Source organism: Pleurodeles waltl, chromosome 2_2, assembly GCF_031143425.1.
Source record: "Pleurodeles waltl isolate 20211129_DDA chromosome 2_2, aPleWal1.hap1.20221129, whole genome shotgun sequence".
Taxonomy (NCBI): domain Eukaryota; kingdom Metazoa; phylum Chordata; class Amphibia; order Caudata; family Salamandridae; genus Pleurodeles; species Pleurodeles waltl.
In genome coordinates, this window is record NC_090439.1 from 644556407 (window position 1) to 645133122 (window position 576716).

Here is a 576716-nt window from a genome sequence, read left to right on the forward strand (position 1 = left end):
TGACACTTGGAACCACCACAGCCTTTGCACAACTGAACAAGCATAGCTGAAGAGAAACTGAGGTGTGGCCCATTTAAAACTGCTTGGACTAAATATGAAACATGAGGACACCAGTCGGTTATGCATACTATTAATTGTTCAAAGATATGCACACACTTTTCTGTTAGTGCTCATTTTATTTAAAAAAAAAATTCCTAAATGTGTGCCATGCCACAACACGGACATTGATTACACTTAGGCAAATTATCCCGTCTAAACTGTATAAACTGATGATAGTTTAATGTAGAGCTGAACACTCCTCTTTGAATGAAATAAAAGTTCTCTTTGTGCGTGGTGCGAATACCCTTCTCGATGACGGCAGTGGGAACAAGGGGCATGTTCTATTGAAAAAAAGCAATTTATATCATTTTATCTGCTCCTCATTATTCAATAAAATCGGATTACCGTGCTGAAATGTTCATCATCGCAGAAAATTAAGCCATTCCCTCAGTTGCAGACCTCGGAGGGTAGTCGAACTCCACACCAGACATCGGAGAACTAGCATTGCGAAGGACCAAGTAGCTCCGTGCATCTGTGCTCACAGCAGGGAGCAGGCGACCACCCTCACTACTGTCGTTGTCATCATGTAAGACCACAGAAGGCATCTGAATCAGGTCTGAGTCGGATTGCCAATGTTTTCCCATTCATCTATACCACTCATCATGAGGTCTGTGCCTGTAAAGTGCATATTCCAACAATTGCAGAGTATTTTGTCCAGAGCTGATAAGAATAGACTAGGTTTTCAGAAAATACCTCAGGTCCTGAGACAGATGCAAAGTTGGTGTTGGGGCAGTGCTGAAAGGAGAACGACTGACAAGGTCACTTGTGAAGATTGAGAGGTGAAAGGCACCAAATAGGGGTTCACAGGAGCTAGAACGGCACCAATCAGTGCCGGGGTCAAAGATTATAGCATGGAGCTGGTCAGAGGTCCCATGAACTTTTTGGGACCTAAAGGCAGCCCAGAGGGAACCGGGGAGAAGGTTTGTGAAAGAATGTCAGCATCGTCTGACCTCTTAACGCCATCAATTTTCACAGGACTTGAAATCATGATGAGACTGTGTGGATTCAATAATGACTTCTGTTTGATACCGGAGGCAATGTTTAAAGGCTTAATGCTTTCGAAGGAATACTGACTCCAAAACACTGTTCTTACGAAAGCAACTCTCTGCATTCCAGTCTTGTATAAAAAAAAAAAAAAAAAAAAAAAAAAACTGTCATCAGTGCACCAGGGGTGTGCCTTTTTGCAGGTCCATGATGTATATCCAGGGATGACCTCGGGGAGGTGAGCATTAGGTACTGAGCAGGAGTGTCGCTTTGAGGAAAGTGTGACTACAAGCACGCCCCTCTCCCGGAGGATCTATGATACAAGAGTCCAAATACTCTCGAGTATTACAGACGGACATTGTAAACATTAGATATCATCTTAAGACAACACTTTAGTTAGGTGTATTACACCATATCACATAGCATGCAATACTAATGCTTTCATTGGTGGTAGTCAAACAAGGAGTGACATCAGGGACTCAACTTTGGTCCTGAAGAGGAGTCTAGGGGTGTAGGAGCCTGGCTTATAGTGGGTACCTTGTGGTACTTACACCCTGTGCCAGGTCCAGTTATCCCTTAGTAGTAGAATAGAGGTGTTTCTAGCAGCTTAGGCTGATAGACGGTAGCTACGGCAAAGCAGCTTAGGCTGAACTAGCTGCAAGAGTCGCGGTTGAGGATTTTGGGTGCTGCTGGGGACCAGGAAGGACCAGGATGTCGCCCCTTGGAGGAGGAGACAGAGGGGGCACTCAGCAACTCAGAGAACCCCCGCAGAACCAGGCAGCACCCGCAGAAGTACCGGAACAGGCACTTAGAAGATCTGAGGACAGCGGTTGACTCAGAGTCACAAACGAGGGTCCCACGACGTCAGAGTCCAACTCAGTGAGTTGGGCAATGCAGGACGGAGTGCTGGGGACCAAGGCTAGGCTGTGCACAAAGGAATCCTTTGGAAAAGTGCACAGAAGCCGGAGCAGCTGCAAATCACGCAGTACAAAGGTTTGCTGTCTGGCGTGGGGAGGCAAGGACTTACCTCCACCAACTTTGGACAGAAGGGCCTCTGGACTGGGGGAGACACTTGGACCCAGCTCCTGTGTTCCAGGGACCACACTCATCAGGATGAGAGGGAAGCCAGAGGACCGGTGATGTAGAAGTTTGGTGCCTGCGTTGGCAGGGGGAAGATTCCGTCGACCCACGGGAGATTTCTTCTTGGCTTCCAGTGCAGGGTGAAGGCAGACAGCCCTCAGAGAATGCACCACCAGGAAACAGTCGAGAAAGCCGGCAGGATGAGGCGCTACAATGTTGCTGGTAGTCGTCTTGCTACTTTGTTGCAGTTTTGCAGGCATCCTGGAGCAGTCAGCGGTGGATCCTTGGCAGAACTCGAAGAGGGAAGTGCAGAGGAACTCTGGTGAGCTCTTGCATTCGTTATCTGAGGAATAACCCAGAGGAGAGACCCTAAATAGCCAGAAAAGGAAGTTTGGCTACTAAGGAAGGAGGCTTGGCTACTGAAAGAGGTAAGCACCTATCAGGAGGGGTCTCTGACGTCACCTGCTGGCACTGGCCACTCAGAGCAGTCCATTGTGCCCCAACACCTCTGGATCCAAGATGGCAGAGGTCTGGGACACACTGGAGCTCTGGGCACCTCCCCTGGGAGGTACTGGTCAGGGGAGTGGCCACTCCCCTTTCCTTTGTCCAGTTTCACGCCAGAGCAGGGCTGGGGGAATCCCCGAACCGGTGTAGACTGGCTTTTGCAGAGATGGGCACCATCTGTGCCCATCAAAGCATTTCCAGAGGCTGGGGGAGGCTACTCCTCCCCAGCCCTTCACACCTATTTCCAAAGGGAGAGGGTGCAACACCCTCTCTCAGAGGAAATCCTTTGTTCTGCTTTCCTGGGCCTGGGCTGCCTGAACCCCAGGGGGGCAGAAACCTGTCTGAGGGGTTGGCAGCAGCTGCAGTGGAAACCCCGGAAAGGCAGTTTGGCAATACCCAGGTTCTGTGCTAGAGACGTGGGGATCATGGAATTGTCCCCCTAATACCAGAATCGTATTGGGGGGACAATTCCATGATCTTAGACATGTTACATAGCCATGTTCGGAGTTACCATCGTGACGCTACACATAGGTAGTGACCTATGTGTAGTGCACGCGTTTAATGGTGTCCCCACACTCTCAAAGTTCGGGGAATTTGCCCTGAACAATGTGGGGGCATCTTGGCTAGTGCCAGGGTGTCCACACACTAAGGGCCAGATGTAGCAAACTCCGATATTGCGACTCAGAAATTGCGAGTCTGTCCGACTCGCAATTTCCGAGTCGCAATATCCGATGCAGAATGGTGTCTCAGACACCGTCTGCGACTCGTTATGGGGTCGCAAAGACCCACCTCATCAATATTAATGAGGTGGGTCGCATTTTGCGACCCCATAGCGAGTCCCTGCACTCACAGGGATGGTGGCCTGCTGAAGTCAGCAGACCTCCATGTCTGTGACTGCTTTTTAAATAAAGCAGATTTTTTTTTTTCATTTTGCAGCCCGTTTTCCTTAAAGGAAAACGAGTTGCAAAATGAAAAAAATACTGAAACCATTTGGTTTCGTTTTTTCAGTGTAGGCTGTGGTCCATTGGACCACTGCCTGCTCTGAAAAAACATTCAGGGCAACATTCACAAAGGGGATGGAGTCCCATGGGGACCCCTTCCCTTTTGCGAATGAGTTACCACCAGTGTGACACTGGTGGTAACTGAGAGTTGCTTTGCGACCGCATTCGCAGTCACAAAGCAATTCTGAATTGCGATGCGAGTCGCAAATAGGAAGGGAACACCCCTTCCTATTTGCGAGTCGCATTCACAAATTGCGAGTCGGTACAGACTCGCAATTTGTGAATGTGCATCGCGTTAGGCCGTTTGCATGGCGCAAACTGCGATTTTCGCAGTTTGCACCATGCAAACGGCTTCCTACATCTGGTCTAAGTAACTTGGCACCTAACCTTCACCAAGTGAGGGTTAGACATATAGGTGACTTATAAGTTACTTATGTGCAGTGAAAAATGCCTGTGAAATAACGTGGACGTTATTTCACTCAGGCTGCAGTGGCAGTCCTGTGTAAGAATTGTCTGACCTCCCTATGGGTGGCAAAAGAAATGCTGCAGCCCATAGGGATCTCCTGGAATCCCAATACCCTGGGTACCTAGGTACCATATACAAGGGAATTATATGGGTATTCCAGTGTGCCAATGAGAATTGGTAAAATTAGTCAGTAGCCTGCAGTGACAATTTTAGAAAGCAGAGAGAGCATAAACACTGAGGTTCTGGTTAGCAAAGCTTCAGTGATACAGTTAGGCACCACACAGGGAACACACACAGGTCACAAACTTATGAGCACTGGGGTCCTGGCTATCAGAATCCCAGTGACACATATCAAACACACTGACAACATAGGGTTTTCACTATGAGCACTGGGCCCTGGCTAGCAGGATCCCAGTGAGACAGTGAAAACACCCTGACTTATACTCACAAACAGGCCAAAAGTGGGGGGTACAAGGCTAGAAAGAGGCTACCTTCCTACAAGGAGTAAGGCTCTGGAACATGTAGACCAGGAAGTAAGGTACATGACATACCCCACTTCCGAAGCCCCCTTTTTAGGGTTAAGCACTCTGTCCCTGGTGTAATCTCTCTGAGGGCTCTTAACCACGCCCATGTCAAGTCCATCCATTTGGTTGGTTCGTCGACTTGCCTTTTAAAATTAGCTTGATTTCATTAGTGGAAGGCATGCATACGTCATGCCTCTTCCGGTGTTTAACCTGTCTCGAGCGTACCGGCCAACTACTGAAAACATACGAGGCTCCATGTTTTCCGTATAGTTTCTGCACTATTTTTCCTCTTTATTTCGCAGGCAGCACGATCTTGCTGGGCAGAAGTCGAGTGCTTTGCATGACATTGACCCGGTTACATAGCTAATTGCACTTTTGCCAATATGTTTTTCTGTTCCCTTTTGTGTGTCTGCTTTGCGCTCATAGTCGGTTCGCTTATGTGAAAATGTTTTACTTTTCAGTTTATGTGGCAACAAACGTCTGGTTAGTTTTAACTCGAGTAAACGTGAGACCCATTGCACTGCAAATGCTTGTGAAATAGATTCTATCCGAGTCCCATTGTTTTATAAGGCCCTAGTCTGCTGATTAAAAACTAAACAAATTAAGATGTTTCCCTTTCGATGAGGATGGTGGCCCTCAGAAAGGCGCTGTGCTGTACCCAGATCAGAGGTCCTTTTTCTCACTGCTGTGATTACTACCTCTGAGATTACCCCTGCAGGGATGACCACTGCAGAGATTCCCTCTACTGTGATTACTACCTCTGACAGTACCACTATTGTGATTACTACCTCTGAGAGTACCACTGCAGGGATTACCACTGCTGAGAGTACCACTACTGGGATTGGGATTACCACCTCTGAGATTACCACTGCAGGGATCACCACTGCTGAGATTGCCACTGAGGTGAATACTACCACTGAGATTACCACTACTGATATTACAACTACTGTGATTACTACCTCTGAGATTACCACTGCTGAGATTACCACTGCTGAGATTACTACAGCTGGGAATACTACTGCAGGGATTACCACTGCTGAGATTACTACCTCGGAGATTACCACTGAATGACCACTACTGTATTACTACCTCTGAGAGTACCACTGCAGGGATTACCACTGCTGAGATTACCAGTGCTGTGATTACTACCTTTCAGATTACCCCTACAGGGATTACCACTGTAGAGATTACCTCTACTGTGATTACTACCTCTGAGATTACCACTGCAGGGATTACCACTACTGTGATTACTACCTTGGAGAGTACCACTGCAGGGATTACCACTGCTGAGAGTATCACTACTGGGATTGGGATGATTACCTCTGAGATTACCACTGCAGGGATCACCACTGCTGAGATTACCACTGATGTGAATACTACCACTGAGATGCTATCAGTTTTAGGTAGACCAGACCCTTTGATATTTTAGTAGCTGGTGCTTTGTTTCGCTCTTTGCCTTTTTTCCGGTAGAACACTAAAAATGGGTTCCTAGGACATCAACCCTGTTACATGGATACTTGCACTTTTGCCAATAACGTGGATAATTTCACTTTTGCGGTTACATTGATAGTTGCACTTTTAGCTGACAAATTTCACTGCGAGTGGACTTCTGTTTCCTTTTGTGTGTTTGCTTTGCGCTCATGGTGGCTGTCAGCTCGCTTATGTGAAACTGTTTTACTTTTCAGTTTATGTGGCAAGAAAAGTCCGGTTAGGAGTTTACAACACTAATAGCTTAAACTCGAGTAAATGCGAGACCCATTGGATTGCAAATGCTTGTTAATCATACGCCCTTCGTGAGATCTATTAAATCATTGGAACCACTAAGAGGCAGGTATTTTTAACTCACCCAAGACCCCATCACTCCTATCCCTCTTCTGATTCACACTGACGAGACTACAACTGTGCCCCCACGTATCTTCTTGATCGTAGCACGCCCGCTCCATAGTGTAATGGGAAGAAACCCAATGATGAAGCATGCCACCAAGGGGTAACCCTGGTGGGTGAGGGATTTTCCCTGTCTGTCCTGTGATATTTCTTTGGGCTGGGCCTTTTTTGTAATGATATCCAGGGATGAGCCTGTGCTGTGACATTAGGTAGCAACCTAGGTGAACTACAATTTCAGAGTGGTGTGTAGCACCTGGCAGGATTCAAGAGGTGAGGAAACTGAAGGTGGAAGTATCCATGAGAAACTATCCTTCTTCTGTCCTGTATCTTGAGTCATAAAAAAGAAACTTAAGCAACAGAAAAGGAAAGTTTAGATTCTTTCCAAAGCAAAGGTTTTACACAACATAAGGCGTCATTCCTAGGGGAGTGACTCCACAGAATTATTCCTCTTAATTTGAAAGGTAGAGAAAAGAACCTGCAGAGGAGTATTCTCTATTAAAAAGGAAAAGAAAACAACATTAGTTTCCTATACCTTAGGGCACGTGCTTGTCCAAATAGGAACATGTCTCTGCTAGGAGGCTGACCCTTAGAAGGGGAAGAGTACAAAACAAACCTGCAAAAAAAAACAAATTGCTCTCCCTCTAAAGAAGGGTTACTTCATTCATTAGAATGAGGAGATGGGAGGAAATGGTAATAGGAGAGAGCCATGGATGAAGGAGTAATTAAAATAGAGGAGTAGAGCAGGTTATTCAGAAAGTGTGTGGGTTTGCAAGATAAATATCTACACAACGGTGTTGTTTTCAATATCAAAACGTCACAGGAATATATATTTGTAAGCAATTTTCAAAGAGGCTGAGCGTATTCTCAACAAATGATTTGTATATGTGCAGTCAGGGTTAATTTAAGCCAGTATTCTGGCGTGAAAGTGGACAGTTATGAAATATAATGGTCACTTGTGGGGTTAGAAATCAGAAAATACAAGGATCTTCATGTGCACTTACAGTCACTTGTGTGTGTGACATCCCCGTCTGTGTGACATCAGTAGGATCAGTCAACGTCACACCTCCAGCCAGATGATATATGATATGATGAGGGTAGGAAAATGCTACTTTTGTGTGATCACTTCCAGTTTGTGCAAGATTTTTTTTTTATTTTTTTAACTGCACTGGGACTCTTCTAACTAGGCCCCAGTGCATGTGCTCTGACCACCTAAAACATGTTGAGATTGGCTATGCTCCTAATTGTCAAATTTAACTTACTTATAAGTAGCAAGCATAAGGTTCAAAGAGTACCCAGGCTGATTTGTTAAATGTCACTAGTGGACTGCAGCGCATTCTGCCACTCCTAAAGTGACAATGCAAAACATGACTGGAGGCCTGCCCCCAGTAACTTGGCTGTGTAGGTTTAAACTACAAATTCAACCTTTAAAACAACCCCCTTTTGGCAGGCCTAAAGCCTAACTTTCAATATCAATAAGTCACTCCGAGGAGGTCTTAAAACCCACATAGCAAGGAGCATGATATTTAAAAGTAGGACATGTAAAAGCTGAATGTTAAACATATACTTACAGTGACAATGTCGTAAAAGCTATTTTGTAGCAGGGTTAGCTGTTCCATAGGACAGCATTTGAAATATATAATTATAAGTAAATATTTATATTTCTGCCTAGGACCAAGTAAGTTAATTCTTGGACTTTTTAAAGTATTTATTACCAATAAAATGTGTTGTTAAAGTCGGATTTGGATTTGTAACAACTATGTTACAAAAGGTACTTTTAAGAAGTCATATTTTACCTGCCTAAAGCATCTAGAAGCTCATTTGCATGAACTTCAATCTTCCAGGAGCTGGTTAGCTCCTTAATAAAGTGTGAATTTGCTCCCAGAGCTGGGACAAAGGGCTTGTCTGTGGGGAGGTGCCATGTTCCTCTGACATCCAGGCAGTGCTCATGAACGTAGTGCCCATGAAGGAAAATGTTACGGAACAGATGCTTACAGGGTAAATAACATTTTCCAATCAAGGCGTATGTGGCTCTAGATACAGATGCTGTACATAGATGTGTAAAGCAGTCCACCCCTAAACGGTAGCTAACTTAAGGATGTTGCAGAGTACTGAAAAAGTGTACGGAGTACAGCTTGGCTAACATTAACTTGTTGGCATGCTAATACACCCACACAATAGTGTTTTGTGAAAGTGTGTGGTGTAGACCTGGTAACTCTTTGCAGATATCAGCTAGGGGGATGTTTCCTAAGAAGACTATACAGGTACCTTATTTACGGGTAAAGTGGACTCTATGGTGACGGTGTGGGAAGAGAAAGGTTTCTTGGCTTCTGCATAATGTTTGAATACAATTAACTATCCACCTGACAATGTCTGATTTAGAAAGAAATTGCCCCTTGTGCGCTTAAAGAGCTATTAAGTCTTGTGAAAAGGTTTTGTCCTATCCACACTGTACGCAAGGGCTCTCTTAATATCCAGAATGTGGAAAGCCCTTTTAGCAAACATATTGTGGAAAGAAAACAGAATTCTATAAATCGGTTAAGGTGGAAGGGAGAAACCACCTTAGGAAGAAACTTAGGGCTAAATACAAAGAACAACCCCGTCTCTGTGGACCTGAAAGAAAGGTTCTTCCCATATTAAAGCCTAACGATCACTAACACGTATGAGGGAAGTGACTGCGCCAAAAAAGTTCACCTTACAGGAGAGGAATTGAAGGAGACAAGCATGATGGTGCTCAAAGGTGGGACCCATGAGACTAGTAAGTACAGTGTTCAGATTCCACACGGGGGCCAGAGGAACCTGTGAAGGAATGATCCTTGTGAGACCTTCTATAAAAGCTTTGACAACAGGGATCCTGAAAAGGAATTTGTGCTCCTTATTCTGAAGGTAGGCAGCCACTGCGGCTAAGTGCAGATGAACAGAGGTATATGCTAGCCCACGTCTGTAAGTGTAGAAGAAAGCAGACGTCTTGGACACTAGCTACCAAAGGATCGATGTGGCAAGAGACAGTAGTAGACAAAGCTTTTCTATTTTGCAGCATAGCAGGCATGAGTACTGGGCCTATGTGTTTCCTTCAGAAAGTTCATGCATTCCGGAGGATTAAACACCTCTGGAGCCAGATTGCAAGGTTGAGCGTCATGAGGTCTAGGTGCCCAATTTGTCCACAATTTTGCATGAGGAGGTCTGGCCTATTAGGGAACCTCTCATATGGAACCACTGAGAGTTGGAACAGTGTGGTGAACCAAGGCTGTCTGGCCCATGTGGGAGTCACCAGGATGAGGGTGCCAAAGCCTCATAACCACAAACTGAAGGAGTGGCAGACGCAGAAAAGAGGCAAATATCCCTGACTAATTCATCCATAGTTTGTTGCCCATGGACTGTGGGTATGGGTACCTGGAGGTGAAGCTTGGGCATTTTGTTTTTCCGAGGTGTATGGCAGGGAACCCTCACCAACAGAAGTACGGGAATTCCACAGACAAGTGTGGGTGGAATTCCCACGTGGATTAGTTGCCACATTCTACTGAGGAGCTCTTCAAAGTTATTGTCCACCCTTAGAAGGTACTCCACCAGCAAATGGACCCTTTGGTGGAGAGCCAACTGCCAAATAATCTGAGCTAGTGCCAAGAATCGGGGAGAGCAGGTGCAGCTTTATTTCTGTAGATAGTACATGCCGTTAATTTTGACTGTCCTAAAGAGGACTGCCTTGCCTTCAGTGTAGCACTAGAAGGCCTTTAACACTAGGTGGATGGCTAATGGTTCTAGAAATTTGATGTAGTGACCCTGGTGATAGGGTCCCACTAACCTTGGACAGTGAAGTCCTGCAAATGTGCTTCTCTTTCCATCATGAAAGCATTCACAGTAATGGTGATCTGCAGAACAGTCAGGAAAGGGCTGCTTTTGCATCAGGTTGTTGGTGTTCCACCACTGAGTTGAGGATCACCCCTAGATAGGACTGGCTCTGATGCGGTTGGAGGTGGTACTTGGTGGTACTTATGGTAAACCCCAGGTGGTGTAGGAGGTTTATAGTGGCCTGAGTGTGTGCAAGACACTGTTACTGAGTTGCACTCTTGATCAGCCAGTCATCCAGGTATTGAAATATATGGATGCCCTGCTGCAGGTGTGCAGCTACCAATGCTAAACACTTTGTAAATAACCTGGGGTTGGTGGTGACACTGAGTAGCAACACCTTGAAATAATAGTGTTGTCCACTAACCAGAAACCGGAGTCAGTGACAGCGCGCGGGATGAATTGGGATGTTGCATTAGCCATCTTTAAGACTGAGGGCCCTCATGAAGTCACATAGTTGCAGTAGGGGAATGACATCGGGTAAAGTGATCATGCAGAATTGTTCTGACAGAATGTATTAGTTGTGGGGCCTGAGGTCCAGGATAGGCCTGAGGAACCCATCCTTCTTAGGAATGAGAAAGTAGAGGGAGCACATCCTTGTATGTATCTCTTTTATGGTAAAGTCAGATTTTGGATTACAGTTTTGAAAATGCCACTTTTAGAAAGTTGGCATTTTCTGCCTTAGGCTTTTAGTGCCTGCAACTTGTCTCTCAGACACATGACTAGATGTAGTGAGCAGCTGGTCTTTGTGTATTCCTCTTAGACATCCACAAATAATAGACAGCTTAATGTGCCTAGATGGACCATCACTGACAGGATGGGAGGGTGGAGCTGGGCACAGCCCTACTTACAACTGAATGGGCTGTGTCCTGCCTTCACTCAAAGGACTGCATACCCCCCGTAGTTAGTCTGGAGCCAGGGCCGGGACCCAGGAACCTTGAGCACTTCAAAAGGAATCCTCTAGAAGTGTCTCCTACTTCAAAGAAGGCACCAGGTATAACTATTGAACCTCAGACACCAACTCTTCAGTACGCTCTTGACCAGTAGACTTTACAGCAGGAGGAATGCAGAGCTGCTTTGCTGCTACAAGGATTGTCACTCTGCTGCCCTGCTTGCTGGGAAGGAAGATTGGAACTACACCCTTTACCCCAGGCTGAAGTGAGTCCAAGGGTCAGTCAGTTGACTTCCTTTTCCTGAGCTACAGGGACATAACCAGTTCCAGTGGCTCCTTGCAACTGCCCAGCTGCCTGGACCTGCCCGAGTCCTGCTGGCATCTGCGGGAGTGAGCTCCTGACCTCCAAGTAGTGCCCCTCAGATCCTGGACTTTTGGTGTAGCCTCAGTTGTGCTCCCCTGACGTTTTTGGGCTCTTTGTGAATGGGCCTGTTTGTACCAAGATCTTGCCACCTGCGCCGCGCCGCCCACCAATAAGAAGTGTCAGCGAACCTGACTACTTGTGCTACAGCAGCCACCAACGACATCCGGTAGCGATAGATCTGCACTTGGTATTACAACATCGACAGCTCGCTGTGACCGCAAATGTAAAGCTCAAGCAACGATCGTCCACGACACTGACAGGAACTTTGTGGTCCAGCAACGACCGTCTGCGACACCCAGCCTGCTCTTCACACTACAGACTACCATCTGCGACACTCCCCTCTTGCCCCCCCCACCCCTTTTACTGTGAATAGAATTCTTTGTGCTGGACTTTGAAGGTAAATCTTTCAAAGGGATTAACCTTGTCCCTGTATCAGGCCAGTGTTCCTTCACACTCAGCCTGAACTTGTGACTTTCCCCAGTCTCACACAACCAGATACCTGTGAGTGGAGATTAGAGCTTTTTGCCACTATTTGCAGCTAAATCTTCAAAATTGCATATCTCCGGTTCTACTATTTGGAGTTTTGTTGTTTTGGTATCAAATTGTTTATTACATTTTGCTCTAAATTGTCATATGATTTTTCACTGTAATACTGTTTGAAGTGTTGCACAAATACTTTACACATTTCTTCCAATTTAAGCCTGACTGCTCTGTGCTAGTCTACCAGATGGTTGAACACAGGTTAATTTGGTGTTAGCTTGTGACTTCTTCCTGACCGGAATTGTGGTTTCTGCTGAAGTATGCTTCATACCACTCAGCTAGTAATCCAATTTCTTACACGTGCGTTGTGGGGCTATCAGATTTGGTGTTGCTCCTGCTGTAACAGGCTGCTTTCTGGAGGAAAGACTGGACAGAGGAGTGGGCACTTCAAAAGGAAGCAGACCTCAAACACAAACTTCAAAGACCCAGACCCTAAATTACATCTGATGTCTGGAAATGAAAAATAAGGGGAGCTGAGGGCCACAAAAACTGTCAAAAGTCAAGCAGCCAGTCAGATTGTATGTCAAGGAGAAGCTCAGCAAGACTTTTGCCTGTGAACAGGTTTAGGGGCTAAGGTCTGCCGGTCTTCCTGGGCATGAGGAGACAACACCCAGGGCAATCCAAGACCACCTGGCCCTGGGGCCAAAAACACCAATGCCTGCCTGCTGAGACCAGAGTGCCCAGTGAGGAAGAGGAGAGCACTTGGGAGGAAGCAAGGTCCAATGGGAGATCCTGGCAAGTGGATCCACAAAGAACGGTGTGAGGAAATGGCACCGACTGGGTTGTCGCCCATATGCAGATTCAAGTTGATGACCCTGTATGCCAGAGGCGGCCGCTGTGAAGTTAGCAGTGGTTTCACCGATCGGGCTGAGGCCCGTGTGCAGAGTGAAGTCCGCAACCCCGTATGCCAAAGGGGGCTGCCATGAAGATTGCATGACTGCCTGGCTAATCACGCCATCACCTGCGTGCTGAGTACAATCAGCATTCCCGTATGTCAGAAGGGGCCACCATAAACAACAATAAATGTTATCTGATTCAGATGTAGTCAAGAGGAGTAATGATCTTTGTATGTTCAAGCCCTGTCTGAGGACTGGAACCTGAGTGAACGTTCTATCCATTTGTAAGAAGGAACAGAGGAACTTACTGTTTTATCAGCTAAAGCAACTAGGACACTCAGACATTGTGCCTGCAGAGCTTCTCACAGTCAGCAGCCTCTGCAGCCCTCAGTGATGTCTGAGAGTGAAACGGTCCCGGGGACTCCGGTGTCACAACCCCTGCAGGAGCAGGCAGCCCTGGTGGAGCTTGTTCTGCCACGTAGTGCTTCAGGCACTGAAACACTTGACTTTGGTAGAATTGGAGTGGGACTCTTGAGACTCTATTAGTGGTGCTTAACCTGAAGTGTTGCCTGTACTGAATGGGGAAGCGCCCTTATTGAGAGGGACATGGTTCTCAGTGGTCTGCCTATCGAACACTAGAGCCTTGACCTCAGGGACTGTGTGTATTGTTTGTGTATGTTGTGTTTTACTTTGTGTTCTTATACAAGTACTCCTTTTTTAATAAAAGCAAGATCAAATACTGGACAATCTTTATTGCGACTATGGAACATACTTTGAGTTGTAAGCCTGTTTTCATGTCTGTGTATCAGCTGCAGTTTTTAGCCTTGCCCTGCTAGAGAATCCAAAGTCTAAAAAAGTCACTTAATATGAAAGTAGAAATCTTCACCGGGTGCAGCTCCAAACGTATGAGGATGCTGGGGGACCTTCCTTTGGTGTGAATTGTGAATTCCTCCTGTTCTGAGCTTTTCTCGCCAAGATCCACGGATTCACTGGAACTTTATCCAAAGGCTATTTGCTGACGATTTTTCAGAGACTTAGTCGGAAGATAAAACTTCCAAATGGGAAGAACCTAGTCTCTGTACCCGACCCGTGCTCCATTATGGTTAGTCTTAACATGCACCTAAGTACTGGTCAAGCACAATCAGATGACCATGGTTGGCGCTTAATATTTTTTGTGTCATTTTTATTCAAAAGTTTGAAAAGCCACAATTCATGTTTCCCTTATTGGATTTTTGTCGCTTTGGTGTCCTTTTGTTCATTTAAAATATTCTTCTTTTTATCAAAAGAAATGGACTTTTATTGTGTTGTGCTCTTGACTTTTAAACTGCTTTGCTACTTCTAAATGTACTTCACATTTTCTTAAGTTAACCATGCCTGCTCTATTCCATAGCTTCCAGGGGCCAAGCTCCAGTTTAAATTACTGAAACCTTTAATGGACCTAACAAGAATGGCAATATTATCACTTGTGGGGTAGTACCATCCACTCTAGCTAATAATCCACCTTTTCACAATAAGCGTTTAAATATGCTCAACTACGGCGGTAATAGTTTTCCTACTGATATCTGTGTAGTCTGATAAATGTTTTGTAAATGGATTAAAATTGCACAAATATCACTTTACATAGAAAGTCATTTAGCAAATAAATAAAACGCTTACATAAGGAAAACACTTTTAAAGACCATCGGTGTTTAAGTGCTGCACTCTATTTAGAAATGTATTGCTCAATGATAGGTAGATTCTCAATCTCCTCTGTCAACTAGAGGGACTTCGAAGGAGCACTGATGGTTAACCGAGGAGATTAGCACCTTTGAAGCCAAATTAAATTATGGCCTCTAGGAGCATGAAATGCAAATCCATAAGGAGGATTTGATCAAATGTATTCATGGTGTTACAAGATTTGCCTCGGAATGTACAACTCCTCTGACTAGAACCACTGCTAGAAACGCATTTGCTCCATCCAGAGACAATAACTAGTGACTGAATGAACAAACTATGCCCTGTAGTAGGGACTTCAGGTTTTATTTTCTTATGTTACTGTGCTTAAATAATATTTGCATGATTTAGGCGAGGGGGAGGGGAAAAGGAGGGATCATTAATCCCAAAAAAATTAACTGTTTAAGCCTAAAATTTGGGAGATAAAATGAGGATGGGTAATATCCATTGGCTCAGAAGTTACAGCAAGGTTTCAGAAGGGATTTCCACTGTGCTCATCATTATAAATTCAGTTCTACATAATTCGATGGTGGCACAGACATCATGCGAATGGCAATTTGATGTTAAGTGGAGAGGTCTTCCAAGAGGGCTGGGTATTCAAGTCGAGAGGGTGGTTGATTTTCTTATTTAAATGTTCCTCTTATCAAAGAGGCAACTGTGCACTGATTATCTCCCCAGAGGAAGGGCTTTGCGAACAAAACTTGGTTTCGAAAGAGCTCAGTCCTTAATTTGTAAATAAAAACGTGCCGGTGCCCAAAGCCCTCCTTTTAAACACCCGGCTGCTGCATTTAAATGTGCGACCACGGAATACTGAGGCAGCGTATCCTGAAGCCATCTGGGGCCTCTTCAATCCGTAAAAAGCCACTTTTGCAGTTTCTGCTTTCTCCCTTTGTGAGGCGTTTTCCTTTTTCTCTTTCTCTGTCTTTCCCGTATGTGTCTTTTGCTTGCGGCAAATGTTTGAGGCAGAAGAATAAGCCCCGGCCCTCAAAAATAAATGCCGGTGCTCAGCACCTGAAACAATAAGCACAAATTAAGCACTGTAAGATCTGCAGGTAAAGTCACATTAGTGAGCCATGAAAATCTGGGGGTAAGCGGGGGGAGGGGGGGGGACATTCTGAAAATGCTCTTGTAGACTGGATTCACATTAGCTTTGTCTCAACTGAACGATCGTTAGTACTGTGTGCACAGAAGGACAAATTGCATACGAGGCAGCTAACCTACAATCATTAAAAACTGAAAACAATTATAATATCGGTGCAATATCCTTTATTTCCCTGTAACATCATACATTACATTCATTATAAATATGATTTTCAACAAAACTGAAACCAAAACGTAACCAAGGTACGTACGTTACTCAATATGCGAGCTGCTAGAGGCACAAATGGAGGCAGAAACATAAATAATTCGAGCCCTAGACATACGCCCATGCTTTAGCCTGGTGGAACAAGTTTTTACAGGGAAGTTTCCAAAAACAGACATCCGAACCTGAGCTTAGGGTTGTTTTTCAACATGGATATTTAGGCCTTTACATATCTGTGACCTTGTTAGCCACAGCTGACTTGTTAAGTGAAAAGGTTGGCAGCTTCCAATGTCGCCGGCCTAGCCACTCACAATAAAGCGTGCACCAGCTGCCTTGGGGAATCCTTTCTTAACAACATATAACTGAGAACTCAGTTTCAGAACATGTGTTGGGAGGCTGCCCCCGCCCAGGTGCCCAGTGGCTTACTTCCGATAGTGCCTGGATTTTAACCAGCATGCTTGTGAAAAACATGACCCCTACACTTCGTCTGTTCAATTTTTGGAACGCAATAGTGCAGATCAAAATCTTGAAGACATCACTTAGTTAATTTTGGACACGGGTCCAATTGTGAAGCCTTGTGTTTCATGCAGAACTTAACACAAAGTTATATTTTTTCACTATCTCCAACTGGAAACGAGGTTGGTCTTCAGAGCAGATTTACTCTGTAACCGCTACAATACATTGCAGTTTTAGATACTGTATTTACAAAGTATGTGATTTTGCAGCTTTTACTTCAAGCTTCATAGAATATTTACAGCAACTGGTGAGAAGCAGAACAGCAATTATGTAATGTCAAGTCAATTCAATACTTTGTCAAGTCTTCCCAGGTCACTGGAAACAGTCTTTGTTGCTTTGACGGTTATTGTATGAAATCTACTTTTAATCATGTGAATACACGGTTCTTCTTAACAAAATCAGTGTTCATTGGTTTATTTGTCGAATTTAGTCCATTGTACTGCACTTGCAAAATGTCTTTCAATCGTGATGTTTAATACAGGCTAGATGTCCAACGGTTAATCAATCTGGCGCTTAAGGACTCAATGTACTTTCACCTGATGCAGTGTTTCTTTAAAGAAACCTGTTCCATGTTTTACAAAATAGGAGGAACAAAAAACAGAGGGAACTATGCCCAAAGCAATGTGAAAAACAGATTGTTTCCAAAAGAACTGGCGTTTCTGAACAAGTCCCAAAGATCGAGCATGCAATATTACACAACAGTGAGCAAGTTGCATTTTTTGAAAACTGAAAACAGGTTCTCTTGCCAAGGTTCACAATCCTACTTGTCCCTACACATCAAATTACACTATGACCTTTCTGAACAAAGGGATGCTGCTGAGCACCCGTTGTGAATGCATAGTCCTGATACAACCCTCCTCCCTCTTGTCAGAAGGGCATTCAAGAAGACCAGAACATTCATGTAATAAGAGATATACGATACTAATTCATATTTATTCTGGCAAAAAAAACCTACACAATGTTCTGTAAAATACAGAATTCCGTGTTGGGAAGTCGGTTGCGCTCTCTGAGGCATACAAAAACACACCTGCGCAGCAACTTCGCAAACCGACACTGGTTACTGAAAATACTGTTCTGAGTGTAGCTTGCAGACAGTAGGCCTGGGTCTGGCGTGCAGACAGTGATATACACCACCTGAGGGAACTGCCGCTCACAATCTCACAACACCTCTGTAGGTTTTCAGAAATCACAGACTCTACGCCGTTTGCAGTAGACTAGCCGAAATGTGGAGCTCTGGGTTGAGAAACAGGCTCTTAATCTTCCTTTTCCCGCCGATGGAACCGCTCCAAAAGCGCGCGAAGGATGTTACCAGGAATTCTTTGGTGCCTCTCAATTAAAGACTCGATTGCACACTTTGCCTGAAAGAAAAACATGGCCCATGTAAGATGAATGCTTGCACACCTATCTGGAGCAATGAATAACAGGGACTGGCATAGCCAACATATTCGAGGTTTGCACTGAAGCACTGACAAAAGCAAAATAAAACAATGTCTGCTGCAGTGCCAGACAAATGAAATAAGCATTATCAAATCCAATCGGTCTCACCTATGCTACAGCTATCGGCTTTGCCAATGTGTTTTAGCCATGTTGTACACTGGCATGGCTGCTGTTCACCATGGCTAAAGGTTAGTGGAGTAGAGTGACTTAGAATGGAGAGGAGAAGATTAGAATGGCAAAGAGCACATTGGAGGAGAGTTGCCAGTGATAGAGTGGCAGAGAGTGGAATATAGTGATGAAGAGTAGAAGCAGTGGCAAAGAGCCGGGCAGAGTGGAGCAGAGCGCCAACGAGTGGAGCAGAGTGGCCGAGAGCGGATTAGAATGGCAGCATGTGGGGCAGAGTGGCAGACTGGCAAAGAGTGGCAGACTGGCAAAGAGTGGCAGACTGGCAAAGAGTGGCAGACTGGCAAAGAGTGACAGACTGGAGCCAAGAGGCAAAGGGTGGAGCCAAGAGGCAACGAGTGGAGCCAAGAGGCAACGAGTGGGAGCAAAGAGGCAACGAGTGGGAGCAAAGAGGCAACGAGTGGGAGCAAAGAGGCAACGAGTGGGAGCAAAGAGGCAACGAGTGGGAGCAAAGAGGCAACGAGTGGGAGCAAAGAGGCAACGAGTGGGAGCAAAGAGGCAACGAGAGGCAACGAGTGGGAGCAAAGAGGCAACGAGTGGGAGCAAAGAGGCAACGAGTGGGAGCAAAGAGGCAACGAGTGGGAGCAAAGAGGCAACGAGTGGAGCAAAGAGGCAACGAGTGGAGCAAAGAGGCAACGAGTGGAGCAAAGAGGCAACGAGTGGCAACGAGTGGAGCAAAGAGGCAACGAGTGGCAACGAGTGGAGCAAAGAGGCAACGAGTGGCAAAGGGTGGAGCAAAGAGGCAAAGAGTGGAGCAGGGGGGCAAAGAGTGGAGCAGGGGGGCAAAGAGTGGAGCAGGGGGGCAAAGAGTGGAGCAGGGGGGCAAAGAGTGGAGCAGGGGGGCAAAGAGTGGAGCAGGGGGGCAAAGAGTGGAGCAGGGGGGCAAACAGAAAAGTGGAGCAAAGTGGCAAAGAGTGCAGCAGAGTGGCACAGAGCGGAGTAGAGTGGCGCGGAGGAGAGTGGCAAAGAATAGAGTGGAGTTGAGTGGCAAGAGGGTAGTGAAATGGCACAGAGTGAGGTACAGTGCCAAAGAGTGGAGTAGAATGGCAAAGAGTGGAGTAGAATGGCAAAAAGTGGAGTAGAATGGCAAAAAGTGGAGCAGAACGGCAGAGAGTGGAGCAGAGTGGCAGAGAGTGGAGCAGAACGGCAGAGAGTGGAGCAGAACGGCAGAGAGTGGAGCAAAGAGGCACAGAGTGACAGAGTGGAGATAGAGACGCAGAGTGACAGAGTGGAGCAAAGAGGCACAGAGTGACAGAGTGGAGCAAAGAGGCACAGAGTGGAGCAAAGAGGCACAGAGTGACAGAGTGGAGCAAAGAGGCACAGAGTGACAGAGTGGAGCAAAGAGGCACAAAGTGACAGAGTGGAGCAAAGAGGCACAAAGTGTCCGAGTGGATCAGAGTGGAGCAGAGTGGCAAAGTGTGGAGCAGAGTGGCAAAGTGTGGAGCAGAGCAGAGTGGCAAAGAGAGTGGCGCAGAGTGGCAAAGAGAGTGGAGCAGAGTGGCAAAGAGAGTGGAGCAGAGTGGCAAAGAGAGTGGAGCAGAGTGGCAAAGAGAGTGGAGCAGAGTGGCAAAGAGAGTGGAGCAGAGTGGGAGCAGCGGGGCAAGAGTAGAGTAGTGAAGCATAGAGCAGCAAGAGTGGAGCAGAATAGCACAGAGTGAAGTAGAGTGGGAGTAGAGTACAGCAGACTGAAGCAGAGAGGCATAGGCAAAGAGCAGAGACGTGCAGAGTGGGGCTGAGTGGAGCAGAGCAGAGTAGAGCAGAGCGGTGAAGAGTGGAGTAGACTGGTGAAGAGCTGCATACAGTGGAGTGACAGAGTGGAGTGGCACAGAGTGGAGAAGAGAGGCACAGTGGAGTAGTGGCACAGAGTGGAGTAGATTTGGGTGGAGCAGAGTGGGGTGGCACAGAGGGGTTTAGGGTGTTGTGAAGTAGAGTCTTACAGTGGAGTGGCAGAGTGGAGGAAAGTAGGGTGTCAGAGTAGAGGAGCGTAGAGTTGAGGGGCAAAGAGTGGAGTAATGTGTTGCAGAGTGGAGGGCTGTGAAGTGCTGTGGGGTAGAGTGGAGTGGGGTAGAGTGCACTAAAATTACATAGAGCGGAGTGTCATATCGTGGAGCAGAGTAGCCTAAAGTAGAGTAGAGTGTGGTGGAGTGGAGAGTCAAGCTGTAGAGCATCGTAAAGGAGTGTCGTAGAGTGGCCTATAGTGAAGTGAAGTATTGAGTTGTAGAGTGGAGTGGAGTAGAGTGCTGTGGAGTACAGTGCTGCAGAGTGGCATAGGGTGTCATGGAGTGGAGTGTCGTAGAGTACAGTTTAGTGTTGCAGAGTGGAGTAGATTGTCGTGGAGCAGCGTGGAGTGTCACCAAGTGGAGTGGTGTAGAGTGGGATATGCATGCTGTGGTAGTGCAAAAACACAAAAAGATTTCAATTGAAATGACCATAATATTGGCACATACAGTTTTACTGCATCAAACTATACAGCACACACACAAAGTGTGGAAATAGCATTGCCTAGTGTATTGAATTGTTCTGATCGTAATAAAGTATTTCTTTTCATCACACTTCTGGATTACAAAAAATGGGCTTCATTTTTGTTTTTTCAATTCCGATATATTTGCAAAGTACATTTACAGACATTTAAATTTTGTTGTGTGCTAGAATAAAATATTTTCTTTCCCAGTACCCAATGATATTGTCAAATAAATCCTCTCACTTTGAAGTCAAAGAAAGAAAAATAAACATCAAGCTCCTTCAGAAAACATAGCCTGACATTTTATCCCTGTCTTTGAATGTGCACAGCAAAAAGTAACAAGATGAGAACAAAATGTAAAGGCCTGTTTACAGAAAGTTAAGACTCTAGGAGCAATTGTGAATAAGCTTTCCTACATGCTGGACAGCCTAACACAAAAAAAGCCAGCAAACAGAAAGCAGGAAAATGTTCGTTACAAATCACAAAGCCAATGGCAAGCAATGGACGGAATGCATTGCCAGGGAAGCTTTCAGAATGTCCACAAGAAGTCTTTTCGTAACCAGACAGCTGTGCTGTCTTGTAGGCTTCAACCTAAAACAAGCAGTGGCCAAGCCAATAGGCCTCGTCTATACAAGAGCTATTGGCTTTGGTAATGTGTTTTGCCATGTTGTACACCAGTGTGGCTCCTGTTCAGCATGGCTAAAAGTTAGTAATGTTGAATGTCAGAGTGGAATGGGGCGTAGAGTGGGTCTGTTGCAGTATCGTAGAGTGGAGAAGGGGGAATGCAGTGTCGTAGAGTGGAGTAAGGTGGAGTAGTGTGTCAGAGCTGAGTAGTGGAGAATAGAGTTCAGTGGTAGAGAGCATCTTAGCTTGGAGTTGGGTAGAATAGGGTAGAGTGGGTAGGAGTAGATTGAGGTAGTGGGGAGGGTTTGATTGGGGTAGAGTGGGGTAGAATGGAGTGGGGTGGACTGAAATTGGGTGTGATGGACTGACTGTGGTGGATTTGAGTGGGGAGGATAATACCTGTTTGGGAAGGTGATTTGGACTGGAATTGGTGGGCTGGATGGATTGGACTGGGGTGGACAGAACTAGGATGGGGAGGATTGGACTGGGATAGTGTGGTGGATTTGACTGGGTTGGGATGGAGTAGGATGTATTGGATTGGAGTGGGGTGGGGTGGACTGAAATGGGGTGGGTTGGATTGGATTGGAGTGGGGTGATCTGCAGTGAGATGGATTGGATTAGAGTGAGGTGGGGTTTATTGGACTGGGGTGGATTGGACTGGGGTAGGCTGGATGTATTGGAGTGTCATGAACTGAACTTGGGTGGGGTGGTTTGGGGTAGAGTGGGTAGACTGGAGTAGACTGTAGTGGATTGGATTGAAATGGGGTAGGTGGAGTGATGAGGGCAAACTGGGATGGAGTGGGTTGGACTAGGGTGGGTTGGATTGGGGTGGGGTGGATTGGATTGCGGTGAGGTTGATTGGATTGGTGTGCTGAGGTGGATTGGATGTAGTGGATTGGACTGGGGTAGATTGGTTAGGGGTGGGGGTGAGTTGAGTGGGTGGATTGGATTGGTGTGGGGTGGATTAATGGAGAAGGGTGGACTGGATTAGAGTTGGCTGGATTAAGGAGGTTTGGAGTGAAATAGGGTGGAATAATGTGTAGTGGATTAAAGTGGATTGTAATGGAGTGGGATGGATTGGGGTGGTGTTGGTGAATTGGAGTGAGGTGGATTGGGTAGCAATGAATGTGACTGGAGTGGGGTGGGTTGGATTGGAGTAGGATGAATCAGACTGGAGTTTGGTGGATTGTGGGTGAGGTGGATTGGATTGGGGGTGAGGTGGATTGTACTGGTGTGAGGAGAGGTGTATTGGATTGGAGTGGGGTAGATTAGACTGGGGTGGATTGGATATGTGTGGGTTGGATTGGTGTGAGGTGGACTGGATTGCATTGGGTTTGACTGTGGTGGGGTGAATTGGGATGGAGTGGGGTGGACTGCGGTGAGGTGGACTGGAATGGGGTGAACTGTAGTGGGGCAAACTGATTTGGATTTGAGTGGGTTGTTTGGGATTGGAGAGGGGCAGGTTGTTTAGGATTAAAGTGTGGCAGATTGAAATGGAGGGGGGCAGATTGGAGAGGAGCAGATTGTTGCAGTGGGGTGTTTTGGATTGAACTGGGGCAGATTGTTTCTAATTGGAGTGGGGCTGATATGAGTGCGGCAGATTGTTTTGGATTAAAGTGAGAAAGAATTGTGTGACTGGAGTGGGGCAAATTGTTTGGGATTGGAGTGGGACAGATTGTTTTCGACTGGAGAGCAGCAGAATGCAGCTTGTTATGGATTGAGGCAGATTGGAGTGGGGCAGATTGTTTTGGACTCGAATGGGGTATATTGTTTTGGATTGGAGTGGGGCAGATTGTTTTGAACTGCAGTGGGACAGATTGTTTTGGATTAGAGTGCCGCAGACTGGAGTGGGGCATATTGTTTTGGATTGGGGCAGTTTGGAGTGGGGCAGTTTGTTTTGGATTGGAGTAGGGCAGATTGTTTCGGACTGGAGTGTGGTTGATTGATTTGAAGTGGTGTATACTGTTTTGGAGTGAGGCAGATTAGACTGGGGTGGGTTGGGAGTATCAGAGTGGGGTGGGTTAGAGTGGATTGGATTGGGGTGAGAGGATTGGAGTGGGGTGGTGTGAATTGGGCTGAGGTGGATTGGGATGGACTGTAGTGAGAGGATTCAAATGACGTGGATTGCGGTGTACTGCATGATTATGTTAAAACATTTCAGAAATGAGACTAAGAAAATGTTGCTTTGCAATATTTAGAACAAGATAATCATCTTTTGAGAACAGCGCACATGAGCAAATACAACGAGAATGAGTGCAAAGAGATAAAAGATGACTCTGCAAAATAAAAGACAGTTAGCTTTGAAAAATAAAATTGTGCAATTTTGTTTGTCCTGCTGGGCATGTTTTTGCCAGTCATAAACCTTCTGTTTGCAGGGCACACAAAGTTAAAAAGAACAAAATAGTACCTCAATCACGTCAGGAGCAGCGGACGGCCACTGATTAAGTTGAATCAATCAGTGCTTGGTCCTGCTCCACATAAAGGAACGGAAATGATGCTTGGACTGCAATGACGAATTTCAGGGCTGTGAAGAAGAGTGCCAGGCAAACCAACAAAAAGTAAGTGACAGGCGGCTCCAAGCCCTTTACTGTACACAAGAGTCTCACAAGCGAGACACATGCGCTACAGCACGCACTTGCAGGCTCAGCCCTAAAATGGATTGCTTTAGATATGCAATGCACTGATGAAAAAGAATTAAGAAACAAATTACTTACCTTCAGTAATATTCTCTCTCGTAAATACTCTGCCTCACCTGTGATTTCGCTCCCCTCCACAAGTGAAGGCATGGAACTATATATAGGTGCAACCCCTGCACGCTGGTGATAATTTACAACAAATCATTCTGTAATAGGACTGCCTGAAGAATCCAAAAATATAATCAATCTAAAATCTCTGGACTCTCTTGGTATTTAGCTGGTGAAGATGCTCCTTTTCTCTCAAAGGATATGGTGAAGAGAAGAAAGGACGGACTCTCATGAAAGGGCAACACCGATTTGTAGGCAAAAGATTCCAAATTTAACAGTTTCAACTTGTCTGAATTTAAGATAGTATGAATCAATGAATGATTTGTAAATTGCACAACTACTCAATGAGTGTCCCAGCGCTACGCCAGAAGACCAGGCAGGAAGCAGGACTTCAAAATTAAACAAGTAGTTTTTCAGGGCTTTTTGGAAGTTTGCTTCATCCACAAGTGCTCTTAGCTGAAACAGGAGCTGGTTCCAAATCTTGACAACATGTACCACAAAGAAGACCCCCCCTCCATTATTTTCTTCTAAAATGGGGGACAGCAATCATTCGAGCATTCTTAGAGTTCAGGGCCCTTGCCAGACAATATTCAATGATCCTCTCAGTGAAGTATTTGGGAATCGTGTTGTAGAAAGCTTGATGTGCGATAGTAAAGGCTTTTAACATCAGTCTTACAGACTGGCAACCAGTGCAGTTGTTTCTGGAGGTGGGACATTGAGGAATGTTTAAACATTTTGAACAGCAAGCAGACTGCCGTATTCTGCAAACCTCTGCATCCGGTTCCAGAGATAGCTGGAATGCCCACCGCTCTAAACACTGTTATCTGCGCATCCCATGGAAGGAAGTCCAGGAATTCCTTTAGCATTCTTAGAATCCAAAAACAGGATTTCACTACTGCTGCTATCTGGGCTTTGAAGGAGAGCCGTGAATCAAACAGTACTTCTAGGTTCCTTGCTACCTCCAATGGAGGGGGAGGCGAAACACCTCAGCTTGGTCAAACGCCTACCCAGCCCAGAAGAGGGTCAGGGCCAAACAGCAGTATTTCTGTCTTATCTGGGTTACATTGTAAGAAATTAGTTCTGAGCCAATCCATCACTACTACCACACATGATGTAAACATTTGTTTAGCTGTGACTGAGTCACCCTCATAAGACAGCAGCAGCTGCGTATCGTCCGCATACAAAACAATTTTGATGCCGAACAACTTAAAAATGCCAAGTGCCCCGTATAGATATTAAAAAGAGGGGGGCTCAATGATGAGCCTCGTGGCACCCTGCATTTTAATTATTTCTCCTGTGAGTAGTAGAGTTTCAGCCATATTGCTTACTTTTGATGCTCTAGGAAAGAGCCATACCATTTCAGAGCCATTCCCCAAACCCTAAACCGTCTCCAGCCTTTGAAGCAAGATTACATGTGAAACAGTATCGACTGCCGCTAACAGAACCAGAAAAATTAAAGCAACATTTCGGTCCAAATCTAAACTTGACTTGATGGATTTTGTTATATACAATAATGCTGTTTCAGTGCTATACCAGGCTCGGAAGCTGGATTTGAACAGGTTCAGAAGGTTGCTGCTGGTTAAAAACTCTTGTTTTTTGGGGGAGCGCGAGAGCCACCAGCCAAGATGGCCGCTAACTAACGGAGCTCCGCGCATCGTTGGACGCATTTCTGACACCGGAGCCGTTTTTCTTTAATCTTTCATGGTGCCCTTTATATAATTGCCTGCTGGATGTGTTGGTGAGCATTTTTCACGTTTTAAATACTGTCTAGCTTCTTTTTTTTGTGACTTTTGAATAGGTTTCTACATTTCTCCTCATGAAATGCGGCCATTTTGAATAACTATTACTCACCACTACGATGTACTTATTTGCTTGTTTTTTTAACCTTTGATGGATTTGTTTCCAGTTTTCTGCACAAGCCATGTGTCATTTAGTTTTAAAACCTCATCAATATATATTTGGAGTTCCTGGGCCACTCATTTCCTCATTGAAGGATTATGTTTTATAGACAAACTAAAGAAAATAAAATCTCTGTCACATCAGTTCGCCTCCACTGATAAAACTTACGCTGCTTTTATAATTGGATACTTATGCTGCAGCGTCTTCTTTTGCCAAGTCAAAGATGTCTTCCTCATCTTCTTCTTGACCTAAAGTCTCTCAGAATATTTCTTCAACTACTCATAAGAGGGTCTAACAAGACTCACCTTCACCAGTAAAATCTCCCTCACCGATCTCTCTGGAGCTTGTGCTTGAAGAAATACATGCACTGTGCCCTTTATTGAAGAAACTAATTCTCGGATGCAAAACCTTAATGCTAAGTGGTCTCAAATGGAAGTGAGAGTTTATGTTTTGGAGCAAGATGAAACAAATAAAATTGCTAACTTGGAGAAGGAAGTGGCCACTCTTAAGACACTTGCGGAGGATTTGAAAAATAGAAACAGGCCCAACAATCTTCGCCTTTATGGATTCCCGGAGGGTTTTGAAGGGAGTGACCCAATCTCATTTTTTGCTTCACGCTTTCCAAAGTTAGTGGACCTACCATCTTCTACAGTATTGAACATCGAAAGGGCACACCGCATTTGACATTGTCGTCCGCATTCCTCCATATCTAAACCAAGAGGCGTGATTATTTTCTTTCTTGAATTTACTGATCTATTGAGAGTGCTTAATGCTGCAAAAATCAATTTCTTGGCAAGGAAATAAAATCTTCATCTCACAGGATGTGTCCAAAACTACTGCAAACAGAAGGAAAGAATTTTTGGACCTGCGTCCAGAGCATTGTGACTTGGGAGCTCGTTTTGGATTATTCCATCCGTGTTTGTTCAAAGTGCAATATCAAAATAAGACCACTTCGTATACCTCTCCTGCGGCTCTTCGCGATTTTCTAAGACTACGTTCTACAAACCCTATGGAAACGGCTGGCCCTTCTACACGTTGACTATACACGTCTTCTTAATCTATTATGTCCTTCTTCATTACTATTGCAATACAGTTGATGGTCCTTCATATACAGTCTATAACAGTATATTATACTGGTGTGACTATAGGTCTTTTTTGTTAACATATTGTTTTCTTTCCGCAGGTTCCTGGTGTTTTAGAAATCATTATTTTTGCTCGTATCATTTGTCCGTCGATTCGTTCCGTTTCCTTGCTGTGCCATCTTCAGTCTGTGCTGTCACCACCCCTGTCCCATTGTTCATTCATCTCAGGTATGTTTTTGCAGTCGTCTTTGACATGTACTGTCTCTTCTTTTTCTCTTGAATATTTTCTATCTTTTCTCCTGTTTCCTCTTTACTCTTTTCTTTCGCTGTTTTTCCTACCCCCTATATGTATTTTCAGTTATTTACGGTACAAGAGCTTGCATGTATATATATGGTTATGTGACGTAAAATTAAGTTATTTCCTGGAATGGCAAAGGGTTTATTAACCCAATAAAAAGGCAGAGAATTTTATCCCATTTAACTAAATATAATCCAGACTTGGTTCTTTTACAAGTGTCGTAGTTTGGACTCTTGCTCTGGGCAAGACTGCTGGTTAAAGGATGACAGTACTTTTGCTTGTAGGCGACTACGCCTTTCCTGCAACAAGTCGCAACTGTTGTCCCAACCTTACCGGCTCACTAGCAGCACCTCACCAGAAACACAATAGTAAAAGGTGATTTGTGGCAGCCTTTACGCATGGACTCGAGAATAAGACATCTTAGGGAGTGTCGTGGTTAAACGGAGATTACCCCTTTCTCACAGATATTTCATGTCTCATACAAACACTGGCAATGACAAAGATGCAGTAAAGTTTTAATAGTTTTTATTCAACATAACTGCAATTTGCGATAAGTTGCATGGGCTGCAATGATTAGGATAATGAATAATGCAATTAACAGAATTGTGAAGACGAGAGTCATTAGTACAAAGACCCCCCCATCTTGCAATGCATAGAAAAGACATACGAGATGTAATATGCCCTAATACCCTATTGTAAAAGGCCTAACCTCCTACCTAAAGGAGAGCTGGGTTTGTTAAACCTAATCTGCCAATGCCATGTCCATGAGAGGAGCCCCCAACCCTCGTTGCCTTGGAATGAGGTCTCTATCTCAGACTCCAAGGGACACGAAGACTGGGTCAGCGTCAAGACGACATACAGCATCGATATCAGCGATGGTGGCGATGCCCTATGGTCGGAATCCCTCTGATTATTTGTCTAAAGTGTGATGTATTTATACAGATCTACAAGGACCCCTGATGTAGGTGTGTTCCCAAAAAATAGATACCAGACATGCTTGGGACAGCAATTAATATAAACAACCTCTCAAAAGTATAGAGAGGGAAAATCCCTAAGGATGAACAACTACTGTTTGTCTTTGTTGCTTGATCTTGACGCCTTAGCGCGGCGACACTGATAATGTAACTCATAAAAAGTGGCCTAACTATAAACAAGGCAACCATCTTAGAAGAAATAAATAATTAAATGGGCTAAGACAGAGCAAGCTAAGTAGGTTAAAAGTCACTAGGTGACGGGGGCACGAGTCTGCAAGCCAATGGCTAAGCTAACTCCTGTTATCCCATTAAAAACGAAGTAGGATTCACTACTCAAGAGACACATTTGACGGATTCTGAAGCACTGAAACTTAAAAGAGGTCGGGTGGGCAATGTTTTTACTTCTCCTACATCTACAAAGAAGAATGGTGTTATTGTATTCTGCCATAAAAAATGATCAGTTAATGTTATTTTGCAAGACCGGGATTCCTATGGTAGATGGCTCTTTGTGAAGCTAAGTATTAATGGGATTACAATGACCATTAGCAATATTTATGGTCCTAACCACTCAGATTATCTTTTTTGGCCTAATGTTACTAAACAATGTTTTCATTATAAATGATGATTTTTTTCTTCTTGGAGGGGATTGCAAGCAAATTATTGACCCTTTTATAGATAGGCAATCTGCAATTACATTTTCTCCTCATAAAATGCATAAACAATTTAAGGCATTTCTCTCACAATGTAATTTAATTGATTCATGGAGAACTTGTAATCCTGATAGTAGGGATTTCTCGTTTTATTCGCCACCACATGGCTCCTTATCTAGACTTGACCATATTTTTGTTTCAAAATCAGTTTCCCAAAATCTTATTAATTCCTCCATTGAACCTATGGTAATCTGTGATCATGCTCCAGTCTTCACAGATTTTGATTTGCTTCTGGTGCATCCCAAATCCTATAGGTGGCAATTTAATAATTCATTGTTGCTTGATTCAAAATTTTCCACATCCTTTGCGGAGGAATTTTTCCATTTTAATGATGTTCCTAATGTTTCCCCATAATTGCAATGGGATTCGTTTAAGGCTGCAGCTCGTGGTCATATACAAAATTTTGTCTCTAATAAAAAGAAAACTTTTAATGCACAGCATCAAACTCTACTTCTCAAAATTAAGCGTTTAGAACATGTCAACATCAGGACAGGGGCTGGGCTCTATATAAGGGAGCCAGCCCAGCTCCACGTGCTCACTATTCAGAGGTCCCAGTGCAGAGCAGCAGCATTTTCCTGAGCTCCTGTCCAGGAGGCCTATCAAGTCATTTCCAGGCCTGCCCTCATTTATTTGGTAATCTTCAAGCAGGGCGGTAAGGCGGAGGTCAGGTCAGGCGCCTGACTCCGTTTCCAGTGACATTCGAATTTTGGGCCTAAACATAAAACGGCGTGTGCGAATGTTATCATGGCATTTGGCTCTTGGCATTCAGGTCGACAGTGTGCAAGATCATTTCATGGCAATTGCATCGTGATGTTTGAATCGGCAACAGTGTGCGCAAGTCATTCCTGGCATTTAATTCTTGTCATTCAGGTCGGCAGTGTGCGCGATCATTTCATGGCAATTGCATTGTGATGTTCGAATCGGCAACAGTGTACGCGATTCATTCCTGGCATTTAATTCTTGCCATTCAGATCGGCAGTGTGTGCGATCATTTCATGGCATTTGCATCGTGAAGTTTGAATCGGCAACAGTGTGCGTGATTCATTCCTGGCAGTTAATTCTTGACATTCAGATCGGCAGTGTGCACGATAATTTCGTGACCTTTGATTCTTGATGTTTGAATTGGCAACAGTGTGCGCAACTCATTTCTGGCATTTAACTCCTGAAGTATAGATCGGCAGTGCGCACGATCGTTTCATTGCATTTGAATCTAGATGTTGGAATCGGCAACAGTGTGCGTGATTCATTCCTGGCGTTTTAACTTTTGAAATACAGATCGTCAGAGTGCGCGATCATTTCTAGACATTGAAATCTTGATGTGCAGTTTGATTAAGGTACATAATAATTCCTGAACATTTGAGTCTTGGAACTCTTAATCGGAGTGTGACGTAGCAGTGTTATTCATGATTCTAGTACAGTTCATTCATGCAGAGAAAACCAGGTGCTCTTTGATTTTTGTTGTAACGCAGTGATTATTCTAAGAACTATTTGGAGAGCGTTCATTGTTCAAAATATGATATGTTAATTCTGGAATGTTCATATGAAACTTTGCATAACCTTTCTTGATTTCCAGGTACCTAGATTCCTGAGGCCTAGTTATTGTGAAGCTTTAGGCCATTCATGTTTTCAGTATAAGTGTTATTTGGAACAAAGCTTATTGAAAGTCATTGTAATTAATCTTGCAATTGTGTTGTTTAACTCTTGCTTCCACAGGTCTCCTTCCCCGCTGTTCCCAACCCAATACCCATTCCCCCACTTGGCCATTCTTTAACTCGTGGAGTTTGGAGCTGCCAAGAGGTGGACATGTTGGGAACATGCACAAGCCCTGAGGATCTGGTCTCCTTGACAGAACATCAATATTATTCTTCCTCTTCAACTTTAATCTACAAGAACTTAATCAGGCAAAATTGCAATTTAATAAAACCTCAATGGATAATGCGTCCTCTTTTCTTCTACGTAGCAGCGCCCACTATTATGGGGGTCGAAATAGATCAAGGAAAATTCTGGCTAATTATTTAAAAAGTACGAAAGCAACGCCACACCGTGAAGTCTATAATGACAGATACTGGTGAGTCCCTTTTTAAAGATGACGATATCTTAGCTGAATTTGTCAATTATCAGACTCTTTATACTCCCGAGTCAGTCCGACCTCCATACAGACTGATGATTATTTAAAGAAAATTCCACACCCTAATAAGACCCCAGTTGATGTTTCTCCACTTGAAGTTGATATTTCCGTGTCAGAAATATTTAAAGCCCTTCAGTCTCCTAAAAAAGGTAAAACTCCTGGTCCAGATGGATTGACAGTGGAATCTTTTCTACATTTTTCTGACTTTTTGTTTACTAAACTTTTACAGCTTTTTCGATTATTCACGGGCTCTGGCTGTACAGGGGGAACATTTCAAGAAGTTTCGATTTGTTTAATTCCAAAGGAAGGTAAGGATCATACTTACTATAAGAATTATAGGCCAGTTTCTCTACTCAATACAGATTATAAAATGTTTGCATAATTGTTAGCCCTATGTCTTGATCCCCTTTTACCTGTGCTGATAAGTAAGGAACAAACTGTTTTTGTCAAAGGTAGACTTGCTTCTGACAATTCTAGAATATTCTTCAATGTTCAGCAAGGCTTCTGCACTTTTGTACACTTTAGCAGCAATTTCCATAGATGCTGAGAAAGCATTTGATCGATTAGACTGGTCTTTTCTATTAAAAACTTTAGCCTGGCATGATTTAAGGCCTCATTTAATTTCATTTATCTCTTTTCTTTATCAATCCACAATGACCTCGATATTGGTGAATGGGAAATTGTCCAGATACCTTGTATTACGTCGAGGCGTTCGTCAAGGGTGTCCACTTTCTCCACTCCTATTTATCCTAGCCCTAGAGTCATTTCTATTCTGTATTAGAAATAACATTAAAATTGAAGGCTTCCAATATGGTAAGAAACATTTAAAATTAACGGCATATGCAGATGATATACTTTTATGTATTTCAAACCCTGAACTCTCGATTTCATCTCTACTTTGGGAGATAGAAGACTTTTCTTTGATTTCAGGTTATAAGATAAATTCGGATAAAACTGAAATCCTTCCTCTAACAAAATTTTGTTTTGGATCATCGTTCGATATTACTGGCTTCCATTGGAATACTTCCAAGGTTAAATATTTATGTATTTGGTTCACCTCTTCCATTATAAAGTCCACTGAAGTAAATATTCCTGATGCTCTAGAGAAGGTCGATTGATCCTTTTTGTTATGGAATCCCTTATTTTTTATCTTGGTGGGGTTGTCTTGATTGTATCAAAATTATGATTTCTCCTAACATTTTATATATCCTATCCATAATTTTGATTCCTTTGCCTGTTACTTTTTTTAAACAGCTGGACTCCAGATTGTCTAAATTCCTTTGGAACAATAAGAAATCTAGAATTTCTCTTAGTCAGCTTCGACATTCTAAACAGGAGGGGGGAGCCAATTTTCCTGATTTTAGACTGTATCATAAATCCTTTTGTTTGCGTCAAGCTTCTAGATGGATCTCCTTGTCAAGCTGTGTGTTTATTCCCTTATGGTGGAATACTGAATGTTCCTTTCTTCTACCTTTTTCTCCTCGTGAGGTGGTATCCTTTTTCTATAATATTTTGCTTATCTCCTCCCCGCTTCTTAAACATACTTGTGCTCTTCTGCGTTCTCACTATTTATCTCCAACCGTCACTTATTCCTCTTTTTTTGAATTTCCCATATTTGGCATAATCGTCTCATCACTATCAATAAAAAAAAAACTTATTTTGGAAATCCTGGCAACAAAGAGGCATAGCGTGGGTCAAAGATTCCCTGGGAAGTAACCTCCTGGTAACGAAGGCTACAGGTTGATCTAGGCCCTCTTCATTAAGCTCCTATACCATGCTCTGAGGCATCTGTCTGCACAACAAATTCCTTGGGTAGTCCGGTGCCTTCAGCGCAGTTGCTGTGCACATGGCAGCCTTCAGGGCATCAAAAGTGGTCTGGAAAGTCTCTGTCCAGATCACCTTCTTTGGTTGCTTCTTGGAAGTCAACTCATTCAAGGGGACAACAATGGTGCCATATCCCTTGACAAACCTCCTGTAGTAGCCGGTGAGGCCTAAGAGAGCCCTCATCTCAGTCTGGGTCTTGGGAGGCTCCCAAGCCATAATAGTGTCAATATTTGGCTGTAGGGGTGCCACCTGGCCACTCCCTGCCTGGTGTCTCAAATACACCACTGAACCCTGCCCTATTTGGCACTTACTGGCCTTAATAGTGAGGTCTGCCTTCTGCAGGGCCTCAAACACACTGCAGAGGTGCTGGAAGTGTTCCTCCCAAGTGGCACTGAATACTACAATGTCATCCAGCCCAGTCAACACCTTGTTGACCAACCTCTGGAATGTGGCAGGGGCATTTGTAATCTCAAATGGCATCACTTTAAACTGGAAGTGTCCATCTGGGGTAGAAAATGCAAACCTCTCCTTGGCCCCCTCAGTTAGGACAATCTGCCAATACCCAGACGTCAAATCAAATGTGCTGAGGTATTTAGGAGATAAATTAGCTCATCAGCTCGGGGGACGGGGTGCGCGTCAGTTTTAGGGACCGCATTGAGACCCTGGGTAGTCCACCCAGAACCGGAGTTCTGGGGTGGCACTAGGAGCAGAAGCCTTTGGGACCAAGACTTTGGGACTTGCTTCCAAGTTCTCTTGTGCGAGGGCTCTGAAGCGTGCAGTCTGGTTTCTGAAGGCCAGCAAGTAGCTAAAAACATCCTCGGGAGGTTAACTGGGGGCTTTCTCTAAGCCCTCCTTCACCAGACTCAAAGGGTGGCCATACAGTCAATCAAAAAGGTCTAAATCCAAGCGCTCTTTGAGGCATCTCCCTGTAGCAAACAGAAGGCATGGCAATAGGACGTCCCACTTCCACCTCAAGGCTCTGACAGGCCCATGATCATGCCTTTTAAGGTGCAGTTGAATCACTCAACCGGACCATTGCTGTAGGGGTGGTAAGGAGTGGTGAACGTATCCGTTAACCCCACACTCCTTCCACAGAGACTTCATATATGTAGATATGAAGTTGGTACCCCTATCAGATACCACTTCCTCAGGGAACCCCATGCGGGAAAACCCCCTATCAATGCACGACCCAACACAGTGAAGGTGATTGACCTCAGAATTCCCTGGGTGTCTAGTTTTAAAAAATGTACAGGTTTGCTAGGTTTCCCCAGGTGCCGGCTGAGCTAGGACCCAAAATCCACAGCTAGGCACATTGCAAATGAAAGGTCAATTTTCAGTGGAAAAATGTCATGTGTTTATGTTGTGTTTTGGGCCGTTTCCTGTCGTGGGCACTAGGCCTACCCACCCAAATGAGGTGCTAACGTTATCGGGAGACTTAAAGGAACACAGAATAGTAGAACAAGTATTATTGCCAATTGTGTATCTCTGCATTTGTGTCTTCCAAATGTAAGACAGTGTGTAAAGAAGAAGTAATTTTGAGAAATGCCCTTTAATTTACATGCTAGCATGGGTACCCAAAAATTCAGAGACGTGCAAATAGCCTTTGGTTCTAAGCTCCATATCTTGTGCCCATTTCGTAAATACATAGGATTCCTTGAAACCCATTTTTCACTCTTTATATTTCAACAAACGAATTGCTGTATACCGGTACACAATTAAAAAACCCTGCAAGGTGCAGCTCAATTATTAGCTCTGGGTACCTCGGGTTCTTGGTGAACCTAAAAGCCCTATATATACCCTCAACTAGAAGGGTGCAGTGGACGTAACGTATATTGCTTTTGAAAATTTGCCATAGCTGGAATAAGTTACAGATGACAAGGTAGACAAAAGTGGCTGTTTCAACTCAATTTCAGTAGTTTCATCTCAACTGTTCTAGTTCTAGAGGGAAACCCTGAAGGATCTACACAAATGACCCATTGCTGAATTAAGAATTTTGTCTACTTTTCGAAATGTATAGCTTCCCAGGATCCACCCTTGGTTTTACAACCATTTCTGCCACTATGGGAAGGAGGTTGAAAGTGTGAAGAAAAAAACAAATGGGAAAATTGGGCTATGCCCCAATAAAATGCCACAACTGGGCTGAACAATTTAGTTTTCTGCCTCAAGTCTGCCTCTTCCTGAAAGCTGGGAAGATGATCATTTGAGCACCGCACACACTTTGTCAATGCCTGTTGCAGGGAAAAATCAGATGCTTTCTTCTACAGCATCTTTTTCCCTTTTTTCCTCCAAAACCCTAAAATGTAGCTGTAGTTTGGCTAATTTCCAGGAGAATCTACAAACCCCGGGTATCTTTAGGAACTCGAGGATGTTGAAAAAAAATAAAAATAAAGAAAAAGGTCGCAAAGTTGGTGTGGACACATAATGTGGACAAATATGTATGGAGGCCTATGTGTGAACTACTCCAAATAGCTCCAAAATGCTTAGCATGGGGGGCTTTGGGAGGGGGTGGCTGCAGGAGGGCATGGAGGAGGCATAGCAGCGGAGGGGTTAAGGAGAATTTACAAAATCCATGCTCTGGTTAGACAATGCTGTGCACAACATTTGCAAACACCAGCCTTGAGGCAAACGTAGTACTGTGCACCCCTTTAAGAAGTACCTTTTCAGCTAGTTCTGTTGCAGTTATATCTGGATCATATGGTATGGGATCTCCCAAGTATGTGCACAATTTCACAGGAAAACCTCCATAAATAGGGAGAAATGGGATTTTAAATGTTTCATATATCCATCGAAACAGACCTGCAACAGTAAAGAAAAACAAATAAATAAATATGCATTTCAGGCAGCAGCATGTAAACTACAGGTTTTGAAATACTCAAATGCATTAATGGCTATCAAATCCACTGGGTAAACCTTATTAAGCCACTATATCTCAACACAAAATATTTCCAACAAATTCCACTAAAATGCATGTTTTTTGCGGCTCCTGAACTATAAGGGCATTCTAATGTTTTAACAGTTAGCCAAAAGCAGCATTGTTTTCCCACTGTAGGAAAAGCAGTATTGTAAGAAAAGATTTCAAAGAATGTATGTCGCAACAACGCATGCTAAAACCATGCATGCCTGAACAACGCGGTCAGAACAATGACCGCGTTACCACCACTAATGCCTTTACCATGAATTCCTTAACAACGATTGTTCGTTGTAAAGGCATTCCTGGTAAAGGCATTAGTGAATGGCATGCATAGTTCCAGCATGCGACCCTCTGGCCCCCCCCAACCCTACCTGTAAAAATTACCGCGACACCCCAACCCTGCCCCTAAAACCACCCATACCCCCCACCCTGTCCCTAAAAATACCCCAGAACCCCCACCCCACCCCTAAAACTAAAAATACCCCTGACCCTCCTCCCCCGCCCCTAAACCACCCGAACCCCGCCCCTAAAACTAAAAATACCCCGCCGCTAAACCTCAACCACCCTGACCCCCCACCCCCTAAAACAAAAAATACCTTGACCCCCCCCACCCCTAAAGCTAAAAATGCCCAACCGCCCCTCCCCGTCCCTAAACCTAAACCACCTCGACCCCACACCCAAAACTAAAAATGCACGACCCCCTCCCTGGCCCTAAACCACCACGACCCCCGCCCCTAAAACTAAAAATGTCCCGACCCCTCCTCCCCCTCCCCTAGACCACGCCGACCCCCCCACCCCTAAAACTAAAAATACCCTGGCCCCCTGCCCCTAAAACTAAAAATATCCCGAACCCCCACCACTAAGACAGCCCCAGTCCCAGCCCCACTTACCTGATCACGTCATCCTCCTCAGCTGACTCCCTTCTCCTGTGCCTTAACCACGCATGTGCGCTGTTCAGCACATGTGTGGTTAAGGCACCGAACAAGGAAGTCGTGGCTAACGAAAGCGTTGTTACGCTTTCGTTGTCCACGACTTCGTTGTTCGGAAGTCGTGGTTAAGACTGCTTCCCGATTTCAAAAACCTTGCCCCTGGCTTAAGACTATTTTTTTTTCTAGGAATTCATATTTTGCTTCTAACCAGCATATTTTAAGTCAACTTTTAAGATTTCTTTTATTTAAAAGAAAGTAAAATGTTACAACTGTTTACAAGATCACCCAGTATGCAAAATGCTATCAGGGAATAAGCTTACAGCAAATACAGAAAATAAGTATGCTGGTTTAAGGTAAAAGACAGCATACCCAACACAAACCCCACTGCTACAACCGCCCCCATCGCTGACCAGACACACAATCAATTACTGATAAATCTTATTATTGTAAAATAACACATCATGCCAAACATATCACTTACGGATTCCCCCAAGGGATCTAAATCCTTCACGGGCATTTCTTGTGAACATTGGAATGATGGGCTATATCAATAAGAAAGAGAAAGTTTAAGACACATACAATATATGATTTTGCATAAATCATCAATGTGTTGAAATGTAAATATATTTTTTTTATTTTGAATTCTTGGCTATCCAGTTAACAGCAAGGTGGGGGAGGTGAGGGACATTGTTCGTCTTTACATGCTGCAAAGGGTCAAGTATTCCTTCTTTTTACCACAAGACATTTAAGTTCGAGACAAAAGCTTGCACCAAAAAGAACTGATCAAAGGGCATCATGTAGGTTGAGACTGAAAGAACAGTGGAACTAAAACTAACCTCTCCAACAATTTCTCATGCAACAGTTCAGCATTTATGAGAGTACTGTCAGGCTCCTGTGGAGATTCGGTTTAATGAAAAAAGCAAACGAGAACTAAGGCTTACTACAAAGACAGTGGAGATTGTGTCCCCAGAGGAAAGAGTATGACACTTTTGTGACCCAAAAAAATGATGAATTGTTTAGCCCCAAGTGCAGGTGAGCATTGCCTATCCGCAACTAAGGAACATTCTACACAAATGAAGCAGACGACCAGTAAGAATGTGGATATGCAGGTGAGATGTGATTGACAGTGAGTGATGGGGCGATTCACTCAAACACCTGCACATCTCTTAGTCATTATTTTAGAGACAACCTTATGATGGTTCACTTACACGCGTATTTGTACTACACTGGTCACAGCTTAGTACACATATTCAGGACCTTAGATACAGCATAGATCAGGAGTGCTTACAGATATTGGTTTTCGATGATGCATTTTCTGGCTGATCCCTATAAAATAAAAAGTGCCTTCCTCGAGAGAGACACTTTCAAGACTGAAATATTATGCTTCTGATGTCTAAAGCTACTTTTACAGTGCAAGAGACTTCTCAAGGCTTTAACTGAAGTTGTCAGTTTAGCACAATCAGACAAGGGTCTTCGGTTTCAAGCAATTCCGTTAAACCGGCATTTAACTTTAACTATGCCATTAACAATGATTTTTTTTTTAGAAGCAAGGCTTTGGGCTTCTAGAGTTAAGGGTACTGCATTAATTGCCAGAGCAGGTGTAGGGGCACTAGGGCCCAAGTGTATGACAAACCCACAACACAAGTTGAGGCATGCATGCTACCTCAAGTACGTACGTTCTATCCATTGAAAATCACCAGTGTTCTCGCTTTTGGACCTTTTATTTTGTACCTTTGCTATGGTGTGGGACTTACGAATAAAGTCTTACTTTAAGATTTTTGGGTGTACCTCCGAATGCCCACCTTTTAAAATAAGGTCAGTTACTGTGCAGCTATGGTAAGAAAGTCTACACCGATTGCGCCTATACATGTGCACAGACTTGAGCATGCTGGGCACAACCTAACTTATCTAACATAACCTGGCATCTGAGCGCAGACCACTCTGACACAAATGGGGCTAACACTGAAAGTAACACGATTTTAGATGGAGCCTAAAAGGGACTGCACAATTCCATTTTGGGCACCGTGTATTATGTGATGCTTTTAACGATGTACTACACAAAGAAATAAGTATTTCCAGATTAGCTAGAGGTATAGATGTCAGAGTCACTGTCTCGTACGTAACGAAGGGGACAGAAACACTAGTATAAAATCATGTTTTGGACATATCTGGGTTCTTAGAAATATCTAATAGTTTGGCAAATTGGCCTGTGCCAGCTGAAATGAGAGTCACTTTCTGAGCTGCCTTTCTAGGAAAGGTGCATCAGCAGGCACACTAAAGATCGCTGAACACAATAAGCAAATTTCAGAAGGAGCTGGCTTCTCCTGATAGATGCAAAAGGACGGTATAGGAAACTCCTCAGATATTAGCAGCAGCAAAACGGTTTGGAGATGCTCAGACATGGGACAACATGAAGACACGCAGACCTCTAGTTCCAGTAAAGCAGGAGGTTTATTTGAAGTTTGAGAGAGAAGAAAGTAGGCAGAGCTTAGCTCTGGAAGAGAGCAGCACTGGAAGTTCGGAAGGAGAGGCCATCTTAAAACCCTCTCAGCATTCAACATGGAAGTGGGACAGGTATGATAGGTTGTGCCAGCAACATTGAAGGATACGGGATGAAGTAGCACCACCGGGTTGGGTGGGTGCTCCATGAAGCAAAATAAACTACACATCCCTCTTTAAGGACCTCCATAGCCTCAAAAAGCTAAGAGGAATACTGTAAAGATAGACAAATGATCAGCCCAGGGTCTCAATGCACCCCTGTCAGGAGTTAAAAGCTTTTTTTACATGTACTGTGGACCTCTATAGATTAATTTCAAAGCTAGATGCACTAGCTCTCCAACTCCCCCTCATAGGGTAGGAGACATTTCTGTGCACTGAATAAAACATGGCTGGCCAAGCCCCATCTAGGCACAGCCTTCGCTTTGTACAGAAGTACTCAGAGAGCTGACTGAATCTAGACATTTAGGCCCCCTTAGGTGGTCAACTCTTCACAATGAGCCCACTACATCTACCCATGGAAGTCCCCTTAGGTGGCCACGCCCCTATATGTCATGTGCTCCCCTTCTGCAGAACTTTTAACCGCGTGCCCACTTCCTTCAGACACCAGAGTCCCTTTATTTAGGTGGTCCAGCCTCTCCTATGCAAAGCCTCTGCCTTGTCCACAACTCTATACAGACAATCCACTCATACTCATGCCTCCTTACGTGGACAAGGCTCCAACAATGCACAGCCTTCACTCTGTACAGATGTCTTCACAGAGAACTGACTACCTCTAGACACTGATGTCCCTCAGGTGGTCAAGCACCTACTATGTATGCAGCGTTCTCCCTGTGCAAAACCCTCCACTCCATTCAGACAGTCAGTTGCCCTTAGGTGGTCATGCCCCCTAATTGGGATAGCCTTTTCCATGTGCACAGATCTTTTTATGGAAAGCTCACTTCCTCCAGAAACCATAGCCCTCTTAGGTGGCCAAGGATCAACTACATACAGCCTTCGCCCTGTGCACAACTCCTAATAGAGAGCCTTTACCCTCCAGGCCCCTTTGGGGCTCAAGCCCCTGCTACACACATTATTTTCAATGTGCAGCATTCTTCATAGACAGCCCACTCCCTCCAAATACCCAAGCCACCGGAGGAGGACAAATCACTATACGCTCCTCGTTCGTCCTGTGCACAACTCTTCATGGAGATCAGACTCCCACTAAACACACAAGCCTCTACCACAGACAGCACTCATCTTATGCATCACAATTTCACCATATCTCCAAAAAAGAGGATCAGTTATACTGTTTGCTTGTGCTGGCACAATTTCTGCAGGCATATACCAACGCAGGCACCCTTGCGGTACAGGAGAAGGGTATCTGTGTTGTTATCAGCATGGTTTTTGTGCAGAAAGTGGTCCGTTGTAGCACAAAAAATATGCTTTTTGGAATTTCTGTCTTTTTAAGACTGCTGGAGAATGCTGCACACATGCAAAGAGGAAAAAACAAAGCAAAATTAAAATATTTCTCTTCATTATGCCTGCCTCGGTAAGGCACAGGATTTTGTACATATGGCTCTGTGTCAAAATACATGGGTGGATGCATGGGGATGCACATACACCTTCCACGGAAAGCCCCTTTGATGCAAAGTAATGCAACACAGAACACTGCACTGCAATACTTCTGGTTAGAAATCAACTCAAATCACGATCATTTGAATTTTGCATTAGGTTGAAGTTATAAAACGTAAAGCAAAATGTTTGTAAATCTGCTGCAAATCTATTGCTATAGATGCTTGCATCTCACTTACAGTTGTAACATTAGGCTTATCTTTGATGGTTATGTATAGACTGCAACAGCAGACTATTCTGAAACCAGCAAAGGCGGTTCTGAAAAGAACCTTTTAATTTGCAGAGGTATAAGCCTTTTTTTTTTACTTTTCCAATTTTGGGGGGGGAATTAACTTAAGAACAATGGGCATCTGAACTTGGAGAATGAATGAAAGAAAACTACTTCTACTGTGGGCACAAATGTATCCAACTGATTTATCTCTGGTAAATAAAATCTACTGTCTGGCAACGAACACCTTTGTACACCTGTTAAAGTTAATACCCATGTGCTGGTGATCAGGATTTAAGTTCCTTTGCTGCTAAAGTACTGCTGAAGGGACACTGTCTCCAGGTCCAATAGACGGCCCAGAGATTGATGCTGATGACTGTTCCTCCTCCTCATGTTTGCACTGCACTCAACACCTGAAAAGTGCCACAGATGCATCGCCCTCATGTGCTACCTTATCCCGGATATCCTGAAAGGATACTGATTAGCAGTTCCTCTGCTTAACTACTTCTGGCATAGACTGCAAGTCACAATCTTTGTCTATATTTTCTTTTCTCCTGGAGGGATCAAAAAAAGAGTTGCAAGAAAACTGACTTCTTTAGTGTTCTTGGAGTCTCGTGCTCTGCCTCCATCCCTTCAGGTCTGTCTTGACCAGATGCCATAATTTAGGAAAAAATCCCAACATCTGCAAACTGTACAAAAAAAGAAGCAGGACCCAGCACAAGAAGTAGTCATACCCATGTGCTACTCCAAAATGAGGTTTAAAGGGTGGGAACATCCTGTAAATGAAGGATTTCAACCAATCAGATGTAATTCCTGGCTGTCATAGATCTCGATGTACCAAACTCAGGTAACTGCATCACCAAAAAACGATTAAGCCACCTACAATTTTTTTTTTTTTTTTTTTTTTTAAAACCACAAGGCATCCTTAATTAATTAATCCCATACGTAAAACTCTAAGCTCCAACCTAAATGAAATAAATAAATAAAGTCAGAGTTTCATACTAAACCACTTTGTAAATTATTTTGTGGGTCTTGCGGTACTGCCATGGGACCTGTAACAGGAAGTAAAACCCCCACAGAACTCCAGTGGGACCCTCCCATTAGTTCTAGGAGTCCCGTGAGACCTGTGGAAAATCTAAAAATAAATAGTTAAATAAAATTATTAACAGCCAATACGTTTTTTTTTTTTTTTTAAAACACACTACTGAACATTCACTTGAAAAACTGAAGGCCACATTTACATTACATCTAGCTGTGCTGATAAGACCTTACGTCACGCCCCCAAAAAAAGTTATGATTTTTTTGTTCAGTATGGTAATAAGATCTTACGTTTTGTTAAATAAAAAAATAAAAAAAATTCACTAAAACAAAAAACAAAAAAAAGGTTAAGGTTACATTATAGCTATGTAAGAAAGAAATCATTAACGCAAAAAAAATCCCTAGAAATTCACAGGAAAAAAAACAAATGTTAAAGGGACGCTATAACTAAGTGACAAATTCAGTCATAATTTAACGTTTTAAAACAGAAAAACCCACTGAAAGTCACCAGTAACAGTTCAGCAAGCTAAATATGAAACTTACACCCCCACCATTCACTGCTTATGACCTCAGATAATACATCACTCATGACATGTTCAATAACATCAATGATAACATTACTGATGACATCATCCGACATGCTGCTGTTTAAATTACTCTATTAGAGCATTTTAAATATGTAAGTAAGCACTGACTGGCGCAGAATCATATAAAGCATAAATTACCTTTTAGACACAGACAACCTCTTAGGTGAACCAAGCCCCTTCTCTATATATCATTTGCCCTGTACCAAACACTTTCTGAATAGCCACCCTCGTGGGCTACCCCTGCTGCACACAGTCTTTGCCATGCGAATAAAACTTCAATAAAAACCTATTGCCTACAGACATCGAAGTACCACTAGGTCGCTGAGCCCCTTCTATGCATAGCCTTTGCCTTGTACCAAACTCTTTCCCAACCTCTCAAGTGTAATGAGCCAAGCATGGGTGATAAAATACCTACTGCAAACAGTCTTCCCCTGTGCACAATCCTTCCATGGAGAGCTCACTCTCTCCAGATACCCAAGGCCTCTTGGGGCAAGAAGCACTTAATACACACAGCCCCAAACAGTTTGCACATAGCCGACCCACTGTGTTCAATCAAGCATACATGGTTGGTACACGAGGTGCATATAGTCTTCACTCCAGTGCACAATTTCTCATGCAGAGTTCATTCAGTCTAGATCCTCAAGCCCCCCTGAGGAGACTAAGCACCTACTATACACAACCTTTAACCTGGAGCAAAGCTTTAGCACACAGCAGACCACTAGTGCACAATCACCAGACCAGCATTCTGCAAGTGTCTGCTGTGCACAGTCTTCATCCTATGCCAACCATTCACGGAGAGGTCACTCCCTTCACACACCCAAGACTCATGTAGGAGACCAAACATGCTGCAAAAGCTTGCACCTATTATCAGTAAAGAGGCTGTAGAAATTTAGGTCTAGATGTACCTTTCAGTATAAGCATATACCAAATTGTTGCATTCATAGGATGTCATCAATTATGTCATTTGAGATGCCATTTGTGATCTTATCAATGATTTAATTAAAAACTTCACGAGTGCTGTAATATTAGCGGTCATAAGCAGTGCATGATGGGGAGTTAGTTCCCTGAACTACAACTGAAGAATTAAAGTGCTTTTTCTGGTTTCAAATGTTATGTTATACCTAACACTGTTGCCGAACTATAATGCCCATTTAACCTAATTTTTTCAGTGAAAAAGGCTAGCATAACAGGGTGCAAACAGACCTTTGATTACCATGCATATACCTCTGGAAAGTTGTCCACCACCTATCAAAAGCTCTTCCCAATGCAGGCAGATGAGCAACAACCCAGGGTGCTTAATATGCTGGACACTCACCAGCACCTCGGTTGCACCATCTGTAGCTGGCGGTTTCCTTTTCCACAGCAGTCTGTGCTGTTCAATGTTGTTAAATATGTCTCCTGCATCACCCTGGGCCAGATGGCAGATGCTAAGTATTTATGTAATCTCTCATTTAAGTCCCACCGCTCAGCGGTTTGTTCCAGCTGCATGCAGGATCCTAGAAAAGGGCTCAGCCTAGTGGCACCTCCCCATACACACCAGCAGCCTCTGGTGTGGCTGGGGCTCAAATGCTGTGATTCGCCCACCCTCAACTCACCCAAAGCCCCTTGTGACCACACATGTGAGTCAAGCATGACTTACAGCCCTCTTCCTTCAAAGCAGTTTGTTGGTTGCTAATGATGCAGAGCTCTGAGCTACATGGGTGTCTTGGTTCGGGTCTGGCCACACACACCCTTGATTTTCCCTGGTTTTACATTGCAGTTAGAATCCCCGTCGACAAAAGGTCAGGCTGGATATCTGACTAATAGATATCATAATAACAAGTGCTACTACTAATTACAATTGTTTTAAACTGTGTTTTACACTGGATTTCTGCATTGCCTAAGTGCTGTAAACAACACATGGTGCTATTAACCAATGACACAGTATTTCAACTTCTGATTTCAGATGAATGTTAGACTTAGTTTACCATGCCAAGATCTAACCTTGTTATCAGCACATTAGTGCAGATATTAGTGGTGAACATCAGCTCACTGAATCATCTTGCTGGCATTCACCACAGAAATTTAGGTTTGCTGTCATGCTGTGTCCCTCTGCTCATCCAGCAACAAGTGCACCACCATCTCTTCTCTCAGGTCTACTATTTTCTTCTACAATGTCACCATTGTAACAAAACATGATAGTGCTGCTGTCTTGGAAGGCGTTGTGATGGAGCAAGAGTAAGGTCTAAAAGAACCTAGTCTTAGATTTAAGAACAATGTTAGCTGTAGTAATAAGAGGGTACTCTTTTCTGTAGGGAATTTATCATCCCCCATCACAATGTGCTTAAGAAGAGACCACCGTCAAAGTCATGCTGCCCTTTTGGTTAAATATTAATTAGAGAATACTCCGCATGTCTTGAATATGGATTTGTCAAGCTTCAAAAGCCTTCAATGCTAAAGATGAAAAAACAGATTTCTGAGGAAAGACTACTTGAAGAGTTTGCAATGAGCACCAATTTATGCAGATGCACAACTTCACTAATCGAATGAGCAAACCAGGTCTTTCTATCAAATGTTAAGTTTTTAAACATGTCCTTAATATCTCAATGATGAAAATCATTTTTTGAAACAGGCATGCTCTAGAGAGACCTAGATTAAGTTTATGTTTTAGATTGCCCCCTTGCCAGTATGCTGCATAAAGCAGATAGCAATGACAGCCTCTGCACTGGCTTTTCACGACCCAGACCAGTATTTGGATAAAAAATTTGTATGGAGCATCTCATGCTTCAGATTTGTAACCTTGGACCTAGGGGAGGCAGAGGAGTGGAGAAATAGGGACTTTAATACTTCAACAAAGCAGGAACCATTTGTGTGATTTCAAATGTTTGACATTTCGACTCAAGAATCATACGTGGAGTTTCTTAAGGTGGCCCTCTCCAGGCTTCAATACGATATTGGAGCACTAAAGCTTTCTTACATTACAAAAGGGATAGAATTCCTTGCTGAGGTACTTGAGCAAATGCCAGGTTTCTATTAAACCTTCACGTTAGGAACCTACTTGGCCGTTTTAAAACCGGGAGTAGAATAAAAGTAGGCTGCAACTCAGAGGGGTGAATTAATTCACTGAGGGAACCAGTTATGTCTGATATGAGCTTACCATATGCTCCTGTACTAATGTACAGTAAGTGGATTTGTACTTTTATGTTTGGTACTCGAAGATCAACTCCCTTGGTATGTAATTAAAGTCACAGAAGACACTGTATGCAGTATATTATATACTGTATGTCTCCTTCTTAAAATTCATATAATGTTTTTGCTCCACGGGAGTGCTGTCGGCTAAGCTAGGGCTTGGTAACAACCTTGAACCTGCCTCTTCATTTTAGAAAGCTTTCTGGTAGAGAAGAGTAACTGTTAGGTAAAATTGCACAAATTGAGTAAATTAAACTTCCTTATGTTAAAAGGAGAGAAAATCAAAGAGGTAATTATTAGGTGATCCCACAAGCCATTTCCAGAACGAAACCCCACCTCTACGGTTTTATCCTTACTCTGGGCAGATTAAGTTATATCGTTGGTTTTGTAAATGGCTTCCCATCAATGAATGAACTTATAAATTGTCCACACTGCCTCAGGTGCAAGACCCTCCCTTCACTTTCTTAAAATCTCAAACACCTTTTGAACTGTAGTACAAGTCACTGTCCTACATCAGCTGGACTATAGCATCAACCGTGTCTCAGGCAATCTCTGTTCCTCCTTAGTGCATATAAAAGATATTTCTACACTCTGGGGCAAACTGATATTCGGAACTAGATAACATAATCAGATGTCACTTACACTGGCTTTGCCTAGAACAGCTGCTCCCAACCTGTGATCTGGTGAATCCTGGGGGTCCGCAAAGCCTCCTCAGGGGGTCCATGACTGCTTAGAAAATGAAATATTAACAGAGTAGGTCCCCAGCATTCAGTAATGACTCAGTGGGGCATCCCCGGATTCCAATAATGATTCAGTGGGGGTCCCCAGGTTCCAGTAATGATAAAGTGGGGGTCCACAGAAGTCAAAAGGTTGGGAACCACTGGTCTAGAAGCCAGAATAAAATTCACGTTTCTGTGCATCACGTTCAGGGCATACACAATAAATATTCAGTATATCTGTGTGCGGTTATCAAAAACATCAGGTGGCAACAATAGCTTTTTGGAACACTGATAAGCAAAGACTAGAAACCCACAAATTTGAATCTTGCAGTGGACCAGAGATGCTCAACAGACAGTCTCCAAATTCACAAAAGTCTACAAATGTACCTTCTCAAAATGTATCCTGTCTAATCTCTGGACTTCACCAAACGGTCCCTCTCTTCCTCTGTTACCTCTCTTTTGCCTTTGCTACCTCCTCTTAAGCCCCATTTACATTTCCCTTATCCCTTCATGACAAACTTACTTTACTTGTCACCACTAGCTTTGCTACATCAATCCCTATTCTTTTTCTCCAATTCTTCATTTTCTCTTCTCTTTTGTGGATCTAGGATGTTCCACAATAGTTTCTCATTCTTCAACTCTTAAATCCTTTCCTTTCTTAGCCCTCTTTTTATTTTTCCCACCCCCACTTTAGGTATCGCCTTCTTGTTATCCATGATCTATCCTTTTGTTGCGCTCTCGCACTAAATGCACTCCACGTTTTCTCATTTCCCAATACCTTGCCTCTGCGCACTGAACCCCTCTAAGCTTTAGCTCGTCTGTCTATCTGTTGTCCGCAATCATTGCGTTTCCCTCTTCATTTTGCCTTTCATGGCTCAGAACCATTTTGTCATTCCCTGAATTCTATACCACCTTAAATTCTACAAAGACTAGCATTAAATGAAAAAATGTTTAATGTTTATCTGTGCACTATCGTTTTTTGATGGTTCTCTAAGGGGTTGAATGGCTAAGGGGTTGCCATTCAACCACATGTTCTTCTAATGTCCAACGCTCTAAAAATCCCATAGTTGAGCTGCATTTTATAGAAATGTAAAATAAATAAATACCAGAAATATTCAGACCCAATGTACTTGTACGGGTCCCATGATAAAGGCAAGGCTCTACTTCTAAGAGAAGGAACTTGTCCAGAGCCGAATTACCTCCTTGGCAGATTTGACAGGAACCAAATCAACATTGGTTGATGAACTGGCCACAGCCTCACAGGATCCTGCTGACCTTTTGAGGAACGTAGGTGTGGCAAAACCCTATGTACTTCTATAATTAATGTGTCAGCCTTGGCTAGGCTTGTTCAACTACAAGGTGAGGCAGAGAACTTGTTGTGCTCCAATTCAGTAATCCAAGCTGCTGTTATGGTACGGCTGCTGAAAGTATACAGTAAATCACCATCGGTCACTCCAGTTACGTCACTAATACCTTCACATGAAGAACCTCAGGTTGAATGCAAGTGGGGTTCATTCTTAACAGGATTTAACTATTATTCTAATACCAGTCACCCGGGTATTGGCTTTTTTCGGGCTGATAAATAACGTACCCAGCACTGGGTTACTCATAATGAGAGGGCATTTGAATAGTGTTTATAATGATCTCCATTCTTTAATTGCAGAGTTTTTCACTACTGTGAAAAGAACCTTTGTCACTGCTTTAAAAAACAAACGTAATTCGGTAAATAAATACATCACAGGAGAACAGGTGTTGAACAGCACACGTCTGGAGTTGATTTAGCTTCCCTGTAGGGAACAGGACAGGTGTGATGCAAATTTTCACAATTAAGGCAATTACACAACAGGAAGACTGCAAAAGATGCTTTGCAGCACACTGTTTACAACATTAAAAAGCAGTACAGATATTGTGAAATTGGGTTTGCGGAAGCAGAGATTTTAGTGATAAAAATCTAGATTTCATGATTTACTCACTTTATGGATTAATGTGTGGTTTAACTTTGATTAATCAATGTAGTAATGAAAACAAGTGTTTTATGAAATGGCCATCACCTTATGTAGGCCTGTGATAACTTAGCATGAATAGAATTATTTTCATTTACTCTGCACATATTTTCTCTAGTACGTTTCTTAACCAATAAATGTGTTAACAGTGACATCTACAGGATTAAAGAATAAGCATATACAAGATTGCTGTATGAAGTAGTTAATGAAAAGTTTCAATTGTTGTTCGAAGTCTTAAAATTCTCATTGTTAGAGAAATGTTACTAACGTGTGCGTTTCCCTCGAGGGTGGAAATTAATGAAACAATGTTAAATCACATATCCTGAGCACGAGTTCTTGATGAGAGGGAAACGAAGGATCCACAGACGAGACGGAAGAGAAGGAAGTCTAGGATACAAATGTATTAGTTTAGGGATTTGACAACCAATGGAAAATGTGAATGATGTTTAAATCTGTAATACCTAGATATCTGTTTTAATTCTAATTGCTCATACTTTGTTCACCTTATGTTTTGTCCAATCATTTTCATTTGACAGTTTAATGCTTGATCACCACTTCTTGGGGAGAGCAGTTTAGTTGAGTTTAATTCAGTTCAGTCAGTCATTTGTCATTCATTCTTTCCTGAGAGTCAGTCCTACTGAGAGTCCGAGAGTCTTACCATTACCCTGACCTATTTTGTATCCTGTATTCTGATTGCGGAGGGTGTCCCTCTGATGAAACAGACAAACTTGCTGATTTTGTAGTGCATTGGGTAATGTATGAATTCTACTTGTTAAGTGTTTTTGTTTTCCAGGTACCAGCTGCAACTCACTGAATCAACTGCTGCTAATGATTTTTGACATAACCAGAGTTAGATATTTTCTAAATTTTTGTTACTAAAACTTTTACATGAAGCCCAACATGTTGATACTAATTAGTGGTTAGTGAGGGAAATGTTTTTCTTCACATGCTCTTTAATTGTTATTGATGTTTTATCATTTGTTCTGATGTATTTGATTACTTTAGCACAGATTTTGGTGCTATGTTCTTGTGTTATAATCATTGAACTGATTTGCTTATTTGCTTTGATTAAACGCAGATACATGAGGCGTTCTAATCAGTCTTTGTTGACTCTATATGTATCATTTGTGGATGAGAATTATTTTTGCGACTTTGGCGTTGTTAATATAGGGAAATAAAATTGTTAACCTTTTATTAAAACTGGTGTGATTATTGAAGTACTATGAGATTGCAGATTGTATTGATTTTATATTTTTGTGATTATTAGGATGTCATTTAATTGGCATTCCCTCTATGATTTGTCGGTTCTGTCCAATCGGCCTGATGCGTGAAACCTACTATCTGATCTGAGGTAATAGCTTAGGTTTCACTGCGCGTTCACAGGTTCACTTAAACAATAGTGATAATTTAGAGAGTAGGCATAAAAGCGGGAAAGCAAAGGAAACCTAGCATCCCAGGACGGCGAAATCATTAAAGACTGCATAGTACAAGTTTGTTCCTTAGGTCATTAAATAATGATCTACTGTTCCTCCAGTGCTCCTCAAAAGCAACTTAATAGCTTGTTCTAGACAACATCACAGAGCATGAATACTATTATGTCAAAAAATAAAAATATTGAAATGAAAAAAAAATAAAAAGTAAATTAAAAAAAAGTGTTGTAGATTGCTAGGATGAGTGGAACCATTTATTAAGCAAGCATCGCAAAGGTGACAAGAGGAATGGCCTTTCACTTGAAAATGGCTTGGATACTACACTCAAATACAATCAATGGATGGAAGTAGATGGGATCCTGAGCCTCTGCACTGGCCCCTAGATTCCAATTAGATATGAATGTTAGTGTAGTTGAACTCTTAACAAATCCTGAGGTATGCTGGATTGTAGTCTGTAACAATCTGAATGAGGCCCTTTATTTCATACTTGCTTAATTTTCATTTCGAAAATTACTCAACGTACTCTTGAATATTTCAGCATAATATAAATCAATGCCCAATGGAGCATTAGATGTGATAAGCAATGCTCACCCATCCAATGTAGTAGGAACATTGTGTAGTACCTTTTCAAGACCTAATGGATAATCGAATTTTACACAGTACACCTTTGTGATTATTCACTAGTCGCAGAACTGGGCAAAGTGTCATAGTTACATGGCTGTATTAGTCACCAGGTAATCTGTATTTCTTTCAGTCTGTGTTCCACCAGGATAGCTTGTTTAAGGCTTAATGGAGTCTAGAAGTCCCCCCATAAGCCCTTGACAGCAACAGGGAGTGCAAGCAGAAGAAACAGGCCAAGATGTCATTAACACCTGGACTATGTGGTCACTTAAAAAAAACTATTTGGAATGCTGCTTTGAAGGCTTAGATCGACAAACTAAGATTCACACTAAACACCTCCATCTGTCTTGCATGTTACACATGCAGAATGCCATGGTATGTTTCGACCTGGTGCCACTGAATGTTTCTTACCAAGAGTTTTTGGAAAGGGTTCTAATTTATGAACACCGCTTTAGTCAACAGCCAATATCCTTTATCCACTATAAACAAGAGGGAAGAAACGGCCTTGCATGGAGGAGCAGACAGATTTTAAAAAAGCACAAACGTGTGCAAATGATGGATTGTGATGCAGCCTCAAGTAATTACCAGTGGCTGAGATTAATTCAAGCATTCCATCAATCACTTTTTCATAACCCAATTGATGCACCAAGTGAATCTAGGCTTCCGGAATTCTCTGAAAGCCTACACAGAAAACCATAAGTTAATTTTCTACTTTTCTTATTCCAGACATCTCTGGTCTTTTCGGTATACCCCCACAGTCCTGCACTGGTACCATTTTCATAATACCCAGTACTCAGGCAAGTCACCACACTTACCACAACAAAGCAGTTTATCTTAACAACTGTCTGGCACAAATCAGACTGTTTCTGCTCCTTATCAGCCTGGTGGCTAGTGGTAAGGGATGTGGATTCCCTAACACTCAGCTAATGCCAGTGTTACTTCCATTCTACAATTACTGTAACTCTTCGTCAGCTTCTGTCTGTCCCATTCAGGAGTTCACAATTTTTCGGAGCTCAAGCCACCAGCTGAAGAAAGGTGTCTGATGAGGGCTGGGGGAGCAGCGCTAACCACCATAACAGAACATTCAAGTATTCACCAAATCTGTTTAGTAATATATTGCCTGATGTATCAAAAGGTTTTACCCCATTCTGTGTCTATGGGAAAACGTGTTAGTACTTATGGCTCTTGGAGCCTTTGGTCTTTAAAAGCTTTCTTGGTTGCTTTCAGGTCTCAAGTAGCTCCCATTGATCATTTTGCAGTAATCTGTGGAGTGCTTATGGCATCTACAAGCATAGTGTTAAGGCTGCATAGATAAAATAGACCGGAAAATCAGTAACTAATCCTTATGATGAAGTGCACGGCACAAGGAAATATGCAGCTGGAACAGCTATTTATTTTTTATTATATAGCATAACTAACTATTACTTTTGCTTGTACCTCTTATTCCCTACATCATAAGAAGAAACCTGTTTTGTCCCAACACGATGCAGATTCTATAAATTGCACCCCTGTCATCAAAACTATGTTATTTTGTTAGGTTCTACAGGTTAGTCAGGGAAATGAAAAAATATTAATTTGGAGGATGCGCGAGAAGAAAACAAGCAATGTCGGAAAGGGGGGCTCCAGACAGAAGAGAATGTAAATAAATAAATGAGTCAATAAAATAAAATGTTTATAGCCATATGATACAGCCCCTGCACTGTGAGGCTATAATATGCTTCAAAGATAACTATCTTACAGAATGTTACAATTTCTTCTTTTTCATAATTCTTTTTATAAGTCAAACAAAATCCAACAATCTTTAATACAAACGAAAATAAAATAAAATACATATTTTCCCCCCTTTAAAGGAGGGGTCACCTCCAAAGTAGCGGTAACAGACTATTAACGGGAGGAAACGTAACATTCAGGCAGGTTCATGTCTGGAAAGTAAATTCATACATAAAAAAAAACACAAAAAAAACCTGTTTAACCTGCCACAAATTCATTCAAACGTTTTAAGTGAGGGCACATCTCTCTTGACCTCGCCAAAGCAAATTCCAGATAGAAAATCTGCTTCATACTGGCCCACCATTCATCCACCGTCGGACAAAAATGCAGAGACCCAGGCTCTAGCAAGGCAAAATCTCGCTGTTATAATACCTATACTTAACAAAAGATCTAGTCCCAAAACTGCTTCCAATCAAAAGCCCAAAATAACTTCTCTACGAGCTGTAGGTTGTAGCTAATGCAGCACCCAAGAAGTCGACTTATGTCCTAACAGAACCCCCTTAATTTAGGACTAGAAGCAAACATATGTAAAATATTTGCCACAGCTCGTCATGACTCCTGTTTCCCGGACCAGAGTGTAGTATAGCATACATATTGTTTTGAACTGATGTACTTTCAGATTGATAGGGTGTACCGAGCGTTCTAAAATTTGCAGAGCAGCCACTATCTTTGAAGTAACTATATCCTGGCCGAGGACCTTAGTCCCTTTATCAGCGAGCGTGGGGGTATCATTAATCTAATTTTGCAGAGTCTTAGGTATACAGTGCTTATGAATGACTTCCTTGGTGCACATTGTATACAGGAAAGTAGATCCGAGTCTGAAAGGTAGAGCTGCGAATCGGCACCTCTTCAGAAAATAACCTCTGATCTGCAAATACTTAAAATAGTATTGATGTGGGGGGGGGGGGGGGGAGGAGAGGAGTTCGTGAAGAGTTTGCAAGCTTTCAAACGTGCGAACACCACTCAAATCATAGAGCTGGCCAAGGCATAGAACCCCATGATTAGCCGAGCCTTTACAAGCCAAATCTGGAGGCATAGCAATGTCCCACAGGGGCAGATCACAGTAAACAAGTGAGATCGAATATTTAATAGAGATCCTGCGCCAGATGCCAATTATATATTTTACAGATTTGAATCTAACCCACTTAAAGTAATTCGAGTCCCCAAGTCTAGATAGAAACAGGCTGCAGTCTGGGCCCAGCGCAAAATAGTAACAGAAAGCGACCAGGTTCTGATTATCAGAAATCAAAAGGGTAAGCAAACGTCTAGCAAATGCCGTCCAGAAATACAGTTTGAAGTCCAGGAGTGGAAACCCCCGTTGATTATAAGGAAGCTTAAGAAGACAGATTGTCTGTTTGGTACATCTATGTCCCCAAATAAAACTACCAACGACACCCTCCAGCTGCTTAAAGAATTTGGAACGCGCAAATGAATTGCACGGAACAGATATTGGAACTTATGAAAAATATTCATTTTAATATTATTGCAACGGCTGATGCTAATTGGTAAGCGATTCCAAGATTTTAACTTGCTTACAACCGCCCGTAGAAGAGGCTCGTAACCGAGACAGAAACTTTTTATCTACGCAAGAAGTAAGTTGCACCTCAAGATAGGTGGCTGATGAGACAGCCCCAGGTATCAAGATATCTGGTTGGTAGTTGAGAAGAACCCGGGTTTTGGCCAGATTTAAGTTGTAACCCGAGAATGCACCAAATCTGTTGGCTTCACCTATAACAGTCTAAGGCGGCTGCGGGATCCGAAGAATAGATTGCAACGACATCAGCATAGGCCGTAATCTTGAGTTCATATTCATAAGATATGGATCGCAGATAAGGCTAAGTACAGAGCGAACAATAACAGGGATATAGCACACCCCTGTCTGGTACCACAATAAATCCTAGCCGGGGTAGATAAAAGCCCAGCACAAGCCAGCTGTGCCCTAGGACCCATACACAGAGTCTGCACCCATTTAGAAAATCTCCCGCTTAGCCCAAAAGCTGCCATCGCTGCCCCCGAGACTTTCCCATAGAACACGGTCAAATGCCTTCCCCTTGTTCCAGAGTATCATACACATTGGTACCGGCTTTCTTCCCAATGTCAAGAGATGCAATTGAGGTGTTGATATGAGCCGTGGTATCAAGCCCCAGGATAAAGCCATGCTGACACTGTGACACCAGAACGGACATGAAAGGGGAGAGTTGGCTGGCTAAAACGTTAGCGAATATCCGAGTCTGTGTTTATAAGAGATATGGGACAAAATGGGCCACGCTCATCCGGAGTTTACCTATCTTCAAAAAGAGAACTATCCGCGTCACTTTCCATGAGAAGGGGACCTCCCCACTAAACCCTATGGCCTGAATGATCTCCATAAACAGTGGAAGAATAACTTTCATAAAAATGTTGTAAAATTCTAATGGAATGGCATCCTCGCCTGCTGCTTCACAAGAGGGAAGGGCAGCTATCGCCAAATAGATTTCATTGACATTAAAATCCCCCTGAAAGGGAGGAAAATACATTCCACTAGGGACAGAGATATTGGCGCCCTGAAGGTAAAGCTTTCACCTAGGTTCATTGAAGACCCCAAGCAGGACATATAAATCCCGCCTGAAAGCAGAAAATTGTGCCGCAATTGCGTCTGGACCAGTATGTGTAAGTCCATTGTCACCTTCAACAGAATGCATACAACACTTGGATTGACTGTCCACGATTTGGTGGGCAAATACTCTCGTAATTTGCTCACCATATTCATACTGAAAGGATCAGTATTTGCAATAACTTGCCACCATCCTTTCCTTCCACCCTCATCCCCCTCCCCCCACACAGATTAGCACGATGTTCGACCACAGAGAGATGTACTCTCTGTTGGACATGGCCCCATTTAGCGATTTCTTTAGGTGCAGGTGTTCAAGTTGCGCTACTCACTGATGAGCAGTCTGCATATTAGCTGACTTTGCTCTATTCAGACGATAGATAAACGCATGAACGCCTTCATACAGCAAATTGGAAGGCAGTGCCCATATTCATTTTCACAAATTCCCGCAATTCTTTAGTAATAGTCGAGACACATTCTGAATTCATGCACAGATGCCGTGGGAAGGAGAATCAGCATCTCTGACTCATGTCTGCTTGAAGCGGGCAGAACAGCAAATCTGAATTATGGTCTGAAGTGACTCTGGACCACATTTCCATCTTGGCACACTGGAGCAAATTGGCACAAGTAAAAACAAATTGATCCTTGAGTGAAGTTGATGTGGGGTAGAGTAGTAAGTATAACCTGGATCTGGAGGGTACAGGGCCCCTACACCTCTCTCAGACCATGAAGTTGTACTAGGGTCAGAATAGAGGCCCTAATTTTAACCATCTTGGGGGAAGCCCTATGGTTAGTGGAATCAATGGCATAATCCATCACGCAATTAAAATCCCCCAATATCATAAATTCACCAGACCACTCTATTAACTCAAGGGTCAGTTCATCTATAATCCAACTGTCATCCACATTGGGGCCATAGATAGAACAAAACAGATACTTTATGCCATACATACATCTATTGCCCATTGGCCTCTAGCATCAGAGGCAGTTTTCAAGACTTTATACTCTAAAGATTTATCAGCCAACACAGCTAGCCCCCAGATAGAGACAGACTGGGAGGTGCAAACGACTATGTTACATCAGAATTGCCTAAATTCTGATCAGTCCTTGTAGGTAAGGTGGGTCTTGGTAAAAAAAAGGAGATGTGGCTTATACATCTGGATTTCCTCTTGGACTAACTTACGTTTTCTAGGCAAGTTTAATCCACAAACATTACAACACGTTAACTTAATGGAACCCATAGTCCACTAACCAGCTATCCGGCCTTAACGGCCCTGTCACAACCGAGAGGCCCCTCACGTGCCAAAGTTCAAGGCAAACAAAGAAAAAAAGAAACAAGAGACAAGTCAGTACGATTTAAACATTTGGTTGTTTGACAGTTTTCTCCCCCGAGATACGCCCCACCCACCCCCACCAATCTCCTCAGCCCCCCTTCTACAGACCCTACCCTCTAGCTAGGCCAAAGCAATCACCCGCATCACACAACTGTTGAAGACCCTGATAGCCAAGACTGCCCTTCCTCCCCATTCCCCCGCACACCCCGAGGCACACCGCCCGAAACGTAAAGAGACATGAAAAAGAAAAAAAGGAAGCCAACGAGTGAAGGCGAATAAATGAGAATTATAGAAACTCTCTTATCTGACAGAGGATCAACAACCCCCGGCATCTAAAGAAGAATTCTAGCAGGACCAGATTCACCCTTTTATAGTAGCCAAAGTCTGAATAGCATCCTGCTCAGTCAGAATTGCTTTAAACCATGGAGGTTCTTGCAGGTAGGCTTGAGCACCAGGAGCTTTTAATTGCTCAATTAACTGATGCAAGTTCCAGTGCCTATCCATGATAGACTTACCGAAATCTGAGCAAGCAAAAATAGAGATGGGTGCTGAAGGATGGGCTATGGTGTATATAGATTGTCTCAGTAGATAGTTCCCAATAAAGATCAGGATGGGGTGAGGACGTCCCAGATCACTGCTGACGGACTTATTAGGGCGGTTGATGGGAAGCTGGTGTGCCCTCTGAATTTGCGAGTCTCATTCCCAATCTGACTTTTCTGGAAAAGTCCTCATGAATAGCTGCACCATATACTGGTGAGGGTCAGCGCCTTCTCCCTCGGGTATGCCAAAAATACTGAGATTGTGCCGTCTCATCCGATTCTTAATCTCCTCAACCGAAAAGGAGATTCAGTTGCATTTGTGACCCTAAGTAAACTTTCCTGTTGCTGTTCCGGTGTCCTCCAAGTTTGAGACATGCTGCTGAAGCTCCACCATATCAGTAGAAAGGGAGGACACCTTACTGGTTACCTCCATCAAGGAACGCTGAATTACACTGTTATAGGTACTGGCTTGGGCATAGTGTTGATTGGCCTTCTCCTGTTGGGACTATAGCATTTGCAAAATCATAAGGAGCGACAGATCCTGCGCGGAGATTGCTGGAGAAGGATCAGGTAGAGTGACAGATGGGGAGCAAGGGAGATTGGTATCTCCAGGAGAGTTAAAACCAGGCAAGGATAAGTCAGAGATCTTAGGGCTGCTGGAGGGAGAGTGATTCACCCGACCAGGATTGTCCTGCTTTGATGGCGGTTTTTAAAACTGAAGCAGCAGAAATACGTGATGTAAGAACTTTCACTTTCCCTTCAGACATCACCCAGTTCCGTGTTTGTAGTCTGGCTTCTCTGCCGTACAAAGACCCACTTGGGGTCCCCTCCACCCCCCTCCGGTTTTCTTAGAGTTTTCTTTGTGCTGCTCCAGCCACCCTTAGATTTCTTTTTATGCAGTCTGTCAGGAGTATGCCACCACCATTGTTGCATTGACTGCACTGACTCGGGTCGACGTTGTAGCCCCCTTATCATGTAGTTGCACGATAATGACGTGCAAGAGAGCTGAATGATCTAAAGCTGTGGCCTGAAAGCTATCAGGGGGTCGTAAGGTCTAAATACTACTGGTTTGCAAGCAGGGAGATGCCAGCACCACTAGACCCATGATCTCGCACACTTGCACAAATACTAGCAGCAGATTTGTCATCCTCAACACCTCCTTGCTCATTTTTCCCCTCTGCATCATCCCAGAAGGCAGCCCTGGTCAGACCACATCTCCCCCCAGCATTGACTCAGGAGCTACAAGGAAGTGGGGGGCGGGGGGGTTAAAACTATGTATCTGTCCTACAGATCCCTAGAACTCTCCTGCAACTTTTTTACCTCTCAGTGCAGGTAACAAGTTTGTATTGTTGGCAGGAGCATGTTTGCGAGCAGGGGCCCTCCTGCAGAATCCGATGTTTCCATCATGTTTGCCTGCAGAATGAAGGCAGCGGAGCCCGACCGAAGGAGCTCGAGAATAGGACGCCCACTGCAGATTCATCAGGCTCAGCCAGTTTCAATGGAGCCACGCTGGGTTCCTTGCTGTCATCTTTCCTGGCATCGTTCCCAGCTTTGGTGAAGTTCTGGGGGCCCCGCCCACTGCGGCCAGCATTAGTCTGGGATGGCACCATCCTCCAACCATTCATCGCTCAGCGGCCCCTGGTCCCATTACCAAGTGTCCTGAATCGGCAGGTATATGTTATTGCTATCCAACTACGGAAGCCTGCATAAATAATTTGCAGCATACGTCCTGAACCGTTAAAGCAGCTGCAGGTAAATTCAGCAAGTTGCCCGTTTTGTACTATTAAAGAGCAGGACAGCAGACAGGCTCAAAGTGACCAGCAAGGTGTAGTGGAGTGGCCGTAGATGGGAGCGGCAGGGGAAGGGGGGAGGAGCTCCTTGCGGCAGGTTCATCCTGCCATCTTCCCTCGAATGTTAAGGATGATTTCTTAACTATTTAGGTTATTGCAACAAGTTATACATAACCACTATGATGAAACACACATTTTATTTTGCCTTACGTTTTTGTCATTTAGCACCTTAGTTACAAAACTGCACAAATGCTACTGTTGCCACACGATCCAGGGAAACAGGAATAATTAGGGGCATTTTAACATTCAGAATACCTACTGCCTAGAACTCACCACTTTTGCATCAATAGCCACCTGGGCAAAGCCTTTACGACTGCCCCATATAATGACGTAGCTTTCGTCACTAAAAATCGCCTCTCGTACTCCACCAGGTGAGATGGCCAGGAGGTGGCCATTCTTCAGAACTTTCACACATTCCTCCTTTGGACCGTGCATTACGCAGAACACTTCAAGCAATGGTTTAAAACCTGAAAGACATGTGTACAATAAAACATTACTTTTATGAAACACGCAGAGTAACCAACTTCACTGGTTTAGACAACAACTAAGAAAATGTACTAATTCAATACCTGACTTCAACAATATATCTTGTAATCAAACCTTATTTTACATCATGCAGTACATATTTTACTAAAGAAATGTCTTGGACTACTTAATTTCCAACTTTTATTTCAGTTTAATTAAACCACCAACCAGCACTGCCTTAACAACCAGAACTTTATGCTTTAGTTGAAGTCTTTACATAAACTTTTTATACACATGTTAACATGCCAGATGGGGACGGGAGGCGGGTAGAATAAGAGAGAGGAATCCTATGAAATATGTGGAAACACTGCAATAATAACCAAGGATAATTGTATTTTTGTGTCTATTACAAACCCTACTTTTTAAGGTTTCGCCTGCAAAGTGCTTGCACTGTGCTTGTGAAATCTACTGTATTTAATATAAATAGGCATAGTAGTTCCTGTTGTTCCTCGTGTGTTTTTCTCTTATCAGTCTCCCGAGGCTCACGTACTGTTTTTATCCGCTTTGCTGGAAGTTCTTTTAGCGTGTCAACGCTCTAATCGCGATGCACACTCACCAGTCCCCCACGGGCCAAAGCCGGGTCCCACTCAAGTGCTCCCTTTTGTTTAAAAAACGAGCAGTGCACTCACCAGTCCCCCCGGGGACATAACAGGGACGTACTCTAGTGCTCCCTTTTGTTTGCAACCTGGAGCGCCGCATCAGAGACAGACGCTTGTTGTCAATTTTGGTAAAACGTTAGGCCCTCCCTGCTGGTCCCCAAATTCCATTCGGAATTGAATTGCTATACTACGAAATATGTCAAAAACATGATTCATGTTATGCTTCATTCAAGTGTAATTCGGCCTAAACCACGCGCCTTTCACTTTGCAGGCGGTATTATTTAAAGCAAAACATAGAACAATCTCGAGGACCAAATTATGCCAACCCCTAAACCATAATCATTACCTCCAGCAGCAGGAGGACAAGTGTCAATATTGCCCAATAATGTTGACATGCACATCTCTACATAGGTGCGCACAATATGCTGTGATAAGAGCTGTGCATGGCTCTGCACAGGTGCACCTAATAATGCAGCCACGCCCAGGTCATGTGGTCGATACTCACCAAGCGCACTTTCACAAATGTAAATAAACAAGCATTCTGGATGTTGTAGACTACTCTTTCTGCTTCAGTAGTGGCTTGTCAGATTACCGTGGGATTAGCGCGGGTTTCCTCTCCATGCCCGACTCCAGGCTTGGGGTACCGTGCAGACTGGGAAGATAATCTGGGGTTGGGGAGTTAAAAAGGTTGTCGTCGTGTTTCTCCTTTGCAAGGTTTGGTTTGCAAACTAATAAATGCTGTGCCCAAACTTTATATCAGAAACTCGTCACCGAATACCAAGGCTGACTAGTTCAGAATCCTCGTCATGTCTTTTTCATTTAACACTCGATGGCCCTTTCTTCCCTCTTGCAGGATCTTTTTTCAGCTCTGCATTCTCCTGGTCTCCCTCCTCTTTTCCCTTCCCCCTTTCGCTCTTGCTGTGGCTAACAAAAATATGCCTGTCTCCACAAAAAGAGTGCCGTGACTGTCTCTGCATCCACCGGCTCATTCCTCCTACATCCTTCAGTTCCTTACTCGGTCTGGTGCTGAACGCAGTGGCGTAAACACATTTTAGGGGTCCCTTGCAAGGAATAGTGAGAGGTTGGGCTCGAAATAAATATACTCTCAAGCTGAGGGCGCCCCATTTATTAGGGTGACCAGGCATCCCGGATTTGCTGGGACAGACCAGGTTTCTGCTCATCTGGCTCGGCAGACTTTAATAAATGAACCACCTGTCCCAGATAATTTTAGAGAGACTTCTTTTAACAAACTTTTGAATTCAATGCAGGAACATTTACCAGTCTTTTCAGAATCACAGTTAATTAGCACTTTCGATTGTGTACACCCCTTATTTAGTTCATGCCCCTTTGTGCACCAGTGCCTGTTACGTTGTTGAGTGAGTGCAGTCTTTTAAATTATGCTGCGCCCCTATGAAATTTGAAATTGTAGTCCTACTTCCTTTTTTGTGAAATATCCCGTTTTTTGTTTGAAGAAGAAAAAAAATCTTGTCACCCTACCACTTACTGCACGGAAGACTTGAAGGCGCCCTCACTGGTAGGGGGTACCTGTTATACCAGTCCCTGGATGCACCCATTAGAAGCATCACCTACTGGTCTGCGGGCCTTACTGTGATGGCCTTGACTTCTAACTGTTCAGACACTTCATGTGTTCCGACGTAAACACAATCTGGTGGTTCTGTACCAGAGCTGGGGTTCCATTAATAATAGGTGGGGAAATGCGCGTTTTTTAAAGTTCTCCACCGTACCAAAGACATCATGCGGAGAATCAGAACGTTGACCTAGGGATGCATTCTGCCCCTTGCAATAGGTTTTGCCTATTGACTGTGTCAAGGTATTTTTTTTTTTTTTTTTAACAAAGTCAATAGACCTTGCATAGGCGGAACCTATTGGCTTTGTCAGCGCTTGTTTTCATTGATGTTAGTTAATTTAATAACTTCTTGCTCCATTTCTGCTACATGTTAGATTTACCTCCACCAAGGCAGGTTCTAAGCTTTGCTTCAATTTTGGAAGGGGTTTCTAGCTCCACATGTAACACAAGCCTGTAAGTCTTTTTGTAAGATATCAATTTTTAGTCAGAGCTGTAGTTACGGGGCGCTTTTGAGGGCCTGCAAGCCAATATTAACGCCCCCACGACCCCATAGCGGGCAAAGTTTCTTGATAAAACAAACTGCATTCACGTGCAGTGGCGGCCGGCAGCTTTAGGAGGGAGTGGGGCTGGCGGGAAGCACACACACACACACACACACATTCTTTCACACATCGATTAACACTCATGACATTCAAACATGCACGCATGCACCAAACATTCATTTTAGAAGATCACACACATATTCTTTCACACACACATATGCACAAACATCCATTAACAACATTTAAACATGCATGCACCAAACATTTATTTTAAAAGATCACACACACTCATTCTTTCACACACACGCACGCACATCCATTAACATTCATAACATTCAAACATGCACGCACCAAACATTCATTTTTAAAGATCACACACACACTCATTCTTTCACACACACGCACGCACATCCATTAACAACACTCATAACATTCAAACATGCACACACGCACCAAACATTAATTTTAAAAGATCACACACACACACACATTTACCTTCAGTCTCGGAGGTCCCAGGAGGGTTGGGACTGCTTCCTCCCCTCATTGGCTGACCTTAGGTCAGCCAATGAAGGAAGGCAGCAGTCCCAATCTCGTCACAGAGTGGGATGGGGTCAGTGAGACTGCTGACCCGACCCCACTCTGTGACGAAGTGTCACTGATTGACACTCGCCCTGGGCGCTTCAGGGCTTAAACATGAAGCACCCAGGTCGAAGTCAATGGGTGACTCTTTCCTTGTTATCCAAGGGAGGTCCTTGAGGCACCTTTGCTGAACTGAGCAGGTCACGCCCATAGGAGCTGTGACCTCCTCAGCCCAGCAAAGTTCAGCTCAGGCAGCCAGGAGTCTGCAAATCGCCCATGTCTCCTCCTGGCTGCCTGACCTGAACACGAAGAGTGTCTGTCAGGCGGACCTTTGTTCAGCCTGACAGGCACTCTGCATGAGGGGCAAAAGGGGGGGTGGCCCCTCCGCCCTAAAGGACGGGCTGCGCATGTTCACGTGTGAATGAACACATTGTACATCAAAATGTAAGCACTAGACCTGCTATTCACCAATGATTCTGCATTGTTATACTTCACTCCCAAGTAGCAGAGATAATTGTATTAGTTGAACTAATGTCTGGATCAGATTACATCTGTGATCAGGGAAAGTAATGAGTGAAGGGCAAAATAGGCACTAGTTAAAACAGAAAGTATTGAGACAGAACTGGTGTGTCTTTTTTATGATGCACAAAGCTCGGACCATTTTCACAGTCGGAAAGTTTGGATTTTTTTTTGCAATTATTGACAAATCTGTGATTTCAAAGCATAGCATGGTGCACTGTCCTCAAACCCTATTCCACGCCCTGGTCATAAGATTTACTGAAGTTCAACAGTAGGCCATCTTGGAGTGATCTTGGAGAGTAGGTAAATGGATTCAGCAGAGCAAGGTCACCATTTGTAAATACAATGCATAAGCAAATTAACTTGTATGCACATGTAGGTCCAACTTGCACATGCAAATGAAAATTGGACCTGTGTAGTCCTTAGAAACACGCTGGTATGATGAGCTACATTGATAATTTAACATCAGTGTCAGAGGCTCTAAGAATCATGTTGAATCCTGCTCCTTTATTTATGTTCCTGGATTGGCATGACTACTGCTATCCAGAGAAGGTAGCTACTGCATTTCTCAGCAGGTTGATATCAACTTTTAAGGGAAAATAAGCTATACTGCAAAGCTGGAATAGTATAATTATGGGCGCAATACCAATTGCAATTGCCTCTGGTCTGGCTAGAACCGGGGGGGGGGGGGGGGGGTTTCCCTTGTAGTCACACTCACGCCAAAGGGAATACCATGGGGGGTACCTACGTGCCGGAGCCAGACCAGAGGCAATACGCCCCCAGCTCCGGGGCCTACCTCACCGTGAACTACCTGTTCAGGTAGGCCACACACTTTTCACTTTGAGCACCGTACTTATTACACGTGCTCCGACCCTGACGAATGCCCCTGACCTACCAGCACTTAGTGAGGGCAGAAACATGTTGGTCTTGTCCATCCCCTTTTAGACTCCAAGAGACATCATTCTCTAACGAGCCTCCCCCTTAGTTTTAGTCTTACCAACATGCACCACCATTAAAACTAACAAGAGCCACCGGTGACATGTTAAGTAATTTTATTATTCACCCCCTCTGGATCACTGTAACTATCCAGTCAATTTAATTTCAGCACTCCCTCTGGTTCTTTTAACCAGAGGTCGAGTCCGCCTGAGTAGTATCATCTTACTTAGGTGGGGCTAGGTGGTCATATGATGAAGCAAGACACTATTATGTGTGTGAGACCACCTAGTCCGTAAAGGAAAATCCCCCGCTACTCCTGTAGGTCAACACAGCACCCCCTATAAAGCAACCTAATGTAACCGGGCACTGGTTAAAGACTAACCCAGTCTTACCCCCTGTTCCTACTACCCCACACCTTTTGTGATTATATAGTTTCTCTTGGGAGGCGGTGTGGGTTAGCCTTGCTTCCCTTGCTCTCTTTCTCTGTATTTGTTCGTAAGCTACAAACACTCATTACTGTTCCTATTCCTAATACATAAGAGACTGTCACTACCTGAACACATTTTCATAACACAACCAGAGTTTAAGGGAGATAAGAAACATGTATTTAGTGGGAATCAGCCCATACTAGCTCCCTACATCTAAAACTAGTCAACACAGAAAAGTATGGGGTTCACCAATGATATGGAGCTATAGTCACTAGAACTTATCCATGGGTCCCTAGACCTCACTGGGTGTAGAAAACGGGCGGTGTGGGTGCTGTGTAGGGTGAGTGGGGGAAGGGGGTATTTCCTTTACGGACTAGGTGGTCTCACACTATATGGTGTCATGCTTCATCATTTGACCACCTAGCCCCAACCCAGGTAGGACAGTGCCACCTGGGCGGACTCCACCTACCCGTTAAAAGAACGGGAGGGAGTGCGTAAATATATTTTAATCTGGAGATAATGGGATCCAGCTAAGCTAAGGGAATATAAAGACACCTAGGCAGTTACCTGTGTGTGATCTACACTTTTAATAATGGTGTCTGCTGGTGTATTAAAAACACGGAGAGGACACCTCGGTGAGAATAAGGACTCACTGGTTCGCCTATCTAAAAAACGGCCGACATGTTTCTGCCCTCTACTATGAGCCATGGAAGGTCTGGGGGCATTCTTCAGGGCCTAGGATCCCTAAACATCATGCAAGGTGCAGATAGATAAACCACCCCTAATACAATGGGGGCAAGAAATAATTGAGAGGACCTACCTGTAGCAAGGAACTACCTCACGGAGGCCCCAATATCTAAGGCTACTGGCCTCAGATTCCAGGAGGGGGAGTGTCCCCTTATAGTCACACTTACGTCAAAAGGAGGCGCTCGCTGTGCGCCTAGACCGACCCCTCGCTGGACCGCTTGCTACAGGTAGGGTGACAGTAGCGGCTCCTAGATACGCACAGCAGAAAGAACGTTTTGCTACTATATAGGGCTCCCTTTATAAAAACATGATTGTTTAAAACGTTGCCCCCCATGCTTTTAATGTTGATAAAAAAAAAAAAAAAAAAAAACTTTGCTGGCTGCCTGCCTAAAATAGTAACAACGAAAAATGCATCTATAATTGTTGCCAATGGATACTTGAGGTCCTAACATGACTTTCTTTTGGAGACCACAGACGTTTCTCAACAGAGCTGCAATTAACATAAAGGGTCAGTATTAAAATTTTTAAACAACCCAGATGTGGGTTTAAGGGCCCATTACTACTGCGTTCTATCAGAGATACTGTACCGTTAATGGTACAATACAAATGCACAGGAGCAGCATATATTTGTAATCAAACAGTAACAGTTTTCTCAGCAGAACAGCCCTACTTTTTTTTTTATTATTAAACGGTGCACCACTTGTGAAAGGTTGTCATGCTTTTAATGGGACTGTAAAAGCATTCCCAGTAGGACTGGTATGCCTTGGTTGAACAGTCACATCACAAATTCGTAGAGCTGCTGTTTAATGGGATAATGCAGACATTTCTCAGAAGGGTAGGCATTCTATTTCTGACTCTTCTCTGCAGGACTGTTATCCCTTTAGTAATAAAGGGCCACAATCACTGCTCAGGAAGGTATGTCATCCTTTTAATAAAACCGTATTGACACCTCCCACTAGGGTTGCCATTTTTCTCAGGTAGGCTGCCATAATTCTTTTAGCTAAAGCAAACCTGAGAAGGGCAACCTGCGACAAGTCGCTCTTTTATCCGACAGGCCTTGACCCACAGAAATGGGAGACTTCTTTAAGTAGCCGATATACTGGTTGATGAAGGTACACAGTCAATAAGTGTTCCCAATAAATAAAACCTTTCAGATGGAAGAAGCAGCTAGTGGCACAAAAACCTCCACAAGGCAGGGCCTGAACTCATGGATGAAGATGAGGGTCAGCAGAATGGGAACAGCAAAGGAATTCCTAGGAAAACTGGAAGACTAAAATAAGTAATCAAAGGTTGGCAAGTAACAACCCCAAAATCAGGAGAACAGGAAGAGTGGTGGTGTGCTTTCCTAAACCAGCAACTCCCTGGTTGGAAGAAAGTGACTCTGCCTTCCTGGATTGGGAGATAGTCCTAACATGCAAAGAAAAAGACACCATCTTGTACTGGATGGAACTAATGGCCTGAGACTCCAGAATGTGAGATGCCCCCTCCCTCATCCCCCATCGGGTGATTGTCATGAGAGCTCCAGTCAGACCGGCACTAGACTCCTACGAGGCAGCAGCTATACCTGCTACTCCTTCATGGATCTTTCAAGCAGACACTGAGTGCTATGTAGCCCTGTATTGAATGGTTGTGCGGGTAATGCAGTCGTCATGTTTCCCTAAAGTTTACCCTCTTCAGCCTTATTAGGGGTATTCTGATAGAATCGATGAATCTGGCTCCCAGGTGTAATCAATGTAAGGAAATGCCTCTCTTTGTATAGTCAGCCCCAGGATTTGTGATTTAAGCTGCTATTTTTTTTTATTCTGAGAGAGCACTAAGGCCTGCTAGCCAGACCTTATTGCCAATACCCTGACCCCATATGTGTATATACATTGACTATACCCAATTGGCATAGGCTAACCTATCTGTAAGTTCTTTGTATATGGTACTAGGGTAACCAGGGTATGTAAGTTAGAGAAACACCCCAGAGATTGAAACACTAGTTGTGCCACCCTGGGTGGGCTACAGGTAAACCGAGTATCCCAGTCAGCCTTTGCAGACTGGAAGAGCAGTTTTAAACTGCTAGTGTGGCTTTGCCATTGAAACCAATGGCAAAACCAAACCTCCCTCTGTAACATGTGTAAGCCACTCTTATGGCAGGCCTACTGAGCCCTAAGAAAGTCTACAGCACATTTCACGAGCAGAAACTTTTTACATGTTCTGGAAGTAAGAACGTGAAACTGCCTTTTTTACCATGGAAAGACTTGGTCACATTATTGGCGAGTACACGCTGACTCTCAGCTGTGCTAACTCCTGAATGGTGCGGCCAAAGTCGATACCCCAAGGTATCAAACAACTTGTTGCAATAAGCCAGACTTGATTCTCAAGTCTAAACTAAACTAACGTGAAAAAAATAACAGTGTGTAACTTTTACAAAGTTGCCACTTTTTTGCCTCCAATCTTTTATGCTTTTAACAGATACACAAGGAGCTTGAGCCAGAGACCGCTTTCTGTTCTCTTACAGAGATGTGCTAACTACTTACAGGAAAGGAAATAGCAAGGGTCTGCTCTGGAGAACACATACCTCTCTCCTGCAGGAAGCCATACGGGTGGGTATTGGCCCTAAAGGCGAGATTCAAGCTGAAGCAGTCTTTGAAGGGCAAATGGGAACACTTTCGGAGAGGTGTAGCCCCATTGTTTAGGCAGACTACCTGGAATCCAGGAAGGGAGGGGAAACCTTTTGTCAAACTGTTTTTTCAGGGGCATGCAGCCCCTTTGGTAGTCAGACCTAAGGGTTAGGATAGGGAGTATTGGATGCCAAAAGTGGGGTTCTGACATGTTGGGAGTGGGTAGAATGGTGCATCTTGGGACAGCCAGATGTCACACTTCCCAGGAAGTGCTCATCAGGAGGAAGGGAACCTGGTAGCCCATTGGCTACCAACCACATCCTACCCTAAAGCAATTTTCTGAGTATAAATATGGCACCCCTTGCATCCAGATTCAAGATCTCGACAGGACTCGAAAAAGAACCAAATGACTTCCCTACTGCACTGTGCAACTGGCAAAGAGGCTGCACCCGAATGGACTGCACCTGCTGAACCTGGTGGCTGACAAAGAAGAGAGACTGTGCCTACTCGTGGGGAAGTCGATTCCAGTGACATCCAATTCACAGCACAGGGTGACAACAGCTGAGAAACCTGCTGGAGCAAGTTGGTAGTCCAGAATATTTAAAATGCTGCCAAGCACTGCCATGCAGCACCAGAGACTAGGAACAGTCTATCAAAGCTGCACGCAAGTTCACTGAGCCCAGAAGAGCACCAAGCTGGACAGGAAGTCATCAGAGTGCAGCTTGGTCACCCGGAAGCCCACTTATAACCCAGGTAAGTATTTGGCTGTCACTGTGATACCAGGCGACTGGACTTCTACCGGCACTGAGAGGACTTTGAGGGACATCAACCCTGCAACCAGGACCACCATAACCCATTTGCGGACCGAGAAGTAGCCGTAGGAAGACCCCTATCTGTTGCATGACATCCATAGCGTCCTTTAGGATCTTCAAAATTCTTCATCTCTAGCATGAGGGCCACTTCCATAGTAATCCATTGCAAAGTGCCTGGAGCTACCCGGAGACTGCTTCATTCTCAGGACCTTGTTGATGCTCCGACTGGCCCCCTAACAGGAGTTGGTTGCCTAAAGTGATTAAGTGATAGCAATACAATTAACCAAACGTTTTATTGAAAAACTTTCTAAGTGTCAAGTTTGTTCAATTTGCCAATGCTTGTTTGCAGTTAAGTGAAATGCTTTCATTTAATATACCTTGTAAATGCCATATCTCCGAAACCCTCTGGTGGATCTTTTTCTTTGTGGTGTCGAAAAATACAGGTAACTTTTATAAATTGGTGTCGAACTCCTTGAGGGTCTTGCCCGTTACTTCTTCAAATGTTTTGGTGCGGTTTAAATTCTTTAGACTTGTTCCTTTGTGTACGCCTTGCGACTCAAGCCTACAGCTACGCAGAGTAGGGCTGAAGATTTGACAAATGAAACCTACTGGTACTAAAGTGGTTGGTAAGTGCACTAAACAGTGAGGTCGCACAACCACACCATTTAATATACCCCATTTCCTCACAATCACAAATTGGATACCCCTTTCAGCTAACAGAGAAAGCTCAACAGGAGGTGGGAGAGACAGATTTCTAAGGAAGCAATCAGGAACGTATGTTTTCAGTTCAGAGATGTGGAAAGTAAGGTATTTGCTTCAGGTTGGTGGCATGGTAAAGCTAGTGCATTCTTCTTCTGACAGATAGTAAATGGAAAAAAAACACACCCAGGTCGAAACCTAGTTTCCAAACGCTGAAAAAGACTCCTGTTGCCTCTATTTATCAGAGTTTTCATTCATCTTTCTTTGAGCTATCAACAAGTTTTTGTTCACTTGTTCTCCAACCTCAATTTGCTGTTGCAACAAACAAGACTACATAAAGAAAAAAGCAGTGACCTTGGTGGCACTGTGCGCATTGTTGTAAGCAAACGCTGCATAAGGTAATAGGGTAACCCAATTATCCCCAGTAGCATTACAAAAGCACTCTAAATACTGCTGCAGGGTCTGGTCAGTTCTCTCTGTTAGTTTGTCAGACTGAGGAGGAAGGACTGTGGGGAGCAGCTGAATATTCCTGATGCAAAGCTAAATGTCCTGCAGAATTTGGATATAGATTAAAGTCCGGTATTAAAGATTATGAATTCCAGGAAACCCATGAAGTGAAAAACCATCCCTGATGAAACGTTGAACCATCTCTTTAGCAAAGGGTAGTTTTTGTAGAGCTGAAAATGGCCAATTTCAGAAAAGATGTCCATTGTTAAGATTATAATAGTTCTTCCCATGGAAGATGGTAGATCAACAATTGAGTCAGCAGCAATTGTACGTCTTGTGCAAGAGACAACGGTTGGAGTAAACCTACAGGCTTATGTGGGAACAACTTAATTTGAGAACAAGTAGGACATGCTTTAATATATTATTCAACATTCCCTGCCATAGAGGGCCACCAAAGATGTTGAGAGGTAATTTTCAGAATATTTCTTATATATCTGTCATCAGAGACAAGAAAGTCATGTCCTGCCGTACCTACCATCAGCATTGTTGTTTTCAACAGAAGGGTAGGTATGAACAAGGCTGAACCAAAGAAGGTGAATCCAACGTTCTGAGATGAAGAAACCATTTTCTTTACCTCCTGAATTTCTTCTTCACCAGTCAGCTGTTGGGCCACATAAACTTGATCCACAAATGTAGTTATGATAGTAATTACTCTCCTTAGCGAACCAGTGGTTTAGTCTTGTACTCCTCCTTTCCCAGATATGCTGTTGTTAGATCATCAGCAATCCAAATCTGGGTCCCAGGAATACAGGTTATGGTAAACTCAACTGAGATTTTTTTTTATATCTAACAAGCTTAACAGCTGTTTCTGCACTGCATGGTTCGGAGGGCTTGCAAGTTCTGATGCTCTGTCCTGATGTCAAAAGTAGGTGTAGCTCTCAAAAGTAGACATCCCCACGCTGCGCAGGCTTCCTCCACTGCAAGGAATTCATTATCTAGAACAGAGTAATTACGCTGAGCTTGAGTAAATGAACGGAAATAGCAGAAGATGGGGTGTTCTTTCTTGTCATCCTGTTGTTCTTCCATGAGCACAGCTCCAAGAACAAGGAGGGAGTCACAGGCAAGAAAAAACATCTTTAGGTGGATTGGTATGATACAGACCTGAAAAAGAAGCAAACGTTATCTTTACCTCTCAAAGGACTCTTTTGGCTTGGTTATACCAATCATATCCACTTTTGTATTTGTTCCTTTCACATGATTCTTGTTATGTCATGGGAATAAGAAGAAAGGTTCTTGATAATTGGTCAATAATAATTTGCAAAGCAGAGGAAACTGAGTTTCCTTGATGGTGGTGGGCAATGGGAATGTAGAACTGCTGAAATCTTTTTAGGATCCATGATTAAGCCCTTATGTGTTGGAATGAAACAGAGATATTTCAACTTCTATTTCTTGCATTTGTAAGGTAGCTATTTGTTTCTAAGTAGTTGCTAAGACTTCCTTGACATGTTTCATGTATTCAAACACTGACTTAGAAATATGTCATTTAAGTAAACCACAATGAAATAATTAAGATGTTAGAAAAAATGCTATCCGTGAATTGCTGAGAAACTGAAAGATTAAGTATTGCTCAATCCAAAGGGCACTCTGTATTTGCAATGAATGCAGGGGATATGAAAGACTGTCTTCTATTCATTGTCACTCCTTGCGTATATCAGATGGCAAGTTCTCTTAAGCCTAGTGTTATAAAATACAGACATCCACAAATAGCTTTCATAATGTCCTTGATCAAAGGAAGTGGATAATGGTCTGAGTGGGTGAGTAACCAGTAGTCCATACAAGGACTCAACTCATTAGACTCTGGGCACAAAGAAAAGGGGTGTCTCTTCAGGTGATGACTATGGAACAATCAGACCTTGTTCCAAATGTTCATCCAGGTGCCGCTATAGTACCCAATCCTCTTTTCCATGCAGGGAAAGACATCTGAGTACTCTTGGTACTGCACTGGAATAATAAAGATGCAATTGCCTTCCGGTAGAACTGCCTTTGTAGAATTCTCTATTGTCATGAAACAATACTGTTTGCAGTACACAGAGATAAGGGAGATTGTTGTTGTGGACCAGCTGATCTACAGACTGTGAAAAAGCAACCATAGTAGCCCAGAATAAAGGGATGATTAGAAGAAGCAGCTTAAATCAAAGCTTTGGGTTTTTTGCTTAGGTTTTTTTTATGGTTACACATAGTAATCTTCAGGTAAAAGTGCATTCTGTAACAGGTCTAGAATTTAATGGAGTTCCATCTACCACATGGATGATTTCCACTCTTCCCTTGACTTGTCTTGGAAATTCATGGTTTTGCGCACAAGCTTGAACACTCCGACTGAACCGGAATCAAGGAAAGCCATGACTGAAATCCTGCTTCCATTCATTAGGTAAAGTAACCGGAATCAGCAACAAGTTAAGGCCCTTTCCAGGAACAAAATCTTGAAAACTAAACACTCCTTCCTCAAAAAGGCTGCGTTCAGATGTTTCCTAACGGTTTGCTCTGATGGACTAGAAACTGCTGCATAATGTGTTCATCCCTTTCAGTTGACAATGGTGTCTCAGTCTCAAGTAACAGTCCTCTAGCTGACCCTGTTTGCATTGGTTCTTCAGCAGCTTCAGTCTCCTTTGCCTCATCCAACTTTTGGGAAGAAAGGGATCTAGAGGGCAGAACGACTTGAATGTTCCACCTTCTCTTCCTCCTGTTCCTTGATTTGATGATCTATAGATAGAGTAATTTCAATAGCCTCATTTAGTGTGGCACAGAGAGGTAGAAGAACTAGTTCATCTTTAATTTCATACTTCAACTCTCACCTGAACAAGGTTACCACAGTTTGTTCACCTCCACCCGAGTTTCTGCTGCAAGTTTTTCTAAATTTAGTGACATAAACCATCACTAGTTTTGACCCTTGCTGGGTATCACACAACACTTCTTTGGTTAAATATTCAACAGGACTGCTAATTGTCTGTTGGAATTCAAGAAGAAAACTGCAAGTAATTGTTCAGACTGGTATCTGAAGTGGTTTCAAGTAGCATTGTCCTCAACAAAGCAACTGATATTCCACTTTAGCACGATCGACTGGGATTAAGATGGCCAGAAGGTGAAACACATGGTTAAGCCATCAACCAACTCTTTTGTTTTTTTCTGGGTTCCCGTAAAAACCAGTAGCCCCTGACGGAATTGATGGTATAACTGAAGTATTGTGCAATGCCATGGTCTGCCTCGGGGCTAAGGTCTCATTCCTCAAAGAAATAATCTAAACTCTCAGCTGCTGAATGGTTTCATGAAGACTATGTAATTGATCCAGTTGCTTCTGGAGCCACTGAAAGGTGTTGGATTTGCAATCTGTCAAAAGCAGATTGCAACGGTTGCTCCTTTATCAGTGAGGCCTTGACACTGAGGAAAGGGCAATTCCTTTCAGAAGCCAAAACACCAGCTGATGAAGATTGACAGTCTGTCTGTGTTATACAAGAAGAATCACTACAGACTAATGGAAAAGACAGTGATCAGTAGAGCTGGAGAAGCAAGAGCAATTCCTAGGGGAGAAGTGGGAGAGAAAAATCAGGGATTATTAAAAGCTGACAAGTAACAGTGACAAGAACAGCAGAATTGGAAGCATTGTGACGTACGTTCCTCAACGAACGTTTCCCTTCAAAACCTGAAAGTAGTCAGGAAGAGGAAATTGGTTGGCAGGAAGTGCTTCCACAATCTTGGAAGAAGTCTCAGAATGCAATGAAACTGACACCATCTTGGGAAAGGTGGAATGACTAGGCTATGTCCGCAAGATGCTGCCGCTTCCTCTGTAAACTCCCTCACCCCAGCCAGGTTAATGCTCAAACTGTTTTGCCTAATCTACAGATAACCCCCGTCAGAATCTCTCCTGTGTTCCCAGCTACACTTGTATAGTCTTTATGGAGCCTACAAGCTGCCTCTCCGTGCTGATCATAGACCCAATTAAGCAAACAGCTCAGCGGGTAATGTGGACATAGAGTTTCCTTACATAGCCCACTTTGGCCATAAAGTCCCTGCACTGGGGAGTTCCTGTATACAAAGCACAGTTTTCTGATAAATACCTTATGTTCGAGTGTGCCTCAAACGAAGCACCTCTCCAGATCAACTGGCTGTTGAAATTAATTCTGTGATGAGCACATTTGTTACATTAACTGGTGCCGCAGAGTTGGATCTATGCTTGTGCTGATCACACCTCTTAGATACGCAGGTGGGTCTTAGTTTAGTCTTTCCCTGTCAGCTAACGGTGTACTTAGCAGCTTTTCTGGTTGAAGAGGTGCAATATTGTTAAATCTGTCCTTGAAAGCTACTGCTGAACTAATCACGGTTTAGTTACGAAAAGACCACATAACTGGATTTGTCTTTACTAGTATCAACTTTGTGATTTTATTAACCGGTCGTTAGAAAACGGATAAATGCATTATTCCCGTCTCACTGGATACATGATATAAAGTACGTTTGTCTTTAGGTATCATATATGCATACTCTTAAAATACAGAAATATTGCTATTTATAAGTTCACTGTCTTCCTCGAAGAATACATTCTCAAAACATATCCTCCTATCATACTGATGATCAGGATTATTTAGGACAATGGCGTTTATTACTACATCGATCGACCTGAGCTCTAGAGTTAGAAGTTCTCTATAACTAAGAAGAAGAATGACAGGACTACATGTAGACAATATTAAGAAGGAGGAGACGTGGGAAGAAGAGAAATGGAGAGAGAGAAGGAAGCAGAAGAGTGGGAAGCTGGGAGAAAGTACAGAGAAAAGGTTTTGGAAACGAAAAAGACTTGGGGAGACAGATGTACATCTAGTAACTAACTGAGAGGGTAAATAGAAAGCAGAAATGGGGATTTACAGGCAAGGAAAAATATCTGTACGGGACAAAGGGAGAGAAAGAAGGGAAAAAGCGTTACAGAAGAGAGCGAACAGGAGAGAGAGGAAGACACATGCAGAGAGAGACAGAAGGGATAGGGGGGCAAAGGGGGAAAAGGGAGGGGGAGATAAATAATCAGTTGAAGGGGTAAGAGAGAAGGAGAGGACAAAGGGGAAAATGAGAGCTAAAGAAATGTGCAGAAAGGGCAATGGTGGTTTTAAGTGGGTGTTACAGCGCATCTTGTTTTGGCCAACACTACTCACCAACCTAATGTACTTTTAAATGCATAATTTTTAGATCATTTTCTAAAATGTTCTTTAGTCTAGGACCCCAAAAAACAGAATCACTCTGCAAACTGGTCTTTAAAGTTCCAGTAAGGTTTGCGCAGTGTCACTTGTCCTATCTTGCTTTCTAGCAAATATCTGGCAACACCTCTCTCCACACTTTCTCTTTCAATGTATCTCCATCATGCGTAGTGCCTAGAAATGCTGAAAAGTATAGCATATGTCTTGAGAAAGTGAGGTTCTAGCGTACATTTAAGCTTGGCACACTGAAGTATCATGTTTACCTTAATCTCTAGTAATGTCAAAAAATCCCACTGAAACTAAATATCTTCCATTGTTAGCACACATAGCAGGCTCCCATGTTTTCTACATTCACCAAGCAGAAATGCATGTGCTTGTCAAAGCAAAGTTAGCCACCTAAAGTGCGCACCATGAAGATTCCATGCAAGAAGAAGAGATGGTTTGTAATTCATGAGGCCTAAACTAGCTCCAGCAGCAAAAAGAGATGTCATCGCAAAGTATAACTTTATATCCAAACATTCGAAGAGCTGGCAGAGGTAGAGATGCTAGTGTCCTCAGCCAGGCCACAAGCATCAAACGGACCCATTTCTGGCTCCCACAGTCACATACCTCCTATCATTCTGGGCTTACTGGTGGCTGTCAGAGGAAAGCCTTCTTTTATGCAGCACATTCAGCACAACCTTCCTGTAGCTAAGAAGGGTGCATGCCAATGCTTGTTTGAAGTCCATGCGGTTTGACTAATGCTTTTGATCAACTATATAGGCACACACCACCTGGTCCAGCACCCAGATAGTGAAATTCACTGAGGGCCCTTCCCATCTCCCACCCTCTGCATGTAAAATTGCATTTAAATATTTTGTAATTGTGATCACTGTTGCAGTTTGCAAGTGCTTAAACACATATCACCAAATTCCCCAAAATTCTTTTATAGATACACATGCTCCCAACTACCTCCAAAGTTGTTTTTAAATTAAAGGCAAGTCAAGCTAAAACTTTGCCCATGAATTTCAGAAACTTAACTCTTTCTTCCCAAAGACAGATGACGTTTCCTTGTTTTATCCAAGCACTCTTTGGGGGCAGTGGGCACATTTTCTCATGTTTAAAAAAACCTGCAGTTGAGCTTTGGAGTCCCATGTTCAGATCATTATCTTTAAGTAGGTAAAATTTAGATTTAGGGTTACTTTTAAAGACAGTGTAGAAAACAGTTAAAGATGTGCTGGGTCAACATAACCACACACAATTTTGTAGCAGCCCCAGACAATGAGGAGCATTGTGTTAAACCTAACACCAACCTACAGATATTTGACTTCTTTTGCTGGATTATCAATGCACTAAATCATGTTGCGTTCTTTAACAGTATTACGACTCGTTACACCAAGTCTTAAGAACCACAGTACTATTAATGCCTAGCCCAACTCTGCAAGGCTTGTAAAGCAGCATCATTGTGTTATGAATTAATTTTGCCAAAGGAAAAAAGAAAATTGGTACAATAAAATAGAGTCTAAGGCTGCTATAAACAAGCATAAGGTGGCTAAGGTGGCTAATATAATAGAATTACACATGATTCTGTTCTATCAGAGGATGTATGTTGTGAACTCGAGGAGCGACCCTCACCAATTTGTGTGGCTCTCCCAATGTTGACGTCTGTAAAAATCTCTTTACCTATTTAAACAAGAAGATAGTCAACTGAGGAGCTCTAAACTAGCAAAGTTGGTATAAAGTTTATCTATGAACCCTAAACTAAATCTTGCTTTTACAGCTAGTTTAAGAAACTTTTAGCCCTTAACAGAAAAGTTTGTGTTGGCTAGGCTATGAAGAATCCAATTTGGGTCTCCTTCCAATCCTTTTAATATACAATGTGTTACGATTGCTCAGTTCTATAGGCAAATACCTCCAAACTAAGTCAATTAGCTGATAACCACAGCCAAAGTTCATAAAAACTGGAAAGAGGCCACAATACCTCCAGTAAAGAAAACCAGTGCTAATCCGATGATACCATCTTATTTTAAGTCTATGTTCCACTCCAATTTGCCATTCATCCCATGGAACCGTCTAACTGCTGCTACCATTAGCAGAATCACAAAAGCTCTAGGTCAGCAGAAGTAGGTGCTCTGCACAGCAGTTCAGCAGTCTGACGAGGATTTAAAAAACGAAATGCAGCTTCAGAGTTTCACCCCACGCTGCCCGAGATGTTTGAAGCCCATTCTACCATATTCATATTTTGTTTGCAGAATGGAGCCAGATAACGGTACTAGTGCAGAGATACCCCTGAGCATTCAGGCCCCTTAAGGTCTGGGGAAGGACACTGCGAAATGCCAATGTACTGTGGTGCGGAGTGGGCGGCGGTGGCCAGTCAGCAGTCCTTGGCTGGCGGCCAACCATGACACAAACGCAGAGTGGCTTCCATTATTTACAGCAAACACTCATGAATAGTGGAATTAAGTGGCTTAGGGTTGAGGGTGTCGTTCTCCCTGCCACTGGCCCTACTCTCCATGTCTTATTTGCCTATCCTGGACACTACACCAGTGCCACCCACTTCATGCGTAAGAAAGATTACACTCATGTGGTGCAAGGAAATCTGTAGCTTCAGCAACAACAGTTCACTGCAAGGACATCACAGGAAAGTATCACAACAATTCAAATCAAACAGTCACAGCTGATGCCTCTTCCCCATACCCCAACTACTCCTAGGGCCACACTGTGTACTGAAAGTAGAGGAGTTCGGCAATTAAGTGGCTTTATTCTGTTCTGTCTTGCTGCTAGAGCAAAGAACGAACAATTTACTGTTCATCTACCACAAATCTCCAGTATAGGCGTGTGTACATAATGATACAGGAGTTGACCTGTATCCACCAGGAACCTGGGGAAATCAATACAATCACATAAAACAGATACATTGTGGTGTTACTCATACACAATAGATTATTCATAAACAATTACTGTTGCATGGTAGTTGCAACAACAATTATTCTATTGTTTGAAAAACCCATAGAGACCATTCCAACAATTCAATCAATATTCTTTTTAACTGAAAAAAGTTCAAAGTTCTCCGGTTTTAAGACTGTGTGGGTGACGTTACATAAAAACAAGTCAATATATACAAGAAACCTTTTCCACCAAGCCCTGACTGCACTTTGCATAAAAGACCTGCAGAAGGTCTCACCTATGTCAAGGTGTTTGAAAGGATCTAGTGAGGAGCAGAACCTCCAAAACAGTGCCCACCCAAGCGCACGTTGCACTAGATGCCTCTGCTCGTGAGTACCCACAGTCCAGTTTATCCCAGGTATTCTCCAGAACTCTCATGGTGTAGCAAGGCCAAAGGAGGTTTGGTCCTTGGACATGCCATGTCTAAGAGCAGGAAAACTCCCTCATAAATGCCACACTCCAAAGGGTGGTAAAATAACTCAGCACCAGAGACCCCATTCAAAACCCGGAGCAGCCTCCCATCACATGCCTCCAAAACCGGTTAGTGCCTTCTTAAAAGTGTATGCCAGAGCAGAGCAAAACCATTTCACTATTACTCTGCTACAAAGCTCCACAGAATAGGAAAGTGACTGCTCCAGCAATTACACCAGCTTCGACAATGCGGACAGTGCCTATATCAGGTTTGGAGATTACCTGAAGCTTTACATTTCCAGGTTTCCTTTTCAGGACCGAAGGCACACCAAAAGACTGACTTTACAGCCCCCTCCATGGTCATAAATGTCTCTCCATTTCTCTAATCCTTAAACATCACCCATATCCTGCTTTTCTTGAATCCATTACGCAATTCAGTTTCTTATTTGTCTTTCTCAGGCTTCTGGTTCCTCTGTTGCACAGTTAACACCAAGAATATGCATAAAGACACACACACACGTGGCAACACATGCACATACAGGAAAGCAGCACTGGCTTATAACAAAGCATTTCGTCATTGTTCTCAATCATCTATCCATCCATGCAACCAGCCACTCATCACTGATAAACTTGGTCAATCATCTTGTACTCATGCTCCCATTCATCCATCATTTGACTTATTCTTGCATTTACCCACTAATTACCAACGGATGAAAAGTACTTTAATTATGAAGCAGACGGCTAAGCATAGTTTGGCCTACAAGAACAGTTTTTGTATTTTATTTTTAGTCTGAGACAAACTTCTTAAATGAAGCAGTCTTGCACTTCTTAAGTGTTGCCAATGCTAAGGACGCTCTCTATAAGGATGGTGCCTGCTTAGGTAGGAAAGTGACTTATTAGTTAAGTCTAGCAACCATCAAACCTTACATGGGCAATAAACCTTCGATTGAGTTTAAAGTGAGACTCTACAGGCTTCAAAAACAAAATTCTTTAAAAGAATATATGGCAGAATTTCTTGAGGAAACTGAATTTCACCAGGTTAACAAAAGAGATTACCTAATCATCTTGGCTAAAAACTCCAAAAGGACCAAAGGAAAGTTTAGGTGCAGTTGGGTGAAAAGGGCAAGACAACACCGACAAAGCCACCCAGCACTTCCTCCGGCATGAAGACAAAAAATAACCCAAATTGTTTGTCTTCAATGTTTTGCAATAATTATTAATGCATTGCTCGCCCAAACCCTTTGTCTCCTTTTCCTCTCCTGACCAAACACCCCACTCCTTTTCCCTACAACTCTATACAAACGTCTTCTCCTATACCCTATACCCCTGGGAAACATTTCAACCCACTTTTTCACACCTCTCTAAAGGCAAACTGATCCCCTCGCTACCTCTCTCACATCTCCTCCTAAACTCTCTCCTTCGACACCACCTTACTACCTATTGCTTGTAACGGACATCCCACCATCCTTTGACTCCATACATACCTTTCTAAACTATCTCCAACCTCTCTATTATGCTCCATCTGCCCCTTCAAATCCCTACAGCCCTTCTTTAATGACTGCCCTCCACCTTCTATCAGAAATGCCCAAACTGCGAAATTAGCCAAATGAGATGCAGGGCATGTCTATCAGAAGAATTTACTAGCACTCTTGAGGAATTCTACCGTGCTTCCACCTTCACATCTTTCTCCCCTTACTTTTCCTACTGCTACGTCTTCCTAACAGTCTTTCATCCCCAGTTTCTCTCTAATCAGTCCTTACAGCTTTCTAATTGCATATCCTTCTCCCTTCCCTCCAAACCCAGTAAAGCTGATAATTGGCCTTTTTAAGCACCTGGAACAACAAGGTGCTAGATCATGCTCACCACTTCTGCTGCCACACCAGCCACACCAGCTGCAGCACAAACTCGGGCATCATCACAAGTTCCAAAATATAATGCCAAAACAAAAACATCTGCTGATCCACCACCTAACTGTGCACTACCCCCCACATTACTGCACACATATTACTCAGTGGAATCTTCAATGGACCTAGTTACAAACATGCATACGAAGACCCCTACACAAAAAGGCAATACCCATGTCAATACATGCTCATTCCAGGAACATCAGCACTCAACAGGTTTCATCCAACCACTTACCTCAACCCTGTCCAAACGTTATTTCTCGCTACTATCATGCAAGCAAGCTAATCAATGCAAGATCCCCAAACAAAAACAGAAATCATATTTACACCTACTAGCCGACCACATACTCACCCGCCTCTTCATCACTGAAATGTGGGTAAGCAAAGATGTAGGCCCATTTCTATTCATGTCAATATCTGACAGATATCTAAACCTCTTCATAAATTTACCTCATATGAAAACTGGCATTAGACTAGTAGTGGTTTACAGAAAGATCCTGTTTACAGCAAACATCAAGGATTTGGATGCAGTATCTTCCAGACCTCCATAAAAAGCCAAACAGGTCAAACTATGCGCAGCAAATCAGAGTCTACATGCCTAACAAAAGAACTCTTCAGAATCATCAAGAAGTTATGTAATCGTAATAGCATTTTAATAAATGTAAAACACTTGCAGGAACCCTATAATACCTTCATAAACCACTTCATCATGAAAGCTGCTATCTTTGAAGCCTACGTCCACTCAAAATTAAGCAACGTTTCCTCAAAGGCATCCCACCAATTCATGCAACTTTGAGCCCCTAAGCTACGTTATGCCTAATTAACTGACTGACACAAAAAAATTGCCAAGCTAATTACAGCTGCTGCTTCTCCAGTCGATCCTTGCCCACTAAATATCTTTAAGTCAGTAACTATGGAGTTATCTGCTGAGATACTGGCTAAAGGGATCACCAACTACTCTCTGTCAACTACAGAAAACAACCTGAAGACAATGTATTTGAAATCCGACTTTATAGAAACCTTGACTCGATAAGGTTGACAATAGCAAACAGAACCTTCTTTGGCCAAATCAGTGAAAAGGTGGCCTTCTCCTAGGTCTCAGCTTTCAAAGAGGAATCTGTCAGATAAAAATAAAAGATTCAGATTGGGAAGACGCACAGAATCAGCACTAATCTACATTTGTGATGATGTAAATATCTGTTAACAACAATAAGTTTGCCACTAAATCACAACTTTACTTCTTGCCCTTGTCTGACCCAGCGAGCCTTCAGCCACTAGCTAAAAGGCTATAAGTCACTGGCGCATCCTGCACAGTGCCACCAAACTGGATAAAATCCTTTCTTACAGACAAATCCCAAATTGTGTCCCTACCACCATTCAAGTCTTCATCCTATTCCAGCTACGGTGGTGTTCCCCCAATGTTTAACTGCTGCACATTTACTTTTCAACTTTTATGGATGCCCTTTCTCCAGAACACAATAAATCTTTCAACCTTGCATACCACAACTATGAGGATGACATGAAAATCATTTAAAAACATGAACAACCCTCAGAGATCAAGTGTTCAAGACTAAGCAAATGCATGTTAGCTTTGGAATATTGAATGCTATGGAATCTTATGTAACTCAACTCTTGAAAAACAGAGATACATGTGTATTGAGGGAAAACTACAACTCTATATTCACTTGGCCTCCAGGAAATGGGGCAACTATCTACCACTTTGACCGAAGTTCAAAATCCTGAAATTATTGTAGACGCTAACCTCTCGTCAATCTCAGATCATCACAGAGACTTGATTTTCATTCTCCATGATGAGAATCCTAGGATAAACTTACCTTTTCCTGCAGCACTCAAATAAGATACAGGGATCTCTAGCTAAATTAATAGCATGACTGGAAGTGGACTATACAAATGGGCTCTTCATTGGTCCAATAAAAAAATAATAAAAAAAATCAATTGTTAAATGAAAAATAAAAAAAATAGATTACTGCACATAGACAATAACTCGATTTAAAGACTGACTACCAGTGACCAGAAAGATGTCTTTTAAAGCACTCCAAATTGCCCAACGGGCAATTCATGAGATGAGGCCTGGAGTTTCTCAACTAAAACTGTAACTATACAAAGAAGAAACCTCAGGTAAAGAATGCCCCAAATGCTGGTAATGCCTATATTACTGTACAAGCATCCACAATATGTAATAAATTGACAAACAAAAACGGGATCCATCAGAGCCTTGACGTCTTGACTCATTTCAATAATCCAAGACCCAAATGCTTCTAGGGCTAGAGATAAATCTATCCTTGCACTTCTTTGCTTTCCACCGCATGAGTAAAATGTAATCATATCCTGCTGTACTCCGTTTGGAGCACACTTTCCTGGCATCATGCATAACATCAAAACTTAATACTAACAAATGCCAACACCATTTTCACATCCATCCTGACAGTTTGAACCACTGATCCCATAGCTGCAAATCACTTTTGGGCTTTGGTCAGCGTTATGAAAGCTCTATAGAAATGGAACAATAAAACACAATATCTACTATCAAACACTGAGATTTGGCACACCAGTCATATTTTTAAGATACATGCCAGGATTATTCAGCCTAGCTGACTGAGATATTGTTAGAAGAACTATACAATATGCAATTCCCTTAGTTAGGTAATCATGGTTTACTTCACAATATTAGGATGAGTAAATTTCCTGCACTCTAGGGAAAAGCCCCTAAAAATACTGCATTTAACAAAGACATATATACAACTTTCCCAGATTTCGAACTCACAGTGCTTAAATAAAAAATGCCTTACCTGGTATCTTGAAGAGAAAATGATCCCCCACTGAGTGGATATTTCGACCCCTTTGTAGAAGGACACGACACACAAAGTAATAATAGTCTACAGGTAGGGCTCCGTGGTAATAAAGAATAAGCGCTGGTCCTTCTTCTGGGATTTTTTCTAGTCCTTTAATTTCATAGTCTGTAAAACACAAGAGACATGCTATGTAAACCATTTCAGTGCCAGTGGCAATTCTGGAAGATTAAAAAATTACTAGAGTTAAGAAAAATAAATAAATGATATAGCAGAAAAAGAAAAACAAATTGGGTTTTGGTACTATACACATTAGCTCCAAAATTCCCATTGTATCCTACGGGACATAAACAATTAAAAAAGTACCCAACTTACTTCAGAAGAAGATGCAGCTCAGTCCCTGCCACCAATCTCAAAAGTGAAAAACATTTTGGTATACACTGGAGTCATGTTGCTTTGCTTCCTAAAACTCCCTTTAAACTTGTTTTCTTTTTGTTTCTGAGGGATTTTAATAGTTGCTGCAAAGACATTTCTATAGAGTACCCTACTGCAATTGTTCCATTATGAGACTAAAAATAGCTTCAGCTGCAGATATTAAAGGACGGAAAAAACTTGTATATAACTATTTACTACATGTGCTAATAATGCAGCACGTTAGTAATTTTTATATTAATATTTCTTCTGATTCCCATTCTACTAATCATTGATTAGAAAACCTACTGTTTCTAAACCAAATCAAGAAAGTTTATTTCAAACAGGGTGCACCTAAGCATTATTAGTTAATGGCTGTCTACAACAGTGTGAATCACAACTGACTGGGTGAAACCGAGTAAAGCAGGCTCGGGCTTTGCTGTTACACAGGATTTACCCACACCAGCATCATACAAGTAAGTCATAATGGTCGGGGAGGTACATTATATAATTGAAACTAGTCTGAAACAGAGTGGTGTAGTGGCCCGCCTTTTCAACCCATGAATTTCATATTCACGAATGCGAGGCAGGGAGGGGCATGGCACTCTGTAATCCTGGGTATAGATGCTTTGCTTCTCCCACTGTCAACTCCCAATAAAACCACAATCAACATTGTTTTAGCATTTTCTTTCTAATAGGATAATCTGAATTGCATGCTTTTTCAGCAACTAGATCGTCCTGATCAATGTTGATGTGAATGTGTGCGAGGAGGGTGTGAATTTAGCTCCGTGCAGCCACAAGTAAGAGAATTTGAATGCCCCAACTCTTGAAGAATTAGTCTCTCCACCAACACACTATGCTCATCAAGTGTGCCCAACTTTTCTAATAGTACTCAGAGTAGTGCACCAATTACTTCCAGTTCCCACTATATTGCCCAATTATTAAGTTAACTCTTTTTACATTAAATGAGCCTTGCTCCTAGAAACCTCACAACAAAAGATCTCAGTTGGTTCTTTCATTTGCTTGGAAGATATCACAATAAATACGTACTTTGTTCCTATGAAGGTTTACCTTGACATATCCATAGCTTTACACAACTACAGATTACTCCAGCTGCCTACGTGTTTTTCATCAAACTATTTCCATACTAGATGAGGTAACTCCTGTTACAACATGCAAACCAAAGCCTTATCCAACTATGTAAGCTGAAGAAACAATAAGTTAATTATCCCACAAACGATAAATTAGCTTGTTTGGGTCACCAAGACAAAATATTTATCTTAAGAGATTATGCAGCCTGATAAACTGCTCAAAAAATGAAATAGTTTCAGAGGAAGTGAATCTTCCAGTCAATAACCTAGAACTGCAGGCCAACTGCCTTTCCTGTTTAAACTTGTGACTGCAACCCTTTATCACATCTTAGCAAAGTCTGCACTCCTTGCAACCAGGGTTCTGCTAATGGACGAGCATGGAGTATGTGGCAGACTAAGTCCTGGATGACGTCAGGATGTGGAAGTTTGAGAGTTCTGCTCCTGGTGGATCTGTAAGCAGTTTTTGACAATGTTACCAAAGTCCTGGTAACAGGCCTATATTAAGTTGTAGTAACAAGATAAGGTTGCTGTTTACTTGATTAACTTTGCAGACTGGAGCAAGGGACATCCAGGATTCCTTCCCAACACTAGTACACAGTGGAGTCCGACAGGGTTCAGCAGCAGCCAGTCATTACAAATTTATACAAAGCTTCATTTCCTCATCTACTTTGTCCATATAGTCTGAAAGTGTTCATGTATGCGGGAAGACCCACAGATCCTATTTAACATCGTGAAAAACTACAATGATCATAATTGAAGCAGCAACATCTGGTCAACCCTCGGGAAATACACTAATCAATTGTTAGTTGAAAAGTAACCTAACAGAATTTGAAATTTTATCGACTCCTGATTAGTTAGGGAAAACAAGCTCTCATCTACCTTTAGGGACATTTATGCACAGCCATCATTGGTAGTCCAGAACCTCAGTATCTCAGTGAATGCTGATCTTTCTCAGGGCTCAAAAAATCCACTCGGCCACTCGCTATGGCAAGTTATTTTATGAGGTCAAGCTATTTTTGGATCCGACTCGCCCCTTCTGGCGAGTGGACAAAGAACAGGTGTTCTGTCACCTAGAGAGCCATATAAACTGGAAAATAATTATGTTAATCTTTAAAGGGACATACGCACAGAGAAGTGGCACTTGTGACAATGACCAGGTGTGTTACTAGCCATTAAATATCCCTAAAGTTAGTGCCACATTGACTCATTCCACTCTCCTAGTTTCTCCGTTCATGGCACTGATGGATTTCTAGTAAACAAGGCCCTTAAAGTGAACTTCCGCTTGAACATGAGGCCGTTTTTTAGAGCCTTCCAGCACTTAAGCTTAGAGACAAATACGCTAATCTGTCCTACCATGTGTCCAGATGCACTATGTTGCACTGTGCCCATTCAATATGTTTTTAATGGTGCTCATCTTTTGGACACCTGAAATTAGTGAAATATCCTCAGGGTCCAGACAAAAAAGGACCAAAGACTGTATAGCACAGACTACCTTAACAGTGAGCTTTACTGAGTCAATCAGTGACAATCAATCTTCAGCGGTTACTTGAAAATGTTTCAACTCATGGTTTACATGTGACAGCAGAACAGAAGACATTAGTATTGTGTAGCTGTATGTCCAAATTCATTGGAAAGTGATCACTGCCACATTTCCTAGATTACTCAATGTTATTAAGGCAACTAAACAGTGATGCAGAAACCATAATATAATAAATAAAACCAGCAGCCCTCCAGACTAAAAAAGTCGGCTGGGCAGGTCTATCTAGGGGAAACCTATTGGTATAACAAATAATTTCCCAATAGGAATTCCAACACAAAATCCCTTGTCAGCCCCTTCTTTAATCAGCTGCTCTCGAGTGGGGAATCACCCTTACTTCCTGAGGACTTTGATAACAGCCCACTAGACACGATCTACATCTACAGACATGTTAAAATTCCCTTACAATATTATACAAGAGTAAAAGCCTGGCATGTCAGAGTAGGCAAGGCACTGGAGTAAGAAAATAAAGCAATATAGTGAGGGGGGAAAGTAATTGCTAAAATGGTGAAACTTACACTTCACTTAAAATTGTCAAGATCACTCGAGAGGTGTTCTGTTGAAGCTACTACCAAATTGTCAAACCACCAGTCCAGTAGCCATTCTTTAATACTAAAATTGAAATTATGGAGATGAGCCAGGTTAGTAAATCATTTCTCCTGGAGTGATCTCACATTTGAACCCTTACTAAAAAAAAAATCTAAAAAAAACAAAACACAATACTGGTTCGCTAGGTTGGAGTCCAGATCAGGTATATTACAAGAAACTATGCTATGTCTATATACTCACGCGCTCCAATGCTGCCATCTCGGACATGAAAATCTCCGAATGTGGACTGCAAAGGGACTGCTGACTTAAAAGCCAGCCTATCATTATCATTCAATGATTTTAGGCTTTCAAATCTATTATTGGCCTGGCCAGGGTGTGACTACAGTTCAGTGGTATTTCTACAGTTATAGTTGTTGTACAGTCAACAGTATCTAAAGCCCCTCTTGACCTTCTATCAGTGTGAGCAGAAGCAAGCATAGGTAAAGTGGTCAGCCCAAGTTTGAGCACAGATGTGACACACGAGGCAGCCTACTGAAGAAACTCCGAGAAACGATATGGATACTTCCACCCAGGCCATGTTACCCGTACCCTACTAGACTGAGCGTGAACAGATTGTGGCACGAAGAATCCATAGAAGCAGTTAAGATCAACTTCAAGTTTATTAGAAATGCCCTCGGAGGGCACCCAGCTCCAACTGATCACAGTGAAACCAAGGCACATCAGCCTGCTAACACAAAAGGATGATGGACAGAGTGGTCAAAATGCAAACACTCCCCTCCAGTCACAGATCTGGGTTTAATCCATTGTTCTTTTGCTCACCATGTCACCCCAGTTTGGACCCAGCCATATGCAAATCAGTCTTGACCCTGTTCCTCATAAGAACAGTCCAGCCCGAACTGCCAGACCAGGTCCTCCCTGGACCGGAAACCAGTATCTTGGGACCAGTTTCAGGATTTTACCCTCCATCAGCCAGGCTATCTGATAACTTGGCCTGGCAGTTCAGCCTAGACTGTTCCCATGGGGAAAAGGGTCAAGACTGATTTGCATATGGCTGGGTCCAAACTGGAATGGCATGGCAAGCAAAAAACTGATGGATTAAACCCAGATCTGTGACTGAGGGCGAATGTTTGATTTGCTCTGCATTCCATCTATCATCTGTTGTTTTTACACCAGCCTGTTAAACCAGAAAGTGGAGGCTCAAATGAATAATAACATTCCTAAGATCCTGCAAATGAGAGCATAGTAAGTAATAAGCAATAAACATAACACTACACTTATCTAAAAGGAAGGGTATTTCAATCATATAGATGAAATTTTTGGAGTGATCGATCCAGCAAAAGAAATGGCAAACGATGAGAAATACTTTCTTCTTTGAATATGTATTGGATTGGCGCTACTTGTGCCTTGGCTTTAATTAAGCCTTCAGAAAATAACAACAAATAGGAAGACCTAAAAAGACTGAATATATTAGACTTCTGTTATACTTTATCCCAACACCAAAATCTAACAAACGTAAGGTTTGCTTGATGTTGATGATTCTGGTTGAAACCTGCATGCATGCATATGGAATTGTTCTGTAGAAGTCCAGGAATACACAGGACGTACATTACAGTTGCTTGTTTCAGTTTTAACTACTCCTTCACAGGACTGGTACTTCATGGAAACATTCCATTTCAGTTCTGCGGAATGCATGTAGTCGTACCAAAGTATTACTAAGGCTGAAAATTGTGTAGCATACCAAAAGAGGAGCAGCTCTGCTATCTAATGCTTTTCCGAGAAATATGCATCTCAACAGAAAGACCAGCTATGTAAGGCCCTGAGGAAAGGTGCCCCTGCCATTAACATTCTTGTGAAAAATCTTCTACATTGCTACACTTTCAGCATTTAAGAGGCAAAGAGGCAAAGGGGGCTGAATCATGCTTAAAACCTTTTAAGGTCTATATAATGAATTCAATTTGGGGTGTGGATTGTAAACACAATAAGGATTAAACCAGAAAGGCATACAGCATGGTATGACATTCGAGTGAAAAAAAGGGGGAACGAGGTGCACTGATTTAAATAACCCGATGTTCTCATTCATACATATTTAATGCCGCCTTTAACACAGTTACCATAACCATCAAGACACCATCACTCCCAACATTCATTCACTGAAACTAATTATTTGCAATTCTACTTCCCCTACAGGCTAGATTCTCCAGGAGGGCTGCAGAGAGGCACAAATATGAGGTCAGCATCACGTGCAATCTTATTCCAGTAACCAACGTGTGCAATGTGGTGCAACCCCTTTTACCATCTAACCTGGAGTCAAGGCGAATGCAGTGCTCAATGGCCTTTCCAGAACTAATTTCTTGTAATTAAGGCTTCTGCCCCGCTTGTGTTTGAAGACACAAGTAATAAATCAAATCAATTCTTCAGCTGCATTGATTATCTGTTGACTTTTGATTGAGCTTCAAAACTGCATAAATTATTTGAAGGGCAATCACATTGGTACTACTCCATACGAGCCCTAAAACCTTATTTTTTCAAGTGGTCAGAGAATCACCACAAGTCGAATTCTTAGTTTGAAGCCTCATATTTGAAAAATAATGTATCCTACTTCACTGTGGCTGGAGCACACTTTGCACTCACTCCACAATGCATAAATATTTTTTTCTCAGAATTTAAAATTCCTCTATGCAAACCTGACTTTATTAGGCTTGAATATGACAAGTGTGGTACTGGTCCACATAATTTTAATAGTGCTGTCCCATTCCTGGGTGTTGTGTCAACATAAATATTGCACTACTTCTTGAGCTCAGTCAAGCTTCTAGATTTCTATTGCTTTAACCACCTTTTTCCATTCTCCAGATAAAAGATTAAACTCATGCTAATCCAATTTTGGTTTAGTTCTTCATTGCAGTTTATAATGTGTTTTGTTCCCCCAATAGTGCTATCACAATTGAATGAATGATCCAGTGATCAGTAGGGCAGACCAAAAAAGTGCATACTTAATATTATAAAAATAGGATAACACTTACTAAATCTGAAAAACAAAGATAGAAAACATGAGTGCTGAGACAATGATTCTTGTTCATAGTGCCATATTACATTTCTGTACAGCCCAAAGACCCAATTTGGGTCAATCTTGTGCTCCTAATTCTAAAGCATTTTGATCCATTTTGGCAGCTTCACTGTTGTGTACAAATCCAGAGGCCACGTATGATGTGTGCTAAGTTCTGGAGGCCCCCTTTATCGCATTGTGGGCCCTTATAGAAGGATCATCTCGCCAACTGCATAGAGATTCCACATCTGAAATACTAGTTGCATTTTGAGAGGTATATTTTGGTGTCTGTACATCCAGTAGATCTAAGCCTCAATCTTTAATATATTAAATGGGACTTTCACCAATTCTATAGCAGGACCGGAGGCTTGGATTATGCTTCTCCTTCTTCGCTGTTTAATAATACAAAAAGCACAGCAGCCAATCAAAACACTTTACCCAAAAAACTACAACTCCCATGAACCCAACCTATTTCCTCACTACCAATGGGCGGCCGTGATGCTAATTTAACAGTCCTAGCCGCCATATTTCTTCCTCTTTTTTTGCTGCTCGAGGATCAGATAAGTCATGTTATTTTTCTCTCTCAATGCGTTCTTTTATTTAAACTTTTAAAGTTGTGTCTGACATTAGCGGGGACCGGAGTCTCCCGCGTGCAGCAGATATGCTGCTTGCCGGTCCTATTCACTTCGCGACCGGCCATATTTGGACGGGTTTGCACACGGCTGGGTGCTAGGAGGCTGGGGAACACACGCTTATAGCGCAAGGACTTTAGTCCTTTTTCTGGCTAACCGCGCACGCACTCCCCACGCCTCTGGCTTTTTCGTTGGTTTCTAGATACTGTCAAACATCGAGCCCACGCTACGATCCAGCTGTCTTGCTATCGGCTCCCGTGGGGAATTCACGGTTGAGCAGGAGTGTTCCCCACCCGCTCACTATGCCAGGGCTCAGGGCTGTATAATTGACTAATACAGGCTTTGCCTGAGGGGGCATTTTTATATATATATATATATATATATATATATATATATATATATATATATATATATATATACACAGACACACACACACCCATATTGTCAGCAATACTTATTGCAAATCTATACTGCTCCTACCAGAGGTATAGAAGCTTTTGCTTCTTCATCTCTTGCCTCCTATACGGCCTGGTAAAGCTTGGGGTGCCCCCCGTCCCCTTCCATTGTATTCTCACAGTAGCACCTTCAAGGTATCCTGATACTGCGACACCATGAGCGAATGGCAAACACCAGAAGAATCAGTCCTCCTTAAGGACCAAGAGGACCTCCTCCTGGCTGAGAATATCGTCCATGCCCTGGATGCCTCAGTGGCACAGTCAGTCCATAAACCGTGCTCTGGCTGTAGCGCTGCAACCTATTGCGAGACAGCTCAAATGCTACGCCCTGACTGTTCCCCCCTTTGGCAATCCCATGTCCCTTTCTTCCACTAACCCACAAACAGTCCCACCAACGCCAGGACCTGAATGGCCCCATTCTGCATGCATAGCCCGCCTCTCTCAGTCGCAGTCCCCTTCTGACCCTCAATATACGGCGCAGCCATCCAACAGCGCCCAAGCTCTCCTATATCCATCCCCAGACGAGGTTTCTGACGTTCCTTCATCCCAGTCAGATTCCGACAGTGAGGCATGTCACCACAAGCCTAGCAGACGTTCCTTTGATGGCCAACGTGTTCCCACCCCTTCTGAAGCCTCTGACCAGTCTTCTGCCCTCAATTTTAACCCAGACATTTATCCAAGGTCTTTGAACTGGGCACCCCTTCCAGCAGTGACTATTTATGCCCATGCCCACATCAGGAAACCCCTGAACAAAGACGTACGCAATCGTCTCCGATCCAAATGCGACTGTCATGAAGCGCTCGGCAAAGGACCCTAAAAAAGGTCTGGATAGATCCTGGAGGGCCACCCAAGATAAGGTCCTGCACCTTTCTGGTCCACTGTGTAAGATCCTGGACCTGGCGGTGACAGGAAAATCAGTCCGGGTCACAAGTGTATCCCGACATTCTGGCCGGGTGGGCGCAGCACGCGCTAGGTCTGTTAGGCCACGCAAATTGCGCCATATCTACAGAGGAAATCCATCCTACTCCGAATTGATCCGAAGTTGGCTGACCTCACCAGTGCAGAACCAGGACCCTTGGCCGATGGCCTTTAATTCAGCAATAAATTTGTTAAAGACCTGGGCAAGTTCATGCACACTTTTACTGCGCTGGATAAGGCTCAAACCTCAATGAATAAGGTCTTCTGCAATCGAGTTTTTGCCAGGGCCGGCAGACTTCGAGGGAGTCTGTCTGGCTGCGCCACTTCCAATAACTCTCAGCCCTCCTACAATGCCTCAGGCAAGGGATTCTAGACTACTCGGGACACTTTCTACCCAGCCAGAGCCCGAGCGGGTCCTGCCCGCTTTAACAGAGGTGGTTTCAAATCCACCTACAGCTCTGGCTCCACCACTCAAGGTAAGCCTGATCTTGCATACTCAAGTAACTCTGGGGGAGGGGGGACCAGGTTTTTCCTAAACAACTGGGCGACACTGACATCGGATCAATGGGTTCTGGAGACTGTGGCAGGTTTCCACCTAGAGTTCTTTGGGGTACCCCGGCAACAGTCCTTGCCTCCTCCTATCCATTTTTCCCAACTCAATCTAATTTTTATTCAACAGGAAGTCCAACAGTTGCGATTGCTCGGTGCCAACCAGATCCTTCAGGCTACTGCAGCAATATTTTTACATTAAACAAGAGAGATGGGGGATCACGCCTTGTAATCAACTTGAAGGATTTTAATGCCTGGGTTTTATATCAGCATTTCGAGATGGAGGGGATACATCTGCTCCGAGACATCATGAGGGAGGGCGACTGGATGGTACGCCTCGACCTCAAGGATGCTTATCTTACAATACTGATATTTCCACCTCACAGGAAATACCTACAATTCCAGTGGGACAACCAATGGTTCCACTTCAAGGCTCTCCCATTCGGCCTTTCTTCAGCGCCCTGGTGTTTCACCAAGGTTATGCGTCCTGTGGTGGAGAGTCTTCGGGCCAAAGGGGTCCGGATGATTGTCTATCTCGACGATATGCTAATACTGGTGCAAGATGCTCTGCTCCTCACGCAACATTTGAATTGGACCATCCATCTGCTTCAGAAGCTAGGATTTCTGATAAATGTGAAGAAATCCGCTCTGACACCAGCCCGCCAGATGGATTTTCTGGGCCAGAAGTTACAGTCAATTCAGAAAGAGATAAGGTCCACGCTCCAGAAAGACAAGATATCCCTGCGGGTTCTAGCCAGGATAGTGGGGCTTTTGGGGTCATCGATACAAGTCATTTTTCCAGCGCCCCTACATTACAGAGCGCTGCAGCGGCTAAAGATCTGTCACCTCCAGAAAGGCCTTGGGTATACAGAACGCATCTCCCTCACAGGCGAGACACGCTGTGAGCTTCAATGGTGGCTCGACCACATGGCAGCGTGGAATGGCAAAGCCATTTTCGGGACTCGTCCAGATATCATTCTGGAATCCGACGCCAGCAGGTGGGGCTGGGGAGCCACATGCGATTCTGTCTCGACCGGAGGGCGTTGGTCGCATGAAGAATCACATCTACATATAAATTGCTTACAGCTTTTGCCAGGTTCATTTGCCATAAAAACTCTGGCTCCTCGTTCCAATTGTTGCGTTCTTCTGCGTATGGACAATGTCTCGGCGGTAAGATACGTCAACAAGCTAGGAGGGACAAGGTCGCAAGTCCTAGCAGAGATTGCAAAGGCATTTTGGCAGTACTGCCTACAGAATCAGATCTCAGTGATAGCAGAGTATCTACCAGGTCGGTGCAATTTGATAGCGGACTGGAACTCCAGGTTCCACAAGGACTCCAGCGAGTGGAAACTCCATCCCTCAGTGTTTTAAGCCCTCCAAGCGAGATGGGGTCACTGTCACACAGATCTCTTGGAGTCCCGTCTCTCCCATCAACTACCGCGGTTCTACTCATGGAAACCAGATCCTCTGGCAGTAGCCACGGATGCCTTTCTCCAGCAGTGGACGGATCCTCTTCTGTACGCATTTCCTCCTCTTGTGATGATACCCAGGGTGGCATCTCAGATGCTCAAGCAGAAGGCAGAATTGATTCCGATTACCCCCTTTTGGCAAGCTCAGCCATGGTTCTCTGTTCTTCTGGAGATGTCCAAGGAGTGTCCTGCCCAAATACCCCCAATCCGGGGTAATTGCTGGATCCAGCGGGTCAGATCCATTCTCTTTTGACCCAAGGCAAATTGCACCTTATGGCTTGGCAAATTTCAGGCAACACTGGAGTGTGCCAGGGCTTTCGGAACAGTCTAATTCCTTCATATGAGCGTCATAGTCAGACTCCTCCCATGTACAGTATGCCTCTGCATGGCACCGATGGGTGAGTTTGTGCAGATCACCACATATTTTCCACAAAACAATTAATAAAAATTTTACCAAAAAACAGGAGAAATGCCAAGCACAATTTTCGAAAAACATTTCTGAAGAATTTTACATAAGGACTGTTCCCACTATAGATCCTGCACCTAAGGAATCCATGGTACGTATGTATTTGTGTACAGTTGACACACACTTTTCTCATACTTACTGTCTTGCAGTTCACATTTTGTCTACTCTTATATGCAAGGCACTACTACAAAGTGAGTATTTTCCACTTTTAGCTGTTTCCAGGAAACTCCTGGTCAAACACATGAAATGACACATCGCATGAAGGGGGAAAAGTCAGAACCACAGGCATGTCCAGAGTGATTTTCTGGGAACACTTTAGGCTCTCTAAAGGGACACACATTCAAAGACATCCATTGATAAGCAGCAAACAAACCAAACGCTACAGACTCCATTTCTTTCACTGTGAATTTTTTCTACTGTAAACGAGAGGGGGTCCTTGAGCTCCTTTACATGTTTTGCAAAATTCACGCAGAAGCCTACAAGTCAAGCAGTTTTTACTCACTTGAACAATTAGAATTACAATAGGCAGTTAAAGTACTGCTTAATTTTAATAAAGGTTGCACTGAAAAACAAGTAGGAGACAGCAGTGGTATACTCTAAACGGCCATTTATATTTAGATTCCAGCATTTCCAAAAGCAATACAGCAGCTTACCATGCCATATCACTGCATGGCCGTCCCACAGGGTCGCCAGGGTTTTCCTCGCACCATCCCATATACTGTTGGAATAGGCTTCCTTGAGTTCATTCTTCCGTTTGTAGACATGAAGGAACAAAACAGATAGGTATAGAAAGATGACAATGAAAAAGGGAAGTATAAATACAACAATAAGTGGTGTGAACAGCCATAAGAGGTAGTTTGCATAATTCAGGTAGTCTTCCAGATTGTCCAGGTCTATCCATTCCTCCCACAGGTGCATCAGACAGGTTAAATATGTCACTGAGGGACCAACAAGACAGGAATCGTTCTTGCCAGTCATATTCTGATCGGGACTGTGGCAATTAAATATCAAATCCTTGTTGTCACCATGATAACTTTGTATGCTTGCTCCTGGAGAAACAAAAGTAAACAAGAAAATCTACTTTAATAGATGGAAAGTTACAGACAATGAAGAAGGGTCTTCCACTGCACAAAAAGGTTTTTGAAAACTGTACTTTGTGTCCTCTAGTGATGCATTAAAAGCATAACAGGAAGAGTTACAACATACACTGTCACTCCTGTAAATAAGGAACTGACTTGTGGACATACCAACATCAAGAGACAAGAACAACCTTTTTTTTTTATTACGTTCGAAATTCAGGTCCTAATCAAATTGTGATGTGCAAAGGAGGTATGTCTGTTTGCATGTAATTTAATTAGCTGTTAAACTACTCATAGACCATAATCATGAACTGGATTTTAGAGCAAAAACTGTATAGAGTGTGGTTTACATGGCCACTTTGGCTACTCCCCGGGATAATGCTGTAGTAGACCAATGTATTCATGTGTCACAGGAGCCAGAGCCAATAAAAAAAAAAAAGGGACTTCACCTGGTACAATAGAATACTGACAAATTAGCGTCCAGTATCACTACAGTCACTAAATGTTATCTCAAATCTTTTAACTCATGATAACTTCTGAAAGCTTTGCTGATGACAGGCAAATAAAGAACTGGATAAAAATCAAAATGCAAACAAACATAAAATGAAACACATAAGAACAAATACCACTGAGGATGGTGGTAGAGAACACAGACAAAAAAAAATACTGTGCTTCAGGGCCTAAGCTTAACACCCCTCAAGCACTGAGCTATATTATGCTGTATAGGCTTCATTATATTGCATAGCATAAGGGAATTCAATAGGTAGGCAATGAGAGAGAGAGAGAGAGAAAGACACACACACACACACAGAAGTGACATCCTACTGGGAGCTGGATGGAGCTGTGATTGAGAGCTCACATTCCGTACACAAAAGGATCCACAAAGACACATCAAATTTTCCTCAAGAATATACCCGACAACTACTACGCTAGCGCGGCCACAGCAACATGAGGACTCTCTAGCAAAATGGATGGGAGGTACTGGGTTATAAAACCAGACAAACATGAGCAATATATTTAAAGAAGTAAAGAATGTAAATGCCCAAACAATGTTAAATTAAACATAAAAATATAACAAACCTGCACGCAAATGAAGAAAAGAGGTCTGGGTCTTTGGTGTAAACAATAAAATAGCTGCGTAACAGAATTACTAATCCTGTTGTTCTTGGACCAATCAACCTTTGTTTATCAGACTTATAAAACACTAGACATTATATATAATACGTCAGTGGCTCTTCAGATACAATCCATACACGGAGGTGGAGAGTGGGGCAGACAAACTTAAACAAAGAGCTGAAATGCTGTATTTCTGCTAGTGTTGATGCTGGTGTTTTGCTACTGACACTGCAAGAGGAGGAGGAGCCTGGACGCCTGATGCCAGAGTTCAGCGGGTGGGAGCAGCGTTTGCCCAGCTCTCTCCCATTATATGGTCTCGATGGCCCCCTGAGGCCCCAGCGGACAACATCCCAGTCACATACGGGGGTCTGTTGCCTGTTGCTGCTCCCTGAGCCATTTCACCTAGTTGGCAGGAGTTGCAGTGGTGTAGAGCGGATTGTGGCATGAGCTGCGGCTACCACGAGCGGTCGGAGCAGTTAGACCTGGTGGGTGGAGGAGACTCATGGGGTCGTGGTGACAAACAATGGCTCTTCTGTGAGTGGGACTCCAGAGCTTTGTGATCAACGTCCAGGAAAGTGAGGGCGGAGGGGCGGGCAGAAAGCTAAGGCTGCAGGCAGCTCGCACTGGGCAGAGGCGGCTGGCATTAGGCCAGTGTGGTTTGCACAGGCCGAGCTATCCTACCCTGCTTCGTAACCACAATACTTTTTGTTTTTTAAAACTTGTTATTCCTTCTTAAGTTTTCAACTTATCTGTCTGGTTTGCAGGTTGTACCAGTGATCCTGCTTATACTAAGACCCCTTGGGTACAATGTCCGAAGAGACGCACAGTTTGTTTTCAGCCCACCCCCCTGCATTTTACCAGTCAAGCCCTTAAGGGGTTCGAGAGAGTGTCAAGAACCCTGAGGATCATGCAGTCAGGCAAGGCAAGAATGGAACCTGCAATTACCCAAAAGCGCAAGAAGTGCCGATAAGGAGACATTGTGTATAATGCCATAGACCAGCTGCAGTCGTGCCAGGGGAATGGGCAGCAATCCCCAATCATAAGCCCTATTTTGCCAGTGTTCTCTCAGATTTCTGCACTAGGCGCTAATCTGTCAAGCACAGTGCCCCTGATGTTTCTGTATTCTGTTGCAAATAAGCCCTGATCATCTGGTGTGGTGTTCAGCCTTCCTATGCCCTGCGAGTCCCCTTTGCTGGCCTACTTTACAAAAATCCCTATGGTTAAAAAGGTGGATGACGGTGGCGCCCTCCACACTGTGAGCATGAGTGCATCCTTGACAAACGGTGCCATGGAGACTATAATGAATTTCAAGCCCAAGTTCATTCCTCTGCGCTACCACCTTCTTCCGTGGGTCTTTCTGGTCTCGTAAGTAGCCCAGAGGTCGAGGAGTTAGTCATTGATGTATTGGATTTTAAAGGGGGAAAAAAAGAGCCTCATTGGCCTCACAAGCTGCTACCCTGTCCTCGAAGCTGTTGAGGCATGAGGCTTCACCAATTGTTATCTCAAGTGACTATTCCCTTGATGCCCTGGAAGAGGGTCTTTCCCCACTTCTTTCTTCCCAGCAGAATGAGCAAGCTTATCAAGGTTTTAATTGCCAGAAGGATAACAGCATGGACCTTATTAACAGCCCACCAGCTGCTCAATGGACCCGGACTCTGACTGACAGTATACTACCCTTGCTTCCAATGTAATCTCCAAGTGTCGCTGGTACAGGTAACTCTCAAATTGAATTCATGAGAAGCTTTAGATACTCAGCCAAAGACCACGACCAATGCTGCAGTTGACCCTAGTAGTCTCGATTGGTCTCAGTTTTTGCAAACATTACAATCCACTGTTTTTGCCTTGAATTATCACTCTGACACACTGGATGTGCAAGTCGACTTGTTGAACACAGAAGCCACATTTGTGGCTGGGATTGACTGCAAACTAGATAAATCAAATCAGTTGATTGTTAGAGCGCAAGCAAGTACTAACCCGGTCAAGTGGCCTGTTGTTGCTCCCCTATTATAGAAAGCCTGCCATCTCGTCCAACTTTTTTAAGCTCAGTTTTGTTAGAAATTAAGAGGTTTTCATCTCGTTCAGAGCAAACAGTTCCATCTGCAAATGTGGGTCACCAGTCAGAAGTGGTACAGAAAAGAATTAAAACCCTGGATGAATATTTCCTTCCCGTTAAGAGCTTAAAAAATATGAAGCTGAACAATCACAAAGTTGTTGGAGTACTTGATCAAGGTATTTCAGTCAGCACAGATTGTCAAAAGATTCATTCTTCTGGAGCTGAGCCTATAGACATAGTTCACTCCCTTTATTACCCTGGAGCTCCACAAGCTGACTCATCAAAATCCTCACCATCGGTGGCTGATCCATTGGTACAGCGTACATTATGTAAGAGATTAAGGAAAATACTCAGTAAAAAGCAAAATTAAAGGCTAAGCCCCTCTTACCCGTACATATAAAAAAAAATGCCAATGATTGGCCCAACTCGATTCACAGTAGCAGCAGGAATCTGTAACCCTGACTTCACCGACAGGTTCATCTTTGGTCAGCTTGGGTGGTCTACAACCGACAAATGAGATTGTGCAAAATTTACCGTCTAATACCCCAACCGTAGGAGATAGCACTTCATCAGAAAAGGCATCGGGACCCTCCATTAAAAGTAAAATCAAAGGCTTTGCAACATCAGTCGCTACTAATCTGGGAAGGGATAGACATGTAAATACCCTAGAAGTGTCAATAAAACACACTATGGTTCGTTAAACAGTTAGTTGTGACATAGTAAGACCACAGGTTAACATTTCTTCTGCATTGCCTCCTATGAATCAAAGTTGTTTGCCACCCCAAGCAAACTCAACCTATAAAGATAAGTCTTTTTTCACTGATCGCTTGGAATTGAGGCAAGAGGGATCTAGAGGTGATTCTAACTCTGTGGGCCGGACTTATCTAAGACCACCAGCCCGTCAACCAATGACTCTCCTTGAATGTTTAACCACAATGCTACTTTTCAATCCTGAATACCGCTTGAGAGGCGCTCATGTTATTCTGAACAGGGGGAACATTTAAAGATTATTTAAGGCAATCCCAGAAGTTGGATGGAATAAGATCTGGTGATAAAGTTTCTACTGAATTTCTTCCTTCAAAAGGCTCTCTGACCGCACAAGCCACTGTGGGGGTATTAGTCTTTGCTGCCCTAGCACATTCAATTTTGGCCAGAAAATATATATTTTATTTGTGGGGCATTATGATCAGCTCCTTTAAGAATCCTGGCTACCCCTCATTGCTGTTCCATTCATTAGGTCCAAAAGCCCTTTACAAGTTGAAGCCATAATCTATACTGAAAGGTGCTTAGGGCAGCTCCATACGATGTAGCAGCACAGGAAGGAGTGAAGCCATTAACCCTTTGGTAACAAACTGGGACTGGCTTCCCACAGCCTTATTCAATTGGCAGCCTGAATGAATTTCTTCAGAGGCGCCTCCACAGTATGAATCTCGGACACTATGTTCACAGAACATCAATGGTGCTGCTCAGAAGATGGAATCTGCAGTTTCTAAACTGCTATGAAATTGTTACTCTGCAAGAAACTTGGGCAGAGGCAAGTTGTGAGCTGCTGGGGTACCTAGAATTTTGTAAAGCTGCCTCCAGGGAGTATAACAGCGGTAGAGCCAGGGATGGGTTATACATTTATGTTGCTGTTGAACTAAAAGGGCGACTCACGCCGCTTTTCCTGGAGAAGAACTGGCTACATGGCATTAAGATAACCAACTGGAGATAGCAGCAAACCCTCTTCTTGCTAAATGTTTACAGCAATCCTGGAGCTGGAAAAAAAAGTGGAAGCTGAACCGCCTGATTCAGATTTTGTGTGACCTAGTAAGTGATCAGCCCCATGCTGAATGTTAGGTAACAAGGGACTTTAACACAAATTTGTTTCAAGACTCCATAGACGCTCAAGTGATCTGATCTTTGCAATCATCTGTAGGTGCCAGAACACTCCAAGCCAAGGGGTTGCCCACGCAGCTCCTTGAATGAACATATGGTGCTGCATTTAAATAGTATAGGATTTAAAGTATTGAACGTCCGTCTGCCGCAAGGAATCCCTCCAAGTTGGACGAGATCTGATGGGCAGACACGCTCCTTCTTGAACTACACCATGTGTAATGTGGAAAGGTTTCCTTTTATTGAAAAATTTCTAAAATCCCCTCAGGCTGAGAGTGACCAACACCCCAGACTATTGTTATAAAATTTAGCCTCCATTATCATGCTGTGGCTCAGGCTGTCAGTTGCGGATCATGTATTGGGACTTTAAAGTGTTTTAGTGATGGCTGAATGTGTTAAATATTTAGACAAGGCTGGCAACAATTAAGTCATGGGCTAGCCTAATTTCTGCTTTATTGTCATGGTTCCATCATCTGGTTAACAATTTTATTCCTACCACACAGTTTATCATCTCGAGGGAGATACAGGAGTGAAAGAAAGCCAGTAATAAAGCTGCTAGGGCATCTCTTAAGAGTCGAAATTCAAAAGTCTTATTGACTATATTTAAGGAAATGCAGAAGGCTTCCAGGAAAGCCATTTTTGAGGAAAAACAAAGACGCTCTGACCTTTTCTGGGAAAAGCTTGTCTGTGCTGGTAAGGATTCGAACTCAAGAAAGTTTTGTTCTCTTATTAATAAATCAGCAAATGGACAAAGGGGATTTGGCAGCATTAACATCTCGGAAGGACAATGGGCATATTTCTTGGCTAGCCATTTAGCTGTAAGCAAGCTTGAAGACCATCTGCTGAACAATGGGGTGCAGAGTCCCATTGCTGTATTGACCATTTTCTCACACTTACCCCCGAAGTCCATGCATTTTCAGTCTGAAGCCATGATTCCCCCTTCACATCGCCTTGGTCATATTGTCTCCAGGGCAAAACAAGATGGAGTGCCAAGCCCAAATGTCCTCCCACAAGTGCTGTTTACACAGGATATAACCTTTTGGGCAGAATGGCTACAAACCTCTTTTCTACTGTTTGAAGTCCTATGGAATTCCCGAGTCGTGGCGTGATGCTATAATACATCCATTATATAAAGGCGGCTCAAGGTCTGACCCAGCCAACTAAATGCTAATAGCATTACTTGATAATGAGGCTAAGTATTACACTAGTTTCCTCTTAGAAGACCTGCAGATTTGGGCTGACCTGAAGGGGTTAATTCCAATATGTCAAACGGGGTTTACTGCTGAATCTGGTACATGAACCAATTTAATAGCTCTGTGTAGATGGACAAGGTAATGTTATCAAACTCTGTGCTGCATTGCGGTTTTGTGTATTTTTAGGCAGTGTCTGATCGGGTCCCTAGGGGGACTTTGTGGGTCAAATTACAAAAATGGGGAATATCACCCATGCGCCTGGGGGCTATAATTGAGTTGCATACTGACACCTGATTCTACATTAAACTTGGAGATGGCATGGTCACTCCCTCTCAAGGAAAATCTCCACATTCCGTGGGGGGAAGCAGGGCTGTGTGCTAGCTCCCTTGCTTTTCAATCTTTTTATTGCGGATCTGTCAACTCTTCTTGATACTGCTAACTGCCATCCCCCCGCACCCCACAATAAAAAAATAAAAAAATAAATAAATAAAAAAAGACTTGTGGTCTACGGATCAGTCGTTCGCTTTATGCTGATGACTTGGGAATGTTTAGCCGCACAAGAGTAGTTTTACAGCAGCTGCTTAACCAGTTACCATTCAATACAGCTTCCAATAATTTGAAAGTTAATAAAGGTGGTCTCTTTTGGTAGAAAAGGGCTTTTGGGAGACAGCTGGTATTATAACAGTAATAAAATCACTTCAGATCACTTTATAAATATTTAGGGGTGTGTACGGATGCCAGTGGCAGCTTTGAAAGCTGAGAAAAGAGGTTAAAGTAAAAGCATTGGCCTTGCAGGTGTCTCTCGAAACTATTTAAATCTCTTAGGGGGGCAAATTTGTCAGCACTGCTATAAGTCATGAGAGCAAAGATTACACCCTTACTGACCTATGGCCAGGAAGTTATGCTGGATAGAGACAGTTGTATGTTAAACAACTTGGTTGCTAAGATCTGCAAGAGGGTTTTTCTCTTGCTGACATCATCATCTCCTGCCCAGGTTCGGCTTGAATTCGGCCTTTTAGATCAGCAGGCAGAAGATGCCTTCCTGAAATTGTGTTATACATTACGGAGGGCAAAAGAAAGCAGTTTGGAGTCATTCCTATGGTTTGAAATAAGTTCCTCCAAGACAAAAAGGCCACACACTAATTTTTTGGATAATTGTAAGTGGTTACTGAGAGTAGAGGATTTTTGGGCTGACAACCCATCTCAGTCACTGTTTAAAATTGGTATAAAATATTTTTCATGTACTTACTGTATACATATGGAAGAGAAATGTATGCCCTTAGGTTAGGGGACTGGACTTTTTTGAGGCATCTCCCCAACCGGCTGCAGCCAGTGGATAGTGGAACATATAGGGGCTGTGGCAGTTGGGAGGAATCTCTTGAACATGTGATATATCTGTGCCAAACTCTGTTGAAGGAGTGTAGATCCCTGCTGCGGGGTAAGTGGAATGAACTAGGGGTCCGCTTCTGCAGGCAGGCCATATTTGCGTCTTTGGACCCAGATAATAGGATGCTGAATATTTCACTGACCAAAAGTATTAACGTTCAAGTAATTAAGCTTACATGGGGCACTGCTCTTGCTCCTTTGGTTTTATAGGGTAATGTGATAGTGTTTGATTTTTGCAAAGTACATGGCTTTCAGATTTTTTCATTGCTGCGGTCCTATTGATGGATTAACTAAGGCACGCAAGAACCTTGAGGATTCGTGTGGTCGTTTTAACAACGCACATGTGCACTTGAATACAAATGTTTTTACCTTCCCTGGGAGATGGAACAGAGTAGGCGTGCAAGCACTTTAAGGACTCATGTAGTTGTTTTAGTAATTAATATGTGCAATATATTTTTCCTTTTTTATTGTCTGAGATTTGTAGTCTGGAACTTCCGTTTATTACTGAAGTGTACCCTTTTGATGTAAATGTATTGTTCTTTTACTGTTTGTTAACTTTTTGCTGCCCCCATGTGTGCGCAATCAAAGTAATTGAGTTTTTAATGAGATTATATGGTTTGGTATTAGTACTGTGTTTTAATGGCAATAAAGATTTTTAAGTTGTGTTACAAAGTGGGTGTTTTTGTGCTGCTTTTAAAAACTGTAATGTATTTTAATGTATGTACAATAAATATAATTCTTGGTATTCTTAGTGGCTCTTCAGACATTGTCTTAGCAAGATATATAGAAAGATACATTTGACTAGATCTCAGAACATACTAACAGTTGAGAATGGATTGGAACATTGAAATTATTGTACCAGTGCAATGGCAATCAAAAAATTACTCAGCGCCCACCCCCATCCAGATGGCTTGATAAAACCACCCTATGTCCACTCTTTTTAGGGTTTCAACTAGAATATTACATAGTAGAGATATACAATATTCTCCTGTTGCTCCAAAATAAATGACTACTACATGATTAAGGACATGTGCACACTGAAGGTTGTATGTACCTCTTTTGTGTACTCAAATAAGTCACATTAAGGTGCCTAATCTATCCAAGGAGATCATTCCGTTCTCAGTTAACAAGGTCTGATTTGTTTCAGAAATAGTCAAAGTAGAGGTATTCTGCAAAAAAAAAGTCAAACTTACCAGCAAATGATGTAACTGAAGTTAAAGGTAGTTTACTGCTTTTTATTCATGAGAAATGATTTCAATATCAGAAACATTTGAGGGTATTTCCATAAGATCAAGCCCCATTCCCCACCCTCCACTCCATCCACTATTTTCCACTCATCAGGGCGTCTTCCATTAAGCAGCAGCATCATCTTCTGATCAGGCCATTTCAGCCTAAGGCCCATATACACTCAATAGGCGGTTTACCACAGCAGCTTTCAGACTCCCACTACAAACCAAGACTTCAATGTCTCCATCAGTCTCTTCAAGAGACATTCTTCCACAGTCTTGAGAAAAGTCTCCACATTGCTTCAAGTGGAAGATAGGACAATTTTCTAAATATTCTCCTTAATGTACTCTTCTTCAGACTTGAACTGAGGCGCAGTGGTCTAGCATAAAGGTTTAAAACAGACATCCTAGAATGTTATCAGTTGGTTTAAAAAAGCTAACATATCTGATCCTCACATGTCTCGCTCTCGCTCCCTTTTTCAACTGTCTGAAATTATTGGAGCTCTATGGGAATTTCCCTATTGTTGCAGAAATTTCAAACAGCAAAGTCCAAGATGGAGAGGGTTTTCTGCAGCGTGATAACTACACCAACAGGGTGAATAATTAAGCAACATTATCCTTGGGGGAGGACACTGACAGGTAGTTATTGACAATGGTCAGGAGGCAGAGGCAAAGCAGAGGAGTCAGGCTCTATCTCTGAGATGATGGGTTTGTTGAGGTGCCCGTCTACAGTTTTGAGGCATTCTGATCGAGAGGCCCCACTAACTGCAGAATAAGCAATGCATATTTGGAGATAGTTCCAAACCTCAGTGGAACTGTTCAGATTAAGTCAGGTGTGACTAGCCTTCTGTACCGAAGAACCCCAACCCTTGTAGCTTATTGCCGTATGAAAGGTACTCCCAACTGAGTGCCTTCAGAGGTGCCTCAATGGGCGTCAGAAGGTTTTCCTTCTTACTGTTAAACGGCAAGCACTAATGATTTGGATTCTGTAACCCATTCCAAATCTTTCTTAGTGAAGTGAACTAAGCAAACCTTCAAATCCAGGTTTTTCTTTATTGCCTGCCATTTGTTACCATGAGATTGTTATTAAGCAACTTTGGGTGAATTCCAGGACATAAAAAAGAACTCACTGGTGGCCAGCTCACCACAAAGGAGAAGCAAACTTTGTGAGGGTCAGCTTGAACTGCACTGCTCGAAGCTGGTCATGAATGGCATGCACAGTAGAGCGAAACAAGTTCTCAATACTATAGGAATCAAAGAAGTAATAAAAAAAAGGTACTGCAAGGAAGTGTATGATTTCGATTGGCTCTTGGCCATTGATATCCATGGAGGAAATTCATGGCTAGTACCGGAGACAAACCTCATTGTAGTATTAGCCCACATATGTTCATGCCTTTTCCCCCAAATAGTTGTCTGTGAAACAGGCAGCAGATGAAACACAGCATTCTCCAAATAGGGAATGTGCCAAAGGAACTGATCCTGGTGTCCTACCTGTGCATTCTTGTTACACAGTTTATGACAAAAAAAAGGCACTGTAGCACAAAGAATCTCAGATTTCCATCACCAAAAGGAATGAGAATGGAGTAGGACTCTTTTTGATCAAACCGGTTTTACCAGCAATATTATCTTCATATACAATAATAACCTTCTCCTGGACAATCAGGAAGATTATGTAGAATCACTGATGTGCCTATCAATTCCAAAAGACTTGAGTTCATGGTGTGTTCAGCTGTTCAGAGGCCAAGATCTCCAGCTAGTTAATATGGCTTTTATAGTCAAACTTTCATGCCTATGAGATCAATAAGGTCAGAAGGACAAGAAGGTTAAAGGAAAAGTTGATCAGCAGCATTCCTTCTAGGATCCAACATAAAAGGGTACAAAACAGCCTGATGAACGTACTATGTACAGATCCATGTGGAGCTGAGAGCTAAAAAGGTTTTGCTGTAATTTTCTGCTTTGCCTAGAAGATCAGATAGACGAATTAGGTCAGCTTATCATTCATGAAGGGTCTTTTTCTCCATTTGTTACTTCAGCATTTGCTTGGTTTTTGAGACACAATGCAATCAGAATGCTTGCATATCCACAGCTCTGAAGGAAATATCACCTTAATAATCTTTCTGCTCCCTATTGAAAGTTTCTCTGTTTTCCCTTCTAACAGTTAAGGTTTTGTAATCCCTTCTGTGGAAATGGGGTGCAGAGTTTACAAATATATTTTTAAGGTGTTACAGCATTATACATGAGGTTGCTGCAAAGTAGAGAATGTTTGATTTATCCAGCAAAAAGCTTACTGTGACAGGTTCATACAGTTAAGTTCTCTCAATTCGTGAAGAGAGCGTTTCAGATTGACAGGATTTGAGTGTTGGTAATTGAATATGTGAATCATAGCCTCCTCAGTTTCTATCAGACTGAGATTGTTAGGTATATAAAGATAATTCTGGACTTAAAAGATCTTAGAGGGGATCTCGAGCTGTTCAGTACAAGCAAACGGGTTGCATATTGGTTGGGTTGGCGGGTGAGAGACACTGGTTCAAATCATGTTGCACATACCTAATATGCTGAATAACAAAAAGACCCGTATTCAAACTTAGCAGTATGCTGTTAGGGAACTGATTTTCAAGAGTGTTGAGGCTATGATAGGAGAGGTCTGTGCACAATATGGGGTTTATTTTGGTTCTTTACAAAGACTTGTGGATATTGTTGTTTGAATAAAACACTTCTTCCTTGTTAAAACTTATTTTAATGGAAAAATATTTGTATTATGAATCATGAGGACTGCAGTTTTGTTTTGTCAACTTCTCTTTTTCTCCTGGCCTTTCTTTTTCAGGTTTCTTGCTGTCTTCCTTTCACTATTGTTTCGGTTTCTCCTTTCTTCCTCTGCTTCTCTCCATGCTGCTTGTTAATTTATTGTCCCCTCCTTCATACCCTCCTCCTTTCACTCGTCGTTACCCTCTTTTCCTGTTTCTCTTTCACTCTTTCTTTGTCTTCTTTCTGAAATTATTTTTTTCTTTCTTCCTCTTCTTTGAACGTTTCTTTATTACTTTTTTCTTCTTCTCTTTTCAACTTGTACTCTACTTGCTGAGATAGGCATACTTGTAGATGCCTATAAATTCTGCATGGGTGGTAGCTCAGGATGATTTTCAATGACCAGAGACAGCACCCGCTACAGAAAAACTTAAAAAGTTAGTGACCCATAGATGGCCTATTCACTTGCTAGGATGAGCACCTTAAACCAACTCTTGTTAAAAAATAAAAAATAAAAAAAAACACACAAACAGAAGTTTTATATATATATATATATATATATATATATATATATATATATATATATATATATATATATATATATATATATATATATGTATATATCTATAATCACCTTGCGTTCTCATTCCATTGACACATAACATGGCATAACATCATAAGACTCCACTGATGACAAGGTTTTATTCAAGGTGCATCTGGAGTCCCAAAAAACATCTCCAAACTGCGTTTGTAAGTGCAAAGGGATACAAATTAAAAGATCATTTTGTGGCCGACGCCTTTTGGCGTGGTGTCTCCTAATGGGCCAGTCAAAATCTCATAGCGTAAAAAACAGAATTATATAGACGTTTCTTCATTATGTTGCTCCATTTAACACTAGCCTGTGAACTTCCAAGAAAACAAGTGACTCCATTCGCATGCCACTGGTGTTTAAAATAGTCTCATTAATCCCTATTGTAATCAAAAGTGCATTTCACAAGATTGAAAATTATATAAATATTACCCCAACTGATTGCAGCACATTCCTTAAGCTGCCATTTTCAAACAAACATTCACATAATCACACTCTTCCCAATTTAAACGTGTTACATTTCCATCACAATAACCTTATGTACAATACCAAGGCATCGCCATTCCTTTCAATAGATAACACATATTGCACTAGCCCACATATAGTTATAAAACAATGAATGCTCCTCATCTATAATTGTATATATACTACGTTCCTTCATTACATTTTTTAGAGTGACAAGTGATGTATTCAATATACGACTGCTCTTATAAGAATTACACGTCCCCTAGTCCCATCTCGTATAGAAAGGGGATAAACCCCCTCATATCCATCATCACCCACACAGATGTTGCACATTATTCCTAAAACCTGGTTGCACATTATCTAACGTGACACACACTGTGCCAAGAACATTGTGATCAACAACAGGTATGTATAAAGACAACATATTCAAATATATTAGGACTAAAGATAAAAATGACTTGTGCTAACTTGGAATACAGAGACAGATTTCGAAATTCTAAAATACTATGACTTTTATGAAACCAAATGATCGAAATAAAGTATCATGTGCTCCGTGCAATGATGTTTCAGTTGATTCTTATGCATAGAAGTCATATGTTCGAATGGACTAAAAGGGGAAATAAAACGACACATGCTTATCTAATTACAAGAGCATAATCCTAATAACATGGTAAAGCTCAATAGGACCAGATAGCAAATTCAAATGTCACACATTTCACACAATATTATCAACGAGCTTGGAATTAAGATGACACATGTTACCCATGATTGCAAGTATAAAATCTGCAATCCCACTACAAAATGTTGTATGCCTAATAACGCCTTTTGATCGAAATAAAGTGTCACATACTCTGTACAACGATTATTGCCAATAACCCTTCAAATTCGGACAGAAATAACTTGTGCCAAAGCCAATCCTGAGGTCAGATATATCCTCAAGTTAAGTGCATTATCAAGCCAACATCTTTAAATCTGAATTGGAGGTGCTATGTTCATCAATTTAATTATGAGCAACATAAATTCCATAGGATTTCTAAATTGGGATACAATTGTTATACGTGCATTATAAATATGAGGCCATGATTCCTTGAAGATTAAAGAGCATCCTGCTGTCCAATTATCCATGATGAATCACTATAAGATGTGACCTGTGGAACAAAAGGACTGTGATAATCAAAACTTCTAAATTGGGAGGAGTACATTATAAAATAACGCCATAGCTTTTTAGAGATTGAGCTGAAATAGCAAATAATCATATCAGCCACGATGGACCTCTATTGGATGTCACATATGGATTGACTCAAAGGACTTCATGAAGCTAAAAATTAACATATCAAAATTGGATTTCATCCAATGGCATTTGTGGTTCGGACCCACAACGACAAATGGCTATTACCAATGTCAATTAAAGTGTGCTGTACTGAAACGAGGATATAAATAATTTAAATATTAGTTTGCTTGTTAACATATTACTGCATATTACAACAGTTCAGAGCCAAGTGTTATAATTAGTCCGGACTCTTCTCTCCTCAAATCCTTTTCCCAATCGCCCCCTCCCCTATTCTTTCTTACATGTTTTAGCCCGTAAATGTAAAGCCTGTTAGTGATCAATTGTGATATTATTCAGTGGCAAGCCATTCGGTAGCTCTTATCTCCATTCTTTATGGATTGCCTATGTTGCATATCCTTATCCTCAATCGATTAATCGTACTGCCAATATACAGTTTATTGCAGTCACAGTTTAAGATATGCACCACGTGATCAGTATTACGTGTTATGCGGTCCTGAATCATGATTGTACTGCCCTCGTAGTCTGATAAGTTCTCCGATTCAATCCATGCTGTCAGGATTTACAGGAACCGTATTTTATAAATCCACTCATCTTATTGGACAACCGGCTACTTCCTTTATTAGGATCAAAGAAGCTGCGTGTAAGGGTATCCCTGAACTTACACACGTTTGCTTCCTCCTGACAGAAATTATCAGACTACCAGATGATCCTCTCAAACATTCAATGTATCCACTGGATGTTTCCTGCTACATGTGTTTGAATAGATTAGTCTTCTAGAAGACTGGTGAAAGAAACCAGTCCTGTTGTGTTTAATAACAAGTTATTGACTGTTTTCTTTTTGTGAAAGTGCCTGCAGTAAACAAGCATTGACAAACCCAGTAGGCATCATCCTTGACTTTCTAATATGACAAATTACCAAATTAGATGTGTTTAAAAAACGAATAAAGAAGATATTTGTTCTACAGTCAGATGAGCTATGTGAGAAATGGATCAGAGGGAATACCAAAGGGGTCTTATCAGGAGAGAGGAAACAGGCCTGGTATTGACTCTGGGAAGACCTTCTACAACCTAAAGTGAGAACAGAAAATAGTGAAGATCTTATTTAAGCCAGGACAGTGTTCCTGCAGATAAGGGATGGAAGAAACCAGTTTTGAATAAGTGGCAGATACAATAAAAATCATCCACTTTTTTTGCTCAAATATATTAGAAAAGCAATGTATAAATGGAGCAGAAAATACCCCAATCAGTACAGTACAGCACAGTGAGGTTTAACAGCAACAGCAGGGCACTTTAAGAGCAGAATTTGTAAACCTTGCACGTTCACATACATACCAAAACATTTAAACAACAGGAACACAAACATGTAGTTAGTTTTCTAACTGTAATGTCTCCAGTGTTGCTCCCCTGCTGACGCTCCCTAACTGGAACATTTCCAAGGCCATAATCATACCATTGTTGACATAGAAATGCAGGTGACTGAAGTACTGAACCATCACTATAGGAGCCGTATTATGATGTCGTTTTTCATAACAGGTGCAGCTCCCAACTGGGGACTTCTTTACATGTGAGTTTTTGAATTTATGCATGCATGTGGTATTTGTATAGCGTGCACCTAGCCAAAAGTCACCACAGCCTGCCCCGTACTCAATATAGTTACAAAAGAGAGGTCTCCCCCTAAAACTATTGACTGCTACACAATGTCTTAATTTCAGTGTTTGAAGGAGACTTCATTCCTAAGGGTGTAACATACCTTACAGAAGACACTGTTTTCAGTAATGTCGAGGATTCATATCTTTCCATGACTGCCACAAAGAATACAATTTCAAGTGACTTAAGGCTCGAATTTACTATTTTTCAGTAGGACTACTTAGCTGACTGATTACTGGTAAGCCAATATGCACAAACCTTGGCCCACTCAACGTTCCAGGTGTCTCACCAACAACATATTTCAAACGTTTAGCTTGGATTTCACTTTGATACAAGTAGTAGAGTCTCAACTAACTAACTCAATATTTATTTACTCATGAGGCACAATGGAGTCAACATAGATTTATTTTAAATACACTGGTTGCAGCCTTATATGATTGCTCATTCTTGAAGAAAACCACAGACGTTTGCCATACACACTGAATGGTCAACATTTTGTTCCATAGGACTGAACCTAGGATTTACACTCTACAGGACTGATGAAAAAAAAAAAAAAAAAAAACATACTGCAGTGCCTAAGCATTATCACTCATGTTTTATCGTGCAGCACACCCTAACCAATTCATACAATTTAAAGGTTGCTGTTACAATTGTTTCTAACATTCATATGTAGACAACAGATGCCAACACCGAAGACTTGAATACAACAAACTTGGTTTCATCTCATTTCGCTTTGTGTGACTATTGGAAATTTGCCCGCTCTGCAGACTTGCTAACCTATAATTATACTTTACTGTGTGAGGGGGGGGGGGGGGGGGGTGGAGGTTGTGGCCTTGGAGGTTGAGGCCTCGTGCCAACAGCACGTTATGATGCACTCTGCACTCCACAAATCTCCCTCCCAAAAAATAAAATTGTGACGGAGGCTGCAGCCAATGTCCTGGGGTGTTGTCACACACCTTAATGACCATCGGCTGCTTTTCAGTCTGCAAAGATGATCTGAAAAGCCACTTTGTCAAGTGGTTTCCAGCTTGCATTGCCTGTCACTGTGTAATTTCAGTGGAGATTGTGTGAGATTGTGTGAAGGGAGCCAAATCATATGACACACAGTGGCACCCTGTGAGTTGGCAGGTTTGTTTTTACAGGGTCAAGCTGACTTTTTTGGCATTTTAGAAGAACTCTATTTTTACTGGCCACAGCACTTTATTGCTGCTAACCAGTGGTAAAGTGCTTGTGCTCCTTCTCCTCTCAACATGGTTAAATTGGTATGAGCCTAACTGGCATTTTTAATTTAACTATAAATACCATATAGTACACACAGTGTATCCAAGGCTTGTAAGTTAGATGTCACCAGTAGACTGCAGCACTCATAGTGCCACCCACTGCAGAGATGATGCAAACATGGTTGTGTAGTTTAAATTGCAAAGTCAACATGCCAAAATAACACTCTGACAGGCCTAAAACCCTCCTTTGAAATATTACTAAGTAAACCATAAGCATGCCGTGCTGCACATTAATGGATGGTTCATGGTATTTAGATGTAGGAATTGTAAATGTTAATGTTGAACATGTTCTCACAGTGACCACCACCTCAAAAGTATATTCACTGCAGCAGGGTTGGCTGTTACAAAGGAAGGCTTTGGAATACAATATTACATTTAATTTACGTTATCTCCACCTAGGAAACAGCTAAAAATGTAATCTTTGGACATTTTGTAATATTTATTACAAGCCAAAATCACTGAAATCAGAGTTTTAAATATCATGTTGGAAAGATGACTATTGAAACATCTCCTTTGAGTTGCCTGAAGTCCCAAGAAGCCAGATGTGCATTTTGTTCTCTCCTTTCTGCCAGCCAGTAATTAGCATTTCAAAGGGCGTGAATGAGGTGTGACCTTATTCCCAGGACAGGTATAAAAGCTACACAGTATGGGGGAGGCGTTGGTTTGCCATTTATTGGGTGGACTGTGGGCTGGGCCCTAAGATTTTATTAATTTCAAAGAGGCCTACCCTATGACAAGCAGATATATCCAACAACCAACACCTTTCTTTTGTCATTCCAGTCAGACAGGCCTCCATCACAGTGGACCTTCTTTTGACATCACAGTGTCAGATCCTACTGGAGAGTGAAGGCCCACTTTACAGTTCTGTGGTGTCTCTAGGCACCCACTTCAGAACACTCCTGGACCTATGGAAGGCCACAGGATGACTGAACCTCTTGACTTATACCTGGGAAGAGCCTAGAAAACTGGGCTTGCTCTCCCTCTTCTACCCAGGACAAAGTAGTAGACTCAAAGGGTCATATGACTGGCCTCCTTTTAAACCTACAGGGACACAACAAGCTACAAGAGGAATGCAGCTGCTCAGCTGTCCAATGGCACTTGGACCCTCCTGTTGCGATCTGCCTGACACCCTGTGAGTCTCTAAGACTTTAGAAGGATACTCCTGTGGTGGAGTGAGACTTGAAGTCAGAAGGTGAAATCTCGGACCAGGACAAACCTGGGCCATCGGGTATCCAACCCATGCTCCATCGCAGTTGGTGTCAAATTGTGCCTAGGTCCTGTTCTACCACTACCAATATCCCTGGTACTTTGTGCTTCTTGGTGCTATTTCTACTTAAAAGTTAAAAATGTCATATCCCCATTTCTCCTTATTTGATTTGTATTTATTTTGGTGGTGTTTTGTTTTACTAAATGTAACTTTTTTTTCCCCAGGTGGTTGAGCTCAAGTACCCTCACAACTAATAACCCAACTTTTTACATTCACCCTTTATAAATGTGCTAATATTTAGATCCAAAAACTTCTCTTCAGCAGCTGGTGGATCAGGGATATGAAATGTAATAAAATATCTACTTGTTAATGGGACAAGTTGCTTCTTAAATCTACTAGTCCTGTAAAAATAAATCTACTTGTCCCTTTGGTGCCATGTATCGCGGTGACAAATTATGGCAGCGATCTCATTATATAAGAGCTTTGATAATAGCCTCTTGGATTATGCCAGGGCTAATACTTTAGAAGGGCTGGAATACTAGCCATTTAAGCCCTATTATAGCACTTTACCAAGTCTGCCACCTTTCCGCACATCTACATAATAGGGTTGGAGTAATCAATAGCTCTAGGGCTGGAATGCCTTTGAGTCTGTGCAAATCTACTAACTTGCATGTTTTAAGGATTTTCACAAGCATCTTTTTCCATACTGAGAAAGGTTGAAAATGTACTCCTGACAAGGGCAGTAGAAGTTCTTCGGGGCTCGGGAACAAAGTGGTTGGAGGTGAAAGTGAACTGGTAAACACTCAATAGATTTCTGCATGAGCAAATCTACATATGCATATTTGCTCGCTCTACAATACAATTCACAAATGGTTTCCAGGAGTACAATTTCTTGTTCTACTTCTGTAAATTCTTGTGAATTAATGAAAGCCACTAATGAAAAGACATATACCCTGGGTGCACTTCTGTGACTTTCTTTCAAAATTGAGCCCTTAAGTTCTGGTGTTAACCAAGACATTTTGATTTAATTCAATTTCTATTTCTCTATCCTTTTATCGGCTGGCTTTGCTGTGAGTGACAGCATTCTGCTCTTCCACAAGGAGCATATTGGCACACAAAGTAGTTTTGTTAAACACCAGTTTTGAGACCAATAACCTTTTTTTTTGCTTTTTGCCTAGGTTTGTTACAATAGTGAGGGCCTGGCAGCTCCCACAAAAATAATGTGTTACAAAAGCCATGTCAAAACAAGACACACATTGACAAAACAAAAGACAACCAATGTCTGATTGGTTGGCTTTGCCAGTGCTTCTGCATTTTAATTAACCCATTCGCTGCCAGGCCTTTTCCCCTCCAGGTGCCAGGCCTTTTTGGGGCAGTTGCGCTTAGGCCCTCATGACTTTTTGTCCACATAAGCTACCCGCGCCAAATTTGCGTTCCCCCCCTCCCCCCCAAACATCCTTGGGATTCTAGAGGTACCCAGAGTTTGTAGGTTCCCTAGGAGGAGACCAAGAAATTAGCCAACATTTCATTTTTTTAAACAAATGGGAAAAAAGGGCTGCAGAAGAAGGCTTGTGGTTTTTTCCCTGAATATGGCATCAACAAAGGGTTTGCGGTGCTAAAATCACTATCTTCCCAGCTTTCAGGAACAGGCGGACCCGACTCAGAAAACCACTTTTTTCAACACAATTTTGGCATTTTACTGGGACATACCCCATTTTGACGATTTTTTGTGGTTTTAGCCTCCTTCCAGTTAGTGACAGAAATGGGTGTTGGACCAATGCTGGATCCCGGACACCTAAACATTTCTAAAAAGTAGACAAAATTCTGAATTCAGTAAAGGGTCATTTGTGTAGATCCTACAAGGTTTTCCTACAGAAAATAACAGCTGAAATAACAAAATATTCAAATTGAGGTGAACAAAAAAAAAAACTGCAATTGTTCTCCACGTTCTACTCTAACTTTTTCCTGCGATGTCAGATTTTCGAAAGCAATATCTCGTTAGGTCTGCTGGACTCTTCTGGTTACGGGGATATAAAGGGCTTCTAGGTTCATCAAAAACCCTAGGTACCTATAAAGGAACTGCACCTTGCAATGTTTTTTTTTTTTTTTTGAATACCCAGTATACAGCAATTCATTTGGTGAAATATGAAGAGTGAAAAATAGGTATCAAAGAAACCTTTGTATTTCAAAAAGGGGCACAAGATAAGGTGTTGAGAAGCAGTGGTTATTTGCACATCTCTGAATTCCGGGGTCCCCATACTAGCACGAGAATTACAAGGCATTTCTCAAATAGCTGTCTTTTTTTATTTTTATTTATATATATATATATATATATTTTTTTTTTTTTTACACACAATCTTACATTTGGAAGGAAAAAAATTAGAGAAATACAAGGGGCAATAACACTTGTTCTGCTATTCTGTGTTCCCCCAAAGTCTCCTGATAAAAATGGTACCTCACTTGTGTGGTTAGGCCTACTGCTCGCGACAGGAAACACAAAATGGACACATCACATTTTTACATTGAAATCCGACATGTTTTTTGGAAAGAGCCTAGCTGTAGATTTTGGCCTCTAGCTCAGCCGGCACCATGGGAAACCTACCAAACCTGTGCATTTTTCACAAATGGACACCTAGGGAAAGCCAGGATTTGATGACCTGTGGGGCTCTCACCAGGTTCTGTTACCCAGAATCCTTTGCAAACCTAAAAATTTGGCAAACTTCACACTTTTGCCTTAAATTTTGGTGATAGAAATTTCTGGAATCTGAGAGAAGCCACACATTTTCTTCCACCCGGCATTTCTCCAAGTCTCCTGATAAAAATGGTACCTCACTTGTGTGGGGAGGTCTAGTGCCTGTGACAGGGAAGGGTCCAAAACACAACGTGGACACATCAAATTTTTCTTATGAAAACTAACCTGTTTTTTGCATAGTGCCTAGCTGTGGATTTTAGCCTCTAGCTCAGCCGTCACCTAGGGAAACCTAGGCATTCCTGAAAATTAGACACCTAGTGAAACCCAGGATGGGGTAACGTGCGGCACTCTCACCAGGTTCTGTTACACAGAATCCTTATCAAACCTTAAAATTTGGCCAAAAAAAACCAAAAAACATTTTTTCCTCACATTTCAATGACGGAAAGTTCTGGAATCTGAGAGGAGCCACAAATTCCCCCCCCCCCTCCCTCCCCCAGCATTCCCCCAAGTCTCCCACTAAAAATGGTACCTCACTTGGCCTAGTGCCTGTGACAGGAAATGCCCCAAAACACTATGTGGACACATCAAAATTATCAAAGACAAAACTACTTTTTTTGCGGGGAGGGGCACCTGCATTTTTGGTCCTGGGCTCAGCAGCCATCTAGGGAAACCTACCAATCCCAACCATTTCTAAAAACTAGACACCTGAGGGAGTCTAAGGAGGTGTGACTTGTGTGGATACCCCAGTGTTTTCTTACCCAGAATCCCCAGCAAACCCCAAATTTAGGTAAAATAAAACAACAACAAAAAAACAAAAAAAACAAAAACATTTTTTCACACATTTCTGTGTGGGAAAACCGCACTGGCACAAATTTCCTACCAACGTTCCCCTCAGCCTCCCGGTAACAATTATGCCTCACTTGTGTAGGTGGGTCAGGTGTCTGTGACAGGGGGGAGCCAAAAACATGTTGAAAATGAGGAAGAACCAAAGCGGGTCCAAAAGGGCAGTTTGAAAAAAAAATATATATTTTTAGGCTGACAAGTGGGGCAGAACCTTTAGCGGTATAGATGCGACAACGCTGGGTGGTAGGAATTTTGTGGATTCTTGCAGATTCCACAAGGTTCAATCACAAAAATGTGGGACAAAATGTGTGATTTCAAGCAAAGTTAGAGGTTTGCAGGGCATTGGCGGTAGGAAAATGGTGCGGGATGCATGTGAAGCACATCACCCTGGACTCACCCAGATGTTTAGTTTTCAGATGTGTCTAGGACTCGGAGATTTTTCTACATGGTAGCGTCTCAAAGTCAAAAAAGTGCAGCCCTCACCATTCCAAGTAGGATGATCTTGAGAGATAGACACGCTATCATGGCCCAAATGTAAAATCAATGCCCAAAATAATCAAATGTCATCTTGCTTACTGTGGGATAAGATGTTTTAGTGTGCGGGGGTAGAGCTGAAAGACTGTTTCCCCCTTCAGTTGGTGTGGGGGCATAACCAGGCCCATACTGGTTGGTAGCCACCACCCCACTATTTTTTTTTATTATTGTTTTTTAATTCCCTGGCATCTAGTAGGCTTTCTGCCCTTCCCCCCCCGCCGGGGAGTGGATCAGGGGTAATTGCCCCATCTGCCCACCGGTGGGCAGAGCAACGTTGTCCCCAATTATTTGGGGTGAGGGTAAGGCCATACCCCCACCCTCTTTTTTTGAAAAAAAGAAAAAAATCTTCCCTGGTGTCTGGTGCGCTTTCTGCCCTCCCTGGTGCTTAAGTGGTTTCTGGGCCTAATAGAAATAGGCAGGTCTGGGGCAGAAATGGCCTAAAATAAATTCGACCCCAGGGGACAGACCCTAAGGGGTCGCTCCCCATCTGTTAAAAATAAAATAAAAAATAAAAATTACAAATGAAAATCCCTGATGCCTAGTGGTTTAAAAATAGGCCGCTCTGCCCCCAAGATGGGCAGAGATGGCCTAAAATAAATGTGCCCCCCACCCACCCCCCAGGGGAGCGACCCTTGCCTAAGGGGTCGCTTCCCTTGCATGAAATTGACCTAAAAAATAAATTCCCTGGAGTCTAGAGGTTTCTGCCCCTAATTACAATAGGCTGATCAGCTCGTCCACGGCACCCGAGGGGTTAATCGTTTTGAAAATGGTTACACTGATTTTCCATTATCCATATCAATACAACGCTAGCATGCATCAGCACATTTTACTAAATGATGCTTCAAAGAAATAGTAGCTAGAATTTCACAGTAATTTAGCAAAAAGTTTTTTTTCCCCTTGCCTTTTTTTTTCCTGAACATATTTTGAAAAGCAAAGAATCATCAATCTTGCTTACAAGCTTCTGCAGACATTTGCATCTAATCGGAGAGCATTCTGGGAGCATTATACATAGCCTCATATTGGTAACCTTTCAAATATGCATGTACATGTTTTTTCTTTTTTTTTTTTTTTACTGGTACTACTGTCAGAAGTGCGGTGTGACCTTAGAACATTTATTTGGAGCACTCACCCTAATAATAAAGACTTTGCATTAATGAACCATAAATACAAGTGCAAACAATATTAACATATGGACACAAATATGTCAACTGCAGACAGTTCCCTTCCCTATAAACTGGCAACCAGAGGGTTTGTGTTGCAGGGGGCTGGGCTTACTTGTACCAAAGACCAAAAAAAAAAAAAGAAAAAAAAACAATGAAGAAAACATGTTTTCCTTAACCCAAAACAATATGTCCTGGGTGTTGGGCTACAGGAATCTCACACCCCTGTGGATATATGTATCCTTGACAACTACAAAACGCTGACCGTTGTATACCGAAGTCTTGGGGAAACATTGTTCTTCAATTTCCTCAGCAGAACCAGGTTTCCAGATGAGAACAGGTTAAGTCCCATTATCTCTTTAAAGAGACAGCAACATGGCCCTTCCTTGTAACAGTAAGCAAGCTGTTCAGTATTAAGTTTTTTTGCCCTGGCACCAAGCAATATCACATATCATTGCTACGAACATTGCTGAATGTAAAGCTCAAGAGCAGACTGGATATAAAAGGAAAATCAGGGATTCTGTGCCTCTTCTAGTACATTGGACAGTATTGAAAATGTCACTTACCCAGTGTACATCTGTTCGTGGCATCAGTCGCAGTAGATTCGCATGTTCTGCAATAGCTCGCCATCTGGTGTTGGGCCGGAGTGTTACAAGTTGTTTTTCTTCGAAGAAGTCTTTCGAGTCACGGGACCGAGTGACTCCTCCTTTTGTCTCCATTGCGCATGGGCGTCGACTCCATCTTCGATCGTTTTTCCCCGCAGAGGGTGAGGTAGGAGTTGAATTGTAGTAATAGTGCCCATGCAATGGAGTGACTAAGTATGCACCTATTTAAGGTTGAGATGATACATATATAGATAATTGAAGGTAACTTCCAAACTGCTACAGGCTCCCGGGGAGGCGGGTGGGCACATGCGAATCTACTGCGACTGATGCCACGAACAGATGTACACTGGGTAAGTGACATTTTCAGTTCGATGGCATCTGTCGCTGTAGATACGCATGTTCTGCAATAGACTAGTAAGCAGTTATTTCCCCAAAAGCGGTGGATCAGCCTGTAGGAGTGGAAGTAGTCTGAAATAATGTCCTTAATACAGCTTGACCTACTGTGGCTTGTTGTGCGGATAACACGTCTACACAGTAGTGCTTGGTGAATGTGTGAGGCGTAGACCATGTGGCTGCCTTACATATTTCTTGCATTGGGATGTTTCCTAGAAAGGCCATGGTAGCACCTTTCTTTCTGGTTGAGTGTGCCCTTGGTGTAATGGGCAGCTGTCGTTTAGCTTTAAGGTAGCAGATTTGGATGCATTTAACTATCCATCTGGCTATACCTTGTTTTGAAATTGGGTTTCCTGCATGAGGTTTTTGAAATGCAATAAAGAGTTGTTTAGTCTTTCTGATGTTCTTTGTTCTGTCAATGTAATACATTAATGCTCTTTTGACATCTAATGTATGTAGTGCCCTTTCAGCTACGGTATCTGGCTGTGGAAAGAACACTGGAAGTTCCACTGTTTGATTTAGATGGAACGGTGAAATAACCTTTGGCAAAAATTTAGGATTGGTCCTTAGGACGACTTTATTTTTGTGTAGTTGTATAAAAGGTTCCTGTATAGTAAACGCCTGAATCTCGCTTACTCTTCTCAGGGAAGTAATGGCGATGAGAAAAGCCACCTTCCAGGTTAGGAACTGTATGTCGCAGGAGTGCATGGGTTCAAAAGGTGGACCCATAAGTCTAGTTAGGACAACATTTAGGTTCCATGAAGGAACAGGTAGTGTTCTTGGTGGTATAATTCTCCTAAGGCCCTCCATGAATGCTTTAATGACTGGTATTCTATATAGGGAAGTTGAATAGGTAGTCTGCAGGTATGCAGATATTGCTGCAAGGTGAATCTTAATGGAAGAGAAAGCTAGGTTAGATTTTTGTAAGTGAAGCAAGTAACCCACTACATGTTCTGGAGTTGTGTGTAATGGTTGTATTTGATTAATATGGCAGTAGCAAACAAACCTCTTCCATTTACTTGCATAGCAGTGCCTGGTGGATGGCCTTCTTGCTTGTTTTATGACTTCCATACATTCTTGGGTAAGTTGTAAGTGCCCGAATTCTAGGATTTCAGGAGCCAGATTGCTAGATTCAGCGATGCTGGATCTGGGTGTCTGATCTTTTGGTTGTGCTGTGTCAACAGATCTGGCCTGTTGGGCAATTTGGTGCAGGGTACCACTGAGAGGTCTAGCAGCGTTGTGTACCAGGGTTGCCTTGCCCAAGTTGGTGCTATCAATATGAGTTTGAGTTTGCTTTGACTGAGTTTGTTTACCAGGTAAGGAAGGAGAGGGAGAGGAGGAAAAGCGTAAGCAAATATCCCTGACCAGTTCATCCATAGGGCATTGCCTTGGGATTGTTTGTGTGGGTACCTGGATGCGAAGTTTTGGCATTTTGCGTTCTCCCTTGTCGCAAACAAGTCTATCTGAGGTGTTCCCCAGAGTTTGAAATAAGTGTTCAGAATTTGGGGGTGAATTTCCCATTCGTGGACCTGTTGGTGATCTCGAGAGAGATTGTCTGCGAGTTGATTTTGTATCCCTGGTATAAACTGTGCAATTAGGCGAATTTGGTTGTGAATTGCCCAATGCCAAATTTTTTGTGCTAGCAGGCTTAACTGCGTGGAGTGCGTCCCTCCCTGCTTGTTTAGATAATACATTGTTGTCATGTTGTCTGTTTTGACGAGAATGTATTTGTGAACTATTATTGGTTGGAAAGCTTTTAGTGCTTGAAAAACTGCTAGAAGTTCTAGGTGATTGATATGCAGTTTTGTTTGATGTACGTTCCATTGTCCTTGTATGCTGTGTTGATCGAGGTGTGCTCCCCACCCTGTCATGGAAGCATCTGTTGTTATTACGTATTGTGGCACTGGGTCTTGGAAAGGCCGCCCCTTGTTTAAATTTATGTTGTTCCACCACAGAAGCGAGAGGTAAGTTTGGCGGTCTATTAACACCAGATCTAGAAGGTGACCCTGTGCTTGAGACCACTGCGATGCTAGGCATTGTTGTAAGGGCCTCATGTGCAGTCTTGCGTTTGGGACAATGGCTATGCATGATGACATCATGCCTAGGAGTTGTAATACCATCTTTGCCTGTATCTTTTGTGTTGGATACATGCGTTGTATGATGGTGTTGAAATTTTGAATTCTTTGTGGACTTGGAGTGGCTACTCCCTTTGATGTGTCTATTATGGCTCCCAGGTATTGTTGTACCTTGCGTGGCAGAATTTTGGATTTTGTGAAATTGACGGTGAACCCGAGTTTGAAGAGGGTTTGTATGATCTGATTTGTGTGATTTGAGCACTGTATGAACGAATGGGCCTTGATTAGCCAGTCGTCCAAATATGGGAACACATGTATTTGCTGCCTTCTTATGTGTGCAGCGACTACCGCTAGACATTTGGTAAAGACTCTTGGTGCTGTTGTTAATCCGAAAGGCAGTACCTTGAATTGGTAATGTATTCCTTTGAATACAAACCTTAGGTATTTCCTGTGCGATGGGTGTATTGGTATATGGAAATAAGCATCCTTGAGGTCTAAAGTTGCCATGTAGTCGTGTAGTTTTAGCAATGGCAATACTTCTTGTAGTGTGACCATGTGGAAGTGGTCTGATTTGATGAAAGTGTTCACTACTCTGAGGTCTAGGATTGGTCTCAGTGTTTTGTCCTTCTTTGGTATCAGAAAGTACAGTGAGTAAACTCCTGTGTTTATTTGTGTGTTTGGCACTAATTCGATTGCATTCTTTTGCAATAGTGCCTGCACTTCTATCTCCAGGAGATTGGAATGGTGTGTTGTTAAATTTTGTGCTTTTGGTGGTATGTTTGGAGGGAATTGTAGAAATTCTATGCAATAACCATGTTGGATAATTGCTAGAACCCAAGTGTCTGTAGTGATTTCCTCCCATGCTTTGTAATAATGACCTATTCTTTCCCCCACTGGTGTTGTGTGGAGGGGGTGAGTGACATGTGAGTCATTGTTTAGTAGTAGGGGTTTTGGGGCTTTGAAATCTCCCTCTATTTCTAGGGAATTGCCCTCCTCTATATTGTCCCCGAAAACCTCCTCTATACTGTCCCTGGTAAGTGGACGGTGTTGCTTGTGAGGTGCTGGCTTGTGTGCTTTGACCCCGAAACCCCCCTCGAAAGGGCGTTTTACGGAATGTGCTGTAATTCCCTCTGCTCTGCGGGGAGTAGAGTGCGCCCATGGCTTTGGCAGTGTCCGTATCTTTTTTGAGTTTCTCAATCGCTGTGTCCACTTCTGGACCGAACAGTTCTTTTTCATTAAAAGGCATATTGAGAACTGCTTGTTGAATCTCTGGTTTAAATCCAGACGTTCGGAGCCATGCATGCCGTCTGATAGTTACAGATGTATTAATTGTCCGTGCAGCTGTATCTGCAGCGTCCATGGAGGAACGTATCTGGTTGTTGGAGATGGTCTGTCCCTCCTCAACCACTTGTTTCGCCCTATTTTGGAAGTCCTTGGGCAGATGTTCAATGAGATGTTGCATCTCGTCCCAGTGGGCTCTGTCATAGCGCGCAAGTAGTGCCTGGGAGTTTGCGATGCGCCACTGGTTTGCAGCTTGTGCTGCGACTCTTACCAGCTGCATCGAACTTGCGGCTTTTTTTATCTGGGGGTGGTGCATCTCCAGATGTGTGAGAGTTGGCCCTTTTCCTAGCTGCTCCTACAACAACAGAGTCTGGTGGCAGCTGTGTAGTGATGAAAACCGGGTCCGTAGGAGGCGGCTTATACTTCTTTTCCACCCTTGGTGTGATTGCCCTACTTTTGACCGGCTCCTTAAATATGTCTTTTGCGTGCCGGAGCATACCAGGGAGCATAGGCAGGCTTTGGTAGGAGCTGTGGGTGGAGGAGAGTGTGTTGAACAAGAAATCATCCTCGACCTGTTCTGAGTGGAGGCTTACGTTATGAAATTGTGCTGCTCTAGCCACCACCTGAGAGTACGCGGTGCTGTCTTCTGGTGGAGATGGCTTTGTAGGGTAGGCCTCCGGGCTGTTATCTGACACTGGGGCGTCGTATAGGTCCCATGCGTCCTGATCTTGGTCACCCTGGCTCATGGTGGTGTGAGCTGGGGAGTGAGATGGAGTTTGTGCTGGTGAAACGTTAATCACGGGCGGAGGAGAGGGTGGTGGTGTAATTCTTTTAACCACTTTTGGTTGTGGTGCTTGTTCCGTCTGGAACTCCAACCTTCTCTTTCTCCTAATGGGGGGAAGGGTGCTTATTTTTCCTGTCCCCTGCTGAATGAAGATACGCTTTTGCGTATGGTCCACATCAGTTGCTTGTAGCTCTTCCTCAAACCTATGCTTTTGCATTTGGGAGGTTAGCGAGTGCTCTTCTGTATAAGAGCCTGAAGCTGGGTCGCTTGCAGTTTGTTTCGGCGTCGAAACTTTGTCTGCGTGTTTTTTCGGCTCCGAGGTGACTTTTTTCCTTTTCGGGGCCGAAACCTCTCGGCGTCGATCTGTTTCGGTGCCGCTGTCTCGGCGTCGAGCCGTGTCCACACCGGCATCTCGGTGTCGAGGCTTGTCTCCAGCACTTTCTCGGTCCCGAGAAGGCTGCGTGCCGGTGTCTCGACCGGAGTCGGACGATCTCGGCACTGTTTGGGCCTTTTTCGGTGCCGACGGTCGGTCACCGAATTTATGGGTGGAGCCATGGCCTGGTGGCAGTGGCGTCCCCTGGGCCTTGTAAATGTTTCTTTGTGTGGTTTTCGACGTCTTACTCACGGTTTGTGTGTCGTCGAATCCTTCGGAGTCTGAGTCTTGGATCGAGAAGGTACCTTCTTCTTCCTGTTCCTCGAACTCCCGTTGGGCTGTCGGTGCGGACGCCATTTGAAGTCTTCTGGCTCGACGGTCTCGGAGTGTTTTTCGGGACCGGAACGCACGACAGGCCTCGCAGGTGTCTTCGCTGTGCTCAGGTGACAGGCACAGGTTGCAGACCAAGTGTTGGTCTGTGTAGGGGTATTTATTGTGGCATTTGGGGCAGAAACGGAACGGGGTCCGTTCCATCGGCGTTCCTCAGCACGCGGTCGGGCCGACCAGGCCCCGACGGAGGATCGAAAAAACTACCCAGAAGGGCACCGGAGCTCTTCGATCTTCGATGCGGTGTTGAATCTAAGTACGCCGATCCCGAACGCAACAATACCGACGAAAATCTTCCGAAATTAACTATTTTTACCGTTCCGAAACTCGGAGCGACAGGAACACGTCCGAACCCGATGGCGGAAAAAAAACAATCGAAGATGGAGTCGACGCCCATGCGCAATGGAGACAAAAGGAGGAGTCACTCGGTCCCGTGACTCGAAAGACTTCTTCGAAGAAAAACAACTTGTAACACTCCGGCCCAACACCAGATGGCGAGCTATTGCAGAACATGCGTATCTACAGCGACAGATGCCATCGAACATATACTTTACTTACTCCTTAGCCAGTTTCCTCATCTCATTACTAAGTGCAAATAGCCAATTCTCTCTGCGCTGCAGGCAAGGTAACTGCAGGCCTCTGGAAATCTACACGCCCACTTGCTATGGCGAGTCAGATTTTATCAGGGCAAGTTACTTTTAGGGCCTACTGGCGCTTTTCTGGCAAGCTGACAAAGAACAGGTTTTCTATTTATTCAAAAAGGGAATGAGAAATGAACATTACTTTAAATATTGTTTTTAACTTGTCATATTTGCTCTGCTCAAGAGACAGAGGTCAAATGCCAGTTTAGGAGTTCTTACAGTTTGCTGCTTAATTAATCCTGCAGGTTCGAGTTTACTTTGGCTTCTGGCTACATAGATAGAGGATTTTGTAAAGCGACCCATCTGACAATTGCGCTGTACAGTGGGAATACAAAGGTTGTAGGGTGTCAGTTTTTTTTTCTAACACAACATTTAAATGGCTTTTAAATTAACTGTACTAACGTTTCAAAATGTATTTCAGTAGTTATGAAAACACTTTACTGGGTGATGTCAAATAATACTGCTAAAACTCAATTTCCACAGATTATGGTCTACACACTATGTAGTTTTATCAGTAAAACTGCATGTTAATAGGAACGTTTGTGGCCATTTCAATGGAAGATGCGCTGTTTGTAAATGACAGTGTGCTATCACATCATGCTTTAGTGATGCATTTATTACAAGTGAGTTTTTAAACATGAACTGAGAAACATTCAAGCACTCTCCCTAATGACAAAACTACTAGTGACTGAACAGAAAAAAAACGTCAGGGTCATGTGCACCTTATATAAGTGGGCTAGATTATACATGGAGCAAAGATTTAGCTTATTAAATCAACCAGGAGTTGTTTGTACAGCAGAAATGCTGTTCCTGCATGTATGAAAGTACTCTCATATATGATAATGAAGAAAAAGGTGGCTCTGCAAAATGAAATATTTGCTTAGGATCGCACAATTTCAGACCAAATCAAGTTCAGGTACATTACAGTTAGGTGGATTAGATTATTCAAGTTACTGGACCTGCAGGTCTGGTAACACTTAGGATTTTTCGAGGCCTGAACTGCTGGCAGTTTTGGCTGGTGCCAGCTTCTTCCACTAGCAAAAACCGAAATCCTGCATAGGTACGCATGCGCCTGGTATCACGGCCAGACAGTGGCTTGCTTTATGTCAAGATACAAAGAACACATTTCTACACAAAAGCAAAGTAGAGGCATGTGAATCCTGTCAAGGGGTTTCCTCACGGCTGACAAACAATAAAATGCCATAACAGAATTGAACCTCAAGTATCTAAACAAAAACATTGTGCATTGTGTGTGTTAGGTACAAACCGCTAAATATTCAAATTGCAGATCTTCAAATGCCTGCTTGGCTCATGTAAGTGGAAGCACATTCCTGATGAAGTAGAAGCCGTTCTTCGGAATCGATGAGTTAGGGGACAGGACTCTGAATAGTCTGAAACCAAAGCCTTAAAGGAGATACAACGTTGAACAGCATGGCACACCTGTGCTTCCGTGACCTAAAGTTGAAAAAGAAAGCGTACACTGTTTTAAACCAGCACACCTTCACTTAATGTCAAACGATTTATTAACCTAGTGCAAATGCAAATTCAAAATGAAATTAACATGTGACTGACTGCTTGGAACCATCAGTTCAGGCCAGTGTGGAAACAATGTTGCCAACCAGACCGACAGTATTTTGAAACAGCAGCTGGGGTAAATGGAATTGAGGAATTAACATTAACGGCAGCTTCCCTTCTTAATACATAGTGCAGTTAGGTAGCCTCCGTTACACATACAAACTTGTTAAACATGCCACGGACAATGCAAGTGTTAACAGGAGTTAAGGTGGCAAAAGAAGTATAGGAAAGGCAGAAAGATAAATGCTCAGTTAGGATATCCTTGCAAATTAAAAGATCCAAAGTGTGGGAGTTTATAAACTATGAAAGCAGTTGATGCGGCCTGTCCTTTAAGGCGTAGGGGCCACGCCCGCCCACCTTTTGCCCCTCATGAAGAGTGCAGGTCAGGCTAAACAAAGGTCAGCCTGACAGACACTCTTCATGTTCAGATCAGGCAGCCAGGAGCAGACATGCGCCGATTTGTGCAGAGCCCTGGCTGCCTGAGCTGAACTTTGCTGGGCTGAAGAGGTCACAGGTCCTGTGGGCGTGACCTCCTCGGTTCAGCAAAGGTGCCTCGAGGCTCTCCCCCAGGTGACGAGGGAAGCGTCACCCATCGACTTCGACCTGGGCGCTTCAGGTTTAAGCCCTGAAGCGCCCAGGGCGAGTGTCAATCAGTGACACCTCATCACTGAGTTGGGTGGCATTAGCAGTCTCACTGACCACTCTGTGACGAAGTAGGTGTGTGTGATCTTTTTAAATGAATGTTTGTGCGTGCGTATGTTGATGAGTGTTGTTAATGCATGTGCGTGCATGTGTGTGTGTCTAAAAATGAGTGTGAGTGTGCTTCCCGTCTGCCCCCCCCCCCCAAACTGCTGGCCACCACTGGACAGCAGTACAGTAAACCTTACAGTAGATCCTTAGAAATCTAATGTGGTCACTCACCCCTGGACCTCCTGCATGTCTCACTTTCTTAAATTCACAATGTGACATTTGTAATTCAAGAAGAACAGCTTTAAAATACCAAACAATCCACCAGCTTGTGATTTTATGTTCGCTATTGCACACCATTTCTTTGGCAGTACAAAAAGGGACATGAACAATACCTTGGTAACAATTCAGTACTTGTCAAAACAATATTTATTGCCAGCCACCTCTTCCAATTTTAAGTCCTTATTAGTTGCACATCCATGACCTGAAAATACTGTGGCAGATTAACGTTTTTCTTGAACAATTGAGATAGAAATGGTAAAAAGCCAAGAAGGCTGGATATAGTAAAAAAATGTATTTCACTAGCTCAAACGCAATTTCCTGCCTGCCCTTCCAAAATAAAAAATAAAAAAGATAAGAAGGACTGAGGGTTGGCGGGAGGGCAATGTAGTAGAGCAGGTGTGTGTGTTGGAAGTACTGTAATTTGGTAGGGAGAAGAGTATGGGGGAGAAAGCGTTTGAAGTGCTTAACCAACAAGAAAAAAGCAGTTCCCTAAAAATGAACAAGAAGAATACAAGTTACACAATCCAAAGGATGATAAAGAGGTTATGAGCCAGAGTAAACACAAACACAGGATTATAAAAGCCAGCAAATTGAGAACAATAAAGCCAAACAACGTTAAGCAAATTTTCGGCAAGTCCACAAAAGCTATTGTGGTTTGTCAGAAAAGACCTGAGAGAGAATTGACAAAGTTCAAAATGGACTGTGACTGGAGCTATTAGGCAATTTGTTGTTAAGTGTTCCTGTGTGGGACTTTCTGAAATCTTATGAACAGGAGAAATCTACTGAATGTAATAGACAATCACTGCAATTGCCCCCAATGTAGTGCACTTATGCCTGACTAAATTAGACAACAGATCCAGTTAGGTTTTATAGAATGACAACATTCCATCTTCAGTCAAGATTATAGATTAGTCCATAAGGGATGACGACCTTCATTTAACACAAGTATGCTATCCTGGCTGGTCTCGTTTAGTCCTGCCGTTGACTATTTTTTTTCTTTTAAGAGCTCCATGAGCGTCAAGAAAAATCCTGGCAAGGATACACAGACCATTTTTATTTTTATTTTTTTTAGCTGAAATTCACCCAGGAAGGCTGGTCTTGGAATTTTTGCATCAAAACCTCCAAACAGAAGAATCAGAACCATGGGAAAGAACCATGGTGGGGGGAAAGGTGAGGGGGGAATTGATCAAGCCCCATGATGGCAGCAGCAGCTGGAACCATTGGTGCCCATCCTGGCCACTACAAAGTATTTTTTCAGCCACCAAGTGCCGATATGGCATTCCTCTTGTGGTCACTAAACTACTGGGGCCCCCAGAGAACGTTGTCCTTGGAAGAGTGGGGCATGCAGCAGGGAGGCTAGCTCCGACAGCAGCCACACCAAGAGGCAAGGGGGCCCGAGACCACTTTGTATCTTGTCTCTGCTGCCCTGCGACACAGTGGCCTGGCCGGGAGATACTGCACCCCTCTCCCCCGTCCCATTGGGATTTACGGTGGCTGCCCAAGACAGAGAGAGGAACTGAGCAAAGGGGAAAGCCCTCACTAGCCAAGCCTAAGATGGTGCCACCCTGCTACCATTGCCTTTGCAACTGAGTGCAGCACATTCTGCAGAGGTCCACTGGGGGAGGGTAGTTGCCCAGGGCCGAGGCCCCCCTCTGCGACACCCACCCTCTCTAACCACCCCTGGTGAGGAGAACAACCCGCCGACCCTGGCCTGGGCACAGGAGGTTGGTCCAAGAACTGAAACGGGTGTCCACCCACGAGTCCCACAGAGGGCGCGAAGACCCCGAGAGGGTGGTTGCGGCGATGGACCCTGCTGCCTCCTGCCTATTGTCTCCAACTGTTGTGACTGAGGATGTGGACACTGGGATAACCTTGTGTGCGTGGACAGGTACTGGGTCAGCGGGTGTGGGCGTGGCATTTTCTGAATTGGGCTCCAGAATCCCCTACCTTGGGGCCATGAAAACAGGACCTACTGGGTGCCCTACAGCAATGGGAGTGAGGTGATGTTGGTGCCCAACAGGGAGGCCTGGCAGAGAAAACTCCACTCTGCTGTGAATACTATTTAGAGCTGGTGCCACAGAAGGGCTGGAGACTGGTGACCTTTGGATATTGGCCCCATGCAGCAAAATCTCACAGTGGAGGCCCTTGAAGTGGGACTCCCGACACCTAAGCTCCTTCAAAATGGCAGGAAGTAAGTCAAAGAGGGTAAGGAGGATTAAACACATGCTTCAGGTGGCCTCTAGTGAACAAGATGAAGGAGCCTCTAAAGTAAACATACAGGTGCCCACGGTGAGGGATGATTTATGCTCCTCCCCCACCACTGATGATGAACGAATGACCAAGCTATTTACGACAACTCTTCTCTGAGCTCAGGAATGATATCGGGGACATCCGAGCTGAACTTCAGGAGATCCTCTCAGAAGTTTGTAAATATGTTAGTGACTTAGGTCACAGAGCAGACTACCTCGAAAAGACGCAATGCGAACGCTGCTTGGACCTAGAAGAATAAAGATCCCAGCTCATGAACAAGTCCTTGTTATGCAAGAGAAGGAGGAAGACCTCGAAAACCAGCCAGGGTGATCCAACATACGCATCAGGAGAGTATCGAACAGCAAAGAGGGAAAGGACGCTCTGGCTTTTATTCAGGGCCTTGCTGAGTCGATCTTAGATGGCCATGGACCAGATCTACCCCAAGCAGACCAGGCACACATGGCAGGGTCACCTGGTATGCGATCCCAACAGACATTCTAGTCTGTTTTCACAACTATGCAGACAGGGAAGTCCTGTTGGAAGTGAGCATGCGAGGGGGCACTATCTACTACAACAGATGCGAGCTCCAGATGTTCCAAGACGTCTCTCCCATCACTCTGGCCAAACCCCAGGCCTTCTGCCCAGTGCCCTCATTTCTAAAGAAAAATGTTTTGCAATATTGGTGGGAACATCCTTTTCAACTTCATTTTGAATTGCAGAGACAAAAATGGGTTCTTAAATCACTCAAAGAAGCCTGCCCAATTTTAGACCTGCCTCAGCCAGACACAGACAAGGGGCCCCTGCCGAAACTAAACAGGCCAGCCAGCCGAGTGTGGACAACACTACGCAGCCCCCCAAGAGAGAGGGGAACCTGGAGGGGCAGAAAGCAGCACCTTAACACACCTGGAAGGTCAGTGAGCCTTCGTCTAATACCAATTCAGATGAGCAAACCAACGCCCTAGCCAAATAGTTTGGAGACACATTGGAGGCAGTCCCATGCTTTGGAAACAATGGAAGTGACCTTGCACGTGGGGATGAACTGCATGACCCTCTAGCATTCATTTGAGACATGGAGAAGCCGTAGATGAGATAGGCGTATGGAACACTTGTCTGCAACTGAGGCTGTATAAACCACATTGTCTGTACGGCGACACGCAAAAACACTCACATGAAGATGTTTACCCTTTGTGGCGTCCTCTGTACCCTACCCAGGTAAGGAGGTGATGCCATTGATTTGGTTGTTATTTGTTTATTGTGGTTATGTTTGGTTTTGGGAACCCAGTTGGGCTGTTAGGGGGGCAGAGGGGATTGCCTGATCACACATCCATTTGTCCTACCCAGAGTCATCTCCTAGCTAACTCAGTGGACCACACTTTGTCATGCATACTTTTAAAGTAACCAGTTACAATGTGAGAAGCCGCAACAATCCGCTCAAAAGACGGTCTATCTTGAATGACTTGTCCTCCCTTTCACAGAAATAGACATGATTCAGGAATCTCACCTACTGCTGAAGGATCAGTCCGAATTAAATCCTTTACCTAACTAGGTCAATTTTTCTCTTCAACCAGCAAAGAGGCAGCGTAAGTGGGGATCCCAATAACTAATAGATGCCTTTTTCAGGTAGAACACACCCTTAGAGACAAAAGGTGGGATATGATCCAGGGAACACTGAGGGGTACACCCTTGAGAATCTCACTATGGTACCTAAATCAAGATCAGGAATCATCTCATTCGCACTCTGTCAGCATGGTCCACAGCCCCTCCTATCCTAGCAAGTGATTTCAATTTGGCCCTCAACAAAGACAGATATAGGCAAACACGGTTGGGGCAATAGAGTAATTCTATTGATTGCTGGCATGTTATTTTTTTTTTTTTGAAGAGGTGGGCCTAGTAGATGCCTGGTGACATTGCCAGCTTCTGAGCACCGATTTCTCACTCTATTTTGGAGCACATAAAACACATGCTCACCTTAACCACTTTCTACTCGATAGGAGTCTTCGCCTGTACCTACTTAATGCCACACAAGAACCATTGACCTTATTAGACCTCAGTCCGACAACCTGCACTTTCCTACACATGCAATACAAAGGCCAGAGGCAGCAGCCTTTGGCATCTTCAAGACACTCTTCTCAAAGACCCAGTGACTGTTAACTTCACCAGAAGTACTACAGAATGCATCAAACATAACGCCTCTGGCGACACCTCAACAGCTATCCTATGAGATCCACTGAAGGGGGGGGGTCTCAGAGGGAATTTTATTGCAGAGGCTGCTCGTCTGGGACTGCTGTGTGACGCGCGCTCTCTCGTGATCTCAAAGAAGAGCTTATAGCTCTGGAACAAGATCACAAGTGCACCTATTCCCAGAAAACATGGAGAAAATCTTAAAGGCTCGAGGTCAGCTTAAACTACTTGAGCTTGATAAGGTTGCCTACTCCCTTGCTAAGTTAGATAATAAATACTATGAACTGGGCAAGAAGTCCAGGAAATTGGTGGTCACTCTGCTCAGAACTAAACTAACCCGCAACAATATCACTTAAGTCAGGAATCAGGACAAGCAGGTACTCTTATCAGACGCCAATAAGGCTGAATGAAACAGAAAAAAAAAAAAGAAGAAGAAGGACACCGACTCAATCATTGGCCCCCTATCTAGCGGGAGTTGATCTTCCCAAGATTAGCATATCCTTCATGGAATGCCTTGAGCATCCAACAGCGTAGATGGAAATACCGTTAGCCATAGCGAAATTGCCCCCACCCAAAGTGCCAGAGGCCGACGGCTTCACTGCTGCCTTCTACAAATGCTTTGTGCCCCTCCTCCTCCTACTACTGAATGTATACCATGAAATAATATGGGACGGCCATCAGACAGCAGGCCATTCAGCTGAATGCGGACAATGAGACAAGATCATTAACTCCTAGTCTCCCTGGATGTGGAAAAAGCATAGACCGGGATAGATCGGGATTTTATGTCAGACGTCCTACAGAGATTGGAGTTTGGGGACTCCTATTAATTGGCTTCTGGCAGGCTATCACTTTCCGAGAGACTGTATTCAGCTTAATGGTCTGCTGTCTCATTAGATCTACATATCCAGGGGTGCCAGGCAGAGTCGTCCCCTGTCGCTCCTCCTATTTGCCCTTACAGTAAAGCTCTTAGCTCAACACATCTGGGCAGACACCCTCATCAACCTGGGCAGAAACGCTCATCAACGGAATTAAGTTTGCCATGCAGGATAAGAAACTCACTAGATTCTCAGATGATATATTCGTCTTGCTAACTGACCCGAGATCGTCACTACCCTACCTGATGGCTGAGTTGGTGGCCTATCAGAAAGTCTCGGGATACAAGATCAACATAGTGAAATCAATGCTCTTCAATCTCTCTCCTTCGGCGCCCATTCAAGCTTCCCATAAGGAGACATTTCCCCTACACTGGGCTGAGACCCACATTGATAAAGTGGCGATAAAAATAGGACTCAAGTCCTTTCCATCGCCCTTTACCCCTTCTCCAGGGAAACAATGACTTCTCTTCAAATCTAGATAGAAGACACATAGGGGGTTATTACAACTTTGGAGGAGGTGTTAATCCGTCCCAAAAGTGACGGATATACCACCAGCCGTATTACGAGTCCATTATATCCTATGGAACTCGTAATACGGCTGGTGGTATATCCGTCACTTTACCGTCACTTTTGGGACGGATTAACACCTCCTCCAAAGTTGTAATAACCCCCATAGTGCCTGGCTGCATGAAGGTTGTAAAACAGTGTGCAATGTCTTGGAGGGAAGACTCCATCAAATCCTTAAGCTTAAAGTAGACTACGGCATTTCAGAGGGGGGGGGCGATTTTGTTATCTTCTATTAAGACACTGGGTCTTCTCCCCGAGGATCCGGCAGGGAGCAACCTAAGCCCTCGCCCCATTTGAGAAATATCTACGCCATTGCTCGAGTAAAGCCCATGCCACGTCCAGGATCTATGCTTTGCTAAACCCAAAAGGACATACTAACAAATTTCCTTTCCAATGTTTCTGGGAAAGAGGCATGGGTATAACCCTAGATGAAGACCAATGGGACAAAATACTTCCTCGGCACACAGTCACATCACACAAGGGAAAGGAAACATCAGCATAAGTTTTATACCTTTGGCACTACACACTTGTTTGCTTAGCTAAAATGAAAGTGGGAGGTGACTTGCAGTACTAGTGCTGTTGCGGGGAGGAAGGTACATTGTTACACTTGTTGAGGTCCTGCCCGAGCGTAGCCTCATTTTGGGACTCAGTCCTCAATGCTGTCACACAGATCACAGGGTCAGACCTTGCTATATGTCCAGAGGTTAGTATTCTGGGATGTCCTGCTGATAGGATATATCCCGTATGAGGGAGGAAAGAGTGGTTGATCTCCCATTTACTTCTTGCTGCCAAGCAAATCAAATAACAGCTATCCAAAGGCAGATGTTTAGGCCTAACTATGGCATTTCTTTGCAAATGGAAAAGGACATTACAAATAGCAAGAAAACAGAGAGAAACATAGCAAATAGGAAAACTAGCTTAAAATGTTACACAAGACAACATGCATTTGTGAGATGTGAAATTCAATAAGTATAAAATGATTTTTTTTTTTAAATAATGTATTCTATTTTGAACAAGTCTAAAAGGTTTATCATTTTTTAGGCCAATAATTCCATGTATGACATTATGCATAAGCACAGCAAAATGATTGCACGTTGGGATATTCCAATTTATTGCTTCAAACTTTTTCCTTGCCAGCATAGGCAAGCAAATTCTAATGTTGAAGAAGCAGGTTATATTTTACGTAGAATCCACCTTGTCCTGGTCACGTTTGTGATATTCAATGATGACAATGCCGGCAAGACGAGCCCAAAGGTTGCATGACCTCAGGTAAACTAATGTACTCCGCTTGTAATGTAAGGCACAAAAGACAACTCACGTGATATGCATTGCCTCGCCTGTCCAGAGACAGCAATAGCAATAGTTGGACATATCTAGAACCATATATAGGAAAAGACTCAAGTACTTACCTCTGCTTTGGCAGGAATTATGCAGAATCGTCAAATGGATGCATGTTCTTGGCCCCCACCATGCAAGCTATTTTTGTATCATGCTTCTGTCACGAGTTGATTTCATTTTAATTGGCTAGATATTTTAATGTTTGTACAATTTCTGTACCTTCAGACTAGCATCGCACCATGTATCTAATTATAATGATGAAGTAATCATTATTTCTGTGTCATGATTGGATGTGCATTTACACATCTTTTGTCGTTTCCATGAATATAAGATTGATTGGAGGTTCCGCCAATTGGGCAGGCAGCTGTTCGCTTCTGTCCCTATGGATTTGTGTATAAACTTTTGCCTTTTGCCCCATGAATTCATGTATAAACATACGACTATGAAACCTGCTGTAAGGTAAGGTAGAAGCACTCCAAATAATTGTAATCCACAGTCACAGCATCATATAATTACAGCTAAAATGTCGTTTACTCTTGAGGTGATGGTCAAAGGAACATCTAAGTTCAGTCAATCAAACTCAAAAAGATCTTCGAAAACAATTGTTTTTTTAATCCTGTTCATTTTTCTTCTTTTTGATCTGAACTGTATGAATTGTCATCCCAGCCAAAGCGCATCGGCCCTTACATGTGACTTCATCAGGGCTACAAAAACATATACAACAATAGTTAGAATTAAAAATATTAGGAATTCCAATCAATTATGTGTAGTACCTCTTGTTTACTTGTATTTACAATATTTGTGCAAAATATGAAGTTTGGTGGATGTTGGACGTCTGTGAGCGAGCACCCAAGGAGACAGAAGTTGTGAAACTAGACCAGTGAAGTAGGACATTATGGCATTTTCTATTGTTTTGTAAAGGAATTCCAATGTATTAATTCAAATGTAATATTTTTAGTGTGCTGCTTAAGTTATGATACGGACAATTTCAACAACATCTTGCATGAGATGTGAAAAGCCAGGCGGCCATGGCACTCACAGCGTGAACAGGCACAACAGTGTGAACTCGATCAGCGGTATTGAAGAGCTGGTCACACTGTTCAGTTACCTAATCAGAACCAGTTCTTTTAACTCTCCCTTTAAAACACTAGCAATTGGTAAATGCTTTCAAAAAGCAGAAATCAAAGCGAAAGTTGCTCTCTTGGCACAGCAGGAGGGCCGATACTACAATATTCACTGCACTCAGGAACTCTCCCCAGAATGCTTTGCTGGGCATTACTGTTACAAAACATTTTTGCTCATAAATCAGCCTGTGGTGGTGTTGGACTATGGGACCACCACCAAATCATTCCCAACAACGTGCTCTGTCTGTCTACATCATCATAGGGTCCCCACACTAGGTTAGTGAGGACCCTAAAATAATAACCCCTACCACCATTCAGTGTCTGTTTAAGCTCTCTCACGGTTTGAAGTTTTTCTGTTTGTAGGAAGTTGGCTCTGTATGTGCTATTTCAAAGTAAGGAATAGCATGCACAGAGTCCAAGGGTTCCCCTTAGAGGTAAAATAGTGGTAGAAATAGATAATACTAATGCTCTATTTTGTGGTAGTGTGGTCGAGCAGTAGGCTTATCCAAGGAGTAGTGTTAAGCATTTGTTGTACATACACAAGACAATAAATGAGGTACACACACTCAGAGACAAATCCAGCCAATAGGTTTTTATATAGAAAAATATCTTTTCTTAGTTTATTTTAAGAACCACAGGTTCAAATTCTACATGTAATATCTCATTCGAAAGGTATTGCAGGTAAGTACTTTAGGAACTTCAAATCATCAAAATTGCATGTATACTTTTCAAGTTATTGACAAATAGCTGTTTTAAAAGTGGACACAGTGCAATTTTCACAGTTCCTGGGGGAGGTAAGTATTTGTTAGGTTAACCAGGTAAGTAAGACACTTACAGGGCTTAGTTCTTGGTCCAAGGTAGCCCACCGTTGGGGGTTCAGAGCAACCCCAAAGTCACCACACCAGCAGCTCAGGGCCGGTCAGGTGCAGAGTTCCAAGTGGTGCCCAAAACACATAGGCTAGAATGGAGAGAAGGGGGTGCCCCGGTTCCGGTCTGCTTGCAGGTAAGTACCCGCGTCTTCGGAGGGCAGACCAGGGGGGTTTTGTAGGGCACCGGGGGGGACACAAGTCCACACAGAAATTTCACCCTCAGCAGCGCGGGGGCGGCCGGGTGCAGTGTAGAAGCAAGCGTCGGGTTTTCAATGTTAGTCTATGAGAGACCTCGGGATCTCTTCAGCGCTGCAGGCAGGCAAGGGGGGGATTCCTCGGGGAAACCTACACTTGGGTAAGGGAGAGGGACTCCTGGGGGTCACTTCTCCGGTGAAAGTCCGGTCCTTCGGGTCCTGGGGGCTGCGGATGCAGGGTCTCTCCCAGGCATCGGGACTTTAGGTTCAAGGAGTCGCGGTCAGGGGAAGCCTCGGGATTCCCTCTGCAGGCGGCGCTGTGGGGGCTCAGGGGGGACAGGTTTTGGTACTCACAGTATCAGAGTAGTCCTGGGGTCCCTCCTGAGGTGTTGGATCGCCACCAGCCGAGTCGGGGTCGCCGGGTGCAGTGTTGCAAGTCTCACGCTTCTTGCGGGGAGCTTGCAGGGTTCTTTAAAGCTGCTGGAAACAAAGTTGCAGCTTTTCTTGGAGCAGGTCCGCTGTCCTCGGGAGTTTCTTGTCTTTTCGAAGCAGGGGCAGTCCTCAGAGGATGTCGAGGTCGCTGGTCCCTTTGGAAGGCGTCGCTGGAGCAGGATCTTTGGAAGGCAGGAGACAGGCCGGTGAGTTTCTGGAGCCAAGGCAGTTGTCGTCTTCTGGTCTTCCGCTGCAGGGGTTTTCAGCTGGGCAGTCCTTCTTCTTGTAGTTGCAGGAATCTAATTTTCTAGGGTTCAGGGTAGCCCTTAAATACTAAATTTAAGGGCGTGTTTAGGTCTGGGGGGTTAGTAGCCAATGGCTACTAGCCCTGAGGGTGGGTACACCCTCTTTGTGCCTCCTCCCAAGGGGAGGGGGTCACAATCCTAACCCTATTGGGGGAATCCTCCATCTGCAAGATGGAGGATTTCTAAAAGTTAGAGTCACCTCAGCTCAGGACACCTTAGGGGCTGTCCTGACTGGCCAGTGACTCCTCCTTGTTATTCTCATTATTTTCTCTGGCCTTGCCGCCAAAAGTGGGGCCTGGCCGGAGGGGGCGGGCAACTCCACTAGCTGGAGTGTCCTGCTGGGTTGGCACAAAGGAGGTGAGCCTTTGAGGCTCACCGCCAGGTGTGACAATTCCTGCCTGGGAGAGGTGTTAGCATCTCCACCCAGTGCAGGCTTTGTTACTGGCCTCAGAGTGACAAAGGCACTCTCCCCATGGGGCCAGCAACATGTCTCGGTTTGTGGCAGGCTGCTAAAACTAGTCAGCCTACACAGATAGTCGGTTACGTTTCAGGGGGCACCTCTAAGGTGCCCTCTGTGGTGTATTTTACAATAAAATGTACACTGGCATCAGTGTGCATTTATTGTGCTGAGAAGTTTGATACCAAACTTCCCAGTTTTCAGTGTAGCCATTATGGTGCTGTGGAGTTCGTGTTTGACAGACTCCCAGACCATATACTCTTATGGCTACCCTGTACTTACAATGTCTAAGGTTTTGTTTAGACACTGTAGGGGTACCATGCTCATGCACTGGTACCCTCACCTATGGTATAGTGCACCCTGCCTTAGGGCTGTAAGGCCTGCTAGAGGGGTGTCTTACCTATACTGCATAGGCAGTGAGAGGCTGGCATGGCACCCTGAGGGGAGTGCCATGTCGACTTACTCGTTTTGTCCTCACTAGCACACACAAGCTGGCAAGCAGTGTGTCTGTGCTGAGTGAGAGGTCTCCAGGGTGGCATAAGACATGCTGCAGCCCTTAGAGACCTTCCTTGGCATCAGGGCCCTTGGTACTAGAAGTACCAGTTACAAGGGACTTATCTGGATGCCAGGGTCTGCCAATTGTGGATACAAAAGTACAGGTTAGGGAAAGAACACTGGTGCTGGGGCCTGGTTAGCAGGCCTCAGCACACTTTCAATTGTAAACATAGCATCAGCAAAGGCAAAAAGTCAGGGGGCAACCATGCCAAGGAGGCATTTCCTTACACAACCCCCCCCCAAACGAAAGAGGATGAGACTAACCTTTCCCAAGAGAGTCTTCATTTTCTAAGTGGAAGAACCTGGAAAGGCCATCTGCATTGGCATGGGCAGTCCCAGGTCTGTGTTCCACTATAAAGTCCATTCCCTGTAGGGAGATGGACCACCTCAACAGTTTAGGATTTTCACCTTTCATTTGCATCAGCCATTTGAGAGGTCTGTGGTCAGTTTGAACTAGGAAGTGAGTCCCAAAGAGGTATGGTCTCAGCTTCTTCAGGGACCAAACCACAGCAAAGGCCTCCCTCTCAATGGCACTCCAACGCTGCTCCCTGGGGAGTAACCTCCTGCTAATGAAAGCAACAGGCTGGTCAAGGCCATCATCATTTGTTTGGGACAAAACTGCCCCTATCCCATGTTCAGAGGCATCAGTCTGCACAATGAACTGCTTAGAATAATCTGGAGCTTTTAGAACTGGTGCTGAGCACCTTGCCTGTTTCAGGGTGTCAAAGGCCTGTTGGCATTCCACAGTCCAGTTTACTTTCTTGGGCATTTTCTTGGAGGTGAGTTCAGTGAGGGCTGTCACAATGGATCCATATCCCTTCACAAACCTCCTGTAATACCCAGTCAAGCCAAGGAATGCCCTGACTTGAGTCTGGGTTTTTGGAGCTACCCAGTCCAGAATAGTCTGGATCTTGGGTTGGAGTGGCTGAACTTGGCCTCCACCTACAAGGTGGCCCAAGTAAACCACAGTTCCCTGCCCTATCTGGCATTTGGATGCCTTGATAGAGAGGCCTGCAGATTGCAGAGCCTTCAAAACCTTCCTCAGGTGGACCAGGTGATCCTGCCAGGTGGAGCTAAAGACAGCAATATCATCAAGATAAGCTGTGCTAAAGGACTCCAAGCCAGCAAGGACTTGATTCACCAACCTTTGGAAGGTGGCAGGGGCATTCTTTAAACCAAAGGGCATAACAGTAAACTGATAATGCCCATCAGGTGTGGAGAATGCTGTCTTTTCTTTTGCTCCAGGTGCCATTTTTATTTGCCAGTACCCTGCTGTCAAGTCAAAGGTACTTAGAAATTTGGCAGCACCTAATTTATCAATGAGCTCATCAGCTCTTGGAATTGGATGGGCATCTGTCTTGGTGACAGAATTGAGCCCTCTGTAGTCCACACAAAACCTCATCTCTTTCTTTCCATCTTTGGTGTGAGGTTTGGGGACTAAGACCACTGGGCTAGCCCAGGGGCTGTCAGAGCGCTCAATCACTCCCAATTCCAGCATCTTGTGGACTTCCACCTTGATGCTTTCCTTAACATGGTCAGACTGTCTGAAGATTTTGTTCTTGACAGGCATGCTGTCTCCTGTGTCCACATCATGGGTACACAGGTGTGTCTGACCAGGGGTTAAGGAGAAGAGTTCAGGAAACTGTTGTAGGACTCTCCTACAATCAGCTTGCTGTTGGCCAGAGAGGGTGTCTGAGTAGATCACTCCATCTACTGTACCATCTTTTGGGTCTGATGACAGAAGATCAGGGAGAGGTTCACTCTCTGCCTCCTGATCCTCATCTGTTACCATCAACAGATTGACATCCGCCCTGTCGTGGAAGAGCTTAAGGCGGTTTACATGGATCACCCTCTTGGGGCTCCTGCTTGTGCCCAGGTCCACCAAGTAGGTGACCTGACTCTTCCTCTCTAGTACTGGGTAAGGGCCACTCCATTTGTCCTGGAGTGCCCTGGGAGCCACAGGCTCCAGAACCCAGACTTTCTGCCCTGGTTGGAACTCCACCAGTGCAGCCTTTTGGTCATACCAAAACTTCTGGAGCTGTTGGCTGGCCTCAAGGTTTTTGGTTGCCTTTTCCATGTACTCTGCCATTCTAGATCGAAGGCCAAGTACATAGTCCACTATGTCTTGTTTTGGCTCATGGAGAGGTCTCTCCCAGCCTTCTTTAACAAGGGCAAGTGGTCCCCTTACAGGATGACCAAACAGAAGTTCAAAGGGTGAGAATCCTACTCCCTTCTGTGGCACCTCTCTGTAAGCGAAAAGCAGGCATGGCAAGAGGACATCCCATCTCCTTTTGAGTTTTTCTGGGAGCCCCATGATCATGCCTTTTAATGTCTTGTTGAATCTCTCAACCAAGCCATTAGTTTGTGGATGGTATGGTGTAGTGAATTTATAAGTCACTCCACACTCATTCCACATGTGCTTTAGGTATGCTGACATGAAGTTGGTACCTCTGTCAGACACCACCTCCTTAGGGAAACCCACTCTGGTAAAGATACCAATGAGGGCCTTGGCTACTGCAGGGGCAGTAGTCGACCTAAGGGGAATAGCTTCAGGATACCTGGTAGCATGATCCACTACTACCAGGATATACATATTTCCTGAGGCTGTGGGAGGTTCTAGTGGACCAACTATGTCCACACCCACTCTTTCAAAGGGAACCCCCACCACTGGAAGTGGAATGAGGGGGGCCTTTGGATGCCCACCTGTCTTACCACTGGCTTGACAGGTGGGGCAGGAGAGGCAAAACTCCTTAACCATGGTGGACATATTGGGCCAGTAGAAGTGGTTGACTAACCTCTCCCACGTCTTGGTTTGTCCCAAATGTCCAGCAAGGGGAATGTCATGGGCCAATGTTAGGATGAACTTCCTGAACAGCTGAGGCACTACCACTCTCCTAGTGGCACCAGGTTTGGGGTCTCTGGCCTCAGTGTACAGGAGTCCATCTTCCCAATAGACCCTATGCGTTCCATTTTTCTTGCCTTTGGACTCTTCAGCAGCTTGCTGCCTAAGGCCTTCAAGAGAGGGACAGGTTTCTTGTCCCTTACACAGCTCCTCCCTTGAGGGTCCCCCTGGGCCTAAGAGCTCAACCTGATAAGGTTCAAGCTCCAAAGGCTCAGTTCCCTCAGAGGGCAGAACTTCTTCCTCAGAAGAGAGGTTCCCTTTCTTTTGCTGTGTGGCAGTTGGTCTCCCAACTGACTTTCCTGTTCTCTTGGTAGGCTGGGCCATTCTTCCAGACTCCAGCTCTACTTGTTCACCCTGTGCCTTGCACTGTGCTCTTGTTTTCACACACACCAGTTCAGGGATACCCAGCATTGCTGCATGGGTTTTTAGTTCTACGTCAGCCCATGCTGAGGACTCCAGGTCATTTCCAAGCAGACAGTCCACTGGGATATTTGAGGAGACCACCACCTGTTTCAGGCCATTGACCCCTCCCCATTCTAAAGTAACCATTGCCATGGGATGTACTTTTCTCTGATTGTCAGCGTTGGTGACTGTGTAAGTTTTTCCAGTCAGGTATTGGCCAGGGGAAACCAGTTTCTCTGTCACCATGGTGACACTGGCACCTGTATCCCTCAGGCCCTCTATTCTAGTCCCATTAATTAAGAGTTGCTGTCTGTATTTTTGCATGTTAGGCGGCCAGACAGCTAGTGTGGCTAAATCCACCCCACCCTCAGAAACTAGAGTAGCTTCAGTGTGGACCCTGATTTGCTCTGGGCACACTGTTGATCCCACTTGGAGACTAGCCATACCAGTGTTACCTGGATGGGAGTTTGGAGTGGAACCTTTCTTGGGACAGGCCTTGTCTCCAGTTTGGTGTCCATGCTGTTTACAGCTATGACACCAGGCCTTTTTGGGATCAAAGTTTTTACCCTTGTACCCATTGTTTTGTGAAGAGGCTCTGGGCCCACCCTCCTGTGCAGGTTTTTGGGGGCCTGTAGAAGACTCTTTACTATTTTTAGTTTTGGTTGTCTCATCACTCTTCCCCTGGGGAGTCTTTGTGACCCCTTTCTTTTGGTCACCCCCTGTTGAAGTCTTGAACACCCTTGTCTTGACCCAATGGTCCGCCTTCTTTCCCAATTCTTGGGGAGAAATTGGTCCTAGGTCTACCAGATGCTGATGCAGTTTATCATTGAAACAATTACTTAACAGGTGTTCTTTCACAAATAAATTGTACAGCCCATCATAATTACTTACACCACTGCCTTGAATCCAACCATCTAGTGTTTTCACTGAGTAGTCAACAAAGTCAACCCAGGTCTGGCTCGAGGATTTTTGAGCCCCCCTGAACCTAATCCTGTACTCCTCAGTGGAGAATCCAAAGCCCTCAATCAGGGTACCCTTCATGAGGTCATAAGATTCTGCATCTGGTCCAGAGAGTGTGAGGAGTCTATCCCTACACTTTCCTGTGAACATTTCCCAAAGGAGAGCACCCCAGTGAGATCTGTTCACTTTTCTGGTTACACAAGCCCTCTCAAAAGCTGTGAACCATTTGGTGATGTCATCACCATCTTCATATTTAGTTACAATCCCTTTAGGGATTTTCAACATGTCAGGAGAATCTCTGACCCTATTTATGTTGCTGCCACCATTGATGGGTCCTAGGCCCATCTCTTGTCTTTCCCTCTCTATGGCTAGGATCTGTCTTTCCAAAGCCAATCTTTTGGCCATCCTGGCTAACTGGATGTCCTCTTCACTGGGGCTATCCTCAGTGATTTCAGAGGTGTTGGTCTCTCCTGTGAGGGAACCAGCATCTCTGACTATTATTTTTGGAGTCAGGGTTTGAGGGACCCTGTTCTCCCTAGATAGGACTGGTAGGGGGGAATTTTCCTCCAAGTCACTATCCTCTTCCTCTGAGTTGCCACCCTCAGAGGGGTTGGCCTTTTCAAACTCTGCCAAAAGCTCCTGGAGCTGTATTTTGGTAGGTTTGGGGCCCATTGTTATTTTCTTTATTTTACAGAGTGACCTTAGCTCCCTCATCTTAAGATGGAGGTAAGGTGTGGTGTCGAGTTCCACCACAGTCACATCTGTGCTAGACATTTTGCTTCTAAAAGTTGGAATACTTTTTAAGAATCTACAACTGGTTCTAGAATCTAATTCAAACTTTTACAAACTTTTAAACTCTAAAAGAAATGCTAAACAGGATCTAACACAAGGCCCTAGCAGGTCTTTTAAGAATTTAGAAAACTTTTCAAATTGCAAAAATCAATTTCTAATGACAATTTTGGAATTTGTCGTGTGATCAGGTATTGGCTGAGTAGTCCAGCAAATGCAAAGTCTTGTACCCCACCGCTGATCCACCAATGTAGGAAGTTGGCTCTGTATGTGCTATTTCAAAGTAAGGAATAGCATGCACAGAGTCCAAGGGTTCCCCTTAGAGGTAAAATAGTGGTAGAAATAGATAATACTAATGCTCTATTTTGTGGTAGTGTGGTCGAGCAGTAGGCTTATCCAAGGAGTAGTGTTAAGCATTTGTTGTACATACACAAGACAATAAATGAGGTACACACACTCAGAGACAAATCCAGCCAATAGGTTTTTATATAGAAAAATATCTTTTCTTAGTTTATTTTAAGAACCACAGGTTCAAATTCTACATGTAATATCTCATTCGAAAGGTATTGCAGGTAAGTACTTTAGGAACTTCAAATCATCAAAATTGCATGTATACTTTTCAAGTTATTGACAAATAGCTGTTTTAAAAGTGGACACTTAGTGCAATTTTCACAGTTCCTGGGGGAGGTAAGTATTTGTTAGGTTAACCAGGTAAGTAAGACACTTACAGGGCTTAGTTCTTGGTCCAAGGTAGCCCACCGTTGGGGGTTCAGAGCAACCCCAAAGTCACCACACCAGCAGCTCAGGGCCGGTCAGGTGCAGAGTTCCAAGTGGTGCCCAAAACACATAGGCTAGAATGGAGAGAAGGGGGTGCCCCGGTTCCGGTCTGCTTGCAGGTAAGTACCCGCGTCTTCGGAGGGCAGACCAGGGGGGTTTTGTAGGGCACCGGGGGGGACACAAGTCCACACAGAAATTTCACCCTCAGCAGCGCGGGGGCGGCCGGGTGCAGTGTAGAAGCAAGCGTCGGGTTTTCAATGTTAGTCTATGAGAGACCTCGGGATCTCTTCAGCGCTGCAGGCAGGCAAGGGGGGGATTCCTCGGGGAAACCTCCACTTGGGTAAGGGAGAGGGACTCCTGGGGGTCACTTCTCCGGTGAAAGTCCGGTCCTTCGGGTCCTGGGGGCTGCGGATGCAGGGTCTCTCCCAGGCGTCGGGACTTTAGGTTCAAGGAGTCGCGGTCAGGGGAAGCCTCGGGATTCCCTCTGCAGGCGGCGCTGTGGGGGCTCAGGGGGGACAGGTTTTGGTACTCACAGTATCAGAGTAGTCCTGGGGTCCCTCCTGAGGTGTTGGATCGCCACCAGCCGAGTCGGGGTCGCCGGGTGCAGTGTTGCAAGTCTCACGCTTCTTGCGGGGAGCTTGCAGGGTTCTTTAAAGCTGCTGGAAACAAAGTTGCAGCTTTTCTTGGAGCAGGTCCGCTGTCCTCGGGAGTTTCTTGTCTTTTCGAAGCAGGGGCAGTCCTCAGAGGATGTCGAGGTCGCTGGTCCCTTTGGAAGGCGTCGCTGGAGCAGGATCTTTGGAAGGCAGGAGACAGGCCGGTGAGTTTCTGGAGCCAAGGCAGTTGTCGTCTTCTGGTCTTCCGCTGCAGGGGTTTTCAGCTGGGCAGTCCTTCTTCTTGTAGTTGCAGGAATCTAATTTTCTAGGGTTCAGGGTAGCCCTTAAATACTAAATTTAAGGGCGTGTTTAGGTCTGGGGGGTTAGTAGCCAATGGCTACTAGCCCTGAGGGTGGGTACACCCTCTTTGTGCCTCCTCCCAAGGGGAGGGGGTCACAATCCTAACCCTATTGGGGGAATCCTCCATCTGCAAGATGGAGGATTTCTAAAAGTTAGAGTCACCTCAGCTCAGGACACCTTAGGGGCTGTCCTGACTGGCCAGTGACTCCTCCTTGTTATTCTCATTATTTTCTCTGGCCTTGCCGCCAAAAGTGGGGCCTGGCCGGAGGGGGCGGGCAACTCCACTAGCTGGAGTGTCCTGCTGGGTTGGCACAAAGGAGGTGAGCCTTTGAGGCTCACCGCCAGGTGTGACAATTCCTGCCTGGGAGAGGTGTTAGCATCTCCACCCAGTGCAGGCTTTGTTACTGGCCTCAGAGTGACAAAGGCACTCTCCCCATGGGGCCAGCAACATGTCTCGGTTTGTGGCAGGCTGCTAAAACTAGTCAGCCTACACAGATAGTCGGTTACGTTTCAGGGGGCACCTCTAAGGTGCCCTCTGTGGTGTATTTTACAATAAAATGTACACTGGCATCAGTGTGCATTTATTGTGCTGAGAAGTTTGATACCAAACTTCCCAGTTTTCAGTGTAGCCATTATGGTGCTGTGGAGTTCGTGTTTGACAGACTCCCAGACCATATACTCTTATGGCTACCCTGTACTTACAATGTCTAAGGTTTTGTTTAGACACTGTAGGGGTACCATGCTCATGCACTGGTACCCTCACCTATGGTATAGTGCACCCTGCCTTAGGGCTGTAAGGCCTGCTAGAGGGGTGTCTTACCTATACTGCATAGGCAGTGAGAGGCTGGCATGGCACCCTGAGGGGAGTGCCATGTCGACTTACTCGTTTTGTCCTCACTAGCACACACAAGCTGGCAAGCAGTGTGTCTGTGCTGAGTGAGAGGTCTCCAGGGTGGCATAAGACATGCTGCAGCCCTTAGAGACCTTCCTTGGCATCAGGGCCCTTGGTACTAGAAGTACCAGTTACAAGGGACTTATCTGGATGCCAGGGTCTGCCAATTGTGGATACAAAAGTACAGGTTAGGGAAAGAACACTGGTGCTGGGGCCTGGTTAGCAGGCCTCAGCACACTTTCAATTGTAAACATAGCATCAGCAAAGGCAAAAAGTCAGGGGGCAACCATGCCAAGGAGGCATTTCCTTACACTGTTGCAGTAGGGAATAGCTTGTGTTTTAAGGGCCTTGTTAGGCCTGTTGCCCCTGAATATATGTAACGCACTATGCCCTTGAGGGGCTAAATGTATGGTTACTCTATTTGTTGCTATTTTGTTTTGGTCATGCCCTCTAAGGGCTAACTATATAGTTGCATGACCATGTTTCTTACAAATGCTATTTTCATTGTTGTCTCCTATAGGGGCTCTACTTTGCACTACAGTCATATCAACATATTAAAATGTTTGTGGCATGGACCTTTTTTCCATAATGCTTTGCAGGGCATTACTTTTACAAAACATTGTTACTCATAAATCAGCCTCTGGTGGTCCTAAGGACAACGTGACCACCTTCAAAACATTGACCACAATGTGCTCCTTCTGTCTGCATCATCTCTGGATACTCCCACTATGTTAGTGGGGACTCAAAAATAATAACCCTTGCCACCATTCATCATCTTTATAAGTTTACTCGTGGCTGAAACATTTGTTTTACAGCTGGGAGAAATTATGTTGCATGGGCCTGGTTTGTAACATCATTGCAAGAGTCCTGCTAGCTTACAAAATGTGTAATCACTGTGCCCTCTAGGGGCTAAATATATGGTTACACTGCCTTACTTTCTCTATTTTTTTTTCCATGTGATTACGCTGTCTAAAGGCTGCCTGTATGGTTACATGACCATGTTTCTTCCAAATGCTGTTTTTAGATTGAGCGAGCAAGCGCTCTGACGTGTTGTAATGTATCTGTGGGCTTTTAACCACGCCCACCGCACGTCCATCATTAGCACTCGTTCCTGGGGGTTTGCTTTTCGAAAATCCTTTATCATTGGTAAGTGCTTTAGGTTTGTCTCTCCTTGGGGCAGTTTTGTTACCGCCTTGGCCATCAAACATGTTACCTGGATAACTGCACGTCTGCAGATACGTTTAGCTGAGAGCAAAGTTATTTTTCCTTTTGTGTCTCTCCTTTGCGCTCACGGTGGCCGTAGCGCTTTGAATTGGCTTGTTTATGTCAACTGTTTTAGCTTTCAATTTATGAGGCAAGAAAAGTCCAATTGGGAATTTACAACGCTAATACCCCTAACTCAAGCAAATGCGAGACCCACTGCATTGCAAATACTTGTTTATTGTGGTGTCCTCTAGGGGCTGTTCTGAGCATTGCAGTCAACATATTATAATATTTGTGGCACGAAAAACTCAATCCATAATGCTTTCCAGAGCATTACTTTTACCAAATATTTTTGCTCATAACTCAGCCTGTGGTGGTCCTAGAACAACGGGTCCACATTCAAAACGATCTGCCTACATCATCTCTGGGTCTCCATACTAGGTTAGTGGGGACCCCAATTTAATAACCCCTCCCACCATTCAGTGTCTTCTAAGCTTTCTCATGACTAGAACTTTTGTTTTACAGTTGGGAGAAGTTTGTTTTAAAGGCTTGGGTTGTAATATTATTGCAGCAGCCCTGCTAGCCCTAAAAACGATCACTAGGGATTAAGTATGTGGTTATGCTGCATTACTTTCTCCTGTGTTTTTCATGGGTTATCCCCTCTAGGGGCTAACAATATGGTTACATGACCATGTTTGATACAAATTATATTTTTGTCATGGTGCCCTATAGGGGCTGTTGTGAGCATTACAGTCTAATGCCAAACGTTTATTTCTGATACAGGTTTATACAATATTTGTATATGTTTGAATAATTACTCTATTTTACAATTATGACCATAATTCAGGCCAACTGAACATCCTTATTATACTACAACTGTTTGAACACTCTTGATTTGTTTTGGTGACCATTCTAGTTTATTTCTCCTCTGTGGCTGTCTTGTGTCTTTTTGGGAGGCATTGTGTTACCCAGCCAGCAACTCTGATGGTGGGGTGGTGAAAGTGGTATTCTATTGGAATTAGCATGGTAGATTTCCATTAAGATGCTAAATGGCAACATTTTCATTTTTTGCTGCAGATAGAGGAAGAAGGTAAATGGAAGTGCTATAGTTATATGCAGGGCCACTGGAATTATATGGCAGTAACAGTCAAAATTATGAGACAGGGCTGACCAATTTATGTGGCAAGAGAAGTCCAGTTATGAATTTACAATGCCAATTTCTCTAACTCAAGCAAACGCAAGACCTATTACGTTGCAAATTCTTGTTTATTTGGTTCTTTTAGAACGCTACTCACCCCAGTACAGGGTGTCACAGCACTTTACATCACACAAAGAGGTACAACAAATCATACAAGTGTAAATTGATGTAGAGGAAACGTTATTTAAGACAAAAAGAGTTATACGTTGTACGAATCACATACCGTCCATACTTATAGACATATGTTTAGAGTAACCAGTCCCACACGATTGCTACTTTATGGGTCAAAACTGCGATTGGTCAAAAACACAGAGCTTTCTCAGAACTGCATTAACCAGCAGAGTTATCTCAATTCCATTATAATACTCTCAAAATTGCTGGGCATGCAAAGATCTCTGCAGCAGCAGTCCTAGCCATGTACGATATTATAAAATGAAGACAGATCAATTAGGTAAGCTAGAACGGATCTGCTGTCACATCTGCAGCAGGATTTCTTTAAAATAAGTGTATAACTGGACTGTCAGACTGTTTTTCAAGTTTTGCCCCTCATAACTCCACCCCCTTTTCCTTGACACAATTTATGGGTTCCAGAATAATTTTTCCCCCTCCATTCCAACACTGGTATGGTGCATTTCAATGCTCAGTCTCTCTGGCTAATCTACGTAGAAGACAGTATCAACTGTGCACTGGAGACCGTGCTGGAACATTGCGGGAACATGCAAGATTGCTGTTCTAGCAGGTATTAGTGCTTGGAAACAGGATTCTTGGCTGGTGCTAGCTAGGGTGACCACCGCCTGTATTTTTCACAGAATGTCTGTAATTTAGCCATACTATCCATATCCATGATGCGTGGGTTAACAGACTATTTGTCCATAATTTTAACCTTTTAGCTAAAGGACAAAAAGGTAATTAGGACAATTCAGTTTCCCCAGCTAGAGTGAAAGGCAGAGAATCTCCTGTGCTCTGATTCAGAGGGAGGGGCAGACAGATAAGAAACAGGCCTATGTGCCAGAGTGCCTACTTCCTAAAAGAAATGCAAATGTGCTGGTAAATCTGCAAACATAAAGGAGCTTGGAAACGTGTTGGATTTAATTAGTGGGGGTCACTTAAACCTTTTTGAGAGGATTTTGAGAGGACTGCAACGTGCCCCTGACGGAGTTGCCCCAACCGTAGCCGTCCTATGAGAGTGTGAAGGCCTACTAAAGGTACTGCAGGAGCGTAGGGTTTCTATGTGTTAGTGAGTTTATGGGTCTAGTAAGGCATGAGAAAGCTGTGCGGAATAACCTGGAGTAGTGTTCGGAGGAATGGTCAGTGGGAAACAATGAGAAAAGCAGTACACCCTCCACAAAGTATTTACAAATAAACCCCATCTCATGGAGGGTGCAGGCAGACAGCGATCCACCCTCTGGAGCTGTGCAGCTAAATAATAGTGTTCCAAGTTCGGAAGGGCTAATCCACCCGCAGTCATGGGTAGCTTAAGAGTGGAAAGAGCTACCCGACTGCACCTTAGAGACCAAGTAAGATGTAGGACATCATATCTGAAGAAGGAATGAGGAATGAGTAGGGGAAGGTTTGCAAAATAATACAATAATAGGGATAGCACACCATCTTTACTAGTGCCATGTGGCCCAAAACAGAAAGTGGAAGAGAAGACTAGAAAGCAAACTGGGCTCGGAGGGACCGTGTCACTCTGCCCAGATTTCCATTGTGCAAATCAGTGGTTAAGTGGTAGATATTAATCCCTAGGTATCGAAAGGTAACTGTTTCCAGGTTCAATCTGAGGTCTAATTGTATATAAAAGCAGAAAACGCAACCATATGATAAAGAAACACTAATTACATTTTAAAGACAGACATGGACAGAGTGGGCAATTTCCCAGCACAACTTTGCAAGGAGTCGGGCCCCTGTTCATCCCTCACAGGCACTAACAGCGGACCATTGCACACCAAAAGAGTTTGCCGGTGCTGCTTGTTCAACCACCTGACAGAGCCTCTTTGCTTTCTCTCCTCTCTACCGAGACAACTCCCCAGGCATGCAATACTTTGTGATACTCTTGGTGGACCCAATAGTCTGATTTTAGGAATTGTCCCATCTTATTCTTCTCTTGCTTATTTATCTTAGCAACAACCCTTTGAATAAGTTGCAGTGGATCTCCCAACTGAACTTGATTTCATCCTTCTCTCTTACTCTCTGATTGGTAGTCTGGGCTCCCAGCTCTGACATAAATGTAGAGTCCCGGATGTACACTCTAGTGGTGTTAGACTTGAGACAAGTTGTGGATAGGTGGTGTGGAGTTTAATATAATATCTACTTGTCCATGGGACAGGTTGCTTCATAAAACTACTTGGCCTGTAACAAAATCCACTTGTCCCTTTGGTGTCATGTAGTGCAGCAACAAGCTATGGCAGCAACTTCACTACATAAGGGCTCTGATAATAGCCTCTCTGATTAAGCCAAGGCTCATACTGTAGTGGGGTTTGAATAGTAGCAAATCCCTCATTTAGCCGCCTTTCCACAGATTCCATACTGAGACTGTAGTGAGCAGTAAGCACTATAGTTCTGAGTTTAGAATGCCCTTTTGAGTCTGTGCAAGCCTATGAACTTGCATTTTTAGGGATTTTTTACCAGCTCTTCTCTTGTTTTTCATACTGAGAAAGCTTTAAAATGTATTCCTGACAGTTTTGGGGGGGGGGGGAGGGGAGTAATTGGAGGGAAAATGAATTTGTGAATAAATGCTCAACAGATTTCTACATGTGCAAGTCTAGACATACTTATTTGCTTGAACTATAATGTACTTCACAAAATGTTTCTATGTGTACCATTTCCTGGCCTTCTTCTATAAAGTCTTGGTAATTCATGGATTGTAAATCTGCACTAATGCAAGGACATATACCATGTGTGCACTTTTGTGAATTCTTCTAAGAATTGGGTCCCTAATTAGGTCTGGAGCTAACCAAGACCATTTGTTTTATTACAGTTCTGTCTCTCTCTCTCTCTCTCTCGGCTGGCTTCACTATGAGTGACAGCATTGTGCTCTTTCACAACAAGCATATCGGCACACAAAGTAGTTTTGTTCAATGCCAGGAACTGCTGTGGCAATGTGTGCTTTTTGAGAACAACAAATATTTTTGTTTTTGCCAATGTTCGTTATACTAGTGAGGGCCCGGCAGCTCCCATAAGAATAAAGTTACAAAAACCAGGTCAAAACAACACACACAATTACAAAACCAAGAGGCTGATGACCAATGTCGAACCTACTGACTTTGACACTGCTGGTTTATTTTCATGTTTCCCATAACGTTGTTGAAACTGGTTACACTAATTTGTCCATTATGGATATATATATTTTTTTTAGAAATACTAGCATGCATTAACATTTTACCAAAGGATGCTTCAAAGAAATGGTACCTAAAACTTCACAGCAGCTCAGCAAAACTTTTTTTCTCTGCATTGCATTTTTTAAAATAAAGTTTTGATTTTGAAATCAAAGAATCCTCAATATTGCTTTCAAGCTTCTGCAAATATTTGCATCTAATCAGAGAACCTTCTAGGAACATTATACGTAGCCTCATATTGTTCAACTTTCCAAACGAGTACACATTTTTATACTAGAACTACTATCCGTAGTACTGTCCGAGCTAACAACATTTCCTTAGCGCGTGCTCACACTAATAATAAAGGCTTTGCATTAATGAACCATAGATGCAGGTTTGAACAGCATTAACATATGAACACAAATGTTACCTTTACTGTAAACAATGCCCTTCCAAGATCCATAATGTGGTATGGTAAACTGGCAGCCAAAGGGTGTGTGCCGAAGGGGGCTAGGCCTACTGGTCCCAGGGACAAAATAAATATGAAAACATGTTGTCCTTGACCCCAAGCAATATGCCCTGGGCATCGGTCTATAGGAAGTCCACACCCCTAGGGTACATTATATCCTGACATTAGTTGTGAAACTGTTGCCCACACCATCTGCTCTGCCTCATTAAATAATTTATTTTTAGGTGTAAATCCCTCTGGAGTTTGAGGACAGCCAGATGTTTTCTCCAACTTGTTTAAACTAACATAAGGTTACTTACCTCAATGTTTCCCATGGGTTTTTAAATGTTTAGAAGCATAGTCAAAATGTTGCTGTTGCTTTCTTTCCAAGAAATATGGGGTAGATTTGGGTAGGGGTGATGGCCTTGACACCGTGCTGAAGGGCATCAATGTATCACTGAACAGAGACGTAAAGTGCCACCTGAATGTAGCATACCAGGAGGCAATCACAAAAAGACCATAGTGAATAAATAGCGCTATGCAGAAAATAGTCAGTAAATTAATTAGGTCTATAAAACTGACGCTTTGTCTTGCCTTTTTGTCCGCAAATTTTGACCCTTTGTCCTGATTTGTTTTTTTACCGTCCTGTCCAGAATATGCTTACATGCCATTTGGACACCCTAGTGCAGCAGCTTCCCTAGCTTCTGTCCCAATACAGACAGAGAGGCTGTTTGTGGCAAACGTCGCAGCCTCTCGCAGGCAGTGTGCGGCTCTTGCCGAGCAGCTCCATGCAGGGAGTTGATGAGGTCATTTGACTCCTCTTCGTGGTGGTGTGCTGCATTATTATCTCAACACACTAATATTAACAGATAATTACTTTTCTTTTAATCTGGGCTCTTGCATCTGCATAGTTTGGAAACAATTCTATGGCAGGACTGGAGGCTGCTTTCCCTTTCATTTACTGACAACACAGCAGCCAATGAAAAACAGTACAAACTTTCAACTACACATCCCATGAACACTCAACCATACAATCATTGCTCTTCTATGACCAAATAAATAGCATAATCACTATAGTCTTCCTCTTTCTTTGCTGCTGCAGCAGCCAGTTAAGTGATAATATCTAGTGCTTTATGATTTATTGCATGTTTTCCGTTGTGTGTATATTTGTTTTTTTGGCAGCCGGTGGGGAGCAGGAGGAAGGCAGAAGGAGAAGTTCTCTCTGTCCTTCTTTCCTTCTGAGGACGTAGTCCTCTTTCTGTTTCCAGCGCGACGTGTGCGTGCGTTGAGCCGGATCAGAGATTTTCCTTCTGATCTGCTCAACGCGTGTGTTTTCGTGCAGGACACACGTTAAAGTGCAGATCAGCCTGGCAATCGCCCGACGGGGCTGAAATAATACAAAGTGGGCCTAGCCCAGGGGATTGATTATTTAAAGTGAGTTGACTGCATTGTAACAGCAGGTGGCTCCCTCCACAAGTAATTTGCTGGCCTAACAGCTTCTAGCCGTTTCTATATACAAAATAGTGCACCTGCTTCAAAGTCACCCCCCCTTAACTTCTCCATCCCTCCCAAACTATAATATCATGGCGTACTAGGTCGATGAGGAGGAGCAGTATCAGGAACTGCAGGAAGTGCCAGTGGAGCACCAAATAGAGGAATGATCGGTGGAAATACTTGGACATCATGTGCAGGACTTCGTGAACTGGGCCCTGATAGAGGCCTTAAAACCTTTCACACAACCCTTGACCAACTTTGGCAGGAGAGAGTTTCTGGGCAAAGGCAGTCAACAAAAATAACTTGCAAGCTGATAAATCTATGGAGGTGTCTTGCCTATCTTTGCAACGCAGGTCCTCCCAGTCTCAGTCGGGCTTGCAAGAGCAATAGACATCTAAGGCAGAGTTGGATGACGCGCATGCAGATTCTGTCCCACACAAAAAGAAGCGCAAGTCCCGTCATGCTATTCCTGATGCACCGTCTCCGGCTGGTCGGAATCGCCTATTCTCTCCTGAAGATATAACTCATCCACGTTCCACCGAGTGGGTTCCCAGTGCTGAAGTGTCTCATTGTGTGCAAGCTAGGCTGCGCAAACGTTTTGAAAAGGAAGTGCGCAACTCTCTCAGATCTGAATGTCCAATGCCTTCATTGGTCGGCAAAGTAGCGGATACTCCAGAGTTAGATCACAGTATGGTGATGTTTCTGAGGAAATTTGCCAAGGATCCCAAAAAAAAGACTGGACCGCGCTTAGCGTGGTTGCCAAGGTGAATTGTTAGATTTGTCAAGTCCATTGACAACGATCCTAGATTTAGCTATCCAATCTAAAGAAGCGAATACTCCTCAGGATCCAGACGTTGTGCTGGAATGGACGTGCATGCTATTTGTCTTTTGGGTAACGCCAACTGCGCCATCTTGACTGAATGCAAGCGCTCCTTCTTAATACGCCTTGACCCCAAATTGGCAGGGTTAGCAACTAATGAGGCTGGTGCCTTTGCCAATGGTATGCTGTTTGCCGATAATTTTGTCAAAGATTTGGGCAAATATGTCGCAACCTTCACAGCTCTGGACAAAGCTCAGTTTAATATCAAGAAAGTATTCAATAATGCTCTTTTTGCCGGGGCTGGACGCTTCAAAGGCCGAGCACCAGGCGTAGATTTCAGGCTTCCAGATTTGTCACTCAAAGGGGCAGAGGAGGTTCCTCTGACTATCAGACCTTCTACCCCAATTGTCATAGAGGACGTGGCCGTTCCTCCAGAGTGTATCGTAGAGGTGGTTCCACTCCAGACAGCAATACCCCAGGTAAAGGTCATTCCATTTTCTGAAGTAATTTTGGGAGGCAGGGTGCAGCAGTTCCTCCCAGCATTGCAAAATATTACACAGGACCCATGGGTGTTACAAACGGTCCAGGGTTTAAAACTAGAGTTTTACGCTTCCCCGGTTCAGAGGGTTCTTCCTCCTCCGCTTCTCCCCCAACACCCTCGCAGAGTGTGTAGTTTTCGAAGGGAAGATTTTTGCGCTCATACAGAAAGGGGCAGTTGTACAGATTTCGCCTCATCCTCACGGTTTCGTAAGCACAATTTTCTTAGTACAAAAAAAAGTGGGGGGTGGGTTCCCGCTTAGTACTAAATCTAAAACATTTCAATTCATGGGTTGTATACCGCTGAGAGAGCGTAGATTTATATAACCTATATTAGAGGAGAATATCTATATTAATGTGTGACGATACTGCATAGAAACTGTAATAATAGCGAATTTGCTTAAAACACGCACCTGATTTGTGACTACGGTAAATGGCCACCAATGTATACGCAAACTAATAATGATGAATAAAATGTTCATGTTAGATTCAATTAAGCTTATATTAACGCTCGTATTGATGAAACTGTATTGAAATTCCTTGTAAGCTTTAAGTATGCGTGAGCTGCAGTTTAGTTGCTCAGCTCTCATATTAAATTGTATTTTTCAGTTTTTCCAGTGTGCTAACTCGAAAAGGGCCATGACCCTGCAAATGTTCTTTTTCTTCAGCTTCGAAGATGAATGTATCTATATTAACACTGTTTCCCAAGCGCATAATCGGTGCCTTGGTTTAGAAAAGTATGAGCATATTGAAACAAGTGTAGATTAATGTAATGTACAAGGTCATTTAGACCGATGGACAATGGATCTGCTGACCCAAAGGACGTGCCAAGGAGTTAAGTAACACCGGATGTGCCACCTCCGAAGACGTCAATTATGAAGACCAATCAAAGAATAACAAACTAATGTGGGGTGACAATTGGGATTACCTAATGTTAAATTGGATAGGTTGAAGACAGTGGGGTATAGTAAATGTCCAAGAGAATTTTGGGGCAATGTACTACCGAAAAGGGATAAAAACCCATGTCACTGAAGGGTCATTAGAACTAGGTAGGGAATGCTATTGATTTTATCCGGAAACTCTGTCACTCTGTTTGGTGACTTGAGACTTATTAGAAACTGTCCTCACCCATAGACTGCCCTTTCACTTATCCTCCTTATGAGGGTAGTGCCCACTTTTGCCCTTTAGTTGAGTCCTGACTGATGGCGTTTTGACTGATGTCCTGAAGATGAAGACTGATCCTGAGTGCTGACCTAATCATTGGAGGGTAATTATGACAATGCAACTTGCAATTTGTCTGTTTGCTTTTCCTTTCTAGGTACCAACTGCTCATTTTGTTAGAGACCATAGTTAAAGGTTTTACAAATTGGTGTTCTAAATTGTTTTGCATGAAGCCCAACATGCTAATGCTAATCAGTGGTTAGGACAGGGGTTCACTTAAACTGACGCAAATAGACAAACGACTGACATTATGCTATGTTGAATTGACGTGTGTTCAGAATTCTGCTATCTTGATCTATGTTTACGCCGTGTTATGTTCTAATATTTGTGATTCTCGCATTAATGAAATCTTATCACAGTTGTCATATCGTAACTATGCTGTTGTGTTTCTTGGCTTTGAGATCAACGCACATATTTTTAGATTGTAACTAATAGGGAATAAACTTCATAAACTTCTATCAAAGGTGTGGTTATTCATGGCTGAAAGGTCATGGTTGCGTCATCAATTTGATTAATGTCTTAGACCAAAGTGAAATGCATTGTGGTGATAAATATTGATATATTGATTGACATATTGATCAGCTATCTCATCTTACGGTGTCTCTCAACTGGGTCAAAAGATTCATTGGCCTAAAACCAGTCCTAATGTGTAATAAATTAACATAAAAGGACGCGTTAACACCGCCATTTCAAGATGGAGAGCATACATCTTCTCCAAGACATGTTAAGAGACGGAGATTGGATTGGATCTCAAAGATGCATACCTTTCAGTACCGATTTTTGCTCCCCACAGATGTTTTATTCAATTCCAATGGGGGTCCCATTGGTTCGAATTCACCGCTCTTCCCTTCGGGCTGTCCTCAGCTCCTTGGTGTTAGACCAAGCTTCTTCGACCGGTGGTGCAATTTTTTAGGAAACGAGGAGTGAGACTTATCATATACCTCAACGACATTCTAATTATGGCCCAAGACAAAGATACGATCCTTTGCTATCTCAATTGGACAGTCCAATTGTTACAAGATATCGGGTTCGTCATAAAATCTGAGAAATCCAGCATGGTGCCTGCACAGAGTATCGTGTTCTTAGGTTTCCAGATAGACTCGGTCATGGCTTTGTTACTCCTCCCTTTAAGCAAACAGACTTCGATCAAGAAAGAGTTGAAGAGAGCCTTTGCTTCTCTGACAATATCATGGAGGACGTTCGAACGCCTAGTTAGCCTTCTTGCGTCAATTCAAGCAATTTTTTCGGGGCCGCTGCATTACAGGGCCCTTCAGAGGCTGAAGATTTTACATCTTCGGAAGGGTCTTCAGTATTCAGAGTTGGTTCTGCTCACAGAGGAAGCCAAGACCGAAATCTCTTGGTGGCTCTCCCACATGGATGCCTGGAATGGCAGAGCGATATTTATCTCCAGTCCAGATGTGATAATAGAGTCGGATGCCAGCCGGTGGGGCTCGGGGGCACAGTGGAGAGGGGGGGGGGGGTCGTTGGTCCCCAGGGGAATTGAACTATCACATAAATTGTCTGGAACTCTTAGCGGGGGGTTTGCAATCAGATCACTTTCCCCTTGCAGAGTCCATTGTTACATACTTCTTCGGATAGACAATGTGGTCACGGTCAGGTATATCAATCGCCTAGGAGGGACCTAATCTCGTCTATTAGCAAAGATCGCGAAGGATTTTTGGCATTACTGTCTGCATCACCAGATTTCGGTGATAGCGGAGTACATTCCAGGCCGTTCCAATACGACAGCGGATTGGAATTCGCATTTCCTGCGGGATGGCAGTGATCGGAAGCTCAGGCCTCAGATTTTCCCTGCTCTTCAGCTGAGGTGGGGGGGGATTTGTCAGGTAGATTTGTTTGCTTCCTGGTTGAACAACTAGGTTCCGTGTTACTTCAGCTAGAGGCCGGATCATCAGTCGATGGATACGGATGCAGTCCTTCAACTGTGGCTAGGGGATCTGATTTATGTGTATTCCCCCCTTTGCTTTGATTCTGCATGTCCTGGCCCAGGTAGTGCGACATCAAGCAGAGATTATCTTGGTGACTCCATATAGGAGCACAACCTTGGTTCCCATCTGCGATGGCCCTCTCGTGTGACTTTGCAGTGATGCTACCAGTGTGCGAGGATCTTCTCAAGGATCCGTTAGGCAACTCCCACCCTCTGATTCTACAGGGACTATTGTCCCTGATGGCTTGGAGACTTTCAGGAGACTATGGCAAGTGCCTAGAGTTTCGGAATCTGCACTGTTTTTCTTATCCCATTCTTGGGTTCCCTCCACTCAAAAGATATGAGCAAGCCAGGAGGAAATGGTTGTGTTGGTGCAGTGAAAGGAGTTTGGAACCTGTGGGGTCAGAGATTCATGTCATAGCCAAATTTCTATCTGACTTGGCAGCAACTTTGGCTTGTTGGGTCAAATGGTTATTGCAGAGGCAGGTATAGATGTAAACATGTTTGGAGCTTGTTCTGTCAGAGGAGTTATGGCTTCTAAAGCTTTTTCAACAGCAGCTAGACCAGAGGACATATGGCAGCAGCAGACTGGTCAAATGACTACTTTCAAAGTATTTTATCATAATCCGAAGCCTCCGGTATTGCCATAGAATTAAAAAATGTCTAGCTAGCGCGTCAAGAATTTTAGATTCTATTAAGGACATGGAGGCGAGGATTATCCCACCCTTAGTAAGTATATGCTATATGTTTTGTATGATATAAATGCTGTTTTATGATGTATATTTGTGGATATTAGTTTTTGCTTTTCTTCTGCAGGGGCGAATAATACTGCTTCTTGAATTCTTCGGTTAAGATGTTGGATCAGGTGGACGTTCTGTTCTGTGGATGAAGTAGCCAGAAGGAAAGTTGGGATGGTTGGCACATTCCAAGAGGGCGCTCAGCGGACCAGTGTCCTGCAAGTTCTAAAAGGACTCTTAAATTTGTTGTTTTCCGCAAAGAAAGAGGAAAGACTATTGTGATTATGCTATTTATATGGTCAGAGAAGAGCCATGATTGGATGGCTGAGTGTTCATGGGATGTGTAGTTTAAAGTTTATACTGTTTTTCATTGGCTGCTATGTTGTCAGTGAATAAAAGAGAAAGCATAATCTTCGCCTCCGTGTCCTTAATAGAACATAAATTCCTGATGCGCTAGCTAAAAAAATGTAATTCCTTTTCAACAGGTTGTCTCTGGGCTTGGCAGAGGTACAGAATTTCTCATCTCCAGATCGAGCATTGGAGTTAGAGGTACAATAAAGCAGTTTATCACTTCACCTGTGTGGCGGGATAAACTTATGTTTTAGTGTTTTTTTTTTTTTTACATTTAGTTGGTTACATCTGTATTCATGGTTATATGTGGCAGGTATGAATATCCATGTTAAGCAAAGTGATGGGGTTGTACAATGTGATCTATATGAAATAAATAAAATGTGACAGCACAACTTTAATATTGCCTAATTGTCAATTTCATTTGGAGACGTTTATTAAAATTCATATTTACTTGCAGACATTAGATGTTAAGTTGCCTACCACTGAATGCATACTTTCTAACTCTGCCTTGACTCCGCACCATTTAGGGCAATCTCGGCAGTGCCCCTATTTTAGGGTTCCATCAGTTATTGTTTTCCAGATCCAGAGTGAATGTGAATAAGACCAATTTACAGTTTTAAATGATTAACGCCCTCCCCCCGCCCCCAATACTCTCAAATCAGTTAGTTCGCTTTGAGAGCAGAATAAAGATGTTGTGCCCCTAGCCAGATGCCTGATTGCTTCACCTTACCTAAAGGACCAATAGTACGAACTGGTACCAATGTACAGCGGCGGTCCTCTATATGTGTTATAAAGAGCTCAACGTGGGCCAAAGGGACACTGCAGTCCGGAGGAGCAGGCAGGTAGAAATACCACTTTTGACACCAAATTGTTAAAACGCGCTACACAATTCCATGGACTTTACAAATTTAAGTAAGCTTTTTTCTTTGCTTGATGTGTGAGGCTGACAAAGCACTAGAACAGTTTTTCAAAGGAAATACATACAGGATGTAAAGGGATTGGGTTAAGGAGGTTTGTCCCTATTGGTGTTTGTAGGGACTTGGCAGGCAGCATATGGGCAACTTTACTCTGCCAACTCTGCACTGTCATCTGAGTGACATTTAATAACACAAGCAACCTAGCACTATGCTGCACCATAACTAGCTCCATGTCTGCGAGGCCAAGCTGGTGAGCATTGCGCCCCTAGCACAGATCTCACTGCAGTCTCACCTGAACCGGTCGGTGGCGCCGGCGTGCTGTGGGGAATACTCCAAAGGAGGAGTGGAGGAAGACGCAGCCCACAGAGCGGGAGCCACGGCGTAGGATACGAGAGATGCTCGTAGAGATGTCGGTAGCAGTCTAGGAAGTGAAGACGAAAATCACACGCCAGTACGGGCCGGGTGGGCTGCAGAGTATCAGAATGCTCGCACAGAAGTTAACTGGAATGCGCCAACCGTAGGGCAAGGCTGCAGTCTTCCGGGATCACTTCACCAGTAATAAATTAGCAGACCTCTCTCAGCCAATCAGCAGCAACAGTGTAGTCTCCTGGCACTCTTGGCCAATGAACAGTTCACAACCGCTTTCCCAGCCAGGCACGTGACAATAATTCAACCAACCAATCCGAGATTATCACAGTACTGCCGTATCTAAGAAGAATATGTTTTCTTGTACCTGATTGACTGAGTGCACTTAGAAGCCTCTTTTCAGTCCCTCCACATGCAATAATTTACCGTGTTTACCAGTGAAAAGGCGCAGTCTTGGAACGGGTTTCACATCTGATGCTAGTAGTCAAGAGGCCCTGCAGCATCTCTGTGGTGCTCTTGCTTACAGCTAAGACATCTCTGGTTGCTTCTCTCCACGGGAAGCAGCATGTTGTGCGAAAGGTGGAGCATGGTGGCAGAGATCGTTTTGCGTATAGATGAGTTCGGTGAAGACAGTGATATCGTGTGCCTTTGCTCCCGAGCCTTTTCAAAGTAAGCGCACGTGCAATTCTTATGTTTTTTCCCGTACGTTTCTTCAGAGTGAAGTTTTACCGTGCTGATGTTGTTGAGCACTCTTTTTTTTTCTTACAGTAAAACATTTTAAGCGCTTTATTTTGAGATTGTCTTAAGCTCCGTATTTTGAGGTGGGCGACTTTAGAGGGGCGAGAAAGAACATCTCTCACGTCCTCCCATTCCCCTCACCTGTCCGATAAGGCAACGGAGACTCTTAATGTTTTGCATTAATTTATTTACATTTGGTAATAGAAAAGTACCGGTGCATTGCGTAAGAGGAGCACTTGGTATCTCTCTTGGGATTCCTTGGCAACTAACTCGATGTAAAAGATGACTATATTTATAATAATAATAATATGGTGCATTTTTAATGAAGATATCAAACATTTTGGGTCCCTCTAAATAGAAAAAAATAGCCATGAAGGATCAGTGCACCAAACCGATGCGCGTGTTGACTGCTTTTCTTCAGTCATATCGGCTATTTTATTCAATAATATAATTAGATTAATTATTACTCAAAAGAACACCAACCTATAATTGGGTAAAGAATCTGTTGTGGAATAACGACTATGGTCCATAAATTGCAAACTGGTTACCAGATGTCTGTGAAAGGACAAATAGTTCGGATACACTGATAAATAAATTGCACTACTTATCACACATCATGTATTATTTTTGCAACTATTATGTCTGTGCAGCTTAAAGGTGTCTGATATGTTTTGCTGTTTTTGAGACAACACTTTTTCTAATAAAATATATTCAATGTAATTTTAGATCCTCTGGCTGTTGATAATCTCCCCCTCGCCCCCATTACAATGCCCTTTTGGTGTTACAGTGGAAGTACGTGAGCAAAAGGCCACTATTTGTCTCTGAGGAAGGTTCTTACTAAAACCGCAGTAAGGGCATAGTACATTATAATAAATTAACGTAATAATAAAAAAATATTGTTCAGCAAAGGCCTCAATAAAGCAGATGGCACTTAAAAGCAACTAAACCGTAATAGACCAAATTGTCAATTTAGATAGGAAATGAATGTTTTTCCCTCCATCGGCCTATGTGTAGGCCTCACAAGTGACGCTTATCAAGTTATGTTATGTAACTTAGCATTTGTATATTCTGTATCTACCACCATGATGGCATCATGGTGCTAACTGTTCAGAACGATTACATGCAGTTGGTTTGAGAGATGTGTGTTTGTAGTATTACCTATGTGGAAATTGCGGTTTTAGGTTCACAAGGGCCTCGTTTGTGGTCTGGTTTTGTTGCAGGACACTTGGCACTGCTAGTCTGCATGCATAGTATTGTATTGTAATAGTATTTGTATAGCGCTTACTACCCCTGATGAGGTGTCAACGCGCTTTTCGGCGAGTAGCACGCTACTCCGGAACCCAAAAGGAATTAGAGGTGGGTTAGTATAGGGAAATATGAGTACACTTTTAGTATTATTATGAGTCACTTTGAGCCGCGTATATGTGAGTTTGTTAGTTGGATTAACTGGTGTAATGGAGGGGTAGAGGAGGGAATAATGTAGAAATGTTAATTGGGAGTTTATAGTAATAGGATGAGGCTTGGGATGAGTAAGGGTCTGTGGAAAGGGTTAGGGAGATCATAGTAGCAGGCTGGGCTTTGGATGAGTCAAAGGTGAGATAAATGAGGGAGAATTTAGTAGTGTTGTTTGGGAGATCATGGTAGTAAACTAAGGTTTGGGTGAGTTACATGTGGAAAGTCAGAGTGGGGATGAAGGATAGATTGATAGAGACATGACATATGGTAATGGGTAGACAAAGTAAAGCTTACAAGAGAGTAAAAATATATATATTTATTTATAATTTTATATATATGTATATATACACATTTTTCGATCGTTATTTTTATTTAATTTATGTATACATTATTATGAATAAAAATGTTTAATTAACTTATAATTTGAATTTTATTTATAGATTTTTTTTTCTCTAGTACAGTAGGACTCGAGTATTAAATAGGTAGATATGTAAATAAGTAGTAAGGGAATATATGATCAAGGAATATAATAAATGGTATAACATGAGAAGAAAAGTAGCATTGTATAAACATAGACTTTCAAGATTTGTAATATTTGAAGTTAATAAATAAATTTACTTTTCTAACATTTATTTATCGTTACTAAATTTTTGAATAGCCAAATGCTTATGATAATAAAACATTTGATCAGTGTGATATAAAATGAGAGCAGGGATTCATAAGTATCTAAAATAACAACTTATCTAGGAGATATGCAATGACCTATGAATATGTTAAGCATAGAATAACACATATATATATATATATACACACATGACTACACACACATATACACATACATATATAGATACATACATATACATATTTAAACTGTAAGTAGATATACATTAGTTAAACCGGTTTAAAGAGTATGCGTGCGATTTATTGTTATGACATAGTAGCGATATATATTTCCTAAAGAACTATTCATATCCAGAATATACACATAATCAGATTAAAAATATGTATCAACACAGGCATATGCAATCTATAGCTGTTTGAATATGGTGGTTATGAAGGAAAGAGCCAGCTTTTGAGTAGTCTTCAGAAGACAAGATAGTTATCTGTAGATCTTATATTTGGGGGTAATGAATTCCATAGTTTGGCTGCTTGAACGGAGAAGGGTATACCACCTATAGTTTTTTTCTTGTACAGTGGTGTTCTAAGACGGGGTGCCAATCTTGAGCGGAGGTTTCTTTGTTGAATGTATTTGGTTATTTTGTTTCTGATAAAGAGCTGTCCTTCTCCATGTTTAGCTTTGTGGGTGCTACAAAGCAGCTTGAAGGTAACAATTAAAAATTCCCCTTATCATGTCCATTAAGGCTGGGTGGGTCATGAAGGTTTGTTGTTATAAAATTGGATCATGGTTTTGAAGGTTTGGAAAGCACTGGCATGTAGAGCTGTAATATCCTTTTAACAAACATTAAAAAGAGGGAAATCAAAGAAATGAAGGGAAACTATAAAAGTAAAACATTGAAAACAAAAAACTGGCCAACAAACCCTGACACTAAGGTGCATTCACTTTCAGATGGATGTCTACATGTTGTCAGTAAATGCTGTTATTTACAGGGCAAACATGCCTATGACTGATGTGGACTGAACTGTTATTTGATGCAGTACGCTGTCATGGTTGGAATCTGTGTGTAAATGATAATCAGACAGACCAAAGTCGAAACAGCGCTGTCCCAAAGAACCTCTTAGTAGTGCTATGGATATTTATTTATGTATAAATATCTGTTATTTAACTATATTTTTATTAGAAGCTCCTGAACGACACCTAAGAGATTCTAGCAAGAATTATTACAATGCAAACCTTCTCCCTTTAGGGTTCTCAGAGGCGGTACCAACACCAAAATATTTCCCTACAAAAGTAATCTGTGACATTTCATGTAACAAAATACTTCCCTGTAAGCTTTAATACGGAGTAATAACAATCTACCTTTAGGTGCTTATTGAATTTAAACTATACTTTTCACAATCAATATGTCAGGTCTACTGCTTTTTTATTGTAACTTTTCATTGTAAATAGGTCTAAAACCTTTGTCATTCGCTTGTCACCTTAACCAACACCGACCTACTGTTGTGGTCATAAGCCTTCCCACAAGGCAACCATCAGGTATTCCACCATTAAATTACAGATTTGTACAAAATACAGTTGTTAAAGCAATATCACATCACAACTTATAGAGCCTAATCAGTATTACCATAGTTGAAATTCTCCATCTCCAGGTGGTTCTCGTGTGGGTCACCAAGACTAAAATTCTTGCCTACTATGGTAATGTGCAAGATTCCATGTAACAAATACTCACCAACAGGCTTTAGCAGTGTTTGAAATGGAAAAATGGAAGTGCGGGTACTCTCTATCAGAGTACCTGCTTGATTCTGAGAAGTGCTGGTACTGCCCAATGAAAAGTATTACATTTTTCTTGAGAAGCGCAGGCCCTCTCCCTTTCAAAATAGAAAAGTGCCGGTACTCTGTACTGGACTGTACCGGCCCATTTAAAGCACTGGGCTTTAGGGCAGTGTAATAACAAGCCGCTTTTAAAAGCCTACTGCCTTAAACACATGCTTTTCACAACAAGTAAGTAAGATGTACTGTCCTTTTAAACAGATCACACCTAAGCAATCAGATGTAACTTTTCCTTGTGAACAGATAAGATTACTAGCACAGTGAGTCCGAAACCTTTTAGAACCACAACCCTCTTTTTAGAACAAACAACTTTGATGGCCCACCTTCCTTTTAATGCACCCGAGGCCGGGTGATTTGTTATTTTTTATTTATTATGATTTTTTTTAATGATGTATTTAAAGCAACATGTAGTAGCACATTTACAGGCAGCACATTTCCATTACAATGGCCACTGAATTTGAGCAGACATACAGTTTTACTGGTAAAACTATATAGCACACAAATTATATTGTTTGGAAATCGGGTTTCTGTGAATATTTATCATTTGTACATGGCCAAGCAAGTGCCTTGATTTGTTTTTATCCATTAAAATCTTGGTTCCCAGCACAATCCAGAACTACAAAAAAGCATTGGGAAAGCCAATAGGTCTTTCTTATGTAACAGCAGGATGCCTGCTGTTCAGTATGGCTAAAAGCGGCGTGGTGCAGAGAATAGAGTGGCACAGAATAGAGTGGGTTGAAGTGGGGTAGAGTAGAGTGCCATAGAGTAGAGTGTCAGAGTAGAATGGAGTAGAGCAGAAAGGCATAGAGTGGAGTGACATAGAGAATTATATTTGTGAGTGTAAGTAACTAAAGTGCCAGTGGAGATGGCAGATAGGGTGTAAGCAACATAAATAGATGTATACCTGTGTTTAAAAGTAGGAAAGCACATTGCACGGCCAGGAATAACACTGAAGCTCCTGTTTAAAAAAAAAAAAAAAAGAAAGAAAGTGTGTTGCAAAAAGACGGAGAAGAACAAAGCTGAGGAAGAACACATGTACTTGGTCCATGTTCCAGGGAGGAGCTAACAAGAAAGGAAGGGGCGCCTACAGGAGCTGAGCAATCGAAAGATTGCAGTTGAGATTGACAATGAAAAAACCAAGTGGTATGCTGAGGGTGGGTTGTAAGCCCACTGAACAGTAAACCCTATGTCTTCCAGTACAGCGACTATGCTGTGTGTGGGGGGGGGGGGGGCGAGACCTAAAAAGGTCAGATCTGTTCCTGGGAAAGAAAGAAAAGAAAATCCAACCAAAGCCAGACATTTTCTTCAAATGAGGGAACTCAGGGTGTCTCAGCTCTAAATGTAAACATTACTTGAAAGAATCCAGGACTATTATCAATGCTAACGGAAACTTGCTACCTGGAAACTTTCAAATAGCCTACAGAGGACTGTAATGTTTCTATAGTTCAACCCTAATACACTTTACTACATCATGAGGATATTATCGTTAAGTTAATGTGCTAAAATAGTTTTGCAAAGTCATCAGGTAAGAGGTATGGCAAAGGAGAAACCTGCTCCTCCAAAATGCAGCCAAGGACAACTGCTCTCCTTCAATAACTTTAGATCTACATAATATAATTTAAATTACAGAAAGTGTGTTGACTCGGCTTATGAGAATGAACTGGGCACACCTTTAAAGGAGGTGCACATTGACGCTACGCTGTCAGATATGGAAGCAACTGTTTACAGTTGTGGAAAGTAGAAGTTGGAGTTGTGAATCATTTCTCATCAGCATCATACAAACTGAGTGGCACGTGTGTCTAATACCAAAGCAGCTTGAAATGTAACTATTCCCTTCTTGTGGCACAGAGCCATGGCAGCACTGTTACTCAAACTCTTCTGCAGATCTGGTGCCCAGAAGACATTCCTGCATGAAGATGCACGAGAGGGGTGGGCGTGGCCAGGAAGCCGAAGATGGCGCACGCATAATCCCCTCGCTCCGGAGGGGCCTGCAATTATCCGTGTAAAGTGTGGCGTCCCCGGGGCAATCTGTGTCGGAGCTGCGGAGGGCGCCCGAGGGGACTGGCCGGGGAGCCGTGGAGCCCATTCCCGACCCTAAAACGCAGGTCTGAATTGAGCCAGTGGAGTGGGGAGCCGGCGTCCCATCCCTCGGCTGGAGCCGGGGTCTTGGGTGGAGACGTGGGCCGGCACGGAATCGGCGCCGACGACCGCGCGCACCGGGAGAGTGCCGGAGCGGGCCTGGCTGCGGCGGAGTCACGGCCCAAAAAGTGAAGAGTGGCCCCTGAACGAGTGGGTGCCCAAGGGTACTGGCCGGGGAGCCGCAGGTCTGAATTGAGCCGGTGGAGTGAGGAGCCGGCGGCCCATCCCTCGGCCGGAGCCAGGGTCCTGGGTGGTGACGCGGGCCGGCGCGGACGACTGCGCGCACCGGGAGAGTGCCGGAGCGGGCTTGGCCGCCGGGGAGTCACGGCCCAAAAAGAGAAGAGCGGCCCCGGAACGAGTGGGCGCCCGAGGGGACTGGCCGGGGAGCCGCGGAGCCCTTTCCCGACCCTAATAAGCAGGTCTGAATTGAGCCGGCGGAGTGAGGAGCCGGCGGCCCATCCCTCGGCCGGAGCCAGGGTCCTGGGTGGAGAAGCGGGCCAGCACGGAATCGGAGCAGACGACCCCGTGCACCGGGAGAGTGCCGGAGTGGGCCTGGCCGCCGGGGAGTCACAGCCCAAAAAGAGAAGAGTGGCCCCGGAACGGGTAGGCGGGATGCTAAATACTAGATGTGTAAGGCCAGGCTGTTGGAGCGTTGTGGCACTTTTGACGTGATCGGCTTGAATGAGCAAGCAGTTCGTTGTGGAGCAGTGCCGATAGAAGAGCTTTGAGAAACTATCTTTGTTATCATAAAAAACACCAACAAGAAGGCCAAAGCAGTTACATTTGACCTTGTGCCGGACGAGGGGCTTAATGCTGGAACCGAGATAGATTCTTGTAAAGCACCAGCGCTATCACAAAATGATGAAACAGTCGATCTGCGTTCTCCCAACATCCTAACAAGACATTAGACTGGCAAGCAGGGCTCTGCCTTGAAGTTCCAGATTGCCCCACTTCCTAGTAGAGTGAAGGAAGCTACAGTGGCTGCAGGCTGGAGGGTGCACACCCCTGTGCGCCATTTTTCTGTGTGTAGAGCAATCTGTTTCTTGCTATCCAGAGCCTCTGATCGAACATGACACTTTTGTGGCCTCCGTAAACGACCTTTTGGCCGCTGACGAGAGTTGTTTTGTGTATCGGCAAAATAAAGCCCTCCCAAAGGAAGTGGGCTCCAAAATCAGAGCATTATAGCTATTGTTCACAGGGAACTCCAGTGTTCATCATAAATTGTTTGCAACATCTAGTATAGGAGGATTTGGGTGGCCCTGCCAGTCTGGGGCCACGGAAAAGAACTGACGGCCCTTGAATGGGCGATGTGACGGCCGGGGCGCCGTAAGAGTCTGCGCTCCGCTGAGCAGCCAGACACCGGGACAAGGAGGATCTTGGAGTGGGACCGGGAGGGGCACCAACGTTCTAGGGACGGCACTGGTGAGGTGATAGAGGCCTGGAGTGCGGGAGCAGCTGCGCGGCGGCGCACAGCGCCTCATTGAGACCGGACGGGCCCCCTCTGAGGAACCACCAAGTAAAGTCACCAAAGAGGTGACCCGAGGACGCCCTGGTGAGACTCGGAGGGGTGCAATCCCCAGCACACACTGTGAAGAGGTGCGGTTGGGCTGGCCTGGGCCTGAGGGCGGCATATGGCCGAGGACCAGCAACGGGGAACCTCCCATCCCCGCAGAACATACAAGGGACCCACTGAAAGCTGGCGACTGCCAGAGTGGTATCCCAGAGGTCTGGTGGGATGCTATCTGGAAGCTGCGGTACGGCCTGAATCGAGCCAACAGCGGAGGCCACGGGCGGAGAAGAGTCCGCAACAACAGTCTAACCACTGCCTAGGTCCCGAGGGCGCGACCCTTCATATACTCCATGTCCCCCAAGAATCGACACAAGAGCAGAATCATGGACACCGCTGCACCCTCTGGGCACAAAGGAGGGGACCCGCAGGACCCATCGCAAATTAAAGTACAGGACACCCTAGACAAATTACTAGGGGCAATCGAAGACACAAAGACAACGCTACAGCACGACATCGACCAGGGCGCAGTCGAAGTGGGTCTCTTGAGGGCAGATCATCACAAATTGGCAGGCAGAGTCAAAGAGACGGAAACCACGCTGGCGGAAATTGCACCGAAACAAAAAGACCTAACGACTGAGGTGACATTCCTCACGGACAGAGTGGCACGCCTAGAACAAAGGGCTGAGGACGCGGAGGGAAGAAACCGGAGGAACAACGTGCGAGTGGTGGGCCTCCCGGAGGGGGCGGAGGAAGCGAATATGGTGGAATTCCTTGAGAAATGGCTATGCACGGTTGTGGCACCTGGTTGTCTGACCCCCTTCTACACACTGGAACGAGCGCACCGGGTGCCGCGCGGCCCCTTGCCCCGGGTAGGCCCCCGCATAGTGATTGCCAGATTACTACACTACAGAGACATTCTTCTGCAGAGGGCCAGAGAGATGGGCCCGTTTAAAGTAGCGAACGGGGAGGTGACGCTGTTCCCGGATTTCACTCTAGATGTTCAGAACAAGCGAGCCTCATTCATGGCAGTTAAGAGGGCTCTAAGGGAAGGAGGGATCTAATACTCTCTGCTTTATCCAGCCAGGCTAAGAGTGATACTGGAGGGTAAGACCGCATTTCTCCAATCCCAGGAGAAGGCGTGGGAGTGGCTGGAAACCCATGGGACCCAACCGGGGCGGCATGTGAGAGAGAGCCTGGCTGGGAGCGGGTCTCGCCGGGGCCCGGGAGGGTGGCGGCCCAGGAATCGTCCTCACTTGTCGCCAACCCAGACGCAAAAGGAAAAGGGCAGAAAGGCTGCATTGGAGGCGGCAGCCCGCGTGAGTGGAGAAGGGTCCCCCCCGGAGGGCTCTGAGGGAGAATCGGATGACACTGTGATGTCCTCGGCTGGGGGCTCGGGCTGCTCGTGCGGGCTCCGAGGGTAACCCCGCAGACAGCGGACGAACTTGGATAACTAAGCTTACAGGAGAGCCCTGGGGCAAGGTGAAACGGGTGAACATGAGGCCCCTCTGGACATGCCTCCCCCCCGACCGGAATCTCGCCTGTTCAGTCAGACTGGCGAGAACTGCAGTTAAAAGGTTGAATAAGTTGCACTGTTGCACAGTTTTCTGGGCAACCTACTGTTTGAGAGGCCCCCTGCGGAAGGGGAGTTGGGATTTACAATTGCAAGTTAGGATGGCGCTGTGGGAGATGAGGCTCGACTATATCAGGTATCCTATAGAACACAGGGGTGGGTCGCCTACTGGGGCAGGACGGGGATGTTATCACAAGACTGAAATACCAACATGGCAGAATACAATTTCCTAACATGGAACGTCCGGGGGATGGGTACACCAGCTAAAAGGAATGCTGCAAGAAACTCATTAGCAACTGGAGAGGTAGAGAAGCTGAGACGCAGGTGGAGGGGGCATGTGTTTGCCACGGAATATTCAGCATACGCAAGGGGAGTAATGATATGGGTACGAGCAGAGGTCCCCTTCGAGGTAGATTCATCCAACATAGATCGCGAAGGCAGATTCGTGATCCTGGAAGGGAAGCTACACGGCACCCCGATTGTTCTGAGCTGTATATACGCACCTAATCAAGACCAGGTCCCCTTTATGAAGCGATTATCGAGCCACCTTACCCGCCAGCGGATAGGAGAACTACTAGTTCGGGGGGGACTTCAATAGTGTATTAGACACAAAGATGGACAGGTCCACGCCGCCGCTACAGGGGGCAGTGACAAGCAAGATAGCCAAAAAACTGAGTGAGTGGTTGGATTCCTGGGGGCTTGTGGATGTCTGGCGGGAGCAACACTTGAATGACAAAGATTACTTGTACTATTCAGGCCTCCACCGGGTCCACACCAGAATTGATAGAGTGGTATGTATAGCAACCCTGGCACGGGGAATGACCCATTCTGAATATCTCGGTCGCACTCTGTCAGACCATAATCCCTTACTACTGACATGGAGGGTGACAGAGGACAGGCCCCCATCCCGTCATGTAGACTGGCTCCTGCGGCACTTGAGGATCAGGCGTATAGAGACCAATAAAGGATCTACACTTAAAGTGGTGATAAGAGGTTATTGTCTGGGACAGTCGGTCGGGGTGAGACATACACTCGAAAGAGAGCTGACTAACCTAGAGAAGAACATACACGAGGGGGAACTGAGACAGGGAACAGACGCACAAGAGAACGAGGAATATAACCGTGCCCGGAGAGCCCACTCTCAGGTTGAAGAACAACTCAGATGCAACAATACGCAAAAATATTTTGCATCATTACAATCAGAGGAGGTTAGATCAGGGAAAATGCTAGCGTGGTTGGTGAGGCCAGGGGGTGACAGTGAGCCCATTACAAGTGTGCTGGATAAGGAGGGGCTGCGTAGACTTAGACCGGGCCCTATAAATGATGCATTCAAGGAATATTACACTCACCTGTATGGGAGGCCTGGTGACCTTGGAGCGGAAGCCTTTGATAGTTTTCTACAACAGACCCCAATGACGACTTTGACGATAGAAGAGAGGGATAGTCTGGGAGGACCAGTGACGTTGGAGGAGATCAGTGAGGCCATATCACAACTAGCCTCTGGGAAGACCCCGGGAACGGACGGCCTACCCATGGATTTTTATAAAAAATATAAGGCACTGCTGGCCCCCCAGTTAGTGGAAATGTATACGGAAGCATTACACCACGAGGAGCTGTCGGGTACCCTGAGGGAGGCTTTGGTGGTCCCACTCCTCAAGACAAAATCCAAGGAAGCGTCAGTGACAGGCTTCCGCCCCTTGTCAATGCTGAACAGCGATTTTAAAATTCTCAGTAAGATCGTGGCCAACCGTTTGCTCTGTCACATGCCCACACTCGTGCACGCAGACCAGAACGGTTTTGTCCAGAATCGTAGTACCCCCCTGAACCTGAGGCGACTTTTCGCTGTTCTGCATATGCCCAGTGAAGAGAAACCCCCATCGGGAGTGTTGCTCGCGGTGGACTTTGAGAAGGCCTTTGACTCGATCAGGTGGGACTACTTAAGGGCCGTGATGCTCAGAATGGGCCTGGGGGAGGGATGGGTAAAATGGGCGGACTTGTTATACACGTCCCCACTGGCAAGGGTAAAGACGGGCAGAACACTATCTGAAACATACTCAGTATACAGGGGAACTAGACAGGGATGCCCCTTATCCCCACTGCTATTCGCCCTGGCCATTGAGCCCTTGGCGACCTGGCTGCGACGGGATGGCGCGGGCAAGGGAGTAGAATGGGGACAATCTGAGCATGTTGTCTCATTATATGCCAACGATATACTCATTTACCTTAGGGACGGGGTGAGTGGACTCCCTAGGGCCTTGAGGAACCTGGAAGATTTCAGGACACTGTCAGGACTACGCCTTAACCGAGGCAAAACATTTGTATTCCCCATACTACCAAGTTACGAACGCCCTGCAACATGCCCCGGGGATGTGATCTGGGCCCCACAGACCTTCAAGTATCTGGGCATACAAGTATTCCATGATACAGGAGATCTCCGGGATGGTAACCTCAGTAGGGCACTCCGCTCCTAATTAACGATAATGGCCAGAATAGCGTTATCTAAAATGATCATGCTCCCCCGCCTTCTCTACTACGTCGCTAATTTGCCACTACTGATCCCATCAGCGTGGTTCCGCGAATTGAACACCCTACTTAAAGAACTTATATGGGATGATGGTCGTAGATGCACTGCGCTATCGACCCTCTGCAGGCCGACCCATTTGGGAGGCCTGGGTGCCCCAGACTTCAAAGCCTATTATTTGGCGTCCCAACTACAATGGGCGGCTGGATGGTTCGCAGGTAGGGGACAATTGGACAGGAATACCGCCCATGAAGAGATAGACATAGACCGGATCATCGCACGCATGACAAATAGGAGGAATACCCCCCATAGGGACAGTCTGATGACTAGAGTGGCGGGGACGTGTTGGAAGAGATGTGCGAGAAGGGTCGGAGTGGGCCCGCCTTACTTCCCAGCGCTACCGTTATCGGTCCTTGTGCTGGATGCGAGGGGGGAAGAGCCTAGGGGGCGTGGGACTGGGACCATGGAGGAGAGCGGGAGTGGAAACAATCGGGGAACTCTTCCGAGAAGGGGTGCTGAAATCCTTCACCGATCTAACAAGCGGAGGAATCCCCCAGGGACAGTTCTTACTATTCCGGAAGCTGGTACATACCCTGAAAGAGCACTGGGATACGATTAATGTGGAGCCCACTACCCACAGGGTATTACATCTCCTGTTGACATCAGGAGAGGAATCCCATTTAATCACTAAACTATACCGGGTCCAGATTGAGGATGCATTGGACCCACTACGACCTCTGAGAGAGAGAGATGGGGAAGGACGGTCGGTCGGGAATTGTCGGATGCGGAGTGGAATAGAGCATTGGCTTACCCCCGGGCGGTCTCCCGCAACACACGATTGCGATAAATCCAATACAATTATCCTCAAAGGACGTACCTCACCCCACACCGACTGTTCCTAATATATAGTGGAGCCCCCAAGACATGCCCCAGATGTGAGGACGTGGACGTTGGCTTTGACCACATTGTATGGAGCTGTCCAGAACTTCAGATGGGCTGGGTGGCAGTGATGGCAGACCTGTCAAGACTATTTGAGACGGAACTGTCTCCGGCCCACGCTGTATGCTTACTGGGCCTCAAGACGGGAATGCCACAGGGGAAAGTCAGGGGCCGCCTCCTGGGCCTGGCTCTGGTCCTTTATAGGAGATTGATCACGAAGGGTTGGAAAACTCCAGGCCATTCCCCACTGACTGAGTGGAGACGATACGTGACGAAATGGACTAGAGCCGAACTGCAGGTCCTGAAAGGCGAAGAAGCGAGAGGCCTCCGTCAAAACCCCATTGCCCCAGGGTGGTAAGATTTATTGACGAGATGGGATTGCATGGTTAGGGGGCTGAGAACACCCACCGAGGAACCAGCAGAAGTAGGAGTCTAGGAGGACGAAAGGAAGGGAGGGACGATATTACACCTGCCAGAGTGAGGCTCAAGCGAGGGACCACGAGATAAAGTGTGAGGCGGGTGCGGATGTAGCAACCGGCCAAACCGAGTGTATTGGGGCATGGGCAGGTTGGATACGAACGGCCACTTACTTATTAAGGAATGAAGGGAGTAAGAGATTAGCATCACTCCATACCCCGGGGTAGCCCAGGTGAGGCTCACCCCAACAACTGTAATTACCTGTTCAGCACGGCGGCATCATGTTTAAATAATGTGTAATTTAAGTTAAGTATGTTATGTAGCCATAAAAACAAAATGGTATTACAGGGCTCACGTACGAGGAAAGTTCAGCCAAGAAGCGTTAACATATCAGGTTCTGAGACAGTTTAACTCTAAATCGCAGACATAATGAATAATGGGATGAGAATCTCAGAATATGTAACAAGCTGTTATGCTATTTACACTGTTAATTGTGAATACGATGAGAACATGATAATACCATAATTTGATTTGCACCTGTAAGACAGCCATTTGTTAATAAAAATATATAAAATAAATTTTAAAAAGATGCATGGGAAGGGGTGAAGCAATCCCTTCCTTAAACATACCAAACTCTTCACTCTCTTCAAGGGTGTCAATGCAGATAAACAAAGAACACAATTGCCTGAACACAGTGATTTCTCATCAACACGTTCCACAGACCCAGTAGACCCTGGCTCCAAAGGCCAGCCTCTTGTGAAGTGAAGCTCTGTGCACGCTTTCTCCACAGGGCCCTTTGGCAGCATACATCTTGGCGTAAGAATGTGGTGTTTGTGAAAACTCTTCAGGGCACAGGAGAGTGCAGTAGCCCTTGGATGTTTCCAGGGAGCAGATGTACTCTAGGACATGTACACGCCACTCGGACTTTCTGCAGCCCATCGAGTGGGAAAGAGTTACTTTTTCTTGTTTCATCATGGGCGGTAATTAATAGAAGGGGAAGAAAATAAAATTGGGTGCCAAAGAGCATCCAGTGCTTGCAGACAAGTTACATTTTTGGGGGACCTGAACTGGAAAACAATTGTGCTGACATTTTATATCATGATATTCAAACAGGAAAATACATTTCCTTGCTCCAGGGGTGGACCAACACAAGAGGACACATGCATGTTGTGCCAAATAGAAAATAAGTCAATGTGAGCCACGCTGAAGTCTATGGGTAGCCTGCAGCCCACTAAATGTAAACAAAATGGTTGAAAGAGACTGAGCTTGTGCTGTGTATGCAAGACCGAAAATGTGCTTCATTTTTTCTTTCCTTATTGATGGAAGCATGCTGTTCATTTACAGGTATTTACATTTTTCTGTGTATTGCAAAACACATCGACCCTCATTACGAGGCTGGTGGTCATCAGACCGCCAGCCTCGAGTGGCGGTCTTACCGCCGTGGGCCTAGCGGTAAAGGCAAGTGGTGGGGTTTGGCAGATGCCAAACCTCCACAACACCACCTGGCTCGTCGGTGCGGTAGCACCGCCGCGGCTGGCAATGAGCACCTCCAACCCGGTGGCAGGCCTCAGCATGCTGGACGGATTACGGAGGCTGCAGACTGCCAGACTTTCTGTGGCGGTCACCCCGCCACACAAACCCTGGCGGAAACGCACCTGGCGACAAGAATCCCTATTCCTATCGCTGGCACACACCCCCACACTTACATACACATGCAGACACCCCCCATCCGTCCACACACTTACAAACAAACCCCCACCCCTTCACCCACACATGCATTCACATACATACCCCTCGGCATACACACACATTACACAGACACCCCCACTCACTTGCATGCATGCAGACAGACACCCCCACTCACTTGCATACATGCAGACACACACCCTCATTCACGCTCACATACGTGCACACATTCACATTCAGTCACATACATGCACGCATTCACCACCCCTCCCCCCGCATACTCACACGCACACACACACAACCCCCTGCACCACATACATGCACCCACAAACACCCCCCAGCAATACACATCCATTTACACACCCGCATACGCACACCCCTCATCCGCACACTTTCACACAGACACCCCCGCTCACTCGCTCACAAACACGCACTCATACATCCCCATTCACACACATACACGCACACACCACACACATGCACCCACCACTCCCCCCTCCATGCCCTCCCCTTCCGGATGCTAACTTACCTTCTCCGCCGAGGATGTCGGCTGGGAGGGGGTGGGTCATGGAGGTCTTGCATCGCCAGCACCACCACAGCAGCAAGACTCTGCAAAGCCATATTATGGCTCGTTATATGGCGGGCAGAGTCTTGCTGGCATTGCAACTACCTCTTCGGAGTCTGACATCTGCCCATAAATGGGCTGAAGTCTTCCAATGACTCCTAATATGGCGGTCAGCAGTGTTGGCGGTCTGTTGGCTTCGGCGGTCTTTCAGAAAGACAGCCGAAGTCATCATTCACTTTTAAAATTCCTCGCACTTTGCAGTCTGAGAAGAAAAATAAACATAAATTTTCCATGTTAAAAGAATAAAGCAGCCTGACATTTGACCCCTGTCTTTAAATAACTGGCAGATATGACAAGTTAAACACATTTAAAGCTTCTTTATTTATTGCTCTGACTTTTGCGACCCACCAAAAATCAGCTTGCAACCCACAATTTGGGAAACCCTGATCTAGCCTTAACCAGGGGCTTGACACTATATAGAGCACAGATCTGCTGAAGTGCACATAAGCTGGCAAACATCAGGCATACATTTATAAAATTATAAATATGTTCAAAATTATACTAAGCAAAACAATATACAGGGCATAACAAGAATCATCACCGTGAAATTCTACCACGAAGGATAGTCCGAGTGGATGACCAGCATCAAAACCCTTGCCTATTATGGTAGTCTGTTAAAACACTTGCAATCATTTTACCTTTCTACAACCTGTCACATAGTTGTAATTGTATTTAAATTGCATTTACTACCCCTGATGAGGCGTTGAAAAGCTTTTTGGTGAGTTGCACACTACTCCAGAACCCAAAAGAATTAGTATAGCGAAATATAAGTATAGTGTTAGTTTTAGAATAGGGAATATGAGTTAATTTGAGCGGTGGACATGTGAGTTTGTAAGATGGGTTGAATAGAATGATGGAGGGATAGAAGAGGGAAGAATCCAGAAAGGGTTACTTGGGAGATCATAGTAGTAAGGTTAGGTTTTGGATGAGTAAAGTAAAATGCGGTTTGGGATGAGTCAAAGGAGAGATAGACGAGGTAACATTTTGTAGGATTGTTTGGGAGATCATAGTAGTAAACAGAGGATTAGGGTGAGCCAGGAGAGAGAGAGGAGGAATGAGTCTGGGAAGGGTTATTTTAAAGATCATGTTAGAATGAGAGCTTGGATGAGTCAAAGAGTGGAGATAGAGGATAGATTGATAGAGAGGTTTAGGCTGAGACAGAGTAGTGCTTTGGAGAGAGTAATTGTTTGTCTTTTACAGTAGGGCTAAAGTAATAAAATGTATAGATACATGATTACATTGAAAGGGAATATATTAATAAGGAAGGTAAAATATTGAGATTTAAGGTTGTATTGTATAAAAACAGACTTCCAAGTGTTGCAGTATTTGAAGGTAATTTATTTGTGTAATTTTTATAACTTTTTTTAAAATCTTTTCCTCAATATTTTAATAGTGAAATGCTTATAGAGAAATAGTTAATATAATATTTACCTATTTTGATAGATAAAAACAGACTCATAATCATCGAATCAAACCAACTTATATAGAAACTATGCAATGGCCTGTGAACATGTTATGCATGAAGTAATTGCATTGTGTTGTAATAGTATTTATATAGTGCTTACTATGTAATGCATATATATTTAACTGTAAGTAATATATACATGTGTTAAGCAGGCCTAAAGAGCATGTTTATATTTTAAGAAAAAAAATAGTTATTATACATATTTGTTCTAAGAAATGCCCGTGTCTAAATATATATATATATATTTCACTTAAAAAAAACAAAGATTATAGGGATGCTGTTGTTACACTCACATTTTAAACGTACCAAGCCATAGAAACCCAGGAGTTACAGTTATAGTCATCTCGAGTACTTGTTCCCTCAGGTAGAGTTAGAAAAATCATAAAAATGTTACTAGACTTGCAGGTCGAGGAACGTAAATAATCTACTCGACCTAACTGTAATTTACTTGACTCGTAAAAGGGTCTCAAATTGTGTGATTCTAGGCAAATAGTTTACCGAGTTGCCTTTTTCTTAATTCTCACATATGATTGCACCTTCAAGTATGTGAGCTCAGCATTTCTTCTGTACAAAAAAACCTCTTTTGTTTGATTAAGTAGACTAAAGTTTGCTGCATGCATCACAAGAATCTAGCCTACATACCCATGAGGTCTAGTCCACATAACCTAGGATGTCTTTTAGTTTACTAACAACATTGGCGTTGTCTCGTGGAGGGGGAACATGGCAGCCGCGTGAGTTCCGCGGTCAGGAGCTCACCTGTTTCCGGTCGACGAGCGGGTGTTGATGTGACTATATGTCACTTGAGCGTTGCCGCTAGGCACGGAGTTGGATGCATCTTTTCCCTGGCTTTGGCTCCCTACGCGAGGCAGGGCTGGAGACGGAGACGTGTACGGGTTGCTGGTCTGAGACACGCAGGCTCTGCATCTCGAATGTTGCAGTGTGGGCGGAGGCTGCTCATAGTGTGCCGCGGGAGACGCTGCCTCATTCTTTGCAGCCCCTGCGGTCTGCACGCTGCAGACTTTCTCAGCGTTTTTGGGAAAGAGAAGGAGTCCTGTGCTCACGGCAAGTCGTACCTATCGACTACGGAAGGGGACGTGTTTTTATGACGCCGGTCAACCTGAGGGCTCGGGCAACCTTTAGAGGCCCCCTGCTTGCACCCACTCAGCAGCAGTACAGCGCAGGTGAGGGTAAGGAGGCCCCCCTGGAGCCGGCCTCTGGAGTCTTCACAGGGGCTTGAAAGGGGGGTACTTGTAATAAGAAAGGGCAAGGGAGGGGGTAACTAATATCAAAAAAGGGAATTATTCTGCAACCCTGCAGCCTGAAACCAAATTAAGAAAGAGACACAATAATAAAGCAGGTTCTACCTGCAACTTAAGTAAGGCCACCCTTTCACAAGTTCAGTTATTAGAAGGGTGCAGGCCGGTTTCTCTACTTTCACCCTTTTAAAAAAGATTTTCTAGAGGCCCGTGAATGCAATCTTCTCAAACTCTGGAGAACCCCCTCCTCTTTTTCCTGCTTCTCCCCCTGAGAATCGAGCAATTAGGGGGCAAGACGGCAATAAAGAGGCTGATCAAGTTCAATCTGAGAAGCAGGCAGATGCTTCTGATCCTTCATTAGCAGAATTGCCAGCGGTTGCTACATTCTCACAGGATTCTGCAGTACAGAACCTCCTGATTTCATTAACTAATGACATTAGAGAAAAGTTTGAGGTTTCTGAACATAATCAAGTGAAAATTAGGGAATCTTGTGCAGCACTGGAAAGTAAATTGAACGTGTTAACCGAGAGAATGAGTAGGCTGGAGGCCGTGCTTGCAGAACACGAGGCACGAGTACTTTCCAACTCTCAGGACATCTCTCAATTGACACTTAAAGAAAAGGTCTTTCAGGAGAAGTTGGAATCATTGGAAAATAATTTGCGGAGGAATAATATTAGGTTGTTGAGTTTTCCTGAAGGAATGGAAGGCGATGATGTTAAGGGCTATGTAATAACTGAGCTTAGAAAATTCTTCCCGTCTCTGGCACACTTAAAGTTGGAAGAGGATATTCAGAGAATTCATCGAGACCCCTTCAGAAGGAAACCTGATAGGAAAGTGCCCAGGAAAATACTTATTAATTTTGGTACTTATTCCGTAAAAGAGAAAATTCTCTCTGAAGCTCTTAAGGTGGGCAGTTTTTCTATGGGCGATTGGTCTTTCCAGATACGTTTGGACATCTCCAAACTGACTTTAGACAGGCAGTGGGAGCTGTGTAAGTTCATGCAGGAGCTTAGATCTCTTGGTGCTACTGTTCAGATGAGGTTTCCAGCATTTTTAAGGATTATGTGGAATAACAAAATGTACAACATTAGGGATCCTGTTGAAGTTCTTGCTTTAATTGAGAAGATCGAAGTATTACATTGACAGAATTTTTTCTATAGAAAAGAGTAGACCGGAACTGAGCTCAAATGGATTGTAATATTCATCCCGTTAGAAGGGCAGGGAGGGTTCCCACGGGTGAGGGAGGTACTGGGGCTATTTGTGAAATTGGATGGTGGGTTTTTGACACTAGGGGGGAGCATGGGGAGAAAAATTGAAAAAAGTGCACATAAGTGTCCTCAGGAATGTTGTGGGTGGTTCAGTTAAGGGTCTGATAGTTTATCTAGATCTCAGTTTCTTTTTCCATCATTTTATTTTCCCAGATAATGACTAATCACAAGAGGGTTCTGTTGAAATTTCTCTCATGGAATATTAATGGTTTACGGGTTAAAGGGAGGAGGAGGAACATTTGAGTTCTTAAAAGGGATAGATGAGGAGGTGATTATCCTACAGGAGACCCATTTACTACAGTCAGAATGGAATGAAAGCCTTAAACGTTTGAATCGGGTGGGCTTTAATGCATGTACAAATCAATCATGCGCTGTGAAAGGTGTGGCGATCCTCATTAAGAAATCTGTAAGGGTAAGGGTAGCAAATGTTTTAAGGGACCCTAAGGGTAGGTGGTTGATTGTAGAGGCGGGTCTGCATGGGTTTGGTTTACAAAAGCGGGTTATTATGGGCCTAATGTGGATGATTTAGCACCTTTTCAGGAATTGTACAGTCATTTATTAGTAGCAAAACATCCGATTTTATTAGGTGGGGATTTTAATGTTTTATTGGATCCAATGTTAGATAAGTCTACCTCAAGACCGACGGTGAATTCTCCTAAAACTCAGTTTTGGATAAAACAAGCAATGATAGACCTTGGTTTGATAGATATTTGGCATCAGAAAGGTGGGGAAGGGTCAAGGTTTACGTTTGACAACAAAAAGTGCGGCCATCATTCTAGGATAGATTTCTTTTTAATACTGAACAATTTATGTGATATGGTGAGATATGTCGGCCATGCTCCGGCTCATCTTTCAGCTCATTCTGCGGTAAAGGTGCATGTCTCCCTTAATATTCAACCATCCATTTCCAGGTGGACAGTTAATCTAGCTCTCTTTTTGGATTAGTTGATTGTTGATGGTCTGAGGTGGGATACTAAAGAATTCTGTGAAATCAATTATGGCTCTACTACATTACAGACGCTGTGGGATGCGTATAAAGCATTTATTAGAGGAAAGCTTGTGGGTTTGGCTATCTATAAATATAGGGAAGAAAAAAAAAACAGTTAAAGCAACTTGAATTCCAGGTAGCCTCTCTGCAGGAGGCAATTTCCAATATTCATCCAGGCGAGGAAAGTCAGCTAGCAACTTTAGATGCACAATTAGAATCTGCTATAACAAATCAAGGAGATGGGACAGTAGCCGGTATGCTCATTATGAGTATGGGGAAGGCTGTGGCAAGCTTTTAGCGTGGAAAACTAAAGCAGACCGTTCTAAGAATTATGTTGCGTCAATTAAATCGGAGACCACCGGAGCTTTATGTACAGTCGCATCTGAAATAGAGGAGGCCTTTGTAGCCTTTTTTCAGAATCTTTACACTGATGATTTGTATTGTTCGGAAGTGGTGGCCAGAGGCTATTTGGAGGGGGCTCATCTACCCCAGTTAAGGGAGACTGATCAGTTACAGTTGGAGAAGATTGATCCGGGGGAGGTGAAGGCAGCAGTTCAAAACTTAAAAAAGAGGAAGGCCCAGATGGTTTGCCTAATGAACTATATTGTGCACTTTGTGAAGCGTTTGTGCCAATTTTAGTGGAGCTGTTTAATCTTCTTTTACAGGAAGGGGTTGACATGCCTAAGTCTTGGGATGAGGCTGTTATAAGCCTTCTTTTAAAGCCCAGAAAAGACCCGGCACTATGCAGTTCATATAGGCTGATACCTCTATTGAACTCAGATTACAAACTCTACACTTACGTTCTGTCCAAAAGACTTCAGGATTCGATTAGCAGGTTGATTCACAAGGACCAGAAGGGGTTTATTAGGGGTAGGCAGTTGCATGAACTTACCCATGATTTATTAGGTGCAGTCGACATGGCGACTCTAGAGAGTGTCCCTTTAACGGTTCTCACCTTTGATGCTGCCAAGGCCTTTGACCGGATGAAGTGGCATTTTGTACAATTTTATATGGAGGGATATAAGTTTGGTCCAAAATTTATTAGAGCAATTCAGGCTATTTATAAAGACCTGACTGCTAGCATTTTGGTTAATGATCAGTTATCCCCGAGATTTAAGATCGAGAGGGGGACGCGTCCGGGTTGTCCATTGTCCCACCTTCTTTTTGATTTATATATTGGGGCTGATAGTCAGATTCCCCCCTTTCAATGTCAGAGCTGGATAAAGAAGGTTGCTCTATATGCTAATGATCTTATGATTTATACCGGCGACCTGACTCATGTCTTTTCTAGAATTACACAACGCTTAGAGGATTTTGGCAGGGTGTCGGGTTATTCTGTAAACCCGGAGAAAACTGAGATTATATGTTGGAATACCACCTACAATAGCCCTCTTGTTAAACAACAGATTAGATATTTGAGGATTCAAGTTATTCCTTGTCTAAAAGAATTAGCTCTGAAGTTAAGCGTGCAGCTCGTGCCAAGCTACCAAAGGGGCAAGCAGGGGTTAGCTGAGAGTAATTATTTTTTACCCTGACTAGAGAGAGGGTCCTTGCTTGGACAGGGGGTAACCTGACTGTTAACTAAAGATCCCATTTCTAACACATATCCTGTACTACTTTCAGACAGCATATACATATTAATTCCATACCGTGCCCTCTTGCTAGGAATGTACTGCTTAAAAACCAAACTCCCCCTGAGCAGGACCAAAGACTTGTCCACACTTATTTCTTTGCCTGGAACATACACCTCTGAAAAATACAAAATTATCAAGGACAGGCCTAATCTTAAAAAGTCGTCACCATCAGGGTGATCTCGTGGCAATGCTAAAGTATTGTCAATAAAATGCAGCATTCAAAGAAGAAGCAATTAGCCAGTGATGGCTTACTTATTAACCCCATCAAAAAAGTCAAACCCAGGACCTGTTTCAACTCTTTCAAATTTGTGGGAATCCACTGGGTAGCTCTAGACTGAGGCCTAAGTCTGGCAGCGTTGTCCCTCAAATGCTGCTCCCATACAAATTAGTCTGCTCAACAATCTCTTCCAAAAATTCATCGTCCATAAACAACTGAAAGAAATTGACAGGCAAAAAGTTTTCCGTATTCACTTTTCACCAAGGGAGACCAGTAAAAGCATGCAACTGTGGCTGCTCCATGTTTGGGGCAACCCAGGTGTCGGGTCTTCTAGTGGGAAACCTTTCAGCCCCCGGCTGCTGCACTATTGGCACATCAGTGACCTCCTCTAAAACAGGCCCTTCATCTGCACTGAGAATGGCTTCCTAATCAGAAGATTCCTCTTGTACAGAAAACTCACTGCCAGAATCTCTCCCTCCCTCCTCTGCCTCAGATGCAGAGTCAGTCTCATAATTATGGTCAGAAGATGACTCAAAAAGCATACCAACAACCAGCTGAGCAGTGACTCTGCAGCTAGCCAAGATCCTTTCTAAAAAAGTGTAACTTGACAAATGCGCCAACAACAACCAGCACTGTCTAAAATAAGTAATAAACAAAGTGTGGCTTAATCACAGAGTTATGTACTCAAAAACTATACCCCTCACTTGCCTGAAAAAGCTAGACTCGCCAGCAACTACTCTGCACAGACACAGCAATCACCAATGATATTTCACAAAAAAGAAAAGCATATTAGGCATAAGACAACACAAATAGCATTGTGCACAAATCTAAGGACAATTTCACTCACAATCCTGCATTTAGGAAACCACCTACAAACATGTCATTCATGAATAGCAACAATACTCACTTGGAGTAAATTGTTTTTACTTACCTAAAACATGCAACTACGCAAAACGCAGGTCAACTACTGCCAATACTGCAAGAAGCAACAGCAAAGGAAGCAAAAGTGTTGAACTAGAACAAAAAGGAGAAATAAACTATTATAATCAGAAATGCAAATACTTCATCAGTTGACAAACTCCCTGCCACTAAGCATTTAGAAATTTTCCCTGGTGCCTAAGTAGATTTTGATCCCCTTAGGGGCAGATGGGCCTAAAAAAACTAGACTGATCTGCCCCCGGGGGGGTGGTGGGGGAGAGGGCAAAAATGGCTAACAGTTCTGTGCCCACCCAACACAAAAAAACAAAGGGGAAAAAAAAATAAACTGGAATCTTGGGGACAGTTGGGCCTAAAAAAAATAGGCCAGTCTGCCCCCAAGGGAGGCAGAAATGGCCATCAGTAATGTGCCCCTTTTTTGGGGGGTGACCCTTGCTAAAGGGGCTGCTCCCCCACACAATACACACATGCATACATATACGATCCCAGGTGTCTAAGTAGATTATGCCCTCCTTGGGGGCAGATGGGCCTAACAAAATAGGCTGATCTGCCCCCAAGGCGGGGGGGGAGGGGCAGAAATGGCCAACAGTTCTATGCCCCCTTTGGGGGGTGCCCCTTGCCAAACGGGGTGCCCCCACCAAGGCAAAAAAATAATATTATGGCGTCCTAGTGGCTTCTGCCTAAGGGCCTAACAAAATAAGCAGAAATGGCCATCAGTATTATACCCCTTTTGGGGGGGGGTGACCCTTGCCCAAGGAGTACCCCCCAAAAACACACACAAACAGAACAACCCCTGGGGCCCACTGGGTTTCAACCCCCCCCACCCCCACCCCTCCCTGGGGGCCAGATTGGCCGAAAACATGGCCGATCTAGCCACAGGGGGGGCGAAACATACCATAAAATCATTCTTCTAGGGTAGCGGCGCTTCTTCAAGGGTCGCCTCCCCCCCCCCCCCCCAGGAGTCAGCCGGTCTGGTCACCAGGTGGGTCGAATCACGGATACATAATTTCCCCCATGGGAGCGACCTTTGCCTAAGGGGTCGCTCCCCAAAACACACACACAAATAATCCCTGGTGTCTGGTGGGTAGATTCCTGCTCCACGATCGTGGGCCTCGTCCGCGATCGTGGAGCAGGAATCCACAGAAAACAGGCACAGGGAGAAAGGAAAAACTCTTTCCTTTCCCCCGTTTCTGTTTTTCCCCCCAAATCCCCCTCAAGAAGGATTCACTGTTTGAAGGTCCTCTCTGATGGATGCGCTGGAAGCAAATGGCTTACAGCGCATCCTGGCAGTATTTAATGACTGCTCGCTGTGAGCGCACTGACGTCATCAGATTGCTGAGCAGGGCGGGGGTGTCTGGGGGGGAAGGGGAAGAGATTCCCCTTCCATCCCTGACTGGGCGGGTGTGGATGGGAGACCAATGGGGGAAGTGCTAGCAGGACTGGGTGCAGGACAAGATAGTCTTGTTTCTCAGCACACGGGAACCGTGGCCGAAGACAAGGCTACCTTGCCCCAGGCACCCAGAGGGTTAATAATAGACTCATGTATGCCTTTTTGAGGCCCTCTGGAAAGAGTCCTGTAGTTGAAGAATTATTGGTGATTCTTCTGAGTGGTGTGACACCAAAGGTTGATAAAAGATGTGTTGTGGACAAGGGTAAGGAAAGGCAGCCAGAAGACTTGCTTGCTTTGACCAGATCCATAAATGCACTTTGTGATATCTGTTTGAAGGATTGCAGAGGCTAGGTTGGTCTACTGTTGATGGGGATATTTGGAAATGGGTTCTTGCTGGTCGTTTTCCTTTATTCTGAATAGGAGTCCAGCGTGTCTGCTTTGGTTGTGGTTGGATTTGCAAGTTTGTCTGTGAATTCTTGAGTAATGGGATGAGTTCCTTCCGAGCATTTAGGTTTATGAAATTCAGTGAGAATTTTATACATTTGCAGATTGAACATTTTGAATTCTGAGTAGTACCTTTTCTTTAGCTTTTTTGATTGTTGATTTTTATATTCTGTTAAGTTTGCATAGGTGAAGTTTGTCTTGATTGCTGTTTGTTATGAGCCAGGTTCATTGCAGCTTTATGACTTGGTGTTTTATCTTTTCTAGTTCTGTATTTCTCCAAGGTGCTTGTTTTTTTTTGTTCTCTTTTGTTGTTCTAAATTGTATTACAATATGGACAGCTTCCTGTAGCCACCCAAATTATTACCTTTTTTAACAGCATTTATTGTGTTTAGATCTGTGTCGGCTGTTAGATGAGTTTCGAAGTATTCAACATTGAGTTTGTTCCTAGGTCCATAGGTGGTCCATAGGAGTTTTGGTTTGTAGTGTTTTATATTGGAAAGGTACTGTGTGTGTGTGTGTGTGTGTGAGTGTGTGTGTTAGAGAGAGAGAGATATTGTGTACGATCTGATGCAAGTTCATTGTGACCAGACCAGTGATGATGATATTTGGGTGGGGCATATTGGGTTTGTCAAACCAAATGTTTAGGTCCCCAACACTGCACAAGTTGGAGTATAGTGTTACAGGGTTTGAAGCAGTGTCTAGAACCCTGTCTGGGAATGTTGGATTGCTAGTGGTGGTCTGCAAAGGAGGAGGAATTTACAGGAGGATGGTGAAGGGTTGCATCTGTTAAAAAGGGCCCTTACAACCTTGTATTGACATGTTGTCTGTTTTGCAGAGATTTATTGTTTGCTTGTATTTAACAGCTAGTTCACCTCCTCTTTTGCATATACGATTTTGTGTAATAGTTTGATAGCCTAAGGAACGGCTTCATGCAACACTGGAGCCATGTCATCTCTCAACCATGATTCTGTTATGAAGAGTAAGACCGGTTGTGTGACTCTGAGTAGGATGTAGATGTGGTGCTTGTTTTTGGAGAGTGATCGACCATTTATTAGTAGGCAGGTTAGAGACTGTGTTTTGGAAGCGGTGTGACTGTTTTGGAGAGGAGTGGTTGAGAGCGAGATGCTGAGTTATGTTGTTTTTGTTGAGTAGCCTTGCTGTGTAATAGGCATGGGGATGCAAAGTTGTGAAGAGTGACATGTTATTATTTTGTTTGCTTCTGCTTCTTCTGCTTCTGTTTGAGGTCTGTTTACTTTGCCATATGCTTTTCACAATACATGAGGTAGGCCTACTGCCTTTTGTAATAATTTTTCATAATAAACAGGCCAAACCTATTATATCTGGCATACCATTTCCTGGCACACCAAGCAAGCCTAAAGCAGTTTGTCACCATAAACAACTCAGGCCTACTGTACTGAGCATAAGGCAACTTTCAGGCATACAGTCATAAAATAGCAAATGTATACACAATTACAGGTGGCAAAGCAAAATGCTATCTCTCCTAGCAGGGCTTAAATAGTATTCTCATAGTGTAAGTCTTCTATATCAATAGTTTGTCAGAGGGAGTAACTAACACCAAACCCTTGCCTACTAAGGTAGTCTGTGAGATTTTGTGTAACAAAATACCTATCTTTAGGACCACACTAAAATGTCCATTGCCTTCAACTTATGCTTTTTGCTATAAATACACCAGGTCTAGTGCCTTCACTATAGCGTTTCATAGTAAACAGGTCATGCCGACAACCATGATCATTGTCCTGCTGCCATAAAAAACTTGGTGTAGAAGATAGGGATTTTTTTTTTTCCAGAACAAATTCTATTGAATTTAGTACACATACACTACCTAGAAGACCAAAATGATTATTGAACAATGGGAAGGCATAAAACCATGTATGTAAATAAAGAGTAAAAACCGACATCTTGCACAGGCTAGTTCCCCCTCCTTCACCCATTCTCCCCCCCCCCCCCCAAAATGTCCATGCATCAGCCAATGTATAGAACTCTGTAGTCGGTTGTCTATTCCCATTTAATGGGCTGTGACACCACCCCGCATCATGAGGGCGCACTGGTTCAAACACAATACCTCAGTAGTGTGCCCATCTTTGCCAGATTCTGTAATGACTCTAAGGGCAACCCCTAGATTGATTCACAGCCATCTCCAGCCCCACACCCTTTTTCCAAGCAGCAAGCGAGGCAATGGCTTTCCAATGTTTTGGCGATATCGCGTTTGGTGAGAGTGAGGCCTAGGAACATTAGAGCTCACTTATACCCATTACCTCCACTGCCCTCAGCGATATGGACCATCTTCGGGTCCATTGGTAAAGCCCATGAGGGGACCGCACTCAAACAGGAGAGAACCGCTTGCCAGAACACATCTAGTGCTGTACAGCTACAGATCCATACGGAATGTGAAAAGGTACCCTCCGTCACAGAACAGTGATGGCATTTGAGTGAGGTCACCAGACCATGCGTCACAGACGGTGCCATGTATAGTAGGCCCTATGTAAGTATTTAAATTGAATAAGGAGGAGGTTGGTTGACATTTCAGTCTCCCTGGGTGCCCCCAGGGCCTCAGTCCAGTCGTCTAATGTTTCAAGATCTTGTTCCCAGACAGCCCGAAGGGCGGGTAGTGTATTAGTGATGAGTGTTTGGTAAATCTTTGTGATTTCAGGTCTCCCATGACAAGCTTGCTTTTGAGGGTGTTAAATTTAGGGAGGTCACGATGTGTCATATGTAGGGGCCAGGGCGTGATGGAGCTGGAGTTAACAATGGAATAGGCTCGGAGGTCTTGATTTGATTTCAATACATTGCCGTACATAATGTGGTCCAACTGGGAAAATCCCTATGAGTTACCAAAGTCCCAAACCATCCAACAGGTAGACCTGAGACAACAAGAAACCCCGCCAAAGCATTGCCTGCTCTATAAGATGGCCGCACCTCCCCTTGCACCACAGAGCACACCTCCAAAAACTCAGAACCACCTGAGCAGCTGGTGGCAAGAATCCCATGCCTCCCCTGCTGGAGAGATAGGACGTTGATGTGTGTCATTCATAGACCTCTTCTCCAGGGCGTATACAGGGCTGACCGGGAGCCTGTACCACCAGTCATTAATGTCCAAAAGGTGAGAAGCGATGTAGTATGCATAAAAATCAGCAGCTTGAAAAGATGTTTCGAGAGGGACTTTGCCTGCCCGAACCCTCCACCCCCCAAAGTGCAAAACTTGTTCACAAAGTGGTAAACAAGTTTTGCACTTTGTGAATCCTTGTTTGTTGTCTTAGCAGATGTGCTATTTTGCTGCATCTGAATTACAACAAATCGCCAGATGCAAAGCCCTCTTTGGTGTCCACTTCACCATTCCTGTTGCGGTCCCCAGGTCTGAAATGTCTCAGGGGAGTAACAGGGCAGTAATACCACAGATTTGAATTCACTAAATGATGACCATATGGTGGCAACCTGTAGATGACATTGGGTGATCTCAGTGGCATCCTCAGAAGTGGCACAAGATCGGAGACAGTAGCCTCAGTGTAGGCCCACATCGCTCAGGTGCAGAAGTTGGCTGGCCGGGTTGTCGGGGACTGGGCAGATGTGGTTTCAGGGCCGAGGGGTTGGTTTCTGCGCTCCTGTGATGACTCCTATCTTCTTTGGCACTTTGCAAGGTGAACAGTGATGAAGCTCTTCATTTTTGATACCCTGCACATAAGTTGGACAGTAAATGGTGTACTTGAGTAGCATATTCTTTTCCTGTGGCCCACCTCCTAAACCACACTGGGAGACCTCTCAGTTCTTAGTCATAGTTGGTTGTGCTCCCAACGGAAGATGATTCCTTCAGGGTGTTCCCAAACAAAGAAAACACAACATACACTGAAAACAAAAGTACAAGCACTGATCTGTGTGCTTCAAGGTACAGCAGCAAGTTCCTGCCTACTCAGTTTGAACACAGCTGCTGACATGGGACTGATTTCAGTGAATTACAATATGAATGCTCCTCATGAAATAGTAAGTAAATTCCCTTTTTTGTTTCATGGTTTAGAAAGGTTGAAGACTATGAAAGCAAAACTGCATATTAATGAGAATGTCCTTTTTGTTGCTCAGAAACACATAAGAGTTGCTTTTCATTTAACAAGAAGCTGTTGAAAAGAAACTTGAATCCTTATTTAAGTATGACATTATTGAACATTCCACTGGTCTGACACCATGGGCTTCTCCCATAGCAGTAGTGCCTAAAAAGGACCATGAAGGAGTTGTCCACATCCAAGGACGCACATTGCTGACATGCTTATGCAATTGAATGGTGCCAAAGTCTTCTGTCAACTTCATTTGAATAAAGGTTATCATCAGTTAGAACTCGAAGAATGCAGCAGATATATTATATCCTTTTCTATACATGTTGTTTTGTTTAGATACAAGAAACTTAGTTTTGGTATGACACTGGCTGCAGAACTTTTCCAAGACATCATACAACAGATCATATGACCTGTTGTGAATGCATTTAACTATAGCGATTCCATATTGTTTTATGGAGCTACACAGAAGGAGCATGATTGAGCCCTCACACAAATATGTCAAGTACACAATGATGCAGCTTTTATTTTAAACACAGACAAGAGGGAGTACAACAAAACAAAACTGAAGTTCTTTGGCCAAGTCTGCTCAGATGGGAGCATCATGCCAGATCCTGCAAAAATAAAACTTTTAACACATTCTCAATCCCCTTAAGATGTTTCCATGCTTAGCTTTTTTCTTGGAATGGCCAGTTACTGTTCAAGATGCATAAAAGACTTTGCCACTGTTAGTGCTCCATTACGAGAATTAACAAAGAAAAATGTTTCTTTTAAATGGTCACGAGAATGTAAAGAGAGTTTCAAGAGAATCAAACATGCCCTCATGAATGCTACAGAAAAGGCTTACTTCAATCCAGAGTTCCATACAGAGGTTGTAGTTGGTGCTAGCACTGTTGGGTTAGCTACTATACTTGGACTGCATAGTGGAGCCCAAATGCAAGACTACATATTTTGGCCTATGCTAGTTGTAATTTGTCTCAAACAAAACATGCTTACTCATACCGAAAGAAGGGAAGTTTGGCTGTAGTATGGGCTTGTGAACGTTGCCATGTATTCCTGTATGGAAAGCTTTTTACACTGGTGACTGATCATCAAGCTTTGCTGACCATCTTCAGCAATCCAAAACCCAAGATGCCTCCTCGAATTGAACAATGGGTACTTCGATTGCAGAGTAGAGTTATATAATTGTGCATTGACCAGGAAAGGATCCGAACGCTGCTGACTACTTTTCAAGAGTGCCTATCCAAGGTCCTGGTACTCCCTCCAAGATAGCAAAGGCTTACTAGAAACATCATTGTCAAGTCAAGTACACCAACTGGTGTGTCGTTAGCCCAGATTGTCACTGCTATGAGTCATGATAGTGACGTGCTAGCATTAAAAGACATAATTACACATCAGTCATGGAATAAACATGTTCCACTTCTCAGTAATGGTGGAGAATATCAAAAGTACAAAAATTTCAAAGACGAATTGCCCAAAACCCAGGAAGGAGCTATATTGTGAGGATCCTGATTCCGGAGAGTCTTCGACAAAAGGTGATAGAAGTGGCTCACGAAAGACATTGTGGTATTGTTGCTACAAAGAAAGCTCTCCAAGACCGAATTTAGTTTCCATACCTCGATGAAAGAGTGGAAAAGGACCTCAAGTGAAAGTCTATGCAGACAAGAGGCGACATGCAAAATATCTCTCATTCAAACAAGGAGATTTGCTGATCGCTCAACAAATACGCAAGAGAAAATCTGCTGCTGCGTATGGTGCAGAAACTTTCCAAGTAGTGTCTACCAAAGGACAATTGGTGACTGCCCAAAGACCTGGGACGTCCATTAATAGAGACTCATCTCACTTCAGGCCTACATTTCATCAGTCTTCAACTCGAGATGGTGAAAGAAAGACTGCTCCTGCAAATTCAGTGACTGTTGCTGATTCCTTACCATCGTTAGCAATCTGTGACATTGAAGATTACAGTTTACTGCTCCCAGTAACCCAATCAGGTCGACTAATTAAAGCTCCAAGAAGATTAATTAAAGAGATAATAGTTGTACATGTTTCTATGTATATACCTTTTGTGTATGGCTAGTGCGCTTCTAAAAATTCGCAATTTTTCACTTAATAGAGCGGGAGATGTAGTTTCTTGCGTGATTTAGAAGTGAACCTTTCTGACTCCCCGAGGACTCCGTATTAGTGTGACATAATCGGTACATGTAATGAAAGCTTGGTTTAGAATGTTGGAGTTCAGTTACACGCAAAGTAATAGACATGTTATTAACAGTTCCCTGTGTGGCCTATTATTTCAGCGGGTACCAGGCTGGGGAAGACACTACAGCATGGTTCTATTTAACAGTCGAACCAGACATCTGCTGCTTTGCATTATTGGAACACTGCTGAAAATCCTTAATGTCAGCAACACTGTACAGTAAAGTACATTCTGGCACAAGGACGAGGTAACGTACAATAGTTAATGCTATAATATCACAGGAGTAATGGGAAAAGGGTATTCAAGGCTTAGGCGCGCAGAGCATATGTGATTGTGCTTTTCAGCTATTGTGTTGAATAACTATTAACTTAAGGGTAGGAGGCAAAACAGTCTGAGTTAAAACAGCACAGTCCACAAGCATTTGCATACTCTCTGTAGCTCTATTCTGTCGAGTGGAGTAATACTGGAAGATGCAGCAGAAAAGAATACTCTTGCTGCTAAGGATAGACCATACTGAGGTGCAAATTAGCTTCGTTCCTCTAGCAGGCAAAGGTGGACGGCAACTTTTCCCATCCTGCTAAGGTGCGACTGTGACAACCCAATAAGGTGCCCTTGAATAGTGTTTTTTTTTTTTTCTATGATCCCACCCATCTGATTTTAAAACAAAAATAATAATAAACATATTTTGGAGCTTTAACCCCTTGGGTGCTGTGGACGTAACTGTTACGTCCACACAGGGGCCCACAGGGGAATTGCTAGCCTGGCCCGCTTCCCTTTCCACCCCTTCCACCCCCATTCCCTCTGTGGCATCTGATGACATCAGCGCGCAATCGCGCACTGACCTCATCAGAGGGCCTGCGGATCGGAGGAGAAAAAAGCATTTCTCCTCCGATCACGTGGAGGGGGCGAGAGAGGCATGAAAGGAAAGGCCTTTCCTCTCCTTTCATGTCTCTCTCTGCATTTCTGATCGGGCAGCAGAAATACCACTAGACACCAGGGATTACCTTTTTTTAAATTTTTTATTTTTTATTATGTATGTGGTGAGCGACCCCTTAGGCAAGGGTCGCTCCCTTGGGGGCAAATTTACTTTTAGGCCATTTGTGCCCCCTATTTTTACTAGGCCAATCTGCCCCCTATTTTTTTAGGCCAATCTGCCTCCAAGGGCGGCAGTAACCACTAGACACCAGGGATTTTTTTTTTTTTTATACTTGCGCATAAGGGGAGTGGCCCCTAGGGCAAGGGCTGCTCCCTAGGGGGCAATTTATTTTTAGTCCATTTCTCCTATTATAATGAGGCCGATCTAAACCGCTAGACACCAGGGATCATTTTTTTTGTGTTTTTGTTTTTGTTTTATGTATGTGGGGAGAGACCCCTTAGGCAAGGGTCACTCCTTTGGGGTCACATTTACTTTTAGGCCATTTCTGCCCCCCTTTGGGGCAGGTCGGCCTATTTTTATTAGGCCAATCTGCCTCTAAGGGGAGCAGAAACCAGTAGACACCAGGGAGTTTTGTTTTTTATTTATGTTTATACATAAGGGGACTGTAGGAAGTTGGCTCTGTATGTGCTATCTCAAAGTAAGGAATAGCCTGCACAGAGTCCAAGGGTTCCCCTTAGAGGTAAGATAGTGGCAAAAAGAGATGATACTAATGCTCTATTTTGTGGTAGTGTGGTCGAGCAGTAGGCTTATCAAAGGAGTAGTGTTAAGCATTTGTTGTACATACACACAGGCAATAAATGAGGAACACACACTGAGACAAATCCAGCCAATAGGTTTTGTTATAGAAAAATATCTTTTCTTAGTTTATTTTAAGAACCACAGGTTCAGATTTTTACATGTAATATCTCATTTGAAAGGTATTGCAGGTAAGTACTTTAGGAACTTTGAATCATTTCATTAGCATGTATACTTTTCACATAAAACACAATAAGCTGTTTTAAAAGTGGACACTTAGTGCAATTTTCACAGTTCCTGGGGGAGGTAAGGTAATGTTAGTTTTCACAGGTAAGTAAGTCACTTACAGGTTTCAGTTTTTGGTCCAAGGTAGCCCACCGTTGGGGGTTCAGAGCAACCCCAAAGTCACCACACCAGCAGCTCAGGGCCGGTCAGGTGCAGAGGTCAAAGAGGTGCCCAAAACGCATAGGCTGCAATGGAGAGAAGGGGGTGCCCCGGTTCCGGTCTGCCTGCAGGTAGGTACCCGCGTCTTCGGAGGGCAGACCAGGGGGGTTTTGTAGGGCACCGGGGGGGACACAAGTTCACACAAAAAGTACACCCTCAGCGGCACTGGGGCGGCCGGGTGCAGTGTAGAAACAAGCGTCGGGTTTGCAATGTAAATCAATGAGAGATCAAGGGATCTCTTCAGCGTCGCAGGCAGGCAAGGGGGGGGGCTCCTCGGGGTAGCCACCACCTGGGCAAGGGAGAGAGCCTCCTGGGGGTCACTCCTGCACAGGAGTTCCGTTCCTTTAGGTGCTGGGGGCTGCGGGTGCAGGGTCTTTTCCAGCCGTCGGGAAAGGGAGTTCAGGCAGTCGCGGTCAGTGGGAGCCTCGGGATTCCCTCTGCAGGCGTCGCTGTGGGGGCTCAGGGGGGACAACTTTGGTTACTCACGGACTCGGAGTCGCCGGAGGGTCCTCCCTGAAGTGTTGGTTCTCCACCAGTCGAGTCGGGGTCGCTGGGTGCAGTGTTGCAAGTCTCACGCTTCTTGCGGGGAGTTGCAGGGGTCTTTAAATCTGCTACTTGAAACAAAGTTGCATTTCTTTTGGAGCAGTGCCGCTGTCCTCAGGAGTTTCTTGGTCTCTTGGAAGTAGGGCAGTCCTCTGAGGATTCAGAGGTCGCTGGTCCTGGAGAAAGCGTCGCTGGAGCAGGGTTCTTTAGAAGGCAGGAGACAGGCCGGTAGGACTGGGGCCAAAGCAGTTGGTGTCTTCTTTCTTCTTCTGCAGGGGTTTTCAGCTCGGCAGTCTTCTTCTTCGGTAAGTTGCAGGAATCTAAAGTTTTAGGTTCAGGGGAGCCCTTAAATACTAAATTTAAGGGCGTGTTTAGGTCTGGGGGGTTAGTAGCCAATGGCTACTAGCCCTGAGGGTGGGTACACCCTCTTTGTGCCTCCTCCCAAGGGGAGGGGGTCACATCCCTAATCCTATTTGGGGAATCCTCCATCTGCAAGATGGAGGATTTCTAAAAGTTAGTCACTTCAGCTCAGGACACCTTAGGGGCTGTCCTGACTGGCCAGTGACTCCTCCTTGTTGTTCTCATTATTTCCTCCGGCCTTGCCGCCAAAAGTGGGGGCCGTGGCCGGAGGGGGCGGGCAACTCCACTAGCTGGAGTGTCCTGCGGTGCTGGCACAAAGGGGTGACAGCTCTTGCCTGGGGGAGCTGTTAGCATCTCCACCCAGTGCAGGCTTTGTTACTGGCCTCAGAGTGACAAAGGCACTCTCCCCATGGGGCCAGCAACATGTCTCGGTTGTGGCAGGCTGCTGGAACCAGTCAGCCTACACTGAACAATTGGGTAAAATACAGGGGGCATCTCTAAGATGCTCTCTGTGTGCATTTTTTAATAAATCCAACACTGGCATCAGTGTAGGTTTATTATTCTGAGAAGTTTGATACTAAACTTCCCAGTATTCAGTGTAGCCATTATGGAGCTGTGGAGTTCGTTTTTGACAGACTCCCAGTCCATATACTCTTATGGCTACCCTGCACTTACAATGTCTAAGGTTTTGCTTAGACACTGTAGGGGCATGGTGCTCATGCACATATGCCCTCACCTGTGGTATAGTGCACCCTGCCTTAGGGCTGTAAGGCTTACTAGAGGGGTGGCTTACCTATGCCACAGGCAGTGGGAGGTTGGCATGGCACCCTGAGGGGAGTGCCATGTCGACTTAGTCATTTTCTCCCCACCAGCACACACAAGCTGGCAAGCAGTGTGTCTGTGCTGAGTGAGGGGTCCCTAGGGTGGCATAAGACATGCTGCAGCCCTTAGAGACCTTCCCTGGCATCAGGGCCCTTGGTACCAGGGGTACCAGTTACAAGGGACTTACCTAGGTGCCAGGGTTGTGCCAATTGTGGAAACAATGGTACATTTTAGGCGAAAGAACACTGGTGCTGGGGCCTGGTTAGCAGGGTCCCAGCACACTTCTCAGTCAAGTCAGCATCAGTATCAGGCAAAAAGTGGGGGGTAACTGCAACAGGGAGCCATTTCTTTACACAGACCCTAAGGGCAAGGGTCACTCCCCATGGGGGACACATTACTGTTGGCCATATCTGCCACCCCGCCCCCACCTGGGGGCAGATCAGCCAATTTTTGGAAGGCCCATCTGCCCCCAATGGGGGCAGAAAGACCAGCAGATACCAGGGAAGATTTTTTTCCAAAATAAGAGGGTGGGGGTATGGCCATACCCCGACCCCAAATAAATTGGGCCAAAGTTGTTCTGCCCTCTGGTGGGCAGATGGGGCAATTACCCCAGATCCACTCCCTGGGGTGGGGGGAGGGCAGAAAGCATACAAGATGCCAGGGAATTAAAACAAATATATATATAGAATAGTGGGATGGTGGCCTGGTTAGGCCCCCACCCCAACTGAAGGGGGTAACAGTCTTTCAGCTCTCCCCCCGCACACTAAACCATCTTACCCCATGGCAAGCAAGAGGTCACTTGATTATTTTGTGTTTTGGTTTTACATTTGGGCCATGAGAGCTTGGCTAACTCTCAAACTCGTCCCACTTGGAATGGTGAGGGCTGCACGTTTTGGACTTTGGGATGCCGCCATGTAGAAAAAGCCACAATACCTAGACACATCTGAAAACTAAACATCTGGGTGATTCCAGGATGGTGTGCTTCACAAGCACCCCGCGCCATTTTCTTACCTACAATGCCCTGCAAACCTCCAACTTTGCTGGAAATCACACATTTTTCCCACATTTTTGTGATGGAACCTTCCGGAATCTGCAGGAATCCACAAACTTCCTCCCACCCAGCATTGTCTCATTTATACCGATAACAATTCTGTTGCACTTGTCAGCTTAAAATCAATTTTTTTCAAACTGCCCTTTAGGACCCGCTTTGGTTCCCCCTCAATTTCAACATGTTTTGGGTCTTATCTGTCACAGGCACTTGGCCCACCTACACAAGTGAGGTATAATTTTTACTGGGAGACTGAGGGGAAAGTTGGGTGGTAGGAAATTTGTCCCGGAAGGGTGATCCCACAGAGAAATGTGGGGAAAATGTGATTTTTTTTTTATTTTTTTTTTTAGCTAAGTTTGAGGGTTGCTGAGGATTCTGGGTAAGAAAACATTGGGGCGATCCAAGCAAGTCACACCTTCCTGGACTCCCTTGGGTGTCTAGTTTTCAGGAATGTCTGGGTTTGGTAGGTTTCCCTAGATGGCTGCTGAGCCCATGATCAAAAACGCAGGTGCCCCCTGCCCCCCCTTGCAAAAAACAGGTAGTTTTGTGTTTGATAATTTTGATGTGTCCAGATAGTGTTCTGGGGCATTTCCTTTCGTGGGCAGTAGGCCTACCCACACAAGTGAGGTACCATTTTTTTATCAGGAGACTTGGGGAACCCTGGGTGGAAGGAAATTTGTGGCTCCTCTCAGATTCCAGAACTTTCTGCCACCGAAATGTGAGGAAAGAGTGTTTGTTTAGCCAAATTTTTAGGTTTTCAAAGGATTCTGGGTAACAGAACCTGGTGAGAGCCCCACAAGTCACCTTATCTTGGATTACCCTAGGTGTCTAGTTTTCAAAAATGGGCAGGTTTGGTAGGTTCCCTAGGTGCCGGCTGAGCTAGAGGCCAAAATCTACAGCTAGGCACTTTGCAAAAAACACGTCAGATTTCAATGTAAAAATGTGATTTGTCCATGTTGTCTTTCCTGTCGCGAGCATTAGGCCTACCCAAGCAAGTGAGGTACCATTTTTATCGGCAGACTTGGGGGAACGCAGAATAGCAAAACAAGTGTTCTTGCCCCTTGTCTTTCTCTACATTTTCTCTTTCCAAATGTAAGACATTGTGTAAAAAAGAAGTCTATGTGAGAAATGCCCTGTAATTCACATACTAGTATGGGCACACCGGAATTCAGAGATGTGCAAATAACCACTGCTTCTCAACACCTTATCTTGTGCCCATTTTGGAAATACAAAGGTATTCTTGATACCTATTTTTCACTCTTTATATTTCAGCAAATGACTTGCTGTATACCCGGTATAGAATGAAAACCCATGACAAGGTGCAGCTCATTTATTGGGTCTGGGTACCTAGGCTTCTTGATGAACCTAAAAGCCCTGTTTATCCGCGCAACCAGAAGAGTCCAGCAGAAGTAACGGTATATTGCTTTAAAAAATCTGACATTGCAGGAAAAAGTTAGAGTAAAACATTGAGAAATATTGCTGGGTTTTTTCACCTCAATTTCAATTTTTTTAATTTTTATTTCAGCTGTTATTTTCTGTAGGAAAACCTTTGTAGGATCTACACAAATTACCCTTTGCTGAATTCAGAATTTTGTCTGCTGTTCAGACATGTTTAGCTTTCTGGAATCCAGCATTGGGTTCACACCAATTTCTGTCACTTACTGGAAGGAGGCTGAAAGCACAAAAAATAGTAAAAATGGGGTATGTCCCAGTAAAATGCCAAAATTGTGTTTGAAAAATTGTGTTTTCTGATTCATGTCCGCCTGTTCCTGAAAGCTGGTAAGCTGGTGTTTTAGCACCGCAAATCCTTTCTTGGTGCCATTTTCAGGAAAAAAAACACAACCCTTCTTCTGCATCCTTTTTCCCATTTGTTTAAAAAAAACTAAATTTTCACTGTATTTTGGCTAATTTCTCGGTCTCCTTCAGGGGAACCCACAAAGTCTGGGTACTGCTAGAATCCCTAGGATGTTGGGAAAAAGGACTCTAATTTGGCGTGGGTAGCTTATGTTGACAAAAAGTTATGAGGGCCTGAGGGCGAACTGCCCCAAATATTAAAAAAAAAAGGCATGGCACCTGAGGGGAAAAGGCCTGGCAGGGAAGGGGTTAAATAGAAGTGCTCAGGCGTTTTTTTTTCAAAGTTTTAGATGTGCAACATTTTCCCACGCATTTCTGCCCACAAAACTCTTCTTTAGTCTTAGTTTGAACAGTATTATTATTTTCATATGTAAATATTTGAAGCATGCGTTTTTCAATTCACTAATGTATTTGTAATGGTTTAATTGACCTGTATTTGACCAGAAGAGAAGGAGTTAGAAGCCTTTGTTTTTAAATATATTTATTGTTCTGTCTCATATTGGACTTTCTAATTGTGCACCTTATGCAATGGTTTAATTTTCCCTTTGTGTCTTTCTTTTTTTTTTTTTTTTTTTTAGCGATCGAAGACTATACAATTTAGGACTGAAAGAAATCGATCTTAGAAGCGATGAAGAAGATTGGAGAGGTACATACTACAAAATACACCACTCAGATGTGTTGATTCAAATTAAGTGGCTAATGCATTTATAGAAGTTGGATAGTCCATTTGTGGCTAAAGCAACAAAAAACTGGCCTTGTCATCCTAGAATATATTTTGGTATACTTTTAAATCAGTACTGCCTGTGTAGCTATCATGGATGTGCAGATTTCTATTTTCCATGTTCTCCCTTAGCTAAAGAATTTTCTCATGCTACAGTGAAACTTCAGTGGCTATCACAGGTAATTGACTGAAGTTTAAAATGTGCAAGGGAGGTCATTAAAGTAAGCAGTTGAGCCCCTGTGTAATGTTGCAATCTTGCCCTGTAGCATACTAATAACTGCATAGCTCAGAGAGTCCTATAAGATACTTTTAATCCAAGTAGTAAAATAAAGTACAATACACTGATTCAAACATTTTTCTCTGTACATATGTTTCCATACTCATGTCGGCAGTGTCCTAGCTGATGTCGGTACGTTTTTAAGGTGAGCTTGAGTATTTGGTTTTTTAATTCTTCTGTAAATCTTTTATTTTGAAATCCTGCAACCTACTCTTATAAGTTTTGTGTACACCATATTGAAATGTTATTTTGTACTTAAACAAGGAGCTCAGTGTGGAAACCGTCACTGTGTTTTCTGTGTACTGACATGATGCACTCTGTGTTTGAAAATTTTTGGGGTTCATGGAAAACTGAGATTTAATTCGATGTTTGTATGATACTATCTCCAATAGTTTTTTTTAGCCCCCGTTAGAGGGTCATCTACCTACCTGTGCCTATTTGACAGCTTCAAGCACCACATTTAATCGATGTATGTCAGTAGGGGTAAGGAGATGCCTATTTTTGCGTGAACACCTGTAAAGTCTTGGGCAGATGCTGCAGGTTTTTCAACTCTGGAAGTGCATGGAATCCTGTTAACCGGACAGCCATGCCAGTACTCTGACCCACAAATGTGTATGTTTACTTGGCTTACACCCACTTGGCATAAGTTAACTTATTAGTCCCTAGTATATGGTACCAGTGGTGTCCAGGGCCTGTAGGTTAGTGTCCCTCATGGGCTGCACCATGTATTGTGCCACTCTGAGTGTGACAAATTAAAACAGGTCTTCCAGCTTGCCTCTGCAAACTGGTGGAGCAGCTTTAACCTACTAGCTCGACTTTTCCATTTAAACTAATGGCACAGCCCAGACCTCTGTTTGTAATATCTCTAAGTCTCCCCTAAGGCAGGGGTATAGAGCGCTAATGCAGGGTGCTGTATATTAACAAGCATTTGCAATGCAACGGGTATCGCGTTTGCTCATGTTAGAGCTGATCGCGTTGTAAACTCCTAACCCGACTTTTCATCTATCGGCAAAAGTGCTTTTATGTACGTAACCCGAAAAAGTGAAATTAACTGTGTAAAGCGCTCGACTTCTGCCAAGCAAAATCGCACTAGGAAAATAGAGAAAAAGTAGTCCACGATCCGACAGAAAACAGCAAACCTCGCATGTTTTCTGTACTTGGTTGCTGCGCTCGAGGAGGGCTAACCACCAGAAAAGGCACAACGTGTGCATGCCTTACACTAATGAAAGCAAGCAGATTTTACCAGGCAAGGTTGTGACGTGAGGTTGACAGGGCTCCGAGCCCATTTCTAATAACTAAAGCACCTCGCTGCGATACGCATGCGCGAATGCATGACGCAGGCTTGACCCTAAAAAATGGCACACATACCATTATATGCCACAGCAATAAAACCCTCAAATTGTCATTTTACTGTGGAGAGGATGTTGTCTGCATTGGCAAGTATGGGGATACATACTGACAACTCAGCTGTGCTAAGCCCTGAATCGGACCTCTAAAGTGATACTTTATCAGAAGAATCATTACATTAAACCTGACTTGAAGCCCGACTCAAATTTAATGTAACTTTTGAGTAAAAGGCAACTTTAGAAAGCTGCCACTCTGTTACCCAAGTTATCCAGTGGCCATAGGCAGATGCAGGCAACAGTACAGCCTTCTGCCCTCCTAGGGAGAGGTGTGAATGAACACAATAGAGGCCTGCTGTTGGAAGAGGTGTTTCCTCTCTCTGGCAAGAAGCCACACAGGTGTGATTCCCAAAAGACGTTTGATTCCCCAAGACAAACACTAGTCACAGTTAAAGGCAACCACAGGTTTTGCTGTTACCTTAGACCAATGGCAACTGGTTTATGGCAGGACTTCACCAGGATTTAGAGGGACCTTGTCTAGTCTAGTCTAGTGTCCAGGTGTTATAAAGCGCATGGCTACCCACCAGGACTTCCCAGTGCAAAACTGCAATCGGGTACAAAGACTGGCTTAGCTAAATTACTGAAATAAGGTTTTTAACAATTTTCTAAATTTGAGTTCCGAGTCAGTCTTCCTAATTTGTTAATGGGAGGGAATTCCAGAGCTTAGGAACAATAAAGGCAAAGGAGCAGCTGTTGCATAGGCTCTCATTATTCTATTGAGACAACTGGATTTCGAGTGGCAGAATCACCTGTGGTGTGGGAGACTGAGTCTAACCCACTACAGGTGACACCTGTCGCTCCAATCTGGGTTCTTCTCTGGCTAACTAGCAGTGCCTCATCTCTGCTCAAGGGCAGGGATGATTGGGCAGCTGAGTGCATGACATAAATGGTTTCTCAGGGAAGCCGTGGTCACTCAGGTCTCATCCGTTTCTCTCATTTACATTAGTCTCACATACACAATGACAAACAGAGGCAGTATATATTTCAATAATTCTTTAATAAAGCGACTGTATCTTAGGTAGCAAAGTGTGGACTACAATAACCAGGACGATACAGCATGACGAGATTAAAATTGTGACAAAGAGAGTAAAACATAAAAATATTGCTACCATGTTGTCACTAGAGTCAACAACTAATTCCTACCTAGGCTATGATAGAGCACAGAGTGTTAAGCTCTAATTCTGCCCTTCAGGTTCCCCTGGGAAGACATCATCCCCCATACCTGAGCAAAGGCCTGAAGTCTGCAAAACAGCTGTAGCCAAGCATTCGGCAATCATCATACAGTCGTGGTTCTCTGGCTGGAATATCCTTCTAACGTGTAAGGGACAGGAAAGTGTTTTTATAATAAAACAGCTGGTGTTCTACGAAAATGTCCCTACTTAAGGATGTGTATTTTCTATGAATGTTAAAGACTAAACTAATACCACGTTCACCAGCAACCTATCCTGCTGTAGCCTTGAAAGAAGCACAGAGTGAGCAAGAATGTCTTGTTTGAGAATAGAGTGCTGGCCTAGGCAAAAACAGTCAGATAGAGAGAAAATAAAACAAGACCGTAAAAGTGGCTACTGTTACAATAATAAAGCAAAGCTGAATAAAATACATCTAGGTTAAAGTGCACAGAGGAAGGCCTAGTATGTTAAAATAATGTGCATGGAGCTATAACTAAAATGGCTACACAACACAGCCACCAGCGCTCGCTCTGTTGGTCCTTGCACCGTTAATAATTGCAAATTTGATGAACGCAAAGGTCTTGACAGAAGATGGGGTGCCACTAGTCCCTGGATAAGTGTAGATACTTTGTTGTGTACTGCAATTTGCGCCAGACAAAGCACTCTAAAGTGTATCCTTTTGTGCACTGGTAGCCAGTGCAATGTTGCCCTGGCAGCAGTTACTAACTGAGATTTAGGGATGTTTAGCACAGTTCGGACTGCAGCATTTTGTAAACATTTTAGTCCTTTAATGACTGCTTTGGGACTACCCAAATATAGGGAGTTCCCCTAATCAAGACGTGAAATAATCAGGCCTTTCACCACAACTATTCCTGTTGAGTCTGGCATCTGAGTAATCTCCTCAAGGTCCAGGCAGACCAAAGCAGGTGCCCGCAAGTTTCCTGACCTCAGTTGCTGTAGTGAGCCTTTTGTCAATCCAGACTCCAAGGCTTTTCTCCTCTTCCTTGGGGGTGGGGTCGACTGCCCATTACAGCAAGCCCATTCAGGTCTATCCACCATGAGAGTTTATTTCTAACTACTACCACCACCTCTGTTTTGTCTCCATTTAGTTTGAGCCTGCCGGCAGCCATCCAGTCCACTGCATAGTTAAAGCATTTGTCAAGAGTGGCACGGTTCTGTCTGTTTGATGTGAGAGTCTTATAATAATTTGTGTATCATTGACGTGTAAGGACGTATATATAAAATAAAATCTGGCTGAGCGAGGACACCTGTGGCACACCACACCCCAGGGAGAAGTTCTCAGACTGTTAATCTTCTTCACAGACTTGAATGGTTCTGTGTTGAAGGAAGGAGGCCAACCACATTAGTGCTGTCCCAGAAATTTCTGCTTCTGCCAGCCTTTTGATTAGGGTGGAATGTGAAACAGTATCAAAAGCAGGCACTCTGGTCCAAAAGGATGAAGGCTGCAGATCCCCCTTTGTCCAGGTTTCCCCCAAGCTCTTCCATACCTGCTAACAAAGCTGTTTCAGTGCTGTAACATGCTCTGAAACCAGCTTGGGAAGGATGTAAAATTCAATTTTCCTCTAGATAGCAGGCAAGGGTTTTGTTGGCATATTTTTCCAGGATTTAGCTGGGTCCTGACAGGAGGGAGCTGAGACTATAGTTTTCACATACCAAAGGATCTGCATCTGCCTTTTTTAATAATGGCTTTACTATTGTGTGTTTCAAAAATGCCAGAATTCAAGGAGTAATTAAAATTTTAGTTAGAGCGGATATAATAGATGTTCTCACTTTTAAGCATAATATTTGGTGGAGCCAGGTCCATTGGCGACCCTGATTCAAGGAATGCTAGAATCTCCAGGGTATCTTCCGATGTCCTTTCAGGGAAAGAGCACAATTTGCCCAATCCTGGCTAATTAGTTCTTTTAATTGCAGAAGATCTGTAGTGAACCATGGGGCCTTCTCTTCATTGCGAGATATTTTTTTTAGGGCAATACTGAGTTCAAGTTATTCTGTACCCATTTCTCTAAACTAATATACTTGCTTTTCGAGTTCCCTTACAAATCAGGGATAGAGTCATCAAGTAGGTCATACTTTCGACGTTTGGACCAATTCCACCAAATCCTAACCTTATAAGGTTCAGGGTATGAGTTATTGGGCCCTGTCAGATAAAAGGATATTATTTTGTTATCTGGCAATGTAATCTCAATGGGGGTTTCTGTCTCTAGATCCAAGGAGATGGAGAAGATACGATCCAGTATATGCCCTTGCTTATGATTAGGGGCATATATCTGTAACATAAGTTGAATGGCTTCTAGATCCAATATGAAGTTCTTGATAATTCACAATTATTATTCTCCATAAGGAGGTTGAGATCTCCTAGCACAGAGAAATTTGCTGAGTGTGTAAGCCATGTTCTGCGAAATCTCCAGTAGAGCATGTAAGAACTGGGTGGCTGAGCCAGGGGGGATGATATATAGGGAATCCTGAAAAAGTAAAGGTAGGTGTTAATTCCATCAGAAAATGCAGGTATTTACACCATGGAAGTGTTAAGGGTTTGAATTTCCTTTTATCTCATCTTTATAAATGATAGCTATTCCTCCTCCTTTTTTCTCTCCTTCTCCATCCCCTTTTGACAATGGTGTAGCCTTTTGGGAGAATGATTGCTACATCAGGTGTAAGATTCTCCTGCAGCCATGTTTCGGTAAGGAATAAGACTGTTGGATTCTTCTCATCTAAGAGGGTGAGCAGATGTAGGCTAAGTTCGGGGAGGGACCTGCAATTTAGTAAATATAGTTGCCAGCTTGGGCTCTTGGGGTTAATATTTTGGGGTTTGTCTGAATCTGTAGTGCGCGTTGACCCAGCAAAACTCATCTTTCATACTTCACAGCTGAGGCTCTTCTCTTTATGGTACAGTTTATCGGCACATGGCTTCCCCTTGATCAGGTTATGTGCCTTCAGTTCATCAGCTGAATATTTGATTTTGTTTTCACCTAAACGGGGAGGGGTCCTGGACCTGATCCCGGCCTGACACAGACACATTAAATAGCTGGGCTGGGCGGGAGAAATCAGCTGGAGTGCTGATTAAAAAGTAAAATGCGGCATAAAGTTTAAGAGTTAGCAGTTTTAAAAGTAGCAGCTATATCAAAATGGAAGTGTCTACCTGGCAGCTCTGTTCTCGCATCTGCGCCCGGATCACATTAAATAGCCAGGCTAGGTGAGAGAAATCAGCTAGAGTGCTGACTAAAATGGCGCCCAATTATGGAAAACAGGTGAGGCAATGAACACGGCCTGACCTGTAATGAAAGTGCCACTTGCTGAGAACGAGGTTTTGTTTTTGTAGTTGTATTTATATAGTGCTTCGTAACAGATGAGGTGCAGCAGCCCTTTTGTGAACACATAGTACTATATTCCTTTCAGATTTTGTTTGGAGGGCCTGTGTTTTCAGTCTGGATATGTCAGTAGATTTTTCATGTGATAGGAGGACCTGAGATGCCCTTCTGTCACGTTAACTTGAAGTGAAGCTAAACAAGCGGGAGATGGGATGCAAAGGCTCCTAAATTGCTAGTGTGTGGAGGGAGAAATGCGTGAACGGAACGTGTTCTGCGTGGGAAGAAATACGAACAAACACCCCATTGTAAACCGCACTCGGTACCTTTTGGACTGCTGTACAAAGCTGTGACTCTCCCAAAAGACGAGCGAACATAGGCTGGTTTCCAGGAAGATTAGCTGCTGGAAGATGAAGCGAGGCAGGGGCGGAAAAGCGGTTATGTTTTTCTGGACTTGTGTCAAGCACTCCAATACTTTGGGGCCGATCTCATAGAATAGAAAACCACCATAAAAATAAAAACACACGCACAAGACACAACGACACAACTACACACATTTTCTGATTAGTTAAAGTATTGTACAAGTGAATAACAAACTCGGAAAACGGACCACGTGTGAGAAGCCTAATTGAAAAATGCCAAGGTTTTGAACGCAATCGCTTACTGAAAAAATGGTTTTGAAAACTGTGGCAGGAACACGTACATCAGAACATGAGCCAAGACAGGAAACAATTAAAAAAAAAGAGTCCCTCACCTCTTCCCCCCCCCTTCCCGCCCCCCCTCCCAAACAACAGAAAAACAAAACAATCAAAGCGTAAGGTAACTGTACTTGGCCGGTGCTCCTCAACCAAGAGCGGAAGTGAGGTATCAGTTCTTCTTATCAACTTCTTTGCGTTTACCTGCATATAAGAAGGATCCCGTCCAATAAAATGTTGAATTGAGACATTGAGGAATATGAGATGCTAGGTCACTATGAAGTCACACATTATTACACAGCTTCTATAAGCACAGGCAATTACATAGAATTTGTGTCTCCAAAATATTTACTTTGAAGGCAGTACTTTTGTTTAAAAGCACCACACCTAAAACAGCAGTTGCTAAATTAGCATTTTCGAACCTCCAAACTCAGCATGGTACATGGGATTTGCTCTCTTACTGCTCCATTCACAAAAGCTACAGTTCCAAATAGCATACCCACTTACCGTCTTATAGTTTGTAAAGATTTGCCATGAATGCTGTAAGTGGACCTCATTAAGCTCAACTTAATGACTCATTTTAGAGCTTGTTTTGCCCGCTGATCTAAAACAAAGAGTTTAGTATAGGTCCATTGGAAATGGCCCTTTTTGCAGAGTTATCCCCAAAATGTTTGCCTTCTTTCTCCCATTTTTTCAGGTCTGTTTTTGCTGGTTTATTGTCTCTGCGCACTTTACCACTGCTAATCAGAGCTAAAGTGCAAGTGCTCCCTAGGTAACTTATACTGTTGATTGGTTTATCCATAATTGGCATATTTGATTTGCTGGTAAGTCCCTAGTACAGTGCACCAGAGATGCCAAGGGCCTGTAAATCAAATGCTACTAGTGGGCCTGCAGCACTGATTGTGCCACCCACACATGTAGCCCTGTAAACATGGCTCAGACCTGCCACTGCAATGTCTGTGTGTGCAGTTTTAAACTGCCAATTCGACCTGTCAAGTGTACCCACTTGCCAGGCCCAAACCTTCCCTTTTGGTACATATAAGGCACCCCTAAGGTAGGCCGTAGGTATCCCCATGGGCAGGGTGCAGTGTATTTAATAGGTAGGACATGTACTGGTCTGTTCTACATGTCCTAACAGTGATATAATGCCAAATTTGGGTTTCCCTGTTGCAAGGCCTATCTCCCTCTTAGGTTAGCATGGGGGCTGCCTTTAAATAACTTTAAAGCGCAGATTCCCTTTTAAGGCAGGTAGAAATATGAAGTTTGGGGTCTCTGAACTCACAATTTAAAAATACATCTTTTAGTGATGTTGTTTTTTAGATTGTGAGTTTGAAAATGCCACTTGTAGAAAGTAGGCATTTTCTTGCTTAAACCCTTCTGTGACTCTGCCTGTTTGTGGATTCCCTGTCTGGGTCAGTTTGACAGTTGGGCTTTTCACACCTCTCCTCTAGACAGTAACACAAAGGGAGCTGGGGTGTAGCCTGCATATCCTGGTGAGCCATCTGTGCTGAGAGGGAGGGGAGGAGTGCACACTCCCACTTGAAAGGGCTGTGTCTGCCCTCACACAAAGCAGTCTTCAACCCCCTGGTGGGAGTCTGGGGCTTGGCCTGGCCTGGACAAGGAAGGATCTTGCAAAAATGTGAGCCTTTGCTTTGAAGTTTGCCAAGGGTATAAGTAATAGACCCAAAACCCCAGACTTTTAGAATCTTTCTGGAATCAAGAGGAACCTCTGACAAGGAGAAGAGCTGAAGAACTGGCCTGCAGTTGCTGCTTCTACCTTAAGAGAGCAAAGGGGGAACTTTGCTGTGTATCCTGCTTGAGAAAGTTCTCCAAGAGCTTGGAGTAGAGCTTGCCTCCTGTTGGAAGTCTCTGGGACACCAAAGACTTCAGTTTCCTTGACCTGCAGCACTGGGATCTGTGCGTTTGTGCTGTTCAACAGGAGAAACCACTGCAACGCCATCAACAGTGACGCTGGCCTGCACTGTGACCTGCTGATGCCGCACGGATCCGCAACGCCCTGCTTCGCACCGTGACCCTGGTCTCACTGACCCCGTCATCAGACAACTTCACTGAGCAGCTGCTTGCACCGCGACCTGTGGGCCCCGCACTCCGGCATCACCTGCTCACACCTGAGCTTGGGCATCTCTGACGACACAGCTCCTGCTGACACCGGCACCGCTGCCTGCACTGTGGCCTGTGGACAGCACTCGTGAGGTACACAAAGCACCGTCCCATCCCGCACCGCAGTCCCGGTCCACTGTCGCCAGGACCATCGACTCCAGTGTTGTCACCAGGCATCCATGCCTGCACCGTGGCCTGTGGACACCGCTTGTGAGGGTCACAAAGCACCGTCCCATGCTGCCCCACTGGTTTGGACCTACCGACGACAGGACTTAAGCAATGACGATGCTGTTGCCTGCACCGTGACCTGGTGAACCGCATGTCACACCGCCCCACTTCACACCGCAGCCCTGGTCTCACCAACGCCGCCGTACACCGTCACTGAGCCGTAGCCTGTACCGTGACCTGTGGGCACCCCACATCGCAATGTCCCGCTTCGCACCACAGCCCAGACGCCATCCATGCCAGCACTCCTGACTTCATCACCCCGGAGTTCGATCTGCAACGTGTGTGACTTCAAGGGCCCAATGACCCCCACATCGACTCTGTGATGCCAGTGGCTCCGCGCTCCGGAGCTCACCGCGAGGATCACGACGCCCTGCAATTTTAAAGGTACTGTTTGCGGGTCTTCCTGACACCGTAGCTGGCCCGTGACGCCGCGGCTGGCCTGAACTGTTGTGTTGATCACAACGACGTGATAGCCCCAGGTGGAGCTATTGACTTTAGGGAAATGTATTTGTGAGTAAATCTTGCAAAATTCATATCTTTAGCACTGTATGTTGGATTTTTATCGTTTTGTTCTTGTTTTACACTGATAAATATTGGCTAATTTTTCTAAAACTGGTGTGGTGTCCTTTTGTAGTGTTTTCACATATTACTGTGTGTTATGTGCAAATTCTTTACACATTGCTTCTGAGATCAGCCTGACTGCTAGTGCCAAGTTACCGAGGGGGTGAGCAGGGGTTATCTGAGTGGATATGTCCTTTATCCTGACGAGTGAGGGTCCCTAATTGGACAGGGTGCAAACCGATGCCAACTAGGGACCCTATTTCTAACAAGGTCTATCATTCTATAGTTGGTTCTCCTAACATTTCTGCTTTTAACTGTTTAACAGGGGGAGGCGAAGAAGAGGAACATGAAAACGTTGGTGAAGAAAAGGAGGAATATACTGTTGAGACAGTGGAATCAGAAAACACGAGTACCTTGATTTTGGATGATGACAGCTTGGACTCTGAAGCAGAACTGATGATAAGTATGGGGTTGCCTCTTAAGTTTGGTGGCCCCTCTGCTTCTGCAGAAAGTATCACGGTAAGCGGTGCTTTAGTTTATATTTTGCCTTATTGAAGTAAATGGTTAAGTGTTTGTTATTTTTCATCTATGGGTTGTAGTACATATGGTCTATACTTGGTTTGAGCCTTTCTTTTCCTACGTACCAGCACTGGTCTTTTAAGGTACTCTTATGTGAGTACCAACAATGTTGTATTTTTTGTGTGATTTTTATCTCACTTTTTATGGAAGTGTTTTGTATGCAGTTTATTTTGTACATACGCTTTATTCGGAATGACATAGGGCTACCGATGCACTTAATGGATCGATTTCCTCTTGGAGCTTGTGTAGTTACAGGAGAATATCACATGTTTGTTCCACAGATCTAGACTATTGTTTTCCATTAATTACCATTCACCTATTATCTTTAGCAAAGGGTATGGTAATTAGTGTTTTACTTTCCATGCACTTCTATCTTGTTCTTTTGGTTTAGGTGAGGACACACACACACACACACACACATTGATTCAACAAATTGAACATTGCATTAATTTAATACAGTAAACAGTAAACCCTAAAGTGACAGAATTGCTTCAGTGTTGAGACTCAGACTTCTATATGTGTACACTTGATTCATTGGCCCAATTAGCACCGCTTTTAAGCACCTAAAGTTGACTTTTATGTCCATGTATCTTGTATTCTGAGAATAGATAAATGCTGTGTTTGCTGAATACTTATCAGTAATATATATTACTCTGATTACCCCTCCTCCTCACAGTAGCTACTAAATGAGGTTTGTCTACCGTCACCCAAACACCATGTGGCCCAGCAAAACTCTTAAACAGGCCTCCATCCACTCCTTTTTTCACCCTTCTTCAGGCTCCTCTAGTCAGAGGGGCCATAGAGAAGGAGGAGACCCCCAGATCTTCCTATAATCACCAAGCAGTAGGTATGGAGGGTACATCATGCAAAGATAGGGTTCTTCTTATGTGCTGGGATGAGGAAGGGTAATCTGAGTACAACCATTACCGGTAAGTAATCTGCACATTACCTTCTCAACTGATTCTTCTACTTATCAAATCAGGATTTATCAAAACAGTACTAGCATAACCCAATCAATATCCAACATAAACTACCTTTCAGCAACACAACATGTCCCTTATGAAGGAATACAGTATTACGTGAGGTGAAATGTTACATCTGCCATTTCAGGGGCTTTTCCTCATATCCTGAGCAGAGACGTTTTAAGGCTTGGGTAAAGGGGGCAGTTGCCCAGGGACCCACCTTCCAAAGGGGACAGTGGGAAAGTCAGTTGTCTGCCTACCTCGCAATATAGAGCTTAAAAAGGTAGAAAACAGGTAATAGAATTCAAAGTTGTTCCAAACCGGGCCCCCAAAATATTTCTTGCCCCCTAAACGCTTGAACTGGTCCTGAAAATTAAAAAAAAAAAAAAAACGGTGTATAAGGGAAGGCATAAAGGAGCAAGCTAGGGATACCCTGACTCCCCTGGACCGTTCACAGAGGGGCATACTGGGGCCAAATTAAAACAATATGTTTTGGGGCTGCTGTGACCCCGCAGGACTCTTGCAGAAGCCAGTGACATCCTCCTTATTCTGCAAGAGTCCCACAAGCAGGGCCACAGTGGCTCTCTCTAGAATCCAGCTGGATTGCACCAATCATTTAGACAAGCATTTGGTCTCACATTCACTTGAGTTGGAGCTATTTACATAGTAAATTTATAACTGGACTTCTTTTGCCTCATTAGTCAACCCTGCTGAATATTTTGGTCCTTTCTGTCACTCCACATAATTCCAGTGGCCCTGCATATAGTTGAAGGGATAGTAGGCCTACTGGAATATTTTTTCGAATAAGGTCCTTAAACCACAAACTATTCCCAGATGCAAAACAAAAGTTCCATCCATAAGAGAGCTTACAATTACACTGGATGGTGGGAGGGGTTATTATTTTGGAATCCTCGCCAACCTAGTATGGGGACCCAGAGATGATGTAGGCAGAAAGAGCATGTTACGTTCTGGTCATCGGTTTGAAGGTGGTCTCATTGCCCTAGGACCATTGTAGGCTGAGTTATGAGCAAAAGTGTTTTGTAAAAGGAATGCCCTGCAAAGCATTATGGGGTGAGTTTCCTAGTGCTGATAATATTGTAGCATGTTGACTAATGCTCAGAAGAGCCCCTAAAGGACACCACAATTAAAATAGCATTTCTAAGAAATATGATCATGTAACCATATAGTTATCCCATATTCACATGAAAACAGACTGGCAGAAAATAATGCAGTGCAACCATATGTTTAGCTCCTAGACAGCACAGTGCATTACATTTTCAAGGCTAGCAGGTCTACTATAATAATATTACAAACAAGACCTCTAAAACACAAACTACTCTGAGCTGTAAAACAAAAGTTCCAACGACGAGAGAGCTTAAAAAGACACTGAATGAAGGGAGGGGTTATTATTTTGGGGTCTCCGCTAACCTAGCGTGGGGGACCCAGAGTTGACTTAGGCAGAAAGAGTGCACCGTGCTGAAGGTTTTGGTTGTGGTCCCATTGTCATAGAACCACCACAGGCTGAGTTGTGGGCAAAAATAAATTGTAAAAAGAATGCTCGCAAAGCATTCTGGGGCAAGTTTCCCGGGTACAGTGAATATTGTAGTATCTGCTCTCCTGCTGTGTTGGGAGAGCTTCTTGGAGGATTTCTTGTTTTTTACGTAAAGCATTTATCAATTACAAGTGTTTTTGTGAAAGCTGTGGAGCTTGGAGGGGAGAGCCAAAAGAAATTACTCTGATTAGGTAACCGTGTGAACGATGTGACCAGCACCCCAATACTGCCGAGGGAGTTTGCTCTGCTGTCCTGCGCTGTGAGCGCCATAGCTGTCATGGAGCACGAAGGATAGAGACAAAATTAAAAAATAGTCTGCCCACACTGAAGTATATCGGCAATCGTGCAAACATCCATGTAACAGGGTCAGTCTGCAAGGCGGTAACAAAACCGCCCCAAGGCGGGCCAAATGTAAAGCATCAAGGAATTTTTTTAAAGGCAAGGCCTTCACGAAAGTGATGGGAGTGAGATGGGTGTTGCTAAAAGCCCACAGAATATTTACAACAGGTTGAAAAGCGGTTGTGCGCTTCACCTAAAAAATAAAAATAAAGTGGGTCACGAGTGACTGTGGTGGGTTGGCTGTGTATGGGTGGTTGGCCCAGCAGCGAACCTATGCCAAACACAGCAAAAGACTGTGCACGGCAGAGAGTAGCCGTCTTTGGTTGGTTGGGTGCATGGCCTGGCCTAATGCCAGGCCCTGCCACCAACCTCATGGCGGGAAGTTGTCATAACTTTGTATGGCAATAATATATTACTTTACATTTAAAAAAATACAAATTCACTGAAAAAGCCTAAACCTTGTAAATATGTATGTATGAATTATCAGGCTTCTTCAAAATTGGGAAGAGAGTCCTACAAAGCATATTATACCTTGATACTGTCACTTATCTTCTAAAATAGCTTTATTATTGTGAATAGCCCCTGGCTTCAAAGGATAATGAGCCTGCACCTGAGGCTAACTCCTCAAGGGAGTCCCGTGTTATCAGACTGTGTCCCTCTCCACTTGATTTCTTTTCCATACAGGAGCTTGTTTGAAAGCCTACATGTGCATATTTTTGCTTAAGTTCATCCGGTATTAAGGAGGGAAATTCAGGAGTTGTTGCCTATTCCACACCAAGAGGTGCATCCCTAATAAGTCTGACGCCAGTATCCTCTGCGAAAATGATGTCATAAGCATCACCAAATGATGGCAGAATATATATTTTGCACAGTATATTCCCCTTCATCTGGATTTCTACATCATAGATCCTGCCTAACATGACTTCTGCTGCACTGTCCACAAGCTCTACCACCCAATTCCTGTTCTGCAGAAATAACAGTACTTTTCCAGGCATGTTTCTTTACTAGACCTGCTGCTTTTTTCTTTTTAAAGCGAGGCTTAACAGAAGAAACCACATTAATAGGCCCAAGGGAAAATCATAGATATTGACACACAATTTTGTTTTCCGTACCTAAACTAGAGACAGCAAATGCTTAACCTAGTAGGGGCAAAAAGGGAAGCAGAAGGGGATTATCATGCTGAACAGAAAACATAGCGTCTGGAATAACCCAAACCCTCCCGTCTTATTAGAGAATAGCTGAACATTACCAGAGAGAGTTCAGCACAAATCCAAAGTGCCATAATATAAACACAGAACTGAAATCCAGAGCCCAGCCCAGTGCTTTGAAGGACAGACTAACCATGACAAGATACACAAATAGCCTTTTCCAGCAAGTAGCCCCAGAAAAGGAATAACAATGCATTTACTTACCAGAAAAAGGGAAGGAACAAAATACAGTAGACAAAAGAAAACTCCCTCGTGGCACCAGTAGCACACTCTGCATATTGAAAAACCAGGACAGCCCCAAGCCCGCTTTCAAACATGGAAATATCTGCCAATCTGAAGCTTTTCATGTGCTCAACCTTTACTGGCAATAATGTGCCATAAGTAGTATATGAACTTCATATTGCCTTTGAAAGTATCTTTGCAGATATATCAACAGTACAGTGACCAATCTCCTTGCATTAAAAATATTGGAATACTGGGAGAGATGTTAATGTAAAATCACACAAAAAAGTTGTCAAAATATTCTTATTGCAGATCATAACATTTGGATTAGTGTGTGTGCTAATGGAATAAATGTGTCTCCCACGACCTAAAAGCAAATTACAAACCATCATCGAATATATATCAGCTTTACTTATCCCTGAATTAATGTTAATGTCCTGTTGCCAAAATGTATGGTTCACTTGCCAGTTCTGTTCCATGTTTAAGCTGGCACATGCAACCAAGATGCAACATTCTAAACCTGAAGATAATAATCACTCAGAGTTATGTTGGCCTGGCTAATGCATTGTATGATCTCACATAATGACATAAGTGTGTATTGCTGTCTGGGCATTATGCACAAAGTAAATCTAAACTTAGGAAGTAGCTAATACTGCCTAAAAGAGAGATTTACATCAGCCAGTAAGAATGTGTCCTGTATGGCTGTTATTATTTTTCCTCTCCCTAAGCAGCATCTAAACCGTCTCTTTCCTTCAAAGCCTGAGCAGGAGACAAATTTTAGAGGAAAGTAAATAGCAGAAAGGATGTAGCCAGAGGTAGGGGGCGGCAGATGCAGAGCATTCCTGAAAAGAAAGATTCTGTCTCGAGCAGTAAAGATCTCAACCAGGGATCTACAACCTTTTTTGTTGTGAGAACTACGTCTGATCAGTGAAAATCATTGTGAGCTACTGAAAGCTAAGCAATTTGTGCTTTGTAATCCAAGCACTTCCACACTCCGCTTCATGGCCTTTAAGCCGAATGTCAGTTAAAAGTCAGATATTATGGTTTGAACAAAATACTTTGACTAGGCTGTGATCTATGCCAGTGAGAGTGTGTTCTTTGGGAATGTATGAGCATGTGTGTATATGAGTGGGATATGTGTGTGTGTGACTGACAGCCTGTATTTATGTACTTGTAGCACAGGACATACATTTTCACCATATATTGCACCCTTACTTATATACCACAAAAATACATGCATTATTTTAAGCTGGAGAAATTTAAAGCACAGGAAAATGTTCTGCAAAACTGTTCATAATAATAAACATTTTTCTGCACTTTAAATTTCTCCAGCTCAAAATAATAGCTGTGTTTTTCAGTTATGAATATTGTACCTTGTCTCCCAGTCCCTGGGAGCATGGTCCCTGCTGTGTGTAAAGGCGACACTTTGAAATGGGAGTAAATTAAACTGAAGAAGTAACTTTATATGGATCGCATAAAACTCCTCATTTAAATTTTCTCCCATTTCCAAGTGTTAAATCTACGAACAGCAAGCATCTTGCGCCTAGAGTTCTGTGGACTCAGTGCCATATTTATAGCAGAAAAACACAGCCATTTGTTTAAGTGGGAGGAATTTAAAGTGAAGAATCATGCTTCATAAAACATTAAGATGTAATTGGCTTATTTGAAAGTGGAGAAAAACATTAAGACATAGAGCCTGATTAAGACCTTGGCAAATGGGATACTCAGTCACAAACGTGATTGATATCACGTCCACCATTTTCCAAGTTCCATGGAATATAATGGAACTTGAAATACGGCGGACGGGATATCCGTCTCGTTTGTGACGGAGTATCCTATCCGCCAAGGTCGTAATTAGGCCCTTAATATTTCATAGAAATATTTTTCCTTACTTTACATTTCTCCAATTTTAAAACAAAAAATACTATATTTTTCAGTTATAAATATGTTACAGTGTTTACTGGCCACTGGGAGCAAAGGCCTGCTGTTTGTAAATGCAACTCTTTACAATGTGAGAAAACTAAAATAACTCAACTTACTCATTAAGGTAACTTTTCATTTTAATTTCTCCTGTTTAAAAGCATTCAGAAGCATAATTTGGTCTTGCGTTCCAATATTGAGTTGACAGGGAATTTTATTTATGAGGTAGTTACCTCAGTTTGTCAGTTGTTCAGCTCTGTGCCACGCCCGGGTCACAAATCTGACTGAGCACTGCTCATTATCAGGCTCTGCTATCTGAAACCTGATGATAATGCATAATAACACAGCCTTCCCTTAACTTTAAATGGAAACTGTGTTCCTGTGCTTATTTAAAAATGAACTCAAGGTGGTGCTACTTTAGAGGTGGCTGTGAGCTACTGGTAGCTCGTGATCGACTGGTTGGAGACACCTGATCTAAACACTGGGGTGACTACATTGAAGAGAAGGAGAATGGAACCTCAGTTCAAGCGCCTCTTGGGGATAGTATGGTGTGATACAGAAGGAAGATACTTCCTCTGTCTATTAGTAATCCCCACAAAATCTGAACTGACGGAAGTAAGAGTAAGCCTAAACGAGAAGTTGTAAAAAGCACATGTACGGATTATAGTACTGAGAGAGCGTAGTTTAAATATTATATATTAGACGTGAAATGCTTATATCTAACAACGCTGCATACAAAAACAATCACAAAATATTATCCACTTGAATGTATTCTTAACGCAATTATAAGTGTGAAGCTGCTATTGTACTTATATACTAATGTCGATTATAAGAAATAATTGCTTGCATTATGATTAATTGAATATGTTAACATCTACAAGGATTACGTTTATTATAATCCATGAGTCTTAAATTAGCGTGAGTTGAAAACTTAGTCGTGTAGCTCTCATATTAAAGCATATTTTTCTGTTCCTTCAGTGTGCTGACTCGCAAAAGGCCATGACCCAGCATTTGTTCTTTTCTCCGCTTATTGTATCAATGGCAGTTGTATTCCCATCCACTTGCTAGATGTTTTAGTATAAGTTTTATATGCTTTGCAACAATTATGGAAACTTCCAAGGACATTCGACCATGGACAAAGGAACTTTTGACCTGGTGTACGTGCCAGAAAATGAAGTAACCCCGGATGTGCCACCTACGAAAAACGTCAATTATGAAGACCAATCAAAGTATTCTAATTTATCATGAAATTACAAATGCATTACTTAATGTATAATTTGATAGGTTGAAGATAGTGGGGTGTAGTGACTATCCAATAGAATTTTGGGGGAATGTATTATGAAAAAGGGATAAAAACTCATGACACAGGAGACTCGAGAGCATTAGGTAGGGAATGATATCGATTGCATCCAGAAACTCTGTCACTCTATTTGGTGATTTGAGACTTAGACAAAACCATCCTCATCCATAGACTGCCCCATTACACTTTCCCTCCTTATGAGGGAAGTGTCCCCTGTCCTTAGATGAAAAGACTGTTGACGCTCTAACTGATGTCCTGAAGACGAAGACTGATCCTGTATGCTGACTCATTCCGAGGAGGGTAACTATGACAATTGCTATTGTAATTCGTCTAAATGCATTTCCTTTCTAGGTACCAACTGCTGTATATTTTGGTCAGAAACCCTAGTTAGATGTTTTTCTAAATTGGTGTTCTAAATTGTTTTGCATGAAGTCCAACATGCTGATGCCAATTAGCGGTTAGATTAGGTATTCACTTGACTGACACCAACAGACATGACTGACATTGTTCTATGTTGAACTAAGCGTATATAATGTTCTATGCATTCTGATCTACGTGCCTCATATATCAATGTCTTATGTTTGTGATCTTTGCATTGTCAAAATCTTATCACAGTTGACATATCGTGACTATGCTTATTGCTTCCTGATTTTGAGATTAATACCATTTCTATTAGATTGTAATCAATAGGGAATAAAATTCACAAAACTCTAATAAGGTGTGGTTATTCATGACTGAAAGGTCATGGTTGCGTCTGTAGTTTAACCAATGTCTAAAGTGAAATATATTGTGGTGATATATGTTGATAACATCATTGACATATTGCTTGACATATTGATCAGTTATCTCGTTCTGCGGTGTCTCACCACTGGGTCAAAAGATTCATCGGCCTAAAACGAGTCCTAATGTGTATAAATTAACATAGAGGGACGCGTTAACCGTACGAAAACTTCTCCCAAATACAAGACATTTTGTAGAACCCAATCTTAAACTCTAATTTCTAGACCTAAAAGAAAAATGCTTTGAGAATACTTTTGCTGCCTACATGAAAGGCTGTGATACTCTGGGATCCGTTTTGAACCCTCACACCTAGAATCCTCAAAGGGAGTGGTGCTATACAGGACAAAGGTCCCTAAACTCCAAGTACATACAGAGGAAGATAGCAATTCTTTGAAGAAGGTGATACACTGGACCAGGCATGCATGCATGCCTTTGTAATTTGGTGTGCCATTCTGACCTCCTTTCTGCCAAGCAGCACTCCTCTCTATTGGAATATTAAGATTTTATTTTGTTGGCCTAGGCAAAGATGAACTCTTAAAGGGCCTTGGGGGTCTTGATTTGTGTACCTTCTTGAGAAACAGATCAGAAATTCAATTCAAACCTTTATACTTGTTAAATTTAGCACCCTCCAATGACTTGTCTGATCTCTGTAGTAGTGGAAGAGCCCAACCTCCATTTACACTCTCTTATGGCCCAGATCCTAACGAGACATATTGACAGAGTACAAGAATGCATGCAACAGAGGTTTGGGCAGACCAGATTACCCCAATATAATACATAAAGTTGATTGCAATATTATTGTGACAGGTGATATATTGGAATGCCCTGTCCTCTCAGAACCAGACACTCTTAAATAGTAGCTCCACTTCAAATCAGATTGATAACTGGAGTAATCATAATGGGCAATACTACTCTGATCCCCCTCATATCTATCTATTATGGAATGCTGCAGGGTTAAATGCAACGCTAAATGACTCCACCTGGGAGGGTGTCATAAACAGGTTTCAGATATTTATTTTCCAGGAGCCCTGGGCAACATCCCTTCTCTGCAGGTCAGGCTGTCTGAAATTCAGAACAGAGACCACTTCCTCGAGTGTTGCTTGACCTTCTCTGGCATTTGCTATTAGGATTAGGATTTCATTGCATCATCTATTCAAGTTGCTTGACATAAGGTTGCCTGATATATTCAACGCATTTATTAGCTCTTTTATTTGTCCCTTGGTAAAGCTATTTAATGTGTACAACTGTAGTTCCTTTAAAAATAAGTGAACATCTACATCCCAATTAGAGGGATTCAAAAACTAGTACAGATAATTGTCCTCTCACAGTAGGGGGACTTCATTGCGTCTAATGAACCTTTAAGCATCAGGAGTATTCTTACTGAGGTAGAGGTCACGGATTGCCTACACCAACTTTTACAGCCCACACTATCAAAAGCAGGTCTGTCACAGCACCTCAGTTAGAATGTCCCATGGACTTTATGTATTTGCCAAACCCTTTTGCATTGTAAGGGTGTGCATACATTTAATAGAGGAAATGGCACTAGTAAAATAGATATTATATAGGTCTTGCACCTGTGGTCGGTTGGTCTTACTTGACCTTAAAGTTATTGTTAGTAATCAGAATTCTCTTTCTTTGTACTTGGAAGGCTCGCAATGGAGTGATCAGGTTGATCCTTTTAATATTCCAAACTTGCTGCCGTTATATACTTATAACCAAAGGTGTTTCATATTGACAATTATTTAAACAAGACGTGTTGTATTTGCTAATATATATGGAATAGTTGTTGCAGCTTTCAACCCCATGAATATCTATCTGCCTGTGGCAAAGATTCCAATGAGTGATATCCACCATGCATTATTTGAATCCTTAAGGACATTTTTTGATTAAGAGGTTATGTTTTTGCTTCATAGAAGAAAGCAAACACCCTGCTGTGATAAATACTGTAAGCAAATAATCCTAAATTACTAGCAGCAGTGAAAAGCCACAGCAGGGTTACTATTTTTGAAGCTGAAACTGAGTATAAGTTAGCCTAGGTAGCAATCAAGAAGAATTGGGGAGGCGCTAACTGGCATGATCTGCTTGCCATAAGCGTGATCATTAACTTGCAGAAAGTTTTAGCAGGCAAGATTACAAGACTGGATGCCAGAGATGCAAATTTGATCCGACCTGAAAGCTGGCTTCAGATCCAAGGTCAGTACAACTGGCAAGGTTTTTTGTTTAGTTTTATCTCTCTGCAAAACAGCTGCCATGAAACTAAGGCATTTGTGAATCTGATTTGGTCATTAGAGCTAAGTTGTATGAAGTGTTAAGCAACATGGGAGTTCCGGTTAACTTGTTGAAGTTAATAACTTATTTGTATAGTGATACCTATGCTCAAGTTAGATGGGGTAGGAAAAGAGACCTGACAAACCACCTTAAATCTGAAAGATGTGTTCATAAGGGCTCTGTACATGTCCCCACCCTGCTTACTGTCTATATCAATAAGGTTGTGACTATGATAATGATCCCCAAACACGAACTGGTCAAAAGATTTATGTGCTGCTGTATGTTGACGATACCCCGTTAATTCCCAAACTGCAAAGGGTTCGCAAAACATGCTTGACAAGTTTTAATTTTTTTGCAACAGTTGTGATCTGGAAATTAATTCCTCCATGACTAAGTTTATGTCCTTCAACCCATATAGATCCTTTTGGGGAAAAAATAAATTTGGAGATACTATTTTGAAGTGGGTCAAGGATTTAAATTACATAGGAGTCAGGTGGGCAATCTCTCTCTCACAGACACCACAGATCCTGAAATGCCAACTAACTTTGCAGCATATAGCAGTTTTAAAAACCTAAAACCAACTACTTTTCGGACTGCGTCAACAGCTTTTCAGATATATATTGAGCTAAAGGTCTTAGTGATGTGTTTGTGGTACAGCTATTTGGGACAATTGTAACATCAATAGTCTAGCTAGAATGGAGAAGAAATTTGTAAGATCGTAATTGACTATGCCGCAAAGTGTTTGAATGATCTACCTTCACTTGAACTTAACAGCATTGTACTATTTCTAGCTTATTTAAAACCATTGCTCTACTGGTTGAGAATTTGGTTGAACGATCAGTTTGAAACCTATAGGAACCCACCTATCAAGCATAAAATATGGACAGTGCTTGTAGCCTATCCTGGTATAATTCTGTAAGATCTGTCTTTATTCTGTAGGATTGCATGCTGTCTGATGATCCAGAATCAATTTATAAAGGGACTGTGAAATTACTAAAAACTAAGTATTGGTCTTTGCCACAGTATTGTGTTAGAAAATGGCTGATTAAACCCCCAATCAAGGACATTCTAACACATGGATGCTCAGGAATTGTTAGGAATTTCTCCAGCTTTTCAATTTGTATTCACTAAGTAGCCTACAATACATTTCCAACCTAGGACTGGTTGGCTATTTCTTCATCTCAAGAGCATAAGTAAACTAATTGCCCCTGTAGAGTATGGGAAGGGCACCTCTTAACATTGGTGTGGGTGTGGAGGAAATAATTGATCAATGGGTAAATGTATTTTTACTGTGGTAAATAAAAACAGGAAGTTGAATTTGTGCAGCACGTTTTTCTAATGTTCATTTGTTGTAACATCTGTACAGTTGTACACGTGGAAACTCTCTCAAATGCATACAACTTGGAATTCACAAAACCTTCAACTGGGAACCTGAAACTGCTTCTGGTTTCCAGAAGCACTTTTGGAATCCTTTGTGATTTTTTTTTTTTTTTTTTTAAATGGGTAAATCTACACCTAGGCAAGGCAAATTTCTTAGTGTCTTTTAAGTATCAGCTCTGAATCTAAGATGCGGATTGCTGACCATAAAAGTACTTTGCAGAAATGAACAGTAAACATCAGTATGTCAGCCAATCATAGATGTGCAGAAAGGCTCTGTGCTTATATGGACACAAGGATCTAAAAGGTGGAAAGAAAAGGTAATAGATGGCGGCCATGTGGCAACATGAAATAATATATAAACAAAGGATTAAAATGTCAAGAATAAAAAATACACTTGCAATGGTCTATGACATTTAGAAATAGGAAACTAAATTTCTAGTGAACATTTTTTTCTTTTAATTTTTCAGCCTCCCATATGTTCTTGGAAGAGACCAAAGGTGAAGAAAAAGAAAAGGAAAAAAGAACACAAGATTTACTTAAATGACCACATACGAGAAGGACAGGTAGAGGCTTGCAGAGAAGGTCCCGATGTACTTTCAGAGGATTCTGTCATACCGAATGAGGAAACTGTGTGCGAAGAAGAGTGCAGGTATCTGAATGAGTGTGAAGAAGCTGATGGGGTTCCAGAAGAAAATATTTTTACCCTCGACTGTGAAATCCAGGAGAATTGGGAACAGTATTGGAGCCAATATGGTGAGGGGCTGTTATGGAAGAGCTGGCAGGAGAAGCATCCAGAACTGGCAGCATCAACAATGGACGAATGTGCCTCACAGCCCTGGAATTTTCCTGACACCAAAGAAGAGTGGGAGCAGCACTATAGTGAGATTTATTGGCACTACATGGAACAGTACCGGTACTGGACTGCCAAGGGTTGGACAGTAGACTCTGCCAATAACCACACAGATGATGAAACCTTTGTTGACATCTCTGGTATCCACATAGATTGTAAGCCTCTAGTTAACACCACCCCTGATGACCACACTGCCTGTAAATCTGCATATAACAACTCAAGTCACTACCCAAGTGAATGTCAAGAATGTAAACCTTCAGTTGACATGCCCAGTGACCAATTTTGTAAGACGTTGGTGACTTCATCCACTGATGACACTCAGTTTAAGGCCTCTGTTGACACCTGTAGTGCGTTCTCTAGTAAGCACATAAACACTGATTCCTCTTACATAAAATCAATCCCACCAGAAGCAGATGTGTTGGACTGCTTGCATGCTTCTTGCAAGTATCACGATGAGCATTTTAATGAAGTTGTTTCCAGGCTCAGGACAGTAAATCTGGACACAGGAGAAGCAGAGCGCTGCAAACTGTCTCTGAACAGTATTTATGATGCCAGTCAACCACAGGTTCCAAATGTCAGTGCAATGGAGTGTCCTTGTGTTTCCAACCAGAGTGAACCAAGCGATGGTGTAGCTGGGAAAACCGGTACATCTTCTGGGCACAATGGTGCAGAGCAGCCAGGTAAGTGCAGAACTGGTGTAGATCTCCCAATAAGTAGCTCGGGAGTTACTTGTAGCTCTCCAGCTACTCTTATGGGCAGCCAGCTGACTAAATTAGAATGTTTGTTGAATCAATAAATATAGCTGTACCAAAATTGAGAATGTCCACTTGAGACCAAAATGTGTGAATTTTCCGAACTCATAAGCTGATGTTTGAAGAAATGCAGTTGAGATTTTAAAATATTTTCAAAGCTAATATTTCAGTGCCAAATCATACGTTCCTAGGGAGACTGTATTGTTGTGACATGGGCATTTCAGCTGTGGCTGTTATTCGTTACCAATGTAGAGGGAATCCACATTGACAAAGCCTATTATACATTACTGCTGGCAACCATAACTAATGAATTGAAGTCATCATTATTGATAATCTTACATTGAGTGGCTACTGGTGTCACCTTGTCTGATGCAGTCACTGTTACAACACTAATAATTAATAGCTGCAGATTTATTTTCTCTAAACATAAGTATCTCTTATTAAAGAAAGGGTTTTGAGATCCGTGGTGTAGATTAATACTAGCAATGTTGATCCAAGTTTGGATATAAATGAAGGTCTGACATTGTTAATGATTTGTTTGCAGTGTATTTGAGAGCAAATTATTTTTTAGAATGATTCACTGTCTAATGCTTTGTTTTGCCAGTTAACTGAAACCTCCTTAGAAATGGAGTATAGATGTCACAAAGGTAATCTTTTAGTATTCTCAGGAAACAGATCTGTCCTGTATAAATTGTCAGAAATGTCACCGTATCTGGGGCCGTACTACATATAGTACCTCGTCTTTGCAACAGGCATGTGTGTCCTCCGATTGCTCCCCTGGGACAATATGGTATGACCGAAAGAGCCGCTTGTGCGGCCCCTTTTGTAATTCTGATAGTGCTGGTGCAACATGTACACAAATGCTATGTTCAGAGGGCGTTCCCTCATTTGCATGGGGTCATTGCCCCATGCAACTGAGGGAATCACTTCACCCTGCGCCTTACTGCGGGTGCAGAAGCATATATCTCCTTATAAGATGTACACTGCTTGTGCGCCCCCTGAGTGCACTCTGGATGGGAGAAAAGGGGTTATATGGACACCCTCCAGACATCATCCTGCAGATGGGTGCAGTCATTTTACCTGTCTGCAAGGGGATCTGTAACCTTCTTAAAAATGCAGGCGGGTTGCCACCAATCAGAGAAACAAAGAGCGGCTTTGAAGCAGCTGCTCTGTATTTCACAGAATATTCTACCCCCAGGGCACTGCAAGTGTGCACCTGCCCTGATGGCAGAATACCATCATAATAGGGTACAATGTTCCTGTTTATGCCCAGCGCATCAGCTTAAAGGTGCACCAAGGTGCAGACAAGACAAATATGCCCTATCAGTAATACAGGCCAAGGTGTTCTATCAGCTTTCCTGGTGCTTGGATGGAGGTAAGTTTGGCGTCTGAGGGTCATATTAAGGCGGTATCAGGCTGAGCACAAAGCAGTAAAAATCATACATTCTTAACAGCTAGTATCCATGATCCCAGCCACTCCAGTCATTTTTTAAATGCTGTTTCTGGAAAACAAATGACAAAATATGTGAGAAATTGGGTTACTGGTTGGGAGCTGAAGGGGGGGGGGGGTGTCATTGATCCCCTATTCAAGCAGGAATCACAATCCTCATCAGGGTGACGTCACAAGCAAGCCCCAAATTAACCTGTGCTCAACCCTCTGGTAGCTTGGCCAAGAGCAGTCAGGCTTAACTTAGAGGCAATGTGCAAAGTATTAATGCAGCACTTCAAACAGTAATTAAGTAGAAACACAACACAAATAAAAATCACACACCAAATTAGAATTTTAATAAATAAATCAAGACTAAAAAGACAAAAATCCAGTCAGTAGAACCAATGTATGCAATTTTAAATATTTCAGTAAATATATAGTGCCAAAAAAGGGCAAAAAGCCATCTATGGGTATCTGGTCATTCAGGATCGGGACAAAGGTTGAGGTTCAGGCTGACTGTAATGGAACGCGGGCCAACCAGAGGGTCCCACTTTGGCCTGCTGAATAAAAGTACCTGAATTATTGGTTGCAGATGACAAACAGCTGCAAGAGAGGGGACATGGGTGAGAGCAAAGATAAAAATGGAGCACTTTAAAGGAGAGCTGAGAGGGAAAGACATGAGTGTATTTATAAAGACTCAGATAAATGAGGAAAAAGTAGCTGGACAAGAGAGTGAGACAGGTGAGAGAAAGATAACAGAGTCACTGGGGAGAAGGAAACTGTAGAGAGAAAGGTGAGAAAAAGGAAAGAAGTGGTGAAAGATAAAAAAGATAGCTAAAATGAGACAGAAAATGTGAAAGGCAGGGTTGATAATGAGAGATGTTAGAAAGAGACAACTAATAGAGATTAGGGCAGGTGGGAGATAGAGAATTGACATACAGAGTGGCAATTGTTTGACGGACGGGTTAGAAAGAGATGGCTGAGGAAGTGAGACAGGTGGGAGACTTGTAAGAAAGGAATAATAAAGAGATAGAGAGTCAAGAAAAATGTAACTGAGCTAAGGGGGGAGGCAGGTGAGATGGAGAGGTGGTAAAGGCACAGTAATAACTAAGAGCAAGGTAGTGGAAGGTAGGAGAGGTGATTAAAAAAGAAAAAAAAAAAAGGCTCCAGATAACATTTGAGAAAGAGCCCTTGTCATGGGTGAGAAAGATGAGGATATCTTCATATCTGTAGGGGATCAGGCCTCGGTTTGAAACTGGACTCCTTGCATTCAGGGATTGATTGGGTCCCTTGTGAGAGTGCCATTGAATAGTTGCCCCGTTCTCTGATAAATGCACAGGGAGCCCCACCGAGTATGCCGACTTGCTTTCGGCAAATTAAGATGCATTTCTTTGTGTTCAGTCCCCTAATGGTATATGGTATTTATGGGATTTGTAGCCCTCTTTTAGGTGTAGCAATGAAGGCTACAAATAAAGTGGAAAGTGAAGAGAATGAAATTAAAGAGCAGTGAATTAAAAGCAGGTTGCAAGGCAGAATTGGAGCTGGGTCTCTTTGTTGAAGAGTCCTTGTGAGCAGTCTTGTAAAACAAAACATGCAGTACTACAAGCTGCCTTCAGTGTTTTTTCTCTTGGATAAATACATGGTTGACATGTCTTAAAAGCTTTTCATGGCCAAGCTAGTTGTGTAAAAAAAAGTGGAGGTTAAATTCATATTCCTGTGTTACAGGATCTGAAATGGATGATATCAGTTCTCGCCAAAAGGGTCTGCCAATAGAGAAATCACCCCTAGTATGGTTACTTTCTGCATTCAGTAACCTGGGGTAAGAGTGTCGCGTGGGCTCTCATTATCCTAAATGAGACTACTGGATTTCTAGGCAGCAGGATCGATCACGGTGTGGGGGACTGAGTCTGACCCACGTGGAAGGAACTCTGTCACCCTAAATCCGGGTTTGCTCCAGCTAACTAGCAGTGCCTCATTTCTCCCAAAGGGAAGAGATGATTGGGCAGCTGAGCGCATGACATCTTTGGAACTTCTCAGGGAAGTCGTGGTCACTCAGATCCAAACCAACTCTCTCATTTACAGTATGATCTCATATACAAATGACAATGGCAGTATACGTTTTATATAATGTTTTAATAAAACAACTGCATTTTAGATAATAAGGCGTGAGCCGCAATAACCAGAACAATACAACACAGTAGGATTGAAATAGTCACCAGGAGAGTAAAACATAAGAACAACGCTATCATGGTGTTTAATAGTTTCTACTCTCCCTCTGCTAGTTCTATTTCGAGCACAGCATGTTAAGCTTCTAACTTGCCTTTCTGAATCCCTCGGGAGACATAAGCCCTCATACCTGAGCAAAGGCCTGTGATCTGGTTCAGCATCTGCAACGAGGCAGTCAGCGTCTGGTTGTGGTTCCCTGGTCGGAATCTCCCTCTTGCGTGTATTGGGACAAGGAAGTGTTTTTATAACTAACATGTCAGCGTGATCACAAAATTTCCCTACGCAGGAATGCCAAAGACTAAACTCCTACCACGTCTATCGGCAATGTACCAGACTGTATCCTTGACTGAAGCACAGAGTGAACAAGAATGTGTTATGGAGAACTCCAGTGCTGAAGTAGGCTAAACAGTGTGATATGAAATATAAAACAAGACCGTAGAACTGGCTATTTGAAAAATAACAGTACGAAGCCGAATAAAAAGCATTTAGAGCAAAGTGCACGGAGGCTCTAAGCTGCGAGCAAAGGAATAAAATACATCCAGGGCAAAATGCACAAAGGCCTAAAGCCTGAGGCTAATGCGCAAAGGATACGTAAAACTGACCACACTACACCCTCCCCTTGTCGGTAGCAAGTGGTTCTAAGAAAATAAAAATATGCCCCAGATATAAACAAAACATAAAAAGATACATTTCGACAAGGTCAGAGGACAAGAAAGTCATAAATTTGGGAAGCATGTGACGATAAAGCCAAATCCAACATAATGTCAATTTTTGCTTCATTGAGAAGAGAAAAAAAAAATCCAATTGTCAGACAGAAGCAATAGAAAGCAGGAGTTCCTCCACTTCGATATATGTCAATATTGGAAGATCCATGCCAAAAAGTACCATGGAGCAGGTGTGTTCCAAAGCCCCAAAACCATTCAGGGCGGCACCCCGTGCAGGGCCTATGAATGAGACAATACCATCTTCCTCCAGGAAGGGAATCTCATAAACTGCCTCACGAAGCAAACGCAACCGTAGTGCACAAGTCTGGGAATGAGCCCTAATCGGGAACATCAACAGATCAGCATTGACCACTGGAGGGCGCTGCAGTGAGAGACAGAGAGCCAGTGCATGTTCAAACTAGCACCAGAGGCACCGAAACACGGGTTGCACACAATCCAAAACCGGACGGAATGTCGGAGACCAGTCACACTCCAAATGACCCAGGAGTGTTGCTCCAAAATGCTGCATCATGCGTTCACCACACAGCTGCGCCGACGGGAGCATCAATACGGGATCTCGTCGTGGCGCGACAGCCATTGCGGAAAAACAGCAGCAAAAGCAAGACTCCAGCCAATAAAGCCAAAGTAATCGTGAAACCCCCAAAAATGCTTCCGAAAATAGAGTGTATAGCCGAAGGTATTAAACCGAATATGGAAGAGAAGGTGTGAGCAAAACCAACACCAACGGCTTTGAAAAAATGTGCAATTCCAGTAGTGCTGGATGCATTAAATATACGTCCCACAAGTTCACCAAAGTGACTTGGAAAGTTAGTATTCAAAAGGGACTGTATTTCCGCCGATGACCTTGCCACCTGAAGTGCGTAGGTCTCGCTAGCGGATGTAAGGGCCACATGCTTTTGAAACAATATCAGGTTTTCCTGATCAATTTGTCTGAACCGGGCCGCTGCCTCTTGTTGTGAAAGCTTCCAAATCTCATTATATACTTCATATAAAAAACGTTTCTTCCGAGGAATCTTTGGTCCTGACAAAAAATCTTGTAAGTCAGTATCATTAGACAGCAACGTGAGATGTGATTTAACTGCATCCAGCGTGGATGATTTTAACCATTGTTGACAAAGCTTTCCCACACTGTATGTAGTTATGATATCAGCATGTTCTGGTGATATGTAGCGAGGGTCTGCCCTACTAGTCCTGAACCCCCCTGAAGAGGTGACAAAACGTTGATGACACTTATTAGTGTCTACAGGCCATAATAACCACCCGCCCGGATGTATCAATTAAGTGTTAAGCGTACCATTCTGGACCCAGTTTGTAAACTCACTAAACGTGGCATTAACATATCGCTGCCAATTGTTCAATTTGGAAGGGACAGGTATACCAGGCAAATTCAACTCTCTAATCGTTGCTAAGCCCAAACAGCTAGTCTGTTGTACTGTGTCATTGAGTAAAATCATCTGCACAGGGATAATACATGCCCTAAATAATGTGTCCCTGCCTTGCATTTGCCAATTTTTCGTTCCCCAGACACTTTTTAAATCAACAGTCTTAAACCAATATTCATACCCCTCAACCAAAAGTTTAGATACAAACAAATTCGAATACAGTAATTTAGTATTGGTCAATAACATTTGCTTAATAGCATACGGAGTAACTTTAAAATAGTAAGACTTAGCATTTTGTTGATTATGCCCAGAAAAATATGCAAATTTATCATAATACGTTTTAGAACTCCCCTGTGGAGGAGTCGGGCAATGTTCCCATTGCACATATTCAAATATCGATTTAGGGCTACTCGCCTTATGAATAAAATGGTGTCCATAATAATTGTAGCAAAACATGTCACCATGATTATCTCTAAATAGGTAAGCATCTTCATCGTCATAGACAGTATAATATTGCAATTCTGTCAGCATAGAATCTACTGTCTTCACATCCCAATCATCAGAAACAATGCCTGGTATAACAATATCATTCATTGATAACTTGAGAACATACGGTATTTGAATCAATTCAGTGGGACCATATATATCAAACATCACTTTATCCCACACAATCCCATCCGGAATCGGTATTGCAGAAATGTTCACATTGGACAAGTCTCTTCGAACCATATGAGACGAAAAATGTGGTTTCAACACCGTCTCCACGTGCTCAATGTCAGATCGTTCAGGAAGAAAATGACCATGTATTACTAAAAAAAAAAGTTACCACAAATCCCAACCACAAAAAAAAAGTCATTACAGCCATAAAAAGCCACAAATAGTTCCAAGGAAAAACAAAATATGTGCGTTTAAGCCAACACAGCAGCTTACTTGGACCTCGGATTGAAGATAGAGAGGACGAGGAGTCTGACACGGCATCATCAGTGTCGTTGAAGCAGCCAGAGGCAGTTCTTGCAAAAGGTGCAACAGTGAACAAAGAAGCAGACGGAGGCTCTCGCCTTGGCACACTGTAAACCACATGTTCAGTAATATCAGTAGGACGTATAGCAACCTGATCAAAAGATTCCAAATTATTCGTCATCTGTGGAACAATCGCAAGATCAGCTTTCACCCTCCCCAAGCATGGAGAGGAAACCGCATCAGTGCAAATCACCTGCAGAGGGACTTCTTCCCCAGTAGTGAGAGGGATTCCGGAACTACTGGGTGTCCCTCTTGGTCTGCTGTGCAGAATCGGCCACATGTTGTAACTTGACGACATCAATTGAAACAAAGCAATTTCCTTTGGCCCCGTGCAGCGGCGGTAAAATCACAGTTCTCGTGCCGCTAACCCCTAACACACAGGGACTGGTGCTCGATAAGAAGGACCAAATTCTTTCTTTACTGCGACCTTTTCACGCACTAGATCCCCAATCCTGGGTATCCAACCAGTAGGCGTTACTGGTTCATCCTTAATTCCTGTGGAGGCAGTACTTGCAGAAGAGTTATCTTCACGGAATTGTTGTAAATCCTGTAAAACAGTGACACGATCATTTATGTCAAAGGTCGTATCTGCCGCCTCCACACCAGGACCATCTAGATCAGGAACATACATTTGTGTTCCAAACAGGCACTCATATGAAGTACGACCCCCAGGGACCTTCTAGGCAAGTTATTAAGTGCTCTCTGTACTCCATACAGGTGGGCTAGCCAACTACGACCCGTACCTATAACTCTGGCCGTTAAGGATTGCTTTAAATCACAATTTAAACGCTCCACAACAGAATTTCCCTCGGGATGAAATGGAGACGAGAATTGGAGTTGGACCCCCAACGAAGCCATGGTGTCCCTGAATGCCTTAGAGGCAAAAGCAGGGCCCTGGTCCGAATGAAAAGCCACAACTGCAAATGTATCGACAAAGATGCGCAAATCTTTAATAACCGTCCGAGCGTCAGCCGAGCGCTGTGGCCAGACCCACACAAATCTGGAGCACGAATCTACAGCAACCAAAATATATTTGTATGCACTATCTGGCGTCAGCGGACCACAATGATCCAAGTACACACACTGTAAAGGTTTATTTGAAATCAGAAGGGGCGTCTGCAGCGGGCATCTAGCCGGCGAAGCTTTAATTTGTTGACAGACGTCACAACAAAGGACATACTGCTTTGTCTCCTTATAGAGACCAGGCCACCAGTAACAAGCCTGTAAAAGTGAAATCGTGGCAGCCACACCTGCATGTGCAGACGCCGCCCCCTCATGTGCTGCAGAAATTAATAGAGGTCTCTCAGTTTTATTAGGCATTTCACGTACACCAACTCCTGGAATTTTAACAACAGCATTTAGCATACTACCCAAGCAGTAACTATATTTAGAAGGGAATCCTTTAGGAAATGGCGTGCCATCAGCCGTAGCCTTTATGGCAGCCGAAATCTCTGTGTCTGGTTTGGAACTCGAACGAGTCACTGCGGCCACCGTGGCAACAGCCACTGCCGACTTTGCGGCTTCATCAGCCAAAGTGTTCCCAGCAACGTGTATTCCAACGCGCTGGTGTCCAAGTGTATGTACAACATGGACTTTAGGAAGTGTTTCTTTCAGATACGCAACCTTACCCCACATCAATTTGTGTTTAATGGTGTTGCCTTTAGAATCTCTGAACGCATTCAACCTCCAATAGTGTAGATATTCATTGAAAGACTGCACACAGTAGTAGGAGTCACAGACCAGCAAGGTCAAAGTCGCCAGATCCGCGTGTTCCAATGCCAAAATAGAGCTTTGAGCTCAGCCAGCTGTGCCGTACAATCTCCCAAGGTTTGTGTATAAGCATGTCGGGGGCAGAACACTTCCCCTCCATAGTGCCGCTCACTACTGCACATGCAGCAGAATACTGTTGTTTAGTCCCAACCGCTGGTTGCGCAGAGCCATCGGTATACATGACCACCTGATATTGGTCAATAGGCAATGTGTCCGCGGGAACCGGGTATTCCATTTCATATTGAAGAAATTCTTGAGTCTGCAGTTTAGAGTCAAATATATAATCTACATCAGTGGCTGTCAAAGACGTAGCCCATTGTATCCATCGCGGGTGTAAAGCTTTCGAATTAGGAACACTCGCTTTTGTAACAGCCTCTAAAGCTGGAATCGGGGAAACGACAATAATGCGTTGGCCCTGGGCAAGAGGTCTTTCTTTAATCACAGCCATCTGTACTGCAGTGAGTATTTTCTCAGTCTGTGCAAATCGTTGTTCTGCAGTAGAATACAAGTGGGACTTGTATGCTATCGGGACTGTCTCACCCTCATTAAAGGTGACATATGTAAACCCAACAGCCCCAGGTATCACCCTGATGACTAAATGCGTTTTATTGTCCCGTGTGTGTAAATGTTTAACTGCTAAGAGATCAGTTTGCAAATCTCAAAGTATATGTGTATGCTCAATCGTCCAAAATCTACTCGAAAAATTCGGGCGAATCAACTCGTATAAGGGTTTTATATGTGTAGCATATTCAGGAATGTAAGTTCTGCCAAAATTCAGAAACCCCAATAATGACTGGAGCTTCCGAACCGTATTAGGAGGCTGCAATTGAGCAAATTTCTCCCAAAAATGTGGCGCTAAGCTCTTGCCCTCATTCGACAACTCATATCCCAGGAAAATGACGCTGAGGAAGGCAATCTTTGATTTCTTAAAATTAAACTTATATCCAATTTTAGCAAACCCCACAACAATGCGTGCTACACGCCCTAGATGTTGCAGAATCTCATCATCTGTCAAATATATATCATCAACATATGATAACGCCTCAGGGTCCAACTCATGCAGAATTTCAGTTACACAAGCTGAAAATAGTCCTGGGCTATTCTTATACCCCTGAGGCAAACGGCAAAACTTTTTCTGAGAGCCAAACGCACTGAAACTGGTATAGTCCCGACTCTCGGGCGCTATATTCTGGCAGAAAAATCCATTCGAGATATCTAATGTTGTTTTGTATTTTTTACGCACTATATTATTCATAAGCGCTGCGCTGTGTGAATTCTGTATTGCATATGTGCGCGTATGTTCATTCAAGTGTCTGTAGTCCACCACTATCCTATATGAATGGTCCGGTTTAGCAACTGGAAATAAGGGATTGTTCATCGGTGAGACACAGGGTTCTATTACACCCTGGTATTCCAATTGTTTAAGAATTTTCCTAACCAATGCCCTTGCTTCAAATTTGATAGGATACTGCGGCTGCGGCTGAGGTTCGCCCTTTATTGGAATTACATGATAAGGTGATTGTCTATCCCACCCCACATTATTTCTATATAGGGCGGGAGCTTGTGCCAGAGCCCATGATTTACTATAGGACTCCGTCAGTTCTCTCGGAACAAGCTGTGAGAATGAAGGTATAATAACCTCCTCCCCAACTGGACAATCGCAAACAAAGTCAGGTGGCCAATCTTGTTCGGCCAGCAGAACGTCATATGATTTTACCACATGGTCCCAAAAGATGGCATGTACAATGCGGTCAATGTCCCCTTCTAATTGCAGAGTTACTTTATATACTCTATCAGGATCAGAGACACGCATATCTGCCGTTTCGACTTGTATGAAGTCATCAGTTGTTTTCACCTCCAGATGCTCTAGAAGACTCCGGCGAACTATTGTGACCTCTGCCGCGCTGTCTAACAGTGCCAACGCCCATGTCTTGTTCGTCAAGAGAACTCTCTTCTTGAGCGGCATGTCGAACTGAGACTGCTGCCACTTTCTTCTTTTTAAATTGTTGCTTTTGTTGAAGCGGTTTCTCTTCCTGTTTAACAGAAACCTCTGTTGAGCGTTGTGATTCCTGTCTCGGTTTCACGTACTCAGTTCTCCGCTCTGACCGCCCACCTCTCTCACTTCTTTTGTCTGAGGAGTCCTGAAAGGAACGAGATTGGCATGTATCAGTATATTGATATCTATCAGGCGTTTTCAAATTATCCCTATTCCTGAGAGTATACCTATTCTGCGGGGTCTCCGGTTGCGGAGATTGACCCCCATCTTTCTTAGGTGTTTGCTGTTTCTTTTCCCAGCGCTTCTTAGTACCCTCAGGCTGCTGTTGTTTAGCATTATCTTTATTATTTTTACACTGTAATTGGGGTTTTTGCGGTCTAGCCCCTAGGCTATCGCGACCAATACTGGAATATGTTTCTGCTATTATTCTCGGGAGTTCCCGCTCCTGATTAATCTGCGGAACGTCCCGAAGACGCATACGCACTGCTAGTGCTACTGCCTCTCCCTTGAGATTACTCAAAATAATAGAAGAAACTGCGGCAAAATTGCCCATCAACTGCATGCCTAAATCTAAGGTGGGGGCAGCCCCATATTCATCTTGAATTTGTTTAAGCACTTCCGGTAGATTAGCTAATGTTGGTGTACCGTGTGCTGTAGTATAGAGCGCGGCAAACCCTGTGCCCCAGGTATTGCAAAGGTCCACTGGAGGAACCATTCCATACGGCAAACATATCGTCAATATTCTATGTTTATCCTGAGGTCCCGCATGGGGAAATACTGCTTCCAGCGTAATAATTTTTTGTGCCAGCCAAAATGGAGTTTCCTCACGTTTAGCCGGTACCTTACCCATAACTTACTGTACAATGGCCGGATTGATACCCGGAACCACTGCCTGTGGGTGCGCCAGAGCAGCACGCGCTGCATTAGTATTTATTGCCTGCATGACAAACTGAACCAGTCTTCTGTATGTAGTTGCTAAATCCATATATAAACGACGCACGTCAGCCACTGCCAAATTAGCAACCGCAGGATATCGTGTGTAAGTAGCCAATAAAGGCCAGGTCGGACCATCATTACTCAGTGGACCTAACCTTACTTGTGCTACTCTGTGTGGGAGGGCGCCATCAAGCCAATTATGGTGTTCTTGATAAGATAAAGGTATCTCTAAGTATGCATATGCCCTGTACTGTCCAGGGACATTCGCCACAGTGTATTCGTGAAAAGTGTTTGAACCCCCATCAACTGCTGGAAATATGACCCAAGAATAAAAAAGTTCTGTTCTATAGGCTGCATGGGCGTCCACCACAAAAGTGACCGGACCCCCCTGGACTGTCAGGCCATGTGCTAACAGATGTCCCGTGAGCAGTTGGGGCATATTAAGCCCTACTTGCACCACTAGAGGATTCGCCATCTAGAGAAAAACAGCACCTGGGCAGAGAAGGCATACCAATAACGGGGTTTTTCCTTTCAAAGTTCAAGCTTGAACAACCGACCACTAAGTAATAGGATGCACCTATCCCGTGGCGGCGGAAATCCTCAGCCCCATGGACGTCTCCGCTTACGGAACCGAGGAGTCAAAATATATATGAGACCGAGAGAGTCAGCCGGACCCAAAAATTGGAGCCTGACCAATCGTTGGTGGCGCCATGTCGCGTGGGCTCTCATTATCCTAAATGAGACTACTGGATTTCTAGGCAGCAGGATCGATCACGGTGTGGGGGACTGAGTCTGACCCACGTGGAAGGAACTCTGTCACCCTAAATCCGGGTTTGCTCCGGCTAACTAGCAGTGCCTCATTTCCCCCAAAGGGAAGAGTTGATTTGTCAGCCGAGTACATGACATCTTTGGAACTTCTCAGGGAAGTCGTGGTCACTCAGATCCAAACCAACTCTCTCATTTACAGTATGATCTCATATACAAATGACAAAGGCAGTATAAGTTTTATATAATGTTTTAATAAAACAACTGCATTTTAGATAATAAGGCATGAGCCGCAATAACCAGAACAATACAACACAGTAGGATTGAAATAGTCACCAGGAGAGTAAAACATAAGAACAACGCTTTCATGGTGTTTACTAGTTTCTACTCTCCCTCTGCTAGTTCTATTTCGAGCACAGCATGTTAAGCTTCTAACTTGCCTTTCTGAATCCCTCAGGAGACATAAGCCCTCATACCTGAGCAAAGGCCTGTGATCTGGTTCAGCATCTGCAACGAGGCAGTCAGCGTCTGGTTGTGGTTCCCTGGTCGGAATCTCCCTCTTGCGTGTATTGGGACAAGGAAGTGTTTTTATAACTAACATGTCAGCGTGATCACAAAATGTCCCTATGCAGGCATGCCAAAGACTAAACTCCTACCACGTCTATCGGCAATGTACCAGACTGTATCCTTGACTGAAGCACAGAGTGAACAAGAATGTGTTATGGAGAACTCCAGTGCTGAAGTAGGCTAAACAGTGTGATATGAAATATAAAACAAGACCATAGAACTGGCTATTTGAAAAATAACAGTACGAAGCCAAATAAAAAGCATTTAGAGCAAAGTGCACAGAGGCTCTAAGCTGCGAGCAAAGGAATAAAATACATCCAGGGCAAAATGCACAAAGGCCTAAAGCCTGAAGCTAATGCGCAAAGGATACGTAAAACTGACCACACTACAAGAGGGTGCGTTGGGAGGCTTGGAGGGCCTTTGTTGCTATTTCTGTGGTGTCTCCTAGCAAAAGTTGATCAACACTCACAAACTCATGTTTGTGGTTATTCACCAATGAATTTCAGACAGGGTGGTTTCCACCCCTTAGTACGTATAGAGATTTACTCCTGGCAAACGCAAAGTGTTTTTGCAGTTTGGGACTGGAGGGGGAAAGTTCCCTTAACTGATTGGGTTAAAAAGGGATTTGTTTTTCCTCAGTGGAAAAAACATATTCCCTGTGGGAAAATAAGTTCAAATTCAGTTTGGGAAAACGTTTGCTTGTGGAATTGTACTCCTATTACAGTTGGCTTCTAGAACCATTCAGGCTTTAGATATTCAAGAGTGCACCTTAAACTATTTCAGAATTAAAAATAATTTGAAAATGTACTCCTTATGTACTAGTAACCCTGTGGAAAAATTGTCAACTTTGTTTCAAGTTTTGAAAAGTTTATCTGTAGTAATCAGCCTGTAGATTATTCAATAGAGGGGTCAGTTCATTAGTGAAAGATACATGCATATAACATGAAATTAGGATATTCGTTTTGCCTAACAGTAGCTTACTCATAAGTGTGAACATATATTTATTAAATAAAGTCTGTATTGTCTTAATAATAGAAGTTCAACTTAATTGAAAACTCATTGCACTCTGCACTTTCAGGTGCACTGGATTCTTCAAATACCAGATCAGAAAACAAAGATGTATTGCTGCCAAGGGATAGAGGAGGGGATGACGAAGAGGAAGAACCACCTGAATGCAAGCAAGCGAAAATAAAAAGGAGGCAAGTAACAGGTCTAATAATGTTAAAGTAGTGTGCATACTTCTGTCCTACCATTTTCCTAGAATTGCTTACTTATAAGATATTCTGCACAATTGTATTTAATTTATCATGTTATATTCCAGATATTATAGCAAACTATACTGTTTTGTAGGGCTGACCTAGGAGTGTAAATAAGTAAATACAAACGTATTACATTCAAAGAGTGGCTTTGGGTTGTGTCATTTCACACTTTTATAGCAGGCGCACAGCCACCATGTGCAGGTGGTAGCATGCTTACATTTATGCCTAAACATAAGGATATGAAGGAAAACTGATCATAGTTTTATTCTGTTTACTGGAAAGTGGAGGTTTATCTCATCAGGTGGCCCTTTATTTTAGGTGTGCGTGAATACAGCATAGGTAGAGCCATTGGAATTATTTACTTTTTACAGTAACAGCATTTTGTGCATAGTTATGAATTAGTCACATTTGCAACATAAGCCATTATCTGCTGCATGATAGGCAGATTTTAACAAAAACAATGTTTCTAGCTCAAGTAGATCAAGAGTTACTAAACATGCAGCGACGAGTACTGCCACGCAGCCCTATGCAAAGGTTGACTGGTCCCTTTTCCATTGCTTATTGTTGTATTTCCTTAAAGTTGGACTAACGAGGTGAAACCTTTATTGGGACAGTGTTAAGCTGTGTAAAAAGGACAAAATAAAGAAATAATGGTACCATAAAATATGCTGCATTATGCTGCATAAAATGCCTTCTCCTAAATTAGTCAACCCTGGCACATAATTTGGTCCTTCCAGCAGACCTGGCATAGAGAACAGCTTTCAAGCTCAGTGACTAATCAAGATTAAAAGGGAAAATGTGGTAAAGGTTTTAGAAGTTTTGCTGAGCAGATGCATGGATGCACTGATTATGCTGTGCATGCAAACATTAGCTAATTATGCTCAAGGTGAAGTTATTATATGGTAAAGCTAAGTAGTCTTCTCATGGTATAACCACACAATACCCAGTAGTGTGGACCTCGAATTCACTGTCAGCAAACCCTAGCTCAGTCCTGATAGAGTGGCAAAGAGCAGTCAGGCTACTTGGAGGAACATGTGTAAAGCATTACACATCACCAACATGGACTATAAGTAAATGACATGGTTCAACAGCAATCTGACACCGATTTAGAACATTAGATTAGATTTTAATGTTAATTTACACACCAAAACAAACTTTGTAGCTTTTGAACAACCGGAGTTGTGAATTTTTAAGTCTTTAGAAACTACATTACTTTGTAGATTTGAAGTGTTTCCATTGAAGTAAATGGGGAACATAGCAGTGTTCACTCGGGCACTTGTAGGGTGAGTTCCGACTAACCCACGGGAACTTAAGGTTCAGCAGGGACCTAGACCAAGATTCAACAGTCAGACTTTTGTTACCTTGCCCTGGGAGTCCGTTCCAGAGGTGACTTGGCTGTCCTTTGTGCTGAATGGTCCGCAGTGGCTGGTGCGTTTTGCACTCCGTTGCAAAACTGGACTTGGGGTTGGACTCACACTCTACCTTCAGATGTGGAGGCTCTTGGGGGGCGGGGGCAGGACCATGAATCTACAGTTGGATCTTCACCACCTCATCCGGTGGCTCTGGGTGCAGAGGTGGCTTCTAGCAGTCAATTACCGAGCTGGTCGTGCCAAAGATGCTTTGATGCTTGAGTCGAAGTCATTTCCTTCAAGATGCAAAACCACAGGAGAGGGGTTGCAGGTGACGTCGGTCTCCTTGGTGGGAGTGGGGGTGCCCTGGAGTCAGTGAACGTCGTGTGGCTGTTTGTTTTTGGGCTGGTGGCAGATAAGCCTTGGTAGCTGCGGGAGGCACGGGCTTTCTGGAGGCTGGAGGTCGTTTGGCAGGGAGTAGATATTTCAAACTTGGCATAGGCCTCACTCCCACTCTTTAGATGCTGGCCACCAAGTTTCTTTAGGCTCCGACACACAGAGCCTGTCGGGTCGCTGTTCTTCGATCTCAGCCCACCTTTACTCCTGCAGTTTATGGGGGGCTGATACCACGAGTCAGGGAAGTCTTTCTTGGATTCTCGGTGTCCACAGGAGTCCCTCTTGCTGGGATCAATGAATCTTCACCTCTGGCACATGTCGGGCACGTGGTTCCAGTACTGGTCTCCTTAGGTCACTCTGTGTCCTTTTCTTTGTGCTGGGGCTGTAGTCCAGGACCTGTTGTTGGTGCGGATGTTTCTTTGTGCTTCTTTCTTCTTTTCCAGGTAAGATCGAAGTTCTGGTGCCAGTGGAGCCTTTTAAATTCTATTTTAGGGGGCGTTTAAGGGTGTGAGGGACAGTGGCCAATGGGGTACTAGTCCCTACGGCTAATCCGTCCTTAAAGTAACGACTTCCTGTGGGAGTATGTCACTCTTCTACCCAGAACCAACTATTCTTAGGGTCTGCCAAGATGGCAGAGCCCTCCCTCGGCTGTGCAGACCTCCTAGCCCACCTACAAGGTGTGGCTAGTCCTTTGGAGGAGTAGGCCTTCTGCATAGCTAATTTTCTGACTGCCTCTCCGGGAAGGGCTTTGTATTTCACTGGGGGGGGCACAACAGCTACTTGCACATCAAAGGCAGGGGAAGCCTTTGGGGCTCACCGCCTTGATGCTTATCTCAGTAGCCAGCCTGAATGGAGGAGGTGTGCCCTCCTTCCTGCTCAGGCCCTTTGTCTCAAGTCCTGCCAAGGTGATAGCACCACCAGCGGGAGGTCAGACTCTTATCTGTGGTGGCAGTGCCTCGAGATAGCCTGCCAAAACAGTACAGGGCTTGCTAACTTAGTGGGCACCGTCTAAGGGGTCCAAGGGTACCGGCTGGGCATTTGCTATTTAATCCTAAACATGGGCATCATGTTCAGGGTTAAAAAGCACAGTGTTTGATTTCAAACACACCGGAATTCAGCCGGGCCATTGCAGAGCTGGATATCTGAGCAGTGGTCAGATGCCAGCCCTTGTTATTCAATGGACTGCGGGTTGCTCAGGCCAGCATTGCGTTTTAAATGCAGGTACAGGGGCATATGTGCTCCTGCACATATGCTGTCACTCATGGGACAGTGCACCCTGCCCCCCCTGGGCTGGGGGGGCCTGCCTTAGGGGGTGACTGACCTGTCCATGGGCAGTAACAGGGATTCTGCCTGCACCTGGTGTGGGAAGTGTCTCACTCGAGTAGCATGGCTGTTCCTGCAGACTGACATGGCAGCACCGCAGTCTCTCTTTTACTTGGGGTACTCTAGGTGGTACAGTCAGTGCTGCAGCCCTGGTGACCCCCTTTACCACCCTGGCCCTGGGTACCGTTTACTACAGATTTACAGGGGTGCTAAGGCCCTTACCGATTGACCTATGCAATTTGACCTACAATTTAAGACCGTTTAAGAGGAAGAGCATTGATACTGGGACCTGGTTAGCAGGCCTCAGTACACTGACAGGTCAAAAACAACAGCATCTGACAGCAAAAAGTGGGAGATGGCCGTCCAAAAGGGGGCACTTTACAACATGCTGTTATGCATGATCACCTCACATTCATTCTAGCAGCCCTTTCTAACACTTCTGTCAAAGTATTGCGGAGGTGTTTCAAAAAATGGAGCCTGGTTTATGAAGGAAAATGTCTGAGTCCACTACTGTACATCAGACTGTCCTACAAAGGAAACATAGAATAATGAGCTTTCTGATGCAAGTGAATACATTGACAGGTTGGAACAGGAGGCAGTAACAAACCTTTCTGGGGGGGTGGATGTTATTCCATTGACCCTCCACAGGCTGACAAAAAGCAGTAGTGCTCATCTCTCACCCGCAAGCCCTGCCACAACTAAGACTGACACACAGTACAGTAGGTTCCAATCAGCCACTACCATGTTTGTCCAGCCAGTGAAAGACACAGACAGCTGGTCTGGGTGCCATAAATCAGACAACTGAGCTGAACTCTCCGATCATGCCTTAAAACTTACCCCTTCGCACTTTACACTGGAGGATAAAGTCTAGTTTTTGTGCGTGCAGCTGCCTAGACTGAGGCACAGCTGTAGGTTTGCATTAGCAGATGCCCACCATCACAGCTGTGCTAGCATCCATTCTATGTCATCAGATTGTGACAGTTTGTGTTTCATTTGTAGTGTGGGAACATGTGCTAGGGCACACTACTGCCTGGCACTGTGATACACAAAGAGCAAACAGGAGTATGTTTTAGTTCATAGATGTTAACGAGGAAAGAGCGACCTTTCACAGTATACATGTGATCATACATCACTGGTATCTGAGGGAGAATGAATTGTAAGAGGCACTGGGTGGGCTATAGCTGATGCTGCCGAGAGAGTGATTGTGCCGGGGTTGCAGAGCCCAACAGTGTCAAGATGATAGTGCGATTTCAGACATTGCAGGTATTCTCTTTGCTGGCATTGTATTGTGAACTTGTGGCACAATGTTTATGACCAGGCCTATGAGGTTTCTTTTCTCTGTCTCATGCTGCTGACATCTTGTGTGGAACATAGGTGCTTAATAACTACAAAAACTATGATACTAGGAACAGTGCACAAATATGTTTCTTTTGTTATCTCCTTAGTGAATCGGGATCATTTTTATAAGCAAGCGACAACTGGGTGGTATCAAATAGAGGCTTATCCCAAAGGGTACCAACACTGCCATGCATAGTGTGACAGAGTTCTGGGCAGTCCATATTAAACACTCATTATCTTTATCATAGTCCTGTTCCTTTGCTAAATAGTCACTTAGAAATCTGAAAACCCTTATCTGTCTTTGGTCACACAAAGTTGACAAGTATGAGGTCACAGTTCTTATTATTGTAAACATAAGGACAGTGATTTATTTTTTGTTTTAGGCATTATGAACATTTCCTCTATGTAGTTGTATTAGCAGCTGCTTGCTGGGCATGGGACTCATTTTGCTGTTCCTGATACCATCACACCAGGTGATGCCAGGGCTCCAGAGAACACCCCAAATTACACTTGTACTAATTGCCAGATGTCTCCGGAAAACCCTTCTGAATTCTGCTTGGTGGTCAGAACTTCCTGTTTGAGCCTTCAGCAATCAGAAAATCATGAAAATGTCTACTTTTTGTAGCTGCTGTTTCATGTTCTTAGGTTTCTATGTGCACAGTGTTTCAAAGGAGATGGAATAAGTGGACTACGTTAAACCTCTACTTTTCAATATGTTTTGTGAGGTTTCACTTTATTGATCATTATACCAGTAGAACATAGTAGGTTGGTGGGGAACCATAATGCAAACATATTGCTTTATATGTGGATGCGTATCTGGGCTAGCAGTTTGCTCCTTGTCGAGCAGGTTGCCAGCTTAGTGTGCTGCAGACCTCAACACTGGGCAAAGTCTTTAAAAATCTAGATACCTTTGCCAGTGTGCAGCCTTGTTCCGACATGCATTCTTTACAGTCAGCAGTTGTTATGCCACTTCATTAAGGTCCCTCATGATGTGATTTCGTCTTCAGATGTGATGTATGAGGAAGGCCAAGAGCAGATAATAGGTAAAGTTTATGATTGCTTACTTTTGTCCAAGTGCTAGCACTTCTTTCCCTAGAGCCCAGAATGAACAACCTTTAGTTATGGTTAATAAAGTGGTATCAGAGTGTATGGCCTTTGAATGGAACTCAGCACCACTTTCCCCAGAACGTGCCGAGTACAGCAGGCAGACATGCGCAGTCAACGTAGGACACGAGCATTGCCGTTTGCTTGGGTCTTCCAAAATTTGTTTGTGCTCTGCAAATAATTTATATCATAAGGCTTTGTGAATTCCGCCAGCTAGTAGCTGTACAACAAAGCAATAATTTGTTGCTTTATTTATGTCAATGGCGATGTGAAATGTAATGTCATTAGTGAATTTCTCTGATGTCATTTGTATGTTATCTGTGATATCATTTTTGAAGTCATGAGCAATGCATTGGGATTAGTTTTAGTTTAGCAGATAACCATAGCTGATTAATGTTAGTGTTTCTTATTTTTAGATCATGACTTCAACTTCACTTCAACTAAAGATTTTGGGGGAATTTTTCCGTTTTCCTTGTAACACGTGCCATTTTATTATGTAAGGAATGATGGTTTTTTTTAAATATTTTTATTGCAATATGCAAACAAACGGTTATTCACTACAAAACATAGTGGGAGATGCATGTGCGTTCAAATACGCAACCGTTAATTCAGCCAAGATACAAGCATTTGACAATACAGTAAGTGGCATCACAGTGTAGCTGGCAGAAGCTGCCGCAGTGGCTCTAACATACTAATACAAACAGTGATAGATGACTGTAAGCTGAATCCTATACAGGGATTCAAGAATCCCCTGCCACTTCCATCCCATCCACATTCAACAACCGGACTGACACCAGTCACACAGCAAGGCCATGCACATTCAGGTAACAGCAGCGGGGTCCAGGGGCAACAGCAGCACTTTGTGGCCAGTGAGGAAACCCCAGGCGCACCTCCTCAGCCACAATCTGTCACAAGGCATCTACTCTGGGGACGCCAATATAGCATCCCACGCAGGCAATACCGGAACCCTTCGCACTTCTGAGTTGTTTCCCTCTCCCAATCTGCCCACTTCACAAGCTCCTTCCCCCATCTGTACAAGTAGAGGCCACTGGCAGATTTCCAGCTCATTTTCAGCTGTCTAAGGGAAAGCATAAGCGCCAAATCCACAAACATGTCCGTCATCTTTTTGGCCACGCTGCAATTGTGTAGGCCCAGCAAGCACAGTTGTGGAGTACAATCAAAGTGCCTATCTGTGGCTCCACAAATAACTTGCACTACAGTAACCCAGTACAGAACCAGTATAGAACAAGACCATACCATGTGATAAAATCTCACGTCGTCCATGTGGACTGTAGGACATGCTGATGCAGTACCAGGACACAATGCATGTAGACGTCTGGGAGTGAGGTACGCTCTATAAAGATACTAAGACTGTATGAGTTTAAACCTAGCATTTCGGGACACCTTGAGGGTGGATCCAAGAGTCCTCTTTCAAGCTCATTCATCAAACAAGGGACCTAAATCTATCTCCCAATGCTTGCACAGCTGACTTAGGTCTCTTTGAGCCCCCTTCAACAGAGCCCTATAAAGTAATGTGATCACCCTCGTTCTCGCCATTATGAGTAACAGATAATGCAGGCATGCATATTCAAGTGGTTCTGCGATACCCCACTCCCACCACTCACAAACCCTGCCCATCAAAGCACCATGCAGCAGGAAGTGCCCCGCCGGGATGCCATATGTCTCCCTCAGGTCCAGAAGGGAACTAGCTTAAATTTGCACCTCAACCATGGCCTATCCCCTTTTATGTTTGGATGTTCCTATTGGAGCAGGGTCAAGGGGAATTGTCATATGGCTGGGTCCCGGCTGAGGTTGCATGATAGGAGTAAATTGATGGACTGGAGTTCAGCCCAAGCGATTGCTAGTGGCTGAGATCAATTCAGGCATTGGATCCACAGCCTTGTTATTGTTGCAGTTGCTGTGCCTAGTGTAATAGGTGTGTCCCATGCTCACTGTGCCACTGGAGTCATGCTCCACCAGATTGAAGACCCCCTAGTATGTTGAAAGTGGTCTTGAGTTACTTGTGTTTTTGTTCATTGAGAATCTGGCTTGGCAGTTCGGACTGGACTGTTCCTTTTGGAGTCAAGGTCAAGGCGGTTTTGCATATTGCTGGGTCCAAACTAAGGTGGCACAGTTGGCAAAAAACATGATGGACTGCAGTGCGGTCAGAGCGATTGCCAGTGGCTGAGATTAATTCAAGCATTCCATCCACCACCTTGTTGTTGTTGCTGAACTTCATTACATAAGCCATGCTATAGCAAGAAAAAATGCCAGGTGTGCCTGCAAAAGCTTGCCAACCAATACATCCTAAACGAAAATCTCCTTTTAGCTACATTACATCGGCTTACTCAACAAACCTTGAAGAGGCTTAAACATGGAGACATATCCCTAGGAGTTCAAGTTCCAAACGGGTGGAATATTCAAAAGATGACCTTGAGGGCATTTCAGGAAACGCCTCAAAATGGAGCTATCCAACTTTGCATTTGACTAGACTTCAAAATTCATGGGAACCTTAGGAGAATGTCCGAAAGTGGTCAGAAACCCTTGACAGCATTATCCAGGGCTTTCATTTTTAAGTGTAACACACTCTTTCAATTACATTTACAAAGCGGTAATTACAACGCATCTGTCATTCCAACGAATGCATTTACTAGAAAAGATTTTTACCACAAAAATGCCTTTACCATGAAAATTTCTTGCTTAAGGCATTCTGTGAAGTCTTTCTAGGCTTAACACTGTCATCTCTAATGTAAATTAGGTACCGATCATAGTTGTTTCATTTGCTTTTTATAACTTGTCTAATTGTTTTCACAATACATGGTAGGTCACACTGCTTTCTCTTCCCGCCTACTAACAAATTATCTCTTGATGAGTCTCAATCACTTACTGATAATATGGCGCTTGTCTGTTCTGCAGGCATATAACCATGTTCCTAACAACAATATAGTTATAAAAGAGGTGACTTATTAATATCTCCTAGGGGTTATAGGTGATGTCCACATGCTGGGCGAAAATTCTCTCCTTTGCCCCATCCCTTAGAAGTGTTAGACAGCACTGCATCTTCACCCAGCAGCTCACACATTGCAAGTTCATGTCCCACTCCAGTTGCTCATTGCTGCTCCATCGATCTACTCTGCACTATGATTATGAAAGTGATTGTCTCATCATCACCACACCCTAACCTTTAGGTGGATTCCATTCCTGGTGCCCACATTTACCAGTTGTCACCCATGCTTAACGACCTTCTTCTAAATTCTGTGAGCCATCTTTCACCCCAACTAATGTGCCAGTATATCCCTTCCCTCCTTTACTCCAACTTTCAGCCAGTCTGGAAGTTTTTTGTGAAGGGTAAGAACCAATGATAATTAACCTGCCTGGATTACAGTTCTTTCATCGTTGACACCACGCCTTTATTGCTGCTCAAAATATTTTGGGATAGATCATATAAAACTGGACCTTGCAGCATCTGTAGCAGATGGGTTCTTGTTTTCTAGCTTTTCTCATGACCCAGTTCTTAAGATGAGACAAATACAGTTTTACAAGGATGTCCCTAGCACCGCACTCTATGCCTTCAGGTATTTTTCCTGAGTCCGGGTGCTTTTACAGAGCTGATCTGGAACAATGACTCATCTTGCAAAGTGACAGAGAAAAGACCTTTCATGTGTTTCACGACTTACCCTGTTTGTGTTTCTTTCACATTGCGTATATAGATGCCTCTTGTGGAATGAGCCTCACACTTGTTATGCAGTTCACAGAGGTGGTAGTCCACATGCACAAGGATCTTTGTTTCATCGTTGTCCATCACCCAACCAGAGATTATATATTTTTCTTGTTCCTGTGTGCCCTTTCGCCGATCTGTGTAGACATGTCCGTAAACCACTTCATCATGTGTTTTTATAGTTTTCGTTTACAGGTAGTTCAGACATCCCAGTAAATGTTCCTGAATAAGCAGTGTGATATCTCCTTTCATTGATGTAATTTCTGTCTACTCAACCCTCACTGGACATTTGTCTTGGGTAGTACAGGTCCACCTTTCCTCATTGGCTTCTAAGCAGGATTTAATGTTTATTTTTTCACTTTTCCCATGCCCCTCTTCTTCATGGGTGATCATTCTACTATAGAGATGTAGTTGTTATAGCTAAAGTGAGCAAGAAGCAGCAGCAGTCCACTCGCAGCGTCCAGTTCAGAAAACAGAGGGGTATTCTAAAGCTTATTCATTCTCACTCATTTGCTTATCAGTAAGGCAACAGGAGAGTATGCTATGCATTTCACACATCATATTAGAATGCCATGACCAGTGATAGCCTGTGCTGTTTAAAAATAATACCCCCTCCCCTGCAAGTGGATCACGGCGTGGGGATAAAACATAAAGGTATGGTTGGCACTTTGTAACTGTGTTCCTTAATACATGGCCTTCCTTATCTGTCTTCTCGACAACACTGGAACCACATTGCGATGCCTGGTTGATAGCTGTTTAATTGTGCAGTATGCCAAATGTGAACTGTCTTTGTTTCAGAAAACAGACCCAGGATAATTTTTCCACACTGTTAGAAACTGGGTTGTTGGTTGACTATGGTGTGACCCATTGTCAAACAGTAACCACAATCACAGTCGGGGTAAGTATCAGGCAAACCCTAAATTAACCTTTGCTCACCCTCTGGTAGCTTGGCACCGAGCAGTCGGGCTTAACTTAGAGGCAGTGTGTTAAGAATTTGTGCAAAACTTCAAATAGTAAAACAGTTCAAACACACAAAAAGATTCCACACCAGGTTAGAACAATAACTCTGATTTGAATAAATAAAACAAGACCAAAATCCATTAAGTAAAACTTGAGTTAAGAATTTTCAAAGAATAAACTGTAAAATAGTGCTTAGAAACAATAACTGCCATTTGAGGATGTCTAGTCGAAATGAACCTGGACAAAGTCAAAAGTTCAGGCCCACTGCAGTGGTTTGCGGGCCGGCTATAGGGACCAAGTTGGGTCTGCTGAACCAAAGTACCTTAAATCCTGGTTGCAGAGCATTGCGTTGGTGCTGAACCAAACAGTAAAGATAATGTTTCGCTTTTCTTCACACAACAGCAGTGATGCAGCGAAGTTAAGGTGCAAGCTCCTGCTGCGTCAACATGAAGGATCCAGGCCCTGGGGCTTGAGATGGAAAGACTGGTGTAGAGGGTGCATTGTGCAGTTGAGGCAATGTGTCAGTTCTGATGAGCGCAGGGGCTGCGATTCCGAGATACAGTGTTTTCATAGAGGCTGCCATTCACAGGGATGCGAGGGCCTTACACTGGGAAAAGCGTTGCAGTGGTGTTCTTGATGTGATGTGCTGTCTCTGTTCCCAGCACCAAAGGTGATGCGCCGCAGCAGAGGATGCAACGGTTCCGCTAAATCAAACACTTTAGGGCACTTCCAAGGGTCCTGGACTGGGGTGGCACAACTTGGCAGGGCAGACTCACAGATGGCAGGGAACAGGTGCAGGAGCAGAGTCCTTGAAAGTATTTTAGGTGCCTGAGACTTCGGATCAGGAGACCAGCAAGCTAGCCCTTGGAGTCCCTCTGGGATCAAGTGATGCAGGTCCAGTCATTCTCACATGGGCAGGGCAGCTCAGTAGGGCAGCTCAGCAGGGCAGGAATCCAACAAAGCAGCAGACCAGCAGAGTGACAGTACTTAAGTAGCACATTGGTCCTTCTTCCTGGCAGAGTAGTCACAGGTCCAGAAGTGTACTGAGTTGGTGGTGACAGAGGTCCAATACTTATACCCAGTCGGGCGTTTGAAGTGGGGGAGACTTCCAAGACAGGCCTTTGAAGTACACAGAGTTCCTGTCTTGCCTGCCGTAGCTCCAGACTCACTACAGGGTGTTATGCAGCCCTTTGTTTGGGAACAGGACAAAGCCTGTTCAGGTTTAAGCGAGGCTATGGCTCGGTCCACTCTACCATCCTGCCAGGATGGCCCATCAGGTCCCACCTAAGCTCCTATTGTGTGTGGCTGTCTGTGGTCAATACAGAAAGCCCAGCTGTCACCTACCCCAGACAAGTGATCTGACACGTGCAGCAGGCACCACATGGCTAAAGTAAGAAAATGCCAACTTTCCAAAAGAGACATTTCTAGAATTACAGTTTGAAATCCAATGTCACCATAAGTTGCGATTTTTAAATTGCGATTCCAGAGACCCCAAACTCGAAATGTTTATCTCTTCCAGATTGTGAATTACACATATAAAATGTAATACGGTAATCCCAATGTTATCATATGGGAGAGATAGGGCTTGCTGTAGTGAAAAACGACTTTGGGAGTTTTTCTCTACCAGGACATATAAAACTTAATAGTACTTTTCCTGCTTTTGAAATAAATTGCACCCTGCCCTCTCAGTAGTCGAGGGGTGACTTATTTGTATTAAAAGGGGAAGGTTTGGGCCTGGCAAAAAGGCTATTTTGCCAGGTCAACATGGCATTGTAAAACTGCACATACAGACTCTTCAGTGGCAGGCCTGAGACGTGGTTAAAGGGCTACCTAACTGGGTGGCACAATCCGTGCTGAAGGCCCACAAGTAGCATTTAATTTACAGGCCCGGACACATGTAGTAAACTTTACTAGGAGCTTATAAGTAAATTAAATATGCCAAATGAGGATAAGCCAACATTACTGTTTTTAGGGGGTTATTCAGCCCTTTGTGTGGGGACTGGACATGGGGAGAGAGCATAAGCACTTTAGCACTCGTTAGCGGCGGTAAAGTGCACAGTCCTAAAGCCAACAAAAATGAGGTCAGAAAAGTGGGGTAGGTAGGCAAAATGTTGGGGGGGAAGGGCATCCTAAGACTGTTAGGTCTAACACCCACTGGTTGCAATGCTATATTCCAGGTGATCTATTCTTATAAGATCTTGAAACACTACAGTCCTCTTTCAGTATGCTGGGAGAGAGCGCCAGCTGCATACTCAGCTCCTATCTCTCATTTCTGGCACTCTTGAGCCAATCTGGCACATACACAGCTCTACACGAGGCCTATAAATACTAGTCAGGTCTGTATCTTCCAGTGACCTGCCTGTCAGTGGGGCAGTTGCCAAGGCATTTCCTCACCCTAAGGGTTCTGGGTTCTTAGCTGTACGGCTTCAGTGTTTGCTATGTGAGCCCTCCGATTCCCCCTCCCCCCCAGGCCCTAAACAGTTTCAAGGTGCACACTGTTTCTTCTTGTCTGAAGATTTGCATGTCATAAAATTACTAAGATTACTAACTTTCCCTCCCTCAACATTTTACAGTTCTAAATTAACTCAAGAAATGTTTTGTTCTGTTCCTTCTAATATGTTACATTTTAATCCAATAGAAGATGTAAATCTGTTATAGTTCTAACCCATACAGAATGCTTAGGAATCCTAGTGATGGCATACTGTGTGACATTAATGGCTTTTTTTTTCTTTCAATTCGCACTCCTTAAATGGAGTAGCTGGCTTTCCGCCATTGTTCCTTGACCGTTATCAAGCTCTCCTGCCAGTTGTACACTCTCCTTTTTACCAGTGGTTTGTTTTTCACATTTCTTTCCAGCCTATGTTGACTCTGAGTCCCCAAGGCTAATATAAGGAAATAGGCCTTTTCTACGAGGTCACCCCTGATTTTTTTCACCTTAAGCTGGACCCTATATTTTTGCTGACTCTTAGAACTCTGTGCACTTTGCACCTACTAACCATAAATAAGTGCCCATGCTCCCCCTTCAAACATATTTGAACTTCCTTATTCCTAACTGGCAAATGTGACTTGCCTATAAGACTATAGTGCATGTTGTAGAATGTGTACCCAGGGCTTGGAAGTTAAATGCCAAAAAGTGACTGCAGCACCTATTGTGTTATTCACTGTAGTGGCAGCGAAGCCATGGCCTCCGACCTACCACTTTAGCCTGACTGTAACAGTGCAGTACATGGGCTGTGACCTGTCAAAGGAAACCCCTAGTGACAGGTAAAAACATTTATTTTAGATATTAAGTCACCCCTATGTAGGCCTTGTGGCCCACATGGCAAGGTGTGTGGTATTTAAATATATGATATGTAGACATTTAAAGTTAGCATGTTGTTACAGTGACTAGCCCCCAAAAGCTATTTTCACTGCAGGAAGGTTGGCTGGCCCATAGACAAACAATTGAAAGCATTATTAAATACTAATACTGTGGCTCCGGATATTGTTCAGTTAGAAAAGTCATTAAACCACTATTTTTAATAAATGTTAAAATCCAGTTCAGTAGTCAAGTCCGATTTTTAATAAATATTAAGAAAAAGTAACTTTTATAAACTCACACATTTCCTGTAGGAGCTGTCAGATGGCTAATTAGTATTATCCCGTCAGCTCTTATCCTGTGCTCAGCTTTGAAATGGTGCGAAATGTGTCAAAGAGCAAACAATACTGACCTGAATGGGATGCCTTGACTCACTTTCTGAATATGCTTCCGTAATGGAAGCATCCTAATATTAGTAAATTACTGCATTCGTCACTTCGCTTGCAACAAGTTTAAAATGGAGACTACATGGTCTTTAATTCGAAGGGCTTCTATCCCAGAATTTATGAAAATATCTTCCAAATAATAATTACATAAAAGCACATCCATTACACTTTACGGAGATAAATGTTTTGAGCTGGTGAACTGTGTCAGCAGATACTCTTACATAAATACACTGATGTACAGAGCGATTGCAGTTACAAACTCCATGCACCTCTATTCTTGCCTCAGCACAAAACTCTCCACCAATGTTAGTTATATAACTCTTACAACTGGCAATTGGAATCTGCCCCCTTTCTAAAGCAGTTAACATTATTTGTGCAGACTTACTTACACACTTCTAGAGAATTAACCAGTGTTTTTCTTCACAGCCATGAACTTGATGCAGAAGAAAACCCTTCTGAGATTCTTGGCAAAACCTGGTCTGTTCTAGGATTCAGGCGCGGCACTGGACAACGGTGAGCTCTTAAATAGAGGAAAATGATGCATTTTTTGTTAGATTCTTGAGTGCACGATAGAATTTTCAAAGCATTGTTTTAGTCATTACCCATTTCACCAAGTTGCTTTCATGTCAGTAACGCGCGTCGTCCTTTTCAGTTTGTGTAATGTTATCGGTAAGCCCATTCCAAAGGCGAAAAGAACTTTAAATTAGGAGTTGAATTGTTCATGGCTCAGTTGTTCCCTCACACAAAGAATTTTTAAAGCACTGCGTCAAGCATTGGCCCGTTTTGAGGAACTGATACAGTTCTGGGTTAGTGTAGTTCTTGCTTACCTCACACAGACTGCAGGTATGTCGTATAGATATCCATCTTAATGAAATAAGATTTCAAAATGTAACTATTATGCACTAGATGTACATCTGATACACGCTGCTAGTGCATGGCCGTAGTTTAATACCTTTTATTGAACCAGGAAAGGAAATCTGAAGATTGTGTGCTATGGTGTCTTTGAGCATCACCATGCTCCACCTTTGAATTTACAAAGGTACTTGCTGGCGTTCCTCTTATTTTCGTTAGTAGTCAGTCACTGTTTAGTTTTTCCATTGCAAACCATCATGGGGCTTGATTGAGATCACATTACAAATCGCTAAGTGGTACTTCATGATACTTGGCATGCACTTGTTCACTATCATTCTTCATAGGTGGCAATGAATAGTTGTTTTATCTGTGTACCTTTCTGAAATTCCAGTTAACATTTTTACCAGGTATCGATGTCACTTCTGTAGCAAGTGATGCATTTTAGTGAATCCACATAGGATTGGTCGGAGAATGTGTTGGAGCCACACTGAATTGAGTTGATAAAGTTTGTAAAGATGAACTGAGCGAATACCACCCTGGACCTACAACAGGATTTAGACAAGAGAAGTCCTGACATTCCTTTTGTCATTTTTGCCTTGCTAGAACTAGTCTCCCGTTGTGGCCTTGGCATGCATGGTACTGAATAAGCCTGTTTAGCAGAAATAAGTAATTGCTAGAGACACCCTTATGTTAAATTGTAACCTCAAATATTGGGGTATAGGCAGCAAGCTCCACCGTGCTCTTGTAGCCCCCCTCATATGCCATTTACTATTTTTTTCACCAAAATGTCTGCCTTTATGAATGGCACATTTAAAAGCTGGAAAAGCATAGGGTTTTTTGGATACATAAGAGTTGATGTTCCAAGATATGAATAGCATAAAGTGACTGCTTCGTGGATTCAAGAAGTGAAGTAAATGTTGCAACCTTTATGTGTGCTTTGATTGAGCTCCCACAAAGCCCAATAACATGGCTTTTAATAGGTGAGCTGGTTTGTGCGAGGAATGCCAGGTTTGCCCTTGGTAGCAGTGTGAAGCAGCAAGGGTTCTCTCAAAGAAACATGTACAGTACCTGTGAGTCAGTATATGAAATCAACAAGTCAGATCAGAAAATAAAGACTATAACCCCGTCCGAATCTTAATAGCTGAAAAAATAAGAATGTAATAAGAGAAACACCAGCAAAAATGTAGGAATTTGGTGCATGAATCTAAACGTACGGCAAAAGCAATTTATAATGCTTATTGGAAAAAGCTTTAAAAAAAAAAGTGGACTCAAACTGAAACAAGCAATGGCTGGATTTCGTTCTTACAAATTTTCAGTTGAGCAGAAGTGCATGTACGTTTGTCACTGCAGGAAAACAATGCCCGAAGGTAGCTCGAGGGACGAAAATATAAAGGCAAAATATTGTGCCCTATTTTGTATGCTTGTACAGAAACTTTAGTGTTAAAAAGTACCTTCGAAATAGCTTGGTTTTCCAACCAGCAGTCCTCATTTGCAAGTATCAGGGTGATCCCCACCACCCCATATCTGATGGAGACATCAATGTGCAGATTTCTTACCTTAGAGTTTTCCCTAGGCGTCAGTCTGGATCCCGAGATTTTTCTCAAGTAGTACCCCTGTGTGTTGTTGGGTGGCGTACATTGGCTCCGTATGGTGTCATCCACGCTGGATATGATGTTGCGGATCCTATAGAGGTGCCACCCCAGCATGCTGACATCAGTTCTTTTTTTTAGCGCCAGCCATAGCTGATCTGAAGAAAAAACTACAGCTCAGTCATTTTTTGACTATTTTTTTTTTCAAAGTTTTGTGAGTTGTTTATCTCGTGGTGTGTCTGGGGAAGATTGGTATCGTGCCCTGCAATGTCTGTGACGGATCAGCACCTTGTGTACATTTTGTGCCTGGAGCGCAACCACAACCGATGTCCTGCTCTGAGTGTCGGGCCTTGCATCAAAAAGGCTTTGAGGGACTGGACCCTGAAGCTGATGGCAGCCCAATGCTCGACCCCGGGCAAGTCTAGATTGAGAGGAATGTCTCTGGACCAGTGTTGGAAGACACCCCCCGTGATCATCACACTCCAAGTCCTCTGGACGATTGGGTAAGTCAAGGCATAAAAAGTAAAACGTTCTTTGACTTCAGCTCGTCTATCTACCGACAATACGAGGGAGTGGGGGCGTTTTCAATGTAGGCCTCCCTCTTTTGAGCTTGGATCTGGGCCAATTCCACATCTCTCCGAGTTTCCTGGGAGCTGGAGAGACCCCTGCTAAACTGAAAGAGTTTTGTAAGGCAATGCGCCTCATTTTTGGGCAGTCCAACACAGCTGGCGTGCCTTTGGGCCATTCGAAGTCAGAAGGGGGTGTCTTCAGGTCTGCGCTGGCTGCTTGGGCCTCAGCTCCTAAGCGCACCTAGAGATCCATGCCTGGATCCATAACGATGTCAGTCGTACCCCCTCACCCTTTCCTGAAGCCAATGCTCCTGGCACCACCTGTCCCCATGCTCATTGCTGGCATGGAGCCGGATAGGCGTTGTGCGATGCTGACTGAGGCCTTTCCCCTTTTGTCAGATTTTGAGCCTTATTCCTTTTGGCTAAGTTGCAGTGAGGAATGGGAGGGATCGCTGAACCCCTTGGAATACCAGCTCCAAGAATCTATGGACTAGTGTACGGACTTGGGCGAAGCCAGTGGTCTGGATACCTCCCCAGATACTGGAATGCTTTCTCCTCCTACCATGGCTGTGGAGGAGGGAGCGTCATACTCTGTGGTGGTGAGAAAAGCGGCTGAGCTCCTGGACCTTGAGTTACCTTCAGTGGCAGTCAGGCCTAACCTCCTCACAGAGGTGCTTCACTCTGGAGCTTTATCAACCCTGCTCCCCTTTAGAAAAGCCCTTACGGATGTCCTATTGGGCATCTTGTCAAATTCAGCACAGCGGCTCCTGTGAACAGCAAAACTGCCCACCGCCATCGCCCTGCTCCAGGTGACCCAAGATTCCTTACACAACACCCCACTGCTGAGAGCTGGGTCATCCAAGCCTCTACCTCCCATGGAACGTTCTTTTCCACACCTCTGGATAGGGAATCCAAGAGGCTGGACACACTTGAGAAGAAAAGGTTTTCTTCCACCAGCCTGGCATTGCAGTCCGTGAACACTGCAAGCCTTTTGGGCCGTTATTCCCCTACACTATGGGATATGGTTGCGCAAGTGCTGCCACAGGTCACAGAGGAGGCCCGGGCTGTACCTTCCCAAGCAGTTGTTGATGAGAGAGATGCAGCAAAGTTCACGATCCTATGTGGACGTGACATGACCGACTCACTGGGCGGAGCAATTGCATCAACAGTGGCCACGCCTGGTTGAGGAAATCTGGCTTTTTGGAGGATGTCCAGGCGAACCTTATGGACATTCCCTTTGATGCAACGGTCTCGTTGGAGAAAAAGCAGACTCTGCACTTCAGCTCTTCAAGTATTCTCGTGCCACGGCCAGGCCCTTGGGCCTCACACTGACCACTTGTCCCCCTCAGTCTGCTTTTTGCCCTGTTAATTGCTACAGAAGGGGCACCTAGCTACATCTGTTCCCATCCAGCCATCGTGCAGCGCATGCTGCTCAGCCTCTGCGTGGCCAGGGATGAGGGATCCATCGCCCTCCTGGATCAGGGAGTCAGCGGTCCGGCCAGTCCCCCACATCACCTGCAGCTGCCTCCAAATGGAACTAGTCAGAGGCAGGATCCTTCATCACCTTTTCCACTGGCAATCCATCACGTCATACAGGAGGGGTTTGAAGATAGTCAGAAGGGGCTACTGTCTCCTCTTTGAGGCTTCCCTCCATCCATGCCACCTTTCATCCATGCCACCATCCTACGATCAGAGGACGGAGGATCACTAGGCACTTCTCTGGGAGAAAGTTATGTCTCTCTTGGCCAAGGGAGCCATAGAAAAGGTTTCTGTGCCAGAAGTATGTTGTGGTTGCTATTCCTGCTACTTTCTGGTACGCAAAAAGGACTAGGTTGTCCGCCCTATTGTAGATCTTTTTCCCCTTAACCTAATCCTCAAGAAGTAGAAGTTCAACATGCTCACTCTGGCTCAGGTTCGCTCTGGACCCAGGAGACTGAATGGTTGCATTGGACTTGTAGGACGCTTGTTTCCATATTCCCGTCCTGCCTGCCCACAGACGTGGCTTGCAGTTCACGGTAAGCCACAAGCACTTTCAGTTCACTGTGCTCCCTTTTGGCCTTTCCAGCGCTCTTCAGGTATTCACCAAGGTGATGGCTGTTATTGCAGCGCATCTCCGCAGATCAGGGAAGTCTTCCGGGATCTCGACCACTGTTTGTTGAAGGCTGGTTGGCGTAGGCTGTCTCCTCCCATCTCCTCCAGACTACGCTGGGGTTCACTATAAACATGCCAAAGTCACACCTGACTCCCTCTCAGATGTTCCCTTTCATTTGAGCTGTTCTGGACACAGAGCAGTTTTGGGCTTATCCTCCGGCGCTGCAAGTCCAGGATATTCAGGCTATCATATCAATTTGTCAGCCTCCATCCTTTATTTTGGTGAGAATGACTGTGAGGCTGCTGAGCCTTATGACCTCCTGCATACTGCTGGTGACTCGTGCCAGATGGCATATGCGAGCTCTTCAGTGGGACCTGAAGTTCCAGTGGGCCCAGAGTCAGGGGAATCTCTCCGACATGGTCCAGATCTTAGTGGGACTGCGCAAGATCTGCATTGGTGGCTAATGAACCGTGATTGGGTCAGAGGCAGATCCTATCCCTTCCCTAACCAGATCTGACAGTAGTGACAGATGCGTCACTCCTGGGATGGGGTGACCATCTGGGAGAGGCAGAGATCAGAGGTGTATGGTCTCTGACGGAGTCCACATTCCACATCAACCTGTCAGAGCTCTTTGCGATCCGACTAGAATGGAAAACATTTCTTCCCTCTATCAAGGGGAAGGTAGTGCAGGTGTTCGCGGACAACATCACTGCCAATTGGTACTGCAATAAGCAGGATGCAGTTGTATTGTGAACCTTTGATCAGGAGGCTCTGGACATGGCTGGAACACCAGGGTGATTTTCCTGATGGTTCAGCATCTGGCAGGCTCTTTGAACGCCAGAGCGGACAAATGCAGATGATAATACTTAGTCGATCACAAATGGCGTCTCCTTCCTGAGGTGGCACAAGGTCTCTTTCAGCAGTCAAAGCTGCAGTCGCTCAACAATGCTTTTAGTCTTGTGGAATTAAGGCAGCCTTTCCGTCCATACTATTTCTGCCCAGAGTTCTCAAGAAGATCAAGAATGACCAGGCCCAAGTAATCCTTGTGGCTTCGGACTTTACACGAAGAGTCTGGTATCTCGAGCTACTGAGCACGGCCCTCAATCCTCTGATAAGACTGCCCCTTCGGGAGGATCTTCTATTTCTGCAGCAGGAGATGGTTCTCTACCTGAACCTGTCCAGTTTCCGCCTTTTTGCATGGAGATTGAGCGGCAGCAGTTCACAGTTTTTGACCATCAGCTTGAAGTCTGTAATGTAATCCTGGCAACCAGGCGTCCCTCCACCAAAAAGGTATATGCATGTAATTTGAAGAATTTTGTGGCATGGTGCACTAACAAGTCTGTTGATCCCCTTTCTGCCCTTCTCTTTGAGGTCCTATTGACATCTGTCAAGTGGCAACCTGGGCATCTCAACACACGTTTACCAAACACTACTGCTTGGACAGTCAGGTCCCTAGGGATGGGCACTTTGCCCATTTTGTCCTGTAGGTCTTACTAGTATGATCTTAGTTGCCAGACCTACCTCTGGGGATGGCACTGCTTGGGTATCTTACCTAGTGTAAGGAATCTGCAACTAGATGTCTCTATCATATGAACAAGAGACTTGCCTTCGGTAACGCCTTATCTCGTAGAGATAATATCTAGTTGCAGATTCTTACCGACCCACCTATCCTTCCCGTTCTGCAAACTGCTTTCTAGGGCGAGAGGCTCCCTTTCAGGGCCCAAGTTTTGACGCACCAGTGGTCAGTGTTCTTCATGGCTCCATGCTTCTTGCGTGGAAAGTTGTGAAAAGAAATTGACGTCACCATGCCGGGGCGGCTCCTGTATAGGTCCTGCGACGTCCTATCCAGGGCAGACAACGCCGATGGGGGACATGGAGCCGATTGACGCGACGGGGTACTGCTTGAGAAAAATCTCTGGATCCAGACTGATGCCTGGGGGAAATTCTAAGGTAAGGAATCTGCAACTAGCTATTGTCTCTACCAGATAAGGCATTCCGAAGGTAAATAACTTGCCCTGCAGGTCCACAGCAAAGAACTCAGTCACAGCTGGTTCTCTACATTTCTCTGTAGCAGCATTACCTTTATGGTGTCCAGAAGATCTTCTGCGATCCACGACTCTAAGGCAATGGTTGCCGAAAGGCAGGCAGTAAACATTTTCATTTCTATCCGGTCCATTAGTTTTCTTCTAGACAGCCACATGTACCTCTGTTTCCAGGACCTTCATGATTCTTCTGTCAAGGGAGAGAAGTTTTTCTGGGAGGGTGGGGATGGGGGACATAACAGGTGGAGGCAGAGACAGAGTAGGCTTCACTGACTGTCGGTCCCTGGAGGGTCAGAAATAATTTAAGCTACTAGGCCTGGTAAAAAGTATTATATTCAGTGATTCAAGTCTAAAGCTGGAGAGAACGTTCCTCAGTATTCTGGCAGTAATCTTTGCAAGTAGCCATCTGTTCCCAGCAATTCTTTCTTTGAGAGTGGCCACGCAGATGTTTTTAAAAAGTGGCAACAATTTGTCATTGGCAATAATCCTTGAGGAAACCAATTTAAGCTTTTTCTAACCACTCATTTCAGCAGTGGTCTAGTTTCTGTTTGGAGTTATGCTTTTTGTCTGAGACTACCCCACCACTCTTGTTTGTGCTACAGCAAAGATATATGTCAGATAGCTGATTCACTTCTGTCCACCTCTACCTCTTTTAAAATCCCTCCCAAGACTGGACCACTCCCTCCTAACCAGAATCATAGATATTTAAACTCCCAGGCCCCATTTGCTTTTCCTTCCATGGTGTGAGTTGTCTCAGTGTTCTGGCAATGAGCCCTAAACACAGAAAGAGAGAGATTCATGGGGTTCAGTTAGAGTCCACCGCCCACCAAAATTAGAACTCTTCTCCCTATACAAACTTACTTCAGCAGCTCCATTGAAAGCACTAATTCTTTAACCCTTTGCCAAGTGGGCACAATGTTTGATACGGCTGCTTGGCAAAGTTGTTGCAAAATAGCACACTCTCAAAGCATTTTTTTTTTTTACTGAGATACAAAAAAATCAACATGCTTGAAGTTTTCTCCCAGCATGTGGGGGCATTACTGTTGTTTGTTGTCAGGCTTTACCTGGCGGTTCCAAACATGAAAAATGTATGTCAACAATCTACAACAAGGCGGTTGGAAGAACAGGTCCAGGTCCTAATGTAGTGATGAATGCCAGGCTAGAAGATCAGGAAGGAAGGGCTCTGCGCAATAACATTCAGGTTGTTGGGGTTCCGGAGGACGCAGAGGGACCAAGCGTGGACCTCTTCTCAGAAGCTGGTATTCTTAATACTCTTCGGCCTAAAAGATTATCCAAATTGTTCTCATTGGAGAGGGCTAACAGGGTGCTGGTGCACCAGCCGAGGGCCCCACCCAAGTGTGTAATTGCCAGGATAATGAACTATATAGATAGGGATGCGTTCCTACAGGCGGCCCATACACATGGTGATCTGCAGGTCGAAAATGCAATAGTTTGTTTTTTCCCACATTTCACCCTTCATGTACAAAAGCAGAGACGAAGCTTTGAGGCAATCAAGAGGATATTACGTGGCAAGGGAATACAATACATGATGTCTTATCCGGCCTGACTACGAGTGATGGAGGGGGTCAAGTCATCACATTTCATCTCCCCGGAGGAGGCATGGAACTGGATTGAGGGTTGTCGTGTGCTGGGTGACAAAGGCCGAAGGACCATAAAGGTAACAGGCAGACAACCAACAGGGTGGTGCGGCGATCTGCCTCACCGGAGCAACTGAGGTCCTGAGATACACTACAGGACACGTGAGAGTTTTGTATGGGCTTGAGTACTGAGTGGACAGGGGTATTACGATTGAAGACCCCTGTTATATGAGAAGGCACTGGCTCATTTATTTACTAAACTAGTGAGGATAACAAACTCCATCTCCATACCCCTATCAGAGTTCTTATTGGCAGCGTTTGCATTCCTCCAGCACAGCATATTTCTTTTTGGACGACAGCACTCTGCAAGTTGGTGCGGTGGGTGGTTCTAGGTTCATGTAGCAGGGTGGGGGATTAAAACGGCTGCTGATGTTACTTGTTGTTATTGCTTGTTTGACTGACCACTCACGTACACAACAGTCAGAGACGGGATCCACTGTGGATGGAAGACGATGTAGTACCACCCATAGGGCAGGTTGCACATGAACGGAAGGTAGGTGACATTAATTGGATGATATACTGGGGAGTTACTTGCAAAATGAACTGAGTATTTGAACCTGGAATGTAAATGGTCTGGGAAATAAGATTAAGCATACGTTGGTGCTTCAGCATCTCCATCGACATGCCCCGGACATTATACCATCCAGGAAACACATCTTAAAGGGAAACAGTATAGGGCCCTAAATATAGCTTTGGCTATTCATTGGTAGCGCATGCTGGTTATACCACAGTCTCCCAAAGGGGGGGAATCCTACTCAAAAACTCAGTACCATTCATACTGCTGCGCACGTGGCACGATCCCCAGGATAGATATGTGCCAATATCTGGAACAGGGAAAGGTGAAACACTAAACATATCTTCAGTATATGTGCCTCTGCGGTTGTAAGTGATGACCTTACCAGATATAAGTGCCTTGTTGCTGGATATGCCAGTGGAACCCTAGTTTTGAGGGGAGACATGAATGCGATGGTGAACCCAGGGGTAGATAGAGAGAATGGGGCTGCTGTATCGAGTGAGTGGGGGCCTTTGTCGACCCTTCATGGAAACTCTGGGTGTTATGGATTTCTGGAGGCTACACCACCCGCAGCAGAGACAGTACACATTTTACTCTGCACCACACAGTATTTTCTCCCAATTGGATTATATTTCCTCTCACCATGGAGGTGCAGGAAGATTTTGAGAGGCGATACACTATGCAAGGGGCATCTCTGATCACTCTCCTGTGGGTGTACTACTAAAAGGACCAAAAAAGAGTTTGTGTTACCCCCTAGAATAGGTTCATGGTATTTGATGGACACAGGCTTCAGGGAGAAACTCAGAGAGGGAGCCGAAGCATATTTTGTTGAAAACCAGGGTACCATGAATTCTCTGTGTGTTATGGAAGGCCTTTAAGATTGTCTTGAGGGACTAGGCTCAGGCACTAATAGGTGGTTTGAAGAATGAGCATAGATCAGAATGTTCTGGAATTGAAATGGATATTGTAGAATTAGAATCCAGACTGAGGGTACGGCGGAGATTAGACACTAGCTGCATATCTGCCTGCAAGATTTTAGGATAGTAGCTGAAAGTCAGGTGCGGAGTCATGCATTGGCTACGCAGCACGATCTATACAATGTCGGAGATAAGGCTAATACGCTACTGGCCTGGCTTGAGAAAAGAGACAGGGATCGATCCTGGGTATTAAAGGTGATGGATAGGTACGGTACTCCCAGAACAACTTGCGCATCCTTAGCAGATGCATTCTGGGATTATAATGAGGATCTTTATACACTACGACCTCTAGAACTGCAGCCGACTGTATTGATTTGGTAGGAGAGGTAGCCCTCGCTACACTTAACAGTGAGGAGAGGGAGGCGCTAGAAGCTGATTTGTCTGAAGAGGAACTTGCAGTGGCTTTGTGGGACTTGCAGTCCAGAAATGAGGCAAAACCCAATGGCCTACCGATAGAATTATATAAAGGGATGGTGAACACAGTAGCTCCACATATGTTGGCTATGTTCCAGGAGGCATGCGAAACAGGTTGTCTACCAATAGATCAACATACAGCCACAATAGTATTAATACATAAGAAGGGTAAGCTCCCAACTGGCTGCAGCTGGTATAGAGCTACATCCTTGCTTAACGTTGAGGCTAAGGTATTAGCCAAAATATTGGTGATTAGATTGCGTGCAGTTATTAGGTCTATTATACACCGTGGCCAGTCGGGATTTACCACATAGAAGCACCCGCCTTAATTTGCTGTGCTTATTTGGTGTGCTCCATGAAACCTCACAGTTGAGATCAGACTAGTCTGTGGTGATGTCCCTAGATACAAAAATGGTATTCATCAGCATTGAGTGGAATTAATGTTTGCTGTGTTGACATGGTTAGGGTTTGGCCCAAAGTTCTGTGAAGTGGTCCTTCATCAGGAGCACTTGGCTAGGGTCCGAGTCGAGGGGGCAGTTTCCTAAGTCTTTGCATTGCAGAACAGCTTTCCCCCATGATATTTGCTTTGGCCCTTGAGTCGCTTGTGGCCTGGATAAGGCAGGACCCGTTGGTGTGAGGGGTGTGAGATGTAGTGGGGTTTGGGAGGAGCGCATATAACTGTATGCCGATGACATCTTGCTTTATTTGACCCATCCAGCCCTCTCAATAAGTAGAATACTACACATATTTGATCCTTTTGGCACCTATACAGGCTATCAAATCAGTTATGCAAAATCGCTATTTTTCCCTATGTCAGGCCATAATGCACAGCTCCCACGGGTGTGTGCGCTGCCACTGGTTAGAGAGGGAATCACGTATCTTGGTATGTATATATATTTCTCAAGACTCCCAGGATATTCTACGTAAGATCCTTTTCCCACAATTGAAGAGGCTGAATGGAGATGTTTCTCACTGGGGCACGCTTCCATTGTCTCTGATGGGCAAAGCAGCATTATATAAGATGATGACACTGGCATGTCTTATATACGTGCTTCAAAACTCCCCGTATAGGGTCCCTCGCAGTTTTTTTTTGGTTTTTTTCAGAAAGTTGACCACAAGGTCCGCTCATTGCTTTGGAAAGAGGGGTCACCACGTATCGTGCTCTCCAAACTTCAGAGGGGGTCTACAATGGGGGACTGGCAATTCCTGATAAAATCAAGTGCTGTTGGGCAACCCAGATGCTGGTGGTTAACGACTGGGTTTTTACTGACAGCCAGGAACTGGCGTATTGAGTAGACAGAGATGCAATGGGTCCATGAGGTCATGAAGCGATTCTCTATTGGAAGGGGAGGGAGTGAGGACTACCAAAATATATTCAAACAGTTGTCCGAGTGTGGAGGGAGGCGACTAGACTTTTGGGTTGGAGTGGTAGGCTCACCAACATGTCTTCACAATGATGCAGTGGCCAACTGTATTGGGTGTGAGGATTGAAGAGTTTGGTGTGCTGGGAACTAATAGGTATTGAACACCTTGGAGAGGTTTGGCGGGATCAGGCTTTTATTACTTTTGAATACCTGAGTCAGGAATTTGAGCTGGCGGACTCAGAACGTTATAGGTACTTATAGCTGGGACACTCCGTGAGGAGACACATATTAGAAGTGGAGCAGCTCCTGGAGGGGTCCCCTCTGGAGGTTTGGCTCCTAACAAAGCACATCCCGGACAATGCGGTTACCGTTATTTATTGTAAACTGGCCATTTATTCCATTGATCCATTGTTTATGCTGAGGGAGGCCTGGGTTGGGGACCTGCAAAACTTTGAGGATGAGGAATGGATGGAAGCAATTCAGAGGCCATGTGAGATAGCAATATAGACAAGGTTTAGGCTAGTCAAGGACTCGATTTGCCAGAATTGGAAGGGCGCCCATGGCAACATGTCTTCGGGGTTGTGGTACCTTCTTTCATTTCATACCCTCTGGGTATGCCAGGTGTCACAGGAATATTGGAGAGGGGTCATTGAGGTTATGTCCCAGGTCCAGTCAATTGAGGATGCACTGGATGCAAAATGGCTCAAATTATCACTGTTGAGGGATGAGTCTTGGACTAAATGCCAGAAAATATGGTTGAGATTGGCTGCAGGAAGGGCCAAGCAAAATATTGCAAGGGCGTGGGGTAGTGCTAACCCACCAAGTCTCACAGTTTGGGGGTCAGACTTAAACTGCTGCCAGAGAGTGACAAGGTGGTTTATCAAAGCCAAGTCTGCCCCAAGAAATGGGAGAAAGTGTGGGGACATGTCAGATTCATAGAGGGCTCTGACAGTGGGTACACACTCTAGGAATTGTTAGACATCACGTGCTAGCTGAGAGCTGGTGCCCTGTGGCATAAAGTATGCTGCCCGTAAAAGCGCAATTCTTAATTATGTGCCCTGATCCGACTGTCATTGCTTTCAAAACTGCCACATATGTATTACAATATGTGACAAAATCTGTTTGTGTAAACTGTAGGATGAGCCTGGTTTGGAAAATATTAAAAATAGTTTTAAAAAAAATAAAAAAATGTATGTCAGGAGGACAGTGCTAAACAGGACACCCACTTAGATGTACATTGAAGGGCGACCTTGTAGTGGATGGACCGTATGACAAAGATTTCTATTGACGGACTCAGCTGAGGCTCTACTGAAAAATACCTGAGGCTTTGCCCATCTTTAAATACGGTAAGCGAAGCATGATGTGATGGAGGGGACATCTGGCACTTTTTAGCAGATGCCCGTCCTCTGCCAAGCCCTAAATGGCTCTCTTGGATTTTGGGAGATGGAGTTTAGTGTGTTCAGCCAGGGTAAGGTAAATAATCCTCTGCTAACACTGTTGCTAAAATTCAAGTGGCTAATAAAAATACCATTGATTTTGTTTTACCTATGTACCTACTTGTTGCAAATGAGAAGTTAGTAGATTTTTCCTAAAGGAAATTCGGTAAATAGAGATTTTGACCATATCCCACCTAGCATTACCTTTCAAGCAATTCATTTTTCAAAAGCAAGGAGAGAAAACCTTCTCATCACTCTTGTTTTTGATACTTGATATTTGCATAACTGTTAAAACTGTTCGAGGAAAATTATGTTTGACTTATTACAACTGAAAATTTAAATTCAACATCATTTTTATTTTTAGGGCAAATCACTTTTAGCTGCAGCCTGATCAACATATCGAAAATATATGAATACAAATTAGTTGGGGGAATATGGCAAATCCAGGAAAATGTACAAGACATTCAGAAGGTTTTGAGAAAAGTGAACCACTGTGTGCATCATTCATGGTGATCTTTCCCTGCTAGTCCTTTGGAACAAATAAAACAATTTTAACAATAGAGCTTAATGACATATTAATAGAAAATAGGCATGTGAGTCCTGGTCCTATCTTCCTTTCAGCTATGGCTGTTTTACAAAAAACATAAATAAATTATTGACTGCAATGACTGATTGGTTTAGAATTTGGATACTATAAATACAAGCTCAAATGAGTGAGTGTCTAATTCTGTTTGGAAATAGGAGATTGGCATCTTCTCAATAGTCACCGAGATAGTTTAGATTGCAGACAGTTCTCTTTATTTATTGCACCTTTTTCCACAGCATCACAGTAGTGCACATGTGGTTTCCCTTTTTGTGATAATGAACGTCTTGATCCTCCTTCCCTGGGAGAAAGGGAGATGCCTCATTTCTTGTTGACCTCTAGCCTTTCATATCGCCTTCCATCACTGCCATCAGACCTCATGCATGGACAAAAGGAGTGCAACATGTCTTTCTACTCTTCTCAAGGCAATAATGAGAGTCTTGCCTTGAGAGCAGTAGAAGGGACTGTTGTATTCCCTTAATATTAAGCCTGTGTTGCCCTGTTACTCACTACCCATGGTCTTTCGTAGGCTTAGTCTTGCATTGGCTCTACCCTTTTACCACCCCACCCTCCCCCCCCCCCATTGGCAGAGGCTGCCCTGTATACCATTTTCTGGTCCCTCCCTTGGTCAGTCACTTTTCGGGGTTTGTCCTCTCCCATTTTCATCCTTGTGGTTTGTCTGAATTATACAGCCTTCCACTACCCTGGGTACCCAGGGGCACTCCTGTCCTGATTCCAACCAGGTTAACGCTCTATTTTTTAAGGTACCAGTTCTGACAGCTGTCACTGCAGACTGGCCCCAGCGAGCACTGTTCCTCACCCACCAGAACTGACATTTCTGCTGTGCACCCCATTGACACAGTCACCCCTGTTCTGTGTCCCCTGAGGGATCCCTTCTTTAGTCTGCCTGGTCTATGCCAGCTGCAAAAGGTATATGTGAAACCCCATTCTTATCATGAAACCTGTTGCAGACAAAAGGAGAATTGAAGATGGGTAGCTGTAAAAAAATAATCAAATTGAGTATAACAGAGAGGCGTTTAGGGGGCCAAGTGACTGCAGTAAGAAAGTGAAAATCGAGTTGTGCATGATGACACTTAGAAACACAAGGTGGAAAACCCCACTGTGCAAGGCATATGTGGCTGTAATTACCAGTGCTTAGCATAACCCTTCCATCAAGTGTTGTGCTCAGAAGTGTGTAAGTTGTTATTCTTCGAGGAAGAGTGATTCCTGCTCTTGCTGGTAACGCGCATGGACATCAACTCCATTGTTAGATTGTTTTCTTCTTCCTTCTGGTTCGGACGTATGCTCTGCTCCATCTCAGCAATGTTGTTTCCTGCTTTAGGCCTAACGTCGGTACTGTTTTCAATTGCTGTTAGTATTCGATCTGTCTTTGATGGGTCATTAACATTGGTCTCGTGGGGCAATACTTCTACATTGCTAACGACCTTGTCAAGTCCGTTTGGTAATGGAACAGATTCACTTTTGGTTCTGCCCTCGCTGTCACACCAGGTTTCTATGCATGTACCATCATCAGATGGGTAACTTGTGCCTTTCTCCTCACCATCAAGAAGATACCTGCAAAGCTTACAAATCTTTCAGGACTAAGAAAACATTAAGAGATCACTGAGCTTGACGACTCGGGATGCCTCGATGCAACACCAATGACATGCCTGACATCTTTGGATTGGTGGAACTTCAGGGGGAAGTTTGTTCTCAAGGGTCGGCCGCTGATAAGGCCACCTTCTCCCATGAGTACACCTCAGAGTCTGAGATCGAGATGCATAACCTCACACTGAGACAGCCTGCGAGTACAAACCCCCTGACCCCCCAACCCCAGCCCCAGTCTTCCATCGGGCCACCACTGCTTTTGGGGCCATGGTCGGCACCAAATAGCTGCATCTGAAATGCCCAGCCCTGCCTCTATGCCACAAGCACAGAAGAAAACACATGCTCCCCGTCCGACTCCCCCACCATTGGAGTTGAGCCAGACTTCGGAGCCGAAGGCTCGTGCGCTGAAACATCAGTCCAGAGCCGAAATCGTACTTCTTCTCGAAGCAACCAACCAAATCGAGTTCTATGCAGCCTGTGCTGGAATGGCTTCAACAGGAAATAAACTCTAGATAACAACACCTTGTCATTCACCCGGATACTGGTCATATTTTAACCTGCCCTCCATCTACTGCAGCACAGCCAACTAAAAGGCAACTTAATTTTGAGGGGGCTTTACGTGTTCCTATTCCAACAGAGCATAGGAAGAAGACAAGGCTACCAGCCCTGTGCGCCCTACTTCACCACCACCACCTGCTGCACCCCCTTTACCACCAGCGCCAGAAATATATTCTCCTGAGGGATCCATTCCTTCTTTTCGGGAGGAAGAAGAGAAGGGAGACCAATACTCCATCCCACAGCAGGACAATCCAGAGGACACCTATGACATTGAACCACCCATGAATATAGACCCTGATCTGTACCCAGCAAGACCCTCTCCCCAGATGACACCACAACTTACCATGATCTCTTAGGTAGAGCAACTGCATATCACAAGGTCAAACTCCACACTGACCCTATAGAGCAGTGGTTCCCAACCTGTGCTCCGGGGACCCCTGGGGGTCCGCAAAGCCTTCTCAGGGGGTCCGCGACTGCTTAGAACATTAAACAATATTAGCAAATATTGACAAATTAGGTCCCCAGCTTCCAGTAATGACTCAGGTGGGGGTCCCCGGATTCCAATGATGATTTAGTGGGGGTCCCTGGGTTCCATTAATGTTAAAGTGGGGGTCAACAGAAATCAAAAGGTTGGGAACCATTACTATAGAGGGTGATTTTTTTTTTTATTTGAAACCCTCTCTTCCAGCCAGCATTCAGCACAGTATAATGCTCAGACACACACCAGACATCTTCAAAGTACCTGTCAGGACACCGTTCTTAACTCGGAGGGTAGATAAAATGTACGAAGCAACTCCATCCTGACCCTACATATATTGAATGCCAGCTGCCTCCCGACTCACTGGTGGTCACTACAGAAAGAAAAAGGGTGAGGTGTCACCACCCGATAAAGAAAGTAGAAAGATAGAAGCATTAGGGAAGAGGGTGGCAGCCCAGTTCGCTAACAATAGAGAATTGCAAACTAATTTGGACTCCTCTCCCGCCATGACAGCACATTGGGATGAGATGGAGGGACTCCTCCAACATCTCCCAGAAGAATACAAAAAAAAGAGCATATTAGATCGCCCCTGAGGGCAAGTTAATTGCCAACAGCTGAATCCACTGCACCCTGGATGCAGCAGATACAGCATTAAGAGGCATTTATTCTAGCGTTCTTAGGGTTTCTGGTTTCAAACTGGAAGTACAACAAAACATACTGGCACTCCCCGTTAATGGCAAGCATTTGTTCAGTCCTCAGGTGACAGCTTGCTCAAGAAGATAAAGAAAGTTAACAAAACGGCCATAGCCCTGAGCGTGTTACAAACACCATTCCAAAGAGGCTCCTTTTGCTGTTCACCTTACCATTGGGGAGCCAAAGCCACCTCCACCGATACGGTCTTGTCTTATCAACATCCGCAGACACAAAACACCTCAACTAGGGGTTATTATAGAGGCTGCTATAGGGGCAACAATTCTAAGGACAGAGGAAAATTGGACTTCACAAAGCCCTCTGCTACCACAACAAAGCACAGACTTTCCCTCCCTTCCCCTCGACTATACAGCCTGTGTCAGGGAATGATTACAAGAGTTTCTCCCCACGTGGTGGGATATCACCTCTGACCAGTGGGTGTTGAATATTATCCAACATGGTTATTACCTGGAGTTCACTTCTACACCGCCCAGTGTCCCACCTCACAACCACTTATTCTTGTTGGAACATCAGCACTGTTTTAACCCCTTCAGCACATAACAGTAAAGACATTCATGCGTCTCCTAGGTCTGATGGCTTCATGCATAGCCATAGTACCTCATGCCAGACTCAACATGCATCTGTTGCAAGAGTGCTTAGCGCACCAATGACCTCAAGCAGAGGATAAATTGGACAATCTAGTGTTGGTCGCCTGTCAAGCTTCCAAGTCTCGGCAATGGCGAAACACAACAATCTCCTAAAAGGACTGCCGTTCCTGGACCCAGTTCCACAGAGAATAATAACAGATGCCTCCCTCACTGGCTTCGGAGTGCTTTCACAGAACCTCACTATTCAGCAACACTGGACACTCAAACAGAAGCGTCTCCACATTAATCACCTGGAGTTGCTTGCTGTTCATCTTGCTCTAAAAGCCTTTCTTCCTCACCTGATAGGTATTCCTTATCAAAACAGACATGACTGCCATGTACAATCTCTAAAATCTGGTGGGCACCAGATCTCCTCAGCTCTCACTTAGCTCAGACCATTTGGAGATGTGCTTTCAGGTACAACATTCACCTATTTGCAAATTACCTTCCAGGAACTGACAACGACTTTGCAGATCTCCTCAGCAGGGGGCATCAACAGGTCCATTAATGAAAGCTAAATCTGCAAGTCCTCCTCTCATATGTCTGTCATTGAGATCAACCACAAATAGACATTTTCGCCACAGCAGAATATGCAAAATGCCCAAACTTTGCCTCCGGATTACCACACCTTCAATCCAAGGGCAATATACTATGGATGAGTTGGTCAGGGATATTTGTTTGTGCTTTTCCACCTCTCCCACTATTTCTGTTTGTGGTTCACAAACCTTTGCAGATATCTCTCACCCTCATCCTAGTAACTTGCACCTGGACACAGCAACCATGGTTCACCCCACTGTTAGAACTCTCAGTAGTTCCCCACAAAGTACTGCCGAACAGGTAGGACCTCCTCACACAGAATCATAGAGAAATCAGACACCCAAACTCCAAATCCCTCAACCTTGCGATCTGGCTCCTGAAGTCCTAGAATTTAGTTATTTAAACCTACCACAACCCTGTAGGGACATTCTTAAGAACACACACAGACCGACTACTCACGCTTGTTATGCTGCAAAGTGGAAAAGATTTGTTTTCTACTGTCATTCTAAACACATTGACCCATTAAACCCAGTTTTTCAGGACATTGTCTGTTAGCTATTCCATGTACATTCAACTGGTCTAGCTTTTACATCCGTAAGGCTACACCTACTGGCAGTGACTGTTTATTAACAGAATAAAAAAACTCTAAGGTACACTGTTCCTAACAGAAGGAAAAAAAACAAACACAGGTCCTCAAGACACTTCTAAAATTAGAAGCAAAAGCCCTCACACATCCAGTCTATGTCATGCTTCATCATAGGGCTTGTTCCTCGTCAGCCTGGCGCAGCAATGTCTGACAGGCTCCACTAGGGGGTGCTTTGCCAGAGATCTTGAATGTAAAGTGTGTGCTGTGACAGAAACAGTAGGAGTAAAGTAAACCTACTGTTAAGAAAAAGGAAGAGAAAGAGAAAATGACTTAAATAGGCTCAAGGACCTCAACAAAAATTGTTTAATTTAGACTTTGAGGATCTTGGTCAAGATTAAAAACCACATGAGAGTGGGTAGGGAATAATGCTCCTCCACTCTACTCAACCAAAAAGGGGGAGAAAAAGCTAGCAAGGACACTTTCCTTCTAGTTACAATATAGGGTTAACGTTTCACGCCTCAAAGGTCCAAACGGATCACATGGTGCTTCATCAGGACCAAAACACATACCTCCTCAGCTCTATTTACACGCCCTAAACTGAATTTTAAAAGGGCAAAGGTGACTTACTTCAAAAAGCTACACAGCTCAAGGCCTGAATAGGCGAGAACCTGTGAACAGAAAAGATACAAAAACAACAGATATGAAAATAACATATCTCTGTAGTCTAAGTGGTCGAAGTGAAATAGACACCAAGTAGTGTTGTGACACTTTGTGTTAATGTGCTGCCATGCCAAGTGTAACAAACTCACAATAAAATTCCTTACCCTCCTAAGTTTAGGACCGGATTCCTTGGGAAAATGCTAGCAACTGGACTAACGTCGCTCCATGTAATTCATAGAGCTATCAGTGGTTATGAAGCACAGAGAGGTAACAAAAAGGAATATATATGTCATGCTATATAACTGATAGTAAGAAGATATTATACACCCGTTTAAATAAACGGTCAAAAAGAAGTGCCGAGCAGTAACATCAAATGAACAAAAACAAAGCCAATTATCCAGGAAATACAGCAAAAATCATTGACTATTTAGTAGCATAGTATATATGGTTCAGGACAATGGTGGCCAAAGGGCAATCCACCAGAGAACGCATCCAGCATTTGAACACAGGATCTGTACATACGAAAACTGAGTGAACTCCGTACATTTTAGCGCCATCACATACTCAAGTATAAGCTTTAGAAAGACGTGACCAAAACCCTGGTAATTTTCAGTTTTAAACGGCTCATATAAAATTTCCGGATGTGTCAAAAGAACAAAGAGGGCATGAATAAAAGTTAACCAGTCTGGTATCAAAAACGCGAGGATACTTACATGCTCAGCGCTGTCCGACTGCTGGAGACCTACGAAAGTGACAGGAGTGTGGCAGTCGACGGGTAAATAGGTCTTCACAATGGATGTTGGCCAATCCAGGCATCAGATGGTGGCACGTCAAAAATACGTCAGTTACGTCCCGTGAAATTCACTTAAGGTGAATCTTTGTGTGTGTAAAAAAGAAATGTCAAAGACTGAGAAAGCCTGTTCCCCTCGTCATGTAGGCGAAAGTATGGCAAACAGTATTATAGCTTAGAACGGAAGGGGTGGAATTGAAAATTGCGGTATAAAGACGGCACAATCAGAAATGTCAAAAAAGGTGTATTAACAGAATAGACAACATACTTATCTTTTTAGGATTCCTGTCTTTAAATCCTTCCTAGAAGTCCTGCAAGGAGTTATTTCTCCTATGGTGCCGCCTTCCCCTGCTAGGAATCTTACTTTTGTACTAACAATATTAATGGGCCCTCCTTTTGAGCCCCTTCTCTCCTGCCCACTCCCGTTTTTACTCTGGGAAGTATAATTTCTAGTTGCAATAACTTCACTCAGACGTATCAGTGAGTTTCAGGCATTAGCCTTAAAAGATCCCTTCTTCCAAGTAGGTAGAGATAGGGTGGTGTTATGTACCAATCCTAAATTTCTTTCACCTTAATCAGTGTATTGAATTGCCAGTATTTTTTCATCAACCAGACTCAGTTGCAGAATGGGCACTATACACCCAAGACATGAAGCAAGCCATTTGAATTATATTGATAGACACAGATCATTTACAAGTACTCAACAACTCTTTGTTGCTTTTTCAAAACCACACAAAGGAAGGGCCATTTCTAAAGCAGGCATTGCACAGCAGATTGTTAAGTGCATCCAAACCTGTTACGCAAAAGTTAAAAGAACTCTACCTGTCCCTTTTAGAGCTCAAACGACTCGTCCATGGGGTCTCATGTGAAGCTGCAGATCTGCATCCACAAAAAGTCTAGTTTTAGCTGTTCTGACTCAGGAAACAAAGAGATTTAAAACTCCTTTTAAAATGTTCTTTGTTATAAATCTCGGAGTCTGTCTGCACTTACCTTTTATCAAACTGGCCCCACATGTTATGGCTTGCTAATGGATCAATTGAAAAGGAGTACCACATTTCCCAGCACCTCAGCACCATGTGCATGTGTGCAGTTTGAGTGTGTGACATAGTACATTAGTGAACATTAAGTTTGATGATTCCACATTTGGAAAACGCTATCTTTCAGTCTGTTATAGTCACTTTTTCTTGCCTGGAGCCTTGTTCCATTTTCTAACTCTTTGTACTTTTTTTCCACATGCTTGATTAGAAAGTTGGAAGTGGGAGAGATTTTGTTAGTACATTTACTGTAGCTGTTGATTTAGATTTTAGACTTCTTGTTGAGCCTTCAAACATTTGGAATAAGTGACTTCATGTAAAGAATAATCTTGTTAATTTGTGTCCTGCCAAATATTAGCAGTTTATGGGTTATGTTTTTTTTTTTCTTCTGAACTGTAATGTTTACTGATTTTTGGATTCTTAGTATAAGATACGTACCATCACTGTGTTCCCAGAACATATAAACTACTGTGTGCCTTTTAAGCAACAGATTATTATCCTTAAACACTACCGAGTTAGGAAGAAATGTTATCCATGCGGCTCTGCTCGAGTCGAGCACTACTATCAACAAGCTGACTTACTTTGATGATGGTGTTTTAGTAATGTTAATCCTTTCTTCAGTGGGCAGAATCAACACCACATTGACACTAACACAGAACAGTAAACAACTGCATTTTGAATCTGATGTTAAAGATAATGGCTTTCTTTTGAACCCATAAATTGTAATGTGCTTCAATAGAAAAATGAGGTAAACATTTGTGTTGATCTGTATTCAAGAGCTAACATTTTTGTTGATTAAGCCAATATTATCTTTTATGTTGATTTTGTTGATTATATTTATCACTGCAGATATGGAAGGATTTCACAGTTCAGTCAACGAACTGCATATTACTTGGATAAAAATGTGAAATGCAAACCAAAATCATTGGACAAGCTCAGGCCAGTATATTCCAAGAACAAGCATATCTTTTTTACGGAGGAACCTGACGCAGTTTCACCTGTCAAAAGTAATGCCGTGGACAAGGTAATCTTTTATGTGAGCTTGTTGATCTGTCATTGCTCTTTTAGCCCTTGTATGTATTTGTGTTTTTCTGTTACTGAACTGGAAATGTGTTTGGCAACACATTCAGTGTATACCCATGTATTCCTGACGAGCTCTCACATGCCGTATTACAAAGGTTCTTCATACGCCCTTCTGTGGGCCTGATTCTGCTGTTGGATTTGCTCAAAGACCTAAACCCCTGTGAACCCACTGGACTTAAACATTGGCATTGCCTCTATGCTCTCCAGCCACCAAAGTGGGAGGCGAGTTGGCTCCATCACTGTCGGCATAGTCCATCAGCACAGTTCGTCACTTGCAAATCATACCACATGTTAGCGTTCCGTGGTCAGGCAGAGAGCTTTCTTTATGTTCTGTCAATGGAGTCTCAATGACCGTGACAAGCAGCCAGTGTACCTCTGCATTGATTCATGAGCCAGTTCTAGGTCTCCCTGTGTGTGAGGCGCCATGGTTCTGGCTGAATCGGTGATCTAGTGGGGCCTTAAGTCAGAGCCTCCAGTCGCTGCTGCCTCTTGAGCACCAGCTTAATATTGCTTATTCATTTTAAAAAACTATACTTAAGATATGATTAGGATACAATTTTGAGTTATGTTATGGGTCCTAGTTAGCTTAAGTCCAAGAGTTGCACATTTACTGTTTGTAGTTCAGTGTTTGGTCTACACTGTAGACATAGAAATTTCAGTCAGCATTTTGGGAGAATTGTGGGGCATAGGAAAAATAGTGTGTGCAACATTTTTAAGGTATTTTGGTAATAGCTTCTCTTTCCTTTCATAGTTTGTTGCATTGAACCTTCTATTTTCCAGGCTCAAATATTTTTAGGACAAGTTGGTGATTCTACAGAAATTACCTCAGAAGAAACTGTTTCTACTGAAATAATTGAGTCCACAACCAGCAGTGACTCTGAAGAAAATGAAGCATCTGCCAGAAAATGCCATATCTCTCTGCTGAATACTCCACCTTTAACTTCAGTGCAAAATGAAATGCCAGTGATGCCTGGGATCTGTACATCTAAAGGGAGTGACAAGGAAGAAACTACAGAGAAAGTTGCTTGTGAGATCTCATGTGAACTGGATAGTCACCCACAAAGACAGTTACTTCCATTGGATATTCCTGATTATCTTCAGGTAGAAGCAGAAGGTGAGACAATGTGGCATTTATATTCTGTGATGTTATGGAAAAGTATCTAATTGACCCAGTCTTGTGAATGTAATTGCCTTGGTGGGTTCTCCCTGCAAATTAAGTTTGTGGGGGCGTGGCTAGGTGTTTACACCATGAGAATTTTGACCTCCTCTGTGGGCTGAAGCTGCTAAAGAAGCCAAACCACATGTGCTCTGCTAAGGTGATGTGCTTTGCTCTGCCAGCTTAGAACCAGCTGATTTGGACTGACCTGGTTACTAGTCAATTCTTCCTTCTGACATTGAAGAATAACAAAATATTAATAAGTAGCCCATCTTGAGGCAAAAGAATGCCCATCACCACTGTCACTGGCATCTGGGTCTATTGTACAATTTTTTTCAAAAACCGATGTCATGCAGCAAATAAAGCTAGCTAAGCCAATGGGAAGCTCATAGAAAATAGAGTGCATTCCAAAGAAAATATGTTGCACAGTCAGTCCTCTCATATATTAAAAAGTGTTATTTATCTGCACATTTTCAAGCTAAATGAAAGGATCTTTGGACAAATCATACATCATCAGTGTATCAGCAGATATAACAAAGGTTTATCAGTTCTCACATACTAATGTGTTTTTTTTACTATCCTCATGATTTCATAGGTACATGATTTATGGTTTATGTGCTATCATGCATTCCAAATTTTAAAGATTTTTAGAGCATTTAAAATAGATTACTTAGTTATTGCAAAATAGTTTTACAATAAATCAGTGTTCTGTGCATGTGTATATCTGTTCGATGGCATGAGTGGCTGTAGAGGCACATGCTGTGCCTAAGCTTGTCATCTAGTGTTTGGTTCAGAGTGGTACAACTTGTTTTTCTTCGAAGTATGTGTTCCAGTCACGGGATCGAGTGACCCCTCCTTTTGGTGATAGTGTGCATGGGTATTGAGTCCTTTGTTGGATAGTTTTTTATCCGCTGTCTGGTTCGGACTTGTGTTCCACTCACTCCCAGTTTTCGGGTCAATATATTCCTAAACCAGTTTAACTCCATCTCCCTTTCTGCGACAGTATTGTTTTGAACGTGGTTCTTTCTCAAACTAGAACTTTGGTATGATTTTCACTCTCGAAACTGACACTGACACCCCTCTTCCCCCCACGGCCTGTGACCCTTCTTTCTCCCCCCCAACCCCCCTGCCACCTTTTCGGGCCTACATCTTAGGCAATGCTTCTGGCTATGCTACAGACCTGATGGATCAGACTCCATTTAGTTTTTTCCCTTGATGTCACTTTCAAAGTTTCTACACTCTGATCAACACCAGGTGTGTAATTTGTGACTTTACCCTGACCACAACAAGCAAACCTGTGACTCATGTTGATCCTTTCGGTCCAAAGAGACGCTTCGGGATAGAAAAGCTTGTCAAATTGAAATGGTGTCTTGGACTCCACAGAACATACCAGATATTTTCCGGGGTGGAGCACGTGCAGGAGTAAACACAGAAAGAGGAGGCCTTTTAAATCCAAGACTCTGTCTCAGACGTTCAGTCTGACATCAAGAGCCAGGAGTTGCATTTGGTGCAGACCGTGAGTACAAAGGTCCCTGCACCGACGACCAAGACGGCACTGAGTCGACCAACTGAGCACCCTGCTTCGGTACCAACCAAAAATATTTACCTCCACTGTTTTGGGGCTTACACAATCGCCCGATCATTAACTTTGGAGCCAAAAAAATTTAAAAAGACCGTTTCCACTCCTGCGGAATCTGGACAGTCTTCCTCCACACCTTCATAGATGGAACCAATTTTAGAAGTCATGGACGCTCGTCAACACCGACTTCATATTCAAGAGGGAACAGGTGGTATTCTAGCATCAACCCCTGTCCCTATAAAAAGGAAATTGACTTTTAAGGAGGTGCTTGACATCTCTCCACCTCCAAAGAAGGATAGCAAACATAAAACACCACCTTTTCCACATCCTTCTCCTCAATCCACTGCACCTCCATCTCCACCTCCACCAACTATGGGGTTTCCACCACCAGATTCACCCCCACATGGAACACAAGACTTAGGAAACACACTAGATGACCAGGATCTCTGGGACACATACGATCAGAATCTTATTATACCTAATGATTCAGATCTCTACCGAGCTAGACCATCACCACCTGAAAATTCCACCTCATACCAGCAAGTCATAGCTAGGGCACCTGCATTTCATAATGTAACAATACACACAGATCCTATTGAGGAAGACTTTCTGTTTGACACCTTTGCCACAACAAATAAGGAAAGTAAATTCCTGCCAATGCTCCCAGGCATGCTTCGGCACGCTGATAACCTTTTCAGTGGCCAATACGAGCAGGCATTATCCCTCCCCATGTTGATAAATAATATAAGGCTGCACCCACTGATCCTTTGTTTATAAAGGCATACATTTCTCCAGATTCCATTGTTGCGTCAACTGCATGCAAAAGAGCTAGTAGTCAATCTACAGGGGATGCTCCCCTCCTGATAAAGAAAGCAGAAAGTTAGATGCAGCAGGCAAAAGGGTTGCAGCTCAAGCAGCCAACCACTTGCGCATTGCAAACACACAGACTTTACTAGCACACTATGACAGGGAACACTGGGATGCCATAGAAGAGCTCATTCAGTATCGCCCTGAGCAGCATCAAAAAAGGGATTGTGAAATTGTGGCAGAAGGGCAAACCATCACAAACAATTCCATCAGATGCACATTAGATGCTGCTCATACAGCTGCAAGTAGCATTAATACCAGCGGTAATATTAGACGCTTGGCTTAGATGCTCTGGATTTAAGCCAGAGGTTCAGCAAGCAGTCTTAAACATGCCCTTCAATAAGGAGTACCTGTTTGGCACATAAGTTGACACAACTTTAGAAAAACCTTAAAAAAAGATAAGGAAACCGCAGAAGCAATGGGGACCCTCCAAGCCACAACACAACGTAGCAATTTTTGACACCCAGGTTTCGCAAGAGGGTTTAGGTCATCCTTTACAGTCCAGTCTGCCACACAAGGCACGACTGCCTCTCAATCCTACACAAAGGGATTTTATAGAGGTTCCTACAGAGGGATCAATAATAAAGGCCGAGAAAAGGCATCCACTTCTAGAGGCTCCACTCCCAAACAATGACTGCCTCCACCTTCCACCGCCTCACACCACTCCTGTAAGGGTAAAACTTCAACATTTTTACTCACAGTGGTCAGATACCAACACCGACCAGTGGGTTCTTTTAAATATCCAAAATGGTTACTGTCTGGAGCTCATTTCCACTCCAACAAACATACCCCCTCGCACTCACAAACTTACACAAGAACATGTCACTCTTCCCAAAGGGGAAGTACAATCTCTTCTCCTCAAAGGGGCCATAGAGCCACTTCCATTAAAACATCAAGGTTCTGGAGTACACTCCCTGTGCTTTCATATACCCAAAAAAGATGGTTCACACAGGCCAATTCTAGATCTCAGACTGTTAAACCATTGTATTCTATCAGAGCATTTCCATATGGTCACTCTTCAAGATGTCGTTCTCCTTCTCCAATAAGGTGACTTTATGACCGTGTTAGATCTAATAGACGCTTATTTTCACATTCCCATCCATCCAGCAAACCGCAAATACCTCAGATTTTTGGTGGCAGGAAAACACTACCAGTTCGAAGTCTTACCCTTTGGGATTACAACCGTTCCCAGAGTAATCACCAAGTGTCTTGCAGTAGTTGCAGCACACCTCAGGAGACAACTCATTCATGTCTTCAGTCACTTGGACGACTGGTTTAATAAAGCTAGCACCTTACAACAATGTCAGCATCACACTCAACTCACAATCAATCTCTTACACACTCTGGGATTCACAATCAGTTATCTCAAATACTATCTCCATCCGCTTCAGACACAACCTTATCGAGGCCCGGTTCTCAACACACAATTAGGGCTACCTTTCCCAGCTCCGCCTGTGTTAACCTTTTACTGATTCATTTCTCAGTTAACAGAGATACACAGTGATGACTTTCATGCTCCTGCTAGGGATGATGGCATCCTGTATTGTCATCGTACCTCATGCCAGACTTCACATGGATCCCCTTCAACAGTGTCTCTCTCGTCAGTGGTCTCAGGCACAGGGTCAGCTGGAAGATCCAGTGTTGTTAGACCGCCAAGCTGATCGCTCTCTGCAGACCTTATGAAAGGGTGGCCTTTTTGGACGCTGTCCCTCAGATCATTCTCACTATTGATGCATCACAGACCGGTTGGGGAGCTCATCTCCACAACCTTATGATGCAAGGCCTATGGAATATTACTCAACAGTCCTTACACATCAATCACCTGGAATTGCACTCAGTCTTAGTAGCAATTAAGGCGTTCCTTCCACACTTGCAATGCAAAGTAGTGCTAGTACGTACAGAAAACATGACTGCCATGTACTATCTTCAAAAACAGGAGGGGGGACACGTTCATCTCAGATATCCCTTCTTGCACAGACAATATGGAAATGGGCAATTCATCACCACATTCACATAGTGGCACAGTATCTCCCAAGAACGGACAGTCATTTTCAGTCCTACTCAGCAGGATGCAGCAACAAGTCCACGAATAGGAACTCCACCCGCAAGTCCTCCAACAGTACTTTCTAAAGTGGGGAACACTCAAATAGACATATTAGGCACCGCGGAAAAACAAAAATGCCAAAACTTTGCATCCAAGTACCCCCACACTCAGTCTAAAGGCAGTGCGCTAAGGATGAGTTGGTCAGGGATATTTGCTTAGGCTTTTCCGCCTCTCCCACTTATTCCTTTTCTACTTAAGAAACTCAAACAATCTTCCCTCACCATGATACTTGTAGCACCCACGTGATCATGTCATAAATTGTTAACAACACTTCTGGATCTTTCACTAGTTCCACGCCAGAAACTCCCCAACAGGCCGAACCTTCTAACACAGAATCAAGGACAAATAGGGCATCCGGGCCCCAAATCACTCAACCTAGCAATATGGCTTCTGAGGTCATATAATTTGGATATTTACAACTTCTGCAAGAATATATGTACATTCTTAAAGTAGCATGTAGACTCACAGCCAGATAATGTTATACAGCAAAGTTGAAACACTTTGTCTGCTACTGCCAACCAAAAACATTGACCCTCCCAAACCAACTACGCAACAGATTGTTTGTTACTTACTGCATTTACAAAAAGCTAATTTAGCTTACTCTTCCATTCAACTTCGTTTAGCAGCTATAGCTGCATATCTTCAAAATAGACCGCATACTCGTTGATTCAGGGTTCTAGTCATTAATGCATTTACGGAAGGACATAAGAGTCATTCCAACAAGGGTGCCTCAGACACCATCCTGGAAACTTAATATTGTTCTAACAAGACTCATGGGTCTTTGAGCCACTACATTCCTATTCCTTACAGTTCTTATCATGGAAGGTAGCTTTTCTGGTGGCTATCAGTTCCCTTAGACGTGTTGGTGAGCTCCAGGCTTTAACCCTGGAAGCACCGTTCTTCCAGGTTCACAAAAAAAAAGTAGTTCTGTGAACTAATCCTAAATTCCTACCAAAGGTAGTCTTCCCAGATTCACATGAATCAATCAATGAATAGAACTGCCAGTTTTCTTTCCCCAGCCGGACTCTGTGGCTGAAAGTGCTTTAAACACTCTTGATACAAAAAGGGCTCTTATATATTATATAGACTGAACCAAACTGTTCAGGAAAACTAAACGACTTTTTGTGGCATTTTCACTGCCCTACAAAGGAAACCCTATATCAAAATCAGGTATAGCTAGGTGGATAGTCGAGTGTAGTCAAACGTGCTATGCTAAAGCAAAACTAAACTTACCTCTCACACCTAAAGCACACACTACTAGGAAGAAGGGTGCGTCTATAGATTTCATAGGGAACATACCTATAGCAGATATTTGTAAAGCAGCTACATGATCTACACCACATACCTTTACAAAACACTATTGTGTAGGTGTACCAGCAAGGCAACAAGCTAATGTTGGCCAAGCAGTACTTAGGACACTTTCCAAATAATTTACAACTCCAGCAGCCACTGCTTTATGGAGGGACTGCTTTTCAGTCTGTGCACAGCATGTGTATCTACAGCCACACATGCCATTGAACGGAAAACGTTCCTTACCAGTAGACATCTGTTCATGGCATTTAGTGCTGTAGATTCACATGTGCCCTCCCTCCTCCCCGGAGGCCACGGCGTTGCAATTATGTTATTATGTAAATATTGTATATACATAGACACACTGCATGGACATCTTTCTCTTCTACTCTTTCCACACTACTCTCCCATCTGCAGATAAAGCAATCTAACACAGGACTCGATGCCCTTGCGCAATATCACCGAGAGGTGAAGTCACTTCTCCCCGTAATTTGAAAACATTCTTTGAAGAAAAACAAGTTGTACCACTCCGAACCCAACACTAGCTGGCGAACTTATGCACTGCATGTGAATCTAAAGCACTACATGCCACAAACAGATGTCTACTGGTAAGTAACATTTCCATATATCTGCAGACATTATACTAAACAAAATCATTCTGACAATGTGACTGCACAATGTGCGGTACTCAAATACAGACTGCAGTTACTTATTCAGTACAGTTACTGTGTCACATAATAAAGTTATTTCCCTTTCTGGTATTGTAAGTTTCTGATAGATACTTTTAACTGCAGATTCCTCGCCTTGTGAATATTCACTATGCATCTGAGTGGATCTGAAAACCTTAAAGCAGTACTCCTGTGTACCGGTAGGTAGCATAATGTGGCTGCACAAGAATTTTGTTCCGCTCTGGAAACGACAAGCGGAGCTGCATGTAAGTCCCACTTATGTGTGCTGATGTCAGTTCCTTTCTTTCCACACCTTCAGACATTGACCTGGAGTTCTACTCGCTTGTCTTTGGCAAGTCTTTATTGCAGTATTTCTCTTTTTTTTTTATCAGTGTGCAAGGGAAATATGTCTATTCCCAAAATGACATGGTTTACACCTTGTGGGGACTGTCCAAACAAATGTCTGTGTCAGACCCCGACAAGGTATGCCTGTAGTATCTTGGCCCGTAGCACAACTCTAGGGCCTGTGACAACCGCGCCCAGATGAATCCAGAAGGCATACAGGACATAAATGTAAAACTTTCTGTCACCAAACATCAGAATGCTCAGCACTGCAACAAGTCGAATGGAGGATAATCTTCCCGCTTCTGAAATCACTCTTGTGGCAGCTTCTTGTCATTGTGGAAGTTTTCGGGTAATTCAAAGAAAAAGCTTAGAAAGTCCAAGTGGAAATAATCCCTTTCCTGCCACTCTCTAACTCCAGAGAGGGTGTCACCCGGTCCTTCTCCTGATCTCCATCAGAGCTTATCAAGTGTCTGTTCCCAATGCATCCTAAATTTCCAGGTCCATTGGTGACTTTGCAGCATGTAGAGGCCTTCTGGGAGGCTATGCTGCACATTTTCACTGCATCACCTGTGTTACTTCTGGTGCACCTTCAGGTCTCAAGGATCTGCAAGGACATCCAGTTGGGCTTCTGCTGGCAGATCCACCCTTTGTGTTGTCTGTGCCCCTTGGACCTGCATCAGGGTCAGCACTAACTTTACTGCCGACTTAAATTTTGCCACCACCCCCTGCACCTGTTACCTTTGCTTCAATGCCGATGCTGACACAGCTGGAGGGGGATTTGCAGTCTACTGTGCTGTCTGATTCTGAAGAGAATCCGCCATAACCTTGACCGAGGCCATGTCCATCTCCCACCAGAGTGACACTTTGCACAGTTATTTTGGTACTACCTCAGCAAGGACCATTTTGATGAGAGGGATGGTTATGTACCCCCAACATGCCAAATGGACTTAGTACTTCTCCAGACACTGGCCTTGTGTCATCTCCTGGTCCTGCTACTGAGAAAAGTGCCTCTTTGCAGGAATTATGAGAAGGGCAGCAGAGGTATTAGACCTACAACTTCCAACTTCCAACTGTGGAGGTGCAGATTAATGTTCTGACTGAGGTGCTCCACAATGGTCAAGCTCCTAGTGAATCTCTATTGCCATTTAATGAGATCCCTGTGGATGGTCACTTGGACAAATTCATGGTTGAAATGAGCAGTTAATAGGCACGTCGCTCCAACTCATCAGTCAAAGGGTGACCCATCCTTTGTGACACATCAGTTTACTCAAGAGAGTCTGTGGTGCAGACATCCTCCAGTAAAGATTTTCACAGCACCTTACCTACCACTCCACCTGATCATAAGTCCCAGAGAATCAAACTATTTTGCAGCTGTATTTTTTCTCTCTGCAAACTTTGCTCAGCTCTCACTTTAGACCGCTGTCTTCAAGACATCTATTTCCATTCACTATGGGACATAATAACCGAGGTTTTACTAGCAGTTCTGGATCACTTTCAGGCATCCCTGACCCAAGCTGTCGAGGAGAGCTGCAATGCAGCAAAATATGTAATTCGCTCTAGCTTGGGCACGACCTGCTGCCTAGGTCAAGCGATGGGCATAACAAGTGTGGCCCTTTGGCTCCACACCTAGATGAGGTCAACAGGCATATCTGGGGTGTTCAAGCATCTCTAACGGACATGCCATTTGAAAGGCTCTCCCCTTTTCGGCAATAAAGTGGAGTCTGCCATTGAAAGGTTTAAGAAGGCAGGGCCAAAACATGTTCCTTGGGTCTTTCAGTCCCCACCAGACAGTTCCACTAGCACTTTTTCCTTCACCATGGCTATGGTCCAGTAGTTTCGCCAACGCCAGACTCCTTCAGCCTAGCAGGCCTTTTACCGTTTTTGTGGCTGATACTGTGGTTCACAAAGAGAAAGCCTAAGGACAGCAGGGAACATGCAGAGCACAGTTGCCCGCCCCTCTTCCATCTACAGCTACAAAACTGCGTTAATGTGTCAGGATCCAATATTTCCTCCAAGGGTGGCAAGCCACCACTTTGCCCTCTCATTTCTTTCCTTTCTTGCTGCACCTTTCACCACCATCAGAATGGCAGACAGAAAACTACCTGTCCATCTTGCAGCAGGCAATGCAGGCTCTTTTAGCCAAAAGTATCATAGCGATGGTTCTGGTCTTCCTAGAGAGGAACTAGTTTTACTCTTGCTATTTCCTTGTTCAAAAGGACAAAGGGCTTTGTCCTATTTGAGATTGTCTCCTTCACAAAGTCTTCCTGTGGAAAAACAAATTCAAGATCAGGCTAGCCCAGGTCCCGTTTGCCCTAGACGTGGAGACTGGATGGTGCTGTTGAACCTTCAAGATGCTTATTTCAGTATTCCTGTCCAGCAGACCCAACCTTTAATTGTGGTTGACAGAGAGCCAGCAACATTTCCAGATTGCTGTGCTCCATCTTGGCCTCACAAGTACCCTATGGGTGTTAACAAAAGTGATGGCATTGGTTGCAGCACAACTTGTGATGTTGGAGGTACAAGTCTTCCTCTACTTTGGTGACTGGCTGCTGAAGACGAGCCTACCCCCACAGTCGCCAACCACTCCAGACAACAGCAAACCTCCTAGTATTTCTGGGCTTCACTATCAACATGCCAAAGTCAGACCTGACTCCTTTGTCGATGCTCTCGTTCATCAGAGCTATTCTGAGTACGGTAAAGTTTCACACCTTTCTCTTGGAGTGGAGAGGCCACAGCTTGTTTAACGCCTTTCCTTTGGAGTGTCCACAACATTTGAAATGCGATCCCGATTTTTTAGCTACTGTCCTGAATATCATTGCAGATGACTTTGCAGCTGTTGGGATTGGTCATCTGCTGGTCAAACATACTAAGTGGCACATGTAGTCTCTGCACTGGGACCTTATGTCACAGTGGGCACAGCACCAGGGTAGTCTGTCAGATTGTATCCAGACTTCTGAGTAAACTTCAAAAGATCTGCAGTGGTGACTACTGGACCGAAATTGGATCAGTGGCGGACCCCTCTGCGTACCCCACCCACAACTGACGGTGATGATGGATGCATCGCTTGTGGGTTTGGGAGGTCATCTGGGAGAAGTGGAAATCAGAGGCCTCTGACCACTAGAGAATCAAAGCTACATCAGTTTGTTGGAATTGAAGGCAGTTCACCTTTTTTCACAGTATGTCTTTATTAGTTTTCATGTGTTTGACAATGCTTTCCAATAAAGAGTGTGCCAACAGTCATGGAATGTTAGCAAGTAGAACGTAATTGAAGAAACAAAGGAACATTTAAGTGTACATAAATTAAAACATTCAGCATTTCTCTGTTCTAATAAGTGCAGTTCCAAAAGTCCCAAATAAGGTTCCAGAACAGAGGCAGACAGGAGAGAAGAAACTAAAAAAAAAAAAAAAAAAGTGGAATAGCCAGCACTCTGAGTCTGCATCCAAAAGAGGTATGTTTGGGAGCAGGGATTATCTACCCAAATTTAGAGGTTTGTGAGTAGAAGTATGCAACGCTCTTAACTTCCACGACCAATCACCTTCTCCAGCCTTCAAGGCATTTTGTCATCTGATTTTGCTTCTACTTTTTTCCAAATATCCAAAGCAAACATACCTAACATTCAAAACACACAATTTAGTTAGGGCATCGGTTTTTGCATAAACCCATTTCTTTAGATCTCTAAGCCATATCCCCACCAGCGGCATCGTAGAAGACCACTAGGACATAGCAACACTCTGTTAGGCAAGTATATAGTTAAGGTCTATGAATCTATTCACATATTCGGGTTGCTTTTGAGCGTGTTCTTAGCCCCAAAAGTGCTGTGTTCTTAGCCCCAAAAGAAAGTGCAAAGCCTTCTACAGTATGTGACTGCCCATAATATCACAAGCGTGTTGCATCACTTCATCTTAGTAACTGCTTATGATTGGGCACATTCAGACCATATGGGAAAAGCCAGCTTCTTCCTCCGTGCACCGTGGGCAGAAGTGCGGGGGTATGAGTACATACACCTGAAACTCATAGGTGAAAAATATGTGTGGTGTAAATGAATAAACTGGACTTTTTGTAGACACTGCTTTTTATTGGTATTGGAGACTTCCTGTCTGGTGTGGGTCTCCAACTATTATTTAATTATTTTCAGTCATAATCCGTGACAGAGTTGTACTGTACCTGATAGATATTTTATTGCCCCCCTACAGTGGCCATGTATCAGAAGTGCTTGCATCAAGGTAGAAGCCTCATGGGCATTGTGTGTCTTGCCCAAAGTCTAGAGAAATTGACACTATAACGCTGAGTATAGAAGAAAGCTCCCAGGGCCCAGTCCGTACGCTCTCTTCAGATCAACAAAGGGTCATAGCATCTTATCGTCCAACAGATCACCCCTTGTTGAGAAGGCACCCTCTGTTCAGGGTCACACATTATGTTGTACCTTTGAACCCTGTGCAGTCAGGCAATACCGATGAGGGAGTTCCGGAGCAAAGGGGATATGTCTGCCCCCTAGAGGAACGTATATGTTCAGTGGCATGTGTGGCTGTATATACACATGCTCTGCATACTCCCACCATCTAGTGTTGGGTTTGGAGTGTTGCAAGTTGTTTTTCTTCAAAGAAACATTTTCGAGTCACAGGATTGAGTGACTCCTGCTTTTTGGTGATATTGCGCATGGGAGTCAACTCCTTTGTTAGATTATTTTCTCTCCACTGCCTGGTTCGGACGTGTGTCTCTTCGCTCCATCTTCCCCTTTCTCCGGTTTCAAAACCTTTCTTTCCATCTTTTGCTCCATCTAGGGTATTGTCCTTAATCATGTTTTCTTTCATTCTCGCACACGGATCACTCCGTCGGTCAAAGAACTGACTGCACGCCCTCCGGGCCGCCCTCATCCATTTAGACCTACCTCAGCACATGGCACCGACTTGTATGCTGTGCTGATGGAACGGATGCTGTTTTGATTCTGTTCTCGGTGCCATGCAAAATTCCCGCACACCGACCAACATCTGGTGTGTAACCGGTCTCTCTCCCCCCAACCATCAAGAAGCCACCTGCAACGCATGCAGGTCCTTCAGATCAAAAAAGACCTTTTGAGACAGAAGAGCTCGTCGGCTACAGATGGTGCAGAAGACTCCGGAAGGCACTCTGGACATCTTCGGGGAGGAGTACGCCCAGAAGGAGCCGGGACAGGAGGAGGCCTCCTCCATCCAGAACTCCAACGTCCAGTCAGACTTCGAAAACCACATGGTAACATTGGTGCAACCCGTGAGTACCATGGCCCCTCCTGCCCCCTCGAAGACTGTCAGAAAGCCTCTTACCAAGGTCGCCGGACCCCTCACTGCCACCAGGCCATGGCCCGTACCGTACAACAGACTTGGGTGCCCTGCCCTCTGGCTCAGCACTGAAAATTGCCAAGATGTCGTCTTCTGCACCGACCTCAACATCTTCGGTCTGAGGTGTTGTTGCTATTTCCATTCGACTTTCGGTACCAAGCCAAACAAGCTCCACCTTTGCGTTGGCTCAGACAAAAGGACACAGAACAAAATACTTGGTTTCGAAAATCAGGGATTCAACGTCTTCGGAGCCGAAAGACTCTAGTCAATCTTGGGACACACCATCTCCCGCTGAACCCATGTTGGAGACCATGAATGTTCGTCAGTGCCGCCTTCGCATCCAGGAGGGTACAGGGCGCATTATTGCTTCCCTCCTGTCACCTTCAAGAGGAAACTATCTTTTCTGCAGTCTCTGGCTACTTCACCACCTCCAAAGAAGCCATGGCTTTTGGCGGTGTCCATGGCTTTTTTCAGCTTCTCAAGGGTTGAATCCACTTGAAGGGGGAAACGATGCTCCTTGTCGAAGGGCATATCGAGTACTGCTTGTTGTATCTGTGGTTTAAAACCTGAGCATCGAAGCCAGGCATGTCCTCTTACTAGGATGCTGGTGTTGATACCGCATGCAGTCATGTCTGCAGCATCTAGGGCACATCTGATGGAGTTATTACTGATTGCCTGCCCTTCTGTGACTGCAGCAAGTCAATGTAGGCCAAGCAGTACTTTCCAGTCTGCAACTCCCACAGGCTTGTCACCACTTTCATGGAGGGACTGCTTTACAGTCTGTGCAGAGCATATGTATCTACAGCCACACATGCCATTGAACGAAAAAGGTTAATTACCCAATAAGTATCTGTTTGTGGCTTGTAGTGCTGTAGATTCACATGCGCCCTCCTTCCTCCCCGGACGCCTGTGGCCGCTTCAGTTACTTTATATTTCCTCTACACACCTTTTCTCATCGACCTGTGGGAAAGCAATCTAACAAAGGAGTCGATGCCCATGCACAGTATCACAGAGAAGGAGTCACTCGATCCTGTGACTTGAAAATGCTTCTTGGAAGAAACATAACTTGCAACACTCCGAACCCAACACAAGTTGACAAGAGTATGCAGAGCATGTGAATCTACAGCACTACATGCCACAAGCAGATGTTTATTGGGTAAGTAACATTTCCCTTTTTTCAAACTTGATCTATCCTCATAAGAACATTCCCCTCATTATTACCAGGATTCCAGACCGAGAACATAACCCACTCCAACATATCCCTCCCCCACAATACAAAAAAAAAAAAAAAAACCTCTGCACATCAATAAACCAGTGACCCAGCTCAGAACTGTGTCTGTCTCCCAGCAACCACAACAGGTTTTGCAGCTTCTCTGCAGCCCAGTATACTTGTAATTGGGGGCACTATAGGATCACACAATGTCATCAATGCCACCCTGTGCCTACCTGCAGCCTACATCAGCCTATATCAGCACACTCAAATGTGGATGGAGCTCTCAAAAGAGCCCATGCTTAAGTGCCTCTGGGAGTGCTGCAAAAAGTACAACAGTTGGGAGAGGATCAGCGTCTTAGATATCAAAATACCCATGGGCGACAGCAGAAGTGCACTCCAAAGGAGGATCAACGTCCTTCTCAAGTTTCCATCTAACAGGTCCTTTTCAAGATAATGTATACGGACACCCGGATATATGAACACCCGGATAGTTACTGGTATTGCATTTTCACTGCAGGAGTGTTCTAGGCATTGAGGCACACTGGTCTTTGGAAAGTTGGTCAGTGGGAATGAGCAGGATTTGTCCCTCCCCTCTTGAGGCCCAATATTTTACCAAAGCTGCCTAGTGGGGCTGTTGCATTCTGCAAGATATTACAGATCTCACAAAGTTACATTAGAGCATCATCTGCATATGAAGACATGATCTGCCATTATTCCGTCACTTGAAGTCTCCAGTCTGGTCACCTAATCGCATGCCAACAAGTCCATAGCCAATGCAGAAATTATGGGGATTGTGGCAACCCTGTCTTGTACCTCTTTCTATCTTTATATGGTTGGATATCATTTTCCCCATACTCTTGACACCGAGGATGAGTAGAGAAGCTTCACCCAACCTAGAAACTAAGGCCCTGGTCCACATTATGTAGCACCGTCAGAAAGTAGGTTCACCTCAGGGTGTCAGAGACCTTCTCAGCATCCCTGAAGGCCACTTGTGGGTAGGTCTTCAATTGCTGCACTCAATCCATAACCATAAACAAGCAATGTAGATTGAGAAAGGAGTTTCTGCCTGGGGTAAACCCATTCTGTTCAGGTCCTGTGATTTTCTGCACAACAGGTAACAGCCGGTTTGCCAAGATTTTACCTAGGATTTTGGAATCCATGTTTAGTAAGGATAGCAGGCAATAAAAGCTTACATTCAGAGGTTCCTTGCCTCACTTCTGGAGGACCACTAAAAGTGCCTCTCTCATGGAAGCTGGCAGAATCACTTTTTCCGGCGCCACCTCATAAACTCGAAGTACGCGAGGTGCCATCTGAATGTGGACTAAAATTCCACAAGCAGCTTGCCTTTACCAGGGGTCTTGCCCCTTACTATTTGTTGGATAGAAAGTCTTATTTCCTCCAGTGTTGATGGTTCTTCCAGTTCTGAGCACTGGAGTGCATTAACGACCAAGTCCACTGTGTGACTGAAAAAAAAAAGAAAAAAAAAAAAAAAAAGCTTACCTGTCCTTTGCTACTTCTGGGGCAAGTGTCCATGTGGATTGGATATATTTTATGAAACACTGAATGGTTGAGATACATTGTGTGAAGTATTGTAAATTGTGGTATTTCAAATCTGACACTTTCTGAACAAATTTGCACATTTTAGGCCTTTCAGCACTGTTCTGTTTTAATGCCCTTTTTAGTGTTGAGATAGCACTTATATCCTGTGGCATAGCTATCAATTCTGCAACATTCTAGTACTTGGGAATTGAGACAGAAACTTCTTCCAGAAAACACTTGCTGCTCCGGACAGTCTCGTAAATGACAAACTGTCCTGTGCTTTTCCCAAATTGTTCCTGTAATACATAAATACAAATCATCTGTTTTCAAATGTCACTTCCTTTTGCATCCACCCTGCAAAAACCCAATGAAATTAGTAAAATTACACGGAAGTGTGTTGGGTACCCCATCAAATTATCAGGACAGAAAGTGTAGTTCCAGTTGACTCTGTGAGCACACGAGTTCCATACCTTCAGCATTAGAGAAATTAAATGTGAGACACCCACCACCACCACACACCCCAGGTCTACCATTATTTGAGGGGTGAATTGTCCAAAATGTTGTTGGGCACAGGAGGGGGGGGGGGGGCGTGACTGGGGCTAGAGAGGACACAGCCTATATTAAAGTAAGCCATGTCATCAAGTAATTGTGAATTATGTACTAACAAATATTTACATATTTCTGTCTTCCATATCAAAACCAGATCTGCAAGTCAGGAGGTTTAATTGTATGCAAAAGCACCCAAGGAGAAGAGTTGCTTTTTCTGCCAATCAGTTTGCAACCAGTTTTCCATAATCATCCACTTGTGTGAGGAAGTAATGGACCACTTGCACTGAGTCTCTTAACGTAGCCCCTGTGTTGTAAGTGTACATGGAATCTACATATGTAGTGCCCCCTACAGCTATGTCCCAGTTAAACAGTTTTTGTAGCATTGCTTCCAGCAGGTTGATGACCACAGCTAACCAAAGAGGCAAAGGCCACCTTTGTCTGGTACAACATTCACGTTTACAGCTCTTAGAAATTACCTCACATACCATGTCCCTAGCTCTTGGCTTTGCATAAGTAACTTAATATTGCCAAACAATACTAAGTACCAAAGCCATCTAAGTGCATAATATATAAGAATGCCTAGTCAACAGTGTGAAATTCCTTCTCTAAAGCCACAGAGGCCAGAGCATATTCCTTCTCCTATCAAGTCACACTGCATTTGTATCTGCTGCCTAAAATGTAGTATTGGGTTCCCTTGAAATGTAGACATTTTGATCTGGATGTATCTATTTACAGATCATTGCATTTAGAAGACGTCACATTGGTCTTTCTATATATTTTGTTGTCTGGTCAAAGTGATCTGTTGGACCAATAATCTTTACCTAGTAGAGGTAATGCCACTATCAGTGTCCCTTTTATAAAGCCTGGCAAAACACCTTTCTCCAAAGTCTTAGTGTATACTTCTGGGATCTTAGCAAGGAAACCTCTCCTAGACGTCGATAAACCTCTACTAAAAAGTCCATCTGTATCTGCAGTATTCTCTGGTTTTATTTCCTTGATGGAGACCAACAGTTCCTTGCTCATAAAGAGAGCTTCAGAAATTTCACGTTGCTCCATGGAAAGGTGTGGAATACCAGACTCTTTTAACTATTAATTATATCTTTGTTGGGCCATATCTCTGTGTTGAGTAGTTCTGCGGATGATTTTAGTACCTCATTGAGACAACTTTACCCTGACTGTCTAATGTTTTAGTAACCAAGCCAGCATCCTTCCAGATTAGTCTCCCTCTTCATGGAATTTCTACTTTTGTGAAGTATAGTTGAAATAGTGAATCTTGTTCAAAACCAAATATACTTCTCTCTTTTTATGAGCAGTCTTAGTGGCATATTCATAGAATTGCTGTAATCCCATCTCTAGCTTCTCAACCTCATTGTGTAGTCGAGTTTTCATTATCTAGTTGCAAAAGAACCTTCCAGACTTTAAGTATGCAAAGAATTCTTTAGTTTTCCATTCCTCTGCCCTTGTTACTGCTGAACTCAAGTTGGATATTATATCATCTTTAATGGCTGATAGAAGCTCCACATGAGACCCTCCATCCTGTAGCACTATTGTAAGTTGCCGAGTATGGCTACAAGGGGGGCATGGCCAAGCGGCGATGGATTGGGGAGCTGCAATCCGGGGCTCGTGCTGACACCTTTCATCCAGCACCAACTTGATGCAAATAAAAGACATGGAGGTTGGGGAGCGGAGTCACTAAAGACAAATCACAGCATCCTGTTCTTTCTTAGTGATATTCCCCGGATTGGCTGTCTTCTGAGGAGCGGGAGACTTTTCAGTCCAATTTCCTCAATGCGAACCTCATGGAAGACAAGATGGCAACGTGGAGTATGGACCCCGGCCAGCACCCATACTTACATGAACCACCCATTGGCCCTGGTAGCCAGAGAGGCATGGGCTAGCTCCTGAATGCAGCGCCAACAAGCAGTGTGAAACTGCTGGAGTCTTGGGAGGCCGCTGTGCTGGGTGTGTGCAGCGAGAGGGAGCAGAGATGCATGAGGAGCTGCGGCACACAAAGTGCCTCAGGGAGTGTCCCTCCCTACAGCTGACCTTGGGATTTGGGGGGCAATCGCCCCTACTGCTTTGAGGCCTAGGATGAGTTGCTGCAGCGATAGACCCGCTAGAGTGAGAGAATAGCCGTCAGAACTCACAGAACGCCCTTGGAGACAGGGGAGGCTCGCGGAGGAGACCTTTCATGCACATCACTGACTCTAATAATAGGGCTAATTTGAAGTGGGGGTAGCATTTACCTTGATTGCCACGGCTCGCCCTGGCACGGGGTACTTGCGGTGAAATCCCAAGAGGATTTGGCCCATATTGATAGTGTGGATTGTGGTTCTGGGAGAGGCCCCACCTCCTGGCAGCGTCCAGGACTAGTGATTCCCCTGGGCACTGGACCAGATGGCCTTGGCTGATTGTCCCTGGAGACCTACGCCCAGAGTTGGTGATCGAGGCTATCACGCTGCTTTCGGCCTCCCACGTGGGAGGGTGCACCACGGCATGAATACTTGTGAAAGAAGGCAGTGGAGGCGAACTGGAGACCAGCTGCTGACTGTGGTAGGGGTGTGATTGTGACTGTTCCTCCCCATGGAAAACTAAGGCCCCTTAAAACATCGAACTTGGAGTGCCAGGTCTGAGTGGGGACAGCTGCAGTCACGTGAGAGGGAGAGGTGGATGAAACTGGTGAGGAAATGTCAGAGGCCTGCAGAAGGAACTGGGGTGGCACCGACTACCCTGTGTGAGCCGGAAAAGAAGATACTGCCTTCACGCCCTATGCTGCAGAGGCTATGCCAGGAGCCCACTGGGACTACCCTTTGAGGACATTTTGGTTACATCCGCAAATAGCCTTTGTGGGGACATCCCTGGCACAAAGGCTGAACTGGGTGGATTAAGGGGAGGCCCTTGACTAACGGGCAGGATGGAAAAGACAGCAAAAAGAAGGACCATGTTACCTCTGATTTATCATCCACCAGCACAGCAATGACAATCACAAGTGATGATTTGCCCTCCTGCCCTAGAGAAACCACGGAGGGCCCCTCTTTACAAGACATACTCCAAGCTATCATGACTGCCCAGGAGGCACTTGAAACTTAAATTGGCACACTAGATGCGGAATTTGACATTCTCAAGGATGATCACCAATGCTTAGCAGAAAGAGTTACAACCGCTGAGAGGACGATCATGGAGCTTACATGATGACCCTTGACTAACGCCTCGTTAAAAGCGAAGGAAAGGTCCGAGTACTGGAGTTAAGAGCAGAAGATGGGGAAAGCAGGTCTAGGAGAAACAATATCCGTGTTCTGGGTATGCTGGAGAGGATCGATGGAACGAACATGTTATCCTACTTGGAGAAGTGGCTGAGAGAAGAGGTGACACTGACTAGTCTGTCCCCCTTCTAAGCCTTAGAGCGAACACACAGGGATCTGGCACGCCCACCACCACCTGGAACTCCCTGAGGCCGATAATTGCTAAACTCCTACATTACAGGGACAGAGATCATATCTTAGCTCAAGCCAGGATTAAGGATTTACTTACAATAGAAAACAGTAAGATCATGATATTCACAGATTTCAGAAGGGAGGTCCAAAAGCAGCGGGCAATGCTTTTGGACACTAATAAATGCCTCCGACAGATGGAAATCCCCTTATGCCATGTTGTTCCCTGCTAAACCTCGAATCCAGACCCCCAACGGAGTGCAGTTTTTTAGAACACCACAAGCCATGTGGAACTGGATTAGCAAGCAGCCCCAGGCGGGCTCTGGATAGAATCCATGGCGGTGGCCTTGAAGCAGTCGGAGTAAACTCAGCAAACATCGTAGCTCCTCCAGAGGGCGATAGAGGTGGCAGTGGCGATGAGTAGCGGGGGAGTGAGCCCGACCTGTGATGATGTGGATGACATGGACAGTAAGTCGGACTCTGCGAGTGATTCAGAGGCTCTCACGGACTCTGATGCTCCGATGCCTGTGGTGATACCTAGCACGATTGATGAGATGGGCATAGCGATGTACACATGTTTTTTTACTCGGGTGGGGCGTTAATGATTAGGGTCTGAACAAAATGTTATTGTGGCCGAATATGGAGACCTATGGGTCGCCATGGAGAGTTACCAGCAAAATTAGGGAGGGGAGAGTTTTGGTGGGGTAACATAGAGGGCCACACCCCTACTTGTTTGTTTGCATGGGTATTCCTGTGCGCCTTGAAAACCAGAATGGAAGTTTGGATGGGGAGACGTTGCCTGCTTGTCCTGGGGGATGTGGGAGTTGGGGTGTTACTTGTTTGTTGTTTGCAGGGTACCTTACTTGGGGAATACAGCTGATGCCTCTTGTCCTGGAAAGATATGTCTGTTAGAGTGGGTTAGGAAACCATGAGAGCTGGAGATGGACTTGGTTACTATTACAGAGTGCGATACTTATAAATTCATGACTTGGAACATAAGGGGCATGCATAATATGTCTAAACAACACAAGATTTTCTCTTATCTGAATAGGAGGGAAGTCCAATTAGCATTTCTTGAATAGACGCACTTAGCGGCTAGAGAAGGGGTCGCTCTCCAACGGAGGTGGAAGGGGCAGGCATATTATACCAAGTACTCAGTATTCACCCGCGGTATAGTAATTTGGATTAGACCCGGCATTCCCTTTCAACACACAGGAGATTTGGTTGACCCAAAGGCGACTGAATGGAAGCGACATAACATTTATAAATATATATGCGACGAATTTGGATCAGAGGGTGTTCTTTGCTACACTGGCCACAGTTTTGGCCCCCTGTTTAGTAGGCACAGTAATGATGGGAGGGGATTTTAAATGTGTTTCTGGCACTGGGCTAGATAGATTTCATCTACCATTGGCTGTTTCTCCAGTAGCTAGTATTGCCTGCATGTTTGTGGATTGGCAGGCGGAGTGTGCCCTGGTTGACTCCTGGAGGAGGTTACATCCACAGGAGAGGGATTAGCCCTACTTTTCAGCCCTCCATGTACGTCTGGATGCCTTTTTATGCACCCTTCCTCTACATGGAGCTATCCGTTCGATGGAATATGTGTCAAGCACATTATCAGACCATGACCCACTACTTCTGACTTTGGTATGGGAGACGGGAAAGCCTCAGATACCGACTTGGACACTGACGCCAGAATCTTTAGACGACTCTGCATTCCGGGAGACTATACGGGAAGCCATACATAGATATGTTTCAGAAAATGGGGGTACTGCTTCTGATCCGCAAATTGAATGGGATGCCCTCAAAGTCATCAACAAGGGAAGGTGTATCTCTGAGGCGGTGGAGGTGGAATGTCCTGTACTGGCAGAGGTTACAGCAGATGAAGAGGCACTGGGCAGGGGAGAGCTGCCGGGTCATCCAGAGACTCAATTGGAGGTCTTGGAGGTAAAAGAAAACATAGCAGAGCAAGTAGAGCCCCTCAGGAGCTTTGACTATAGGAATTATATGATTAAGGCATATGCAGAAGGAGACCGTACTGGCACACTACTGGCATGGCTGACAAATCCCACTAAGAGGGTTTCGGCAATCCTAGAAATTGAAACGGACACAGGACAACTGTTCTTCAACCAAGCAGACATTGATAGGGATTTTTGGGACTATTACTCTACACTTTACACTAGTCTGTCCCATGATTCTGTTGCAGATATGAAGGAGTTTTTAGGACTCATAGCTCTAACGACACTAGCCCTGACCGACACAGCAGCTTTTTCTTTTGTCAAAGACATAACACTGCTGGATGTCGAAGCGGCAATTAAAGCAATGGCAGGGGGTAAAACAATAGGCACTGACTGTCTCCCGATAGAATTTTATGCTACTTATGTGGAAGAACTCTACCCCTAAATTAGTTGACCTATTCAGTGCCTCTAAAGACAAGGGAACGTTTCCAGTGTCCACCTGTGAGGCTCTGATGGTTCTCCTATTGAAGCCAGAGAAACTGGTGCAGGATAAACGGGCCTATCACCCCCTTTATCGATATTGAAAACTGACTACAAAGTCCTTGGCAGGATCCTCGCTACCAGACTTCTTCCCCACATGTCCACCCTTATCAGGTGGGTTTCATCTCCGCTATTAACCCCTTCGCTGCCAGGCCTTTTCCCCTCAGGTGCCAAGCTTTTTTATTTGGGCTATTTGGGCCAGTTCGCACTTAGGCCCTCATAACGTTTTGTCCACATAAGCTACCCTTGCCAAATTTGGTTCTCTTTTCCAACATCTTAGGGATTCTAGAGGTACCCAGAGTTTGTGGGCTCTCTGGAGGAGACCAAGAAATTAGCCAAAATAGAGCGAAAATTTTGTTTAAAAAAAAAAAAAGGGAAAAAAGGTCTGCAGAAGAAAGCTTGTGGTTTTTTCAATGAAAATGGAATCAACAAAGGGTTTGCGGTGCTAAAATCACCAGCTTTCAGGAACAGACAGACTTTAATCAGAAAACCACATTTCTCAACACAATTTTGGCATTTTACCGGGATATACCCCATTTTTACTATTTGTTTGTGCTTTTAGCTTCCTTCCACTTAATGACAGTAATGTGTGGGAAACCAGTGCTGGATTCTGGACAGCTAAACATTTCTAAAAAGTAGACAAAATTCCAGATTCAGCAAGGGGTCATTTGTGTAGATTCTACAAGCTTTTCCTACAGAAAATAACAGCTGAAATAAAACAATATTGAAATTGGGGTGAAAAAACAGCTATTTTACGCCACTTTTTATTCTGTAACTTTTTCATGCGATGTCAGATTTTCAAAAGTAGTATATCATTACGTCTGCTGGACTCGTGTGGTTACGGGAATATAGTGCTTGTAGGTTCATCAAGAACCCTATGTACCCAGATCCAATAAAGGTGCTGCACCTTGTAATTTGTTTTCATTCTATACTAGGTATACAGCAATTCATTTGGTGAAATATAAAGAGTGAAAAGTTGATATCAAGGAAAAGTTTGTATTTCCAAAACGGGCACAATATAAGGTATTGAGAAGTAGTGGTTATTTGCACATCTCTAAATCCTGGGGTCCCCATACTAGCATGTGAATTACAGAGCATTTCTCAAACAGACGTCTTTTTTTACACACTGCCTTACATTTGGAAGGAACAAATGTAGAGGAAGACAAGGGGCAATAGCACTTGTTCTGCCATTCTGTGTTCCCCAAAGTCTCCTGATAAAAATGATACCTTACTTGTGTGAGTAGGCCTAATTCACGTGACAGGAAACGCAACATGGGCACATCACATTTTCACATTGAAATCGGACGTGTTTTTGGGAAAGTGCCTAGCTATGGCTTTTGGCCTCTATCTCAGCCGGCATCTAGGGAAACCTACCAAACCTGTGCATTTTTCAAAACTAGACACCTAGGGTAATCCAGGATGGGGTGTCTTGTGGGGCTCTCACCAGGTTCTGTTACCCAGAATCCTTTACAGACCGCAATATTTGGCAAAAGAAACACTTTTTCCTTACATTTCGTTGTTAGAAAGTTCTGGAATCTGAGAGGAGTCACAAATGTCCTTCCACTCCGGTATTCCACCTAATCTCCCAATAAAAATGGTATCTCACTTGTGTGGGTAGGCCTAGTGCCCGCAACAGGAAATGCCCCAAAACACAACGTGGACACATCACATTTTCCCAATGAAAACTGACCTATTTTTGCAAAGTGCCTAGCTGTAGATTTTGGCCTCTAGCTCCGCCGGCACCTAGGAAAACCTAGCAAACCTGGACATTTCTGAAAACTAGACACCTAGGGGAACCCAGGATAGGGTAACTTGTGGTGCTCTCACTAGGTTATCTTACCCAGAATCCTTAGTAAACCTCAGAATTTGGAGAGAAAAAAACACTTTTTCCTCACGTTTCGGTGCTGCAAAGTCCTGGAATCTGAGGGGAGCCCCAGGTCTCCTGATTAAAAATGGTAACTCACTTGTGTGAATAGGCCTAGTGCCTGCGAAAGGACATGCCCCAAAACACTACGTGGACACATCAAAATTATCAAAACAAAACTACCTTTTTTTGCGGGGGAACCTGCGTTTTTGGTCCTGGGCTCAGCAGCCATCTAGGGAAACCTACCAAACCCAAACATTTCTGAAAACTAGAAACCCACTGGAGTTCAGGGAGGTGTGACTTGTGTGGATCCCCCAGTGTTTTCTTACCCAGAATCCCCAGTAAACCTCAAATTTAGCTAAGAAATCAAATTGTTCCCACATTCCCATGTGGGATCAACCGCACCAGCACAAATTTCCTACCACGCAGCATTCCTCTCAGTATCCCGGTAAAGATTATGCCTCACTTGTGTAGGTGGGCCAAGTGCCTGTGAAAGGGAAGAGCCAAAAACATGTCAGAAATGAGGAGGAACCAAAGCTGGTCCAAAAGGTCAGTTTGAAAAAAAAGTTTTTAGGCTGACAAGTGGGGAAGTATTTTTATCGGTATAGATGCAACAATGCTGGGTGGTAGGAATTTTGTGGATTCCTGCAGATTCCGGAAGGTTCCATCACAAAAATGTGTGATTTCAAGGAAAGTTTGAGGTTTGCATGGCATTATGGGTAAGAAAATGGCACAGGTGCATGTGAAGCACTCCACCCTGGACTCACCCAGATGTTTAGTTTTCAGATGTGTCTAGGTCTTGTGGATTTTCCTACATGGCAGCGTCCCAGAGTCCAAAAAGAAGAAGCCCTCCCCATTCCAAGTGGGGTGATTTTGAGAGTTAGACAAGCTCTCATGGCCCAAATGTGAAACCAAAACCCAAAATAATCAGATGTCCTCTTGCTTGCTCTGGGATAAGATGTTTTATTGTGTGGGGGAGAGCTACAAGACTGTTACCCCCTTTTGGGGTAGGGGCATAACCATGCCCCTAATAGTGGTTGGTAGCCACCACCCCACTATTCTTTATGTAACTCCTTGGCATCTAGTAGGCTTTCCTCCCCCCCCTCCCCCCAGGAGTGAATTGGAGGTAATTGCCCCATCTGCCCACCGGTGGGCAGAACAACTTTGTTCCCATTTATTTGGGGTGGGGTTATGGCCATACCCCAATCCTCTTTTTTTTGGAAAAAAAAAAATATTCCCTGGTCTCTGGTGGGCTTTCTGCCCCCCTTGGGGGAAGGTGAGCATTACAAAAAATGGCTCAGAATAAATTTGTCCCCCAGGGGAGCGACCCTTACCTTGCGTGAAATTGGCGGGAAAACAATCCCTGGTGTCTAGTGGTTTCTGCCCTTCTTGGGGGCAGATTGGCCTAAAAAAAAAAATAGCCCATTCTGCCCCAAGGGGGGCAGAAATTGCTTAAAATATAATTAGCCCCTAGAAGAGCGACCCTTGCCTAAGTGGTTTCTGCCCCTATGGGGCCGCTCCCCTTATCAATATAAACAACAAAAAATAAAGTCGCCGGTGTCCAGTGGTTTCTGTCCCTCCCACCCCCAGGGGCAGATTGGCCTAATTAATATAGGCCGATCTGCCCCCAGGGGGGGGGGACGAAAAGGCATAATAATAAAATTGCCTCCTGGGGAGCGACCCTTGCCTAAGTGGTTGCTCCTCTTATAAACATTTTAAAAAAAAAACATCCCTGTGTCTGATTGCTTCTTCACCCCCCTATTAAAGATGGTTGCCTACCACGATCACTTAATTATTTTGGGGTCCTGCCAAAATGGACCCCAGAGCTGTATTCAAAAGACTGCAATCCTTTATAGTGGCCTTCTGGTCTGGATCCAGCCACAGGAACATAGCTTTGCACAACCGAAAGAGATCAAGTGACGGCGGAGGTCTAGCAGTACAGCATTTTGAAAATTATCACTTGGCTGCACAGCTTCAGTGGGTGTCGAGCAGACTGATGCCTAGGCGCGCACTAGCCACTAGGGTGGCGGCCACCCTCACATTATGTTGTGCGATACTGAGGCTGCGGTACCCAAGTAACGGGGAGTGACTTGTTTGTATAGCAGCTGGAGCTGTAATATTGCTTGAAATAGTTCATCGAATTGTATTGCATGACGAAGGATGCTATCTGCTTGTTGTATAAAAACCTCAATAAAATCTGTTTAAACAAAAAAGTAGGGATACAAGCTCTGTAGCCATCACATTTATAGAGGAAAAAGAAATCTTCTATATTTACTATCCAGCTCCACCAAATATGTCACCAGCTACTAAGTACTCCAGTCTGCTATGGAATTTGTGCAAGCTGAATTAAAAAGGAACATCCTATCCTGTAGATGCTTTTATCACCTATATGTACCAAAATCATTGTAGAAAAGTGCCCCTTTTTGACATGGTCACCCCCTGCTTTTTGCCACTGGTACTCAGGTGTTTCGACTGAGGTGCACTTGGCTTTTGCTAAACAGGCCCCCAGTGCTCGTTTCCCCAAAACAGGTAACATGGGGTACAGTTGAAAACTCCTCCACCCGTGTAAGTCCCTAGTAAATTATACCCCTGGTACCTAGGGCCTCCGTAGAGGAGAGGGTCCCTAAGTGCTGCAGATTGTCCCACCCACAGGGACCCCCCCTAAAAATGAGAAGTGCACGGCTGCCATTGCAGTCTGCGTGCCCTGTTGCAAGCCAGGAGAAAACAAGACTTGGCACACCCTTGGTGTGCCATGCTCCTATCACTGCCGCAAAGTATATGTAAGTCGCCCCTAAGGCAGGCCTAAGAGCCCTAAGTCAGGGTGCAGTGCACTTTCTGCATGGCCATACCTGCACGAGTGGATATGGCCCTGAGATGCTCAGCCCCATTGCTGAGCATTGTAAGTGAACCAGGAATCCATTATAAGGTAGGTGCCAGACACTCGTCAACAAAAGTGACCCAGTCACATAATGGCTTCCGGAACCCTATGGTGTTTGGTATCAAACACCTCGTCTTAATAAATCCAGGTTGATGCCAACCTTGAAGTTATTCAGATGCACACCCATAGGGCTCCTTAAAGGTGCCCCTGAACCCTACCAGTCTCTTGGTGTGCTGAATGACTAGTTTAGTCACATCTGCTACCACCAGACGGGTTTCTGACCCCCAGGAGGTGCGAGCCCATGCTCTCATAGGGCAGAAACAATGCCTGCTCCAGAGAGGGGTGTTAACACCCACTCCAGCAGGATGGCTAGCAGATCTGCATATCAAGATCAGGATCTTCAAAGACCCTGCCACCTTTGGTATGCACAGCCCTGGCTTCCTCAGTCCTGTATGTAGCCACTCCCTGCCCTGAGGCCCATTTGGCACAAGAACAGGTGGGAAAATTAGCTAGTCAGTAGGTGTGTACCATCTCTGGGCTAACCACGCCTCTAAGATTGTGGAACCCTTCTTCGAGTGTCCACCTCGGGCACTCCTAGAAGGGTTCCACCATCTTGGTTTTGATTGGAACTAGGCCATTTGGGATAGGGATATGTCCACTCCCAACAGGAAGTTGGGATATCTGGGTGTAGACCCACACAAGGGTAAGTGGCTCATTGGCTACTAATCTACACTCCCCTAAAACATACCTAAATTTTGTATTTAGGAGGTTCCCCGACACCAGCAGCCAGATTTGCCTGATGACAAGAAGTTGAGGTCACAGAAGAGGGAGAACTGCGGACGCCTGGTAAACGTTTGGTGCGATACCCTGCTTGCTTACCTGCTGCCGTCTCGACAGTCGCATAATCATGACTCGTCATGGAGCTGTGGGGATTCCAAAAGCCTCCGAGGTTCTCCAGCACATCACCAGACCATCAGCATCTTCCTTGGAGTGAGGGAACCACTACCCTGCTTCTTGTAGGCACCAGAGGCGACGTGCGGTTTTCCAGCCCACTGACCTACAATTTTGGGTACGCCCTTCAGTATTCCATCAACTTATGCAAAACTGCTTTCCAAGTCTGTGTAGATAATATTGGGTTGGAAAGGGACTCAATTTTCTTCCCAGAGTGATATCCCACCATAGTCTGAGGAGTATGAGAAGCTATACAAATGTTCATATCGGAGAACATAAAATGTAGGAGCATGAAATGTTCAACACCCAAATACAGTTTTCTCCTTTCCTTGTACCCCTAATCCCAATTTCCTTCCATCCCTCATCCCAAGAACCAATTTAGAAAATGCAAGAAGAACGTTTCAGCCTAACATTGCTTGGAATACAAGCCACAACCTCCCTTAAGGGCATCTCAAAGGAACAAGAGGCTGCCAGTTCTCATGTGACACATCCATCATGGTCTGTAATGAAGTTGTGTGGGTATAGTGTGTCATACTGCACCAGGCAACCCACCACGCTCCTAGTTAGGGTCACTCCTACCTCGCAACTAAGGCTCATCAACAGGATCCTGCAGTCCAAGTGGGTGTTAGTTTTGCATCCATTTTAGCTATTCTGAAGTCTTCTGCATATGATGTGCAGCCTCACAGCAGACTCATGCAGTATCTGGGGACAGAAACCAGCATGACTTGCTCTCTTTAGTAACTTTATGTTTCAGTGTACAACCTCCTTTACTGAAAGTTATTGTTGTAAAGTCTGCGTTTCACAGCATCAAAGGAGTTTCTCTGCTTTGGTGATGAGGCTCCAGCTTTCAGCAGCAGTATCAACACCCTAAACATAAGTTCAATAGAACATAGTTTTGAGAATCTTCTAGGCTACAGGGTACTCCAGAATTGGAAGAACTGTTTAGCCGATGGGCCTTTTACCTTTCAGGAAATCCCAGGAACCTCAAATTGTTTTTCTGGGGTCTTAGTTCTGTGTCCTCAATTCTCAACTTTAAGATATGGGTCATTTCTTGTAACTTAAGATCAAGTCAATTTTATTTTCGAGTGCTGTTTGCAAGTCTCTGATGGCACTCATTTAATCCTTGTTCATTTATACCTAAAGGGGCTTGAGCCTATTCCGGAGTCAGTTTTGTCGCCCCAATGTATTGAATACATTTATTGGTCTGTGTGGACCTGTGGCGTCACATTGGATGCCTATTATAACAAACTGGATAGGGTGCTAAGGGATATGCATACCCGCAGCACTGCCACCAGTTCTAGGGCTATCCCTACCCAATATCTCTGTACTTTAGGTCAAATCGTATGAAGGTAGGTCCCTTCCTCGGCATTACATTTCCCGCACAAAGGAGATGGCGCCATGCCCATTTTGTATAAACCGTTTTTATTCTAATAAATTCTGTGCAACACTTAATTACATTTATCTCAATCTCGCTTTTATAGCATTAGGGTGGCCTCCCAGTCAATATCCTCTATCTGTCTCACTTAATTTTCCCACATAGCCCTGAGTTTCAGTAGATTATCTATTTTCTTTTATTTATGAGGGTGTAATATATGCAAGAGACTGCTTTAGTGTTTAGGTCTTCCAAAGACACTCTATTCTGTAACGGGCAACTGTCTGGCAAGTCTATCCAACCCGCCAATTCTGCACCTAAGGAGTGTTTAAGTTGTATATATTTACATTTTGTCAATAGGATAATTTTAAAGATTGACACGATCCCTATTGTTGAGAGTAGGAGTTTCCACCACCTTTTGTCGTGTAAGGGAAAAAAGGCAACCAGGGCACTCCTAAGTCATGGAACCGAGATACGTAGATTAGCAGAGGAATTTATTAGTAAACCTCCTTGGTGATAACTTAATATTTATACAGTAATAATAGTGTCCATATGTTCTGATAAATGCATGAAAATTCGGTAACAGCCAACACGTGTTTTGTCCTCAACGGACTTTTTTCCCTTACATTTTGTCTAGTACAGCGTAGGACATAAGTGGCTCTCTTGCAGTGCCACCAGTGTCTCTGTGCACTCTGAAACCCGTGGTGGTTGGGTTTATCTACCAGGTCGGCACCCTCCACATGACTACATTTTTTTGTATTTGATATTCTGACTTACCTATATCGGATGTGCGACGCTCAACATCAACCACCTGATGGAATACTTTGACCTTTTGTCGTGTATTTGAAACTCACGGAGTAGAACCTCCAGATTCCCCTCCATTTGGTGTAACCTCAGTGCACAAGTACTTATAGCCTTTACTAACACCTTAACATTGTGAGTCACATTTCTTAATGTTTTCTAGTTTTCTACCTCATATAGAACTGATTAGACCTAGTTAATGTTATATTCTGCATATCTCCCAAAGCCTCAAAACACTGACGAGACAGTCGTAATTGATCGCCTGAGTTTCGACTGGTAAAGCACAACGTCATCCGCATATAGTGAAATCATCTCCAGCTTGCTTGTGACCTCTGGGAATCCCACAATTTAAACCCTCACTCTAACCCAACCTGTTGAGTGCACAGGGCAAACAACAAAGGTGAACATGGGCTCCCTTGCCTGTTGCTGTGCTCCATCTTGAAAGTTTTTGAAAGTATCCCATTTACCTCCTCTGCTGCTGTTGGTGTCTGGTAGAGCAAAGCCACACAATGCTAGAAATTTGGTCCGAACCCGAAATTCTTCAAGACCTGAAAAAGTATATCCCCTTGAGAGAATCAAACGCTTTTCAGTCTCAAATGCTATTATGGTGTCTTGGTCATGTGTATTCTTCAGTGTATCCAACCAGTTGTACAACTGTTGTTAATAGCATAGCAATGTTCATTTTGTCCCCTTTCCCTTTTACCCGTTCCCCTTCTCTTTTCTTCCCTACTCCCCCACCCCCCCCATTTTCTTTAGGCCAGTAGTGGAACATCACCAACTTGAAGGCTGACTTAGAATTATGTGAAAGAAAACTTCTGCTGTGATCCTGGCAGTTAGACTTAGTGTGAGAGCGGAGTTGGAGGCACACAGTAAACCTTGATTCCACTCTTTTATTTGTGCAGATTTCTTTATATATATATATATTGGTGATGAGGAGCTAAGATGCGTATGGGGATAGCAAGAAGTACCTCCACTCCCATCTTTGTTTCGTTCTGCTCTATTTTCTTCTCCAACTCCTCACAGAAACTTTGAAGCACTGTGGTGAGAATCCCTGCTTGGCCCCTATCTTTGTGGATTTGATTTCACCTCCAGCGATTCTTTTCAAGGATTGGAGGAAAGGCTGGAAGTTAAAGTGGTGCTTCAACTGTAAAGGCTACATTTCAACTGTAAACTCTGCCATTCTCTTCAGGGATTGGAGTGAGCGGCAAATGATAGGTGGCGCTTGAAGGGACAGCTGGAAAATAAGGCGGCACTTCACTGGAAAGGCAACGTTTCAACTGTAAACTGTAAACTTGTAGTGAGTGGCAAAGGAGAGGTGTGCTTCACCATGTGAGGAGAGGAAGGCTGAAGGAGGGGGCGGCATTTCAGCCACATGAGGTGGTGTATTGCTTCACTCTTGAAACAGTAGGACACAATGCTAAAGAAGCTCAGCACCCTCAATACGAAGTAATGTATTTACGAAGGCACCTCCCAAACATCAAATGAGACACATAAACATACAGGAATGAATACATAAATCAAGTGAATAAGACTTAAGATATCTCAGCAGAAGAAATGTGCCATATATCAACAGAACATATTTACAGGTACCAAATTATCAAGACTTAGAATACATCACCGATTGAGGTGCAGGCAACATCCTCACCAGCAACTGGGGAGACCTCAGCAGCAGTCTGGATTGGGGCCACCAAAAGACCCCTGGGCAACTTGTCCATTTCACAGGTGAAATAGGCAAACTAATACTACCATGGAAACAATGGGTGAAAATTATTGAATCATATTTGATAGCTATAGGTAGTGACAGATATTCTGCATTGTGGAAACAACATATACAATTACAAAATTTTAGGCATACATGGAGGAAAATTATATGCGGATTTAACCAATTCTTTAGACAGAAATGGAAAAGGAGAGGGAGAAAGTGAAGGGCAAGTAGATGTATACCAAGCTGCCTTAAGGGAATTAGAACAACAATTCAGCTTTATACTAGCAAGACGCAAGGTATTTTCAAGACTCATTCATCAGGGACCAACTTATAAGATGCACCAATTACACGAAAATTTGTTGGCAGAAAACCCTGTATTTGTCTGAAGCCATTAAGATTGCCAAGAGAACTGAACACACTGGGGGATTCACATAAGTCGCACCAAATCGCAAAAATTTAAAACGGTGGTAATTCCATTGAAACAGTTTGTAACATAAAAAGTGGGGCTAGTAATAGGAAAGGTGGCGATATGCAGAAACAATCTGTCAACCCAGGAAATTGGAAATGTTTACGATGTTGTAATACTAATCACATGGCCAACAATGAAAGATTTCCTAGCTATCGTAATAGAAAGTTATAATTCTATTAAGGACACGTAGGCGACGATTAGGCCTTATCTTTCTTCACTTTATTGTGCAGCAGTCCTTATCCTAGATTCAGACAGTCAACAAACTACATTTCCCATAAACACTTGGGAAGATCAGTTACCTATACTGAAATAAATGTTCCTGATATCATTCTTTCTAGATTCACGCCAAATCTGTGTCAAGCAAACAATAATTCTTTATTTTCTAAACTGACATGCAGGATCTGCGTTTCTCAGACATACGTAGATATAAAGTGAAAATACAAATAGCAAAAGAGGACCTGAGGATACTGTTATGGTACCTACCCATCCCACCACACCTGAGATAGTTAAAATAACTGTATAGACATACATCTAAGTTTGTTTACAGCCACAAGCAGAGCTGGTATTGAAATTCCACCTGCCACTCCATCTTCATACGTGTGGCTGGCTAGTAATAATTCCGGCTACACAAGTGGACGTCCCAAGACAATAATAGAAATACTGTGAGCCTCCAGCCAAAATTATTGCACGGCTGCCTTGCTAGTGAATTATACTGACAATATCCAACAGAGTACTGCATACCCTGGATTGTCCACTTTAAGACCAGGTTTTCACCAATTCGTTGGTTCAGAGTGAACTACTGATTATGAAGATGCCCCTGATCAGAGGATCTTAATCCTTCGCTGGAATCCCTAGGTGCTACCGACCAGACTTTATCCCCAGTCCTGATGATGACCCACTGTTGAGTTATGTCGAAATATGGGGTCGAAACGTCGACATGTTTTTGAATGTGGATTGAAATTATAAAGAAATTCTATGTGACTTCAGGGCTTCCTGGATTGACAGAGCCGGTGGAAGTCCATATTGTTCTTAAACCACCTTCTGTATATATCACCATCACTTCCTTTCACAATATTAACTTTCACTGTGTTTTTTAATTAGGAGCACCTATCATCACAAATACAATGTTCTTCTGTTCTCTAAAAAAATGTAAAAAGAAGAAAAAGTAATAAAGCACAATTAATACGACATAGATTGCATATTCATAATTGTCTAATCAATAGATTACCGTGCAAGTCTAGGAGTACTTCCCCCTTGCATTGACCACACAACATTTACATTCATTCATTACCCTGGTCAAAAGGGTTAGAGGGTATTGCCTCATTTTCCTAAACTACTCCACCTTTATGGCATTTTATTACGTAATCAGTGACTTGTGTGAGTGTCTTACATACTTACAAAGAGGAGTAGACTTCCTGTTTTTTGGGTCTTTCATGGTTAACTAAGGTGTTGGCAGAATAATTAGGATTTATATGCAGTATTTCTTCTTCACACTGCCTTCTTTGTGCAAGTTATTTCCCTGTTTTATCAATGATGCATGTTTGGATAAAGGGCATGTAACAGTAAACAAGCGAGTCACTTGAGCCTAAAGTAGACACGTTTTTTGTTTGTTCAATGCACTTTGCCTCCTTTGTGTCTTAATGAGTTGAACTCGTCTAGAAATACTGCTGTGCCTATGTATCCCAAGTTTCGTAGTTTAGTTGGGAGGACCAGTTATTTTCACAAGTTCCTTTAAATATGCCAGATTGTTGTTTGTTTGTTAAGGCCTGCATTACGTGAGTGCTTGTCATTGTGAGAGTTACTGTAATAGAGGCATTTAGAGCTGTCACCCTGAAGACCTGCATTCATGCATGACATATTCACATGGATTCATCCTCTGGAGCAAAAAGGAAGCACAAGTACAACTTCCTAAACCACTATGGAAACATACCCCTAGCATTTGGAATATGAGTTATAGGGAAATAGCCAATTGTATTTCAATGGTAGAAACTGATGTATCATACTGAATGATTAATATGCATCCCAGTTTGTCTTGACCTTCCAAATTTGAGAACCTATTGCTTTGATAAATAAAATATGAGATATACCACATCTGCCACTGACACACATGGGTCTAGAGCAGGGGTCTACCTTTTAAGTAACTTAGGTTCAACTGAAATAATTCTGAGCTGCTAATATTAATGTTTTAAGTAGTGGCTACATCAAACAAGAGTAAAATAGTGGTCAACATATGCAAGATTAGCAGCAGTGACTACCTCAGTGCAGGGTTGGCAGGGGTAATGTAAAAAAGGCTTTGTAAATTTAAAAGGCCTCTATTTTGGAAATTAGAAGTTCTTAAAATACACACATTTTCGTCTCAAACATACATTTCTATTTTGATATGTGTAATACTTCAACCAAACAAAAACTTCTAGTTTAGTAGGCAGGGTTGCATACATGAGCCCTACTCACAGGTAGCTGGAGACAAGCTACTGGTTGGAGAAGCCTGGTCTAGAGCTTGTGGTAGGATGGGTCTGTATTTGGGTTTGATGACTGAATTTGTTAGTAGATATACATGTATCTCTAGTAACGCTGTTCAGGGTTCTAGTGGTGGGTTTGGGGAGTTTATTAGAACTGATAATTCATTCATCTTCAATGCTTGGCACAGGCCCTGTATTCTTAAATGACTGAAGGATCAATAGCCCTAAACAGATTCACAGGCTGCACAGGTATATAACTTTTTTGACATGTTGGCAGTAGCATCAAACAACCATTTATGTATTTAGATTGTTGACAATGTTGGGACCTGAAACTCCAGTCATGCTATGGGTCTTATTTTTTATTGTTCTATTTTTAATTTTCCAGGAAAATGCATAACATAAAAGCAAGTAGTTGACACAGTCACTGCTGCCAACATGATAATGTGCAACTTGTAACCATGATAGTGCACTGAACATATCATTTATGGTACCATTGTCTGCAGTCATAATCGTACAGTTGACTCTAATGGTGACAAGCAGATCTTCCCCATTGAGCTCTCTGTGCCTCAACCTTCCCTCATGTCAGTCACTACCCCAATGGAACCTCAGTATGACAGGTCCCTTTACCACTGGATCTATGATTAGTACCCATCACCACAACCACCATCCCTAGCCAAGTTTGCTTCGAGTTGAAAGCAGTGTCTCACTTCAGGCAGTGGCCTACCACATTACAGTGTATGCACCCGTCTTATGAATGGGATTTGGCTTCCCCATCCACAGCAGCAGGTGAAATATCTCTGCCATTCCATGCATCATGCCTCCTACTCCAATCAATCATCCTCAATGTATTCATCAGTGCGAACCTCTTTCATGCGCCTCAGTTCCGTCCAAGCCCATTCAGCCAGATCCATGGACCATGCCAATATTGTTGGTCCAATGGCAGACATTCACCGAATAGCAAATCTGCGCAGTTGTGCAAATCTATATCACGTCCGGCCATCCTTGGAGTATGGGATGAGGCCCAGAAAGCAGTGCTTAGCCGCAATCTCGAGGCAAATGTTGGTAGTCCACTTTAAAGCAAGCTTTACTGGACACATCCTTCACCAGGGCACAAGTTTTATTCCATTCTTTGACAGTTATGGGGTCTGGTAGATCCACACCCCAACCACTCTGCGTGCTTGATAGTCAACCTGTGGTCGAGTATCTTTGAGGGCCCTATATAGACTGGACACCAGTCATCTCGAAGTTCCTAGTTCCAGCATAATTTCCAGTGTACAGGACTCCCGAGGCTATGCCTGAAAACCAGGCCATAGTCCTCTCTTCCACTCTGGTCAGGGCGGGGAATTGTAAGACTTGACCCAGGCCAACCCCAAGCAGCTAATGTGCTTCCTGGAATGTGACAGTTGTCTGCCTGGTGGAGGTCCACGATTGTCTCTCATCCCCCCTCTCTCATTGGTGTGGGTCTGTTAAAACCTCTTGAAATAAAATCATGTGAGGATAGAACATGGGGCATCCTATAGCACTCTCACAACACACCTTGTTCAGTTTCAGAGGAGATATGGTACAAATGTGGTGTTAGCAATGGGAGGAGCTTCACATAGAAGAAACCAGGACATTGGCAGAGCTGACAAGAGAGTAGTGGATTTAGTTCTGAAATGGGTGCAACAACCTATCATTTCTGAGATTGAGACAAGTCCTATCCTTAGTGTGATGTGTTCAGTTTTTTAGACCAGCAACATCTTGAATTTGTGAGTGAGGTAGACCTCTTCACAAAACTCTTAAATGTCTCATAATTAATCTGTTGTCATAGGCTCACGGAAATAACACTTATCTTCTGAAAGCTAGAACAGTTATGTGTGAGCATTTCACATTAACTCCATTTTGTCAGCTTGTCCCCCTAGATGTGTCCAGTATCAGTTAGGGGTGAGACTCAAAGACTGGAACATTCTTGTGAGATCCTTTGAATTGTGCCAGGACTTTGTCACCTTGACAAAGTCTTAAAAGCTTCACTTAGCACCTCCTGTCCGGAATGTTCTTCATCTTCCTTTTTTTCCTTGTGGCTCAATTCATTATGAGTGAGGCACAGCCCCAATATGGTGTGTGGAATCCATATTCAATGTTTTCAGGTAATCTCTCAATGGTTCTTCCTGCCCGAGTCTGCTATCTGAGGCATGGTGGATCTAGACTGAGAAAACTAACGATGGCCCCTAACATAGGAAGAAAACTCCCTGCAGGTCAGGTTCAAAGTTTAGTTTCACAAACTCCCACTTTGGGCAGCAGCTGTCACGATGTTGATGGTTGCACCAGTGTCCACAAGAAAAGAAACCTTAATGCCATTGACATCAATGTCAAGCACCTCTTCTGTAAGGTTGTTTTCACCTTAAGATTTAAGGCTGCTGCCATCTGGAAAAAATCCTTTTTAATATAGATTCACATACTCTACCAAGGGAAATATCTCAATACCAAGTTTTCCTTATGATTATGATGACCAACCACTCTGGCTTAGAATTAGGCAGAGCATGCTGCTGTGTTCTGGGTAAAGATATTTTCAAGCTTGCAACGGTTTAGACCAAAGTATGCCTGAAGGCTTATGACTTGCATCCAGGAGTTATCTGAGTTTACAACACAAGTTCTTAACTTGCAGTGCCTATTGTGCACCTTCAGGCTTATGGTGGTCATGGTCTTGGCAGGGGTGTAAATGTGTTGAATAAAAAAATGTGCTGCTAATAATATTGTTTTTCTTTTTGGGCATGGAGAAGGCCATGAGATTACTCTTTACACCATGATAGGTATCTGTGTCAATATCATCAACTTTGAAGGTACTGTCCATCATGCCAGGAGCCACAAAGTGCATCACTTAGCCCTTGAGACATGTCTCACTGTGATTCCCCATCTCCACCAGAGCATCTCAATATGCATTAGAGTTAGCTTCAACAACACTTCAGGACTACAGTTTTCTGGATTCCTCAAGACCGAACAGTGGCGAAGTCACACATATGAGTGAATCCGAGGAACTGTAGAGGCAGCACCACTGCTAAGAAAACTGAATACCTCCCTGATGGGTTAAAGTTATCATCCTCATCTGATTTCATCACTCCAAGATAAATGGTTGGTGGGTGGAAAAATAGCACCTATGCCAATATAGGACAGAAAGCTGCAGCACAGATAAAATAAAATGTGCCACCTAGGTGTCACTGTATAATCAAAGGAACACTACCACAGTTGTATACTGGTAACATTAATTATAACCGCTTTAAAAAATAGATAAAGACTAATTAGGAACCAGCATGAGGTGCATTTATGAAAGCTTCAGCGTTCATGGCGGGTATGTCTTATGATAGTCCTGCAGCATCCATCTGTCCTCAGCCTCTGCTGGCTTCTACACTCCTGTGATTCTTGTTCGTACATCTGTGAACAATTATACCGGAAGCCTCTTTAGTGAGCATTGTGACCGACACAGAGACATGACAACACTTCAGCAATCACAACAATTTGACAATGTGTTTCTTAAGTTAATTCATTTTTTCTTTGTTTCTCATACAAGTTCTCTCTAAGCAAATCCTACTACCCCTAGGGAAAGAGCAGCTTGATATGCCATGATATTATGTTCTTTGTCATTTCTGACCAGAATCCAGACTGAAGTCAAAATTATTAATTCTAATTTTTAAGAGCAGTTTTTCTGGTAGCATCTCACTTTTAGCAAAACTGTTTACTGAGGAGAGGCTGCAGGTATCAATTTCTTATGGTGCTGTAGTTTATTTAGCAGTACATATCGTAATAACAAAGCAAACTAAGTTCACTTTTTGTTTGTGTGAGAATTGAGGTTCAAAGCCACCAGTGAGCTTTGTAAAAGCCGACGCATTACAAAGCAGTTTGATACATCGGGTGTCTGCTGTGCAATGATACGTACGTTTAGCTTCTTAAATATGATAACACCTGAAAAGTGAGCTACTTCTTTAGCTTGAGTTTATGATGTTACTTTTATCTTTTATCTTTGCAGTTGAAGTAAACACCAAAAAGAAAAAAAAGACGAAGAAAAAGAAGAATACAATGCCACTACCTCCTGAGATTGCTGAGCTTCCTCACTTAGCTAAATATTGGGCTCAACGGTATCGTTTGTTTTCTCGCTTTGATGAGGGGGTCAAGTTAGATAGAGGTATGGATTTCTTGATGTGCATATTTATTTTCAGGGGTGTGCTTTAGAATATTGTGGCTAAATGCCCCTGTGTAGTATATTTCTGTCTAGTACTTTACTTAGATATATCTACATGTTCGATGGCATGTGTAGCTGCAGATACACATGCTGTGCATTATCCTGCCATCTAGTGTTGGGCTCGGAGTGTTACAAGTTGTTTTTCTTCGAAGAAGTCTTTTCGAGTCACGAGACCGAGGGACTCCTCCCTTTCGGCTCCATTGCGCATGGGTGTCGACTCCATCTTAGATTGTTTTTTTTCCACCATCGGGTTCAGACGTGTTCCTCTTCGCTCCGTGTTTCGGTTCGGAAAAGTTAGTTAACAATCGGAAAATTAGACGGTATTGTTTGCGTTCGGTATTGGGTTAGTGATAGCACATCGACCCCGAAGAGAAGAAGAGCTCCGGCAGCCCTTCGGGGCTTCCACTCCTCGGCGGGGCCTGGTCGGCCCGACCGCGTGCGTCTTCAAGGCTCATGGAACGGACCCCATTCCGCTTCTGCCCCAAATGCCACGCTAAGTATCCTTATACAGACCAACATTTGGTCTGTAATCTGGGTTTGTCCCCCGAACACAGAGGATACGTGTGAGGCCTGTCGGGTATTTTGTTCGAAGAAGACGCTGCGGGACCGGAGAGCTCGAAGACTTCAAATGGCGTCAACACCGGCCGAACAACCCGACGTCGAAGAAAAGGAGACGTTCTCCATTCCAGATTCGGACTCGGACGAGCCAGAGAGTGAGCAGCCGACGAGGCAACAAACCGTGAGTAAACCAGCCCCGGCAAAAACTCACTCGAAGATCATGAAAGCCAAGGGGACGCCACCGCCGACAGGCCATGGCTTTACCCGAAAGCACGGTGACTAAGCATCGGCACCGAAAAAGGCTTCACAGCCGAAGACATCCGACTCCGGTCGAGATACCGGCTCTGAATATACGCGGCACCGAGATACCGGCTCCGACCAGATCCAGCACCGAGAAATCGGTACCCCGAAAGCCAAAAAGGTATCTTCGGAGCCGAAAAAGACTACAGAAAAAGTTTCGGTGCCGAAACACCCAGCCTCGGAGCCGAAACAAAGCTCCTATACGGACGAACAGGGCCTTTCATCACAATTACAAGGCCACAGGTTTGAACAAGAACTGGGGATGGGAGATCCAGACCATACACAGAGGAGGCTCCATATACAAAAGGACACAGGGAAAATAAGTACACTTCCCCCAATTAAGATGAAGCGGAAGCTCGCATTCCATGAAGCGGAAATGCAGCCAAAAGCTAAAGTGGCTAAAGAAAAAACACCACCACAGTTTTCTCCACAGCCATCACCACCAACCTCACTACATCTGTCCCTAATAGCAACACCCCCAATTGTGCAGTCACCAACGCACACAGGGATGAGCCAAGATGACCCAGATGCATGGGATCTGTACAATGTCAGTCTCTGATAATAGTCCGGATTGCTACCCGGCAAGGCCATCACCACCAGAAGACAGTACTGCTTACATGCAGGTGGTTTCCAGGGCAGCTACTTTTCATAACGTAGCATTGCATTCCAAACCTATAGAAGATGACTTCTTATTCAATACCCAGTCATCAACACACAACCAGTACCAGAGTTTGCCAATGTTACCGGGCATGCTAAAACACGCCAAACAGGTGTTTCAAGACCCAGTCAAAAGCAGAGCCATAACACCTAGGGTGGAAAAGAAATATAAACCTCCCCTACGGACCCGGTATACATTACGCAACAGCTGACTCCTGATTCAGTGGTAGTGGGAGCAGCCCGGAAAAGGGCAAACTCACAAACTTCTGGGGACGGACCACCACCCGACAAAGAAAGTCGGAAATTCGATGCTGCAGGCAAAAGGGTGGCAGCACAGGCAGCCAATCAATGGCGAATTGCCAATTTGCAGGCCCTATTGGCAAGATACGACAGGGCACACTGGGACGAAATGCAACATTTCATTGAACATCTTCCCAAACAGTTCCAAAAGCGTGCCCAACAGGTTGTAGAGGAGGGCCAAACCATCTCCAACAATCAAATAAGGTCAGCTGTGGACTCAGCAGACACGGCGGCCAGAACAGTAAAAACAGCGGTCACCATTCGGAGACACACGTGGCTACGTACCTCCGGATTTAAACCAGAGATCCAGCAGGCTGTGCTGAATATGCCATTCAACGGACAACAATTGTTTGGGCCGGAAGTGGATACAGCAATAGACAAACTAAAGAAAGACACTGACACGGCCAAAGCCATGGGCGCGCTCTACTCCCCACAGAGCAGAGGCACTTTTAGGAAGCCACACTTTAGAGGGGGGTTTCGGGCCCAAAGCACAGAACCCTCTACCTCACAGGCCAGACCCACATACCAGGACCAATACCAAAGAGGAGGCTTCAGGGGATAATATAGGGGTGGACAGTTCCCTAAAACAAAAGGGAAATTCCAAAGCCCAAAAACCCCACAAACTAAACAGTGACTCCAACGTCACAGACCCCCAACAGACAACACCAGTGGGGGGGAGACTCACAGATTATTACTGAAATTGGAAACACATAACTACAGACTCGTGGGGTCCTAGCCATTATCCAACATGGTTATTGCATAGAGTTCCTACAAATACAACCAAATGTGCCTCCAAGAGCACACAACATGTCCAAACAACACTTAAATCTGTTACAACTAGAAGTCCAAGCGTTGTTACAAAAAGAAGCAATAGAACTAGTACCCAATCATCAAAAAGGAACAGATGTTTACTCCCTGTATTTCCTAATTCCAAAAAAGGACAAAACACTGAGTCCCATATTAGACCTCAGAACACTAAACCTTTACATCAAATCAGATCACTTTCACATGGTGACACTTCAAGACGTGATTCCCTTGCTCAAACAACAGGACTACATGTCAACATTAGATCTCAAGGATGCTTACTTCCACATACCCATACATCCTTCCCACAGGAAATACTTAAGGTTTGTAATCCAAGGCGTGCATTACCAATTCAAAGTGTTACCGTTCGGGATAACAACAGCACCAAGGGTATTCAGAAAATGCCTTGCGGTAGTAGCTGCTCATATCAGGAGGCAGCACATGTACGTATTCCCTTACTTGGACGATTGGTTAATAAAAACCAGCACTCACCAACAGTGTCTTCAACACACAAAATACGTCATAGAAACCCTTCAAAAGCTAGGGTTCTGTATAAACTACCAAAAATCACATCTACAACCGTGTCAAATACAACAATACTTAGGAGCAACAATCAACACACAAAAAGGGATTGTCACTCCAAGTCCACAAAGGGTACAAGCATTCCAAAATGTAATACTAAACATGCACCCAAACCAACACTATCAAGTAAGGTTTGTGATGAAACTTCTAGGCATGATGTCTTCATGCATAGCCATTGTCCCAAACGCAAGACTACACATGCGGCCCTTACAACAGTGCCTAGCAAAACAATGGACACAAGCACAGGGTCAACTTCAAGATCTAGTGTTGATAGACCGCCAAACACACTCCTCGCTTCAATGGTGGAATCCTATAAATTTAAACCAAGGGTGACCATTCCAAGACCTTGTGCCTCAATACGTGATCACAACAGATGCTTCCATGGTAGGGTGGGGAGCACACCTCAACCAACACAGCATACAGGGACAATGGGACGCTCAACAAAGTCAACTTCATATAAATCATCTAGAACTTCTTGCAGTATTTCTAGCATTGAAAGCATTTCAACCGTTAATAGCCCACAAACACATTCTTGTCAAAACTGACAACATGACAACAATGTATTACCTAAACAAACAGGGAGGGACACACTCATCACAGCAGTGTCTCTTAGCACAAAAGATTTGGCATTGGGCGATTCACAATCACATTCGCCTAATAGCACAATACATCCCAGGAATTCAAAACCAGTTAGCCGACAATCTCAGTCGAGATCACCAACAAACCCACGAATGGGAAATTCACCCCCAGATACTACAAACTTACTTTCTAAGCTGGGGAACACCACGAATAGACCTATTCACAACAAAAGAAAACACAAAATGCCAAAACTTCGCGTCCAGGTATCCGCACCCTCACTCCAAGGGCAATGCGTTATGGATGAGTTGGTCAGGGATATTTGCTTACGCTTTTCCCCCCTCCCACTCCTTCCGTATCTAGTAAACAAATTGAGTCAAAACAAACTCAGACTAATACTAATAGCACCAACTTGGGCTCGCCAGCCATGGTACACAACACTACTAGATCTGTCAGTAGTACCTCATATCAAACTACCAAACAGACCAGATCTGTTAACTCAACACAAACAACAGATCAGACACCCGAATCCAGAATCGCTCAATCTAGCAATCTGGCTCCTGAAATCTTAGAATTTGGACATCTAGACCCTACACAAGAATGTATGGAGGTCATTAAACAAGCAAGAAAACCTACTACAAGACATTGTTACGCAAATAAATGGAAAAGATTTGTTTATTACTGCCATAATAATCAAATTCAACCACTACATGCGTCCGCAAAAAACATTGTAAGCTACCTATTACACTTACAGAAATCAAATCTAGCTTTTTCGTCCATTAAAGTACATCTCACAGCAATATCTGCCTATCTGCAGATTACACATTCAACATCACTCTTTAGAATTCCAGTCATCAAAGCATTTATGGAGGGTCTAAAAAGAATCATACCCCCAAGAACACCACCAGTTCCCTCGTGGAACCTCAATATTGTACTAACACGACTCATGGGTCCACCATTTGAACCCATGCACTCTTGTGAAATGCAGTACTTAACCTGGAAAGTAGCCTTCCTAATAGCTATCACATCTCTTAGAAGAGTAAGTGAAATACAAGCATTTACTATACAAGAACCCTTTATACAAATACACAAACATAAAGTGGTTCTATGCACAAATCCAACATTTTTACCAAAAGTTATATCACCGTTCCACCTAAACCAAACAGTGGAACTCCCAGTCTTTTTTCCACAGCCAGACTCAGTAGCCGAAAGAGCCTTACATACATTAGACATTAAAAGAGCACTAATGTATAACATTGATAGAACAAAACAATTTCGCAAAACAATTGTTTGTAGCCTTCTAAAAACCTCATGCAGGAAATCCAATATCCAAACAAGGCATTGCCAGATGGATAGTGAAATGTATTCAAGCCTGCTATATTAAAGCAAAGAGAGAACTGCCTATTACCCCAAAGGCACACTCCACTAGACAGAAAGGCGCCACAATGGGCTTTCTAGGAAATATACCTATGACAGAAATATGTAAGGCAGCCACATGGTCTACGCCTCATACATTCACAAAACACTACTGTGTAGATGTGTTAACAACACAACAAGCCACAGTAGGACAGGCAGTATTATGAACATTATTTCAAACAACTTCAACTCCTACAGGCTAAGCCACCGCTTTTGGGGAGTAACTGCTTACTAGTCTATGCACAGCATGTGTATCTGCAGCTACACATGCCATCGAATGGAAAATGTCACTTACCCAGTGTACATCTGTTCGTGACATGGGACGCTGCAGATTGACATGTGCCCTCCCGCCTCCCCGGGAGCCTGTAGCCGTTTTGAGTTGATGAAAACTATATATTATATGTTGATAAAACTTGAACATTTGTAAATTTGTAAATATATATCACTTTTAATCACATTATGTACATACATACTTACTCCATTGCATGGGCACCTTTACTATATACACAACTCCTACCTCACCCTCTGCTGGGAAAAACAATCTAAGATGGAGTCGACGCCCATGCGCAATGGAGCCGAAAGGGAGGAGTCCCTCGGTCTCGTGACTCGAAAAGACTTCTTTGAAGAAAAACAACTTGTAACACTCCGAGCCCAACACTAGATGGCAGGATAATGTACAGCATGTGAATCTGCAGCGTCCCATGCCACGAACAGATGTACACTGGGTAAGTGACATTTTCCATATGTCTTCTTTCTACTGTTATTTCTTTTTCCCTCTCCCCCCTCCATACCAATTGTTCTATTTTGTTTTCTACTGGGTCTTTGTGTATCTACAGAATGAAACGTGACCAAAACACTGCCTTGAACCATGCTAAATTCCTTCAGTGCGCTTTTCTAGAAAAAACGCTGAATGTGGCTTCTGTTTTGGGTAGGTGGGAAGCAGTCTAAGTGAAACCCATAATTCCAACAGCAGTTTGTTTTTCATGCTTCTTTCCATTTGGTGCATGTGTGAATTGTTGGCAAAAAATACCTCAGAGGGGTGACAATTGTAGGGTTGTCTAAGATTTCATTTGTTTCTTCTTTCCTTCAAAAGTTTGCTAATAGGTGTATTAGTACTTTTGAAACAATAAAAGCAAGCTGAGGCTACAACTTGCAGAATTTATTAGGCTTTCAAATAAAAGTTTGGGGCTGGATGTTTTTGTGGGAAGGAGCCAGGTGGCAAGATATATATTATTTCTTTTTTTTTATAAACCAATTTTTATTGTTTTTAAAGAAGAAGGGCAAAACAGTAGGCACAGAGCAAGATATTTTACTGGATTAACTTGACACTCTTGTTTACCACTCATCACTATCCCAATAATACATATAGACTAGATAGAATGCACATATTATAGTGTTATATTCGAATTGATATAGTGAACACTCAGGGCTAGATGTACCTACTCTTTTCTTAATCTCAAAACATCCGATTCGCACAATTGGGACATTTGCAAACACAATAAGGCTTTTCTTCATGCGCAAGCAACAAATTGGGATTCTGTAATGTGCTAATGAATGGCAGTTTGGGTTTGCGACCAAAGTCCAAAGTGGTATTTGGAAGGTGTTTTAGAGAAGCGAGGAGACCTATATATATTGACAAAGCTGTAGCTGTTTATTGGAGCATCCAAGTAGTTACACAGCCCAGGTCGAACTGCCTCCCACCATCATAGAACTTAGAAAGTTATATAAACAATGACAAATCTCAACCAATAAGATACAGGGTGACTGCATGCACAATCACAGCAATTACAATTATAACTTACCACATACATCCCTTCCTATAAACAATGAAAACAATTAAGAAAAGAAATAGATGAAACGGGTAAAATGTTTAGTAGATAGCAAAACCCTAAAATATCTTAGGGATCCTAGTATTCCTTTTTTCTTCGACCACATCTGATACAGCATCATTTTCTGAAATACTTAATTCATTTCTAAAATCAAATTTTTTTTCTACTTTAATTGATTCATTAGTAAAATCAGGGTGGTTCATAAAATCATCGTTGTCTGTATTGCACTAAGTGACTTTGTTATCTGTGTTGCATTTGGCCAGCCTAGAAATACTCCACCAGGTGTTGTTGTTAAGTAGGGCAGGTGTTCTTCCCACTTTAACAGCTTTCCCAACTCAAAAAAAAAAAAAAAAAATAGAACACCCTCTCTTAACATGTCCAGGTAGCTTGATTTTAACTTTATCTCCCACATTTATTCTGATGTGTTTTGGAAGGGCTACTGTTAGTTTTTGTCTTTTTAAATTCAACATTGTTCAATGTGGTGTACAATGATACAACCACAATACACCTTCCATGTGTTTCTTAACATCAGTGCGTGCATTAATGGCTAGCTGAATACCTTCCACTAATGTCTTATTCAATCTTTCCACTAAACCATTCATGTTAGGTGCGTATAAAGCAGTCTTAATATGTTGAATTCCCACACTTTTCAAGTAATAATTCATTTTGCTCGACATAAACTGTGGTCAGAAACAATGATATCTGGAAACTCTCTGTCCTGAAGGTGTTTTGGAGAAAGTCAATAACTGTTTCAGTATTGGGTTGAGAAACCCATTTCAATTTCACCCACTTATAGAAATAATCAATTAATACTAACACATAGGTTTTTCCAGAATCAACATTTTCATAAGATCCTAATATATCAATAGCCAGTTTTGACCATGGTATCTCTGGAAACGTTGTTTGAACTTTAGAATACTGTTGTGTCTTCAATACTTTATCGGAATTAAGACATAAAGGACACGTTTCCACAATTTTGATATCACCATCTATATTAAGGCCACCAGAACACTACTCTAACTTTTTTTATGGTGTTAGTTTGACCCAAATAATCTAAATGAGCAATGGGGGGAATTCCTGCAGGGGGAACAAAACACTCCCCTTTAACAATCACAGCATTTTCCAAAAATAACTTATCTCTTATTTTCCAAAGTACTTGTTCTTTAGATAAGTATTTCTCTGAAGACCATCCTTAAACAATATACTCTAAGTTTTTTTTCAATCTTTCATCACATGAACTTGCCATTAACCATTCATCTTTTGAAAGAACTTGTCCCATAGATAATACTACATCTTCGACTGTGGCAACCACACACTTTTCATGTGATAATTAATCATTGGCAATTTGGATATCACCTGTCATCCTGGATAAACAGTCTGCTCTTAATGTTTTGAATGCCTGGTACATACATGATGGTAAAATTATAGTCATATAACTTGGATAGTAACTTAACTAATCGTGACCATGCTTTGCCCATTCCGTGTTTTTTTCAATAATGATATTAATGGTTTGTGGTCAAATTTAAGATGGAAGGACTTTCCCCACAAATACATTTTAAAGTGTTTCACTGCCCAGTTACATCCTAATGGTTTCCGTTCTGTTGTAGAATACCTGGATTCGGCAACTGTCAATGGTCTGGAAATAAAAACAATTGTGTGTTTAACTCCATCTTTTAGTTGATTAAAAACAGCTCCCAGACCAGAAGCACTACCATCCACTGTAACTACATTCACAGCATTGTGGATGGAAGGACATAAAAGCTTAGACTGAATGGTTTTCTCTTTTAAACTATTGAGAGCTGTGGTGTGTTCCACACCCCATTCAAATTTTGTTCCCTTCTTGAGTAACAATCTCAGAGGAAGAACATCAGCAAAGTTCTTAACAAATCTAGTGTAAATTTCGCATAAACCTTAAAATGATTTCAGTTGATCATAGTCACTAGGATTTTGCATATTGCGCATCGACTCCAACTAATCCTTTTTTGCAAAAATGCCTTCTTTTGTAATCTTGTCATGCAAATATTCTACTTCATACATAAAAAATGTACATTTGTCCAAACGAACGGTCATGCCCTTTTTTCTAATATGTCTAATACTTTGTTCAAAATCTGAAAATGTTGATCTGCTGTATCCGAATACACCAGAATGTCATCCTGAAACGTGACTACCCCATTGATATCCCTAAATAAACAAAACATTAACTTTTGGAATACCGGTGCGAGTCCAAATGGCATTGTGATGTATCTGAACGCACCATCAGGTGTGATGAAATTTGTAATGTCTACAATCATTAGTCAAGTCCACTTGGTGGTAGGCCGACTTCAAATCAATAGTTGTGAGTTATTTGGCCCCATCTGTATCGGCCAACAGCTCATGCACTTTTGGTAGCGGATGACAATCAACCAAAAATGTGTCTGTTAACTGACCTCAAATCAACACACATTCTGATTTTTTTTTTTTTTTTTTTTTAATTTTTTTGTACAAAAATACCCAGAGATACACATTCTGATGAGTTCACAGGTTTAATATTTCCCTCTTCATACATATTTTTTTAACATCTGAGATAACTCTTTATGAACTGATAAAGGCACGTCTTAACTCATGTTTGATATGAACAACATCTTTTTTCAGTTGTATTAGATGAGAAAAACCTTTTACCTTTCCAAGTTGTTTATCAGATAGGCTCATATGTTTATCTAGACTACTTCCTAATTTTTTCCCTCATCCGCAACACTTTGAACATTTATTTCTTCTACCAAACATACTTGTACTTTTGCATTAGGTTTAAGTGTAATACCAAATGTTCTTTGATGCCTCCAACCCAACACATGGGTTCCATCAACTGCCACAAACTCTTTACCAGTGATAGTTTTGTACTTGAAACTTATTTTTGTTATAAAATATCCTATTGTTCATTTCTTTACCACCAAAACCAAACACTTTCACATCAGATTCTAATTTCTAATTTCTTGCATTGCCAATTGTTTAGGAAACCAATCTAAGATAATGGTATATGGAGATCCAGAATACGCCACCACACTAGTTTTCCTACCATCAATCACAATTTCACACATAGGTGCAATATATGGTTCGTTATCTATATTGTCATGCTGTTGCCAATATTGGTAACTGTATGAGCTTCCTCACTACTGGCAACAGTATAAACTTCGTTCTTTCCAGTGGAAGACTTAATATTATTACCTTCTCCTTCTCCTATCAACATATTAGCAGGCATAACATGACTACTAACACTTTGTTCGCTGACACATAACATGACATTCTCATCTTCCAAACCCTCCTCCTGTATACTAGATACTCTTGTGGTGCTACTTTGACATACTGCACTAAAATGTTAAATGTTTCCACACTTAAAACACTCTTTTTCCCTCAGCAGGACACAATTTAAATTGAGCAATAGGTGTTTTTAAACCAAACAACGATTGCATTGTGCTCTTGTACGTCTTATACCAGTCACGTATGTATTAGGTTTGCTAAATCTACTAAATTTACTTTTAGTACCCATAGGCTTGTCTGCATTTTTTTATGTTAATGCAGATACCCCCAAAGAGGCACTAGCCACATTAATAGTCTTGAAAGAACTAATAGGTCGTTCTACACTTTGACAATGTCAATTGCTTCCTGCAGAGATGGATTGTGTTGACTCAAAAGTTGTTCTTGAATTTTCTTATTGGAACATCGTATAATTAATTGATCTCTTATATATGTGTCAACTTGTATTAGAAATGCACAGTCAGCTGCTAAACTGCAAAGAGCAGAAACATAGGAATCGTAGGAATCTACAAACTCATCCAGTTAACTGATGACATGTATAAAAAGTGTATCTCCATTAAAATATGTGGTTCTTCTTTAAAACTTTTGTTAAGTTTATCTAATGCCTCTGAGAAACAATTGTAATTGCCTGCTTCAACTCCTTGTGGTGGTGAAATTGCAGGTAAATGTTCAAAAACATCTTCCGCATGCGTGCCCATTAAATTTAATAGTACAGCTTTTTTCCTTGCTGCTGGAAATGTTGTGCCATCAATGGCCAAAAGATAAATATAAGATAATTTTGAAATTGACGTAACCATTTTTTCCCATGTCATTGAATGTTGATTGGGACCACTATAAAATGCTGGTGGTGGATTTCCACATGTAACAGACAGGTTAAAACAAAATCCAGCTACTGCTGTAGTGAAAAGATAATTCTGTGAACTAGATGATTAAATAAAATGTAGATCTGTCAATACTGAAAACTTTGTTTTGTATGCAGTATATAAGGGATAATGGTGTGCCAATCACCGTAACAACAAACAATTGGCAAATAAATGGCATCTGAATTCCTTGCGCAAGAGCATTTAAAATTATTTATATGTTGGAATAGTCAAATGGTGTGCCAGTCACCGTTATGTCAAGTGATCAGCCTTAAAAATCTTCATGTGAGTGTATTTGACGTTGTTCGTATGTTAATAAATTGTAATATTCCCAATGTCCTAAAATGGCCCGCCTTGCTTTGTCACGCACGCAGTTCAATCTATTTTTGTGAAAAATAGGGCTTGTTTTCCAAAGCATTCTCCCAATCTCCTAAAATGGCCGCTGTGTGTCGTCACAAACGCAATTCAATCTATTTCTTTGGAAAATAGGGGTTGTTTTGGATGCACAGATGGCAATGGTTGATGTGAATTTCTGACAGGCAGATACCTCTGCTGTGTCCCAAATACTACTTAGCAGCGTAAAATATTGAGACCAGCTGAGAGCAACGCAGTCGGTGAACTGACTGACTGCACAGATTTCACCTGACACAATGTGCTCAGTAGGTAGACACCGGTTAAAGCTTCCAAAATCCCTTTTTCCTTCTGGATGCCTGGATGTTCCCTCAGGGTTCGTTCAGCTCGTCGCCAAATTAGGTTACAGAGAAGCGAGGTGACATATATAGATATTGACAAAGATTTAGCTGTTTATTGGAGCATCCAAGAAGTTACACAGCCTAGGTCCAACTACCTCCCCACTTCATAGAACTTAGAACTTTAGATAAACAATGACAGAGCTCAACCAGTAAGATACAGGGTGACTGCTTGCACAATCACAGCAACTACAATTATAACTTATAATTATAACTTACTGCAGAAGGGACATGTTTACGGCACCCCTTCCAAATACAAAATTTCATTGGTATGTATTCATGTTTATTGACTGAATTCTGGTCACAGAACATCAATCTTTTGCCACTTGCAGTGGTAAGCCATTCGAAGCCAGGAAGGGAACCTGTTTCCCTTTGTGAATGTTGACAAAGATATTTTTTTTAAAGTAGACAAAGGTCTCATTGTTTCCCCCTCTTAAGAAAAACATGCTGCATGTAAAAAAAAAAAAAAAAAGCTTTATTTCAAAGCAGTCACCAGCATGGTTGTCTGCTGGTCCTACAGGGCCGCCATCCCTGTGATGACTGAGATTTCTATTATTTATGAGGTAGGTTGAATTGCGTCCCACTAGGAATTCGAAATTTGCGAACAGGCCTCTCAATATATAAGGTGGTTTACAAATTACCACTATGGTGGCAAAAATACTGGTTGCAATTTGCAATCAGTATTATGCGACTAGTGTTGCGTACATCTAGCCCAAAGTTCTCTGGCCACCCCCTCCCCCCCCCAAACACCTCTGGGGCCTGGTCTTTGCAATGTCTTACTGTCTTTGGGCAAGGGCATGATATTCACCCATGCCTTTTGCTGAGACCACCAGATCCCAAAGGGCATAGCTTTCAGCCGTCCTTTGTCCCCAGTACCACTCCCTGCAACCCTTCTGTTTGCCTCTATGCCTTCCTTGCACCCCACTATACTGCTGCTCTAGTCTGCTCCCACCCTGCCTTACAACTCTAATATACTGCACTGACCTGTCTATGTAGCTTCCCTCTGTGTCCCGGCCTCATCTACATCTGCTTTGTGCTTCTCCTTATCTGCATCCCTTAGGAGTGCCCTCTTCCGCCTGAAGTCTGTGTGCCACCCTGCCCCTTGAGTTAGGAAGTATGCCCCTGTCTGTATTACAACCCCTCTCTGTGCACCTTCCCTCCCCCCAGCCTCTGTATACTGTCCTGCTTCACCCTAAAATGTACTATTTGTACCTCCTGCTCCCCCGTCACCCTCTGTCTGACCCTGCATCCTCTGCATCTGGCCACCGACCTGAAGCCCTCAAGATTGTCCCAACCCTCTCTTTATACCACCCTGCCTTGCCCCTGCTGACCCGCTATGGAACCCTTTGTATGCCCCTATCTGCTTTGTAACCCCTATATTGCTGCATCCCCTTTCTGTGCCACCCTGCTGCCCTTTGCATGAATTATTTAGGCCTCCTGTCCCTTGCTGCCCTGACGTGTGTCCCATCCCTATGCAGCACCTGTGTCACTGCCTTCCCTGCCCCAGAGGACCCTCTGTATGCCCCTTCGCCACCCTGCAGCTCCAACTGCATGATCCCTTTCTGACCGACTGTGTGTTCCCCTTCTGCCCCACTGTTTTCCCCTTCCGCTCCATTGTGTGCTGTTATCTTTCCTCAATGCACTTCTGGGTCCCTGAAGTTAATCTGTGTGCTGCTGCCCTGTGGAGCTCTGGTGTGCCCTTCTGCCCCTTGCATCTCTCACTTTCTGCCTGGCTTACTTGCAACACCTATGTTCACTCTGCCTCTAATGATTGCCACACATCTTCCCGAAGATTTTTATATTAAACGCTTTCTCCTGTGGCAGCTTTTTTTTCCCTCTGTTTTTTACTATAGCCCCAGGGATTGGTGGGGCGTTTCCTTAGCCCCTCTTAATACCCATTTTCAGTTTAACACAGAAAACTCTCCTCCTGTGTTTGCAAACATGGGGATAGTTAAAAAAAAAACTGCTGGACATGGTGGGGGGGTTAGTGTAAACCTGCTCAAGGGGGTACATAATAATCTTGTAACCACCTTCTGTGCACAAAGACGAGGGGTTGAAATTTGATCCTCACCTTGCCGAGGAGTGGCAGGGTGGGGGGACTTAACAAAAAAAGAAGTAGCATGTGCAAACATCTTTAAACCATTGTGAACAGGGTGCAGGCAGAGACGTTTTAAGGCATGGGCAAAGTGGGCTCTATCCCAAGGCCCCAGCCTTTCAGGAGACCCCCCCAATACTCTGCTCTGTTATGAAGAGTTGTGCCCGAATGCCCATGAATAATTCTTAAACAGATTGTCTTAAATACTGTTTCTCTTTAATTTATTTTTAATGTGAGTGATGTGTGAGGCTCTATATGACATTTTGCAGAAAAATGCATTTGTTGCATGCAACAACTATTAAAAAAGATTATTTTAGGTCAAACAGGTCCTCACGCGTGAGAAATGGGAGGGTTTCACTGAGATTATTTACAGTAATAATAGTGAGCTTCTGCGGTTTTGCAATATTGAAAACACACGTCTATCCCTGAATATTAGGTGTAACGATTTTAGAATTTGGACCAGTGCGCCCATGCACTGTATTGACCTGGCCAAAGAGGGCACGAAAGAGCTGAAATTGGATCATAAATTAAAATCTGTTCCAACAGGGCGCCCCCTGTTAGACCTTGCATCCTTGATGTGGTTTCCCCTGCCTTTTTCCCTCTACCTCCTGTTTTTTTGACTGTGTACTGGATTTTGTTTTTGCTGGTTTTGATACTCTGGGCACTTTAGCACTGCTGACCAGTGCTAAAGTGTAAGTGCTCCCTGTGTAAATTGTGATTATGATTGGTTATCCATGATGGCATATTTAATTTACTAGTAAGTCCCTAGTATAGTGCACCATGTGTGCCCAGGGCCTGTAAATCAAATGCTTCTAGTGGTCCTGCAGCACTGATTGTGCCACCCACAGGAGTAGCCCTGTAAACATGTCTCAGTCCTGCCATTGCAGTGTCTCTGTGTAAACTGCCATGTCGACCTGGCAAGTTGTAGTGATATTTGTGTGTTGACCACTGACTTTGTGTCACACCACTTTGCACTTGGCTTAGTTGCCCACCGTCACTTCAGTGGTCACTAGTTATAGACTCCATTTTGTATTTAGCTTAGTCTCACTGCCACTTTAGAGGTGCGAGTAGTTTTCCATAGAAACATGTTATGCAACGTGTTTTCTATTTCTGCGTGTTCTCTTTCTCACCGAAGAGCTAGGACATATTATCATGAAGAGCTAGTACATAATATGGAGGAGTTAGTCAGCATGATAAGGATGTACTTGACTGATGTTTATGGTACAACAGGGAACGGTTTAACTTTGGGAGGGACGCCTTGTGAATTTGGCCAATTTCCAACGTGTTTCTTTCAAAGCTTACCTAAACTAGCCAGCATTTTTTAATATTTCTTCTTGATGGGAGGGGTTTTCCAGAAGGCTCCTTCTCCGGTTCTTTAGGATATAGAAGATGACACTGATCGGCAGTCGTAGATTCCGAGACCTCAGTCAGGATTTTAGACGTAGTATGCCTGATATATTTCCCGTGAGGGTAGAGATTTCTTTCTCGCAGTCGAACGGGGTCATCGTCTTGCTAGCATGAGAAAGATGAAGCACCTGACAGGCCCAACGGTGATGCATTTCTATTAATTATTTGCCTTGCATTGTGTATGAATATATATACATATATCAATATAAGTGTTTGTATACTTGCATGTATATATTTGCTGTTTATAGATTGAAGATTCTTTATACATGATCTTACTTAATTGTTGCACATTTTGAAGTACACTTTTTGCTATTCAAGCCTTCCTTCACGAACCTTGCGAAAAGCTATAATGAATGTCTTCTTCAGATTAAGAAGTGCATTCCAGAGAATCTTTTCGACTCCTCTCAGTGTGTATATTTTGGCTCAGTCAAAAGTAAAGCAAAACACAAGTCCACCCACTTGCCAGGCCCAAACCTTTCCTTTTAGTACATATAAGGCACCCCTAATGTAGGCCCTAGGTAGCCCCATGGCCAGGGGGCAGTGTATTTAAAAGGTAGGACATGTATTGGTGTATTTTACATGTGCTGATAGTAAAATCCTGCACATTTGTTTTTTTAACATGGGAATTGCCTTTAAATACCTTTCAAGTGTAATTTGCCATTGGGAGCATCAAGACATATGGAGTTTGGGGGCTCTGAATTCACAAATTAAAAATACATCTTTTAGTAAAGTTGGTTTTTCGATTGTAAGTTTGAAAATACCACTTTTAGAAAGTGGTCATTTTCTTGCTTAACCATTCTGTGCTTCTGCCTGGCTCCTGAATACATGTCAGGGTCAGACTGACAGTTGGGCTGTTTGTGAATTCACTCTAGACAGTAACACAAATGGAGCTGAGATGTTTCCTGAAAATCCTGGTGGGTCTTCCTGGGCTGGAGTGGAGGGATGAGCTGACACTTGCACCTGAATAGGGCTGTGCCTGTTCTTACACAATAATGTCTCCGACTCCTTAGAGTTTGTCTGGGACCAGGGCAGGTAAGGCAGGTTCTGTGCACTCCAAAAACTTTCCTTTGAAGTTTGCCTAGTTCAAAGGAAGAAAGAAGTATAAGTATTGGACAGCTGGCCCCACCACGTTAAAACACTTCTGGATCAAGCACAACCTCTGTCAAGGAGAAGAGCTGTGAGGAGGAGTACTGTTCTTTGTTTTGTGTGCTTTGCTGTGTTGGCCTGCAGTTCCTGCTTCTGCTTTGGAGAGGCCAAAGACTGGACTTTGCTGTGTATCCTGCTTGTGAAATTACTCCAAGGGCATGGACTGAGCTTGCTTCAGGGACAGCAACGACTTCAACTACCAGCCTCTGGGTTCTCGTACTGAAGACCCTGACTCGTCAGGTGGTCCCCATTCCAGTTCCTGGGCCCTTGGGAGTAAAAGCTGGCCTTAAGACAAGAAAAACCAGGCACCTCGACTCCAGACGTATCCAGATCCGGCGCTGCTGGGCATTTTGCCTTCACCAAAGCCATGGTCCCCACTAGAGTGTAATGACTGCGACTGACCCCGATGCCGCTGCAGCACCTCTGAAGTCCCAACACATTGTGAGTCCTGAGTGCCGTGTCACCAACATCCGTGACACCCGACTCTGCCACTGCGCCTGTGGCCCCATGCCGTGACTGCCACCCTGAGAGGTTGCCTCATCGTGTCTTGTCCCGCCGGATTCATCAACCCTGCCGGATCGTAAGGAACCGATGCCTCACCACCGACCCCGCATCACCTTCCCTGCAACCATAAGGAACCGACGCCTCACCTCCCTGGTAGCAGTAAGGAATTGATGCTGCTCCAGTGACACCTCACCTCCCGGACTCCGTGCAATGTCTTTGTTTCATTGTTTTCAAAGTTACTGTACCTGGGGTCCGTGCGACTCTGTGACCGGTGCCGCACTCCCTCACGAGTGGCGTCTTACTATTGGGCATCACTCTGTCAACGACGTCGTGATAATCCTAGTTGGAGCTATTGTGTTTCTATGTGCTTTATTGGGAGTGAGGTGTGTGTGTGTGTGTGTGTGTGTGTGTGTGTGTGTACACATTTCCTCTAAGATAAGCCTGACTGCTTGTGCCAAGCTAGCAAGTGGATGAGCAGGGGTTACTTAGGTGTGTGATTCCCTTACGCTGACTAGAGTGAGGGTCCCTACTTAGACAGGGTGTAAACTGACTGCTAACTAGAGGCCACATTTCTAACACCCCCAAAATCCTTAAGATGTTCCTGGGTGCAGGTGCTGATGATAGCTGACACACTTATTCACAACCTGCAAAATTGTGCAGGTCAGCTGACACCTACTAGTGAGTCCTGTTTGCAATTAGGAATAGGGCTCATGCGTGTGTGCAAGATGGCTCGCTTCTCAGTGACCTACACCAGCTCACAGAAGGATGCATAATGGGTAACCTTGTAAGATTGCTCAATATTATCATTTAGTGCTTCAGGTGATATCATTAAGCACCAGGCTGAAGGCCAAGTGGTTTGTAAATGTCGCTAGAACCTGGAACCATATGTTCGGTGGCATGTGTAGCTGCAGATACACATGCTGTGCATAGTCCGCCGTCTGGTGTTGGGTCGGAGTGTTACAAGTTGTTTTTCTTCGAAGAAGTCTTTTCGAGTCACGAGACCGAGGGACTCCTCCTCCTTTGTTTCCATTGCGCATGGGCGTCGACTCCATCTTAGATTGTTTTTTTTCCGCCATCGGGTTCGGACGTGTTCCTTTTCGCTCCGGGTTTCGGGACGGAAAGATAGTCAAAACTTCGGAAAACTGCATCGGTATTGTTTCGTTCGGTATCGGGTTAGATAGAATCGACACCGAATCGTGAAGAGCTCCGGTAGCCCTTCGGGGTAACTTCGACCCCCCGTCGGGGCCTGGTCGGCCCGACCGCGTGTAACATCGACACCGATGGAACGGACCCTATTCCGATTCTGTCCTAAATGCCACAGCAAATACCCATATACAGACCAACATTTGGTCTGTAACTTGTGCCTGTCGCCCGAGCACAAGGAAGAAACGTGTGAGGCCTGTCGTGCGTTTCGGTCCCGAAAGACGCTCCGTGACCGAAGAGCCAGAAGGTTGCAAATGGCGTCCACGCCGACAGGACAACGAGGGTTCGAGGAACAAGGATAAGAAGAGGAAGCCTTCTCCATCCATGAATCAGACTCGGAGAAATTCGACGTCGAAGAAACCGTGAGTAAGACGTCGAAACAAGCACCACACGGGAAAACAGACAAGGCCCAGGGGACGCCACTGCCAACAGGCCATGGCTCAACCCATAAAATAGGTGACCGTCCATCGGCACCGAAAAAGGGCGAACCGGTGCCGAGATCGTCCGACTCGGTCGAGACACAGGCACGCAGCAATCTCGGGACCGAGAAAGTGCTGCCGAAAAGGGTCGACGCCGAGACAGCGGAACCGAAGCTGCTCGACGCAGAGACAGCGGCACCAAGGATGATCGACGCCGAGAAGGCTCGACTACAAAAAAGAGAAAATTCTCCTCGGAGCCGAAAACAAGCAAAGACACAGTTTCGATGCCAAAACGCCCAGCAACCGAACCGACGGCCAGCTCGTATTTAGAGGAACAATCACTGTCCTCTCAAATGCGCAAGCACAGATTTGAAGAAGAGTTACAAACCACTGACGTAGACCACACACAGAAGCGGATCTTCATACAGAGTGGGACAGGGAAGATCAGCACTCTTCCCCCAATCAGGAGGAAAAGGAGACTCGAGTTCCAAACACAAGAACAAACACCACAAGCAAAAGTGGTGAAGAAAGTAACTCCACCACCCTCTCCTCCACCTGTAACTCATACATCACCGGCACAAACTCCGTCACATTCACCAGCTCATACCACCATGAGCCAAGATGACCAGGACGCTTGGGACCTTTACGACGCCCCAGTATCAGACAATAGTCCTGAGTCGTACCCTACCAAGCCCTCACCACCTGAGGACAGCACAGCGTATGCACAGGTGGTAGCTAGGGCAGCAGAGTTCCATAACGTGTCGTTACACTCAGAACCTTTCGAGGATGACTTCCTTTTTAACACCCTCTCCTCCACCCATAGCACCTATCAAAGCCTGCCTATGCTCCCGGGAATGCTAAGGCACGCAAAACAGATCTTTAAAGAACCTGTCAAAAGAAGAGCGATAACTCCACGGGTGGAGAAAAAATATAAAGAACCTCCCACGGACCCTGCTTTTATCACATCACAACTGCCACCAGATTCAATTGTAGTAGGGGCAGCTCGCAAGAGAGCCAACTCGCACACATCAGGCGACGCCCCACCTCCGGACAAAGAGAGCCGCAAGTTCGACGCAGCTGGAAAAAGGGTTGCTGTACAAGCTGCAAACCAGTGGCGCATTGCGAACTCTCAGGCGCTCCTAGCGCGATATGATAGAGCCCATTGGGATGAGATGCAGCATCTCATCGAGCATCTGCCCAAAGAATTACAGAAACGGGCAAAACAAGTAGTTGAGGAGGGACAAAATATCTCTAATAACCAAATACGCTCCTCTATGGATGCTGCGGATGCAGCTGCAAGAACAATAAATACCGCGGTAATCATAAGAAGGCACGCATGGTTGCGCACATCCGGGTTTAAACCCGAGATCCAACAGGCAGTGCTCAATATGCCGTTCAACGAACAACTATTGTTTGGACCCGATGTGGACACGGCAATTGAGAAATTGAAAAAGGACACTGACACAGCCAAGGCCATGGGCGCACTCTATTCCCCGCAGGGCAGAGGCACTTTTGGCACATTTCGCAGAACACCCTTCAGAGGGGGGTTTCGGGGTCAAGCCACACAAGCCAGCACCTCACAATCAACACCGTCTACCTACCAGGGACAGTACCAAAGGGGAGGCTTTCGGGGCCAGTACAGAGGGGGACAATTCCCTAGAAACCGGGGAAAATTTCAAGATCCCAAAACCCCTACAACCAAACAGTGACTCACAAGTCACTCAACCCCTTCACACAACACCAGTGGGGGGAAGACTAAGCCAATTTTACAAAGCTTGGGAGGAGATAACAACAGACACTTGGGTCTTAGCAATTATCCAACATGGTTATTGCATAGAATTTCTCCAAATCCCTCCAAATGTCCCACCAAAAACACAAAACATGTCAAAACAGCATTTAGACCTTCTGGAATTAGAAGTTCAGGCATTACTGCAAAAGGACGCAATAGAACTTGTACCACGTACACAAAGGAACACAGGAGTTTACTCACTGTACTTTCTAATACCAAAAAAAGACAAAACACTGAGACCAATCTTAGATCTCAGAACACTAAATATCTTCATCAAATCGGAACACTTTCATATGGTCACGCTACAAGACGTATTACCACTGCTAAAACAACAAGACTATATGACAACCTTAGATCTAAAGGACGCGTATTTCCACATACCGATACATCCCTCGCACAGGAAATACCTAAGGTTCATATTCAAGGGAATACATTACCAATTCAAAGTGTTGCCGTTCGGTATAACAACCGCACCAAGAGTATTTACAAAATGCCTAGCAGTAGTAGCTGCACATATCAGAAGGCAGCAAATACACGTGTTCCCCTACCTAGACGATTGGCTAATCAAAACCAACTCCCTAACAAAGTGTTCACACCACACAGAGTATGTCATACAAACCCCCTACAAACTCGGTTTCTCCATCAACTATGCAAAATCACACATTCTGCCGTGCAAAACACAGCAATACTTAGGAGCGACAATCAACACAACAAAGGGGATAGCCACTCCAAGTCCACAAAGGGTTCAACATTTTTACAAGGTTATACAAGCCATGTATCCGACACAAAAAATACATGCAAAGATGGTATTAAAACTCCTAGGCATGATGTCTTCATGCATAGCCATTGTCCCAAACGCAAGACTGCACATGAGGCCCTTACAACAGTCCCTAGCATCGCAATGGTCACAGGCACAGGGTCACCTTCTAGATCTGGTGTTGATAGACCGCCAAACATACATCTCGCTTCTATGGTGGAACAGTATAAATTTAAACAAAGGGCGGCCTTTCCAAGACCCAGTGCCACAATACGTGATAACAACAGATGCTTCCATGACAGGGTGGGGAGCACACCTCAATCAACACAGCATCCAAGGACAATGGGGCGTACATCAAACAAAGTTGCATATAAATCACCTCGAATTGCTAGCAGTATTCCTAGCGTTGAAAGCATTTCAACCCATCATAACCCACAAATACATTCTTGTCAAAACAGACAACATGACAACAATGTATTATCTAAACAAACAGGGGGGAACACACTCGACACAGCTGTGCCTCCTGGCACAAAAGATATGGCAATGGGCGATTCACAACCACATTCGCCTAATAGCACAGTTTATTCCAGGGATCCAGAATCAACTAGCAGACAACCTCTCTCGAGATCACCAACAAGTCCACGAATGGGAGATTCACCCCCCAAATTCTAAACACTTACTTCCACATTTGGGGAACACCTCAAATAGACCTATTTGCAACAAAGGAGAACGCAAAATGCCAAAACTTCGCATCCAGGTACCCACACAGGCAGTCTCAAGGCAATGCTCTATGGATGAATTGGTCAGGGATATTTGCATACGCTTTTCCCCCTCTCCCTCTCCTTCCATATCTGGTAAACAAATTGAGTCAAAACAAACTCAAACTCATACTAATAGCACCAACATGGGCAAGACAACCCTGGTACACAACACTACTAGACATGTCAGTAGTACCCCATGTCAAGCTACCCAACAGGCCAGATCTGCTAACACAACACAAACAACAGATCAGGCATCCAAACCCAGCATCGCTGAATCTAGCAATCTGGCTCCTGAAATCCTAGAATTCGGACATTTAAACCTCACCCAAGAATGTATGGAGGTCACAAAACAGGCTAGAAGGCCATCCACTAGACACTGCTATGCAAGTAAATGGAAAAGGTTTGTTTGCTACTGCCATAGTAATCAAGTTCAACCATTACATGCATCTCCAAAGGATGTAGTAGGATACTTACTACATTTGCAGAAATCAAATCTAGCCTTCTCTTCCATAAAGATACACCTCGCGGCAATTTCTGCATACCTGCAGATTACCCATTCAACTTCACTATTTAGGATACCTGTCATTAAAGCGTTTATGGAAGGCCTAAAAAGAATTATACCACCAAGAACACCACCTGCTCCTTCATGGAACCTCAACATCGTCTTAACAAGACTCATGGGTCCACCTTTCGAACCCATGCATTCTTGCGAAATGCAATTCTTAACGTGGAAGGTTGCATTTCTCGTTGAAGAGTAAGCGAAATTCAAGCGTTTACTATACAGGAACCTTTTATCCAAATACACAAAAATAAGGTAGTTCTAAGAACTAATCCTAAATTTTTACCAAAAGTTATTTCACCGTTCCACTTAAATCAAACAGTAGAACTACCAGTGTTCTTTCCACAGCCAGACTCAGTAGCTGAAAGGGCACTACATACATTAGACATCAGAAGAGCACTAATGTACTACATTGACAGAACAAAACTAATTAGGAAAACAAAACAACTGTTTATTGCATTTCAAAAACCTCATACAGGAAACCCAATATCAAAACAGGGTATAGCCAGATGGATAGTTAAGTGTATCCAAACCTGCTACCTTAAAGCAAAGAGAGAGCTGCCCATTACACCAAAGGCACACTCAACCAGAAAGAAAGGCGCTACCATGGCCTTCCTAGGAAATATCCCAATGACCGAAATATGTAAGGCAGCCACATGGTCTACGCCTCACACATTTACTAAGCACTACCGTGTAGACGTGCTATCCGCACAACAAGCCACAGTAGGTCAAGCCGTACTAAGAACTTTATTTCAAACTACTTCCACTCCTACAGGCTGAGCCACCGCTTTTGGGGAGATAACTGCTTACTAGTCTATGCACAGTATGTGTATCTGCAGCTACACATGCCACCGAACTGAAAATGTCACTTACCCAGTGTACATCTGTTCGTGGCATTAGTCGCTGCAGATTCACATGCGCCCACCCGCCTCCCCGGGAGCCTGTAGCCGTTTGGAAGTAATCTTCAACATACATTTGTAAATATATTACTTAAACTTTATTTTGTACATACTTATTCATTCCATTGCATGGGCACTATTACTAACATACACAACTCCTACCTCACCCTCTGCGGGGAAAACAATCTAAGATGGAGTCGACGCCCATGCGCAATGGAAACAAAGGAGGAGGAGTCCCTCGGTCTCGTGACTCGAAAAGACTTCTTCGAAGAAAAACAACTTGTAACACTCCGACCCAACACCAGACGGCGGACTATGCACAACATGTGAATCTGCAGCGACTAATGCCACGAACAGATGTACACTGGGTAAGTGACATTTTCATTCATGTGTTACCCGTTACATATTTTTTTACAGTAAATGTTGATTTTGAAAAATATTTTTTCTTCAGCAGGCAGCCAACAGTCGGCACTGACTGGAATTAGAATGTGTAGATTGTGATCACCTTTCATGAATAAATGGTTGCTAAATTAATGGAAATTTATGAAGGACAGTGGATTTATGTGATTCTGTGGCTGCAGCAGTTAACTCATAATTTTGAATGGACTACAGTTGCACAGATTTGAGATTTCACTAAAAATTTTGCTGTCTCAAATGGATGAAAATAATAGTACCAGAGAACATGTGGCATAATTTACATGTTTGTATAATTTGGTCCTCAAAATCCCATATTCCTATTAGCCATGACAATAGTAAAGCACTGCAGAGCGGTGTGAGGGCTGTCATTATGAGGATGGAATCAGTGTTTCAAAGGTACCTGTAAAATATTCCAGAGTTTCACAATTCCTCTGGAATATGGGGTTTTATAGCTTTGCATTTTGTGCAAGAAAAGCAGTCAAACCCTAGCACATATTTATCATTAAAACACTAAGCTTGCTTTAGAGTTCAGCTGAGGTGTTACCCCCGTCACAACGGTAACGATTATCCCATCCACCGAAATATGAGTCTTATTTTATCGTATGTGATTTATATTTTGTCGGACGGGCTATCTGTCACCATTGTGACGGCATAACCCCTTTGTCAAACTCTAAATCGGTCAGCCTTCTTTCTTTGGAATGTGTTTGATAATTTTGGTTTCCTCACAAGGTGGTTATTTTAAACCCATGTTGCTTTTCTAGTAACTGTAAAGTGCTTTTGACAGTTTTCCCTTCTGAATGATGTAAATATTTAAAAATAATGAATGTGACCTCTGGCCTACGAGCATCCCACGGTATCCAAAAGTATTGTATTTCTTTGGCACCTTAAAGCTTTGAAGGATTGGAATATGGTTTGTCTTAAGCTCAAGTTTTATGGAAGTGCAAAATACACCGACTGGCTGATAGAGTAATGTAAATATTTTAGGTGGAGCATAGCAGCACTCAAACGCTGCTTTTCAGACTTGTTGCTAGCTATTTGGACTTTTAACCACACACCCTTCATGCCCATCATTATTGCTTGTTCATGGGCTTGCCCTTCAAAAGTCCTTTGTTATCATTGGCAAATACTTTACATTTGTCCCTCCTTGGGGAGGTTTGGTTACCGCTTTGGACATCGACCCTGTTTCATGGCTATTTGCACTTTTGCCAATATGTTTGACTGCGAGCGCACTTCTTTTTCCTTTTGTGTGTCTCCTTCACGCGCATGGCGTGGCGCTTTGAATCGCCTCGCTTATGTGAAACTGTATTACTTTTTATTTTCAATTTATGGGGCAAGAAAAATCCAGTTAGGAGTTTACAATGCTAATAGCTCTAACTCGAGCAAATGCGAGACTCATTGCATTCCAAATATTTGTTTTAATTGCTCTCCCTCAACATTGTAATTTAAGAATATGCACCCATGCCCCAGGTTAAGTCTTAGTGCTTGCTTTGTCACCAGTAAATTCATTCTCCGTTGCACAATTGCAATTTGTCATATTTGTCAAGTTCATAACTTGTATAATCTGTAATTATTTATTCTTTTTGAGGGAACCAATTGTTTGTTTTTCTCATCAGAGGGCTGGTTTTCAGTAACGCCTGAGAAAATTGCAGAGCACATTGCTGGCAGAGTTACCCAGTCCATAAAATGTGAAATTATCCTTGATGCTTTCTGCGGGGTTGGAGGAAATGCCATTCAGTTTGCTTTAGCAGGAAAAAGAGGTAATTTTGTTGATTAATCTTTTTCATTCTTTGTCACATTAATGGTTAAAACAATTCTGTTGTGTCCATAGAAAGCAGCAAATGACTGTTCTTTAACTTCTCACCTATTCATTATTACTGTACTCGTGACTGGTGCCCTGCTACTCAAAAGAATATCTTCAGTTATTCCTATACACCCACATTAAATGCTGCATTGCTCCTAGCTCCTGGTTTTGTGTGCCTTTTGAAAAACTCCGTACTTAGAGTAAAACATTGCACTATGAGTGGGGAACATTAAATGTCTTTTCCCCTGCAGCATTGTCCTACCAAGGTGGGGCTTATTTAGCACGTCAGAGAGATGTTGATGAACTCAAGAGGCTTTCATTCATTCTCTTCTGTACTCGCTCGAGTGGGTAAGCTCCTGTTGTATTCCTGTTTGAATTTTCCTGAGGTGCTCCATTAGTGGCAAGAGAGATAGCATGTCGGTGTGGGACACGCTTTGCATCTGTTCCTTGGGCTTGTCCAATAGAAGGCACGTACCTCAATAAAGATATATATATTTGATGAAATGTGTAGCTGCAGATACACATGCTGTGCATATATCTCCATCTAGTGTTGGGCTCAGAGTGTTCCAAGTTGTTTTCCTTCGAAGAAGCTTTTTTCGAGACACAAGGTCGAGGGACTCCTCCTCTTGGTGATAGTGCGCATGGGCATTGAGTCCTTTCTTAGATTATTTTCCTTCCGCCATCGGGTTCGGACGTGTTTTCCTCTAGATCCGGTGAATCTCGATTTGGTAATTCAAACTTATTCTACTCTTCTATAATATCGTCGGTATTGTTTTCGATCGTGTTTCTATCTGTACTCAATCCGATTTAGACCGTCTGGGTCAAATTTCTTGCTCTTACATGGGCAACGCCCTTCAAGGGCCTACTTCAATGCGAGTCTGATGGAACGAACTCCGTTTCGATTCTGTCCTCGGTGTCACGCTAAATTCCCGTACACCGATTAACATTCTGTATGCATTCTTTATCTCCAGACCATCAGGAGAACAATTGCGACGCCTGTAGATCTTTTCGATCTAAAAAGACTCTTCGGACCGGAGAGCTCGTCGTCTCAAGATGGCGTCAAAATCAACAGAAGACACACCGGACATCTTCAGCGAAGAACATGCCCAAGAAGAAGTTCGGCAGGGGGTAGTCTTTTCAATCCAAGACTCTGACTCTGAGGCCCTTTCAGGTGACGGCAGTCACTATGTGCCTGTGGCGCAGTATGTGAGTACAACTGCACCATCACACCACATCAAAATTACTAAAAAGACTCCAGCAATCTAGTTGTCGATCCTCCACTGCCTTCGGGCCATGGTCGGATTTGAAAAGAAAGTCCGGAAGACCAACCTTCGGGTTCGGCACCGAGATTTAAGACTAAGGTGCACTCAGCTTCGACCAAACAGACTCCAACACCAGTCTCGTAGTTGAGCCGAAAATCCGAAAGTACATCTAAGGTCCCAAAAAGATCTACAATATGTTCAGAGCTGAAAAGGATTATATCATCTTCTGAGCCAACGGTTTCGGTTCGACAAAAACAAACTTTTGTAGTTGAAAGTCCTGGGTAATAAAGAAACTACTTCTACCCAGGAACCACCAGACATTCAACCCATTTTAGAGGTGATGGGTGCCAAACAAAAAAAAGATACTCATTAAGAAGGGCACAGGAAGAATAATTGCCTCCCCTCCAATGTCCTTTAATAGAAAACTAACTTTTAAAGACACTTCAAAAGATGTACCTCCACCAAAGAAGATCTTCAAGCAAAAACAACAAGGAGAGGCTTCAAAGCAGAAACAGATCTGTCCACCACATTCTCCTGTTCTTCCTTCCACACCACCTCCATCACCATCACCCACATATGGGGCACAATTATCACCACATACATCTTCAGTCTCACCACATAGGGATGATCTTAGTGATGACCAACAGGACACAGGCGCATGGGATATATATGACTCAGATCCCATTTTACCAAATGACTCTCACTTATATCCTACCAGACCTTCACCACCTGAGGACACTACAGCATATAACCAAGTAGTAGCTAGAACTGCAGGCTACCGTAATGTGCAGATTCACACTGATCATATAGAGCAGGACTTTCTATTTGATACATTGGCATCAACGCATAGGCAGTATGAATGTCTTCCTATGCTACCAGGCATGCTCAGACATGCTTCTGATATTTTTCAAGAGCCTGTTAAAGCTCGGATTACTACTCCTAGAGTGGACAAGAAATATAAACCAGCACCCTCAGACCCTGTGTTTATAAGAACTCAAATGCCCCCTGATTCAGTTGTAGTTGGCGCAGCCAGAAAAAGGGCTAACAGTCAGTCCACAGGAGATGCCGGATAAAGAAGAGGATAGCCAATTCACAATCTCTTTTGGCTAGATGCGACAGAGCACACTAGGACGAAATGGAGGAGCTGTTAGAATATCTCCCTCCAGAGCACAAAAAAAGGAGACAGCAAATAGTTAATGAGGGGCAAGCAATATCCAATAATGCTATTAGGTCTGCTATGGACTCAGCTGATACAGCGGCCGGATCACTTAACACCAGTGTTCTTATCAGTAGACATGCTTAGTTAAGATGTTCAGGCTTCAAACTTGAGATGCAACAGGCAGTTTTAAATATGCCTTTTGATAAGCGGCATTTATTTGGCCATGAGGTAGATACAGTAATAGACAAACGTAAAGATTCAGAAACAGCTAAGGCCATGAGGGCTTTGTATACCACACCCACCAGGGGCAATTTTCATAGACCACAATTTAGAGGGGGTATCAAACCAAAGGCTTCCGAAACAACAACCACCCATCAAAAACAATCCTCACAATTCAACAGTAGAGGATCATTTAGAGGTTCCTATAGAGGATCCAACACTAGGAAGAGGTAAACCCTCCACATCTAGAGGTCCCTCACAATTAAGCAAACAGTGAATTTCTCACCATCCCCACACAGCACACCTCTCCTGTGTGTGTGTGTCTGTGTCTGTGTCTGTGTCTGTGTGTGTATTGGGGGAGTAAGAGACTGGTAAATTTCTATCCAAAGTGGCAAAGTAGCATGACAGATCAGTGGGTTCTGTCAATTATCCAACATGGTTACCGTCTAGAACTCACTTCCATTCCACCAAACATTCCACCTCGTTCAGACCAATTCTAGATCTCAGACCTCTCAATCAGTACTTCCTCTCAGAGCACTTCCACGTGGTCACTCTTCAGGATGTAATTCCCCTACTACAAAAACAAGACTACATGACAGCATTAGATCTAAAAGATGCTTAGTTCTGCATCCCCATACATCCAGCACATCGCAAATATCTAAGGTTTGTTATAGCATCAAACATTACCAGTTCAAAGTCCTACCCTTTGGAGTAACAAACAGTAACTTTCAGAAAGTGGGCATTTTCCTGCTTAAACCATTCTGTTACTCTGCCTGCTTGTGTATTCCCTGTTTGGGTCAGACTGACAGTTGGGCTGTTTGTGAATCTTCACTACACGTTGACACAAAGGGAGCTGGGGTGTAGCCTGCATATCCTGATGGGTCATCTGGGCTAGAGTTGGAGGGAGGAGATGGCACTACACCTGAATGGGCTGTGCCTGCCCTCACACAGTGCAGTCTCCAACCTCCATGGTGTGTGTCCAGGGCCAGGCCTGGCAAGGCAGGATCTTGTGAACAACAAAGACTTTCCTTTGACGTTAGCCTACTTCAAAGTCAGAATGGAGTATAAGGAGTGGACCCAAAACCCCAGATTTTCACATTACATAGAACCAAGAGGAAACTCAGCCAAGGAGAAGAGCTGAAGAGCTGGAGGAGGAGTACTGTCCCTTTCTTTGCCTGTGACTATGCTTTGCTGAGTTGGCCTGCAGTTGCTTCTGCCTGAAAGAGAACAAAGACTGGACTTCGTGGTATGTTCCTGCTTGTGAAGTGTCTCCAAGAGCTTGCCCCTGTTTTGAAGTCTCAAGGCCATCAAAGACGTTCTCTGCCAGCACCTGGACTCTCTGCTGAGACTCCTTCCCTGTCAAGTGGTGCCCTATACATTCCCTGGGTCCTTGAAAGTTGAAGTTAGTAGAACAAGGACTGAAGTCCACGCACAGAAAGCCGTGTGGGGAAAATTTGGAAGCACCACCTGCAACACGTCTGTAAAAACGATGCGCCACCTGCCTTGCGGCTGAAATCGACGCACCACCCGCATCGCGGTTGGGAAATCGACTCATCACCTGTATCGTGGCTGGGGAAACAACGCAACACGCGCTTTCCGCTACTAAAATCTACGCAAACCCCACACAGCTCGGTTGTCCATCACTGTGCGGCCAGATTTGTCACGCATCACCACTGGGTGTCAAAATCAACGTGAACCTGCGCACATCTGAGGCGCCTCCGTACGGAAATCGATGCACTGCTGTCTTGCAGGAGATAAAAAAACACACACCACCTACCCGACTGGAGAAGAAACAACGCTCGCCCTCACTTGCGAGTAAAGAATCAACACATCGACAACTTTTCTGACATACGCTCACCCATGCTGCTTTATTTTTGATGCAAACCAGGTACTTTGTGTAACAACAACGTTTCCATTGTTTCTATGGAGTAAGACTCTTTTTACTTTAAGATTCCTGTCATTTTGGTCTTGACTGATTTAGATCAATATTGGCTATTTTTCTAAACTGGTGTGGTGTGATGTCCATTTTGCAGTGTTTTCACTGTATTACTGTGTGTTGATACAAACACTTTACACATTGCCTCTGAGATAAGCCTGACCGCTTGTGCCAAGCTACCCAAGGGCGTGAGCAGGGTTTATCTGAGCTGTGTATTTCCCTCAGCCTGACTAGAGTGAGGGTTCCTGCTTGGAAAGAGTGCAAACTGACTGCCAACCAGATAGCCCTTTTCTAACAATCCGCTTTTTGTGGCGTTCCCCGGGGAATGAATGGGAAGGCTGTGCAGAAGAAGACCCTGTTGAATTAGATTGTTCTCTTCAACAGGATTTGCTATGTGCTGGCCTAGAAAAAATCTCAGGAATGTCTGCGAGCCCAATTCCATAATGGCCATGGCTTGCTACCATTGCATTGGCACATAGAGCTCCTGTTGCTGACATTTGGCAAGTTGCAATATGGGTGTAAGTACACACATTCTTGAAGCACTACTGCCTTGAAAGCTCTGTCCGGCGGGTGTGGCATTTCATCCGTTCGGTTCTGCAAGGCGTTTTGCTCTAAACCCACTTTACAGACCCTTCACCTTGGAGTTCTGTTTTGGTATCTATTCAAGGTTTAGAAATCTTCAACTGTAAGTATCTATCTGGCAACAAATTACTTTGGTATCTCTTTCTGATGGATAATCTTTAAGTGAAAATTCGTCACTGACCTCCCATCCCCAGTTTTTTTGGAATGGCCTCTTTTTACCACCTAATGAGGTCGCAAGTCCGGAATGTGTACAGTGGTACCAGCAGTTGTTCACACTCCGCGTCTGAGGGCACAGAAATTCATAAGTAAGAAACTGACAGCAGCACACAGGATTGGCACTTGTATGCAACTCATCTCCATCACTTCTGGGGCAGTATGGAGCCAGCATGGAGCCACACAACTAGTGGCGCATAAAAGCATTGCTGGGAAACGTTTCCAATGCAGTCTAGTGCCTGAGGAGTATTTCCAATGGGAGGAATCTGCAGGTTGATAGAGTTTTCATCAGAAAGAGCTTTACCATTGGTAAGTAACTTGTTCATTACTCACACATCAGCTGTGGGCATAAAGTACACACATCCTCTTATAGTATTTTCTCATTTTCAGTAAATAAAATAATTTTTTCTTTAGCTTCCATTTTATAATTAACTTCCCAACTTAGCAGACAGACACACACACACACACACACACACACAAAACACACAACACACAGGTGCAAAATGTGACAGACCTTGAATAATAGGTTCTCCCCCACTGTCGGAATTAAAACTGGCGACCAGGAAATGTTTGCAGGCTATAAAGCAAGTACCTGGAACAATTATCTGTTTCAACCCAGTGCAACAGAATAGTTTAAGCACTCTTGTAATCTTTGATTTTACCGCTTCGCTAATGCTGGTTGCGACACAGTCTAATTCACACTCCAGCCTATGTCTAAAGATGTTCTATGAGTTCATGAATGAGTATTTTATATCAAAGTGTAATGTGCAGTTATTTTATCACATGCTACTGACACATAAATCCTCTATTAATGGGGTCATCCTCGTAAAACTAGAATAGATGTATTTTCTATTTCATTCAGTAGTGTCTTTATCCTGACTGTTCTCCAAATATCCTACAAATACCACAGCGAAAACGGTCATCTAAAGTTCATCCCACTTAACAATTTCGTGGAAAAGCAATCTTCTCAAACTGTAATGTACAAGTTACTTACCTTTGGTAATGAAATATCTGGTAGAGACATATTCTAGTTGCAGATTCCTTACCTTAGAATTTTCCCCAGGCGTCAGACTGGATCAGGACATTTTTCTTTGAGCAATACCCTTGCGTGTCGGTGGGTGGCGTCGGTTAACTCCGTGGGTGTCATTGGCGTTGTAGTCGCCGTGATGACTTCGGGAGTAGTACATAGATGCCGCCTTCACGCAGTGACGTCAGTTTCTTTTAACAACTTTCCAAGCCAAAGTGCAGAGCTGCTTAAAACACTGAGATTGGTGCACCAGAGCTAAGGACCTGATGGGGGGGAATCCCTGTCACTAGAAATCAGTTCGCAAGCGGGGAGGATGGGTGGGCAGTATGGAATCTGCAACTAGAATATGTCTCTACTAGATATTTCTTTACCAAAGGTAAGTAACTTGTACATCTGCTGGAGACTTCTAGTTGCAGATTCCTTACCTTAGGATAGATACCCAAGCAGTGCCATCCTCGGAGGTGGGCTGCGAACCAAGATCATACTAGGAAGTCCTGCAAGACTGAACGACCAAAGTAGCCGTCCCGACGGACCGGACTGTCCAGGCAGTAGTGTTTAGCAAACGTAAACGTGAAACGTAAACTTCGCACTTGCATAGCGCACTACTCACCCGTTAGGGTCTCAAGGCGCTGTACGCATACCGCTGTGGAACCCCTCCTGGCTTTTCCCTGTGACGCACCCACTCCTGGGCAACCCCAGGGTGAAGCCAGGCATCCAAGCGCTGTCGGGCCGTTGTGGAGATTAAGTAATCTATTGCCCAGAGTTACAGAGTGGGACCCATTAATTAGATTAGGCACCGAGGCGAGAATTATCTGGTCCAAGGGAATTGAGCCCAAGACCCGCCGAGGTGGGAATTGAACCCTGGTCCCGGGCCAGATCTCTGTATCAGGGTCTGCCGATCTAACCATTCGTGTACAGGGATGCCCACGTAGCTGCCTGGCAGATATCCAGGACAGGAACTCCGCGTGCCAATGCAGTGGAAGCAGCAGTTGCTCTGGTGGAATGAGCACTCAAGCCCTCAGGGGGTTGCTTCTTGGCCAAAGCGTAGCACATTTTGATGCAAAGAAGTACCCATCGAGAGATGTTACGTTTTTGCACTGCCTTCCCTTTTTTTGGACCCACATACCTGACAAAGAGTTGATCGTCCACCTGGAAATCTTTAGTACGATTAAGATAGAACGCCAACGCTCTTTTTGGGTCCAGATGGTGGAGTCTCTCCTTCTCATGAGAAGGATGTGGGGGCGCGTAGAAAGTAGGCAGGGTGATGGACTGGCCTACATGAAAAGGCGTAGCCACCTTTGGAAGGAAGGAAGCTTTTGTGCGCAACACCACTTTGTCAGGATGCACAGACAAGTATGGAGGTTTAGACGAAAGGGCTTGAAGCTCACTCACCCTGCGAGCAGAGGTGATGGCAACAAGAAAGACAGTCTTGAAGGTGAGGAGCCGTAAAGGACAGTTGTGCATCGGCTCAAAGGGAGAACACATTAAATAAGTAAGGACAAGATTGAGGTCCCACTGAGGCATGATAAATGGAGTCGGAGGAAATAAACTCACAATAGGAGATTTAAAAAGTGAGGGCTGATCACGTAACCTAAGGAAGGCCAAAATGGCAGATAAATACCCTCTAAGGGTGCCAAAAGCAGAGCCCTGCTGGGCCAAAAAAAGAATGAACAAAAGAACATCGGATAGAGGGGAAGAAAGGGGACCAACAGATTTGTTGGTGCACCAGGCCACAAACTTATTCAGACGACAAACGTATACAGTTTTGGTGGAGGGACGCCTGGCTGCCAAGATAACATCGTAGACTTCGGGTGAAAGATCAAAAGTCGCCAACTGTCGCCGCTCAATCTCCATGCATGAAGGCGGAGGTTGGACAGGTTCGGGTGAAGAAGTGTCCCCTGCTGCCGCTAAAGAAGATCCGCCCGAAGAGGCAGTCTGAGCGGAGGATTGATGGACATGCTCAATAGCTCTGGATACCAGACTCTCTGTGCCCAGTCCGGAGCCACCAAGATGATTTGGGCCCAGTTGTTCCTGATCTTCTTGAGAACTCTGGGCAGAATTGGTATAGGCGGAAAGGAGGCCAGAGTTCCACTCGACGAAAAGCATCTCTGAGCAAGTGAAACCTTGGAAACTCTAACACGCAAAACAGCTGACATTGCACGTTCTCTGCAGAGGCGAACAGATCTAACCAAGGCTCACCCCACTGCTGAAAGAGACCTTGCACCACCTCCGGATGGAGACGCCATTCATGATCGGCTGTGCATCGACGGCTGAGTTCATCCGCTCTGGCGTTGAGAGAACCTGCTAGATGTTGAATCACCAGGGTAATGCCCTGATGTTCCAGCCATGTCCAGAGGCGTAGTGCTTCCCGACAAAGGGTCCAGGACCTTACTCCTCCCTGTTTGTTGCAGTACCACATGGCGGTAGTATTGTCCGTGAACAACCGCAGTACTTTCCCTTTGAGAGAGGGAAGAAATGCTTTCAACGCAAGCCTGATCGCCCAGAGCTCTAGAAGATTAATTTGGAGCCCAGACTCTGCTGGAGACCAGAGTCCTCTGATCTCTGCCTCTCCCATGTGGCCGCACCAACCCAGAAGTGATGTATCTGTCACTAAAGAAAGATCTGGTTGGGAAAGGGAGAGGGATCTGCCGTTGACCCAATTTGGATTCGAAAGCCACCACTGCAGGTCTTTCGCAGTCCCCTACGAGATCTGGACCATGTCGGAGAGATTTCCCAGATGCTACGCCTACTGGAACTTCAGGTCCCACTGCAGAGCCCGCATATGCCATCTGGCATGTGTCACTAGCAGGATGCAGGAGGCCGTGAGGCCCAGCAGCATCAGAGTCAGTCTCACCGAAACCCAAGACAGAGGCTGAAAGATCGGAATCATAGCCTGAATATCTTGGACTAGCTTTTCGGGAGGATAAGCCCGAAACTGCTCTGTGTCCAGAACAGCTCACATGAAGGGGAGCGTCAGAGAGGGAGTCAGGTGTGACTTTGGCACGTTTATAGTGAACCCCAGCGTTAGCAGGAGGTTTGCCGTAGTCTGAATGTGGGAGGCGACTTTCTGGGGCGAGTCCACCTTCAACAACCAGTCATCAAAGTAGGGGAAGATACCCCTAGCCTGCGCAGATGAGCTGCAACCACCTCCATCACTTTTGTGAACACCTGAGGGGCGCTGGTAAGGCCGAAGGGGAGCACGGTAAACTGAAAGTGCTCGTGACCTACCACGAATCGTAGGTAACGTCTGTGGGCAGGCAGGATGGGGATGTGGAAATAAGCGTCCTGCAAGTCCAACGCTACCATCCAGTCTCCTGGGTCCAAGGCAGATAGAACCTGAGCCAGGGTAAGCATTTTGAATTTCTCCTTTTTGAGGAAGTAGTTTAGGTCCCGAAGGTCTAGGATAGGACGTAAGCCCTTGTCCTTTTTTGGCACAAGTAATTAGCGGGCACAACAACCACGACCTACTTCGGGCACAGGGACCTTCTCTATAGCTCTCTGGGCCAAGAGAGCTGCGACTTCCTGGCGGATAAGTGCCAAATGATCCTCTGGAAGGTGACTGAAGGATGGAGGCATGGCTGGTGGAGCAGATTCGAAAGGGAGGGAGTGTCCTTTTCGAACGATCTGCAAAACCCACCTGTCCATAGTGATGGATTCCCAGTGGGGCAGGTGATGGCGAATTCTGCCGCCAACTGGATAGGAGTGAGGGGACGGACTAGGAAGGTTTCGAGGCTGCAGCGGGGGCAGAGGTGGACTGGGCCGACCTCTGGTTCCCTGTTTCACGCCCATGTGGGAATCCGCGTCCCCAGCCACGTGGAGGCTGGACAGCATGGGTGTTACAATGGCTGGGCAGAGGACGCGACAGGGAGCCCCGTCCGTGGCCATGGAAAGGATGAAAAGCGGACTGCTGGGGGGCGAGGGGCAGGGGAAAGACCAAGGGACCAAGCCGTAGCCTGGGAATCCTTAAATCTCTCCAAGGCTGAGTCTGCTTTGTCTCCAGAGAGACGGGAGCCATCAAAGGGCATGTCCATGAGGGACTGTTGGACATCCCCAGAAAAACCAGAAGTACGTAACCAGGTGTGGCATCTCAAGGCCACCGTCGTAGCAATCGATCTGCCCAGAGAGTCAGTCGTGTCGAGCCCACAATGGATTGTGAACTTCGCCGCATCTCTCCCATCGTTCACAGCTTGGGAGACGATATCATGGGCCTCCTCCGGTATCTGCGGCAGGACTCGCGCAACCATATCCCACAAAAAGTGGGTATAGCAGCCCAGAAGTCATGCGGTGTTCACAGGCCGGAGCGCGAGACTGGAGGAAGAAAACAACTTCTTCCCAAATTGTTCCAGCCTTTTTGATTTCCTATCCAGGGGTGAGGAAGGAAAGCGCCAGGAGAAAAGGAAGCCTGGATGAAAAGACTCTCAGGCATGAGGTGTTGGGACAGGAATTTAGGGTCGTTCGGAGTGGGCCGATGGCGGCGTGCGATGGTCCAAACCCAACACAGGAGCCCTTGTGAATAGGACTAAGTACCCAAAAGGACATCGGTGAGGGCTTTCTTCGGATGTGGAAGCTCCTGGCTGAAGCACCTCCATCAGGAGATTGGACCTGACCTCTACAGTAGGAAGCTCAAGGCCAAGGACCTTAGCTGCCCTACTGACCACCATACCATAAGTTGCTCCCTCGGCCGTACCCACGGTAGGAGGAGACAGCATGCCAGCATCTGGAGAAGTATCCAGAACTCTGGCGTCGCACAGTTCCCAAGCCCAGTCGAAAGATGGGTCATCCTGGTATTAATAAGAGTCCAGGGACCCCTCCAATCCTTCCCCGAATTCGTACCCATAGGAAAAAGGGTCCGAATCTGACGTGGGGCGTATAGGCCCCATGGAAGACAAAGGCCGCGTCGGCCGACGCCGCTCCGAGTCGGGGAAGGTCTCAATGGTGTGACCGGCCCCACTGCGGATCCGTGAGCGGATCAGGAGGGGACCTCGGTGACCAGAGCCAATGCCGCCGCTGCAGAACCCGAATGCCCCTCAACCGAACCCCTTGGGCCCGAAGGAGCTTTACTGGGGTCGTTCCACCCAAAGATGAGGCGCATGGCCTCATAGAATTCTTTAAGTTGGGCGGGGTGGATCCGGCTCCGGGAAGCTCGGGGAAGCGTGGAGCAGACACAGGCTCCGAGGACAGAGGTCTTGAGCGTCGACGCTCCTCCTGCGTTGCGTCAGCCGAGCGACGCGGCGAAGTTGCAGAGCGATGGAACCTCTTCGACTTCTTTTTCTTACCTGCACCCGAAGATTTCAAAGACGACGAGTGGTGATGGCTCTGCGAACGTTCTCAAGAGCTTCCTCTCGATCAAGACCATGACTTACGCAAAGTCCAGTGACGGGCCGCCATGAGCTTGAGGGACCGGGGTGCATGGCCCGGCTCTCGAAGCACAACTTTGGGTCATGGTTGCGCTCGAGAGACCACAAACAAACACGATGCAGATCGGTCACTGACATCATGCAGTGACAGACCTCGCACGGCTTGAAACCTGTCTTTGGGGACATCCTGGACACACCAAATATCTCACTCGAAAACTCAACAAAACAGTTGAAGTCGGTCAAAAAGAGACCAGGGTAGCTCTCTCCGGATCAACGCGTGGCGCTGAAAGAAAAGAAATGACGTCACTGCGTGAATGCGGCGTCTATGTACTACTCCCGACGTGATTACGGCAACTACGACGCCCACGGAGTTGAGAGACACCACCTACCAAGGCGCAAGGGTATTGCTCGAAGAAAAATCTCCGGATCCAGTCTGACGCCTGGTGGAAATTCTAAGGTAAGGAATCTGCAACTAGAAGTCTGTATCAGATAATGCTCTTAAAATAATTGATCTGTTTTTAGCGTTCCTTCAAATTTCTGTGCAGTTGACTCTCATGGTAAATAAGGTGCTCAAGAGCACACAGAAACAGTTACATTCTAGGTACAAACTGATTTACAAATACATTTCCACAAAATCCTAGCAAAACCTTTGAAAAACAGCAAGGAAGACTGTCCGCTAATTAAAAGTAAAATCATTTAGATTACGAAAAAGTAAGGCCACACATTCTGACTGAGGGTGGAAACCGTCCGTGCAAAGCTAGAAAGTTATAAATGTTCATGGAAGTAGATCTGATCAAAATAGCTGTTTAACTATTTCATGAACTTTCGCAGTCATTTTCTCTTGGATTTGTATGCGGTATACACCTACCGTTCTGGCAGATTTGTGGCATGGTGTGCATCCAAGAACATCTACCTTGTCTCTGCACCTCTCTCTAAAGTCTTGTTATTTGTTCTATGTCTGACACAGCAGGGTTCTGCTCTGGGCACAGTTAAGGGCGACCTATCAGCCATTTCAGCATTTTTGTGGTTACCAGACCAACCTTCTTTGTTCAGGTCACCTGTTGTGACTAGGTTGCTTAAAGGACTCCAACATATGTTTCTTCTAAGGACATTCATCATGCCCCAGTGGAATTGAAACCTGGTCTTGACCTTCTTGATGTGCACACGCTTCAAGATGCTGCACAACTTTCCATCCCATTTGCTAACTATCAAGACACCTTTCCTAGTGCCCCTTATATCGGCCAGGAGGGTCAGCGAACTGCAGGCACTCTCTGTGCACCCTCCTCATACTACCTTCTACCCAGACAAGCTGGTTCTTCAAGCATGTGCCTCCTGTCTTCCAAATGTAGTGATACCTTTTCATGTAGCCACAAATACCACCTTGCCTCCCTTATTTGCTCCATCTTGCCCATCTAAAAAGGAAGAGAGACTCCATCACCTGGACTCAAAAATAATATTTTCTTTCTACCTTAATCATACCAAAGAGTTCCGGGTGGACAATCAACTCTTTGTAGGGTATATAGGAGCCAAGAAAGGGAAGGCCCTGCAGAAGTAGACCATATCAAGATGGATAGTACTCTGCATAAAGTTCTGCTACACAATGGCCAAGAAGCAACCCCCAAGGGCTTATGTGCTCATTCCACCAGAGCCAAAGCTGAGACCACAGCGTTAGATTGTGAAATTCCTGTCCTGGACATCTGTCAGGCAACAGCTTCGGCATCTCTGCACACGTTTACCAAGCACTATTGCCTGGATAGTTAGGTCCTTTGTGAAGGGCACTTTGCTCATTCAGTCCATCAGGACTTTTTGGTCTTAAATGTTTTGCAGACCCATCGAAGGGGAGGTATTGCATGGGTATCTTTTCTAAGGTAAGGAATCTGCAGCTAGAAGTCTCTATCAGATGAGCAACTTACTTACCTTCGGTTACAAGTTATTTGGTACAAACTCTATCTAGCCGCTGATTCCTCCCGACCCACCTACCTCCCTGCTATGCTAACTGATTATAGCGCTAAAGACTAGAGAGGGACTACATATCCCAAGCTGCTTTGAGGCCCCAGGAGGCGGCCATTTTCACCTGCACCTGCACCCACTTGAAACCAACGAGTGCAATAAAGCGTGTGGGGGCACCTCACTGCACGGGACGTGCTAAAGACTTGAGAGGGACTTCATATCCCAAGCTGCTTTGAGGCCCCAGTAGGCGGCCATTTTCACCCGCACCCACTTGACACCAACGAGCGCTATAGAGCGCTTGGGGGCACCTCCCTACGCGGGACGCGCTAAAGACTTTAGAGGGACTACATATCCCAAGCTGCTTTGAGGCCCAGGAGGCGGCCATTTTCACCTGTACCTGCACCCACTTGACACCAACGAGCGCTATAAAGCGCGTGGGGGCACCTCGCCGCGCGGGCCGCGGCCGGGCAAAGCCCGGGCCAAGGGCGGGCCCATCTACGCCCGTCAGAGCCCGGAAGAGGCTGGGCCAGCCCCCTAACATTGACCATTCAAGTAGGCATCATTGATCTTAGCTCTGTGCGCTATTGCCAATACTGTATCATCCCGTAGGTTGCATCATTGAATTGATACTCTATAGAACATTTTATCACCAATAACAGTGCCAGATGGGTAAAAGGAAAGCAATAGAGGCTGGGGCAGGGGCAGTGCTAAAAGCTAAGCGGAAAAGGCACAAGCATGTAGCTAGTAACTGTGTTATGGACAGAATTAACTCTCTTTTGGGTGAATGCGAGGGAATTTTAACTACTCACGGAAATAATCTCAACGGCACTGGGGGGGAGCACTCCCCAACCAAAAGGAGGGCTGGCCCAAAGAAAATTGCTGAGATTTTTGTGAAATGTAGGCAACAGGACACAGCCACTACAGGGCAGGGAGAGGGCAGGAATGTTATCACCCACACTGCTCCATCTCTAGTGAACGAGCTACCACTGGGCCCTAATGATCTCATCCAGTGCAGCAACCGCTTTAACCCGTTAATTAATGCCCCAGAATCACATGATGACATTGACCCAGGTACCAGGGTGGACGGGCTAGCAGCCGCAAACACACACTCAACTCACATAAACCCACAGCACATTCAATGCATACAAGAATTAAAAAAGGAAGTATTAGAACTTAAGCTCATGTTTAACTCCTTCATTGCAACAGTAAAACAGTTAACTCTTTCAGATGACATGGCCACCATGAACTTTACCCAAAGCCCAACGCTACCCGGCACCGCAACCAATTTGCCAATTTTTCCAGCACCCAGTTCTGATGGCCTCCTCCCAGCCGGTGTTAAGATCCAGAACTTCCACCAGCCTCCTTTGCATAACAGCTCAGGCACAGGAAAGACACTAGACGACCATCACAAAATCCCCAAACTCATGAGCAATACTGCCCCAAAATACTCTGTTCAGCCTGCCACTGATTGGTCTCAACCAGGAATTGTAGTTCTAATGGTCAACGTTCCCAAGTTAAATACATCGACACAAAAGGAAGGGGCAGACTCTATTAAAAACAAGGCAATTCACTGGATTCGCCATGTAAGAGGCTGTCGCTCTGTAATGCGCGAGGACATAATTAATGTAGCAAGATGGCCCGACCCAGGAACACATTTTGACATTTTAAAACTTACACTCAAGGATGGGACCATGGTGGACAATTTGGTGGCCCTACATGCAAGAACAAGCCCACCAGCACACTCGTGCATTCAGTTCAAATACCCTAGGCCACCCGTGCACTACGGGGATTGCCCGAGCTACTGCCCAGCAAAACATGTATCTACCCTTGGTGAGAACGATTGATTTAAAGCTTCATCTAAAATCTATGCTGAAAAACCACACAACCAACATATATCAATCACCTTCAGGCCTGCTGCAATCCCTAACACTGCCAGTGCAAGTACTCATTCTCCCTCTCATGACATATTCCCCCAGACCTCTGACGGCTGGCTGTGAAAATATGACAATACTGCATCTCTCATCTTGCAGGAATATTGCCCATCAAATCAAGAACCGATAGCTAAGCCTGCAAGCACTTCCCTTACCAGGGCCAGGTCAGCTCCATTAGAGGAACAGCATCACTCACCCCAGGTCTCACTGACCAACATTTTTATTGATCCACTTCTTCCTACTTAACCTCACCTGCCAAACCAACCTCTGGCAGCTAATTATGTAAATACCAGGCAATTAGACAGGATAGCTCCTCCACTCACTGGGGTACGACTTGTCTCATGGAATGTGGCAGGTTTAAAATCTATTCTCCCTCTTCCATCTTTTACCTCTTTTATTGAAGAACATGATATATGTCTTCTCCAAGAGACGTGGTCAACTGATCCACTTTTTCGAACAGGCTACTCAAACTTCCACATCCATGCCGTGCCCAGTACTAGAGGCAGGCCTTCTGGGGGCTTGACCATCTGGATCAGAACATCACTTAACTGTTGTATATTACAGCTACCCACCGATTCTCCCGACCTGTTAGGTCTTCGTCTATCATTCGGGCCTGATACTGTTGTGAACATCTTCAATATCTACACTCGAGGGGTCAGTGGGGGTCAAGTCTCCAAAAACCTTTGTGTCCTGGCAGCCCTCCTGCAAAACTGCCCCCGCCATCATAAAACCATGCTGGCAGGTGATCTTAATGTCACATTCGAACTTCTAGACTGGGATGATCTCAGATCCACAGACGAGGAGGATCGAGTTTGGTCTATCCCCGCCCTGTCCATTCCACCCATCAAGAGATGGACGCAGGTCGCTGTCCAAGTTAAGTCACTGACCATGGAATTTGGGCTCAGGGCATTTAATGGCAGAACTAAATCAGACGCCAAAGGCCATCACACATTCAACAAAACCAACCACACCAGCAGAATCGACTACTGTCTATTCGACATAAGATTATGCCCCGTACTCATCGACATGACGATCGTTGAAAGAACTGAAAGTGATCATAATCCTCTCTCTGTCCACACGTTAGCTTTGGGCAACCACTCGCCCACTATTAACTCCTCAGTAGCAGCACCAGAGGGTATTAGCCTGGTTAACGACAAACAACACCTAAAGTGGGACAAGGTTGCGGCTCGGCCCGCACTCATCAACGCAGCTAAAAACCCTAAAGACTACATTAATAAACCTAGAGGTGAGTCCAGCAATCACCTATAAGGAAATAAGATTAATTCACACCTCATGCTTCAAGGATATCGCAGCCCACTTCTCGGTATCCACAGCCCATGATGGCAAGAGACTCAAAGGTGGGCACGGCTGGTTCAATAAAATGTGCCGGTCCTTAAATAAGCACTTAATCAAAGCTATCAAATCCAAGGATGCCACCGCCATCCCCCTAGCGAGAAAGTCCTACAAGTCAGCCATACGCAAAGCCAAGCGTGACCAAGATGATAAGTGGTGGACAGCAATTAGAGACGCTGTGCGCGAGAGGAACTGTAGTCAGTTCTGGTCCCTGGCAGCGCGAGGCCCAGAAAGCAGTGGACTGAACATTACAACCAACGTCACCCCGAAAGACTGGGTAGACCATTTTAGCAGGCTGTACTCCCATGACCATGATATCCCCACTCCTGTTCACATGGACCCCTGCCTAAACACTTCTTTAGCACCCACCACTGAAGTGCCCCAGCTGTTCTCTCAAAGTGACATAACATATTCCTTAGGCACCATAAAACGCGGCAGGGCCCCCGGCTCGGATGGTGTTCCAGCAGACCTGTTCTCAACCGACATTGCATCCTGGTCAAGATACCTCACCATCATAGCGAACGCAATAGCATCTGGGGCTCCTATCCCTGAGTCCTGGAAAGGGGCTATTGTTGTCCTGATCTTTAAAAAGGGCGATAGATCACTCCCCTGCAACTACAGACCAATTAGTCTAATTGACTGTGTGCAAAAAGGCTTCTGCCACTGCCTCTTGGGAAAGATCGAAGACTGGATGACAGAACATGATATCCTTAGTCCCCTCCAAGCCGGTTTCCGGAAAAAAATATCTACTACTGACCAAGCCCTCAGGTTCCTATTTTTATACTGGAAAACAGTGCTCATTGGTAAAGGGAGCCTTTATGTAGCTATTGTGGGTCTAAAGTCTGCTTTTGACCTAGTACCTCGCAACAAACTATGGGACGCTCTTTCCCGAATGGGAATCCCGGAGCACATCCTAGCACTATTGATAGGGCTCCACGAGGACAACTACGCACAAGTCAGGTGGGACAATAAGGTGCAACTAACTGATAGAGTCCATGTATCAAGGGGTGTGCGGCAAGGGTGTGTCCTTGCCCCAACCCTCTTCTCTCTGTATATCAATGAAATCGTCCCCTTCCTGCTTAGAGTGGAGGCTGACGCACCATCACTTGCCACACAAAAAATCCCTGTCATGCTCTTTGCAGATGATACTCTCCTGATATCTAAGACCCCTAGTGGACTAAGGAAACTCCTCACGTGCTTTGAGAAATTCTGTTCAACGCGGGGACTTGAAATCAGTGCCTCTAAAACAAAACAAATCCCCATAGATCGTTTAGAGGGAAGATTACACTAGAGGGCACCACACTTGAGAAGGTGGGCATTTTCAGCTACTTGGGTATAGCATTAACTGACAGCATGTCTTGGAAATCACACATAGGAAAACAAGCCTTAAAACTAAAGCAAACAACAGGGGTACTATTAAAAAACTTTCACCTCTCGTATACAAAACCAATTTGTCCAGCAATACAGATATACGAAGCCCAGGCTGTGGCCTCAGCACTTTACGGGGCTGAACTATGGGGTTACGCTAAAATCCAAGACATAACCATTGCTGAAAACAACTTCCTAAGAACCCTTGTGTCCCTCCCGCCAAGCACTCCACTGTTCCCCCTTTTTAAGGATCTTGGAATAAAACGCATCGGTCATAAAGCCTGCCTACGCCCTCTCCTGTACTGGCGGCGTCTCTGGACTACCCCAGAGCTTGAAACCTTTACTGAAGCCCTGCAGGTTATTTTAAAAGCTGATCACCTTCACAGCATCCCCTGGCTACGATACATCAAGGGGTCACTTTACTCACTCTGGCTCAGTGAACTCTGGAATTCACCAATCCACCTCCGTCTTTCCCTCGAAAAGCGAACTAAAGAAACTATATTGGCAAACGGCAGATCACGAAGATCTAGGGGCCGCACTTCACACTACATTATCTTGTGACTTTGTTAACTTAAAAGAGACATGCAAGTATGAAGCTTTTTGGGACATAATCACGGTCCCAAGGGAAAGAAAACTGTACTTTCAGTTCCGCATTGGAACGCTACCACTAAGACTTTTCACCAGCCGCTAGTCACACAAAGAATCAGCCGCTTGTCCAGCCTGTAAAGCACCCATTGAGAACCTGCCTCACGTCCTATTTGCCTGCCCCAGCATGCAGTCTGCTGGGAGTCCGCAGCTCTGAAATAGCCCTGCGACTCATCAAATCAGACACTAGACCAACGCTAGTGATAGCTGTTGCCAAGTTCCTCGGAGCTAGCTGGATCGTTAGAGGGAAGTTTTTATCTGCTTAATAGTTCCAACAAGACTGTCCCTTCACACTGTGTCAGTGTATATTATTTTTATTCCATTTTATCTTTATATGTATTGTTACATTTATTACTTTGTGTATTTATTTGTATTTATTGCTGCTATGCCCTTTTATGGCTCTTGTAGCCGAAATAAAGTTCCTTTGACTTGATTATAGCGTAAGGGTCACCCTTCTAAGGGGCTTAGAAATGCACACCAGTTTGTCAGCGTTTTCTAGTGGCTCCATGTTTCCGGCATGGGAAGTTGCACAAAGAAATTGATTTGAGCATGCTGAGGTAGCGCCTACATAGTCAAAATAGATGTATTTTTTGGTGTGGATGACGCAGACACGGAACCCAATGATGCCACCTACCAGCATGCATGGGTGCCCCTCAAATTTCAGGAACCAGTCTGTGGAATATTCTAAACAAAGGAATCTGCAGCTAGAAAGAGTAGTTAGAAATGAAGTATTACTGAAGGTAAGCAACTTGTTTGTTTTTTTTCTTTACTGTATTGCGATGTTAACTGCTGTGCTCCGATCCCCTCTTGGGCCTGGTCCCGCTTTTCATCTTTCTAGCTTTAAGTTGCTATTTTGAAGGATATGGTAATTTAAAAACTTGCTCAAAATATTACTTTGTGTTCTCTTCATCAAAACAGGAGATTGTGGCTCTTGATTTAGACTGTTTGCTAAGACTGAAGTGTATAAGAGGCATTCTTTATAGCTGATCCTTTAATGCCACTTTCCTTTTGTCTTAATTTTTAGTGATTGCAATAGATATCGATCCTGTCAAGATCGATCTTGCTCGCAACAACGCTGAGGTGTATGGTGTTGCACAGCAGATAGAATTTATCCTGGGGGATTTCATGCTGCTGGCATCCGACATTAAGGCAGATGTTGTGTTTCTCAGCCCTCCGTGGGGAGGACCAGACTACACCAATGTGGAAACATTTGATATTGGAACAATGATGTCTCTTGATGGATATCCTTTCAGTGCTTCTTGTCTGCATTTCTTATCTGTTGTCAAATAAGAGTTTATACATTTGGAGCTTGCATTTCCTGCTTCTGATAGAGATTTTTAACTGTGCATTCTTCATCTTAGAATATTACAAAGGCGTCAGATTGGATCCAGAAAATCTTGCAGGTCCTGTGTACACCAGTAGGTGGTGTTGAACTGCTCCGCGATTACATCATCCACGTTGCAAGTGATGTGTGCAGTGCACCCCAGCGCAGACATTACTTCCTTTCTTTCCACGCCAACAGTGTGGATCTGGAAGGCTACCTGGGTCATTTGTTTACCACTTTATTTTGTCAAGTATTATTTGAGCTTTGTGCCCAGAGTACTAGGGACTTGTCTCCCAACAAACTCGCAAGATTTAAACCATGTGAGGAATGTCACAAACAGTTGTCTGTCTCTGACCCACACTTGGTTTGCCTGGGATTGGGCTTAGACCCCGTGGCCTGCTCTGACTGTAAGCCCATGATTCCACAGGTGAATTGCGAGCTGGCCTTGAAGCTCCTGGTGGCACAGCAGAATAAGGTTCCATGAGGTAGCAGGGTCAATCTCAAAGCTATTCCCGTGGATGATCATCATCCCACTCCAGGTTGTGATCATCAAAGTCAGGTAAGTCAAAGAAGAACAAGAACACTAAGATGAAGGTCTCTTTGGCTTCCCCTGACAAATGCTGTGCTTCTAACTCTCGCACTTCACCTGCAGAGCCGGTGGTGGGGTCCGATCCATGCGTCCCTGAGTTTTCCGGAGCTGGAGTGACCCCTGCTCAACTCAAGGAGTTCTATGACGACGTGTTCTCCATCTGTTGATCTGTGGCCCTTCTTGTGTGCCTTTGGGTCCCACAAGGACAAGAGGCGCCTCTGATGGATTACCATTGGCGGGTTACCAAGATCCAGACTGACATAGGTGTCCTCACCGTCCACTGCCTTAGTTCTCCGACACCAGCAGCAATTGAAGAGCTGATCCCAATCTTTGCCTCCAAGGTAGCGCGAGCACCACTTGAAGTCTACAACAACGTTGTCAGGCCATGTTCACCCCTGGACTTGCAACCCCTTGGACAGACCCTTTTTACCTGAAGGGGGATGAGGAAGAGAGGTATGGCCCCCTTTAGGACTATTCCTACCAGGTTGTACCTCCTTATACCAGCTTCTACCTGAACAAACTGGTCCTTCGTACTTGTGCCTCGTTTCTTCTGAAAGTGGTGACTGCCTTCCACCTCAGCTAAAGCATCATGCTACAGACACTCTTTGCTCTGCCTCATCCTTCTAAGAAAGAGGAGAAACTCCACCATTTGGAACCCAAAAGAACCCTCACTTTTTACATCAATCATACTTAAGACCACCAGGTGGATGATAGTGTTTCATTGTATTCGCTGGAGCGAAACAATTCAAGGCAAGGCAGTACAGAAATGAACCTTCTCTCAATTTATTGTTCTCTAGATCACAGTCTGCTACATGCTAGCTAAAAAGCTGCATCCTGCAGGCTTGCATGCCCATTCTACCAGGGCCAAGGTTGCTACTAGTGCATTAGCATGCGGAGTACCCGTCCTGGACATCTGCTAAGCTGCCACATGAGTGTCACTCCACATTTTCATGAAGCAGTACTGCTTGGACACTTATAGCTGTTGAGATGAGCATTTTGTCTGTTCAGTCCTCATGGACTTTCCAGTTTGAGCCTTGTTGCAGACCCACCTCTGGGAATGTATTGATTGGGTATGTATTCTATAGCGAGGAGTCTCTATCAAAAGAACAAGTTACGTACCTTCAGTAAAGCTTTTTTTGGTAGAGACTTAAACTGCACATTCTTCACTAGTCCTCCAGCTCCGCAATTCATCTCTTCACCCTAAAGCCTATTAGATATCTGAACTCTGGTTACATCTCGTCCAGTCCTAGCTCTTCGTTTTTGGAGTAGAAATAGTCGTAAAAGAAGCTGATGTCAGCACGCTGGGGTGGTGCTGTGCACGTCACTTCAGATGTAGATGACACTGACACTGAGCCATCTGACGCCACCTACTGATTAACAGAGATCCTGTTCAAGGCGCGTGGGGATTACTCTAATGTGAGAAATCAGAAGTTTGGTATAGTTTCAGCCAGAAAAAGCTTTACCGGAGGTAAGTAACTAGTTCTTTAGGAGTTATTTCTAGTTTTGATCACTCAAGTTTTAGATTAAATAGAGTGACGAATGCCTCGTCTCAAAAGTCATTGAGATTATTACCTGGCTGTCCATTGCCTCCACCTATATCCAGGTGAATGCACACATAGCTAACTTTGGCAGTCTGCCTCCAACTCAGACCGCATTGTGTGCTCATGGGTGGGGTAAGACTGTTAAAGATAAAGAGTTTTGAAGTTAACTATACATAGAACAATAGTTTTGCTGGAGTATTATTGATGAAATGTTAAAAACTGCTAATTAAATCTGACGTCATGGGTTATGATAATATCAAGGAGGGACGTCTAATAGTCTGTTCTTAACTTTAAAGTCGAGGATGGTGTAAGTAGTAGTGAATGGAAACCCAGCAATTCTTTTTCTGTCGGACTCATCTACAGCTGGAGCTACAGACCAAAGTGTCTGACAACAAAATGAGTAGTAGTAAAAGGAGGGGACAAGGAAATGCTTTCAAGCGATCATAGACTTTTCTATTACTTTTATTCACTCTGACAGTTAATTTGTTTGATTTGTACTTCCTGAATGTGATGCTGTTGAATGAGAATGCAAAGTTTCCATTTTACAGTTATTAAAGAAAGGAATGTTTAAGGTGAGTAATCCCATCCTTAACAGTGGTAAAGCTGTGTTATGTTTGTTATCCAAGTACCCATGGTTGCTTATAATGGAGGTGAAAATCAAGACGCAATTACTCCAGTTCTATTTATAGATTGCAGGGATCTGGTCAGCTATAGTTCACAAATACATGTTTGCTTAGACCAGTGGTTACATGCTCATATTACTGGGAGTCATATGGCTGTGCTTGTGATTTGGGCTGACAGTGGGTGATGTGTGAACACCAATTATTTGTAAGAGAGATTTCTAACCATTAACTGAGGACAGCTGTTGGACTCTAGCAGTTACAGAGAGTCAGTAATGGCTGAAGATCTAGTCCTCAAAATGGTAAATCAATCATGTCTGTAAGCCAAAGGTATATGCTGAAACTTTAGTAAAATGGTGAGAATATAACCTAAGAAATAAATGCAGCGTTCCCTCCATGTTCTACATTTGGAGACACTGCAACTAATTTGTATATTAATGCATGTTTTCGAACTGAGGGCCAGATGTAGGAAGCCGTTTGCATGGTGCAAACTGCGAAAATCGCACTTTACGCCAGGCAAACAGCCTAACGTGATGCTCATTCACAAATTGCGAGTCGGTACCGACTCGCAATTTGTGAATGCGACTCGCAAATAGGAAGGGGTGTTCCCTTCCTATTTGCGACTCGCATCGCAATGCAGAATTGCTTTGTGACCGCGAATGCGGTCGCAAAGCAACTCGCAGTTACCACCAGTGTCACACTGGTGGTAACTTATTCGCAAAAGGGAAGGGGTCCCCATGGGACCCCTTCCCCTTGTGAATGTGGGCATAAAGGTTTTTTCAGAGCAGGCAGTGGTCCAACGGACCACTGCCTACACCGAAATAATGAAACCAAATGGTTTCGTAATTTTTTTCATTTTGCAACTCGTTTTCCTTTAATGAAAAAAAAAAACTGCTTTATTGAAAAAGCAGTCACAGACATGGAGGTCTGCTGACTTCAGCAGGCCACCATCCCTGTGAGTGCAGGGACTCGCCATGGGGTCGCAAAATGCGACCCACCTCATTAATATTGATGAGGTGGGTCTTTGCGACCCCATAGCGATTTGCAGACGGTGTCGGAGACAGCGTTCTTCATCCGAATTTGCGATTCGGAAATTGCGAGTCGCACCGACTCGCAATTTCATTCGGACCTTCCTACATCTGGCCCTTAGTTCCTTGCAGCCCGGACATGGAACACGCTACCACTCAAACTCAGGCAAACGTCATCACTGAAGCAGTTCAGGAAGGACCTAAAGACCTGGCAATTCGACTGAGCATCACGCCTGCAACAGCGCCTTGAGACCCTACGGGGGTGATAAGCCGTGCTATAGAAGTATTGATTGATTGAACTTAGTTGCTTTTCTGAAATATTTTAGAAATCTACGGTGTTATAATCTGTTATGTTATAATTTATCTATGTATCTGATGCTGAGTTGATCACCTGCCTCTCAGTCTTCCACTTATACATCGATGATGTCATGTTTAGAATGAGAGGGGATGAAATATTGGGGTAGAGCTGGAGACAGCCAGTTGGAGGAGAGTGGTTGTGGGAATGGTTCATGTTGTATTTGGCTTGATTAAATATTTTTGGACATATGGAAACGCAATGGATATTATTACTTCATACGTAAACCCCCATATGTGCAACAGATGAACATTTCCTGAATTTCTCTTTACATTTCAAAGCTAAATACAGTTTTAATATGAATTCTGTCCCTGGGTTGCGGACTCTTTACCTGGATAGTCCCTCTTATTCTTCCGGCTGCTTTTGGGAGGCCATCTTGAACGCAGCCTGCTGTTTTTACTGGCATGACCTTCCTACATCCTTGGCAGTGCAGGAGAAACATGAAAGCAGAGAAATGCAGGAAACACTTTCAAACGTAGGGTACTGGAAATTGCTCCTCGATGAAAGGTTTTACCCTCGTTGACCGTGTTAAATTGTATTGCTGATTTTGCTGCGTAAGGCTATGTGATCTGATTGATATACTGTTTCTGATAACTTTCCTTGACTCATTTTCACATTTGAAATTTTCAAGCTGTGCCAGAAAATAACAAACAACATTATTTATTTTCTACCACGTAATTCCGACGTTGACCAGGTATGTTCCGCTTTACAGTCGATTGCAGTTTAAATGTGTTCTTGTCTTTTTTCTATTAGATTTTCAAGAGTTACAGATTGTGTTCCCCCTGATATGCCCCTAGAGAGTTTATTTTAGTAAATGTTTATCCCTTGTACTAAATTGTAAAAGCAGGTCCTAACTCTTAATCACATTGATTAATTAGCAGATATTCATTTTTCTCACACTTTGGTCCCGTCTATTACATTCTACCCTTCACTCCTCAAGCTTCTTGGTTTTTAAAGCTCCGTAGTGCCCTGGATGTTGCGGTTTTTCTGCACCTCAAAATGACTTTTATCTCATGCTTTATTGTTTTTTCCAGTAGTATGAGAAAAATGTGTTTAATGTTTTCTGGAACACTCCTCTGTAAGTTCCTCAACTCAACTATTACTCTTCTCTTTGCCTTTGTATCTTTACCCGCAAAAGAAATCTTCGGAATCATCTCTGAAATTAAAGACCCAGCAGACTGCTGAAATGAAATTATTCCCTTCCAAATTCTCTGTAAAGCCTTGGCCAGTCATTTCTTAGAAAAAGTCAGAGTTGCACACATACCTACGGTACTAAGAAACAACAGGTAATCAAAACCAGTAGTTCTTATCCAGACACCAGAAAGAACCATTTTTATTATGTTCTCTGACCACTTAACTTTAAATAGCCAGTATCACAAAGCAAAAAGAAAGGATCAGCAACTTACTAGTGCATCCCGCCCATCTTCCAGGAAATCTGATCAAATTTACCATAAAAATGCTCACAAATGATTACCAATACCTTGCTTACTCTAGACCGTAAGACCTATCTTAGGACCCTGTTTAGAGTTTGGCAGAGAGGATACACCATCACAACGACAATGGAGTACCTTCTCCGCCAAACTGAACGTCCGCCCACCTCATTTAGAGTCTGGCGGACCTTCAGTATGTCGACGACAGAGACTACTCCATCTCTGCCACTTTCATACACCTCTGACAGCATTCGTTCTAGCACCGAAAACAAGAAGAGACACTGATTTGAGCCAAAAGCCTTGGAGCCCAAAAAGGTAGCCGCCGCCACTATGCCTGGGTCTATTTGATGTGTGAGGGTGCTAAGTTTATGTAAAGTATCCTCCATCAATATTCTAGGTGTGAGCCTCTGTTGGTCCAATCTAACGAGGCTAGGAAGAAGGGGAAAGAATCCATGGGCCAGTATTTTCGGTTGGATTTTACAGTCTACGTTGATGAGTGACAGTGATCTATGGGACTCACAATGCTCAGGAGATTTGTCCGGTTTTAATTTAAATAGCGTGATCACAATAGGTTCTCACATCAATTCTGGAAGCTTATTCCTTTGATAGGCCCTTTCATATACTTGTAGTAGAATTAGGGCTAGCTCCCCTACAGACCTCCCGTAGGTCTCATCTAGGAGACCTCCTCCTCCCGGCGCACTTCCATTTATAATGCTGAATTACATTTTAAATTTTTTTGAGGTTTTGTTTGTTTGCATGTTTTTTCCCATTCCTCCAGTCATGCCCACCTGCTCTATCTAGAAAAGTATGCATGTCTGTCCCTTACCTGTCAAGTGAGATACGTATAATGCAGTATAGAATTAGGAACGTTTTTTGATATGTCTTTTGAGTTGTTTAATTCATCCTTTTTACTTGAAATGGTATGTGCTACATAATTGTATGCCCACTGTGGCCTTGTTATTGATGCAAATGTGTTTACTGGGTGTTCTCCTACTCCATAACTTAAGGCTGTATACTTTCCTCCCTGAGCCTGGTTCCAAGAGTTGAGCTGACTGTAGGTGCTTTAGTGACTGGTTGCAAGTCATCCAGAATATTTAATTTTAGAACTACCGGAGCATGATCCCATAGCGTTCTGGGTAAATAAAGGAAGGAGTTAGTCTATCCAATAATATCCTTAGTGCCCAGCAAGCAACAAATCAATGCATGATGAGGAGAGAGGAGTGAAATTTAAATTCACTTTCCTTTGGGTGTCCGATCTTCCAGAATGTCATTTGTGTAGTGTCACTTGCCTTATTATGTCTCCAGTGTGATTGATGTCCTGATTGAGATTTAAATTATGGTCACCTCCCCAGATAATTGTTTGGGAATCAAGGTCATTATTTGGTTGAAGAAGTCGAGGGAGTCTTGATAAAGGGCATAACAGTTGATCAGTGTTGTGTGCATTTATCTCAGAATGCTTTGCAATAGTGCAAGTATAAGCATTCTTCATCGATGTCGGTGTGAGCTTGCTTGGAAGGTATGGTTCTCTTAATTAAAATAACATCACCCCTGAAGTACGTGAAATATGATGAAAAAAATCAGTAGACACTCAAAGAACGAACAAGATTATTTGGGCAATTTGCGAGCAAGTGTTTTTCCTGCAGGAATAGGATACCAATATTGTGATGAGCTACATATGCCATCGCCTGCCTAATTATTTAATCTGCATATATTCCAAGTCTCATTCTACAGATTGTTAGGAGGCATGTCTCTCCCATCAACCAGTGCCATCTTGTAGTGTGTTTTCTTGACAAATAATTGATAGTAGTGGCATTATATCTGACCTGTGCAACAATCTACTGTCTAGAGGCATGGGGATGTAAAATAACTAATGGGCAGCATTCTACGTCTGGTTTCGGTTTTGGGATTTGCAGTAAAGAGTAAGAGCATACCAGATATAAAGAACATTGTGTCAGTCATGTTCACAATTCACAAGAGTTACTACTGATCCACTGTTGACTCACTGCCTCATTGAGTGGATCTTCCACTGTTTGTTCTCCAGAGGCAGGGATGCTCCACCTTGTTGCTGAATGTTTATTTAGAAAGGTGTGTACCTGCATAAGATCAGCAAAAATGTCCTCCTAACCCTGGAGTGTATAATCACAGTCTTACTGAATGAGCATATGTAATAAAGACGATCCTCAAGGATTACAAATTCCAGTGGTTTCTTTATTAAAATAAAGAATATCCCAACCACACAGGCAGGTACACGAGCTCTGATGTCTCCAACCGCTTCCTTCTCCAATCCACTCCAGTCTCCTTGAGGAATGTAGAATCCTCTTACATTCTAACTCCCAAATGATGCACAGCATACATTTCTCTCCAGATACCACACAATAGCATATTGAATGCCACATTCCTGTAGTTTCTTTTTTACTGTCACAAATTTGTAAACCATATTTTAAATTGTGAGATACTCAGATTTGTTTGTCAGAAACTAAATATTTGCATTCTTCCAGGCAGAAATCTGCGTGTGTGCAATGACATTGTGTATACCTGCTTATATCATTTAGTTTTGTGGAGTCCTTTGGACCTTTCTTACTAATTTTCGAAGGGCTACACGTGGATTTTGTATCCAGTGTGCATCCAGGGTCCTAGCAGCAGCTGCATCTCCTTTGCCTTTCCAGGAAGTGTATAGCTTTCTTTTTGAGAGAGGTGATCGAGGGAGACCCTCCTCACAACTTAATCCCTAGTAAAGCTACGGACTGATCTTTAGCCAAGTCTGTGGGTAAGAGGAGACCGCATGCTCCAAAATAGCATCCTTGGCATCAATGTGATCATCCTTGCTTTTTGTGGCTTCTGTTTCTTCAAGTAAAAGTTGTTCTGAGGTACATCAGCAATACTGTTGTAAATCCACTGGGAAAAACAGGTCTAGCCACCTCTGCAACTGACAATCTACCTCAGGAATGGTGCTCTTGCAGGAGCTTTCCTTGTCACCATCCATTGCGCTGAATTTAAGACTGTAGTGAAGGGCAAGTTAGGAAATATATATATAAAACGATCAAGCCTCATGTAAAAGGTAACTTAATCCAAATGTTTTACGTTGGGCTTTCAATTTTCATCAAGTGGACACAGTCCACTGTTTCATAGGTCCTCTAATCCTTGCAAAAAGCCTCAAAATGCCTAAAGATGAGGGTTGAGTAGATTGACTGAGGAGAAAGGCTAAGAAGATGGAAAAGGCTAGTTACAGATTCACATCAAATGCTTTTAGAAGTTACCCAGTTTTGTTATGTGCAATGCATAGAGATTAGAAATGTATTTTAAGTGTTTTACTAGTGTGTTTAGAAGTGAGAGTGCTGTGCTTTGTGGAATAAGTCTTTTTTGCTACATTTCTTTGACATCCCATTGATAACTTAAAGATAGGTATGAAGCAAAAAGTCTCACTGCTGTTAGTACTGAGCCGTGCTTCAGAGTTATGTAGACCAGATGTTTTCTGAGAAGGCTTGAGTTTTCAACTTCCAACAGGTAATTGCAATAAAGTAAAGTTATCTGCTTTTGAAAGATGGTTCTGTCATTCTTTTCAGACACACTGTTTTATGTTTCAAAAAGCTCGTCAGAGTGGAATGGCTCTTCAAGATGATGAAGTTGATCTGGTGCCCAAAAGACAGGGCAGGGCTCAGTATGATATAGAGCCTCTTGACCCTGTTTTTAAGCACACAATGCTGTTGTTGAGAATTATTGGGTCGAGGTCTGTGGACAGAAAATTTGCGAGGCCCTATGTGAGTCTGAGTTGAGGAAACTGCATTTCACCACATTTAGAAAGAGAATGTTATTGTTTATTATTCAGAATTTGGTGATGTTGATAATTGAGGAGATAGGCTTAAACTGAGTGGAACAGTTGCATTCATAGGAGACAAAATTACGTCTTGGTTTCGTCAACATAAATAGAAAAGGCAGTTTTTACATCTGTAAAGCTACCTCCCAGTGACTACATGTAGACTTTAAATAGCTGAGAGAATAGAGTTGATGGTCTCTCCCAAGATGGATAGTAAAGGGGCACGTGTAGAACAGTTTTGGAAAAGGAGTTCACACGAAAATGGGGAGTGGATGGACACCAAAATCACCACCTTCAAGTGGATAAAGGTGAATGAGCTTGTGCCACATGCAGTTGATAGAGCCACTAGAATCAACAAGGTACAAACGTTTGAGTCCATTAGTCAGAGGAAGTGGCAGGCGCTACCATGGGTGTTTTGGAACTGTATGAAGGTCAAAACTATTCTTATTATTGTTTGGTGTCAAGGAAAGTTGTAGTTGGAACGTAACAACTGCCTCCAAGGGATTTTGATGAGGAGTGAGTTTGCTACTGGTCAGTAGTTTGCATGGACTTTAGCGCAAACCAAGGGACTTATTCAGTGTGGATTTGATATATGCCTTTTTTATGTGGTTTTATTTGTTATTTTTATTGATAAGCAGTTTGATATAGCACAAGAAAATGCTCTAAAGCACATTATATAAGAACCAATTACAAATGCAACAAAAGTTGGTAGTTATGAGTTGTTGTTTTTTTACCATTGGAAACGACAGTGCACAAGTTTCGTTTTTTACAAGACAAAGGTTTAGGGTGGGTGCATACAGACATATAGTCTAAGTCTTGGTAGGTGAGCCTGCCCATTGCTAGGAACCTCTGCCAGATTCACCCATTCCACATAGTGCCTGAAAAGTGGTGATCCAGGAGGATCAGCCTTTGGAAATATGCTGAGTAATTCTTAAAGATGCTCAGATGGCTGGGTAGAATTTATCATCAAGTGTGTGGTAAGACTTTTACTTAAAAAAACAATATAGCGCAGCAGTATGCAGGTGAGCTAGAGTGGTCAATCGTGTGGATCAACTTGTCCGCCTCTTGAAAAGACCTCTTGGATTAAAAGGGGCAAAGAGGACAGGGAAGTGGCTTGCTGAGCTAATCAATAGTATGATGTGGATTTGATGAGATGGAAGCTCTGACTTTTACATACTTGCCCGAGGAAAGTTCTAGATTTTACTGAACGATTCTGTTGAGGAAAACAGCAGAGGAATGGGGAAAGACTGAGATGTGAAATCTACAGTTGCCTTGAATCATTCTGAGTCTTTTGTATGCCTTATCGAATCTACTGTAGTTTCATTTTTGCTTGTTTGATGACAATGGTAGGAATATTTTGAAGGGTGCTTTAGTGGAATGTCTGTGATGGTTATTTGGATTTTCTCATACTTTTCTTTCAGCTTAATTTGCTGAATCAGGTAGAATCGGATTCTAAGAAATCCATGTTCTCCTTGATGCTTGCCAGGCGATGACCTTGACGAGTTATGTTATGCAAAGGAATGTATAATTGCGAAATTGAGTGAGAAAGGTGGTAGTGAAGGGGTCGTTGATTACAGTAGGTTTGTTCTCCAGTTGTTGAATATAAACGACTGTGGCGTCAGTTTATATGGATGTGAACCAGTGCGTTTGGTGGCATTAGCCTTATGGACTGGAGCCACTAGGCAAGAGACGGTAGTGGTCCGACAAGGTGAGGGGAGAATGGTGGGAGGAAAGCGAGATGGCTGAGGAAAGCAAGTGGTGGGGAGATTTATCATGGTATCTGAGCAGGTCAGTGACATGGCTGTTAAAAGCAAGTAGGTTATTCAAAAAGAGGTGGTGTACTGATCTGAAGGGCCTTGTTTCCAGATGTATTTACCCATGAGGCATCTTCATTGTAATAAACAAATAGCGGAAATGAAGTTGAGGAATTCTGAATGAAAGTTTGAATTCCTCATTGAAGGGTGCTAGCTGGTTGAAAACAAATGCCATAAGTGTGGGTAGTCAGAGTGAAAATGGATGTTCCGCCTTGAGAGCCACGGGAGTGTCCATTGTGAAAGTGGTTAACATCCACATAATTATTCAGTAGCATTGGTGGTGAAGTTAGTTGTGTTTTTCAACTGGGGAGGATGATAACAAGGGTGTATGTGAATGGATTTATCCCTATGGAAAAATGTTTCCACTGCCCCATTATAATACATATGAGATGATGAAAGTTTATAAAGCGCTCTTTTACCCAGAGGCTTCTTGGCACTAAGAGTTAACCAGCTTTGGAAAATGTATACCATAAAGGTGAATAACCAGGTTTTAATATGTTTTCTGAATCTTGTATAATTCTCAATGTTGCGTTTGGTTCTCGGTACCATTCCAAAATAGGAGTGTGAAGGATATTTGCTCTCTATTCTATGTCAGTACAAGATTATCAAGAGGAGAGAGCCCGAAGGTATCATGTGTTCCTTCTTATCTAGCGCTCACCAAGCATACAGGTTCTCCCACTCGGATTCTGAGCAGAATTTGACAAGATGCTCTCTAGGGTTAGGCTTTGTGGCATCAAGGTGCTAATTATCTCCTTTTGGCCTTAAATTTTATGATTCTGAGAATCTCTGTCTAGCGATCTTGACGATAGCCCGCGCTTTCAGAAGTAAAAGTTTTGGAGGTGATATAGAGGTTCACAATATCTAACCACTCTTGGACTGGCTTGCCTGTGCCTCGATATGATTTGCAGAAAAATATGAGGCTATAACAAGAGCAGTCTGAGCGGGACTGGTAGTGCTTTTAGTGTATCCCCTATTGGAGCTGTACCTCCTCTCTGTTTCCCTCCTAACCTTTCTGACTTAATCAATGAAATTGACAACAGGCTGGCAGAGGGAAATCACATCTTTTTTGTGAAGTGTCCTGTGCCACTCTGTTCTCGGTTTCACTGTTGTGTTCTTTGCTTCACTGATGTGAGAATGGATCAAGGCATATTTTTGGAAAAGCGAGAGGAACAGTATGAGATAAGTGAGAGAGTACGAAGGCAAACAGTTGATGAGTGAGGAGAGCGAGGCATAGTTCAGATAACAGAAGGGATCTAGGCAGCTGAAAATGGAGCCCAAGACATACTGTTTGTTTTAAATGAACAAGAGAATGGGCTAATGCAGAAAACCAATGAGAACTGGAGCTAAGGCATATAGAGCTGTAGAGTGAGAGAATCGAGGCACAATATAGGTGTGACACAGTGGTGTAAGGAACTGGTTGAATGAGAGAGCACAAAAACAAAGGGTGAGAGTGGAGAGAGGCATTTGATAGGTGAGAGAGAATGAAAGCACACACTGGATGGGAGAGTTTCCAAAGATACCTCACAGATGAGAGCAGGGTGAAGTCTACTATGGGTGAACTAGGGAAGCAAAGCACAGTCATAGTGAGAAAGCAGAGTAAACCACAAGACAGGTAATGACCTTAGTGTCAAGACCTATACAACAATATGGCAAAGAATATGATTAGCAAGATAGTGGACAGAGATATAGTCAAGTGAAGCAGAATGTAAACGAATAGAGAAGAATGCACAAGCGAGATGGGAAAAGGGAGTAAGGTGCAAGTTAGATGAGAGAGGGAAGATGGCACAATTCTGTGAAAACTACTTAAGAAGAAGGCAGAAGCTCAGATATTATCCAAGCAAATATTAGAAGTCCTAATGTAGACCATAAGGGTCAGTTGTGCATCTTTTGCATGTATGAAATACATACACTTTAGAGACTCAGGAGTCACCATCTGTGGCTGCTTAACCAGGTAACATTTCCTTAAACAAGTGAAGTCTAATAAGAATATCTGTTTTACAGATGTTCCAGGTAACACCATAGACACTGCATGTTCAATTAATTCCACTTTCCTGCCATTCAGAAGTAATTTTCCTGTGGAATCCTTAGAACGTACCCAATCAGAGAATACATTGTCATGCTAGGTTTCATTTTGGTCTGAGGGCTACTTTCCAAATAGGCAGAGGGTCTGGGCACATATTAGAGTGCATCAGCCAGGTAACTTGGTTCCAGTGGCACAATATGCACGGGTCCCATGTCTGGGCACACCTGCCACAGTTAGGGTTTCAACTGCAACAACAAGGTGATGGATGGAATTCAAGCAATCCACCCATCAATTCTTTGATAGTTTGATGGGTCGCCCTAAGTGGGACAAATATGCCCAGATGTGGGTCCCATGTACACTGTGCCACTGGAACCAAGCTATACTTTTTTGATAAGCTCTAAATAAGGCAATACCAGCTTAGGTTGCTTTTGTTCTAGTTTGGTGAGGACTTGGCCTGGCAGTTTAGGCTAGACTGTTCCCATTGGAGCAAGGTCAAGACTGATTTGCATATGGCTGGGTCTAAACAGAGGTGATATAATGTGCAAAATAACGATGGACTGGAATGTGGCCAGGTTAACCAACTTTCACCATGTTTAGAGGTGAGAGCACATGCACTGGAAGTCTTGATATCAATCTCCCACTGCCCAGAGCCGCAAACGTTTGGCAGGACCAGTTCAAGGTGGCAACCTCTGACAAAGATGCATCTTCCTACGATGCAGCTGAATTATCAGAGTGCTTTGTTTCAATATTTGTGCACAAGTCATTTCACTTATGACTTTTAAAGTACCAGGATCATGACACCCTTCTTTGATTGGCCAGAGGAAAAAAAGAAGTGTTTTCTGGCCAGATTTCAGAATTGTCTTTTGCTGATGAAAACCTTTTGCCATATATGTCGGAAGCATATGTCTACTCACATGACATCTTCTTATGGAGCCTTGTGACCAATCATGACTCGAAATAGTGCAACATCTGTTCCTTTTTACTTATGAAGGCCACTAAGGAAAGAGGCCAAACTCTACCTCTGGTAACATAAGTAACAGACATGTCTTGGTTGAGGCTCCCATTGCACGGAGGCTGGTCGGAACACCTGACTCAGTCGTAAGTGTCCGACTTGGAACCTATGCTAAACTTCAAGCCTGTGTGCCCTGAGTTCCCTAGCCATCATTGACTCCGCAGCTGGTTGTGGCAGGCAGTTTATGAAGGTCATGTTGCATATTTTTAACTTAATTCAAGCTTCCTCTGTTGTACCTTCTGCCCCATTGACCCTTAAGGCCGTCCTTCAAAATTTCACTGGTTGGCCCTTTCCTAGTACCTACTGACCCTGAAAGAAGTTAAGCCCATTCCGTGCCTCCACCCATATACCACGGGTGCTCCCTCTGCACTGGCTGCAACTCCTGTGGTTCCAGCTTCACCACCAGCTCCTACCCCAGATCCAGAAACACCTTCAGCTAGAAACTGCCCAGCGTCAAAGTACACCAAATGCTTCAAATAATGGGAGGTCCCCATTTGTCTTGGCCACAGTACTTCTGGAGAATGGAGGACGTTTTTATGTCAGCATTAGATGCCTTTCAAGGCCTCCAATTACATGAATATGATTGAGAAGGCAGATAATTTACTTCCACCTCATGATACAAATGCTGGTCTTTATCTCAATTTGTAAAACTCCAGTTGCTTGGATACATCTTCAGCCTAGATTCACCTTTAGGATTGTCTCTGAAGGAAAGTGCTGCTCTTGCAATCGTGTCAAAATAATTTTCATCTCTTGCTCTGAGTTGCCCATTGCAAGGTGTCAAGTGCCAGCTCTAGACAATCCAGCATTCTTGACACAACATACAGCACTGGATGCCTTGTACTACAGGCCTTCATGAGTAATATCAACCCTATTTCTTCTGTAACCTTTTTTAGAGACAGTCACAAAGAATAGACACAATGGGAAAAAAATATTTTCTTCTGATGGATACTTCTAACTGCAAATTCCTTAATCTTTAAAATATCACCAAGTGAGACTGTATCCCGAAGATTTAAACATTATTTCTCATGCACACCAGTACGTGGCACCATACAACACTGCATTGATTTCATTCCACCCCAAAAATGGTGAACACAGCTGCATATAAGTGCCACCCTTGAGTGCGGATAACAGTTCCTTTCTTTCTGGGCCTTCATGTGTGGATCCAGGGTGCTTCTCCACTTTTTTTCTCATTGTTTGATAAGTATTTTGATCCAATTTCCACCAAAAACACAGCATTCAAGAGAACATGTCCCTTCCAAAGATTAATGGGTTTAAACCTTGTTAGGACTGTTGCAAGCAAATGTATGTGACATTCACGCAAGAGGTCTGCCTCTGGTGTTTGGATTCAGTGCACGATTCCATTTTGTGCAAAGAACATGTCCTCATGAATCGAAACGCAATCCAGGAAGCAAAGCTGCACATTGCGAACAACTTTAGAAATCACTTTAGTCCTGCCCTCGTTCATAGTTGAGGGTGGGAACCAGTTCCTGCTCTCGTGGCAATTCCAGCGACAGATCCTAGTCAGGATCAAAAATTCCAAGAAGTCGAAGCGGTCGCACAAGAATGGTAAGCGAGATTTGTCTCCTTCCTATTACTCTGGCAAAGAAGTCACAAGGACATCACAGTGCCTCTCGGTCTTGTTTGCCGTCTCCTGCCAAGGAGCCGATTCTGCTGTTGATCCCAATGCACTCTAAATTTCCCGGGCCATCTGTGATTTTGCAACAGATTAAGGCCCTTAAAGAGGCCAATGTGTGTATTTTTTTATTCTTTCGGGTCTGTCTGATGCGCCTCTGGACCCCAAGGATTTGTAGAGGCCTTCAGTCAGGTTACCACTGGGTGATCTGTCCTCAGCACCATATGTGTCTCTCAAACCCCTTTTGGGTCAAACTCCAAGCACCAAAATCTACATTGATCCCATTTACGCCACCCTACGGTGCCAGAAGAAGACATGTCTGACTCCAAGCTGAATTCGTTTCTGCCTCAACTAATGTCTGGTTCAAAATCTACCCAAACGCACCCTGTACCCTTACAATCTGATTCAGGTAGAAAAAATGTCTTCCCATGTGGCTGTCTTCTAGCAATCCAACAAGTCGATCAGCCTTCGTAGATGATGACAACCTTTATATGGATTTATACGAGGCCAGTGGGTTGGACACTACCCCTGCATACTGCATTGTATTCCACCCCTGGTCTATTAACAGAGGAGAGTGCTTCATAAACTGTGGTGATATAGCGCGCAGCCTTTTATTGAAGTCACAACAAACGTTCTGACTGGAAATATACAACCTGGACAGACTTCCTCTGAAAGTTTCCTACCATTCAATGAGGCCCTGACCAACACATTAGTGAGTGCCTGAGTTAAGCCTTGTTCTTGCCCACCGGTGACCAGGCAAGTAGACATATGCCACAGATCATCGCCAGTTAACACGGATTTCTTAATACGACATCCCACGTCAGAAAGTGTGATTCAAGCTTCCACCAGCGGGCTAAATGAGTAAACCCCAATTCTTTCACACTGAACCTCGACTGCTTCCCAGATGCAGAATCGGTGAGAATTGAGGCGTTTGGAAAACCAAGTTTTTAGTTTTTAATTTTTTATAAGCCATCCTAGCCCAGAGGCTGGTCGTTGCCATTTGTTTACTAGGTAGATATATTCCTCACTCTCTCTCTCAGTCTCTGACATGTTTCAGTGAAATCTTGCTGGCAGCCCCTAAGGAATTTCAGGCCTCTGTGACTCAAACCATGTAAGATGGTCAGGATGTGCACAAATATGTCATAAGATCTGGTCTGGACACTACTGGTTGCTTGGGCAGAGCAGCTGCAACTAGCAAGGTGTTTCGGGGTCACACATGGATGAGATCTACAGGTTTCTCTGGACGCATGCAGGCATCAATTATGGATATGCCTTTTGACGGGTTTCACCTGTTTGGCAAGAAGGCTGATTGTGCCCTCGAGCACTTTCAAAAGTGCCAGGCCATGGTGGGTTCCTTGGGCTTCTTAAATCCTGGTAGACAATTTCCTCAGCAGTATCATCACTTTTGGGATTACTCCAGAGGTTTGTTGTGCTGGCAGTTTCATGGACCATAGCCCTCCAGTTCTTTTGAGGTCTGGAATGGGAAGCAAGCAGACAACACCCAGACCAACAGGGCAATAAACTTCCAAGTCCCTTGGCCCTACAGCAGCAGCCTCAGCACTGCTTTAGTTTGCCCTCAGTGGCACACGACCACCCTGTGGGAGGCAGGTTTGGTTCCGACATTTCCTCCAAGGGAGGCATAATATAACATCCGTGGTCCTGGGAACAATAACTAACTGTAGGATGTATAACTATTGCCATGTATAACTCTACCTCATATGACTGTTTTGTTTACCAATGCTCTGTTTTTGCTGGGCTTCCACCTACTTGCATGCAGGCTTACTGTGATAATGATGTGGAATATTTTACTGAACAAAACAATAAAAATTGTTTGAAAAAAATATAAAACATCTAACAAATGGGTCCTTTAGATCGTTCAACAGGGCTGTGTCTTGCCATTCATTTCAGATCTGCCAACATAAGGGTGGGTTTCAGAGGAGCACCTGCCAATATTGCTTTAAGAGATGCAAGTTCTTTTGGCCAAAGGAGCGAAAGAGTGTTCCAGCGCTGAAAATAGGGACTGACTGTTGATCCCTCTGTTTACTTGTGCCGGAGAAAGGAAGAGCCATTTGTCCTCTTATAGACCTCTGCTCTCTGAGTGGCTTGTTGCAGAAGGACAAATTCAGGATGCTCATTTTGACCCAGGTTCTGTCTGCACTTGACTTAGATTATTCAGTGCTGACTTTGAACCTGTAGGACACCTACTTTCATGTACTTATCCTGCAGTCTCACAGATGCTACTTGCAGTTCAGCATAAGCCAAAAGCATTTTCAGTTTGCTGTGCTCTGCTTTACCCTCACCAGTGCACCTCAGTTGTTTGCAAAAGTAATTGCGGTGGTTGCAGCACACCTTAGGTGTTTGGGGAGTTCCACTTTTCACCCATCTCGATGGCCGGCTCCACATCAGTCTGTTGAAGTTGTGGGGAATTCACCTTTTGCTGAAAGCTTTCCTACGTCCGTCATAGGGAGACTAGTTTAGACAACGCCACCACCATGTGGTACAGAAACAAGCAAGGCTTTGTAAAGTCATGAGCCTTGTGCCAAGAGTCTCTTCATCTCTGGAATGTCAGGGCATATCCCTGGTCAGGTACCATGTTGTGGGAATCGTGGAATGCACCTGGCAGATCACGAATAGAAGTTTCCTCCTGAGGAGGGACAGGACATCTTCTAGCGATGGGAAGTACCCTGGCTGAATCTTTTCGCCATCATCAAGAGCACGCAGTGTCAAAACCTTTGCTTACTAGAGTTTTCAAGAAAGCTCTCGCTCTCTCTCTCTCAGATGCATTTTGGCTAGAGTGGAGCACTAGACTCCTTTATGCCTTTCCTCTACTACTACCTTTTGTGCCCTAAGTTCTGAAGATGATCTGGAAAGACTGGCTACAGATAGGGCTAGGAGAGTGTGGTACCAGGAACTTCTAGGTATGAGCATCTGTCCTCCATTCAGGCTAAAACTTCCGGAGAATCTCCTATGGCAGCAGCAGATCACGGTCCTACACTCTGACTGTCCATGTGTGGAGACTGAGGAGTGGCAGTTGACTGCATTCCATCTCTCTCCCACACCTCCACCATCACCCCACTGATGTTGTGGACGTCATCCTTGCTGCCAGGCATCATCTAAACAACTGGGTGCTGGGACAAGATTGTGGCCTGGTGTGACAGCCGTAATATGGACTCTGTTACAGGCCAAACAGTTTGATATCTTTTGGTTTGTTTTGCATGTGGCCAAACAAAGATTTGCAGTGGACAACATTAAAGGTTCTTTGTCAGCCTTTTTCAGTTTTCCAGACCAGCCGTTGTTTAAATCACCTGTTATGATTAGGTTTATAAAAGGTTTGATTAGTAAGTTTCTTCCCAGATGTTTTGTGATGCCACAGTGGAATTTAAGTTTGATCCTCACTTTCTTAATGCGCTCTCCCTTCGGGCCAATACACAGCTCTCCACTACATCTCCTGATATCTGAAGACATTATTCTTTGTTGTGATAACTTCAGCTCGTTGCGTGAGCTTCAACCTACCTCAGTGCAGCCCCCTTACATCACCTTTTCTCTGGATAAATTGGTGTTGAGAACTAGGGCAGCCTTCTTGCCAAAAGTTGTGATTCCTTTTAATGTTGGGCAACCCATCACCCTCCCAACATTCTTTGCTCGGTCTCACCCCTTGAAAGAGGAGGAGAGACTCCATCGACTGGACTCCAAAATAGTTTTAAGCTTTTACATTGACCACACCAAAGTCCATTGGGTGGATGATCAAACTTTTGTGGGGTTCTCTGGGGCACAGAAAGGCAAGGCAGTGCAGAAAAAGACTCTGTCAACTTCGTTAGTCCTCTGTGTATATGCTGAGAATCTGTTTAATATAATTTTCCCTAACAGTTAACACCAATGTGTGCATTATAATTAGAAAAAACAAAATTACTGAAAAAGCTCACCAGGTATTTGCAATATAAAGAAGGGGTAGCAAGGGACATTGTAACAATTGAGATTGAGGTAGGGAAAGGGGCGAGCAGGTGAGGCTAGGAATCAGTTCACAGGTAGTAGTTTGGTGCCAGAAAAGGCCTGAGCGGTGCGGTGCTCAGAACATGAGATGGGGACCACTTGATAGTCTATTGAAGGGAGGAATGTGTAAGCATTTTTAAATATTAGGTAGTGAGGTCTCTTGCTAAAGGAGAAGATGCTTAGCTTCATTGTGGGGAAAGGATGACAAGAATTAGCAAAAATGCGGGGGGAGGGAAGGAGAGGAGGAGCTTGGGGGAGGGGGGGCCTGTCAGGTCTCCAGCCAGAGGCATACGTAGTTGGGAAGGGGGGTAATTTTGCATTGTGTATTTTCTTCATTGGGGATCCCTGTGGGGGGGGGGGGGAGGGGGAGAGGGAAAGGAAGGGAAGATAGGAGTTCCCTGTATTCAAAGTGATGAAACAGATTCAGTGGCGGAAGTCTGGGGGGTAGGAAACATAGGTACTGTGGTTTGGTAATGTAATCAATGAGAGGTGTCCAGAGGTGCAGGAATTCTTTGTCCGTAAAGAATAATTTGTGTGTCATTTGTTCAATTACTGTGGTGTGCCAGAATTATGTGAACCAGGATGTTTTAGAGGGAGTAGAGGGAGACCTCCAGGCACAAGATGTGAGTTGCTTAGCCGCACCTGTCATATGGCTTATGAGGTACCAATCTGCATGTATCATAGCTTCCAAGGATGTAGGTCGCAGCACCGGGACAATTGTGTGTTAGTCTGCTGGAATAGGGTAGCCTAGGGTTCCCTTATTATGGCTCAGAATCTCATTCCAGAAGATGGTGAGCAAAGGACATGCCCACCATATATGGTGGAAGTTGCCCATCTGCGTTCCGCAGCACCAGCATAAGTTTGAGGCTGTGGGGTAGATAGTGTGAAGGCAAGTTGTTGTATAGTGCCACTGAAGCTTCACCTTGTACACTGTCTCATGTTGAGGGGTGCTTCATTCCTGCCATAGCTGCTCCCATTGTTTCTGAATAATGTGTAGCACATTATATGGGTCCCAATTCCCGTGGAATGGGTGTCGGGGAAGGAGGCATGATAGCTGAAGAACATCGTATGTTCTTAAAAGCAGGCGAGGGCCAGAGCTTTAGGGGGGGATGCAGGATCCATTGACGCTGTTGGAGATATTGGTGACAAGTGGAATCCGGGAGGCGGAATTCCGCTTTGCATTGCATAAAGAATTTAATGGTCTTTCCCTGGAATAAATCTTGTAGAATTCTACATTCTCCCTTCAACCAGTCCAGGAAGAAGTCTTGAGGAACAGCTGGGGAAAAGTCAGGGTTCCGAGGGATTGGGCTATTTGGGAATGGGAATGTGATCAGACCTGTTCCAAGAGCTAACTTACCCCAAACCTCCAATACAGTGCTGGTTGGAGTGGCTATGTAGGTACTACAAGGGCGGTGGTGCCTTGGGAGCCAAGCGAGGTCCCAAGCGTGGTCGACAGGCAACATCCCTATCCATGTGGACCCAGTGTTTTTCACTCTCTCGCACAACCCGCTCCGAGATGTAGCGTAGATGGGTGGCCCAGTAGTAGTCCTGAAGATAGGGACAAGCCAGTCCCCCTCGATTTCTAGGAAGCATATGTGGTAGATACACAAGGCTGCTTCCCCTTCCAAATGAAGAAGCGCAAGTGTTCTTGCATTTGCATAATGTCTACTGAGGGAGTGGGAGTGGGCAGTGACTACAAAAGATTACAGTAGGTGGGGAGGATGTTCATTTTCACCACATTAATGCGGCCCAACCATGATATAGGGAGTGCTTTCCATCGACGGAGGTCTTCAAGTATTGCTTTGCAGTAGCGTGGTCAGTTCGCCTATGTCCATATGGCTAGGGAGTTAGATGGCAGGCCTAGGTACTGTGTAGATTGGGAGGACATTGGAAAGGGGTAAGGGCCCGTAGGTGGAGGAGCTGCTGTTGTGGAAATGTGAGCTTTAGAGCCTGTGACTTAGATACAATAACTTTGCATCCCGAAACCTATTCGTAAGCCTGGAGGGCCTGTTTCACAACGATTAGGGAGGTGTCTGCCTCCGTCAGGGCAAGTAGAAGAACAGCAGCAAATAGGAGAACTTTGTGATCTTGCCCTCCAAAAGGAATCCCCCTAATGTCAGGGGATTGTCGGAGGAAGATGGTAAGCAGCTCCCCCACGAGAGCGAATAACAAAGAGGTTAGGGGACATCCCTGCCAAGTACCCCCTTGCCAAAGGGAAGGAGCGTGTAGTGTGGCCATTAATTCAGATGGAAGCAGTGGGCTCTGTATGATGAACCATAATCCTACCGATCATGGTAGGGCGCAGTCCCATTTTCTGAAGGACTGCCTGTAAGAAAGTCCAGCTCATCCTATCCAAAGCCGCCTTCGCATCTAGGTAGAGCAGCAGGGTGGGGATTGCATGACTGCAAGCTTTTTCAACTAGGTGGGCCAGTTGTCAACATTGTCAGAGCCCTGTCTGTGGCAGATGAAGCCAATTTGATCGGTGCCTATGAGGCCCAGGAGATGAGATCCAGGTGGTTGTCTAGCATTTTGGTGTAGAGATTGGCATCTGTATTTAAGAGGGATATTGGACAATAAGACAAGCATGGGGTCGGATCTTTACCAGGCTTGGAAATGAGTGTGATTTCTGCATTTGACATGGTAGGCATAAGGCCTGTGGCATGAGTGAAGGAGTTATATAGGTGAAGCAGGTGGCCTTGGTGTTGTGGCAGAAAAATCATACAGAAGTCGGGGGTCAGGTCATCTGGGCCTAGAGATTTGCCCTTGTGGTGAATCCATACTAGTTTTATTCGGACTCAGGAGATTAGCTTAGCACTTTGGCTTGCAGGCCTCTGCCCCGTCACCTAGTGACTTTTAACCTACTTAGTGTGCTCTGTTTTAGAACATTTATTTTATTACTTCTTTTAAGATGTCCGCCATTGTTTATAGTTACAGACATGTTTTGATTTACATTATCAGTGCCACTCTGTGAAGGCTTTGGTATCAGCGTCATGATCAAGTGATGTACATAGGTATTCACATCATGTCCCTTTCTCACTTACGTGTGACAAGAACATTATGTACACTTTGGGGATTGTTTATATAATTGCCACCACAAATCTAACTCCTTATCAATTATTTGGGAACATACCTGCGTCAGGGGTCCTACATGATCTGTATAAATACATCTCACACTGATAAAGTCATTAGAGGGATTCCTTCGATATGCCATCTACACTGCATGTCACCTTGCTGCAGAAATCAGCCTTTGACTCACCACGGAGTCTGACCTAGAGACCTCCTTTCAAGGTAACAAGGGTTGGGTGCGCTTCTCGTGGATATGGTACTGGCAGATTAGGCTTAGCATACCTAGCTCTCGTTAGGTTAGAGATTAGGGGCAAGATGTATCAAAGTCCCGGTTTGCATTTCCTAAATAGCAATTTTTAAGAAATCGCTATTTAAGAAATGCAAAATGGGATGTATGAAAATTGCTGTACGGTAATAGCGATTTCTTAAAAATAGCAATCACTATTACCGAATCGCAATTAGGGAATGAGACTTCATCCCTATGGGCCTGCAGGCCCATAGGTGCGAATGGTTTTGCATTCCCTAATTTGTGAATTCCTGTTATGAATGCACAAATTAGGTAATGCAAACCCCAGTGCCTAAGGCACCCTTTGATGCTCCCCCAAAAAATATTTGTGGACATGTGGGGGCATGTGTGCGCTACATGTCATTTTTAAAAATGTATTTATAATGCATTTTTAAAAATTGCATTTCCTAACTGCCCAATTCGCATTTAGGAAATGCATTATACATGTGCTTTGGAAATCGCAAATAGGAATCCCTATTTGCGATTTCCTATTTAGAGAATTGCAATTTGCGATTCCCTAAATGGAGTCACAATTTCAGGGAAACGCTATTTTAGCGATTCCTTGAAATTGCACTGGAAATGCCTTTCATAAATGTTGAAAGGCATTTTTGAATTCGCAAACGGTCGAATTTAGCGATTCACACTGTTTGCCAATGCAAAATAGTTTGATACATCTGGCACAAAATTCTCTTTGCTAGGGATTTTGCATTTCATGTTTATTGCAAGATGGTCGGGGTCTTTGTATTAACGACTCTCATCGTCACAATTATGCTTCTTTTATTTTTCGTTATCCTAATCATTGCAGCTCATGCATTTTACCGTAGATTGCAGTCTTTTCAATAAATATAATAAAACCTTTCTATCATCCCTTTCATTGCCTGTGCGTGGCTGAGACTTAATGCTCACGTAAGACAAGGGTAACTTCCATTCTATCACGTCTCCCCTGAGAGGTCTTATTTAGAGATCATGCGTGAGGCTGCCAGACATCACCTTTTACTGTTTGTGTTTTTGGTGAGGGACTCAGTCGCCTACAAATAAAAGTGCTGTCATCCATAAACTAGCAGTCTCTCCTAAGAGCAAGAGTCTAACTATGACACCCTTGGGAAGTTCCTTGAGAGCTTTACGAAGCTCGGCCTTAGAGAAGAGTGCCTCCAAATCAAGGGCCCTGTCAGAGTTCAGTGATTGCCAGGGGCAGTTTTGGAGATGAGTCTATGGCACCTTGTGTTTTACTTCCTCGGGCACAAAGATGCAGTTAGAAAGCTATAATAGCTTCCTCTTTAGCCGATTCTTTGATGGCCCAGCCGGTGTCATCTTCTTTAAGCTTGGTGATTTGGGATCTTGTGTGCTGTTGGCATAGTCTGCGCACCAGGAGCGAGCCTATTTTATCTCCCCTTTTGTAGTATTTTTTGCTTAAGAGCCAATAGGGAGTGCTGTGCTTTATTGACTATGGTGGTCATTTTGACCCTGGCGGTCCGAGACCGCCAGGGCTAATAGGACGGAAGCACCGCCAACAGGCTGGCGGTGTTTCCAGCCCTATTACGACCGCGGCGGAAGCGCTGCGGTCGCACCGCCGGGGCCGGCGGTTTCCCGCCGTTTTAGCCCCGGCGGTGATAATCCACCAGGGCAGCACTGCAAGCAGCGCTGCCCTGGGGATTATGACACCCCTACCGCCAGCCTGTTTCTGGCGGTTTGCACCGCCAGGAAGAGGCTGGCGGTAAGGGGTGTCCTGGGGCCCCCCCTAACAGGGCCCCGGCCAGCTTTTCACTGTCTGCATAGCAGACAGTGAAAAGCGCGACGGGTGCAACTGCACCCGTCGCACGGCCGCAACACCGCCGGCTCCATTAGGAGCCGGCTCCTATGTTGCGGCCTCATCCCCGCTGGGCCGGCGGGCGCAAACTTGGTTTGCGCCCGCCGGCCCAGCGGGAATGTCATAATGGGGGCCGCACGGTTACCAGGTGGGGGCCAGGTTACCGCCTGGCGGCCGCACGGCAATTACCACCTGGCAGGCGGCGGTAGCCACCCACCAAGGTCGTAATGACCCCCTATGTGCTTTACGCTGTCCCCGTAGTATGTCTAATTGATGCTTAGCTCGCCATGTGGGGTGTTGCTTGTTAGAATGCTCTAAAGTGAAGATTTCCTTTGTAAGCTTTCGAATAGGCACCCTTCTAGCACCCTGGCTATGGAGATGGATGACATTACTCCTTGTGTAATGGCTTTAAAACCATCCCAAAGGATGTGGGAAGGGGTGTCCAGGAGGGAGTCCACTGTGAAATATTCAGTGATGGCGTTCTGTGTGGCCTCCCTGTCCACTGGGTCCTGCAAAAGCTGGGGGAGAGGTGCCAGCAAGTGAAGGGGGGGCGGATGATGCATCTATGGGTGACCTCCACATTACTTCTACGGGTGCATGGTCTGAGATGGAGATGTCGGAAATTCGGGCTAAAATTAAGTTCCGCAGTAAGCAGGAGGAGAAAAACTGGTAGTCTATGCAGAATAAGATAGGTGAACATGTGAGATAAAAGAGTAGTCATTTGAGTCTGGGTGTATCGCTATGCCTCAACTAAGCCTGCTTCAGAGAGCTCTGCCTTTATCTGCTTAGACATTGCCCCCATAGCTTGTATATGGATTTGGTTTCTGTCCAGGTTAGGGTCCTAGACTAAGTTAAAGTCTCCTCTCACTATGATGTTCCCCCTGACCGATCTCCGTTGGTCCGCTAGTCGTAGAAACATGTCTTGTGCCTGGTCCGGGGCATAGAAATTGAGAAGTGTGAGTGTGTGTCTGCTCCTCTCTATCGTCAGGGTGAAAAAATGCCCTCCGGGATCTCTATTTGCTTTAGCAACCTTGGTATAGAAGCTCCATTTGCACAAGATAGCGGCTCCTAGTGTTTTTGTGTCTCTCTAAGCCCAATATTGGTGGGGGTATTTAGGATGTGCCATGTGGTGACAGTCCGTACGCAGCAGGTATGCATCCTGCAAAAAGATTGTCAGGATCTTGCTGTGTGAGGTAACGCCAGATTTAACGTCATTTGCTAGGGGAGTTGAGCCCATGGAGTTTAAGGGATATTAACTTCCGGACATGTATGAAACGCATGGATGAGATGAGAAATGCGGCATGCCTCTGGAAGGGCTCTCAATCCCTTCTTAAGATGGGAGGTGGTGAGGGAGGATTGTTTTCTGTCATTGAGTGTTGGTATGGAGTGTGAGGGGGCATGGAGATCTGCCAAGTAGGAAGAACATGCAGAGAAAGGGAAACGAGTACCTAAGGGGCCAATAGGGTCCAACAGGATAAACTTCTCCATGTGGAATCAACGATCCGAAAGGAATTGTCTTGACCCAGCAAACCTTCAACTGAGAAAAGCCCAATGGAGGGGGCAGGGAACAGGAACAGGAGCAGTGCAAGGGTGCAAACTATGAAATAAACAGCTCCTAAAAAGAAAGGAAGAAGAAAGCAAATCACAAATACGGTAAATACTACTTTTTGATTCAAGCTCTGGGCTGTGGGCTCTGCTGAAGATGAGATGATGCGATGGGCCCTCTGATGCCAGTGGCGGTCCCAGGGCAGCAGCGGAGTTCATGCATGTCAGGACTCTGCTTCTGGGGAGTGCAAGGGCTCTTTCTTCATCTTTTGGAGTTGCAAGATAATGTCCTCTTTGACTTTGAGGACAGTCTGAGTGACTTTGCTGTCACAGTTACGGCAGCGTCAACGGACTGTCTGCCATATGGGTTGACAGGCGTCAGGTCGTGTAGTAGTGGAAGGCGAGGTATCCCTGCTGGGGGGGTTCTCCAGGGAGGCCCAAGATGGTCTTAGCTGCAGCAGGGGAGCGGGCTATGTGCTGCTTGCCTTCCAGGTGAATAGAAGGCAAAATGGATGTTTCCATTGGTACTTGATTCCTTGGGCTCGTAAATGCTCAGACACAGATTTGAAGTCTTGCCTCTTCTTGAGAGTCAGAGGAGAGAGATCTTGGAAGATCTAGACGTTATGGCCTCAAAGGACTAGCTCTGCCTTCTCCCTCACCGCCTTGAGAACTGCCTCCTTGTCTTGGAAGAAGTGGACCTGGTTATGATGGAGGGGGAGGGTGTCTGAGCTCCCCGGCGCAGCTGTAACTTGATGTGCCATATCAAGTACCAGAGGTTCGCCCCTGGGGCATCCCGGGTGACCCCCAGAAGAGTCCCTGGTGAAGTACAGGATATTGTCTCTTTCTGCATTGTGGCAGATGCCTCTAATGAGCAAATTGTTGTATTGCCCCAATTTTCTAAATCCTTCTGCTTGGTCTAGAGTTCAGTGTTCTGCTCTTCTGGCGCGTTAACTCATCTCCAGAGTTCCTCCTGATCTGCGGCATGAGAGTCAACAGCAAGCTCTAGATCCTCTACTCTGGAACTGAGCTAGGAAGAGAGGTGTGTGGGGGGAGGGGGGCTGCCGCCCAGTACCCTCTGGAGGCACCAACGTCCTGGCCAGGGGGATCTCAGCCAGAGCACTGGTATGCAGGCCATTTCAGTCTCCGCTGTCTTTGCGCCAGGTCCTCAAAAAGATGTAGATGGTCTGCAAGTGGGGCGCCACTAAGGTGAGTGGGGCTTAAGGTCAATTGCAGCTTATGAGTTGCTTCAGTCCACTTTAACGTAGCGTAGGGCTCGCACAGAAAAGCTTGAGCCACTCACTTTGTCCTTTTGGCACTGGGGGGGAATTCTTATACTTGCTTCCCAGATGCAGGGGTCTATCCAGAGCTGCAGTAGGGGCCCCAATGAGCCAGCGCAGAGGTCCACCAGCACACGGCGCAACAGTGCGTAGGTCCCTGTGCGGCAGATCATGGGATTAGCACACAGCAAATCCACAGGTCGAGGGAACACAAAGTGGCTCTCGCTAGGTTAGTACCTGGTAGGCACTCAAGCTCTCAGTCTGTGGTGTTAGCATGGATGTTGCAGGGCCCCAACTGCCCCCCCCTTTCGACCTTCCCCACCCTACCTCCCCCCCAGGAAGTTGCTTCCACTCCAGTCTGGGCACCAGGGGGAGACAAGGCTACAGTGTCCTAGCGAGTCTTTTTTGTTCAACTCCCTCCATCCTGGTTACTGAGGAGGAAGAGGGAGGGAGTTTGTATGTTGCTGCGCATCCCCAGCATGTAGCGCTCTCTCCTGTCCTGTCCTTTTTCTTTTCTTTTTTTTGGGGAGTTGGGGGGCTGGGCGTCGAGGGCGACGCAGAGGAGGGTGAGTTGGCCGCGCAGTTCCCTACAGAGGTCCAGGCTAAGCAGATGTAGTTTGCAGCGGCCTATGTGACAGGCCTCAGCAGAGTTCTCACTGCAGTGGCCCAGGTCCCACGTGTTTCCTGGATGCAGGCCATTCCTCGAGGTCTCTGGGAGCCCAATCAGCACCCTCCTTGCACCCCTGCAGGTTCTGCTGTCCCCACAATCTCCTGTACAAAGCCCATCTCCTCCTGAGGGACTCCGGGAGGAATAGGACAAGATGGCGCCACGGTATAGCTCCAGGTCCGAGGAGAGGGCTGCTGAGCCATTGCCAAAGGGATCCACGCTGTCCACTGCCCTCAGGTCACCGCCGCCTCCGTCCAGCTCACCTCCGGCACTGTTGGGTACATTTTGAAGGCAGGATGGTCGCTATAGCAGGCTGCAAGGCCCCTGGATGGCAGGAGCTCAGATGGACTGCATTCTACGCCATCCCCGGCCTGGCCATGCCCACGTCCTCTGTGTGTATATACCTGCTACACATTGGCCAAGAAGCAGCTTCCAGAAGGACTGAGTGCCCTTTCCACCAGGGCCAAGGCTGCTACCACTGTGTTGGCATGTGGAATGCCTGTTCTTGATATCCATCAGGACACGACATGGGCATCAGCACACCCTTTCCCCCCAGTAAGGGCATTTCACATGTTCGTCTGCAGGATTTTTGATCTGAGCCATCCCACTGATTAACCACCTTGGGAATTACTGATTTGGTATCTGTTTTAAAGGTGAGGAATCTGCAGTTAGAAGTATGCATAAGAACAAATTACTTACAGTAACGCTCGTTTTGGTGGATATGCTATCCAACCGCAGATTCCTTACTGCTCACCCACCTTCGTGTTCTTTGGAATTAATTATTTTCCAATTAAAAAAGGCCCTATTTCAGGGATCTGCACAGTTTTACCTCTGATTATTGTTAGGCTCTGTGTTTTCGAAAGTGCGGACAGAGTCAAGTAAGAAATTGCCACCGGCGCAATGGGGTGGCATGTATATTGACTTCTTTCATCATGTCTGTGGTGAAACGGAGTAAATGTGGAGCCGCACTGTGCCACTAACTGGTGCGTGGAAGCAATGCTGTTTCAAATGTTCTGATCAAGTCTGGTGCATAGGGATATTCTAAAACTCAGGAATCTGCAGTTAGAGAATCCACCAGGAAGAATGTGTCAAACGTAATTTACTCGCTGTAAATTTTTGTATTATGCTCTTTAAGTATAGTTTGTCTTTTGGGCTGTTACACACATACTCTTTAGAACATGGTACGCAAGGTGTTGCTGGCTTTGCTGGAGGACACGTGCAATGCATGTGCTCATACAGTAATTGATGTAAAGTATGTTGTACGCTTTGAGCTGGGTGGGCGCTGTGTATTGTATCGCCGTATGGGGCACCAGCATTATTAGATGAAATGCCTGGATGCTTTCTTCTCTGTATTCTCATCTATGGCCTACTGGCTGCCCTTTCTTTTGATGGCTCATCAGTTCCATCAGCAATATATTAAGTTAAGAGGAAAATCGAGGGATATTGCACATTGCCTGTGACAACACTCTCACTCTGTATAGCAACCTATGCAGACGTTTACTGGTGGCAGGCGTACAGGAGGTTCTCAAGGATGAGGCCATGTATAGCAGTAACTCCGCTTATCCCTCTCTTTGTTAGGTATCACTGCCAAACCTATTTAGTTTGCCCTCCAGTCTCATGTTGAGACTAGTATGCAGCAGAATCCAACACTGCCTGCTTTACTGGTGTTCCATCATATTGTGTCAGTGGGTCCTTCAAATCATCTACGTTGGTTATGCCCTTCCTTTACTGGTCGCATTTCTTTGCATCTCACGGTTTACTCTCCAGTGTCAACAGATCTCACCTTTATTTTGGCTAAAAAAGTCATAACTGGCACTGAGGGTGTAGAAAATATCTAAGGTGTTACTTACTGTACTTTCTGGTCCCCTAGAAGGCTGGATGTACTAAGACCGTTTCTAAGCCTCCGACCTTTGAGCTCCTTTCTCAAGGAGAAGTTCAAATGACACTTACAGCAGACCTTGTATACCAAGACCTCGATGATGTGGTGTCCTTGGACATACAGGACACATTCTTTTGTGCACCTGCCCTGTAGTCAGACAAGAAGTACATCCAATTTTCGGTGGAGTCAGGCCACTTTCAATTCACCCAGCGGCTCGTCAGACTTGCATTAGCTCTTCATCTTTGCTAATGTCATGTTGGTGATTGAGGCACATCTTCGCAAGTTGGGAATACACACATTCCCAAATCTCAACATTTTGTTACAGGCAGGATCGCCTCATCTAGACTTGGCCATCTACGGACAACAGCGTTAACCTGTGTTCTGTCAAAAATCCCAAGTCAAATCTCTGCCACATTGCAGAGGACTTTCTTTATTGGGGCTGCTCTCAGAACAGTTGCTCTGATGGTGCCCCTGCAGAAAGTCTGGGAAATGAAGGCGATTGTCCTGATGTTTCAAACAAGAGCTTCTGCTCTGCTCCTGCCTCAGTGGTTCTGAGGGTGCTTGGGCTTTTGGGCATCCTACATTCAGTTTGTGCCTCATGTTCTTTGATATATGCAGGTCCTGCAATGAAATGAGCAGCTGCAGTGGGCCCAGCAGTGAGAATGGCTATTGAACAGCCTCTCCAACGAGGCTGCTCAGGACCTTTGCAGATGGACAAGGGATGCTAATCTGATGTACAGCAAGCCATTTTCCAAAGTGGTGACAGATTTCTTGTCTTTGGGATGAGCAGGTCACCAGTACAATGTGGTGATCAGAGTTCACTGGTCTCAGGGGGAGCGCTGCCACCGCATACATTTGCTGGAGCTGCAAGTCATCAGGCTGACCTTGTAAGCTTTTCGTCTTTACATTAACGGCAGTTTGATTCAGGTATTAAGAGACAGTATATTGCCATGAGGTTCTGCAACAAGCAGTGGGACTTTCCTTTGTTTGCCTGATCAAGCCTCATTTACATATGACCTGTTGTGATGCATTTTTGAAAAGTGCTTTCACATTTGTTTCCCCCTGCCTTCTTCACTTAGCTGCAGTGGGACATCAGTTTGTTTGTTGTTGTTGTTGATGTGTGCTCCATTCGAGCCTTTTTACAGTATTCTGAAACTCTTGACTGCAAACATCCTGTTTTCCATCGGCATCACTTTTGTGCATCACATCAGCGAGCTGCAGGCTTTTTCAGCCCAAACTCTATATATATCTCTGTTTCCTTACTGACACACTGGTGCTTAGAGCATGTGCACCCTTTCTCCTGAAAATACTGTGATCTTTCCGCGTGGGGCAGTTCATCCAGCTTCCTTTGCCTTTTCTCCGCACCATCCTTTTAAAGAGGAGGAGAGGTCACACCAGTTGCATCAACAGTGAGCCCTTAATTTCCACATTAATGTGAAAAAAAGGAAAGCCCTTGTCCGTATTGATCATCCTGTGCATCAAAATGAATTTTTGCACTGGCCAAAAGGGGTACTCTGAAGGGCCTTTGGGCTCATCCTCTCAGACGAAAGACTGCTACTACTTCTTTATCTTGACTGTTGTGATGTTGGACAGCCACATGAGTACCTGTCAACTTTCACCAGTTACTACTGCATTTGTCCACAAATTTGAAAAGAGTCATTCTGCCTGGTTGGTCCTGCAAGTATTTGTGGTGTAAATTACTTTCCAGACCCACCCCTTTAGAGGGGGCATCGCTTTGACATCGATTGCAAAGGTAAGGAATGTGCAGGTAAAAGTGTGCCTCAGAAGAGTAAGCCCCACATTTGGTAATGCTGTCTCTGGTGGATTCTCCATCTAACTGCAGATTTCTCACTACGTCCCCATTTCTCTGTTCTGTGGAGTGGACTTTCTGGTATTAAAAATGTATCAAGTGAGTTTTTGCACAGTGACAGAGTAATTCTGTTAGGTAGACTGCATTCTCAGGACTTAAGTGTCTATTGATTTAATGGGCATCAGCACACAGGGGTGGCTCATTTATGTGGCTCTGTGTTGTCATGCCTGGAGACTGGTACGGAGTCACAAAAGAAAAGTTAGCACTACCTTTTGGTGTTCATGAGTGGTTGCCAGAGTTTCCAGATCCAGTCTGGTGCCTGGGAAAACACATAAGGGGAGAAATCTGCAATTAGATAGAGTATGCAAACCTTCCAACTCGCATGGTGCCACCGTGTATCATACAATATCGGCTCCCTTTACACAACCACCAAGTGAGGAGCCAGATCACATGATGGCAGGAAAAACGAGCTGAAAACCTCTCTAAACAGTAGATTTCACCTGGTATTCGGCAGTAAGCAGTCGATGTCCACTAAGAAGTGTGAAAACAACCCAGGACATCGGCAACGACCTCAATGACCCTTGGTGGTTTTTTGAGGGGGCTTGGTTAGGGGCAGAGTGCCTCTTATGTAATTCTCTGTAAGTGGCCCTGTCCCTCCTCATACAGTGAAATTAATTTGTAAGTTGGCAGTTATGAGTATGCACCAGTCTCATTTCAGACCGTAAATATGATGTTTGGTTAAAAGGAGGTTAAATAACCCATTCTTTTTCCTGCATCATAAAAAGTAAATGTGGATGGAAAATTCAGTTTGACTACCCTTTTAACTTGATGTTGCCAGTTATGGACGGTCAAAGTATAGCTTGAGAAAAAAATTGATAAATGGACAAAACTCCCTCTAGCAGCATATCTTTAACAAAAATGATTGTGCTTTCTAAATGTTTACACCTTTCACAAATATTTATGTTCATTCTTCCGGAATTCGTTCACTGGTTTAAAGAAAAGCATTAAATTGTTTAAACATAAAAAACGAAGATCTTTTTTTCATTATGTTCAGCGTTCATTAATGATTGAAATAGATTTGAATGTGCCACAAAAACAAATGTGGTAAAGGCTAGGGAGGTACACATGCTTGAACGAGCTAACAGCTTAGCATATAGTTGTCTAAACACTCTAGTAGCAACTGGGTTAGATTATATTATTTTCTCTTTTTTGTGGCCATGTACATCATCAGCCTGTAATGCCTGACACCATCCTTATAACTGATAAACATAAAATGAGCCTGCACGAGGCTTATCTTCCTTTCCCTTCTACCTACGTCACTTAGAGCAGCTACTGAAAAAAGGGTACACAATGGCTGTTGAAGGCAAATGTCTGGGACTTGGCTTCCATGTACAAGAAAAAGTGACAGCCAGCTTGGAAAAAAATGGAAATACGTTCTGGGCTGCAACTAGACACGCAGTAATGTTATTATAGTTTTATTAATGATAACGATACCCATGATAACGAACTACCATTGTAGCTGCAAACTGTTTATAGAAACAGGTTTCAAATCTTAGGTTGCGCTTGTCTGATGGGCCATGGGCGTTTTCAGCATATCAGCAAAGTACAAATGCTAGCTGAGAGGCTACTCTACACTTCTGACATGTTTGTAATAGTGTGAAAGCTGTGTGAATGAATTTGTGAAGTTGTGATTAGTCTGGTGTCATCAAGCCATATCTTCCCGTGACAGGAAATGCAGCCTAGTAGTTAATTCACCATTCTGAGGTCTTTACAGGTTCAGTTATAAATGTACTAATGTAATTCTGATAGTTTCACAGGAGAGGCAGTTAGAGAACCACTGTGTAAGTTTGATTGTTGCGCTTCTGAGAACTGCATCAATTCTGTTGAGATTGCCTTAACAATAAACCTCCACTCATCAGCGGCTGAATAGGAACTGTGATCCTGAGCACAGTGTGGGGATGAGATCAGAGACGTGGCTAAAAGAACGAAATATTTTATAAATCATTTTTAGGATTTGACCTACTGGTAACTGCATATAACATACAAGGCACGCACATCAAATGAAGAATCAATGCAATTTAAATGTATCTGTGGGAAATGCATTTTTCTGGTAGGACAGTTCCATTGTTTAATGACGTTTATTTATAGTGCCCCTGACAGAAAGCACAGTAAACTAAGTCATACATTTAAAACGTAAACACGATATAAGATACGTTGCATACAAGTTCTCAAAAAATATGCAAAAACATGTTTGTTTAAATGTTTGCAGTGCTTTCAAAAGTTATGTTTTTAGTAAAGCAATGATTGTACCTAGTGCAAAACTTGTTTATATGTTTCCTTTAAAAGGACAAATTCCAGATTCTATCAATCAATTAAAACCGTACTGGCTCCCAAGCAGCCTTCAGATTTGCCAGATGTCAAATTACAAAGATTTACATTTCTTTCAGATATCAGGCTTCCTAGAAAGAAATATTTGTTTCTTTTTTAGCTGCCTCTCTTTTCTCTCACGTCATGGTAAAGTAATACTTCCTCTCTCCTTTTAACATGCGGCAACTCAACCGTTAAGGAACAGTTGTGTTTTTAAATAAAATGTATGGGAACTGTTTGGATCAAACTAATAAAGCTTGAAAATGTCGTTTCCTTGTCCATTTTGACCTCTGCTCCCCTGAGAAGTCAAAGGGGAATTATTCTGCAACACTTTAATCGGTCGATTAAGGTAGAAACAAAGGAGGTTGTATATCAGTGGTCTTCAAACTTTTTAGTGCCGTGCCGCCCCCGCCACCACCCCACAAAAAAAATATCAGGCCCCCCCCTCTGAATTGTTCACAATTATCCTATTAAATTGGAAATGTTTAACTATGTCTAGACTTATTTAAACATTGCATTTAAGTTATGTTACAGTTTTAAAAATGCAATCAAATACATAATTGCCAAGAGCACAATTTTAGTCAGGCAGGCATTACTAATGGGTAAAAGTATCCACAGTGTGATTATTAGAAATGGAAGTAGAGATTTTGAAGAATATTTAGAGTCCCTTCCCTTTTGGCACATACTCCCAGCTTGGATATGAGTGATCAAACATGTTAGTGATGGCCCATTCAGAGTGGTTTATTTCTGCTCATTTTTTATAATTCAAACAAAGCACTGTTATCAGCATAATGTTTTTTTTGGCTAAGATATGACACAATTATTTCTTTCCCAGAAGTGGGAGAATCCTGTGAAATTAGTGAATGCATTTGTAATAAAAACCTGGCACTCTTAGTCTGTATATTGTCCTAGAGTCTTCTCTCTGAATAGCTTCAGGTGGCATTGAAACAGGTTTTTGATAGAATCATCAAACATCTCCACCCTATGTGATCTGATTCTCATCAGCTAAAAGTTAACTTGGGAAAAGATATGAAGAAGCAGGATTTTTTAATCTCAAACTTTGTTGTAATCTTCATACAAACCCTGCCACCTTTTCTAATCTATGCGAAGAGAATGTTAGGAGCAGTCATTTACATTCTATCCATAAACAGTGAAGACCAGCCATTCTCCCACGTAAATGACAAAGAGAGTTGTAGAATGTTTTAAAATGAATTCTGTTCATTTGTGTTCACATTTTAGAATCAGTGTTACACACTTAAATTACCCATAAGCCGATATTTTTAAATAAAGAAAATAGAACATTAATAAGAATTAAGCAAATAATACAGTACAGAAAGTGTGATCCATAAAGGAAACCCCTGTTCTAAATTGAGCAAGTATATGTCGAGAAAGGACATTTGGTTAGGCAAGTAAGATAATATGTCAGCTTCAGAAACCCAAATGAAGGTCTCTGAACAAGAGAATATGAATGCTTAGGCATAACAACTTTGCATTTGGGAAGTGTAGATCGGCAGAGATTTGAAGAGTCTTCCCAGTTTGAAGTCCGCAAGCATCTTTCCTAATTATTCTAAGAAACGCACGCTATTATTAATCAACAAAAACACTAGTTGCAACATTTCAGCTTGGTCCCACTTTTAGGAACCAATAATTTTACTTCAGACTCTGGGAGAAGGTAAACTCCCCTCTTTCTCCTGCTAAAACAGTGGTCAAAGCTTGGCTATGTCCTTGAGATGTTACTTTGGACAGACTGTTGGGTAAAGTCAGCTCTTCCCAAGAGTCGCTCTCCCATCATCTTCTGTTTCCAGTGAGAACCTGATGATCAGTTGTCTAATACACAACAATAAACTATTCACTGGATAGCAAAAGGCATCTGGAAAAGCACATCAGTTGTTGTGGAAAGAAAAAACATAACATGTTAAAACAAACAGGAAATTGAACTGTACATGGCTCTTACCCTAGAACGTGTAAACCATGAAATTCAAAATAGTAAGAAAAATGCAGCCAGCTTAGGTTAAATGGGATATTAACTTGGGTGCTGCTTATTATGGCTAAATGCAATCAAGTACTACAAATTATGTGACTAATATGGATACGTTATTTCTTTACCTTGCAAAGAAATGCTTTTAAATATGAATATATTAGATTACGCTCTCTCAGATACTTTGCACTGATGGCGGCCATCGGCTCGCTTATGTGAAACTTTTACTTTTCAGTTTATATGGCAAGGAAAGTCCGGTTAGTTATGTGAAACTGTTTTATTTTTCGTTTTCAATTTATGTGGCAAGAGAAGTCCGTTTAGGAGTTTGCAGTGCTAATAACTCTAACTCGAGCAAACGCGAGACCCATTGCATTGCAAATGCTTGTTTTCATTTGGCTTTGGATGCTTACTTTCCAAGTTGTAAATGCAATGGGTGCCGGTCCCTCTTACATAAATATTTTTGTCTGAGTTATTTATTTCAGTGCTTTACTTCAGTGGGGCATTACTTCTCACGTTTCATTGTAATACAAATACTTTGGATGCTTTTAATTCGCTGCTATCCCCACTCCTAAACATCATCCATCCTTAAGCCCCTAAAAGCCATCCCTCCCTACCTACTAAAATCCTCTTGCCATGTCTGTACTCCACCCATCCCTTAAAGCCCTTTCTACCATTAAACTTCAATTTTACCTCCCTGGACCCATAAAAACACTTCTCTCTCCTAAGCTACAGTCATCCCTGATACCTAAACTCCACCCAGCTATGAATTTTAAAAGCCGTTTCACCCCTAAATTCCATCCACCTCTACACTGACCCTACAAACCCCTCACTACCCCTAAACGCCACCCGTTCATGAATCCTAAAAAACGTTCTATGCCTAAACCGACCTATACATAAAGCCTTGAACCCTTTCCACCACCCTAAACCACCCAGATCGCTAAAAAATAACTACCACTCCTAAATACCATCTATTCCAGACCCCTAAAAATCCATCACCCCTGAACTCTTCCCATCCATGATTCCTAAAAGCTGTTTCCGCCACTAACGATCACCCACCCCTGATTCCTAAAAACCTTCACAACCCCTAAACTCCACCTATCCCTGTACCCTAAAAATCCCTCATTGCCCATCCCTGAATCCAAAACCTCATTATCCCTAAACTCCACCCAAATGTTTTGAAATTTTGGATTTTTTCTTTTAAAATGATATTTACTTTAAAATATGTCCTTTAATGCATTTTCATGAATTCGGATTTCCAGGATTTGTTTTTCTCCATTGTTTTTTCATTTGAGTTTTTCCATTAATTGACATACATCAGACAAGCTGCTCTGGAGTTTTGTCCGAATCCTCTGAAAGTGTTTATTAGATGTTCCCTAAATCCTTCCCTTTGTTCCCAAAGCTTGTCTGATGTTATTGACTAAGGAGGAGGAGTAGAAGGTAGGAATTCTGCTTTCCTTAGGTGTGGTGCAATATTTTTTTCTTTTGGTTACTTCTGAAGGTCAGTCAGACCAAACCATAGTGTCTCAAAGTCACTGCCTTTTGAGTCAGAAAAGTGGTGGGCGATTTGGTTTTTAGAGGCACATGTGAGTTCTTCATAAAACCCAACATGCCGTCATCCCCATTGATGCAAGCTCATCTCTGAAATGAGCATTGGCAAAGCCTTCTAGAGTGGCATTGGCTGTGCGCATTTTAGCTTTGCCAATGCTTATTTTGTTTGTGATGTAATTTTTGTTTTACTCATCCAACAGGATGCAAGTTCAACTTTAAAACAAGTATTGAAAAAGTCAACAGGTGTGGCATTGTCTGATGACATGTAGCTTTGCCTATTTTGTTTGTGATTTGTTTATGAATTTGTTCATAGTATGAAAACAAGCACTGTCTAAAAGACTATGTCCCTCATTACAACCCTGGTGGTTGGTGTTAAAGCGGCAGTAATCTTGCCAACAGGCTGGCGGTAAAAAAAATTGGAATCACAACCACGGCGGAAACCGCCAACACATACAGCCACTTTAACACTCCGACCGCCACGGCGGTAGCACCAAACACCGCAGCAGTAACCGCCAACAGCCAGGCGGAAGACAGTGTACCGCCCACCCCATTACAACCAGCCCATCCACCAGCTTTTCCGGGGCGGTACCAATGCCATCAAAAGCACGGTGGAAACAGTACACAGAAGGGAAACCACTCACCTCTCGACATTCAACGAAGAACCAGGACGCCATGTATCCCGAGCTACAGGTGTTACCCATGTTGGTGTATCTTCTCATCTAGCAGGTGTAAGAACCGCGGCGGCGACTACCACGGTGAGTACTGCACCTAGCACACAGGGGAGGGGGGAGGAAAGAGAGTGAAACGCAACACTTAAGACTCCCACCCCCACCCCAACACCATACACACAAATACATGCATCAACATTACATATACACCCCGTAACCTTCTGGAAGAACGCAAGGACAAAAGGAATTGAGTCAAATGAGTGTCATATTGGAAATAGTCAGATATACCTTATAAATTCAAAAACAGTATTTACAATATATACAAATGTACATAAGGCGGTACATTGTCCATTCAAAATGTCCGTGGCCCACTGGGCCAAAACTCATGGGCCAAGCCCACACTTGACTCCTGCCTCAATAAGGAGAGAACACTGCAGGGGCATCAGGTCCAAAACACACAGGCACCTCAGGGGGACATGGAAGGGGGGCACCTCAGCCAGAAGATGGTACAAAGCCACTGCTCCTGGAGGGGGCTTCATGCCCACTGCTTGGTCATGTGGAGTACAAAGCCACAGTCTCTCAAGTGGGTGGTTTGCCCACTGCCTGGTTCTGGGGAGTGCAAAGCCACAGTCCCTCAAGTGGATGCATTTCTCCACTGGTTCTGGAGGGGGCTTTGTGCCCAGTGTGCTTCGTCCTGCCAAGGACAGGGTGAGTGGATGCATTTCTCCACTGGTTCTGGAGGGGGCTTTGTGCCCAGTGTGCTTCATCCTGCCAAGGATAGGGTGAGTGGATGTCTTCTTCCACTGGTTCTGGAGGGGGCTCTATGTCCAGTGTGCTTCAATCTGTCAAGCATAGGGTGAGTGGAGGCCTTCTTCCACTGGTTCTGGACGGGGGTCTGCCCAGTGTGCTTCATCCTGCCAAGGATAGGGGAGTGGATGCATTTCTCACTGGTTCTGGATGGGGCTCTGTGCCCAGTGTGCTACATCCTGCCAAGGATAGGGTGAGTGGATGCATTTCTCCACTGGTTCTGTAGGGGGCTCTGTGCACAGTGATGCAACACTTGGGGTGTGACAGTTCACAGTCCCTCACCTGAGTGTCTGAGCCACGAGATTTGCAGTGACCAGGATGCATGATAGTCCATGGAGGCAGGGCTAGAGTCCATCCGGCAGCGGCTACGGCTGCACAGTGGTGGTAGTGCCGGTGGGGGTGCTGCCAGTAGTGGATGGAGGCTCCAGCCCCTCTCCTGCAGCCTCGGACGGCTGCCCACTGGGGCACCTGCTGCTGGCAGTGGTGCTACTGTCAGTGGTGCAGGTGGCAGAGCTTGCTGCGGTGCAGGTGGTTTGTGCTGGCTGCGGTGCAGGTGCTGGTGCTGCCAGTGGTGGGGGTAGGCTCCAGCCCATCTCCTGTAGCCTCGGACGGCTGCCCACTGGGGCTACTGCTGGTGACAGTAGTAGTGCTTGCATCGGTGCAGGTGGCAGTGCTTGCGGCGGGGCTGTTGTCGGTGCTTGCGGCAGTGCAGGTGGTGGTGCTGGCTGCGATGCAGGTGCCGGTGCTGCCAGTGGTGGGGGTAGTCTCCAGCCCCTCTCCTGCAGCCTCGGACGGCTGCCCACTGGGACTGCTGCTGCTGACAGTAGTAGTGCTTGCGGCGGTGCAGGTGGCAGTGCTTGCGGCGGGGCTGTTGGTGGTGCTGCCCGCGGTGCTAATGGCGGGGCTGGCGGTTGTGCTGGTAGCCACCAGGCCTTCACCTGCAGCCTCGAATGGCTGAAGTGCTTTGCCTGGTGTTTTGTGCCCCTTCTTCACCTTGGCAGACGGTGGTGTCACCTTGTGTCTGGCAGCTGGAGTCTTTGAGGTGGCCTTGCTGGGTGGTTGTGGCTCCTTCCCCTTGCTGGATGCTGTCCCCTTCTTCACCTTGCCAGGTGGCGGAATGGTTTTTGCCTTGGCAGGGATTGGTGGCACACTGGCAGGACTGACGGGTGCCCCCTTTGAACCTCTGACAGCTGCAGGAACCACAGCGGACGTGGACTTGGTGGCAGAGGTGCTGGGCTGGGTTTTGGCCACCCTGGCCCGAGGGGAAGGATGGGGGGTGGGGGGTAGGGAAGAGGTCAATGTTTGCCAGGAAAAGCGTCTTAGGGACACTCAGGGGGAAGAGGGAGAAGGTCTGGGAGTGGAGGAAGAGGAAGAGGGAGTGGTTGTGGGAGGTGTCTGTCTGCTGAGTTTGGGTGCAGGTGCATGGGCTGGATGCTGTTGTGAGGTGGATGGCTGTTGGGTGGGTGGGTGTTTGCGTTTGTGTACTTTGGGAGGAGGGGTCACAGACACAGTGGGAGAGGACATAGGGGACATGTGCATGGATGTGGGGATGGTGACAGCCAGTGAGGGATGTGTAGTGGTGTGCGTGCTGGTGATGGAGGTAGTGGATGAGGATGTAGTGCATGCAGGTGTGAGTGGAGACGCTACTGGGAGGGAGGTGGACGACGAGGAGTAGGGAGACACAGTGGAGGCAGTGGATGTTGCGTGTCTGCATGGGGATGGTGCTTGTGTGAGATGAAGTGTGGTGCTTGTGTTTGCCAGAGCCACTTCTGTGTGTTGATTTGGGTGAATGCTGGTCTGAAGGTGTGCTTGGGATAGGATGGGGTTGAGGGAATTGGGACTGGGTAGAGGAAGTTGGAGGGGGGAGGCTGGATACAGGGACAATGGCTGTCATCAGTGCGGAGGCCAGAGCCTGAAGTGCTCTCTGTTGGGCCGCCACGCCAGAGTGAATGTCCTCCAGGTATGCATTTGTTTTTTGCAAATGCCTCTACACCCTGGATGGCATTCAGAATGGTTGCCTGCCCAACAGTGAGGGATCTCAGGAGGTCAGTAGCCTCCTCACTGAGGGCAGCAGGGCTGACTGGGGCAGGGCCTGAGGTGCCTGGGGCGAAGGAGATGCCCACCCTCCTGGCTGAGCGGGCACGGGAAACACGCTGAGGGGCTGCTGGGAGGGCGGTGCTGGTAGGGAGGTGTGGCGGCTGTACCTGTTGTTGTGGTGGACACAGAGGTGTCCGCCACCGCCAGGGAGCTTCCATCGGAGGAGGAGTCACTGTCTGTGGTGTCCCCTCCTGTCCCCGTCGTGGTGTTCCCCTCGTCCTCCGTCCCACTGGTGCCCTCACAGTCAGTGGATTTGGCCTCCAGGCCCATGTGGGATGCAGCTCCCTCCGTTGCCGGTGCCTCTGCTCCTCTGCCAGATGATGCTAATGCACACAAGGACAGGTTGACAAAACAAAAAGGGGGGGAGGGGAGACAGAGGATAGACTTGGTCAATGCCAGCAACAACACTACCGTTGGCGTACACAACTCACAGGGAGCAGCCCTATGCACTAGTCCATGCACTGCCAGTTACAATGCTACTCACCAGCCCATGGGGTACAATGCCTAACGCCATGGGCTGCACAACTGATACAAACGGGGCCCTGACCAGTAGTAGATCCCCACTAACACTATTGGGGTTGGAGTGCTTCAGAGCCTGCCCAACAAGGGACCTACCCTGCCATGTTCGCCCTGGCCTAGGGGCACCCAAAGTCCACATCCCCACCCAGGTAAAACCTTAACACGTGCAAAGTAATGAATCTGAATTTGTACTCACCCCCTTGTGGCTGCTGTGATGCCCTCAAGCGCCCATCCAACTCCGGATAGGCCACCGCCAGGATGCAGAACATCAGGGGGGTCAGGGTACGACGGGCACCCCTTGCTCGTTGGGAGGCCAGGCCCAGCTGGGCCTCTGCCGTCTTCCTTGCCCAGCGGCGCAGGTCCTCCCACCGTTTGCGGCAGTGGGTGCTCTGCCTGTCAAAGACCCCCAAGGTCCGCACCTCCTTGGAGATGGCATGCCAAATACCCTTTTTCTGATGGGCGCTGACCTGCAGGAAAAAGACAGCAGAAAAGAGAATTAGTTAACCATCCAGACCGTCACACTCATGCCCCACCATATCCCTCCCATCCCCTGATGCACATACATTGACCACCATACATGCTGCACTCTGGGCAGGGTGCCTCAGCCCCCCTACATGTGGCTTACATGCACAGCACTCCATACAATCATGGCTCACGCATCATGCTCACAGTGTACTCACCTGTGTGTCTTGAGGACCGTAGAGTAACGTGTACTGGGGTAGGACCCCATCCACCAGTCTTTCCAACTCCTCCGCAGTGAAGACAGGGGCCCTTTCCCCAGACACATGAGCCATTGTCGCTTCCAGACACAGGTCACAGCAGCACTTGCAGTGTAGGTCCTCTCCTGTTGAAGGTCAGGTAGTAAGTGAGTGAATAGATAGAAAATGGCAGTCACGTCCACAGCGGTGCGTGCCGTCACCGCCGGCGTACATCGCCATTGGCTCCTGGAACCCATAGGGCCCAATGATAAACAATGCAAAGTTGCGCTGTGGTCTTCAACCACCCACCGCAACGGCGCACTACACCAGTGGGATTACCTAATTTCCACTTGTCCCTCCTCACAGGTCAGGCAGCCGCCATTTCAGGAGGGCACAGGCCATGGCACCTAACTGCGTCACAGCAGACATTGGTACAGCAACTGACTCTCGGATTCACATACTGGTTCTATAAATGTAGAAATGCATCATTATTGCAATAGATGTGTGATTATGACACTCTGCTCACCGTTTTCCTCCCTAGGCTTCAACCGCTGAGGATGAATATGAGATGGAGGCATCCTCCAGTGTACAGACCCCTGGTGGACCTTGCGACAGTGGAGGACAGACACATCATCCTAACATACAGGCTTGATCGGGCCACAATCCAATAACTGTGTGCCTAATTGGAGCCAGACCGGATGTCAGCTATCCACCAGCCCACAGGTATCCCCCCTCTAGTGCAGGTCCTGTCAGTGCTCCAATTTCTGGCAAGTGGTTTCTTCCAAACAACAGTGGCCATGACATCAGGGATGTCTCAGCCAATGTTCTCCAACATGTTGACCAGAGTGTTGTCAGCCCTGCTTAAACACATGCACAGCTACATTGTATTCCCCCAGGTGGAGGCCTTGGCCATAGTGAAAGCTTTATTTTATTACCTGGGCCATACATCATTGGTGCCATTGATGATACACATGTAGCATTTGTCCACCCCCCTCTACCCTCCCCCCCACTGAAGAAATGAACAAGTGTCAGGAATAGAAAAAGCTATCAATCTATGAATGTGCATATGGTGTGTTTTGCGGACCATTACATCTCCCATGTGAATGGTAAGTATCCTGGCTCTGTTCATGACGCCTTTATCTTGAGGAATAGCAGCATCCCATATGTGATTGGCCAACTCAAGAGGCACCAGGTGTGGCTCGTAGGTGAGCCCAAGGTCCCCGCCCAGTATATGTTAGGGACAACCCCATTCCCAGACACCAAGGGTTAGTGTGTGTCTAACAGTTGTCCCTCGATGTTTTCAGGTGACTCTGGTTACCCCAACCTCTCATGGCTACTGACCCCAGTGAGGAATGCCAGGACAATGGCAGAGGAACGTTACAATGAGGCACACGGGCGAACAAGGCGGATAATTGAAAGAACCTTTGGCCTCCTGAAGGCCATGTTCTGGTGTCTCCATCTGACAGGTGGATCCCTGTACTAATCACCCAAGAAGGTGTGCCTGATCATCGTTGCATGTTGCACAACCTGGCCTTGAGACGCCAGATGCCTTTTCTGCAGGAGGATGAGTCTGGAGATGGTCTTGTGGCAGCGGTGGAGCCTGTGGACAGTGAGGAAGAGGAGGAAGAAGATGTGGACAACAAAAGTAATATCATACAGCTGTACTTACAGTGACACACAGGTAAGACACTGTAACTTCACTTTACTTTTCAGTTTTCTGCTGGACATTGCACATGGCAGCCTGACAGCTTGATTTCCCTATGTCTGTGGCACCTTACTATATCCTTTGGCATCTCTTTTTTCAGCTCTCTGTGGCCCACTCTGGCCCATGGTATGTTTACTGTTGCCCAATAAAGGTCATACCAATGTATATATAACTGTACAGGTGACTTGCAATGTTTTCAGAATGTTGTACTAATACATATTTTAAATATTTGACAGACTACAGATTTGTATTTGTTCCAAGGGTGTTTATTTAATTGCTCATAAGTAGAGGGGGGTGTGCAATGGGGTGGGGTGGGGTGGGGTGATGATGGAGGAATGTCCAGTTAGAGTCCAGTCTCTTGGTATCACAGGTGTATTTTCCAATGGGGCATAGGAAGGGGAGTAATGGTAGTTCAAGGTGGACAGGGTAACAGATTGGGACAGCAGGGTGACAATCAGGAGAGTCTTATTTCCTGGCGGGGTCTTGGCAATGTTCTCTGGCTTCTGCCTGAATTGCAAGGACCGTTTGCTGGGTGTTTCTCCTTCTGCAGGGGATGGGGTGCTGGTGGCCTGTTGTTCCTGTGGTGGGTCCTCCTGTCCACTAGCGCTGGCAGAGGTGGAGGCTGTTCTTCAGTGTGACTAGTGTCAGGGGCCCGTTGGTGTGCCATTGCCTCCCTCATGGTGTTGCCCATGTCAGCCAGCACCCCTGCAATGGTGACCAGGATGGTGTAGATGTGTTTGAGGTCCTCCCTGATCCCCAGGTACTGTCCCTCCTGTAGCCGCTGGGTCTCCTGCAACTTGGCCAGTATCTGGCCCATCGTCTCCTGGGAACGGTGGTATGCTCCCAGGATGTTGGTGAGTGCCTCCTGGAGAGTGGGTTCCCTGGGCCTGTCCTCCAACTGTCGCACAGCAGTCATCCCAGCTTCCCTGTTGTCCTGTGCCTCTCTCCCCTGAACCGTGTGCCCACTGCCACTGACCCCAGGTCCCTGATTGTCCTATGTTTGTGGGGTTGCCTGGTGTCCCTGTAGTGGTGGACACACTGCTGATTGACGTGTCCTGGGGACAGTGGCATGGGCCCGCTGGGTAGGTGCTGTGGTTGTGTTTCCTGAGGGGGGAGGCTCTCTGGTGGTATTTCCTGAGGGGGGAGGCTCTCTCGTGGTATGGGACTGTGGCAGGGTAACTGACTGTCCAGAGGTCCCTAATGGGCCAGGTTGGTCATCGTCATCCAGGCGTGCAGAGCTGCTGTCATCACTGTGGGCCTCCTCTGGGGGGGAGGACTGGATGTTGGTGGCACCTCCTTTCTGGTGGCTTTGGGTGATGGTCCTGTGGGGATGTAAATAAGGTGTTATTGTATCTGCACGTGCCATCTTTTGCTTTGTTGTGTTTCCCTGTATGGTTGTGATTGCCCTGCCATGGTGATTTTCTGGGCTAGGTGATTCTCTCTAATGTGCATGCTGTGGTGATGGGTGTCCATGCAGGTCTGTGATGGGGGTCCATGGATTGTTGTGGCATGCAGGGCTTGGTATTGGGATGGGTGGGTTGTGATAGTGGGGTATATGTGAGGTGGCGGAGTGATGGGGTGAGGGTAGGGGTAGGAATTTGTGATGGCATGTAGGTAGGGTGGCGGATATAGTAGTAAAGATTTGACTTACCGGACTCCAGTCCTCCTGCTACTCCTGCAAGGCCCTCAGGGTGCATGATCGCCAAGACTTGCTCCTCCCATGTTGTTAGTTGTGAGGGAGGGGTTGGGGGTCCATCACCAGTCCTCTGTACGGCTACCTGGTGTCTGGATCTCACGGACGTACCTTCCCCCGTAGGTCATTCCACCTCTTCCTGATGTCATCCCTTGTTCTGGGGTGCTGTCCCACAGCGGTGACCCTGTCCACGATTCTCCGCAATAGCTCCATCTTCCTAGGAATGGACGTCTGCTGCACCTGTGATCTGAACAGCTGTTGCTCTACCCGGATGATTTCCTCCACCATGACCCTTCGCTCCTCCTCTGAAAACTGGGGTGTCATGGATGTGGTGTGAGTGATATTTGTGAGGATGTGTGGGGTGATGTGTTGGGGTGTGTGCTGTGAGGTGCGTGGATGGTGTATAGGTGATGGTGTTCTGTGGCTCAGATTGAGTGGGTGCTCCTGGCTTGTCTCTCTGTTAGCAATCTTTTTTTTCGTTGAAAGAGTTGTGGGTAATGTGGGTGGGTGTTTTATATTGGATTGGGGGTGTGGTTGTGGTGTGTGTATGTGTGTCAGGTGTGTGTAGTTTGACTTGTCCAGTGTGGTGGTGTTTTGTTTGTGTGTATGTGTGTATTTTGAGCGTGGCGGTATGTACCGCCAATGGTTTACCGCAGTTGAAAGACTGCTGCGGTGATTCATGGGTCCTGATACTGTGGACGTATTGCTGTTGGCGTAACGGTGTGTGTTTTTGTACCGCCAGTTTATCACTGACCTTTGGTCTGGCGTACTTGTGTGGGTGTCTGTATAATGGTGGATTTCTCTGTGTGGGCCATAATACCGTAGCGGTATCCCGCTGCGGTCACGGTATGTTGGCAGCCGTCAGCACCGCGGTAGGCGGCATTTACCGCCAGGGTTCTAATGAGGGCCTATATATATATATATATATATATATATATATATAATGATAAAGCACAAAAGGGGACTTACCGTGCAGTTGTGCACATTATGCAAGAGCAGAATGCTGCTGTTCAGTCAGGTAAGGAAATAATTGAAGTAGGTTGATGCTGTGCTGTACGCTGTGGTGGACGGAAGCAAAACATCAATGACACTACATTAAACGACTGAATGAAAAGGGCTGAATGTAAGCCCCTGGAAGTAAATACAGTATATATATTTTTATAAAAACCAACCAATAGGTCATGGCTCATACCTTACAGAAGGGGAAGGATTGATGAGTTTTGGTTCACTGTGTTCATCTGCAGAGTTTCTAGTACCATGCCCTTTGTTGGCTTCCTTGCTCTGCCTCCTTTCCTTCAGTGAAAGGTCAGGCCATTAATCTGTTGCTGAGCTTGGGTACCTTTGTATAAAGTGATTTGAATGTTTTCATTAAAAGTTTCAGGTTATGAACAATAGCTTTTTCCATTACTTTCTTTCGGAGATTTAGGCTTCCGATTAACCCCTTCGCTGCCAGGCCTTTTCCCCCTCAGGTGCCAGGCCTTTTTTTTGCTATTTGGGGCAGTTTGCACTTAGGCCTTCGTAACTTTTTGTCCACATAAGCTACCCACATCAAATTTGCGTCCTTTTTTTCCAACATTCTAGGGATTCTAAAGGTACCCAGAGTTTGTGGGTTCCCCTGATGGAGACCAAGAAATTAACCAAAATAAAGCGAAAATGTTGTTGTTTTTTCGAACAAATGGGAAAAAGTGCTGCAGAAAAAGGCTTGTTTTTTTTTTAACCTGAAAATGGCATCAACAAAGGGTTTGCAGTGCTCAAATCACCATCTTCCCAGCTTTCAGGAACAGGCAGACTTGAATCAGAAAACCCAATTTTTCAACGCAATTTTGGCATTTTATTGGGGCATAACCCATTTTTACTATTTTTTGTGCTTTCAGCCTCCTTCCAGGTAGGGACAGAAATGGGTGTGAAACCAATGCTGGATCCCAGAAATCTAAATATGTCTGAAAAGTAGACACGATTTTGAATTCAGCAAGGTGTCATTTGTGTAGATCCTACAAGGTTTTCCAGCAGAAAATAACAGCTGAAATAAAAATAAATATTGAAATTGAGGTGAAAAAAAAAGCATTTTTCTCCACGTTTTACTCTGTAACTTTTTCCTGCAATGTCAGATTTTTTAAAGCAATATACTGTTACGTCTGCTGGACTCTTCTGGTTGCGGGCATATATAGGGCTTGTAGGTTCATCAAGAACCCTAGGTACCCAGAGCCAATAAATGAGCTGCACCTTGCAATGGATTTTTATTCTATACCAGGTGTACAGCAATTAATTTGCTGAAATATAAAGAGTGAAAAATAGGTATGAAGAAAACCTTTGTATTTCCAAAATGGGCACAAGATAAGGTGTTGAGAAGCAGTGGTTATTTGAACATCTCTGAATTCCGGGGTGCCCATACTAGCATGTGAATTACAGGGCATTTCTCAAATAGATGTCGTTTTTACACACTGTCTTATATTTGGAAGGAAAAAATGTAGAGAAAGACAAGGGGCAATAACACTTGTTTTGCTATTCTGTGTTTGCCCAAGTCTCCCAATACACATAGTACCTCACTTGTGTGGGTAGGCCTAATGCTCGCGACAGGAAACGCAACTTGGACACATCACATTTTTCCATTGAAATCTGACGTGTTTCTTGCAAAGTGCCTACCTGTAGATTTTGGCCTCTAGCTCAGCCGGCACCTAGGGAAACCTACAAATCCTGTGCATTTTTTTAAAACTAGACACCTAGGGGAATACAGGATGGGGTGACTTGTGGGGCTCTCGCCATGTCTGTAACCCAGAATACTTTGAAACCTCAAAATTTGGCCCAAAAAACACTTTTTCCTCACATTTTGGTGACAGAAAGTTCTGGAATCTGAGAGCACTCACAAATTTCCTTCCACCCAGCGTTCCCCAAGTGTCCCGATAAAAAAGGTTCCGCACTTGTGTTGGTAGGCCTAGCGCCCGCACCAGGATATGCCCCAAAACACAACGTGGACAAATCACATTTTCCCAAAGTTTTTTGCAAAGTGCCTAGCTGTGGATTTTGTCCTCTAGCTCAGCCGGTACCTAAAGAAACCTGTGCATTTTTAAAAACTAGACACCTAGGGGAATCCAAGATGGAGTGACTTGTGGGGCTCTCGCTAGGTTCTGTTATCCAGAATCCTTCGCAAACCTCAAAATGTGGCCAAAAAAACACTTTTTCCTCCCATTTTGGTAACAGAAAGTTCTGGAATCTGAGAGGAGCCACAAATCTCCTGATAAAAATGGTACCTCACTTGTGTGGGTAGGCCTAGTGCCCACGAAAGGAAATCCCCCAAAACACTATCTGGACACATCAAAATTATTAAATACAAAACTGCCTGTTTTTTGCAAAGGGGCTGGGGTGGAGGAGGGCAAGGCACCTACGTTTTTGGCCCTGGGCTCAGCAGCCATACAGGGAAACCTACCAAACCCAGACATATCTCACACCCGAGGGAGTTCAGGGAGGTGTGAGTTGTGTGGTTCTTTTCTTACCCAGAATCCTCAGCAAACCTCAAATTTAGCTTAAAAAAATCACATTTGTTCCACATTTCTATAAGACAAATTTCCTAGCACAAAACATTCCCCTCAGTCTCCTGGTAAAAATGATACCTCACTTTGGTGGGTGGGCCAAGTGCCTGTGACAGGGAAGAGCCAAAAACATGTCGAAATTGAGGGTGAACCAAAGCGGGTCTAAAGGGGCAGTTTGAAAAAAAACATTTTTAGGCTGACAAGTGAGGCAGAATTTTTATCGGAATAGATGAGACCATCCTGGGTGGTAGGAATTTTGTGGATTTCTGCAGATTCCGGAAGGTTCCTTCACAAACATGTGGAAAAATTTGTGATTTCCAGCAAAGTTGGAGGTTTGCAAGGCATTGTGGGTAAGAAAATGGTGTGGGGTGCATGTGAAGCACACCACCCTGAACTCACCCAGATGTTTAGTTTTCAGATGTGTCTTGTGGATTTTTCTACATGACAATGTCTGAAATTCCAAAAATGTGCAGCCCTCACCGTTCCAAGTGGGACAATTTAGAGAGTTAGCCAAGATCTCATGGCCCAAATGTAAAACCAAAACCCAAAATAATCAAATGTCCTCTTGCTTGCTGTGGGATAAGATGTTTTAGTGTGCGGGGGAGAGCTGAAAGACTGTTACCCCCTTCAGTTGGGATGGGTTCATAACCATGCCCATACTGGTTGGGAGCCCCCACCACATTATTTATTTATTTTTTAATTCCCTGGCATCTAGTTGACTTTCTGCCCCCCTCCCAGGGTGTGGATCAGGGGTAAACAAATCTTCCCAGGTCATTGGTGGGCTCTCTGCCCCCCTTGGGGGCAGATGGGCCTTCCAAAAATAGGTCGATCTGCCTCCAAGGGTGGCAGGTATGGGCAACAGTAATGTGCCCCCATGCTCAACAAAACATACACACACACCAATCCCTGGTGCCTAAGTGGTTTCTGCCCCCTCCCCTCCATCTGAGGGCAGATCCGCCTAATAGATATAGGCTAATCTGCCCCCAAGCGGAGCAAAAATGGCCTAAAATAGATTTGCCCCCCAGAGGAACAACCCTTGCCTAAGGGGTTGCTCCCCTTGCGTGAAATTGACGCAAACAAAATAAAATCCCTGGTGTCTGGTGGTTTCTACCCCCTTTGGGGGCAGATTGGCCTAATAAAAATAGGCCGATCTGCCCCTAAGGAAGGCAGAAATGGCCTAAATACAATTTGCCCCCCATTCCATCCCTCTCTAGCGCTCCCCCCATGGGCCGGGTGCAGTACGAGCTGGTCTCGTCCTTGGCACACGAGTGACGTGACCGAGGGAGAGACCAGCTTGTCCAAGGCACTAAGCTTCTCATGCGAACGAAGTCTGAAAAAAGGTACACATTACCAGAATGACTAAATAGTTTCTGCAAAGTCATAAATGCAGGACTTAGCAGGCCTCACTTAGGTTAATGCAAAATACATTTTCAATACACAAACTATAACTTAAGCATTATTAAACCCTCATTAGTGTTCATGTTACAGTAAATTTAAAACAAAATAACTTTGCAAATTAATTTCTATTAGTATGGCGCAGAACTGCATTCCTCTATTTTTGCATATGAATTTAAAATACCTATCATTCAAAATTTAATATAGTTTCAATGCAATTACTTTAGATTCTAAAATATAACATAATGACAGATTTATTCTCCAAACATGTAATTAAAGTTTTATACCACAAGGGTTTTAGATGTCTAATCTACAATAAATGCACATTAACACAACTTCTCAGTGCATCGTTCTACAGTAAACTATTAGTGCTGTGATTAACATAATACCTATACTGTCACATATAGATGTTCAGTGTGACATGAGGGACAATTCTAAACTTTCAGCTGCATCAGCAGTCTGGAAGGATCTATGCTCGGACCTTTTTTTTCCTTCAAATATTCGGATAGTAGGAATAAAATCCCAAGAGACTGTGCGATCCCTGTGTCAGAAACACAACTAGCCCACTTGCCAGTTTTAGTATATTCATCTTCTTGTCACCTCTAACATTGAGTTTCGATTTATGGACTCTGGATAACTGATATTAGGACTTCAGTGCTACTGAGGTCTGCTAATTCAGCTCCTACCAGCATGTTCCCTTGCCCAAACATGAAAATCTATTTTGCAGTTAAATAGGCATAGTTTAACCCTTTGTCTATGTGCGCCAAGATGGCTTGAGATGAACAAATTCTAAAATTGACATTAAAATATGGAACTAAATCTGAAATACTCAGCACTGTGCAGCATGGTTATTTAAAAAGAAAAACTAAAATACCACAGTCGGTTTTGTACTTAGAATGCCAGATGTAACACTATTGTAAGTCAGTTGTGAATGTCACGAAGGATGCACAGATGCTTAGTGTTTAATTCTAATTCTTAAAAGTAATACATTTTTCTACTGGCCTCTAAAAAGGAGACGCGGATGTAGTAGGCATGCTATGTAGTGTAGTAGTTGGTGTCTTTTGAGTTCTTGGCCAGGGTGACTCAATAGTCTTCTCTAACCTTGCTTCATTGTCAGTGTGACTTGGAAGTTGCATAGGTCTCAGTCAGCCGTTCCCAAATGACATAATTACCTTTCGACTGGATCATTAAGTTTTAGGGAACTTTTTAACAACTTTTGATTACTGCTTGAGATTTTAATTTTTATTACATTTTGATAATTAAATTCTGTTATGTTTTGATATTGCTGTTCATGTACTAAATTGAGTTTTCTTTGAGGAAGGTCTTGCTGTAGTTGCCAAGTTACTATGGGTAAGCTTGGAATTACTTGCAGAGACCTATTTAGGACTGAATTTATACCATGGACTTTACCATGATGGGGTGTTTGGTAGCTAATCCATTTTGTTCTCCTATGCTTTGCACTGACTATTGACTGGATAACATTGATGCACCATTATATTCTCCCTCTTCTTCAAAATGCCTTCTTGTCAGATAATCTCTCTCTGCTCAGCTTACGTTACTTAAACGTCCGTTCCTTCACATTTATGGACTGAGGTCACCAAGCTCGTAAACCAAGTGTTTTATTCTGCCCTGAAAATCAACTGCACATCTCAAAACAATTCTGTTAAGTGTTTGACACTACTGCTTGATACTCGTACCTTGATCCCAACATGGTGTAAAAGTACTTCCTGTTTTTTTATTTTATTTATTTATAGTAATTGTTCAGAATGCACCATGCATTAATGTTCACTATGGGATTATCGCCACGTCTATATCATATACTAAATAATGGCAATAGCCATTGTGTAATTATGGTTAAAACCATGTTTCCATTGGGGAAAAAAAGTTTTCAGTTGCCTATAATTTTTTAACCACAGATGGATTTGCTCAAAACCTGGCTATCTTTATTCAGTCAGCCGAAGCAGCATTGTAGAATAGTTGCATGCCTACCACTGCAAAGTGTGGTTTTAAACGGACATTTCGACCTGGCAAAATAAACCCTTTGCCATGCCTAAGTCTTCCTTTTTAACAATTATAGTCACTCCTAGGATGGGCCCTAGAGGCTCATAGGGCAGGTGTATGGTATTTCAAAGTAAAACATGTGTATTGTGGTGCAAAGTGTTTTCCTTCCAGACAGGAAACAAAAGGCACTTGGGTGTTGGGAAGTGTGTTCCTTTCCTGAGCAAGACAGTCTGGGGTTGAAAGGAGCCCTTCCGGAGCTTCAAAGGATAGCCTAAAGACTGTACTCAGTTCTTTATTGACTTGTGAAGATGCCTGCCCTATCACTGGCATAAGCAGCTCATACCTGACCTGCCTGCCCTTTGTTTCTCCAGTCAGGCTGGATACAGACCCAGGGGGATGGGAGAACTAACCAGAACCAGTTTACGGTTAGGGAATGTAGTGACTTGTTTTAGACCGGTCATCCCCCTCCTCCGAAAAAACTTTTGTCTGCTTGCCTTATAATTTTGCTGATTCTTTTTGTTGACCTTAGGACTCTGAGCCTTTACCACTGCTGACCAGTGCTAAAGTGCATGCGCTTCCCCCCTAAACCCAGTACCATTGATGTGTAGACAATTGGCATATCTAATTTACTTGTAAGTCCCTTGTAAAGTGGTATACCATATACCCAGAGCCTGTAAATGAAATGCTACTAGTGGGCCTGCAGCACTGATTGTGCCACCCACTGAAGTAGCCCTTTAAACATCTTCGGTCTGCCACTGCAGAGCCTGTGTGTTCAGTTTGACTGCCACTTCGGCCATCTGGTCCTGCCTGAACCCTGCTTCTGGCCTGTGCTGAAGTGAGTCCTAACCCCTAAGAGATGCCCTTCCAGGTTCTGTGGTAGGTTGACCAAACATGAGGGGTGGACCATGTTATAATTAGATATGGTTATATGAACTTCATGACATGAAAAAAAAGCAGAAATTCACTGAAAAAGGCAAAGGTTAAAGTGATGTAATAGTTCGACATGGTAATAATATCTTAGCTTACGTTAAAAAAAAAAGCTGGAAATTCACTGAAGGAAAACCAAGGTTAAAGTAATATAACAGTTAGGTTTTAAATTATGTTAAAAACTAACATTTAACAAACAAAGAACTCTGTAATTCTCCAGTTATAGTTCAGTGAACTAACTATAACTTGTGCCCCCGCCTTACAATGCTTATGACCTCACATATAACATCTCTCATGGCTTGTTAAATGACATCATTGACAGCATCAGTCATGGCATCTCAAATTACATCACTAATGATAACATCCAATTAATGTGACAGTTTTACCACAGGTTGTGATGCAAGATCCTGTCTACCAACAATAGTAGACTGGGGTTTGTACCAAAAAATAATGCCACTTTGAAGTAGACGTAGAAAGGAGAAATGCTGGTATTTCTCCTTAATTTTGTGTATTGCACACTACCGAAGTGGGAAAAGTTGTAAAGTTAGTCTAAGCATATTATTTTGTAATTGCACCATATTCGTCCAGGACAAAACATATGCTAGACATGAAGCAGACGTTGGCACTATTGTGTGTTTGTTGCACCAGGCCTGATTGCGTGCCAGCGCTTGGGAGATTGCAAGATAGTGCCACAGCTTAGTACATATGACGCTTTCCTGCTCTCTCCCTGCCTCAACCAGCAGCTTTGGTTGCTGCGCTGCATTTGTGTGGCACTTTTGTAAATGTCGGCCTAAGTTCTATAGCAAATGGTCTTCCGAGACCGACCTGAAAGTCCATATCGAGACCACATGCGGAGAACTGGGTCACCTAGAACCCTTGCCTAGATGCTATACTGGAATTACCGAAGGGCAGTAGTCAAAAACAATGGATTGTTGATTTGCAGACCACTGAATAATTCCTTCAAGGCATTCAGTGTAATGCATGTCCAAAACAGCTGAACGGTTCAGAGGGCATGACTCTTGTATCCGGTGTTTCCTCCCTGTCAATTGTTTGCTTTCAAATTAAAATAGAGGAAGTGCAGCTTGTTAAATTTAAACACGAGCCGCCGAGAAAGACTGAAGAGTTTTCAAAATATTTGTAATGCATCAGGGCCCTCGCGCCAGATGCCGCTGTGCCTCTCAGAGCTCATAAGTGTATACCTACTGTAGAGCGCGTGTTCAACATCTGTTTCGGAACAGAGGGAGCATACCCTTCACATCTAACACGCGTTGAACTTGTCTTGTGTATTTTTAACGGAGTTTGGTCCACTGTGGGGAAAAATGCAATGCAGCAGTGGACTAGATTGTTAAAAACGATTTCCTGTGCCCCATTTAATACCCCATAGATTGTTATGATTCGCGGGGCCAGCAGAACCTGAGCCACCGTGTTAGGAATATCTGGCGCCTGTGAGACCTTGACCCCATGCTTGCAATGTTAAAAGCGAAAGAAGTCGCAGACTGCAACTTGCTGGTGGCAGGACTGACAGGTAGTGTCATGTGACACGTTTAACACCTACGCGTGGACTAAGCTAACGTACCCGTTGGGCAAATATATTTTTTTCAGTAGTTTGATAGTCCTTTCCGAGAGAGACCGCATGCAACTTTTGTTTTCTTTGACTTTTTTGGCTTGGTTGTGATTTAATCATTGTCTTTGCTATTTCCGTCTCTATTATATAACATATTCTGTGGTTTCCGAAGGTCGAAGACAAGGCCACTCTGGCCTGCGCTGACGTGTTCCCTTGAGTTACAGCTGCCACGCAAGTTATTTGACAAGATTTCCCCCACATCCGTCAAGATTTGAACGTGGTTTCCTTCTCTGATTTTGTTATCTAGCAGGCATTTCCTGCCGATATTTTCAATGCGGCATCAAGACCGTTTCGTTTTTTTTTTTTTTTAATTTATAGAAAAATCATTAACTTTTTGGTAAATTCATTAGTGAGATATACGAGTCTCGCTGCTGAATGATTGTGAAACCAAAAGGCCAGAGTTCGATTTCTGATTTCCCAACGTGCCCTCAGTGTAGAGGTGGGCGAGCCCACAAAGTAACAGGGTCGAGCAAATGATCTGGCTGGGCTATAGGAGTCCGTGAAGGAGCCGAGCCCTGAAATTGTTGGCCATATAAATCATGCATCAAATGCCGTGCAAAACCACGAATTTCTTTAACATGCGGGAGCTTTTCTTCCCAGAACATCAGTTTAAACGACACTCGATTGAGTGACATTTATTAAAAGCAATAGTTTTTAAACATGAACCGTTAGTGACCTAACATACAGGCGACAGAAGAACCCCCATTTGCTATCAGTTACAACATATTTAGGTCAATTACACAGGGAGTAAAATCTGCGTGAAAGAAAATTACTCTATAATATTTCTGTATTTGTTAAATCGACACTTGACGTAACATTCTACATTTTTTAACAAAACGCAGGATGTTTTTGTATAGCACACGTCCTGAACTCGCATATTTGAAAGTGCTCTCTTATGTGATAATGAAAAAGGAGTCTCTGTGAAATAAAATATATGCCTAGGACCACACAATTTAGTCAAGCAGTGAAGCTGGGTTTTTGTCCTTTCACATTGTGCAGTTCAGGCACTAGATGGCTACCACGCCTTTGTGTTTTAAATATCACATTCATGCTTTGTCTTTCATTCTTGTCCTGGACATTACAACGTGGGTGGCAGGGAGAAGTCACATGGAGGCTTGGCTCGTTTTGGACTTGAAGGTCCAGAGAGACCTGAGTTGAGCCAGACATCTGGCTCGAGTTTTTAGTAGCTCGCCCACCTCTACCACAGTGAGTCATCTTGAGAAAGACCTTCATCAATTTATATACCTCAATAAATTATCTACCAAAATTAGGGCTCTTTGGACTCATTTCTGGCATGAAATGCTGCATAAAAACTTGGAAATTATTGATATGCTGGAAAGATAGCTCTATTAGTTGAACGCTCGCCGTGGTGATGAGCTGGTCACGAGTTTGTATCATTGGCTATGCCTACCGACTTAGGAGGAGTCCTCAAGAAGGTTGATAAATGATGTGTAGCTCTTAGAAATAGCAGAAGGCTGTATGATGTTACATAATAACATTTCATTAATATTGTTGCATTTATGCTGTTCCGTCTATTAAGCAACACAAAGAGGTTTCTGCCTTCTGCGCCAAACATGGCTTGACGGTGGGTGCTCTTAGTTTGCAGAAACAATGGAACTGCTAACGCGTCCGTCTATGTTAATCTATACACATCAGGACTCGTTTTAGGCCAATGAATCTTTGGACCCAGTGGTGAGACACCGTAGGACGAGATAACTGATCAAAACACCAATCAATATGTCAATAACATTGTCAATATTTAACACCAAAATATATCTTGTTTTAGGCATTAATAAACATTCAGCGCAACCATGACCTTTCAGTCATGAATAACCACACCTTAATGAAGTTTTATGAGTTTTATTCCCTATTGATTACAATCTAGTAGCAAAGGCATCAATCTCAAAGTCAAGAAGCATATAAGCACAATTACAAGATGACAGCCACAGTAAGCTTTCGATAGTGCAGAAATCAGAAGCATAGATAATCAGATGAGTATAACCAGATCACAATACATTGAATGTTCTAGGATACAAGTTCAGCATAGCATCATGTCAGTCACGTCAGTTTGTCAGTCAAAATGAATACCTCGTCTAACCTCTAATTAGCATTAGCATGTTGGGCGTCATGCAAAACAATTTTGAACACCAATTTGGAAACATCTAACTAAGGTCTCTAATCAAAAACATACAGCAGTTGGTACCTAGAAAGAAAAGGCAAATAAAGAATTTTTCATTAGCAACATATAATTACCCTCCTCTGATTAGGTCAGCATTCAGGATTAGTCTTCGTCTTCAGGACATCAGTTAGATCGCCGTCAGTCTATCTAAGTTTAAAAGACAAAGACACTCTTCTCATAAGGAGAAAAGTGTAGGGGCAGTCTAATGGGCAAAGATGGTTTTCTCTAAGTCTCAGGTCACCAAATAGAGTGACAGAGTTTCGAGATGCAATCGATATCATTCCCTACCTAATGCTGCTCTATTTCCTGTGTCATGGGTTTTTATCCCTTTTTCGTAATTCATTCCCCCAAAATTCTATTGGTCAGTCAATACACCCTACCATTGTCAACCTATCAAATTATACATTAAGTAATGCATTTTGTCATTTTGGATACTTTATTATGTTCTAATTGGTCATCATAATTGACGTATTTCGTAGGTGGCATCTCCGGGGTTACTTCATCTCCTTGGCACTCGTCAGGTCAAAAGTTCTCTTCTCCTCGCTCCATCGTCCTTGGAAGTGTCCAATAATGTTTCAAAGCGCATAATTCTATATGAAAGCTACTAGCATGCGGATGGGAGAGTTGGGTGATGTTGCAAACTAATAAGGGAAAAGAACAATCGCTGGGTCATGGTCTTTTGCAAGTCAGCACACTGGAGAAACAGAAAAATATGCTTTAATATGAGAGTTACACAGCTAGTTCTCGACTCACGCTAACTTAGGATATATGGTTCCAATGAATGCAGTTTTATACGTTTTAATGTGCTCAGTTAGGCAAACTATAAACGATTATTTCTTACAGTCGACATTAGTTTATACATATGAACAATTCTCCATATTTATGAATACGCTTTAATGAATATTTTATTAATACAACATTGTTAGACATAAGCATTTCACGTCTATAATATGTAATATTTAAACTACGCTCTCTCAGTCCCTCCTCTGATGACGCTCGTCATCACACAATCTTTTGATCTTAATTTTTCACCTTGCGCATAATACGCATTTCAACATCCTGCCCTTTATGTGAGCTTTCCCATATTTCATTGAACATTTTCTCTCTTTCACTTTCTTCATTTCTTTTTGTTCTTTTAGTCCAATTTCTTTTCACTTTGTCATTAATTTTGCATATTCCCCAAAATCCCAATAAACAAAACAGAACAATTAATAATCCCATCATAATTTTTGCAAGTACCCCATTCCAAATGTTGGTAAACCAGCTTCCCACTCGGGCAATTCCTTTCCCAAATTTCTCCCAAACACCAGTTTCTTTTAGATCCTTCAAATCTGTACTATCTCTAGTCAGGTTAGTGAGCATGTTTCTAATTTTCTTACTGTTATCAGGTATGTATGAGCAGCAATGACGTTTGTTAAGCATTTTGCACACACCTCCACTCTTTGCTAAAAGAATGTCTAAAGCAAGCCGGTTTTGAAGAGTCATAGCTCTTTCTGCAGCAAGTTCAGTATCCATCAGGAGTATGGCTCCTGTAAAATTTGTCAGCATGTTGTCCACAATAGTAGACAACTTTTGAATTTTCATAGAATTTAGGATAACCCCTATTGAAGGGATTATAGCTCCAAATATGTCACCAATGACAGCCGCCACTGATTCTCGTTTTTGTCTGGCATGTTGTAATTCAGACGTTTTAGGTAGTTGTTTTAAGTCATCAATCTGGTAAATCTTTGGGAATACTATTCCCAAATAACATGTCCCATACCATCCCCTAGGGAGACGGTAATATGCATTTAACCCACAGATGTAGTAGATTCCAGGAATCGCTGGGTCTTGTCCATTTAACATAAAGGTCCATTTGCTCTGGAACAGAAACACATGCCTACATTCACTCGTTCCCACAAACAAATTATCTTGATCAGATTTTGGTCTATATATACAGAGTCTACCTACGTGTAATGCATCTATAGCTAACTTGCCTTGTGTTTTAATTGCAGTATAAGCGTAATCATTCGTATAAGTGCATTTTTCTAAACCTTTTTCTAATTTTTCTTTTAATGCTTTGCGTCTATCATCTGTATGATCTAAAAAGCTTTTCTCCACAGGAGACAGTAAGCATGTTAAATTGTTGCGATGTGCATAAGCAGTTCCAAATGTTAGTGTTGGCTCAAAGAATCCTCTAACTAATTTTATATCATGCTCTTTAGCTAGCTTATTTAAGAATTCAATAACAGGCACAAAAGAAAACACAACATCTAAGTTTGAATAAAAATATTGCACATGCTCTTGATCATAAAATCTTGTTAGTAGCAAGCTACAGCTGATTCCATATGTAAGAGGGAGGCTATGATAAGTAACTCCCTCCTGCACAGATGAAGGAATTTTAGTACATACATAACAGTCTTTCGCATCCATAGTTTCCACATACTCATTTAGTAAGCGATAGAAAACATTAGTAGAAAGTTCCCCTTTTGTATTAGTTCCCTCATGCAGATGTCTTGCGTCTTGCTCAAATTTCTCCCATGGTGATAGTTTATTAGTTGTAGTAGTAGTCTCAGGTTTTAAAGTTGCATTAATGGTTTCACTCTCTCTCCATGGCATTCCCACAATCACTCCCACAATCATTATTGCACATACGACACCTATCATAAGTCCTAACCAACCACACACTTTACTTCCTTTGTTACTATAAGCCATGTTTGTATAGAATCAGAATAGCAGATCAACAATCAACTCTGAGCAGCAAACTCTTTCTGCGTAATTTACAGCGTCTTCACTCACTCCAGGACCCTTTTCGTCAATTCAGGTTAGCAGCTTGTCGTAATCAGGTTTCTATAAGTCAAATCCAGGTTTAATGTCACTTTCCGGTAGTTATTTTTTTTTTCTTAAGACTCTTTATTATTATTTTTCAGCTTTCACAATTTAAATCTTTATCTCAGCTTTCTTGTTGTATATTCTTCAGGTACCGTAGTACTGGCCTGGTATTTCTCGATCAAAACAGAACGCTAAGAATTCTTGTTGCCATTCAGAGGTTGTAGCATATGCCCATTCAGGACCGGTATATCTTCTGTTTGCTATTCTTTTTCTTTTTAATTTTCGTTCTCCTTGCTGTTCTCCTTCACTCAGATCGTCTGCTCGTGAGGTATCGCTTTCTTCTATTATTGTTTAGTTTGCTATTTCTCTTATTCTAAAGTGTGATTTGTCTGGCCAATGGTCACCTCTGTTCGTCTTACTTCGGCGTTTCCCTTCAGTACTTTGGACAGCACCCTCCTCTGGTGATATGGTGTTTTCTCCTGATAGACTTGGGATTTGTTCGGGAGATTCTGATTCGTTCTGATTCAAATTTACCACTTCTCCGTCTCTTTCTCCTTCTTGTTCGACACTGTATTCAGACTCTGAATTGTAATCGTCTGCTTCTGGGAGAACCTCTTCTTGTCTTTGTTCTCCTGCTGCCTCCACTGAGATTGGCACTCTGTCACCTCTCTCGAACTCACTGATAGTTTGAGGGACACGGCTGTTCTCAGCGGGCTCTCCTGCAGTCTTAGATCTTTCTTGACTGATCTCTGACTCTGAGACTTCTTCTCTTGAAGTTGCTGTACCGGAATTTTCAAGTTCCTCTTCAACAGGACACGTTACCCTTTTTGTATGGCTGGCATGTATCCAGTTGGGAACCCCGGCACACTTTACAGCAGTAGTTGTTGTTAGTATTACTTGATATGGCCCTTTCCAACGCGGCTCAAGACACGATTTCCTCACGTGTTTCTTGACAACCACCCAATCTCCAGCTTGCAGAGAGTGTCCTGGTTCGCCGATTGGTGGTAACGTGTTAGCTTCCACCTGGTGAGAGAAAGAGCGAATCACGTGAGCCAAACTCTTGCAGTAATCCAACACCATATCATCTGTAATATTCACTAGTGCGTTTGCAGGTACTGCTGGTAACCTCATTGCTCTGCCCATGAGTATTTCATGTGGGGACAATCCTGTTTTCTTATCTGGCGTGTTTCTCATAGACATCAGCACTAGAGGTAATGCATCTGGCCACTTCATGTTTGTTGCTGCACACATTTTTGCTATTCTTGATTTCAGAGTACCATTCATCTGCTCGACTAGTCCTGAGGCTTCAGGGCGATAGCTACAATGCAGCTTTTGTTCAATGTTGAGTGCGGCACACAGAAGTTTAATCACCTCATTGTCGAAGTGTCTTCCCCTATCTGATTCTATAGAAACCGGAACCCCGAACCTGGGTATTAATTCTCTGAGTAGTAGTTTTGTAACCGTAAGACTGTCATTCCTACGTGTGGGATATGCCTCAATCCAATGACTAAAAACACATACAATCAATGAAATCCATTTGTATCTTATTAAATGGACCACCAGCTCTCCCAATGTGGCTCAAAGTTACCACGGTTCCTTTTCCAGCGTTCATCTGTTGACAAATGTCGCACCTGTGACAAGTAATTTCTGCGGCATGTCTGAATTTTGGATTGAACCAATCGATCTTAAAGGATCTGATCATGGCATCTCTTCCTAAATGTGCCTGCCCATGGTACAGTCGGGCAAATTGTGACAGAAGACTGTTTGGCAAAACCAGTTTTCCCTCTTCTGATACCCAAATATCATCTGCTCTTTGTACACACTGCATTTTCTGCCAGGAACGTTTTTCTTCTCTACCAACGTGGCTTTGTAATGTTTTTAATTCGTCTAAGGTATCAACCACTTGTAATGCTAGGCTTAAGGTTGTGTCATTCTCAGGTTGTGGTAACAGTTCCCACTGCTCTTTAAAAGATATACAGTTTAATGCACAAAATCTGGCAACTTGGTCTGCATAACCATTTCCCATTGACACAAAATCTTGTGATCTGGTGTGAGCACTGCACTTCACCACGGCAATTTCAAGAGGCAACTGAATCGCATGTAACAAATCTCTTATTTGTTCTCCATTTTTCACTGGTGAACCAGAGGATGTCATAAACCCTCTCTGTAACCAGAGTTGACCAAAATTGTGTACAATTCCAAATCCGTATCTGCTGTCTGTATAGATTGTGACTTTCAGGTTTACAGCAGCATGGCAGGCTTTTGTGAGAGCTATTAATTCTGCCACCTGTGCAGAAAACACTTTCTCGAGCCAGGAGGCTTCTACTATGTCAGATATGGTACATACTGCATAACCAGCTCTCAAGGTTCCTGTCGAATCTCTTAAGCAGGACCCATCAACGAACATAATGCAATAGTTTTCCTTTAACTGGGTATCCTGTATATCTGAGCGAGGTTTGGTACTAAGCTCAGTCACCTCCAGACAATCATGCTCAAACTCTTCCCCATCTTTTATTTCTGTATTCTCATTGGGAAGTAGAGTTGCCGGGTTCAGCACAGTGCACCTTTTCAACGTAACATTGGGTGACCCCAGAATAATCGTCTCATATTTGGTAAGTCGTGCATTTGTCATATGTTGTGTCTTAGTTCGTGTCAGCAGAATTTCAACAGAATGTGGAACCTAAACTGTCAAAGGGTATCCCATGACTATGCCCTCACATTGTGAAAGGCTTTGACCAACTGCTGCGACTGCTCGCAAACAACCTGGTAAGGCTGCTGCGACAGGGTCCAAAGTAGCTGAAAAATATGCTACAGGGCGATTTGCATCTCCATGGACCTGTGTTAAAACAGACAAAGAACAAGCATCACGTTCATGACAGAACAACAGAAATGGTTTCTCATAATCAGGCATTCCTAATGCTGGAGCCCTGCACATGCATTCCTTCAGCTCTAAAAATGACTCAAGCTCTTCTTTTGTTAATGTGATTGTGTATGGTTCATCCTTAACTTCTTTTCCTGTTAGTTTTATTAATGGTTTTGAAATAATCGAGAAGTTGGGTATCCACTGGCGACAGTAGCCCACCATTCCCAAGAACATCCTGACATCTCTCTTTGTTGTTGGAGGATTCATTTGTAAAACAGCTGTTATTCTCTCTTTTGATATTCTTCGGGACCCTTTTTCAATCAGATGCCCCAAATACTTCACTTCTTTTTGACAGTACTGCAGCTTTTTAGGTGACACCTTATGTCCGTTTTTCCCTAAATGATTCAATAATGCAATGGTATCATATTTGCAGCTGTCTCTGGTTTTGGGTGCAATCAACAAATCATTAATGTACTGTATAAGAGTCGAACTGTAAGGCAACACAAGAGGTTCCAGATCCTTCTTCAATATCTGATTGAAGATGGATGGTGACTCAGAAAACCCCTGAGGAATTCTGCACCAACTGTATACCTTATCCAGGAATTTGAAACTGAACAAAAACTGTCTGTCTTCGTGAAGTGGTATCGAGAAAAACGCTTGTGATAGGTCTACTACGGTAAACCATTCAGCATCACAAGGAACCTGGAACATTATTACCGCTGGGTTGGGAACCACAGGGCAGCATTTTATCACAATTTCATTTATTTTTCTCGAAACCTGCACAATTCGAACTTTCCCACAGGGTTTTCTCAAACCCATAATAGGAGAGTTACATGGACTGCTCAGGACCTCTTTCAGAACTCCCTGTCTGAGAAAATCCGCAATTATCTGTGTCACTTCAATAAGGACATCCTGAGTCATGTGAAATTGTGGTACTTGTGGGAACACTGCATCCTGCTTTATCTGCACTTTGACTGGACCTACTCCCTTGATTAATCCAACTTCCTTTCCAGTCAAATCCCATACTTTCTCTGTTACCGATCCTTGCAGGTCTGCAGGTAGATCTATCAGGGTAAACACTGGGAATAAAGTAATTAGAGGGTAATCTTCATTCATCTCTCCTCCTTCTTCTATGAGTTGACCCTCATCTGCCTCATCATCACTGTTTGTCTGAACCTCTATTCCACCATTGGAACAGGTAATTGAACATTTGGTTTTGCACAATAAGTCTCTTCCTAATAAGGATACTGGACTTGAATCACATACAACAAATCTATGCAGGCCCTGGAAATTTCCGATTTCAACCTGCACTGGGTCAGTGATTGGATTAGTCAGGTACTGGTTAGCCACACCAACCACTCGTATGGTGCGCCCCGAGAGAGGTAATCTTGGTACCTCTGCACTGCGAACCGTAGAGCGTGTAGCTCCCGTATCAACTAAAAATGAGACCTTATAGCCCATTACTTTTCCCTCCACATTTGGGCCTCTCTGGTCTACCTCTAGGGATGCTGCGAGTCTGCACTCTTCACTGTCTGAACTGTCATCTGACCAATCCTCATTCATATCATTTTCACCTCGTAATGGGAATTGTTGTACAGTGTTGTTTTGATTTGTTACCTGACCTGTGACCTGCTGAGGAAGCGTCACCTGTTGCTGTCCCATCGGAGCTAGGGGTAACTGCATTTGCTGTCTAGGCACCATAGGGATCTGCTGTTGTATTGGTTGTACTGGCACTGTTTGGAAACGCGGCATCTGCATTTGCTGCATGGGTTGCACCCCTGACATTTGCACCAAATTATTTTGATAGTTCTGATTCTGGTGTCTCATTCTTGGACCTCGTGAATTTTGTAGTGTACCGGCATTAATACTCTGCTGAACCGTACCATCCTGCATTATATTCGGACAATCCCGTTTCCAATGTCCCACGCCCCCGCACGCATGACATGGTGACATCTTTTTCACTCCTTGACCATCATTTTGATTAACAACATTATTCATGTCCGAACCACGGTTCACAAACCCTCGACCTCTACCTCTCGGCTGTGCCTGAAACACACCATTCAATTGCGGTTGTTGCTGTATCATTTGCTGAACACCATTTCCCTGTATTCCAGCCTGTGCAGCCCTTATCTGCATCACCATCACTTTCTCCTTCAACTTTTTCTGCTTCAACTCAATTTCGTCACTACAGTATTTCGCATACTGTAATATTTCATCAATCGGTTTAGCTTGCCAACAAATTAGATGATTTTTAATCATTTGGCTGACCTCCGGTCTCAGCCCTTCGACGAATCTGAACACAAGATGGTTCATGTCCTTCGGTTCAATTGTTTCAGTACCACTGTAATGTTTGAATGCTTTCAACAACCTTTCATAATACGCATGTATTGACTCTTTAACCTCTTGAGAGGTCCGGTCGATTTTCTGCCAATCGGTCACCTTCGGCGACACCTTTTGTTTCAAAAACTCAATTACTTTATGATAATATTTCATCACCTCTTCAGAAGGTGCTCCAGTCACTTTATCCCTTGCCAGTTCCTTTGTGGGCCAATCTACCCCTCTCTTGCACTCAAGCCACAAGTCTGGCGGAACAATAATCTCAAACAATGTATTTAAATCTTCCCAGAGACATTTTGCAAGCTTCACAAATCTATCTGTCTGTTGATACCACTCGATCGATTTTTCCCTTAACCTAGGATAGTCATTCGTAAAAGACAAAATGTCTCCCCTGGACCAAGGCACATGCACCAAAACACCACCAGCTGTTTCTCTCATAGGTAGGATTTTTACCGTATCTAAATTAGGTGTGACTGTTGTTTCATTAGATCTCGAACTATCTCTTTTCCCCTTATCTCTTTTCTTCATCCATCGGCCTTCCCATTTCTCTAGTGCTCCCCAAATTTGTGCGCTTTGCAGCAACTCTTTCAAATGTGTCTTCATGCCTGCGGATCTCATGTGTTCGAAATCTTTCGTGTCAAAATCTAACCTATAACTTCGTTTCAAATGTTTCGTGTTTCCAATGTCGATATTGTATTTGTCTGCCAAATTCGTTAATTTCTGGTGTACTTTGCCTACCTCTTTGGTAATTTTAGGGCATAAGTATCTTAATTCTGCCTCAGTGTAAGACTCCAACCTATTTACTCCCATTGTTCCATCCACCAATTCAGCAGCTTCTGCTCCTAGTCGTACTAGATTTAGGTATTCATCTTGTTTTTCTTTTTCAGGTTCGATTGTAATCGCTGTAGTCTTTTGTGATGTGCAAGTTTTCTATAACCACTCATTTAACTGTTGTACTGTAAAACCCTGCAGTGAAATATTCCCTGCATGTATCATTGGAGTGTATGAGGTATTTGTACTCATAGTTTGGGGAGTCAGGACTCCCAACCCTGCTTGTCGCATTGCCTCAAGAGGTGCCCCTATTGGACTGAGGTCCATTAAGGGTCTTGATTGTTCGCAAACCTGTCCTCCCTGGGCCATTATTTGTGGAGTTCTAATAGGCCCTCCTCTTGTCGTTTCATGAGTCATAACCCCCTGTTCGCATGTCCCTGTTTTCTCTTGTGCATATAATGGTACTGGGGGACCAACAGTAATAGGTAGTGATATAGCGGCAGGTGAATGGCCTGATCCCAAGCTTCTTGGAGCGGCGACACCATAGGTCTGCTCTAATAATCCAGGTGCAGGTTCTTTCAAAGAACCTGCTACTGGGTTATACCCAGGTATCAGTTGTGGCGGTTGTGACACTAACTGTGGAGTTGACTCGATCTGTATTAACCTTGGCTTTGTATATATCGGGTCTGGCGGCACCACCAAGTTTGTAGTAGTCTCGAGTACTGGAACATCGGGATAAATTATTTTTATCTGTGGTGGAGGCTGTAACTGTATCGGCGAGTCTGGTGCAGTGGGTACACTGACACCATTCTGTATCAAAGCTGTATCGCTAGTCTGCACTGTATCAGTAACACCCTTCTCCTTCGTCTGGTTCCCAGGATCCAAGCTAGTACTTGGAGCACTGTCGTTCACCGCGTATGGTGGCGGACGATCATGTAACAATCTATCCATAAACGCCTCATCATCTGAATCATCCTCCTCTTCCCAGGATCTTTTATTCTCTTTGTGTTTGCCTAATTCTTTGTCAGTTTTGCAGGAAGCTTTCTTTCCCTGTGTCTCCTCTCCCTGGGTTATTGCCGGAAACAGCTTCAACCCATCCACTATTCCTCGTCTCCACATTTTGTTCTCATTATCCCACCTGGCCTCTGCATAGGATTTTTCTGCCCTTGTCAATCTTCTGTGAAATCTTTCTTGTCTATGTTTAAGAGCCATCAGGTCCCAAATTGCCAAAGCCTCATATTGTGCTGGTCGAGGAGGTGGTTTCTGCGTACTTAACATCCACCTCAGATTTTCTAACACCTTTTGATTGAACGTTCCATGTTCTGGAAACGCTAGACACCCCTCTTTCTCAGTTAATTTGTGCCATTGTTTTATCCATAAACATGGTGCAACACCCTTTTCCTCCATAACCGTGTAAGCCGGTGTACCCTCAGGTGGTGTAGGTTCCCCATCAGTTGCAACAATATACACATCTCCTTTCAAAGCGCTTTTAAATGCCTTAACAAAATTCATTTTATTTGATATTTAATCAGAAAACGGCTTTGTTCCCAGGACACTCTTCACCTACCCTTTACTCAACCTATTGCTTCTCACGAACGGCAGCCAATCCGTGCGCGACCCCTCTCAGCATCTGACCTATCTCAGCGCGGCACCACTGACGTCACACTCACACACACTGTAGCTGACAAAGTCTTGCGGCTTGTCCACACCTCGCTAACTCCTTATAACTCATACAAACTAATGCAAATTATTGCTAGCACTTAAATGACAACACAAATCTGCCGGTTTACTACAGGAAAGGTAACACATTCGCTTCAGAACTTTACAGAGATTTCACTTGAAGCCTCGGCCGCTACTCTCTCCTTCTCAGTTCCCTCATACGCAAGCAGAATTCGACCTGCAAATCCTACTCTCGACTTGTCAATGACTCCTTCTAGTGCACTTTAGAACTTGTCAAATCTCCATCGAAGGTTACACACATGCATCATAACTCGAAACTCGACTTGTCAACCACGCCCGATTGACCTACTAAACCGCACAGATTACGACATAAACCATTTTAACATCATACTCCGGAGTCTTAGACCTCAATAGGTCCGTATACAACAACCAACCACGTGGATAATTTTGAGCAACAAGCGCTGCATTCACATGAAGTACGCCGACTTCCCTACTCTCATACTGTGGAGTACGCCTACTCCTTCTAAACAACACTTAATTTGGCCTAATCACACTCAAATATTCACAATCACCTGCAAAGTGCCAAAGATTTAATAAGCGCAAAAGACCCTAACCACACATACTATGGCGCCGAGAACATTCCCAACTCATTTAGGCAGGCTCCGAGATCCCGGGAAAGCCCATGGCGAATCTAGCAACTCATCATCTTTCCAAATTGCATTATCACAAGAAAACAAATTAAGCAATAAAACTCCGTCCTAGGGCCCCCAAGGGCCAAACCATCCTCTGCTACCAGAACTGCTAACGCGTCCGTCTATGTTAATCTATACACATCAGGACTCGTTGTAGGCCAATGAATCTTTGGACCCAGTGGTGAGACACCGTAGGACGAGATAACTGATCAAAACACCAATCAATATGTCAATAACATTGTCAATATTTAACACCAAAATATATCTTGTTTTAGGCATTAATAAACATTCGGCGCAACCATAAACCTTTCAGTCATGAATAACCACACCTTAATGAAGTTTTATGAGTTTTATTCCCTATTGATTACAATCTAGTAGCAAAGGCATCAATCTCAAAGTCAAGAAGCATATAAGCACAATTACAAGATGACAGCCACAGTAAGCTTTCGATAGTGCAGAAATCAGAAGCATAGATAATCAGATGAGTATAACCAGATCACAATACATTGAATGTTCTAGGATACAAGTTCAGCATAGCATCATGTCAGTCACGTCAGTTTGTCAGTCAAAATGAATACCTTGTCTAACCTCTAATTAGCATTAGCATGTTGGGCGTCATCCAAAACAATTTTGAACACCAATTTGGAAACATCTAACTAAGGTCTCTAATCAAAAACATACAGCAGTTGGTACCTAGAAAGAAAAGGCAAATAAATAATTTTTCATTAGCAACATATAATTACCCTCCTCTGATTAGGTCAGCATTCAGGATTAGGCTTCGTCTTCAGGACATCAGTTAGATCGCTGTCAGTCTATCTAAGTTTAAAAGACAAAGACACTCTTCTCATAAGGTGAAAAGTGTAGGGGCAGTCTAATGGGCAAAGATGATTTTCTCTAAGTCTCAGGTCACCAAATAGAGTGACAGAGTTTCGAGATGCAATCAATATCATTCCCTACCTAATGCTGCTCTATTTCCTGTGTCATGGGTTTTTATCCCTTTTTCGTAATTCATTCCCCCAAAATTCTATTGGTCAGTCAATACACCCTACCATTGTCAACCTATCAAATTATACATTAAGTAATGCATTTTGTCATTTTGGATACTTTATTATGTTCTAATTGGTCATCATAATTGACGTATTTCGTAGGTGGCATCTCCGGGGTTACTTCATCTCCTTGGCACTCGTCAGGTCAAAAGTTCTCTTCTCCTCGCTCCATCGTCCTTGGAAGTGTCCAATAATGTTTCAAAGCGCATAATTCTATATGAAAGCTACTAGCATGCGGATGGGAGAGTTGGGTGATGTTGCAAACTAATAAGGGAAAAGAACAATCGCTGGGTCATGGTCTTTTGCAAGTCATCACACTGGAGAAACAGAAAAATATGCTTTAATATGAGAGTTACACAGCTAGTTCTCGACTCACGCTAACTTAGGATATATGGTTCCAATGAATGCAGTTTTATACGTTTTAATGTGCTCAGTTAGGCAAACTATAAACGATTATTTCTTACAGTCGACATTAGTTTATACATATGAACAATTCTCCATATTTATGAATACGCTTTAATGAATATTTTATTAATACAGCATTGTTAGACATAAGCATTTCACGTCTATAATATGTAATATTTAAACTACGCTCTCTCAAGACCATGACCTAAAAGTGATCCTGTGACAAAATAAAATAAAGTTTATGAAGGTAAAAGAATGACTTATAATGTAGAGTGTCATTACTTCAAGTATAGGGTCATTTGTAAATTCAGAACTACCATCAGCATTTTATAAAAATATTACTAGTCTGCGTAATACCGATAGTTTGAATGGGACATCTGCTTAGTAATAATTCCCGTAATGAAAACTGATCATACAATGATGCATGTGTAGCAGGTGGTTTAGTAATTTCATATAATCTGCAGCTACAGTATGTGAAGTCACGTCACGAGGTGATACATCGACTCTGTGAGGCTGAGATCTCTGAATTGGATACTTAGGGGGGGGCCACTGTGCTGCCGAAATAATAGGAAGCTCCATTTTCCAGTCAAACAGCACTCAGGTTGCTCAGCTTGCAACAGAATTGAGGGAGGGTCACTTAGGCATCCTCGAGTCTCCGGATAGACATGGGAAAGCAGACAGTGGCTTAAGAGAGAATGTGCGTGTCAAGTGTTACTACAGTACAGCACAGTGAACCAAGCAATAGTGATTTTTAAATGCCCTCCCACGAATTGTGTGCGCACAACATTTTTAATAAGTCACGTTGATACAATACATTTGCGGTCACACAGGATTAAATCAGTGGTGAAGGGTACAGAGGGCAGTGCCAGATGCAGCACAGAAAGGTACAATGAGTCAGTGATGTTGAGATGAAAAAGGCAATCTATTGTGAGGTAACCGGCACTATTTGAGGAGATTTCAAACACAGTTCGGTATTAGCACCAGTGCCTTTGGCTAAGCACCATATAATATTCACAAATAGTTCTAATTATCATGTTGTATTGTTTGCATATCTCGGATTCTGCCTGAAACGGAGAGAACACAGACCTTTGCAAGCTAAGCATAATACAGTATGAGGTTTGCAGGTAGTGATCATTCGCAGTAGAGACATTTATTCAAAAGGGAGCATCAGGACTGTTTTCAACCCAAAATAATAACTAATCACTAGCGGATTGATAAGAAGAAGGTGCCTGAGAGGTTGTACTTGCCAATCCGAGTCACCACTGTCCCATCTAAACATGTCGAAATGATCTCTTGGCAGCCCTTGTCTATTGCTTGTGGGTGGTAGAAGGGACTCAGCAGTTATTTACGAGCATTTTTGTCCAACAAGGTCAAATCCTCAGCAGTCTATCCTATTTTGTGTTGAGAGCTGCTTTGGGGTCATCTAACTTTAGACTGTCTGCAGCAGTAAAGGATTCTTTTGCCTGGCGGAGGACTTGCACACAGGGTAATGGCGTCAGCAGCAAGCGTTGGCCTAGTCTCAGGCAGGTGGAGGTGGCTATCTTGTGCTCCACTCTCTTAAAACATAGTTCGACAGTAAGGGAGCCCACTGGCACAGGTCGGAAACAATTCAGTGAGGTGACAAGGGGCAGTTGTCAGAAGCCCTATACCCAGTCAAGGTAAATGCATTCTTCCAATTGTGCTCCTTGGAGACGGAGTCTTGGATAGCAGGAGCATCTACAGGGGCTTTAAGTGGAAACTCTAGGGTACTTTCTGATGGGAAGCTGCGTGGATTCCTTCTGTACCTCAAAGTACAGAGCATAGCCACAAAGTAAGAGGAAGTTGAAAAACAGGGGAGAGTATGACCGGCACTCATATGGTAAATGTTCAAGAACATTTCCAGGTGAGCCTAATTTTGGTATATTGGCAGTTTGAAAGCCTCCTCATATTCTGTACACTCCAATGTGCACAAAAGGTTAGGCTAGAGATAGCTGCACGTAATGTTTGCAAACACATTAAAAAAACACAAAAGTGCCCCCTTTCTGCCCCAAGACTCTGGACGTACTTTACAAAGGAGAGCAAGAGAGAGCCCTTCTTGGTGTATCTAGGCCCCCCAAAATTGATCAGCTGTCAACAACTCGGGCTTCCGTCAGAGGTAGGCAAGCCAACGGAGGTGTTGTTACTCCTCTGAGCACATCGCGGGTATTACTGTGAAGTAACAGCAGTTGAGTTTGTGGACCCACACACTTAACACTCAAACACACTCTCTCTATCTCTCTCATTTATATAGTGTTTCCATAGGAAGTGCCTTCTTTGTGTTGCTAATAATTTAGGAACTTAGAAGCCATTTGAAGAATCTCCACAAAACTTTTCAAAAATGTGCTACTGTGACTAGTTTGAGCATGGAAAGTTTCAGGGTGATCAGTGAAGCGGTGACCGCGCAAAGGTGGGCGGGGTGGGGGTTTGCTTTTTCCATAGTCATTTTTCCATAGGAGGATTAGACAAAGCTACAGCCCAAGCAGCTGAACTGATTTGCACCAGATTTGGCAGACAGCTAGATCTTGGTCTGTAAATAGTGCTTTTTGTGTTTTGAAATTTAAATTTAAGATTAAAAAGAATTGTATGTATCACGCCACAGAGGATCCAAAGAGTTGACAGATCTCATCCTGAGATCTGATTAGCTGCCACCACCGCAACCAGGAAGTTGCAGCAACCATCTTAGGACTTGGGGCTCAGTCCCGTGTACTAAGAAAAATGTCCCCCTCCCCCCCCAAAAAAAAGACTAAAGAGGCTTGGTGTAATACCCTGATCCACATAGGCCTGGAGATGGGGTCCCATAGGGGTGGAAAAGCATGGGGGTCCTGTACATTTTAACAAACCCGCACCTCCTCAGGTGGGCCAGGAATGGAGCGCAGTATTTATTTAAAGGGGAGGGTGTGTGTGGCCCCCCCTTCCCAAACAGGCAGGAAGCCCCTGTCCCCCGAGGCAATATTTCAAATAATGGGATGTGGGTTCACACGGTCCTCCTTGCTGAGTCAGACAATGGCCTGGGGAACCCATCCCCTGGGGTTGGCTCAGTGGCAACCCCAGGACACAGTCTCTTTCTATACACTGGAGGCAGTGGGAGAATAAAGCAGTTCCTTGCCCACACTCTCAGGCAGGGAAATGCTTTGATTGCTCCCACCCTGCAGAAGCAAAAGAAAACTGCTCCTGTGAGTTGGAGCAATGCCGGCTCCTGCTACACCAGTGATGGGTGCAAGCAGAGGAGCAATCCCCAACAAGGGACTGACTGTGGGGTGCCCAAAGTGGACAAAGGGCACCCCATTAAAAATAAAAAATAACTGGACTAGTAGTGGCATGCCCTGGGTGCACACCAGGGTACACCACCTTATTATTAAAAATGAAAATGCTGGGGAAGCCTGGGACTACCGAAGCAGTCCCTTATAAGAAGAAAAATAGTTGATGTTCCCGGGTGGACCGGGACACCCAGAAAAAAAAGCCCAAAGAGAATAATAAATGAGCATCCACAGCCAGTCCTTTATTTACTGCTTAGTCAAGGAGCGCTCCATGATGCCCCGGGTACATACATTTATTTATTTCTGGTGATGTCTCAGAAAGGGGCAGGGACATCAGCAGAATGTTTTTTTTTTTTTTTTTTTAATGTGAGGGGAAGGCCGTAGGAAGATCTGCAGCCCCCCCAACAACACTAAAAAAGAAAACAAAAGTCTCTTGGGTAAATGAAACCATGACCCCAGGAGAACCTACCATATTTTTTTTAAGTACTTCCCAGGCTGGAGCGTTCGATCTACAGCTGGGATTGCAGTGGCACCTAGGGGTTGTTGGAATTTTATGTGTTAAAAATATTTAACATTAAAATGCAAGCACAATGTGTAACATGTGAAAAAGTGTAACAAATATATATTTGTTTTATTTTGTTTTAATAACAAATAATATATATGGCTTTTTATTTTCACATTTTTGACCCTCAAAATGTAACAGTAGAAACTATGTAAAAGTCGTCAAAGACATGTAGTTCAATGAAACCTTATTAAATATTTTAGGTCATTATTGAAATATAGATTTGATTACAATTATTGGTAGTTTTTGGAGAAAGATGATAGATCTGTTTTTTATATATATATGGTGTTATATATATATATATATAAAAAGGGTGGGTGTTGGGTGTGGAGGGGCTCTGGGGGTTGGCTGCGGGGATTGGCCACAGGACCTGGCACAGGTCAGGCTCTGTGGCCAACAACCCACCACACATGTCCAAAGGTCATGCGCAGCGTAGGGTTGGCTGGTTGCAAGCGTAGCCCTACTGCCAACCCTCCAACGCGCACAAAAGCCATGCCAAACAGGAGGTAGGCATTACGTATGGTAATAAAATATTACTTTACGATAAAAAAAAACAAAAGAAATTCACTGGAAAAAAAAGATTAAAGTAACTTTCTAGTTAGGTTAATTGTTCAGTAACAACTTAACGTTTTAAATAAAAAAAAACACAACAAATTCACTATTTACAGTTATCTTAAGTAACTATAACTTGTGCTCTAAGGTAACTATATAACTTGCGCCATCACCATGCACTGTTAATTATCCCACAGATTACATCACTCATAACATCTTCTATGACATTGTCAATTATTGATGGCAGGGGGCGTGAGTTCTAGTTACTTTAGGGCAAGAGTCTAATATAGCAGGGTGAAAAAATGTAATTTCATTTTTCAGCATGGATTTACACCCGGATGCAACACGACTCTTCATGTTAATATGGCAATCACTGCCTTGGAGGTAGCGTTGGTGGATGGGCCCCCTCTTGAAATGATAATATTAGATGCCAAAAAAGCCTTTAATCTGGTTTCCTGGTCATTTCTGTGGGTAGTGATGGGTGCCTCAGCATTTGGCCCTCGGTATATATCTCTGGTTCAACAACTGTATGTTGGTCTGAAGGCTAGGGCTCTTCGTTTAGGTACTCTCCCAGACGCAATCGAAATTTCTAGGGGTACTCTGTAGGGCTGCTTCTTTCACCACACGCTTTTTGCACTAAATAGTGAGCCCTGCCTCCAGGCTCTTGAACTGTCCGATGCGATCCACCCTGTGCATATACATCATCTTAAACTCAAAGTCTTAGCAGATGCAGAAGATATGGCCATTTTAACTCCTGCCCTGGTCACTGATCTTACAGCCATTGAATTGGTTGCATGGAAATTCGGCTTTGTCTTAGAATACAAGCTTAACCTTGATAAAATCTCAGGTCTTATCAGTGTCATCACTTGTGTTCAGGATAAGAAGTGGGTGCGCTCTGCAGCATATCTGGGCATTGAATCGTCCTTTCTAATGGAGGACATCATTGAGAATAACTTTGGTAAAGTTAATCAATCAACTGAGGTCTTTAATAAATGGAACAGATTACATCTGGATTTGTTTCAGAGGTTTAACCTTCTCAATATGATCATCCTTCCTTGACGCATATCTCTTCAGGTTCAGGTATGTCCCTTTTTATCTCTCTAAGGTCTGTTTTGAGCAAAGTTGCAGCTTGTTGGCAGAAATGTATCTAGAGCTATAAAAACCCAGTTGCAGAATACAGCTTCTCCAATTACCCCAGGAGAAAGAGGGAGTTCCTATCACAACTAAGATTGGTTCTTGGATTGGAACGATGGATTGTGAGGTTCAGGTTCAGGGACTATCTACTTTGGGGGGATTCTAGTGTCCCTCCTCCCAAATACAGGTATGATTGTATTTCTAGAGTACCAGGTTTAAGACTTTAAGGTTGTTTAATCTAACCTGGGTTCATCTCAGAAAATGTTTCGGACACTCCTCTCAATCAATATATTTATTTGGGTTTTGACCCTAATTTGCCTCTGTCTATTCATCATAGCTTTCTCAAGTGTTGGAAAGCAGCTAAAATCTTTACTTTGGGAGAAATGTTCAAAGGTGTTATACTCTTATCCTTTTCGATCCTTCAGCAACAGTTCTCCCTTCCCTATTTGGGCTTTTTTTTTTAGATAACTACAAAACCAACACTACTTAACAAGTATTAAACACTAGGATTTGTTGCTTTCAAAAATGTTTTCTTGATTTTGTAATGAGTTGCCCTCAGAAGGGTCACATTAGCTTGGCTTATAAGATTCCCTTGGAGGAGCTCGAGCAGGACTGATCTATTTCAGCTAAGGTCAGACAAGTGGAGCAGATATCTTGGGGTGGGGGAAACTGCTAATGATTTAGGCTCAGTACCTCCCCCCTGCCATGTCCTAAATACCATTGGTGTTAAAGCTTATAATATTAATTGTATCAATGACTTTTATTATACACCTCACCACTTACATATCATGAAGTCGCGACAAGACAGGATATGTTTCCACTGTGTAGCCAACGGCACGAACACAGCATGCTTGTCTGTGCATAATTTATTGGGACTTATTTTTTGGGAAACTCAATGAGATTTTCCATGTTGGCATCATTTCGGACCCGAGTTAATAATATTGAGGCATTCACCTTTAATTCCTCATGACAGTGCAAGGATCTAAGTCTTTGCCATCTGCCTCCCTAGATTGGTTCTGGAATGATATTGGTTATTGAGTGAGGCTCCCAGCCCATTGGTATGGTGGCATGAGTTTCCTAACACTTTTTCCCTGGAAACGTCTATGCTAGGCAACGAAGAATGTAGAACCAGGCTAAGTCGCATATTGGATCCATTAAGGGCATGGATGTGCCTGAATTCAGCCTCTCAAGATCTGTTATCACTAAAGAAGTATTTTCTTTTGGCTTGTATGGCTTGTTTTATATGACACTTTCTGCACTTCTGGTTTCTACCTTGGATTATTCCCTTCAATAATCTTTATTGTTTCTGTCTTGTTTGGTTTTATGTTATGTATTTTCTTTTTCGGTGAAAGTTTTCTTCAATAAAAAGAAATTAAAAAAAGAGAACATTGTACATGGCAGGAGCCCAAGTTATAGCTACCATAGGGCACGTGTTAAAAGATAACTGTAACTAATGAATTTCTGTGATTTTTAGAGTTTAAAATGTTACATTGTTAATGAACGTTTTGCCTAATTATAACATTACTTTAAACTTAGTGTTTTTTCAGTGGACATATATATATTAATAATCTACTGGTGGTTGCCAGTAGGTAGCTATAGTTAGGACCTAGTTTCCATAGAATAGGTGTTTTTTTGACTTGGCTATATCTTTGGCACAGTTTGATGAATCTTCACAAAATTTTCCCAAAAAAAGGTGTGCCCAAGAATCTTGTTGTGCATGGAAAGTTTTGGCGTGATCCATCAAGCCGGGGCTAAGAAAAAGGCGAGGGGGCCAACAAAAGTGTGTTTCCCATTTTAATTTCCATAGAGATTTTAGACACAACTACAGCCCAAACTGCTAGATGTAATTACACCAAATTTGGCAGGAAGGTAGCCATTGGTCCATTAAGAGTGCTTTTTTTTAATTTGGTGTAATCCGTCCAGTAGTTTTCGATAAAATAAAGGAAAATTAAATGTGTACATCTTGGCAGAGCCTAAGCACAGATCTCATGGTGAGATCTGATTGGCTGGCAGCACTTCAACCAGAAAGTGAACAGCCATCTTGGGACCAGTATATATGATAGCACCCAATTGAAATGCATTGTAGTGAATGGCAGGTTTTGAAGGTCACAAAAAGGAGAACGTATACAGGGCGATAACAAATTTTAGTTACAATATAAATCATTTGTTGATGGTACCGTACTAATTTTATGAATTGTGGTGTGTTCTAAGGTGATGTTACCCTGCTGGGATTTCATGAATCCTGTTTGAGAGGAAATTGTTTCCTCTTGATTTTCCCATACAGGTTATGGACTGTGCTCTAGAAGCTAAAAATGAGAGCATATTTTCTGTAAATTCACAAAATCTTTCTCAGCCATATGAGAATCACTATCACAAACTATCTTTTTCTCAAGAAGAATCACAAGGTCTTTTCTTAGACCATGGAGATAAACATATTTTGTCACAATGAATTTGGAGACACTTTTTTTTTTTTTTAATTTTATTTTTAGAAAACTAAAACATACGTTTACCAAAAGATTACAATACACAAATGGGTGCCCTGGACACAAACCGATTGATTCCTTACTGTCCACCCACTTGACCCCATCGCAGATCGTCACTTTTGAGACAACTGTATTGTCTGAAGCATAACACTGTATCTCAAAAACAAGCTTTTTCCAACTAAGGTGGCACAAGTGTAGGTGCACACTCAGGAGGATAAACGGAGACAAGCAAAGGCTGTGAATAAAAAAAAAATGTTAACTTTTATCGCTGGGGGACCCAGCAAGTAATATGAAAGTCGAAACATCACCACTGATAAAAGCAGACTTAGAGGGGTCTATAATCATCTGAACAGATTGTGTTATTTGGACTTTGCTACCTTTCCTGAACTTCTCTGTGTCACTTGAACCAGTTTTTATGTCTCCTAGGATTACTGCATGTAGGTAAAAATCCTTTTATCATTGTTGTGTCCACGTTAAGCACTATGTCCAAAAAGTAATGTTTTCTTCAACACATGGAAATAATTTAACATGAGAACCGATTAGTACAATTATATTTCTTTCCTGCTGACCAGCTATGACTCTATTACCATCCACACTTGAGTATGGTTTTATTTACTAAATGTAATCATCCGTAAGGTTAACTATATGCTGCTGTATTGCATAATTCGTACCTGGATGATCCGTTGTATTTTAAACAAATTGTACTGGTGATGATTTTTTACTGAGGTCCTGAGTTGCCATGCTTTGTATCATATTGTTCACTCACGTGATCAGTACACTACTGTAAATTTTGTCTAGTTTCCTACAGTGATCACCTTCAAAAATGACTTTCTTCGATTTTTCACACTTATCGCCAAATGTTTCTAATTGTTGTCTTGTATGCAGGTCATCGGTTTGTACTCTATTTTAGAGATTTACATGAGGTTCAGAGACGTAGTGCCTCTAAAACACTTGCATTTCTTGGACTGTTAGCACTGAAAACGCTTTAGTCACCACCTCAGACCCCTTAAGCTCATTATTACCCTTTATATTGTTTTACCACATGAATTGCTTTTTCCTAGAGTCACCTCTTAGTTACAGGCTACTCTTGCCATGTTCATCTTTTCTGGTTTGACACTGGATTGGAACAATTAATGCATAAGAGATTCCAGAAGGCACATAGTCAATGGACAACCTCTAGGTACTGCCTTCAATAAACGGGCATGCATTAAGACACATTTGCTGATCAAGACGTCAAGCTAGAAGGTATTAACAAGCTTGTCCATTCAGGTTTTGTACAGAGCATTCAGTTGATGACGTATGAAATGCTGATTTAGCAAGAAAACAGCTACTAAGAATTACAGGTGAAATCACACATATCTAGATTAAAGGAATCAAATAGATCGCCTAACAAGCCATGGCTAACGTTTAATTTAATATAACATGTTATACAACAGTGAACACGTAGTTTGAGCACCTGCACTGTTCGATGACACTGTCCATGACCCCAGACAACCTGCAGACTAATCCTATGGGAGTTAAAACTGCAAAAGTCAGCTAAAGAGATGAAAGAACCAGCCCTTCAAATGAATAGCTGTGTGGTGCTGACTTCTTGAAGTGTCTTTGTTGTGGTTTCAAAATAAGGCATGTTTTGAGGGCTTTGCTGTCGTTATCATTTGTCTAAAACCATATGTTTGAAGTATAAAAGGATAAAAGATTGGGAATTAATTGCATGTCTCTTCATATTTTACAGATAGCTTCCTTAGCTGGGCCAGGTGGGCAAGTCGAAATAGAACAGAATTTCCTCAACAATGCATTGAAGACAATAACAGCATACTTTGGCGACCTTATCCGAAGACCCTAGTACTCCCGGCGTTTGTTTTACATTCGAACTGAAGATCATGGCCTCATCTTCACATAACAGGCTCTTTATCAAATATTCTGCTGTGTGCATCGTAATAATGTACAGACAATATGCGTTTCCTCCCAATTCCTTCCTATGTGTGCTTGTGTTTTGTATGTTTATATTGTAAATTGAAAAGCAAAGTCGTACATTTCTTTTTTCAATAAAATGTCTTTTTTGAAGCATTTAACTGTGCTCCGACTGTATATTTTTCAATCCATATTTTCAAGTTAGTCATTTTTAATGTACACACTATTATAGTATTTCAGACTTGGGGCCTGATTTAGACTTCGGGTGAGGGGTTACTTACGTCCGCAGAAATTTAAATCCCATTCTAACCTAATGTGATTTAGATTTCGTCAGACGGGATATCTGTCACCGTTGGGACAGAGTAAACCGGGCCCGAGTTCTATGGTGCTTTGTACTTGTTAATTTTCTGATTGATGTTACTACTTCTCAGCAAAGAATATTTACAATTTGGCTTCTTTGCAGTTGATATATGCTTGAGAGTAGTGAATTTGTGGAGCTTCTTTACACTGTGATATAGGCCATGATGAATCCGTGGAGAGCTTTTTAGCTGCACCATTTATCACCGAAAAGCCCAAAAATCTGTTTGGATACACTCTTCTCATTCAGTTGACCTCAACGGATAGCTAAATTAAAACAAATAAAAGAAAATGTCAACATCAATGTCCACTACTCTATTGCACTTGGAAGACCATTAATACACACAGGAGTTAGACTCGCTGTTCAAATCAAGAGGTCGTTAGAGTAGGGAAGTCCAATTTTGGGGATGGGGGGGTGGCAGTATGCTGAGACAGTCGCACAGAAATAAAGGCATTCCAAGTCTTAAGCATAATTACATTTATAAGACGAATCAAGTTCGCAATGTTCCCACTACCTTATGGTTATACTTCACACTATAAGTATAGATTTTTTTTTTTAAAGCATAAAAATATTTTTCGGTTTGTGCTCTAATTTGGTTATTATTGAGGCTTCAGTCTGTGGTTCACTTAATGGATCCTGAATGGGATGAAATGTGACAACATGCATACTGTAAATTTCGGAGAACTGAACTCTCATTTACACATAGAACTTTCAAGTTCAACGTAAAGTAGTGAACACAGATTATTTCATAAAGTAGTTTCATGTTGTATTTTATAAAGTTATCTAATATCTGTTTTACAGTACCAAAGCTGTATACACTCAAATTCTAATTGCTTGTCCTAAGCAGCAACAAATCACTAACACTGGCACATCAGTTTAAACTGTAAAGGATTTGAAGTTAAATAAAATATTTTAGAGCCTGGGCAAAAGTGAAGGGTGGATGGATTATTCCTTGGATTTTTAGAGCAGCGGCACACATCCTCCATAGCCAAAGCCTATGAATTTGGGGAAATGTCTGCTTAATTAAGAAGTAGGTTGTGATGTCACCTTGTACCCAACTGCTAATGCTGCTTGTATTTACTCATATTGAACACTATTGCATACACTTCCACTATGGCAGCTTGGTTTTGCCCCCCACCCCCTAATTGGCCCTTTCCAATAAGGAAACACTGGACTGTAAAGCGCTGTTATGCTGACACACTATTTAGATACAGGAGACATTAATAATTTACATTCTCCTTTTTTCATAGGAACCCAATTGCCAACATTCAAAATGCTTTCTTTAGTAAAATGCCTTTTATTAAAATAAACTTGCAAGAGGCCTGCTGAGGCAGCACCCTTTCAGCAAAATCACCATTTCAAAACCAGTACAACACCCTTTTCACCAGAGGGTAAACACGTTAACCAGTTCGTACATAGAATTGGCCTTGGAGCCCCTTTGAGTAGCAACTTAAATGGAGACATACAAGTGGGAACACCCCGACACAAGATGGAGAATGCGCAAGAGTGAGCGGCTGAAGGGAGCCCCCTCTCCTCTCGACCAGGATGGCTTGAGATTTGAGATTAAATAGCCTTAACCGGAATGCGCAACCCTGCCATGGTGGTAAGCCTGATTGTTGTGCAGGACCAGACGAGCGGTGACCGCCACCGACTGCGAGGCTGTACCAGAGCACCAATTTGCAGAGAGGCGAGTAGACACATAGGCAGGGACCCGCAGAGCAAAGACTGGTCTTGCGAGCGCAGCAGGCCGAGAAGCAAACGTCAGCAAGCATGCCTGTTCAGCATGGCACTGAAGATTTCCCGCAGTGCTCACACAAAGTTGGTGTCGGTACAAATGAACCAAGGCAGCCTCCGCCGTTGGGAAGTGCTGCTAAAGCCGGGCTGAAGCTGTCCCCTAAACTCCAGGGGCCTCACCTGAGCAAGGGGCCGACCCAGCTTGAGGGCACCAGTGTGGAGACCAGACCTGACCTGTAGCATGGTGGTGGACTGGTCATTCTTGAAATTTTCAAAGTACCGCACCAGGCCAGATGTCCAGAGGTGCTATCAGGGAAGGGGGCGCTGAGCTCGACTACATCTTTACAGGGGGATCGGTTGCTGGAATTATCGGAATCTGACTGAACTAACCCAGCAGCAGGAGTTAATGTGGACATATCCGTGCAACCTGAAACTGGCATCAGCCCTCCTCAGGTCAGTAGTAATGTTTGTGATAACGGCTTTGTTAGGGCTAGCCAGGGCTTATATCAGAATCCCATGTATATTAAAAATAGCGGGGGCAGACTCCAAGGCCATGTCTATTTCAAGGGGCAGAAGGCAGGGGTGCCCTTGTTCACCTCTGCTTTTTGCACTTTACATCAACCCACTCATAAGATAATAAGTTAATTGTCCCAATGGAATTGACCTGGGGAGCGTGATATTGCTATAGTTTCACCAGATCCAGGAACAACGCTAATAGAAAGAGAAAGAAATGTCAAAATTTAGCGAGGTGTCAGGCTATCTGTTAAATAATGCTAAGTGTCAGATAATGATTAACGAATAGGCAAGTCTGGAGGATGAGTGGAAGGCCGCGCAAGTGAAATATTTGGAGGTCAAACTGACAGCTAACCTTGACACTATCGTTGACAATAATCTTGCCCAGTGTTGGCTAAGACTAAAAGAGAACTACACCGCATGAACAACCTGCATCTCTCGATAGTAGGTCGGTGTAATGTCATTAAAATGCTCCTTGCTCCCAGGGTTTTGTATTTTTTTCAGGACCATTCTGCTGGAATTTGGGTAGAACTGGTTGAAATGAATGGAAGAAATAGCAAGTAGTTTTATATGGTCCTTTTCAAGACCTCGCCAAGCTTTTAAGTATTTAGCATTACCAAGGGCAAGGGAAGGATGGGCAGTCCCTAACTTCAGATTATATTATTGAGCAGCTGTTTTGCAATATATTCAACCATTAATTATACCCGATGATTTTATGATTTTAGTAAACCATCACGGAAAATTTATATATATGTATATATATATATATATATATATATATAGTAGGATTTGGGGTAGTGCTGCCAACGCTGCTTTTCTGAGCCATTATACTCCATTTCAGAATGCACCAATCGTCTGGGGGATTTTTAGAGATGAATGGTGTGATAAATGATTACAGGGAGGTGTTAGAAAATTAGGCGATTTTTACTGTGGTAGACAAATAAAATCTTTTAGTGAATTAAAGGAGGAGTTTTCTCTTGAGAACAAAGACTTTCAAGTTTCTACAGATTAGAGACTTTTTGCTGACTTCGTCTAGGGAAGGCTCATTCGGGGAGAAGACCGCAGTGATGGAGATAGTCGAGAATGATGCAGACTGTAGTATAAGAAATTTTGACCCCACTCCTAGTGGACTCTATGCAAGATGATTTGGGGAAGCAAATAGAGAGTTGGAAATGATGCATAGGTTCCTCGTAAACATCGTTTTTAACTTCCTTGGAATTGGCCCAACATATTACTTTAAGCTGGGCCACAAGCTCAACACAACAAGACAGTTTTTAATTTATATTACACCCCCGTTAGAATATCTAAATGGGGGAAAGCTAACTGGGGTCTCTTGTCCATGGTGCAACAGCACAGGAGCAGACCTATGCCATATGTTTTTTTTTTTTTAGCTGTGACAGGCTTGAAACACTTTTAAGCGAGATAGCTAAGTTTTTAAAAGTGGTAACACCAGGAAATTGGTTCAACGCCTAAACTTGTATTGCTAGGGATTGATGAAGAGGTATGTATAGGTCAGTCTCAATGCTTTGTGGTTTTGGCCTTGGCAGTGTTGCAGAGTTGTATTGCATCAGACTGGTTAAAGCCCGAACCTCCAACTTATAATCAGTAGTTGGCTCGAATAATGTCTATGTATCTTGGAGATTAGCTTGTATGCACTTACAAGCCAAGCCCGTAGAAAAAGGGATGTGAATATTTGGGCCCCACTGTCCCAATGGCTAATGAGAATGTAGGTGGTAATCCGTCATATGCAAAGAATGTGAAAACCCCTATAATAATATGATTGTACTGTATGATTCAACTTCATGGATTTGTTTTTCTTTTTCAATGTTTATAAAGAGCTAGCTTTTATGTACCCTACTGAGCGCATTTAAAAAAATAAAATATTTTTTATATAAAAAGGGAAAAAACGCAGACACACAAGTGGTGCTATGTTGCCTGGTAGAATATGTCCACAACTTATGTTTAAGAAAATTTTCAACAAATGCTCCTAGGGAGAAAGACGTTTACAATCCTTCCTTCAAAAACATGTCCATCCTTTTCACTCTACCATTAGAAGTGGTAGAGCACAAAAGTACTTGAGGGTGCCTGATGTGATACGAGTCAAAATGTTTCATTTGCACAGAGGTAAAATGCATGACATTGTAACAAGTTCCTTGGATGGCACTCCAATCTGGATTTGTTTTTAAATGTAATTACCAGACCAGTATTAGGGGCCAAAGTAAATTAAAGGTACACCCACTTGGAAAACAAATTAATCAAAACCAACAAATATATTCTCTTGCATGGTAATATATCAAAAGTTCCAGCAAAGTCTAAGCAACGTTGACCCAAACATCCTCAAGTAAAGGGACAACATAAAAAGGAGATTCACAAGTATTTCAGAGTTTATCTGAGAGTAAGCAAGTGCTACCAGATTATTCCAGTTGACAACATGTGCATCCACGGAAGGCCACCAATAATACTGTTTCAGATTTTTGTAAGTGCTACTGATGCCTAAAAGTCCCTCATAAGCCTGTTTAATGAAAGTCTCTCAAATGGAATTAGGGGGAATGCATACATCATGACTCAGTAGGATGCCCTTCACAACCGACAAATCATCAGAGATCTTAGCAATTTGTTTCACGCTAGGATCTGTGTTCCTTTCTTTAGGCAAACCATCTTTGATGAAACAAAACACGTTTTTCAGGGTAACATCCAACTTCAGAGCTTCTAACCATTCTGTCGTGGAGACTACCCCTTTACCTTCCATCATATCATCTACCAAAGCTTCTATATAATCAGCGCCATCCTGAACATCTTAAACATTGTCCATTTCCAGAAGCATTCTAAACAAACAATCCGCTCTAATGTTTTTACGGCCTCGAATGTACTTTTATAAATTGTATTTTCATTTTCATGTGTTATAGACAGAGACATTACAAACAGGCAGGGATTCTGAAGTAGCATCAAATGGCTTGTCAGGCATATACAGATAGAAACTGCAATTAAGGTACAGATGGGCCAATCAAATATGTATAAACTTGTTAAAACAGGCAACGCACTCACATCCAGCAAGGATGAAGCCCATAATATTATCCAGTATGTTAATAGGCGGGGATACAGAGTTGGAATTAGAGCACACATTTCCAATAGCAGGCGAAACTTCTGCAGTTGGAAGGCCCAGTGTCAAGCGTTAGAAGGTAGTCACGCAATGGGTGTCAGATATCCTTGGCCACGAGGTGAAGGGCTGCACCGAGGCAAACACTTCACTGGTGGTGTCACAATAAATATCAACTTTTAACCAATCTGATGCTTAAGGTCAGTAGCTACTCCCCAAACCTATGGCTACCTTCTGCTTAGCAAGCAGCAGCGCTATGGCAGTAAACATGCTGGTGCCGGGCGGGACATCTTCAACATACCCCAGCAAGGTCTGGAGGGGATAAGGAACAAATGCAGTGCAAGTCAGTGGATAAATGTGTGATGACCCTTTTCCAGTACTGTTGTAAAGTTGGGCAGGTCCATGCGAGGTGTATGAAACTGCGTGATCACCCTTGCATTTGCGACAGTGGTGCACTGTGTAGGGTCTGTTCTAGCCAGGCTTTGCGGTGTGATATAGGCGTGATGGAGAAACATATAATGTAGCAATTATTGCAGATGATTGGGGGGGTGACCAGCTTGGTTTGAGTAGAGCAACAGCACCAAATCATTTCAGGGATAATGTGTTCCAGGTCTTTCTCCCAGGCGGCCTTGACCTTAGTAGTGCATGCGGACGCAGGGCAATGCTAGCTTGGTAAAGCTTGGAGACCAGCCTCATCTCATTAGAATTAATTATTAGCATCCAGGCGAATTCATGCTGCTCCCGCAGGAAAGATGGAAATCCATAACACAGATTATTATGGAGCTGTTGGTATGAATCGATCCATGTAGGTGGCGTCCCTAAATCGCCAGCCTGAGTGTCCATCAGAGAACAGATCCCCCAGTGTATATAGATGAAAGGTTTCTAGTATGCGTTGTATTATATTCCCCCCTGTGATGGGTAGCCATGGGTTATGTGGCATAGGGACTGCACCTGAATAAAGTAATCCACCTAAGCATCAATGGAATTTTCCCCCATGCCCAGCAAGTAGTCGACAAGGTCTGAATGTCAGCAGGGCCTCTCAGTACACTGATGGGAGAAATAACTGAAAGCAGGGTATCCCCGGCCTGGTCCTTTTCTGGTTTCACATAAGGCAGACATGCATAAGGATGACACCAATGGTATGCAAACTGGCACTGTGTCTTTGAGAAAGTATAGCTGTAAGTATGGCATGCCGGACCCCCATCCAGAGGGAAGTGTTAATGTATTCTACTTAACCCTGGGACGATGGACCACCTAGATCAGCCACGCCAGGAGGCTCTTCGTTGTGGTGAAGAAGCTAATCTTCAGACATATAGGGGTATTTGTAAACAGATATGAAAAAGCAGGGGGAGCACTACCATCTTAATAATGGTGATTCTGCCTACCATGAAGAGCAGTAGTTTAATCCAGCATTCGATTTACCTGGTCAGCTTCTTAATGACCAGGACATAATTCAAGCGTACCACCTCCTCCCTCTGCCAATGGAGGACAGTAAAAGATATTTAATCGTCTCATTGCATCAGGCCGATAGGTAGCAGCTGTGATAGGGAAGAGCTTTGATTTGGCCCAATTGATTGAGAGGCCAGACAGCCCGCGTAACTAAATTATTTAATGTATTAGGGGGGATAGATTGTCGACAGGTTGGCTAACAAAAGGCAGGATATCATCTGTGTACATGGATATTAACAATGGACTAGGTCCAAACTGTAAGCCCCGATAGAGGTGCTGCTCCTGTAGGTGTCGAATCAGGGGATCCATAACTGTGTTAAAAAGTAGTGGCAAAAGGGGGTGGGGTACCCCTTGGTGGGTCCCCCCTAGTCACCAAGAATGGAGCTGTAAGGGTGCCATTGACCATCAAACTCACTATCCGGCCTGAATACAACAGCATTATGAGGTCGATGAGCCCCCTGGGAAGCCCCAGCGTGGCTCTCAAGAAAGGCCAATCTAGCAAATCATAAGTCTTCTCAACATCAAGCAAGGCTACCGCTGCTGGTACTTCAGGGGAGATTTAGTTCAGTACTGCAAACATGGTGTGCAGATTGAGAGCAGTAGACATGTGCAGGTCAAGATTGGTGTGTATTGGTTATATTATTTACTCCATCAGCAGAGCAACACAGGTAGCGATAACCATATCTAAGATTTTGTTGTCATGATTTTAAGGGATATAGGCCTGTATGATCTACAAAGGTTAGTCACTTATTCGGTTTTAAAAGCAAAGTGATCAAGGCTTCTTGGAGTATTGGAGGGAGGAATCCAGACTCCAATGCCTTGGCATACATCTCTAAGAGTTGTGGGCCAAGCAGATGCTTATATGCCTTATAAAGGCTGCCTGTGAGATAATCTAGCCTAGGGGCCTTGGACTAATTTAGGGCATCTATGGCCTGGACAATTTAATCACAGGAGATAAGTTAATTAACGCACTTCATAATTGGCACTTCGGCTACTCAGTAACCGCTGTGGTGTTGTCAGTCATCCATGTGGTGTATAAGAGTAGAAGTGCATCAGCTCCCGCAATATACTCTTGTCTATCACAAGTGTCCACCCCTGTGTCCAGTAGCTCTGTGATATACCCACTCTGTCTATTAGGGTGTAATAGACAGGCCAGTGTTGCTCCCCATCCTACTACTGCCATGCCTGTGAATATTTTCCCAAGTACCCATGACTCTGCATCGTGTCCGCATGATCAGTGTAAAGCAGCTCGGCATCTAGTCGCCTGAGATGGTGCGGATAACATGCAAGACACCTGCATACTTGGTAATGCTAACCCCCCCTGATAAAAGCCTTGAAGGTCTCCCTTAGAGAGGCTTGGGCATCACAGAGCCAGAATTAAGTGTCAAGTATTCCACAAAGGAGTTGCACAAGTCCGTCCTAAAGACCTGGTTGTATGAAGTGCTACTCTGGAATCACCACTGCTGTGCCATGCTGCTCCCAGAAGGCACCTGTAGCACCAGTTGTACCGGGGCATGGTCTGATAGAGTGCGGGGCAGGGGCGCCACATCCGACTCCCAAGTAACAGTGCTAATAAAGAGGAACCAGTAATCAATCTGGGTCTGTATGGCACGAGGGGCAGAATAAAAGGTGTAGGCAATGGTTGGAGCATTGTGCAGCTGCCAGGCATCGTAGAGTTTGAACATATTAACTATATCAGGAAAGACCGGCATTGCACATGATTTGCTACCCATCATGGAGATCATTGTATTCACTAAGGGGTTAAGTACCATATTTAGGTTGCATCGCCAGAGTATCAGATCTGCCTCAGCCCTACAAATCAGTGCAGAAATCTTGTGGTATAAGTCCGTAGAGTTGACATTAGAGACACATATGTTGACCAGCAGTATGCGCTTGTCCACTAGAACACCAGACAGTATCACATATCTCCCAGTTTCATTGACACAGCTGGCCGTAACAGCAAAGGGGACAATCTTATGAATCATTGTTCACAAAGCACGTGAGTAGGAGCTATAGTAAGAGAAGTATCTGTGGTCCCCCCAAGTTGAAGCAAAAAGGCAGGTGTTGCGGGGCAAAAGGTGGGTCTCTTGAAGAAACACCACCTAGGCAGGTTATGAATAGTGTTCCAACAAGTTGTCTTTGTAAATGGCTACAGGTTCATGGTGCGTTTGACAGTTTACATCAGCAGACTTGTATCAAAGAGAATAAAGAGATAGCCCTTTTGAGCAGTCCCTGATCATTCAGTTTGCAGCAATGTTTCATCTGGGGGGTGGGAATGCAAGAGAGGATCAATCAGGGTTGGGACATCGGGATGTACTCCCCAATCGGCAGTGCCATTTGGAGAAATCTACTGCTTCAGCTGGAGTGGCAAAAGTCTAAGACTTCCCATCAGCCTTCAAGCAGGCCGGATACAACATGCTGAACTTAAGTCCCTGCTTTAGAAGGGTGTTCCCCACATCCACAAACTCACACCTCTCCTCCGGTACCACTAATGTGAAATCCGGAAAGATGGGGACGGTGTAACCCTGAAAAGGCAGATGGCTCCGTTCTCAAGTCAGGTGCAGGGCTGTGTTCCGGTCCTGAAAATTGAGCAGGTGTGCTAGGAGTGGGTGTGGAGGGGGGTGTCTGGCCGCAGCAGAGGACCAAGAGATCTGTGGACTCTCTCCACCACAAACGTATCCATAACACATTGCCTGCCGAAGAGCTCCAACAGAAGGTATTCAACGAAGAGGTCTGAACAGCCCATATCAGTGATTTCCGGATATGAATGTTGTTGCAGCAGGACCAAGCTTCAAGATCTTCATTTTTAGCCACCACTGCCTTCAGCAGTTCAACATTATCCAGTAGCTTTGTGAACGAACAATGATACGTTGTCTTCGATGTCAAATACATTTCATGGCTCCATTGAACCTCGTGGCATGCTGGTCTAGGCAGTGTGTGAGGGTATTGAAGCCTGCCTCAAGAAATCTGAAACCTGTTCGCAGCTCTGCCATGATCGCAGCTATGCCTTCCATTGCCTCATTGTCACGCCCGCCACTGGGGCCTTCTCAGTGCCTCACATGGAGGTTGGTCGCCTTACAGGTTTATTCTGCTGTTTAAGCTTCCTTTGCTTGGAATCACCATGTCCCATCTTTATCTAGAGAATGGAAAAGGGGGAATATACAGCCCAGAGGTAAGGGTGTTGCTGCACATGCTGTAGCAGATTATGTCACCTCCAGGCCAAGTTCAGATAGAAGGTATGCAGCTCATTTAGGCATCACAGATACTCTGAGGAAGAAAAGTGCAAAGTTGTTACGACAGTGGGCTATCTCTGAGTAGGTATAAAATGGCCTTCAGTATCACGTTGCGCCTATCGACAGTCAGCTTGAAGCAGGCCCCAAAGGAATACTGTGGGTGGACTTAATTAGGAGTATTGCCACTGAACTTAAGGTGCGGGGAGAATGCTCTCCACCCCCCTCGCAACCGTGCAGGGGCCAGGAGAGGAAGCTGTGGGCCCCGTCCAGCCGCTGCTGCGGTTGGCTTTCCTGTCAGGCGAGCAGGGGCAAATGCGCCACTAGCAGGGACCAGATGGAACAATGTGCAGCCACCCAAAGCCAGTCTGTGGCTCTGACTGCTGCGGGGCCTCTAAGGTGTGCCCAACAATGGCGCAAGCCCGTCTTGTGCAGGCTTAAATTGAGGCAGGCCCTTCTCCTCTAATCTGCCTGTCAGTAGTGCTCTAGGCTACAGGGGACCTCTCAATGCTGCCACATGGATGCTGTGAGCACGAGGCAATGCCACCACGCAATCCTGCAAGGCTCGATAGCCTCTGCATTAGGCTCACTCGCAGCAACCAAGGCTCATATTAGGCCACATCAGACCAGCTGCTCCTGCCTCCTCACCACACTATCACGCCTCGCCTGTCAGTATAGCAACTCTGGAGTCCAGGTTCCTCGCAGCCCTTATCTATCTGCTCCGGCCATCTCGGGCTGACGGATGGAGGGGGGGGAATAATGGGCTGGGTAGGTGGTCGCTTCTATGGCAGCTGTCTTTGTCGTTCGCGTGGCCACGCCCCCTGAAATGTACACAATGGCCAAAGGATACTGTTGGAGTCATGACAAACACCTGACCAATCTCTGAGATGCCTTGCCAGTGCCACTGCCATACAGAATGTAAATTAAAGGCTTGTGGTTACTATAAATGTCAAACTCTGGACCCTGAAAAAAGTCCTACCTTTCTCTACATTCTCTACAGCCGAGAACCACGCTTAAACTTCTCTTTCTATAGTGTTATAGGTTGTCTCATGGAACCTCAGACAATCAGAAGCGAAAGCAACAACCTGTTTTTGCCATCAATCCACTGCAAAGGAAATAAACCTAGACCAATTTGACTGTCATCAACAGTTAAAAAGCATAATTTCTGAAGTAAATGGAGAAAGTGCAGGTGCAGATAAAGTTGAATTCTTTACCTTCATAAAAGCCTCATTAATAGACTTGTTCCAAATAAATGTTGCCTCTTTTTTTTTAAGCAATGTGCGTAATTGCTGAACAACGAAAGCGTAACCTTGGATGAACCATGGGTAATACTCACTCAGGCCTGAAAGTAAGCAAAGCGTATCTTTTTTCTTAGGAGAGCAGCACTATTCTGGATTTGAAAGAGTGTGGGTTTGATCCCATTAGAGGTAAAGCTATGACCCAAATAATCCAGTTCTTGTACCAAAAATGTACATTCATAATTTTTTAGGAAAATGCCTATATCCCTGAAAATTGTTAGCACCTTTTCTACTATTAAATTGTGTTCCTGAATGCTTTCAGCAAAGATTAAAACATCATCCTCAATCATTTGGACTAGAGGAATATCACCCAAAATACCATCCATGATTTCCTGAAAAATACTAGTGTCAGAAGCTAATCCAAAATGTAAGCACAAGATTTAACATACCAAATTGCGTTAAAAAAGTAGTCACATTCTGTGACCCCCACAGCCAGTGGAATCTAATGATAGGCTGATCTTAAGTCAAGGAGTGAAAATAATCTGGCTAGCCCCAAATTGGCTAGACATTTATGGACTTTCAGTAAAGGGTGAAAATTGACGATATTTTGGTTAATTGTGCGAAGGTCTGCACACAAACGGATTTCACCAGATTTTTTGTGAAATAACTTTGGGAATCAGTTTCTTGGATGATGCCCTCCAAGGTCAACTACTGTAGTAGAGTTTTTTTATAGAAACATTTTATTGCATTTTACAATGCGAAACAGTTGCTCTACTCATCAGTTATTCACTTAAGACTGATCCACCACAAAGTTAGTCTCAAATCCAATCTATCACATTGTCCCCCTAAACACATTGGTTGATACCTTGGCCCCTTACTAGCCCTCCAGTATATGAACGTGCAACCTTTTCTTCCACACTATATTGTATTCCTGGAGGCTGCCTCTTGCTTCATAAATTGTTTCTTCTAGCTTGACACACCAGTCCATACCTCCTGCCTTGCCTCTACTGAGGGGGCTGTAGAAGATGTCCATTGTGGGGCTCTGTCCCTTTTGGCTACTACTGTGCCCAGGCCAATCAGCGTTCTGTCCCCACCAGGCCCACCCACGTCATACAGAATACCCAGAAGTGTAATTTGTGGATTTGCTTCGATGGGGGGGACCCAAGACAGCAGAGAGAACATTTAAAATAGTAACCCAATGATCATATATCACCAGGCATTTCCATACTACTTAAAAAAAAAATCCCAAGAGATCTTAGCACTTGTAACAGGCTGTAACACGAATGCCCGCTCCCCATATGTGACGGTGTGTCAGGTATGCTTGGTGCAGGTACCTGAACTGAACCAGGCAGAGACTAGTGGATATTATCAGGATCCGATGGGACATTCAATCTCACCAGTCTGCCTCATCCAGCGTTCCAACCCAGCCCTCCCATTTTTCTATCAAATTGTCCAATGATACAGGAGAGTGCACTACTAGTGACCTGTAGATCTCAGACACCCCTCCCTTACCCAAGTGGCCCATGAATAGTTTGCATTATAGTGGAGTGTACTCAGGAATGTTTTCTAACTCCTCTTGGTAAGTAGAGAGAGTGTGATGAAGTTGCAGGTAGTGACACAATTGGGAGGTCGGCATGTAGAATTCAGTTCTAAGGTCCTGAAAGGAATTCACATGGCCTGTTTCCCTAATAACCCCTATCTTCGAAAGTCCTATTGAGTCTCAACCTCAGAATCCCTCTATAGTTGACACTTGGGCCAGCCATCTGCCCTCCCATAATGAAGTCTCTAACATAGGTTTACAGTTCCACCCTGTCCATCAAAGTGCAGCCCTCCATGCTCTAACCACCACTTATATTATTTCTGGAAGCTAGGAGGGGCACTATATAGGATACCCATCACTTTGTCCAAACCCAACATGACCAGTTCTCCTCTATAGGCAGGCTCATCCTACCCCCCTGCAACTAATCATCCGGAAGAGACTTCTATATGCAGATTCCCCACCTTTTTGTGAGCAATACTCCTGTGCACCGTTAGGTGCCATGGATTGGCTTGGTGTCTGTCGTGGGTGTCGTGTTCTCTTGATATGACGTCACGGGTCTTATATAAGTGCCATCCAGGTGCACAGACATCAGTTCTTTTCTTTCCACGCCAGCTAAGTGCTGATCCAAAGAGTCAATTTTTGACTGGCTGTTTTCAACTTTTTTGTTGAGTATTTTTTGAGTTCTACTCCTGGAGCATCAAGGGATGTTTCTAGGAAGACAGGATTCAAGCCCTGCTGGTCCTGTCATAGGGTGATATTCATGATAGGTCTGCACCTCGTGTGTCTTTGGTGTCTTGAGCATGACCACAACCCAAAGGCGTGCTCTGAGTGCCAGGCCATGCATCCGAAGGCTTTGAGGGAGCGGTCCCTGAAGCAGATGGAGGCCCGGCGCTCGACTCCACACAAGTCCAGATCCCGTTCAAGAGGAAGGTCCTGGGATCGGTCACAGAGTGCAAAGTCATTGTCGGCCCACTTCAAGTTCTCAGGGCAATCAGGTAAGTTGAGGCACAAGAAAAATTTGAAGAATTTGAAGCACTATTCGACTTAACCTCCTCCGTTGGCAAATGAGACGAGGGTGCATTGACACTCTAGGCCTCCTTCTGAGGAACCTGTGTGTGGGATGACTCGGTGCATCCCTGAGTTTCCAGGAGCAGGAGCAACCCTTACCCAACTCCTTGAGTTCTATGAGGCCATACGCCTCATTTTTGGGCAGCTCAACCCCGCTGGAGCACCTTCAGGCCCCGCAGAGTCAGAGAGGGCCTCTTTTGGTTCTGTGGTGAAAGCTTCGGCCTTGGTGCCAAGGGTCTCCCAGGGACCCAGTTCTGGATCTGGACCGGAGCTGGGCTTGTCACCTTGACCTTCCCTGACACCGATGCTCCAGTCGCTGCCCACGCCTATGAGCAGTGCTATCCCGACATGGAGCTGGATGGGTGTCGTACGACCCTGACTCTGGCGTGGGCAGGAGCTTTGCTTTCTTGATCTGATCTGAGCTCTTTTCCTATGGGCTAGGCTTCGGTGATGAATGGGAGGGGTCGTTGGACCCTTTTATAATTATAGCCCCATGAAGAAATGGACTGGTGTGAAGACCTGGGTGAGGCCAGCGGACTGGATACTTCGCCAGATACTGACATGCTTTCTACCCCTACTATGGCTGGGGAAGAAGGAGTTTCTTATGCTATGATGATAAGGAGGACGGCTGAGATCCTAGACCTTCAACTGCCCTCAGTGGCCATCAGGACTAATCTTTTCATAGAGGTGCTCCCACCTCAGAACCCCTGAGCCCCTTCAACGAGGCCCTCACTGACGTCCTACTGGGTCACTGGTCCAAACCCAGCACAGGGGCTCCTGTTAAAAGGACGATTGCCTGCCACCATCGCCACACACCTGGGGACCCAAGTTTCTTAATGCAACACCCCACCCCTGAAAGACTCTACCTCCCAGGGCGTGTTGCCTTCCACTCCCCCAAATAGGGAATACAAAAGGTTGGACTCACTCGGGAAGAAGATGTTTTCTTCCACCAGCCGCATGCATTTAGGGCCTTTATTCCCACACTCTGTGGGATATGGTTGTGCAAGTGCTGCCACAGGTCACAGACAAGGTCTGGGCTGTACTGTTCCAGGTGGTTGCCAACAGGAGAGATGCTGCAAACTTCACAATTCGTTGCAGACTGGACATGACCGACTTGCTAGGCAGAGTGGTTTCCTGGACACTGGCCCTGAGGTGCCACGCCTGGCTGAGGATGTCTGGAATTTCGGGGGATGTCCAAGCTTCTTTAATGCACATGGCTTTTGATGGCACCTATCTCTTCAGAGACAAGGCAGACTCTGAGTGCTTCAAGGATTCTTGGGCTACAGTCAAGTCTTTGGCCCCCCCAAGTCTGCCTTTCTCCCCTTTTATGGCTAAGGATAGGGTCTCCAACTGCACCCATTTCCGGTCAGCCACCATGCAGCGTATGCTGCCCAACCTCGTGGGTACCGGGGTGTCTAATTTTTTAAATAATCTCCTTGCCCAAAGGAGAAAATGGGACCAAAATGTACTTGTCCAGTATAGATAGTTACTTTCCCACGACTTATTAAAAAAGTATGTTTTGGCACTGAAACATGCACACATTTTTTTTGTTTATTGAAACAAGTTCATTGTTTCCAACAATCTTAAGGTGAAACATATTTTGTAATTTATCATTATGCATGCCTGCCCAAAAGTTCTGAGGCACAAAATTATGTTTAATAACCAATATCTAGTAACCTTGTCCTCCATTTCCACAACACAAGTGCGCCATATTTGTTTGAACTGACTTCTCTAAAACTCACAACCATAAGTGTGACCAGTAACACTCCTCTATTCTTGTAAAGGAGGATGGTTTTGAAACGTGGGTGGATTGCTGATGCAAATTGTTCCTCAGGAGGACCTGGTCCAATTTGATTGTGCTGGGCTCAGTGCACCACTCTGTATGCAAGTATAGGTGTGCAGGGCAAAAGGAAGCAGCACTCATATGCACATTTGTTGTACTTCTACTTATACGGCAGATGTGTACATAAACGTTTTGTTTCTTATCAAGTCAGGTCATATGTATAGAAATAGCACTAAAGGCAGAGTCCTGATTGGGCTTTGATGTCACCGTACTGTAAACTTCTTAGAGTATCCTTTATGCAGTCTTGCGAAAGTTATGAATACCAAAGAAAGATAACCTATGATCACCTAATGGCTGTAGTCCTGACAGTGTTCTGTTGCAACTGCGCTCACATCTGGCGCTGTGGCATTTCTCATATGGTGGAAACGTGAGAAGGCTTTGGGTGAGACGATAGAGCATTTCTAGAAGCCAACATTTTAGTTTTTTAAGTCTCCTCTTTTTTATCCTAGGACTATCCTGAGTTGGAGAGCATACTGCCAGTACACAACTGGGAGGTGCTATTTCAATAAAATTGCAATCTGTGAAATAAAGGGTAGAAACATACATCACTGCAATAGGTGTTCACTCACTCATCTGCATCTAGAGTTGGAACCTGTGATCAGTTCTTTGCATACTCCTGAGAGAGGAGTGAGTGCCGACCAGTCTGACGACGAACTAGTCTGCTTGAAGGTGGATGTGCTGGAAGATCTTGAAAAAGAGAATGGGTCACTGCTGATCAGAGCACTGAAGGAAGTTATCAAGCTGTGCAAAAGGTTGGTGTAGCTCTCACACAGCAGACACACATTCTACAAAGTCTTGCATCCCCTGCACAGATCAGAGGCACTTTTAGTGTATACATGCTACAAAGTCCTGCACTTGCTGGACACCCCACTGCACAGAACCACACCTGCATATTAACACGGGCGCTGCACAGCCTTGCACACAACTCCCACCCACCTTGCACAGATACCCTCCATCCCTTTAGAGACTAGGACAAGCAGCACAGGCATGTTGCAGCCATATCCATCATGCAGATATAGATACATACATCCTGTAAAGGAAGTGGCGCCATGCAAAGACAGACACACACACTCACTCATACCTATCAGATAGACCTTCTGCAGAACACACCTTATAGATGTGTGCACACAGGCACTGTATCCTTTACTCTGAAATATTTCTGCAGAAAATGTTCATCCCCACAGCCCTCCGTTTCAGCTGATACAGCACCATAATGGTTTAGATTGTCACCTGTATAGAGCTGTCCCAAAGAGAATGAATGCTTCAGCAGTCGGGCTTAGGTGAAACTGGCTTGCTGAGATGAGAATGTTGCTGACGAGCTGATGAAGCTTGGGGGGTCTTAGGTTCAGGGACACACTATTAATAATGCGTTTACAGCATCAAAGGTCAAGGGAGCAAAAAGCTAGGGCAGACCAGTGGGGGGAACGAATCAGCCGAGCAACGGCAGAATAGAGCCACACATGAAACTAGTGGAAGAAGCATTGAAAGTCCAGATTGAGCAGATTCTGGCGGGACAGACGTGAAGAGCTCGAGGGGGGCTGAAATAGACACAGGAGGGACCCAAAGGCCAGTTATCAAAAGACAATGGGAAATCAAAATAGCTTATGTGCTAGCGGCTGGCATGGGAAGTCACAATTCAGACCCTGATCGGTGGTTTCTTAAAATTATTTTGGGGTGTTCTCTCGTCCGTAATGCTGCTACCCTTTATGAGTCTGTTGGGGATATATGGGGAAAGGCTGTTATTTAAGCATACACAGTCACACTGTCAATATCGCCGCTGTGCCTGCTAAGGCCCACACCCATGCTGTCTTCTACTCTTACAGGAAGAATGCTATACCTGGGGTGGCTCAGCATCCTCCTGCCAAATCTTGGACTAGACTCTAGTAAGGTTTCTGGCCAGGTGGAGGCCTTAATATCTTTTTAAATGCACAGAGATTTGTATCTGCCTTCCTGATTGGCTGTGAGTACCAGTGTGCCAAAGCTTTCCAAATGCATGCTGAATTTAATGTCTAGTTGTCAGTCGGACAACATGATCATTAAAGCTTCTTGTCCTCGGCAGAAAACAGCATGCCTTGGGTGATACAAACTACACACTCCTAGGTCAGGTGGCCAGCGGTCTGGTCAGTCTGCCACCCACTCTTCTCCTGACTGCAGCAGCCTCTAAACCTTCCTAGTCAGACTCACCCCCACCATGGGCCAGTTGATGGCAGGATTTACCATCACCTGTTTCGATGGCAATCCATTACGTCAGACAGGTGGGTTTTGCAGATAGTCCGAAAGTGCTACTCCCTCCCCTTTGAGACTACCCCTTCATCCATGCTACCATCTTAGGATCGGATAACAGAGGATCATGTATCTGTTCTCCACGAGGAAGTTACAGCTCTCTTGGCCAAGGGAGTCACAGAGAGGGATCCTGTGCCACAAATAGGCTGTGGTTGCTATTCCTGCTACTTTTTGGTTTCCAAAAAAGACTAGGGTCTTCGCCCTATCCTAGACCTTCGGTCCCTCAATCTCTTACTCAAGAAAGAGATGTTCAAGATGCTCACATTGGCTCAGGTTGTAACTGCCCTGGACCCAGGAGACTGGATGGTAGCATTGGACTTGCAGGACACTTACTTTCCTATTCCTGTCCTGCCTGCCCACAGACATTACCTGCAGTTCATGGTAGGCCACAAGCACTTTCAGTTCACCATGCTCCCCTCTGGCCTCACCAGTGCCCCTCGGGTCTTCACCAAGGTTACGGCAGTGGTTACAGCTCATCTGTGGAGATCAGAGGCTTCAGTCTTCTCCTATCTCGACGACTGGCTGTTGAAGGCAGGCTGAGAGGCAGGCAGAGAGGCTGTCGTCTCTCATCTCTAGACTTCGGCGGACCTCCTCCATTCACTGGGGTTCACTATAAACATGCTGAAGTCACACTTGACTCCCTCTCAGACACTCCATTTCATTGGATCTGTTCTGTACCAAGAGCATTTTCGGGTCTATCCTCCTGAGTGACGAGTCCAGGATATCCAGGCTATGATGCTGATGGTTCAGCCTCTGCCCTAGATTTCGGTGAGAATGACTCTGAAGCTGCTGGGCCTCATGGCCTCTGGCATCCTGCTGGTGGCACATGCCACCTTGCATATACAGGCTCTGCAGTGGGACCTGAAGTTCCAGTGGGCACAGCATTAGGGGAATCTTTCTAGCAAGGGCTAGATCTCGGAGGGAACTGTGAAAGATCTGTAGTGGTGGTTAATGAAGAACGATTGAGTCAGACGTAGTTCCCTATCCCAACTGAGATCTGACAGTAGTGACAGATGTGCCACTCTTTGGAAGGGGAAGCCAACTGGGACAGGTGAAGGTCAGAGGCATCTGGTCACTGGCGGAAATGGGCCTCCACATCAACCTGTTGCAATCTGGCTGGCATTGAAAGCCTTTCTTCCCTCTACCAAGGAAAAGATGGTGCAGGTGTTCAAGGACAACACCACCGCCATGTGGAACTGCAACAAGCAGGGTGGGTTGGTGTCATGGACCCTTTGTCAAGAGGCTCTGCACCCCTCGAAGGGGCTGGAACATCAGGGCATATCCCTGGTGGTTCAACATCTGGCAGGCTCTTTCAACACCACAGGGGACAAACTCAGCTGAAAATGCCTGGTGGATCACGAATGGCATCTGAATCCGTAGGTGGTGCAAGGTCTCTTTCAGCATGCGGGGGAGCCTAGGTTGGATCTGTTCACCACCGTAGAGAACGCACAATGTCAGCAGTTTGGCACGTTGGAGTTTCCAAGCTGGCAATCGCTTGGAGATGCTTTTGGTCTCAAGTGGAGGTCAGGTCTCCTGTACGCCTCTCAGCCCATACCACTCCTACCCAGAGCTCTCAAAAAGATCAGGAACAACTCGACCCGAGTAATCCTTCTGGCTCCAGACTGGGCACAAGGAGTCTGGTATCCTGAGTTGCTGAGTGTGTCCATCAATCATCTGGTCGGGAGGATCTTCTGTTGCAGCAGCAGGGTTGGGTTCTGCACACAACCTGTCTACTCGCCACCTTCTTGCATGGAGATTGAGTGGCTGCAGTTTTATCGCTTTTGTCCTTCCTCCCAAAGTTTGTAATGTAATCTTGGCAGCCAAACCTCGCTCCACTAAAATGGTATATGCCTGTCGTTGGAAGAGATCTGTGGCATGGTGCTCAGACAAGTCTGTTGACCCCTTTCTGCCCCTCTCCCTGAGATACTGTACTCCATCATTTCCCTTGGCCAGTAAGGCTCTGCTTAAGGGACATTTGTCTGCTATTTCTGAATTTTTCGCGGTTTCCGGCATATCATTCCTTGATTAAGATTCCTATTGTACATAGGTTCCTTAAAGGCCTTATACATGTTTTTCCTCTATCAACATGCATTAAGGCCCAAATGAGATCTGAATTTGGTTCTGACCTTTCTAATGTGTGCTCCTTTTGAGCCTCTTCATAATTGTCCACTCAAGGCTTCTCACCTTGAGAACAGCCTTTCTTGTGGCAATTATATCTGCCCGCAGAGTGAGTGAGCTGCAGGCATTATCATCCAAGCTGCCCTACCTTTCCATCTATTGTGACAAAGTAGTGCTTCACACTGTGGCTTCTTTTCTGCAAAAAGTGGTCACTCCCTTGCATGTAGGCCAATCAATCACCTTTCCTACCTGCACATTCTTCTAAGGCAGTGGTCTCCAAGCTTTTCAATGCTGCGCCCCCCAGTTGAAAAATAAAAATCATTGGGCCACCCCTCAGAATTTTTCACAATTTTTTAAATAAAGTTGGCAATGTTTAAATATATCTAGACATTTTTAAACATTGCATTTAAATACTGATGCCTTTAAAAAAAAAAAAATGCAATAACATGTTTCTGCTTAAAACAAAACACTTATCTCTGTAATACTTCTTTTGGGCTGAACCTGGTGCCCCCCCTGGGATGACTTGAGACCCCCAAGGGGGCCAACCCCCCAGTTTGAACACCCCTGTTCTAAGGAGAGACTCCACTGCCTGGACACAAAAGGAGCATTGACGTTCTACCTTGATCGTACAAAAGAGTTCTGGGTGGATGACCAACTCTTTTTAGGGTATGTGGGTGCGAAGAAAGGTCAGGAAGTGCAGAAGCAGACCATCTCCAGATGGGTTGTACTCTGCATTAGGATCTGAAACGCAGTGGCCAAAAAGCAACCCTCTGAGGTTTTGTGCACTGATTCCACCTGAGCTAAATCTGAGACCACTGCGTTATTAGGAGGAGTTCCAGTCCTTGACATTTGTCAGGCAGCAGCACGGGCATCTCTGCACATGATTACCAAACACTACTGCCTAGACAGTCAGGTCAGTAGGGATAGGCACTTTGCCCATTCGTCGTGCAGGACTTCCTAGTCTGAACTTGGTTCACAGACCCACCTCCGAGGTATTGTTTGGGTATCTATTCAAAAGTAGGAACCTGCAACCAGAAGTCTCTATCAGATGGACAAGTTACTTACCTTCAGTAATGCCTTATCTGGTAGACTATGGGACTGATTTAGAGTTGGTGGATGGGTTACTCTGTCACAAACGTGATGGATATCCTGTCTGCTGTATTACAATGTCCATAGGATATAATGGAATTGTAATACAGCGGACAGGATAACCGTCACATTTGTAATGGAGTAACCCTATTAGCCAAACTCTAGATCAGGCCCTATATCTAGCTGCAGATTCTTTACCAAACCCACCCACCCTCCCCACTCTGCAAACTGATTTCTATGGGTGGGTACTCCCGTTTCAGAGCCTTATTTTTGATGCACCAATAGTCTGTGTTCTTTATGGCTCTGTGCTTCTGGTGTGGAAAGTCGTGAAAAGAAACTGATGTCAGCGTGCCTGGGTGGCACCTATATAGGAGCTGCAATGTCATATCCAGCGTGGACAATGCAGACGATGGACTTGAAGCCGATTGATGCCATCTAACAGAACACAAATGTACTGCTCTTGAAAATCTTCCTGATACAGTCAGATGCCTGGGGAGAATTCAAAGATAAGGAAACTGCAGCTAGATAGGGCTTTACTGAAGGTAAATAACTTGTCCACTAATGGGAAAGAGTTGTGCCTGCCAGTTGTACAGACTTATGTCTGCCATTGCTAGTTCCCCTTCATACGTCACTCTAGTGCATTTCCCAAGGGCCACCCTGGGAGATCCACAGGCCCATATGAATTTGCATCCCATGGGTTGTATAGCATCAAACTATACCCTTGAAATGTGTAAGGTGTAGTTTTGTAGAACATAGAGTACCTTTGGGAGAACCATCATCTTAAAAAGCGCAACTCTACTCATGAAGTTAAGGGGAAGAACTGTCCAGCACATCATGTCTTCTGAAGTTTTCCATGTCACAGGGCAAAGGTTCAAAGTCTACGTCAGGCCCGGCTCCCACAAGAGGTGTACCCCAAGATATCGAAAGCTAACCCAATGTTTGGGGACCTGAGATTGTCAGGCCTCATCCCGTCAATCACCACCCAGAGGGACCAACAGGGACTTACTCCAATTAATATGTAACCTTGATGCCTCTCCGAAGATCCCTAGGATACGAAGAAGTCTGGGCCCTGTCACATCCAGGTGAGACATAAGATGTAAGATGTTGTCTGCACAGAGAGCTACGTGGTCTTCCATTGCTAGGCCTCAGTCGAAACCCCACAGCTGAGTGTCACACCTGATCCAGGCCATCATGGGCTCTACAGCCAACACGAATAAAAGCGTGGAGAGGGGACATCCTTGTGGAAAACTTGAGGGACAGCACTCCTTTAACATGTAGCTGGGCCCGCGGGCCAGCTTAGAGGATCCTGACACAGGCTCGGAACCAGGGCCTAAAACCCATTTTGACAAGGTTTTCCTCCAGATAGAACCAGTCAGCTGTGTTGAATGCTTTGTTAAATCAATTAACAGGAGGGCTTCTGGGCCCTCCAAGTGCTTTTATAAGGGACATGGCCATATGCACTCTACGAATACAGTGTATGGTCCTTCAACGAGGGATCAACCTGCACTAGTCTGGGTGGACAAGATATGGGATGACAGTCAGCAGCCAGGTGACCAGGAGCTTTAGCCCATATTTACACTTTTTTTGCGCCGCTTTTTGACACAAAAATGGCACAAACTTACAAAATACAACGTATTTTGCAATTTTGTGCTGCTTTCGCGTAAACAAATGACACAAATGCGGCGCAAAAAAGTATAAATATGGGCAAATGTGTATAATTTTACTTCACTGTTAATAAGAGAAATAGGTCAGAAGCACCTGAAGGACCGGAAGGATATGGGATGACTGTCCGTAGCCGGGTAGTCAGGAACTTTTACTTTGCTGTTAATAAGAGAAATAGGTTAGGAGGAGGCGCAAGCTATTTGTGGGCAGCCGGATTTGGGCAAGACGACAATTGTGGCCTGGCCAATGCCAGTAGGAAAACGGCCTCTGTCACTGGCCTCAGAATATAGTTAGGACAAGGATGGGATAATATCTGGGTGGACCCTGAAATAGAAATCCACCGGGTTTCCATTGTGTCCCAGTGTTATACCAGACTTAAAATCTGTCAGAGCCGCCGGCATCTGTTCCAACGTAATGTCACGCTCCAATGCGGGTCTGTCCAGGGCTGAAAGACATGGTAGAGAAAGTTCCACCACCTTTTAGTATACAGGTTCTCATAATATCGAGCAAATACTGCTGCAAACTTTTGAGTGCTCAATCCACCTCCCAGAGTTGTAATGTATGCAGAGTATGACCCTGGACTCCACGTGTTGTGTGGCAAGCTAGTGCAGCTGTTTGCTCGATTTGCCCCCTCACTCATACACCCGATGCCTAATCAGGCTTAATCCATGCAAAATTGACATACCTTACAGGCTTAATCCATGCAAAGTTGGCATAGGGATGTTCTGCTGATTTCTAGTTGGCATTTCTCTGAATCGCTCTGGGACTCCAGGTCCCTGTGCTCTCTGGTCAGTATCAATGCCTCTAATTCAGGTAATTGCCCAAGAAAGAAAGTCACCGCTGCAGCCTGCAGTTCAGGTTATCAACGAGGGGTGGGGGTTGTAGATTTATGTCCATGCCCCAACACCTGAAATAACACAGTCCAGGGAGTGCCAATCAGCCCCAGTCCACCATGTTGGTGGCTTTACATCCCAGACTGTGTCTTCTTTTCTGGACCCCCAAGGTGCTCAAAAGGTGGGGCCCACCGCCTCCACTGCCAGTTGAGGGCTGTAGCGACTTCCCCTGGACCACTTGGGCACACCAGCACCCTCAGGAAGTGGTGAGGGTGTGGCGGATAGCTCAGAAAATTGCACTCGCCATCTTGGCCATCCAGGCCATGCCCTGTAGTAGAGTTTTAAGATCTTCTCTCATACTCACTGGTGTAGAGTTGTTTTAAGTTTGATTCTGTGAACAACATTTTTAATGGGGCCAGTGTAATTCTTCAGCATTTCAGGAAATTTCTGAAGGCTCTCAACAGTGCTGTCCTCAGTAACAGTTTCAAGTTGGGAAATAGGCATACTAGCTACCATTACAAGAGTTTATGAGCCAGGTATGAGCGTTAAACCTATCTGGATAAATCCTGCCACTCTGCTATGTTCCTCCCTTTATTGCCACACATACCTTGGTAATAGTCATTCTGCCAAGACGTTATTGCATCAACAAAATATCCTAGTAAGACAATACTCTGCTGACCGAATACTTTGGTGTGTACATCTGATTTTGTAAGAGAAACATTCTCACCCCAGAATTCATGGAAATCCAAATCAGATAAAATTGTAATGGGAGCGCCAGAGTCAGCCATCATGTTTGAGGTAATATTACCCACAACCACCTCAAGCAACAGGCCTTCTGTGCTGCCAGCTGGATAAAGATCTGTCTCAATGGTGGGAAGAAATGTCAATGTCACTCGTACAGTCATCCATATCAGTATCCACCCTGCTCACTTTAACTGGCATTTTACCTCTTTACAAACACTGTGGAAATGGCAAGATTTTCGGCACTTATTACAATGCTTACCGAAAGCAAGACAATATACAATATTGCCTAAGTTATATTATGGACCCACGCCTTTTACATGCAATTTGCCCTTTCTTTGGCACATTCCTACAGAATTTATCTTTTTACAGTAATTGCAATCACGGATTCTCCTTCAGAAAGTGCATTCACAGCCACATGAGGAGCAACCAAATGATCCAAGGCAAATAGCTTTTCTGAAAATTAATGAACGTGTGTTGCTTTTGGCAGTGTAAATTACATAGGATAAGATGGTGTCTCTGCAATTCAGTACTAGTTCCAGGATTGTTTTTAAGCATAATAACTGTTTACAAGTTGGTCTCTAATATAAATGTGAATTAACAAATTTGCAGGTAGAGGCCAAAAACATTGGACCTGACAAATATACTTCAATACTTTCATCTGTATACTGTTTCCTCTTGAAAAAGTTGATACTTAGTGTTAGAAATGGGGTTTCTGGTTGGCTAGGGTATGCACCTTAGCCAGGCAGAACTTACCCACTCTAGTCAGATCAAGGGAGTTACACGTCCAAAATAACCCCTGCTCACCCCCTTGGTAGCTTAGCACGAGCAGTCAGGCTTAACCTGGAGGCAATGTGTAAAGCGTTTGCACAACACACACAACACGTGACGTAATATCCCCACCACAAAGGAAACACAACACCAGATTATATGAAAATATACTGTATTGTACACAAGGCAATTATCAGACCAAACATCACATATCAGTACTATCCTGCTACCTTAGCAGTTGTCAGAACGTTACACATTAGTTACTCTGCAATCTAGCAGTAGTCACACACAACACACAGGTTACTCAGTATTCTGCAACATAAGCAGTAGTCAGGAAAACACGTTATTACATCACAGCACTTGTCATAAGAATATCATAAGATGCCCATAGTAGGAACATTAGAAAACATATGGCAAGTTAGAAAAACATATTAGCAAGCATGTCCATAAAAGGAACATTTGCATACACATATGTAAAAACATCAAACGCAGGTAGGTAATATATGAACCAAACAAAAGTTTGTAGAAAGAACTTTGGATTGCAACTATATTGGTCCTTTAAACAGTACCTGGTTGGATGAAGGCACCTCCAGTGCCTAGAAGGCGAACAATGGGGCCCCGGTGCTCCTATGCGCAAAACGGGGGCCTCCCTTATACTCTGGGGTCAGAGGAGGGCGACATGCAGCTCCTCTCTTTTATAGACAGGCCCCTCCGGGGACCTTGATTACTGGGGGCCCCCCAGGGCCTCAACCGGCCCTCACGAGGGGGGCCAAAGCCAGCAAAAACAACTTAGGGCAGGAGGGGGGGCACCACGCACCCCCTCCGGTTTAATGACAGGCCTCTCCCGGGACCTGCGATCTCTGGGGGCCCTCCCGGGCCTCCACTGGCCCTACCACCAAGGGGGGGGGGCACAATAATGCCTGTTTTACCTAATAGCAGAAAAGGAGCGTCCTGCTCCTAACGCAGAGACCGGGGGGAAGGGGGCACTTTCTGCGCCTTCCCCTGGTCCTGCTGTGAAGCCACAAGAAGATCAGACCCCTCTTGGGGCCGAGCAGACACTCGCCTGCACCCGATGCGGTGCGCAAGTGTTCTTCCAGCTTCCCGGGCCACTGCGGTGATCTTATTTAAAGGGGCACAATGCAGCAAGGAGCCTACGAGCTCCCAAGGCTCCATACGCGCGCTGCAATCAGCGCTATGGCAGCCGCAACCACGGAGAAGCACCCCTCATGAAGAAATGGATGCAGGGGTCAGAGGCCACAGCACCCCGCCACTGGGGAGCAGAATCTTAATACAAGGTCCTCAGGTGGAGGGCCCAGCTACAGGCCAGCACAAGGGAAAGGCAGCAAGTGGCAAGTCCTTCACAGTGACCAGGCAGGTCAGCACAGCAGCAGCAGTCCGTGGCGGTTCCTGGTGAGTCCTTTCAGCCTTTGGTGTCCAGTTCCAAGATGATTCCAAGAGTCTCCAAACTGTGGGGAAAATTTCCCTGTACTTATAGTCAGTTCTTACAGTGTTTTACAATGGTAGGGAGAGGAGGTTCCAGCCAGTTACAACTGGTTCTGGGAGTGCTCCCTCTCTCCTTTCAGCACGGGCTCCAAACATCAGTGGGGGGTTAACGACCCTGTTGTGTGAGGCCAGGGCACAGTCTTTACAAATGCAGGTGTGCCCCGCCTCTCCCTTCTCTCAGCCCAGGAAGACTATTCAGTATGCAGATGCACCTCTGTGACACCTCCACCCTCCCTGTGTACAGGCTGTCTGAAAAGTATGCACAAAGCCCCAACTGTCACTCTGCCCAGACGTTGATTGGAGGCAAGCTGCAAAACACCAGAGTCATAAGCACAGATAAATGCGCACTTTCTAGAAGTGGCATTTCTGTGACAGTAATAAAAAATACACCCACACCAGTAAGCAGCATTTATTATCACCATCACAACCATACCAAATACGCCTACGCTATCCCTCATAAATCAGACAATACCCTTTACACATAAGGCAGGGCATTTCTAATGCAATCTTATGAGAAGGCAGCACTCACAGCAGTGAGACACCAGTTAGGCTGTTTGTCAGTACCAGGACAGGCCACGCAACTTGGCACATGTCCTGCCTTTCTACATACATGGCACCCTGCCCATAGGGCTAGCTAGGGCGTACCTTAGGGGTGACTTACATGTAGTAAAAGGGGAGTTCTGGGCCTGGCAAGTAAATTTAGATGCCAGGTCCCTGTGGCAGAAAACTGTGCACACAGGCCCTGCGCTAGCAGGCCTGAGACAGGTTTGAAAGTCTACTTCAGTGGGTGGCGCAAGCAGCGCTGCAGGCCCACTAGTAGTATTTAATTTACAGGCCCTGGGTATAGAGATACCACTGTACAAGGGACTTATAGGTAAATTAAATATGCCAATTAGGTATAAGCCAATCATACCAACTTTAGATGGGAGAGCACCTGCACTTTAGCACTGGACAGCAGTGATAAATTGCTCAGAGTCCTAGAGCCAACAGCGAGAGGTCAGAAAAACCAGGAAGGAGGCAAAAAGACTAGGGATGACCCTGCGTAAGGCAAAAAGTCCAACCCTTAGTTATTCTGAGAAGTTATTCATGAGTGTTATTGCTTCCATGTATTCATCAGAACAATCAAATTCATTAGTGGGAACTTCCAGCTCAGATAAATTATTAAATATCTGTTGCCCTTTTGACCAAAGTGACTGAAAAGTAATGCTGTTTTCTAACTGGTTTACAATTAGTGGCATCAATTGCCGCTGAGTAATTTTCAAAGAAGCACAGCAGGTTTATCCATTGCATAAAAGGTTTTTCCAGATTTTGTGTAAATAGTGGAATTTGAACTAAGTGTTGATCAGAAGTCATGTATGAAAATGCAACGCCAGACACTCATTAAAAAGAAAAAATGTAATAAAAATGTATAGAAGCATTTTATGCAAACCATATATCCTTCATTACAGTACAATTAAATGCCACAGAAAGGAGTTGGTCACAAGGGAGAATTGGTCAGTTGAAAAGAAGAGAAAGGATTAACCGCGAAACAATTGGAATGAAAGTAGAACAAACTGCCTGAAAAGCACTCCACTGCCCAAAAGTAGTGTCAATCTTTATGAGCTGGCCAAATCAAAGATGGCCACCACGTTGTGACGTCACACACATGATGACGTCCTTGTACTCAGACTGAGTGTCTAAATCTCCAGAACACTGAGCAGAGCTACAGCAAGGCACAAGAAGGAAATGAATTGCTGCGTTTTGGTTGCCTTCACATGACTTCTCCTAAACAATGCAGCACTGAGACCAGAGAAGTCAGAAACCCCAGAGAAAAAGCAAAAGAAGGATGAGGAGCAAACAGGTGTTCACAGCACCAGATAAATTGCACACACAAATAGGATGAGGCTTCAACAAAGATGATGAAATTCATGAGTCCAGCATGTGAACTTCCACCTAAGACACAGACTTGTCGCCACATTTGGTAATGAAGATTCCATGCACACGTGGAGAAGCAAGAACTTTATTCTGTAAAAGGTGGAGTCCACATCCTGTGTTAAACTCTCCAGAGGAAGGGGGAGGAGCCAAGATGGCGACCGAGAGGGACGCATAACAAAGCGCTCCGTCTCGGGCTCGCCACCAAACAACTGCGGGGCGGCCCTGGGATGCTGACATCCTGGTGCGGGGGAGAGACCCGCTTCGGTAGCCTCTCTCCCCTCGCTGGCGGCTCCGGAGCTGGTCGTACGGCCGAGAAGGGAGGCCGCCGAAAGACAACAGCGCACAGAGAACCGCGGCCGCCATTATTTTTTTTTAATGATTTTTTTTTTTCTTGTTCTCCTCGCCGCGAGGATCGGAACTCCGTCCTGGAGCCCCGAAGGTGAGGTGGGTGTGCGGCGGCGGGGGGACCCCACCGTGGGAGGGCAGAAAGCCCACCTTTGGGCCCTGCACCGCCCTGGGCTTCTCCCCTCTCCCCCTCCCTCTCGCTGGAGATCGCCCCACGCCAGCGTGGCAGAGGACTGGACAGGTGCCCCCCCCAGGGTGCCCCCTCTGGCCCACAGACCAGCAGCAAGACGTGCCCCCCTCGGTTTGTGGGGCCACGGGGGGAAATCCGCGAGGCGCTCCCGGAGCACCAGTAACTCAGAGACGGAGGGGGGACCCGCTCCCTGCGCCCCCCTTGCCAATAATTGGTGGCCCCAGAAATTGCAGGACGGCTGTGGGCCACGGTGGAAGCGGCCTTTCTGGGAAATCTCGGCCGCCATCCTTCCCCTGACGAGGGGATTTGAACCCTGCATGGTGGCCCAAACAAAGAAGCGGGGACACGGAGGCTGACACCGGGAGAGCGGGGGGCCCTCACCCAGGCCCTGGGTTGCCCTTGCCAGCTGCAGCACTACTGGGGGCGTGCGGGCCTTACCCCCCCCCCGCCTCCCTTCCGCCCATGCTGGTTGAAGGGCCTGGTGGCGAGTGGCTCCTGTCCGCCTGAGCAAGAATTCACCTCGAAGAATATCAGGAGGGCCGAATCCTAAAAAATAGAAGCGCACACCGGCGCTGTCCCGTGAGAATACACAACCCCCCTGGCTCGACCAGCCCAGGGAACATAGGAGTACGCGTGGGCACGAGAGGAACAAGGACACATAAGACAAGATAAAATGGCCGGCAGATCCAAATCAGCGAGGAGCCAGGACCGGAACACGCATGGACCAGCGCCTGGCGATCAACAACCTATACCCACCTTACAGTCGCTGGAATCCACACTTCTGGCCTACTCCTCGTACTTCGAGAAAGTACTACAAGCAATCATGGACACTAAAATTTCATTGGAGAACAGGATAGATACGGTATCGCAAGACCTGAACATTCTTAGGGCAGATCCTCACAAACTATCCGAAAAAGTGAAGTCAACGGAAGAGGCGCTAAACGAACTGAGCCCCACAGTAGCGGATAACCAAAAACAAATTCTCCGCCTGGACCTAGAGGTAAAAACACTGCTGAGAAGAGCAGAGGAAATGGAGGGCAGGTCCCGCCGTAACAACATACGGTTTCTCAGATTCCCTGAAAAATCATTGGATCGAAACTCAGAGCTCTTGCTGGAACACTGGTTAACTAAAGAGGTCCTGAATGGAGCCCCATCGAAATTCTTCTCAGTTGAAAGAGCACACAGGATTCCCGGACGTCCCCCAGTGACGGGGCAGCCCCCAAGACCGCTGATAGCCAGGTTCCTGAACTTTAGAGACCGGGATGCAATACTGCAACAGTTCCGCAACAAAGGCCCATTCAAATACGAGGACTCAATTATTCACGCCTATTCAGACTTCATTCAAGAAGTGCAGAGACAACGCAACTCCTTTGCCCAAATAAAGCAACGTCTCAGTGAACATGACATAAAGTATGCACTATTATTCCCCGCCAAATTAAGAGTACTAACAGAGGAACGCACCCACGTGTTCACCTCGCCGGAGGACGCTTGGACATGGATGCATGCCAAGGGGATCGCCCACCCCGAGAAGCAACCGGCACCGACGAGAACTGGTCAACGACATCCTCACAGAAACGCTCCAAGAGGCGCCCCAGGGGTCAACCCACGGAGAAACAGGCTGCAGAAGAGAGAGCTAGGGCCCTGAAAGAAACTCCCCTGCTGACACAGAACTCCTTCGAGACTCTCAGGACTCACCCGGAGGAAGGCTCGGAGTCGGACTCGATAAGCTCGGACTCCACACTAACGGAGGCACTGAGGGGCCCGGAGCTCACCCCTCGGACCGCAGATACACTCTGAATGAGCGCCACTGACCCACCCCCGCGGCAGGACCCGCCGCCACAGTCGGAGCATAGAACTGAACATTGTGTGCCCCACTGGAAGTGGATGGACACACCGCCTGAACTCATGTATCCTTATCTCTCTGCTCCTAGAGATAACTCCTTTATTCATACTGCGCGTAATTGGCGGCGATGCGTGGCTGGGGGGGGCAGATTGCTGCACCCTAGGGGCGCCCCACACCACCCGCAGACCGCGTCTGCAGAAGGATGCAAGCCCCTACAATGAGCCGCACCCGGATAGTATTATTACTCCCCCGCAGATATCCACATGGACGCAGTCCAGATCGCACCCCATCGGGGTGCGTAGCTTCTTGCTAGTTCACAGTTGGGGATGGGATCCAGTTGGGGAGGGAGGGAGGGTAATTACTAGTTTGTACACTACAGGTCTGCGCACAGCACAGGATACATGGCTGGGAGTGGGGGGCCGAGCGGCTGCAGCGGCGGGGGAGCCCGTCTGGGTCCTGACGGGGGGCAGAGTGCCAGAGGCACCCTCACAAAATGAATATGGCCCAACTTACAGCCTATAACACACACAAATATGACATAGTCACCTGGAATGTCAGGGGTCTCGGGACCCAAAGCAAAAGGTCCAGGGTGCTTCCACGACTTAAACACCAGGGCACACATATCGCAATTTTACAAGAAACCCACCTGCTGGATCCAGACTTACAAGAACTGCAGAGTAAATGGGGAGGACAGATTGTAGGCACATCTTATTCAACTTTTGCGAGGGGGGTCCTTATATGGATAGCAGGGAGTGTCCCCTTTCTCCAAACATCATATAGGATAGATCAGGAAGGCAGGTATGTGGTAGTGGAGGGTAAGTTAGACGGCAAACAACTATCACTCATAAGGGTATATGCCCCCAACACTGCGCTGCCCGAGTTTCTGAGCACGCTCACCCCAGCATTATTAGTAAACCCCGGAACACCCGCAATATGGGGTGGAGACTTCAACAGTACGCCGGACCCGACACTGGACAGGTCTAACCCCCCCACATACCTAGTAGCCAACAGATGTCCCGGGCGCCCATTATCAACATGGGCCAGTGACATGGGCCTCCATGATATATGGCGTATGAAGCACCCACAACACAGGGAATACTCATTTTACTCAGTACCACATAAAGTGCACACCCGGATAGATTTACTATGGGGCACTCAGGAAATTTGCACAGTAACCGGCGGGATTGAATACCTAGCTAAGACACTATCGGACCACTCACCGCTTAAAATAACTCTGGACTGGGGCAGGAAGCGTCAGGCGATCCCAACTTGGAGGCTACAAGTGGAAGCGCTACAGGACCCAGCATTTACAGACACACTGAGAACAACGCTAAAACAGTACTGGGAATTGAACACTGGCACCACAAACTTAAGAGCAGTGGAGTGGGACGCACACAAAGTAGTGATTCGTGGGTACTGTATTTCTACTACATGGGGGGTGAGACGCACACTCCATGCAGAAGTTAGCAAGCTGGAGAAGAAACTAAGAGTACTAGAAAATGCAGTAGCCCGCAATGAAGCGCCATACACATCATTAAAAGATGCGCGTGCAGAATACGCAACCGCTGACGCCACATTACGCCTTCATGACTACAAATACCACTTGGCTAGACTACAAGCGGAAGGCGATAAATCGCATAGGCTACTCGCATGGCTCCTGCGGGAGGAACGGCAATGCCCTCCAATCGGGGCAATAGGGTTAGGTGCAGGCGCACTAGCAACTACGCAGGAAAAAATAAATGATGCGTTCAGGGAATACTACACACAACTATACACCGCACGCAAACCATGCACTCCCCAACAACTCAGATCTTTTTTGGCGGACTCCTTTCTGCCCCAACTCACACATACTGACAGAGAGACACTAGAGGCCCCCATCACATTAGGAGAACTCAACAAGGCCCTTGAACAACTACCTAGGAATAAAGCCCCAGGGGCAGACGGCCTGCCATCAGAATACTATTCCACCTTTGCGACACATCTTAACGCACACCTCCTAAAAGTAATTGAAGAAGCAGGGGTCAGTGGGACTCTGCCCCCTACAATGAGAGAGGCAATGATAGTGGTCCTCCCGAAACAGGGGCGTGAGCCCACTGACGTTAAGTCCTACAGACCTCTGTCCCTGCTAAACATAGATTGCAAAATACTTGGCAAAATCCTGGCCAACAGGCTAGCTCCTCACATGCACACTCTGGTACACGAGGATCAGAATGGATTTATCCCAAAACGCAACACCTTTCTCAACATTCGCAGACTGCTGAGTGTAATGGGCGACACCCCTCCGAGTGCATTTGAGGAAGCGGTGATCTCACTAGACATCGAAAAAGCGTTCGATACACTAGAATGGGACTTTCTGTTTGCCACAATGCAGCTAATGGGCATTGGCCCAAAATTCACACGCTGGGCACGCATTCTGTACACTAACCCACAGGCCAGGGTGAAGACAGAGGGAGTCATATCAGAGAGCTTCTCGATCAGCAGGGGAACAAGACAGGGGTGCCCCCTATCCCCCCTTTTATTCGTGCTGGCGATGGAACCACTGGCCGCACGCGTCCGCACAAAAAAAGCAGAATGGGGGGTGGTAAGGTACGGCACCTCCCACGTCATATCATTGTACGCAGATGATGCCTTGATATACATACGCAGAACTAAGGAGGTGCTGCCCTCGGTGATGTCACTGCTGTCTGAGTTTGGAGGGATCTCGGGCTTGATAGCAAATTGGGGGAAATCCTGCATATTCCCGCTGATCAGCTGGCCCCCAGCGAGACAAGAGAATGCCCCATCAGGCCAATTAAAATGGTGCTTCGACACATTTAAATACCTAGGGGTCAACGTCTACCACAGAGCAGAAGACCTCAGGGATGGTAATCTGGGGAGAGCGGTGACCTCTATAAAGGGCTCATTGCGTTTCTGGAATAAATTACCACTCTCACCACTGGGAAAGGTTGCCATAGCTAACATGCTGGTACTACCCAGACTGTTGTATTACTTTGCGGCCCTGCCGATCATTATCCCCAAAAGCTTTTTCAACAACTTAAATTCTGTACTGGTACAGCTGGTGTGGGGTGAGGGCAGAAGGCGGGTCGCACTCACCACACTATATCACCCGGTTGCTGCGGGTGGACTGGGCGCTCCTAACTTTGAGCTATATTCCGCGGCCGCACAGCTGCAGTGGATCTTAAATTGGATCCATAGACCCAGCTCAGCGGAAGCTACTTGGCTGAAAACCCGACTTCAGGGAGTCCCCCTGCTCGAGTGGCTTATGGACAAGCGAACAAAAAGCACACTCGTAAACCCATTGATGGCAGCAGCACACGCATGCTGGAAGAAGTACATCCAAAAAGACGCCAAAAAACTTCCCTACTCACCGCTCCTCCCACTAGAACGGCTCCCCGGATGGGTGGAAGCCAGATCCCACTCGACCTCAACCTGGGTAGATGCGGGCATAAACACAGTGGGAGAATGCTTCGAGGAAGGAAAACTAATGTCCTTTGAAGCCAGACAGGCCCTCACAGAGATCAGCCCAGGGCAATTTCTGGCGCACCACACTATATGCCACGCCATCAGAAACACATGGGCGTCTGGAGACTCTGAGCCAAACACCTCAGCTACTCTGCACCATATGTTGAGCTACGACACCCCAAAAAAAACAGTCTCAAATACATATAAACTTCTGAACAAACCCCCGGAATCTAATCTGCAAAAAGCTCGGGAGAGGTGGAACGCCGTACTGCCTACCCCGATTTTAGGGACAGAATGGCCAAATGCCCTGAGCCACACACGTGAGGTCTCAAGAAACCCCAGATTCCGATACACACAGTTTAATTACTTACATCAGACATATTTGGCGCCAGCCAGGATTAAACGTATGTTTCCTGGGACGGACCCAACTTGCCCCAGATGCAAAATCCCAGCAGCACAGTTTTACCACATGGTTTGGGAGTGCCCGCGCTTACAAGGGGAATGGGCTGGGGTGGCTATAGCATTATCGGAAATGACTGGCCTAAACCTGGACGCGAATCCCAAATCCTGCCTACTTGGCCTCAGGACAAGGACGAAAAGAAACAAACATTTGCACAGGTTTGTAGATGTGGCTTATGCAATGTACAAAAGATTGATAGCCATGAACTGGAAGGCCCCCAAGGCTCCCGACCTTGGGGCCTGGCTCACCCTCACGCTTCGCTGGGCACGTGCTGAACATCAGGAACTAACGAAACTGCCGCGAAGGGGACTGCGGCACTCAGGCTGCGAAGCTTGGGGCACTTTAGTCTCTAAACTAGAGACAAAAAATGATGAAAGGCCCCCTTGAACCGTAGATAGCTGCGATTACCTAGATAGCCGCGGGCTTGGATCCAGCTGTAACGTGGCAATACACTAGGGGTTGCGTGTACACCTGCCAACAACGCCTCAACACTAATATCAACACACTACACCCCCAAGTACACACATGTCAAGCAGTACACACAGACTACCACGCCCAATCAATAGACACAGGTTTCATGGAACACCAAACCCCCCCCCCCCCTCCTTCCCCTCCCCGTGCGGCGGCTGGGGCCCCCACCTAGAACCCTCAGACAGTAATGAAACCCTCCGACAAAAGAAAGCCCTAAATGCCTGCGACAGCATCGCCCGAAAGCATCGCCTAAACTGCGCGGATCTGGAAGTGTACGAAAGTTCTTAGTTGTTAGTTAAACTTAAACGATGAGAGCCTAGCAAATTACTGTAATTGACAGCTTCCTACTATTGCTGATATATGTGTGCATTGCAATGTATGGCTCTTTCGAAAACTCAATAAAAACATGTTAAAAAAAACTCTCCAGAGGAAGTGCCCAACCAACTGATTCACAGGCACAATTAGAAAAGAGCATCACAAGGCTGCCAAGAACAGAATGTGGAATGCAAACAAGAATAAACAAGGTAATTAGAACATGTGGAATCATTAGCATTCTAATTCACTACATACAGAAACAGTACACTATCTCATACACTTGCACTATGACAGTAGTGTGTTATTACCTCCTCCCCAATTGACACTTTCATTGCTTTACAAGGAAAGTGTGTAAAGTGCTTTTATGCTGAGACACTAGTTAAAGATCATCAACAAAAGCATGAATATCAAGCTGTTAAAAATCACCTTGGGACATTTTATTTGCTAAGCCGAAATAGCAGTGTGTTTAAAATGTTGTTACGTTTCAGTCATATCTAAGTGGGGAAATTTGTACATGATTTGCAAAAATCAAAAGTGAAATTAATTATTTTCACCTTGCTACATTTGATTTTATACTGTATTAATATTTTCAATTATGTTATAGATGTCATGAGTGATGTAATTTGTGAGGTAATTAGCAGTGCATGGCAACAGCGTGAGTTATAGTTACCTTAAGGCATGAGCTATATTTATTTGAGATAACTATAACTGGTGAATTTCTATGGTTTTTAGAGTTTAAAACGTTATGTTGTTGCTGATCATTTCACCTAACAATAACATTACTCTAACCATTGGTTTGTTCAGTGAATGTCTAGGGTTTTCTCATTGTAAAGTAATATTTTGCTTGGCTGGGTGTTGATCAGAGGCTTGTCTTGTGGCCACGCCCTGCAGACAACTCTTCCTACCCACACACAGTCAGCCAGCCCCACACTGCGAATGGGCTTTGGCCGTGCTTGGTAGGGGGAGGACACAGGCCTCCCCCTAGCACACAGCCAGGCTTTGTGGCCACCCCAACACCACAGCAGCCAAACCCTCCCCTCTTCTGCACCCCGCACTCAATACCCTATACATAAAGCAAATCTATCATCTGTCGCCAACAATTTACAATGATCCTAATTAAATGCATATTTCAATAATGCACAGAATGAAATGTTTCTTATTGTAGATTTCCTAAAAATATTTAATAAAGTTTTATCAGACTACATGTCTGAATCTTTTGTTTTCACATTGTTTTTATTACTACATTTTGGGAGCAAAACAATGTCAAAATAAACAAAGATATATTATTTTTTCTTTAAGAAAAAAAATATACAAACATGTCTCTAAATCTAACTTTTACACCCCATAAATGCAAACATAAAAATAACTACATAAATGCCTTGTTTTTTAAGTGATATTTATTCAGGCCACATAATATGCAATCATACAACCAGCCCCTAGGTGTCACTGCAGTACCAGTTGTAGTGCAAAAGTTCCAGCCTAAGAAATGGTTTTTAAAAATTATGGTAATCTCTGCTGTGGTCATGGTTTTAATGACCGATGAGATTTAACATGTTTTCCAGTGTTGTTCTGCAGCCCATCACAACCCAAAAAAAATCTGGAGATGTCCCTGCCCTTCTAGGGACATAGCCAAAAACAAAATATATGCAAATAGCTATCCCAGCGCTCCTTGAAGGAGCAGAGAATAATAAATGAGCAGCTGTGGCAGCACATTCATTATTCACTTAAAAACAAAATGTTTTTCTGGGTGCCCCGGTCCCATCTAGGGCATCCACTGTTTTTCTGTATAGGAGGCTGCAGGGGAAGCACCACGGCCCCAGAGCCTCACCGACTCTGCATGTGGTCCTAAAGGGCCATGCATGAGCCAGCATTTTCTTTTCACTTTAAGGAGTGCCCCGGTGCCCACCCGGAGCACCATAAAGAATTATTACTTTTGGAAACCACTGAGTGATACCCAGGGCCCCAATGGCCTTACTGGCATTATCAATTTTTTTCATTATAAAGTAACATGCTACAGTGCCCACCCAGAGCATGTCACAACTAGTCCCAGGATTATTTTTTTAAGTGGGGCACCCCACAAATAGTTCCATTCTTTTCTGTACCTCTTCATGGGGATAGTCGATTTCTTTTCTGTTTCAAATTTTTGGATCAAGTTTACTGTTGGTGCATAATCCCACAAGGGTTTTCAGAATCACCATCCATTTTCAACCAGATCTTGAAAAAGAACCAGGGGCCAGATGTACCAATTTCCGAATTTGCGATTCAGAAATTGCGAGTCGGTGCGACTCGCAATTTCCGAATCGCAAATTCGAATGCAGAACAGTGTCTCAGACACCGTCTGCGAATCGCTATGGGGTCCCAAAGACCCACCTCATTAATATTAATGAGGTGGCTTGCATTTTGCAACCCCATAGCGATTCCCTGCACTCACAGGGATGGTGGCCTGCTGGAGACAGCAGACCTCCATGTCTGTGACTGCTTTTTAAATAAAGCAGTTTTTTTTAGTATTGCAGCCCATTTTCCTTAAAGGAAAACAAGTTGCAATACAAAAAAAATAACAAAACCATTTGGTTTCTTTTTTCAGAGCAGGCAGTGCATTTTTTGCAACATTCACAAAGGGGAAGGGGTCCCCTGGGGACCCCTTCCCTTTTGCGAATGGGTTACCACCAGTGTGACACTGGTGGTAACTGCGAATTGCTTTGCACCGGCGTTCACAAAGCAATTTAGCAACGCGGTGTGAATCGCAAATAGGAAGGGGGCTTCCCCTTCCTATTCGCGAGTCGCATTACTCGCAAAATGTGAATGAGCATTGTGATGCGCATTTTGCATGGTGCAAACTGCGATTTTCGCAGTTTGCACCATGCAAAATGCTTCCTACATCTGGCCCCAGGAGTCGTTGGAAATGCCTTTCCAATCGACATTGGTACAGTACTTTAATGATCTGTTAGTTGCATCAAAGACAAAAGAGGCATGCAAGTTTGATACTATTGCCTTACTGAATCACTTAAGGAAGAACGGATATAAAGTGTCCCCAGCTAAATTGCAGTACTATCAGAAAGAAGTGAAATATTTGGGTCACCTAATAGAAAAAGGGAATTATAAAAATATCCAGAGAAAGGGTCACATATTGCAAATTAATACACCCGGCAACACAGAGAGATGTCAGAATGTTTTGGGGAATAGTGAGCTATTGCCGCCAATGGATCCACAATTTTTCAGTCATTTCAAATCCATTGCAGAAGCTGACTCACAAAGAAATTAGTGATCCCCTAGATCAAGCCTGTCTGAAACCCTTTACTGAGCTAAGAGAAAGTATGTGCAAAGCCCCGGCTTTGGGAAACCCTTCATGTTGTTTTGTCATGAGCATGATGCATGTTCTTTGTTTGTTTTGACTCAAGTCCATGGTGGTGTAAACCGCCCAATAGCATATTTTTCAGCTAATGTGGACCCATTAGGGGCGCAAGTAGCAGAATTGGTAGCCCTTACTAGAGCATGCCATGTTTCTGCACAGCTTAAAGTTACCATTTATACTGACAACCAGTACGGATTTGGAATAGCCCACTATTTTGGTCAGCTGTGGTCACAGACAGGGTACCTGACCTCTTCTGGTTCACCAGTGAGAAATGGTGAAAGAATCCATTAATTGTTACAAGCTATTCAAATGCCTGTTACAAGCTATTCAAATGCCTGAAAAGATTGCCGTGGTAAAATGCAGTGCACACATGAAATCACAAGATTTTTGTTTCAATGGGAAATTATTATGCGGATCAAGTTGCAAGGTTTTGATCATCGATCTGTGTATCCTTCAAAGATAAATAGGAATTGTTACCGGAAGATGAAATGTGCCCAAATTATGCATTGCAAGATTTGAAAGCATTGCAGGATAATGTTGAAAAAGATGAAAAAAGGAATTGGGTAAAGTTAAAGTGTGTTCAATGTGAGGATGATGTCTGGGTGTCTGGGGAGGGAAAAGTGGTTCTGCCCAATAGCCTGTTGACTCAACTGGCTAGATATTATCATGGCCAAGCACATGTTGGGAGGAATGCCATGGTCGGTACCTTTAAACAAGTTTGGCTCAATCTGAAATTTAGACTGGTTGCCGAAACAGTTCGTCATTGTTTCTTCTGTCAACAGCTGAATGTGGGTAAAGGGGCAGTGGCCAATATGAGAGCCACATTGTAAGAGCTGGAGGCCCATTTAGCAGAATGCAAATGGATTTAAATGAGATGCCTGTGTGTGGAGGTTTGAGACATGTTTTGGTGATTGTTTGCATCTTTAGTCACTGGATTAAAGCTTACCCTACACGAAGGAATGACATCCTCACAGTAGAAAAAAGTTACTGCTTAGGGAACTGATACCACGTTTTGGGTTTCAGGTCTCTTTAGAATCAGATAGAGGAAGTCACTTCAACAATGAAGTAATTAAATTACTATGTTCAGCTTTAAACATTGAGCAGAAGTTGCATTGTAGTTACCGCCCTGAAGCCTCGGAACTTGTGGAGCAGATGAATGGTACTTTGAAATCAAGAATGGCGAAAATATGTGTGTCCACGAATCTGAAATTGCCTGACGCACTGCTGTTAGTTCTGATGACTATGAGAAACACACATGACATGAGAACAGGACTGTCGCCACATGAAATCCTCAAGGGCAGAGCAATGAGGTTGGCAGCAGTTCCTGCTAATGCTCTTGTGAACATGACAGATGATATGGTACTGGACTACTGCAAAGGTCTGGCTGATGTGGTTCGCACTTTCTCTCATCAGGTGACAGCTACCACACTGCAACCATCTCAAGACCGAAGACATAGCCTGAGGGCGGGTGATTGGGTTGTGATCACAAAGCACGTGAGGAAGACGTATCTGGACTCTTACTAAGTAGTGTTGATTACTACTACAGCTGAGAAGTGCGCTGGAGTTCCGAACTGGATCCATGCCAGCCATACTCAGAGATTACCGTGTCCATTGTACAATGAAGAGGAGTTGTTGAAAGTACCAACAATGTCCAGGCCAACTCCAGAATTGGAGAAGGAGAATCAGAGACTGAGTCGGGGCAAACTGAAGCCAGTACAGACACTCATGTGAGAGACGAAGGAGAAGACCCACAGGAGAGTGACAGTAAACAAACCTCAACTGAGGTAGCAGGAGAGTCTAGTCAGAAGAAGGATCTCCCAGAAACAGATGGTCGTGAAAGACAAACAAAGCAAATGACAAATCCTGAGGGGGAAGGAGTTCAAGTGGATCAAAGCCAAAGTGGACTGACTCCTCCTGAACCAGTTGCAGGAACGTCGAGAGAAAATAGTGCAAAACAGAAAGAGGTTGCAAATCCAGCACTGAAGAGAGCACTGACGAAAGACCCACTGAAAGGAGATAAGTAGCCGAAGTCACAAGCAAGGAGGAAGGAAGCAATTACAGTGACAACAATTGAGTAGGAAGTAGACACGACGAGGAAAGAAGATTTGAGTGGTGGAGAGTTAAATGGAGATCGAGACCTCCAGGTCAATATTTTGGTATGTGAAGAAGATAAATGAACTGAACTGTTGAAAACTGTAAACTGAGAAAAGAAAAAGAGACAGTTGAAAGTAACCGGAAAAGACTTTTGATAACCGGAATTGACAAGCTGAAAAAACGATTTTGACAAAGCTACCTATATTTGACAAGGGTCCTGGAAGAAAGACTGGAAGCTGTAAATAGCTGCTAAAAAAGACTGAAGATATTTTTTTTGCTGCATAGTTATAATTTTTCACTTCTGGGGCGTGGCCGGGCCACGAAAGAAGATGGCTGCCTAAGTCCCGAGCTCCGCGCCGCAGTGGCCCCGAGGAGGCGGCGGGGGCCCTATGGAGGCCGAAAAATCGCCTTAACGCACGCCGAAACCCTCCCACAACCTTGAGCTTCCGTCCGAACCTCAACAACTGGCCGCCGAGACCCTATCGGCCGACAGCACGCCTCGGAGGGAAAGAGGGAAAAATGGCCTACAGAGAGGGCGGAGCCGCGTCTCCTCGACCAGAAAACCGGCTCTCTTAAGGACGGAGGAACCCAGTCCGGAAGACCCTGAGGAGCCTCCCAAAGCCCAGGACCTCCGATCTTGAGTGGGGACACGCTCCGGAGCATCAGGGGATCTAGGGTGCACAATATCGAGGTAGGCCCAACTGCGGGGGAGGAGCCACGCTCTCGAGCCGAAAGAGGAGCCGGCCTCCCTACCATTACGGCGACTGGAGTCGCAGGCACAGTCCTTCGCATCCTATTTCCAAAGGGAGGCGGTGAGCATTTATCCTCTATTTGGCCCGGGAGAGGAAAGAAGACAATGCCGCGGAGCGGCGAGGGGAACAAGGTGAGGAGGCGAGGAGGGGCGAACCAGGACAGTAAACAATGGAAAGGAATAAAGACACGGAAACAAGAGAAGAAGGGGAGTAAGGGAAAAATAAAAGGAAGGAGGAAGAAAGAGCAAACAGAAAAGGGGAAGAAGAGAGCTAAGAACCAAGCTAAACAAAGAGGGAGAGGGGAGGCGATAGGGGGGGAGGGAGGGAAGAAAAACAAAACAGGAGGAGAAGACAGAAAGAAAGAAGAAACACACCAAAAAATTCCCCCCCCAACACATCCGGGAACAGGAAAAGGACCAAATAAATTACAGCCTCAACCCTAAAATCCCCCCAAAACAAAACAAAAAAAGAAGAGGAGGGGAAAAAGAAAAGGGAAAAAAAAAAAAAAAAAAGAGAGAACATCAAAAGTCAGAACACGACAAGAGCCGGCTGACTGCGTAACACTGCTTTCGCCAGACTTCGAGGAAAACTCCGAAACCAGCTGGACAACACACACGGACGAGGCGATGCCCGGCAGCAAAACAAACCAGAAACCCACTGGTAAGTCGGCACGACAATTATTATTCTCCGAAGCTCTCCATCACAAGCGTCCAATATCTACGATAACAGGACCTCACTCACCACCCTCTCCAACACAATCCACCACAACGTCTGACAAGGAACAATCCATAACCATGGAAAAAATACTACAGGAGATCACCGCTGTCAGCCACCGAATAGAGGGAATGGACGCTTCTCTGTCTTCACTGACCCTGGAAACCAAATCTATGAGATTAGACATTGCAGGTTTTCAAACCAGGGTGACAGGCTTGGAACACCGCATGGGCTCATTAGAAACGCAGATGACCACTTATCGAGACAGAGACCAAGACCTCCTTTACCCTAGGAGTAAACTCACAGACCTAGAGGATAGGAGCTGAAGAGATAACATTCGCCTACTGGGAATCCTGGAGCATGAAGAAGGTACAGACATGCAGGCCTTCCTGGGCTCCGTTCTCCCCAAACTAACCTCCCTGGACTTCGACCCACCGCTGGAATTCCAAAGAGCACACAGAGTAGGCCCGAAACTTTCTGATACATCTTTAAGACCCAGACCGATAATCGCTTGTCTATTACGCCACAACCATGCCTGACAGATATTACAAACAGCGCGTAAACAGGGCCCTTTCCGGATAGGCCAACATGACATCCGAATAACAGCAGATTACTCCAAGGACACCAACGAACGAAGAAAAGCCTTCCTAGCTCTAAGACCTCGACTTCGCCAAATGGGGATGAAATTCGGCCTCTTCGACCCCGCCAGAATGTGGGTCACCAATAACAGTATATCCAAAGACTTCTATAATCCAGACGAACTGAGCCTTTTCCTTGACTCTTTTCAACATCAGCCTATGGACTCTACCAATCCAGACTGTTCACAAGATACCGGGAGAGAAAACGAAGGGGGAGAACTCTTACCCCCGGGCCCAGAGAAAGAAGGCCCGCTCCATCATGACACCGACCTCAATCAAAGGGGCAGGGACGCAGAGAGGCTAGCCAGACTACACGACGACAGGGGTCAGGTTCTCCACGCTGTGGCAACCTACACCCAACTGTCAGAAAGAGACAAATCCAGATCACCTCTAAAACCAGTGACTGTACCCCCCTGAAACACCGATCCCTCGTTGGGTGCATGTGAGATGATTACAAGACATTGAAACTGGAACGACGAGAACTCACGGAAGGATGAGTACAAGCCCGGGTTTTGTTTGTAACCATTATTACTTAACAATCGTCAATAACCTTTTTAACAACATTAGATGACCATTATGTTTACATGTTCTACAAGATAACACAGGGCTTATTCTATAACACTGTTGCATAGACATCCACTGTATAACACGAAACGCACAAGCCGGACAAGTTCCAACACCTAAAGAGAAGCTACCATTCAACCCCTCACAGCACTACTACAATATAGAATATTCGACAACACAACACCACACAATAACAACAAGACTACATGAACAGGCCCGATCCTGCAGACAAGTCGTAATGCTGTCCCCTCTCAGCTAAATCTACCACCCTCCACTTCTCCCTTAAACGGCCGTTCCGGTAAACAAAACAAATGTAATATAATCTACATGCAATAATACACATCCCGACGATCACTAGAGTACTGCCACAGGGGACGATAAGATATAATACAACACAACATTACATATTACGGAGATGCACCACTACTTCTTACGGGAACACTATATCTCCATGGAGACATGACAAACAGGTCGACATTCATACGTATTCCCCAGAATCCTCCCCATGAGGGGGATGCAACCCCCCCATATACTCGCGATGACACCTGACCACGTAGATGATGAGCAGTAGACCAACCACTTGTATACACAACCCATGTTCCACCCTTCAATAACAACACCCACTCCGGGGCTGGTCCCGCGACATATAGACATATAAACTAATAGAATGTAATAAGATTACCTGTGTGGAAATAAGTTATATTGCATTATGTTATGCTATATTATACTATGTTATGTTATACAAATTAACAGATTGCAGTGACATTATGCTGTTTGACATTATTTTGTTTGACATAGCGATATTATGCTATATAAGTATAGTAATATTTCAACTGTTATTATGTACAAATGTACTCCAATATCCTGATCTGAACCAGCATTATGTTACTTAGCTCCCTCCCCCCCACCCTGCCCTCTCCTCTCCTCCGGCCCTTTAGACACCCACCCCTTGATCCCACAAATCACTTCTCCCCCCCTTACACAAATACCAACACCTACGGTAACATCTACATTACAACCATCACCACATTTATATCTATCATTATAATCATGATTACAAATACACACCCTGATCCACACCCACCCCCTCTCCTCGACCAATATACCCTCACAACATAGAACCCATCGCGATGACATACATCAAGTACAGTGATCGCTAGTCCCCTTTCACTCGAAAATAGGATAAACATCTACCCTATTAACTTAGACACTGCGAGGTATCAACTGGATCCTTCTCCATCTCTTAATCCAGGCCAGTGCGAACTCCCCCTCTACCACCTTTCCCACTGTACCCACCCTCGCCATATTAAAATTATGTCACCAAATCCCCCCCCCCATTATCTACACATCATACCCTCCCTCATCAACATAGCTACTACCCTCTCCCGGCCCCCCCCCCCCCTTCCATAATATGCCCATGGCTTCCCCCCATATCCGTTCCCCTCCTCCGGAGCTCAGCTCAGAACATGTGCATTCGACCACCTTGGATCAATACTGGCCTCCCCCTGCCCCAACGCCGCCTCCTCGGCAGAGCGGCTGCATCGACGGCATTAGGAGGTCGGATAGGACTCGTAATCGCCGTTTACAGACCGTCCCTAAGGGAGCATAGTACTCCCGATCCTCCCTATATCCCTCTAACCTCTTCCCCTCCTAATCATCACATCCATTCCCCTTTACAGATAAACGCTAACTCTAGCCTTCTTTCCTCCCATATTATCCCTTTCCCCTCCCTCACCAACCCCTACACGTTCTTGTTTCTCCCCCCGCCTCCCTTTTCTTGTCGGGGTACCCGACCCTCATCAGCTGCCTCTGTCTCACCCCTCGAACTCCCAAATATTCATATTACAGCGAACACAGTACCACACGACTACCACCCCCAGTATTGCTGAAATTCCTTCCTCCAACTCAGTATGCCAGCGACAACCCCCCACATAATACACCCTCTACGAATCCTCTCCTGGAATGTTCATGGCATGACGAATTACATCAAACGGAAAAAGATCTTGTCATATCTCCAATCTAAAAAAGCAGACATAGCCCTGGTCCAAGAAACGCATCTTGATAATATAGAGTCCGACAAACTTAGACGTGACTGGGTAGGAAAGGTCCTCTTCAGCTGCTGTCCAGAAGATCAGGGAATCAAGGGAGGCACACCTCGTAAATGTGGCGTAGCGATACTAATACGTAAATCCCTGCCGACCACGATCATTAAAACATGGAATGACACAGAAGGGAGATATACATTTGTCAAACTGAAAATAGGAAATACCTTCCTATGTGTGGGCTCTGTCTATGCACCAACCGGACCAAAGAGTTCCTTCTTCCTACAACTCAATCGCGTACTGACCGAAATAGGGACCACACGCTATATCATCAGAGGGGATTGGAATCTTACTAGAGATGCCATACTGGACAGGACAGGCCCCATCGATGTGGGCAATAATCCTGATAGGGCCTTACTGACGGACATCACAGCAGATGTAGGTCTAGTCGACTGCTGAAGACTAACACACCCAAAGGACAATGAATTCACATTCATTTCATCCGTCCATGTCACCCAATCACGCCTGGACTATTTTCTTGTATCACACACCATAATCCCCCAAATACTAGACACTAGCATCTTAGATAGCGGACTCTCAGACAATTCCCCGATTTCACTCTCTATTCAGGTGGGCTTGACCTCTCCTGGTCGTAAACCATGGCGCTTTGCCATACACAGATACCGTTCCCCCCAGGGGAAAGAGCAACTCAAGGCCCACATATCCACATACATGACCGAAAACATAGGCTCTGTGACATCCAAGCGGGTCTTATGGGCAGCGGCTAAGGCCACACTGAGAGGGAACATGATGAGGGACGCAGCACTGGCCAATAGAGATAAGGAGGTCCGCTACCGCACCCTAGAAGACACGATCCAACGCCTCACCAAACAATACACTACTCAGCCGTCCCCAGCGCTACGCCGCTCCCTGGAACAAGCCCGAATGGCACACAACGATCTTTACACAACGCAGGCAGAATATGCACTACAAAGATTACGTCACCGCCACTATGAACAAGGAGAAAAGGCCGGACGCCTCTTAGCGGCACAGCTCCAACAGAGAGATGCTGCCTCAGCTATCCCAGCTATAACGTCTCCCTCCGGAGCAGTACTGACCCGCCCGCAAGACATTGTGAATGAATTTGCTACATATTATCAACTCCTTTACACCCCCGAAACCCCGACCAACCAGGCACAGACAGAGGCATTTCTCAGTGCGGCAAAATTGCCCTGCCTATCAGAAGCCGGCCGAGCTCTCCTTGAGGGCGATATAAGCAAGGAAGAAATTATACAGGTTATCACAAAATTCCCATACCATAAATCCCCGGGCGAAGATGGATTCCCAGCGGAATTTTACAGATGGTCAGGAGAGGAGACAACCACGGCAGTACACGAGGCACTCATGGAGGCGTGCCAGGAGGGCTCTCTGGGTGCCCTGTCCAACAGGGCCACGATTGTCGTCCTGCCTAAACCTGGAAGGGACCCCCTACTTTGCAGTAGCTATTGCCCCATCTCCCTTTTAAACGGAGACGTTAAATTACTAGCTAGTGTCCTTGCAGCACGTCTACGCAAAGTCATACCGTCCCTAATCCATCATACCCAGGTGGGGTTCGTACCGGGCCGCACTTCCAGAAACCATATGCGCACACTATGCCACACCCTGCTTGAATCGTTAAACCTACCAGAAGAAGCCTTGGCACTATCCCTCGACGCGGAGAAGGCATTCAACCGCAGCGAATGGCCCTATCTATTCACCACCATTAAACATTTTGGTCTCGGAGATCAATTTATTTCTAAAGTCCGATTATGATACGATTTACCTACGGCACAAGTTAACTGCGGGGGTTTCTGTCGGACCCATTCCCCATCGGAAGGGGCACTCGACAGGGCTGCCCCTTGTCTCCGCTCTTATTCTTACTAGCAATGGAACCGCTGGCGGCAACTATAAGGAATTCTCAACAGATAACAGGTATCTCCTTACCAGGGGGTTCCTCCAAAATCTATCTATATGCAGACGATATTCTGTTAACCTTGTCTGACTTAGAGAGATCCATCCCATCCCTACTCTCTATCATAGAAAGCTTTGCACCCTTGTCCGGGTATCGAGTAAACTGGGACAAGAGTGAATCATTGCCCCTATCTCGCGTAACAACGAGAGCTGCAATCCATGGCCGCCCATTCAAATGGACCCCAACCCACCTCAAATATCTGGGGACATATATTAACCGAGGCTTAGAACACATGGTCAGGGACAACCTAGACCCTCTTATATCCCGGATGAAACAGGACTTTGCCAAGTGGACCTTTCTCGGCCTATCTATGTGGGGCAGAATACAGGCAGTTAGGATGGTCACCCTCCCCCGCTTCACATATGTTTTAGGCATGCTCCCCCTACAGATTCCGCTCTCTCTTCTCCAAAGGATTGATACTTTCATAAGGTCCTTTGTCTGGGGTTCTATACGGCCAAGACTAAAACCGGGGACAATATTAGCGTGCAGACCCTATGGAGGACTAGGTCTACCCTCAGTAGAACAATACGCTCTAGCCCTACAACTATCACAACTAGCCTACACACTACCAGGCACTCCAGATCCCCCACAATGGACAATCACAGAGAAACACATACAGGGACATCACTCCGAACTAGGCGGGATATATACTGACTACTCTCACTCGTCCAATCCTATGCTCGCGGCCACAAATACAGCGTGGCGCAGAGCCCACCGGCTACTGGCAGTGCACCCTTCTCTACATGCTCAAGCTCCTTTAGCGGGAAACAAATGTATAAAAATAGGGGGAAGTACCCTAAGATGGCCCCAGTGGAACGACGCTGGTATCCACAACATAACTCAAATAATAGATGGCAATGATTTCCGGTCCTTTGAATCCCTACGGGAAGAGTTCGGAATCCACAAAAATCAGGAATGGAGGTACAGGCAACTCATGCACTGTATGCGCAAGGCCCTAGGACCCCCCCGTGGATGATTAAAACCTCACCCGTTGTCAATTACCTGCAGAAATGGGGCCGGCACAGAGGAGTTATGGCCGGTCTATACGCAGAGATTACGAACCATCTTTACTCGCAACCCCTCCTAGAACGACTGCGTCTCAGATGGCAAGATCGACTAGCGATAGCCTACACAGTAGAAGATTGGCAAGACATAATCGAAGCCCTAGACAGAGGGGTCTGCGAGGCCCGCCTGAAATTCTGTCTCTTCAAAATCCTCCAGGACTGGTACTGGACCCCCACAAAACTCTTCAGGGCAGGTCTGATACCACATGCGAGGTGTTGGCGATGCGCAGAGCTCCATTGTGATCTACTTCATATTCTGTGCCTCTGTCCGACGATACAGCTTCTATGGGAAGCTGTGTTCCAGACACTTAGGGATTTCATATCAATACCAAACCCGTCACCGATAACACTCATTATCTTACACGACATGCGCCCATACCCCTCCCTATCACGCCCCCATAAACGACTACTTCACACGGCAATTGCCACAGCGAAAATCTGTATTCTTCGACACTGGAGGTCTGCTGTTGCCCCAACACCAACGGAATGGATGACAGCCATGTTCCAAACAGCTACCCATGAGGGAGTCATTTATAACCTACAGGATCAAGCGGCCCTATTTACAGAAATTTGGAGCCCCTTCCTGACAAGACCATGAGGCAGCTGGCTGATGGTCAGTGGATGGCAGTTGACGCCCCACCATTTTCCTTTCTCTCCTTCCCTCGCTTCCCTCCCTGCTCTCGTACCCCTTTCCTCCACTCCAGAGACTATTCATCCCAGAGAACATCCTTTACGCCATGCCATATCGACCCGCTTAAATACGTACTAGAAACTATCTTTCTTGGTTTTGCTCGATCAGAGGCTAACTGTCCAACATTAGTAGGCAAAACCGGATTCTTTATACATCTAATCCTGAATCTACACAGATACTCTCCCTTGTCTACCCTCCCCTGAAATGGCCCTCTCCCCCCCCCATAAATATATCCTCTTGGCCTATCCTACAATACACGTTGATAAATGTATCACATGGCACAATCCTATAAGATCGTCAGAAAATGATGAGGAACAACCGGAATATTCATCTAATAACCCAGAAGCACGGAGCCAAAATATTTGCCTTTCCCCCCTAATATTCTACCTAACCCTCCTACTTCCCCGTTCTCCTCTCTATCACTCTTCTCTCTCTCCTGCTCCCCTCTATTACAATTTGACCCCCCAATAACCTCTACCCCCTTCCCCGCACCCTTCCTAATTTTCAAACCATAGTCTATATCGACGAATCAATGTACCTATTAGACAATGTACATTCAGATATCATTTGTAAAATTACCATCTGAACCACGGATTACTGAAAAATGTCAATGCATACTGTGTATCGTCTTATGTTTTTCTCTAATAAAAAAAAAATAAAAATAAAAATAATAATAATAATTTTTCACTTCTAGGGTAGGAAGAATAGGTGCTGTAAATACATGGGTATTGGTTTGGCGATCGTATGTATGATATTGTGCCTGCTGTTGATTGTGAGCATGACTTTTCTTGACAAGAGTGGGGCCAATCATACCTCAGCATTACAGACAACTACTACACTCACAGAAGTAAATAGATTTAAGATAGATGAGAAATATTTGCACTTAGATAATGCACAAGGAGAACTTTCTTCTAATGTTTTCTATTGCTTATTGCGTGAGTATGTTGAAATGATGGATGCGAGAGATTGTTATGTTTGCACGCAGATTCCTTCATCAGTGGAGGAAGGAGTTATATTATGTTCAGGAATGCCGCGGGAGGACAGAAACGCGGTTTCCGCCTTTCTGAATTAAAAGTGGACTTTATACTCAATATACTGAGCAGTATGGCATAAATCTTGGACGAAAGCATACAGGATACCTGAGTATAGTTTGCTTATGATGGGGATTCCAGAAGCACTTATTAAGCTTATCAGCTCTGAAGTACCATCAAATATTATGAAAGCCCTGATGAAGTATTTCAGAATATTTATCTCATAGGACGAAACACGTGTTGGCTGTTGTTGCATTATGGATATTGGTTCCCAAGGACGGTTATTATTGCTTTAATGGATTTTGCATTTCAAGATTAAATTGAACTTTGCCTACTATCCTGGTCCGACTTATATTCGATGGCTTACCAAGTCTTGACACATATGGAGGACTGAACTTTTATTCATGAGTGCCCTAACATCTGTTTGTCGTGGAGGAAGGAGTTACTTACCATAGTTTGCCACTTACTTATGGGATCGGTTGTAGTCTTTTACTAACCAGACTGTATAACCAGGAGTACATTCAGTACTTTTATTCCAAATATGACGTTGGGTTTTCTTTTGTCCCCATAATTAAGTACCTGAGTAGAATAGCTAAGGAGAACACTATAGAATTAGTGAGAGGTTTCTTTGAACCTACATTGACTTTTAGCACTGCTTACGTGCACAGAAACAACTTAATGTGCTTGCTTACACCCGTAGAAAAGAGCTTCTTAGATCAGACAGATGATAGGAGAAAGGCTTTAAAGGAGAGATTAGAGAAAGGCTTTGAGAAAAAGATATTTAAAAATGATCATGCATTTAGTGACATAACGACATAAGGAAGGTTATCTTTAGATGCACAACACCTAGAAAAGCTTTGTGTTTATAGGCCAAAATCTAGAACTGATACATTGTTTCTGGGAATGAGTGAATGCAGGCATGTGTTTTTGTTGTGTTTCTGGGTAAATGTATGTTCATGTTGAATAGACAAGACCCAGCAATTCCAGGAGTTTATTACATCTGTGGACCAAATGTATCTTACTGTCTTCCTAGACGATGGTATGGCACATAATACTTGGGGATACTTTGATAAGATGACAGAATTACATGATACTAGGTAAAGCGAGAATCATATTCTGGCATAGTTGGGGACATATTTGAAGCAATAATTCCTTCAGTGAGAGTTATTCTGAATTAATTGAAAATTCTAAAGTTGTCTACTATTGTGGATAACATGCTGACAAATTTTTCAGGAACCATGATCCTAATGGACACAGAAATGGCTGCGGTTGGATCTATGACTCTTCAGAACCGTCTTGCGTTAGACATCCTTTTAGCAAAGGAGGGTGGAGTTTGTAAATTGCTGAATCCGCAACATTGTTGCTCATACATACATAACAATAGTTAAGAAATTAGGAGCCATTTAACAATCTGACTAATGATAGCTCTGATTTGAAAGAACTGAAAGAACCAGGGTGTTGGCAAAATGTTGGCAGAGGATTTGCTTCCATGGGAAATTGGCTTGGCAACCTGGGGAAAGGGATAGTATTGAAGATAATACAAATAATATTGATTATTGTAATTTGCATAATAGGAGCACGGGGAGTATGTAAATTGTATTACATGATTAAAATAAAGAAATTGAAAAATTATCAGAGGAGGTAAGAAAGTAAAATGGAGAAATTGTTCATGGAAAATTCAAAGAGGGAAAGAAGAATTAAAAGTTATAAGGGGGACAAATTTTAGATGAACAAAAAATGTGGGTGATGTAAGTGTGATGACATATTTAGTCATTAGAGGAGTGATTGTGAACGCTGAATTTTTTTACTTATAAATATTCATGAACTATGAATCTGCATAGAATTTGATTAACATAGAAACATAATGTACGATTTGGAAAACGTGCCCACTTGAGTGGCCTTCATTAAACACTCAGGCTCTCATTACAACCCTGGCGGTAGGTGTTAAAGCAGCAGTAATACCGCCAACAGGCCGGCGGAAAAAAAAATGGAATCACGACCATGGCGGAAACCGCCAACATAGACAGCCACTTTAACACTCCGACAGCCACAGCAGTAGAAACAAACACCGCGGGCGTAACAGACAGGCGGAGGACAAAGTACCGCCCACTGTATTCCAACACACCTATCCGCCACCTTTTCCAGGGTGGACCCAACGCTATCAAAAGCACGGCAGAAACAGTACACAGAAGGGAAACCACTCACTGCTCGACACCCAACGAGGAACCAGGACGCCATGGAGCCCGAGTTACACGTCCTGCCCTTGCTGGTCTTCCTCCTGCAGTATCAGGAGCAGGACAGACGCTGTCGACGACTACGGTGAGTACTGCACCTACAACACAGGGGAGGGGGGAGGGAAAAGAGAGTGACAGACACACGCAACACGCAATACCTCCACCCCCACCCTCACCCACAACACCATACACACAAATACATGCAGCAACATTACATATACACCCCCGCACCTCCTGGAAGAATGCAAGGACAAAAGGAAATGATTGTAACGAGTGTAATCAAGAAAAATCAGATAGTGAAAGTTCAAAAATCAGTATATACAAATATGTACACCAACTACACATGTCCGGATAGTGTTCCAATCATTGTCCGTGGACCAGTGGTCACAAAATGCATGGGCGAAGCCCACACTAGATACCTGACTCGAAACGGAGAGAACACTGCAGGGGCATCAGATCGAAATTAAACAGGCACCTCAGGGGGAAGGGGAGGGGCGCACCTCAGCCGGATGAACGCACAACGCCACTGCTGCACGAGGGGGCTCCATGCCAAATGCATTACTCTGGGGAGTGCAAAGCCACAGTCTCTCAAGTCTTTCCAGTGGGTGGTTTGCCCACTGCTTTATCCTGGGGAGTGCAAAGCCACAGTCTCTCAAGTATTTCCAGTGGGTGGTTTGCCCACTGCGTTATCCTGGGGAGTGCAAAGCCACAGCCTCTCAAGTCTTTCCAGTGGGTGGTTTGCCCACTGCATTATCCTGGGGAGTGCAAAGCCACAGTCTCTCAAGTCTTTCCAGTGGGTGGTTTGCCCACTGCTTTATCCTGGGGGGGTTCAAAGCCACAGTCTCTCAAGTCTTTTCAGTGGGTGGTTTGCCCCTCTGCTTTATCCTGGGGAGTGCAAAGCCACAGTCTCTCAAGTGAGTAACAGTCTCCACTGGTTCTGGAGGGGGCTTTGTGCTCATAGCGCTTCATCCTGCCAAGGACAGAGGTAGTGGATGTGATTCTCCACTGGTTCTGGAGGGGGCTTGGTGCCCAGAGTGCTTCATTCTGCCAAGGACAGAGGTAGTGGATACCTTTCTCCACTGGTTCTGGAGAGGGCTTGGTGCCCAGAGTGCTTCATCCTGCCAAGGACAGAGGTAGTGGATGTGATTCTCCACTGGTTCTGGAGGGGGCTTGGTGCCCAGAGTGCTTCATCCTGCCAAGGACAGAGGTAGTGGATGCCTTTCTCCACTGGTTCTGGAGTGGGTTTGGAGCCCAGAGTGCTTCATCCTGCCAAGGACAGAGGTAGTGGATGACTTTCTCCACTGGTTCTGGAGGGGGCTTGGTGCCCAGAGTGCTTCATCCTGCCAAGGACAGAGGTAGTGGATGCCTTTCTCCACTGGTTCTGGAGGGGGCTTGGTGCCCAGAGTGCTTCATCCTGCCAAGGACAGAGGTAGTGCATGCGATTCTCCACTGGTTCTGGAGGGGGCTTGGTGCCCAGAGTGCTCCACATGCAGTGTGGCTGGTCCCATTACCTCACATGGGTGTGTGTGCCACGAGATTGCCTAGGAACAGGTAGCATGATACGCCATGAAGGCAGAGACATACCCCACCCTGCTGCGGCTTTGCCTTCCACCTGCAGGTGCAAACAGTGATGAGAGTCATGCCTCATGGAAGCTGGGCAGGGTCCAGGAAGTCTCCTCCAGCCTCGGACGGCTGCCTACTGGGGATGGAGCCATGTCAGCTGTGGTGCCACTGTCTGAGCACATCGCGGGGCTGGTGGCGGTGTTTGCGGCGGTGTCTGTGGCGGAGGTGCTGGCGGTGGTGCATGTGAAAGCACCTGTTGAGGGACATAGCAGGACGTGCAGGTGGAAGTGCAGGTGGAAGTGCAGGTGGCGGTGCATGTGGCGTGCAGGTGGCGGTGTTCGCCGCCGAACAGGTTGGTGTAGTGGTTGACAGAAGGGGTGACTCTAGTCCCTCAGTCAGAGCCACCGTGCCCTGTCCTGACCTGCTCTTCTTCTTGTGTCCCTTCCCCACCTTTGATGGTGCCGCATGTGTCTTGCCACTGTCCCCTTTTGTTTTGGAGGAGCCCTTGGTGGCTGGTAGGTGCGGCTTCTCCTTCCGGGATGTAGGCACCTTCTTCAACTTGGCAGGTGGTGGAATGTCCTTGGCCTCGCTAGGTGGCACACTGGCAGCCCTGATGGGTGGTGTACTCTATGACACCGCAGTTGCTGGCACCACTGTGCCTTGGGATTTGGTGGCTGAGGTGCTGGGCTGGGACCTGGAAAGCATGGCCCTAGGGGAAGGATGGGGGGAGGTGTAGGGAAGAGGTCAATGTTAGCCAGGAAAAGCTTCTTAGACACACTGGGACGGGAAGATGGAGGGGGTTTGGGAGTGGAGGAAGAGGTAGTAGTTGTAGGAAGTGTACGTTTGCTGAATTTGGGTGAAGGTTCATGGGCTGGAGGCTATTGTGAGGTGGATGGCTGTTGGGTGTGTGTGTGCCTGCGTTTGTGTACTTTGGCAGGAGGGCTCACAGATACACTGGGAGAGGTCACTGGGGATGTGTGAATGGCAGTGGGGGTGGTGATTGCATGTGAGAGGTGTGTGGTGATGGGCGTGCAGGTGATGGAGGTAGTGGCTGAGGATGTAGTGCATGCAGGTGTGAGTGGAGACGAGACAGGGAGGGAGGAGGAGGAGGACGTGGAGGAGGGGGACACAGTGGAGGCAGTGGATGTTGCTGTGTCTGCATGGGGTTGGTGCTTGTGTGAGTGTTTGTGGGATGTGTCGTGCTTATGTTTGCCATGTCCACTCTTGTGTGTTGAGGAGTGTGCATGCTGGTCTGATGGTGTGCTTGGGAAAGGCTGAGGTACAGGGGATTGGGTCGGGGTGGAGGAAGTTGGAGGGGGGGAGGCTGGACACAGGGACAATGGCTGCCATCAGTGCTGAGGCCAGAGCCTGAAATGCTCTTTGTTGGGCCGCCTGCCCAGAATGAATGCCCTCCAGGTATGCATTTGTTTGTTGCAAATGCCTCTCAACACCCTAGATTGCTTTCAAAATGGTAGGTTGCCCAACAGTGAGGGATCTCAGGAGGTCAATAGCCTCCTCACTGAGGGCAGCAGGGCTGATTGGGGCATGCGGTGGGCACAGAGGGGCCCACCACCGCAAGGGAGCTCCCATCAGAGGAGGAGTCGCTGTTGCTGGTGTATGCTCCTGTCCCCATCGTGGAGCTCCCCTCGCCCTCCGTCCCACTGGTGGCTTCACCCTCCAGGCCATGTGGGTTGCAGCTCCCTCCACCAGATGATGCTAATGCACGCAAGAACAGGGAGACAAAACAAAAAGAGGGGGGGAAGACAGAAGAAACACATGTTCAATGCATGCAACACCACTACCGTTGGCGGACACAACACAAAGGGAGCAGCCCTATGCACTAACAGTTCTTAGCAAATTCACAAGCCCATGGGGGATGAGGCCTAAGCCCAATTGCTGCACACCTGGAAGTCACGGGAGCATGACTAGGTGTAGATGGCTATTACCAGTAGGGGGGTTAGGGTGCCACAGAGCCTGCCTAACAAGGAACCTAGCCTACCAAGTTCGCCCTGGCCTAGGGGAACCCACATCTCACTTCAACCACCCAGACACCTCGTAAAGCGCGCAGAGTCAGCTGAATTAGAGTGTACTCACCCTCTTGTGGCTGCTGTGATGCCCTCAAGTGCCCATCCAACTCTGGATAGGCCACCGCCAGGATCCGGAACATCAGGGGGGTCATGGTGCGACGGGTATCCCCTCCAAATTGGGAGGCCATCCCTAGCTGGGCCTCCGCCGTCTTCTTGCTCCAGCGTCACAGGTCCTCCCATCTTTTACAGCAGTGGGTGCTCCGTCTATGGTAGACCCCCAGGGTCCGACGTCCTTGGCAATGGCACGCCAAATACCCTTCTTCTGGTGGGCGCTGACCTAGAGGAAAAGTAAAATAAAAATGGATGTTTCTATCCTGTACATTTCATCTCACGCATTGCCAAACACCTCCCACCCTGTCCCAGACATACATACACACACAATCCTGACATGCTGGCCTGTCCCCCTCCCCACCCTCTTCCATCCACGACACTCCATACAATCATGTGCCATCCACCATGCTCACAGTGTACTCACCTGTTTGTCTGGAGGACTGTACAGTTGCGTGTACTGGGGTAGGACCCCATCCACCAGTTTCTCCAACTTCTCCGAAGTGAAGGCAGGGGCCCTTTCCCCAGACACTGTAGCCATCGTCGCTTCCAGACACAGGTCACAGCAGCACTTGCAGTGTAGGTCCTCTCTTGTTGAAGGTCAGGTATCAAGTGAGGGAACAGTGAGAAAATGGCGACCACGTCCGTGGTGGTGCGTACCGTCACCGCCTGCGTACATCGTCATTGGCTCCTGGGACCCATAGGGCCCAATGTTGACCAATGCTGAATTGCGCCACGTTCTTCGACCGCCCACCGCAACGGTGTACCACACCAGCGCAGTTACCTCATTTCCCCTTGTCCCACCTTACAGGTCAGGCAGCCGCCATTTCAGGGGGCCACATGGCATGGAAAAAAACTGCGTCACACCTATTTAGGCCTGGAATACGGACAGATAAAGGTACATTGCGAATTTCCAACGTTTTAACAAATAACACATTGTGATACCTAAGTGTTGGACGACCCTCTGCTCGCTGTTCTCCTCCATAGGGCATGTCTGCTGGGGCAGGTGATGAGATGGCATCATCCTCCGGTGTACAGACCCCTGGTGGACCTGTCGACAATTGAAGAGAGACACATCATTATCACATACAGACTTCATCATGCAACAATCCTGGAACTGTGTGCCCAGTTGGAGCCAGACCTGATTTCAGCTATCTGCCATCCCACAGGAATCCTCCCTCTACTGCAGGTTCTGTCTGTACTCCATTTCCTGGCCAGTGGGTATTTTCAAACAACAGTGGCCATGGCATCAGGGATGTCCAAGCCAATGTTCTCTAATGTGTTGTCCAGAGTGTTATCTGCCCTGCAGGTGGAGGATTTGCCCACAGTGAAAGGTGACTTCTATGCCCTGGGACATATCCTAAACATCATTGGTGCCATTGATGGTACACATGTGGCATTTGTCCCCCAGGCAGGAATGAACAGGTGTACAGAAACCGGAAAAGCTACCATTCACTGAATGTGCAGATGGTGTGTTTGGCAGACCAGTACATCTCCCATGTGAATGCCAAGTATCCTGGCTCTGTGCATGACACTTACATTTGGAGGAATAGCAGCATCCCTTATGTGATGGGGCAACTCCAGAGGCACACTGTGTGGCTAATAGGTGAGCCCAAGGTCCCAACACAGTTGACATAGGTGTCTGGGTATGGGATTGTCCCTAAGGGTTAGTGTCTGTCTAACAGTTGTCCCTCGACATTTGCAGGTGACTCAGGTTACCACAACCTGTCATGGCTACTGACCCTAGTGAGGAATCCCAGGACAAGGGCAGAGGAACGCTACAATGAGGCACATGGGCGAACTAGGAGGATTATAGAACGCACCTTCAGCCTCCTGAAGGCCAGATTCCGGTGCCTCCATCTTACAGGTGGCTCCCTATACTACTCACTGAAGAAGGTGTGCCAGATAATCGTGGCCTGCTGTATGTTGCACAACCTGGCTTTGCAACGCCAGGTGCCTTTTCTGCAGGATGATGGGCCAGATGGTGGTCTTGTGGCAGCTGTGGAGCCTGTGGACAGTGAAGAAGAGGAGGCAGAAGAAGAAGATGTCGACAACCGAAACAACATCATCATGCGTGAGACACAAGTAAAAAGATGTAACTGCTTCCCACATCTCATACTATTGTTGGAGCTAGCATACGTCTGTCATTTTCACTCAGTGTATGGGCCCTGACTTGTTACTTTGCCTTTCCATTTCACTGATCTGGGTCCCACTTTGTGCCCTCTGCTATGTTTACTGCTGGCATACAGCTGTGTTACATTGGTATGTGAACAAGTACATTGACATTGCTATATTCCAGAGGTTTTGCAATTACACATTTGTGAAAGCACAGACTGACTCTTGATTGTTTTGTGATTCAAGTGTGTTTATTTCTGTGCATATAAGTGGAGGGGGATGAAATGGGCTGGGGTGATGGTGGAGGAATGTCCATGGCAGAGTCCAGTCTATTTGTTTCACAGGTACATTGTCCAATGGGGCATAGGAAGTGGGGCAATGGGAGTTTAAGGTGGACAGGGTGTCAAAGTTGGACAGAAGGGTGACATTCAGGTGGGTCTTATTTCCTGGCTGGGGTCTTGGCAATGTTCTCTGTCTTGTTCCTGGATCTCAGGGACCGTTTGCGGGGTGGTTCTTCTTCTGCAGGGGGTGGGGGTGCTGGTGGCCTGTTGTTCCTGTGGCGGTGCCTCCTGTCCACTAGCGCCGGCAGAGGTGGAGGGCTGTTCATCGTCCAGACAAGTGTCAGGGGCCCGTTGGTGTGCCACTGTGTCCCTCCTGGTGTTGACAAGGTCGGCCAGCACCCCTGCAATGGTGACCAGGGTGGTGTTGATGGACTTCAAGTCCTCCTTGATACCCAGGTAGTGTTCCTCCTGCAGCCGCTGGGTCTCCTGAAACTTGGCCAGTACTGTGCCCATGGTCTCCTGGGAATGGTTGTAAGCTCCCATGATGTTGGAGAGTGCCTCGTGGAGACTGGGTTCCCTGGGCCTGTCCCCCCCCTTTGGCACAGCAGTCTTCCCAGCTTCCCTGTTATCCTGTGCCTCTGTCCCCTGAACCGTGTGCCCACTGCCACTGCCCCCAGGACCCTGATTATCCTGTGTTAGTGGGTTTGCGTGGGTTCCCTGTAGTGGTGGACACACTGCTGATTGATGTGTCCTGGGGACAGAGGGATGGTCCCGCTGGGTGGGTGCTGTGGCGGTGTTTCCTGAAGGGGAAGGTTCAGTGGTGGTTTGTGACTGTGTCAGGGGAACCAACTGTCCCGAGGTCCCAAATGGGCTGGGCTGGTCATCTTGATCCCAGGTGTGCAGAGCTGCTGTCGTCACTGTGGGCCTCTTCTGTGGGGGGACTGGATATGTCTGGCACCTCCTGTCCGGTGACGTTGGGTAGGGGTCCTGTTGGGGTGTGAATGCATAATCTTAGTATCTGTGTGTGCCATCTTGTGCAATGGGTGAGTTAACATCTACTCCTGTGCTAGCATTATTGATGTGGCCCTTGTGTGATTGGTGATTTTGGGGCATGAGTGAGTCTCTCTACTGGAAATGCTTTGGTGATGGGTGTCCATGTATTGGTGTTACATGCAGGGCTTAATTTTGGGATGTGTGGGTTGTGGTAGTGGGGTATCTGTGGGGTGTTGGGGTGATGGGTGTTAGGGTGAAGGTGGGAGTATGTGATGGCATGCAGGTGGGGTGGGTGGGATAAAGTAGTTAAGATATGACTTACCAGAGTCCAGTCCTCCTGCTACTCCTGCGTGGCCCTCAGGATGCATGATCGCCAAGACTTGCACCTCTCATGTTGTTAGTTGTGGGGGAGGAGGTGGCGGTCCACCGCCAGTCCTCTTTACAGCAATCTGGTGTCTGGATACCACGGAACGTACCTTCCCCCGTAGGTCGCTTCACCTCTTTCTGATGTCATCCTGTGTTCTTGGATGCTGTCCCACTGCGTTGACCCTGTCGACGATTCTCCGCCATAGCTCCATCTTCCTAGCAATGGATGTCTGCTGCACCTGTGATCCGAATAGCTGTGGCTCTACCCGGATGCTTTCCTCCACCATGACCCTGAGCTCCTCCTCAGAAAACCTGGGGTGTCTTTGAGGTGCCATGATGTCGTGTGGGTGATGTGTGAGGTGCTGTCTGTTGTGATGTGTGAGTTGTTTAAGGTTTGTGGATGTTGTATAAGTGATGGTGTTGTGTGTCTGTGGATGCTGGTGTTGTGTTAGCTAATCTCTCTCTCTGGCCTTCTTTCAAAATTTGGCTGTAAGGGTTTGTGGGTGATGTGGGTGTGTGCTTTATATTGGATTGGGTGTGTGGGTGTGGTGTGTGTATGTGTATCAGGTGTGTGTATTTCGAATTGTTCAATGTGGTTGTGTTTTGTAAATGTGTGTGTATTTTGAGCATGGCGGTGTGTACCGCCAATGGATTACCGCGGTTGAAAGACCACCACGTTGATTCGTGGGTCGTGATACTGTGGGCATATTTCTGCCGGCGTGACGGTGTGGGTTTTGGTATTGCCAGTTTATCACTGACCTTTGATGTGGCTGACTTGTGTGGGTGTCTGTATTGTGGCGGATTCCGAGCTGTGAGTCGTAATACCTGTAGGGGAATTCCGAAGCCGCAACGGTATGTTGGCGGTCTTCAGCACAGCAGAAAGCAGGATTTACCGCCAGGGTTGTAATGAGGACCAAAGTGTCTTCATTAAAGGGCTTATTAATATTAATTGAAGCATCTGCCTTAAGAAAATGTAGTAGAGTGTCATATTAATGATTTTGCATTATGTCTTTGCTTTATTAGGCCTTGGGTTGCTTAGCCTCATGTTAAGCTGCACTGTTCTAATAAATTGTGGGAAATGTGTGACTCGAGAAATTAATTCATGTATTGTTTTTCACTGAGTTGACCAAACGTTAGCAGATGTTTTTAACTTTCTCATGAGAACTGTTTGCTAGAAAGTCTTGTACTAGGTATAGATACATTGTATAGTGTAATGCGTGAGACAGTGATGTTCCTAAGAACTAACAATAGATGCACTGACTGGAGTACGGATGGATACAAAAATGTTACCTGATGAGTCTGATGGTGGGATTGGGAGAAGAGAAACCAATCATCGACAAGTGAAAGACAGTTTAGTTATGTCTTATATTTGAACTTTAATTTTAATCGGACTAATTGCAAACATATGATTCTTTGGCCAATGGCAACGTGGGAAGTTCTTTAGATGATTTTAACTTAACCCAACTGCACAGAGAGGGAGAAACTCATTCCTATTGTACCTTCTTAGAGGTTCACTTATTCCTACTTCGATTTCTCCTGAGAGGATTCTACTTAACTTTATTGCTTAAACCTTTGATGCTGAATGCTGGCCCCTTATCCATTGCTTTCCTAATGGTTCAGATAGCTTAGAGACCCTATTTCTGAACCATTCCCTTTCATTGGCCCATTGCTGATGCCGACCGAACAGATGTCCAACTGATGAAGATAATCGCAGCTTGCTGATCCATATGAGGAGAGGTATAACAAAATGCTAATGTTCTTGTTGTAATTTTGTCCCTTGTTTCTAGGTACCAACCGCTATTTTGACAGAGCCATAGTTAGATGTTTTTCCAAATTCATGTTGACTAAAATTGTTTTGCATGAAGCCCAAACACGCTATTCTAATCAGAAGGTTAGTAAGGGAAACTCTGACATGTTAACAGGTTGCTATTAACTAATACCTGATGTTGCTCAATTGCTGAACCTAGATGTATGCTATTTCTATTGTGCAGTTGTTCTTGCTATTGGTTTGCACTATGACTCTAGAAGGCTTAGTCATCAATGCATTAATTAAATTGAGATTCTTTAGAAGGTTTGGTCAACCATTGCTGTTATTATATGTATATCAGATGGCGTTGAGATTAATTTACGTGATATTAGCATTGTTAATATAGGGAAATAAACATTCTACCTTTTACACAAGGTGTGGTTATTCATGGCCAAATGGGTCATGGTGAGTGAAGAATTGCTAACTCCAAAGATATTTACTGTTGTTTATCGAATATTTTATGTTGCATGGGAATTTATGGTGGGAATTACTCTAAACTCAGTCAAAAGGTCAATCAAACCTCTAAGGCGTCTCCTTATAAATAATCAACACCTTCACTACATCAATGTGGAACTGAAATGATGGACATTTGCTGAAGACTTCATTAGCAGGGATAAGCTATATTCTCACAGAAGAGTGTTATGAAAAGGAGTGAAAAGATTAAGCTTGCATTATAAGTGGTGAAATTAAGACATGTACAGAAAATATAGAATAGTAGGTTCTTTTGTGTGAACTGCATCCCACTCAGCTACCACCTGAGATTAATCGTGCTAGCAATGTAAGGAATTGTGTATTGTTGTTGAAACACTGTTTGGTGAAACTTTGACCCAAAATACAGGTAATTAAATATTGTGTGGTGAATAAAAGACATTATCAGGATGCTGGCGGTTGGATCAGGGCTGCGTCCCCACTGTCTCTCTACTTCTGGCAATATTGGAGACATGGGTGGTCATTCCAACCCTGGCGGTCATCGACCGCCAGGGTGGATGACCACGGAAGCACTGTCAACAGGCTGGTGGTGCTTCATTTGGGATTCCGACCGCGGCTGTAAAGCCGCGGTCGCCCAGCCGGGTCCAGCGGTTTCCCGCCGGATTTCCCCCGGCTGGGAGAATCCTCCATGGCGGCACTGCAAGCAGCGCCGCCATGGGGATTCCGAACCCCTTCCCGTCAGCCTGTTTCTGGCATTTTTTTTCCCACCAGGAACAGGATGGCGGGAACGGGTGTCGTGGGGCCCCTAACAGGACCCCAGCATGATTTAAATCGCGACGGGTGCAACTGCACCCGTCGCACCCTTGCAACACCGCCGGCTCCATTCGGAGCCGGCCTCTGTGTTGCAGGGCCTTTCCCGCTGGGCCGGGGGCGCTCCTTTGGCGGGCGCCCGCCGGCCCCGCGGGAAAGCCAGAATGGCCTCCGTGGTCTTTTGACCGTGGAGCGGCCAAATGGCGGTGACCGCATGGCCGGCGGTCAGAATAACCGCCATGGTGTCTTTATATGTAAACAAATGTGTTTTTGTGTAAAAGTCTGAAAAGATAGTGAACTTATAAGGACACAGCATGACAGCTAAACAGCAAATAGCTGTGTTCACTACAAGTGGCAAATGGAGAAAACTCTATAAAAAATCAAGTGTAGATAGAAACAAACAAAAGAAGAGTACATGAGGTGCAACACCTTCATCACTTACGTTTCTCTAGAAGAAAAGAACGAAAGTCAGTTTGGCAGGATTGCAGATTTGCCATAAAAATGTCACAATTATAGTTATTAATAATAGTGAATTTTGCAAGTTTACATAAACATGTTAAGCAATATCACATGCAGATGAACTGAGATGTTATACCGTAAGCAAAAACTACATTATATCTCAAAGAAACAAAATGGAAATGAAAAAGCTCATTGGCTTGGCTAGTAATTGTTTTTTTATGCTGTAAAGGGTGTTTACATTTATATCATGTGGTTTGGTATATAAGTTGCATTCCTTCATAAATAGAAGATGTTGTTAAAAAGAAGAAGTTTCTCAAAGGTAATGGAAATATGTAATTTAAAGAAAATGTAGCCAGATAAAGTAGTATAAAACTATAAGAAAAACACACCTTTTAGTAAAATGAGTTTTTTTTATTGTCTGAAAGTTGTAATTGTTGTATAGCTTTTAAAAGGTTGGTGTATTAGAAAGTGCATAGTCTGTGTAAAGCTTATTGTTTTAGACAGGGTGGGTGTTAATTTTTACATAGTAGTTTTTGTTAGCAAGAGTGTTAGAAATGGGGTCTTTGGTTGACAGTCAGGTTACCCCCTGTCCAAGCAAGGACCCTCACTCTAGTCAGGGTAAAAGAGAATCACCCTCAGCTAACCCCCTGCTTACCCCCTTGGTAACTTGGCACGAGCAGGAGGGCTTAACTTCAGAGTACTAGGTTTAAAGTATGTGTACCAACACACACAGTAACTTAATGAAAACACTACAAAATGACACAACACAGGTTTAGAAAAATAGAAAATATTTATCTAAACAAAACAAGAACAAAACAACAAAAATCCAAAATAGACAAGTCAAGTTATCACTAAAAATGCAAAAAGAGTCTTCATGTAATTTTAAACACAATGCTAATGCTGTTAGCCTGAAAATGTACTTTGGGGGCGTCAAAAATAACCCCGCACTGGCGAATGTGCGCCACAAAGAGCTTGCGATGCGTCAAAATTACTCACGAGTGAGACCTTGCGTCGTTTCTCCTTCAGTCGGGTCAGCGTGCGTCGTTTCTTCTCTCCGCAGGAGAGTGATGCATTGATCCGGTCGGCACTCTCGGGTCCGGGCAGGCCTTAATTCGTTTTTACACGCCCATCGGGGTTTGCGTCGGAAATCCAGTTGCACGATGACCCGAAAACCCGGTTGCGATCTCACCAGCCTCCATCAGCGATGCTGCGTGTCTTTTCTCCAGCCACGGGCCTCAATTTTCCGGTCGCGTTGCAGGCGAGTGTAAATTTTCAGCCGCGAAGCTGACGGCGCATCGCTTTTTCAGCTGCAGATCGGAGGCGCGTTGATCTTTTCCCCGCATGGCAGTCGGTGCGTGGATTTCTCACTCTTGGGCTGCCAGCTTCTATTTTCAGGGTCCCAGGAACTGGATGGGCACCACTTGGCAGAGTAGGAGTCTCAGCAGAGGTTCCAGGTGCTGGCAGAGAGAAGTCTTTGCTGTCCCTGAGACTTCAAACAACAAGAGGCAAGCTCTAAATCAAGCCCTTGGAGAGTTCTTCACAAGAAGGAAGGCAACACAAAGTCCAGTCTTTGTTCTCTAGCACAGGTAGAAGCAGAAACTGCATGATAGCTCAGTTGAGGCAGAGCAGCTCTTCTTCCTTATCTTTTCAGCTCTTCTCCAGGCAGAGGTTACTCTTGGTTTCCAGAAGTGTTCTAAAGTCTGTGGTTTTGGGTGGCCTTCTTATATCCATTTTGCCCTTTGAAGTAGGCTTACTTCAAAGGAAAGTCTCTCTTGTTTGTGAAATCCAGCCTTGCCCAGGCCAGGCCCCAGACACACACCAGGGGTTTGGAGACTGCATTGTGTGAGGGCAGGCACAGACCTTTCGGTGTGAGTGGCCACTCCTCCCCTCCATCCTAGCACAGATGGCTCACCAGGAAATGCAGACTACACCCTGGCTCCCTTTGTGTCACTGTCTAGTGAGCGTTGCAACCAGCCCAACTGTCAAACTGACCCAGACAGGGGATCCACAAACAGGCAGAGTCACAGAAATGGTATAAGCAAGAAAATGCCCTCTTTCTAAAAGTGGCATTTTCAAACACACAATCTTAAAATCAACTTTACTAAAAGATGTATTTTTAAATTGTGAGCTCAGAGACCCCAAACTCCACATGTCTATCTGCTCCCAAAGGGAATCTACACTTTAATCATATTTGAAGGCAGCCCCCATGTTAACCTATAAGAGGGACAGGCCTTGCAACAGTGTAAAACGAATTTAGCAATATTTAAGTCAGGACATATAAAATACATTACTATATGTCCTACCTTAACCATACACTGCACCCTGCCCTTGGGGCTACCTAGAGCCTACCTTAAGGATGTCTTACATGTAAGAAAAGGGAAGGTTTAGGGCTGGCAAGTGGGTACACTTGCCAAGTCGAATTTACAGTTAAACCTGCACACACAGACACTGCAATGGCAGGTCTGCGACATGATTACAGAGCTACTAATGTGGGTGGCACAACCAGTGCTGCAAGCCCACTAGTAGCGTTTGATTTACAGGCCTTGGGCACCTCTAGTGCACTTTACTACGGACTTACTAGTAAATCAAATATGCCAATCATGGATAAACCAATTACATACACATTTTGTATAGGATCACTTACACTTTAGCACTGGATAGCAGTGGTGAAGTGCCTAGAGTAACAAAAACAGCAAAAACAGAGTCCAGCACACATCAACAACCTGGGAAACAGAGGCAAAAAAGATAAGGGAGACCACGCCAAGGATGAAAAGTCTAACAAAGAGTATTCTATGCGTTATCTAAGAATGATGAGGAAATAGCCATGGATCACAAACAAAATGCAAGTTTTTGTTGCATCTACATTTGTGTGTGCCCATTTTTACTCTGTGAAATGGTCACAACAGCTGAAGATACAAAAAATGGCAGTATTTTTGTCTCATCTTTGAGGGTGCTTCTGTGCTCAAACAGCCTAACCTTGTGAACAAAAAATATATAACTCCAACTAAATGTACTACTTCCACTTCCAGTACAAAGAAGGATTTAGTAACAGCAACAAATATGGTCCCACGCCAGGAACAACCAGAGGTGGAGCTAGGGATCTAGGGCACAAGGAGGCCCTTACTGAACATCTCTTGTTTAAAGGCAAGCCTGGAATCGTTGTTTTCTGAGTTGTAAATAAAACATCTTCATTGGGTATCAATAGCAGCCCAAAGCCCAGTTACTGGGTACAGTTCTCATATTGTCAGTCCCACTGGGTGATGTCTCACAATCCGTTGCCTACGTTCTGTGCTCAGCCAATGTGAGGCACGGTCCAAGACTCGAGGGCTTCGCGTTGATGACGTCTGGTCACTTTCGTGGTGATTAGGTTTGACAAGCCAGAAACAGTAGAAAGAAACAGACAATTACACAAAGGAATTCATGAATACCGAGTCCTTTCATACTATTTCGCGTGCTTTTAAATGCTTTGGTGAATAGGCGTTTAGTACTCCTTCACATACTCCTGAATGCTGTTATGCATTGGCCGCTTGTCTGGAACATAGACTAGTATGAAAAAAAAAAATTCATGTGTACCAAATAGGTGATCATTAAAAAGGAAACATCTAAAAGTGAAGCACACGTTTAGGGCTAGCATAAAAAGTCAGGGGCCAATTCCCCAAACCATTTAAAAGTGTGTGACGTAGTACTAGAACAGTGCTACTTTAAATACTCATAAACGCCTTTGTGAATTGGCCGCAAACATTTACTTGGATCTAAAACACCAGGGTATTTATTTACTAAGCATTGACGCGTGCGTTTGCATGGCGCAGAGCACTGCATGGGTTTACTTTCCATTATAAAAGCCTGCCACATTAGTGCCACGCAACCCGCAGTAAATAACCCATAGCCAGAATTTATCATTTGCACCCCGGGCGGTAATACTCGAATTTTAGTTCATTTGCCTTCAGGTGATGAACAATTGGGGTGACATCGAGCTTGGGTTCCATCCTGGAAGCATTTGAATGTCGCTTCAGAGGAAACTGCAGCGCTACCTTCATTTGACTCACCCCGGGGCGCGGAGCACCACACCGGAGGCAGAAATACACGTAGACATGTTTTGTTTACGGAAGGCTTTTTTCCTATGGTTACGAAGGAGCGGGGTTAATAAAACACAATCTTGATGACTGAGTGCACATGAATAAATCTCCAGCGAATGCTAAACGGAGTACAGCCAGCGAGAATAACACAGTTTTTTTTTTAATCCATACAGCAAACTGTACAGTCAAAGGCACCCCATATGAACTCTAAAGAATATTTTCTTGAGGTGATGGAAAAAACACACCTGGGTCCCCTTCAACCTCAAAACAGACATGTACCTTGCAGGATGCCGGGTGCTGAAGTCATGTGATGGGCTCTTTATAGGATCAAGATCGTTAACAGACACTGAACAATACAAACTATGATGTCCACATAATCATGGTTGATCATAAGTAGTCCACTGTACGTTATATACATTGTAGGTCGTTGTCCAACTTTGAACAACGACAAACTACCCTCTCTTCTTGGATGTTCATAATACAAATAGACATCATATCAAAATACATCATGAAAGACAACATACAAAAGCATTGCTAAACATGCAAAAGGATTTAAAAAATAAGAAACTGATATATGCGCTGAAACACACCATCAGCAACCAATAAAGTAAACAACTTTCATTGTTGTTTTACAAAGTTCAAAATGTTGCTGTTTACACCTATTCATGGTTCATGATTGTGAGCTATCATGGGGCGGGATGGCCATCCAAGAAGGACAGACACATATTAGAGTGTAAAAGGCTGCTTTAATGAGACAGATGCACAGCCATTATATCAAAAACTTTGGCTCTAACGCCTTACATCCTAATATTATCCAAGCCTCACTATGCATCTCAATAGCTATCCAACCTTCCTTCCCCCTCCCATAAGTAGCCCTTTACAATTAAATCAGACAAAAATCCAATCACCACTCTCGCCACTCAAATCTCTGCACCCAGACTTTGTGCATCCAAAATTGCTGTAGACTTTTTTCCGTTCCTCAAATCTTTTGCACCTTCCCTCACCCAAAATCTCAACTGGTCATAAACTGTCCAAATGTTTCTGTTGCAATAGCTTCTTAAACTTATCTACACCCACGCAGCACCTGCTCACCATCTGCAACAACCTACAACAAATTTAACCAAACAAACCCTGTCCTACAACAACCTTCCTCATCCAAACCCAAAAACAGGGAACAGAGGGTGGAGAAAACTGTCTTTCCAGGTGTCACTGTCTGCCAGTGGTTGCAATCTAAAACAGAACCCCTGACTGATAACTGTTACCTGATATTTTCAACACCCCCCCCTCCCATGGGCTGCCCAGCCAATAAGAGTCACCCTATGTCCTTGGACCCTACTCAAGACTCCCGGTTGGTGGCAGAGGGGGCATTCTGCCCACTTCCCCAAGACCAACATTGTCCTGACCCGGAAAACACAGTGCCTGCATTACCTGCAATCTGTTCGCTCTTAATGCTGCTGCAGATTAAACAATACTATACTGTTTACAATCCTCCTTCGCGACTTCCATCACTTTGCTGTTTTATCAGAGGCCCAATAGTTTTTCTTCTGAAAGTGAAAATGGAGTGTGTTTGAGAGACTGGGTACTTGTACTGCCACAGTGATGTAAGCCTCTCTTCGAGCACAGCGCATTAAGTCCGCGGTGTAAGCCTTTTTGGATGCTGATGGCTGGTGCTAACCTTTCCGCCATGTTTGCAGTGAAATACCAGTACGGCCTCGTGAATACCTGGACGCAGTCCAGTCTACTCATGGGAGCTCTCGGGCCGGAAGTAGACGGCCTGGGAGGGCATAGGTGGCTTGCCGGGCAGGGGTGGGACATTAAGAACCTTACAAAAGGGGTGGGGTTGGGGGGATCGGCCGCTTTCGGCGGCAGCAACTCACGCTGCATGGAATTTGGCAGATCGGGTGGGTGTATAGTGGCGGGCGAGGTTGGCGTTCAGATTTGCAGGCAAGTATTTTTAGGCCCCGCTGCCGCTTCCGCGACCCGGTGCGGTCACCCCCACTCCTTTGTTGTTGAATCAGGGCCCCCAGGGGGAGCCCCGACTGGTTTCAGGCCAAGTGGGGGTGTCCATAGATGGGGAGGGACAGCAGGAGGCTATGGCAGGCCCTTCAGGGATGGTTGAAGTGGGACAGGGACTCCCACGGCAGGCAGCGCAGGTGACAGTGGGGCCAGTGGGGGCAGAGCAGCCTCTCGACCTTACCCTTTTTTGCGCTAGAGGCAATTCAGGTAGCCTGGGTAATGGGTGCCGTTCTGTCAAGGTTGTGCTGTTACAAGACAGAAGGGTGGCCAGCCACCAACCGTCTACGGACTGGGCGGCTGTGGATATTGAGGCACGAATTCAGGAACAAAGGCAACTGGTTGAGGAGACAGAGCGCAGGTGGGAACAGTTGTGTAAAGATAGGGGCGAGGCGGAGGGCCGGTCCAGGAAAGCAAAGAGGAAGGCGGGGGGGCAGGTGGTTGCCCAGATGAAGGTTTCAGGACAGAGAAGGGTAGTTGGGTATGGATACCACAGGAAGAGCAGGGGGCAGCGCAGGAGGCTGGTGCAGCCAGAGGGTCTGGCAGCGTGACGGCAGCATCTGGCGCTTACGGCTAGTCATGACGGAGAGAGTCATTGCCTGCGTCTGAGGCAGGCAGAAAGGTGGCAAAGCCAACGGGGCGCAATACGGCCCCTGGATGTTGGTCAGTAGCATTAGAGGCGTTCTCTGCCGCCTTCTTTACACCGTGGGAGCCAAAGAAGGACATGACTGGTTTGCGCCAGTTGGGCCCCAAAGCGGGGGAGGAATACTGCATGGAGGAGGCGAGTGGCGTAGATGAAGGTATGGGAATGGATGGAGAAGTGGTACTTGAGCTAGATTATGATGAAGAGCTGGATGATTGGGAGGTAGGCGAGATTCAGGAGAAAGAGTTGAGCGACTTACAAGGGAAGGGGCAGGGGCACAAGAGCGGCGTAACCCCCTCTTCTGTTTCTGTTTTACAGGTGCCTACATCGGTGCAAGGACATGCGGTCTCACGCAAGGAGGGCGGCAGGTGCAAGGTAGCGACGGACGTTGGAGTGATGGCTCTGGGGCTGCACGGTAAAGGAAAATGGTGGGCACCATGGGAGGCCAAGAAGGGAACAGGGTGCACAGCTCAATACAAATCTGTAGGGGTATGGGAGGATTCCGTGCACCTTCATTTGGAGTCAGGAGTTGGGATTGCAAGTGGAGCGGATAAGAGGATGGATAAGGGGGCAGCAGCAAAAGAGGGGTGTGACGATAAAGGGGACGATGGGAATAAACAAGAAGAGGATAAAGGGGTGACTGGGCACAGGAAGAGACTACCTTATGGGGTCTCGTGATGCCGTTAGGGTCCCATGTGGCAGAAAATGCGAAGGCGAGGATTTGGAAGCACTAGTATGTCGATGTTTTCAAACTCCTGCATAGGGATATACAGGCTAAGGAGGGTTCCAAAGAAAAGGAATGGGAGTTGATACGGAGGCCCGAGTTCCGATAACCATGGACAATTGGACTTTGGCTTTCCTGATTTTTGCCAGTATCAATTGTGAGAGATACCTTGACCGGGCCATTGCCATGTTCAAATACATGGACATAATTCGGAAAGCTAAATTTTATTTCGGGGGTTTAGCCTGGCTTAACTACGATGAGTAGTTTCGAGCCAGAGTCAGCATCAATCCGGAGAAGCCCTGGGGAGATGTGGACTCTGAGTTATGGATGCAGTGGATGGCCTCTTCGCATTCTGCTGCAGCAACACATACAGCTAGTGGTCTCCCAGTAGTGTATAAGTCTTTTCAGCAGCGTGCCCGCTCAGGGAGGGGCGGGTGTGCCTCAGAGGGCACAGGGAGCTACATCAGGAGCCTGTTGGAATTTCAACAAGGGTTTCTGCTCTAGGCACCCTTGTAAGTTTAAGCACAAGTGTTCCAAATGTCGGGGTAAGCATCCGGTCATGCAATGTTTCTTGCTCACTAGTCCTGCAGAACAGTGGAGAGCGGCAAGGGGTAGAGGGAGTCAGGGCACTACTGCACCAAAGGGCACCTACTCCAAATAGACTGAAGGCATTAGTGCGTTGGTTGCGCGTGTCCCCAGACACGGACACAGCTGACAAATTGGAGTGGGGATTCAGAGAGGGTTTTTGAGTGGGTTATCAGGGTCCACGACAGAGGAGATGGGCAGAGAACCTGCAGTCAGCAAAAACTATGCTGGAGGTAGTGTCAGAGAAATTGCAGAAGGAAGGGGCAGAAGGCAGGATTGTGGGCCCCTTTTACGGGTGGCCATTGGAGGACTTGATGATCTCACCATTTGGAGTAGTGCCGAAAAAGAGCAGAGGGGAATTTAGGCTGATACACCATTTGTCTTGGCCTGAAGGGGCGTTGGTGAATGACTTCATCGCACCAGAAGACATCAAGGTGGTATACGCCACAGTGGATGATGTCATACGGATCATCCGGGGGTGTGGGAAGCATGCAGAGTTGGAAAAATGTGACATCAAGGCAGTTTTTCGGCTGCTCCCGATCCATCCGGAAGATTTCTCTTTGTTAGGAATGCAGCTGGGGGGAGCGATATATGTGGATAGAGTCCTTCCTATGTGGTGCGCGGTCTCATGTGCCCTGTTTGAAGCTTTCAGTACGTTCCTGCAGTGGGTTTTTGTTCACCTGAGTGGACATCGGATGGTGTCACACTACCTGGATGATTTTCTTTTTGTGGGAACAGCTCAGTCAGGTTCCTGTGGCAGGGCGCTTAGGCTTTTTGAACAGATGGCACAGGATTTTGGAGTGCCTCTGGCGCCGGAGAAAACGGAAGGCCCCAGTTGTGTTTTGACTTTTTTGGGAATTGAATTGGACACAAGGGTTTTCATTGCTTGCTTGCCGGCAGAGAAGGTGGGGGAGATTCTGTCTTTCTTAAAGGAGGTCAGGGTGAGGTGCAAAATTGAACTTCGGGTGGCACAACAACTGCTGGGTTACCTAAATTTTGCATGTCGGGTGGTTCGAAGGGGCAGGACTTTTTGCAGGCACATGGACCTAGGTATGATTTTTAATGTGGATAATTTGACAGTGGTGAAGTTGGTTAACAATCAGAAAGCAAGGGAGACTACTGAAACTGCTCAGGATTTTTATGTTGCGTTGTTTGACTCTGAACCTAACATTTAAGGCAGCACACATTCCTGGAGTAAACAACTCCATTGCAGATTCCCTATCTTGTTTGCAGTGGCAGCGTTTCCGACAGTTGGCACCCGGCGTGGACGAATGCAAGACAGCAGTCCCGGCGGACATTTGGGAGTAGGGGGCGTTATGGTCATGAGGCTGGTGGAGAGGTCGCTAGCAGAATCCACCCGTAGAAGGTATCACCTGGCTTGGTTGGAGTTTCAGGATTGAAGCTTACAAGGGGCAATTTTGGAGCCAGGAGCGGGTAGTATTGGAGGCGCGAGTGATGTGTTTTGCTCTGTTTTTGATTCAGAAAGGTTTATCGCCCACTATGATTGGGGGCTGGTTGGCAGGGGTGTCTTTCTATGGGAAGTTGTTTTTTGGTTGGGACCCGGCAAAGAATGATATTCTGGGGAAAATGCTGAAGGGTTGGGGGAGGGTTCACTGTAGTTCAGTTTCTGTTCGGGAAGCCATTACTTTCGAGTTGTTGTTGGAAATACTGCACGTTTTGCCAGTGTGTTGTTTTAATGCGAATGAGGTGGTACTATTCAGGCTATGCATGATATGGATGTTTTTTGGGGCTTTTCGAGTGTCCGAATTGTTGGAGGTGGGCACAGTGTGTGGGGTGAAGAGGTGTGAGGTGCAGCCCCAAGGTGGCAGATTGGGGATATGGCTGAGGTGCTCCAAAACGGATCAGTTGGGTAAGGGTTAGTGGATTTGGTTGAACACAGGGGGAGTGTTGGAAGCCTACCCGGTGCGAGAATGGGACAAGTTTACAGCATGCAGTGAAAGTCGGGGTGACCGGGTTTTTCAGCGTAAGAATGGCACCAAGGTTACAGCTTTTCAGTTGTTGTGTGTTTTGAGGATGGCTTTGAGACGACTCGGAAGGCAGGCGTGTAATTTTGGTACACACTCTTTTTTAATAGGGGCAGCAACAGAGGCAGCCAGGTTGGGGTGGGACTGGGATAAGATCAGGCGCATTGGACGATGGCGCTCGAAGTGCTGTGAACGATATGTGCGAACCTAGTTTCGTTTTAGGGAAAGAGTGAAGTGTTTTAGGCCAGGGCAGTCAACGGGAGGCCTGTAATCCTGTGGCAACAGGGCTAATTTTGTTTCTCAGTTCAGGTTTCGTAAGGGGGCCAGAACATATGAAGTCAATCACATGGCTGGTTGGACATTCCTTCATGCACTGGGTGGCCACGTGTAGGAGGCTGGCTTGGCTTATAGTGGGTACCTTGTGGTACTTACATCTTATGCCAGGTCCAGTTATCCCTTGTTAGTAGATTAGAGGTGTTCTAGCAGCTTAGGCTGATAGAGGTAGCTATAGCAGAGCAGCTTAGGCTGAACTAGGAGACATGCAAAGCTCTTACTATACCACTTATACCACTTAGCACTATATCATAAGAAAACACAATACTCGAGTTACTAAAAATAAAGGTACTTTATTTTAGTGACAATATGCCAAAAGTATCTCAGAGGATATACTCCCTTCGGAGGTAAGTAATATACACAAAATATATACACACACCAAAATCAGGTAAATAACAGTTAGAAAAGTAGTGCAAACACCATAGAACACAATAGAATGCTAGAGGAGACAATAGGCCTAGGGGCAACACAAGCCATATATTCCAAAAGTGGAATGCGAACCACGAATGGACCCCAGGCCTAGTGTAGTGTGTAGAGGGTCACTGGGAGTGTAAGAAAACACTAAGGGTGTCCAAGATACCCCACCCCAAGACCAAGAAAAGTAGGAGTAAAGCTACCCTACTACCCAAGAAAGAGAGTAAAGTCGAGATAGGGGATTCTGCAAGGACAACAACTGACTGCAAAGCACTGAAGACGGAGTCACGCAAGTGTCCAGGGGGGGGCAGGAGCCCACTAAACCCCGGATGGAGGTGCAAAAGGTCTGCCTCTGGGTGGAAGAAGCCAAAGATTCTGCAACAGACGGTGCCAGGAACTTCACCTTTGGTCAGAAGATGTCTCACGGTGTGCTGGAGGATGCAGACTTGTTCCTACGCAGAAAGACTGCAAACAAGCCTTGCTAGCTGCAAGACTTGCGGTTGAGGATTTTGGGTGCTGCTAGGGTCCAGGAAGGACCAGGAGGTCGCCCCTTGGAGGAGGAGACAGAGGGGGCACTCAGCAACACAGAGAGCCCATGCAGAAGCAGGCAGCACTCGCAGAAGCACCTGAACAGGCACTTAGAAGATCTGAGGACGACGGTCGACTCAGAACAACAAAAGAGGGTCCCATGACGTCGGAGTCCAACTCAGCGAGTTGGGCAAAGCACGACGGAGTGTTGGGGACCTGGGCTAGGCTGTGCACAAAGGAAGTCTTGCAAGAGTGCACAGAAGTCCAAGCAGCTGCAGTTCACGCAGTACACAGGATTACTGTCTGGCGTGGGGAGGCAAGGACTTACCTCCACCAAATTTGGACAGAAGGGCCACTGAACTGTCGAAGACACTTAGACCCAGCTCCTGTGTTCCAGGGACCACACTCGTCAGGATGAGAGGGGACCCAGAGGACCGGTGATGCAGAAGTTTGGTGCCTGCGTTAGCAGGAGGAAGATTCCGTCGACCCACAGGAGATTTCTTCTTGGCTTCCAGTGCAGGGTGAAGGCAGACAGCCCTCAGAGCATGCACCACCAGGAAACAGTCGAGAAAGCCGGCAGGATGAGGCGCTACAATGTTGCTGGTAGTCTTCTTGCAACTTTGTTGCGGTTATGCAGGCGTCCTGGAGCAGTCAGCAGTCGATCCTTGGCAGAAGTCGAAGAGGGAAGTGCAGAGGAACTCTGGTGAGCTCTTGCATTCGTTATCTGGTGAGATGCCCACAGGAGAGACCCTAAATAGCCCACAGAGGAGGATTGGCTACTGAGAAAGGTAAGAACCTATCAGGAGGGGTCTCTGACATCACCTGCTGGCACTGGCCACTCAGAGCTGTCCATTGTGCCCTCACACCTCTGCATCCAAGATGGCAGAGGTCTGGGGCACACTGGAGGAGCTCTGGGCACCTCCCCTGGGAGGTGCTGGTCAGGGGAGTGGTCACTTCCCTTTCCTTTGTCCAGTTTTGCTCCAGAGCAGGGCTGGGGACATCCCTGAACCGGTGTAGACTGGCTTATGCAAGGAGGGCACCATCTGTGCCCTTCAAAGCATTTCCAGAGGCCAGGAGAGGCTACTCCTCCCAGGCCCTTCACACCTATTTCCAAAGGGAGAGGGTGTAACACCCTCTCTCAGAGGAAATCCTTTGCTCTGCCTTCCTGGGACTGGGCTGCCCAGGGCCCAGGGGGGCAGAAACCTGTCTGAGGGGTTGGCAGTAGCGGTAGCTGCAGAGGAGACCCCAGAAAGTTAGCTAGGCAGTACCCGGGCTCTATGCAGGAGACCCGGGGATGCATGGAATTGTCACCCCAATACCAAAATGGTATTGGGGTGACAATTCCATAATCCTAGACATGTTACATGGACATGCTCAGAGTTACCATGGTGACACTACATATAGGTATTGACCTATGTGTAGTGCAAGCGTGTAATGGTGTCTCCGCACTCACAAAGTCTGGGGAATTTTCCCTGAACAATGTGGGGACACCTTGGCTAGTGCCAGGGTGCCCACACACTAAGTAACTTTGCACCTAACCTTCACCAAGTGAGGGTTAGACATATAGGTGACTTATAAGTTACTTAAGTGCAGTGTAAAATGGCTGTGAAATAACGTGGTCGTTATTTCACTCAGGCTGCAGTGGCAGTCCTGTGTAAGAATTGTCTGAGCTCCCTATGGGTGGCAAAAGAAATGCTGCAGCCCATAAGGATCTCCTGGAACCCCAGTAACCGGGGTACCTAGGTACCATATACAAGGGAATTATAAGGGTGTTCCAGTGTGCCAATCAGAATTGGTAAAATTAGTCACTAGCCTGCAATGACAATTTTAAAAGCAGAGAGAGCATAAACACTGAGGTTCTGGTTAGCAGAGCCTCAGTGATACAGTTAGGCACCACCCAGGGAACACATACAGGGCATACTTCATGAGCACTGGGGTCCTGGATAGCAGGATCCCAGTGACACATAGGTAAAAACAAACATACATACAGTAAAATTGGGGGTAACATGACAGGCAAGATGGTACTGTCCTACACCAAGTTTGCAGAAAAACAGATCTATGGACGATCTTTGGGACTGCCGAGTAGCCGGCATGAAGTGCTGTGGTGGGGAAAGAGCGGCATGAGGTGGGGCAATTTGCTTCCTTTTCTCACTTCACTTTTGCCGACTTGGGGATTTCCGGATGTGCTGGTCATACACCTTGGGGAAAATGACTTTGCTCCGTCTTTCGGGGCTTACCCTACTGCAACACATGCAGCGAGATCTGGTCCTGATGAGGCGCAACATGCATGGGACTTGCTTGGTGTGGACGGAATTTGTGCCACGAAGGAAATGGCGTGGGGCACAGAAACATGGGGCAATTGAGAGGGCAAGGAGAAAAATAAACAGGGCTATGCGGGTTTTTTGTGGAGCCCATGACATTAAGGTTTTGAGGCACGAAGGATTGAAGGAAGAGGAGCAGGTTCTTTTCAGGGGTGACGGTGTGCATCTCTTGGACATGGGGAAAGCACATTATCTGATCTAACTGCATGTTTTGCTCACAAATTTGTGGGGCGAAAGTTTTTGGCGGGGAAACATGAATGTTTAAACATGAGTTGCAGTGGGTTCGCTGGTGGGGCAGCAAAACGCTAAGTGGGTTTTGCTGAGTGGCAGTGGATGGGTGAGGGTGGAGAGTCAGATGCGGGCTTGTCTACCCTTCCAAGGGGGGAGAAAGAAGCAGGTGAAGGATGACAGACGGTGGGGAGGTCAGAGTCAGACAAGGGGTAAAAGGGAAAAGGGTGATGCGTGAAAATAGAAGTGGAGTTGGTGAGACGCGAAGGATAAGTGGAGGTTTGAAATGCAAATGGATGAAAGGAAGTTACAAGGTTAAAATAAAGGTTGTTATAAAGTTCTGTTTGTATTTGACATGTTATGATCATTGAGCAAGCCTGTCCTAATAAATGGCCTTTTACACTAAATAAGGGTGTCGGAATCTATGTACCAATAGTACTCAAGGAAACAAGACATGTCCAAACAGCTGTTATTGCTTCTTTCATCTAGACTGGTGCGTCTGAGAAACTTTTCCCTAAAAGTCAAAACAGGAATGGATGGTCAGAGTTACATCCCGTGTGACACATACCTGTGTCAGACTATCCCTAAGGTTACGGCAATTAAACGGGTTCTTCACTTAAGTAGAATTCACAGATGGATGATTTACCACTTCATGCACAAGTCGGAGGATTTTCTCTCATCTCCTCTCTCACACCATCTTAAACCCCCCACCCATACCTCCAATTTAAACCAGGCTCCGGGGCTCGCACAAAAAGATTGCTTTATGCAATAAAGCTGACCTGGTACTGTTATATCGGATGTATTGATCTTTAGTACTAGGTAGTTTTCCTGACCTTACAGCAATTGGAAAAGGCATCATATAACAAGTGCAGACTGATTCTAGCTGTGGACTCATTTAAGAATTATCTTATATTGAGAGAATGTAAGAACAGTTGTTGAATCGACCTGAACATTAATTATAACCAGTTTACTCAAGAAAGAGGTGCTGAAACACAGACTAATCCATCTTTAATGAAAGAAACTACCACATGGAGAGAGAAGCTTAATCTTTCAATCAAGTATCATTATTGTATATGATAAACAAATGAATTGACAATAAAACATACTATTTTGTGTATAATCAACACAGCAGGCTTAAAACAGTCCCAAGTAGTTACATTGAACCAGAGGCCGGCCTTAATTCACCACAAAATTTAACAAAGAAATAAAATCAACGTAACCACTCTCAATCAATAATCATTAGCTTCGATTTTGCTCTGTTTATTAAGACCTTGTGTAGATTATCTCAAGAATCGACCCCCTTTATATTTCTGTTGCTTTATCCTACAGCATAATTCGATGGCTGATGTAATAGTTCAATAATGTGATTCATTAAAAATGAAGAACCTGTTTGCTGGTCACAAGAAGGTAAACTAGCTGTTCCCACATAGAGGACATGAAGGGCCGCCAGCTCTGATGCAAAGGCCCGTAATGTGGTACATCTGAAGGGGAAAGCTCAGTATGTCATTCTTCACATTTAAACATACTCAAATGTTCCTGAGTGGATAGAAAGCAGTAATTAACAGAGACCTCCAAATCAAGAAGTTCTATTTAAAATTAGAAAAAGCAACACTGCCTGAAAGGACATTAAAGGTATAATCATCCGATCTGTCATTAGAGTAATATTATTTTTGAACGGTAACAGTTCCTTTGTATTTGGTCAAAGTTTTTCAAGAACTGGAGTATGACACAGGGGTGAATTTTGTAGTTGTAGGTACTAGCTGCTTGAGAACTAATGCAGCCAAGAGTCTCTGCAGTACCTGGATAAACGAATGCTTCAGAGGACTGTGTGAAAGATTCAGTGAAGAACTAAAACCGAAAGTGGACTCCACTCAAAGGGAGCAAAATGACTATTAACAAAAACAGATTTGCAAGAATCATAGATCTCAACAACCACTAAAATGACAAAAAGAAAATTCCAGAGAAAAAAGTACTCACATCTGCTAAGAAATCCTTGAAATTCCATCTGTTGCTTGTCAATTCGCTTCTGGGAGGAAAGGGTCAAGGTAAAAGTAGGAGCTCCAGAAGTCCTGGAAAATGTTTTATATCAGTCTAATAGTATAACTAGCAAATGCCGGATCATCTTCTCATTTCTTCTTCATGTTACTTGGTGAAAATCTCAACTTTGCAGAATGGCATGATGGGCATCAGAAAGCTCGTCTCTGGAATCCACGCGATGACTTCTTCATAAGTAATGAAGTAGCTGCCTCAGGTTTTATACGTGTATCTTATCACGGCAAATATGGTTTGGCCATTCATTCTTTTTTAGTGCTCCTGAGCCTCAATAGCACCAAGAATCTGCCTGTAATAATGTTCACTATGAGCACAACCTAACACAATATGTAACATTCTGCACTTCCTGAATTTCTAGGTAGAAGACTTGAGTGAAAATTTAGTTTTGTGTTTTCCGCATACAATATCATTACAAACAATTTTTTCGTATGGCTTTGTCACATGAATCTGCCAGCAGGTAAAGACGGCCCAGATACCTTTTTTCTTGGTCTCCAGAGTGCATGGTTACCGAACGTTCATTGCTTTGCACAGGGGCTGGGAACTCAAGCACTAAACAAAAATACCAGAGCAGTGGCAGCTTATCTTAACAGATGGATAACTTTTCCTCATCTATATATTTGTAAAGAAAAACTATTATATCTCTGTGCCTAAAAATATGTATCCTTTCCTCCACAAAAACAATCCTACCCATAACACAGATACCATTGCACTATGGCGCAACAGTACCTGCTTTGGCAGAATGCTTCCTCAAGCGCACCAGCACTATGAGAGAGCAGAAGTGTGCCATATCTTAGTAGGTATGCCGTATTTCCCCTCTCTCCCTTTCACGCAACACAGCACAGCACAGCAAGCTGCCTTGCTGTATTGAGTTGCATGGGAGGTTAGTAAATTCAGGCCCAAGTCATTTGCTCGCCGTTTTGCAGGTCAGTATCAAGCAAATCCTTGCAATTAAATGTGCGGTATGTGGGGGATGAGGCTGGGCAGTAGTGTGGCAACCAACACTTCAGGAGATAAAATAGCCTTCAACTGCAAAGGACAGAGGTAGCTCACGCTTTTAAACATTTCTAAACAGTGTAAAATATGTTAAATTTTAGAGCTTGGGCAACAAAATCTCGAGGATCAGTTTAATGTGAACATTTGGTGGTACTCAGAATGAGATGTAGGGTTGTAATTAAAGGGATGGGTACATGGAAAGCAGTGGCGGCCCATTTTGTGCAGCAGTGACAGGGTGGACACATGCACACTCAATTCCACATGCAAACACACATACACCCATCCTTGTACACACTCACACCCTTTCACAAGTACACAGACATACACCCACCATTCACATGCACATAGACAAGTGCACTCCCATTCACAGTGCAGACACACATATATAAAGTTTCATTCATACATACACCCATTCATTAAGGACCCTTATTAACTGCTACGCCAGTGACATTGTGTAGTGGGAGGGAAAAGCAGGTACCTTGGTTGTTTCCTGGAGGCTTTGGGTGAGAAAGGGATGGAAGGAAGAGTTTGCTGCCTCTTCTCATTGGCTGATGTTCTCATGGGTCAGCAAATGAGGGGAGGATCTTCCTTACTTCGTCCCAGAGTGAGATGGGGTCCGAGAATGTTCCTGATGGACAGCCAGCCCTGGGCATTTCAGGACAGAAAACTCAAGTGCTCAGGTCCTAGTCTATCAGTGATGCTCCCCCTGGTCTCGAGGGGAAGACTCACAGAAGACTTGAATGAGCTTCCTGTGCTGTGAAATCTTCAGCCTTGCAAATTTTGGCTTAGGCAGCCAGACGCTTGCACATTTAGTGCATGCACAGTGCCTGACTGCCTGACCCAAACCTAAAGAGTGTGTGTCAGGTTGACCTTTAATCAGTCTGAAAGACACTCTTCATGCATTGGAGAAAGGTGATGGAGCATGGCCCCTCTGCCTTAGTGACTGGCCATGGCTGCTGGAAAGAGGTTCTCTTCTTGGGGCCGGATATAGAGGTGGGTGGTAATGTAAATTCCACATAACATTGGCGGATACAGCTACTGTTCTGGGAGAGAAATTAATGGCAATTCAGAATTGTCTTAATCAGCCCAATTTTAGCTCTTCTAATTCCGCCAGATGCACTTTTGGTGGCAGTAAATATGGTGTAGGGAGAGCTGAAAATATCCTTGATATTCATAGATTTACAGCTGAAAATCTCTTCAATGGAAAAGTGATGGTAAGGGCAGGAAAATGTAAACAAAATTCTTCACATGCAAGGACACACTACATCATGTTGATCGTATGGGGAGTTTGTGTACTAACATTGTACCTCCTTGCTATTGGTGCATTCGTTTTGCCTGTAACTTGCTAAAAATGCTTTTGTTGACATCAGCCATTTTATCTGAAATACTGTCAGCCCATCTGCTGTAATGGCAGAGTTAGCTAAATATTTTCCTCCACAGTGGGGCTGAGATGCAAAATGTGTTAATATTTTTGCAGCAAAACTCTGAATTGACCATTAGGTGTGTCTTGCTGTCACTTCTCCCCATCTTGCAATACTACTCCACCTTCCTGGATGTGTTATGCCCATATTGTGAAATGGTCTGGGGCATACCTTGGTCAGTGAGATTGGGTGGGTGTAAGCGCCAGATTTTCTGACAATCAGGCTGGCATATAATGTTTAAAGACATTATTCGACAAGCAGGGTGCATGAGAGGGGCCTAAGGGGCAGTAGAAAGAAAGAAATGTGGATTAGTAAGATACTAAAGCCCATATTTATACTTTTTGGCAGGTTTGCGTCAAAAAGTATAGCACCGGCTAGTGCCATTCCTAGACGGCGGCCGGGCACCATATTTATGGAATGGCGCTAGCCGGCGTTCAGGCCCTGTTAGTGTCCTAGGATAGGACGCTAACAGGGCTGGGGAGGCGTAGGGGGAACCGGGGCTTGTGCACCAAATTATGGTGCTACACTGTTTAGTGGCAGAAAAATTACCTCTAGGGAGTGTAGTGCCATTTTCTGACACACAAGCCCCATGGACATGGCTCCTGTCTTGGTAAAGACAGGAGCCATGCCCACCACCCCAATGGCCATACCCAGGGGACGAATGACCCCTGGGCATGGCCATTGGTGCCAGGGCTGTGCAAGGGGCCCCAAGTCAGGGCCCTCGAGCAGTGTTGGGCAAAAAAATAGAAAATACTCACCCAGACTTACCTTGGATGGGTCCCCCATCCTTCGATGACCTCCTGGTGTGGGTAGGGGTGGGTGGGGGTGTCCCTGGGGACAGGGAAGGGCACCTGTGGGCAATTTCCATGGACTCCAACCATGGCAATCTGCCTACAGGTTCCCTTGCACCTTCCCAGACCCAGGCATTAAGTTATGTCGCTATTTAAGGCCCCCATCCCCCTGTGCCGGATTTTAGCACAGGGGGATCATTATGGCGCAAAGGCCATATCGTCTTTTTGTGGACGGGAACACCTACTTTGTGTAGAATTGACGCAAGGTAGGTTTTCCCCTCCATAAAACAACGTAAACTCCATAACTTTGGCGCTAGACGTGTCTAGCGCCAATGTATAACTATGGAGTTAGGTTTGCACTGAATTAGTGTAAAAAAAATGACACTAATTCAGCGCAAACCGAGTATAAATATGGGCCTAAGTGAGGGGAAGAGTGTGTGCTCGTTTTTGTCTGAATGTATGGGAAAATTCCTGGTGAAATCCAGCAGTCATTTTACCATATCCGACTAGAAGCATCTGGACCCAACTATTCAAAAGAAAAACATTTAATAGTAAGGTGTAGGTCCCCCAAAATAACCCCCCCACCTTCTCCTCCGAAGCTACGCCCTTGGAAAATGTTGAGAGAATCTCTGCAGCAGGTAGCCAGTATGACACCGGCACACGTTTTACGTGCTCGGGTCTGGTAAAATCATCATTTCACAATAGAATTTAATGACACTGAGCGTCACTCCGAGGCCTGCGCAGCACACTGGTGGAAGTTCTCTCATTGCAACATTGAAAGGCGGTTCTGTGCAACTTGCTTCCGGCCGTTTCCTAAATTAGTTCTTAATTCTGCTATTTGGCTTCCGTTCTCGTCTCAAACTTCTCCATATCTGGACGCCTTTCGCTGCCTATTAAAACGTGCACTGCACTTCTAACCCTATGTGCTAATAAAGGGCAACTCCTTGTTTCGTTGTTCCCGCTCACTCCCTTGGCTTCTATGTCTTTATATTTTTGTGCTTGTATAATTTCTGTCTCTGGCAGTATAATTATCCACTCCCAATAATTTGGTAGGCCTGTACAAATTACTGTCATGGTCTTTCCTTCAGTTCATTTCTGCGTCCTTTTTGTAGATAGATGTATTCGGAAAAGGTGGTGTGAAAATAAATCAAATATTTAAGCGAAACTGTGATTAACAAATATCCTGGAGCAGAGTACTTCTCATACAGGCAGGCAAATGAATTCGGAATAGCATATAGCAAATCTTAGAATTTTGCATAGAGATTAAAGCAGACCCACGAGTTCTCAGAAATTGTAAAATGTAAAACTGTCACATGTGCTGAAAGAGAGCCTTTTACATGAAAGTGTATAAAGGGCCCGTATATTTTAAGGAAACTGCATGCATAGGCAACTGTGCTGTAAACTGTTTTGACCTACGGGAGCAAGCTGATAATGTCCTGTGACCATCATGGAATCACAATGAAGATCCTTGTGGAAAAGAAAACGTGCATATTGATGCACATCCACCTGACACAGATGTGATGACAAAATACTTTAAAAATACACATGAAGTTATAAAAAGCGCATCGAGTGCCTAGTTTAGAGTTTGGTGTTTAGGGTACTGTCTCACAATGGCGATGGAGTACCTGCTCTACCAAAATGAAGTTCCGTCCGTGTCATTTAGAGTTGGGCTGAACTTCGGTATGTAAGCAACGGAGACTCACTTCCATCTCCAGCCCGCCCAATTTAGAGTAGGCAGTTAAACGGCCAGTTTTCACTGTCTGCCATCACCAGGTAAATCCTGGTGGTAAGGGGCAGTGAAAACGATGTCAAAACGATCATTAGGTCATTATTTTCAGAAACAAAATCCTTCTTTGAGATTTTGTTTTTGAAAATAAAAAGGCAGGTTAAAACTTTTACAGACAGTACTGTCATGTTAACAGAGCCATCCGTCAAACTTTTAATATATTGGCAGGACCTGCTGTGATCTCATTAATAGTAAGTTATATTTTAGTAGCAGGTTGTTGGTTTGTAGGGATATGGGGTCGAAAGTTAATAATGTTATAAATAATTACAAACTAATGTCAATTCGTTTTTAGTTGGTAATTATTTAATGTTTGTTGATTATGTAAATAATAATAATTATGTAAATAGTTTAACAGTGATTTATATGTTATATTTTAGTTGTGGGTTGCTGGGTTAGTAGGGAAATAGGGTGGGATGTTAAATAAAATTAAATGCATTTAAATTGCATGTTAATGTTTTTGTTAACTAAATATAATTTGATTAGTAACTGTGTAAACTTCTTAATTTATTAATTAATGTGTAATTGTTGTAATGTTTTATTTACTTTAATATGTATTTTAGTTTTTATACGTTTATTACACATGTATTCGTGGTCCGACCCCCAAATTATGACCCTGGTGGTCGGACCGTCAGAGGACCACCGCCGCTGCCAGGCAAATGGTTCCCAGCGGGGTAGAAGTAGTCGGAGTTGTGGACAGGTACGGCGGTGCTGAGTTCAGTGCCGCCATGCTGATCACAAGTCTTCTTTCCACCAGCCTTTTCATTTCAGGGACCCTGTCATGAAAAGGCTGGCGGAAAGCCGGCGCTGGAGGTCATAGGGGGCCCCTGCACTGCCCATGACCAAGTCCTTGCCTAACACACTTGGAAAGCACACTGTCTGCCACGGCAGACAGTGTGTATTATGATAGTGCTGGGAGGACTCTCTCTGTGACGTCATTGGTGTCGGCTCCATGAGAAGCTGAGGCCAATGCTGCTGCGCTGTTTCCAATGGACTGACTGGCGGAAACCTCAGATCCCTGAGGTTTCCACTGGTCAGCCCAGTGTGAACCATGTAATTGGCCTGGAGGGGAGATGGGGCTGGCAGGCTGATGGTTGGCCCGCCAACCTTGTAATGAGGGCCTTAGGTTTGGTAGGGGAGTAGCTTTGGAAGAATATAGATATATTATATTTTTATATTAATTGATCTTTATTTGTAATTTATTAATTGGTAATTAATTGTGTGTTATTCTTTATATTTTTTTATTTTAGTTTATTTAATGGTAACTGTTTTTTGCTTTTAACATTTTATGTGTTGTTTTATGTATTAATTGAAACTAAATAAATAAGTAATGATTTCGTAATCTGTATTTTTTAGTACTCAGGGAAATTGATAATATTACATGTCATTTTATTTTTTCCTTTCTTTCATTTTTAATTATTGTTTTATTTTTGTTAAAATATAGATGTATTTCTACATATTGTAATTTAATATTTTTTTGTCAAGAGTTCACAAATGTTTAGTAAATTAATAGGACTTGTATTGATATATGTAATCTTTTTGTAGTCAAATACTTTCTCTTCTGTTGCTTAGGCTGGAATGGAAATGGTAAATGTAATCTGTCTGAAACTCCAACACTTTCTGTAATGTTGTTTGGACTGTAGTAGGATTAATAAACCTAACGCCTCCGAAGTCACACACTTTCCCTATTGTTTCTTAGACTGGAGTGGGAATAGTAAATCCAGTGATTAATTTGTGCTTGCTGTTTCCGGTGCTGAGCACCAGCACTTATTTCCGAGGGCGGGCGCTTATTTTTCTGCCTCAAGCATTTACTGTGAGAAAAAGACACATGTGGGAAAGACGAAGGAAGAGAAAAACAAAAAAGCGCCAGAAAGGGGAAAATCAGGAAGCTGCAAGAGTGAGCTGAAGGGGCAGGGAGTGGCTGTAAATGGATTGAATAGGCCCGAGATGGCTTCAGGATAACGCTGCCTCAGTATTCCGTGCTCCTACATTAAATTGCAGAAGCCACGTGTTTAATAGGAGAGCTTTGAGCACCGGCACCTTTTTATTTACAAATTAAGCACTGAGTAAATCTAATACCTCCAAAACCCTTCTGTTACTTAGACTGCAGTGGAAATGGTAAATGTAATCCCTACTGTAATGTTTTCCCACTGTTGCTTAAACTGGAGTGGGAATAGTACATCTAATCTTTCTGGAGTCCAACACTTTTGTTTCTATTGGTCACGTTGAAGTATATTAATATATGTTTATTTGCTTTACGTTTAACACTGTTTGCTTTAGTTTTTTAGTTGGTTTATATTTATATTATTTTCATTAAATATGGTTTTGAGGATTGTAACATTTTACTATTTTACATAATGGCGAAAAGTATTAATATATTTTGTTCTTGAATGGTTTATATTTTTATATTGTTTTTCATATATATAAAGTGGGTGTGTGAGTCTATGAGTGGCTCTGAGTGCATGCATGAGTGTCTGAGTGAGTGTGCGAGTGGGCACCTGAGCCTCTGAGTGCATCTATGAGTGAACGAATTACTGTATGAATCAGTCTGTGTTTTTTCTTCCAAATTTTTCCTTAATTGTGAATATTTTTGAAATAATTCACAGAAATTCACGGAAATTTGTGAATTTTCGTGAATACTGCGTGCCGAGATGGAAAATTATATTAGACCTATAATTTGCCCCTAACACACACCTATATCACACCACTGGGGTTAGGGTACCTTCACCATGACCCCTTATGCCACTTTCAATTTAGATTTTCACCCTCAGAGACCGTGTCCCCTGAAATATAATGGCGGTTGCAACTTTCTAGTCAGGTTGTGGTCTGCCAATTGTAATGCTTTATTTCGCACCTGTATTCACGAAAATTCTCAAATTTTCACAAATAATTTGCAAAATAACCGCAGCTAGAGATATACAAATTTATTTGCCCTTAAATATTTCCTAAGCTACTGAACTTATTTACACAAAATAACAAAAAGCACAATATTTGTACCAGCAGATAGCTTTCTGACAAATTTGGTGTAATTTCATCCAGTGGTTCGTCTTGTAGACATGTTAAGAGGTCCTATGGGAATTGACATAGGAAATGCAAAGTTTTTTGAGCCTCCTTTTACTTGGCTCCCGCTTGACGGGACACCCCGAAACTTCCAGTGCGCAACAAGAATCACTGAGCCATTTTTTTGGGAAAATATCGTGAAGATTTGTCAAACGGTGACAAAGATATAGGCAAGACAAAAAGCACTTTTTGTAATGGAAACATGGTCCTAACTATAACTACCTACGGGCAATCGCCAGTAGGTAATATATATATTTGGTGATGGATGGTGACTTTTTTGACTGTAAATAAAGAAAAGAGAAAATTCTTCCTCCTGGAGTGCAGTGTTACAGTTGTGACCAACTGTTTGTTTTGGAATTGTGGGAGGAAAGGTCCATTCCTCAAATCTGCACCAGCATGAAATAGCTCGCCATAAGAAGGACCAATTTGCTTGTATATATATATGTATATGTTTATTTTATAGCACGACTGACTTTATTTTATAATAACTATGTATATGATATAATTGATATATGTCAATTATTACTTGATTATTGAAAAGTAGGAATCAACATGCTATAAGGATTGATAAAAATAAGAGGTCTTACATGTTATAAGATGGCCGCTCTAGTGATCTACACTGTGTGGAGGTTAAAAATAGATAAGGGACTAGTTGGCTATTTGAGGTGGTTTAGTATTGTGGGGAGAGTGTCCAGTTGAAGGCGTCAGCCGAAACGCGTTGACATTCCAGTTTTGGAAGCAGCACTGCACTTGCACTTTATTCAGAATAAATAAAGCAAAGAAACCTGAGGGAGTGGTAACCGTATTTGAGAATTTAATAAACACCACAGGATTAAGAGTAGTAAATGGGAATATGAAGTCGGACACTCCGGCAATGCCCACGTACAAAAAACTTTCATATAAGAGTCACCTAGATTATATCTTAATTGATGATATCCTTTGGCATTCCCTCATTGATATGACTGTAACTCCTAGGGTCGATAGTGACCACCAAGCTCTCTGCACAGCTTTTTAATCTTCTGCATTTAACAGCAGTAATCTAATTAAACGGGTGATGGGCAATAATCTAACAGTGTCTAACGATTATAAGAACGTAAAATGGGACCGGTGGCAGATGATATAAAGTTCCAGATTTCAATTTACGAGGTAGTTAAAACGACTCTACTCCCCCTGAGGTCCACTGACTTTGCATTGGAGGACCTGACTAACTTGCGTTGGTCCTTGGTCAATCGGCTGAGACCTCTTTTTCTGGTAGTAAGAAAACGGGGGAAAACCACAGATAGATTATTGAGATGGTTCTCTTGTTCTTGCCGACAGGCCAAATTACAGCTATTGTGAGCATCACAGAAAGGAAATAGTCGGGAGATAAGAGCAGCAAGGTCTTCCTATAGAATAGTGTTGAAAAATGCCAAAAAAGAGTGGGAAATTAAAGAATGGAATGCCCTGGTACGCGCTCTTCAAGAGGGGGATACAAAATTGTTTTGGAAATTGGTGGTAGGAAAGGGACATCCTCTAAAAGCGGAGAGTTATCCAACAATTCAGCCAGCAATTTGGGTGTCATATTTAGAAAATCTTTCTAGGGCGGACTCGAACAACTGTACCAATAAACACCCACTTACACCTGAAGGGCTCTGTATCCCCCATACTCTATCACTTGGGAAAGTTAACCCATCAAGTTTTGATCTGGGTTTTTTCTCTTTGAAAGAAACTACTCTGGCTCTTCAAACACTACGCAAAGGAAAGGCCCCTGGCCCTAATGGTGTCCCAGGCAATTTGTACCTATCTCGACCTAGAATCTTGTCTTTGTATCTAAATACACTCAGCAATGCGATCCTGAGGGGTGGCGAGCTCCCCTGTACATGGCGAGGAGCAATAATAGTCTCCATCTACAAAAAGGGAGATAGGGAATCACCAGCTAATTTTAGACCAATAAGTTTAATCGATGTGAGCCAAAAGGTATTTTGTAAGCCGGTATTGACCAGACTGCAGACATGGATGGAGGATATCTAGGTCCTCTCTGATTTCCAAACAGGATTCAGGAAAGGAGTTAGTACAATAGATCAGGTATTTAGATTTAATCTCCTTTGCTGGAAATACCTGAACCTAAAAAAGGACCATCTGTACGTAGCTTTTATTGACTTAAAGACTGCCTTTGATCTGGTCCCATGCGACTTGCTGTGGAATGTCCTGGAGTCCTACAATATTAGCAGCGAATTACTGAGATTGATAAAACACCTTCACAAGGGAACTTATGCCCAGGTCTGTTGGTCACAGGGTGGTAACTTGACAGAAGCTATACCCATTGCAAAAGGGGTCAGGCAAGGTTGTGTATTAGCCCCTACCCTGTTCAGCCTCTTTATCAACGGTGCAGTAGATCAGCTGATGAGATGTATTCATGATGCACCTAAGTTAGTAGGAACCCCGGTCCCTATTCTAATGTTTGCAGATGACACTCTTCTGATCTCAAGAACCCCAATGGGTCTCCAAAACGAATTGGATGCTTTCTCTAAGTTCTGTGAGAAGAGGGGCCTTGAAATAAACCCAGATAAGTCCAAATTTATGGTATTCAACTCGCATAAGAAATTCAGGGGGAAAATGACTGTAGGCGGCCAACTGATAGAACGAGTCAGCCAGTTCGACTACCTGGGGATCAGATTAGCGGACGACCAACAATGGTGGACACAAATTGGAAAGAGTGCCTCTGACCTTCGGCAGAGGTCAGCAGTGATAGGGAAGAAAATTAAAAACTCTTTAGAGGGGGAAATCTCACCGGCTATCACTGTATATAAGGCTGCGGCAGTGGCAGCCTCAACCTATGGTGCCGAGCTCTGGGGCCACTGTAACTCCAGGAGTCTGACATTGGTTGAAAATCAATTCATGCGTAATTTGCTGCGCTTGCCAATGAGCACATCTCTTATCCCCCTTAGATTTGATCTAGCGCTCAATGAGATTCATAACGAAATCGCTTTGAAACCACCTCTGTTTTAGGTGCGCCTCTGGTCATCTGACCATTTGGTATCCTTCCAAGTAGCCGCTGCAGAGTTACTAACTCTTGAGGGTGCAATGTCAATTCCTTGGTTTAAATGTGTTAGAGATATGTGCCAATGTATTAAAATGGAGGAGGTGTGGAGAGATCTCTGTAGCTTAACCAAAGAAGTGAAACTACATATAAAGCGATGCTATTGGGAGATGGTTCTGACGCAGATTTGGTCCAAACAGGGGCAAGGCAGTAGGACAATACGGTTTCTAGATCATAAATGTTCCCCAAAGTTCGAAATCTACATGGACAATGTAAAACCTCCTTACATTAAAAGCCTTTTCATTAAATTTAGATTAGGGATTTTGCCGTTAAAGACGTTTACCACGAGTTGGAGCAAGGATCACAGCAATTCGAGTTTCTGTCATTTTTGCCCCATGCAACCTGAGACCCTTGCACATTTTGTATTTTTTTGCCCTAGATACTTGGTCCCTAGGAAAAACTGGATTATCCCTTTATGTAGATCTCTTGGGATAAGAAATTATAAGGCATCTCTTCGCATATTGACAAGTGACACAAGTGATAAGGTAGTCTTTGCAGTTGTGAGGTATCTCCAATGTGCATTGGTGGTAAGATCAAGAGAATACCTCTCTGACTGATCTGCAAATATGCAAAGACACTTGGTCAAATGCAGATTAACTTAAGGGACCTAAACAGAATAATTCTATTGAGAGTTTTAATGGGCTTTTATTCAATGTATATATGTTTATATTAGTCTAATTTTTTAGAGTGGGGCAGGGATACTTATTGTATTGTATGGCACTTTTTTTTCTATCTGATTTTTAATGACCATTGTGTGAATATACTATATTATTCTTATACGGATGCTTTTATGGCTTTTAGCCTAAATAAAGTATTGACTAATATTCAGAATAAATCGATAATGAACTGATAATCGTCTCTTTTGATTTGGCAGTGGCGTAACCTTTCTACAGTGCAGCCGGATGTTGAGCGAAACCTGTTGTGAAGAAGATCTATCTATCTATCTATCTATCTATCTATCTATCTATCTATCTATCTATCTATCTATCTATCTATCTATCTATCTATCTATCTATCTATATATATTGTTGTTTTTTCACTGAAAAATACAAAGGTTATAGGGACGTTATAGTCAGGAAATAGAATTTGAAATAAACATAGAAATTCACCGAAAAAACCATAGGTTACAGGGACGTTATAGATAGGCTCACATTTTAAATATACAACACCATAGAAATTCGCCAGTTATAGTTAGAGGTATATCAACTAACTATAACTCATGCCCTAAGGTAACTATAACTCGCACCCTTGCCATGCACTGGTAATTACCCATAAATGATGGCACTTATCACATCTTTGATTACATCATTGATAATATCATTATAATATTTACAGTAACATTTTTGACCAGAAAACTGTGCATTGGGTTGGGTGGGGGGTGGCGAGTTATGGTTACCTTAGGGCTAGAGTTGGCGAATTTCAAAGGTTTTGTACATTTAAAACGTGAGCCTAACTATAACGCCCCTGTAACCATTGTTTTTTTCAGTGAATTTCTATGTTTTTTAACATATAGTAATTTTCATTACTATACGGTAATCCAACTACTGCAGCGCATGGCCTTTAGCCGGGCGCAAGTGCGGTTGGCCACAGGGCCTGGCCTGCAGCCAGGCCCTGTAGCCAACCCCCTATAATCGCCCAACCTTACACCATGCGCAAACTTCACCAATGTGCAGCAGAGGTTGCCTGCAAGACCTGGCATGCTGCCAGACCCTGCAGCCAACCTCCCTAACCACTCAACCCCATTCTGCACATTGCCCTTTGGTCGTGCATTTGGGGAGTTGTCCGGTGCCTCGCTGGGCGTGAGAATAGGTTTGAGAGGGTGTATCTGGGAGTGAGAGTGGTTGTCAGATTGTCTGTCTGGGTGTGAGAGTGCATACATCAGTGTCTTAGTGGGTGCGTCAGCGTGTGCACAGGTCTGTGAGTGGGTGCATGAGGGTGTCAGTTGGTCTATGAGTGGGTGTGTGATAGTCTGAGTTGATGTGTGAGTGGGTGCGTAACTATCTGAGTGGATCTGATTGGGTGCGTGAGGGTCTGACTGGGTCTGTGAGTGAATGCATGAGGGTCTGAGTGGGTCAGTGATTGGGTGCGTGAGTGGGTCTGGGAGTGGATGCATAAGTGTCTGAGTGGGCGTGTAGCTAGGAGAATTGATTGAAAGAAAGACAGAGAGGGAGAAAGAAAGTGAGAGGGAGAGAGATAGAGTTTTTCAGGCTTTGATGTCTGATATACTTAGAATTACATTTCTATTCAATTTAAAATAAAAAAAGTATTTAAAAAAAAATATATAATATTTTTTGTATTTTTAAAAAAAATTGTAATGAGTCCTGCTGGACTAGAACCCCCAAAGCTCAGTGTGAAGTTCTGCTATCTTCATACTGAGCTACGGGGGTTTTGTTTTTTAAAATTCTTTTTTAGCCATTTATTGGCTTTCTGGGACCATGAAAGAGCCCTCAGGGCCCCCGCGGTCCCTGCCCATTTTTTAATTGATTTTTTTAAAAAATGTTTTATTTATGATAAAATGCCCTTTACAGCCTACCTAACACTTAAGGCTTCCCCTGCAGTGCCAATGCTTCAGCAAGCACGGAGCTGCTTTGACACCAGCACCGTGCTTGCTGAAGCATAGCTCTGCTGTTTGACAGCGGGACCTGCTTTAAAGGTCTGCTGTCAAGAGGCCGAGTGTTTGCTGTTGAAGCCATAGCAAACGGCTATGTCCTGGGGTGGGTACCCTGGGAGATAGCAGGAGCCATCCCTGGGAGATGCGGTTCCCAGGGACATAAGTGGCTCTAAGAGAGGGGGCTGTGTGCCCCCTCCTCCAACAAGAATAGCCCCAGGGTTGGTGTTCCCCAAGGCAGCGGGGGGGGGGCGCATGGCCATGCAAATAAATAGCTTTTTGCCCCGGGGGGTGGTGGTCCGTGGTTGCCAGGGCTGTGGGGAAGGCCATCATGTCTCCCCCACTTACTTAAAAACATTTTTGCCCCAGGGGGTGGTGATCCCCAGGGCACGGGGAGCCTGGACATTTGCCCTAGGGAGGTGGCAGTCCCTGGGGCTTAATAAAGCCCAAGCAGGGGGGCTGCATGCACCCCCTCCTCTATGATGCCCTGGGGACTTGGCCCACCTGGGGGCAAATAAAAAAGACAGGAGACTGTGTTTTTTTTAAAACAAACATTGGAAATATCCACTGATTGATCAATTGATTTTTCTGATGTTTTTTTTAAACAAAATGCTTTTTAGCCCTGGCGGGGTCTCTCTGGGACCCCAGCACCATGGCTAAGGGGTCATGGTAACACTACCCTGGCCCCTTTTCTTTTTTTTTGTCTTTTGTTCTGGGTCTTGGCAGAAGCCGAGTCCCAAGATGGCTGCTAACACTTCCTTGCTGAAGTGTTCGGAGGCAATCAGATATCAGGCCGGGGACAGTTGGATTCGCGGAGGATCCGCATCCCTATATATCTATATTTTTTAGCTGCAAATTTCCCCGAAAGTACTGAATGGATTTGCACCAATTCACAAAAAGCATGATCTGAGGAACAGAATCTAGCTTTGTGGTAAATTTGGTGTAATTCCTATGGACAAATGAGTAGGGAAAACGTGTTTTGGGACCCCGCCCCCTTTTTCTCTACCTCAGCTTAGCAGATCACCCGAAACTTTCAAGACAGAAGATGAACTTAGCAAAGTATAAGTTTTGAAAATTTTGTGAAAATTCGTTAAGCGGCGCTAAAGTTATAAGAAAAACAATAAACGCTCCTTCTATAGAAACTAAGGGGGTGATTCTAACCCTGGCGGTCGGTGTTAAAGCGGCGGCCAACCCGCCAACAGGCTGGCGGTCAAAAAAATGGAATTCTGACCCTGGCGGGAACTGCCAACACAGACAGCCACTTTAACATTCCGACCGCCACGGCGGTACAAACAAACAGCGCGGCGGTCACCGCCAACAGCCAGGCGGCAGACAATGTACCGCCCACACTATCACAACTCACCAATCCGCCACCTTTTCCGGGGCGGGAGCACCGCCGATAAAAACACGGCGGAAACAGACTACGAACGGGAAAACGCACACCACTACGCACTCCAGGAGGAAGGAGGACAGCATGGAACCCGAATTAAACATCCTACCTGCTCTCGTCTACCTTCTCATCTACCACGAGTACGAAGTCCGGCGCAGACGACAACGGTGAGTACTGCACCTACGACACACGGGAGGGGGAGGACGAAAGGTTACGGCCACACACATATGCGACCCCCCCCAACTATGTACACACCAATGCAGAGCAACAAGTCACAGTGACACCACCCAAACACCCCTGAAAAATGCTATGACATAATCAAATTTGGAATAAATATTTATGTACCAAAAAGCTCCTGAAAATTATCGTACAACCATGAAAGATATTTACAAGAAAACAAATGATATACACATCAGTGTATAACTGAAGTAACAAGTCCTGCACATCCTACGAATTCATCATGTCCGTGGGCCAAAGTTTTGAGAAACAAGGGCAAAGCCCACACAGGAGACCTGAGTCCTTTGGAGAGAACACTGCAGGGGCATCAGATGTAAAAACTACAGGCACCTCAGGGGGAAGGGAAGGGGGGGGCACCACAGCCACATGAGTCCACGACGCCAGATCCACGAGGAGCCACCATGCCCACTGTACCATCCTGGGGAGTGCAAAGCCACAGTCTCTCAATGTCTCTACAGTGGGTGGGCTGCCCACTGTACCATCCTGGGGAGTGCAAAGCCACAGTCTCTCAATGTCTCTACAGTGGGTGGGCTGCCCACTGTACCATCCTGGGGAGTGCAAAGCCACAGTCTCTCAATGTCTCTACAGTGGGTGGGCTGCCCACTGTACCATCCTGGGGAGTGCAAAGCCACAGTCTCTCAATGTCTCTACAGTGGGTGGGCTGCCCACTGTACCATCCTGGGGAGTGCAAAGCCACAGTCCATCAGGTGGATGACAGTCTCCACTGGTCAAGGAGGAGGCATGGTGGGCACAGTGAACCATAAACAGTGCTTGAGACGGCGGTGCCCAGCGGAGCGGTGCTTGAGAAGAAGGGCCCAGCGGAGCGGTGCTTGAGACGGCGGTGCCCAGCGGAGCGGTGCTTGAGATGAAGGGCCCAGCGGAGCGGTGCTTGAGATGAAGGGCCCAGCGGAGCGGTGCTTGAGACGGCGGTGCCCAGCGGAGCGGTGCTTGAGATGAAGGGCCCAGCGGAGCGGTGCTTGAGACAGCGGTGCCCAGCGGAGCGGTGCTTGAGATGAAGGGCCCAGCGGAGCGGTGCTTGACACGGCGGTGCCCAGCGGAGCGGTGCTTGAGATGAAGGGCCCAGCGGAGCGGTGCTTGAGACGGCGGTGCCCAGCGGAGCGGTGCTTGAGACGGCGGTGCCCAGCGGAGCGGTGCTTGACACGGCGGTGCCCAGCGGAGCGGTGCTTGAGATGAAGGGCCCAGCGGAGCGGTGCTTCAGACGGCGGTGCCCAGCGGAGCGGTGCTTGAGACGGCGGTGCCCAGCGGAGCGGTGCTTGAGATGAAGGGCCCAGCGGAGCGGTGCTTGACACGGCGGTGCCCAGCGGAGCGGTGCTTGAGATGAAGGGCCCACGGAGCGGTGCTTGAGACAGCGGTGCCCAGCGGAGCGGTGCTTGAGATGAAGGGCCCAGCGGAGCGGTGCTTGAGACGGCGGTGCCCAGCGGAGCGGTGCTTGAGATGAAGGGCGCAGCGGAGCGGTGCTTGAGACGGCGGTGCCCAGCGGAGCGGTGCTTGAGATGGCGGTGCCCAGCGGAGCGGTGCTTGAGAAGAAGGGCCCAGCGGAGCGGTGCTTGAGAAGAAGGGCCCAGCGGAACGGTGCTTGAGATGAAGGGCCCAGCGGAGCGGTGCTTGAGAAGAAGGGCCCAGCGGAGCGGTCCTTGAGATGGCGGGGCCCTCTTCAGCGGTGCCTATCTTCACGGCGGGGCCCTCTTCAGCGGTGCTCTTCTGCACGGCGGGCCCTCTTCAGCGGTGCCTATCTTCACGGCGGGGCCCTGTTCAGCGGTGCTCTTCTGCACGGCGGGGCCCTCTTCAGCAGTGCCGATCTTCACGGCGGGGCCCTGTTCAGCGGTGCTCTTCTGCACGGCGGGCCCTGTTCAGCGGTGCTCTTCTGCACGGCGGGCCCTGTTCAGCGGTGCTCTTCTGCGCGGCGGGGCCCTCTTCAGCGGTGCCGATCTTCACGGCGGGGCCCTCTTCAGCGGTGCCTATCTTCACGGCGGGGCCCTCTTCAGCGGTGCTCTTCTGCACGGCGGGCCCTCTTCAGCGGTGCCTATCTTCACGGCGGGGCCCTGTTCAGCGGTGCTCTTCTGCACGGCGGGCCCTGTTCAGGGGTGCCTATCTTCACGGCGGGGCCCTGTTCAGCGGTGCTCTTCTGCACGGCGGGCCCTGTTCAGCAGTGCTCTTCTGCACGGCGGGGCCCTCTTCAGCGGTGCCTATCTTCACGGCGGGGCCCTGTTCAGCGGTGCCTATCTTCACGGCGGGGCCCTCTTCAGCGGTGCTCTTCTGCACGGCGGGCCCTCTTCAGCGGTGCCTATCTTCACGGCGGGGCCCTGTTCAGCGGTGCTCTTCTGCACGGCGGGCCCTGTTCAGCGGTGCTCTTCTGCACGGCGGGGCCCTCTTCAGCGGTGCCTATCTTCACGGCGGGGCCCTCTTCAGCGGTGCCTATCTTCACGGCGGGGCCCTCTTCAGCGGTGCTCTTCTGCACGGCGGGCCCTCTTCAGCGGTGCCTATCTTCACGGCGGGGCCCTGTTCAGCGGTGCTCTTCTGCACCGCGGGCCCTGTTCAGCGGTGCTCTTCTGCACGGCGGGCCCTGTTCAGCGGTGCCTATCTTCACGGCGGGGCCCTGTTCAGCGGTGCTCTTCTGCACTGTGGGCCCTGTTCAGCGGTGCTCTTCTGCACGGCGGGCCCTGTTCAGCGGTGCTCTTCTGCACGGCGGGCCCTGTTCAGCGGTGCTCTTCTGCACCGTGGGCCCTGTTCAGCGGTGCTCTTCTGCACCGTGGGCCCTGTTCAGCGGTGCTCTTCTGCACCGCGGGCCCTGTTCAGCGGTGCTCTTCTGCACCGCGGGCCCTGTTCAACGGTGCTCTTCTGCACGGCGGGCCCTGTTCAGCGGTGCTCTTCTGCACGGCGGGCCCTGTTCAGCGGTGCTCATCCAGCAGGTCAAGGGAGCCAGACCTGGCCTGGACTCCCTGCTCAGTCGCCCTCGGACCGTGACGTTTCTGGACCCCTCGGGGACGGACTCCTGGCCTCTTTAGTGTCCTCCTTCCCAGCTGGGATGTGACATGTGGGGTCCACCTCCTCCGCCCTCCTGCTGCCCTTCCGCTCCTTTGATGGGGCTCTCGGGCCCTTGCCTCCCCTAGATGGTGTGGCTGGTGAAGTGGCCGCACATTGCTCCTTGGGGGCAGCCCTGTCAGTCCTCGCACGGCGGCCCTTGTTTTTGCGGGTCCTCTTGCCGGGGGGGGGGCTGGACGTGTCATTGCTGCTGATCGATGTGTCACTGCTGGCAAAGGGTGGACTCCAGAACCCATGCACAACAGTGACACTCGAAGCTGGGCTGGTGGTGGCTGCGGTGCTCTTGGGACTCTTTGCAGATGGAGGGGGGAGCTCATCAGTGGGAAAGAGGTTAAGATTAGCCAGGAAAAGCTTTTTAGGTCCAAGGTAAAGGGTAGGAGAAGTGGTGATGGGAGTGGAGGAAGAGGATGTGGTTGTAGGAGAGTCAGGTGTGCTGTCATTGGGTGAAGGTGCTGGTGCTGTAGGCTGACGTGAGGTGGATGGCTGTTGGGTGGGTGTCTGCCTGCGTTTGTGTGTCTTGGAAGAGGGGGTGACAGACACAGTGGGAGAGGACACAGGGGACGTGTAAATGGCAGTGGGGGTGGTGACTGCACGAGTGTGGACTGTACTGGAGGGTGAGGTGGTGATGGAAGCACTGGCTGATGTTGGGGTGCATGCAGGTGTGAGTGTAGACGTCACAGGGAGGGAGGAGGGAGACGAGGAGGAGGGGGACACAGAGGTGGTTGTGACTGCTGGAATGTCTGCATCTGTGTGTTGCTTGGGTGAGTGTTTGTGGGATCTGTGGTGCTTGTGTCTGGATGAGCTGCTCTTGGGTGTTGAGGTGTGTGCAGGCTGGTCTGATGGTGTGGATGGGATAGGCTGAGGAACAGGAGACAGAGACAGGCTGGAGGCAGTAAGAAGAGGGAGGCTGGAAACAGGGACAATGGCTGCCGTCAGTGCTGAGGCCAGAGCAGTGAACGCTCGTTGATGGGCAGCCTGACCCGAATGAATGCCCTCCAGGTACGCATTGCTCTGTTGCACCTCCCTTTGCACACCCTGGATGGCATTCAAAAGGGTCGTCTGCCCAACAATGAGCGTCCTCACCAGGTCAATGAGCTCCGCACTGAGGGTAGCAGGGGCAACAGGGGCAGGGGCTAAGGTGCCTGGGGCGAAGGAGACGCGCGCCTTCCTGGGCGAGCGGGCACGGAGCGTAGGCTGAGGGGCTGCTGGGAGGTCGGTGCTGGTGCGCTGGGTGGCGGCTGTACCTGTAGAGGCGGGGGGCCCGGATGTTGCCGCCACCGCTAGGGAGCTCCCATCCGAAGACGTGTCTGAGTCGCTGGTGTCACCACCGGTCCCCGTTGTGGTGCTCCCCTCGCCCTCCGGATCACTGATGCCCTCGGTGTCTGTTCCTGGGCCCACCGGGGCCTTGTGTCCTGCAGCTCCCTCGTGCTCCGATGCCAAATCTCCTCCGCCTGATGATGCTAATGCACACATGCACAAGAAGATGAAGAGAAAGGGTGGGGGGAGAAAAAAGAAGACCAGGTTGAGTGCATGCAATGTCAACACCGTTGGCGGAGAGGACAGACACAGGAGCCTCATGCACTAAGCCGCGCATTCGGGGTACACTACTCAGTACTACTGACTAGGACAACAGGCCAAGAGACGTCAAACGCGCACATGGGTGATGCTGGACCATCAATGGCTGTACTTGTCACCCTACAGAGGTGGGGGCCGGGGGCACAGGGCCATGCCTAAGGGAGAGGACTACACTACAGAAAGCGCCCTGGCCTAATGTCACCCACAGCCCTCCTCCCCCACCCAGACGCCTCCACTGCGCAGAAAGATAGGAGAATGTGCTGATACTCACCCCCTTGTGTCTGCTGTGATGTCTTAAAGCGCCCATCCAATTCAGGGTAGGCCACCGCCAGGATCCGGGACATCAGGGGGGTCATGGTGCGACTGGCACCCCTCCTAGGTTGGGAGGCCATCCCCAGCAGTGTTTCTGCGGTCTTCCTTGTTCCGCGGCGGATGTCCTCCCACCTCTTGCGGCAGTGGGTGCCCCGTCTGTTGTGGACCCCCAAGTTCCGGACTTCCTTGGCGATGGCACGCCAAATCTCGATCTTCTGATGGGCGCTGACCTATTTGACATGTACAGGGTGGAAAGGAGGAAATCATCAATGACCTGCATGTTAGATGTGATTGCCCCCCCCCCCACCAACTTTGCCATATGGCACATGCTCTCATCTGTCGTGCGTTGCACTCCTCATTCGCCCCCCACCCCACCAACTTACATCCACCCCAATCCACACAGGCATAACCCATTCCATGTGCACCCGGTGTACTCACTTGTTGGTCTGGAGGACCGTAGAGTAGCGCATACTGGGGGAGGACCCCATCCACGAGCTTCTCCAACTCTTCAGACGTGAAGGCAGGGGCCCTTTCCCCAGTCGCAGCAGCCATTGTCACTTCCAGACCGAGGTCACAGCAGCACTTGCAGTATAGGTCCTCTCCTGTGGATGATCAGGTCTCGAGTGATCAATCAGCTAGGAAATGGCGGTCACGCCCGCGGCGGTGCGTACCGCGGCGGTGCGTACCGCGACCGCCGGCGCACATCGTCATTGGCTCCTGAAACCCATAGGGTTCAATGTTAACCAATGCGGCTTTGCGCCGCGGTCTTCGACCGCCTACCGCCACGGTGTGCCCCGCCAGCGCATTGACCTCACATCCCATTGTCCCACTTCACAGGTCAGGCAGCCGCCATTTCAAGGGCCTACATGGCTTAATTTTGACTGCGACACACAGGCCTAGGCCTTGCATTGCCACACATACACGCCTTTCAACCCATTGCCATTCTTTAACTGTGCAAGCTGTCTGTACGTACCTGTGGTTTGCCTGACTCTGTGCTCCATGTTGTCCTTCCTAGGCACCGTCCGCTGGGACTTGCGAGGAGAAGGACGAATCCTCGCGTGTACCGACCGCTGGTGGACCTGTCGACAATGGAAGAACGCCATATAATACTTCGATACAGACTTGTCCGTGCCACTATCCATGAACTGTGTGCCCAGCTGGAGCCAGCCCTGATGTCCCCCATCCGCCAACCCACAGGGATTCCCCCTCTGGTGCAGGTTTTGTCAGTCCTCCATTTTTTGGCAAGTGGGTCATTCCAGACAACAGTGGCCATGTCATCTGGAATGTCTCAGCCTATGTTTTCAAAGATTTTGAGCAGAGTGTTGTCTGCCCTGATGAAACTCATGCGGAGCTACATCATTTTCCCAGAGGAGGGTGACTTGCCTACAGTGAAGGGTGATTTCTATGCCCTTGGACATATCCCCAACATCATTGGTGCCATTGATGGGACCCATGTGGCTTTGGTACCCCCAAAAGACGATGAGCAGGTGTACAGAAACAGAAAAAGTTATCATTCGATGAATGTCCAGGTGGTCTGTTTGGCTGACCAGTACATCTCCCATGTAAATGCCAAGTTCCCAGGGTCAGTGCATGACGCGTATGTTATGCGAAATAGCAGCATCCCCTATGTGATGGAGCAGCTACAGAGACAACGTGTGTGGCTAATAGGTGACTCTGGTTACCCCAACCTGCCTTGGCTACTGACCCCAGTGAGGAATCCCCGGACCAGGGCAGAGGAACGGTACAATGAGGCCCATGGGCGAACTAGGAGGATCATCGAAAGGACCTATGGCCTCCTGAAGGCCAGGTTTAGGTGCCTGCATATGACAGGGGGATCCCTGATGTACTCACCAAAGAAGGTGTGCCATATCATCGTGGCCTGCTGTATGCTTCACAATCTGGCATTGCGACGTCAGGTTCCTTTCCTGCAGGAGGATGGTGCAGATGGTGGTGTTGAAGCAGCTGTGGAGCCTGCGGAGAGTGAAGAGGAGGAAGACTCAGAGGACGACACAGACAACAGGGACAGAGTAATAGAACAGTATTTCCAGTAGCACACAGGTAATAATCACCCATGCCATTTGACATTTCCTGAAAGCCTCCTGCATCTCAACTTTGTCGATTTCCCCCCAGAACTATAAACATGATGTTTGATTTTCCCTTCCCTTTTCTGTGCTGTATGAGCCACTGCGTGACCTCGGCTTGGTTGGCCCATGGACTAATGCTAAGTTACTTCGGTATGTGTAATTCACAATGTTAAAAATACGTAATTGATATGTAATGTGTCATACATTTGTAAATAAGACAGGCTGAGTCCTGATTGATTTCAGTGCAATGTGTGATTTATTATTAGTGCATAGATATTGGTACATGATAGTGAAACAGTGATGGGTGGGGGTGGAGTAATGTCCATGGCAGAGTCCAGTTCTCAGTCTCACAGGTGCATTGTCCATATGCCTGTGGCAGGATGGAGCAGGGGCAGTTCAAGGTTTGACAGGGTGGCAATGTTGAACAGTGGGAGGACTTCAGGGGGTATGTGATGCTGGCGGGGGTCTTGACATCCTACTCTGTCGGTTTTTTTGATCTCAGGCTCCTTTTGCGGGGTGGTTGTTGTTCAGCAGGAGGTGGGGTTCTGGTGGGCTGTCGTTGTGGTGGGGCCTCCTGTCCACTAGCGCCGGCGGAGGTGGTAGGCTGTTCCTGTTCCTGGCTAGTGACAGGGGCCCTGTGTGATGCCACATGGTCCCGAAACGTGTCCTCTATACGGTTCAGGGCCTGGACTATGCTCCCCATAGCGGTTGAGATGTTGGTGAGTTGGTCGCTGAACCCCATGTAGCGTTGCTCCTGCTGTGCCTGGATCTCCTGGAACCTGGCCAGTACCGTCGCCATCGTCTCTTGTGAGTGGTAGTAGGCTGCCATGATGGTGGTGAGGGCCTCTTGGAGAGTGGGTTCCCTGGGCCTCTCCTCCCCCCCTGTCGCACAGCAGCCCTCCGAGTTGCCCTGTTTCCCTGGGCCTCTGTCCCCTGGATGGTGTGCCCACTCCCACTGCCCCCAGGTCCCTGTTGTTGTTGGGTTGGTGGGTTACCCTGGGGGCCCTGTAGTGGTAGACACACCGCTGCTTGACCTGTCCTAGAGACAGAGGCATGGGCCCGCTGGGTGGGAGCTGTGCTGTTGTTCCCAGAGGGGGTTGGGTCTGCAGTGGCCTGTGTCTGGGTGAGGGGAACCGACTGCCCAGAGGTCCCCGATGGTCCGGGCTGGTCATCAGGGTCCAGGTCGACAGAGCTGCTGTCATCACTAGGGGCCTGTTCCGGGGGTGGGATGGACATTTCTGGTCCCTCCTGACCGGTGTGTTGTCGTTCGGGTCCTGCATGGGGTAAGAGGGTATGGTTATTGTTTCTGTGTGTGCATTAGCTTGCGTTTTATGGGTGCCCTTGTCCCCCAGTGCTGGCATTCCCTTGGGGGAGGTTTTGTGAGGGTGTTTTGTGGGGGGGGATGGGTATGTGCAGTGGTCATGCTTAGGTGATGGGTGTCCATAGTTTGGGGATGGCATGCAGGGGTTGGTGTTGGGTGGGTTGTGCTGGAGAGACATTCTCAGGGAGGATGTGTGCTGGGGGGTTGGGGGTGAGGGTGGGGGTTAGCATGCTGGGGGGGGGGTGAAGTGGTTGGCCTTGTACTTACCAGAGTCCATTCCTCTGTGTACTCCAGCGAGGCCATCAGGATGCAGGATGTTTAGTACCTCTTGCTCCCATGCTGTGAATTCGGGTGGAGTGGGTGGGGGTCCCCCGCCAGTCTTCTGCACTGCGATGTTGTGTCGCGAGACCATCGATCGCACCTTCCCCCGTAGGTCGTTCCATCGTTTGCGGATGTCGTCCCTATTTCTGGGATGCTGTCCCACCGCGTTGACCCTGTCCACGATCCGCTGCCAAAGCTCCGCCTTCCTTGCTATGGTGGTGTGCTGAACCTGTGAGCCGAAGAGCTGGGGTTCCACTCTTATGATTTCCTCCACCATGACCCGGAGTTCTTGGTCCGAAAAGCGTGGGTGCCTTTGTGGTGCCATGGGGTGGTGTGTATGAGGTGTGGGGTGGTGTATGTGATGATGTGTGTGTTGGTGTGTGGTGCTTTGTGCTTCTATGTGGTGTGTGTGATGTTGTGGTGTGCCTCTGTGTGTCTGGCTATCTATTCTCTGATGTGTCTCTCTCTCCTTCGTCTCTGGTTTTTGTTGGTAGGGGTTTGTGGGTGATGTGGGTGTGTGTTTTATATGGTATTGGATGTGTGGGAGTGGTGTGTGTATGTGTTTCAGGTGTGTGCCTTTCAAATTGTCCAATGTGGTAGGGGTTTGTAAAGGTGTGTGTATTTTGACCGCGGCGGTGTGTACCGCCAATGGAATACCGCGGTTGAATGACCGCCGCGTGGATTTGCGGGTCATAATGGGATGGGCGTATTTCTGTTGGCGTGGCGGTGGAGGTTTGGTCTTCTCCAGTTTACCGCTGGCCGCTGATGTGGCGGACTGCAGTGGAGGGCGGATTTTTGGAGGTTTTGCAGTTGTGGGTCAGAATGTCCGTGGCGGCTGACCGCGGCCGCGGCGGTATTGTGGCGGCCTTCTGACCGGCGGTAAGCGGCTTTTACCGCCGAGGTCAGAATGACCCCCTAAGTCCTAACTATAACTACCTACCGGTGACCGCCAGTAGGTTATATATATATATTCATATATATATATATCTACATATATATATATCCATATATATATATATTTTTAATAGTTCTTAATTTGTAAATGAAAGTGTGGCAGTGCCTGAAGCTCCTGCTCAGACGTCTGCGGCCAGTGCAATGAAACTCCTGCACCTTTTTCTGACTTTTGCATGTTCCTGCTTTCTCGATTTGTGATGGGCTTTCAGTCTCTGGGCCTGATTTAGAGTTTTGCGGCGGGGGTTACTCTGTCACAAATGTGACAGAAATCCGGTCGGCAGTATTAAGACCCAATCCTAGCCTGTGGAGATTGTAATATGGCGGACAGGATATCTGTCACATTTGTGGTGGTGTAGCTCGTCAGCCAAACTGTAAATCAGGCCCTTTGTCTTCCTTTTTCTTTCTGATTGTGTTTTTCTCCATCTTGCTCTTGGAGGAATTGCTGATATACACACACACATATATATATATATATATATATATATATATATATATATATATATATATATATATATACCCACACACACATATATGTTTTTTCAAGTACTATATTTAAGTTGTAAAGATATTAAAATTAATATCAAGTAGAATAAGAATTTTTTATTCCCATACTATATATATTATGTAAATATATATTTTTATATAGTATTCAATAATTACTGGAATTTATTACTCCACTTTATATTCATTTTATGTGTGAAATGTTTTTGATATTTCCATCATAAATAGAGGAACATAATGTAGTGGTAAATAATATTTTTGACAAAGTAGTTTTGTCAACTATATTTTTTGCAACAATATTGTGTCATTGAACCATTTTCTCCACATCCTCATTGGTCACTTGCATCTTATGCGTTTAATGTCCAATTTTTATTATCTCTTGCATATCAAAATGCTACTGGTGGAGTTTGTAGTAGTTGTCAGGTGAGCTGCGTAGGCCAGAAGCTCTGTCTTCATTGTGGAGGTCTGCAATTAGGTGTCATTTTTCCCTATATAGTGTGTGTCTTTAATTTACTGCAGTGAGTCTCTCCACTCGCAACAACTTACGTTGGTTTAATCCACAGTTCTGTAGCCTTTCCCACAGTGAGAGCTGCTTTTGATAATTGAAAACGATTTTGAACTACTGTCATATAGGAATTACATGAGTATAGATCAAGTCCAAGGTCCCCATTACAACATTGGCAGTTGTACCATCTGACCGCCAATGCTGCGGGGTTGATGCCACCGTCATGCAGGTGGCACCCCGCCCTGCTACAACATTGCCGCCGAACATTGCAATAGAGCATTCCCTCCGGTCAGTCCTTAAGGGAGCTGAGTCCTGTATACTAGAGCACAGAGGGGGCCGACCAGCAGACAGTGTGCATTCTGACAGTGCTGGGCAGGGGGGCCCTTGCACTGCCCATGCCATGACAACTCCCACCGCCATCACCGAGTTGGAAACCTTGTTCCCGGCGGAGATGGCAGTCCCCTGGTGGTACGACCACCACCGCGACTCTGACCGTCCTAGGACTGCCAGACTCATAATCAGGCCAGAGTTACTTAAACACCACTCCTGGACTACACCAGTACTACTCCAGTGAAAATTATTGGCACAAGAGTTTACCTGAGGGGATTCCATGATGAGTCCTTTAGCACTTGTTTAGAAGGCTGTCCTGCTGGGCTTGTAGTCTTTTTGCCATGCAACACATAGAATGACACTGTTCTCATTTCAAGAGCTAAGGTCAGGAGAAATTTCACTACGTGGGTAACCGCCCTAATGTCCACTGGTTGAAGCCCCCAAACAAGGAAACTGCATCCTTAATTAGTACCTTCAGCAAATGTACAACTTGTTAGGCACACGCAGACATCATGGCTCTCTTGAAGTAAAAACATTATTTCTGCAGCCACCTCTCAGAGTAAACCTGTCAGACAATCATGAAATTCCTTTAAGACGCTAAGTACTTGTAAAGAAATGATTGAAAGAAAGAAGAGAGAAAGAGTAAGAAAGGAAAAGAAATGACAGAAAGAAAGAAAATGAAATAAAAAAAAAAAAGGACCAGAAATTAAAAGCAAGAAAAGGAGACAAGAAGAAAAAATTAAAGAGGGAAAGAAGGGGAAGAGAGAAGGAAAAAGAGCTGAGTCCTGTACAGTAGCACAGAGGGGGCCGACCAGAACTCTCAGAATGCGCACTGTCTGCAAAGCAGACAGTGCACATTCCGGGAGTGCTGGGCAGGGGGCCCCTGCACTGCCCTTGCCATGACAACTCCCACTTCCTAACTGATTTCTTAGCTTGAAAAAGAATGGGCTCCTTGCATGTGAGAAAAAGTAGGAGGAGTGAGTGCCAAATGTGTCTTTTATAGGGGCAGGAAAAGGAGGAGCTACACATAGGTGCAGGCTTTAAAAATTGTTTTGTTTATAGACTAAGGGCCTGATTACAACTTTGGAGGAGGTGTTAATCCGTCCCAAATGTGACGGATATACCACCAGCCGTATTACGAGTTCCATAGGATATAATGGACTCGTAATACGGCTGGTGGTATATCCGTCACTTTACCGTCACTTTTGGGACGGATTAACACCTCCTCCAAAGTTGTAATCAGGCCCAAAGTTAGGAACCCTCACTTTCTTAGGACTGGGACAAGTAAAAACAGATGAGGTGGTAATGCTCTCTCTATGCTCTTCTTTTCAACAATCCAAACCTGAGGAAAGTTTGCATTCTTCTGCTCTCTTTTTATCCATCTTCCTTTAGTGTGTTACTTGATGTTATCTTATAAAGGTTTTATACATTACATGATGGTTTCATGTTACTTATACATTTGAATTTACTATGTGGTAAAGCCTAAAAATTCAGAGCAATTCAGTGCTTTTTTTCATATGGCATAGAGACAGCTTTACCTGTATTGCGAACCTTGTGTAGTTAAACAATTCTAAATAAAAATTGTAAGAAATTGGGTTACTGGTTGAAGGGAGTGAAACCTTACCCAACAGCAACCTCAATCCTTATCAGGGTGAAGTCACAAGCAAACCCCAAATTAACCTGTGCTCAACCATCTGGTTTTTTTTAGCAGACAGCAGTCAACATTAACCTGGAGGCAATGTGTAAAGTATTTGTGAAACACTTTGAGTTATTTTTAATAAATAAAACAACACCTAAATGACAAAAATCCAATCAGTAGAACCAGAGATATAATTTTAAAAAAAAAGTAAAAATAGCTCCAGAAAGCCCAAAGCACCAACTGTGGCCATTTGGTCACATCGGACTGGGATAAAGTCAGAGGTTTAGGCCGGCCGCGATAGAGCACTGGCTGACTACAGGACCCAGTTAGACCCGCTGAACAAAGTACCTTCAATCCTGACTTTAGAGCATTGAAATGGTCCATGTTGAAGATGGGGGGCACAGCTGAAGCAATTACTTGGTTCTAAGATGCAGCAAGGCTGCGGTGTGAGGTCCTGCATCTTTGTCAAGGATCACATCAATGAGGGCTTGCAATCCAAAGTCCGGCGTTGAGGATGCGTCCTGCTGTCGAGGCAGTGTGGCAGTTGTGAGGAGCTGTGAGACTGCGACGCGGAGTCCTATGTTGTTGAGGATGCTGTCAGCGAGGGATGGAAGGGCCTGTATCGAGGATGTGTCATGCAGCAGCAGTTCTGATGAGGTGGCAGGTTGTGATGCAATGCAGGTCTTTGCGACGACCGGTTTTGCCCTTGGTATGGGCTCTTCTGCCAGTTATAGCTTGATTCTAGTGGCATAGTGAGCCTGAGACCCACGTCTGGGCATACCCGTGCACTTAGGGTACCAAAAGCAAAAAACGGTAATGGATGAAGAGCCGTAACTAGAGCAAAACCAGTCCTAGGTTGCTTGTGTTCCAGTTCAGGGAGGACCTGGCTCGGCAGGTCAGGCTGGACTATTCCCATGAGGAGCGGTTTAAAGACTGATTTGCATATGGCTGGGTCAAATTGAGGTGGCATGGTGGGCAAAAAAACAATGGATTGGAATGTGTCCCAAGTGATTGCCACTGGCTGGGATTGATTCAGCATTCTATCCATCACCTTGTTGTTGCATTTGCCGCTCTGGTTTTCGGGATCACTGTGCCACTAGAACCAAGCTATACCTGGCTCAAGAGCTCTAACTAGGACAAAACCGTGCCTAGGTTGCTTGAGTTCCAGTTCAGGTAAGACCGGGCTTTGAAGTTTGTCCTGGACTGTTCCCATGAGGAGCAAGGTTAAGATTGCTTTGCATATGGCTGGGTCCAAACTGAGGCGGCATGGTGGGCAAAAAACATAAACCTGGGTTTGTGGATGACGGGTAGGTCAGTGGACCACAGCCTCTGGAAAGATTTATTTTAGGAGCTGTAGCATCCACGATATCCCAAGGGACCCAATGCTCAATCTAGGAGGGTCACCCAACTACACTCTTAGAGAGTACTACATTTTTCCAATTAGGTCCTGATAAAACACCATTAGATCAATTCAGACTACTCAAGGTGTGAAACATGTCAACCACATCTCTTTAGTGTAGGTAATCCCACACGCAGATTTACTCAACTGTACTACTGGAGTATAGGGGTTCCACATACAGACTCACACTTAGGGAATAGCAGACCATTATCCCTGACAATTCCCACCTTTTTTTATGTTTAATCAGCTTTATTAAAATATTGTGGCATATATAAGCAATACAATTTCCAAACAAATAACCATTAAGCATAATTACATAAAAGGAAAGGAACTTAAAGCTGATTTCTAAGTTTTTGAATTTGAAAGGGATGAGGAGGAAGAGAAAAGAAAGAGGAGGGGAAGAAACACATAAAATAATTGATAGAGACTGATAACAATAAATGAATTAAATAATATAGAATAATGGTTAGTAGGATGAAAGACAAATTGAAAGATATAAATAGAGCAACGAAAGTGGGAACTAAGCAGAGTGTGAAAACCATTATGATGTTTTGACATTTTCTGAGAACGTAGAATTAGTTATTGGCGTTTCAAGTTTATCTGAGAACTTTGTTAATGGTAGCCGATATAAACCTCTGTTCGTGAACAAGAATATGAAAAAGCATCATCTAATCTATGGTAGTGGCAAGCATTCTACCCCCATGCCTTAGATTAAATCTTAGAAACACATTTCCAATGAATTGTAATTTATTGAAAAGCTAAAGCCAACAGAAGATCAAACAATCTTTTTTCATGTCAGATAAGGAAAGAACCTCATTTAGGCTATCTAGAAAGAGTAATGAGGGGGACATAGTGTAATTTAAATGAAAAATGTTGGAGAGATGCACCCACATTTTCACTCAAAAGGATTCAGTGGGAGGACATAGAAAAATAAGATGCATGTGGTGACCTTTGGGATGATTGCAAGACCAACAAGCATTGTCATGTTTTAGAAAATTTGGTGATAGATAAAGAGGTATGATATAATCTAAGGTATAAAAAGAATAAGAATTGAGTTGTGGTGGCACTTCTGGAAATCTTGTGTAGTCTGGACCAAATGGCATTCCAAAAAGCAACTGGCCAAGCACACCCTAAATCTGCCTCCCAGCTGAGTTCTAGCTTGGCACAAATCAGGAGTAAAAAATGCTTTATAAATAAGGGAAGTTTTAGGTGAAGAGATTAATATTTTGAGGAAAGGTGACTCCGGTGGAGGGACTCTAGAGAGTAAAGGTAAGGAGTGAAAAACTTCCAAAATGGTATCCACAAGCAGAGTAAATTTATTCCAGAATGAACAAGGACATTTAAATGCTGTCTGAAATTGAGGAAATGAGCGAAAATTAGAGCCATCAAACAGATCCTGAACCCATATTATACCTTTTTATTTCCAAGATTTCCAGGTTTATTTTTCAATGTAATAAGATGGTTATACCATAGGGGAGATTTTAGAAAATAATCTTGAGAAATAACCTAGGATTGAGAGTGAGGTTTCTTGAGGGAGGAAGTATATTTGAACAAAGGAAAGAAGAAATAGTATTTTTGAAAGTGGAGGAAAGAATCTCTTTAGGAGAGAACGGCTTGAGCAAAGAATTTTCGATATCAAGCCACAAGGGGGCAAGGAGGGAAGGACCTTTGAAAAGCCATTTAGAAGCTTGTCTGAGAGAAAAAAGCTTTGTGATAAGAAGCAAAATCTGGAAAATGTGCCCCACCTTCCAGCTTGGATTTTTAAGAAGGAATAGTGATAATCTAGATTTTTTATTATGCCAGACAAATTTAGAGGGCAAGGAATCAGCTTTTTTGAAAAATGAGTGAGGAGTTTAAACTGGGATCATGGACAGAATATATAACAGACAGGGGGAATCATCATTTTTATGTACTCAAGACAACCCCACCAGGAAAGAAATAAAGGATTTCAGGAAGATAACAATTTATCAATTTTAATCATTCCCTCTCTCGTGTTAACTTTAACTGATTCTTTAATGGAATTAGTAAACCAGATGCCTAAGTATTTAATTTTAGAAGTATTCCAATGAAAACCAGTAGATTGAAAAGGTGTTTTAAGACAAAATTTGGTAATAGGCAAGACCTCAGTTTTGCCTGAATTGACTTTATATCCTGACACTACAGAGAATAGAGATCATTCTTGAAGCAGTGCAGGGGTTGTGCTATCTGGATTAGAAAGAAAAAAGAGAATGTCATCTACGTAATCCAAGAATTTCAAATCTTTATAGTCATATTGAAACCCAGAAATTAGACTATTGTTGCGTATTTTGGAGAGAAAGGATTCATGAGCCAAGATAAATAAGATGAGTGACAAGGGACATCATTGCTGAACATCTCTTTGCAAAAAAATAATAACTGGAAATGCAACCACTTACTAAAACTGAGGCCATGGGAGCTTGTATAGAGAAGAGAAATAAGTGAGATGGCATTAGGTCCAAATCCATGCCAGGCAAGAGATTTAAGTAAAAAGGACTAGTCAATTCTGTCAAAAGCCTTTTCTGCATCAATGGAGATAGTAGGTAAGAAATAAAGAGAGACAGGAGGCTTTATTCAAAATATTAAAGAGCAATCTACAGTTACCATTGGCCAGACAACCCTTGACAAATCCAGATTTCCCCTTACCAATTAATTTAGGCAATATAGGTTCTAATTGCAAAGCAAGTAACTTAGCAAATATTTTGTAGTCCACTTTTACAAGAGAAATAGGTCAATCATTTTTGCATTGTGTAGGGTCCCGGTCATCTTCATGAATGAGGCATACAGCAGTCTCTTGAGATGTGCCTCCAGCTAAACAGGAGGTATAAAAGAATTGAAAAAGCTGCAGAAGTTTAGAGAGAATAATGTTAGAAAAATGCAAATACAATTTTACACTGAAACCATCTGGTCCTGGAGATCTACCTTTTTTTGATGAATTGAGTAATTTGAGAATTTCTGAAAGAGATATATCTTGTTCAAGGGGTGCAAAATGTATATTATCTTGGACTGGATAGGGTATGTTTTGTAAATAAGTGTCTATAAGAATGGATTTTGCAGATGATTCTGGAATAGAAAGATTTAGCTAAAATGTTGTGAGTTCTTCTAAAATATCTTGATCTTTTGACAGCTTTTTCCTAGTGGAAGACTAAATAGAGTTAATCGCAGTTCGTTGCTTACCAACTTTTAAATAATTAGATAGAAGTTTCCCAACCTTTTTACTACCACCATAATATCAAATAGAGCTATGAAGTAAAATCGACGATGCATTCTCAATGGTAACTTTTTTGAATTTAGGTTTTGCACGGATAAGTTAATGAAGGGTAGTATCAGTAGTTGAAAAGTAAAACTGGTGTTCTAAACATTTAATATTGTATAATAAGGATCTATGCTCGAAGGCAAATATTTTTTTTATTAATTTTTTTAAACAAAATCAATAATATAGCCTCGTGCTACAGCCTTAGAAGTGTCCCACTCTAATTGGGGAGATGAATTTAGGTCTGCGTTAAATGTAAAAAATCCATTTACAAATGAGAAGAAAGACGAGGAGAAGAATGGATCAGCTAGAAGATAGTCATTTGGGGCCAGATGTATGAAAATTGGGGTCTGCGAATTGCAAAATGCGATTATTAAGAAATCGCTATTTCCGAGTCGCAATTGGCCATGCAACAAAATTGCGATTCGGAATTAGTGATTTCTTAAAAATCGCTATTTGTGGTTTACGAGGCCCATATACCGAATCGCAATTTGCATTCTCGCATGCGATTTTTTTGCGATTCAGTAAAAAATCGCAAAATGCGAGAAAGTTCGAGAATGCACACCTGGAGGAGCCTGATGACTCACCAGCAGGAAATGAGTCATCCCAGGCTGTTTCAGGTGCCACACCCAAACCAGCGTCCTGAGTGAGAGCAGCCCAGCCACATAGAGCAGCACTGTGAAGGAGCAGCATCACCTGAGCCAGAATGGAGCCCCAAGGTACATCACAGGAGAAGCAGGAGAGGAAGCGCAAACTCAAGTTCAGTGAACAGGAGCTGGAGGTACTGACAGAAGAGGTTGTGAGGAGCCATGACCGCCTGTTTGGTAAATCATCACTCCAGGTTCCTGAGAGCGAGAAAAGAAGGCTATGGCTTGAGATCCAGGGTAAAATCTGCACCATTGGAGTGGCACAGCGCTCCACTGAGGAGATTAAGAAACGGTGGTACGACCTGCAGTCCCGGGCAAAGGAGAGGGTGGCAAGGAGACTTGCAGAGGCCAGGGGCACAGGTGGCGGACCACCAACCGAACCACCTGCCACACCACTGGAGGACCTGGTGGAATCCACACTCCTCCCGGAAGCAGTGACAGGGGTCATAGATATCGACACCTCCGCTCAACCGAGTACCAGCCAAGGTAAGTGCAATGTTGTTGTGTGAACCCAATATGTGCATGCATAAAAGCCCCTTAGGATTTAGCATGTAATGTGAAGTAGTGTGTGAAGTAGTCCATTCCACATCTTAGAAGGAGCACAACAATGCATTATGGGGGTTGCGGTCCACAAACTAGTACAGACAGTAGCATGACAATGTAAGGAAGCATAGTGACGCCCAAGGTAACACAACACAAACTACACCATGTAGAGCAGTACCTGTACCTTTATTTCCATTTTTGGACAGAGAATGTAGCATACAGAACTGACATGCTGCATATTGTTGTTGTAGGTGGGCCTGGTCCAGCAGCCACTCAAATTCCTTGTGTACGGGAGACGGACACCCAGCAGCCCTCTGACACCAACACCAGTGGGTCCCTCAACATCTCCACTGTGTGCCGCAGGCCCAGGCCACTGCCACTGCCAGACCTCAGTGGCGACTCGGATGTGCAGCAGGAGGGGCCAAGCACACCATCTGCACCAGATAGCTAGCCAGATACCGGAGGACAGGGGTCATGCGGCACAATGCAGAAGTGCCACAGTGTCCCAGCAGCAACCGCATGAGGCAGGTGAGGGTCCATCCTTGTTCGGGGGACTTGAGGCTGCTATGTTGCAGCAACAGCGCCTGCAAAACAGGAGAATATGGAATTTGGACCGGAACCTGAGAGTCCACAATAGACATATGATGGGCCTGCATCGGCGACTTGACACCCTGAACAGCAACATCACCCAGCTGCGTGAGGGACAGGTGCAGGCCTCTGAGGGCACTAGGGAGCTTACCAGTGCAGTGCGTGACCTCTGTGAGGAGCTGCGCCACGAAAGGGTGAGCCGACGCAGACATGAGCACCGCTTCAGGACAATGTTTGCAAACTACTGCAGGTCCTCAAACAGGATGGCAAACTCCACAGCACTTATCGCCCGTCGCGCTGTGGTGGCCCAAGTGGAGGCTGCACACACCAGCAGGGATGTGGTCCAGGGCCTTGTACAAATCACTAATGTGATCGAACTAGTCATGGGACAGAGATCTGCCACTCCCAGTGAGGTAGCCTTGGGGGACACTGAGGACAGTTCGAGCCTTATTAGTGTGGCAGTACCTGCATCAGACACCAGACGGCGCAGTGCCAGGCGCAGCACTGCCACTGAGGGTGACATTCAGGGTGCCAGTGAGTCAACTGGGCACCCCAGTGGTGTGCGTGGGAGGAGGAAGTGACTCTTGCCGCAGTGACACTGGTTTTCCCACTATGAAGTAATAGTGTGGGACTCAGTACTTTTGTTATTTTTAGTATTTGAATTCACCTGTTTACTTCAATTTTCACCATTCATTACCTGACGTAAGGTAATACATTTCTATCACTACAGGTACAGTTGTCAGTGGAGTTTTGTTATTCATACTCACGTCTGAAATGGTTGTGTGTGATGTCAGCACGCCTTTGCCTTCCCTCTGCTGCACTGGTCCTGTCTGCTGGCTGTAGAGGTGGTATGGGATCGTCATCCCCATCTGATTCAGTGTCACTGATTTCTATAGGTATGCCCCTGGTTGTAGCTCTATTGTGCAAGATTGCACAAGTAGCCACTATTCTACATGTGGTTTCTGGACTGGACTGTAGTGCCCCTCCACTCTTGTGGAGGCAACGGAAGCGACTCTTCAGGAGGCCAAATGTGCGCTCCACCACGTTGCGGGTTGCCCTGTGTGCTGCATTGTATCTCCGTTCTGCTGGTATTGTGGGATTGAGGTAGGGCGGCATCATGTAGGTGCGCACTGCGTAGGCACTGTCTCCTGGAAGGGACAGAAGGTGTGATGAGTACCTCAGCCATCTGACATGGGTTTGTTATCTATGCGCCAGTGTAAAGAGTGACATTACCTGGTAGATATCCTTCACCAAACTCCCCAGCTAGCAGTCTTGTGTGAATGCCGCTGTGACGAAAGATGTATGAATCATGTGTGCTCCCTGGGTACCTGGCCACAAGATCACTTATGATATAGGAGGCATTGCATATCACGTGTATATTCATGGAATGTTGGTGTTTACGGTTGCGGTACACTTACTCTGTGACAGATGGTGGACATATTCCCACATGTGTGCCATCTATGGCACCTAGGACGTGGGGGAACTGTGCTATCTGATAAAACTCAATTTTTGTCTGCTGTATTTCCTGTGGGGTGTGGGGGAATCTGATGTACTGTTGGAGTCTGCTTAGCATGGCATTGATAAATGCATTGAAAAATCTGGAGAGGGTGCTCTGTGACACCCCCCCAGCCGCTGCTATGACCCCTTGATAGCTCCCTGAGGCAAGTAGGTGTAAGGAGCATAATACCTGCACATGGGTGGGTATGCTGTGGGTCCTTAGTGTTCTGCACTGCAGTATGGGTTGTAGCTCAGCTATCAGATCAAGAATCATGGCTGAGTTCAACCTATAACTCTCATATATTTCCTCCTCTGTCAGGTCAAAAAGTGTAATGCGCACTCTGAAAATGCGCTCCTGTCTCCTCCTCCCTCTCCTCAAACCTGCCAGGATCCTCATCCTCCTCGCCATGACGTAGAGTGCAGCCATTGTGGAAAAGAGTCTGAGGATTTCTGGGACTCTTTATATAGGTTGCACCTGGCTACCACCTGCTTTCACTTAGTGGTATTTTGCATGTGCAAAATGCCATTCTGCGAATAATCGCTAATTGCGATTTTTTGATGCATCTATTTGCGATTGGGATTTTGCGATTCGCATTTTGCACCCCGCAATTTCCTACTGGAAATACTGAATCGCAAAATTCGACTCGCAAAACAAGGTGGCAACGCAAAAATTCGCAAATTTTGTGATTTCTTATTTTTGGTCTGCGATTGCCTTTCATGCATCGCAGACCACGTTTTTGCACTCGCAAACGGCCAAATTTACCGATTCGCACCGTTTGCGAGTGCAAAAATATTTCATACATCTGGCCCTAAATCTCCATTTGCAAGATTTGAGGTGCGCTGGAAGTAGGTGCACATCTACAATAACTGGGGCATGATCAGAAATAACAATAGGTTTAATAGTGGAATTAATGAGATTCTGAGATACTGACTTACTAACAAAAATGTGAGCTAAACCTGTGAGAGTGCCATGGGGAGCACACTAAAATGAAAACTCTTGTATGGAAGGATTACATAGTCTCTGTGCATCTATTAAGTGACATTGAGAAACAGTTGAGTTAAATTTGTTTATGAACTTTATGGGGAACAAATCTAATTTGAGATTTACGATCAAGAAACAGGTATAAGATTTGATAACAACCCCAGCCTAGAAAGGAAAACTCATGAACATATTTAAGGCATTTTTTGAAACAGTAGGCCAAAATGAATGTAAATTCGTACTTGTAAAGCGCACTCCGACCCTGAGGTATCAAGGTACTGAAAGCATACTGCTGTGGAAGCCCTCCTTGCTTTTCCCTGTGAGATGCCCACTCCTGGGCAACCCCCAAGGTGAAGCCAGGCATCCCAACACTGTTGGGGCCCTTGTGGAGATTAAGGAAGCTATTGCACAGAGTTGCAGAGTGAGACCCATGAGTTAGATTAGGCACAGAGGTGAGAAATATCCTGTCCAGGGAAATTGAGCCCAAGAACCTCTGAGGCGGGAATTGAACCCTGGTCCCAGGACAGATCTCTGCATCAGGGTCTGCCTCTCTAACCATTGTGCCACACTTCTCCACTCCAGTTGGTTAGGGCCATAAACATTAAAAACAGTAAAAGAAATGTTATTAATGACTAATTTAACCATTATCCAACAAACTTCTGAATCTATTTCTTGAACGACTAGAGAACATTTCAGTTTTTTGTGCACAAAATAATAACACAGTTCTTCTTACTCAATGTAGGTGAGACAAAGACTGAACCAACCCAGCTCCTTTTTAGTTTTTTTTTTATGAAGAGATTTTTATTGTTTGAAGAAAATAAAACATAATATCATGTACAACTGTCAACCAAGCAACATACAATACTATATAATATAATACTATGGGGTAAGGTAGGATAAAATAAAGTAGGATAGAGTCAACTAATATAAAGTAAAATAAATGCTCCTTATCAATGAGTGCTGAGTGGCATGTGTTATAGGTGCTTGAGTTATTCTCATGTTGATCGACTAGGCCTAGATGACGGCCTGGCTCCTGGTGTCTATATCTCTTAGTGGCAGGGATATGGTTGCCTCGGGATCCCAGGCAAGTGTAGGGGTGAGGATAAGAAGCCTGTTTAGGCCCGGGCCCACCTGCGGGGTGAGTGTTTCCAATGCATGTTTAAGCACTGCCTTGCTCTAGTCGCCCGCCAAGGCCTCCCGTCTTCCCCAAATCTTATTGTATTTGCTCGGGCTACCTCTGGCCTCATACACCAACCTCTCCTGTTGTGCGCACCAGTCCATTCCCTGTCTCCACTTGTTTAAGGATGGCGCCACTTCTGTCATCCATTTAGTCATTATGTCCCTTTTAGCTACCAGGCATGCTTATCCCATAAAGGTCCGTTCAGCTCTTCTTAGGTCTGTGGCCCCCCATTACTCCCAATAGGAATGGGAGTGGGTCCAGTGTTAAGTCGGTCTGCCGGGCTCTGGAGATCTGTAGTGTAATTGCTCTCCAGTATGCCTCTATGGCTGGGCAGGACCATGTCATGTGGTAGAAGTCTGCCTCTGGTTGGGAACATCTCGGGCAGTCAGCTGTGGAGTGGAGGCCCGCCCCGTGCAGTCTCTTAGGTGTCATGTATGCCGTATGTAGAAGGAAAGACTGCACAAGACGGAGTTTGGTGGATATTGTCAGGGCTCCTGGTGCCATTAGGGCCTCTTCCCATTCTCCCTCTTCGGTTTTCCCCACCCATCCCTCCCATCTGCAGCGAAGCTTATCTAGGGGACTGGATGTGTTAGCTATTAACCAGCGGTATATCTGCGAGATTCCTCCTTTGCCGAGGCTACCCATTAGTACTTTCGCTTCCACACGGGAGTGTTCTGGGACATGCTCATCAGTTTGTATGTGTGTCGCCAAGGCATGGCGGATCTGGAGGTACTCATAAAATTGCCCTTTGCTCAGCGAAAAGAGTCTTTGGAGATCTTCAAAGGACCTCATGTGGGATCCCTCCCAGACATCCCCCAGCGTAGAGATCCCAATGTCGTCCCATTTCTTGAACCCCTGTAATCCCGCGACTCCAGCGAGAAGGTCACCATGCCACAGGGGGGTCACCCTAGTTACCTCGGGAGTGGATCGGGGGATTGGGCACCCGTAGAGGGCATCTAATACTCCCAAGTAGTTCAGTGTGTGGAGTTCAAGTCGGTATGCAGGATCTGACCAACCTCCTCCGACCCAGTCATTGACGACAATCAGTTGCGTCGCGAGGTGGTTTGACATCGCTAGCCCTCCATCATAGACGCTTCGTTGGCACGTGGTGAGTGCCAGCCGGGGACGGGTGCCTTTCCATAGGAATTGGCGGATCGCTGAGTCAAGGTTTTTAAACCATCTCTTGGGAATTGGGTAGGGGAAATTCTGTAGCAGGTAGAGGAGTCTAGGGAGGATCATCATTTTGAAAAGCGCAACTCTCCTGAGCAAATTAAGAGGTAGGGTTTGCCAACGCTGGAGGTCAGCTTTGGCTTTGGCTATGAGTGGTGTGACATTAAGTTCCCATGCCAGCTCTGGTATGAGGGCAATGGAAACTTCCAGGTACTTAAAACTGTACCGACAGATGGGGATGGTCTGCTGCCAGTCAACACAGTCCCTTGCGGGGTGTAGCAGGATCAGTAGAGATTTGCGGTGGTTTAATGTGAGGCCAGAGGCCTCTGAAAATAGATCCAGGATCTGTAGAATAAGCGGACCGCTTGCAGTAGGGTTAGCAATATATAAGAGAACATCGGCGGCATATAATGCCACGCGGTCTTCTGAGCCAGTGGGCCAGGACCATCCTTCGATCAGTGGGTCCTCTCTGAGTAGTTTTGCTAGCGGTTCTATTACAAAGAGGAGTGGGAATAGAGGGCCACCCTGGCGCATACCGCGTCCGATGCGGAATGGGTCTGACACAACTCCGTTTACCTGCACTCTGGCCGTTGGCTGGGAGTATAAAAGTCCCACTAGCCTTCGAAATCTGGGACCTATCCCGTTGCTCTGTAGGACCTGGTGCAGATCTGACCAATCCACAGTGTCGAATGCCTTTTCAAAGTCAAGGAGGAGTAGAGCCTTGGGTGATCCAGTTAGGGTGCCACAGTGTGCAAGGCTAAGTGAAGGCGTCTAATGCAGTGTCTGGTACTCCGGGAGGGCATAAAGCCACATTGGTCGGGGTGAATTAGCAATGGGAGGGTAGGTTTTAGTCTGGTTACCAGGACTGAGGAGAGTATTTTAACTTCGATGTTCAAAATGGAAATGGGTCGGTATTCTGAGCAGTATCGTGATGGAGGCTGGGTTTTAGGAATTACTGCAATTGTGGCTTGATCAATGCCTGGGGGGAAGCATCCAGTACTCTCGGCTTCCTCATACATGTTGAGGAGGTGTTGCCCTATTATATCGCTACATCCTTTGTATAGCTCCATTGGAAAGCCTTCCGGGCCTGGGGTCTTGCCCGGGGCCATTGTGGCTATTGCAGCTGTTACCTCTCCTAGGGTTAAAAGTTCGTCGAGGATGTCTCTCATTGTGGGGTATACTCTGGGGAGAGTGATTTCGCCAAGGAGGGGAGATTTTCTCTCCACATGAGACCGAGGGCGCTCTATGTACAGACGCGCATAGTAAGCTGTGAAGCTCCGCGCGACTTCCTTAGGGGTCCTAGCGAGGGCTCCGGACTCGTCTGAGATTTCAGATATGATTCTGTTGGCCATTGGCCGCGTAGCCAGCCAGTGCAAGAGTTTCCCATTTTTATCTCCCCATCCGTATATCCGGGCAGTAGATACCCTTCTAGGGTGAGGGTTTTGATCTCCTTGCGCACCTTCAGGAGCTGACGCAGGTCTTGGGTCGAGGGAGAGGCAAGGTGTCGGCGTTCTAGGAGCATTGCTTGCGATTCTAGTTCAGCTATTTGGGAGATGCAGGCGCGTTCTCGCACTCGGATGAGATGCTTGGCGTGACCTCTAACTGTCGCCTTACATGCAGCCCAGATCCTGCCCGGAGATTGCACTGATCCCAGATTTTCGTCAAAGTATTGTGTCAATCGGTCTCTTACCGCTTCCCTGTATCCCTCGTCCTGCAGCTACCAGGCGTTTAGTCTCCAAGTTTGTCTACTAGTTGGGTCGGTTCCGTCCAGGCGTATCTGCACAGGCGCATGGTCAGAAACCCCGTGGGGAAGGATCTCGACTCCAGTGACGCTAGCTATGTCCAGTGCTGGAGCGAATATGAGATCGATCCTTGCGTGTGTCCCGTGCGCTGCTGATGTGTGTGTATACTGTCTGGTTCTAGGGTGCCAGGTTCTCCATATTTCGCACAGGCCGAGGCCATCGGCCCAATCCCTAAGTGCTGATGCTCTGGATGACCGGTTGGCCATACTATTGCCTGATATGTCTAACTCGGGGTCTAGTACTGCATTAAAATCGCCTCCCATCAATGTGATACCTTGGGGTAGATCCGCTATGATTCGCCCAAGAGAGGTCAGGAAAGCCTCTAGTCCTGCCGGGGGGCGTATATGCTCACAAGATTAAGGGGTCACCCGTGCAGTAGCCCAGATACCACCATATATCTGCCCTGTGGGTCAGTGTGTGTGGTCGTAATTGTCATGGGTAGTGAGCGGTGAAGTAAAATAGCTACTCCTCTGGAGCCTCTGGAGAAGCCTGAGTGGTAGACTCTGTCTAGTATGGGGCATTTGGTCCCAAGGAGATGCATCTCCTGCAACAGGACCACAGAGGGTGCGTATCTGCGCAAGATGTTAAATATTGCTGATCTTTTAATTTTGTCCAGGAGGCCATTTACGTTCCAGGACAAAATTTTAATCAGTGAGAGCAGCGCGTGGGAAGGGTGATCATGTGTAGGAGCCGGGCCTCGCTCCGGGTGTGCCTAGTTAAGCACCTCAAGTCATGGAGCAAAAAGGAAGAAAAACCATTGTAGCAAAGGAAACCTATGGGGACATTAACCTGTAATTGAAGTGTGAACGTAGTACCTCCAAGTCCCCCACCCCATACTTCCACCCAAGAAGCATCTGTCGCCCTAGTGCCCATTTTAACCAATTTAACTAATAAAGCTGGCTTTGTAATGGAGTGGTGGACCCCTCCTGATGAACGGATCTTATGCAATATACGTTTGGAAAGTTAACTGTAGTATACCTAATAATTTATTGGGACCTTATCTCACAACAAGTGTTCAGTTCGCACTCGCCATGTCGGGATCGGGCCCAGGCCATCAGAGATTCGGCAATGTGAGGCAAGTCGAATGGCTCTTGTCAACCCAGTGTCGGGGACTGACTCAGTCTGTCCTCTTTAGCTCCTTGCGTCGGGTCATTATCGCTTGGAGCGGCTCCCGGTGCCCCCCCAAGCCGGTCCCTGGCTCGCTTCCATGGCTCCCACTTGCTGAGTCCACGGGGTCCACTCGACTCCCACGTCTGGACCCAGCGCGTCTTCGGCTCCTTCGCCGCTCCCCCTGGGGAAGGGAACAGTCCTCCGCTGACACGCCCGCCGGGTCTCTGGGTCCCCTGTGGGGCTTCGGGGCCTCCTCAGTCAGCCAGACCCATGCCTCTTCCGGGGTGTCGAAGAAGTATGTCTTTCCAGCCATGATGACCTTTAGGCGCTCAGGGAACAGTAGCATGTAGGAGAGCTGCATTGCCCTAAGCTTCTGTTTGACTCGCTCGTAGGACTGGCGTCTGGTCTGCACCTCTCGGGTATAGTCAGAGAACACCAGGATTTTGTGATTGTCCCAGAGGAGGTCGGCCGCGAGTCTGGCCTCACTAAGGACTCTGTCTCGGTCTTTGACGTTGATAAAGCGAGCGATCATCGTCTCTTCGGGCCCCCGGGGGGAAGGTCGGGGGCCAGCGCTCTGTGCGCTCGTTCGATCGAGAACCAGGGCGACAACATCTGGTCAGGCATCCAGGACTTAATCCAGTTCTCCAGGAATTCAGACGCTCTGTTCTCTTCCACTCCCTCTGGGAAGCCCACGAATCACAGGTTATTTCGCCTGGAGTGATTTTCGGCATCTTCAGCCCGTCGGTGGAGCTCACCGGTCCTGGTTTGCAACTGGGCCACCTTAGTTTTAAGTTCAGCAAGGTCGTCCTCTGTTTGAGAGACTCGGGTTTCAACCTCTGTTATGCGGCCCACTGCATTTCTGAGGTCTTGTCTGATGAGGCCCATGTCCAGACGCACCTCTCCTATTTTAGATTCTACTGCCAGCTGCGAGGATTGGATAGCCAAGAGAATTGCGTTTACTCCGTCTGGTGCAGAGGCTTCTGGTGGCGTGGTGGCATTCCCATGGGAAGTCACAGGGATGGTGTATTGCTCAATTTTCTGTTGTGAGGCAGGGGGTTCCTTGGCTGCTCTATCTTTTCCCATTGTGCTTCTGGACCTCCCGGCACACCTCTGCCCCGTCCGATTCCGAGGAGATCGTCCTCCGACACGCTGGGGTTCTGGTGTCGTGTCGCCCTGCGGTGGAGGATCAAAGAAAGGGGGCAGACTTTCGTCTCAGTCTGGTATTCCTGGTCTGGACACATGGTACATCGGTGCGTGGTTGGTGAGCGTGTCCCGTGGGCCCCCTCAGCAGGGTCAGCAGCAGCCACCACTCCAACTCCTGGGAGACTGTCTGACGGTTGGGTTTAACGCCCTTTGGTGCTGGGGATCTTTTTAGGCTCCCGTGGGAAGGATGTAGTAGGGATTCCCCAGTCCTTCTGTCGAGGTCACGGCCACTGCGCAGTGACCCTCTCAGGCTCGTCCCTCCATGGGGCAGGGAACCCCAATAGCAGGCATATAGGTGTCTCTTCTGGTTGCCCACCGGATCTTGGCGTCTTGGTCCCTGGCGTCTCCTTCCCTGGTCCTCTCTCAATATCACTAGGGGGCGGCCCGCTCACTACACGGGCTCGGCCTCCCAATCTGAGGCTCTTTTATGAGGGTCCACTGCTCCGACTGTCTCAGGCGTCCCACGGGGTCTGTATGTCAGCTCTGCCAGCCGCCTCCCTGTCGGGGACCTCAGGTGCAGGCCCCGGGGCCGGCAAACAACAGGGTCGGTCCCCCCTCCGATCGCCGCTCCTGCCGTCGCCGGCGGCCCGGCACAGGGCACGTCGTCTTGGAGGTCTTCAGGTCCGGCCGCGGGGTCTCCCTCGGCCCGGGCTCTTCCTCGGCCCCCCGGTCTCTTATCGGCTCAGGTCAGCAGCGGGCCCAGGCGCAGGGCTCACCCCCTAGGCCCCGCGGCTCACAACGCTTCGGCCCAGGGCCTCCCAGGTTCAATCTCGGCCGGGGCGCGACCCGCCAGGGCCATCCGCAGCGGCCCCCTCACGTTTCCGGCTTCACCGGGACGAGATCATGCTCTCTGCGGCAGGCGTTCACTGTCGCTAGGTGCTCGGATCGCTCACCTCAGCTGTGGAGCAGGCACTCGCGTCCCCACCGCTCCTCTTTTCCCGAGTCTCATCGGATCGCCCGGCGGTCTGTCTCGCCTCTTCGCAGGGCCGTGCCCGAGGAGCGCAGATCCCGCCCGTCCTGCGGCTCCGGCCCCAGACAGCCTCGGGCTCCTTTTTAGTTTTAAGGCTTCCGTGTCTTTAAGATGAGTCTCTTGAAGTAAAACGAGGTCAGGATTGTAGGAAGCTGAATGAGACAAATTTATCTGTCTTATGATAGGGTTAACAAACCTTTTTTCACATTTTGAGAAACAACTTTGACTTTTATAACAAAACATATGGAACTAAATGATCTATAACTACAAGTATAAAAATAGGAACTACAGAAAGCATATGGATAAAGTAGGTGTAGACAAAGCATATTTAGACCGAGAAATGGAGGGGAGAGAAAAGAACAGAAAGGAAAATAAGGAGAACAAGAAAAGGAATACAAAACAATAGAGGACAGTACATGTCAAAAATTGATGACTGAAAAGACATCCCTTAAAGTGGAACAGAGGAAAATATGGAGTGGTGACGGCCAAAGAAGATGGCACAACCAACTAGGGGCAACGCACCACACGGGGATGATATATAAATGTAATGGGGAATAAAAATAGAAGAGATGTTCATTATTAGTAGAGAAAAAGAAAAGTAGTGAGTATTAAATGAATGACCAGCTAGTTATAACTGGAAAAAAAGAGTTAAACTAGGAGCATTAAATAAAACAGCATAACATCTCAAAGCGCAGAAAGGCCAGCAATGTCCATTGAGCCTGTAGAGTGTGAGTGAATGAAGGCTTTACGTTTGGCCCGATCATCAACTGACGTAGGGCCTGATTACGAGTTCGGCGGATGGTTTTACCCATCCACCGAACTTCTGATGTGGAGGTTGCCGCCAATGTGGCTACCTACCAGCCAGACCCATTACGAGTTTCCTGCTAGGTCAGTGGGTGGAAATCTGAGTTTCCATCTACCAGCCTTTCTGGAAACACCCTACAGCATTGTCTCCAGCTTGTAATCGAGCTGGCAGCAATGCTGTAGGATGCAGGGTACAACAGCAACCTCGCAATGTTCACTGTCTGCAAAGCAGACACTGAACATTGTGATGGTGCTGGCCAGGCGGACCCGTGCACTGCCCATACCAAGTGCATGGGCAGTGCAGGGCCCCCCCTGGGCCCCCTGCACCTGTTCTCCACCAACCTTTTCATGGGGGTGCTACCACCATGAAATCGCTGGTGGCAAACGAAAGCAGCGCTGCCCTGACAAGTTAGGACGGCCACAACCGCGAGACTGCCGGAATCTCCCATCCTGGCGGTGCTGGTGGTCTGACCATGGCACAACTGCTGCGGTCGTAATTTGGCACTCAGCGGTCCGACCGCCATCTGCGAACCTGCCGGTCATGAGTTCATAATGAGGATATCCTTCTGAAGAGCTGTAATTTTATAAGCTTGTCATGAAGATCACTAACACATTGTTCTACTGACGTTAATCTAGACTCCATAGAAGACCATTTATCGTCAAGAGCCTGAATCTGTGTGTTTGTTTCTTCTGTAAATGGTCTCACAGCTCTAATTTCTTCTAAAATATTTTGCAAAGAAATAGAGGTAGAAGTTTTATCTGGAGGAGGGTCCTGTTTTAGCCTTTTATTATCAGTAGAAGGTAAGTGTGCCTTCACTGGAGTAACATTTGTAACATTCGTGGCCACTACACAAGAGTTTCCAGAATTTGCTCTATTCAGCAAGGAACCTGCCCACTCCATTAAAAACTCTTGCGAAGAGAAGCATGAGTCAGGAATTTTTATAGGGTGACTTTTGCTGGAAAATCTTATTTTCTTTGTTCTGCCCATAAAAGAAACCAGGAGGACACAAGTATAGGATGATCATACAAAGGCTCTGCATGAAGTGACTTGCTGCCTCTATAGATTAAATAGGAAGAAGCACTGTCAATGCCATTCATTTAATGCAGGAAGTTATATTTGTGGCAGAAGAGTCATGCTAGTAAGAAATTACAGCTTACATAGCTGTGATAGATATTAAACTACACCAAGGTCACAGTAAAAAAACAGTCACTGAGGAAGCTGCGTGATGTGTAAAACTCTTCGGGTAAAGAAAGGCTGAAAAAGAGTACCCTCGCTGTGAAGGGATTCAAAATGGCATCTGCAGCATTCCAACCAGCGCCAACCGTTTGATGAGGGGACAAACTCCAAGGTAGACATCGGGGAAAAAGCTATCGGTTTCAGGATGTTTTAGAAGCTCACTCCTTCAAGTTTCCCATTTAAAGTGCAGCATACACCCAAAAAACTTAGATGGTGGCCCTGGTGAAAAGCAGAGAGTCACGATTGGCGATCATCTTGAACTGTGCTGTAGCCATAGCCTCACCACCTCTTGTATTTAACCTTGACATAGGTCCCACCACTCAGAGTAAAATTACAGCGTTGGCACCTATAGTCAATTTTAATTCACACTCCATTCCAGTCCTTCACCAATCACAGACCGGTGAACACTTAGCAACCCTGGCATTTTCCTGGCACCTTTCAACAAAAGATTTCTGGTAAAGAGCTCTCCTGCGGGGCAAGTTGCAGTGCCGGCCCGATGAGAAGCAAGCCCGATGATGAAGCATGCCACCTAATGTTGGGTGAAGCACTTGCTCCTAAGAAGCAATTGCTTTGGGTGACCCTCTTCTCCTCCCCCAAATTGGTAGTGAGGAGTTGTCAGTTCAGAACTGTATACCTTATGTTTATCACATGCACAATGGGGCATAATCTTGATTAACCATAGAGGAGGTTCCTCGGAAAGGAGGATCAAATGTATTATATTTCCCCGCCTCAGCCCCTAAAAGTTGGTAAAAGTAGGCTATTCTCTGAAGCAAATCATGGTTTGCCTGTAGATCATTTAGCGCCTCATAAGGGTTGGATCTAAAGTAAATTTGCCCTGCCCATCTAGCATCTAGCACACCACATGATCGAGACGCAAATTGCAAGTAGATATATTAAAATCATACACTAATATCATGGCTATTTGGTGGGCATACTTGTTAAGATATCCTTCGTACTCAGGACCATTAATTATTTCAACAAAGCGATGATCAAAGTTGTATGATACATATTTATTGTCAATATGTTATGCAAGTATGGGGTTACTGGTGCATAAGCAGAAAGAGTGAAAGAATCCTAAACAATTTAATTGCCATGTAACTGCAGTAAATGTCACCAAAATCCCCTTGGCGCTCCCTGCTCCAGAAGTTAAAGCTCGGTAAATACCAGTGTAGAAGATTTTGTTGAGGAGTAAAATCTGCATGTCATATACCATTTTAAAGGTAAATTCTGATTCCCTAAGTATCGATGATGATCGCATCCCTAGCCAGGCCAAGAGTAATGAGGGCCACAAAATGTGTTACGAAATCAGCACACATGCTTCTACCATACAGGACTTCACCTATGTAATCATTTACACAAATGTTTGCTTTCCACAAGTAATGAGAAAGTAGTTAAACATTTTAACTAGTACAAATTATTTTTTAGAAGAAATTATTTATTTAAAATGGCAGGAAACTGAAAACGTTCTTCTTTAGATGGTCTGAAATATTAATTCAAACATATGTTGAGAAGAGGGGGGATTTGACTGCTGTTTAGTACATTGTCACAATCATAGGGTTAGTGAACACACAATCATTCTCTACCTACAATCCGGGAAAACCTCTGTGCTATTTGGCTAAAAGTCCAATAAAATTTTCCCCGCATTGCTGGTTCGTGAAGTTTAAAGGGACTTGCAATAAAATAACAGAGCCTTTCACTCACTGCTGATAATAGGAGGTGGAAGAGGAAAGGTCGTCAGTGAGCAATCTAGGGACAAGTCGAAGAGGTGGGAGGGAGCTAAATGTGTGATGTCATAGTGTACTTTTCACATGAAAAACCGTCCCTCTTTCATTCCAGTAGAGAAAGATACCCCCAGCCAACAGAGAAGGGGAGACTGAAATGCTCCTGTGGAAGAAAGCAAGGAAACAAAAGCGCTAGGTAGAGTGCTTAAAACAAAATAGAGAAAGAGTCCCCTCAGTCTCCAGTGGAGGTATACAACTCCTACTTGATCTCACACTGTGAGAGCAAAATGCACTTGAGCGGAATTTACACAAGAACAAGGAAGGGAAGCCATCAAATCAGGAGCAGAGAAGTGAGACAGACGGTAAAGAAGTCCAAACCTGAGCAAAGGACTGACCCATACATAGCCCACTATAAATATAAGCAATATACTGCAATCAATACGTCTGCCAACAGGTAGCTAAAGCTGTCTGTAGGTGAGACCTAGAAAGGTGAACCGTTATTAGTCTGTACTATGCTCCTTCTACTCTCTCTGGAAGGCAATGTGCTTTTCACTAGGCCTCACAACATCATCTAATGCCTTTTGTGTGCAGGGAGTGTCCTACTCTTGCTAGATGGGACTAACATTATTACATCTGCTATAGTGAAAACCTAGTTGCTCTCTGTAGGAAGTTGGCTCTGTATGTACTATTTCAAAGTAAGAAATAGCATGCACAGAGTCCAAGGGTTCCCCTTAGAGGTAAGATAGTGGCAAAAAGAGATCATTCTAATGCTCTTTTTGTGGTAGTGTGGTCGAGCAGTAGGCTTATCAGAGGGTAGTGTTAAGCATTTGTTGTACACACACAGGCAATAAATGGGGAACACACACTCAAAGACAATTCCAGGCCAATAGGTTTTTATATAGAAAAATATATTTTCTTAGTTTATTTTAAGAACCACAGGTTCAAGATTTACAAACAATACTTTAAATGAAAGGTATTTCACTTAGGAACTTTAGGAATTTTGAATTAGCAAAATAGCATATACAGTTTTCACACAAATGGCAATAAGCTATTTTAAAACTAGACACACTGCAATTTTCAACAGTTCCTGGGGGAGGTAAGTGTTTGTTAGTTTTGCAGGTAAGTAAACCACCTACAGGGTTCAAAGTTGGGTCCAAGGTAGCCCACCGTTGGGGGTTCAGATCAACCCCAAAGTTACCACACCAGCAGCTCAGGGCCAGTCAGGTGCAGAGGTCAAAGTGGTGCCCAAAATACATAGGCTTCAATGGAGAAGGGGGTCCCCCGGTTCCAGTCTGCCAGCAGGTAAGTACCCATGTCTTCGGAGGTCAGACCAGGGGGGTTTTGTAGGGCACCGGGGGAACACAAGTCAGCACAAAAAGTACACCCTCAGCGGCACGGGGGCGGCTGGGTGCAGTGTGCAAACAGGCGTCGGGTTTGCAATGTAGTTCAATGGGAGACCCAGGTGTCTCTTCAGCGAAGCAGGCAGGCAAGGGGGGGGGGGCTCCTCGGGGAAGCCACCACCTGGGCAAGGGAGAGGGCCACCTGGGGGTCGCTTCTGCACTGGAGGTTGGATCCTTCAGGTCCTGGGGGCTGCGGGTGCAGTGTCTTTACCAGGCGTCGGGTTCTTTGAAGCAGGCAGTCGCGGTCAGGGGGAGCCTTGGGATTCCCTCTGCAGGCGTCGCTGGGGGGGCTCAGGGGGTTCAACTCTGGCTACTCACAGGGTCATAATCGCCGGGGAGTCCTCCTTGTAGCGTTGTTTCTCCACAAGTCGAGCCGGGGGCGTCGGGTGCAGAGTGCAAAGTCTCACGCTTACGGCGAGAAACTTGTGTCCTTTTAAAGTTGCTTCTTTGTTGCAAAGTTGCAGTCTTTGTGGAACAGGGCCGCTGTCCTCGGGAGTTCTTGGTCCTTTTAGATGCAGGGTAGTCCTCTGAGGCTTCAGAGGTCGCTGGACCCTGGGCAACGCATCGCTGTTGCAGTTTTTCTTGAAGTGGGGAGAGACGCCAGTAGAGCTGGGGCCAAAGCAGTTGGTGTCTCCGTCCTCTCTGCAGGGCTTTCAGGTCAGCAGTCCTTCTTCATCTTAGGTTGCAGGAATCTGATTTCCTAGGTTCTGTGAGCCCCTAAATACTGAATTTAGGGGTGTGTTTAGGTCTGGGAGGGCAGTAGCCAATGGCTACTGTCCTTTAGGGGGGCTACACCCTCTTTGTGCCTCCTCCCTTATGGGAGGGGGGCACCTCCCTATTCCTATTGGGGGAATCCTCCAAAATCAAGATGGAGGATTTCTAAAGGCAGGGGTCACCTCAGCTCAGGACACCTTAGGGGCTGTCCTGACTGGTTGGTGACTCTTCCTTGTTTTTCTCGTTATCTCCCCTGGACTTGCCGCCAAAAGTGGGGGCTGTGTCCAGGGGGCAGGCATCTCCACTAGCTGGAGTGCCCTGGGCCATTGTAACACGAAGCCTGAGCCTTTGAGGCTCACTGCTAGGTGTTACAGTTCCTGCAGGGGGGAGGTGTTAAGCACCTCCACCCAGAGCAGGCTTTTGTTTCTGTCCTCAGAGAGCACAAAGGCCCTCACCACATGGGGTCAGAAACTCGTCTCTCAGCAGCAGGCTGGCACAGACCAGTCAGTCCTGCACTGAACAATTGGGTAAAATACAGGGGGCATCTCTAAGATGCCCTCGGTGTGCATTTTTTAATAAATCCAACACTGGCATCAGTGTGGGTTTATTATTCTGAGAAGTTTGATACCAAACTTCCCAGTATTCAGTGTAGCCATTATGGAGCTGTGGAGTTCGTTTTTGACAGACTCACAGACCATATACTCTTATGGCTACCCTGCACTTACAATGTCTAAGGTTTTGCTTAGACACTGTAGGGGCATAGTGCTCATGCAACTATGCCCTCACCTGTGGTATAGTGCACCCTGCCTTAGGGCTGTAAGGCCTGTTAGAGGGGTGACTTACCTATGCCATAGGTAGTGTGAGGTTGGCATGGCACCCTGAGGGGAGTGCCATGTCGACTTAGTCATTTTCTCCCAACCAGCACACACAAGCTGGCAAGCAGTGTGTCTTTGCTGAGTGAGGGGTCCCTAGGGTGGCATAAGACATGCTGCAGCCCTTAGAGACCTTCCCTGCCATCAGGGCCCTTGGTACCAGGGGTACCAGTTACAAGGGACTTACCTGGGTGCCAGGGTTGTGCCAATTGTGGAGACAATGGTACATTTTAGGTGAAAGAACACTGGTGCTGGGGCCTCGTTAGAAGGGTCCCAGCACACTTCTCAGTCAAGTCAGCATCGATATCAGGCAAAAAGTGGTGGGTAATTGCAAAAGGGAGCCATTTCCTTACACTCTCAAACTAAGAAAATAAATTATGTAAAACACAAGCTTTCCAGAGATTATCCATTTTCATGTAGCAATCAAAAGGTACAACCTTCACGTTCATCCAGTGTAATTCTGTCTCACCTGTCTTAGGTAGTTAGTGCTGAACAACATCCAAATGGTGTGTGTAAAGACACTGTGGGGTCATCATCTGTTGTTTGTTGAAGTGTTGCTTCATGAGCTCTCTGATATGCGGATTACTAAAGCCACCTGAGAGTTTTACATTTATTCCATTATTAATGTCTCTTAAACTTCTGGTTTTTATTTCTCTCACTTGGTAATAATTTAACCATACTTCGATTAACAAATTATTTAACTATTTAAGACATTTGAAATGACTACTGACTTCATTTAGCAAAAGCATGAATTGCGGTGTTTCCAGGCCATTATTTGCTTACAGGAGTCTTTGAATGCTGACCATTCTTTCGCAATGTGTAGGTTTGGCAGAAATCCGATCTGACTCTTGTCAGCTTTTGAGTCTTCTCATGTTCTACTGGGTTTTCTGGGGTGGATTTTAGAAGTCCCAGTAAAAAACTTTGGAAATCTAATCTCTAACCCTTCCATTTCAATCCGAAATTAGATTTTTAATTGATTACAAACACACCAGTGTACACACCAGTGCAGTGTGTAAGGTTATTTCTTTAAACAGATTATTTTATTCAAGCAATAAATGGAGAGAATTTCATTATTTAGGGCTCTAAAATTGATGTAAATTGTTGGCGTGTCTCCTGGCTCCTTCAATAGCATAAATTAAACCCTTCAGATTTATATGTGATCTACTGGGCACCTGTGTGAGAAGGCGATGACAGGGTATTACACTCAGGTGAATTTAGTAATGATTAGGAAGGGAGAGGAAAATGAGCCTGAGAGGTGCATGGGAAGGAGTGATATCTGACCTAGAATAGCTAGACTGACTTCCAATCCTGTACTTCAAAATGTAATAAGCGATGCGGCGTAGTAAATTTGATGCAGACAAGATGGAGGCCAAAGGACTGTAGCACAAGTAGAAGACAGGGCAGATGTAGAAAATTACACAGATAGTGCAAGTGCAACTTAGTGCGTCATTACGAGTTTGGTGGTCGGATCGACAGACCACAATGTTGGTGGTCCTGAAAAGACGGTCTTACAAACCACCATATTATGAGTTGCAAACGCAGGACTACCGACTGCCAACCAAAAATGCCAGACCGGCAGCGGAGAGGAAGCCTGGAAATAGGCAGTCTGAACTCTAGCCCAGACATCATGGCGACCAACCACTGACTGTGTTACAAGCCCAATGTCATAGTGGGGGGCACCCATGGCGGTTAGCCAAAGGTGGTCTGTACGAGGTTGGCCGATTGAAAACACCAGACTGCCTGTCATGGGTGTTAGATATATTGCTTTTATTGCTCTTTATACAGTATCAATGGTGTAATGGGCGGATGTCTTGTAGATAGGTATGGGTGAGTGTCTTCTTTCTTCTAGTCTCTAATCTCGTCTTCTTCTTTCTTTTCTTCCAGAGACCTCGCGGGAAGCATGTGGAGACAGAAGAAGAATAGGTATGGTAAGTGTCTGGTGTTTTTTTCCCTCCTTTTTCCCTCTCTACTTCTCCTCTCCACTCTACTATCTTACTGTGTGGTTTTTCCTGCTATCCTTATCTTCCTCCGCTCTATTTCTTTCAACCGGTTGGGTTTTCCTTGGGACACTCAGTTTTCCCTTTCTTTCCCCTTTTCCTGGCGCTGGCGGGCTTTTTTTGTTTTCCTTTTATTTTCATTCTCTTCCTCACTCGTAATAGTTATATATTTGTTCTTTTTCCCTTGTCTTTGCATATTATACGCTTGGCGTATACGTCTTGCTAATATCTTTTCCTTTCTTCCTCTTTGGTCTGTTCCTGTTCTTTTCTCTCTCTCTTCTTGCTCTTTAGGCTAAGCTCCTCTGGTTTACTGTCTTACTTCATTCTCGTCTTTGTCTTTCCAATTCCTTACACCCCCCCCTTTCTCCCCGTGCTCTTAGTGCTGTACCCGTGATTTTCCCCTTTTCCGTCCCCCTCCCTCCTCCCGCTCCTTCCTCCCTGTCCCGAACTCCCGTACCTGGCTTGGCCACGCTTCTCCTGAAGCGTGGCGGGTTCACTCGTGGGCTCCCCGGAGCCAGCGGTCCTCGTCTCGGCATCGGGTCCGCAAGGATCTTGATTCCGGCTTCGGTCCGGGCGTTGGATGGAGAGTCCTGGTGTCTTCCAGATCTTCCTCGTCCCTCGTCCTCCGCTGCTCGTCCTCCGATTCTCCCGTCGGCTCTCTCAATCGTCTCCACCGGATCCCGACTCTCTCACCTTGAATGGGTGAAACCACCCCTTTTACGGCCTCATGTCCGCTCGGATTCGGCAGGGAGCCAATGGAAAGGGGTTCTCCCCGGGTTACTTCCGTGTTGTCCGGGGCAGAGACAGCACAAGACATATTGGTGTGCGGATCGGTCCGGTCCGATCCGTCACATGGTCCAAACGGACAGTGGTTTGCAGTGACCATAGTAATACAGATCTGCACATTTAATTAATTTGAAAACAACACAGCTGACACACATTGCAACAATGGACACACCTGCAGACAACACTATAAAACACACCCCTTCACACACCACAATCCTTTGCATTTACACTGCAGACCCAGCAAGACAGAGCGACTCTTTTCCCCACTGCACAGATACTAGGCACCATGTTTTTTACCATTCCATACAACACCCTGCACACACTTTTGTCCAGTCACACTTTTTTGCACTACCCCCTTTAGTAAGTCACTGTCACTCGGTCACACTGTCACTGTCTAAATTTCAATGTTCTCCTTTTTTTTCAACCATGTCACGTTCCAAAAATCCCCGTTTCACAGATGAGTAGTAACGAGTCATGGTGGATGAAATCACAAGAGTAGAGGTATAATTATCTGGACCACAAGTCCAGTACTCTTCATTCAGTAGGAAAATGGAAACGTGGGACAGGATCGTCGAAAGAGTGAATGCTGTAGGCAAACCTGCGCACAAAGGAGGACATTAGGAAGATGTGGAACAACCTCTGGGGCAAGGTCCGTTCCCTGGTCTCCAAGCACCAGTTGCAGGCCAAGAAGACTGGCGGTGACCCTTCACCAACTACCCTTGCTTGTTAACTCCCAATTGTAGTGTACCCACCTGGGAAGATAACATTTGTCAAGTGTGTGTAGTACAGGGACTGACATGACTGCCAAGGCCAGGAGGCACTGTTACTGTTACTCCACTTAGCCAGTCCTGTGTCCTCTTCACCAAATACCCTTGTTTGTTAACTCCCAATTGTAGAGTACTCACCTGGGAGGATAATAAATGAAAAGTGTGTGTAGTACAGAGACTGACATGACTACCAAGGCCAGGAGGCACTGTTACTGTTGCTCCACTCAGCCAGCCCTGTGTTCTCTTCACAAAATACACTTGTTTGTTTATTCTCTCCCAATTGTAGTGTACTCACCTTGGAGGATAACATTTCTATAGTGTGTGTACTAGAGAGAGTGACCTGACTGCAACTCCCAGCAGGCCCAGTTTCTGTAACTCCAACTACCAACACAGTGTTCTCTTGTCCAAAGACCCCTGTGTCTTAACTCTCTATTGGCGTGTACTCACCTGGGAGGATACCATTTGTATTGTGTGTGTAGTATAGGGAGGTACATGACTTCAGATCACAGGAGGCTCTCTTACTGTCACTCCAACCACCATTCCAGGGTTCTTTTCTCCAAAATCCATGTTTTGGAACTCACACATGAAGTGTACTCACCTAGGGGGATGACATTTCTCGGGTGTATCAAGTAAAGAGAGTGACATGACTTCCAAGGCCAGGAGGCTCAGTCTTTCCTGCTCTAAATGTTTACTTGTTCAAATGCCCTTGTTCATCAACTCTCAATGGAAGTGTACTCACCTGCGAATATAACATTTGTATACTGTGTGTAGTACAGGGAGTAACATGACTGCAACTCCAAGGAGGGCCTGTTCCTGTAACTCCAATTACCAGCCCAGTGTGCATGTGCCCCAATTCATCTGTTAGTGAACTCTCAAATTAAGTTTACTCATCTGGGAGGCTCCCGATTGTCAAGTGTTGGGAAGTAGAGGGAGTGACATGACTGCAAAGCCCAATGGACCCTGTTTCGCTAACTACAATCACCAGCCCAATGTCCACTTGTCACAATGCATCTGTCAGTGAGCTCTCAAATGAAGTTCACTCACCTGGGAGGTTACCATTTGCCAAGTGTTGGGAAGTAGGGGGAGTAACATGACTGCAACTCCCAGGAGGCGCTGTACAAGTGACTCCAAATCACAGAACAGTGGTCAAGTCTCCAAAAGCTCTTGCCTGCTAACTCTCAATTGAAG

At 44.7% G+C, this 576716-nt stretch overlaps 2 protein-coding genes across 3 annotated transcripts; one reads left to right on the forward strand and one right to left on the reverse strand.

Annotated features, from left to right (window-relative positions):
* Positions 1-16033: 16033 nt before the first annotated feature.
* Positions 16034-161192, reverse strand: TMEM68 (transmembrane protein 68). The gene is made up of 8 exons (XM_069220192.1): positions 160975-161192; positions 126396-126583; positions 94865-95260; positions 83092-83259; positions 59054-59247; positions 37295-37355; positions 35630-35769; positions 16034-17967 (listed from the first exon to the last, which is right to left on the reverse strand). Exons 3-8 carry the CDS (start codon positions 95187-95189, stop codon positions 17863-17865), a joined length of 993 nt encoding a protein of 330 aa, XP_069076293.1. The 5' UTR covers positions 95190-95260; positions 126396-126583; positions 160975-161192; the 3' UTR covers positions 16034-17862.
* A 237-nt stretch (positions 161193-161429) lies between these two features.
* On the forward strand, positions 161430-440951 carry TGS1 (trimethylguanosine synthase 1). 2 transcript variants are annotated; one of them, XM_069220193.1, is made up of 13 exons: positions 161430-161717; positions 200272-200339; positions 210523-210716; positions 223175-224237; positions 238204-238324; positions 252743-252829; positions 274844-275018; positions 275858-276191; positions 314132-314287; positions 339836-339979; positions 360050-360266; positions 365098-365176; positions 440612-440951. In XM_069220193.1, exons 1-13 carry the CDS (start codon positions 161614-161616, stop codon positions 440720-440722), a joined length of 2853 nt encoding a protein of 950 aa, XP_069076294.1. In that variant the 5' UTR covers positions 161430-161613; the 3' UTR covers positions 440723-440951. The 2 variants fall into 2 exon arrangements, with proteins under 2 accessions (XP_069076294.1, XP_069076295.1); XM_069220194.1 differs by lacking the exons at positions 360050-360266; positions 365098-365176 and having other exon boundaries at positions 161482-161717.
* Positions 440952-576716: the final 135765 nt, after the last annotated feature.

What these genes read in the sequence shown, in the direction of transcription:
- TGS1 (XM_069220193.1), top strand. Translation starts at nt 161,614, where the DNA reads ATGTTGTGCGAAAGGTGGAGCATGGTGGCAGAGATCGTTTTGCGTATA. An exon ending in TGCTTTAGCAGGAAAAAGAG is followed by an intron (nt 339,980 to 360,049) that starts GTAATTTTGTTG and finishes CTTAATTTTTAG; the next exon opens with TGATTGCAATAGATATCGAT. An exon ending in GTAATTCCGACGTTGACCAG is followed by an intron (nt 365,177 to 440,611) that starts GTATGTTCCGCT and finishes CATATTTTACAG; the next exon opens with ATAGCTTCCTTAGCTGGGCC.
- TMEM68 (XM_069220192.1), bottom strand. Translation starts at nt 95,189, where the DNA reads ATGACTGGCAAGAACGATTCCTGTCTTGTTGGTCCCTCAGTGACATAT. An exon ending in CCATGCAGTGATATGGCATG is followed by an intron (nt 83,260 to 94,864) that starts GTAAGCTGCTGT and finishes TGTGTTTTACAG; the next exon opens with ACTATGAAATTAAAGGACTA. An exon ending in TGGCTATTGATGCAAAAGTG is followed by an intron (nt 37,356 to 59,053) that starts GTGAGTTCTAGG and finishes TTATTGATATAG; the next exon opens with CCCATCATTCCAATGTTCAC.